This window comes from Talpa occidentalis, unplaced genomic scaffold (assembly GCF_014898055.3).
Source record: "Talpa occidentalis isolate TD23 unplaced genomic scaffold, MPIMG_talOcc4v2.1 talOcc4.15, whole genome shotgun sequence".
NCBI classification, from domain to species: domain Eukaryota; kingdom Metazoa; phylum Chordata; class Mammalia; order Eulipotyphla; family Talpidae; genus Talpa; species Talpa occidentalis.
This window is the reverse complement of record NW_023601543.1, coordinates 83,017,712-83,594,427: the sequence shown is the minus strand read 5'-3', so window position 1 is coordinate 83,594,427 and position 576,716 is coordinate 83,017,712. Positions and strand designations below refer to the sequence as shown.

At 47.1% G+C, this 576,716-nt stretch overlaps 8 protein-coding genes, 2 long non-coding RNA genes, 1 other non-coding gene and 1 pseudogene across 29 annotated transcripts in view; 7 read left to right on the top strand and 5 right to left on the bottom strand.

Annotated features, from left to right (window-relative positions):
* The window catches only part of LOC119246337 (uncharacterized), a 15,038-nt gene extending 786 nt beyond the window's left edge, over positions 1-14,252 (top strand). Inside the window, exons 2-12 of one of the 2 annotated variants that reach the window (XR_008552049.1) lie at positions 261-327; positions 815-915; positions 2,400-2,569; positions 3,121-3,181; positions 3,891-3,947; positions 4,710-4,773; positions 4,864-7,795; positions 8,071-8,374; positions 10,535-10,606; positions 12,060-12,235; positions 13,105-14,252. This is a non-coding gene — a long non-coding RNA (uncharacterized LOC119246337). Of the gene's footprint in view, positions 1-260; positions 328-814; positions 916-2,316; positions 2,357-2,399; positions 2,570-3,120; positions 3,182-3,890; positions 3,948-4,709; positions 7,796-8,070; positions 8,375-10,534; positions 10,607-12,059; positions 12,236-13,104 lie in introns of those variants that run through there. The other variant, XR_008552048.1, reaches the window with a different exon arrangement.
* A 145,550-nt stretch (positions 14,253-159,802) lies between these two features.
* Positions 159,803-203,143, top strand: EGFL6 (EGF like domain multiple 6). The gene is given in 13 exon segments (XM_037513134.1): positions 159,803-159,941; positions 173,565-173,677; positions 178,115-178,207; positions 181,450-181,569; positions 184,425-184,544; positions 187,621-187,755; positions 189,506-189,571; positions 189,574-189,627; positions 195,161-195,457; positions 197,005-197,085; positions 198,719-198,820; positions 200,200-200,462; positions 202,577-203,143. Coding segments are annotated over 13 exon segments (1,629 nt in total). The 5' UTR covers positions 159,803-159,867; the 3' UTR covers positions 202,688-203,143.
* A 5,357-nt stretch (positions 203,144-208,500) lies between these two features.
* TCEANC (transcription elongation factor A N-terminal and central domain containing) lies at positions 208,501-218,625 on the top strand. Its single transcript, XM_037512704.2, is given in 4 exon segments — positions 208,501-208,562; positions 210,482-210,599; positions 215,435-216,477; positions 216,480-218,625. Coding segments are annotated over 2 exon segments (1,056 nt in total). The 5' UTR covers positions 208,501-208,562; positions 210,482-210,599; positions 215,435-215,561; the 3' UTR covers positions 216,620-218,625.
* A 14,041-nt stretch (positions 218,626-232,666) lies between these two features.
* RAB9A (RAB9A, member RAS oncogene family) lies at positions 232,667-253,076 on the top strand. 3 transcript variants are annotated; one of them, XM_037512706.2, is made up of 4 exons: positions 232,667-232,764; positions 234,268-234,498; positions 248,730-248,836; positions 251,978-253,076. In XM_037512706.2, the coding sequence occupies exon 4, from the start codon at positions 252,008-252,010 to the stop codon at positions 252,611-252,613; it is 606 nt and encodes a 201-aa protein (XP_037368603.1). In that variant the 5' UTR covers positions 232,667-232,764; positions 234,268-234,498; positions 248,730-248,836; positions 251,978-252,007; the 3' UTR covers positions 252,614-253,076. The 3 variants fall into 3 exon arrangements, with proteins under 3 accessions (XP_037368603.1, XP_037368602.1, XP_037368604.1); XM_037512705.2 differs by lacking the exons at positions 232,667-232,764; positions 234,268-234,498 and adding an exon at positions 235,800-235,931; XM_037512707.2 differs by lacking the exons at positions 232,667-232,764; positions 234,268-234,498 and adding an exon at positions 236,495-236,590.
* Positions 253,077-257,222: 4,146 nt separating this feature from the next.
* On the bottom strand, positions 257,223-267,328 carry TRAPPC2 (trafficking protein particle complex subunit 2). 3 transcript variants are annotated; one of them, XM_054695847.1, is made up of 6 exons: positions 267,252-267,292; positions 265,163-265,350; positions 262,810-262,921; positions 260,024-260,167; positions 259,509-259,595; positions 257,223-258,332 (listed from the first exon to the last, which is right to left on the bottom strand). In XM_054695847.1, the coding sequence occupies exons 3-6, from the start codon at positions 262,900-262,902 to the stop codon at positions 258,234-258,236; spliced, it is 423 nt and encodes a 140-aa protein (XP_054551822.1). In that variant the 5' UTR covers positions 262,903-262,921; positions 265,163-265,350; positions 267,252-267,292; the 3' UTR covers positions 257,223-258,233. The 3 variants fall into 3 exon arrangements, with proteins under 3 accessions (XP_054551822.1, XP_054551823.1, XP_054551824.1); XM_054695848.1 differs by lacking the exon at positions 267,252-267,292 and adding an exon at positions 266,976-267,090; XM_054695849.1 differs by lacking the exon at positions 265,163-265,350 and having other exon boundaries at positions 267,252-267,328.
* Positions 264,444-305,523, top strand: OFD1 (OFD1 centriole and centriolar satellite protein). Of its 3 annotated transcripts, none has more exons than XM_037512694.2 (23): positions 264,444-264,574; positions 267,975-268,070; positions 277,914-278,114; positions 280,830-280,898; positions 280,986-281,016; positions 282,450-282,554; positions 284,019-284,155; positions 284,456-284,629; positions 286,531-286,637; positions 288,145-288,264; positions 289,819-289,892; positions 291,032-291,123; positions 292,074-292,263; positions 293,403-293,533; positions 293,970-294,081; positions 295,894-296,508; positions 296,963-297,089; positions 298,268-298,368; positions 299,345-299,473; positions 303,381-303,535; positions 304,239-304,376; positions 304,890-304,957; positions 305,264-305,523. In XM_037512694.2, the coding sequence occupies exons 2-23, from the start codon at positions 267,978-267,980 to the stop codon at positions 305,304-305,306; spliced, it is 3,012 nt and encodes a 1,003-aa protein (XP_037368591.1). In that variant the 5' UTR covers positions 264,444-264,574; positions 267,975-267,977; the 3' UTR covers positions 305,307-305,523. The 3 variants fall into 3 exon arrangements, with proteins under 3 accessions (XP_037368591.1, XP_037368592.1, XP_037368590.1); XM_037512695.2 differs by lacking the exon at positions 264,444-264,574 and adding an exon at positions 267,447-267,483; XM_037512693.2 differs by lacking the exon at positions 264,444-264,574 and adding an exon at positions 267,607-267,807.
* A 7-nt stretch (positions 305,524-305,530) lies between these two features.
* Positions 305,531-317,319, top strand: LOC119246334 (uncharacterized). Of its 4 annotated transcripts, XR_008552046.1 has the most exons (7): positions 305,531-307,840; positions 307,978-308,175; positions 308,825-308,925; positions 312,325-312,441; positions 313,811-313,875; positions 314,756-315,026; positions 316,487-316,502. It is a non-coding gene; the product is annotated as an uncharacterized LOC119246334 (long non-coding RNA). The 4 variants fall into 4 exon arrangements; XR_005125492.2 differs by having other exon boundaries at positions 305,531-308,175; positions 316,490-317,319; XR_008552045.1 differs by having other exon boundaries at positions 305,531-308,175.
* Positions 309,186-491,999, bottom strand: GPM6B (glycoprotein M6B). 9 transcript variants are annotated; one of them, XM_054695843.1, is made up of 9 exons: positions 491,908-491,999; positions 483,186-483,230; positions 482,166-482,568; positions 320,284-320,470; positions 319,599-319,755; positions 316,631-316,802; positions 314,930-315,003; positions 314,004-314,069; positions 309,187-311,371 (listed from the first exon to the last, which is right to left on the bottom strand). In XM_054695843.1, exons 2-9 carry the CDS (start codon positions 483,195-483,197, stop codon positions 311,222-311,224), a joined length of 1,221 nt encoding a protein of 406 aa, XP_054551818.1. In that variant the 5' UTR covers positions 483,198-483,230; positions 491,908-491,999; the 3' UTR covers positions 309,187-311,221. The 9 variants fall into 9 exon arrangements, with proteins under 9 accessions (XP_054551820.1, XP_037368593.1, XP_037368595.1 ...); XM_054695844.1 differs by having other exon boundaries at positions 311,329-312,822; XM_054695845.1 differs by lacking the exons at positions 482,166-482,568; positions 483,186-483,230; positions 491,908-491,999 and adding exons at positions 338,010-338,129; positions 347,352-347,375 and having other exon boundaries at positions 309,186-311,371.
* LOC119246332 (ATP synthase subunit ATP5MPL, mitochondrial-like) lies at positions 328,117-328,435 on the bottom strand. The gene has a single exon (XM_037512702.2). It carries the CDS (start codon positions 328,414-328,416, stop codon positions 328,234-328,236), a length of 183 nt encoding a protein of 60 aa, XP_037368599.1. The 5' UTR covers positions 328,417-328,435; the 3' UTR covers positions 328,117-328,233.
* On the bottom strand, positions 364,333-364,436 carry LOC119246888 (U6 spliceosomal RNA). The gene has a single exon (XR_005125625.1). It is a non-coding gene; the product is annotated as a U6 spliceosomal RNA (small nuclear RNA).
* Positions 492,000-518,133: 26,134 nt separating the features above from the next.
* On the top strand, positions 518,134-518,643 carry LOC119246790 (proteasome subunit alpha type-2-like; annotated as a pseudogene).
* A 3,285-nt stretch (positions 518,644-521,928) lies between these two features.
* On the bottom strand, positions 521,929-522,655 carry SCP2D1 (SCP2 sterol binding domain containing 1). Its single transcript, XM_037513133.2, has one exon. It carries the CDS (start codon positions 522,583-522,585, stop codon positions 522,115-522,117), a length of 471 nt encoding a protein of 156 aa, XP_037369030.1. The 5' UTR covers positions 522,586-522,655; the 3' UTR covers positions 521,929-522,114.
* Positions 522,656-576,716: the final 54,061 nt, after the last annotated feature.

Below are 576,716 nucleotides of genomic sequence, written 5' to 3'. Positions count from 1 at the left end.
AAGAAACACAGTAAACTGCATCCCGATCAATAATAAGCCCTTGCTTTTACCCAGGTACATGATGTGGGCTTTTACAGTTTACGGTCTCACTACCTGTTATACAGGTAAAAGTGAAGAGGTGATGGTGTCTCTAACAGTGGAATGAACCCTGAAATTCTGCCAAGATCCCTGGTTGTGATGAAGGTGACAGGGGTTATTTGCTGGAATCATAGTAGGACAGGTTATGTTGTTAAATACAAATTGTTGCCTGTATTTTTCAGATTCCCGTCAAGTCATCACTGTGAACAGAGCAGTGGTCAGTAACGGACCTTTGCTTGTGAGTAAATGGTAAGTTGTTATCAGAATGCAGATCATCTTACTTCAGTATCTAGGTAGAAGTGGATGTTTGTCAAATTTATGTTACCATATTTGTTACATGTATCGTGTAACCTAAATACCTAATTACTAACATCTAGGTAAGTAATTATTTAGGTGAGACTCTTATTAATAACCTTTTTTAACACATAAAGAGTTCAGAAATTTTTTTAATATAACAATACTAGTAAGCATAATATTTTCTTTGTGTATGTTTCCCCCCACAGTATAGGTGGATATGAGGTATTTTGTGAATATAATATCTCTTGTACCACTGCGCTTAATTGACCTAGAGATTTGTTCAGGTTGCCTTCAGAGAAGATAGTCTAGTGATACTACTAGGACTTTACCTTGTAGTTCTGCAGTTCTCTGCTAGTGTGACATGATTCACCAAGGGGATCTCCAAATGTGCATGTAGAATAACACGTGTATCAAACACATTCTTGACTATGTTTTTTAGGCAAGGCTTTCAGTGGTAGCTAATGGGGACGTTGCTGATACCGACGTAAGTGATGGTGTGGTCTGAACACAGCACAGCCCACCTGACCTTCAGATATATAGGTAAGCAGTGATAGTACCCCAAACAATTCTTCTAGCATGATTATTTTTTTCTGACATTCAGGTTAAGTAACCCTGAATTTTCATTTTTATACATAAGAGAAAAATTTATTGTAACCCTGTAAGTACTGAGGGATGATTGTCATGATGTTGCCACCATAATAATAACCATAAGTTTTCGTCTGATATTCAGGTTTATTAGTAAGTGACAATGGCATATCTATCATTTGTGTACCATTTTGCTTTTAAATGTGTTCAAGTAAGAAATATTATCTCAAATCTAGTAAGCATTAACCATGGTAGTATTGCTACCGGAACCCAGCCATCTTAGTGGGGGCAGCTGGCAGGACAGTGATGTCCTTTCGACCCTGCTGCCCACCAGAAGTCAGTTGTGGCAGTTGGTCCTCAGAGCCCAGTAACTGCCATTTGTAAAGGACCAATCAGGTGCGAGCTGTGAGATTGGTGCTAAATGGTCCAGTCAGACTTGTGGGTGAAAGAGGATATAAGCTGGGGTTGGAGGGAGGTAAGGGAGCCCCCAGAAAAAGGAGACCCGGAGCCCCCCAAACAAGGCAACGACCAGAGCCCCCAAAGAAGAAGGAGAGACAATGCCAGACCCCTGAAGAAAAGAACATGGTTCCAGCCTCTGAAGAAAGAGGAAAAGAAGCATCAGCAGCCACCCTCCGAGGAGGGAGGAGAAGCCAAAGGACGCTGTCACGGACGGGGCCTTGGGCCTGTCTCTGCCTTTGCCTGAAAGGAGCGCTAAAGGCCCTGGGCCTGGTGCCTCTAAAAGCTGTTTGTTGTTGGTACCTGGGTGAGGCAGCCGCCATTTGTGGGTACAGCGAGCTTGTTATTTCCCCTGTTTGTAAACAAGCCCATGGTTGTTGTTCCCGGAGACTAAGTTCTCTTGCAATTGTGCGCACGGGTGAGAATCCGCAGTGGCCTGGCCTCTTATCGGGCACTGTCCTTTACCTTTTGGTTTTTGGCCTTTTTGGTGGCTCTCTGAGCTCAGAGACCCTGTGGCCTCTTTTGTGGCCCGCTCCGCCCCGTTTCAGTATAAGAATTTAAACATGATGTGTATTTCACTTAAGGAGTGATGGTGATATGAGCAGGTCAGGTGCCCTGCTGTTTCACTCCTCTTTATTGACCATGAGACTTTCATAGGTGCCCCGTCAAGAGGTGATGGTGTCTCTAAGAACATTGTGGCCCTTGATATACTGCCAGGATGCAAGTGGTCTTGGTGGTTCCCTCAGTGATGGAAGTGACCGAGATCATTTGCAGATCTCATCATTGTCAAGTTGTGTCTTTAAACATACTTGTCACATGTGCACTTTAAGATCCCAGTTAAGATTGTGGCGATGTTACGATTGTCATTATTACATCACTGCTAGAATCTAGGAAATGATAGTGTACCTTAGCAACCTGCAGACTACCTGGTCTTTAAAAGGTGAGGACAGACTGCCTAACACATGTGTTATGTTTTTTTGCAGGTATCTAGTTTACAATCTCTGTTACTGAAGAGATGCGATACGTGGCATTAACTCATTACAGACTTTTGTTGTTTTTAAACATCTACATAAGTAATAATTTCCCAAGACACTATGCTAACCTTGTTTTGGCATATATGGAGTTAGAAATAAATTTCGCCCTAGTAATACTAGTAAGTATGAGATTTATCTGTATTCTTATTTAAAGATAATATGATTTTCATTCTTGTAGTGATAATAGATATGTAAAGTTTCAGGTATTTTGTCATTGACTAATACCCAAGAAAAGATGGTTTCTCTTATTTGGTTTTAATCTCAGAAGTCTGTAATTACCCAAGTACCATAGATGAGTTTTATTTATTTATTTTATTTATACAAGCACTGGGTACAGTCAAAAGCGTGGGAGGGTGAGAGGATTCACCAGAGCCAGAGCGGGCAGCAGAACAGGCAGAGTGACGAAGTACATTGCTGAGGGGAGCAGTGGGCGGCAGGAGAGGTCTGCTTGCCATGCGGGACCCTCGCCCGGCAGCCAGGGATCGAACCAGCGCTGCAGAGGCTGCGGGCAGCTTTGCAACCCAGCGCTCAACTGCTGTACCACCGGGGAGGCCCCATACATGAGTTTTAAATTAATAGATTGACCAAGGGGACTTTGTGGTTATACAGGTAGAATAGGACAGGTTTTATTATTTAGGACAGGTTTAATTATTTTCCACATATTTTTCAGGTTTATCTCCAGACATCACTTGAGCCTTTGTGGATGAACATGGCAGACAGCAGAAATTGAGGTAAGTGATGACTGGGACTTAAGTCAGAGCAAAGGCCATGTGATCTTTATACATTTAATTAATTAATTAATTAATTAATTTATTTATACAAGCACTGGGTACAGTCAGCGGGAGGGTAAGAGGATTCACCAGAGCCAGAGCGGGGAGCAAAACAGGCAGAGTGACGAAGTACACTGCTGAGGGGAGCAGTGGGCGGCAGGAGAGGTCTGCGCGCCATGTGGGACCCTTGCCCAGTGGCTGGGGATCAAACCGGCTCTGCAGAGGCTGCGGGCAGCTTCACAGCCCAGCGCTCAACCGCTGCGCCACAGGGGAGGCCTGATCTTTATACATTTAGTTAAGTGATGATGATCTCCCTGACACTTTCTATTAGCATGATTTTGTTGCAGACATTCAGGTAAGAAGTGATCATCACCAGTTCTAGAAACCATTTGTTGAATTTTTTATGTTCTAAATTAATGTTTTACTGTGTGATTGTTGCGTGATTCTGCATATGCAGGTAATTGTCATGATGTAGTAATAATAGGATTTCTATAGTTTCCTATCAAGAAATATTGTTCACAGCTTAAAATAGTGTTGGCTTTGAATCAATACAAATATCCAGGCAGACTTTATAGTCACATAATATTGTAGTGGCTACAGTACTTTGCAGATATTAATAGAAAATGCTCTGTCTTTAATACATATTTTACAATATGTTTTTCATTTTCAGCAAAGAGATTACAATGCACCTAATAATGGCCATTTGAGAACACTTTGTTAGATCCAGGTAAGTGGTGATGTGATTTAAACCATTGCAAAGGCCATCTGATATTTGTATAGCAAAGTAAGAGTTCTTACTTGCCTAGAGTTGTTTTACTCTGTGATTATTGTTCAGATACTCAGTTAAGAAATGACTGTGATCTATCAGTTCTAGTAATCTTGTAATCCTATAGTTTTTCATTTTATTTTATTTTTTTTTTTTAAATTTTTTTTTAAGATTTATTTATTTATTTATATACACAAGCACTGGGTACAGTCAGAAGCGCGGGAGGCTGAGAGAATTCACCAGAGTCAGAGCGGGGAGCAGAGCAGGCAGAAGGACCAAAGTACACTGCTGAGGGGAGCAGCGGGCGGCAGGAGAGGTCTGCGCGCCATGTGGGACCCTCCTCCGGTGGCCGGGGAGCAGCCGGGGATCGAACCGGCACTGCAGAGGCTGCGGGCAGCTTCGCAACCCAGCGCCCAAAAGCTGCGCCACCGGGGAGGCCCTAGTTTTTCATTTTAGAGACAATTCATGTTGAACCATATGAGTGATCAGCAATTTGGATATACCCATCTGATTATCATGGGGTTCCAAGTCACAGTAATAACTTTGGATATTTGCAGGTGTGAAGTGAGATGATAGTGTCTCTAATGATAATGTAGACCCTGGACTACTGCAAATATCAGGTAGATTGGTGTGTCCTGAAATGATGTAAGCGAGGAAGGTTATATAAAGGGTCCAGGTGGAAAATTGTGTCCATAAACACACTTGTTACAATGTATTTTTCAGAATCCATTCAAGAGATTGTGGTCAGTTTATTATGATCATTAACAGGGATTTTGCTGATATACAGGTAAGTAAAGATGTGACATTCAAATATCTGTCCTTCAGATTTCCTAGTAAGAATGGTAAGTAACATTAGCATTTGTGTTCTGTTTTTAAGTGTATTCAGGTAAGAAATGATCGTGGCTCAAGCAAATCAAGTAAGCATTGCCTGGTTAGTGTAAGAATTTAAACATAATGTGTGTTTAACTTCAGTAAATGATGAATGTGTAGGTAAAGTCCTCCTATCGCACACCATGGCATTGATCATGAGAGTTGATATTAGTGAATCTAGCAATGGTCATGAGCAGGACCCTGGTGGAACCAAGGTGAGTGATACTGTGGCTCTTACACCAAAATTAGACCAATTCATCTTCCAATGTCAAGGGAAGTGAAGGTGGCATCCCAAAAACACAGTGTTGCCAAGTTCCTCCCATACATCTCTGAAGGTGTTTGCTAGTGTAAAGGTATGAGAGGATGTCCACTCACATCACTAAATCCTATTTCTACATATGGACGTTTTAATGATGTATTGAAGACATTTATATTAACCTTATTTTTGGTTGGCATGATTTTAATTTGTCCTTTACAATACTAGTAAGCATGAGATTTTACTGTATTTTTATTCAGAGAACTTCCTACTGATGAAAGGATGTGCAGGCATACAGGTACTTCTTCAATGAAAGGTGGTGTCTCTTACTACAGGTTAGTTTTGGACTTCTGACACCAAAGCATAGGCCATCTGCTCTCCAGATATCTGAATAAGTAATGATGGTGTCCCTAAAATTTCTTATTACGATAATTTTTTGTAGGTACTGAGGTGAGAAGTGATGTAACTCTTACCCATAGTAGAAGCAATGAATTTTTAATTGTTTATTTAGAGAAAATTTATAGCCCTGTTCATGTTGGAGGATTGCAGTATATAGGTAATTGTCATGAAGTTCATACTCCAGTAGTGACCATAGACTTCAGCAGATGTTTAGTCAAGAAAGGGTAGTCTCCTAACAGTGGTGTTGACCTGATTTAATGCATGTATCTAGGTTGAGTTGATGTGTTCCATAAGAGTGAAGTGAACAAGATGAGGTTCAAGTATACTGGAGAACAGTTTGAGTTTTCAAGCTCATTCAGTTGCATGTGGTATTCTGGTTCCTGTCAAAGGAACACAGTGGACAGTGGTTGTCAGTGGGCCCCTTACTAGTAACAAGGTAAGTGATAAAAAAGGTAAGTGATAGCCATGGTGCAGGCCATTGAATCTTCACCATCTAGGTGAGGGCGCGTGGTGTCCTTACACTTGTGTTACCTTGTCATTTGCAGGTGTCGTGGGAATTTGCAAGTGCCCTGATAAAATTTCCATTGAACTCAATTTCCACAATTTTTTTTCAGGTTCATTTGAAGACATCATGGCAATTCTGTCAAAGGTAGTCAGTGAAATACGTAGCAGGTGTTAAGGTAAGTGATGATGTGGTTGCAGCCACAGCACGGAGCATATGGTCTTCGTACATGTGGATAAGGGATGACACTGTCTCTAAGACTTGTGTTGCCATATTTGTTTGCAAGTGTCCCCTCCAGTCTTTGGAAGTACACAGGTATGAGATGATGTGATATTAACTCATTAAACTATTATTTTCAGATTTCTATGTAACTATTGTTTTCAAGATTCATACTTACCTTGTTTTGGCATGTTTAAGCTCATTTGTCCTTATAATACTAACAAGCCTGAGTTTTTGCCATGTTCTTGTGTAGATAATGTGTGTTTCTCTCTCATAGCAGTAGACATATTGCAAGGACCCAGGTAGTTTATCATATTGCCCTAACTGCATGACTTTAACCATGGGATATTTGCAGGTTTACCTTCAAGAGAGGAAGGTGTATCTTATTTGGGTTAACTTCAGAGTTCTGCAAGTATCCAGATAATATTGATGGGTGCCAAAATAATATAGTACCAAGGGAGTTTGCAGATATGCAGATAGAATGAGACCTGTACCAAGCACATTTTCCACAAATGTTTTTCAGGGCATGCCAGGAGATCACAGTGAGCCTGGTTATGGCAATGAATGAGAGATGTTGCTGGTGTGAAGCAACATCTTCAGTGTAGGACTACGGGCCTACACTGTGACACAGACTGCCTGACCTTCAGATATACAGGTAAGTGATGGTGGTGTCCCTGACACTTCTTGTTACCATGATTCTGTGACAGGTATTCAGGTAAGAAATGGTAGGGTCCTTAGAGACCATGAGTTTTTACTTTTTGTATTTCAGAGGAAAATGGATGTTTAACCCTATGAGTAAAGGATTGCATAAGCATAGGTATTTTATGGTTTTCCTTACCACAGTACTACCCATAGGATGTTTGCAGATGTCCCATGTCCCATGGTTATCTGACATTGGTCTTGATCTTAGATTACTGTAAGTATCCAGATAAACTTGATGTCTTTCATAATGACGATGCAACCAATGTCATTTGCAGGTGTCCTGGTAGAACAAGTTGTATCCTTTAACATATGTTTCATGCTGTCTTTTTCATGTTCCTGTCAAGAGATCACAGTGAACCTAACGTTGGTCACACTGGGGGTTGTTGCTGGTGTGCAGGTGAGTGGTGATGTGGGCCTAAACTGTGGCACAGGCCAGCCAATCTCCGAGTAACTGGGAAGTGATGACAGTGCCCCTGACTTGTATTAGCATGATTTCTTTCCAGGCATTCAGGTAAGAAATAATAGATTCCTCACCAGTTTTAGAAACCGTGAATTTAATTTTCATGTTTTAAAGAAAATTTTTGTTTTTCCCTGTGAATGTTGAGTAATTTTATCAAGGTAATTAACACGTTTCCAACCGTAGTTTTGTCCATGGAAAATCTGAAGATGTCTTCTTAAGAAATGTGTTATCTGACAGTGGTCCTGACCTAGGATAGTAAAGGCACTGAAGGTTATTCGCATGTGTCCTAGTATAGGACAAGTTGTCCTTTTACACATATATCATAATATGTTTTGCAGGTTCATGTCAAGAGACCATGGTAACTGTAACAGACTGTTAGCAGAGGCATTTCTGGTACTCAGGTAAGGGACGATAGGTATCTTCGCCACATCAGACTGTCCAACCCTCATGTATTTAGTAAGTGATGTCTGTTTGCCTGAAATTGTTTAACCATGCGACTTTTGGTAGGTTTTCAGGTAAGATGTGAAATTATTTTACCAATTCTAGAAACAATGTTATCCTACTACTTTTATATTATAGGAAAAAAGTGTATGTTTAACCATGTGATTGTTAGGTGAGGTTATCTACATAATTATCATGGACCTGAGTCACAGCAGTAACCATAGTTATTTTGCAGGTGAGCACTCGAGAGATAATGATGTCTCTGACAGTGGCCTAGTCTTCAGAGTACTGCAAGATTCCAGGTAGAGTCGATGACGGGTCCTGCAGTGATGATAGCGTGGCAGTGAACAGGTTATTTTCAGGATCACAACAACAAAGTTGTGTCCATAGACACATTTGTTACCATGTGTTTTTCAGGTTGCTGTTAAGAGATCATGTTAAACTTCATAATGATAATTAAAGGGATTTTTGTTTGTTTCCATGTAAATGATGATGTAGCCTTTTGCCAGCTACCTACCATCTGAAATTCAGATAGCTTGGTAAGTATGGGTGGTTCCTAATGTTGGTGTTACTGTGTTTTTTGGCAGATAATCAGGTACGATACTGTCCCAACCAATGCTGGTGTTCATTAGCCTTGATTATTTTAGAGTTTAGATATAATGTTTATCTTAGTAGTAGCTGAGGGATTATGTGATATCTAGGTAAGTTATCATTTTATTTGTCACCTCTTTATTGACAAAGCTATCAGTACTTACCAAGATTATATCTTAACTACGGTGTTGACCTTGAACTTCTGTAAGTTTCTGGGTGGATTTGATGAACCCCATAAATGTTACTGGATTTCGCAGGTATTCACATTTATTTCTAACAGTTTTTACCATGAATTTTTATAGGACCCAATCAAGAGATGATGGTGGCCTTAAACTTTGGTTAACCATATTGTCTCTTAACTGGATACAAGCAAAATCTAAATTATATTCTATTGTTCAGTCTCATCTCTTCATTGAAATTTTTGCAACTGTCCAATCATCAGGAGTAAAACCTCAGATCTCACAATTTTTGGAAAAATCATACCCATGTATTACCAACATTGTAATGAAGGGCAAATTATGATATGACTTCATGCTTAATACTAAGATTAAATTCCTCAGAAGCAGGAATTTACCTTGATAAAATTACTCATATTTACAGCTTATCCCCTGAGGCATTAAAGAATAAAAGCGTTCAATTTTAGAACTTCAGAACAGATTTATAAACAAATGCAAAGTTTCACAAGTTTAATCAAGCCTCCTCTCACCTCATTAATGCCGTTAGTGAACAGTTTCACAGTTTGAAGGTAGTTGAGGCAATTTGGGGCAAACTCAGTTCTGTGAATGGCATTAGTTTTGAAAGGATGGGAGGATCAAGGTGCCAGAAGTCTGTGGAAGTCCTCACTATTAGGTGTTCCAGCAGCTTCAGGCTCTTTCTGAGGCATATTAACATGTGCTGCTCAGAGGCACAGCTCCATCCTGTTCCACCTGCCTCCCACCCAGCACTTCTTCACACAATGTGCCCCACACAAGGCTGTCAGGCTGCAGAAGCTGGGGTGAGGGCCAAACTCTAGGTTACCTCTGCTTCACCAAACCATTCAGCTCCGAGAAAGGGACACCCTTCAGTTCAGCTTGGGCTTGTCAGTTGGTCTTGTGAATTCCAAGCTCCTCAAATACCTGCTATCCCCGTCACAGTCCATGTCATTGAAATGGGTGTCCACTCCCGGCCTTTCTACCCCTTGCTCATGAAAAGGAGCATTCCCAGAGGGGCTGCCTTGAAGGCTTCCTCTGTGCCTACTAACCTTAGATCTTGGACAGGGACCCTTACTGTCTAACTCAATTAGCAGATTCTCCTTCACCAACTGGCTAATTCTGTCTCCTGCCTCTCACTCTGAGTTTGAAATTGTGTTGATTTCTTGTTCCAGCAACATCCAGAGCATAAAACAAATACAAGTATTTCCACTCTTCACCCACATAAATAATTACTCCTCGAGGCTGTGCTGGATAGTGGCACAATATAGAGCCGCAAGCTACAGAATCTCTCATTATCCCAGCACGGCCTTCCCTGGCGCCAGGAGGCCCGTTAGGACCTCTGTCATCCCCTCTGTCACTGCTTAGTGCGCCTAGTCTTTTCCGTCTCCCTCAGGACTAGTTAAGACAGATGCTAATGTGTTGGTGAGGTTTGGAAAATAGCACTTTTCATAGCAGTGGTTGGGACTAATGGTGTTTTTCATCTCAAAAATGTTTCACAAACATTAATTAAGCTTGTAGCTCCCTGGTGGGCTTAGGCCAAGAGGATGCTCGTGGAGCACGTTTCCGCTTTCCCTCAAGCCACAGAAAGTCCTCAAGGAAACAGAAGCTTGGGGGCTTTTGCCTAACAGTCCTTTTCTTGAAAGAGCGTTCAGTGATTCTTCAATAAAGGAAGCCCAGCCCCTGGTATAAACCAGTTGTCAAGAAGCAATTTTATTGTTATGGAAAAATAAACATCTATTAAGTTAGTACAGTAGGAAAATAAACTGCAAACCTAAATCAATTCAATAAGACAATACTTATTTATCAATAGGAAGGGGTTGAGGAGGGGGACCCTTGCAGGTGTGAGTAAGAAGGAAGGATGTGAGAGAATAGCAGATCCTTTAAAAGCATTCTTTCCACTTCCTTATTATGATGCAGACGGACAGAGAAGCTTTAGAAGAAACACCTAGAAAAACAGTGTCTCCACATTCACAGCGCAGGAACACCGAGGTAATGCCTGGTGGGGTTCACTCAAGATCGTTTTCTTCTAAATCGGTGATTCTCAGACAGGTGTGACTTTTGCCCTTTGGGGACATCTGACAGTGTTTAGAGAGGCTTTCAGTTGTCTGACTCTGGGGGACAAGTAGAGTGACAATGGCATCTAGTGGATGGTGGGCATGCTGCTACTGTAAACACCCTATGATGCCCGTGACCGCTCCCATCACAGATACCCAGTGTGGTGGCCCGGGAGGCCTGTGCTAACATCGAATGCTATCTGCATGGCTGGGTTCAGTCCCTTGACTGCAGAGGCTGTACATACATACAAAGCTTTAAATACATGAAACTTACTGCATGTCAATTGCACCTCAATAACGCTGTTTTAAAAATCCTGAGAGTAGGGTGGGGGCTGACAAAGTAGAAGATAGGCGTGTGAGCAGAAGCAAAGAGCATGCCGAGACCCAGCAGCATCTTAGTTAATGAGCACATAGGACATACCAACTACTAGGCAATGTTCAAAAAATTTTATAAATATTAACTAAGACAGCATAAATATTTACAGCATCCCTATGAGGTAATGCCATCCTTCCTTTGCAGACACTGAACTTAATGAGCTGCTGTGAGCCAGGAACTGTGGATGAAGACCAAATATATATGAGAAATATATTTTTGTCATCTGAATGACCAAAAATACTAAATAGCAAAGATATTAAATCATTTCTGAGTGTAACAGGGTAATTGTCATAGCTGGGATTGAACCCTCAGGCCTGGATCTAGAGTTCATGCTCTTAAGTAGGAAGACATGCACCCCAACATCCAGGACCGTATTTAGTAGGAGTCAGGAATATTAGAAAAGCCACTTGACTGTAGCCAGAAGTAGTAAAGGGAGAAGGATGGGAGATCTTGGAAATGGGGTTTGGGGTAAGTGCCTTGAGGTATGAAAAGTACACTGGCATAACATGAAGATGTACCGGAAGCCTTCTAAATGATCTTATTTTGACTGGACTCATTTTCATTCATTATCAAATACTAATTGTATCTCAGTGGAACTCACCTGAAATCAAATTTTCCATCTCTCTGACAAAAGACAGTCCCACATGCACAAATTGGCCAGATAGCTTCCTAAATAGCTAAAGAGCCCGGTGCCAGCACAAGAAGGGACAGGGACCCTCCCAGAGTGGGTATGGCAGGCTCTCCTGGCCACCCACTTGGGAGATGGAGATGCAGGAGCATGAAGCCGCACGGTCACCGTTGCAGAAGTGCTGCTGCTCTGCTCCCACGCGGGTCACTGACAAGATCTTGCCAGTCTAAGCCCCTGAGAAGACTGAATGCCGGGCTATTAAATGCTATTAGCCAAAGGGGGGAAGGGCACACGGTTCCTAAGGTTTATTAGGGCCGCTGCCAGCACCCTGTTGGCTGCCACAGTAGGGATGAGAGTGCTCATCCTGTGTCTTCTTGGATCCAGGAGACAGCATTGCGCTTCCTGACCTGACGGTGTGATTTCACCCAGGATCCCAGCCTTCAAGAAGAGTACTCCCCTGAAGTCTGCCTTCCCTTTGCCTTTCCTGCCTAACTACATCTCCAGAATACTATGAGGTGAACGTGTCATCCGTGTGGTCCATCCTTTGCGGGCGCCAGGAGGTGAGGCTCAGCTCCCACGTTAGTCAGCTCTGGCTGGGACTTAAATGATAGAAACTGGTTCCCCCCCAGTTCTGGAAACTGAAGTTGTAGGTCGGGGTGCCATCACAGTCGGGCTCTGGTGAGTGTGCCCTTCTTGGCTTGTAGACGGACCCCGGTGTCCTTGTGTGGCTTTCCTCAGTTCTTGGGGGTGGGGTGGGGTGGCGAGATCTTCGCCTGAGAAGGCCGCCTGGCCTGCTGGGTTAGGGCTCCACCCTGTGACCTCCTTTCCTGCAGGAAACGGGAAGGGCTGGAAGTCCCACCCTAAGCTGATGTCAGTTTCCCTGGCAACCAGTCCCCATCAGGTGTTTTCCAAACGTTACATCATTAACGAGAGAACCCTTATTATAATATGTGGGCAACTCCAAGACTTTGGGGCGCTGTGAGCCAAGAACTGTGGATGAAGACCAAATATATATGAGAAATATATTTTGGTCATCTGAATGAAAAAAAAAAATGCTTTTTCTACAAATCATAATATCGCAGACTGCTTCAGTCTTCGTACGGCCCCAGCACTCAAGGCCAAGTTTGTGTTAGACAGAGCAGGGCGGGACCTTTTGGAATCTACTGGGGTAGGGGAGGTGGGAGGAGGATTATTACTTCTGGACTTGTTTCTCCCACCCTCATTAAGGTTCTCCCTCTTTCATCAAATAATTTTTCTTGCTGCACCTTATGGATATTTATAATCCCCTTCAATTTTTTTTTGGGGGGGAGGGAATAAACAGCCAAGGTATAAATCCACAGAACTGGTTTCCAAAGATCCCTTGGAGACAATGTTCTATTTGTACACAAGAGATGATTTTTTTTTTTATTTTTTTATTTTGATAAAACAGCCTAGGTTACTTCTGGGACATTCCTGATCCAGTATAAATCTATTAAAGTAAATCTTTCAGAAGTGAAAAATGCTTATTACAAACCGTCGTGCATGGCGCGCAGGGACGGGAGGTGGCCAAACAGATTTTCAGATGGTCACATCTGGCGAGAGCGGGATACAGACGGTTCATTGGCACAAGCACTGTACGTCCTTCTTCGGTCTACTGAAAACATGGGTCCATGGAGGAGTAGTCGGCTCAGGACCTCAGATGAGGATATAAGAACAAAAATAAACAAAAATCAAGGAGAAACAGGCAAGAAATGAGTACTTTGAAAGACAGCTCAACAGGAGAAAATCTAGCACCTCATGCATTTCCACAGACCTGTGAACTGTTTAATGTTCAGATTTGCAAACCTGATAATTGGGCATAAGTAAAATCTCCTAACACTTAGCTCTGCCATCTGTTGCTGACATAACAATTTTACATAATATGAAAAATGCCAGATGGAAGCTACGCATTAACTATGTCCAAGATATTTTATGTTCACGTCGTACACAGAATAGGAGAAATAGCTTTTGTTCCATACGCCGTCAAACTTGGAGTTCTCCAGGAGCAATTCTGGCCCTTGCTGGAGAAGGACAACTTCAGAGCCTCCTAATCACTTAACGTCCCTTGGTGTTTGGAAAGTGGCACGCACCGGTGGCCCCAGGATGTCTCTCCAGGGCAGACTCGGAAGCCACAATTTGGTTAGAGCCCAGGACTGAGAAGGGGAAGGTGTGCATAATTGAAACAACAGCAAATACACAGTGTTTAAGCTCATGATTCATGTTACGGTAAATAAGAACAGTAAAGGCTTCTAAAGATGTTTTAATTTTTACTATATCTAAGTGAGGAAATACCAGTTCCATATCATCTCATAGGATAAGGAATAGCTGTTGTTTGGAGCAAAGGTATTGGAAAATGTTCTAAGGGAGATAAGATTCCTACCATAAAGTTTTCCCAGGTGAAAGGACTTTATAAAACAAGGCAACAATGTCCCCATTTTTGTGCTTCAAACATATTCATATAGAAAGTGACAGAATAGACAGCCACGTGCTCGCACTCGTATCTGCTGCATTGACAGTGTGTGTTAACCTGACTTTCCCACCTTCCTCTCGCTGTAGTGATCACCCCCATCCGGTACTGATCTTCCACATACTTCATGCCATCACCACGTGTGCGTGTATCCGTAAGACCACGTTGTGAAAGTGACATGGGATGTATCCGCCAGCAGCTTGCCTTTCCATGCGTTGTTTGATGAGGTTTGTCTGTATTGCTCTAGTTCCTCTTCGGAACTGCTTTGACAGTCTACTGCAGTACATATAATACAGTCTGTCTCTTCTGTTAACGAATATTTAAACTTTGCCTTTTTTCACCATCACAAACGATGCTGCAGAGAAAAATCTGGTGTGTTTCCCTGTGCACAGGACAGAGAGCTTCTCTAGGCTACAGTGTACAACGGTAGGATGAGAAATTCCATTCCAGCATGATTTACTTACATTTATGCTGGCAACGTGTGAAAGGCCCTTTTGCCTCATTTTGCCAATCAGTTGGCTATGAGGTGACAAATCCTTGTTTGCATTTTCCTGGTAACTAGAAAAATAGCACAACTTTTCATTTATTTGACATTCAGGTTTCCTCTTTTGTGAATTTGCTTTTTGATACATTTTGCCCATTTGGAAATATTTTTCTTGCTGAATTATAAATTTTTTTTGACATAGATACTACCATTTGTAATCACATACATTATAAATATCTTCTTCCTGTCTATGACTTGTCTTAAATTTTGTGTAAGGTCCTTTTTTTGTATTTAAGTTTTTAGTTTTGTTGTAGTTATATCTGCTTCCTTTTCCTTAATTAAGGGTTTTCTTTTTTTTTAAGATTTATTTATTTATGCATACAAGAACAAGGGTACAGGCCAGAGGTGTGGATGGTGAGAGGATTCACCAGAGGCAAAGCGGGGAGCAGAACAGGCAGATTGACTGAAATACACTGCTGAGGGGAGCAGCGGGCGAGGCAGGAGAGGTCTGCTGCGCCATGTGGGTTGCTCCCTGGCCAGCCGGGGATCGAACTCGTGCTGCAGAGGCTGCGGTTTGCTTCATAGGTTGCGTCTTAACCCCTTGCACCACCAGGGAGGCCCAGAGTTTTGTTTTCTTGTGCTTGTCTATGAAATTATCTAAAGATTCAAGATGATGGAGAGTCTCCTTTATTTTTTTTCCCAAAGTTTTTGTGGTTTCCTTTGACATTCAGATATTTAGTCTGCTGGAACTTATCTCTGTGAGGTGTAAGACAGTGACTTATTTTTCTTTCCAGAAGGGTAACTAATTTTCCCAGACACATTTGTTGACTAGTTCATACTTTTGCATGATTTGTAAGGTCTTATCTGTCCCACCATCTCTTATATGTCAGGGTCTGCTTTGCGCAACGCTGCACAAATAGCACGCTGTCTCCATTACTTGACATTTTAGCATGTCTTGCTATCTGGCAGGGCAAGCTCCCTGGCTTGCTATTATGATGGTAGATTTCATGTGTCAACTTGACTGGGTCCTGCATGGGATGCCCAGATTAAACATTATTTCTGGGTGTGTCTGTGAGGGTGTTTCTGAATGAGATGGACATTTGATTTCTTGAACTCCCAAATGTGAGTGGACACCCTCTAATCCATGGAAAGCCTGACTAGAACAGAAGTTGGAGGAAGGGAGGCTTGGTTCCCTTCCCTCCTGCCTGCTTGAGCTAGAACTTGGGTCTTGTCTGGCACCTTGGACTGGGATTTATGACATCAGCAGCCCTGGGTCTCAGGACTTGAATTACACCACCGGCCTGCCAGCTGTCCTGGGTCTCCAGTTAAGAGTTGGCAGACTGTGGGACCTCTCTGCCTCCATAATCATGCCAGTCAACTTCCATGATAAACCTGTGTGTGTAGGGCCTCCCCGGTGGCGCAGCGGTTGAGCGCTGGGTTGCGAAGCTGCGCGCTGCCTCTGCGGCGCCGGTTCGATCCCCGGCTGCTCCCCGGCCACCAGAGGAGGGTCCCACATGGCGCGCAGACCTCTCCTGCCGCCCGCTGCTCCCCTCAGCAGTGTACTTCGGTCCTTCTGCCTGCTCTGCTCCCCACTCTGGCTCTGGTGAATTCTCTCGCCCTCCCGCGCTTCTGACTGTACCCAGTGCATGTATAAACAAAACAAACAAACAAACCAGCAAACAAATAAATAAAGCATGCCTCTATAAAAAAAAAAAAAAAAAACCTGTGTGTGTAATATAGCTTATATATCTCATTGGTTCTGTTTCTCTGGAGAATCCTGACTATTATGGTCTCTCTTTCCTCCTATACAAATGTTGGGATCAGCTTGTCAAGCCCCATGGAAAAATCCTGTTGGGATTTTCATTTTAATTCCATTTTTAGGTGAATTTGCAGACAAGTAACTTCCTGATCCCGTCTTCTCTTCCACAGACCTACTATGTGTCTGCATATATTCAGGCCATCTCATAACCTTTGGTGCTGTTTTGTCATTTTCTTTTTTAAAAATATGGAAGACATCAAGAATTTGCGTGTCATCCCTGGGCAGGGCCACACTAATCTCTGTCTCGCTCCACTTGTCTGGCTGCTGCCAGAGAGCGCACTTGCAATTTTCTTGATAAAAGGTTTTGCACATCTTGTGTAAATTTCTTAGGTATTTTATAGTTTTTGTTGCTATGATAACTGAAAACTTTACTCAAAAACATTTTTTAATCAGTTATTACTGAGTCTTGGAATGCTAAAAGTTTTGTGTGCTGGTTTTATATCTAGCACACTGCCAGGCCTTATCAGTCTAAACATTTGTTTTTAGAATCTTTCAAATTTTCTATGGAGATAATCATATTGTTTGCAAATAAGGACTGTTTTATCTCCTTTTTGAAAAATTCTTAGACCTCTTATTTCTTTGACTTATCTAGAATCTCCAATATGATATTGACCAATGAGTTTATTCTTTCAAGCCTGATATAGATGGGAATGATTCCAAAGTCTCAAATAATGTACCATATCTGCTGAAAAGGTTGATAACAGATATACCTTGTCAGGTAAAGGAAATTCCCCTCTATTCCTGCTTTGCCTGAAGCTTTTACCACAGTTACTTTTGTTGAATTTTTTTATTAAATGGGAAAAATACAGTTTTCATGCTCTAATCTTGTAGGGTTAGTTAGTATTCTAAAAGTTAAAATATTCTTTCAGTGCTGGGAGAAACTTACACTCTTATACATAAATAATATTTATAAATTCATATATAATCCCAAGTAGGGTTTATAGATCTATACATATAAACTTTTTGACATAAATTTTATATTTTTATGCAGTTAAATATGAGTTCCTTTTTCTTTTTCTTTAAGGAAATAATCTTATTTCTTTATTTTGTAATAATCCTATTTCTTTTAAGTTCTCTCTCTGATTTATGCTTAACAGGTCCTTCCCGATGCCAATGAATATCCCACATTTTCTCCATTACTTTTTGCAATTTTTCAAGGCATTTGTTCTTTGCCTGATGTGAAATCTAAATGTAACACTGTACCCCAGTTAGTCAGTTCTTTTTATTCTTCAATGAATAATCTTTGACCACTGTTTTGTGATGCTTCCTGTATTAAATATTGTCTTCTCATATTTATTAGGATTATTTTCTACAACCACTTTGTTTCCATTGAGGAAGATACCCATTTCATGACTGTGTCATAATGTTCCTATTTCTCTAGTTTTTTAAATGTGTCTTTGTGTGTTTTACTTTACTCAATAATCCTAAGTATTTAGTGTGTAAGAAATTGGCCTCCCCTGTCAGCCACTGTAGGTTCTAATTGGGCATGACTTTATTGTTCATTGAACAGCTATAGATTTCTGTACAGTTGTCTTCTCTGGGCTCTTATTGGTGATAATAGTTTTCTGGGTTTTTTTAACAGACAGTTTCTCTCTCTATATACCTTTCCTCTATATTTCCTAAGAGCAGTGTATTTTACTGGACATGCCCTTACAATTTCAGTTTCTCTTGGTAGCCCACATCAAGGGCCATAGTCTGTTGACTTGTCATCATAGTCTGTATGATGATACTTTTTTTTTTTTTAATGTAAAATCACCGTTCATTAAGTAGGGCTTATTTGGAAAAGGAAATGTTTGGAATCCCTGTGGTGTCAGTCTCCGATTTCAGGACTATCAGTTCGCTCAAACAACACTATTGTTCCACTACTTTGAGGCTTCCATATTGGCCCTGCTTCTAGCCTCTGTCTATGTATTCTCCCTACTCACCACTTCACATCCTTTCCCTGAAACCAAATAGCAGGTCATATGAAGCCTTCAACACAGGGGGTGTTGAAACCAGGCTGATGGCGGTTGCCCTGGGAAGCCACGCGCCTGCATCAGGGGAATGGCTGCTTGCAGACTGGTTAGCAACTGCTGGGTGGCGAGTGGATAGAGGGCAAAATGTGCACATGGCAGCAAATGAAGAGTTCACGTGACAAATGTCAGTGTAGACAGCTGGGTGATGAGGCTAGCTGACACCACCTGCTGTAGCACAGCTGTCAGGGAAGGGGACAGCCAAGTGTCCAGGCAGTGCCAGCCCAACAAGGGACAGCCAAGACAGAGAAGAGCCCAGAAACTCTGAGATACAACTGAGTTACGGCCCAGGATATGCCCTTGTGCTTCATGCCGGAATGGAATGCCGGAAAGTGTTACTCTTGCTATTAAAAAATCTTTACCCAATGTGTGAGGTCTGTAGGTGGCCCCTGGAGCCACACCAGATCTCCAGCCGAGGCCAGGGTCCCCGGCCTGAGATCTGGGACTGCCAAGACGTAAGGCCCCATCTGTACTGACTGTGTGGTGCACATGTGTGTCTTGCCAGCAGACTGTATCACCAAAAGGCCTTTTTGTTGTTGTTTCTGAAAAAACCCATTTTGTTAGTGGAATAACTGGTGTTTTTTTGTTTGTTTGTTTGTTTTTGGTGAACCAAGGCTTGTTGAGGAAGGGAAGAGCAGCTGACCTGTCTCTAGCAGATGGCTATCTGCAAGGGTCTCTTAAATGACAGCAGGGAAGCCACAAATCAGGTACAATGGTGTCCTAGTTGTGGATAGGTTGTCTCTAGAAAGTGTTGCACTTCGAGTAAAATGACCACGGCCATTACATGGGGCTTCAGAGTGGTTGAAAATAACACGTTCCTCTGCTGGAACCTGGGTTCTAGTTAAAATCGGGAGGCAGCAGTGGAACCCGGCCCTCCCTGGCAAGCTCACGCGCCTCTGGAAGGCTGGGAAGCAGCACAGCCGTGAACTCGGATCCATTTCTGATTTACTCACAGAAAATACAAAGTTCCTTTTTATCTCACTGGAGAGGCAATCCTGTTAAAAATCACAGTTTTAAATGTAGCATGGAGGACCAAGAAAAAGTGTCAGTTGAATGCACTGATATTTCTCAGTTTAAAAGAGAGCGAATAGTTAAATTTAGCTTTATAAAAAAATGCTCCACTTAGCTCTGTTCAAGGAATTTCAGTAACTTTTAAGATAGTGTTTGCATTTGTGGCTGCTTGTTTTTGAAATCTTCCCAATCTTTCATGTCCAAGCTCAGGTGGAAAATGACCACATATTTAGGGCACGCTGGGGTAAAGGGATGAGGCTGCTCCCAGGAGAACCCCCCTCCTGCCACCCCAAGATGTGAGGGGTCACTATCTAGGCACACCCGCAACCCACTTATGGGGCCTGCAGGGAAAACTCCCCCCTCTGAGTTCTTCTAGACTGGCAAATAATCAAATAAGCATCAGGTCGATGGATAAGAGGAAAAAACACCTAAAAGTCTAGTAATCACATGCATACTCCTGTGTCCCTGGGAGAACCCTGGAGACTGAATAATTCCCCACTGGGCCTCAGTCACCACCTTGAATAAGCTTAACTAAGGCAAAGGGCTGGGTGCGGGAGGTCAGTAGGGGAGCTCACCAGGAAACTGCAGAGTTAAGTTTCTGCCTTCTCTTTTGACATGTCTCACATTGTGGTTCCAGAGCCACCCTTACAAAGAGACGTTTTCCTTTATATAAGAAGCTGGGGCCTTTCCAGCTGGCTTGCGCCTGACAGGCTCTACAGCAGGTATTTTCCACTTGAGCTGCTTAGCTGTACATTGAAGTCACCTGAGGAATTTTAAATACTGATGGGGGGTTCTTGCCCCCCCCCCCCCAGTTAATTGGCCTGGGCTGTGACCTGGACGCCAAGCCTTTAACAAGCTCCCCGGGCGAGACAGATGCACCGCCTCAGTTTGATGCTTGAGAGCAGGGCTCCTCAGCCTGTTTTTGCTAATAAAGTTTTCTAGAACATAGCTGCTTGCTCGCCTCCCACCCGCAGCTGCTGCGGTGCTACCCTGGCAGCGCTGAGTGGCCGGACAGAGACCCTATAAGCTGCAAGGTCAAATATATTTACTGCCTGGTTCTTTACAGAACATGTTTGCTGAGCCTGTTTTGGAAAGAAACCTCAAGAGGCCTTTCAGTATCTTGTGGAAAATACTTTCACAATGCCTTCTTGCTCAAGGCAGTGGCAGTGCTCCCTGGAGGGATGCTGAGGGCCAGAACACCCCGAGTGCATAAAAATGAGGGTCCTGGAAAGGGAAGGGAGCCCTTGTGGCTGGCCCTGCTTTCCCGCCTCCCCGGGTGCGGGCCTCTTCCAGGTTCGAGTTAGACACTCGGAGCAGGGAGGCAGGACTCAGGGGAAGGAAAGGCCTAGAGGCTTCACGTTGGGGAAAGCAGGGAGCTGTTCTTAGGGAAAACCAATCCCGAGAGCAAGAGGCTGGGAGGCAGAGAAGAGCCAGGGAGCTCCAGGGAAGAGCTGGGAAGGGTGGGGTCTCCGTGAGTGCCACGCAGCGGTGGGTGCTTCTGGAGATTTTTAGAATGTGGCTACAGGCTGTGAATCATGCAGTCTAAGCGTTCCCTGCAGTTACACACGCTTGCCATGCTTTTGTCGCTGTCAGTTTAGTCATTTGGCCCCGCGAGTCCACCGACTGGCCATGCAGCTGGGCGTATTTGGGCTACACATGAATATGCCTCACGACCCCCGGTCTTCAGCAACATCGTTGCCTCTGGAGAGTCAGCAGCGGGGAAGTCGGAAAAGAGTTAGAGGGCGATCTAAACCCTGGCAGAGAGCCACGTGCCCTTCCTGGGCCCGTCCTCCCAAAGCGGGGCTCCAAGCAGCTCCAGGAGGACCCGGGCAAGGGAGCTTCTGCACGCTTCGTGGCCGTGGGGCTCGGGAGCACCGTGGGGCTCGGGAGCACCGTGGGGCTCGGGAGCACCGTGCTCCCAGCCTGCACTTGTGAGGTGTGGTGTGAGGCAGAGAGCACCACGCTGTAAGTGACTGTCCACGCCAACATTATCGCCAGAGTAATAGCTGTGGATAATCCCTGTTGGAGCTCAGATTTTGCCACCCAGAATCAAGGCTTTTAAAAGGTAGAGAGAGGAACGGAATGAAAATCCTTTCCCCTAAAGAAGACTGCGTGGAATTACCAGCAGGCACTCCATTCCCTGGCTTGTCGGTTCTCTCAGCTAGAGAGGCGTGGTGCAGGAGCTACGTTCCTCAAGACCCTCAGTGATCAGGTGAACACGGTGGTGACCTAGCGTAGTGGCAGGATGGACACAGTGCAGGTTTTCTGCTCCCATGCAGACCGGGTAAAGGAGGAGTCAGAGTCCTCAGTGGTTTTATGCAGGTCTTTTATTGGAATTTACCAGGTACACAGCAGGCAGGGGTGCTGGGGGGTCGGGAGGCTGACAGTCCTCCCAGCCCCCAGCAAGTCTTCACTCTCTCTGGGCTCTCAGGCATTCTCTGCTTCTCTCTCGGCTGCTTCTTTTGGCTTCTTGGCTTCTACTGGCATCCCCTTGATGCCGCCCTTAAAAGCCCAGTCTTAGCCCAGGTGAATCCCATCTACCTATGCCCACACCCTATTCCAGGTGCCCGCCATCAGGCATGCATTCAGGACCGCAAGGATCCATCATCTATCCTGATGGCGGGAGGGCAGAAAGCCTGACATTTTTCCTTACCCTACACCTAGGACCAAGGTGAATGTCAGACCTTAGAGCAAGGCACCAAAACAGTGGTCAAAGGCAGGAAGCCAATCTGGGCTGTTTTGTGCAGCGCAGCATCCTGGACAGCCAGCGTGAGCTGGAGCCAGTCCCCAGTTCCGAACCCAGTCATCAGCATGAACACACGCTCGTCGTCTTCATCCGCTTCCTGCAGAATGAGCCCCGACGGCCTCTGACTCAACCGAGTATGGCAGAAAACTACAGACACCTGCGTGGTGTAGGTTTCCAAAGCAGAAGTCTTCAGTTTCGACTCCCCACTTCTGTCTGCGCTTGCTGATCATGCTGTTTCATGAATACTGAAGACCTTCATTTCCTAAAGATAGTGAGTTTCTGAAAAAGGTCATTTAAAATAAGCCCCCCTAAAACAGGAACCAAATATATTAACATCAGTTTAAAAAGAATTGTCACTACTGTAAGGAGAAAAAGGAGATTTCTTTTCAGAGCCAGGGATGAGGCTAGCCTAGAGGAACTGACTGACTCAGAGAGTTTTCGTCAACTTTTTCTGCCTCTCCCCCAAAGTAGGTTCTAGTTTATATACCATTGCAACAGGCGGGTTGATTACAATAGAAAAATCACACTAATGTAACAAAGTATTGTTCCAGAAGCAGCATATGATAATTCCCTAACACCCCTGTGTGAAGGGAAATGTATTGTTTCTATTCAGGGTATCATCATATTATCTCTGCAGGCAGGTACAATCTACGATGAGAAACACAAGAACCAGCAGATCATTTGTATTTGAAAGAATGTCGTGTGTGTGTGTGTGTGTGTGTGTGTGTGTGTGTGTGTGTGCGCTTGTGGGTCTGGTTTCTTCTGATGGCAACAGCAGTATGGGGGCTTAGAATGACGGTTGGCAAAAGGCACACAGTCTTGTCACAGATGATCTCTACAGAGTCATTATGGCTGCCTCAAAAAAACTCTGAAGGCTCCTCCCTCTGCCCAAAAGTTGTTTTTCTTTCACATAAAGTATTGGGGAAAGGTTAGACCAGGACTTGATTCTGAAAAGAAATCAGTTTGTCTTAAAAAGTAGGAAAATAGGTTTATACTTTCTCATGTTGAAAATTCAGGGTATAATTGCCATATATTAACTCGTAAAATGAACGACAGTGACACAAGTTGATTTTTCTTTTGGCTCACTTATTCTGTTCCAGCAGTAATACAGTTTTGTGTGACCCTCTATTCATAGTTGGCGTTTTAGGCACAGTCATAAAGGTCATCATCACAAAAAACATTTGAGGGTTTTATTAATTTTCCCCAAGACTTGTCTACAACCCTTGATATTCAGATCTTTTTTCAACCCCCATATTCTGCTATTGAAAGGGAAAAAATAATTTATTCTGGTCTTCTAGGTTCTTGACTGAGCTCCCACCCCCATAAAAAGACTAACAAAAGGATAATAAACAAATTTAGTAACATGCACACCTCATGTATACATAGGAAATACCCAAGAAAACGAGTAAAACTCTCTGAAAGGACTGGAGCCACCATTTTAAATATCACCTTCAGATAACAAAAAGAAAGATGTTGGGAGCTGAAGTCAATTGTGGGAGGTTACGTGGAAAAACACAATAAACAGGGTAAGATTGTTATACAGGTTGAAGTCAGTGCCTTCGCCACTAGCAAGAGTGTCTTTTCCTGGTACAGCGAGGGAAACACTGGGGCAGATGAGATTTCCCTTAAAAGTAATTGCCCTTACAAAAGAGTGAATCCTACTACTTTTAGAGCTTTTCCTGTGTCTGCTTTAATCTCAAAAATCATCAGCTCAAAATAATCCTACACCAAAGAGGCCTGTTTTGGCGTGGCGTGTGGTGCCACCTTCCATTTGGAGATGAGAATGGATGGCCGCTGCGTGGCAAATGGACCCCCCTCCAAATGGCTCTCATCCTCAACAGGGTATCTGCATACACCCAGAATGTTCCATTGCATCCTGTTAATTTTCTCTTTTTCCAACATTAACTCTTCTTATTCTTCAACATTAGCTTCTTATTTTTGCTTTGCCGATGGTTCACTCCATTATCTAGCATCATCAGGTTTGTAAGCTCCTTCATGTTAACAAGCTTTGTGATTTCAGCTTAGAATCTGTTTGTATTGCATCATTAATTTTTACAACATCTATGTTCAATGACAGTTACTTACCAGTGTCCTGCACTGGATTACCGACCCTTAAATGGGAGGATGTAACTTACTTGTCTTCTACCATCCATGATGGTCATTCAGTAGGCGCCAATTAATGTTAACTGAACTTAGTGGCTTTTTACTTAAGATCTTCATCGTCAAATACTGACTAGCAAAGATACTGACACAATAAGCAGGGATATGCCTTATAACAAATAAGGAGCGATGCTTGGTTAGGAGCAAACACTATTAAGTTGTCAATACCTTAGTATATATTTTTTAAGTTAGGTTGACTTTTGCCTCTCTCTTCAATCTATATTGGGATAATAAATATTTGGATCATGAGCCCCACGGATATTGTTTAATTACCAGCCTTCTGTTGACCTCAAAGATAAGCAGTCAGGGTTTATTAGGAAACAGACAGTAGAAAAGGGGGCAGATTGGAGAGTGTGTTCATTGTGAGACCCACACGCACTCCCCCAAATGCAAGGCTAACAACCTTGCTGGAGTACCTCCCCCTTGGCTCGCCAGGGCAGGAAACAGTACCACCTCCCGTGGGAGATACAGGTATACTGGGTCCTGATTTTTTTTTTAAAGATCTATTTATTTATGCATACAAGAACTGGGGAACAGGCCAGAGGTGCGGGGGATGAGAGGATTCACCAGAGACAGAGTGGGGAGCAGAACAGGTGGATCCACTGAAATACACTGCTGAGGGGAGTACAGGAGAGACAGGAGAGGTCTGCTGCGCCATGAGGGTCAGCTCCCTGGCCAGGGATCGAACTCGTGCTGCTGTGGCTGCAGACAGCTTCATAGTGCTGCGACTTAACCCCTTGTGCCACCAGGGAGGCCCGGGTTCTGATTTTTTGCTGACTTACAGGTGTGTAGTCACTCCTGTTACTGACCAGACTGAATCTACTCTTGTCCTCAGAAAGTCAGACTATGAACCACAAGATTGTTTCCACAAAGGAAGTGCCTTATTGGCAAGGGGCGCCATGCGGGGAGGACAGTGGTTGTACCGAGAAAGGGCGGCCTCTCCTTGTGCCACATGGAGGAAGATTAGACAGGAGAGAAGGGCATCTGGGGCCGTGCAGGTGTGGGCAGTTTCCTCATTCTCAGGCCCGGGGTGGGGGCAGCAGGCAGCCTAAGGGTAGACCATGACGCGCCTTAAAGCCATTTCTGGAGTCGTTGCTCTCTGTGTTACCAGTTAAAATGAGTCTTGGCTGTTAATCAGGCCCTGATACTATCAGCATCCCCGGAAGAACAGAAATATCTAGTTCGATGGAGGAGCTGTGACTTACTCATCTTCTACCTCCAATCACTGCCACCAAATAGGTATATTAATTGACAGTAATTTAATTGAATGGCTTTTCACTTCGAGGCCGATCTAAGGCACTTTATAACCGCACGCTGCACAGTAGGTCGCCGGCAAGATTCCTAAGAATCCGGAAGTGACTTCGTGTATATACAAAATGTTTGATAAATATTCTTTGAATTCTTTCAAACAAGACAGGAAGGACTTTATTTTACCTACAACTTTGTGGAACCAGCCCCCAAAAGCTGAAGCCCATTCCTGAACCAGGTCTGCATTCTTTCTACCTTAGCCTGTCGACTAAATCTAACAGCTTCCTGTTTACCAGCCTGGCCGGTTAAATCAGTAACACGGGACCCCTCGTGACAAGGCTAACCTGTTCTTCCCAAGCAGTTCTGCTTCTCCAGATAAAGAAAACTTAGCACCCCGGGTCCAGCCCTTTGTCCCGGAGGCCAGGAAAGTCTGACAACCGTCCCATAGCTGGACACCAGCGGCCTTCAACCAGCTCCGCATCTCCCTGCTGTCTTTTCCCGAGGCTCCCTGCCAAACCCGCATTGCTGGGCCCCCAGCTCACTCCCCAGCCAGTGGAATTCAGCTCTTTTGTTCTCCCAAACCCCACTCCCCAAAATATGGTATAAGTCAGTTTCCACGCTGTTGGGGGGAGGTAAACCTGAGTCTTGGAGGTAAATCTGAGTCCTGGGGCTTCTACCGCCTGCTGAGCTGGCTTTACATGAAAATCCTTTCTCTTCCTGGACCCTAGCAGCAAGTCCTTGGCATTTATGTGCACTGGGCAGACAAGCACTCAATTTGGAGTTAACGCTTGCCTGGAAGTCTTGAGTGATGAAGTAGCAGCTCCTACTATCCCCCTCTCCCTGTCCCTGTGCGCCTTTCCCTCCCCCACCTAGGCATTGACATCCCGAAGAAGCAGGGCAGTTGCTTACAACAGATACGCCAGTGTCGAAGACAGTCTGATTAAAACAGAGATTCCAGACGCCCCCAAAGAAAGAGTGTGCGCTGGCCTGGGCGCTGTGTGTGCTCGCTTGCCCTCACTCCTGCAGCCTTCGGGGGAGCTTCTCTGGCCCCTTGGCTGTCTTGCTGCCTCTTGCCCATTCATGAAGCAGCCATAGATGCAAAGCTCTCAAATAGAAAAGTCTGTGGGTCTCACTGAGAGGACCCCCTTGAGGCAAGGTTAGGAAGGTAGGCTCCTTTTCCATCCCCCTTGAATTTAAAGACACAAATTAAAAAGCACATTAACTCTTTGTTTAAAATGAAAACCAAAAGGTCACCAAAGGCAGGAATAATTCAAATGCACTTTAGGCTAATGAGGGAGCTGTGTTCTTTCACCATTTTGTTCTGGATGCTTTTCAATCAGTTAGCGTTGGCAAAGCTTCTGGACAAAGACAGTAATTACCAAATAAAAATTGCCTTCAGTGCATTGTCTAGCTATGTTCACAGTTTGGCATGAGCCGATTTATGATCCTTTTATTCCAACAGGAACTACCAGTCCTCCCTTCACTTCAAATAGCCTATTCATCTCAGCATAAAAACACTGAAATACACCAGCAGAATTTGCTGCCTCTGCAACCCGCGCCGCAGACAGCGGGAGGCAGCTTCTGCCGCAGGCACAAATATAACTGGCTTTGAAAAACTACAAGACAAAAGTCTCACAAAAACTCTTGACTATTTTTTTCTTAAAAACAGCAATTATTTGGTTCCAGTTCTTTTCACGACGCTGGAGCTCTTGTCCAAAATTAAATTAATCCCATGTTGTATAAAATGGTCCAAAATGCAGATTACAGCAGGGGATTTCTGCTTCAATAATGGTCTGTGACAGTTGCTCAGATATACATAGATCAATACTTTCTCTTCCTTAGGGTAAGTGGCCCAGATAGATAACTATAGCAGAAGGAATCACTTTATCAGAGGCAGCCTAATTGGTGGTGTGAAACGCTGACATCATTGGAGCCATTTAAAAATAAAGTTGGAACAATCCACTGCAAAAAAGGCCACTTTCCTGGCCCAAACCACCAATATCCCAAGAAGCCAACAAGAATGAGAATATCTTGTTTGAAAGGACTGATAAGGAGAATTTCTCTCTCGTGAGCCTCTCCACCACCTGACGATTTCACCTTGCGTTCTCTCTACGTGACCATTACCTCATCTTTCCTTACCTCATCCTTCTTTTTCTCTCTGCAGTAACTCCCTTGGGACACATTGTGGGTTTCTAACCTGAGTCTGTGCTCCCCTTACTGTCATTCTTTGGTCCCAAATAAACATGTTTAATGGCCTCCTGAACTTCTAGGTTAATAGTAGCATCAGAGAGCAATTTACTTGTCTCCCAACACCTATGTGCAATGCGTTATCTTATTCTACCCTCTGTCCCATGCTTGAGGTGTGTATAGACATGTAAACCACGTATTACTGGAATCCTGGAGTAGCCTTCATGAAGGAAGCCTCTGTAGAAAATTAAGGCCTTCACACAGATCTTTGTGTTGCTGTATAATACAGGGCATGTTAAAATGCCCTCTGAGGGTCTCCCCTGGTGGCACAGCGGTTGAGCGCTGGGCTGCGAAGCTGCCCGCAGCCTCTGCAGTGCCGGTTTGATCTCCGGCCGCAGGGCAAGTGTCCCACATGGCGCAACAGGCCACGCCCGCTGCTCCCCTCAGCAGTGTGTTTCATCGGTCTGCCTGTTCTGTTCCCTGCTCTGGCTCTGGTGAAGTCTCTCACCCTCCCGCGCTTCTGACTGTACCCAGTGCTTGTATAAATAAATAAATCTTTACAAACAAATAAATAAATAAAATGCCCTCTGAGACTATCTACACTATCTGCACAGTGGTTACACGATCAGCTTTCTCCCTGGTCAGCATCACTGATATCCTTGGATTTTGGTTATCAGTGTTGCTCCACTGTTTGTTGATCAACTGTATGTACTGGTTTCTCTCAAATGTACACTGGACATGGTTACTATTTGGCTAACAGGGGCATATAGCTACAATAGAGTGGGGTTCTAGAAGGAGCACTCTTCAAAAAGTTCAAGAGATTTGTATCTGCTTTTCAACTGGTTACTGTCTACATATAACATCTCTTCACCTCTCTGAACTTCAGATGGTGGTGTAAATAGATAAAGGAGGAAGTTGGTCCAGATCATTCCTTTTGTCTCAGTGTATTCCACAGCAAAATGATCTGGTGAGAAACATCATTGCATATGCCCTTCTAGAAGAATCAAATCTCTGGGGGTCCCTGCAATAATTTAATTTGTTTAACTTTTTAACTCAGCATTATATGAACTTATATAACCACAGAATTCTTCTTTTTTAGTGGAAGGCTCATAGCGTCCCCATTCTGCTACTCGAATGCCCTTGGGGGAAGCACTAGACTAGCTCCCTTCTAGATCTAACATTCTATGATCTAATTTCAGGCTCAGTCTCCACTTTGTGGACCAGTGGCAATGAATCTCCATCCAGGCCAATTGCTAACGAGTCTGAGAATTTTTAAAAACTCACTGCCTAATTTTTCATAGGACGGAAAAGACCTCTCCTTCCAAATTCTCCATCCTCCAAGTACATACTGTGTCTACAATCACCAGACATAGGCCAGGACCGCGAGTCATATGAATCTAAATTCTGTAACTATTTACTCACTCATGTTCCTCGGTGGATGTAGGTAAAGGGTTAGCCGTGATAATCTGAACATATACGAAGTCGTAATATTTTGTCTTATCTACCTCTCGTCTTCCGAAATCAGTACAAATTATACCATTAACAAATTCACAAGAGACCATAATCTCTACTCTCCATTTGCCAGCGTCTTGCTGATCTTGTCAGGACTTGGCCTGCGTGCCTTTTGGAAATGGCAACTGCACCCATTTTTGTTCTCCCGCTTTTCTCATTCTAGACGCGCCCAGAGAACAACTGTCAGATGCCACCCAGAGAGGAGCAATTGGAATATTTAAACTCTCATTTTTTTCCTGAGCCACCTTTTCCTCATTTCATTTACTTTTTTTTTTTTTTTTCCCTAGAATTCCACTACTAACTTCTAGCAGCTTTGATTGCTTTTCTCTGGACTCTCCAGGTTCTTCATTGCTCCTTTGGACTGAAAGTTCCCATTTTGAGGACAGTGCTTCCATGGAGACGTGGTTAACAAAGCATTGACTCTTATAACTGACTGGTCATTAGAATCATAGTTTTTCAAAGTAAGGTGGCTGAGCTCCATATAGCCATGTAGGGGAAGCATAAATTGTTAGCTTTTGATTCCCATTGGAATGACTTCCTTCCAGAATTCCAGCCTTGTTTCCATCACCGCCTCTTTAGGAAGCCTTTCCTGACCAATGCAACTCAACTTGATGACATCCCTCACAGTTTTCAAGTCTCCTTAAGGTTTGGAGCATCCTGCATTGCACTGCTAGCCACGTCCCTTCAGGAGCTTTTAGATGGTGGCCCCTTACTCTTGCGTTTGTCTTCCAACCCCAGTCCTGGGACTGATTCACTGTCAGTGAGAATCAACACTTGGGACAAGTCCTCACCATATTCCTCACACATTTCCCACCAAGCAACCAAAATGGAGGCCCCTTCAAGTTGGAGGACAAACCACTCAACTATCACCACCACACGATGTGGCATATTATAGCTATTTTCTTTACTTGAAACGTTTTTTTTCCCAATGAGATTCAAAGCCTCCTGAAAGTAAGTGCTGCATCTAAGAAATGTTTGCTTTTCCTGTAGGGATTGGCCTAGACCTCTCAGTAAGTATACCATTAGAATGCAAAAACTCAAAATAACTTAAGCACTAAGCACTTTAAACTCTCATCTTACAGATGATGAAACTAAGGCCCAGAGAACTGAAATGATTGCCCAGATAAAAATAGGTAGTTGCACTAGACCTCAGGCTCCCCTGGTCCCTCGGCTCTTTTGCTGACCCCATGTGGCCTCTGTTAATTGAGCTGGGAGATGAGCTTCCTTGCTCTGGCTGCAGGAACTCCAAGCAAAACTCCACCAGTGAACTCTTGAAAGGCACGTCTTCTAAAGGGTGGAATTTGACTAACTGATCCACTCTACTGGGCACAACTGTGATGGCTAACTACTTGGACAGACATGCAGGCCACACCCACAGGGGGTAGATGTGAATAAATTAGGCGATGAAGTATGAAAACATAAGCACAAACTAAGCCAGGTCCAAATACCTGGCCTCATATCATTCAAAGTCATCCTATCTAAATAGTACAAGATGTCACATCCATTGAATTCAGTTGGAAATATTTACATTCCAATTTCAATTTGGCAAGATTTCATCAAAACGTTTCTCCTGCAAATTGAGTTCCATTTATTGTCATTATTTGGCCTCTGTGTGTGTGTGTGTGTGTGTGCAGAATATCTTAGTGCAGAAAACCTTAGTGTCATTGCTACTACTGCAGTGTCTCTCATTGACAGGGGCAGGGACTCTCATCTCTAACCAAGCTTTCACCCACTTGAGTGCCCTCATATCACTCCCTGCTGGTGCATCAGATCATCTAGATAGATCCTCCAAAAGAAAAACCCAGTGAGGAAGGAGCAACCGAGATGACCACGATCCAGTCCTGGTGAATCCAAGATCTGAGTATAAACAGTTATTTGATTCACATTTGAAAGAATTCAAGGAACAAACAAACATAGCAAAGAAGTTCCAAACTTGCAGAACATAATCTTTATAGCCCCCAATGCGTGGCCACCCCCTTCACTTGCCCAGATACTGAAAACCAGCCAGAGCTTCTTGTGTGCCCCCCACCCTTGTTTTTTAGGGTCAAGGAAGCAAAGGAGGCACTCTGAGAAAGTGTGGCTTCCTTGGCAACATATGCCTGAAAAATTCTTAAAGTCCAAATGAAAATGAGTCAGCAGAGTTTTCTGGAACAGCCAAGGAGAGGATGCTTTTTTTAGGAGACGATTTATTTGGTTGCTACAGAATACTGCAGTTTAATTAGGAGTAAGAACGAGTAACATTATTTGGAAGAAGTGAGAGCAGCTTGAAAGCCTCACCCACCCATGACCTAATGGAGGAAGAAACATTCTGGTTCCAGGCGACTCACTTTGAGGGGGAGCAAGAAAGTGACGTCAACCAAAAATGTTATCAGTAAATCTTTGATCATATTGGCCCAGATAGCTGTTGAGATTTTAGAAAAATTGAGTTGGTTCTAAATTTAAATAAACTTTAAAATTTCAATAAATTTAAATATTTAAAGGTACAAAATATGTCCAATGTGGTTCCCAATATGTTAAGGAAGGCATCAAAAGCAAACTCTAGCTAAAATATAAATTGATATGTCTTAGAAACATCTTTCCTTATTTTTTGGCTGTTTCCATATCTGGAAAAATGGCCGGGTGGAGGGTGATTGTTTTAATATGCTCAAGATTGAAACTCTTGAGTTTATCATGGTTTCTTGAAACTCTAGTCTCTGCATAAACTTGTGGCTTATGATGTCCTTGAACGTTTGCTTCTTTGGCTATTATGTCTCTCTTCTTGGCCATCACTTACTCCAGCTCTGCCGGCCCATTCCCATGAGCACGTGTACACCCGTATGTGTTCATCACCACCATAGCAACAACTCACGGGCAACCCTGTTCGTCCATGCCCCTGAAATATTCTGAAGCACTTTTCAGACATTGTCTTTTCTGCAGAGTTAGATCTCTAAAATATAAAGATCTTTCAAAGAAACAACCTTTATACTATCATCCCACCTAAAAATACTAGCATTTGTAACAATCTCTTTCTTGCTGAGAACTAGAAACTAGACTAAAAACTGACCAGGAACCAAAGGAAGATCACCTGGCTCTTCTTTCTGAACATTTGGAGCAGCCCTACCCACCCTCAGAGGCCTGCCCCGCGACGGTCCCCGCACGAGCAACCCGGGCTTTGGGAGGAGAGCAGAACCTGGGAGGGTCCTTCTTCTAGAGTACTGCCACCTGGAAACTGTTCTCGAAAAGCTGGGGCTTCAGCTTATTGTTCTTTTGGGTTTTAAGCAAATATATACTGACTTTTTTAATGAGGGTTTGCAACAAAACCCCTCCCTTGAAGATTGGCTCGGCAGTAAAGAAAACGGAACGTTGTGGGCGAGACTGGCTTTGTAGACATTTTGTGGCTTAGCTGGAAAAGAAAGCAGGTGGAGCCCTGAGAATCTCTAGAGGGGCACGTGTTCCTCCCAAGCTCAGCTGGTACCACTATTTTTTTTTTTTTTTTTTAATAGAGGCATGTTTTATTTATTTATTTATTTTATTTGTTTGTTTTGTTTATACATGCACTGGGTACAGTCAGAAGCGCGGGAGGGTGAGAGAATTCACCAGAGCCAGAGTGGGGAGCAGAGCAGGCAGAAGGACCGAAGTACACTGCTGAGGGGAGCAGCGGGCGGCAGGAGAGGTCTGCGCGCCATGTGGGACCCTCCTCCGGTGGCCGGGGAGCAGCCGGGGATCGAACCGGCGCCGCAGAGGCCGCGGGCAGCTTCGCAACCCAGCGCTCAACCGCTGCGCCACCGGGGAGGCCCCGGTACCACTATTTTTTTAAACCAAAGACATCCTTCTTAAAAACCCATGCATTTGGGCCTCCCCGGTGGCGCAGCGGTTGAGCGCTGGGTTGTGAAGCTGCCCGTGACCTCTGCGGCGCCGGTTCGATCCCCGGCTGCTCCCCGGCCACCAGAGGAGGGTCCCACATGGCGCACAGACCTCTCCTGCCGCCCGCTGCTCCCCTCAGCAGTGTCCTTCGGTCCTTCTGCCTGCTCTGCTCCCCGCTCTGGCTCTGGTGAATTCTCTCACCCTCCTGCGCTTCTGACTGTACCCAGTGCATGTATAAACAAACAAACAAACAAGCAAAACAAATAAATAAAAACATGCCTCTATTAAAAAAAAAAAAAAACCCATGCATTTGCTTTATGCTTATTAGTTCTGCCTCTCAGAGCATAATTAAGCTGAGCCGGGGGTTACATGTTAAGAACATCCTTGGTGTTGAGGAAAGCGCTGAAGAGGAAGGGGCAGACCTCAGGCCCTAAGACACTCGAATCAGACAGATGTCATCTGGCAGAACACACAATCCTGTTGTCTCATGCAGCCCCTCAATTCTGGCTGGCCCCCAGAATTTAGCCAAGATAAAGGTAAAAGAGTTCTGGTTTTGGCCTTCACCCAGGCCAAAACATTCTGTAAAAAGGATGGGCTGATAGGGCCTCCCCTGGTGGTGCAGTGGTTGAGCGCTGGACTGCGAAGCTGCCTGCAGCCTCTGCAGCACCGGTTCAATCCCCGGCCACCGGCGAGGGTCCCACATGGCGCGCAGACCTCTCCTGCCACGCCCGCTGCTCCCCTCAGCAGTGTATTTCGTCAGTCTGCCTATTCTGTTCCCCGCTCTGGCTCTGGTGAATCCTCTCACCCTCCCAGGCTTCTGACTGTACCCAGTGCTTGTATAAATAAATAAATAAATCTTAAAAAAAAAAAAAAAGGATGGCCTGACATCTGTGACTCCACACTCTGGGGACCTCCTTTTCAAGGAGCAGGAGGTCACGAGACTCACCGGTGAGCTGGCAGTGATATCACTGACATGTACCCCAACACAGCTGGGTTACATGACCTGGGCATTATGGACATTGGGGCCAGGCAACTCTGCCATTGGAGTGGGGTACAGGGGCATCATGGGCACTGCAGGAGGTTTAGCAGCATCCCTGGCTTTCACCCACTAACTGCAGTTAGCACCTCCCACCCCCCTCGAGTGTGACAACCAAGACATCTCCAGACATTTCTAGATGTCCCATGGAAGCCAGCTCCGCCCTGGTTGAGAATCACTGCAGTGGAAATAGTATTTTCTCAACAACATGAAACATCAAGGTGGTTAAGGGTTACAAAACAGCCTATTTTAGATGTCAAGTCTCAAAGGGGGCCCCAACCAGCATTGTTGAGAAAAGCAGTGCCAACGGCAGACATAAGATAGTTCACTGAAACGAGTGCTTTGAAATCTCCCCTCCGGGAAGTGACGCGTCCGGGTAAAGGGCTACTCTCCCGCCATGAAGGTGCCGGTCACATCGGGCTTGTGACAGACTTTGTTCAGAAGCCCATTCCTCGGTTTGCTGATGAGAATTGCCCCTGGCTCAGGGTCACAGCCTTCATGCTCGTCTCTCTGCTGCCAGTCTTTGTCAACCACTCCTGACAACCCCCTCACCACTGCTGAACTTGACTCCTGTAATTACAGAGGCCGGTTCCAGGGCCCCAAATGATGCCACTTGACCCGAGCAGGATTTGGAATAGACACTGGAGATGGGCAGATTTTCGTTTTTGTGGTTTCCAAGTACTCTTAAGTGTGGTGGAGAAGCGCTCTGGAGATGATCCACAATTTGTCAGAGGCCCTGTCATTCCCCCACAGCCACTGTAGAGACGCCAACCCCAGGTCAAGGGTAGTGTAGGAATATTCTTTATGAGCCTGTGTCATCTTGCATGAAACGTATAAAGACTGAAGCTGAGTGTGTGTGTGTGTGTGTGTGTGTGTGTGTGCGCGCGCGCACGCGAGCGCATATTGGTCATTACACAGAGGCGCACACATATGCATATGGGCATAAATTAATCTCTACAAATGCCTAAGGTGATGAAAGTGAGGGACATGGTTTAAAATGTTAAGCCCAAACTAGGGCTGAGACACAGATCAGAGAAAAATGATCTGTAACACAGAGAAAGAACCATCTGTCATGGCTGGAGGCTCAAGCAGAGAAGAGATAAGTGGGGAGCCCCAGGAACAGATGGGAAGGCTTGAACCCTCACACAGAGCAGAGGGTCCAACAGCTGGGGCTGATTAATCCAGAAGGCTGATTATTACGTCATGTGTCAGATGACATGCAAGTGAGCGGCTAATCATTCCAAGCAATCTCAGGCCATGGAGGCGCTGGACAGATTGGGTCCACCTTGGAATCCTGAAAGGAACCCAAACACTCCCCGGCCCTGCCATGCCCTCTGTGGAAGAGCAGGAGGAAGGGGGGTAGGCCCTTCTTGCTCTGTCTTGATATTATTTTATTCTTAAAGTGAATGGGAGTAGTGGGGAGGAAAGTTAAACTTTCATGGAAGTACACTGACCTCAGTCTTTGTTCTGTTTGCTAAACTGCAATTTAGAGGGAAATTATCTGACAAAGTGATCCTATAGCCCAAGGGGTGGGGGGGGGAGCTCCTGAGGATGAACTTGATCCACTCGGGCTTCTTAGTGACCCCACAAGCACTTCAAATACACATCAGAAGCCAAACCTGACACATATCCCCTCCCCAGCATTCCCTTCAAGTCAGGAACTGAACTCTCAGTGCCCACCTCTATTGTCAGTTACCAAATCTGGTAGATTCCACAGCCTTAGCCTTTCTGGAAAGCATCTTGGCTACTCCACCTCCATTACAATTGTCTTGATTCCAACATTCATTAAGTCCTACCTGGACTGTCATAATGGTTTCTTCTAGCTGGCCTCTTTGCTCCAACGCATTCTTTCCATAGCTTCCAGAATAACCTTAAAATTTCAACCTTTGGGGCCTCCCCGGTGGCGCAGCGGTTGAGCGCCGGGTTGCGAGGCTGCCCGCAGCCTCTGCAGTGCCGGTTCGATCCCCGGCCACCGGCGAGGGTCCCACATGGCGCGCACACCTCTCCTGCCGCCCGCTGCTCCCCTCAGCAGTGTACTTCGGTCCTTCTGCCTGCTCTGCTCCCCCCTCTGGCTCTGGTGAATTCTCTCACCCTCCCGCGCTTCTGACTGTACCCAGTGCTTGTATGAATAAATAAAATAAATAAATCTTAAAAAAAATTTTTTTCAACCTCTGTTCATATTCTTTTCCATTTTACAACTCTTGTAGAGTTACAACTCTGCCCATTCTCAAAGGTTTTTAAACCTCTGTTGCTGTCCTGACAGAAACAGAACACATGAAATTCATTAAAACAACAAAATCCTACTGACATCTTCAGATTTTGACCAAGCCCTCTCTTTTTTCCGGGAAGTCAAGTTCAACACCATGAGCCGCAATGTCACATGCGAACCTCGGTGTGGTCTGCACAGACCAGGCAGTGTGCACAGTTGCCTGTGTGCTAAGTGCACCACGTGCCTTCCCGTTCACAAAAGGATCTGTTTTGCTCCCAATGTTAATTGCTTTATTTTGACAACTGAACCATGGTTTTATCAAAAGTTAACATTAGGGGAAGTTGGGCGGATAATACATGGGAACTATCTCTGCAACTCTACTGTAAGTCTAAAATCATTTCAAAATGGTACTATTCTCTCTGCTCTCGGCATGTTTTAAGTCTACTATAGCGGAATGGTAGAAATAACTTACCATGTTGTGCTACCGCACATCTCTCTCCAACTCCATGTTCAGTGATACCTGTTAGTAGTTTGCTATCAGACAATGTGGAGATATAAGCATCATGGCAATTGGTAAATGTTATAAATGCTTATCAGTCAGCATACCAGAGGGGGCAGCTGTTACTATCTGTGAAAAATGGCAAGATATGGATACATTTGGGTTGCTGGAAGTGCAAAGGAGAAGAGAAAATGGCCACTGTGACAGCCAACTTCCCCTTCCTCTGCAAAAGGCTCCTACTTACAAGTAATCCTATCACCAGGCAACCCAGGGCACAGGCACATGGCAGAGACCCCTGTGCTGCTCCTGATCCCCACGAAAGCAGGGTGGGGAGCCCACCATTTGAGATCCCGAAGAATTTGCACAATATGGATGCGAGTGGAGACTGTGCAAGCCAAATAGAAAGATTTCTATAAATGTTACCATTGTGAGTTACTTAGAAACACCCTAAATACCGTTTGGCATCAGGGCACAGAGCTCATCAGTTTCCATAGCAGCTACCAACATGGCATTTCCAGCTAGTTTTCAGTCCATCAAAAGTCTGTTAAATGAGATCACTTTTGCCGAAATTATTAGAAAGATGTACGATATCGAGAAAAAAAGCACACACAGAGGGTGATGTTGAGAAAGATCCACTATCCAGGTGTTTCATGAATGATCAGCATGGAGGGTATATTTTGGTAATTTTTGAGGCACAAACTCTTCTCAACTTTCCATACACCGGGGTGTCATCCTTGGGGAGGGAGAGGCAGGGATAAGTATTGAAATCAGCATATAAAGCAAAAGTGGTTGATAATCAAAATGGTTCTCTAAAATCCCTTAGATCAGTGGTTTTGCAGAGAGGGTCCACCCCAGGGGAAATTTAGGCTACTTTGTTGTGGTGAGGATTTTGTGTTGTCATAGCAATAGTGACAAAGGAGTCACCGATGAGCCACAGCTGGGGGTTTTAGGCATCCTTTGGTCATAAAACCCAGAACTTTTTTTCTGGAAATAATTTACTGGGTAAATCAGAAGACTGTCCTTTGATTTGTATAGTGCTTTAGCATAGTCACTCATTGTTCTGAGTCACCAAGACCCCACAGGTCTGTAATGTAGCGCACCTATACCTGTTGGCATCGGTCACCTTTGCCTTCCTGGTGGTCTTACAAATAGGCATGGGCATCACATGCCTTTATCTTCTAGTGCAGATCATATAAACAAAATACTAATTATTATAAATAAGATATATACTATCTTATTATAAATTATAGTTTATTTCTCCCTGATATTACAATCATAACATTACATTGATATTTTCAAATAATTTGTAGAGATAGGTTTTTTATCAGTTACCCCCATATCAAGTTCCACCATGTCAGTGGCTTCCCCAGATGCTGAAGGTCAAATTCCTGACACAACATAAAACTACAGACAACCCTTTCCATTCACCAGCTCCCCATTGTCATTGAAAACATGGAGAGCAGCTACTTTTTGCTCTTCAAGACACTCAACTCCTTCCTTCAAAGGAGACAGAAGCCCAAAGGAAAGTAGTAATGTGGGGGCTCGTTGTCTGGGCACTATCTTGGGCTGGATTTCCAAGGTCTGAAGGGAATTGGGGGTTGAGGACCATGTCGACCTGGTTAGGCTTTCAAATGACCTCTCCTGAGGTAACCCCTTGAGAAGGTCTCACCCAGGAGCAGGAGAGTCCCTTCCTTCCTGCGCTCACTGCCTTATATCTGTTCCCTTTTTAATGGCTTGCTTGGTCTCTTCTACAGTGTAGAAACTATTAGATATTTATGAGGAAATCCCCAAGCCTTAGTATTTCTCCAAATTTGTATACATCCTGAAAGCATGACATTTCAACTCCCTCAGTTTTAAAATCAGTCAGCTAATACCCGTATCACAGGATTGCTGCAGGGTTAACTGCAATCCTTTATTAAGTGGGTGGGAGAGTCTGGGCTTACTAATTCCCTACGGGACTTTCTGCCACTAGAAAATATACTAGCCAAGTGGTGTTCCTCCCCCAAATGGAAAATGGCTTTAAGCAAAAACCCTTCAGACTCAGCAGGGAAGAAGTACAGAGTCCATGTTAACATCCACCAATACCAAGAGTTCCGGGAAGTTTCTTTAGTGCCTTTTTCTCACATGAAGTCTTAAGTTGCCATTGGACAGGTGAGTGAGGGGAGAAAATTTCCCAGACCCTGATGCATGGAGACTGGACCCAAATGATGATACTGCAAGGGCCTGTATTAGTTATCCATTGCCTCATAACAAATTATCCAAAAGTGTTGTGGCTCAAAATAATAAACCTCTTTTAGCCGACAGTTCCTGGGTATCAGGAATGCAGGCAGCTCTGGCTCAGGGTCTCATGAAGTTACAGTCAAGATGTCATCTGAAGGCTCGACTGGGGTTGGTGGCCCCACTCCAAGATGGCACATTCCCCTGGCTGTGGGCAAGGGGTCTCAGTTCCTCCCACATGGACCCTCCTTCCACAGGGCAGTTTGAATGTCCTGTTGACATGGCAGCTAAACCCCAAGAGGGATCAAGGAGGAAGCTGCCATGCTGAGACCATCTAATCTCAGAAGCCACACAGCACCACTTCTGCCATGTTGTATTATTTAGAAGTATCACTAAGTCTAGCCCCCACTCAAGGGGAGGGGAATTAGTCTCCACCTTCTGAAGTGGAAGCATTTCAAAGAATTTGTGGACATGCTTGAAAACTTTCACAGGGTGACTTTCTTGCAACACCCCATGTCAGCTCTGTACCTCCCAAACCCCAGTGGTCATAAATGCATAAGCCTGGTCAGTTATAAAAGGCTCTGAAAAGCTGAGTAGAAGAAATTTGGAATAGTATAATAAGCTTTATATTGCTTTCCATTCTCCTATGGTCAGGCTTGCATTGGGCCATACATATCCATAAATTCTCTATATTAAAACTCCCTTTATGGGCCATTACTAATCTCAATCTTGTGGTGGATTGGAATATAAAATACCTTCATCTATGAGAACAAATAAAAACGTGTAAATGGGATTTGAGAAGCAGTGTTTACATGCTTTAATGAGGTCACTGCTTTCAGGTAATTTATGGGCAAACTTTCCATTTAATTGAATTGCAGAGTCTAGATTTAAGAACACATAGAAATATTCATTAAAAAAATTAATCTTTTTGTACCTTGGACCTGCAGAAGAGACACTGTATCCTTAAGAGTATGTCACACACACAACCATATTTTTAGGAAAGTGGATAGGCTTATTTTTTAAACACTATTTCTCTTTGTTGATGTTATTTTCCCTAAAATTTTATGGGGATATATTTTAAGCATGCAGAAAAATGGAAAGAGTAGCATAATACTTATATATCTTCCACCTCGATTTGATCATTTTGATAATTTGCCATAGTCTCTCTCTCTCTACCTCTCCATAAGTGTGTATATAAATACACACACACAAACACACACACATATAAACACACACACGCACCCTACAAAAATATTGCCCTTTTTGTTGCTGACCCATTTGAAAGTAAGTCACAAATATCATCACCTTCACTCTAAATACGTCTTCAGGGCCTCCCTGGTGGCACAAGGGGTTAAGACACAACCTATGAAGCTATCCACAGCCACTGCAGCATGAGTTTGATACCTGGCCAGGGAGCTACCCACATGGTGCAGCAGACCTCTCCTGTCTCGCCCACTGCACCCCTCAGCAGTGTATTTCTGTCAATCTGCCTTTTCTGTTCCTGACTCTGTCTCTGGTGAATCCTCTCACCCCCCACATGTCTGGTCTGTACCCCAGTTCTTGTATGCATAAATAAATAAATATTAAAAAAAAAATACATCTTCACCCCTAAGTATATCTCCAAAAGAAACGAGGACATACCTTCCAGGAACAAGGACAGTCTGCCATATACACGACTCCTCTCTCATCTGGGTTTTTATTTTCTGGGCAAGAAGCTAGAGGACAAGGTGACCTATGCCTAGTGACCGTGGGCAACAAGGAAAATCCTTAACTCTTAGTAACCCTATGCACACAACATCATGTAGGACCACGTGGGGAAGCCAGGAGGCAATGGGAGCGCGGGGAAGATGTGTGCAAGCCTTTATTATGGCTTCTGTGGGAAGGAAAGGGAGGGGCAGAGAAGGCAGGCCAGGACTGGCTAACGTGAATGATTTCAATGGGCTTTGGGTTTAGGGGCTGTCTTTCATTGACCGTGGGGTGAGTCGGCAGGGGAATAGTGGCTGAACATGTAAGAACTTCGTAGAGGAGGTGATGGGGGTGTGGACTCTCAGGTTAGTTTGCATATGAAAGGCACATTTGTAGACAAGTTCTGTGCTATCTCTAGGAACTGGCTAGCTATGAGAGTGGCAGCCTCTCCAGGTCACCAAGGCCCAAGATGTCCACGTCTGACAAACACATGACTTATACATACACCTGGCGAAGCCACTGCCTGCTTGAGCGTCCAAGGTGGCTGGCTTACTCCCTCCACGTTGGCCTGAGGCCTCAGTTCCTCTCTGCATGGGCTCCTCCAAAGGTCTTAAAATTTTGCCTTTTCTGAAATACTTCCATGGGAAAAGCTAACCAGACCGAAGTGCAGGCCGAGGTGTCAGCAAGTGATGCCACACCTGCCCCCAAGAAGTGACAAGGCCCTTGTCCTTGAAAGGGAGGAAAAGTTTTGAAGGAAACAGAAAGGAAAGATGGAGGGTAAAACTGTGGCAGCCATGATGGTCACTTGCTGTTTCCGCTTATCTTGCAAGAACAGCAGGCAGACTTGCAGCAATGGGACTAAAATACCCTGACCCATTTGAAACAAGGAAAAGGAAACCTCAATCTTTCATAAGTTGACAGCTGTGTTTCAGGGCACCGGCCCAGAAGAGTGTTTGCCGCCCTTAAGATGACCTCTAATAATGCCTGAACTGAAAAGAGCCATGGAAAACAGAGCTAAGATGGCTGACTCGTGGTGAGAGGGGCAACATTCAGAAGTGAGGGGGCTTGGTCTGTTGCAGTTCTGGATCTAAATTCCAGTTACACCATGACTCAGCAGAAAGCAACCATCAGACTGGACCCACCTGCATTTTCTATACATGTTCTTCAACCCCATAAATACTGCCCTCCTCTGAGTCTTCCTTCCACCCTCCTGCCAGGTGAGCGTGCATTCAACCGGCTCTTTCTCAGGAGCTGGGGGCCCGCTTTTGGGTTTCTTTGCCATCAGGTAGCTGACCCACCATGTCTGCCTGGCCATTTTGCACAGAGTTTGAACCACCAAGTGTACTTGAACATAATAATACAGCGCTTGTTTTAAAATTAAAATGACTTTCGTAATTGTCTAAAAATGCCCATGAGCCCTCCCCCTCTACTGGAAGGTTAAGACAACATAAGATTGGTTCATGGAAGGACTCTGTGTGGTTCAACGGAGCACTCAGAGCCCTTTGGGAATGGCTCTCCCCTTCTCTGCCCTTCCTTCCTGTGACTACATGTCTTCTCTGTCCTCCCAATAAACAAGTGTCTGAATTCTGCGTTTTCCATAGCACACTGACATTCATAATTCCAGGGCCTTCTAATGCTCAATTTGTTCCCCATTTCAACATACTTCTTTCAGCAGATTTGTTTTCAGAAGAGCAGCCTTAAGAAAGAGCCAGTATAATACACAGTCCGTCAGGCAGACAGCCCATTTCTCAACAGCGCACTAGTATTTCATAAATCATGGAGCAATTATTATAACTGATTTGCTCAGAAAGTTTCCTTTCATTTTTAATCCAATTGTTTTGATTGAGAAAAATAAAATGTAAATATAAACTTGTGCAAAAACAAAAACAAGATGCACAGTAACTGGTTTGTTAAAATAGTAAAATCCTCAGTACATTCTATCTGTGGGGCGAAAATAGTCACTTCAACAAAATTAGCCTCTCTACCTAATGAGAGAAAGTGCCCAGATTTAAAAGCCTGTGGCAGAAGTCTCGGCTAGACAAAATTCAGCCCTTGGTTTCCTTCTCCATTGGACCTGTTATCTCCTCCCAACCGCGCAACTGTAATTCAAGACATGTACCCCGAAACAGTTGGAATTTTCAAGGAAGCAGGTGACTCATTAATGACTAGAAATGCCTGCTTATGCAATCTCTCACCTTGATGCCTTGAAACTCTTACTTTACCTTCTGAAATTTTTTTTTAAGTCTCTGTGACAATGGCTGTTGTGAGAAACAAAGATCATAATAGAGTTTAAGTTACAGGAAAAGAGGATTGAATTTTTAAAAAGAAAACTAGAAAATTAAGCCTTTCCTTTTATCTTAATTTTGGAAACAAAAAAAAAAAGGGGGGGTCAGAAACTTGGATAATCCTTATCAGATTCCATGAGCTACAAATGTATTCTTAGTATAAACTGATACGAAAGCGAGCTTAGTTATGTTGATAGGTAGGAAGAGACAGTCTTGCAAAAGTGTAGGTTGACACACTCACTGAATGTTCCCAGAACTGTGTTGCAATAAGTGAAAGGGTTAACGACACAGATATGTCTGTGATTTGTCAGGATAGGACAGAGGGAGTAAAGAGTCTAATTAAGAGAGAAAAGCAGCACATCTTGTTTTTATTGGCCTCCTCCATTCACGTGGAAACATCTAGAAGGGTAAAGAATTTCTTATTGTGAAGGAAAGAAATGACGGTTCACTTGGGACCTGGCACTCAGGGTAACTACCCAAGAACATTTTTAGCATCCAACAGTGTGCAAGTGAATGTCCTACGATAGATACTACTAAACAAACAAACAAACAAACAAACAAACAAACAAATAAATAAATAAATAAAATTAAACAAGGTCACAGACAGAAGCAAAATACCATCTGGCAGTGTCTCGAGCCTGCACTCCTGGTGCCCGCAGCCCCATTCCAAACCCAGAGTTCAGTGGTCACAGGTACTATCGGTGCAGATGATTGAATATTTATGTCCAGAGCCTCTGGAGGGATATCTGTGAGCAGCAGCATTGGGTGCTCATGGTTGCTGGAAATGACTGCAGGGGCTAGTGTCAGTGGCGAGGCTGGCTCCACTTTTGCAGGAATGCTATGACTCGTCTGTTGGTCAGCGGGGTGAGAAGACCACACTAGCCTCGTGCCTTCTTCTATTTCACGTGATCCAGACATGGCAACCACCTCACCCAAATTCCAAGATGCACAAGCAGGGAAGAAGGGAAAATTATTTAAGTGTTTAACCAGAGAAGAGGAAGCCTGAATATTTTTAACCCCCCTCCCAAGATGATCTGACAAATAGAACTACATGCTCCCCAAAAGTACTTAAGACAATATTTTGGTGGTGTTAAATCTTGATTATTGCCCCCCCACCTTATAAATACTGTCTTTAAAAGACCTGCGTGGGTTCCTGTCCAGAGTGGATGGAACAAGAGTCAGATGTCTTGAATATTTTCAAGTGCCAGCTCTACATGTCCTAGCTATGTGACCGTGTTGATTGTGATTAGGTAATACAGTGGCACCTAAGGTTTATCTTACACTGATGAGAACAGAGGTGGTCTAGTCCATGCTGGTGCAGTGGCTTAACAAAGTCACTGAGCAGTCAGAGTCCTCTCTGCTTCACCATTCTCAAACATCCATGGATTTCATCTTCAGTGTCACAGTATGGCTACTCCAGCTGCAGCCATCACATCCATAATCCCAGGGGGCAGGAAGGAAGAAGGTAAAAAGAAGTCTATCCCATCTCTTTATAAGGAGCCTTTGTGAAAGTGCCACCCAACAACTTTCAGTTTGGTCAGAAGTAGCTGGGAAATATACTCTTAGCTGGGTTGTCACCCTGAAGAATACCAGGACTCCGTCAAAAGGAAAATGAAGGGAAGAAAAATATTAGCTAGGCAATCAGTGGTCTCGGGCAGGGTGACGCCAACTTCATGAGGGTGGTGAGGGGGAAACACCACGTAACTGTTAGCTGTGAATAGCCTGCCCGAACCTAGCACAGAATCACGGGCTAAGAGTGAAGATTTAGCATATTCCACTTGCCAGGAAGATCAAGACCCTAGTCAGAGAGAGTACCGAGACCGCTTGGCTTTATTGCCTCCTTTCAGTCTCAGCAGCACGGCATCTGCTCTTTCCCCGTGATTTCATACTTTTCTTGTGTTTAGGAAATGGCCCTCTGTCTCTAGTCTATCTTCCTGTTTTCTAGTTCCTTCATGACTGCGCTCAGCTCACTCTTCCCGCTCTAGTGCCACCTGCCTTTAAAACCTGATGAGTGCTTGTGTTTTATGCAAATCCTTGCACTGGTTTCTAAAACATCTCAAGTCTCCACAGGATCATTACTTTCTCCTCTTACTTATGCCTTGTTGAGTTGGCAGCGGAACCAGACACAAGAAGTTTTTAAACGTGCAACGCAACATGTATTCCGAAACAGGGGTCATTCCTAAGTAGCCACATTGGTTCTCACTTAGAAACGTGTTAATGATGAGTGGGCTTTGTCTGCGCCATTCTCTCCACCTGGAATACTAGCAAAATCAATCTACAAGTTTTTAAAGACATTTTTCATTTCAATTCTTTAATGTTCTGTAAGCTACACTCTTCGGGAAGTCCATGCACTGCTAATAAGCTCTACTTTACAGATGTTGAAATTTCAGTTTAAGGGATTAAGTGACTAGTTTCTCAATTCTTAATAGCTCCTTCAAGACCTTCCAGGCTATAAGTGAAAGGGTTAAAAACTATAGCCACTGTCTGTTTCCAAACCCACACACTTTGTCACCAGAACAAAATGCCCGATTCCCGTTAAAGTAGATGCAAATTGCACAGCTCAATTTTATGACACATTGAGAAAATTCAATGTTTAAAAGTAAGGGGTGTGAAATCTGCTCCCATCATGATAAACCATACTATTAGCACTCATGATCTCGAAGCCCGGAATAAAGCAGTGGGGGTGAGGGAAAAATCTATGCTAGTCATTAATGGACAAGGCTTCGTCCTACACAAGTCTATTTGATACACAGACAGGTCAATCAATCTTCACTACAATGAAAAATCTGGTGTGTCTAAAAATAGGTATATCACCCACACCACATTTTTCTAAAAATATTATTTTTCTGTAGGTTGCTTTGGAAAAATGGAGAGACATTTGACATATTCCAAGATTTGGGATTTATCGGTGAAATTTCCAGCCACCAAGGTTAAACCATGCCTTGCAGGCTGGCATGAAAGGCTGGTATATTCACGAGGAAAAGAAGCTCTAGCCTAACACAGCCAGACAGTTTCTATATAGAGGATGTTGAAGTGCAGGCCTAGGGAATTGACTACATGAATGCCTGGAGCTAAACATATTGATTGAAAAGGTCAGCATATTAGCAGGGCCTCAAGCCTTCTCCATCCATTAATCCAAAGTATCGAGTTTAACCAGGGAAACCAAGGGGAAAATGGAAAGCTCTTAAACAATGAAATGGCTTTTGTCTTCCTGAGCTGAGACCTAAGTATCTATGTCTCTGTCCCTGGAGACCTCACTGGAGCCTTAGGACTCCTGATTAGGATGGCCACCACTGCGTGAAAAATGAGAAGTCCACATGGAGCACACTAAGATGGGGATGCTTCTTGAAGACTCACTAGCATGCAGAAGTGACTCATTTAGTTGCAACAATACTGAATAGTCGTCAGAGCTAAGAACATAAGAATTTACTGATAATGACCAACCACCAAGGTTAATATTACATATTATTTATACACATACACATATATATGTATGTATATGTAGTGTCTCACATATTAACCCAAACCATCCAACTGTATGAAAGTATATGAGCTGCCTGTGGGAAGTGAGTTATGGCCAAATAATTCTGGCCAGGTCAACACTGTTGAGTTGGCCAAGGTACGGTCCCTTGGCCTCCCTGGTCTGTGTGATCTCAGGCACACCAGAAATTAACAAGATATGGCTGGATCCAAGACATGGGTTTGCTAGTTTAAGGCTGGAGAAGTCTTCCCTCCGTAGTCCCTAGCTCCCTGAGGCTCTGAAGACCTCTGGGGTCCAATGCCCCTTGGGATTTACCACTGGTATAACCAAAAGCATATGGACTTTGGAATCATTCCTGAAAGCCCTGCCCGCAACTAGCTGGGTGGCTTTGGGTCATCACTGAACCGTCTGATGCTTTGCAAACTTTTCTTACTGGTCTAAATGGGACAAAAATAGGTAATTTTCAAGAAGTAATGTGAGAAGCATCCTAATGTGAGAAGTCGCTAGCAAGGAATAGCTTGTGCTCAGGAAATATTAGATATTTTCCCTTTCTCAGCTCAGAAAGGAAGGACTGCATGAGAAGCATGAGAAAGATGGGTCCTATCCTTATGGCCAGGGCGGGGGTGGGGCGGGGGGGGGTGGCGGCCTTTGACAAAGCCACTGGCCCCAGATTACTATTAAGCACTCAAAATGGAGCCAGAACAAATTGAGATACGCTGTTAGTTTAAAGCCTACTCTGGATTTTTGAACACTTTGTACTAAAACAATGTCAAATGTCTCCTTAGGAATCATTGTAATGATTACGTGTTGAAATGATAACAATCTGGATAGATTGGATTAAATAATATATATAATTCAAATTAATTTCACCTGTTTCTCTTTGGCTGTTTTCATGCGGGTCTTAGAAAAGTTTCAATGGCACACAGGGCTCATATTTGTGGCCCGCATTCTAGCTCGAGTGGACAGCAGTGGGGCAGGGGGTAGGCCTCTGCGAACATTCTAAAGGAAGCCCGGACTAAGCAAGTCCACTGAGCAAGGCCGGGGGTCCTCTGATTGGTGAGGTCTACCCTCGTAGGCTTGACCAAGACACACAAGAAGTGACTGTAGAATCAAGGGGAGTATCTCTGCCTCCCAAGGTGGGTAAGGTGTGGCAGGGGTGGCTACAGGCTGACCCATGACGGAGCTCCTTTCCAGACCTCTTGCTCCTCTCCTTTCGCTCCTGGCATCTTAGATGTCACTTTTGTTCTCTAAAGAGTCACCCGGGCAGCTGCTCAAGCCACTGGTCACACCCATTTTTAACAAATGGGTCCGCCAGAGCATTGATCCCCCATCACTCCCCAGGCCTCCCCACCTTTTGTTACAGAGCAGCCCCGATATTGAACAGGTTGCCTGGCTGTGGGTGCTCATCCGCGCGCTTACAAGGGACTTATGAATACTCCACTACCGGCACACACAAAAGGTTCATAAAAGGTTTATTTACAAGGGAAAAGGAAAGAAGGAAAATGTACAACTCAGGGAGAAAATAGGGAAATAAAGTCTTTAATGCATCCTACCCGATCCACCGACCTGGAAACCCAAAGGCACTCTGCAAGCTGGCCGGACACTGTGAGTTGGCGGAGAGCCAAAATGGGGGAACCCTCCAAAGCCCACGTGTCTGCCTTTATACCAACCTGGCTGCTGAACCCCACCCTCAGGTCCCAGCCACCTTCCCTTGGGTGAGGATGGGATTTGGAGTTTCCAGTGTCTTTGGCTTTGGCCTGGGGTGGGGGTGGAGTCCACAAAGCCTGTATGGGATTAGCTTTAGGACAGCCTTTTCCCCCCTAACACTTTCATTTCTGCTGCTTGGATTATTCTGTCTGCTTCTCCTAAACAGGTTTCACTCAGAGGCTGTCCGAGGACATGTGTTCAGTGGTCTCTACGTTCTCTATCTATGGGAATCGCTAAATTTTGTTCATCCTTATGTTTCTCTTAAAAATATAACAACACAAACATATTCTGGGTTATCTGGTCAACCATCTCACACCCATGAGCCACCATACAATTCCTAGGTCCACATTTACATTGAACTTGATTGTACTGGTGCCAGGTGACATGCTTAGGTGACGTTTGACTTTTAATGGGTTTTTCAAAGCAGGGTTAGCACAGACATCTGCAGCCAGAATCTTAGCATCTGAAAATCCTCTAAATTCCACCCTCCTTGTTGATCCTCCCAGCCCCCAAGTGTTTTGTGCTAGGCAAACAATGTTACTGCCTGTCTTCCTCATCTCTTCCATAAAGATGTTCCTTTTCTCGATAGACAAGGTGTCTGCAGTGGTTTCTTCCTTCTTCCTCACACTGTACTACACTGTATATGCTGTACATTTGCAAAGATCATCTTGGCCAAATTTAGAGACCTGGGGTTGGACGATGGAATTAGAGTTGGGGATGCCCCTGTGAGAGAGGCAAGTACCAGGGAGTCACCCAGGAGGAAGGGGACAGCATGAGAGGAACTGGTGACAACTGATCTAGGTGATACGTGAGGGGAGAGAAAGTGGGCTGGGGGCCACCCAGACAGTGAAGTGACAGAGGCAAAGCACTTGGCCTTTTCAAGTCTTGTTTTCTTAATCTAAGTAACAAGAATAAGAAATACAAATGGCACAAGAACAACTAGATGTACATATTTTAAACAATAAGAACTTTGACTCTTACCTCATCCCGTGCAAAATATTCATTCAAAATGAATCACATACCTAAACGTAAATGCTAAAATTATAACATTTCTAAAATAAACACAGAAGAATGTCTTTGCTACCTTGAGATGGGTCCAGAGCTCTTACAGAGGGCACAAAAAGCTTGAACCAGCAGAGGAAAACCTGATAAACTGGACTTCAGCAACACTTAAAGCTTCTGGTTTTCAAAGAACCCCATTTACATCTCAGTGCAGTTACATCTCAGTCAAAGTCTCAGCTCAGGCACCCCCTACCCCCAGGGCTACAAAGGTGGCCAGCCCCTCTGAATGATGCTAATGGACTGGAAGTTTTCTTTTGGGATGTTAATGAAAGGGAGGATAGTTAGGCTGAGCTGCGGGGACTGGAGGGGTGGGGTTCCTGCAAGTTGGAATGAAAAACAAGTATTGACTTTCACTTTTACAAAGCCGTTTTCACGTCACATTTTCAGAATATGCTATGTGTGTCAATGCTATGGCAAAAATGGAAGTATTTCGAGAACAAAGCTCAGAAGCAGTCAGTTAGGACTACCAGAAGCAGGGTTCATTTGGAGTTGAGCTGGAGGCAAAGTTCTAAAACTAAATGACTGAAATATACATACTTAATTATCCCCATAAAATAACACCCTCAAAGAAGTTACACTAGACAGATTTGAATAATGAAAATTCCATAATGCTTGCTGAAATATTGGTGATCTTGTATCGCTACATCCCCTTTTTTAGATTGTAAATAATTCAAATGTTTCTATAATATTTGGGAAGAGATGTGACAATAATAACTGTCTGGCCCACTGGCTCTTGTTTGCAAAAGATCATGACTACGTTGCTGAAACCGCCTCATAGGTCTGCTTGCATGTTTGACAAAGAGGCAAGGTCAATGCTACGTTTCAATGAATGGTCTTTTTTTTATTAGTGTTTTCTATATTCTCTTGCAGTAAAAGGCATTCAAAGGTTGGATTATAGCAGGAGCTGGCAAACTTTTTCTGTAAGGGGCCAGAGAGTAAATACTGTAGACTTCAAGGGTCATAAAATCTCTGCCACAACTACTCAACTCTGCCATTGTAGAGCGAAAACAGAGACAGATAATACATTAAAAAAAAAAAAAAAAAAAAAAGGGCATGTCATGGTCCAATAACTCTTTATGGACACTGAAATTGAATTTCATATAATTTTCATATATCACAGATTATTCTTTTATTTATTTTTAAAAACCATTTAATCACATTAAAACCATTCTTAGTTGGAGAGAAATACATAAAGGGCCTGGATTTGGCCCAAAGAGGATAGAATACTGGTATTTTCTAGTTGACTGACTTTTACTAAATCACTTAATTCTCCTCAGACTTAGATTCTTTATCTATGAAGTTAGGGTTGTCAGATACACCTCACACGGTTACTGAGGATTCAGTGAATAAAATATGGAGAGGTTCTGTATATGCTGAAAAGCACTTTAAACATTAAATTAAATCTTTTATTAAATACTGTATTTATTATATCTATACATTGGCTATTATACAAACAATAGGCCATATTATCATTATCATATCATCTAAGAGAAACACAACAAGTGGCAATGTTAGGGGAAAGGATGTCCTGAACTAATCCCATACAGGCTTTGTGGACCCCACCCCCACTCCAGACCAAAGCCATCAAGACATTGGGAAAGACAAATTCCGTCACCACCAAAGGGAAGGTGGCCGGGACCTGAGGGTGGAGTTAAGCAGCCAGGTTGGGTATAAAAACCAAACATGTGGGCCTTGGGGGCTCTCGCTCTGTGGCTCGCCTCCTGGTGCAACAGGGTGGTCCCCAGGAAAGGGGGAGGTTCCCTGCCCCACCCAAGGGAGGGTGGAGCCGAGCAGGGAGAGGAGAAGCTGCAGAAGAGACTGAGGTAGGAAGCAGGATGGAGCCAGAAGGAGACCTGGAGGAGGCGCATGGAGCCTAGAGACACGTGAAGAAACTGCGCTTGTCTTTTGGTCGTGGACTAGGTGACACAGATGTGGGTGAGACCCGTGGGGAGGGGACCATGGCAGCTTTTATCTTGATGTTGATTTTGCTCTTTTCCTTCCGGGCTTGTCCAGTTGTTTGTGACCCTTTTCTGTGGGTCCCCACTGGAAGATGCTTTAGACTTGTAGCAGGCTTTGGGGCCTTGTTCTGGGCCAATCCCATTTGGATGGACTTTTACCCACGAGGGGACGGGTAGCTCTGGATGCTTCATTTAGAAACTAGACTCTTTGCCTTACCTGTATTGTTTCCTAGTTTTATTAAAGTTCCTTCCCATTAAAGTCTCCTATGTTTTGTGTTGATGCGGCGGATGGCAGAACCCATGTAGAATAGGCAGGTTTGCGGGGTTTGGGCTGCCCCTCTCCCTGTCCTATAACACTGGCTTCACGGCTCCTGGCTCGCGGCCAGCTCTCAGAGCGCCATTTGGGATTCCAGATCGATCGGCGGATCGGGTAGGACGCATTTAAAACTTTGTCTCCCACTTTTCTCCCTGAGTTGTACGTTTCCTCATTTGCTCTTCCCTGGTAAATAAACCTTTTATTAACCTTTCATGTGTGCCTGCAGTAGAGTATTGATAAGTCCTTTTAAGCGCGCGGGTGAGGACCCACAGTCAGGCACCCCGTTTTGTATAGGGGCTGCCCTATAACAGCAATAGCAAGCTTGATGCAAAACTACTCTAAATAAAATGGAATTCCATTTTTAACAAACGGAAGATTGAACTTTGATTCTTCTGTTCAGCTTTCTCTCACTTCGTTGAGTGGATAACATCATAAACCAGGATCATTAGGGAAACCAGGCAAAAGTGAGGGACGGGTAATAATTGAGTTAAATTCTTATTTGAAACCTCTTGTGCTTCTGTTCAAGCCACATTCCCCCAACCCAGATCTTTTAGGCCAGAAAGGGCATCTGTTCTGGATGATTCCAACTCTTAGCTGCCTCAAGGCAGGATGAGATGATCTCTTAATGCTTTTCTCTTGTCAGTAGTAGACATGACCATTTACTAACTAAAATTAAACTTAAATTGCTTACACGATGACATCATTGTAAATATTGCTGCTCCTTATATAATTTCTCTTTGGGGACTATCCAAACAGAGACTTCTTTAAAGTCTTGCACGCCTGAATTTTCGAAGAGCTAGTTTTCAAGTTATTGGAATGTAAGTAGATGGAAGCTTACCAGCCTCCTTCTTTGCCTTCTGTTCTCTAAGTCCTCTTGCTGCACAATGCCAGCACAGCCAATTAGAAGAAAAATGAATTCAATCCGTGGGTTTATCTACTTACCCGGGAGCATCTATGGCCTTGACCATTGTAGGAACTTAATAATATATTACGTTTGAAGATTGTGAAACCACTGTTTTTATGAAAACATTATTTAATGAAACCATTATTTCATACTGAATAAAGAATTCTAGAATCATGTGGATTCACCATCGGTGTCACATGTTTCTGTGTCTTTGTTTCCTCCTGTCTTCAGTTGCAAAAGTCATTGAGGGGCCTCCCTGATGGTACAGGGGATAAAGTCTCAGCACTCTGAAGCTATCAGCAGCCACTGCGGCCTGAGTTCGATCCCCAGCCAGGGAGCTGACCCACATGGTGCAGCAGACCTCTCCTGTCTCCCCACCGTTCCCCTCAGCAGTGTATTTCAGTAGATCTGCCTCTTCTGTTCCCCGCTCTGTCTCTGGTGAATCCTCTCTCACATACAACCCCACCCCGCACCTCTGGCCTACACACCAGCTCTTGTATTTTGCAATTTAAAATGGGCCCGCAGGGACAGGCCTTAGTCTCCCTCAGTCTAGACAGAGATGGCTATGGAAGCCTCCAGCAAGAACTTCAGTTCTTTGTGGTACTATGTCAAGAAAGCCACAGGGAAATAAAATCTCGATTTCAACGATTTTTCTCATTTGTACACTCTTGTTGCTTTTAACAAGCCCTGCTGATGTTATTTTCAACAGGGAAGCAGATTCAAGCTTCTAAATGGCATAGATTCACTCTGGCCCTAGAATTAGCATTTCTTTCACATCAACACTAAAGTGAGAATTTTGATTGTGCGTATTTCGTCATCATCTAAGGCCATTGGGGACAAGATAATTAATCCTAAAGCCATAACTGACTAGCGCAGGGCTGATAAGAGCCGTGGGAAATACTTTAGGGACATGTATTTGAGACTGAAGTAAATAAAGGGGAAAGTGTCAGACTTGTGGCAGACACAGGACTGACCTTTACCAATTTAAACATGAAATTGTTTATTGTCTTGCTTCCCAACCTGCCCTCACACTCCCAGGCAGCCCCTGGCCCTCCTGGGTACAGTAAAGAATCTCAAAAAGTGTTAAAACCTATTTTCAAACCATTGAATTTAAAATATATGAAAATGGTACCGTGCAGACCTCATCCTCTTGGTACTGTCTTTCCCAGATGTGACGCAGACCATCCTCGACGGCAGTGGTGTCCCATCCACGGGGACAGCATGCCAAAGTGACCTGTCTGGGATGGCCTGTTCCGGATGTCTTGGCCTATCCTTCAGCCTGTCTGGTGTTCGCTCTCTGATGGCCAAGTGGGCCCCTCGGACTGCCCTGCAGTCTACACAGGCCTCCCCTTGTTTGCCTCTGGGTCAGAGCATCCAAGGTCGATGTTAGTCACCACTAAAAAAGGGAGTCAGTGAGGTTGAATCCCTCACCTGGTCACCCCAGACCTTCCCACTGACCCCTTTTTGTTTGTTTACTAACCTAAAACTCCAGGACATGGTGCCCTGGAATCTTTCTTCTTAAAGCTGCCTCTGAGGCTTCCGCTTTTGTTGCCATTATCATGCAGCACACCCGTGACAAGCTGGGTCACGTGGGGAGTTCTGTGTGCAGGGAAAAGAGCAATTCAATAATTCACAGGCTTCTCCTCAACCACAGGAAGTTGCCTCAAGCAGTTCTGTCAAAAATAATTGAATTGCTCAGAGCCATCTTCAGACACCCAAGATGGCGGGCTGTTGTTTCCTTCCAGCAACACAAACAGGCGCAAGGCTCATGCACCCGGAAGTCACTGCTGCTGGGGTGCCCCAAGTTTTTTGCGTGATGTTGGGACCTTTAGCATGCCTGTGTTTGTGCCCTCATTTCATTAGGCTGTTTGGTTTTCGCGTCATTAATCTGCCCCAGAAAGTGAAGCTGTCCAGCATAACTGTGTCTTTAAAAAAAGAGTATTGCATTAAATTGTTAATAACGGCTAGGGGGATGTAATTCTTTTTAGAAACAAATCCACCCTTTCTCTGCTTTAAGCTTGCCTTTCTTTTTCTTCACCTAAACATTTCTTAGAGGGCCCATGTTGAAGGACCCAGAGGCGCATAATAAGGCAGAACTCAAGAATAATCACAAAGGTGTGAGGCAAACAGGAAGCAGCGCTCTGCTCTTAAGCAGGTGAGTTTTTCCAAAGAATGGAACCGTTTCCATGGGGCATGACCGCCCTTACATAAATCAACTGTGTCTGCTCCCACAGGCTCTCTCCTCATGACAGACACACTCTCAGGGCAAGAACAGCGTTTGAGCCGCCTGCAGGAACGGCTCCACAGAGTGGGTGTACGGCTGGGCGCAGATCCTCGGCCTGCTTGCCTAGGCCACCCTGTTCTACTCTGTGTAGACTCCCTCCCCACACCCCTGCTTTTCAGAGCCAAAACTAGAAGCAGCTCCTCAGTTTGCCCAGATGGAACCTTCCTTTCATTGCGAGGAGGAAAATGCCAGACATGTGAGATAGTCTATTGTCCCTCCCTGTCTGTCACAGGAAGGACATCGCAGGACACAAGGCCACACTTCCCTCTGCCTGAAGGTGGGTTCTTCCCAGTTTGAAGGGCTCTGGGCCCCAGAGGGGGTGGCCCCTCCACACAGGGGCTGAGGGCAGAGCTTGCCGAGGGAGGTCTTCGGACCTAACCCGGGCTGGGACTGCAGGCCAGTGTGTGGTCTCCCATCACTTCTGGGCTCACAGGTGGCAGGTCATCCTGGCTAGGTCGCTGGCCTTCCCACAGATCTTAAGTCAATACCCACATGAATCAATCTTTGTACCAGAGTCTACCACACCAGAAGCAGTCCTTGACCCAGCAAGGACAAAGTGTGTCCCTGCTTTGCAACTGTAATGCGAGTGCCCCGTCAAGTACCAGTGTTTCCGGCTCCATCCTAGGCCACGAAACTGCCTGCTTGTGTGGGAACCTGGCTTCTGTGTTTCTTCCTCCCCCTTCCACCAACAGAGGAAGAAATAAAAATCTAAAGTTTGCAAAAGATTCTTTCTTTGGGCCTCCCCAGTTGGCGCAGCAGTTGAGCACTGGGCTGTGAAGCTGCCCACAGCCTCTGCAGCACCGGTTCGATCCCTGGCCGCCGGTGAGGGTCCCACATGGCGCGACAGACCTCTCCTGCAGCGCCTGCTGCTCCCCTCAGCAGTGTATTTCGTCAGTCTGCCTGTTCTGTTCCCCACTCTGGCTCTGGTGAATTCTCTCACCCACCTGTGCTTGTGACTGTACCCAGTGCTTGTATAAATAAATAAATCTTTAAAAAAATAAAAAAGAGTCTTTCTTAACTGGACATAAAGTTGCTTCCTTTATATAATGAAAGAAAGGGAAAGAAAAAATGGCTGTGCATTTTAAGAGCCTGGGGGAGAAAGCAGAAGACACTCCGGGAAGAAGGGGCACCCTCAGCCCCCAGCTCCAGCTACCTGGGAGAGCTGCTACCCATAGCAGGCCAGGAGATCTGGCTTGGGGCATGAGAAGACTGGGAGATCTGCTGCACTGACTCAGGCCCTCAAGTGAACTCCCTGCTCTGACCTGTACAAGGGGCCCGGGTCCACCTTACCCGAAAGTGGTGGCAGTGTTTCTGCCCCTCAGGGGATGTCCTGTATGTAAAGGCCTGATTCATCACCACAGCGAACCCACAACGGCTGTGTGTGCATTTGAAGAAGGCCAGACTTCAAAGACAGCCCCAACAATGCATTATTTTTAGATCGTGGCGAGGAATCATCTTCAATTGCCCGGTTTCCTGTTTCTAATCAGCCTCTTAAAAGACAGAACTGTATTCCTCAACCAGAATGGTAGCAGCACACAGAATTCCAGGAGGAAGAGCACCATCATTGTTGAGAAGGCTTAAGAAATGGAAAGAAAGCTCGGGAGGTGGCCTCTGGGCTTGTTGTGCCATGTGTCAGGGTCAGAAGTCACTAGGATAAAGGTCACCAGTTGAAGAAACTTTTGTGGTGCCCAAGGGCCTTCACTCAGTGGCTAAAAACTCAACCCCATTAGTAAATATGCTGTGTATATAGGAATGTGGAAATAAAAGTCACCCACCAAGCACTTGCCCGTGGTGACCAAAGTTGGCCAGTTTGTCATACTACAGAAGTACATTAGCATTCAATACACCCAATGAGGCTGTCGGGATACAAAGAAAATCATCCCTTACCCCTCTGGCTTCTTCTCTGGATGGACGAGTATTCAAAACCACATCATTACTCTGAGAGAAAGGTAAGATTCTCGGAGAGATAGAACTTATTTCCTCATAAACCAACACCTGGATGAGATCCCCAGACTACATTCTTCTAGATCATAAAAGGTGATTGTTTCTTCGATTAGGAAAACGGCAGACGTTTAGGACATGAGGCTCTTTTCTTCAACAAGGGAGGGGAGAAGGACTTAAGTGAGGATAGAAGCTTCTCCTACCCTTCAGGGCCCTCACTGCTCTCAACCTAAAGCAATCCGTATTCCTCAAGTAATGTACTGGACGTCCAGAGGCACACAGGGCCCTGGCTGACCTCCGGTCCCCACACCATAGTTGTGTGAGTATGTATGTGTGTGATGAGAACTCTTAAGATGGACTCCCTCAGCAGACTTCACATATAGTCACGCGTCACCTCATGGCATTCCAGTCAATGACAGACGTGCATGGTGAGCCCAGCGGGCAATACCACCCAGCTGAGGTGTGTAGTGGGTTATTCCACCTCAGTCTGTGTAATCATGCTCCGTGACGTTCACAAAACCATGAAATCGCCCACCGATGCACTTCTCAGAACACACCCTCGGCATTAAGCTAGTCTGTATACAAGACTATCATTCTATACTTTTATGAAAAGGTATAAGGTGTGATTGTTGGCATACCACACAGAGGACGCTGACACTGAGGTGAAATATTTAAGGTTTGGAGGAGACGACGGTCTAACCACTTACTTACTCTCCCACGGATTCTGACGGTCCCGAGGAAAAGACCCAGCCAGCTGCTCCGAAGCCCTCGTGGCTCCCCACACTCCCTGGCATCTCGGGAAAGCCCCGGGAGGGAGTACTGCCCCGGACCTAGAATCAGTGGAGAATCAGATTCAGAACCCCAAATTTCTAAAACTGCATGAAGTAATTTGGTCTGTTGGGACTTGCAAAATTAAAGTAACTTTTCTTTGGCTTACACATTAGAGAAGAACATTTGTGTTTTTATTAAAATGACTCTACCTTATTAATTCAGGGCTATCGCTCGGAAACACTCAAAGGGGAAAGGTCTGTGTTTATATTAAAAATTTCAAAACAGCAAAATATTCAGGATGCCCAGCCAAAGCCTCGGCAAGTCAATGTTAATGAACATTTCAGCAAGATGGCAGGATGTTTCTTTAAAAGATTGGCATACATCCCTAATTACATGTGAAAATCATAAGAGTAATAAATAGTAGAAAATCATTCTGGGTCTAATTTTCTTTCTGAAAGTGAAATAAATGAAGTGTGATATGACAAACCAATGGTAATTATTGGGGAAAGAGAAAAATTGACCTTGGTAGAAAGACTCTTTGGTATTTAAAAATGATTGTTCCCATTTGAATATGTCACAGACATTGTACTTGGGTTTTAAATGCTCCAAGGTTAGCCAATTACATCCCTTCCATGATTAAAGTGCCCTTGAAATTAGAAATGAAAATGGTCTTTTTGGACGGTCATTTGTTCCTGGGAGGTCTGGCAGAATTGTTAATTCCAAAATATTTCCTTGTTCTTGGTACACTGTAGTCTTTTTTTAAAGATTTATTTTCATTTATTTATGCATGAAAGAACTGGGGTCTAGGCCAGAGGTACGGGGTGGGGGGCGGGTAGGGTCAGAGGATTCACCAGAGACAGAGTAAGGAGCAGAACAGGCGAATCTACTGAAATACACTGCTGAGGGGAGCAGCAGGAGAGACAGGAGAAGTCTGCTGCGCCATGTGGGTCAGTTCCCTGGCCAGGGATGGCTGGTGACAGCTTGATAGCACTGAGACTTAACCCCAACGCCACCAGGGAGGCCTGGTACACTTAGTCTTTTAAAAACAAAGAGTTATTTTCATTTCAAGCTGGACTGAGTGGGCTACCTGAAGTCTAGCATTATTGCAGAAATTCTATAGGCACTGAAGATGGAACAAAACAATTAATTAGGAGATGACCCCAGCGACATTCAGGGAAAGATATTCTCCCTGTTGCACAGCTTTTTCTTTCTCTGGTCTTTTGCTACCTCCCCACCCACTCTTCATGGCAGCCAATTGATGATCCTGGAGAATAAGAATATTGTATGTTCACTATTATTTGGGGTCGGGACCCAGGCACCACACATCGACCATTCCGGGAGTGCCACCAGATTTTCTGCAGCCTTGCTAAGAATACCTGCCCATAGGAACTACTGATTCTGCCTCATTTTACAGACAACGCAGAAGAAGGCACAATGCACTATGTCTTGTGGGTATTTAAGCTCCTCTGTATTGAATCAGGCACCAATAAACGCTTTCGAGCTCTGATTTCATCTCTTGCACATGCACAGGTAACCTTGTGTGGTTCCTGCAAACGCTCCCTTCCTGTACAGACCAGTCAAAGAGGGCACCACAATGTTACCAGGACACAGAAGAACGGCTCTGGCTCTCTTTCTTAGTGACAACTTTGGGACGGAGGCGATTCATTATGCCAGCATTTATTGAGCACCTACTATGCAAAGCTCTGCATAGTAGAGCTTTTTTTACAAGCAAGATCTGGTAGCTGCAGTCTCTAACATAGATCCCCTTTTGTGTTATCTGCAAAATTCAGAATAGACACCAATATGAGTTAGAGTATTGGTGAGGGTGGTATGAAAGAAGTTCCCCCAAAGAGCCTGGAGAAGGGAGGACATTGGGAGTGGGCCTTTGTAGCATTCATATTCGGATCGCTGTATGGACATTTGTTTTCATTTCCATTGAATAGTACCTAGGAGTGAGAGAGCTGGGTCCAGGGGTGATTTTATTAGAAACTATCAAACTGTTTTCCCTGGGGACGCACCTTGTTACATCCCCACCAGCTGTATGTGACTTCCACTTGCTCCAAAATCTCACCAACCTTTGACATCAGACTTACTTATTTTACCCACTCTCCCATGTGTAGTGCTAGCTCATTGAGCTATATTTTCTATATTATATTTTAACTTATATTTTCCTAGTAACTCATTATTAGCTATATGTTATTATTTGATCTACACAATGATCACATTATACATTCATGTTAAATATAATAAAATACAATATTAGCTATATGGCTATTTTATACTGAATGCCTTTCACATGTTCACTAGTCATTTGGATATCCTGTTTTGTAAAGAGCCTGTTCAAATCTTTTGTCTGTTTTTAAGGTTTTTTTGACCTATTTTATTGACTTGGAGAAATTCTTTATGCATTCTGGTTATGAATCCTTTGTTATCAGATAAATGTATTACAAATGAATATTCTTTTGTACTTGGTAAGGAAACTACAGGATTGCATTTGGACAAGCGCTGTTCATCAGGATGCAATACTCTCCATCAATTTTGCTTTCCCCTTGGGCTGGCCCAGCATGCCCATACAGGTTGTAAGTAAAGTGATACTAAATTTTAATCACGTGGTTGGTGGATACTCACTCAGGTTCATATAAGTGTTGAACACGCATTTGTTGAATAAACTAATTTTTAGGAAGGTGCTTTTTCACAAAAGAAACTTACTGGAAGCGTTCTAAGTGGAAAAGTACTGCCAAAGAAGAAATATTCTTGAAATTATTTTGCAATTGGATCATTCAGTTGTTCATTAAATAACAAGGGCCTGCTAACTGCAATGTACTCTTAATTCAACTCTGTAGGGGATATAAAGAAAGAAACAACACTCTTCTTTCAACTCCTGAAGTATAATAAGCCCTCAGAAATTGTATTTGAACTTGGAAACTAGCTTCTCAGATTGTGTGTTGCTTGTTCATTACTTAAAAAAAATCTATCACATGCCTACTATGTGTCAGAATAGAAGCCTGGGAGTGCGGTGGACAATATGTGAACAGCAGTGCCATACTAAGCCATGCTCTTTCCACCCTCCACCAGTGTTAACTACCTCCCTCCATAACACTCGTGAGTTGGGATAAACTTCTTCATCAACTTCAATTTTACTTATTTTTTATATTTATTTATTTATGCATATAAGAGCTGGGGTACAGGTCAGAGGTGCAGTGGTGAGAGGATTCACCAGAGACAGAGTGGAGAACAGAACAGGCGGGTTGACTTAAATACACTGTGAGGGGAGCAACGGGCGAGTCAGGAGAGGTCTGCTGCGCCATGTTGGTTGCTCCTTGGCCAGGGATCGAACTTGTGCTGCAGGGGCTGGGGAGAACTTAATAGCACTGTCCTTAACCCCTGCACCACCAGGGAGGCCCTAATTTTACTTATTTTTAAAAGCAAACAATACCTTCACATGGTTCAAAAATCACAATGGTATATAAAGGAGATACATCCTCACATCCCTGAGCTGGTCTGTCCTACCTCCATCCCACTGGCTCACTCCTGTTATTGGTTTCTTGTGAATGTGTCCAATGTCTCTCTATGGAAACATGCACAAATGGGAATAGATGCTCTTCATTCTCCCTCCTTTGTACGGAAGAACTGACATGTCACATACCGTTATACAAATGGGCTAAAGGTGGCTTTTCCATATCGGTCCCACTGTCATTTCCTTCTTCCCAGCAGGCTAGGACCGGAAGACAATAACCTGCCAGCCAAACTCCAATTCCTAATTACTTTAAATATACTCCAGTTAGACATTATTTTAGTCATTTGGAGTCTGCCTGCTTTGCATACCCCATGAAGCTGCACTCAGCACCTGCTAGATAGAGATAAGACAAACCCTGAAGATACAAAAGACCCCAAGTTGCTGTTAGCAGGCAGAATGGTATCTCCCCCCTTTTATGGAGATATCTGTTACTTTGCTACTGCCAGCGGGTGCTTTCTGACCCAGAGACTCCCCACCTCGCTGCAGGACCATATTGCCTAGAGACATGGGTCTGCTTTCTGATTCCCCTGGAGTTCCCCTTCCCTCATTCCCTTCTGGTGGTGGCCCCCAGCAGTTACCTCTCCAAGGTCCCCTGCTGTCAGTGATGTCCCCACTCACACAGCCCACCCAAGTGCTACTGAAAGTTCTGCACTACTTACTGCATTTCATGGTGATGTCGTTTCCTTGATCAGTCCTGATATCCTCAATCTCAACAATCACTCTGCATTTTCATCCTGCTTTAAAAAAAAAATATACATATTTAGGACAAAGTGCCCTCTTCTTTTATATGGCTACATAGTACTCCATAGCGCAGCTGCACCAACATGCACTGAGCCAGTCTCTATTGAAGGATACTTTGGCTATTGCCACCCTTTTGCTGTTGCCATAATGCTACTATGACTAATTTATCATTTATCATTTTGTTGATAGTAGGCAGATCCGTAGTCTAAATTCCCAGAAGTTGGATTGTGGGGCCAAAGGGTAAACATACCACTATTTTTGAAAACCACTGCCAATTGCTAAAGTAAGCAAATGTGCCATTTTGCATTTCTCACAGTCTAAGTATTGTTAACAACATTTGATAACATATCTCTCTCTGACCACTGGATTGTGGTACCCTTAAAGTCTGTGACCATTTTTTATTCATCTTTGGTCCTTTGCTTAGCTAGCCAAGTTCCTGATACAGAGCCCCTTCCTTTACCTCCCCACATCCCAAGAAAACATATTTACTGGGTTGAATTACTCACCACTTCAGTCTAGGTCTTACCATTGTGTATGTGCTGCCTGACTTTCATATTCCTGCCAATATTCTCTGAATGCTGGGCCTGCTTGGTCTCTCACAGTTGCAGGCCAGAATTCCTAGAGAAAGATGCACCGATTTCCATCCCCAGCAGCCTGCAACCAAGTCCTGGAGTAAGGTTGTAACAGGGTGGTCCCCAGGAAAGGGGGAGGTTCCAGGTTCCCTGCCCAACCCAAAAAGGAGGGTGGAGCTGACCGGGGAGAGAAGAAGCTGCAGAGGAGACTGAGGAAGAAAGAAGGCAGGATGAAGAGCCAGAAGGAGACCTGGAGGGGACACATGGAGCCGAGAGACACGTGAAAAAACTGTGCTTGCCTTTTGGTCGTGGACTGGGTGACACAGATGTGGGTGAGAGGCCCGTGGGGAGGTGACAATGGCGGGTTTTGTCTTGATTTTGATTTTACTCCTTTCCTTCCAGACTTGTCTGGTTATTTCTGATCCTTTTCTGTGGGTCCCCACTGAAAGATGCTTAAGACTTGGGGCAGGCTTTGGGGCCTTGCTCTGGGCCAATCCCCTTTGGATGGAGTTTTACCCACGAGGGGACGGGTAACTTTGGGTGCTTGATCTAGAAACTATATTCTTTGCCTTTCCTGTATTGTTTCCTAATTGTATTAAAGTTCCTTCCCATTAAAGTCTCCTATGCTTTGTGTTGATACAGCGGATGGCAGAACCCATTTAGAATAGGCAGGTTTGAGGGGATTGGGGCTGCCCCTCTCCCTGCCCTGTAACAAGGTGATGTTTAAATAGCTCAGCAAGCTCATCCCTCGGAGGCACTTGTCTACACTGAGAAATCCTGGTAGGATGAAGCTCCAGTTGCTTACAGTGGGATCACACACTCTTAATTGGCAGCCCTACTTTGGGAAACAAAATCTGCACCCCCAAAGTATTTCTCTTTGGCATAAAAGCTGAGTGGGAGTTCCCTTTTCTAAGAGACATTTCCATGTGTAAAAAGGAAAATCTCTATTCCTGAGGGCATGTTACGCCCTGCAGGGGGGAGGCCTCATCTAGAACTCCTATCAATGGAGAGGCAGAAACTGCAATCTGCATAACAGTCGCCCTAGTTTACTATGCCTTTCCTGGGGACCTCCCATGAAGGAGCTTCCCCCAGTGTCCCACCATCCTTTGTCTTCAGTTGAATCTGTTTAAGGAGGTGACTTAAATCATTTCAGTGAGTTACTCGGTTTTACTGACTTTTCTCCCTTTTATACAGGAGGTATACATGTTATTATTAAACTTCTCTGGTACTTTGTTCTTGCCAATCTGTCTGGTGTTAATTTTATTATTTACCGACCAAAAAGAAACTGAAGGAGAAGGGGAAATTGGCCCCTTCCCAATACTGCCTTTCCTACCCTTCAGTGCTCCTTCCCCACTCCCTAATTGGAGTTTCCTTGACTCACCTCCCAAATTCACAGCTAGCACTTTCTCAGTGTCTTTTTTGGGGGGTAACTGAAACAAAGACCATAGTCTTCTTTTCCAAATGTAGAAACAAAGGTGCTGAGAAAATAAGTGACTGTTCACAGCATAGCTAGTAAATGATGAAGCTACATATTCTGATTTCTAGCAATAGGCTCTTTGAGAACCTGGAGTTTGTCTTCATGAGCAATAAAAACAACCTTTTAGATATGGAAGAACAGTAACAAGAAGGAAAAGAAATCTCTCTAACCTCAGAGAGACAACACAAGGCAAAATAAATGGCAAATAAGTGCAGCAGTTTTCACCTTCAGTGCTTACTCTGCGCCAGGCACTGCTTTAAGTGCTCTTTGTGTACTGACTCATTTAACATAAAATCCTATAAGGCAGGTGCATTATTATCACCACCTTCTGTTCAAAAATGAAGAAAATAATGAAAGGTCCATGCAGGAGGCCGGAATGCAAAAACCCACCAGGAAGCCCACCTGGGAAGAGGAATGCGGAAGCCTGCCTAGAGGATTCAGACAATGAACCTTCCCCCTACCTACAAATCTTTTCTCAGACAAAGAAACTCCCCCAGCCCTACAAACTCCCCCACCCCTTACGAACCCAGTCTCCCACCTGACCTCTCCTCACCCTATAAAAGCCTGCATCCCCCTGACAACGTGAGTGGCTTCACGGACCCCCACCTTGGGTCCCTGAGGTCCGCCCCGGCTGCAATAAATTTTCCCTGCCTTTGAGAAATTTAGCCTGGCTCTCCTTTTCTTTACCGCGCCGAACCTTTCAAATAAGAGTTTAAGTAATTCACCAAAGGCCACACTTACCCAAGTCTGACTCTTAGATGTGTGCTCATAACCATCAAACTACACTGCCCCTAGGGAAAGTTCTGGAAGTGACAGATTACTGTTGACTTTGGGCAGCAGGGGTCTTGAAAAAAGAACATGGGATGTCTCATTAAGGACTAATTCTTAGGAGCTGCAAAGAACACATTCTTGTCAACAACTGTATTTTCAGGGGAGGAAAACAAAGCGCTGACAAAAAATGCCTTAACGACAGGGGTTTACTAATCAATCCCACAAAATAGGACATCTGGAGGCAGGAGGTTCCAAATTTAGTAAATTCTGAAGTTAAATGACATCAAAACCATCGTGACTGACATATTCCTTCTTTACTTTCCACCCAACTCCGCCGTCTTCGTGGTTCTCTTGTTTCTCTATCTGGTCTTTTGACCAATTCCAAATAGCCTCAGTTCCAAATGGCAAGTCTGGTCAGAAAGAGAAGAAATTTCAAAAGCCATACCTTGACGCTTTCCAAAGTCCTGAAGAGATATACCAATGCCCCAGAAAGGTCCTATATCCAAACTGATAAATATGTTCCCGTTCATTGAAAAATAATAAATAGAAGAAAAAGAAATTTGTCCCAGAATCCCTCAAGAATCGCCTTTGGCCCCATTGGCCAGGATGGGGTCACATGATCCCGACGCAGGGGACCCTGGGAAAGCGAGTCCTCCGCTCTCCTGCAAGGCAGGTTCACAAACCAGGGGACCGAGGATGCCGGAGGGAGAAGGCCGGTGCCACAGCCCTTGAATCCACACTGAGGCGGATTCCACACCTGGGCCGCAGTGCGGAAAGGCCAGAACCCGCTTCCTTTGCCAAGACCGTCCCTGGAGAACTTGAGGGGGCGCTCCCAGGGGCCACAGGACACCCCCTCCCGACGCCCTCAGAGCCGGGCGGGCGTCAGGGCCCGAGGCCGCGGTCCTTTTGGACAGTACAGAGGCGGCCCCAGAGCTGCCAGCCGGGAAGTGGACGGCGCTGCGCGGGGAGGCCGGGTGAGTGTCCCCTCGGCTCGGGCTCCAGCGGGGGAGGCGGGAGGCAAGAACACGGGGCTTCCCACCTCCAGGAAAACCGGGGCCCGCGGCACGCAGCGCTCACGGTGGGCCAGGCCGCTTCAGAGCGGTTTCCTGCCCCAGACGCTGACCCTACGCTTTCCCACCGCAGCCCGCTGAGATGGGCTGCGTCTCGGTCACCCATGTGGAAACTGACCTGAAGGAAGTAGAGGCATGGAGAGTGTGGTCGTCTTGGCATGACGTAAACTTGGGGTTAATATTTTTTGAATGATTTTACAAAGTAAAAGCCCAATGAAGAACTGAAGGCAGTGGTTGTAAATGCTCTGGAAAAATAAAAAAAAATTCGAAGGCACTATAAAGATGGGGCACCCGCTCGAACTGACTTTTTAGGAGCAAATGAGGCTCGGCCCAAGACAGGTAGCAGAGAAATCAGCAACCAGGGGGCCTTTGCAAGACACCTGACTCTCCCAGTTCCCATGGCCACGAGGCTGCAAACACAGGCCTCCCTCCTTGCCTGGCGAATGGAGACTTGGAGGTCACAGTAGCGAGCGTGAGGACAGGTTCCTCTGATTCCTGGGCCCAGGAGGCCAGAGACACCTTTGAGACATTCAGGAGTGTGGCAGAACCTGCTGCCCAGGCTCCAGGAGCAAGTCTCAGAATGCAGGTGGACGGAACGTGAAAATCCAAAGATGCTGAAAGGTCTCAGCCTTTGCACCCACAGTTGCAGATGAGTTGAGGATGCAAGCACCATATAGTCCCTCCCAGCAGCATTTAACCTTTTTCTCGAAATTTAGGGTGACCAGTTCATCTGGGTTTGCCTGAGTCTCTTCTGTTTCAGCTCACGCTGGGAAACCTCTCAGTCCTGGGCAAATCCAAATGGGTAGTCATCTTACAAATAAAGGGTGCACCATTTAAGTGGCCCGAACAACCCACCTGGTGGATAATTGAGAAGGAAAAGTTGAAAGATGGAGTTTGCTGCTCTCTCAATAATAAATTTCCCTAATAATAATAATAATAATAATAATAATAATAATAAATTCCCATAACAAAACCCATTGAAGTCACATTAAAAGAGATTGGACAGCACTGGGTTTTCTTGCAATCAGGAGATTTTTATGGCACTGGGCATCCCATACTGGTAGCCACTAGCTACCTGTGATCAGTGAGCATTTGAAATGTGCAAGTCCATATTGAGATATGCTAGAAAAAGATCCATTTTAAAGCAATCACCTGATTTGAAGAGTTACTACAAAAAAGAAAAAAGTAAATTGTTTCACTAATAGGCTATATACTGATTACATGTTGAAATTATAATATTCTAGATATGTTGGGTCATAAGCTATATTATTAAAATTAATTTCACCTTTTTTACTTCATTTTATGTGCTCTTGAAAGTTTTTAATTACATATATGGCTCACGGTATGTTTCTGCTGGACAGCAGTCTTCTAAAAAGGTAATTCTAGGGAGAATGTCTCTTAAGATGGATCCTCTTTGTTTGCTATTATTTACAAAACCAAGTTAAATATTAATTAGTTAAAATTATGCAAGTCATGAGGAAGCCTCCGAGTTGGTTTGCGGTGGGAGCTACGTTGCCTTATAGGGGTTGCCTTGGAGATGTTTAAGGCAGATGTGCTGCCCAGAACAAATTCATGCTTTCTTGTGACCAGTGATTCCAGGCTGAGCTACAGTGCAGACAGAAATAGCTCTGATGAGTTCATCATTCTGAACTTATGGCCAAATGGATGCTGGCTCTTTCCATATAGTTTGAATCTTTTATGACCAGGAGATACAAAACAAACTTTAAAAACAGTAATGAATGCAATCCAGGTCTTTTTTTTTTTTTTAACTTGTGGGTATTGAACAGTTTTTGGCTCTCCAAAGATGGGAATGACGATAATGTCTTATATTTATGTAATTCATTTTTATTTTTTACTAAGGTAAGATTGGTTTAGGATGCTGTAAAATTTGGGCATACACTTCAGGCATATACATCGACAACTGTATACGCCACACCATGCCCTCCATCAACTCAGCCATCCGCTCAACTCCCACACCTGCCTGTCCCCCACTCTTCATCCTAACCCTCTTCCCCTCTGGTAACTACCATTCTGTTGCCAGAATCTGGCCGGGATTAAAAAAAAGAATACTGGAATAAGATTGCAAATTAAAATACAAAATTGGTTAATATCCTCCAGGAAAAAAAAAAAAAATTGTGACCTTTGGAGTTACTGTTTCTACCTAACAGAAATTATTTGCAACTTGCCAATCTTCTACATATTAATATCTCACTTTACAAAGCCTTTGAACCTGTTGAGGGATAAGTTATGAATTTGCAAATAGGACTAAGACTGGTTGGTGTTTTAGGGAAATCGTCAGTTGCATTCCCTGGACAAATTTATTTGTATCTCCATGAAGCATGATTTGGATTCCTCTCTGTTTCATACAATGTGCAGACTTGTAAAATAGTTCAAAGACAGAGAAAATCACACGTACCCCGGAAGAGTGTGCTGGATCATCCATCCAGAAATCTTGCTTTTCTTGGTTCCAAGTCTTTTACATTGTTTCCTAACAGACCCTAGTCAACAGTAAGTAGTAAATCAAGCAGTTACCTCCCTTAGCTCATCAGCTGGTCGTTAGCAGAGAGCTCACTAGACAGTGCTCTTTCTGACCTTGCAAGGGCAGGCAGTACCCTTTTTGTCTTATTTCCAAGTTCTGGAGACTTTTCCTAAGCAATAGTTTGTACCGAAGATGCTCTCCCTCTCTTCCAGCAGGTTGCTACACCTGGCAAGACCAGCAGAGGACATCCCCAGAGCTGGAAGAAGGTGGCGGTTGAGGACTAAGGGGTCATGTCACTGGCGGAGGGGGTGACTGTGTCCCATGGTACTGGCTGTAGCGGGGTCCAGTCAGGGGGGCATGTGGCCTGCCCATTGGGGGCAGACCATTACTCAGTTTCACTCTTGACAGGGCTGTGGACACTCGTTTTTTCTGACTGGAAATTCAGTTAAGCACCTCAGATTGTTCTCATGTTCTCCCCAAGCCTGAGGCACCACTTAAAAGGGAGTTGAGAGAACCAAGAGACTCTGTAACTCCTTTCTCTCCTTTAGGCGCCCATGTCATACACAGCAGACACTCCAAGGGGCCAGTCACTGGTGCCCAGAAAAGTTAAAGTTTTTATACCTCCTGGGAGAACCTTCGTGACACCCAAGTCCTGCAAGGTGGCCTCTGCCTCAGAGGAGGCCTGGGGGGTTGGAGGGGGAATGACTTCCTACAGAAATCTGCTAAGATGACAAACACTGAATCTTTGCTTAGCTTAAAAATAATTGTTGAGAGGGTGGGGTGGGGTGGAGAGCGAAGGAGGGAGGAGCTCAATGGACTGTAGTGGAGGATCAGAGGTACTTTGGCGGTGGGTGTGGTTTGGTGACACACATCTTAAGAGGCATTGGAACTGTCCCCCCAAAGTCATATACAGTGTTGGAAACTAGTGTTATCTCAATAAACAAAATACAATTAAAAAAAAACTTCTATTAGATTTTTAATTGGAAAGACAAAAGAATAAATAACATAAAATCTAGATCAGCAGCAACTTAAAAAAAAAAGAATACTTGTTTGCTTATACACTACCCCTCTTCAGGTCTGACTGACGAAGACTAACATGGCTGAGTATCACTGCCTTCCAGAAATTGCTTCTGTGTTCTCTTTTCCTCCTTTTCCTTTTTTAAACACAGAGCATCCCTAACAGACCTTGGGGACAGACCATGGGTCCCCTAGTTTTGTGTTTGGGTGGGTAGAGACTGGGTTTCTGGGAGGTTTGCTTTTCAGAGGTTCCTAGATTGTCTTAGGACACCCCCTTCCAGCCCAAGGAAAGAAGGGAAAAGAGCCAAGGTGGAGACCAAGCCCAACAGCCCCTAGAGGACACTCCCTCGGAGTCCTTCCTGTCAGATCACGACCAGCTTTCCCTGTAGCGGGAGACAGGAAACCTCAGCTCAACACCCTCGTCAGGCGTTGCCGCTCTCAGCCTACCATGTGCCACTGAATGTGAGCTTGGGAAGGAGCTGACTATGCAGGTCCCTTCAGCCTCTTCCATGCATCTAGCCCAGACTCTGCAGAGAGTTAGCTGCACATGTGTTCCATCCCTTTGTCCCTGCTGCCTGAATGTACCATTCTATCATTTTTATACCTGACTCCTGTCCCCCACTCATGAACTCCTTAAGGACTGGGAGCAATGTTATTCTGACTGTTTAAGAGCAAACACTTCTCTAGCGCTTCCTAGATAATAACATCGCGCCAAGCGCTTTATGTATTTATGTTATATTTATTTATTTATTTATTTTAAATAATAAATTTTATTTTTATATTCCCCATACAATTGCAGCCCCCCCATTCTGACCCCAATCCCTCCCCTCCCACCCCCGCCCCCCTAAAAGTGTCTCTGGTTCGTAGTTTTTTGTTGATTTTGATTTTCACTTTCTTATAGTTATTCGTTTTCCTGGTCCCTTATTTAAGTTTTCTAGATTCCTGCTATGAGTGAGACCATCCGGTATTTTTCTTTTACTTTTTGGCTTATTTCGCTGAGCATGATCCCTTCCAGTGCCATCCATGTTGCTGCAAATTGCATGTGTTTATCTTTTTTGAATGCTGAGTAATATTCCATGGTGTATATGTACCACATCTTCTTGATCCAGTCATCTATTTTTGGGCATTTGGGTTGTTTCCAAAGCTTAGCTATTGTAAACAGTGCTGCTATAAACATAGGGGTGCAGGTGTTCTTTGGAATGGATGTTTCTGTGTCCTTTGGGTAAATACCTAGGAGTGGAATTGCTGGATCCTATGGAAGCTCTATGTTTAGTAGGTCCAGAAATCTCCACACAGCTCTCCACAGTGGTTGGACCAGTTTGCATTCCCACCAACAGTGCAGAAGAGTTCCTTTTTCTCCACACCCTCGCCAACATTTGTTGTTGCTAGTTTTCTTAATATGTGCCATTCTCACTGGTGTGAGATGGTATCTCATGGTAGTTTTGATTTGCATTTCCCTGATGACAAGTGATGTTGAACATTTTTTCATATGCCTGTTGGCCATTTGCATTTCCTCTTCAGAGAAGTTTCTTTTTAGCTCCTCTGCCCATTTTTTGACTGGATTCTTTTCTTTGTTGTTGTTGAGTCTCATCAGCTCTTTGCAGATTTTTGTGATCAGTCCTTTATCATTAGTGTTGGGTGCAAAAATGTTCTCCCAGTTGGTGGGTTTCTCTTTGTTTTTGTTATTGTCTCTTTTGCTGTGCAGAAGCTCTTTAATTTGATGTAGTCCCAGCTGTTTATCTTCGCCTTCACTATCGCTGCTTTGGGTGATGTGTCTGTAAAGATGTCTTTGATGTGCAAATCCCGTAGTGTTCGCCTATATTTCCTTCTATATATTTTATGGTTTCAGGTCTTATGTCTAGTTCTTTAATCCATTTTGAGTTGATTTTTGTGTATGGTGTGAGGTAGTGGTCAAGCTTCCTTCTTTTGCATGTAGCGACCCAGTTTTCCCAGCACCATTTATTGAACAAACTTTCTTTGTTCCAATGCATAGTCTTTGCTCCTTTGTCAAAGATTAGTTGACCATAAATCTGTGGGTTTATTTCTGGATTTTCTATTCGATTCCATTGGTCTGTATGTCTGTTCTTGTTCCAATACCATGCAGTTTTGATGATTATGGCTTTGTAGTAGAGTTTGAAGTCTGGGAGTGTGATGCCTCCATTCCCTTCTTTTTTTTTCAGGAGAGCTTTGGCTATTCGGGGTTTTTTGTGATTCCATATGAATTTCATCAATAATTGTTCTATTTCTTTGAAGAATGACATTGAAATTTTGATTGGAATAGCATTGAATCTGTATATTGCTTTTGGAAGGATGGCCATTTTAATAATGTTTATTCTTCCAATCCATGAGCAGGGGATGTCTTTCCATTTCTTTGTGTCTTCTTCTAATTCTTTTAACAGTGTTTTATAGTTTTCTTTGTATAGGTCCTTTACCTCTTTTGTTAGATTTATTCCCAAATATTTGATTTTTTTTGTTTCAATAAAAAAAGGGATGGTTTTTTTGATTTCTTCTTCTTCAGATTTATTGTTTGTGTATAGGAAGGCTACTGACTTTTGCGTGTTGATTTTGTATCCTGCCACTTTACTGAACTGATTGATGAGTTGAATTAGTTTTTCTGTGGACTTTTTGGGGTTCTCTATGTATATTATCATATCATCTGCAAATAGTGATAGTTTGACTTCTTCTTTTCCTATTTGGATTCCTTGGATGTCTTTCTCTTGTCTTATTGCTCTGGCTAGGACTTCCAGTATTATATTGAAAAGCAGTGGTGAGAGTGGACATCCTTGTCTTGTTCCAGATCTTAATGGAATTGCTTTCAGCTTTTCACCATTGAGAATGATACTGGCTGTTGGCTTGTCATAGATGGCCTTTATGATGTTGAGGTATGTTCCTTGTATCCCAAGAATTTCAAGGGCTTTTATCATGAATGGGTGTTGCACTTTGTCGAAAGCTTCTCAGCATCTATTGATATTATCATATGGTTTTTATTTCTTTTTGTTGATGTGTTGGATAACGTTGATTGATTTTCGGATGTTAAACCATCCTTGTGTCCCTGGAATGAATCCTACTTGGTCGTGGTGAATTATCTTATGGATGCATTGTTGGATTCTGATAGCTAAATTTTATTGAGGATTTTTGCATCAGTGTTCATTAGGGAGATTGGCCTGTAGTTTTCCTTTTTTGTGTTGTCCTTGTTTGGTTTTGGTATTAGTGTAATGTTGGCTTCATAGAACGTGTTTGGTATTGTCCCTTCCTTCTCAATTTTTTGGAAGAGTTTGTGAAGGATAGGCACTAATTCGTCTCTGAATGTTTGGTAGAATTCATTTGTAAATCCATCAGGTCCCGGGCTTTTGTTTTTGGGGAGGTTTTTGATTACCATTTCAATTTCGCTGCTTGTAATTGGTCTGTTTAGGTGTTCTATTTCTTCTTTATCTAGCTTTGGGTGATTGTAGAGTTGTAGGAATTTGTCCATCTCCTCTAGATTGTTAAACTTGTTTCCATATAACTGTTCATAGTAGTTACTGATTATTCTTTTGATTTCTGCTGTGTCCGTTGTGATTTCTCCTCTTTCATTGATGATCCTGTTTATTTGTGCTTTCTCTCCTTTTTTCCTTTGTGAGCCTGGCTAGGGGTTTGTCTATTTTATTGATTTTTTCAAAGAACCAGCTCTTGGTTTCATTGATCTTTTGGATTGTTTTTTTAGTTTCAATTTCATTTATTTCTGCTTTGTTTTTTATTATTTCTTTTCTTCTACTGGTTTTGGGGTTTTTTGTTGTTCTTTTTCTAGATCTTTGAGCTTCGAGATTAGGTTGTTCTTTGAGTTCTTTCTTGTTTCTTGATGTGAGCTTCTATTGCTATATATTTTTCCTCTTATTACTGCTTTTGCTGCATCCCATACATTAGGATATTGGTGTCCTCCTTGTCGTTCAATTCAAAGAATTTTTTAATTTCTTCTTTGATCTCCTCATTAGTCCAGTGGTCTTCCAGTAGTGTGGTTTTTAATCTCCATGAGGTAGGAAAGTTCCTTGCCTTCTTTTATGGTTTATTTCTAGTTTGATGCCTTCATGGTCAGAAAAGATGGTTGATATGATTTCAATCTTGGTGTATCTGTTGATGTTTGTCTTGTGCCCCAGTATGTGATCGATCCTGGAGAATGTTCCGTGTGCGCTTGAGAAAAATGTGTACTCCGTTTTTTTGGGGTTTAGTGTTTTATAGATGTCTGTTAAGCCCAATTGCTCTAGGTCCTTATTTAGAGCTTTGGTTTCTTTACTTATTTTTTGTCTTGTTGATCTATCCATTGTTGATAGTGGTGTGTTGAAGTCTCCCACTACGTATGTGTTTTCTCTGATGTCTGTTTTCAGAGAGGATAACAGTTGTCTGATATATTTTGGTGCTCCTTCGTTTGGTGAGTATATGTTAATGAGTGTTTTTCTTCTTGAAGTATTGTCCCCTTGATCATAATGTAGTGACCATTGGGGTCTCTTTTTATCTTTTTGAGTTTGAAATCTGTTTTATCTGATATAAGTATAGCTGTTCCTGCTTTCTTTTTTGGTCCATTTGCTTGTAGGATTGTTTTCCATCTTTAACTTTGAGCCTATTTTTATCTTTTGTAGCTAAATGTGTTTCCTGGAGACAGCAAAAGGTTGGGTTTTGTTTCTTAATCCAGGCTGCAACTCTGTGTGTCTTTTTATTGAAGAGTTTAGTCCATTTACATTTAGAGTTAATATTGATATGTTAACATCTGTATTTGCCATTGTGTTTGTCTTTCCTTTGATTTTATTTATTTATTCTTTTAATAACTTTTTTTTTTTTTTGGCCTTCTTTCATTGTTATTCGTCCCTCTGAGGTTCTGGCTTTAGGACTCCTTGTAGTATTTTTTGGAGTGGGGGTTTAGTTGCAATGAAAATTCCGGAGTTTCTGTTTGTCTGGGAAGGTCCATATTCTTTCTTCAAAGAGAAAGGAGAGCTTTGCGGGATAGAGAATTCTTGGTTGGCATCTGTTTTCTTGGAGTCTGTTGACTATGTCCCTCCATTCTCTCTTGCCCGTAGTGTTTTCTTCGGAGAAGTCTGATGTCAGCCTGATTGGCTTTCCTTGAATGTTATCTGTTTCTTCCCTCTTGTCAGCTTCATTATTTTTTCCTTGTCCTGGATTCTTGGGAGCTTTACTATTATGTGTCTTGCTGTATTTTTCCTTTCGTCGTGGAAGTTTGGTGTTCTTCTTGCTTCTTGTATATCAATTTTCAGCTCCTTCTTCACATTTGGGAAGTTCTCTTCAATTATCTCTTTGAATATTTTCTCTGTTCCTACATCTCTCTCCTCTCCTTCTGGTATTCCTATAACTCTTATATTTCCTTTCCTCATGGAGTCAGATAGTTCCCGAAGTCTTTCTTCGTTCTTTTTCCTTCGTGCTTCTCTTTCCTTTTCTGTTTTGGTTCTTTTTATTTCTGTGTCTTCAAGATTACTTATTCGTTCTTCCATTTCGTCTATTCTGCTTTCATTGCTTTTCCCAGAATTCTTAGTTCTTCCATTAATTCTTTGATCTCCTGCATTTCTTTTACTTCCTCTTTAGGGACTCATTTCATTCTTCTGACCATTGTTTCCCTCTCTAGGGACTCAATTGCATTCTTCTGATCGTTGATTATTTTTCCCTTATCATTGTTTTCCTTTATGACTTCTGTCAGTTTTTTAATCACGGCAATTTTAAATTCTCTTTCTGGAAGGCTCAGAAGTTCTTCCAAGTTACTGTCGTTGCAATCTGGGGGCTGCTTTTCTTTTTGTGGTGTGCTTTTTTCCGGGAGTTGCTAGGTTGCGTGTGGTTCTTCTCCTCCTACTGTCTGTTTTCTATTTGCCGTATGCGTTGGGACACTGTGTAGTTGGGACTGGCCGGCATCTTGGGTGAGCTTCTCTGCTCTCCTCTGGTTCCTCCAGGAGTCATCTGTCAGTTTCAAGCAGTCTTTACTGGAGAAAGGTCCCTGTTCTAAAATGCCGATGTGGGGACACACTCCCCTGTGCGCCTAGTCTGCCCCGGCGGTGGGTTCCTGCTCCCCCTCTGGGCTTGGACTGCAGGCCAGAGGGGGTCTGGCATGGGCGAACTTCCCCCGCTCACCTCTGGCTCCTGAGGAAGCCTTCTGCAGGTAGTCTTTACTGAAGAAATGTCCCTGTTCTAAGATGGTGATGTGGGACACACTCCCTGTGCGTCCGGTCTCAGGCACACTCTTCTGCGCGCCTGGTCTGCCCCGGCTGTGGGTGCTCGCTCCCCCTGTGGGCTCAGACTACTGGTCGGAAGGGGCCCGGTGTGGGCTAACTCCCCAGCTGGCCACTGGCTCCTCTAGGCGCCTCTGCTGGCTTCAAGTCGCTAGGTGTGCCAGAGATCTCTCCTGGAGCCCTTGGGGACCTGATTTTCCACCCCGTGGGACAGGGAATAGAGCGGGAATGGTAGGGTAAGCCTCAACGGCTTTGGGGTGCTGTGTCTGCCTTGTGCCCCACCGTCGTGGGGAACCCACGCCCCTAGTTTCGTGCCCCTGGTGTCAGTTCCAAAGCCCTCAGTTCCAGGACTCAGGCTGTAGCCCAGTTCAGTGGCGCGGGAATGGCGCCTTTTGAATCCCGCTCCCGTGCCTGGGCGCCTGGGCCTGCTCACTCAGTGAGGGCCTCGCGCGTCTCCCCGCAAGCCTAGGTCGCAGGCGCAGGGACCTGGGCAGCTGCGATCTGGATCCGCGTTTGCTTTTCAACTGCACTGCTTTTCCGCGTGCGATCCCGATTGCCATCCGCACTTGGTTTTCCAGCGCGCCGCTGTTCCGCGCAATCCTGACCGCGCTCCGCGCCTGTTTTTCCAGCGCGCCGCCTTTCCATGCAAGCTTACCGGGCGGCCCGGGGCTGTGTGCTGGGGCTGGGCTCCTCCCCGGGGACGGGGTCTCTCTTCAATGGCGCCCGGAGCCGTTCGCTCACCGCCGCGGCGGATCCTGCAGGGTTCTCCACAGCTCCCGTTCACGGGGTGTGGTGGCTGCAATAGTTCCTTTCCACGCACAGTCCCGCTTGCTGTGTCGTTTGTTCTTGTCGGTCGTTTTGGTTTGTTGTTTCCTCCTCTCTGCCGGTCGGAGAGTGCCGCCTCTGTGGGCGGGGGAGGGGAGCAGGGTTCTGCGCTTCCCTCCCTTCTGGTCCTCTTTTATGGCCACTTTCTTCTTCGGGCAGTTTGCTGGCGTCACCCGTTTATCTTCCGTGTCCCAGTTCTCACTGGGACCTGCCGTTTTTCCTCCCTATTAACTTTTTTTAATGGGAGATCTTACTCGCAGCGTCTCCTCGCCACCATGTTGCTCCGCCTTATTTAATAATATTCTGTATTTATGTTATATTTATATCCCAGGGCCCCTGTAGATCCTGCAGGGCCAGATGTGTTCAGACTTCAGGATTAGGGGATTTTTGAAAAGTACCATGGCAGCGGCTGTATATTACCAGATCCCACGAGCAGGGAGGGGGTACGCCGGAGAGTAAAATGTGTTACTCTTTCCGGAGTTGCACGCCTGAGTGGGGAGTTGCACATCAAGTGGGGAAATAAAGACGCTAAGCAGCCTCCCAGCAGTTCACGTCAGGTGCTGCCACCAAAGGAGTCAGGAGAAGGCATCAGCCTGCAGAACCCCCTGCTTTCAGAAGGGCAGGTGGGGCGGGGCCCGGAGTCTTCATTCTGGGTGGTGGCTGCGTTGGAGTGGCCTGTTGGAAACAAAGCCCCTGAACATAGAAGGTCTCAAGAACCCAAAAGCCACAGGATGTGACTTCTTCCTTTGCGTCTTACTAGTTTAGGGCGATAAAATGTGTTTTTTTCATTCTAGGTCAGGGTGGCAAGCTTAATTGTCTCCATGGCAAACAGGGAATGGCACCCTTCCTATTCTGGTTTTGGGGAGCGCCTGCTCTTTGTGACAGCCTCTGTCTTCTACAGAAGGTCCTGAAGTCAGTATTTTTAGAAAGTGTCCTAATTTTTCAATGTTCACTTAAAAAAAAAAAAAAGCATTGTAATAAAACATAGCATCGTCCATACTTTTGTGGACTGACGGCATAAGTTTGAGACCCCTAGTTCTCGGCTCATTTTTTCCAGCACCAACTAATTCCAGGCTCTCTAATACATGAACTTGAGAATGAACCAAGGTTCAGAATTAGAACCATCTGCTAAGCACTTTGCTTAGTTCATCGATGAGTGGGGAGCGCGGGGATGAGTTAAAAGAAAATGACCCCCCAAAGACACTCATTTAGAACAGTTTGTCTTAGAACAGCTCTTTTCAAGTGACTGCCGATGGCACCCTTCAGCTAGCAAGCACCATCTGAAACTCATGTGTGATTATCTCATCTGGCTCTCTTGTGGGGAAATAATGAAGTAATTGAGAAAAAACCAGGCTCTGTTTGATAGCAGACAACTGCACATGATTGAAGTGATTTTGTGTTAGGTATATATAGATTTTGATGTCTAGTATCTCCTCTCCTCTCCGATTTCTAAGATAACCCCCTCGCCAGTGAGTAAATGCTTGATTGTTTTTCCATAGGAGAAAACGAAGCATATTATCCGAGGTTTCTTTGGATGAAGGCATTACGCTGGTGTTTCTCGGTTTCTTGAACTTCTAGCTCTCTCCCATAGTAAGCTAAGCGTGTGTGTGTTTGTGTATCGTGATAGAGACTAGGGGGTAGTAGAATGTGCCATGCAAAATATGACTGCAGGAGTGTAGGATGTGCCACCTCCAAATATGCCCTTTTGGTACATTATTTGAGCTCTAGACATTTTTAAAACAGCAAATGCAGAGAGAGGCTTTCTCTGAACTCCCCTCAGATCTCCAAAAGGAACTCAATTGCCATCAATCCCCTCCCCGGGGGTTTCACCAACTAAGGAAATTGACTCTTATCACAAAAGAGGATACTAGAAGTTAATACCACAGCCAGACAATCTTTGACACAAATGAGTATATCTCCCATCTGTTCTTCCAAGGGCCCATTCATGTCTCCTAAGAATCACTTACTCACCTTTAAGGCGTCTGTGTCGCTCCTTCCTTTTCCCTTTTAAGACGGTATTTTATCCCGAACTCTAACCCACCTTGGGGAGTTCCTCATTTTCTGTGGTATCCCCCACAGATATATGAGGTGTATGTACGTGTTAATGAACTCATTACATTTTCTCTTTTACTCTTGTTAATCTGACCTTTATTACAGGAATCTCAGACAATAACTCAGAAAATTCTTCCTCCTCCCCTACAGGACACACATACAAAAGCAGGGGAAAACACAAAGCTGAGGGTGGGAGTAGAAACAGAGAGAGAGAGAGAGAACACAGAAAGACAGAAGCACTCGGTGCCTCATCAGGGTAAAGAAGTAGTAGCATCATCGTTTACTTGCAAGGTACAAACTGAAGGTAGCCTGACTCTTCACTTTAAGAGTTTATCTCCGTAGATTTCAGTCCTTGAACTTGGAATTTGTGTATTGCTCTTGTTTCCTAAAACATGTCGTGTAATATTGAAGTTCTCTCCTTCTTGGAAGTGTACCAGGTGGTGTGCTCCTCCATGCTTAACAACCATCTCTCCAGAAAATAACAGCAACAAAATAAACAAACCTGATTTGTAGCACTTGCCAATTACCTTGGTATAAAGACTCCCATCAGGGCTAATTTCAGACAAGCACTGTGATGTGAGTGCCGTGTTGTGAAGAGATGTGCCCCATTGGCTCTCCTGAGTGAGCGCAGACGGTTCTATCATGCAGACGGTTCTATCATGCTGCTGGGCTAAGGCCCTGGATTGTTCCATCAGTCCCACCCAGTGACAGCCCTATAAAATAGCTTCCCGAATCCGGGGTCTCTCTTTTAGGGGCTTCAGTTCCAATGACATTCAACGCGAGTGGTTTCCTTGCTTCTTTCCCTGACTCTTTCAGTCCCTGTCTTGCTGTAACTCCCCCTTTCCATTTTCCCTAAAAACTTTAACCTTCTCCATTCCTTTGGTCCCCATTATATCTCCACTCTGATTTTGGCCTCATTTCACATAGTCCCTGGTCCAGTGTAGAAATCCATCCCTGAAGTCAACATTTGCTCATCAGTTTGTGTAGCATCCGCTTCCAGATGCCAGTGCAAAGAACAAAAACACAGCCCTGGTCCCTGCTTTCATAGAGCTTATAGTTGCTGAGGGAGTCAAGCATTAATCTTTTAAGTACACGAAGGTTGCATAATTGCAAACCAAACAAGGCAGAAGCAAACAAAAAGAACTTCTATGAAAGCACATGGCAAGGAAGCTAACCTAGATTGGGGTTGGGCTGCACTTGCTTGAGGAAATGTTTCATGCTTTGAAGGGTGCTAGGCAAGAGGGGAGGGGAAGGAAAGAGGATTTGGGGTGCAGGCAAGATGCGTGCTTAGGCCTGACAGCAGGCAGAAGAAAGCATGACTAAGAAGGGACTGAGCAGTCCAGGTTGGGTGAGCCAGAGAGCAGGACAGTGGGGAAATAAGTGAGGACATGCTGGATCTTATCATCATACTAAGCATTTCATAAACGAGAAAGCTCAAACACGCCACAAAAGGAAATATAACTGTAACCCACATATAATTACTGAACATCATTACTCACTTTGGAAGGAAGTTACTAGAGAATACAAACTCATTTTATGTATTTGTCTTCTATGTAATTACAACAGATTTGCTTTCCTCTTTGTGTAAAGGGAGATTCTAGAAAATTATTGTCTAACTTGCACTAAAAGTATTCTGTTTAGTTCTAGTGTGATTGAAATTTCGGTAGGAAAATGGTTTAAAGCCCACTCACTACCCCTTTAGGAGTCAAATTGACCTGAGCAGACTATAAAATTATAGGCCTTAGCAAAATGGAGACTCCATGCTAATTGCCTATTGATCAAGGAAGGAAAAGAGAATTAAAATAGTGAGTTATTAACATCTTTGCTAAGATGGTTTCTTCTCCTGATTGGAAGGCAATTATAACAAGATGAGACATGAGCAATTTATATAGGTAGCATGACTTTGGTGCGGTTTAGTGAAAACTATAACGGGAAGATGAGCAAACCCACATTCTGGTGATGATCAAGCTTTGTGATGCAGTCCTTCCACTTAGAAAGATGTGTCAGGAGGAAATCCGGCCTGAAAACATTTGATTGCATTCAAGAATATTTTACTGTCATACCTTCTGCTGATTTCTTTGTGCTGCCGGGGGTTCATGTTTGCTGTTGAAGGCTGTTTCATTCCTGGCAGCGTCTAGCCATGCAAAGTATGCCCTAGAGCTTTGTGTGAGAACAAAGCTGTTCTCATTAATAAAGGAAAAGTCTGTCACCATTGAGGGCAAGGAAAGTCCTTGTGGATCGCCTTGCCTTTAGGAAGATGTTTTTCTTCCTTAAAATGTATCAAGGATATTGTCTACAATAAAATTTGTTCATCCTTGAAGGACATGTTTTGTTCAAGAGCTATTTTTACCTCATCCTATCAGAAGGTGTCAAATAAGTTTTTTTTTTAGAGATTTATTTATTTATTTATACAAGCACTGGGTACAGTCAGAAGCGTGGGAGGGTGAGAGAATTCACCAGAGCCAGAGGGGGGAGCAGAACAGGCAGAAGGACCGAAGTACACTGCTGAGGGGAGCAGCGGGCGGCAGGAGAGGTCTGTGCACCATGTGGGGCCCTTGCCCGGTGGCCGGGGAGCAGCCGGGGATCGAACCCGCACTGCAGAGACTGTGTCACCGGGGAGGCGCAGAAGGTGTCAAATAAGTGCTGAAGTCCATTCATTCAAGGCTGTTCCACTAAGGCCCTGCACCTTCCTGTGGTGTTACTTAAACTAAGAAAGTCAGACTTGAAGAAACTCTTGTAGATTAGCATATTTTATCTGTGGGTGCCCAGTTGGAAAGTGGTGATGGATCATAAGAGTAAGCCAAACCCTATGGATTGGGAAAAGGATTACCTTGGAAGTAGGGGTGGTTAAGATTTATACATAAATAAGTAAAGGCGGGCTTTCTGTGAGAATGGACAGAGAAGGCAGTTCTCATCTAAGGTTCAACCGGAGAAGCGTTCGTTTCCAAATGCGCAGTCGTTGGCAGCATTCAGTTCCTTGTAGGCTGCTGGACGGAGCACCTTGGTTTCTTGTAGGCTCTTGGCCGGGGGCTGCCCTCACCTCCTCACTATGTGGTCTTCCCCATGTGACAGCAAACAGCGTGGCCCCTTCCTTGCATACCCCCCAAAAGAGAGTCTCCTAACAAGACACATTTAAATCCCCTGTAACACACTCACTTGTGTAATCATATGTATCCTGTCACCTTTGCCATATTCTGCTGCTTAGAAACAGGCCGCATATCCTACCTACACTCAAGGTACACCAGAAAGTGGGGATCATGAGGGCCACCTGGAGTCTGAGAAGCAAAACCTTAAGCTATTGCTCGCGATTAGCATCTTTGCTATAATAACTTACCAGTGAAGAAGCACAGATTAAGTGCTGATGATATGTACATGAGACAAAAAGGCAGCAGAAAGACTTTCCTTCTATAGATCAAGACCTATGCACAGGGGAGCAGTTAGCACTATGGTCAAATTAAATAATAATAATCAAATGTATCTGAATTCTTTTCATTTAAAAAGTAAGACCAGCTTGGAAAAGAAGGGCCTTGGAAATACAAACATGGTGGAATAGTCCAAATTTGGTTGGAAAATGAATGAGAAAACAAGGAGGGAGATACTTAGACTTATCTCCTCTCTGAAAATATAAGCATCCCGCCCCATCTCTGACCAGGCTGACTCTTAGATCCAGTTAATTCTTCTTTCCTGGATTTTGTCAGACTTCCATGCCCTGGCGGCGTTGCTCATCCGTGAGTTCATGTTGCACAGTGATTACTTACATGGACTCTTGCTGCCCACTGAGTGGCTCTGATCCCCCGTTCCTCTCCTTATCGGTAGGGTAAATTATTCACACCCTCGGTGGACGCCTACTGACTGTAAAACAGGATCATGCCACCTCCTTCTAAGAACTGATGGTATGAAATGAATTACAACATGGAAAGCGCTTTGAACAGTGCCAAGACCCAGTAAATGCTTCATAAATGGGAGCTACTGGGATTGTTCTTTGAACAAGTATTGATTGGGTGTCTGTTATGTGTACCTTTAGCCCCTCTCTTACACCAACCGACCATTCCAGGAGCACTCACAAATTTCATCGTGTGTTTCCACATTTGACAGTGCCATTGTGACGGCCTTAGCAATGCAGTGCTTGGCCATCTTAAACGTTTTCTCGTATAAGAAAATAAACTGACTCAATGCATCATAGAGTTCTATATTGATCTAACTTACTGTAATTCACTGGAATGGCACTTAATGGATGCGGTTTAGCCAATTTATTTCCCCCTCATCCAGAAGGAAATGTAGGATCTACAGTCCCTCATCTCTCATTAAGAGTGTAGTCAGCCTCTTCGGAATGCCTGACCTGTAAAGTGCATCACTCACATCCATAGTGCTGGTCATCGTTTCTGCCTTCTCACCGTGCAATTCAATCTCATGTTTATCCTTCATTTTCGTTCCTCCTTAGATTTAAAACCAGAGTCATGATAATGGTTCCAGTGGTTCCGTAACCGTGCGACCTGAGGGAATCTCAGAAATCTGATGACTGTTACTTGGCTTGGCGATATATATATAACTCCTGACGTAGCACATCACTGCTCATCTGGTAGCTTTGAGGCTACGTTCTTAGCTATATTTTTGTCTTTGTCTTTGTCTTACAAAATCCTTACCTATTGCATTTTTCCAAAGATTAGTTTAAGGCACTGTTTTTCACACTTTAATGTGCACACAATGACTTGGGGATCTAGTTGAAGTTCAGATTCTGATTCACTGGGCCTGGGGTGGAACCCAAGATTCTGCATTTCTGACAAGTTCCAAGGCAATGGCCGTGCTGCAGATCAAAGGACTATGCTTTCAGAAGAAAGGACTTAAAGGACAGAAGCCAAGCCCAGTTGCAAAATCAAACTCAAACAAGCCTTTTGAGAGATTCCAAACCACTATCAACTGTGATGTCAGCTCTCAATGCTGAAATGTAATCCTCCTGGCTGCTCTGTGACTATCAATGGTGCTGCCTAAACTGAGGTGTCCTATGGGGGATGGGCCCTAAGAAGGGGTGTTGTCTGTCACCAGCTTTCTAAAAGTCTAAGCTGTTTTCAAGCCAGAGGACTTGTCTCATAGTTTTAGTTGTGAAAGTTGGGTTTTGGTGGAAGGAACGGGAATAGGGAGAAATTATATCGTAGGCTTCTGTTTATGCGCAGAAAGAATGCATCCCACCCTCAGCTCTGATCTTGAGCCTGTTTACTGAGGGCATAAGCTTTTTCACCTCCTGCAAAGAATGACAGAGGACCAGAGATGAGCCCAGAGATGACTTTGAGCTTTGATCTTTCAGAGCCATATCAAGTGATTGAAAAACATGCCTTATGAAATCAGTGGGTTGAATACTTTGAAGCCAATTCCTGAAAATGGGGGGGGTGGGGCATGACCCCCGTCGGCACAGGCATGGTTGATTTAGCCCATCTCAGTACGATTTGAGAAAAAAGGAGAATCTTAATAATCCTTTTAGAGCTCTGTGCTGAAACCTGCGTGTGCATCAGAATCACTGGGAACTTTAAAAGCACTTATGCCTGACTCCCGTCCCTGGAGTCTGATGTCAGCAGCCTGGGGCGGGCCAAAGTTGTTCTATTGTTTTGTGTACCCAAGTTGAGAAACACTATTCTAGACCCAGTGAGTCTCAAAATTGAGTGAGCTTCCAAATTGCCTAGAAGTCTCTTTAAACCAGATTCCTGGATCCTACCCTCCAGAGTTCCTGATTTAGTAGGTTTGGTGTAGCCCTGAGAATTGGCATTTTTAATAAGTAGCCAGGTGATGCTGCTGGTCATGAACCACACTTTAGAACCACTGTTGTAGGTCAGAGGCCAACTCCTGCCCACAGCCTGTTTTTGTAAATAAAGCTTTATTGAAACACAGCCTTGCCTGTTTGTGTGCAGACTGCCTATGGCCGAGTTGACTCTGCAATAGAGACCATTTAGCCAGTAAGTCTTAGGACATTTACTCTGATCTTTTACAGAAAAAAGTTTACCAACCCCTGCTCTCCATCAAACTATTTTGAGTAGAGAAGCTACATTATCTGTCTTACATTTTTTGCTGTGGAGAGAGATGCGTTACAAGAAGTGTTACTAGTCGTGGGAAAACTGGATGGAAGGGGGAAGGAGACCTAGCGAAAGAGACTTGAGGGCATTTTATAATTTATCAAGCTATAGTACCACTCTCGTTCTCTTTAAAGAAACTCATGATGATAATCTCTTCAATTTGCTTAGCTCAGTGGTTCTCAAAGGGTGCTCCCTGCCCTGCAACATCATCGCATGGAACTTGTTGGAAATAAGAATTTTCAGGCCCCACCTAAGACACACGGTTTCAGAGGCTGTGGGGGTGGAACACAGCAGTCTGCTTGAAGCGGTTGATTTTGATACATGTTCAAGTTTGAGAACCACTAGGATAGTGCTCAGAGATTGCAAAATTTCTGCACTTCACGTAATTCATAATCACCAGATTGAAACCTTAATATCACTTTGCTCTTTGAGTTAATTCAGCACTGACTTAAACTTTTGAACATCTCAATTTTTATGAAAATTTAAACAAATGATGCACCCTCTTGAAGGAATACTTTGGTTAATCCAAACAACCCATTGAAGCAGAAACTGGTTAGATTCATGTCTCAAACAGCAGCATTCTGGAGGGTTTGTGGAAACACAGGTAGGTGGGCCCCACCCAGACGTCCTGATTCAGGACCTGATTCAGGACCTCTGGGTGGAGCCTGAGAATCTGCAGTTCTAACAAGCTCCCAAGTAATGCTGCTGCTGCTGCTGCTGGGCCAGGAACCACACTTGGAGAACTGCTGAGTTCAAGTATTCAACATTCTGTAGAAATGGATTTTCGTATGAGCTCTGAGTATCTAAAAAGAGGAGTGTGGATGGTATGTGATGGTCTAATGAAGACCAGGCTTTCCCCCTCTATCTTTGTCAAAGAGAATGGGAGCAGAAAAGAGAGGCTGAGATGTTACCTTGGGATCTGGTGGCGGGAGGAACCCCGGTTGCAAAACCACATGTTTATTCTTATAGGTCCTAGATTGAAAGCCAGAGCTAGCAGCAGGCGGCAAACTGTTTTCTTCTCTGGGAAGCTGCAGTTAATGATGACTTGACATTGCTCAGAAGCTCAAGCCGCCTGGAGTAGCTGTTTCAGATAGAAAAACTTTGTGAAGCAGAAGTTAGAAGGCGCAGACTCTGCAAGGTCTAAAGCCTGGCAGCGGTGAGGAAACGCCGGGCATTCTGAAGTAGAAAGCAAAGGGTCACATAGACGGAGATGGGTAGCATTTGAGTCCAGCGCGTAGGGCCTTGAGTGAACTAAATGTTTCTTATTTTCTAAAAAATTTCCGCTCCTCGGAACCTGCCACTCTGGCATCCTTCAACGTGTTGTTCACAAGCTTTCTCACACTGGCTTCTCTTCTGTGTTCCCTGCATTCTCAGGCGTGTTCTTGGTGACTTCAGGCTTTCCCGGGCTTATGTCTTCCCAGCTCAACAACCTCAGCGAAAGCAACTTCTCTTTCTCAATATTTAAAATTCAGGTCCGCGGAGTGGCTTTGGTTTATTGACTTTGGTCTGCCCCTGCCCCCAAGCCATTCACTCCCCTGGGTGAAGCCCCCTGGGGGTGTTCTGAAGGCTCAGGACGCTGTCCCCCGCGCCCCTCGCCCCTCAGACTGAGAGAGGCAAAGGGGGAAAGGCAGCTGGGAAGCAGAGCCACAGGGGCCCACTTCAGCCTCTTCACTGGGGAACGGGGCAGGATTGCTTTCTTTAGAGACATGGTAGCCTTCATTTGTAGGTCTCAGGCCAGCATGGAGAAGGCTCTGAATGGAAAGAGAAAGAACATGGACATTTCTGTTGTGAGCTAATAACAAGATTTTGGAGCCACATAGTACATGAAGGAATTAACTGGATGTCTTATAAAGAAGCTTGAAAAGCAAGGAAGCCATTTAACCAGTGAAACAGGTCAGTAGTAGGAGGCTGTGAAAAAGGGTTATGAAGCTGACGGAAGGAAGGCTCCGTGGTAGACAATCTCCTGAGTCTAGGAAGTCGGTAGACATGTTGGGGACAGATGTCAACAACTTCATTCACTCATCCGGGCCGGAGTTGATAGGGTGCAGGTTCAGATCTCCCTGGCGTGGCTGGGAGAGCCATCCTGGAATCAAGGTCTGCCCCTCAGCCTCCGTGGGCACATTTACTCTCCTTCACCCCTAAACTCCTGTTCCGTCTGCCTGTTTCTTGGCCTAAGCTCAAACTGGATCCCTAGTTTGTGCTTCTGTTCTATGTCTGCCCTGTCTTCCTTGAGTATGGCTTTTTGTTTTCTAATATTATTTTTGTATATAACTTAATGTTAAATGTTTGGAACTAACGCGTCCTCGAGCTCTCAACTTACAATGCCATCGTGACCAAATGTCTGCTTGATTGGGCATCTTAAAAAATTTCCCATGTTCCAATCCTGGCTGCCCAAGGTCACTTCTTTGTGATTTTTCAATAGTAAAGAGGAAAGCAGAGAAATTATACATACTTCACTCTGTAAAAAATACAATTGGACAACTTATACATATAAGTTTAAAAAACACAATGATTAGAACCAGAGCTATAACAGATCCTGGTAAAATAATTTTCAAATTGCTCCATGTATTGTGAAGAATTATGCTGACAGTGTAACAAGGGGGACGTGGGGGATTTTACTAGAAATATGAGAAGCTCATGATTTTCATTAGCAGAGGAATAAAACCAGTGTAGACTCTGGGGAGGGAAGGGACAAGTGCCAATCAATATTGAGTTTGTTACTTTTATCATCATTCAATAATGAATGATGCGATTTTCAGGTGGATACTATGGGAGGGCGTAGTCCTTTGTTACTAGCACTCAACTTATGTCCTGTTGTGGTCCCAGGAGTGCCTTTGGCTTTTGCTGTCTGGTTCCACAAGATGCCTGCGTGGGTGTGCCTAAGTGGAGGAAAAAACTGGATAGGTTATATCGTGGGTGTACTTTTGCAAATGTGGCATTTCAGCAGCCTGGAGAATTACCAAGGCAAAAGAGATGATTCTGCAGGCAAATTTAATTACTTTTAAAGAACGAGCAATTCCAAATTCCAAGTCTCAGATGATGTTCTTATCTCCTTTCCCAGGTGTTTAAGCAGGTTACTTTCACTTGGAAATTTTCGCCTAAGGGGAAGAATTAGAGCTGATTTAGAGTTTTCTTGAATTTTTTTTTTAAATTACAGAGGTACCAGAGCTTTATAAAAAATATTCAAAACAGTGGTTTAGAAATGATAAAGATATAAACCTTCTGCTTACTAGACTCATCTCTTATTTCATTTTCTAGGGCAGCTTGTTAAAAGAGCTTTCAACCCATTTTTCTGTGAGTGTATTTATACCTATAATAATCGCTATAACTATGACGACGGGGCTTTTCAACCAAGTGATGTTGCTTTCCAGGGGACATTTGGGAATGCCTGAAAACACTTCTGGTTGTCACAGTGGGGCAAGGGAGGCTGCTGGCATCTAGTGGGTAGAGGCCAGAGGTGCTGTTACACACCCTCAATGCACAGGATGGCCCCCAACACAAGAATTATCCTGCCCAAGCTGTCAAGAGTGCCACGGTTGGGCCTCCCCGGTGGCGCAGCGGTTGAGCGCTGGGTTGCGAAGCTGCCTGCAGCCTCTGCAGCACCAGTTCGATCCCCGGCTGCTCCCCGGCCCCCGGAGGAGGGTCCCACATGGCGCGCAGACCTCTCCTGCCGCCCGCTGCTCCCCTCAGCAGTGTACTTCGGTCCTTCTGCCTGCTCTGCTCCCCGCTCTGGCTCCGGTGAATTCTCTCACCCTCCCGCGCTTCTGACTGTACCCAGTGCTTGTATGAACAAGCAAAAACAAACAAATAAGTAAATAAAAAAAAAAAAAAAACATGCCTCTATAAAAAAAAAAAAAAAAAAAAAGGAGTGCCACGGTTGAGAAACTCTAATCTACAGATTTTCTTCATGTAGGCAAACCTTGAATAGGAAAAATGGCTTTAGAAAATAACAGTTATGAGAACTAACGCACCATTACTTCTTAGAAGTTCATATGGGGAATCCTTTATGCTTTGTTTGATCCATAGTCACTGGAATAAAATTGTCTGGAGGTGGGAATAACAGGAAGTTGGAAGGCAGGAGAACCTAAGGGTTTTGTTCTTTAGGCTTCAGACTCCATAAAGTATGTTGTGAGACTGCATCCTAGTACAGACATTCTAGCCTCAGCCCCGGCCCGAGAGCATGAACAGGGACCGCTCTGCGTAGGCGAACAAGATGGCGGCTGCTCAGAGCCCAGAGATGTCTGCCACCCGGAGAAGAAGTGAACGCCTGCTTTCCGTGACATCTGAGAAAAAGGGGGTGTTTTTCACTCCTGCCCACAAGTGGGCACCTCAGTTAGGCTGCTCTACAGTTTGTGTCGACGAAGTGCTGAGGACTCCATGACCACCTTCTGGGAGAGACTCCGTAAGAGAGTGTTTGCCAGACCATAATCCTGCCAACATGTGCCACTTCCGTGGGCTCCGCAGGAGAGAGGTGTGGTCTAAGCATATCCCATTCCAAAGAAAGACGCTGGAGACCCAACCGGGAGAATGGGGATCCTCCCAGTGGGCTGGGAGTTCTCAAGGCAGAGCTGTGGGCTTAGCGGGTCTGAAACACTCAAGGGCAGAGGAGCTGTTGATGGGTGCGGACATTCTTGAAGGGTTTTATGTGTGGTGGGTTTTTTCCTTCTTGCCTCCCTCTGTCCCTCCCACCCTTTCCTTTTCCTTGCTTCCTTACAGAGAATGCTATCTTAGAAAACTTTAAACTTCTTAGGAAACTACTTAAAGAAAAGGACAAATACAAACTGAAAAGAAAAAATTGAGTATGTACCGCTCTATACGGTGGAGAGTTTAGGGGAAAATCTTGTTATGTAAAGAATATGTTTCATAATAGACATCTGTTTCAAAATATTTTAGATCATTAATTAGCACTTTGCCACCCATAGATATTTATTAAGCACTTAGTGGGGAGCTAGCATTTCCCCAGATATGATGCGTATTTATTCCAGACAAGTAAATATGAAATCCTTCCTGTGACCTTTATCAAATGTCATGATTTGTCACTACAAATGAAATCTAAATATTCTTTATTCTGAGTTTGTCTCTGTCATTAAAAGAGGTGTCTGGCTGAAGAGCAAAATACAGAGCTGTGAGTCAGGCAAAGCGGCTTTCATGACAGACCCCGCCATTCGCTTGTACTGGGACCTGGCTGCATTTTGCTGTGACAAAGACGTCCACGTTTTAGCCCAAGATAAAACTCACTCTTGCTACCTTTCTCCCAACTCTTTGCTTCCTCAGCTTCTCAGGACATCAAAGGGAATACAGATATATTCCAAATCCAGCCACTCTCACCACTCCCCCCTGCTCCCTGCCAGCCTTCTCTAATGGCCTCCCTGCTTCTGCCCTGGCCCCCACTGCACCCTCTTCTTCATGGAGACAGTGGAGTGGTGCTCTTAAGAAGGAAAAAAGACCATGTCAGTCCTCTGCCCAGAAACCTCCAGTGGCTCCCCATTTCCACAGAGCCAGTGCTCCATCCGTGGCTACGCCTTCCTCTGGGCCTTTGCACATGCTGTTCCCCCTCACTGGAATGCCTTCCATCCCTACATGGTATAGATTCACTCTCTTAGCAACACTATCACTTCAACAAAGAGGCCTTTGCCAACCAGTGTCCCCACACAGCACCTCCCCATTGCCAGAGCCTTCTTTATGTGCCTTTCCCTCAATTTGTTTCTCCGTAGCACTTATAACTCATCCCATATACTTTGTTTATTGATTATTATGACTTCCCGACTTGAATGAAAGTTCCATGAGGGCAAGAATTTTTGTCTGTTTTATGCCTGAGTGTGTCTCCAGTGCCCAGAACTGTGCCTGGTACAAATGTTTGTTGAATGAATAAAAAATGGAAACCACATCCACCCCTTCAGTAAATGTTTCTGTTTTTCTACCCCGTTGTAAAGGGTACAGGTAGACTGTCATGAGGCACGCTGAGCAGGTTAGGATCCATCCAGATTTCTTTACAGCCAATTTCAAATTAAGACTACCTAGTGTTCTTCGATTTAGTTGCTAATTGCAAAATATTTCCAGGAGAAGGTTAGTGCATGCGGTATGCACAGAAGTGCAGCCCACTGTACTGTGTGCCTAACCGCAGCTCTGTCTCAGCAGACTTTAGATTTACAAAGTCAAGTTTTGCTGCCAATTAATCCATCCCTCTGACCTGTGGACAGTATCTTGCTAATCTTCTGGAGGAGGACCAGGTATCAGTTAATCTCTTGATCTTTCTTTCACTTCTGTCTGCCAGCTGAATTCCCAATGGCAGGTCTCCTATTTCTGTATGTGAGTCCCTGTGTGGGTATTGAAGATAAGTGTATAGCTCAGCGCTGTTGAGCAGAAACAGAATGTGAGCTACATTTTAAATTTTCTAGGAGCACAGTTATAAAAAGGAAATAGGTAGGGCCTCCCTGTTGGCACAAGGGGTTAAGTCTCAGCACTATGAAACTATCTACAGCCTCTGCAGCATGAGTTTGATCCCCAGCCAGGGACGTGACCCACATGGTGCAGCAGACCTCTCCTGTCTCCCCGCTGCTTCCCTCAGCAGTGGATTTCAGTAGATCTGCCTGTTCTGCTCCCCGCTCTGTCTCTGGGGAATTCTCTCACCCCCCCCCCAACCTCTGGCCTGCACCCCAGTTCTTGTATGCACAAATAAATAAATCTTTAAAAAAAAAGGAAATAGGTGAAAATTATATAATTTTTATAATGTTTTATTTAACCCAGAATATCCAAAATACTATTATTTCTACAAGTAATCAACATTAAAAAGATCAATGAGCTATTTGACATCCTTCTTTTATACTAAGTCTTCAAATCCAGTGTATTCTTGACACTTGGAGTGCATCTCAGTTTGGATACATATCAAATGCTCCACAGCCACATAGGGTTACTGGCCACTGTTACAGACTGAATATCTGTCCTCCCCCCATTCATATGTTAAAACTCTGCCTCCCCCCCAATGTGGTCAGGAGTGGGGCCTTTGGGAAGTAATTGCATTAGATGAGGTTGTGCGGGAAGAGCCCTTGTGAAGGGGATCAGTGTCCCTGAGAGTCACAAGAGAACTGATTCCTCTCTCCTCTCTGGTACAAGGATTCAAGAAAATGCTGCTTGTGAGCCAGGAAGCAGGACCTAACCAGACACTGAACCTGCCAGTGCCTCCATCTTGGATTGCTAGCCTCCAAAACTGTAAGAAAGTCGTGTTTGTTGTTTAAGCCCATTGATCCTGTGGTGTTTTGTTACAGCAGCTGAATTAAGATAGTGCAGATAAAGATTTATATGTGTACTCTAAGTCCTAGGATGTGCCATGAACAAAGCAAACTTGACTTCCCATCCAGAATTTTCCTTCTAGTCATGAACAGAGTGAGCAGGAAAAGATCTATAACAATGGGCAGTACCAGGGAGAGCGTGATAGGGAGCCCCTGGAGAGCTGCAATGGTAAAAGGATTGTTCTAGAAGCCTTCATAGAGATAGCACCCCAAACAGCCTGAGGGAGGTAAAGACAGTAAGGGACAGAGGCTGTCCTCAGTGTCCACGGACCTGCAGGAGGGCCAGTGTGGCTGGGGTGAGGAGAGCAAAAGGCAGAGTGGTAGGAGAGGGGGGAGGTGGGGGCAGAAGCAGCAGCAGGACTTGGGGGACTTTGCCTGTCCCCTGAATGAGTGAGAGAGCCTTGCGAGGGTCCTAAGTGGAAGAGGAGTGAGATCTGTATTTCACCGGCACCTTCTGGCTAATCCCATACCCTGGAGCAGACCCTGGTGCTGTTCCTTCCTGCCCTGGGCTGGGATGGGCACCTTCCCAGGGCTGTGCCCTCCCCAGGCACACCCTTCCAGTGTGAAATGCCACTTCTTCAGAGCTGGCCTGCAGTTCTTGCTTTGGTCGTGCAGCTACACAAAAGGGCACAAGGACTACATATTCCGCTCTCAGGAGAGCCAGCCAGTGGGTGGTATGCGTATGATGGGAGTGGGTCAGTTTCTGGGCAAGGTTTTATTCCCATGAGGGGTCAAGGCAGACACCCCATGGAAATAAAACCAACCTCCCCCAGCAGTGCATTTCATTGTTTCCGTTCAAACATCTAGCTGAAGTAAAGACATTACCCTTCAGAAGCCTGCCCCTGGGGTGTGGCGACCAGGAGACATCCCCCCTAGATCCCTGTGGCCCACGTTGGGGTCCAAGACCAGCAACATCAACACCAAGTGCGGAGTCTCAGGTCCCAGCCTAGACATGCCGGGGCTGCACCTCATTTCGCAGTGATGTTGGAGAAGTCCTGTCCTAGACCTTTCAGCTCTTATTCCCTCTGAATTTCTCCACAATAATACTATTTAAATGATTTATTTTTTTTAAAGATTGATTTATTTATGCATACAAGAGCTGGGGTATAGGCCAGAGATGTGGGGGATGAGAGGATTCACCAGAGACAGAGTGGGGAACAGAACATGCTGAGGGGAGCAGCAGGTGAGTCAGGAGAGGTCTGCCTCACCATGTGGGTAGCTCCCTGGCCGGAGATCGAACTTGTGCTGCTGAGGCTATAGAGTGCTTCATAGTGCGGTGCTTAACTCCTTGCGCCACCAGGGAGGCCCTATTTAAATGATTTAAACCAGCAATCAGCATTTATTATTTTTCATGATTACGAAAGTTGACTGGACTGCAGGTGATTCTTTGGCACCCATGGTGTCACCTGGGGCTGCATCGTCTGGAGGCTTAACTGGGTGCAATGGCCTTGGTGACACACAGGACTGGTAGTGGCCTGGGGGTGACTCTGTCCCGTGTTTCGTCAGCCGGAGATACAACCGGGGGTCTCTGGCTGGGCCGGAACTCCTGAGAGGGCCCCCGAGTGAGGCCCTGAGCTGATGCTGCCTGCCAGCTGGGGCACAGCTGCAGCACCTCCGCTCTCAGACATGCTTCCATGAGGGCGCGCTCCAGGAGATGGAGCTGCAGCTCTCTGAAGGCTCAGTGTTGGAAGTTACCCAGTGAGACTTGGCTACAGTCTTGTGGTCATGAGCGGTGAGGCCTAACTGGATTCAAGGGGAGGGAAAATGGCTCCATCTCTTGAGGCGGAGGGAGGGCATGGCAAGGGATTTGCAACTGTCTTTACCCCATCCCAAGGTCAGTGACATCTGTTGAGCAATTGTCATATAAATACTATCGTCCAATATTTTCCCATTTTATATATTTTTTTAAAGATTTATTTATTTATTTAATTTTATTCTGGGTACAGTCAGAAGCGCAGGAGGGTGAGAGAATTCACCAGAGCCAGAGTGGAGAGCAGAACAGGCAGAGTGACAAAGTACACTGCTGAGGGGAGCAGCGGGCGGCAGGAGAGGTCTGCGCGCCATGTGGGACCCTCGCCGGTGGCCGGGGATCAAACCGGCGCTGCAGAGGCCGCGGGCAGCTTCGCAGCCCAGCGCTCAACCGCTGCGCCACCAGGGGAGGCCCCCATTTTATATTTTTAAATGCATATTTTATTTGACTTTTTATGGCTCTACAGGAAGGTAAGATAGAACAAAGAGGTCCTATGCACCCTGAGCCAGTTTTCGCCAATGGTTAGACCATATGTGATTTTAGCACAGTATCGGAGCCCAGAAGCTGACATTGTGCAGTGTGTGTCTGTGGTTTTCTATCATTTTTAAAGTGTACAGCTGGCAGGTATTGGGCAGTTGCCAGTTGTAAGTACTATTACTGTATTTCGTCGTCAATGCTGAGATGCACATTCTTTCACACGCAACATCTCTGAAACGAAAATGTCTTACAATCAAACACATCTTAGAATTAGAAGCATCTTTTTTCTTTTTCTTTTCTTACTAGATCATAAGATAATTGTGTTCTACAATATCTTTTTTGTGATGTCTTAGTTTCAATAAACTACTGTAATAGCCCATTTTGCAGATAGAGAAACTGAGATGCAGCTTCAGTGGTTAAGAAACCTGCCCAAGGTCGCACAGTGAGTGAGCTAGAATTCAAACCCAGGCACTCTGATCCTGGAGCACACACGTCCGCTCTCTTGGAAGGTGATTGCAACAAGAGTCCACACAGCGTCTTGTGTCGGTAGCGTGGGTGGCATCGTCGAGGTTGAAGGAAAAGTATGAGAGTCAAACAAACCCTGTTCTCTGGCTCCAGACCCAGCGTGCTTGACCTACAGCACATTGTTTACTCCAAAGCCGGCATTCCCCACATCTGTGGGTATGCCTTTTCTCATCAGAAAGCCATGTGAGTTAGAGAGTTCACAGGAGCAACAAGCCCCACAGTTTGGGTGGAGAGCAAGCGGCAGCGTGCTGCCCTCCAAGGGCGCTCGTGGAGCAACAGTAGTGACACTGCTCTCTGTGCGGTGGCACCTCCTTTCTCGGTAGGACACATTCAGCTCTGCCTTTAATCCGGCCTCTTCAGGAATCAAAGACTGAATAGGGAAAAATGAAGAAATGGAAAAGAGGTGATTCATTTGATTTTCATATGTGATGGAAATCATGCAAATTTTAGAGACAAGCAGACCACCTAGGGGTTGAAAAACAAGTTTCGTAATTGTGAAGCTGTTTCAGCCATTCTTGCAGATGATGCCCTTTTGTGTTTTGGGGGTTTTTTTGGTACCATCAGAAAAAAAAAAAAAAAAAAGGACTTTGGATGGTAGGTTGGAGCTAAATGTGATGTTTACTACATATACTACCACCAAGAAAAGAGGAAATTAGTTTAACCAGATGGGATATATACAAAAATAATTACAGCTTACAAGTTTAAACGTCGTTTCCAAGCAGCTCTTTGAAATCCTAATCTGTAACTTGGGGCTCCCAACCAAAAACCACTTCTCATCGTCTAAGAAAGTAGGGTGTGGGCACCCGTTGCCTTGCGTTCTAAATGTAACGCAAGATGACAGCCTACCTGATTTACAGCAACCTCATTCTCCCTTTCATCGTGTTGTCTGTGATACCAGCTATTTTGTGGGTCAAGGAATGTAGCAAAATCCAGAAAAATTTAGGTCTGTTGATAAGAGAAAAGCAATTACTAGACCTTGGAATGTGTTGATTTGAGTAATCATCACTTGTGTAGTCAGGACACCTTTTTAGGCCTGTGTGCTCACACCGTACAGCTGAAGCAAGCGAAAGTGGTTGTATCAACTTAGTCAAAAAAGAAGGGCTCAAATGCATAGGCATTTGCTTGGCGCCAAGGTCCAGTTTATATACCCTTTTCACAAAGATGGCACTGAATGTAAAGAAGGAGCCCCCGGCTTCTCACCTCCCACCCCCGCCCCCCAAAGCAGAAGCCAAAGCAGCCCAGCTCATTCTGCTTATGTGGAGTGGGCGGGACATTTCTAATTTCTTGTGACCTTGCATGTCATTTTCCCAGAATCTTGTTTTCTCACAAAGAAACTAGAAGCCCTGGGAAAATCTGGCCAATAACTCAGCTATGAAAAGGAAAGTTTGGCACAGATGTCCTGGTTCTGGAGGGAGTCTGCCCACTTGCTAAATTTCTCCAAATAGCCTTCTTTTGTGGGTTTGTTTTTCAGGAGATGATTGTTTTTTCCAGTAAGGATAAAACTTTCTAGACTGCAGTTTCTAAGTCAGGGGAAGTGTTTAACCCCTTTCCTTTCCTTGATGTTGAGAGCATGTTCTTAATCCACAGTCGACTTTCTCACAGGCTTTATCGCCGTGCTGACTCCGGCCGAGTCTGTGAGATTGCGTCAGACGGCAGAGCCGCAGCTGTCGCCCGGTTATGTTACTGGATGAATGATTCCGTTGCCTGCTCTAATGCTGAGTGTCTTCTCTCACCAGCTGCAGTTGACATACAGGATGCATTTCCTGTCTGAAGCCCCCGGCTGCCTCTCCTGTCTCCATAAGCCATATGCTTATGTGTTTTCATTACAGATGGAGACATTAATCATGTAATTCGTCATATGGCAAATTTCAGAGGCTGGCTATCTTATTTCAATATAACTATTAATTTTTATCTTTGCTGCTGGTGGAGAAATCTAATAATGTCAGTGGGCAAGGTAGGTAGACTATCTACCCCCACTTAATTTTACTAGATTCTTCTTTCTGAGGTTAAAATGTGGCATGACCTATCCAGAAATTACAGAAAGATACATAAACCTAATGGAGTGAATTTGGAGCATCCATGGCCTCCATTTGTCACCCTTGTGTATCCTGACTCGTTGGTCTGTGACTTTGCGGACCCTCTCTCTAAACAGGCCATGTCTGTTCCCCACTCCTTGAATCCAGCCTGGCTTTGTGACTGGCTTTGGCCAATAGGATATGGCAGAAATGGCTATGTGGCAGTTCTAAGCCTTGGTCCAGAGAGATCTTGGAGCCTCCATTCCCTCTCTCGGAACCTTGTGTATACCATGTGAGCATGCCCAGGCTAGCCAAGGACCAGCTGATAACTAGTCAACCCCCAGACATATGAGAAAGATCAGTGGAGCCACTGACCTGACTTACACCTGACCACAGAGGTGGGCATAAGCACGACAGAAATCAAGAACCACACGGCATGGTCATTCTTTAGACTTGGCTGAGTTTTAGGATGATTTGTTATAAAGCATTATTTGGACCATAAATGACACACATAGGCTGTTGTTTTGCATCATGTGGCTGCTCACAGGCAGGAACCAGGCTGGGAGAGGTTTTCAGAGAGCCTTGCCAGACCTGGGTGGCGAGTATGCGCCTCACCAACCGGTTTAATTCAGATCCCAGGGAGAGGATGGGCCTTGGGCACCACTCATTGGCATGCAGACTTCTAGAGAGAGTCCCGCTCGATGCTCAAACTGTTATAGGGCAGCCCCAATATTGAACGGGTTGCCTGGCTGTGGGTCCTCACCCACGCGCTTAAAAGGGACTTATGAATACTCCACTACAGGCACACACAAAATGTTCATAAAAGGTTTATTTACAAGGGAAAAGGAAATAAGGAAAATGGACAACTCAGGGAGAAAATAGGGAAATAAAGTCTTTAATGCATCCTACCCGATCCGCCAACCTGGAAACCCAAAGGCACTCTCAGAGCTGGCCGGACGCTGCGAGCTGGCGGAGAGCCAACATGGGGGACCCCCCCACCAAAGCCCACGTGTCTGGCTTTATACCAAACCTGGCTGCTGAACCCCACCCTCAGGTCCCAGCCACCTTCCCTTGGGTGGGGATGGGATTTGGAGTTCCCAGTGTCTTTGGCTTTGGCCTGGGGTGGGGGTGGAGTCCACAAAGCCTGTATGGAATTAGCTTTAGGAAGTCCTTTTCCCCCTAACAACACCACCGCCCTTGGCGGGGCTAGTGTCCCTCCTGGAGTCCAGTCCCACTGACTGAGCATTTCGGGAGTAAAAACCTCCTACCCTCTGCCAGGGGCCTCACTGTAGCTTGTAGAGATGTTAGACAAATCCACGACTTTCTGCTGCCCCTGCCTCTCGTCTTCAGAGGAACCTGGCTTCATTAGTTCCTGAGCACTGGCATGGAGGGAGGCGCTCTGGTTCCAGAGTTGGTTTTCAGCTTTCCCTGCTGCCAGCTTAGAGTTCCCTGTTCAGATGAGGCAAAAGCCTAAGACAGAACAAACTCTCGGGCTTCCTCCTGGAAAGGACTGGTCATCTGCATGCGGCGGGGAGGGGAGCGCCTCGGCCCCGAGCTTCTCAAGGTCCTGGGCGAGAATGACCCACAGGACTAAAGGAGGATTGGTTGAAGCAATGTCAGGAAAAAATGCCATGGAAGACATAGTTTGGGCCTTCACAACTAGCTTTGGCGGCATTTTCAGTGACTAGCAGGAAAGTAAATGCTAGAACTTATAAACAAGGACCTGCTTTGATGAAGCCTCAAGACCATTTACAGTTCTTGTGTTCCCAGTCCTGTCTGAGTGTCTGAAAGTTTACTTATGCCCTAAAACTACCATGTGGATTTGGGAACCTGAGCTTTTCCAAAAGTTGAGTTTTCGTATCATAGGTCATGGGTACATTCCGTGTGGGAACTATTGCATCCTTTTTTTTTTTTTTTTTTTTTTTTATTAAGTATTATTCTTGTTTGTGTTTTTCTGAGTTTCTCTTCAAGCTTATTTCCTGGGTCCTGTCCCAAAACACAAACAAAGAAACACAAAACAAAGAGAAAAATGTTCACGGTCACCGCAAAGTACAAACAATTCCATAGCTCTCTTCTGTTTGTCATTCTCCTGCCAGACCTTTCCCATTGCATCTGGTTCCTTAGATCATTTGGAAGGAAATGTTAGATGGACAGGAAAAGATATCCGGCACTAAGATCATCAGTCCCCGCCCCTTGCAAATATCTCCCAAGGGAGAGAGACACTGTTTGCCATCAGTGCCACAATGTCATTACGGGAGGCCCGCTGGTGTGCTGCAGCGCTGGGCTGCGGCCAGGAGACCCGTGCTGCCCGGTCTCGTGGGACTTTCCCCAGGCCACCCTCTCTCTGCCGTCCAGACTCATTCCAGTGTCTGTCTGCAAGGCTTTCTTAACCCGGCAGGAAGGTAGTTTTCCGGCTCATGCACACACTGTCCTGCCTTCCCTGGTGGCCCCGTATCCGGGGCCTCCCCAGCTTGTCACCAGAGTGGACATTTTAATTGTCCGTGCACATGCTAACGCCGTTTCAGAATGTAGGCTGCTGCATGAGTTAGTCAGTGCTTTATGAAAGATAAGCAAGAGGTGGTTTGATAAAGCTTTGCAAGATCAGGGATGATTTTCATGCCCATGCTGTATTTATTCCCTGGATGACTCTACATTTCCTAAGATGAAATAGGTATAAAACTTAAAACTTAGGACCTGCAGAAATGCACATGGACAAAACCAAGGGAAAATGGGGGAACTGTGCAGGCGTCTCTCCGAAGATGAGCCCAGACTTTGGCTCTAGGTTTCCTGATGGCCCACTCAAAAGGGAAAATTTAGTCGAGTGTGTGATTCATGTTGTCTAAGAAATAAAGCCTGCCAGCAATTCCGAAGAAGTCAAGTTTCTCCTGGCACATAAAGAACTAAAAGAACATTCCCAGGCACATCTTCACATGGGACACGTCGTCTCTAAGAGAAATGTGCTTGCTGGTGTGCGAGGGGTGGACGCTAAGAAGGATGAGTACAATGCACTTTCTGGCAAGGGCAGTTTTTCCAGGGCTGGGGGAGCTGGGGGGACGCTTCCACGGAATCCTCTAAATGTTTGGCTCCCCAGTGACCTGCCAAGAGTTCAGGGAGGAGTGTCCGGAGATGTGGAGGCAGCTCCATCCTTGCAGTAAATTTCCTGTAATGTAACTTCTCTCGGTGGGGTTTTGACTTTTCCTCATAGCTCTTTGGAGTCGGGACTATCAGTAGACAGTTCTGCAAGGGCTAGATGAAAGGAAATTAGCTTAATTAGCAATCTGAGACTTTCGGGCTTGTTAAAAATAATGTCCTGACAGTGAGCGCTGGCTTTCACAGTGGACTCCTGTGAGAACAGATGCTTTTCAGTGCAGCCTTGTCTGGTTCACCTTCAAGGCCAGAGGCATCAGTACGGCTTTTCCCCGCGCTGGGAGCTGCTGACTGTGACCAGGCATTTCCAAGGTGCTGGGAACTTAAGGTTTGCATGCGGTGCTGACTCCTGTGGCCAGCCAAGTCAGAGCAGGAAAGGGAAGCCGACTGGTGAAGGTGGCTTCTGTTCAGCCGAGAGGGGAATCTCATTTGAAGTATGACTCAAGGTCCACAAGCCCAGGGTCAAACTCGCGCCCATCTGAGGTCTTGTGGGAACCAAGAATTGCAGGGCGCAGGGAGAGGGGCCAGCGGCCCGGAAACAGACCCTTCCTTGAGTCTTGTGTCCATGCCAGGAGCGCGCCCTCCCTCCAGCTCCCTTTCCTCGGCATTCCAGGACCCAAGGAGGAGCTCGAAGGGAACCTTTGGACTCACAGTGAGACCTGGTGCGGCCCTTCCCACAGAACCGAGCCTGGGATGGGAGACTCGTGGACATTCTGTATGTGCCTCCTGCGACGAAATGACCACACACGAATGCAGTCGATCTCTAATGACCGCACTGAATTCATCAATTGTTTCCAACCTCAGCAGAAGCAAACTGCATGTTGCACGCATGCCCACACTCTGGCTGGCTCAAGGCGCTCACCTGTGGCCAGGTTCTCTCCCCTAGAATCATTCTGATGGAGACTGAGTTTCCATGGAGTCAAGGAAAGCTGCAAAATTTGGGGCGGGGTGCGACGGCTGTGGATATGAGTCTTTCAGCAATGCAGAGGGCTTGCTCGCATCCGGGTGGAAGAACTGGCTGAGAATGTTCTTCTGTGCCCAGCCCCAGTGTTCACCCAGGGGAGGAACCTCTTTGAGGTGACCTTGCTACTTGGCTCGGGTCAGGTTCTTCAGAAGCAAAGCCCGAGACGGCAGTCCATGGACGAGTCATTGAATGGGGGGATGCTCATGCAAGAGATCGTCAGGGGTGAGGAAGGCAAGATTGGGAGGAAAGGAAGTCTTCAGCAGAATTCCAGGCTCCCTCTGCCTAATCCCCAGGGAGCTCTGAGGAGAAACAGCAGGCAGGCTGGCCCATCTTGAGGCACGGGGCTTGGGTCACCTGCCCTCACCCTGGTGTGTTTAGCGAGGGGACCCCCAGGTGCCTCCAGCTGAGCCAGCTGCAGTTGCCTGTGAGCATCCCAGGGAGAAGGGGGCAGATGTGCGCGCTCGGCCATAGCACCTGTCACCCTTGATAAAGGGGTGCCAGGCGTGAGGCAAGACACTGCCAGCACCAGCAGCTGCCGAACTAGCACCTCTCAAACGTGAGTGTGCAGTAGAACTCTCTGGAATGCTGGTTAAACACAGATGGCTGCACACCACCCCTAGTCTCTGATGCAGTAAGTCTGGGGTGGGGCCTAAGAATTCCCATTTGCCAGGTGCTGGTGCCATTGCTGCTGCTCCTGAAACAGGCTTTGAGAGCCACTGCATGGTGCTGACATTCACAAAAGCCATCCACCCCCTTGGGAAAGTTAGGTTGAGGTCAGGGGTATCTCCACTCTGTGGGTATTTGCCCAGCAACATATTTTCAAAGGGTAAATAAAGTGAGAATTATCAAGCCACTGACTCAGCTCAAAATTGTTTCTCTAGTTCATCACAAATCCCACTCCCATTAGAGAATTTCAGCAAAGAACCGAAGGGTGGTGGTATCCTGCCTAGAGGTAAATACCTCCACAGCCTCCGCAGTTCGGTGCGTGCATGCAGGGAAGGCTGGACAGGGAGTGAAGAGGCCTGGGTGCCCACACCTGCTCCCCACCCCCTCCATGGTGGTGGGATCACTGGCCAGCAGCTGCGACCTGCTGTGTTCAGTGCCACTGCCCTGCCCCCGCCCCATACAGTGGAGAGACCTCAAGGGTCACATCCAGCCCTCAGTTCTTCGGCCAGTTCCTCCAGTAGTTACCTTTGGGGCCTCGAGCAAGCTACATGGGTCACAGGGCTAGTTTCCTAATCTGTGCAATGGGTGCAGTATACTTGGCGCTCTCTAGCACCTCCAGCTAGCCTTCTCTGAGCATTCTACCTGGGAGATGTTGATGATTCAGAGGATGAGTAAGTCTCTCTCCCCAATTAAAAAGGGTCAGAAAAAGCAACAATTCCTGAAAGCACTTGTTTGCGCTCCCTTTACATTACAAAGGAGGAAGCAGAGCCACTGCTTTTGTGGTGGGTGCTCTCTGTCATTTGATAGGATCATAGTTCTTGGAATCTTGCAAATTGGGGTCATCAATCACTAAGCTGACTCAAGGCTTGACAGATTACAAGGCTGGGGGACACCCCATAAGCCCCAAGGCTTTCCTGTAATCCTCTGGGGCTCCATATGGGCATCCATAATGGCCTCCTCAGAGCGGTGTGCTGTGCTGTATGAATGTGTGCTTGGGAGTCCTTAGCGAGTGGATTATGGCACAATGAGCCACATCACATGAATGGAGACACTCCTGTTTAAAAATTAATAAACTTGCTAATTCAGAAAGAGCACTGCGGTACGGCCCTTAAGTTGCTCATGAGAGAGAACAATTATGCAGCCAGTCCCTTTAATCCTCATATTGATGAAGGAAAGCCATGCAGTGCACATGGGATGCAGGGTTTTGCTTTATTAAGATGCTCAGTTAGATCTCCGGGTGTGGTGTGTGTGTGTGTGTGTGTGTGTTTGTGTGTGTGCGCGCGCACGTGTGTACATAAACAGCTAATGACAAACAATAGATCTCTGTTATGCCCCATGTAAAAACAGCCATGTATGAAGTTCAATAAAGAAAAAGAAAGCGGGGTAAGGAGGACAGGTGGACTGGGGTGGGCCAGAGGAGTGGGCCGGGGGTTACGAGGGGGTGAGGGCAACTTGGGGAAGAGTTGCTCTCCTGTAAGGGGGTCAAGCAGACACTCAGTACAGGGAACTCTGAGCAGAGGCCTGAAGGCAGTGAGGTGTGAGCTCTCTGGTTAGGAGGAGGGGCGTTGTTCCAGGCAGAAGGGACAGCAGTCCCCTGCCAGCAGAGTACTCGGGAAGCAGCTAGAAGACCTGAGGCCAGAGTAGATTGAGCCAGGGGAAAGGACATGCTCACAGGAGCAACGCAAGCTGACGTTCTTTCTGAGAGGATCCCTTAGCTCTACATGGAGAATCCCATGTGGGGAAAAGAAGGAAACAGGCAGGTCAGGGAGGAGACAAGAATCTAGGCTTAGAAGATGAGGCATAGCTGGTTGTTGCCCCTGGAGGCAAAGTGTCCAACTCAAGGTATATCCATATTTTGAAGGTCGAATGAGCAGAATTTGCTAATCCCTGTCCTATAACAATTTGGGCGTAGGATGTGAGAGGAAGAAAAGAGTCAAGGAAGAATCGATGCTTTTAGTGTAAGCTACTAGGAGAATGAAGCTGCCACTTATAGATAGGTAGAAAACTCAAGTGGCCAGCATGTAAAGGGTGGATAGAAAACAAGGGTTTTGTCTAGACTGTTCTAAATTTGAGATGCCTATTAGATACCCATGGAGATGTCACAGAGGTGCCAAGGAGATGTAATGTGTGCAGTTGGAGACCAGAGTCCAGAGGGGAGGCCTGAGCTAGGGACACAGTATTAGGTGGTGTCAGCTCTGTACTCCATTCCAAGTAAACATCTGTCCCAGGGGTAGTTTAATATTCCAGCCAAGAAGCTCTAGATTTAGAACAGATTTTTCTAATATAATTTATAAACAAGTAAAATATAAAACTACGATAGTTTTAAATAAAATTGGTCTTGAAATGAAACCTGTGGGTGCAGTTTTGCAGCCAGGACAAGCACGCCCCAACAGTATTCTGAGGGTAAATTAGAAGGCTGGTCAGCTGGGCTCAGAAGTAGCTAGCCCTTCTCCATCTGTATCTGCGTGCCTCTGTGTAAGCAAAGATTGGTGCATTTGGACTTCATCAAAATCCAAGACTTTTGGCGCATCAAAGGACATTGCTAAGAAAATGAAAAGACAGACAACCTATCGAATGGTAGAAAATATTGGCAAAGCCCATATCCAGTAAGGGTCTAATATCCAGAATATATATAGAACTCTTCACAATTCAACAAAAAAGACAACCCAGTGTTTAAATGAACAAAGGATTTGAACAGCGATTTTTCCTAAAAAGGTATGCAACAGTCAACAAGCACCTGAAAAGATGGTCAGCATTATTAATCACTAGAGAAGTGTACATCAAACCACCCTGCGATGCCACTTCAGACACGCCGGGATGACTCTCAGCAGCAGGGCAGAGATCAGTAAGTGCTGCTGAGGCTGTGGAGGTCGCACCATTGGAACGTGGAGGTCATTCCATTGCCAGCTGGAATGTAAAGGGTACAGCCAGCTGTGAAAACAGTCGAGCTACACACAGAATCACCATAGGCCTAGCAATTCCACTCCCAGCTATATACCCAAGAGAATGGAGAGCAGGAGCTCAGACACACGCGGCAGTATGTCTCACGGCGTTATTTACGCTGCCCAGAAGGTATAAGCAGCCGCTGTCTATCAGCGCTTGAATGGATAGTGAAGCATTGTGGATACATAGGATGAGTCTTATTGGCCATAAAAAGGAATGAAATGCGGATACAGGCTGCAGCGTGGATGAACCTTGAGAACAGTGTGCTCAGTCAAAGAAGCCAGAGGAAGACTACCTAATACATTCTGTTTATATGAAATATCCAGGATGGGTGAACACCTGGGAGAAGAGAGCAAAAGGCTGGCTGCCAGGGGCTGGTGGGAGAGGAAGGGGTGCAGAGTGACCGCTCAATGGCTACATGAGTTTCTTTTGGGGTGATGAAAATACTTTGGAACTAGACAGAGGTGGAGGTTGCACCACATGGTGAACGTACTAAACGCCACTGACTTGTTCACTTTAAGATGGTTTGCTTTACATCTTGTGAATCTCATCTTAATAAAAAAACAATTCCAAAAATTAGAAAGGATCAGGGAAAGAAAAAGCTTTGAACAGCAAGTATCAGAGGCAGAACCCACCTCTGCAGCAGGGAGAGATTGTTCCCTAAGTCCTCATACATAGGCCCAGGGGGTCTCTGATACAGACTCACGGTCAATACCACAACCTCCTTTATGCCAGAAGAGCCAACACTTTCCCAAAAAGCAAGCATTGAAAGTTGGTTGTTTCCCTAATTGACGTTTTTTGCATTAGATATCCCATTGCTTAACATGGTTGAAGTGTTTTGAAAAATAACTTGTAACCAACTAAACAGAATCGCCTGATTCCTTGTTTACCAAAAAGGAAAATGAAAGAGTCGGAAGGCAGAACTGAGCAAACCGTGCCTTTGAAAGCACAGACTGTACGGGGAGGGACATGCAGCTATTTTCAGTCTTGTGTGGGTGTGAGGATAACAGGCCTCTGGAAACAGCTGTTTAACAACAGAATGTGAGAGTCTCCTGGGACTCAAAGACCCACCCTCTCCAGTGAACCCAGGGAAAGTTCAGGAGAGCTAGGAGAGTTCAATGCATTCAAAGAAAGAAATGAAATGGGAATTCAGTACTGGGGTTTGATTGGGTAGCAGTATTTAGCAAGGCTTTGCTCCCTCTGTTCAGATGAACGACTCCCGGAAACTGAAAAGCCAAACCAGAAACAGACATGGTGTACTTTCCCGAAGAATAACTGCCCTCAAAGTCACTTCTGCAGGGATCCTGCCTCCCCCCGGGAGTCTGATCATCTGCCCACTTCTGGAAGGAAACTGATTTGGGTGGAGAGACAATTGACCCCTGTGTAAACTTTTGTTTGAATGCCAACTCTTTGTTAGGGTGAGGGACAGAAGATGATTGCAAGACTGAACTTGCTTTCATTTTTATTTAAATGAATCATGACATCCACCTTTCAAAGCTTGTCCCCATCCACTGGAACGTAAAACTAACCCATTTCCAACCAGCTCCAGAGAACATACTATAAATAGGACCCAAATGGTGCTTTGTTAAAAGCTGGGTAGCACAAGTTGCCCCATTTCTTCTTGTTTTTCCTATAAAACCTTGTGTCTTGGACATAATGAGAGGAAGCACGAAGTCTTGTACGTTAAAGGATAATTACTTTAGGAGTGCTTCATCTTTAACCACACTTGGGTCCACATTGTTAGCATTTATTTGTTCTGACTTTTGTTCATTCAGTACATTTAGACTTATTGCTTGTAACCTGTTAAGTATCACACTAGTTGTGGGGATAAAATGATAAGCAAAGCAGACATAGTCTGTGCCTCAGGGAACAGGTGACACATGGAGGACTATAGAGAGCTATTGGCCCGTTTGGCAGAGGAGACAGAGGGGGCCATTTTCCATCACCCAAATTCAAAATCCTCTCCAATCTTTATTTTCTGTTCCAAAATTAAACTTTATCCATAATGAAATGCAGTGGGACCAGCCACTGTCTAGAAACATGCACCCTCAAAATCATCAGAAGACAGTAGTCTAATTACACATTGGCCAAGGTCAGGATGATTCAGAGTTAAGCAATGGTGGTGGCCTAGACTGAGCACCATATCACTGGTGCTTGCAGGTCCTTTCCTCAGTTCTCAGCATCTCAGCTGCGGTCTCCTGTAAACAGCTATGAGAACAAGAACACCTATGACTCATTCCAAGCAGACAATAACTTACAGTTAAATTTACTGAGAAAAGTAGCAACTCATTCCCCCAAAACTGTGAAATCTATAGAGAAGTAGCCTTGCTGAGAGATGCCTGCAACTTATATAATCAGCACATTTGCCGTTTCTACAGACAAGCAGGACTCCTGGGATTCCCAGTAAAATCTTGTTTCTTGATCTTATTCTACCTTCCCCTGTAACAATAGGTACCACTTGCTTCACATTTGCATAACTGAGAAAGTCCACTGTAAAATAGTTTTCTCAAAACAAAAGGATCATTTACCACAAATGTAAATTAACTTCTCTACCTGTTAACAAGCAAAACACAATCCCCAGTGTTTAACCGTCTATTTTTCCAGCATCTACTCTGCAAAGCTCCCCCAAAGCTTTAAATAAGGGCCATCCCTAGCCACAATCACGATATTGTACTTGCTTATAAAATCTGCAGATGGCACGATGCTGAGCGTGGACTGGGGACGGACTGAAAGAACTGTGATCAAAAAAAACCCTAACAGATGTCACGGCACAGAGGAAGTCACCCCATTACTTTCTGGGTTCCTCTAGGCTGGCAGAGGAACAAGCACCAGACAGATTGAAAAGAAAAAAAGTCAAAAAGAAGTTGTAATCATGCTATGTATACCTCCTGTAGACACGATAAAGACCCAGCATGACTGAGGAAGTCACCCACTGTGGCTTCGGGATGCCATCTTCAATAGCTTAGTTAAGACAGAGGACTTGGGGGGTGGGGAGAGCGAAAGGGGCAGGTCAGTTGGGGAGTTTACCAGGGAAAGCACAGTAAACAAAGTCATGCAGATTAAGCCCTGCCCCCTCCACTGAAGCGTGCGACAAGGAGGTTAGGTCTTCCCTGTACACAGCCTTACAGAAGAAGTGTACTTGTAAATGTCTTTTTCAAAAGCAGCCTCCACCCAGCCTTCAGAGCCCTCCCATGCAATCAACCTTTTGCCAAAAGGACATATGTGGGGGTGACAGATTTTTACTTCCTTACACAGGCCAGATCCAGGCACCGGTGTTACCCAGAATACAGGAAACCTCCAGCGTAGGGCCTCCACTTAGGTGGAAAGCATCAGCCTCACAAAGATGAGACTGGGAGGCTGCACCCACTTAGCAACCGAGCATGAGACTTCAGACCTAACTGACAGTAAGTTCTCTTTACATAACCACAGAAAGACCACAATTTGTGAGAATATAGTCTCTCACCCTCTGCTTAACCTCGCATACTGTTTCTTTAAAGCAACAGCATTTTATCCCCTTTTCATCTTAAGTCCTCTGATTGTAGTCATTTGAGGTTATTTTCCACACTTGGGAAATGTAAGAATTTTCCATACATGCTAATATTAAGCTATTTTAGTGAATATGTGGGTGGGGTAGTGGAGAGGTAGTTGCCTTGAGCTTAAATGGTCCAAAGCCACTTGAGCAATAATTGAAGAGTTTATCACAGTGAATCATCCGTTTTCCTAAATTTAAATTTCAGCATCACAGGGGGAGAGCCAGGCAAGGTCAGGGCCAGCGCTACCTGGACAGTAGCACCTGTGCCAGAAACAATTTGTGTAGAAAAAGAAAATAGGGATGGGGGTACGTGGGCAATCTCTGTACCTTCTTAATTTTGCTATGAGCCCAACACTGTTCTCAAATTCTCAGGCTGAAAAAAAGGCACCAGCCCCACCAGTGGGGCACAGCCGCTCCACTGGCTGTTCAGGACCTGGTGTAAGTCTCTCGCCTGCGGGTGAGCTGGACCTGGAGACTCACTGCTTCTTCCGGGAGGGCACAGTGCGAGCCTTGAGCTGTCACTGCCGCGGTTAGGCTACCAAAGACCGCGACTCCCGTCTCCTCCTCCGTGACTTGCTCGCTCCCGTGGAAGCCAGCCGCCATGTTGTAAGCTGCCCCGTGGAGAGGCCCACATGGCAAAGCGCTGAAGGAGGATGCCAGCCAAGAGTCAGTGAGGAGCCTCGGCCCTCCCTCCGTCAGCCTATGAGGAGCTGAATCCTGTCGACGTCACTTGAGTGAGCTTGGAAAGGAACACAGCCCCCCATCAAGCCAACTGCAGCGCAGGCCGACACCTTGCCCTCAGCCGGTAAGACTCCCCGAGAGCCAAGCCAAGCTGTGCCCAGGTTCCTGACCCGCGGGGACCGTGACATGATAACTGTTTGTGTTCTGTTCTGGTAAATAAAAAACAAACAATAGAGAAATCAGAGACATAATCTTTTTAAGAAAGGCAATAAAACGTGTACATCTGTCAGCTAAAAATAAATTGAGGCAAACAAATTGAAGTTTGTTTATTAAAGAATCAAGAAAGAAGACCCGAGCCCGGGAACAGCCTCTCCAGATAGCTCTGGGCAAGTTGCCCAAATTCTGAGCTTCTCCGAGGTTTTATGAGTTATTCAAGGATTTCTGCAGAGGCAAAGAAAATGTGTGTATTGGTAGTTAAAGTAGCCACTGGCTGCTAGGTACGCATGGAGGAAAGCAGAGTTGTTAAAACGTGCCCTATCTATCTGGAGCCTTTCCTTCTGGGAACTGGGAATTTTTGTCATAAGTCCCGATATCTGCCCCTCTTTGAAGTCACTGATTTACCCATAGGCAACAGTTTTCAGGCCTCTTCAAGTGTCCCGACTTGACTTGCATCCCAAGCCAGAGAGGGGTACCATCTTCATTGTTGATTTTAGTTAACACGTTGTTTTATCGACTTTCATTTAAAATAGAGCATTTACGTGTTGGGATTTCATCTTGTAAAGCTTCATGTTAAGTGGTTGATAGAACAGATCTGAAATGAGAAATGCATACATATTCTCTTATTTTTTTTGAAATTAAAATAACCTTTAATCCAATCAAAAGTGACAATCAACACAGACATTTTCTTTATCTATTTTTTATGGGTTTACAGGGTTTTGTCACAGCTATTTTTTTAAATTTAATTATATATATATTTTACATTGTTCTTCCTTTTTGTACAATGCATGCTTTCTCTTCTCAGGTGTAGTCCCCACAAAATTCCCACCCCCAATTCACCCGTGCGCCATCACCATAGTCCCCTGTTTTGATTGCTCCCCCCGCCCCGCCATATTCTCTTTTAAAAAGAACATAGAATTTGCCAGTGTGGGGGGTTTTCTTCTTCCCCCTTCTCCCTCTCTTCTTCCTGCTTCTAATGAAATCCCCCCGGAAGAACGACCTTGCATTTGCTGCACTTGTGATGCGCAGCAAGCTGCACACCTGGTGCAGAGAGGGCTAGGGAAGTGTGAGAGCTGAGAGCAGATGGCACCCTAGGGCATCAGTGGACACCTTGCAGGGGTGCCAGGTAGCTTGGGGTGATTCATCTTGAAGCGGCACAGCAGGACAAGAATGATGCCAGCCACCTGCATGCCTGGCAGCCGTCGTCTCGTCTGAGTGGGCAGTCTGGGTTGCACCCAGCTATCAGAACTCAGGAGCCGAGAGCTGTCGCACTTGGTATGACCACTCAGCTGTTATGCTCAGTTCAGCAGGCCACCTCTCAGTTTCTTTTTGGCACAAGGAAAGCCAAAGAGTGACAGGATGATCCTGATGATTAGGGTCTGGTCTCCGAGATCGATGGGCCCCTATCAGTAGATTCAGCTTTGATGCCTGGACATCCAAACATTCAAAATGTTAAATCAGCTCCAAAGAAACCAAAATGGGTGCAATGTCCCCGCCATGTCAGCAAGGGTTCAACGGAACAGTCACGAAACACACCAGTTCTAAAAATTCTACCACCAGCTCTCCTGCTGGCAAGATGTCACCCATAAGCAACGAACAGCTCCGTGCCTTTAGTTCTTCCCCAATTCATCATCACCCCACCTGTTTATTGTTCCCAAGGGAGCAAGGTCAGGTTCACTGCACCAATAAATCTTGTTTTAACCCTTTATGCTCACAAAGACTGCAGCAGCTGCACTGGCCCAAGCCGGGGCTGTTCATTTACTCACCTGTGGAAATGCTTCTCCCGTCTGTGGCCTCCTGGACCTTGCACAGCCTTGTTACATTACCTGTGGTTTGTTAAGCGCTTTCCTTTTAAAATCATTCTCATTTACAAACTTGAGTGGAAGATCTTTTTATCACCAGTTACCAGATCCGTATGCCAGGGTTTCCAGAGGATAAGTGGTGTGCCCAGCGGTGAGTACGGGAGCCGAGATCCAAACCAAATTGGCCCCTAGAGCCTCCAAGACCGTCAGCCTCCACAAGCCCCCGCCCTGTTTCAGGGAAGGGGGATCTGCTTACTACTCTTCGTGGACGAGGACCACAGACTGAAGGGACTCTGCGCCAGGAAAAGAGATCACTTGTGCAAGCAGCCTGGAGTAGAGGGAGGCAGTCGGGCCACACTGACACTCCTCAGCTGAAAGGTCCCTAGGAGAAGACCGTACCACACACAGAGCCTCCATCTCATCCCCCAGCTAAATTGTCTTTGCTTTAGGTCCCTCAGACGCTCTTCCTCGCAGACACAGCTGGTCTGCCACCTGCTGAAGCAGGGGAGGCTCATCCCGGACTGTCCCTGGAGCTGTCAGGGAGCTGGAGGACCACACATGCTCCATACTTCCTTTATCTCAGCGCCTCCAGGGCTGGGGGAGTTGTCGTGAGGATTCTAGAATCCAGGCTGCTTTTCCAGCCCTAGGGTCTTCTCATTCAGTTCTCTACCATTGACACAACCCAGCTCATCTCCCCAGATCACTTCTTCAGTCTTTCTGCTTTGAGCCTTTCTGAAACTGGAAGATTCTTTCTATGTTACTGGTTCAGACTCTCAAGCTGATTAGTGAGAACTATCAGTGAAAAGCATCTGCTCCAGCAGGCCTGCCCTCGGGCCCTGGCCGACTCTTGGTTGACTGTTCCTGGGCGCATCTATGAGCAGAGAACAGCCCAGTGCAGCTTCCTGGATTAACGAGGGGCGCCTCCGCCTTCTCCTCTGAAGAAACACAGAGATTAGGTCTTCCTGGTCGAGGCCCTTCAAAGAGAAGTTTACAATAAATATCAAACGCAGCCTCCACCCAGCCTGAGAGCCCCTCCCCTGACATCAGCCTTCTGCCAAAAGGACATTCTGGGGTGGCAGATTTATTATTATATTATCCTTATGTTAAGCTTTTATTGAGCATACAGTGAAACCGAGGCCCAAATGCTTTGCCCAGAGCCTCTAGCTGAGTTGGGCCACAGGCAAACTTGGGCCGCAGAGTCCTTGTTCCGGTGTTGCCTGCAACAGAAACCGACCCTCCCTCTTTATTCAACCTGTCACACGAGTCACCAGGCAGAGGAGGCCCTGCACCCAGCTCAGCCCGGGTGCCCACCTTTCCCGCCCATACCACCCACACCATGCAGACACAGAGAACAAACGAGCACCACCGGAGGGGAGAGAAGGAGAGGGTATCCTTCATGGGCAGAGCTGCTGTGCTCACAAGAGGGGTAAACCCGCACAAACCAGGTCGTGGATCCATATCCTCTCTAGCGCAGCCCCCAGCTGAAGCAGGATTTGCCAGAGACTGTGGCAGCATGTCTGCGAAGAAGGAAAGTTGGGTGTCATTTTCTTTTTTTCAATGGAAGCTTAGCATTCATATAAATGTGCAAAATCTTAAGTGCTGGATGGAATCTTCCATATGTATATACTTATGAAACTATCCCTGGCTTCAAGGTGTAAAGAAGAGGTGGGCAAAGTGCAGGCGGACGACATCAGGCCACAGCCTGTCTTTGGAAAGAACATTTTAGCGGAAGCCCGACGTGCCGACTTGTTTATGTGCTGCCTGTGTCTGCGTTGGCGAGTGGGAGACATGGAGACTACAAGCCAGCAAAGCCTCAACTACTATCTGGCCCTTTACGGAAAAGGTTTGCCACCCCAGGACATTCTGCAGCACTCTCGAAGGTTCCCTCATGGCTTAAAAACGAATTGAGTCCATCAACTCTTGGCATGGGTGAGGAGGAAGTGACCAGAGGGAGAGGAGTACGTGAGGAAGGCTGCATTGGCCACATAGACCAGAAGCCGTGATTGGTGTTCTCATCCTGGCTGGAACAATCGAGTGTCTAACAGTTTTCACTTGTCAACAGATAGCCTGCCAGTGCATTGCAGCGCTTCTATTTTCAAAATTATCTCATAGGAGTGACTAAGAATTGCATTTTAATGGCCAGAATGAAGAGGAAAACATCTCCCAGGCAACGGGGCTCCTTCGCTGCCTGCAGTTCTGAGGTCAGCCCTGACTGACCTGGCCTGGCCTTTCCTCTCGTCAGGTGTTCACACTCCCAGGGTGGAAAATAAGAAGGGGAGTGAGATTTCCGTCTGCCTGGCCTCACTTCTTACATCTTTCCTGTTCATTAGGCATCATGTACGTGGCGCGCTTGCACTCTCTTCACCTTGATCTGGACCTTGCTCTCTCTCCTCAAGATCGAGTCCATTCCCAATGTTCCCATTCAGTGTAGGCAAAGCCTTCTCCCCTGCTGACCATACTTATGGTCACCTGAGGCGCTTTCTCCACTGTAGTAACCCTCAGAACCCCCAGGAAATGTCAGAATGGAGAAGCCACCGTCTGGATTGCTCTGAAAACTCTCTGAGGTCCCTGCCAGTGGAAGTAAAGCCTCCCTCATTCTTCTTGCAGCCTCCCAGTTTCCCATGAGTAACTTCTGCTTGGCGGGCGAGCGTACATGTGCGCGCACGCCCACACGCAAACACGCCCTTCCGAAGGCGAGACGGTCATGCGGGAGGTGGGAAGTCCCAGTCCACGACCAGACAGCCGAGTCGGCCTTGGTTCTCTAGTCCACAGTGGACGTGGCAACGCTCTTGTTTTTGTCAGAAAGCCGGCTCTCTCTCCTCACCCCCTGCTTGTAGGCCATCGCTGGGGGCATGTAGTGCCACGAAACTCAACCTCCAAGAGCGCCGCTCCGAATGGCATAGCCACTGACCCTTCCCTTCTACTCTCTTTGGTTCCAGGCTTAGTTGAATGTTTTTCACCTTAGACCAGAACAAATTCTTAGGCAGAACTCCAGCTCCCTTCTCCTTTCTTTAAAGAAAGGGGGAAAATATAGAGATTTATTTTCCCTTGGCCCAGAGCAAAGAGCTAGAGAGCTGCAGTTGTATCCGTCAGCACATGTTCGTGGGGCACCATCATCTTCAAGTGCTGGGCACTGAATGGGACTCAAAGAAATGTGCGTCTGGTCTTATCTGTAAACGGTCTAGTCACAGAAGGGCGAAGAGGCTGGAGAGAGACAGAGGGAGAAAAGGGGTGGTTACCGCTTTGTACCGCCTAATGAGTAATTGGCCCTCGGAGTAGAATTTAAAATCTGGGTTTTAGAAAGAGTTGAAGTTTGGGGCAAGCCTACCATATGTTAACAGTCCATCTGGAACCCAGAATTCATCTTGGCTATGGTTTCCCCAAACCACCTAATATGTTATGGGGTTTCCTTTACTTACTGCATCGGTCTGCGTGTACCTTAGCGGGTCTACACCCTTGCGTCCTAGATAGCCTGGCTGTCCCACAGTTCCTTCCAAGATCCGATCTACTTGTCAGCTGAGAGCCAGTGTCTGAACAGGTTAAGGGCAAGAGTTTTTAGGAAGGCCTGGAGTTTGGGGGATAGGCTAGCATTTTGAGAAATACATTTTGAAGTAGAAGATTGAATAGATGATCCTCATCTAGGACATCGCCACGCCCTAGGGCGTCCATCTTCCATTGGCAAATGATGTCAGTCCAAGAAAGAGAAGCGCAGGCTGTCGGGGGGAGAGGATGCTGACGGGAGACGGATTGAAGAAGGCCTTGCAAGTGAACAGTGCTCAGTGCGCCCTGCTCTGGCGGGCCACTGTCACCACTAAGCCTCCACGTTGAAAGAGGCATCCTCTCAACCCTGAGGGATGTGTCACCAGAGCAGTCCTCGCGTTCTCCATGCAGAAAGCTGGGAGGCTGTCCTAAAAAGCGCTGTGGTTTTGCTGTTTCCTTGGTTCCCTGACACATGAGGCGATAGATAGGCAGGAGCCTGCCGCCTTCTTTGGGAATCCTGGTAGCCGCTCCAGAGAGGGGCTGGAGCAGCTACGTCCACAGCAAAACCACAGTAACACAAATGCAGAGAGTTCACTGAAGGAAGTGAGCATTTTATCTGGAATATGGACCCCTGCCTGATCCGAGAACTAGTTCCACAGCTATTGCTCTGTAATGTTCTCCTAGGGAAATACTTATGCACTTCCGTTTTCTGTAGTGATTGCTCCCATTTTCTTTCCATCTAGCACTAATGCCGACTCTCTACAGTATCTCCCGGCTGCTGTTGTTGGGGGAGATTGTGTAAGTCACACTCACCCACAGTTCTCTAAACAGATGCTTCTCAGGAGCCCCTCATTTGGGCCTCAGCATGCGCCATGTGACATGCGTTGTGTCTGCAGAGAGCAGGACAGGCTCGGCCCCAAACAATCAGGTTGCAAGGTCGGGAGTCAAGGATGCAGACGTTCTGGAATTTCTAGCTTCCTGTCTGCTTTCCCTTAGGGTGCTGGATCTGGGGAATGGACCCAACACAGAGGTCGGCCACACATTTGGGCCTCTATAGAGGAACAGGCCTTCTAGCCTAACCCGGAGTCCCGAAGGCTCCTCAGGAAATTCCTCTGCTCAGGTGGAGCAAGACCTTCCTCCAGCAAGGCTGCTGCCAGCAACCACTCCTCTTTATTGTGTCTCTGCAGATATGAAGTCACCTAGATGGGAGAGAAAAGGATAGTGGAAACGGGGGAGGGCAATGAAATAGCGGTGGGTGTGCCAGCTCCAACTGGAATGGGTGTCCATTGTCAGCCGCGGAGTAACCAAGAAAAACAAACACAAGGCCAGAATGCCTTGTGGTTGGTATAACAAAGGAAAGGGTGCCCTCTGCTGGCCTGTTTGTTTTTCTGTTTGAACGTCAAAGGAAAATTTTCCAGCTCCATGTAAACCAGATTTCAGAAACATACCATGCGCTAAATGGGGAAGCCAACTGGGAATTTCAGCTGTTTGAACCAGACTGTGTGCGGTGTTGGGTGAGAGACACTTGAGGATGGCACAGGCAGTCATGAAAATTCTATCTCACGTGGCTACAAAGGGAAAGTCATGGCTTGGAAGGGAGACGGAGCTTACTGAATCCGGGACAGTTTGCTTGGAAATAAAACCATTTCCGAGGAGCAGGGCCCTCCTTGGGTGGTAACACACCCTGGCCAGAATCTTCGCTTGTTTTCTTGTCCTTTCTTAGTAGGCCAATGTGGGCTTGCAATAGATCCTTTGGTTCTCATATGGGGAGATGAAAATCAGTGATTTTGCTCACAAGTATTACACGAAGGTAAGAATTTAATGTAAGTGTCGAACTCGGATGAAAGATCAGTTATGTAACTCGGTGTGCTTTCCCGGGAACATGAGAATTAACTGAGCTATAAAAAAAGATGAATGAACTGAGCTACAAAATAATGCAGACATTCGCTTTCGAGTTAATTCCAATGCCATCCACACAGGAAACTTCATCATGACCTTAATGAATATTTGCAGATGGAAACACTGCAAGTGAAAAGCCACAAACAGCACCGATGCTCGTGTCTGGTATTTGCTCGCTCCCGTCTTAACTGTCAGAGGTTTTCCCCCTACAATTTAGAAGTCTTCAGGAAATTATAAAACACTGTTTGAGAAAATGCCATTATTTGAGGTTCTACAGATGGTCCTGTCACTGGATTCTGGGCTCTTGCGCTCTCCGAGCAATAGGAATAATACAGACCCTGGTCCCAAAAGTGCCGAACAAAGTTTTGTTAAGGCTTATGCAGTTTAGCGTAAGGGAGTCAGCAGCATTTGTCTGATGACGCGTTGGCTTCTGCTTGAGAAAAATCAGTCCCTGGAGTTGTGCTCAAGGTTAGATGCAATCTCTTTGCACTTGAATCACGAATATGAAAATTAGCTTTGGAACCAAGGCCAAGTAAGCTGTGTTCCATACTTCAGTATAAGGGCTGGATTTTGCTCAGTTTGGTTTTCTTTATAACATCTCATCTTATGCCTTGGACTTAGTAGATGCCAACTAAAAATGATTTATAGAGCACAGGGAAAGACTTTCTAACTACATCTCAACATGCTCATGCAACAAGAGAAAAGATTTATGCATTTGGCTACACACACACAAGCGCATGCGCGCACGCGTGCACGCACACACACACACACACACACACACACACACACACACACTGCATGGCAAAACCAATGTAGCAGAGTCCAAAGACAAATGGCAGGCTGGGAGAAACTGTCGGCCACATATGTCACAGATAAGGAGCTAATATTCCTAATATGCAAAGAACGTTTTGTCACTGCATTTAGAAAGACCAGTGGTCCTTCAGCAAAACGTGCAACAGGCACAAGCAGATAGTTCACAAATAGAATTGGAAACTGGCGCTTAAACTTATGAAATGCTCAGCTTCAAGCATTACAAAAGAAATGCCAACTAAAAGCACACTGAGGCACCACTCTCGCCACTTTCCATCAGTAGCTTATGAGGCACTCTCATCGGTGCAGGGAACGCAAGGTCGTGTGGCCCCTCTGAAGGGCAGTCGGACAGTACGGAGCAAAACCACGTATGCACTTCCCCTCCCCCCGCCCATGCCATCTGTGGGAGTTTACCCTGAAGTAGGCCTCTGACAACATAACATACACTTGCAAAGGATTGCTTGCGGCTGCGTTGTTTGTCCAAGCATAGCAGACGGGGTGAACGCACTGTGGTGCATCCGTGTAACAGAATGTTCTGCAGGTAAATTAAAATTGTCACAGAATGACAAGTGCGTGTCCTGTGCCTCCAGATGTGCACCTCTGAGCAGGGCACAGCGTCATTTGTGTGGTAGTCTGTGCAAAAATATGTCTTATTTTCAGGTTTGCATACCTGTGAGTGCCTGACCTCTTTCCCTGTGGTCCCACAGCAATTCCGGGAGGGCTCGGGAGGGCCATCTTGTTCGTGTTCATGTATGAAAGAGAACCTATTTCTTCTGCAGTCTTCCACCATCTTGATAAAAGGCAACCCAGGCTTCCAGTTGTTTAGACCAAAAACTTTTGCTCCTCAAAATTCAACACCCCCTTTGCCGCGGACCAGCGCAGCGGTAGACTAGCAAGCGGGCGCCGCACCCTTCTTGATATATACATGGTAAAGATGCCACTGTTTACGTCACCATTTGGCTCAGAGACAGGGCAAGAGGAATATCTGAGGGTGCACAAATGGTACCCTAACCCGCCATGGTGTGGAGTAGCATCCCTGGTCTCTACCTGCTAGTTGCCATTAGCACCCCCACCCCCAACTGTAAATCAAAAATGTCCCCAGAAATTGCCAAATACCCCTTAGGGTCAAGATCACTAGAAATCAATGATCAAGAAGCACTGATGGGGACTCACTCCTAAATAATCCTTATCATTTGGAATGTCTAGGTTTCAAAATAGTCCCTTGAGGAGAGCTTCCTTCAGAAGTTCTCCAGTTATCTACTTCCTTCCAGGCTTTTATGTTCCCATCATGCCTTGCGCACCACCGGTAAGAACCAGCGCTGCTCTGGGATAGTGGGCCTCAGCCAGGGCCAGTTTGTTCCTGGGGGGGGTGGGGGTGGGAGTGGGGCATTTGCAACATCTGGAGACATTTTTGCTTGTCAGTACACGGTTGGGGTGGGGTGCCACTGCATCTAGTGGGGGAAGCAGGGATGCTGCCAAATACCCTACAATGCACCGGCCAGCCCCCGCAATAGTTAATTAATAATTGGTTAATTATAAATAGTTAACTAATAAGAATATCAACAGTGCTGATATTGAGACACCTTGATTAAAAACAGCCATATCCACCAAGTCCAAAGGGAAGAAGTATTTGGGAGGACCTTTAATGATAGAGATCAGTGATTCTCAACCAAGGGTGATTGTACCTTCCAGGGACATCTGGCAATATCTAGCAGTGTTTTTCATCACAGTGAAGAGGGGGGTGCTACTGGCAACAAGTGGGTGGGCACCAGGGGTGCTGTTCAACACCCTACTATGCACAGGATGGCCCCACACATGATCCATCCCCAAAGGCCATAGTGCCGAGTTGGGGACCCTTGTCCAAGGAGAAAGGGCTGTGGGACCCTCTGGTTTTTCCACCCCCTCTTGATTTTGTGCTTTTGCTTCCACACTTAGCATCTACCCTTGTATTGTCAGTCCAGTTTGGGATGTCTAGACCTGATACAACTTGGGCATAGCAACGGGTGGCTATGAAGGAGGGAGGCTTGGCACAGAACCAAGCCCTATAACAGATCGACACTGGGGAGCAAGCCAGTTAACAGCAAAGACTGAGCCAGGGTTGGGGGAGGTAAGCCACAGTCACAATTCAAGCTGACAGTCAGCACAAATGGCCCTGCCAAAGACACTTTGTCCTGCCAGGCGTGGGGACAGAGTGGTGGGGAATCTGGGGCGGAAGAGACTTTTACTGTAAAATCAGGCTGTTTCCGTAAAGTCATGCAGTGGGGACTGCCGGCCAGGCAGGCGGCAAGCTGGGATTTGGTGCAAGGTTACACCCTAGAGCGGGGCACCTTGTAGGAGTAAGTCAGGACCCCAGGGAGAAGAGGGCGCCTGGCTGCTTTGCAAGCCGGCTAAAGGAGGAGTCGAGGCAGGAGCTAGTATACAGCCACACAGCAGGCCGGATGGACCATTTTGGCTCAGTGGACAAAAAGGGTGATGCTTCCCTTCAGTGGAGGAATTCCCGGGGCGGGCCAGTGAGGTGGCAGCACCGTGGAGCGGGGGCCCTGCACCCTGGGTCCACAAACCAGGAGCACTGGTCCTAGAACAAAGATCAGCTCTCCCTTCTGCCAGCACCACTCACACACGCATCCCGACGACGTGCCACTGCCCCCACCTCTGCCACCACTGTGGGGCTCACTGGGGCAACTCCTGCCAATACCTAGAATGGTCTGGAGAGCTGAGGGTCATGTGAAGCCACAGTAGTTCAGTGAACTGAGCAGAAGCAGAGCAGCGGGGGCCAAACGTGTAATCTGTTGTGGGTGTGTATTCCTTTATATAGCACTGACTTTATTTTTTAAATTGTTTTTCTAAAAAATTTTAAGCATAGTATACATTCGTATAGAAAATCTGGAACTTACAAAAGAATAAAAAGAAGAGATAAAAATTGCCCACATGCTAATACCTCTACTAATTCCTCTATTCATATTCTTCTCTTTTTTCCTTTGTGGAGATTCTATTTCTTCTTACACAGAGAGGAAATATTACTCGTTCGGCAACTTTATAGCCCTAAGCAAACAAGAATTTCTCCCCAAGCAAAACTGAGGTTTGCCTCTATGAGTGTTAGGAATAAAGAGACTTGTTGAAAGGTAACACAAGATATTAGTAAGAATAATTCACTTAAAGTCAGAAGGCTTGAGTTTGAATTGACCTTAGCTAGCCAGTCATGGGAACTTAGCAAAAGTAATAAATACAGACAATAATGTCTGGTGTAGAGGACCCTCTTTATTAGATGCTGGCAGTGAGCCAAACAAACTGTACATCACATACGGCAACCTATGATCCAAGGGCCAGTCGGGCACACTGCTTATTTTTATAAATAAAGTTTTATTGAAACACAGCCAAACCCATTCTCTCATGTATTTCATGGCTGTTTTCATACTGAGCTCACAGAGTTGAGTAATTACCAAAGATAGTAAGACACAAGAAGCCTAAAATATCTACTCTCTGGTCCTTTATGCAAGTTAAGCGCTTCCCCCCCAAACCCAAGAGGTAGATGCTGTTGTCTTCCCGTTTCACAGATAAAGAAACTGGCACACAATGAGGTTAAGGACTTGCCTCATGACACTGCTGTTGTGGAGTCAGATCTAGACCCCAAGTCTCTCAGTTCAAAGTATGTGAACCTACCCTTGCCATAATGCCTCTTCATGAACTATTTAAGTTAAATGTGAACTCCCATAATCTTAATTTCTACTTTGTCATCGTATCTCACTTTCAGCCATTGACAATGATCAAGCCTTGAAAGCAGGCATCGATGTCTGCCATATTGACTCCAGCGTGCTATGTATGATATAACTCCTCCAATGACACCACTTCCCAGCAGATCAGTGTGCCACCCTGGGACTCAGGGGGTGGGTGGAAGATTGTCAAGGTCAAGCACAGTGAAGGATCTGCCCTTTGACCCTATCAGCAAGCTCGCGAGTTTGCCGGCCGCAGTTTCATGGATGCTGCCAGAAGACATGAGCCTTCTGGGTCAGAGACAAAGGGATTTTATTATTCTCAGAACCACAAGCAGCTTGAGCTTCAGATTCACATCAGATCCTTCTTGCTTCTCTAGTCCCATGGGGGCTGTGCAGAGCGACCCAGGTAGATGCTACATATTTAGCAGTTTTGCATCGCAACAGTGGGACCCCAAAGTTAGGGAGCCCAAATCTTTTGTAATGGGCAGGAAGCAAACCTGTGTGACCTTTGCCTCAGAGGGAGATGTTATCTTTACTATACTGCACTGTAAACAAGCCTGTCCTGTGCTCTGGAGAGAGATACTATCCCTCCTTTGCAAGGATGTTACACAAACATCCTTAAAAAATAAAAGTCCAGAACAAAGGTCTTCATCACCTCTGCCTGTAAGATGTGCAGTAGCTCCAGGGACTTGTGGAGAAAGGCCTTCCAGCCTTCGTTAACAAAGCTCTGTGTTCTATGTGTTGAGTGGTTTTTACTCTCCATAGGTTCTCAAATTGTAAATATTAAATATGCCTTGCCACAAATCAGTGTAAGGTGAACTTGGCTTTGCAATTAGTAACCAATAATTTTACTTAATTTCAGCTGAATATCTCTCTTCTGACAAAGATAAGCACTTTCTTCTTTTGATTCATGAAACATGACAGCGAGTATCATCAGGCTTATTCTGACAGCCTCCCCAGGCTGCAAATCTCAGATCAGTGGAAGTTCCCCAACGGTCATCCCCGAGTCTTTAGTTCTTCTCCCTCCAGTTGATTCTCTTAGCGTCCAGGAAAGGCAGAGTCCATGTAATTTAAGTCAAGATCATCCGTTTCGCTCTGGCTGGGATGGGCGGAGGTGAGCAGAAGGAAGAAGCGCTAGGCAGGTGGGAACTCTGAAAGCAGGGAATCTAAAAGCTTCACCTGAGCAGCCACGTGGTGGCATCTGACGCCAACTGAACACAGTGCTGCATAACCACCTTTTCATACGACAGATCATTTCCAGCTTCTGAAATGCTTGATGCCACCCGCTGTCATGGAACAAACTGACAGGAAGTTTGAAACCAACAATAAAAGATGGCTATTACAGGAAAACGCAGACGTGTCTGTTTGCTCGGTGCCTGACTGTACGCAGAGCAAAACAAAAACATACGCACTCGACATTGTGAAGAAAAAGGAAGCAGCATATCTTCATTCAAAGTAAACATTGCCAGCAGGTGCAAAGCACACAGACGCTCCCCAACCACACTCGCCGAGCAGACTGCCAAGTAAACACGCGTGTAAGCATGTAACTGAGCATGGCAGGCAGAAGTGTGCATCTGTCAGGGACTCACTGCAGGCTCCTGTCCTCGCCACCAGGTGGCTCCCTTCCAAGGGGCTCCTCCTTAGTCACTCAAGGTCGTCTCTACGCAAGGAGTTGAAAGTGGCTTGTTTCCCGTATATTTTAGGAAACAGGATGGCCCCATTTTACAGACCAGACTGAATGTATTCAGTCATACCAGGCTCACTCCCGTGCCCGTGCGGACGCTGTAATTGACCAGGCGTCGACACATCCAAGGAGTGGCTCAGTTCACATGAGTGAAGGTCAGAAAGACAAAGAGGCAGCTTATTATTAGTTTTTCCATGTACACTGCTTCTATAGCATATACTATGATGTGTCTTTAAAAGCCACCTTGAATTCTTTTTCAAATGAAGCATAGCGCGCGCGCACACACACACACACACACACACACACACACAACAGGATACGATAGAACACCTCTCTCCAGGGTCTGTTAACCTAGTTGAGTGGACTGTGGTATTAAAAATTGTCCCTCGTGATTGACCGTCATGATATTTGATATTATAAAAGAGGTTCCACGCACTAGGGCCGCAGGGAAGAGGCCTATACTTGGAAAGAAGTGAGACAGTGGTTTCACTACTTCCGGGAGACACGGCGGTGGGCTCTTACTGGATTGATAGGGTCCAGGAAGGAGAAGGGAGGCCAACAGGGAGGTCCAGGGGTTAAGTCTCAGCGCTATCACTGCCACAGCTGAATTCGATCCCCCAGCCAGGGAGCTAATTTTGTGTAGTAGCAAATAAACTGGACATCTCAGCAGCCCGACATAGTTCATACTGGTTCCTTGCTCCTGGCACAACTTGGTGTGGGTCAAGTTGACTCAGAGACCTAGATGCCGCTGTCCTAAACTGAGGCCTGCCTTTGAGGCCATTGCCAGAGAGGGAGCTGCTCGGGGAGTTGTGATGGCTCCTGCGGAAGCTGGTCACATGGCCCGAACCTGCCAGCAAAGGAGGCTGGGAAATAGCCTTTTGTGTTTCTCAGGGAGGGGCAAAGGGGGAATTGGGTGTTTCTGCCCAGTTACATTTAAGTGAGAAATATTTATTCAAATGAAATTTGTATTTGCGTTAAAACTTTGCAAAACAAAGGCAAGCACGTAATTATTCCAGTGGGATGTGTGTGTGTGTGTGTTTGTGTGAGTGTGTACGCGCGCGCATTTGTGTGTAAATTGCTGAGCCTGATAACTATGTTAAAGATTCAGCAAAATACCATTGTTTACAAGGAAAACAGGCTAGTAAATTTGTAGAATGTTCTCCATACTTCTCACGCTGCCACCACCGTGATGGCTCTCTGCATGGCTCTTCTCAGAGAAAACTGCCCCTGGTGACAGCTCCTTGTGGCCAAGTTCTGCTCGTTCCTCAGGTCTCCCTTTTGGCTTTGTGTCCCCTGAGAAGCCCGGCCTCCCCTAGGTCTGGGTGACACGCCCCTGCTGTGAGTTCTCTCAGTGCTCCCAGCGGACCCCTCACTGGCCTCTGCGAGTTGCCATAAGTGATATTCACTTGTCCGTCTGCCCTGCTATGCCTTAGGCTCTGGAGACGGCAACCCCGCATGCTTTGCATGTCCCTGTCTCCCACCAGCACTGGCCACAAGGTTGGCAGCTAACAAACATGTGCTTGAATGAATGGAGCAACGAATTAGTGCGGCAAAGGGTTAGCATGTGTTAATTTTTATAGCTTGGAGTCTAGTCTGTGGCCAAATCAGACACTCTTCACATGGATACCTTCTTTCTAAGTAAAACTGGTGATGTATAAGGGGGAAACATCCATGACCTTGAACTGATCACTTTTATTGGTGGATCACGGATCACAGAGTGACATTCACGCTTTCTTCAGGGGGTGTAGTCTCCTGATTTTCAGTATTAAAAAAATGTATAGCGACACACTCTGGTTTCCCTCTAGATGGTATAAATCTTTTGCCTTTTACTAAAAAATATGCATAAACCCCCAATGCATTGTCACTGTCTTCTGTAGTTCTTAGGAAACGTCAAAGCCGAGAGAGGCAGCTTACACATAGACATGAAGGCAGAGCCGGCGTGGGAGGAGGCCAATTCAGGCTTGATTTAAATTCTCCCTTTGGCTTGTTCTTCAGGGATGGAGCCGGCTTGGCTGGGACCCCAGGTCCTCGCAGTCCTCAGCAGCACACACTCCCTCCACTGGCACCTTCCACCCACGCCCTGCTGCCAGACTGCTTTTTGATAGCAGCAGAGACTCCTCCTGACGAGCAGAAAGCTTCCCACCTGGCTTCAGGCACTGCCGTCCACAGCCCCCTCCCCTCCCGTGAGCAGGGCTGGCGCCAGACAAAGCCCGAGCTTTAGAGTAAGAACTGAGTTTAAATCCTGCTCCATCTCCCGGCCCAGAAACCTCCACCAAGTTATTGCACTCTCGAGCTTCAGCGTCCTCAGCTATGAAAGAGGGATGATCGTTGTCACATGGTCACTGTAAAATTTCAGTACAGCAATAGAAGTCGAGTGTTTCATAGTTTCTGCTGTTCGGTAGGCGCGCCACGAATGTAGCTGTTGCTGTTGGTATCAATGACTCCATCGTGATTCGGTCCCTTCAAAGACAGAGGAAACTTCAGTTCCCAGGACTCTGTGCTACACCGAAGTGCGTGTGTTTGCGCTTGCATCTGTGTTCCGTCCTCTAACTCCTTCCTGGTGGCAGTCGAGTCCTGAAGGCGATGCGACTGTTATCATGTCCAGTGAGCAAAACAGGGCTCCGGGCAGTCAGGTCACTTGCCCAAGGTCACACAGCTCGTGGATTCAGACCTGGGACCTAGTTCTGACTCTTCCTACCGCCACAGAACAAGCCGGTCAAAAATTACCTTAGTTGCTGCTGAGGGGCGCAGCAGCATTTTGGGCAGATTTAAAGCAGTCAGTGAGCAACTTGGGATGAGAGAGAGAAGGAAGGCGGTGCGTGGACTCGAGGTCCTTACGCGGCTACCACTGTTGATTCTCGAAGTCAGATGACCTGAGTCTTCACTCGACTCAGTCCTTGGCTGGCTGATGACCTCAAGCTTAGTCAGGACCTCTGGCCTTAAGTTCCTTACCACACAATGGGGCTGACGACAGGACCCTCGTCATTCGATGAGTGAGCCCTCCTCTGTGAGCTGTGCGGCCCTGGCTCTAGTGCAAGATGCCTGTGTGATAGCTGTTAGCTGCCAGCACTATTCATGCCACACTGGGACACTCCAGGACCTTTGGAAAGGAAGGCAGGCTTCTCCTCACACCCCACCCCGGCCTTCTCCTTCATTGCTCGGTGACTGGGGAAGAGCTGGAGGCCCAGGGCGTCTTTGGAATTGGAAATTCACTAGAAAAGTGTCACCCAGCCCGGCCCGTCCTGTCGGGAGCTGACCCTAAAGGAAGCAGGTGGCCCTGCCTCCCCTGCCCCAGCCAAGCCCTTGCCCGCCCCGAGCCCCGAGGAGAAGGAGAATGCCATCTGTGTGTGGCGCCAACAGCCAACCTACTCTCCCCTGTTTAACTTAAACCATTTTCCTCTGGGGCCCTCCTCAACTGGGGGGAGACAACGGCATCACGGGAGTTGCTTGTAGGCTCTGGAGTCACTGAATTGCTACCACATGATCTTGCTTCTGAAGCTGAGCGCTGGGCTCATTCTCATGGGCCGCCATTTGGGGTAATGCTCTGTGGTCTCCCACTTGACATTTTAAATTTGTGAACAAAGAGCTCCCCGTTTTCCTTTCACCCTCCCTGCACATGCTGCTGCTGCTCCTGCCTCCATCATTTTATAGAGACTGGATTCTGGCCTCAGCCTCCTGCCCAGGCCTTACTATATGTTAAGGACACTGTATAAGTGTGAGAACCTATTTTTTTTTAAGAACCTGTTTTTAAAACAAATAGTAACAGTAGCGCCAACAAAGACATCTTAGTTTTTGAGAAATCTCTCTGCTACTTTTCGAAAGAAGATGTCTAATGCTGGCCACCAGATGTCGCTCTTGCTCCATGGAAGAACAGGGAATCGTTACCAGGCCAGTGAGTAATTCAAGACTTCTGAGCCTCAAAGGAGTTTCTTGCAAGAACTTTTGTGATATATAACACCTTGCTTTCTTTTGACAGGGATACCACCACAGAGACAGGAAAGTCACCACCAACCACTTCTAAGTGGCAGAACTGCAAATAATAATTGTAACAAGGGCCTCCCCGGTGGTGCAGCGGTTGAGCGCTGGGTTGCGAAGCTGCCCGCAGCCTCTGCAGTGCCGGTTCGATCCCCGGCTGCTCCCCGGCCACCGGAGGAGGGTCCCACATGGCGCGCAGACCTCTCCTGCCGCCCGCTGCTCCCCTCAGCAGTGTACTTCGGTCCTTCTGCCTGCTCTGCTCCCCGCTCTGGCTCTGGTGAATTCTCTCACCCTCCCGCGCTTCTGACTGTACCCAGTGCTTGTATAAATAAATAAATATTTCAAAAAAAAAAAAAAAGAATAAAAAAAAATAATTGTAACAAGATATTTGGTTATATAAAAAACAATGCAACTTCTTCAGAGAGGTTGACATAGTATTTTAACATTCTTGTCCCCTCAAACTAGTGGTTAACGCAGGGCACAGTAAAGACATTTTCCCAGCGTGTTCCCCGTTGTCTTGAAAGGTTGAATCTGTTGCCAGACAGAGTGTCTAAGGTTATAAAAGTCACACAGAGAGTTGATGTCTCTCGTTCCAGCCTCATAGTGAAAAGTGAATCCAAGGTTTTCCTTGGATGTTTCCTAATTTTCCGGAAGGTCCCAGCTGAACCTGTATTCCCTGTTCGAGCTACATCATCCCTGTGTAAATAGACAGTGATGGAGCGAGATGATTCAGTTGCCAGAAAAACTCTAATTTGCTAAGACCAAGCAGGCTCTGTTCTGAAGTAATGAGGTCCGGCTGCCCAGTATTAAAACGTCACTGGCACTAAGGTAACAATTCATCACAAGGAGACATTTCAGTTGCCCTCACAGTCTCTCAAATGAGTTATTTTATGTGGTGAAAGATGAGAAAGCCTTCTTTCTATTTACCCTAGAATTCATTAGCACACGCAGCCCTGCAGGATCAGCAAGATCGCAGCGCAGAAAGCAAACATATCTGCAAACAGCAGTGCAAAAAAAAAGTAATATTGCGTGGGTTTCATTAAAGAAAATGCCCTTGGTTAGTCCGTCACGACCCAACAATCCCTAAACTAGCAGCCTGGTAACTGAGCCCTTTAAGGCCTGTATGCAACAGACACGTAACTTATCATGTGTCATTTTGGCAGAGCCAAGTTAATTTTGTTTACAAGAGGATGTTCAAAACACAACTATAGGGCATTGGTAAAAAACAGAAGGCTAGTGAAAGTAGGAATCGCCCTCATGAATGGGTTCCAGGCATTCATCTGTAGGCTCACAGAGTGGACTAATGGTGCTGACAGCTCCTAAGAACATCCACCCATGCCCGTGGCTTCTACCCTGTCAGCAGCCCTGCTCAGAGTCCTGTCTAAGCCAGCATTGCCACACCCAGCCCCTCAGATTTCAAAATACATCCAGCCACAGTCTCCCAGCCTTCCTCATTTCCAGCACACCCTCCTCCACTCCCAGGCTAGCAGCCCTCTCCTGACCTGGCTTCTCTCTCCAGGACAGATAGGACATGCTCCCCACGACAGCCAGCTTCCCCGCACCCTAGCCTGTGGCATGACTGCAGGCAAAAATCCAAACCAGGATTCTCAATCTGGCTTCGCATTTATCCCTGCCGCAGACAATTCCACTACCCACAAAGGGTGGGTTGGCACAATCCCCAAATCCAGGACTCCAGCCCTAAGTTGTTGCTCATTATTGTCTGAGGTATTTAATATTCTTCTCAATCCCTAGCACTTGTAGTAGATGGCTCATTTCCTACATCTCTAGGAACAGAGATCTTCAAACTCCAAATTCCACCAGCCAAATCCAGACCACCACGTTTTTATAAATAAAGTTTTTAAAAGAGATTTATTTATTTATGCTTTTAAGAACTGGGGTGTAGGCCAGAGGTGCCGGAGGCAAGAGGATTCACCAGAGACAGAGTGGGGAGCAGAACAGGCGGAGCCACTGAAATCCACTGCTGAGGGGAGCAGCGGGGAGACAGGAGAGGTCTGCTGCGCCACGTGAGTAGCTCCCTGGCTGCGAATCGAACTCTTGCTTTAGTGGCTGCCAATAGCTTGATAGTGCTGTCTTTAACCACTGCGCCACCTGGGAGGCCCTATAAATAAAGTTTTATTGGAACACAGCCATGCCTATTTGTTTATATGTTGTCTTTTGTGCCACCGAGGCTGTGGGACCTGCAGCCTACAATATTTACCAGCTGATTCTCTATTGACAAAACTTACCGACTCTTATACTAGAACAATACAGTTCTTGTGTTTGTATAGAAAACTAAACAAGTCTAGGAGTCCAAACCATCATTCTCTCCCATCCTGTTATCTCACTTAGCCCTGCCAACTGGCCTAGATGAGCCTGAAACCTAACCTGGTGTAATGAGGGCTCAAGGGAGATCTGTGGGAGCCTCCTAGAAAAAGCAGATTCCTGTCTCAAAATGGTGAATTTGTCTCCGCCGCAGTAGACGGCCCCGGAGCAGTCAGAGTGCTTTGGTGGTTAACGTCGTGCGTTGTTCTCCTGCCTTTTGGAACCGCCTCCATGTTGGTAGATGCCGGACACTTTCCAAACAAGTGAGTCTGTAAATAATCAAGTTCCCCTTGAACAGAGCCCGAATGTGGTCTCAAGGTATGAAAACTCAGGTGGGAGCCAAGTCGAGCAAAGGTCTGCTGAAGTCATTCTTTTGTTTGCTTTACACATTCTTCTGTCCGTCCTTGTTTTTCCTCATCACAAGGAAAGATACTGCCTGAAAGATACCGTGCCAGGCTTGTTAAGGCATTGACCAGTTCTGGGCCTCCCCCCACTCTTTAATGCACATGGTAGCAGCTGGCGACCCTGGCGCGCTTGGCTGTGGCGTCTCACAGTTGTCACCAGCTGCTCACTGTGAGATGAAGCTTGGAATGCTGCAAGTTCATCGGCAGGAGCTCTGAAGGTCAACCCCGGCGGGAGAGAAAGGAGGTAGAGCCGGGCCGAGGAGGACCGGAGGGGCAGCAGTGCCCCACAGCGAAGCTCAGACGATCCTGGGCTGTGGAGGGCCCTGAAGAGCTGTGGCCAGAGAGCGCAGGGCCAGGTCGCTCCACGCCTGCAGCCATCACGTTAGAGTGGACTGGACAAGATGGGCGTGACCTCGGACGGAGAGGCGGCGTTCTCCATGCAAGGACAGTCTCCGGAGGGGAGCTCAGCTCTTAAGTGTCATTTGCAAACATTTCCAGCGGTTGAGGGAACGCATGCTTAGAGATTCTGGCTTGAAGTTCTTACCACATCAGTGTATTGAGAGCGTCCGTGTTCTTTTTCACAAAGGCCTGCGTGGCTTTCCAGTGTGTGGCTGCACGGCAGCTTGTTGACCAGCTACTGGCCAATGGACGTTTAGATTGTTTTAAATCCTTTGCCATTCTCAATAGGTGCTGCGCGCTCTCTGCTCTAGTAGTCCTCAGTATCTAACTTTGAATTTGCCGTTTTCACATGAAGTTATCAGTTCACAGACCAGATTCAGTCGTATGTACAATGAGAAAATACTGATGGATTTTAAGTGACACGTGATCCCGTTTAGTTTTTCCAACGAGGTCACCTAGATTGAAAGCAAAGAACCTGGAAAAGCCACCAGTGAGAAAGATGGAGGATGACCACAGAAAGGACCCCGCCCCCCAAAGTTTTGTTGTTAGATTTGGCGCTGTGTCAAAACAGAAACAGCTTTCCTACTGCAAGTCTCAGTAGTTGAGTTTGTGTTCTGAAAGAAAGCCACTTCCCCGAGTTGCCTGAGGTTCTAGAATGCGGAGTGCACGCTACCTGCTGCGAATGCCCGTGTGGCCCTAACGGCCGGGCCTGGAGCTCTCCCCCCGCTTCCATCGCGCAGGCGGCTGCTGCTTAGCCAATGGCAGGGCCACTCCCAGCTCATCCAGACCCCAGCTCTGAGTTTGGAGACTCACTGTTCTGATTTCTCCAAGTTCTAAAAGCAGTGCCCCAAGGGGGGCTGGCAGCTGTCCTGTGAAAATGGGCTGCTTGAGTCACCCGAGGAGTGTTTCAAGTCCTCGCTCCGCGCCAAGGTCTGGTTCTGCTCGTGTGGGATTTGTTTCCCATTTCGTTGAGGCCTGAAGAGCAGGGAATGCTCTGCTGGGGGTGGGAGTTGGCTGACTTACTGCGGTCAAGATGTAGTTCTTAATTTCTTTTACCATCACACGGTTTTATTTTAGAAAAATATTTTGTAACCCACTGACACATCTGCTGGCCACATGAAGAACAAATCCAGATCAGCATGAATTAGAATAATTTTGCATCTTTCTCGGGAAGTGAGGTCATTGAAATCAAGGCGAACTCCAGGAAACCTTTCCCTGTGTCCTCAGAGGTCTGACTTAGGAGGGGTGTCTGGTTCCTGAGCCTCAGACCTGAGTGGGGGCTCCTTACATGCTCTCGGCCCTCTCCGCGTGCTGCTTCCTGCGGGAAATGCCGCGCCCCAAGTCCCTGGTAGTTGAGAATCATCTCACATGTGTTACGGAACTAAAGCTTTGATATTTAACTGCTCTAGCGGCGACCACCCAGGCACGCGAGCGCTGGTGGGGTCCAGCTTTTCAGATGTGGTCTCATAATTATTCAGGGGATCTTTGCCTTCATTTTTTTAGTTAGTTTTATGAGGTTGGCTGGTTGTGTGATCTGGTCATCGTGTCTCGGCGCCTTCAGGAGCAGCCACTGTCCAGGCCTGGTTCGGGTGAGGCCCTCCTGGGGACCCACCCCAGGTGTCCCCTTTCCTGCCCCAGTGCACATGTGGGAGATGGGCTGATTGTGTTCCACTCGGTTCCTTCTTGCTCTCTCAGGCCATTGAAATGCCAGGTGCTGATTCCGCACGTTGCCTGTTCTGGCGCTGACCCTGAACCCAAGTGAAACCCCTGTCCAGGACCCCAGGGGTGACTTGTGGACTCAGAGGCCTTCTGGCTCATGAAAAGAACTGGATGGCCACACTTTTCCTTTGAAACAGGCACAGCAAGAGAGTGACTCGCTCGAGTGTTTTCGATGATGATCTATATTAAATCGCAGTCCATAGAACTGCTTCCTGAGCTCCTGTTCTAGACGCTGCCAACTTGGGACGAGAAGCCTGAGCTGCGCTTGCAGCGTTAGCAAACCAGAGCCCGTAAATGTTTATGTCCCAGCAGTCTGAGCTAGGACAGCGCGCCTTCCCGAACCCGTGGACCCACGAACACGCTGACCCATTTCTGTAGGCCCCGAACACCATGACATCCCAGCCTGCAGATGAAGTCGCCACCATCTACTTCCTCCTCAACAGGTAAAGAAAAATGAGCAAAAGATCAACTCGCCACTTCAGATGGGCTCGTCATCAGTTTTCAGTGATATTTCTCTACGATGACCTCGGCTTGGACTGCATTGGGGGCCGAAATGGTGACTCGTCACAACTGTAGCAGAATTTGACGTGCCCATTTAATAATAGTATGTGTTAGTGACTCACAGCTGCTAGAACCGCCGATTCCCGCAGCTCCACATCAGCCCCGTTTCGTAAGGGCAGCGAGCACACTGTGACGTGTGTGTTCTTGTTCTCTGTCTCACACAGTGCCCGGGAATGCTTTCAACCATACCATAGCATGATATCTCCAGTTCTTAATCTCTGCTGCCTTTCCAGCTCTTTCCCCATGCCCCCACCCTCACTCTACTCTGCCATCATCAGTCCTGGCTGCCTCAGGAAAGAGATGAGCAGGTAACAGCAACTAACGGAGTGGTCAATGCTTTGAGTTCCCAAAGCCTGGGTCTGGGCGTGAGAGAAGGCTTTGGGAGAACGTGTGAGGAGGAGCAGCTGCTCTGTCCTCAAGCCTGGAGAAGGTTGCCTGGGAAGCGGGGCAGAGAGTCAGAAGGGGAAGGAGAATTGTTTAGATGTGGTGAGTGGCTGGGGACAGCTGTGCCCTTGACCAGGCCACGCTGGGGTGGAGAGGAAGAACTCATGTCCCGCCTGGAGTGGGGCATCTGAATGCACGGGGACCCGTGCCCTGGCTGTGGTCAAAGCCAAAGTGGGCAGGAAGACTCCAGGGCGTCCACCTTGCCGGGCAGCAGAAGGTACATCATCTGTTCTATCTCCTGGGAGTGTAAGTGGCCTCCAAGAGTTCCCAGAGCCTTGACATGGCCCCAAATGCTAGAATGTTCTCCAGGAGGGGTATGATCACGGTGCTACCAGCCAGTGGGGCCCAAGACCTTTTGGTGGGAAACAAGGACAGACCACATGGTGACAGGAGTGACTGATGACTACAGACCAGAGGAGAATGAGGCTGGCTTGGTGGGCAACAGGAAGAAAATATTCTCAAACAATGTTTTATATTATAGATGTATTTATTTTTAAAGTTTTATTTTTTTCTATTTATGCATACAAGAACTGTAGGCCAGAGGTGTGGGCCAGAGGTGAGGGGGTTGAGAGGGTTCACCAGAAACAGAGTAGGGAACAGAACAGGCGGATCTACTGAAAAACACTGCTGGGGGGAGCAGCGGTATAGCTTGATATAGCTTGATAGCGATATAGCTTGATATAGCTTGATAGCGCTGAGACTTAATTCCTGTGCCACCAGGGTTGTAGGAGGCCCCTACATGTGTATTTAAAGCTATTTATTGGTTCTCAGCTGGAGGCAGTTTTGCCCTCTAGCTGACCTTGGCAATATCCAAAGACATGTTTTGATTGCCAGAACTTGCAGGCGTGTGCTGCTGGAATCTGGTGGCCCTGGGCCAGTGGCGCTGCTAGATGAGCTTCCGTGGTCATGGTGTCCCTAGACCCGGGACGCTCAGCCTGGAGGAGGGGCGGTGGCGGGGCTGTGATGCCACTCGTGATTGGAGGAGCCCCACGAGGCAGATGTGGTTCTCCAAGCACGTCCTCGAGAGCGCTATTGCGTGGAGCAGACCACGAGAGTGGCCTGAGGGGTCTTATGGCTTGGGAAAGTGTGCTGCAGATTCTCCTTGGCGACTTGGCAGTGAGGAGAGTACATGCAGGTCTCTGAGGTGTCCTGCAAAATGCTGGGCTTGGTTGAATCCCAAACTTTCCATGTCTCTTTGATCATGGAATTTAAATTAAATTTTTTTCTGATGGATAGAGAGCTGGAATGACTCTGCTGTGCTTGGCCATTTACGTGTTGACATATGGTATTATGAATTATTTTCATTTTATTCCTTTTAATATTACCATTAGAGCCGCAGACCTTAGGGGTGTGTGGAGAGATGGGGCGGTAGATTCTGTCATTGGCGGATTTCACGTGAGCGTCAGAAAGCAGACGCTGTAAAGTGTGTCCTGAGAAGAGGATATGGGCCAGTCACGTGGGGGTCCGCTGTAAGCGGAGTGTCTCGGCTTAAGGGGAGACATGGCCTTGGTCACCCCCCATCCCAGATGACCCCAGAGGGAAAGAGAGTGTGGGGGCCGAGGACGTGGTATCGCAGAGCAGGGCGGCGGCCACTGGGACTTCTCTGGGGGCACCGGGACCCCTCTGGGGCCGCCTTCCACTCTGCCAACGGGAACCTGAGACTCAGTTACGTGCCTTGCCGAGACCCTCACAATCACCGCAGGATCCAAAGGGCTTTCTCGTGCGGCCTGGTCACACTGCTCTGCTTGAGTGCATGGACAGAAAGTTCCAGGAGCAAATATTGTACCGTCATATTGTTTCCATAGAATTTATGTTGGTTCGTACTCACAGGTCCCCGAAGAGCCGTAAGGCATGATGGTCAACGTGTTTCCCCTACACCCTCCCTGCCCTCCGGCTGCATCCGCACCGCTCCGCAGCACGCAGCTTAAGCTGTTCCCTGGAGACCATGTGGAGTTTAGAAAGAAGTTTTGCCTTGTTTTGAAGGATCATAATTTTTACGTTTCTCTAGACACAAAAAGCGTTACTTCCCTCACTTGCTGGTCTTCGCTGAACTGAAGCGTGAGGCTCGATCAAACCAGCTGGGGAGGGACCGGGGCTCGCCAAGACAGCATTTTCAAAAGTGGGAAGTTAAGGGGCTCAGCGGCCGGGTTTTTGCCCTGGCTGGTGCTGCGTGCTTGAGGTGGTCACCTTCCTTTCCTGTTTTCCTGACTGTAAAATAGGGATGGGAATGTGGCTTCGTGTTTCCCTCAGAGTTCGTTAGAAAGTAAAATCCCGCAAGGCATATGGAAGCTCTTTTACGATTTTTAAAGCCTCACCAATGGAGGGCTTCATGCTTGTGGAGTACGTGCATCCAGCTGCCAACCTGTGGTGGGTCTCAGACTCATTCCAGCCCCTACATATCATGGCCCAGCAGTCTCGGCGTGACCTGCTGGTTCGTCCAAAGTCGTCTGGCTTCCTCCCTCTCGATGAAACCAGCAGAGAAGCCAGGTAGTTCTGGAACTTACATCCAGATGTTTTCATCATGCTTTCCAATTTACATCAGTTGCACTGGTGTTTCTCCGTTTCCCCAGAGAACCCAGATATAGAAGTGTTTCTGCACACAGCGCTGCATACGCTCAGTCACGGCAAACATGACCCGTGACGGGAAGGGATTTCTGGGTGCCTGGAACATTCTTCCCCAGACAGAGACTGAACCTCAGAGCGTTTTTCCTTCCTCTCACCCTCCCTCCCTCCTTCCCTTCTTGTTTTCTGTCTGTCTTTCTTGTCAAAGACCTCCTGCCAAGGATCACAAGGAGCACTTAGCGTTGGCCTGAGCTTTTAGTTCAGCACCTACAGTTGAGCGCGTTGGCGTTACTGTTTTTTGCAGGAGGCTGTATACTATGAAGCACCATTGAGTAGCTCATTTAAGACGTTTCCAGAATGGACTTATTCTAGGATTTGGACCCGTGGTAACTGAGTGGGAGAGAGTTTAAGAAAGTGGGGTCTTGCTTTACAGTCAATGCTGTGAAGAAGGAGAGGTAATTCTGTGATTGGGCATCTGAAACCTTATTTATAAGGCAGAAGAACTAAGTCGAGGCTGAAGCTGTAGTAGGTAGAGGCTGCACTTTGTCAGGTCATGTCGGTGACCCTACGGTGCTCACATCTTGTCTTTCGTAGTCACACACAGCTATGGCCAGTCTTGTTCTTGTCTGGCTCCGTCCTGGTCACAGAGTGACCTTGTCTGACATTGATGCTCTGTAAAATGGTGCTGTTCAATTGCGAGCGCTGAGACCCAGCTGTGAGTAGCCGGCTGACTTCTAGCAACACCCAAGCGTGTCTGCTAGTGCCAGACTGTCAGGGCTGGCTTTTCGCCTTCTCCGTCTTTACCAGGAAATGAAATGAGATGCAAATCCCCCCACAGAGCTAAAGCATAACTTCATGAATTTGTGGAAGAGAAATGCCCTTTTCCACACCATGCAAGTCAAGAAGTCGAGCTTTGCCAGCCATCCCAGAAGGCCTCCGGGTACCCCATCTTAGTCACAGCCACGAAACAAACAACTATCGACCACAATAATCCCTTGTTGGCGTTTCCTGTCATTTTATCACACAGTCTCTCCCTAGCCATTGACTTTGACCTTGCTCATCTTTAAAAATGGATGTCTTTTGAATCCATAGCTTTCGCCCCATCCCTTTCTTTTCTTACAATTTATCTGTTGAAAAAGTAAGGCCATTCAACCTATAAAAGTTCTCAGTGCCTGGGTTTTGCCATTTCCTATTTAGGAGCGGTTCAGCCTCCACCTCTGTCCTCTTTATTCTCCCCCGCTGTCCTCTGGGTCCAGACATCTGAACGGAGTGCAGGCCGTCGTGTTTGGCAAGTCCGAAGGCGGCGTTGTTCTTTCCTCAGGAGGCATATCCCATCTCATCGTCCCCGAAGCTATTTTAGAAGAAAAATGTTAGCCGCCTGTTTGCAGGTGTGAAATGCTGACTTCAGCAGCACATCCCAGCCCCGGAGGAGGCCAGCTGCGCTTCGGTAATCCTGCCGGGGCACCGGGAAACTCCCGGAGGCCACCGTCTGGAGCACAAAGGATCGGGAATATGAGCCTGGGGCTGTGCTGGATGCCTCTTCCCTTTATTTCTGCAGTCATTTCCCTTTCCCACTACTTCTAGGGGCAACGTGGAAATGCCTGTGATTCAGAAAACTGAAAACAGAGCCCAGTGCCATCTGGCGCCGATCACACTGGTGCGTGATGGAGGCCCAGTCTGCGGTGGGGGCTTTGCAGCTAGCACAGCTGGAGCGTGGGATTCTGGGCTTCATCCCGCAATGCCTGCAGGACCCGCTCGTCACTTCTGCACCGCCTCACCGAAATAAGTAGGGAAAACATTGCTCAGGGCCGGGAAGGGAGCTGCCGCCATTGATGGTGGTGGCCCCAGGACTTCCTGTCACCTGTTCTGAAAGCTGAGGGGGGGTGACTAGCAAAGAGATTATCCATGATTCACTCATGTGAACAGAGGCTGTGACCCCTTCACTGACCTCTGATGTCAACTTGCTGCTTAGGTCACGCTCTCATCAGGAAAACAACTCGTAACAGTTATTCTAACAGAGTGAATTTAGTATGAAGAATTGGCTGAACTAGTGTCAGGGGACTGAGAACAGGCTAAGGGGAGCGTGGAGGTGTCTCAGAGAGAGTAACTACCCTCGGGCCTGGGGGGGAGCAGGGAGGAGGGTTTGGAAGGTTGTGAGAACGTCTGCATGGCCTGCAAGTCAGGGCTCTGAGGGGCTTCTGGTCTGATGGCCCTGATGTGGCTGAGTGGGCACAGTGAGGCTGGTCCGATGATGCAGGACAAAAGCAGGAACTGGAATCAAGTGCTGGGGCTGGGGGGAAGAACCTCTTCCGGGGAGACACTAATGGAAACCTCGATAAACTAGAAGGAGCGCAGCCCCCTCCCTCCTCCAGTCTCACCATGTCCCCTAGGGTCCCCTCATGGCACAGCCTAAGAGGGAGCAACTGGCAAAGCCAGAATATTGAAGGATGAGTGTGGGGCTGAGACAACAGCTTGGTAGTGGGCACGCTTCATGTTCTTCTGAGCAGATAGCTCCGCTTCCCCTCGTTTTTAGTGCTAAGTGCGAACTTATTCTATTGATGCTTGTTTTTGAATCCAAAGTCATTCTTAGACAAGGAGTCGGAGCTGTGTTGGATGTCTTGGAGATACTCAGCTCCAAAAGACAGTCTCCAATTTTGAGAACCGGGGCCTGGGGTTTCCCACTCCCTGGCTGGTGATCGTTATCTTCTTCCTTTACAAAAATATTCTCGTAAACACCAGCGTCTTGTTTTATGTTTGACTGATAGGTTGGGGCACTATTCTTTAGTGCACATTCTGATTCTGTGGGGTTCAAGCTTTGGCACCACCAGCAAGTGCCCAGGAGGTGCAGACACGGCCAGCCTGGGCAAAGGACGGGGCCAGCAGGAACAGCAGAGATGGAAAATGGCAGCTTATGCTGTCCAAGGCGGCCTTCCTGGGGGGAGTCCCTCCAAGGTCCAAATGGGTGTAGCCTTCAACAGAATGGGATTCTTAGGTGGGAGGTTCTAAAACCAACCTCCCAGCAAAAAACATGGTACCAGGGGTCCCAACGCTCTGCTCCCGAGACTGTGTCCAAATGTTGAAGACCTGGAGGCAGCTGTCAAGGCTGGCTGTGATCATTTCCAGGCGTGGGGTGGCAGGAGCATATAGGAGAACCAGGATTCATGTTTGGGGGAGAGTGAGGGAGCCTGCCTCGGGACTATCCCACACATATATGCTCATGCAGGGTCAGCATTTTTGGAACTAATTTTATTGAGCAGTTACTATATGCAAAGTGCTAGTTTTCAAAGCTGTAGAAACACTTCACAAGGATATATCAAACAGCTAACAGTGGTGGTCTCTGGGTTGTGGAATGTTGTGCCAAAGGATGGGTTTGACTTTCTACTTAGACAATTCTGTGCAGTATGAATCATTCCAATAAGCCACTTGACAACTGAGGGTCCCAACCATCTGTCCTAATCCAAATACACCAAGATCCTCCTGCATCTGTGCTTTTGGACAAATGCTACTTCCCAGAATGCCCACTTGGCAAATCCCTACTCTTCTTTCAGGTCCAGCTCCCATGCCACCTATGCCTGGGTGAAGTCACAGGCTTAATCCATCCACTCTTTTTGCGGGAGTCCTTACCACAGTCTTAGTAATATTTGGGTCTTTTCTGCTATTTCTTCCATTGGACTTTGAACACCTTGAAGGCAGAGGCCTGGTGTCTTCCTTTCTGTATTTCCAGCTCCTGATTTAGGCTCTGGCATATAGTAGCCACTTAATCCATGTTTTTTAAATTAATCACTGTTTCAACAGATACACAGTTGTTTTTCATGCATTTGGGGTCTGGTTTTTAGTTGCTACCATCTGATTTGGGGATTTGGGGGCTGTGCTGTGATCCACATCAGGACCATAAAATGTGTTTGGCCGCAGCTTGTATTCTGGGCCAAGTTACTCATTGGGCTTAAGCCCATCCGAGTTACCACTTGTAGGACATTAAAACAACTTAGTGAATAAGCCCAAATTTGGGGTCCTATACTGACTTCCAACCATCACATGACCGTCACTCAAGTTCAACTAGAAGTAGCTGTTGTCAAGCTCATGACTTGTTCAGGCTCTTGCCTTGTCATTGACCCGCATTCCTCATCTGTAAGTAATTGAAATTCACCTGGTGGTTTGTTTAGAGAAGGTAGCTGATTCGTGTCAAGGCAGACAGCCCCAGCCCTCTGCCGGAGAGATCTGCTTCAGCGAGTCCTCCCTGGGGACTAGCTCCCATGCTCCTGAGTTAAGCCACTGGGTAGCAGGCTGGCAGGTGGCCCTGGTCTCTGGCTCTCTATGCAAAAAGCAGACCAGGAAGAAAGAAAACGAGTTTATTTGCAAAGGAGGAACCTGTAGCAAAAATGACAGAGATGGACAAGTTGGAGCACAGATGTACTTATTTTAAGTGGTACAGATCCTCAGGGACAACCTTAAAAACACAGTAGCTAAGAAGTACCGAGCAGCCCTACCAGTTTGCATGACTGCAAGTCAAATTGTCCACTCGCCTCATGAACTTGCCTAAGACTGTGCTTTCTGAGACAGTAGCTATGATGCACGGGTGGTGATTTAAATTTAGATGAATTTCAAGGAAATGAAATGAAACATTTGGTTCCTGTGTTGCTCTAGCCTTATTTTCAACATTCAGTAGCCACCTGTGGCCGATGGCTGCCATATTGGACAGTGCAGGTGAAGAGCAGGTCTGTCACTGCAGAGACTTCTACAGACAGTACGTGTCTCAGGGGGCAGCAAAGTGCTGTTTATCCTCCCTTCTCCTTGCTAGCTAGGCCCCTAGAACCTTCTTTCTGCTCATTTTCTAAAACCTCTGAAGGCAACTTGACATTAAGGCCAGTTCTCTGAGTGGGAGGGAAGGAAACTAGAAATGACTAAGCAGATAAACCCTGTCACGTGCATCCTTTTCAAGTTCCTTTATTTCGAGCCCACACCCTCTGCCCTGGCCTGCCACCCGCTCCCTGGTCTCAGCAGCCCCAACAGCCACACACGTGCTGTTCTACTAGGACACATGTCACACAAATGAAAGCAGGATTTTCAGAGTGAGGGGAAGCTGTGCGCCTGTGGAGTGGGGTGGTAACAGTTTCCCCAGATGTGAGGCCAGGGCTGTTCCTCCAGGAATGGTCTCAGATGGTGTGGTTTCGAGCATTTCGAAGGCAGCTTTGAATACCCCAAACATTTTATAGGCTGAGATAATTGGGGCCTCATTTTATAGTATATTATAAAGGATCTCCCCAGCGTGGAGAAGAAAATAGTTCTTAATCCAAAGCCGATATTTATAGACTGGCCATTCTCTTATCTGTAAAGAAAATGCATGCACCATATAAAGTACTTATCACCATTGTCAGAAAATCATCAGAAGTGAGAAGAAAGAATTATTATAAAAAGGAATGACACCTTTTTAAATACCATTTTTTAAAATAGTTTCTACAACGCTCACACACACAAATGGAAACTTTTTGTTTTGGGGCTCCCCGTTAATACCAAGAAGACACTAGAAGCAAAGACAAGTCAGACATTAGTGAGAGCCCTGGAAATGTAGAAAGATCAGCAGTTTTAATACAGCTAATCAGACAGCTCTGCATTACTCCATATCTAAAAGGATTAAGATGACTCAGTTTCTCCAAGGGGATCTTTGGGAGGCCCTAGATGAAAACCATTTGGAAAAGCCACTGACTAAAGTGAACTCACCTTGGACTGCATGTCCCCTACTGACAGTCATATTCTTTTAATTTATCAAGTATTTCTTGAGTGCATTTAGATAACAGTAGTATCATCTACTGTTTGTTTATACCATACTGTCTTCCAAGAATGGACTTACGATAAACATAAAACATTACATACTTTAAAAACTCATTAAATGCTACAAATTTATCAATCATTGCAAATATCTCAATGCTTTCACGCTCCCACATACATATAGATGGTATCAAACAGATTATAAGTGTATTTTAAATATATCCCTTGAAACAATGTTTAAACATCAGAGAGAGTTAAATTTAAAAGTAAAGAAATTGGGTGAAAAAATTAAAAAAAAAAAGAAATTGGGTGAGGAAAATAGAGTGACCAGCTAAATATCCATGTTGTGGCCACAGATTTGGTTCTGAGCTTTCAAGCCTCCAAGAAAAAGAAACACAGGCGTGCTCCAGCACCCACAAAGCATAAATGAATTCTTAGAAATGGTGGCGGCAAAAAGGGACTCTGCCAGTAAGTCCACAACAGGGTGTATTTGGAAACAAGACAGCAGACCGGGTGGGCAGCCAGGGTGTGTCACTTGCCAGACACGAGATGACCCTTTCCTTCCTCTTCCTGCTGATCCCTAGGATTTCAGGAAATGAGCTCCAGGAAACAGTGGGAGAATGCAAGGCATTATGGGTTTTGTAGTTTGCTAGTTTTAGGACTGTGAGGTACTCTCTAGACTCCCACCCTCATTTCTATACTAATGTTGACACAGAGAAGTTCAGTTCTCCTTCAGTCCAAGTGAAAAGGACACTCTGAAAGTGAGCAAGGGCCTCATCAATGACCCTGTATAAAATAGACAAGTTTGATGTGTTTGCTCTTCTAATAAGGCCAGTGGAAATGTACAACTCCGGAAGTTTTCAAAAGCAGTTTTTAGGCAAAAGACTTGAGGATCAGACTCATTTTGTCCAGTTAAATAACTTTCTGATGGGCTGTTAAATCGAAGGATAAACTGTCGAGCTGTCCAAGTGGGGAAATGAGGAGTCTATTTGAATCAACTGTGGAGCTTCATTATACTACGTAGGTGCCCCCCAATTGCCGTCCTCCCCTGAGATTTGATAGGACCCTAGAATGTTTGTCCTCAGATTTACTAACAGTGAGCCCGCAGCGACTGCCTCGTGCGTGTTAGGGTTGGAGCCTCATGGGGAATGGAGACTGCAGGGAGAGGGCGCCCGGGCATGGGCAGTGTTGATGGAACTCCAGTGAGAGAGCAAGAGGTTAGAAATCTCCAGTTCTGAGTTTCACTTCTGCAGATACGAGGAGCTGTGTGGGCAAATCTTGCACCCACCTGCAGAAACACCCCTATCTCTCTGGGTTTAATTTTACTGGCAACTATCCTATTCCATTCCCATGAATGTGCTGAGTTTTCTAATCTCCACTTCTCATACAGGCACAAGCAAATCATGAAATAGGAGACAGACTCTCCCCTGAACATATGCAAATAGGGCTATCCTAGCCCAGAGACCTTCCTTGCCTGAAGCAAGGCACCTTTAGGGCCTTGAGAAAGGCAGGCTGAGGACAATTTGATGGCATCCAGGAACATTCTCTCCCCATTGTGGCCTCTTCACTAACTCTTTGGCCTCGGTCAGGAGCCTGCATTTCCTATTCTCTCATCAGCTTGCCACTGCCCCATCATCTTTTGACCAGGTGTTTGGCCCTACAAGGGCCTACGTGATGTTCACACGCCCAAAGGTGCTGGTCTGATCGGGAGCCAGGTTTCCAGAGCATTTGTGAACTTGATCTGCTTCTTCTGAGCAACTGAAATTTGATTTCAGTCACAGTTAAAGTTCACCTGTCCAGTTCTCTTAACAACTGAAAGGCTCATTTTACTAAAGGTAGAATGATGACAGAAAAGCTCATTCAAGAGAGTTAAACCAACTCTTGGGAACTATTATGCCGATTTCAAAAAGTTAAGTAAACAGAGATTGACCAGGACAGGCTGGAGAGGGACAGGTTGTAACATCAACCACCAAGTCAGCCTCACGTGCTAATGGTTGATTCTTTTTTTTTTTTTTTTTTTTAAAGATGTGTCTGTTTATACAGGAACCAGGGTGCAGGCCAGACGTGTGGGAGGGTCAGAGGCTTCACCAGAGACAGAGCGGGGAGCCAGAACAGGCAGACTGACTGAAATACACTGCTGAGGGGAGCAGCGGACGAGACAGGAGAGGCCTGCCACACCATGTGGGTAGTCCCCCGGCCAGCCGGGATCGAACCCGCACTGCAGAGGCTGCGGATAGCTTCACAGCGCTGCGCTCAACCACCTGCGCCACCAAGGAGGCCCAATGGTTGGTTCTTAAACAGGAAGGCAGGAGAGAAAATTCTGTCATGATCATTAGATGAACCTCTAACTGCAGGGCGCAGAGTTGCTACAGAGCCTCGCCAGCTGTGCTCCCTGCCAGTGACCAAGAGCAGGGGATGGGGACAGCTTGTCCCTAGGAGACTCATCTTCCTCCTACTGGGGAACGTAGGCACCAAGATGACCCAGCAGCTTTGCCAAACCTTGCTTAGTCTGTAGAGCAGAAGAGGCCGCAGCCGCCAGCCTGCCTTCTTGCTCGCCTCCACTCAGCTCAGACTTGCACGGGGCCACAGAGCATCAGAACCCCCATCCATTGCCCTATCTAGGTTCTTTTTTTTAATTGAAGCATGGTAGACATACGAGTCTATTAGCTTTAGGTGTGCATCCTCCAGACTTGACATTTGTAAGCATTGCAAAATGACCACCATCGGGTATATGTATCATTTTAGCAGTTTTCGAATTTGCAATATAACATCATAGACTGTCTTCCCCATGCTGTACATCCCGCCCCTGGACTTACTGATTTTATAACTGAAAGTTTTGCCTCTTCTTCCCCTTCACCCATGTCACCCTACCCTCCGGTAAACACCAATTTGTTCTCTGTATATATATGAGTTTTGTGTTATTAGATTTCACAAGTGTAGGGTCAGGACAGGACACGGGGCAAGTTTTCTAGGATCCAGCAGAGCAGGTGAAGGAGGAGTCAGGGTCCTCAGTGGTTTTTGCACGTCAGGCAGGGGTCCTGGGGGGCCGGGAGGCTGGCAGGCCTCCCAGCCCCCAGCAAATCCTCACTCTGTCTGGGCTCTCTGGTGATCTCTGCTTCTGCTTCTGCTTCTCTCGCGGCTTCTCTTTCGGCTTCTACTGGTGTCCCCGTGACGCCGCCCTTAAAAGTCCAGTCTCAGCCCAGGTGAATCCCGTCTACCTATGCCCACACCCTATTCCAGGTGCCACCATCTGGCATGCATTCAGGACCGCAAGGATCCATCATCCATCCTGATGGCGGGAGGGCAGAAAAACCTGACATTTTCCCTCACCCTACAACAAGTAAGCGAAATAACTGTCCGACTTCTTTCACTTAGCTTAAAATCCTCACTGTCCATCCATGTTGTTACAAAAGGCAAGATTTCATTCTATGGCTGAGTAGTTCGCGTGCGCTTGTGTGTGTGTGTGTGTGTGTGTGTGTGTTCATCTATCAGTGGACACTTAGGTTCTTTCCACAGCTTAGCTATTGCCAACAGTGCTGCAGTGAACATAGGCGTGCAGGTATTCCTTCAAATTACTGTTTTTAATCTGCACATTCTTCAAATTAAACATAGAGTGCAAATTCTTGGGGTCGATACCTAGGAGTGGGATTGCTGGACCATATGGTAGATCTATTTTTAATATTTTGAGGACCCTCCATAGTGTTTTCCACAGGGCCTGGACCAGTCTACATTACCACCAGCAGTGTGCGAGAGTTCCTTTCTCTCCACAGCCTCACAGCATTTGTTGTTGGGGGGTGGGGGGGGTTGTTTGTTTTTAATAGAGCCGTTCTCCTGGGAGTGAGGTGCTATCTCATTGTGGTTTTTTTTTTTTTTTATAGAGGCATGCTTTATTTATTTATTTGTTTGTTTGTTTGTTTTGTTTATACATGCACTGGGTACAGTCAGAAGCGCGGGAGGGTGAGAGAATTCACCAGAGCCAGAGCGGGGAGCAGAGCAGGCAGAAGGACCGAAGTACACTGCTGAGGGGAGCAGCGGGCGGCAGGAGAGGTCTGCGCGCCATGTGGGACCCTCCTCCAGTGGCCGGGGAGCAGCCGGGGATCGAACCGGCGCCACAGAGGCTGCGGGCAGCTTCGCAACCCAGCGCTCAACCGCTGCGCCACCGGGGAGGCCCTCATTGTGGTTTTGATTTACATTTCCAGTAAGTCTTAGTGTTCTGTGATTTCTCTTCATGGAATGCACCGTCTTTATTCTTGTTTTGTTTCAAGAATTACATTCTACTGTTCTCAATTGTTCCAGCTCATGTTAAAGAAACCGAATATTGCATCAGTCTGCTACAGCCATTTCCGGCTAAGCTGGCATGTCTTTGTCTCTGTGGTGCAGGCATGCTGGACTTCTGGCCTTTGCCTTTCTAGGTTGCATTAAAGTTGAAGAGGGTTAAGGGCCTCCCCGGTGGCTCAGCGGTTGAGCCTCTGCAGCCCCGGTTTGATCCCCGGCTGCCGGCAAGGGTCCCACATGGCGCGCAGACCTCTCCTGCCACGCCCGCTGCTCCTCTCAGCAGTGTACTTTGTCCGTCCGCCTGTTCTGTTCCCCGCTCTGGCTCTGGTGAATTCTCTCACTCTCCCACGCTTCTGACTGTACCCAGTGCTTATATGAATAAATGAATAAATCTTTAAAAAAAAAGTTGAAGAGGGTTAAAGATGCAGGATATTGGTGCAGCTGAGCTGGATTGAAAATGACCCCGAAAAGTTTCCCGTGGCACAGAGGTCCTGACTCAGTGATACTTCAGGTGTTTCCCATCCAGATGTACCACATTTTACTATTTAACCTCTTTACACTCATGTGGGGCCACAAAAATGCAGGTCATCTAGTTGCAGATTATTTTGTTGCAACACAATTTTGCTGCAGCACATATGGAATAAGATTAGTGGAAAACAACTGGTGCTCCAACCTGTGTTTATTTTGGGAAGGAATCCTCTCTGCAGAGGAAACTGGCAACAATAGTTTCTCCAGGAAGCGCAATTGAGTGGCTAGGCTCAGGGGCAAAAGGAGGCTGACTTTTCACTCAGACACTTAAACCTCTGGAATTTTGTACTGAGGAGGGATTACTATTTTCTTCTCAAAGTTTTTAAAACAACAATCAAAAGCGAATGACAAGCAGCCATTGAAAACACGATCCCCCTGGGTCATGCAGAGGGCTCGAACTTGGCCTCCTTCTGAGCTACCGTTTCCTCCACTGCCTTTCTTTGGGCAATTATGGAGACTCCAATTCCCCATTTCTTCCTTCACTCCTGTGCTCAGGGGAAGGAGCAGCAATTTAACCACTTCAGTTCCCAATGATGGTCAGTTTTCAATTGCAAATGAAGTTTTTCAAGAGTCCAGGGAGGTGCAGAGGCACCAAATCAAGTGGGAGAGAAAGTAACCACCTGCAGCTTTACTCTGCCCTGGCCTTGGAAAAGCAAAGTGTCTCTACTATCTTTAAGAGCTGATGGCTTTTTCAGGTGGGGAAGGCCGCCAGCAGAGGCTGAACATTTCTTTTTTTTTTTTTTAAACATTTATTTATTTATTTATACAAGCACTGGGTACAGTCAGAAGCGCGGGAGGGTGAGAGAATTCACCAGAGCCAGAGCGGGGAGCAGAGCAGGCAGACTAAGTACACTGCTGAGGGGAGCAGCAGGCGGCAGGAGAGGTCTGTTGTGCCATGTGGGACCCTCGCCAGCGGCCGGGGATCGATCGAACCGGCACTGCAGAGACTGCAGGCAGCTTCGCAACCCAGCGCTCAACCGCTGCGCCACCGGGGAGGCCCAGGGGTTTCCATTTCTACAGCTGGTTTAACAACTGTGTTCATCACTTCTATCCCCACCTCCAGCTCTTGGTCTTGTGTGAGTGAGCCAGCTTTCTGGTCTTGTGGTGCATCCTTTCCAAGCTTTCTACTCTTTTTTTTTTTTTTTTTTTACTTTTGGTAAGCTTTCTTTCTTTTTTTTTTTTGCACCTGACATTATGTTAGATATCTTACATCTCTATCTTTTCATTAATCTTGAGTTGTAGTAGCTTTCTTTTTTTTTTAATTATATTTTTATATTCCCCATACAATTGCAACCCCTCCATTCTGACCCCAATCCCTCCCCTCCCGCCCCCCACCACCCAAAAAGTATCTCTGGTTCATAGTTTTTTGTTGATTTTGATTTTCACTTTCTTATAGTTATTCATTTTCCTGGTCCCTTATTTAAGTTTTCTAGATTCCTGCTATGAGTGAGACCACCCGGTATTTTTCTTTTTCTTTCTGGCTTATTTCGCTGAGCATGATCCCTTCCAGCGCCATCCATGTTGCTGCAAACTGCATGTCAAACTTTCTACTCTTATCCTCCGTCATTTCTGATGAGGTGTGGGGTCCAGTGAGAGGGATCCCTGGGCTACCTCTTAGAAACCTTTCGGCAGATACCCCTTACAGCGGCACATGGCAAGTTTGATTATATCCAAAAAGGCTAGGTTTCTTAGGGGAAAGGAAAGGAGAAGATGCTCACACAGACGCAAGCAGGTAAAAAGAGCTTCCTCTGACAGGTGATGGAGGAAAGAATAGAAAACCTAAAGGAGGCATCACAAGACTAAAACCTGACTCACACAAGGAGGGGGTAGAGGGGATTGACGTGACCATTAGCCCAGCTATAGAATCAAGATCCTTAGGCGCTGGTGTCTTATCACAAGGCATAAGGCCCAAGCGGGTATAGACTGCTGTAGGAGTGTCAGGAGCACAGACTTGAGGGTAAAGATATGGAGATTGGGCCCATTATGGAATCTCTGGTCTCTTTCTGTTTCTGCATAGTTCTCCCAAATCAGCAACAATCTAACCTCTCGCAAAGAGGAGCCCCTCCCTACCCAAAGAAGGGAATAAAACCTAACGCTGCCCATTCCAAGGGGCAGCAATTCCTGCCCGCGTGTGACTACGCCAATGTTCTTTATTCTTCTGTCCCCTTTCCCTAATAAACCTGCTCTTTAAATACAACTAATGTCTGTGTTTCGTGGAGAAACTCACCGCATGTCACTGTAGGGGGAGCTCTGGTGAAACCTTCCCCAGAGTGAACCCAAGGACTCCGCTCTCTAAATCCACCAACTCCAAAACGACATCAGTAGGGATAGTCTTCTTAAAAGAGATGCGTGTGTAGACACGGGTGGGCTCTAGCTTTCGGCCGGGGGAGCTGCATTTCGCCAGGGCAGAGATTTACTGAGAAACTGTGCTTTGGGGGAGGGGTTCCTCCCTTTGTGGAATTGTTACCTATTGCTAGATCCATCACCCTTGGATGTGACTAGATTGGTTTGTAAGATTCTCCAGTGGCCCTCCCTCTCCATAGCCCCACATAGCAGTCTGGATCTTTCATTTCCACAGCCGGCTTAACAACCATGTTAAGCATCACTGGCCCAGCTCCAGTTTCTGGCCCTGTGACGCCTCCATCCCAGATCATCCACTCTTAGCCTCCATCATTTGCCCAAGACCGCACAACTGGACTCCAGAGCGCCTGCTTTCTTTACTACATAGAGACAATTGAACATTTTATATGATTGTATTCGCTATAGTTAACCTTTTTCGGTAAATCAAATCGTGGGTGACCAACTATTCTGCTTTGCCCAGAAGTGTGTGTTTTCCTAGGATGGGGGACTTCCAGTGTTAAACCAAAGGCCCTTAGTTTTCACCCTGCACAATCACGTCCAAGTCACCCACCTCCCAAAAAGGAATTTTCGTCTTCGTCTAAATTACCTGCAAAATTGCCTTGACCATATCCGCCAAAATGGTAGTGAGATAGTGTGATTTATAGTGAGTCATATGTTTGGTAAGGCATCCTCTATCCCAGATCATTGTTCCTAAAATCCTTGGAATTTCCTGTGCCAAGAGCTATAAATGTGTCTTGTTATGTTAATGGGGTGACTTTTGGAATGCTCTTCTGGATGGGGGCTGGTTGCCAGGAGAACAAGCCATGTGATCAGGGGGTAGGAACTTGTGGATACCCACTGCCTACCTCCAGGAGGCAAGAGGGGCTGGAGATTAAGCTCACTCACTGGAGAACATGGGAGCTCTGCGCCCTGGCCCCACACCTTGCCCCTTGCATCTCTTCCACCAGGCTGTGCCTGGTTATGATCTTTTATAATAAACCGGGGATCTAGTGAGTAAAATGTTTCTCTGGGATCTGTGAGTTGTTCCAGAAACTTAATTGAACCCAAGGAGGAGGTCTTTGGAACCTATGATTTATAACTGGTCAGAGTGACAATCTGGACTTGAGATTGGCATCTGAAGTTGGGGTGTGGGGCATCTTGTAATTGACTTAAATTTGTGGGACCCCCCCCATCTGCCTGCGGAGAAGTGAGATAATTGTTTCTTATTGGGAAGAAAACCATCCATCGGAGTAAGAATAACTGCTGGTCCTATTATGTTAGTTGTTTTTAATCCTCTGTGATGAGAAATCTGTCTGCCCCCAACACAGACATTTAATTTTTTTTAAATTTATTTATTTATGCATACAAGAACTGGGGTACAGGCCAGAGGTGTGGGGGGAAGGTGAGAGGATTCACCAGAGGCAGAGTGGAGAACAGAACAGGCAGGTTGACTGAAATACACTGCTGAGGGGAGCAGCGCGTGAGTCAGGAGAGGTCTGAGGCGCCATGTGGGTAGCTTCCTGGCCGGGGATCGAACTTGAGCTGCAGTGGCTGTGGATAGCTTCATAGGTTGCGTCTTAACCCTTTGTGCCACCAGGGAGGCCCACTGCCATTTAATTTTTAATATCCCCTCCCTTGTCAACATTGGAGGTCTAATACACCCATCTTTCGGTTAAATTTTATTGTTTCTATTTAAATACATTTGGGTGGGGGAGATAATTCGTTCAAATTTCAGAACTCTTTTAGAGATAAATGAAAATAAATCATGACCAAAAAAATAAATAACTAACTTGGAAATCCAAATTGATAAAAGTAATAAAACTAGAGCTACAGCAAATGGGAATGTTTAAGTCATTAAACCAGTATCCCACAAGTAAAGAAAAGCCATATTTTAGATATATTTTATACTATATATGTTTACACTATATATTTCAAATATTTAAACTAAATCAATTAGCTCTGATTAAAGATTAAGATTAAAGGAATTTTCCAAAAGGCAAAATCATGACTCTCATAAAGATTAAAATGAACACATGTTAAGGATTTGATTGACTCGTTACTATGGAAACTAGTCAGGTGTTACAGCTAATTCAAAAGAGAGCCAAAAAGCAGGCACATATCGAGAGCAGGAATATTGCAAGGGATTTGCAAATGGCGATGAAACTGGCCTCTTCCACAGTGGAGGAGGGAAGGCACTCGGCCCTCCAGGCGACAGGATGTACATGTCCATACATGAACATGACCTTGCATTGTTACCAGACACCTCTAACTTTTAATAAAATAGCCCAAAGACAATGAAAGGCAACAATCACAACCCAGGAAGGGTGTGATCTAAACAGGCATAACTTTTCATTGAAGCCCGAATGTTTCTCTATGCTGCTATTCTGTGTAGCATTTTATTTTGGTTTTTTTTTGGGTTTTTTTTTAATTGAGTTTTCCCCTTGACCTGGCTCTGAGTGTTGAGGGACTTATATAACTGAAGAATAAAGTCTCAGTGGGTTTATTATAGAAAACAGACGGCTAAACAGTATGTCTCTTTAATAAGTTTTTCATGTTAGAAAGCATTAGCAAATTTTTTGCAGTAAATACTGACTTTGTATTTGCCGTTATGAAGATAACTAGGTCTTCCTAAGGCATACCTATTTCCTATGCTAATCAAAAATATCACTGGGAGATGAACGTCTATTTGACCCCCAAACTCCAAAACTGGTGTTAGCTTTGAAGGTGGGTCATAGTATGTGTTAAATATTGGGCTGGGGCCTGAAGGTTGCCTCTCTCTAGGCGAGGACACATCTAAGGAGTAATTCCAAGTCCACTGACACTGAACACTCGTGGGTTCTTACCTCGGACCAGGCACCGCTCTGAGGACTCTATATCAACTCGTGTAACTTCACAGTGACCCCGGGAAATAGCTTCTCGCTATTTCATAGCTGAGGTGTTGAGGTAACAAATTTAACTCACTCCATGTGAGACAACAAGCTAAGAGATGGGGCTGTCACCTCAGTTCCTTGTTTGTGAGAAGGACCCTGGTCATTCACAAAGTCCCAACTACCTCTGAAATGTTATGTCCTCAAAGCCTCAATAAAATAAATATGGACGATGCCAGACAAAATGGGGTCCACTTCTTTAGAAGTTGGTTCTCTAAAACTGGTCTTATTATTGGCCATTTCTCACATCCGTACCTTTAGGAGTAAGCACTCTCGTTGGCTTCTAATCAATTCAAGTTGGACAGAAAGGGCGAGGCAGCAGAGAGAATAAACCACATGTGCCAGGCTCAGGCCTGCTCCTTGACAAGTGTGTCACATGTCTATTTGCACTTACACTTGAATCCGAAAAACTTTATTATTTTTTAAAGATTTATTTATTTTAAAGATTTATTTGTTTGTTTGTTTGTTTGTTTGTTTATACATACAAGCACTGGGTACAGTCAGAAGCGTGGGAGGGTGAGAGGATTCACCAGAGCCAGAGCGGGGAACAGAACAGGCAGACTGACGAAACACACTGCTGAGGGGAGCAGTGGACATGGCAGGAGTGATCCGCGTACCATGTGGGACCCTCGCCAGTGGCCGGGGATCGAACCGGCGCTGCAGAGGCTGCAGGCAGCTTCGCAGCCCAGCGCTCAACCACTGCGCCACCAGGGGAGGCCCAAAGATTTATTTATTTATGCATACAAGAGCTGGGGTGCAGGCCACAGGTGTGGGGGTGAGAGGATTCACCAGAGACAGAGTGGGGAGCAGAACAGGCAGACTGACTGAAATACATTGCTGAGGGGAGCAGTGGGAGAAACAGGAGAGGTCTGCTGTGCCATGTGGGTCAGCTCCTTGGCCGGGGATCGAACTCATGCTATAGTGGCTGCCCATAGCTTGATAGGGCTATGACTTAACCCCTGCTCCAACAGGGAGGCCCTTAAACCTATTTTAAAAAATCTCTCTACAACTAAAAGCGCAAGTTATATTACTTGCTGGCTTATCTACTTGTTTCTGAAACTCCGCAGAAGGAAGCTCTCAGAGCGGGGATTTTCTTCTGTTCTTTATGCTAGCTCAACCTTCGTAGAATGAAAGAACAAACAAAATCAACTTTTAACAGTAAACCTCAAGCATGGTCAGGTATTTCCATCAGGTCTATGTTGTATATAGTTCATTCCTGAATCTAGACCTATCAATACCCCTCAAAGGTGTGGGTAATTAACTTACCTTACTGGAGCCTAGTAGCAAACATGGAGTTCCCTTGCTCTCATAATCTGAAGATTGTTTAACAACAACAAAATACTATTATGTATTCTTTTTCTGTTCAGCAAAGCTAACTATATAGAGAAAATACAGAATAATTATCACATTGTGTTTCTACCATAAGTTCTTGCCCCTGCTATCCAAGTCGTCCGATGAGTTTGACAAAAGAAGGAAATCCTAGCATGCACATAACCCGTCTCGTCATAAATCTGCTTTCTGTTGCTGGAGTGTGCCCGTCTGTGGGCGGGGGAGGGGAGCAGGGTTCTGCGCTTTCCTCTCTTCTCATCCTCTTTTATGGCCACTTTCCTCTTCGGGCAGTTTGCCAGAGTCGCCCGTTTATCTTCCGTGTCCTGGTTCTCGCAGGACCTTTTCCTCCCTATAACTTTTTTTTTTTTTTTCAATGGGAGTACTTACTCGCAGCGTTTCCCCGCCGCCACGTTGATCCTCTTTGCCCCCAGTACTCCGGCATAAATCTGTCAGGTAGGGAAATTATCGTCGGCTTTGTTGCAATGAGAACAAAATTTCAAAGATGTGTTTTCTTCATTTTCACACCACCAAATTTCGCAGCACCCAGAAAGCCCCGCGTGTTTATAAGGTCAGTGAAAGGAAAGGTGTGGGGCCAGGCAGGGAGCTGAAGGTCGGGCTGGCAGGTGTCATCTACTCGGTTGTAGTCAGGCCAGGAGAAATGGCCGCTTCCTGGTCTAAAGAAGAACAAAGCGCCCCGCTTTTCTGAGATTAACCATGAGGAGCCCCAGCGTTCACACACACAATCGAATTTATATTACATGGACTTAAAAGGGGTGTCCCTTTCCAAATCGGCTATAAGATATAATTCAAAGTTCAAATGAAATATGTTTCTACCAAAGTATATAGGTGTCTTGTTTGAGGGTTCCCCAGAGACAAGCAGGTAGTGGCCAGTAGGTTACGTGGAAGGTGATGCCAGGAAACGTGGGCAAGGGGATGGAAGCAGAGGGGAGAGAGGGAAGTCACAACAAGTAAGGTATGAAGCCAGTTGCCACTCTGGGCATCTGGAGCTCATTCATTCCTACTGGGGAGTGCTGGGGGACTGTGGGGAACACATCTGAGTTCTCCCAACAAGAGCCAAGGTGGATGGGGTGTTGAGTCACCAAATGCCTGTCCATCATTGCTTCAGGGCTGCCATCAGTGACTACAGAACCCTCAGAGTAGCAGGTGTGCCCTGCCAGACCCCGCCGTAGAGCAGGCCTGCCACAAGACAGAGTGAGGCCCCAAGGTCTGCTTCAATCGATTTTACAAGTTCAACTCATGACCCCTAGCTCTGATGAATATTTGCAGGGGTGCAGAAAGAATACGGACCAAGTGCCCTCATCTACCCCTGTTTCCACCTCTCACTACCCCTAACATCTCATGGCCAGTTCTAGGCTGGAACTGGACCCTCTCTGCTCCTGTTTTCTGGTCTGGACCACTTGATTGCAAGCGTTTCTTCATCTTAAGGCTGTATGTTTGAGTTTGATCCCCGACCAGCCAGGGAGCTGACCTATATGATAGCAGACCTCTCCTGTCTCCCCGCTGCTCCCCTCCTCAGTGAGTTTCAGTAGATCTACCTGTTCTGCTCCCCACTCTGTCTCTGGCGAGTCCTCACACACACACCCCTCGCACCTCTGGCCTAGACCCCAGTTCTTATATGTCTAAAAAAAGAAAAGAAAACACCCATGATACCAACGGGAGATGCCCAGCTGCCTCCTCTGTTGGGACTCTACCACCTGTGCTTGATGTGGAGACTTTGCTCCATGGCAGTGGTTTCAAGTGGGGGCCATGTTGACACCCCCTCCTCCACGTGGGGACATTGGGAAATGTCTGGGAACAATTGGTTGTCACAGCCAGAGGGAGGGAAGCTATTGGCATCTGGTAGGTAGAGGCCAGGGATGCTGCTCAGCTTCTTCCAATGCATAGGACAGCCCCCAGCAATGACTGGTCTAACCCCGACATCAGTGGTGCTGAGGCCAGATGAGAGACCCGCTCCCCTCACTGCTCCGGTGCTCACAAATCTTATCAGTAATAAACTCTCCACAGAGCAATCCTGGCCGCCCTGCTACATGATTTAGGTTTGCTGTGGGAAAATCATTGCCTAAAGTGATTCATGAAAGGACGGGGTAAACATTTCTATGTACAGAACCCAAAGAATTTATGTCCTTTCTTGTTTCCACAGTCCCGTGAAGTACTTCTGTTAACACTTATACCATTAATTCTAATAATATATTTACTTTTCTGTTACCCAGGGCGAGGGATTACGTCTTATTCATCTTTATATCTCAGCCAAACACAGTGCCTGGCGCTGATTGGCAAGGGGACAATAAGAGCTTGCTAAAGGAACAATAGGCTATAAACCATAGATGAGAACTTTTGAAACTAGGGAGGTGCCTGTGTAAAAGCAGCAAAGAATTTTGTTTTAGCAAATTTTGCTATTTTTTACTCTTTGTAAAAAAAGGGATCACGCATGTAGTTTCAATTTAAACAGAACATTTCTGGAGCAAACTTTCCCAAATCAAGTTGGAGAGACACTGAGTAAGAGTCTTTACTTTGAAGCCCATCTAAACTGAGTTGTGTGGGTTTAGTTCTCACAAATCATTATAGAGGATTTACGTAGGAAAAGTAAATAGACAATCTTGCAGGGGTATGTCAAGTTATTACACTAAGTTGGGGCAGGAAATTAGCCAAAGATATTTACACAGGGGAACAGGAAGGGGGTACATGGATGGGTTCACCTCCTCCCAATAAAGACAAAGAGAAACCCCCCCGGTGATGGGGTGCCTTCAGTCGGAAATGTAGGAATTTGGTACAAGTTAAGGGAGCTCACATCCAGGTGAGCTTTCACTCACCGACAAGGGAACTTTTCTATCTGATAGTGACATTTAAAGGGTCATAGACACCCTTAAAAATCAGATGCAAGACATGTCGTCCCTCACAGAACACTCCCTACAAATAAAATATTATTCACTATTGACCCAACCCCCTACACACACACACACACACACACACACACACACCCAGGTTGAGTCCCTGTTATGAAGAATGATGACAAAATTAATCTCTGGTGACGTCTGACTTCAAAATCTTTGTTCTTTCCACAATGTTCATAGGTGACCTTAGATGAGATACTTAATTGCTCTGAACCTCACCTTCCTCATCTGTAAACGGTGTAAACACTTATTCGGCTGTTGCCAAGAGTACATAGGGCCTCCCTGGAGGCACAAGGGGTTAAGACGCAACCTATGAAGCAATCCGCAGCCACTGCAGCATGAGCTTGATCCCTGGCCAGGGAGCTACCCGCATGGCACAGCAGACCTCTCCTGACTCCCCCGCTGCTCCCCTCAGCAGTGAATTTCAGTCGATCTGCCTGTTCTGTTGCCCACTCTGTCTCTGGTAGATCCTCCCACCCTCCATGCCTCTGGCCTGTACCCCAGTTCTTGTATGCATAAATAAATAAATCTTTAAAAAAAAGTACATAATTACTTTACAAAATGAGTCGTGTATAATAATCACTCCAGAAACATCAATTTCTTTCTCTTCCTTGGTTATCAAGTGGGGAGTTCTAAGAGCTGGTAACATTTCAGGGGAAAAGGAAATGGAGGTGTCATTTTTAAAATTGAAATCTAATTGATATATAACAATATATTAGCTTCAGGCGCACAACACGGTGATTTGGCACTTGTGCACATGATGAAACGGTCACCGCCATGGCTCGTTAATATCCATCTATGATGAGAACTTCTAAGATCTACAGCCTGCAGCTCTCACATGTACGACATGGTGGTAGTAGCTGCAGTCACTGTGCTGGGCCTCTCAACCCGGGACTTAGAACTGGAAGTTTGCACTTGCCATTTTTTTCCTCTTTTAACCTCACTTAGGTTTTCTCCCCTGCTCCCCAAGAGAGTCATATTATTAAGGAAGACCAGATGGTGGAGAAGCACATGTCGCCAGGGAGAAAACAGGCACAGTCTGGCGTCCACACCTGCACCAAGCCGTCCCGCTGCCTAGCAGGGGGCCTGGCACCTTTGTAGGTTCCAGATCAATGTTTCAGCCAGAAAGAGGGGAAGGACTAGAGAAGAGAGGAGGGGGTTCGGAGGACTAGAGAAGAGAGGAGGGGGTTCGGAGGACTAGAGAAGAGAGGAGGGGGTTCGGAGGAGAGGGAAGAAGACTGAAAGTAGTTGGTGTTTTTCTCCTACCATCTAGTTCCAAGAATGGGGGTTCTTGGCAGGCTTGAAAGGGAGAAAAACTTCACAGACCTTAGTATCTCCAGACGCTCCTTTCCCAACAGAATTTAGCACTGAGAGCCTCATGTCTCTTCAGTAATTCTTTTCATGGAACAAGAAGAAATGGAAAGAAGCAGACTAGGAAAACATCAATTTCTAGAACTTGTCGCTGGGCGAGTTGCCCTCAGTGATTAAGCATAGAGAGGGACCGTTTTCCTCCGTGAGTGGGCATGGCCGTCAAGAGCATCAGGAAGTGTGAGGGGGCAGCTCACACGCTGGAGCCACGGACAGGAGCTCAGCCCGTGGTGACCGTGGGCAAGGTGGCTGCAGCTGACCTTCCCTTCTGGAAAATGTCGGCGTTGGGCCAGATCAAGGGTCCTCAGTCTTTTTTTTTTTTTAAAGATTTATCTTTATTTATTTATTTTATTTATTTATACAAGCACTGGGTACAGTCAGAAGCGCGGGAGGGTGAGAGAATTCACCAGAGCCAGAGCGGGGAGCAGAGCAGGCAGAAGGACCGAAGTACACTGCTGAGGGGAGCAGCGGGCGGCAGGAGAGGTCTGCGCGCCCTGTGGGACCCTCCTCTGGTGGCTGGGGAGCAGCCGGGGATTGAACCGGCGCTGCAGAGGCTGCGGGCAGCTTCACAACCCAGCACTTAACCGCTGCGCCACCGGGGAGGCCCGGGTCCTCAGTCTTGACGCTCCATGAGGTGGGGTTTCCAAATGTCTGCATGCCCGATCCGTGGCGCAGACGCGAGAGTCCTTGGAGGTGGGCCCAGGCATTGGCACGTCAAAGCCTTGCACTGACCTCCCAGGGCTCCCTAAACCCCAGTAGTTCCCAGACTAGCGTCGTGGGCTTCACTTGGGGTCTTTGTGGTCATCCCGGTCAGGCCTTGCTCCAGAGCGACACGATCAGAATCGGCACTTAAAGAGGAGCCCCGAGTCGTTGTGTTGACCTTCCAGTTTGAAGCTGACCGCGACCCTCTCCCACCAGGCGCTTTCATCGGACAGTGCTTTACTTCTGGTATTTCAATATCATTTTGGAATCTCAGCACCAGGCACGTCTCAGCATTGTTTGTTTTATGTATGCTATGCGTGTGTATGCAGACAGCACACAAATATCCCATCACACCTGTTCCACGCAGGGGGCTAAGTGAAAATAAAGTGGAAAAAAAATGTGGCCCCGTAAAGGGTGCGGACTATTTTATGGGGTTCTGATCAAAGACTATTTTTCCTTTGTCCAGTGGAGTCCGGCCCCTAAAGAGCGCTTCTCTTCAAAGTTGGCAGCGCCGGCCTGGTTATTAAAAACACCTGGCTCTGCGTGGCCATGTCTACCTCACATCTTCTCACCTGGTGACACGTCCTCCCCAGTCCCTTCTCTGCTGCTCAGGCCTCCTGATGGTGCCTGTGTCCACAGCTCCCCCCTGGAAATAATGGATGGGTTGGCTGAGGTGACTTTGACCCCCTCTGGAAGTTTCTTGTGGCAACGCTGATCACCTCCTTTAAATCTATGCAAGAGAAGTCAGCTCTGAGAAAACAAAAGCAGAAATTGCATCAGAATGCTGCAATTGACACTAGAAAGTGACAGGCTGACATTACGCATGACGCTTTACGGCTCCATCAGAGCTCAAGGCTGAGATGACAGGATGGCCCCCATGTTTTAGGCTAATTATGTCTTATTAGGGACTTTTGGGAATAACGTCTATTCAAAGGAGGGGGTGATTTGCGTCTGAAAGTTTAGAGAGAAGTGGTGTGCACAAAAGTAGAATTTTCAATTCCATTTCTAGACATTCCATGGCAGCCAATATGGTGTCCCTTCCATTTCTGCCCCCAGACCGACCATCCCAGTTGGCTGATGCTTTGGCTGTCAGCCCCACTTGGCCCTCAGAAGACAGAAACCCTGGGCTCAGCACGCTGGTGGCTGCCTTCAGGCGATGACTGAAGGGAGATGGTGTCTAAACACCCCAACTCCCTCGCCGTCTGTATGACAGATACATGTTCTCCACTGGCCCTGGGAGATGAAGCCCCAGTAGCCCCCAAAAGTAACTTGTCACACACCCACTGTTGTTCCCCTTCCCTTCCCATGTCACTGCGACAGGGTTCCTCGGCCCGTGCTGTCTGTGCCTCTGGAGTAAAAACTTCTGTTCGAGTCCCTGCCTCTGGGTCTGCTGGTGGGGAAACCACACCCAGGCAAGTTTTGTATCCCCTCTGCTTTAAGATACCCCTTTCAAGGTATATTTCAATTTTAGTATCTTCAGTAAATAACACTAGCTATGGTGCGAACACTAGGGCTATTAATGCCCTCGAAAAGATCATATTATTACCTTATTTATGAGACTCCTTGGACCTCGGAAGGCACGAAAGAGTAAGAAGATGAGAAAAGGGATTTCTCTAACAGCAAGCAGAGCCCAGGGGAGAAGGGCCTTAGTTTCCAAACCTGATTCACACACTTGTTGGAGGTTTGATGTTGGACAAGTGGCTTAACCCTGGACCCTTCAATCAGGGGGAACTTATGACCCCTACCTAGAGAGTGGTGGGTGTTCAGTACGATGACCCATGGAAAGTGTTTCGGACAACGCCTGTCACTGTTGGCTCTGAACAGCTCAATGGCCTAACTGGTTACTCATCAAGGAGACTGAACTGACTAGGATGCTGTCAGCTGTGAAACTAAGATCCATCTGAACAGGTCTCTCATGGTCTGCATCACGAATCTGCAGGAAGAATCTTCCCCGTCCCCACTTCTCACATTTGTTGGCTGGAATGAAGGCATGTGTCCATGAGGTAGATCTGAATCAAGCTTATGCTCAAGAGAAACCTCCTTCTCCATGTTCTTCACATGATTGCGAGCGCCAGGTCACCGGTGTTCAGATTATCTGTGTAACATATCATCACACCCCACCACAGTAGCTTGGCAGGCACTGCTGACCTCGGCTGAGCTCAGGAGTGCCCCTGGAGGTGGGCAGGTAGACACTAGGCTTGACTGGGTAGCTCCTTTCCCCGCTGGAAGGTTGCTCTGCTCGTCATCCTCCTGGGGTCATGAGTCTAGCTGACAGAAGCTGGAGACCCTGACAGAAGTTCAGGTGTCTTAAGCCCAGGCTTAGAACTGGCAGCTTGGTTAGCTTATGCCCTTGGGCCTTTGATCAAAGCAAGTCACACAGCCAAGCCCAAAGCCAAAGTTGGGGGCATCGACTCTGCCCACCATGAAGCCAAAGGGTGTGAAGGCAGGGAGGGTGTAAAGGAGAGACCGATCATCCTACCATAACAAGTTGCCAGAACAACCTGTGAGTATGCACACATATGTGTGGCTATGCAAATGAATGCTCTGATGTCATATTGGCCATTGGTTTCTGTGCTGTCTCGGGCCACCTGTGGCTTAACAGCTGGGCTGTTCTGAGACATGCCTCCGTGGGTGATTTCCTCCTGGTGTGGATACCGGAGTGTCGTTACACAAACCCAGATGGTAGAGCCCACCATACACCTGGGCTGGACGGTAGAGCCTATGGGGACTACCTTCATGTATGGGTGGCATTGAGCACCACTGGTGCGCATACAGGGTCATCTTGGCCTGGCATAAGCAAGCTGTTGCGAATGAACCCAGTATATCATGGCGACCTTCAAGCCTTGACCTTCCAGCTGTAGCAGCCCAGGGTCTGCAGTTGATCAGAGAAAACCCAGCAGAGTCTGAAAAGCTAAACAGAAGTCCGACAGGAGAGTGTCATTTTCAACCAACATCCTTGCTTCCTGCCTTGACGTCTCAACGAAATTATTAAATCCTCCAGTGCAGGTAACACGGAAACCTGTTCCACGTTCAAAATAGACGCCGCAACGTGGTGACTCTGACTGGTGTGAGGTGAGCTGAGCCTGGGGAAGTTTCTCGGTGAGCAGAGCGTGGAGGATGCGCGGGTCCTGCAGGAGGCGGGTCCCCGCCAGATGTGCACGGCCCGCCCCGCCCTCCCTCGCGCACCCGGCCCCGCCGCACCGTGAAGGAGCTGCCGCGCGTCGCCAGGGCGTCCCCACCTCTCTCGAAGCCGCCTGCGCCCCTGCAGGGCCAGACCTCCCCTCCCGGTCCGCGGGAACCGCTCCCGGCAAGAGCCGAGGTGGCGACCCCGCTGCGCCCCAAGTCCCAGCGCCCTTCCGAGGGGGCGCAGGAGGAGGAGCGGGAGGCAGCGGCGGCGGAGTGAGACCCGGCGCGAAGATGCTCTTTCCCTTGGCCCTTGGGCTCACACTGCTGCTCCCCTGGGTGGCAGGTGGATTAGGGAACGCGGCCAGGTGAGTGGCTGGTTGGCGATCGATCGCTGCCTTTCGGGCCCCTTCTCTTTGCCCCGCGACCCCACCCCCGGGGCCCCTCCAGGCAGTCCCGCGGGGAGGGAGGCGTGTGAGTGCCTGTGTGTCTGTGCGCACGAGACGGGGTTCAACCCGGACGCAGGCCCCACGCGTGCACGGGCATTCCTTCCCGCGCCCCTTTGGCGGGACTTTGCGCCCAGTTCCTTGGCTTTAGCTGCGCCCCACCTGGCTGAGTCCGCGGATCGCCGGAGGAGGGGGCTCTGCGCGGCCGCTGCCGGGTGGGTGCGCTCGGGGCTAGCGTGTGTCTGGGCTTGTGGTCTTCGGGATCCCACTGTGCGGGCTGGCGGGTGTGTGTCTGATGAAGGTGGGTGTCTGTGCACTTTTGGGCTTTCCACTCCATTAAAAGGGCGCCGACCGATTCTCAGTGCTATTTGAGGGGGGCGGGTAGCAGGGGCAGAAACTAAGGACGACAGGGGGGCTTCTTCACCCAGTGCCTTTCTGATTCAGGTGAAGGAGCTGAAAGAAAAGGAGGCACTTGTCAGATGCAACCGACTCAGTCTTGGGCAGTAGCAGTTGCAAGTCTGAACCCCTTTCCTTGGCGCACTCACGCTTTGCTAAGCCCTGCAACTGATTTTCCGGGGATGCGCCCAGCCACTGAGTGAGCCACCCCGAGGCGACCCTTGCTGTGGGCCTGGCGCCGCCCTCCACACTGCAGGACTCTGAGCCTATTCCACGCTCACCACTGCTTTGTGTGGCAGGCACTGGTATGATCAGCCTCTGGTATGTAGGAATAGGAGGCACAGAGAGGTCAAGTAACTTGCCTGAGGAGGCACAGCCAGTGTCATGGAGCTGGCCCTGAAACCCCCGGGGGCTGGCCCAGAGTCTCTGCTCTTGGAGGGTACAGTGGGCAGCCTCTGGGGACTCAGCCACTGGGAAAGGCTTCCTGGTTCTCTAGCGGTGAAGTCCTGCTTTCTGGCATGCATGGGGTGGGGGTGGACAGGATTTCTCACCTGCAGCGTTAGTGACCTTTTGGGCCAGACTAGACTATTACTGGGAGAAAGGTCACTCTGTAGGATTATTTAGTGGCCTCTCTCCACTAGATACCAGTAGCCTCCCTCCCAACACCCCCCCCCCAGGCTGTGACAACCAAAAATGTCTCTGGATGATGCCCAAGGTCCCCTGTGGGAAAAGGGGGTCAGAATCACCTCCAGCTTCGGAGAACCCAGCACTGTTATGATTTTTTTAGGCAACAATTCCTGGGCAAGCAAGCAAAAGAGTCATTGTTTGGTATAGGCTTCTAAAAGGTGAGCCTGACTCTCTTTGTTTGATTTGTAAGAAAAAAAAATCTTTCAATCAGAGTCACAGTATTAAGGGATTTGGGGGTTCAAACAGAACAAACCTCAAACCAAGTTCTTGAACTGTATGATCGCAAGTTTCAATTTCCTTTTCATGATAAAAATGTAAGCAGATGCAACTGGATCATAATCACATTTCCCTTGACTGTTGGAGTTTCTAGGATTGCTAGAAGGCCCATTTGAGTAAGTCCAAGCAGTACTTAGAGATGGGATTAAGAGTTCTTCAGCTGTCAGCAATGCAGCCCCCAGGAGCTTCACTTTCAAAGTACCACCAAATGAAATTAAAAGCCTAAAAGCCTCCCTAGAAACCAAAGTATATGAAAACAGAGAATCCATGCAACAATTCTGCAGTTTCCAAGGTGTGAAAGGTGGCTTCTTGACACGGTATCAGGTTCACGCTGGCGTGTTTATTATGTGTCCAGCATGCTTGCACGTGCCACATGGTCCCTTTTCCCGAGACTGTCCAGGAGCCACGTGAAATCAGCTCTAGACTCCAAGTTACGGATGACACATTGACATAGCCAAGGCTCTCATTGCTGAAACGTCTGTCTATACTGGGTTATTTCCTAAGGTTTCACTACTTAGCTGAAAACTGTTAACTATTACCTAGAGATTTCTAGTATGAGCACCAGTTGTTTTGAAACACTGCACCATAATTTTAGCAACCAAGAAAATGATATGCCTCTTAAAGGGTGCTTAGTGCATGGTGGACAATTCACCCCCATCAAGGCAATAAATCATTAGCAGCCTGCATTTCCCTGATCGTAAGCATCAGACTGGCATGCACCTATACTGTTTTATGTCTTTGGGTGAGGTTCTAGGCGGCCTGGCACAATGCAGTGTATCTGGTACTCACCAGCCCCATGTGCTATTGAGCACTTGAAATGTAGCCAGTTGGTGTTGAGATGTGCCCTAAGTGTGTTATTCACTCTGCTGTTCTTCACAGTCAAGTGTGGAGTAACCCCCTACTTAAATGTATTTCTGTTATGCATTTTTTCTCCATTGAGTTCAAGCAAAAATAATGCGAGCATGCTGAATGGCCGCACTCGTGGAGAGGCCTGCTTTTTGCAAACCAAACCCTCCATTGAGAATTGAGTCTTCTCCACGCTGTTAAGGAAGTGCCATAGTAACAACATACTGGGAACTTAGTGGCTTAAAATCACACAAATTTATTCTCTTCTAGTTCTAGAGGTCAGAAGTTCAAATTGAGTCTTATGGGGCTAAAATTAAGGTATTGGCAGTGCTGGTGCATTTTGGAAGTTGCAGAGAAGAATCCATGCCTTATTTCTTACAGCTTCTAGAGGCTTCCAACAATCCTTGGCTTCTGGGTGCGCCCCTCCAGTTTTTTCTTCCTTCATCACCTTGCCTTTTCTCTGCATGTTAGTTATCTTACTCCTTCCAAGAAAAACCCTGGTGATTATATGAGTCTCACCAAGATAGTTCAGGATAATTTCCCATCCCAAGATCCTAATCTGATCACACCTGCAAAATCTCTTTCACCATATAAGGAAATCAGTCCCAGGTTCCAGGAGTTAGGACATGGATCCTTTGGGGATTATCATGATCCAGCCTCCCGTGGAAACTCTGAGCTGTGAGTCTGTTGTTTTTAGTTTTGTGGGCTATTTTTTCAAACATGATGTAGTGATTGGTGAATAGTTGGCATATCGTTCATTTCTTTATTCTTTAAACATTAATTTGTGGGAATATACTGAAATCTCAAGAGCTGGGTGTGTCTATGAAATAGTTACCATGAGATAGATGTATAATAACAACATAGACGTCATTTCTGAGCAACCTTGTTTCAATAGTTAGTTTCATTGACTTAGAAGGTATTAAAGTCCTATTTATTTATATGCAATTTCTGTGCACAAATCAAGATGTGTAAATATTAAAATAAGAAGTATATTATCTAGCCTTCATAAATCATATTTGTATTCAACAAATATTGTGGAGCCCCTACTATGTGTCAGCACTTTTCAGATGTGATTTCAATCAATTTCCTTCTCAACCCTTAGAAATAGTGGTACATCTGTTTGACCATGGGATGGAGAAACGTGAAGAAATTAGATGATTTCCCAATAACTGTGTTTAATTTCATCTCTTGTTCCAAGAGTTGTGACATTCCAATATTCCAAGTTTATCTCCCCCAAAATTTGAATACATAAAAGCTGAGCTTGACTAAGTGCTTTCTCACACACTATTACCAGTGGTCCTGTTGAACCTCACTCTTGCGCAGCACGAGGGACATGAATAGATTAAGTGGGAAATCCTGATGCGCCACCCTCCCCTCCAACATCTTTCCCTTCCTCTCTAAGCTCACACTGTCTGAGAAGCAGGCTCTGAGACCAGGGTTCGAGACTGTACAGTTTATTTGGGCGGTGACCTCAGGAAGGTCTATAGTGCAGCAGAGAAGGAAAAGCAGTGTTATAAAAGTAAGTTACTACTATAATTTAATCCTGCTGGGAAATTCTAGAAGACAGTAGGATGCAAGCTGTTGCCCATGAAGACAAGGGAGCTGAAGTATTTATTCTCCCATCAGTCATGGGTGGAGGCTCCTGGGGAGGGAGCTTCTGACCTTACAGCCTACCCTGTTCACAGACAGAGCTGGCTCCTGCCAACAGAGAATGCTCCTGGGCATCATGAAGCAAGGCCATCATTGTCACTGACCTTGTGGGACAGGGTAATGCCTCTGAGCAGCTTGTGCTTCTGGTGACAAGTTCGAGGACACAAACACCTCTGGGGTCAATAGGAGAGGGATGGGGCATATAAGTGTCTTAAGGTGTTGTGTGCTGAGTTGTGTGTGTCTCTTTGGCATTCGTGTTTACAGTCCTAATCCCTCGTACTTCAAAACGCTGTACTTAGAGATAGGTTTTTAGAGCTGTAAAGTGAGTTCACTGGCGTAGCTCTAATCCTGTATAACTGGTGTCTTCATAAGAAAAGGCAACTGGGGCCTCCCTGGTGGCGCAAGGGTTAAGATGCAACCTATGAAGCTATCAGCAGCCTCTGCAGCAGGAGTTCGATCCCCAGCTGGGGAGCAACCCACATGGTGCAGCAGACCTCTCCTGACTCGCCCGCTGCTCCCCTCAGCAGTGTACTTCAGTCAGTCTGCCTGTTCTGTTCCCTGCTCTGTCTCTGGTGAATCCTCTCACCTCCCGTGCCTCTGGCCTGTACCCCAGCTCTTGTATGCATAAATAAATAAATCTTTTTTAAAAAATAAAAGAAAAGGCGACTGGGGGAGACAGAGAGACCATGCGAGGAGCCCAGGATGGCAAGCCGAGGTGTTTGTGTTCTGTTCTGGGAGCAATGGGGAGCAGAACCAGACATTGCAGGCTCTGTGTTCATTGTAATGACCGACTCCTGCTTAGAGTGATCACGCAATTATAAAGAATTGTTCAGGTAATGGAGCCATGGTTTAGTTTAACTGGTAGCACGTTTTTCTTTGCTGATGTAAATAATAGTGTGCTTAGAAGCTGTGGCATCTCAGATTCTAAGACGATGAATGCAAAATTGAAAATCAAAATACCAAAGTAGCAAATACGTTTATAAAGATCACTACCCCGCTCTTCAAGTTTCCCTTTGCTTGTATAGTTATCTATTGCTATTTAACAAACTACTCCAGGATTTTGTAGCTTAAAACAACATTTATTAATAATCACAGTTTCTGTGAGCTGAGAATTCGGGAGCAGCTTAACGGAGGGGCTTGGGGTTTTTCTCGAGGCGGTGGTCAAGTTGTCGGCCAGGGCTGCAGGCGCCTGAAAGCGGGACGGGACGCCAGCTGGAGGATCTGCTTCTGGGATGCTCCCCAGGGAGGCTGTGGGCAGGAGGCCTCAGGTCCTCATTGTGTGGCCCCAGCACAGGACTGCGAAGGGCACATCAGCTGACTTCCCGCAGAGCGGCACTTGAGGAGAGAGTGCGTGTGTGGGGGAGAGAGAGAGAGAGAGACAGAGAGACACAGAGAGACACGGAGGAGGCTGTCCTGGCTCCTCGCCCACATCTGAGGAGTTGCCCTCCACCCCGCCCTCGCGTTTTCCTCATTAGAGGTACAGCCCACTCAGGAGCAGGTGATTACGCGTCACCTTTTGAGGAGAGGACTATCAAAGCGCCTCAGAGCTGGCTGCTTTTCCATCTCCCATCGGGTTTCTCCTCGGGCCTCTGTCGGTGTCTCTTCTCCTCCCGGGAAGCGCTGGATGTCCACGGAGATCAGCCTCTGCCCCGTTCCTTCCTCATGCGGCCTCTCCCCGGGTGATCTTGCAGGCCAGCTCTGTCAGCGCCACCCGCCTGTCGGGTCACCCCAGAGAGAGCCCCGAGCCCCAGGCTTCCGCTGCGGCATCCCTGGCCTCATGGGGTGTCGCGCTGCACCGCGCTGACTGCACAAGCCAACTCTCCGCCAGCTCTCCAGAGCTCGCTCCCACACCTCACCAGCTCCCTACCCCAGAGCACACGCTAGCCCATCGGGTCAAGCTAAAAGCACAGGCGCGTTTCTGACAACCCACTTTCCCTGCGCACCTGTATTCAGTCCAGCGTGCAGTCCTGACAGCCCATCTCCTCTCCCTCCTGCCTGCCAGCCCCAGCCCCTTCGCACCGCCTCACACCCGAACTCCCTCAGTAGCTTCCTTTTGCTTCTTGGTTTGTCCCCTCCAGTGTCAAAATTTAAATCACCACCAAAAAAATTAATAAAAAAAATAAATTGAAATCACCTGACATCAGCCCTCGCCCTACTGTCTTTCAGTGACTTTGCATTGGATGACAAATAAGATCCATTCTTTTTAAAATGTGATGAAAAGCCCTGCCTGACCTGCCTTTTGCCTGCTTCTCCAACTCCATGTGCTGTCATTCTCCTCCAGGCTCACTGCGGAGGGAGGGAGGGGGAGGGAGGGGGGAGGGAGGGGGAGGGAGGGGGGAGGGAGGGAGGGGGGAAGGGGGAGGGCGGGAGGGAGGGAGGAAGGAAGGAGCCTTCTTAATGCTTTACTCGCTGCCTTCCCTTCCTTGTCTCACTTCCTCACTCTCCCACCCATGTGCCCTCTGCCTCCTAAATAAACCACTTGCCCAAATGGAGACATTCCCCTCACCCAATTTCCACCTAACTCCTGAGCTTGGGAGATGAGAGAAACAGAGGCAGGTTTTGCCCTACCACTCACGGCGTGGGAAATTTGAAGTCATGTCAACACGTCTAGGGACCCAAGAGCTTGGCAGCCTGGGCATTTCTGACTGTGCTGGCAAACGCCTACGCATCCAGAAAGGTGAGACGCTGTAAAGTAGCCCCGGCCTGCCGGACTTGGACTCTGCCTCCTGAGGATGGATGGGGATCCAGAATGAATCTTAACTGGTTCGGTACAATGGACTTGCCATAGCAGGAGCTATGATTAAGACAAAACAAAACAAAACAAAAGGCAAAAGCAAAAACCCCTCATGGCTGGACCCAGTTATCCTTGCTAAGAAAAAAGAAATGTATTTCATTTGTTCGGCAATATTTAAACAGATTTAAACATCAGCAAAAAGAAGTTTTAGGGCCTTCCTGGCGGTGCAAGGGGTTAAGCACCGCACTACGAAACAGTCCGCAGCCTCTACAGCACACGTTCAATCCCCTGCCAGCCAGGGAGCAACCCACATGGCGCAGCAGACCTCTCCTGTCTCACCCGCTGCTCCCCTCAGCAGAGTATTTTGGTCAATCTGCCTGATCTGGTCCCCACTCTGTCTTTGGTGAATCCTCTCACCCCCACCCCCACCCCCGCATCTCTGGCCTATACCCCAGCTCTTGTAGGCATAAATAAATAAATCTTTTTTTTTTAAAAAAAAGAAGTTTTAACTTCTCAATTTCTCTTGGAGAATATCATGCAGTTTCCTGGAACCTGACCATAAACAAGCATACGAAGAATTCTGGCACGGTATACTTTTGCAGAAAATAAGGAATCCCATGAAGAAATACTATACTACTTACACAATCCCTGGAATGTTTTTAAATTAACTTCAGCTGTGCAGACGATGATTTTCTGATTAATTTGATCAATGTAGACAGCAAGTTGTATAATGCGTTAAAGGAATTCTGGGTAATTCCACACTTAGCTGACTTCCTCTGCTCAGATACTTGCTCACCTCCATTGACACGTCACCGCCTGAGGACTGGGTTCCTTGGACCTTCTACCTGCCAAACCTTGTTTTTAGGAAGAGAGATTTGAGAGAGAGAAAGGGAGGACGAAAAAGAGGGGTAGGAGAGAGAGAGAGAGAGAGAGAGAGAGAGAGAGAGAGAAGCTGGGCAGCCCAGCCAAATCTCCCAAGATGGCAGAGGATGTCGGTGAGGTCATTTCAGTCCTACGTCGGGAATCTCTGGGTTCATCAATCTCTTCTTATTGATTACTGTTAGTTTATCAGGTTCCATGGGACTGGGTCAATCTGGCCAAATGTGTAACAGTTCAGTACATGCAGATACCTATTAAATTCCCATAAACAATACTATGCCTTAGTCATACAGCCTTGATATCCCAGAACGCACTCATGCAAGTGTATACGGTAAGAAATATTCATAGTTGCTTGTTGATTTTGATTTTTACTTTGTATTGATTAGTCGGGAGGGGGGAGGGAGGAGCCGGGAGAAGGACTAAAGTCAAAATAAGAGGTGGGGGTGCAATTGTATGGGGAATATAACCACAATGAAAATGCATACATTGTGCAAAGATGAAAAAATGATGTAAGAATTATATAAAGTAAAATATTTAAAAAAAGAAATATTCATGCTCTCCTATTTATATGGACAGTTAATTTATGACAAAGGCGCCAAGAGTATGCAATGGGGAAAGGAAAGTTTCTCCAACAAATGGTGTTAGGAAAACTGGACGGCCATATGCAAAATAACGAAACTAGCCCACTATCTCACATTATACACACAAATTAACCCAAAATGCATTGAAGAACTTGGATGTAAGACCTAAATGTAAGAACTGAATGTAAGAACTGTAAAATACATACATGTAATCATAGGCAAAATACTCCAAGACACTGGATTCAGAGATGTCTTTGGGATTCAACTACAACAGTAAGGGAAACAAAAGCAAAAATAAACAAATGGGGATACAACTACATCAGACACCCAGGCACAGTGAAGGGCACTCTCATTAAAACAAATGGGAGGAAATATTTGTGCATTATATATATATCCCATGAGGGACTAATATTCAAGAGCTACAAAAAACTTACACAATTCAACAAAGAAAACAACCCAATTTAAAAATGGGCAGAAGTGTTAGACATAGATGGGACTCCCTGGTGGCCTAGGGGTTAAGTCTCAGCACTATCAAGCTATTGCCAGCCACTGTGGCATTATTTCAATCCCTGGGCAGGGAGCTGACCCACATGGCACAGCAGACCTCTCCTGTCTCCCCACTACTTTCCTCAGCAGTATATGTCAATAGATCTGCCTGTCTGCTCCCCACTCTATCTCTGGTGAATCCTCCCACCCCCGCACCTCTGGCCAGTTCTTCTACATATAAATACTACGTATAAATAAATAAATCTTTAAAAAAGAGAAGATATACAGATGGCCAATAGGGACATGAAAAAATGCTCAATATCACTGATCATCAAGGAAATGCAAGTCAAAACCACAATGAGAGACTTATCATTTCACACCTGTGAGAGTGACCCATCTCAAAAAGACCAGAAACGAAAGGACAGGTCAACTGACTGAAATACACTGCTGAGGGGAGCAGTGGACTAGACAGGAGAGGTCTGCTGCGCCATGTGGGTCACTTCCCTGGCCAGGGATGGAACTCGTGCCGCAGTGGCTGGTGATAGCTTGATAGTGTTGAGACTTAACCTCTGCACCCCCAGGGAAACCTAAAATACTACTGTTTGATCAGGGCAGGCTAACTTCTGCAGCAAACCATCTCAAAATCTCATTGACTAAACACAGTAAAAGTTTATTTCTTTGCCTGCCTAAAATTCCAAGACATGTTTGACAGAATCAGCTGAAGACCTTCACACGGCGCCTCGCTCCGTCCTCCTTGGGGAGCCATCTTCCTCCTCCAGGTTTTCAAACTCCTCTCCACTGAATTGATGAACCAGGCCTGGTGGTGATCTACCCACTTTCCATTGGCCAAGGCCAATCATGTGAGCTCTCATGACTGGCAGGCTGGCCAGAAAGTATAGTGTTAGTCTGTGCCCAGGAATCCTTGGACTTGATGAGCACTTAACCTTTCCTTCTACAATCATTACATTGCAACATAGGAAATTACAGATGTTTGGCCAGTTTTAACTTATATACGTGGTCGTTTCATGTATTTGAACCTAATAGTTTGTCTCTTATCCAAAACAGTCACGACCAGATATTGAAAGAAAAGAACTGTTGAACTAGGGACGGGAAAGCTAGTGAGTGGGCGTGGAATTAGAGTAAAGGCCAGGTAGAAGGAGAAGATGCTGAGAAAGTAATTGGCATCGTTTGCTCACGTTGCAGTGTCATGCGAGAACTGTGTAGACACTGGAAGTGAAAGCTTTTTAAGCAATTTTGGAAAGATTTTATAAATAGGGCGCCCTGCTTTTATTGTTAGTATCGTGTTTGCCTGTGCTGAATTCCTTTCTTGCCCTCAATAATGTTTCAACTTAAATAGTTTAATAATTCATTTTCTTTTTTTGTCCTTATTTTTTTAAAATAGCTGCATATGTGCATTAAAAAAAAAAAAAACCTGGCAAGGGTAGAATGCAAAATTGGATTCTTGGTGTAATAAATCAATTTCCTCTGGCATCTCCCAATCAGCAAGTAATTATTAGCAATTCTATCCACTAGTAACCACCCCCCCCGTAACTGTTTTCTGTTTTCATGACCAGATGTACAATTTGACGGTGAAACCAGAAAAATCCCATTTGTGGCTGTCCCTTTGAAGCTATCTCTCAAAACTGGGTGACTGCATAGTCAGCACACCCGTTAACTGAAGGCATTTGCTCATTTATGAATTTGCATGGTTCTGGGGTGGTTTTTCCTACAGTGTTCTTGCCAGCTGCTCGGTTCTCTTTAGGAAATACCCACAAAATATGTCACTGCATCCTCTGGAGGCTGAGCTGGTCTTTTCTGGTTTGTGTCACTGCCTGAATATCAGAATCCATTTTATAGTTCTTGGTCATCTGTTGATTCTGAAGCAACCATTGTTTCCATCTTTTAAACACACGAGCATAGGACTAGATTGAATGATAGATCTTTCTTATCTCCCAACAGAGCTGTAATAAGATGCATTTGCGACGGGGGAAGGAATTCCTTAGAGTGGTTAAGAAATCTTCCTGTATTATGTTTTTGATGGCCCAAATGTTGGTCATTAACATTTTGGAGTTTTATGAGTGACACTTTGTACATTGTCAAAAGTGATGACGGGAGAAATTAATACACCTCAGAGTTCTTGGTTTCACCTTTTCACCTAAAGCCAAACATATGAAAGCAATAAAGCTGGAGAAAGGATTTCTCGGGAGAGTTGTGGTCATGTGCAAACAGTATATGAATTTCATCTTCTGGTAACTTTGTCTGCTTGCTTGCCCATCTTCATCACTGGACTAGAAGTTCTTTGTGGACAGGGGCTGTTCTCATACTTCTAGTTTCAGTGCCTCGTCCAGTGCCTGATATGTTTAATTACCTAATATATTCGGAATGAACAAATGTCTAGATGGATGGATGAATACTTGAGTGAATTGTGTTCCCCTCTGACTTCTACTACAAAGTCTTTCTTGGCCCTAGTTTCTTCATGTTTAAGATGATAGGTCGGGGCAGCTCTCCTGCCCGCCTCTGCCTATGCAGGTATTTCTTTACACAATCCTTTTCCCCTTTGCAAAACAGCAGTGGCAGCTCTTCTGGTGTGCTTGTGTCTGTGCAAGCATCTTCTTCTCCTTCCCATTTTTATATAATAAACCTGCCCTTTTGGATATGAAAAAAAAACTAATAAGATGACAGGTTGGAAATGTGATATCTAAGGTCACTTTCATTCGGATGAAATTCTATGATAATCTCCCCCTTATAGGGAAAATTGATTCCTATGTATGTGAACAAGTAAAGTCCCGTGAGAACTGCAGCCACAAGAATGTGCCCTGCAGATGCCCAGCAGCCAGGAGTGTTATTGGAGCAAGGCCACCCCCCCTTCCCAGGCTGCTCCTGCCACACCTTCTTCGAGGACAAGCATGGAAGGGATGCTAAGGCAAGACCTTTTGTGGGAAACAGAACGTTCCTCTGAGGGTCGACTCAATTTTTAAAAAGCTGTAAAAAAGATTCTTAAGGACATTGTTGTGTTTAGACTTACTTAGTTGACAAACTTTATGTTCAGTGGTCTGTGGTTTCTTGTTTGGGAATTGTTAGTTACATGCAAAGTGAGTCAAAATTGTGGTATCCTTGCAGAATTACCAGCAATATCCGGGTTAGCTGATGACTGATGGCTGCATTATTTCTCAGTCCAAACTCTTCTGAGGGCTTTGTAATTACACTCACCATGTCTCTGTTTACAATAGACCATAAACATAACAGAGCAAAGAGTAAATCTTTTTCATCACTCTCTGTATCTAAGGCTGCTTGGAATATGGTAAGACTGGATAAATGTTTATTAACTTTAAAGCAGTGATACCTAGCAGGACAATTTGCCTCCCCAGGGGAGATTGGCAAAGTCCACATACATTTTTGGTTTTCACAACTGGAAGGGCAGGTGTTCCTGGCATCTACAGGTAGAGGCCACAGATGCTGTTCAACATCCTCAATGTTCAGAACAGCCCCCCAACAATAAAGAATTATCTGGCCCAAGTTGTCAGTTCTGTAGAGTTGGAAAAACCCTGCTTTAGATGGTTGAGTGACTGCCTTCTAAAGCCCACACCGTGATTCCGTTGGAAGATGAAAAAGAAGTCCCGTTCAAGAAAAAGTAGATAATAAAGGCATCCTTGCCTTGAGTGCTCTTGGTTCGTGAAATGTGCCACACCCTGTCTTTGCAGCTCTTAACTCAGTAACCAAGCTAGTGGGAGAGGCATGCCTTGAAGGAAACTGCGAGGTGGTTTAACTTCCCGACCTTGACTAAGATATGATTAACCTGCAGAAAGTTCAGTCCTGCAGTGGAAAGTGCCAGGCCCACTGTGCCTTCCTTGTCTGCTGAAGAGCCCGGAAAACACTTTCCAGCATATTTAATGTGCGTGAGGACATAGCTCCAGTCCTCCACAAAGCGTCCAACTTCTTTGCTTCCAGAATCAGGTAGCAATCGTGTCCTGTGCTAGGCCAGGAAGGAGGTGAGCAGGCAGCCAGCTGCATCCATGGCCTGGCCTACCTGGGGACATTTGGTGACAGGGATGACTCTCGGAACTCCAGATTCAGACAGTCCACAAGTCAAGCCTGCTGATTTCCATGGCTCATGAGCTAAGGACGGTTTTTACTTTTTAAAATGGTTAAAGTTAAGTCAAAAGAAGAATCCTATTACATGCCACATGAAAAGTATATTAAATTCAAACTGCAGTGTCCATAAATAAAGTTTTATTGAACACAGCTGTACCCCCCTGTGGCCTGTTGCCCGCAGCTGCCTTGGACTGAGACCCGAAGGTCCCCTAAGCGTAAAATATTTACCATCTGGCCCTTTGTGGAAAAACGTTTGTCCATCCCTGCTCTAAGGTTAAAGAGTTTAGCAAATTGTGTTTCCAGAAGACAGAAGGAATGAGAATGCGCCCTGAGCTAGTACCTGCGACAGACACCCAGCTCTTGGGGGGATGTGACTCCACTCCACGGGCTGGCGTCTCCTCATCCCAGGGACCCCGCCAGCACTTCTTGTTCCTCACCTGTGGAGATTCCGGTTTGTTCAAGGGCGGCCAGACAGCCGATGGGTAAAAGCATGGCACTTTTGCCCAGGACACCCCACAGGGCCAGCGACCCCATCACCATGCTCCCCTGATGCGGCCACAGACCTTGATTGCCCCTAAGTGTGGACAGGGCAGATCTGATTAGCACTCGGAGAGATTCAGAGACCTAAATCCTTGGCCACCTTCACGTGCTCTGGTTTTATAGGTTATGTGACTCAATGCTTTTCACCCCGTGGAAAAGGAAATGGATGGTGCTGATGATTAGGGAAGTGGGGCGAGGGAGGGCGGCCAAGGCTGGCCACCTGAAATTCGGGCCTTCAAAATCTGGTCTGGCCCTGAGCGGCAGGTTTATCGAAGTTCCCCAGGGACTTTGTCATCACTCCTGTGCAGCTAGGAGCCAGAAGGGCCTCTGTTGCCCTTTCTGTTTTCCCAGTGCTAACATGTGGCTTTCGTCCCACAGTGCAAGGCATCGTGGCTCTTCGCTGTCCGCTTTCCAGCCTGGGGTGTGTCACTATGGGGCGAAGCTGGCCTGCTGCTATGGATGGAGACGGAGCAGCCGGGGCATCTGTGAAGGTAATTTTCTTTCTTTCTTTCTTTCTTTTTTGATTTGTTTATTTCTGCACACAAGAACTGGGGTGTAGGCCAGAGATGCGTGTGTGTGTGTGTGTGTGTGTGTGTGTGTGTGTGTGTGTGTGAGAGGATTCGCCACAGACAGAGTGGGGAGCAGAAGAGGCAGACTAACTGAATTACACTGCTGAGGGGAGCAGCAGGTGAGATAGGAGAGGTCTGCCACACCATGTGGGTCACCTCCCTGGCCAGGGATCGAACTCGTGTTGCAGTGGCTGGCGATGCTTGATAACGCTGTGTCTTTAACCCCTGAGCCACCAGGGAGGCCCAGTATAGTTTTGTTCTTTATTTGCCTTTCTACAACTGACCCTCAGGCTGCAGAGGAACAAATCCTGGCTCCTCCCTGTTGACTGTTGGGCCTGCAGTGCATTCCTACAGGGCACGAGTCTGGCCTCCCTGTGCCTGAATCCCTAGTAGGTGGCAAAGGCCTGACCCTCAGCCCCTTGTCTGGTAAATGGAGCAGACACACAACCTCGCGTCCCTCAAGCTTCAGGCGTCGGCATGGCTCCTGTCGGACGGTAAACTGTAAGGCACCAAAATATTAGCTATTTTTCAGGCCACTGGTGCTTGCTTCCTTCTTTGTGCTGCTGTGTCCCTGCCCCAACCTTCTTCCCAAGCTGGTCCAAGTCTATCTAGATAGACTGTCGGTGAGAGTGGAACGTGCTAATGTCCGAAACCCACAAAGCATCGGAAGACATTAAGCCATTGTTACCTGCGCGCTATTATGCAAACGCTCCCGCCGTCACAGTTTTCCTTGTGACAACGGCATGAAGATGCCAGAGACTGTTTGAAGATCGTCATGGTCCACCTAATTAAAGGAAGTTAGAACGTCCCCCAGTGTCTTTGTCAATTAAGCCAAAGGTGATTAAACACGAAGACTGGATGTACAGTGTTACAGCCAAGGGCATTGTCTTGAGAATCAGAATGATGGGGGTGACGTTGGGCAAGGTGGGCGAGCTCATTCAGGCGCCTGTTCCGCCTCCACACACCAAAGGGCAATGGCTACTCCCTGGGGTAAGAGAGTGAGCCCTAAGGGGTGTGTGCATCGCCTGCGCATGTAGGAAATGCCTCGCGACTTACCCTTGACAGGGAAGGACCAATATCTCACTGCATACTTGTGTCCATCAGTGCGCCGGGTGGGGGCGGGGGATGAAATGTGACTTCACTCTTTTTCTAACCACAACCTAAGGTGTTTTTATTTGACAGTCAGGTGGAAAAAGCAAAAAAACATGTGGGACATGTGATTTGGAATCTGTCTGCCATAAAACTTGACTGTCTGGTAAATCAATGAGGACGCGCTCGCTGCCTGCAAGAGCTATTCTGTAACCAGAGCAGAGCAGTCTGGTGGCGGAACACACGGCCATTCGCATCTCAGTGCTTTTGTGGATGACTTAATGCCAGATGCACAAAGCAACGGACAGCAAGAAGCTGAAAGAAGGTGCAGAGTGTTCAAGCAAAGTGCCCACCGAGGCCAGGTCGGCGAGCTCAGGAGATCGCCAGCACCACTGCCCCTCGCCCCAGGCCCGGGCAGGCATTCAAGTTAAAGCATGCAGTGACTTTTATACCTGAATCTGCATTGTGTTCCAACCACTTTTCATGGTCCTTCCTGATAGCAAAGTCATATGCTCCCCGAAGCAGCAAATAACAGGGTGCTTAGCCCCTTGATTGCTGGGCCTCTGGTTCTGAAGCCAGAGCGCCGGCTGTGTGGTAATGAGACGAGAAAGCCGTCGACCTGCTCCAGCCTGCAGAGTCAGACCCCAACCTGTGAGGTCCCGACTGCCCTGGCCTTCACCTCCTGCCCCTGCGTTCCTCGGCGCCCTGCCTGGAAGCCGGGGCTTTCCCACTCGTGGCCCCAGCTCTACCAAGTTTGCTCTTAGGACAGGGTCTGTTCAACTCGCTGTCATTAACCTTCAAACATTTGTCACTTAGTGAGCTGGGGCAAGTCTTGTCCGTGACTGAAACGCTGCAGGTGGAGGAGCGCGCTTGTCTTTATCTGCAGTGCACTGAAATCGCAGACCCTTTTAGACAGAAATGGAATTGCCCTGTGGTGTCCATTGGCTGCTCAAATCATCGACCCAGAATTCCTGCAAATTGAAAACATCTTTCTGGAGCTTTGACCTCACAGCACCATTTCTCCTCTGTTCTTTTTGGCATTGGTCCTAGGCTTTCCTATCTGGACCGTGTTGAAAATAACTTTCCAGGGAACAATCAGAAGTCTTTGGAGCTTTAAAAAAATAAAAGATTTATTTTCCTAATATCTACACTTAAAGCTGCATCCCCAAGTATATATCCATGTAACAAAATGGACATTGGAAATCAGCTTCTATTTCTTTTGTCTGCAGAAGTCCAAGAATTGTGCTGGGAAGTGTTTCCTTCCTCTTCTTACTTCTCATCTGTCCAGAGCCAGAAAGGGCTTCTCTCTGAAAAGTTTTACACCTACTGCTTTATTCACTATTTGCAACTATTGTAGACTCTAACACATTCATGAGATTATTAAATGTTGCAGGAGAAACAAAGAGGAATGTTTAAATCCCTGGTCTGAAAGCACTTAGAGTCAGGTAGTAGGCAGACGTCAAGGACAGAAAACCGAATGTACGTCTAGTTATTGAACACGATGGAGACAAGTTAGTTCTGCAGGGTGGTTAAAGTTGAAGGGCAGACCACAGGCAAGTGGGGACAGCTGTGAAGGCTTCTGGAAGGAGGGGCTATGCGAAAGGATGGAGAGGGTATCAGCCGCGGGAGCAGAGAGGAGCCTGGGAGTGCCCACAATGGGTGGGGAAAGGCAGGAGGTGTGTGCATGTCTAGTGCAGAGCAGAGTGGCTGCTCTGCTCCCGCCACGGCGTGGCCTGTGTCTAGGGAATGGAGTGAGCTAAGGCTGAAAAGAGCTGCTCTGGGGAGTATCTGACAGGGAGCAAGGGAACAGAGAAGCTAGACCGTGATGTCCTTTCCAGAGAAGTCTCGCTTCAGCCTGACCCCACAGGGTGACTCTGGGGTGTAAAATGCACCACGGTTTGTCCTGCCCAGAAACGGGGAGCAAGGCTGTAAAACCCCTGCCACAGTCAAGCACTGGTCATAGGCTTTAGTGGGTAAGTGGGGGGAGACTAGGGGCTCAAGGTAAACCCCAAGATATCTATGGGCAAAGTGGCTCCACTCCCTGGATAAATATCTGTTCCGTCAATGAATTGGGGGTAGGAACAGGGGTGGGTTGTTGTCACTGATTGGTTTGGGGGAGAGAAAAAATAGAGACGACTGAGATTCCTAGTCCAGGCAACTGGGTGATGAATGATGCCATTCCCAGAACCCTGGGCGTGGCGTTGTGGGAAGAGACTGGCTCCTCAGGAGCAGGCCCGGTGGGTAGTGGGCGCGCAGGCCTGGTGGTGGGTGTGCTGTGGGGATCCGTGCTCAGGGAAGTGAGCGCCACTAGAAACTGCCCAGCCGTTCCCTCATGGCTGCTTACTGGACTAAATCGAGACTGCCCAGGGCCTTTTTCCCTCCTTTCTCCCTCAATCCTTATTTTCTCTCTCTCACCTCCTCTTCTTTTGGGTTTTACCATTTCTCTTTTTTCTATCTGTGTCTTTTCTTCCTACCTCCTCCCTATGAGTTAGACTCAAACTCTCCATCATCTTTCTCTTTTCTGACCCTAACTCTAAACATTCTCTACCTATTGTGTCTCCTACCACTTCATTGGTCTAACAATTATTTATTGAGTGCCAGGTTGGTGCGTGTCCGGATACAGAAATGAATGAAATGGAAAAACAAATCGGACTTTCTCAGACCAGCATTGCCACCATTGTCACATCACCACCATCATCATTGTGTCGACATCATCATCTTCATCAAGCCTTTAGGTCCCAGCCTTAGGGCTGCAGGTTGTACCTCCCTGCCTCCAATCTGTGGGCTGTTCATTTTGTCTGATAAGGCACAGCATTAAAAAGATATATTGATCACTCAAAAGAAAACTAGTAGAGAAAATATGGAAGAGAAAAAAGAGACAAGCAACAGAAAGGGGAGGGACCTAGACACTCCCCAGGATGACTCTGGAGCCTCTCGGGCTCACACAGTGTAGTTCTTTTAAAAAATCTTTCGTGTTTACCTGCAAACTGGCTGATTGTGGGCTGGGAGGCCTTCTATTCCTTGAGCGCCGCTGGGGCGTGGCAGTGCTAAGCAAGGTCACAGTAAAGCTTGGACTCGTTGGGCTGGAGGCGTCGGGCTCACCACACTCTCCAGCATCTCCGTGGTGCAGACAGACCAGAGACAAGCAGACGCGCCTCTAGGTGTCCCCATGGGCCTCTCTGCCGCACGAGTCCCGAGTGTGGCGTGCCTGCCTCCACTGCGCACACCCCTCCTGTTCTTTTATTGTCAAAACATCTTTTCCTTCCACAGCTGCGTGTGAACCTGGATGCAAGTTCGGTGAGTGTGTGGGACCGAACAAATGTAGGTGCTTTCCAGGGTACACCGGGAAGACCTGCAGTCAAGGTCAGTACCAAGGAACGGGTGCTGATGTGAACCCACCACGGAGCTCTCTGGAGCGACAGCGAGAGTGAGGGTCGCAAGAATAACACTGTGCTCAGGGTAGTGTCGAGCTGAACCTGAATTTTCAAGTGAAAATGGTCTCAGAACTAGATTTTTCCAAACAGTCCCGTCTAGAAATTATAAAAGTCATTCTAATTTTTTAACAGATTTATTTATTCATGCATAGAAGAACTGGAGCACAGGCCAGAGGTGTGGCGGGTGAGAGGAGTCACCCGAGACAGAGTGGGGAGCAGAACAGGCAGACTGACCGAAATACACTGCTGAGGGGAGCAGCGGGCAACACAGGAGAGGTTTGCTGCGCCATGTGGGTAGCTCCCTGGCTTGGGATCGAACTTGTGCTGCGGTAGTTTCAGACAGCTTCATAGTGCGGCATCTTAACCTCTTGCACCACCAGGGAGGCCCTAATGTTTTTGTCAAGATGCCAGATTACAGGCTTTTTTGTTTTCAACAAATGATTTTTATAATGTTGTTTGAGCTACTGAAGTGATGCTTGTTTTTACTTAAAAAAAAAAAAAAAAAAACAACCCTGCAAAGGGATATAAATTAAAAAGCGACACCCCTTTTCTAACCATAGTTCCCATTTTGTCCTGGCTCCTCAAAGTCCTTTTCTACTAGAACAAAAACAGAAATGTTTCTCGTAGGCATCGTGGCCTGTCAGCGCATACGAAGCCAGCTCAGACTTTTAAGGCTGTACCTCATCCCTAGTGTGAACGCTTTTACTGTGCAGGTAAACAAGTCACACTCAGTTCAGCCCTCCAATTCTTCGCCATTACAGTATTGAGTTAGAGAAACCCAGGCCCGAAGAAATCTGCAATCGTTAAGAAAGTGTCCTCAGTCCTATCATGCAGTTGAACAAAGAGCAGCAAAGCAATCTCTGCTGCCCTTACGAAAGGCTACCAGCTTCTAGAAGAAGAGGAGAGTTCCAGGGAAGAGCGGGCAGGGAGCCACCTACTCTACCAGCCCTTGCGGCCAAGCGCAGGGGTTAGTGGCATACACTGCAGTAGCCTCTCTTTGAGCTGCCCGCCTGCAGCCTCAGAGCAGCCTCCGGACCGCTCCTCTCCTACCCCGGCTTTTAGAGAACAGCGCCGAAAAGATCCAACTGCTTGAGGGAGCAGCGTGGAGTCATGCTGTCCTAAGTCATAATTCAGCTGCCTCCCTTGCCGGGGATTTTTCCATATGTCTTGGCTTCTGTACCAAGATGCCTTCTCAGGAGATTTGGGCTAGAGAAGAGATGTTTCATGTTCAGTTTCCAGGCCCAGTAAAATAAGAACGTTGAGGGAGTGATCCAGTTGGCTGCAGTTTGGGACTGTCTGCTCCCCCCACCCCCCAGCCTCCCTGCTCCTGGGCAGCCAGATCAAAGTCCATCCAGACTCATTAGCCAGGGAGCCAGGCCTCTGTCTCCAGCTGAGACCTGCCCCGAAGGTGCTTCTTCCAGGGACAAGTGAGTCACCCCTGAGTTAGGGGGGGAGTGATGGGGTATTCCTGGCTTTCCCATTATGTCCAATCAGCATTTTTCAGTTCCCGAGTTTGAAGTGGTTAAGGTCCAGGAGGGAGGTGGTTGGGTAACAGGAATAAGCTCTATCCAGCCGGGCATGGGCAAAGCCCAGAGCGAGCCTCCTTTCAGAGGCTGAAGCAGCCGTTTCTCTATTTTCAAGGATCTGCTTTGCCTGTTGCCCTGGGCATCCCTGGCACGTGGCGGTTTCCCCCTTTCTGGTTCTTCTTGAGGGGGTTAGGACACGGAGGCACCCACGTGACCCCATTTCCATAGACAGGATCCTCTACCCGGGATCACTTTTAAAGAGTTCTTTTCCTGCTTATTTTTTTCATTTTAATACAAAACTATTAGTTCTTAATATTTAAGGAAAAATTTCTTAGAAAAGCACAGAGAATAAAGTCACCTTCAGTCTTGCCACCGCAGGCTTTTTTATCAGTGTATTTTCCTCACAAATTTGGTATCTGCACACATAGTTTTGCAGCCTTCTTTTCTCATTTAACAACATCTTCTGAACATCTTCACATGGGATAAAAATTGTCCTCTGACCTCTCCACCCAAAAGCTGCCTGGCACACTTCCCTCTAGCAGGAAATGAGCAGAGGCAACTTGGAGAGATTCAGGGATTCAGCGTGGGGCTGGAAAACTTACAATTGCAAGGCGGCTGTGCTGCGGCCGTTTGTGACAGGCTGCCTGGGCTAGTGCCAGGACAGTGTCGTCTCGATGATACAGACACACGCAGTCGTGCACCCAGCAGAAATGTGCAGTGAATGAATCTTCAAAAACGCCATGTACCTGGTATGCAGATCAAAACGCAGAAACATGCCGGTCTGCCTGGAGACCCCTTGCGCTCCCCTTCCAGTCTCCCCCCATTCCAAAGGGAGCTATAGCTTGGCCTCTTACGCCACGGATTGGTATTAGTTGTGCCTATTTTTTTTAATGTACTTGTTTGTATCCAGCTTTTCCCACTCAATAGCATGTTTGTGAGATTCCTCTATTGTTGCCTATAGCTGTGGTCTGTTCACTCCCGCTGCTAAGGAGTATTCCAGTGAGGGGGTACAGTCCTGAGTCACTTACCAGTGGGGTCATGTTCTAAGAAATGAGTCGTTGGGCAGTTTTGTCATTGTGCAAACATCCTAGAGTGTAAGCGAGCAAATCTAGATGGCATAGCCTACTAGACCCCTAGGCCAGAAGGCTCAGCCTGTTGGCGCAACCGTCATCTATGTGACCCACCATTGACTAAAATGTCATTAAGTGACATGTGACTTTATGCAAGTCATTTTTCCATGCTTCTGCTGGGAGACACTTGGATTCTTTCCATTTAGGGCCATTGAGAATAGTACTACTATGATCATTTTAGTACATATTTTTGGTGAGCATGTACCCACATTTCTGTTGGGTATAAATCTAGGAGTGGAGCTGCTAGGTCATGGGCATGTCCACATGCAGCTTTAGTAGTTTCTGCCAAATAGTTTTCCAAAGTGGTTGTCCCGGTTTACAGTCCCCCCAGCGGTGCATGGTCATCCCGTCTGCTCCACATCCTCACCAGTCCTTCGAAATGGCATACTAGGGATGGTCGGGAAAGGGCTAATCCTGGTCCTATGGGAAGAGTCCCAGGAGGCCAATCCAGTTCCACTTCTGGATATTTCCCCATTCAGTTAACCTTTCCCCATTTTCTAACTGCCCTTCTGCAGATGTGAATGAGTGCGGCATAAAGCCCCGCCCATGCCAACACAGATGTGTGAACACACACGGCAGCTACAAGTGCTTCTGCCTCAGCGGCCACGTGCTCATGCCAGATGCCAGCTGTGCAAGTAAGTGTCAGCCCTGGAGGCCCAACTTCTGCCATTTGATGCGGGGGTGGGGGGGGAGTTGACTTGAGTGATGTCTCAGCCCACTACCTTCGCCCTAGGATAAAACATCCCTGAGCACTTTTCTTAATTGTGGTAAAATACACAGAATGTGAAACTCACCATTTTCAAGTGTACAATTCAGTGACATTCAGTGTGCTGTACAATGATCACCACTGTCTAGTTCCAGAACATCTTCATCACCCCCCAAAAGGAACCCCATACCCATTAACATCTACTCCCTACTCTTCCCCCAACCCCTGGCAACTTAATCTGCTTTCCGTCTCAGGCATTTGCCTATTCTGGACACTAGCTTTATAAATAAAAAGGCCAACTGGGGAGAAAAATAAGTCGTGTATCTGCATGTCTGCAGGGACGTACCGCTGAGCAAAACAAGCGTATTGTTTCAGGGAGGGGGTGAATGTAAATCCCACTCCGGGATATCAGTTCTTCCCACCAGCTACCTTTCTCACGCCCTTGTGCATGTTCAAAGATTAGTGACTCTTGTTGGAAACACATTCTGATTCACATACCTGAGAAGAAAAGCCTCAGAAGGCCTTATCACAGCCACAGCCTTCTGTGATAAAGAAAGCCCCACGTCCTGTGGGAAAGTAAGAGGCCGCATCTGTTCACTGAGAGGGAGGCTTTTCAGGTTTTCTACTGTGGCCAAAAGGCCAACCCCCGCTCCCTGCCCGCTGCCCTCCTCTCTCCTCACTTCTCTTTCCTCTGCCCCCACAGCCCCATCAAACTGGAGCTTTCTATGGGTGCAGAGGGTTTAGGGCTTCCCAGCCCCTCCCAGGCTTTCGTGAGGTTATAAAATCCTGGCTCGTGCATGGTTTACTGCTCCCCTGGCTGGGCCTTGGCAGAGTGCCCCAGCACCACGAGTCATCTAGATCCTCCTTTAGCAAGCAAGCTTAAGAGATAAAGCAGGCCTTCAACGAGTCTTTTTTTTTAAAAAAATTCTTATTGTTATAAATTAAACAGAAAACCACAAGAGATAAATACATAGCTTAATGAATTCTTAGAAGGCAAGCACCCTTTAACCACTACCAGAGAGCACTTTGCCAGAACCTCCACTCTCCTCCTCACCCTGGGAACCGCTCTCCAGGCCTTTACAGTAATCACTTAAAAGTTTTTAAAAGATATATGCTAATGGGTGTTTCTGAAACATTCCATGAAAGCCTAATCAGTGCCAAAAAAGATACCTTTTCCTAAGTGGAAAGATAGAACAAGGTACATTTTGAAGATTAATTTGAAAAGAAGACAACTAAAGAGCAAAAAGTATGAACTAGAAATATGACCATAGGTAGATGTCTGTCACCTTATCCTCACCTGTGTCTCCATCACTCACAGGCTTTGTCTGTTTCTGTATAGGTAAGGGTGGTCTGTGCCTCACTGTTTATAGCTCACACTGTCTGGGTAGCCCTGGACCTCTCTCCTGGATGATTTTATTTTACCTGGCCCGTTGCAGTCTCTTTTGTCAGCTGGGTGATTGGCTTGTGGTAGATAGGGGTAGATAAAGGGTGTATTCATTGTGTTGTTGTACACACTTATGTTTCATACATACTGGCCCCCTGCTGAGAAAATGCATTTTTGTGAGATAAGTTATATTTAACAAGTGAAGGAAAGGGCCATCTAAATGATCTCATTTATCAAAAAAGCCAAAAACAAGGCAGTTCCAGGACAGCTCAACAAGGACATAGTCTGTTGTCCTCCAGGTATTGGTTTCATGCTTGTGACCTTCTCGTCACAGTATGGCTGCCACAGCTCCAGCTATCACACACTGAAGGTAGGCAAGACGAAGAAGAAAGAAGCAATGTCAATGAACAGTCACTGTTTTCATGCCTGTCTATTTTTATCAAGCAACAGCACCTTTTCTAGGAGCTCCACTCCCTCCAGAGGACTTACCTTTATTTATTTAATTTTTTAAAAGATCTTTTATTTATTTATTCAAGAACCGGGGTACAGGCCAGATGTGCAGGAGGGTGAGAGGATTCACCAGAGACAGAGTAGGGAACAGAACAGGCAGACTTGACTGAAATATGCTGCTGAGGGGAGCAGCGGGCAAGACAGGAGAGGTCTGCTGCGCCATGTAGGTTGCTCAAACCAGCACTGCAGAGGCTGCAGACAGCTTCACAGCGCCGCGTTCAACCACCTGTACCACAGGGAGGCCCAGAATACTTACCTTTATAGTTCTTTGGCCATAACTGGGTCACACGGCCACTGCTTGGTTGCTGCAAGGGAAGCTGGAAGAGAAAGAAGTAGCTGGTTTTCTAGCCTCACTGATGGGATGAACAAGAGAAAAGCAGGTTCAGAATGGGTTTTGGGCAAGTGATCAGTTCTAGCTGCCACATGTTTTAATATAGAGACCTGAGAGATTATGTCTCATGACATAGATGACCCTCATTGAAGCTAGAGGTGTGTGGAGTGCTCTCAGTGGATCCTGTTACTCTAATTTCTCAAACTGATCATCTATATCAGAGGTTGTGTTTTGGCCATTAGAAGCCAGCCACGTGCCCTAGAGGAGTGATTCTTCTCCCACAGGAGGAGAGAGATGCACACTGGTAACGGAGGGGTGCGTGCCCTGCCCAAAGACAGTCAAGTGCAATTCACTGGTCAAGAACACAGACCACAGGTGGGGTTCAGCCCAGGGGCCACCAAAACACCACATTCCATCTGGCTGTCCATGTGGGGTGCAGCCAGTGGGGCCTGGCACCGCTCCACATGTTGCAGTTTGTGGCCCAGAATTCAGAGACCATTTCTCAGTAAGCACCTTTATCATCTCAGGAGGAAAGGCTAATCCTCGTCTACTCTTTCAGACTCGAGGACGTGTGCCATGACAAACTGCCAGTACGGCTGCGAAGACACGGAGGAAGGGCCACGGTGCCTGTGTCCATCCTCGGGGCTCCGCCTGGCCCCCAACGGAAGAGTCTGCATAGGTAGAACAGCGTCCGCTTCTTTGCTTCTGCCCTGGACTGAATTCCTCCTTTTCCCTCATCACCGTCTGCGTGTTGGCTAGAGAGCGCAGGCCCCTGAGAGTAGAGATGTACATCCGTTTTGGAAACTGGTGTTTTCAGCCGCAATATGCTCTATCTAAATGCAGCTCTGAGATGCTAGCAAGGATGCTTCATTATTTTGGAATTGCCGAATGCCACAATGGAAAAGGTCATTTTATGTCAGCGTATTGCCCTTGTACGTTGTCCTTCAGTTACTCTCCCGAGGCAAGCCCGTTACTTACTGTCCACCTCTGGAGCCACTGGGCTTTATTCTGGATTCTAGCTAATATTTTCCTGGAAAATCATATTTACTTACTTTTGTTTAGATAGGAGTTGACTGAAAATGGTCTGTACCTTCTACGTTGTTTACGGTAGCAGGCAGCCAATTTCACATTGTCTTTTTTTTTTCTACTGTCGGAGCTGCAGGCTTTCTTTTGATTGAAGGAGCATTGTGTTGTCATATTATTTACATTCATCGTTGGGAATCAGCCTGTGTCTTCACTACATTTAGTTCACTGCTGAAAGCGAAATCTGCCTTTCACCCTGCCGTTGCTCCCTGTGTCTTGAGCTACTCACCCCCTTCCCCCTTCTTTTCTGGTAACCACTAATTGTCTTTAAGGCTTGCTCTGCAATGTATGGACCAAGTATTCCATGATTACTTGATCTTGGAGAAAATAAAGAGATCAAATTAATGATACTGATTCAGGGAACAGATAAAGCCTTCATTGCTAGCTGGATGTTTTGTCAAGTCGACGACTGGACACTTGGGTCTCATGCTCTTCCTTCTCTTACTTGATGTCTTAGTGATGCTGAGCAGGCACTGATGTGGGAGATGATCCCAGGGAATGCTGGCTGAGAGCAGCGGGGGGACCCAGCGGAGGAAGCACACCCACACTCTAGGTTTCAACAGGCAGGTTAAGTGCCCTGTACCGTTGGACACCTGGGGGAAGCCGCCTCTGACTTTTCCCGCTAGGCCAGGCACACTGGGGAATCTATGCATAACTCCTGCCCTTTTTTGATGGGGGTCTGCTGGGGGCACTGACTCCTCAGCTGCCCTAGGCTGGCATAGAAACGTTGAGTGCTAAGGGACTATAGATGGGCACCCATTGGGGTACAAGCAGCACTTTTTGCACTTTGTGCCTTAGTTCCCTCCTGGATTTGAATTGTTTCCAACCACCAAATTGCATATACTCATAGCACTGTACTGAACTCCATTGCGCTAAATACACACATGCCTGAGAGCATATAGCACTAATATGTCAAACCAAAGGAGACTGTTAAAAGAATTCTCAATCTTTTTTGATTTAACTATAAACGAATGTGATTTAATAGTCTTACTTCTTACTGCAATAGAAATGTTTTTCGGTCAACCATGCTGGATGTTTATTTATCCTAAATGTACACATTTAGATAAACTGTATTTAGAAAACTCAGCCAAATAGGTCCAAAGGGAGTTAAACACTTTTTTTTTAAAGATTTATTTATTTTTTATTTATTTATACAAGCACTGGGTACAGTCAGAAGCGCGGGAGGGTGAGAGAATTCACCAGAGCCAGAGCGGGGAGCAGAGCAGGCAGAAGGACCGAAGGACACTGCTGAGGGGAGCAGCGGGCGGCAGGAGAGGTCTGCGCGCCATGTGGGACCCTCCTCTGGTGGCCGGGGAGCAGCCAGGGATTGAACCAGCACTTCAGAGGCTGCGGGCAGCTTCGCAACCCAGCGCTCAACCGCTGCACCACCTGGGAGACCCCGGGAGTTAAACACTTTTTTGGAAGTGTTAAATTAAAATTTTGTCTCTGCTCTTTGAAAGTAATCAAATATTTTATTAGAATAACAGGGTTAGTACTCTTCAGTAAAATAAGATATGACAAGGATAATTCTTGACCAAGCTGAATCCAAATTTTCACCCCCTCTGATTTGTCAGTGCCTTTTTTACTGGAAGGGGCAGATGATGTGCATGAAAGTTATCAGTGAAAGATCATTTTGGTCAACCCAACACTTATTAATTATTTTAAGAACGCAAGAATGTAATAAATCAGCCCCAACTTGCATGTTTAACCACAGGTCCAAAATAAGCATACAACATCTATTTGATTTGACATCCAAAAGTTAAAATATAACCTTGAGTTGTAATGGTTTGGTGAGCACAGCTGTCAGCTGCCTAGGACTCGACTCTCGATGGTCACGTCCAAAACATGGCATCCAAAGTGGCATCATTACATCTTTACACTTGACCCACAATTTATGGAGAAGTGCATTCTTAGGAAACCATATTGTGGTATTGTGTATTGTGAATCCACTCAATGCTACGTGAGCCTTGCAGGACTTGCTCGTGAAATCATTGTTCTGTAAAAGGGAAAATGTAAGTGTGTATTCAGTTTGCCTATCGTGTAGCTTTCTGACTCTTTAGAAGTTGTATAGGTTAAGGGCCTCCCTGGTGGCACAACAGGTTGAATGCTGCGCTGTGAAGCTGCCCGCAGCCTCTGCAGTGTGGGTTCGATTCCTGGCCGGCCAGGGAGATTCCCACATGGTGCAGCAGACCTCTCCTGCCTGGCCTGCTGCTCCTCTCAGCAGTGTCTTCGGTCCATCTGCCTGTTCTGCTCCCCGCTCTGTCTCTAGTGAATTCTCTCACCCTCCCGCACCTCTGCTCTGTACCCCAGTTCTTGTATAAATAAATAAATCTTTAAAAAAAAAGTTGTATAGGTTATACAATATACATAGCTGGGAAAATATTAATTCACTCAGTAATCATGTAATGTGTATCCCAAGTGCCAGATACCGCCCTGTCCCAGAACAGCCAGGGCCTAGCAGGAGGGAAGATGTGAGAATAAGTGGCGACACCACGGGGAGATAATGTTCTAAAACTGGGTGCACAGAAAGGCAGCAGACTAATCAGAGTTTGCCGCAAAGAAACTGCGTGCGTGCTCGCGCATGCTGTGTGCATATGAGTGTGCTCGTGCATGCATGTGCATCTGTTTTGCTTTTGTTGTAATCACTGACACCTTCTGGCTCTACATCCTAGATATTGATGAATGTGCGGCCGGTAAAGCCATCTGCCCCTTCAATCGAAGATGCGTCAACACCTTTGGGAGCTACTACTGCAAATGTCATGTTGGTTTCGAACTGAAATACACCAGCGGCCGATATGACTGTGTAGGTAAGGTCTGGTGGTGCCTCTTCCCTTTCTGCTCTCCCTGCCAAACCTGTGGGCTTTCTCTAACGTATTTTAATCAATTCAGTCTATGTGTTGAACAATCTACTGTACTGGCTGGTTAAATACCAAAAAAATTACATTTTTAAAGTTGCTGGCATGTAGGAGAACGCTGCTGAGGTGAAATATATGAAACCAGGTCAATAAAGATTTAAATGAGGAAGTTCAGAGTATGTAGCTCTGCTGTGGGTGCAAATATTTGGAGGTGATTTTAGGATTTTTAAGTATTTGGTTGGTTCGGTTTACATTTTGGGTTTTCTCTTCCGGTGTGCAACTAAAAGCGGGACTAACCGTGTCCCTGTATGATCAAAGGAAGACTGACAGGCCTATTTAATCTTGAGCTCAGAGATTCCTTCCTAGCAGCGTCCATCAGGAGTGTTTTTAGAAAAATGTCTGAAGGAGATGAAGACACTCGCTCTTCTCCCCTCTTCGGCCCCTTTATCGTCCCGACTCCCCGTGCCCTCCGCCAGCCCCGTTCCACAGTCGCCGAAGCCACTCTCGTGGGATGCAGTATCACCCGGCTAATGGCCTGGGCCCTGTGAAATTAAATGTTTTAGTGATTAGGTACCCCAAGTCTCAATAAGTGAGTGAAGTGGGGCGGTGGGGGGCCTTGGACACATCGCCGTTGTCCTGGATAGATCGTGGGGCAGGGAAGCTTGGGCTCCTGCTGGACCCCCGATCACAGAAGTTACATACAAATGTGTGTGTCTGCCTTGGACAGCTCACAGCTGGGGGAAAAGTAGGATTTCTTTCAACTCCACACTCAGCTCCGCAGGGCGCCTCCTGTGTAATCGTGTTGGGGCAACACTCGGCTCTTGGATTTGGAACCATCCAGTGGCTTTTCCACAGCGCTTCCTTCAAAGCCCTCCTCCACCGAGGCCATCTGAGACAAGCGTGGAAAGTCCGTGTTTCCAGTGGGCTGGGGCCCGCGCCCTCTGTATCTCATCTAGCTCCGTCACCCAGAAACCCCCTGCAGGAGCACCCCTGAACCCTGCAGGTGCTGCCCCCGGGCATGGGGTGGGAATCCACAGGGTGAACTTCCAAAGGAAACAAATCCTTGTGATTTTAAAAGTGGCTGAGATTAGCATCTGAGCTCTTTGTGGCTTAGTTGGAAACAATAGGCTGCTTTGTGTGTGTCTGCAAAAGCATCGCTAGGACAGGGGGTGGAGGAAAGGGCTAATGAGCCTCACTTGGGGCGAATTCGGCAAACTTTCCTAGTGGAAATCCAGCAGACAAGCTCAGACCGGCCTGACCCTTGCTCCTGGCAGCCTCGGCACACGATGACTGTAAACTCAGGTGGCATCACTGATTCCTCGCCCAGCTTGTCCTGTGCAGGAGATCCAAGCTCTCCCATGTCTAGAATTTCCTTTCTCATAGTGATTGAGTCCTGAATCAGATGAAAAAGTTAAGAACAGCACCCGACAACTGGCAGATTTCGGTAGCACTGAGCAGCAGGAGATGACGTTGCTGGGATCGTGGGGGTGAGCTGCAGACACCCTCTGCGTTCTCAGGTTCCAGGCATCGGCAAAGCCCTGGCTGTGGGCCCAGGCGCCAGGAGTTCAGGGTGCCTCTCGGTTCTCAGCCACGCGCTGGAGGGTGGTGGTGAGCACTTGTGCCTGAATTGCTCCAGTGCAAGGGGGGATTTCAGCAATCCCCATTGCCACAAAGTTGTTCACGGAAATGTTCATACTTCTAGATATAAACGAATGTGCTGCGAATACCCACACATGCAGCTTCCATGCCAACTGCCTCAATACCCTAGGGCCTTCAAGTGCAAGTGCAAGCAGGGGTTTAAAGGCAATGGACTTCGGTGTTCCGGTGAGTAGCCTTTGGTGATGGCGTCTTACCTATTCCCAAGAAAGCATTTTCTCCATGCCTCCTTCCTCCCTTCACATTTCTCCCTCCCTCCGTGTGTGTGTGTGTGTGTACACACGCATGCACCCATGCGTGCAGTGTTTGAACTTTTAACTCTGCCACAGCCTATCTTCCCTGCTAATTGGATCACATCTCCAATACCCACTGAAGCTGTGGGCACAAATCTTTGAAGAGCAGCACAGGTTCTAGATATTTTTCTGGTCGCAACATACTGAAAATAAGATTTAAGGGAACAAAGACACTGAGCGAATGTATGAGGGGTGGTCAGGTCAGGGCGCACTGCAGCGGTCATCATGGGCCAGTGGTTTGGGACCACAAAGCTTTTCAGCCACGTGAATCTGCACATTTCCCAGAATGCACGTGTGTTACCCACGGAGGCTCCATTCTTCAGCTTTTCTCCTTCCTGTCTCACTGCTTCCCTCCCTCACACTGCCTCCTGGGATCACCTCCCAACTAAATCACCTGTACCCACATCCTTGTGTCAGGTTCTACTTGGGGGAACCCCACATTAAGACAAGCACCTCTCACACTATGGAGGGAAAGGAGGGATTGGGGTCAAAATAAGGGGGTTGCAATTGTATGGGGAATATAAAAATAAAATTAAAAAAAAAAAGGACAAGCACCTCTCTAATAGGTTCACTGGGAGATTTATTTTTTTATTATTTTCATTTTTTTTTATTTTTGCATAGAAGAACTGGGGTGTAGGTCAGAGGTGCAGGGGTGAGAGGATTCACCAGAGACAGAGTGGGGAGCAGAAGAGGCAGATCCACTGAAATACACTGCTGAGGGTAGCAGCAGAAGAGACAGGAGGGGTCTGCTGCATCATATGTGGGACAGCTCCCTGGCCAGGGAGTGAACTCAGGCCCTAGGGGTGATAGCACTGAGACTTAGCCCCTAGGCCATCAGGGAGGCCCTTCATTATGAGATTTTAATGAGACGATACAAGGAGAAAGCTGAGCTCTCATGGATGCTTAGTAGATGCTCAGTAAAGCTGGCTGTGTGGTGGTTGTCAGTATCATGTCAGTCAGGCCAGCTACTCTTGACTGAAATTCTGTAAAAGGTAAAGGTACAGTGCATGCAAAAACAGTTTCAGTTTCATACCCCCATGTACCTTTGACCCTAGGTGTGAGAATTGAAGTTTGGGAAGAACCTCCCAGAATTAACCTGGGGTCATCTTCCTGGTCCCTCAAATCCCCTGGAACCACATTGTCCAAAAGAAGGCGACATCTTTTTTTAAAGAGAGAATCCCCTCTAATTAGCATCAGCGTTATAACATGTTATATCACTTATACATACATGTGTATGCACATGCATCACAATTATATAATGTAGAGCATTGATATAGCAGCTTTTATTATGACCTCATTAGTTTGCAAAAGTTCAGACATAATAGTGCAGTACCAAAGAGGTATGAGTAATAACCCTTACCCACCACCTGCACCCTGAGGAAGAAGCCCCCTAAATGTAGATGTGCATCTATTTTTCACTCTTTAATATATGTCAGTATTAATAATATACCATGGAATAATTTGGTCTTAATTTGATGGCAGCTATACCTCATTTTAAGAACATCGAAACTAGATACTACCCAACTTGGCCATGGATGGTCAGTTCCAGAAAGGACACTGTCATTGAGTTACCAGGAGCATGGCTTCTAGAATCGAATTACCTTAGCTTGATTCTTGGCCCCTTAGCTGCCTACTGAGGTGGACTGAGAACAAATGTTTTAAACCTTCTGTGCCTCAGTCTATGTATCTACAAAATAGAAGACAGTAGTGTCTGACCCTTAATACTGTTTTGACCATTGCATGAAATAATTCATCTGTAATCAGTAGGTGTCCAAATAAAGGGCTTAGCTCCAGCCCAGAATATATTAAACACTCATAAATCAGGCACTTGTAGTAGGAGTAATACTCCTTTTACCAAAATTCAACAACTGTTCCCATCGAAAAGCAACTCTCTTTGTCTTTAGAAATATGCCTCTGATTTAATTCAATTTATATAGAGAACATTCGAGAACATAGATTTTGGTAGAACCAGATCATTCCAGGTTTGTTTGTTTTTTTTTTCCCCCCTTTCAATTATAACATAAACAGAAGTTTGGAGTTATGGCATAGAAATTATTTTTTTTAACTTAGTAAATGATTTTTTTAAACATTCTGACCATGAATTCTACAAATATAGCAAACACAGCTGGAATATCTTAGTCACGGACATATATTCACTCATTTAAACCTCGTAAAAGCCCACTTCTCCCCATCTTATAAATGGGTAGACTGAGCTAAAGAGACGTTGACTATCAGTTCAAGGACATACAACTAGATGTGGGAACTAGGAGTTAACCCCAGAGAACTGGGCCTCAGGCCTGCGTGCTTAAACCCAGGACAGGCGTGGCCATGTCCTCTGGGGACTCCTGGGAGGAGACCTCTCCTGGGCCCTCCCTGACAAATTCTCCCGCCTCAGCGTTTCTCCCTTCCTGGCCCTTCCTGTTTCCCGGGTCCCATGCTGCAAACATTTCATCCTCTTGAGACTGTGTCGGAAGCCCAGAGGGAAGCCCAGACGGGAGGCGTGTTTCTCCTGCCGGATGGTGAGAAATTGTCTGGTGAACTGAACATGGGTGGATGAACGTGGACTTCTTGTCCCCCCTGGGGTCAGTGTTCTCACATCACAGTGATTTCTCTAAGCAAAGTTAAGATTTTCAGGCAGACAAAAGTTTTTGACAAAGTGGATACTTAGACAAATCTCTCCCAAGAGAAGTAGTCAACATCATCTACAGAAGACTGAAAACTCTGGAATTTCCCTACTTTTATGTCTGACATCCCCAAACATGCCAAAGACCCAGCTGCTACTTCCTCCTGCATTTTTATATTATCAAGAAGATGATGCAGTAATCAAGAGTTCTAAGACACTCCAGCTTTCTACGCAAAAAATAAATAAAATCTTAGAGAGAGAGAGAGAGAAGCAATCACCTATTATGTCACATTGGAAATAGCAATATCTAGCTCGATAAAGCCAAATTTATCCATTCACCATCAGGCACATGCATAGCTTTTTAAATCTTTGCTCCAGCTTACCTTACATACTAAGAGACTAAAATTGTTGACCTCATAAAGTTGTGATGTTTTGATTTTTTTCAACAGGAAAAACTGAAACTCCAAGGCAGAAACTGAGCGCAGATGTTTAGGTTTGCCTAGTTTGCCTGAAACCCTCACCTCATTATTTATTAAAGGCCCTTAGTTTTATGTTACTGATTGCATAAAGGAAATTTCCAGGGGAGGGGCATTTCCTGTTCATTTTTCATGTTGGGTCCTGGGAAAAGATTCCCAGGACAGAATTACACAGGGCGGCCTGCAGAGGAAGGTCTATATGTGATCTGAACATTAACAAGCAAAACGGAACCTGTAACCTCTGGCAAAGGAGCTGAAACAGGCCATCGGAAGGTCAGGACAGTGAGTGATGATTGTACTAGGACAGTGGGATTTGGACCTATAACCACAGGCTGTCACAGTGATAAACAACTGGAATATTTTGTTGGAAAGGGAAATGTAGCTTTTTTGAGATGACAACCTTACTTGATTCCAAGTAACAGCAATGCCGCAATTAAGAGCCCGGATATTTTCAAAGCATTCTTCTTTCTCCTTTTGATTATTCAAAATGCAGTGGACGTCTTGTTTATTTTTCTACTGCTTTGGTACAGACTGGGTCAGCCAAATGATGGAGGAGAAACTGAGCAGAAGGAGAGATAAAAACATTGCCAAGAAAAATATTCTAATAAAATCCGGATCCAATTTCGTTTTATAGCATTCTTTTTCATCACCAAAATTGGTATCTACTCCCTTAACTTCATTTCCCTCCAAACTATATCCTTGTAGTAGAATTGAGTGATTTGTTGTTTCCGGTGTTAATCAGACCCTTTCTTGCTTAGCCTTAGACTAGCACATGCCTAGGTATTTTATAATAGGACAATATATTTGATTTTAAAGATCAGTGTGTTTTAAATTTTTTGCTTACTTTTTTACATCAGTTGGCTGTTCTTGTGTGTGTGTGTGCGTGTGTGTAGCTCAGACATTTAATATGGCTGACTCTAGAAAATGCTTTGACAAGGCACAATGAGACGGTAAATCTTTTTAGGTAGACTTTAGACTTTATTTATTTGCGGTCACATGGGTAGACATCACTGTGTATGATTCAAACGAATAGGTTCACACCAGTCGGCTATTGTCCAGGAAAGGGGTGTGCATCTTTGGATTCCAGAGCTCTAGGAATTTGAACCAGTTTCATGGAAAGAAAGCTTTGCCCTAATGACGAAGAAAGCTGTCATGGAGATCGGAGTGGAAACAAGTCCATTCATGCACTTTGCCCGCCCAGGCTGCTCTGTCCTGGGAGCTGAGCGACCCTGGGCATGTCACCAACAAGCAAATGACACTTTTTTAAAAAAAAGATTTATTTATGCATACAAGAACCAGGGTACAGGCCAGAGGTGCATGGGTGAGAGGATCCACCAGAGACAGAGTGGGGGACAGAAACAGGCAGACTGACCGAAATACACTGCTGAGGGGAGCAGTGGGTGAGACAGGAGAGGTCTGCCCCGCCATGTGAGTGTCTCCCTCAAACTTGTGCGGCAGAGGCTGCGGATAGCTTCATAGTGCTGTGCCCAACCCCTTGTGCCACCAGGGAGGCCCCAAATGACCCTTTTTGTATTGCTTGGACCCTTCTCCAATGAACATTTTCCCCCCAAGAGTCATTGGTTCACCCTGGGAGGGGTGGTATGTGAGGAATCAACCTAGAGGTACATTTTAAAAAATTATTTAGCTTAGAGATGAGAAATGGTAAATGAATGTAAAACAGCAAGTATAACAGCTTCTCTATAAATGTCCAACAAATAAAATCATCTCATTTTCGACAGTTGACTGAGGTGAAGAAATTGAGCGGAGGGAGAGACCAGGGAAGGAAATCAGGTGTGTACACATTGAGCCAGTCACCATCTCTGCAGGCCACAAATGGTCCACTGTTGACCATTTACATGATTCACACCAATACAAGAGCTGTGATCTTGGAACATCAAATTCGGACAGCTCTCCCCGGCTGCCTGGCTTCAGCGGTTGGGGGCATACCAGTGTGAAAGCAGAAATAGGAGAGGAGCCTGGGAAAGCCACGCCTTGGGGATCTGTAGCCTGACTTGGGAGTCAGAGCTGGTATTGGCCTCAAGTGGTGTGGGAAGCAAAACACAGCGTGGCCTCTAACAAAGGCAGCGAGAGGGCGAGATGCAGGCAGCGTCCGAACTGCTTAAAACAGCTACAAGTATCATTCTTCCTAAATATCCAGTGGTGGCACGGCAGCCTCTGGAAACCTGCACTTGCTGTGTTTGCTTCGGCAGCACATATACTAAAATTGGAAACCTGCACTGGCTATGCTTGAACACTTAAAAGCGCTCCTTTCCGCGAGCAGGCCTCACTCCTGTTTCTGTTTGTTTTAGTTATCCCCGAAGATTCGGTGAAGAAAGTCTTCAGAGCGCCTGGTACCATCAAGGACAGGATCAAGAAGTTGCTTGCTCACAAAAACAGCATGAAAAAGAAGGGGAAAATTAAAAACGTCATCACAGAGTCCCCGCCTTTCGACTCTGGAGCAAGCATTTCCAGAGATGGGAAACCTCCGGGGGGAAAGCAAGGGAGCACAGAGAGAAAGCAAGAGGGGCTTGAGGAAGAGAAGAGAGACGAGAAGGCCCTGAAGAGCCACGCGGAGCAGGAGCGGCGGCTTCGAGGAGACGTGTTCTGTGAGTATCACCTGGTGGTCTCCGCAGGTCACGGAAGGTGACGTGTGGTCTCTCCGGGGAAGTGAAAGAGGAAAGACATGGCACACCTTCGGTGGAATGAATTTGGCTTGAAGTCCTAAGGAGCAGGGTCCCCGTCAGGCCTGGAAAGGAGCGTCTTGCCCAGATCCCAAACCAAGTTTGCTGCTGTGGGAATGGAGGAGTGGAAGTCCTCTCCCCTTACCTAGGGGTCTCCTCTGCGTGGGGCCCCTCTTTCCATTGTCTGGCTGCCCAGCTCTCCCTGCCACCTACCCCCAAATCAGAGAGCCGCTCTCCTTGTCTACTTCATGGAAGTGCTGTTTGTACGGGCTGACGGACCGAAAGGGGACGTCACAGCCGTGTGCTTAGGATTTCAAAAGCCAAAATAGACCATTGTGAGGACGAACATTCCATAGGGGGCCTGAAGTTGTGTGCATGAACTGGGTAGATGCCCTTTGACCTGGATGCTGTGGGAAGTGTTAGCCCCTCCAGCGTGGTTGCCATGGTAACTCCCTGGGTCCCCGCTGGGCCTTCCCATTTTATTCTCTGGGCAGCTGTTGCTGCCTCTATATTTGCCTCCTCTATTCTTGGCCCTTTGGCAGTTGAACTTAATCAAATGAAAAGTAGGCACATGTCCATTAAGTCAAGAGCTAGCACACCAATCGCAGTAGCTCCCTTAACAGACAGTGAAAGTATTTTCAAAGCCCTGTGAGAAGGGTCGCGTTAGTGTCAGTGCTTAAGTCACCTGGGGAACCTTTGAAAGAAGATTCTAGATGGAGAAACTAGAACTAGTTATCTAATATATTCTGTAAGTAGAAAGCTTAATGAACCCCCATATTCTATTCATTCATACCTTCTTTTTTAAAGATTTATTTTATTTATTTATGCATACAAGAGCTGGGGTGTGGGCCAGAGATGCTGCTGGTGAGAGGATTCACCAGAGACAGAGTGGGGAACAGAACAGGCAGATTGACCGAAATACACTGCTGAGGGGAGCAGCAGGTGAGTCAGGAGAGGTCTGATGTGCCATGTGGGTAGCTCCCTCGCTGGGGATGGAACTCGTGCTGCAGAGGCTGCGGATAGCTTTCTAGTGCTGAGTCTTAACCCCTTGCACCACCAGGGAGGCCCCATTCATACCTTCTTAGCGTGTGGGGCTTGGGATTTTTCTTTTCTTTTCTTTTTAAAAAGATTTATTTATTTATTTATTTATTTATTTATTTATTTATTTATTTATTTATTTATTTATACAAGCACTGGGTACAGTCAGAAGCACAGGAGGGTGAGAGAATTCACCAGAGCCAGAGCAGGGAGCAGAGCAGGCAGAAGGACCGAAGTACACTGCTGAGGGGAGCAGCGGGCGGCAGGAGAGGTCCGTGCGCCATGTGGGACCCTCCTCCGGTGGCTGGGGAGCAGCCGGGGATCGAACCGGCGCTGCCGAGGCTGCGGGCAGCTTCGCGACCCAGCGCTCAACCGCTGTGCCACCGGGGAGGCCCCTTGGGATTTTTCTTAACTGATCGAGTATTCTTTATCAGTCCCTAAGGTGAATGAAGCAGGTGAATTCGATCTGGTTCTGGTCCAAAAAAAAGCTGTAACTTCCAAACTGGAACGCAAAGGTAATGACGCTTTCTCCCAAGTCTGTGCTCTTTTACAGTGTCCCATGTTATTTTCCTGCCTCCACAGGATGAGATGATTGTTCATAAATCACTGCTTTGCTCATAAGCAACCTAGAGAAAATGATCATATCATGACACAGTTTCGGTATGAAAACAGCAGGTCCTTACCTGTTGAATTCCAGTGATGACAGTGAGGCTCTTTTCTTCTCTCCACCACTCCCACCCGTGCCCTAGAGAGAAGGTGCTGTTCCAGGCTGGGTTCCTCAGAAACAGACCCGGAGGCAAGAATAGGTGTGCAGGTGCTCTATGTATCATGTGATCCTAGGACTCAGTGGTTGGCAGTGGGAAAGCGAGATAGGAAAGAGAAGGAAGCAGTGAAGAGTGAGAGCATGGCCAAAGCCATGTCCACTGTGGGCAACTGGAGCTCCACCCCACTGGAAACTCTGGGAGCCAGTGGCGAGCACGTGGCACGTGGCCCAGAATGGTTCAGCTGGAGCTGCAAGGGAGCTGGGTATTTATACACCAACTGCCTCCTAACATTGATGGAGAGCTGCTAGTGGGTGTTTATTCCCTGGCACTTCTGGCATGCATACTTGCAGGGAAGGGCATCACTGTGGCAACCCACCCTCCATCCAGCTGCACCCATTGGGGAACTGGAGAGAACCTGGATTCCTTCCCTTGCCAGTTCTTTATTTATTCCTTAGCATAAACAGTCAAAATCCCAAAGTCAAAGCCAGAGGCTAACATTAGTTACAAATCAGAAGCATCTCATAACGCCTCCTCTTTCCCAGTGGAATTTTCTGTTATCTACCTCAGCGGTTAAAAAGCTTTTTCCATTAAGGGCCAAATAATAATGTTAGGCTTGGTGAGCACTACAATCTCTGTTGCAACTACTAGTTCTGTTATTGTAGCTCAAAAGCAGCCATAAACAGTATGTAAATGAATGGGTGTACTGGGTTTCAATAAAACTTTATTTACAAAAACAAGCAGTAGGCCAGGATATTAGTTTGCTGATCCCTGATCTACATAAAAGTAACCAGAGACAATGGTTCAAACCAGCTGATACAGCTATGATATTTCCCTGACATATCTAAAGGCAGTCTTTCAATCATAAACAACCTAGTAACAATTTAATAACTGGCTGTGTGTCCATTCATTTGATCCAACTCAATGGTGGCAACTTTAGAACTGTAATCTTGAAATCACAAGATAAAGAAAAAAAGTTTTGTTTTTATTAATATATGCCAAACCAATCTTGGCAAGCCATGGACCACATGAAACTTAGTATTCCACAGATCATCTACAAAGTTCTAGCAGTCTCTAATTTATTTGGGTAGGAAAGATTTTATTTTCTGGCCTGAATTTTACAAAAATTGCCTACATTCTCTGTTTTGCTTTGTTCATGGGATCTTGCCCATTATTTCTTTCTAAAAAATATCAGAACAGAATTTTCTAGAATGCCTGCACAGATTTAAATTGAAGCAGGGTCTCTGGTTTGCCACTCACCTTAAGGGCAATTTCAGTTGTCATGATCTGTACTCCATGCAACCAAAAACATGGTAGTGCCTTCCACAGTTCCAAATGTTCTTCTAATGCTCTTTATGTTATGAAATGTACCCCTTTTTCTGAGCAGACTTAAATATCTCCGTCGACTGTAGCTTTGACCATGGGGCCTGTGACTGGAAACAAGATACAGAAGATGATTTTGACTGGAATCCTGCTGATCGAGATAATGGTATTTAGATTTCACTGTTTCGTGTTCTGCATGATGGCGCGGGCAAAGCAGGCTCTCCAATGACAGGACGGCTACTGTCCCTGTCACTTGTGAGATCAGGGTGGTTTGTCACCTTTGAAAACTTTTAGATCTTCTGAAGTCTGCTTTGATGGATGACTAACTTGGTTTGACATATTTTCTCCTACTTCATTCCTCTCCCACCAACCTCTCCCCACAAAGGATATTCCAGCAAACTTCTATACAGTCATGCACTGCTTAACAGGCGGTGCCATCCAGCCTAGGTGTGTGGTAGGCAATACCCCCTAGATTTGTATGATCACACTCTGTGATGTTCACACAAGCACAAAACCACCTAATGAAGCATTTCTTAGACCTGCGCATCCCCATCTTGAGCAACGCTTGACTCTTCACTCTCCTGCTGCCGAGAGAGGGATGCTGGAATTCCTGTAAGGGTTAAGAGCATTGAGGAAAAGGCAGGAGAGGGTGTTCCTGTCCCCAGCTCACCAGCTATGATGCTCTGTAGTTGGTTTTGGGTTTTGGTTTTGATGGGAAGATAAATCTGGAAAGGAAATACAACCTCAGCCTAAACCTGAAGTTTTAGTAAGAGTCACCCCTCAACCCATCAAAACCACAGCGTGCCAAATCAACATTCTCAACACCTGGGCTGAACTTTCCCTTCCGTTGTTGGAGGATTTCTTTCTTAGCAGCTCTTCAGACCCCAATCTTCAAGAGTTTTTGTTCAAGTTCATCAAAGCCAAAACCAGGTTAGAGATGCACACAGGTCTGCCACCACTGGTTAAAAGATGCCATTAAAGCCATAAACTAATTTACTTAAAAATATATACTGTTAAAGCTACTGCAAAGATAGATGCTTAGAAATAGATGTGTTCCTCTTACCTTCTTTCCGAACTTGGGGTGACATGTTATACACATTCTGGGAAGCTCCATGAAACCATCAATACAAATTCAGGTATGTTGTGGATTAAACACCACCAGTGGCCCTGGCTACAGAGTGGCCATCACACATATCATTCAGATAACCAAATGGAATGCAAGTTCTCCATCAGCTGCAAGCTACCATAGTGCTGAAGGACCATTTAATTAGTCTCGCCCCGTATCTGCTACGACCAAGCCTTGTGAATGTGGACACATTCCTCAGTCTCTCCGGCCCTCAGTTTCCTTCTCTATACAACAAGGAATTTCAGCTCTGTGACCCCTAAAGTCCATTTTAGTGCGACATTTTTGTTCCTATGTTCAAAATGAAAAGGACTTCAGCTTTCCCTGTCAGAGACTAGCATTCACTTTCTGTAGCTGCTTATTCTCTGTCATCCAACCCTGTACAATGGCCTCATTTACATTGCCTTTTCCTTCCCTGGCAGCTGTCGGCTACTACATGGCTGTCCCCGCCGTGGTGGGGCATAGGAAGGACATCGGCCGATTAAGCCTTCTGCTCCACGGCCTGCAGCCCCGAAGCTACTTCTGTTTGCTCTTCGATTACCGCCTGGCGGGAGACAAAGTAGGGAAACTTCGCGTGTTTGTGAACGGCAACGACAGCGCGCCGGCGTGGGAGAGCAGGAGCGAGGACGCAAGCTGGAGGACGGGCACAGTGCAGTTCTCTCAAGGGGCCCACGCGACCACGAGTGTAAGTGGGAAAGGGACGAAGCGAGGCATGTACGTTCGTTTGTAATGATTTAACAGAGAAAACAGAACGCTTCCGGAGGCACGTAGCCCCGCGTGAATGAGTGAGGCGCTTTCCCTCCTCGCACAGAGTGGGGACTGTGCAAAGTGGGCGCGGCCGTTAGCCAGAGCCGCTAGTCGCCGCAGGGCCGGATAATCCTGGCCTGGCACACGCAGGCCACGAGCTGTGCAGATGGTCTGTGCGTTTCCGACTCCTCTCACCAACCTCCTCCCAAACCAGGTCCTAAAGCCCTTAAGTGGTAAACATTTTCTTCATTCCTTCTACGCCCAGCGCTTCTCGCGGAGCGTGGAAGCTAGAAGGTCATCTTTCATGTTTTTAAAACTGAACTGAGAGGAACTGCTGGCTGGGGTCCCCAAGACCACCCTCAGGTTCTGGGATACCCCAGACAGGCTCGCAGAGCTCAGGAAAGCTGGTGTGGTTACGGCTACAGTTTATTGCCCTGGAAGGGGTAAGATGAAAGTCGGCAGAGGGAAGGGTGCGCGAGGCCGCGGGCAGGAGCGACTGGGCGCCAGCTTCCGTCTTCCCGCACAGGCACATCTCCCAGCAGGCACTCGTCATGGCACTTGCAGTATGCTCCCTGCCAGGGACGCTCATGTAAGCCTTGGGGTTCAGGGGTTTTATCGGGGGTCAGTCTGTCCACATGGCGTATCCATGAGGCTCTCCTTAGTTCCTCAATCTCCAGCCTGTGCAGAGGCCAGGCTGATACCACGTGACCCGAGGCCCCACCCGAACTCCTATGTTAGCATAAACTCTCTGGCTTGACCAGAGGGACACTCTTATCAAGTAGCATATGCCAAGGACTTGGAGGTGATCTCCCAAGAACCAGTCAAGGGCCAAATTTTGTTTTGGGATGTGCAGGGTTTGGAGAACCCAGACCTGCCGAGTTAACCCTTTACTGCACAGAGGGTTTAATGAAGGAAGAGGGAACAGAGGTTTAAGAGGTAGTTCGTCAAGGGAATGAAACACGGAGGCAAAGCAAAGAGGGTAAAAATGTCAAAGAGACTATCAAGCTTGATCAGGAAGTGGCCTGTGTGAGCATTTTTCCTTTGGAGGGGATGGGAGGAGAGCTCTCTCTAGAGAGACAGGAGGAAAGGGAGCAGAGCCCCCGCCCTTTGTGCAAAGTTTGGCTGAGATGGGAATGGAAAAGGGTGAAAGCTAGAAGGAGATGCATGAAAAGCTGAGATCATCCAATGGTGATAAGAAGAACAATGGGTCGATGTGTGAATTGGGAATCCGTTTATACTTTGCTTGTGAAGTCAGGTATTAGTTAACATAAATAAAATCCTGTTTCTTGGGACTAGGCGTCAGACAGGAAGTCTGGTCCCAAGTGTCAGTTGTTAACTTCAACACCCTTCATTTATTTGTCACACTTAAATCCAAGCCTGACGTCTTATTTAAAATACATCCGATTGTTTCACTTATAGGAGGAACAAAGAGAAACCATACAAGGGATCAGGGGGAAAAAAAGACAAAACTAACAGGCCAACTATAAATCAGAGCCATTCAGGAGGGGAGTGCGAGGGGGAGAGACCAAAGCAGGGAGGGAGGAGCACAAGGGACGATGGTGTGGAGCACGGGTGTCTTGGCGGTAATGATTTTATGGGGACTACACCTGAAAGGAGAAATCAAACAGTGTACAAAAGTGAACAACAATGTAAAAAATACATAAATAAAAATTAAGCAGAAATGATAAAATCCACCCGAAGACATGACTACAGATAAAAGTATACATCGGGCCACAGTTAACGAAAGCCATTCCTTCCCGGTCCGAGTGTTGGCCTGGTACTGACACACCTACTTATTCCTCTGCAGCCTTTCCCTTCTCAGCTTCCCAGAGCTTTCCAGATTCTTTTAGGTGCTGCTGTCACCCTCTTTTCTCTGAACATAACTCACTCCGTGCAGCTACTGGCATCTGGAAAATACATTTCCAGCCTCAAAGCCTGTTCCCGTGCAGTAGGGACATGAGTTCAGTCCTCTGTAATCGCTATCAAAAAGTTTAACTTTATCATCATTGTGAATATTTTGAAATCGATTTTGTATTCTTTCTCCATCATCAGATCATTTTTGAAGCAGAACGCAGCAAGGGCAAAGCTGGAGAAATCGCTGTGGACGGCGTCTTGCTGCTTTCAGGCTGGTGTCCCGACGGTCTGTTATCTGTGGATGGTTAAATGTTACTATTGCCTTTTGTATCTTTATATTTGGCTTTTTATGTTGGTTCTCTGTTGTTGTTTTCTTTTTTTTTTTTTGATATTGCATCATAGACGCCCCCATTTTAGAAGTACAGAATGAAAAATTGTACTAACGAATATTGCAAGATGCCTTTTCTCGTAGAAGATGCACCGGTATTTGCTTTAAATATACCATTTGTGTCTCCTCACTCGTGTCTGAATTTATAGAATGTGGACATGCAAAAAACAAAAACAAAATGCCAGTTCAGCTTCTTCCCCCAGCGTGTTTGATTTGATTTGTCTACATGAGTTGATGAACTGCGGTATGCATTTTTAGATACCAAAAAAGGAGGAAAAAAATACGCAACTATTTGACTCCTGTGGCACTTCTGGGAAACTGACATCACAGATATACTTTTTACCCTAGTGGCTTAGCCTGATTTGTTACAGCCACACTTGCCCATTTAAATTCTTGGTAATAATAATATCCAAATAATCACCTTGTGCCATGGTTTAAGTTTTTCTAAGTAAGAAAATGTGTCGTTGATTCTATGTTTAATGATGAGTATGATTTTTTTGCTTTGCTGAAAATGTGGCTTTTATTCTCTTCTCTACTTTCATATTCTTAAAAGTCCTTAAAATTGCTTCCTATTACGAGAACAGATGACTGCTTTACTAGGCCTCATAACTGCAATGCGAATTAGCTTAAGTTGTTGAATTTAAGGCATCAGAGAACTACCTAAAGCTAAACTATGCAAGTGGCAGGACTCAGAAACAGTCCAACGCGGCCTTTTCTACTTCTCTTTTCTTCTGAATTTAAGAACAGCTCTATGTGGTAATGAATCCCGGGTGTATTCCCTGAGGATGAAAATATATTGTTTTGAGATCCCGCACCAGAAAGTTCCAGGACAGTTCCCCATCAACCTCCTGATGCTTTTTGGATGAGATGTTCCCTTGGTGAGAATCACTGAGATCACTGAGGGTCTGTGCGCTGGCTTTGCTAAGTGTGTTACACTTCAAAAAAAAAAAAACTTTATAATGTAACAGTATTGACCCTCTTTCCAGTGAACTTCATCTATCTGACTTGGTGCCCAACACCTTGGGACACGTGGTGAATTCTCCACTCAGTACCCAGCGGGGAAGACTGAAGTTACGGACTCGGGTATAATCCAGCCACCAGTGACTCTCCCCTCCACATGTCCCCTGACCAGACATCCACGAGACCACTGGACCAGGGACATCAGCTGGCTGCTGGGGCTTAATGGCGCCAGAGGCATGAGGGCTGGTTCAGCAGCCCAGGGGCTGAGGCCTGAGGCAGTATTCCTGCTGCTCAGGATTCTAGAAGCCTCTCCTTTCCCCCATCTGTAGGTCTCTCTAGACAGTGATAGAAGTTTCTACTCCCGCTCCAACCCCCATCTCTGTCACGGGTCCTTTGGAAGATCTTTTTCCTCCTGAGTCCAACCTGCGTGTCGCTGTATCCTGCTGAACGAGACCCTTTCCTCCAGGACCTTCAGCTCTGGTGCTCTGCCAGGCTCCTAGCAGTGCCCCCTGGCGGCAGCCACACACATAGACACAGGCTTCTGCATCTCCTGCTCCCTCCGCTCCATTTCTCCCCTTCTTTCAGGGCACCCAGAACGTTCCGACTTAGTCACCCCAAGACTCGAAGAATCCAAGGCCTCAGACCTTTCATTCTCTCCCAGTTCACCCCAGCAGTGTTGACTTGTCCGGTGTCCCCTTCGGCTGGTCTCTGACCAGTAAGAAGACTGCCCCTCGGCCCACGCAGGGAGTCAGGCGCTGCAGGTGCCGCCCTCCATGTGGGGTAGCTGCTCACCTCTACCACTCTGGGAAGCCTGGCACCCAGGAGTGGGAGGGCAGTTCCAGCAGCGTGGTAGGTGGTAGGGCCAGGGATCCCCTTCTTGAGTCAAACCACACGGTTCCATGTCTGCTGGCAGGCAACAGAAACAGCTCCGCTAACTTGCAGTGAGAGGAAGTTACGATACGGGAGCAGGAGTGCAGGCGGTGGGGAGACCAGTCGTCCAGCCTTGGAAATGGGCCGCAGCACAAAAGCAGAAGTGTAAGAAAAGGCGTTGCTGATCAGGATGCCGCCCCGCCGGGGTGATGGGTCTCCATGCTGGCCTCCCTGTTACACTGCTTTACTCAGAGAGGGGTGTGAGTGCAGCCCAGCTTGGGTCATGTGGCTGCCCGCCCCCCCAGGCAGATTGGGGCCTCTGATGGGCGCATCAGGAGGTGGGCTAAGTGGGAGAGAGAAGGGGAGCAAACCTGCCAGCGTCCACTATGTGGTCCCCATCAGGTCAAAGCTGCCATTGAGAACGTGCCATTGTCCCGGCCAACGCGTCAGTTGAAATCACTACTTCATGACAGAAGAGTGGCACCGTTGCTCTCCTCTGTGACTGAAAACTGGGTAGTGGTTGGGTCAGGTTTGAAATGAAGAGCAACTAACATAAATGCTATGGCGTGAGCCCAATGACATGACAACTCCAATGGTATGGGGTGGGGGGTGGGGATGAGGCTGAAATGGAAAAAGGCTTCTCGGGGGCACTATCAATCAGAACGGTACACTTCTGGCCAAACATGCCCCCCTGGAGACTGAAGACCTGGAAGGAACATGGTCATTCTTTATATTGTCATTTTTGATGAATGGTTCCTCTTGGCGGCACGCCCAGGCCATAGCCTGGACGAGGGCTGTGGGTGCGTGTGAGGTCAGTCGTGAAGCTCCCCGTGCAAAGCAAAAGGCAAAGGAAGCAGCACAGACCACCGGTTTGTACTTTGTCTGGTTTTTTATGGAAGGAGCATTGTGTTGCATCATCCAGGTTTCAGGTGTGCATCATTATAAATCAACAAGGCCCATATTTTTAGGTCAATGCGCAGGTCTTGCTGCTGTGATGAACGGCTGTTGGAAACGACCTCCCTTTAAAGATCACCCGGGAACTGAAATGAAGCGAGGCAGTGCCCAGAGACGTCCGCACTGCAGTGCCCGGGCAGATGGCCGCCTCCTGCTTGCCTCCTGCTCGCCTCCACCCCAAAGGGGCGAGGGCCAGGTGCTGGGCTTCCGCTCACAAGGCAAGGGGGCAGGCCGGGGTCTCTAAGAGTTGGCATTCTTTCATCCCATTTCTTTGTGTACTTTTCCTCTCTTTTCCTGATTGAATGGAATTTTGAGTCATCCCTACTAATAAAGCAGTACTGTCTCATCGCCTCTGAATTTCCACCCGTGGGCCGAGAAGAGGCTGCAGTAAATTTGTGGGGCCTTCGTTTTTCTCCTAATCTGTTGCCATGGATCTGCGGTCGCATAACTCCCACTCTAGAGAGACAAGCAATGTGGATGAACGGTGTGAAAAGGGAGAACAGGAGGCATGGCCAGGACCTAAAGATGAGCACAGGCCCAGGAGGATATTCAATGGGAACCTTCCTGACCCAGGGCTCCCCCCAGGCCCCTAAAGCTGAGCACCAGGTTAGGTGGCTCTCTGTAAGCTCAGTAAGGTGGCTCTCAGTAAGTGATTCTGGCTCCTTCTCCCACAGGAGACCTTGGGCATCATCCAGAGACATTTTTGGTTGTCACAGCTTGGGGGTGGGGTGGGGAGAGGCCACTGAATAATCCTACAGAGTGACCTTTCCCCCAGTAATAGTCTAGTCTGGCCCAAAAGGTCACTAACGCTGCAGGTGAGAAATCCTGCCCACCCCCACCCCCTGCATGCCAGAAAGCAGGACATCCCCGCTAGAGAACCAGGAAGCCTTTCCCAGTGGCTGAGTCCCCAGAGGCTGCCCACTGTACCCGCCAAGAGCAGAGACTCTGGCCCAGCCTCCGGGGTTTCAGGGCCAGCTCCATGACTCACTGGCTGTGCCTCCTCAGGCAAGTTACTTGACCTCTCTGTGCCTCCTATTCCTGCCCTACCAGAAGCTGATCATACCAGTGCCTACCCCAACAGAAAAAGGCTGGGTGGACCGGATGTCCCAAAGCCGGAGCTTGTAGCCAACCAGTTTATCATTGGAAGCAGGGAATGGGTGAGCAGAGGGGGCACAACAAGGGAGATCTCCCCAAAAATCCCAAAAGTGAGCCCACAAGAACAACAACACAGGTGGTTTGGGGACATCACCACTTAGGGAGCTTTAATGCCAGGTAGTCATTAATTTCTGAGCATCATAGTTTCCTGAGGCTGCCATAACAAAGCACTACAAACTGGATGGCTTAAAGCCACAGAAATTTATTCTCTCATAATTATGGAGCCAGAAGCTCAACCTCAAGGGATTGACAGGCCCACGGTCCCCCTGAAAGCCTTAGGAGGAGACTCCCTCCTTGCGGCTTCCAGCTTCTTGTGGTGCCTGCAGTTCCCTGGCTTGGCCGCATCAGTCCAGTGTCTGCGTTCACTTTTGCATGACCTGTCTGTGTCTTCTGTCTCATAAGGATATTTGTCATTGAATTATATCTACAAAGACCCCCACTTTTTTTTTTTTTTTTTTCAGAATAAAGTCAGGCACAGGTTCTTGTGGTTAGATGAGATCCTTTTACCTTCTCCTGCCTTCTATTTGGAAAGACCAGAAAATAGTGATGGAAGCAGGGGGAGGGGTCAGCAAGGAGAGTGAAGATATTGATCCACATGCCTTCCTGTGCTGCAACATAGAGTTACAGGTGGCTCCTGAGCACCTGAGCTGAGGGAAGGTCAGAGCTTGAATTGGTTGAGTAACTGAAGCTTTGATATTAGATTAGAATGAATTTATCAACCTAAAAAATTCAGATTGTTCCTTTTTACTGTCAATACTGTGTCATTATAACTTTGGTGAGAAAAAAAAATCCCTAAAAAAAAAAAAAGATATTATTCCAGGACCTTATTTCGTTATGTACCATTTCACTTAAAGATGCAGTTTTCAGGAACCTACCGACAACATGGAGGACCGAGTGTAGTTGAAAACGAACAAGCTTTGGGATTGGCTCAAGCCTGATGTTCCAGCTCCGGGACAGCCAGGGGGCAGGGAAGAGTGCCCGGAGAGCCTGTTTCAAGGCAACGGAGAGAAAAAAAAATAAAGTTTCTCCTTACACCGAAGGGGAGCCCAACTTGGTGAAGAAATCGCATGTGTAGGTGTCTCATTTGTTTCTCTGATTGAACCATTTTATAGCAAGAGCCTTTTGAAACTAAAGTCTGTTAGGTTATTTGTAGGATGGATCTGCAGTGTTTGAGTTTTGAAAATGGAATTGCTGCTGCTGCCTAATGACAGCTTTAATCTTGGCCTTGCCTGCCTGCCTGCCTTCTAGGTAAGATTGATGACAATCCTAGAATGGCCCTGCTTTCTGAACCATCCAATCCAGGGCAAAGCCCTGCTTCCTTGAAACTTCCTCCAAGTTACCTTGTAAGGGGAGGATCAGCCAAGAAGGCTGCCACATTCTCTAGGGCTGCCATCACGTCGGTTTTATTGGAAATGGGAGGGCAAGAACGTGGACAGGGGAGAGGTGCCGGGTGCGCGTCAGCTGAGTGAATGTCCACTACTGACACTTCCGTAGCAACAGATGCACGCTGGGGGTGCAAAATAAAGGGTACGTTCGGGAGTAGTTCGACAAATCTGGCAGCTCAAAGACACTCATGGGGCTCATTTCTTCCAATTCCTGCCCTGCTGCCGGACGCGTGTCCGCTCCCCTGGCATGCAGTGAAGAGCCCCCCGCTCCCGGCTCCCCGCTCCCCGCTCCCGGCTCCCCGCTCCCCGCCCAGTGATCACTCTGCGCAGGCGCCACTTCTCTAGCACGCAAGCGCCGACTCTCCGGCCTGCGCGCGCGGATTGGCTGCGTCCTCGCGGTCGCCCTTGGAGGCCGGACGTTCTCTCCGGACGCGGGTCCTCGCAGGGCGCCCGGGCCGCTCGGTGCCTGTCGGTGAGCCCCGCTCGGGCTAGACCGGGGGTCCGCTTCGCAGCGCGGCGAGCCCCTGTTTGCAGTGGGAGCCCACCGCGGCGCTCTGGCCGGCCAGGCCCGAACACCCCCTCACTCCTCCCTGTCCTCCGGCCGCCGTCACCGCGGGCGACGCTTCCCTTGGGGCGGCCGCGGCTGGGGTGCTGGGTGCCGGGCCGCCTCCCCACCCCCGGTCCTGCTCGCTTTGCTCGTCGCTCCACCCCACCCACCGAACTCCTGGCGCGGGGCCAGAACTGGCCCTTGGCCTGCTCACGTCCCCTCGCCCACCCTGGAGCACGATCGCCACGCGAACCCGCCCTCGCGCTGCGTGAAAGCGGCGCCCCTGCCAGCCCTTGGTATCTTCCTCCGCACGGAGGAAGGGGCGCCCTGTAAGGCTGCAGAGGGTACCTGGGTTATGCTGGAGGCCTAAAATATCCTCTAGCGCTTACAGAGACATAAACATCCAAACAGATGCAGGTTACTGCCCGTGTGCTGCCAGCTTTTGGCCATTTCTTTCATTTTGGTCTGTTCTCTCCTCGGGTTTTAGGTAGTTTTAATGCAAATGTGTTCATCTTGTCCGCACTGCAGTATTAGTATTTATGATCTTTTTAATGTGCGTTCAGTCAACAAATATTTAGGGCCCACTCTTGCTGGCACTGTATAAACACAGGTTGTGATTGGTATTTAGAAGCTAAGGCTCTAAGTGTATACTTAGGCTTTTCTATATTAGCGTGGTCTTTAAAACTTGCTCCGTATGGGAGCCGCAGCTACACAAGGCCCTTGACAGCTTGACCTACGCTGAGTCCCAGCTGAGCTGTGCAGTGAGTGTACAACAGTTCTGGAGAATTAGCATGAAAAAGAGAATATCCGCAAAATTTTGTTTATGTTGAGGACATATTCAAGTGGCAGTGTTTTGGATACACTGGGTTAAATATTGATAAAATGTACTGTAATTTTACCTCTTGCTTTTTAAGGTGGCTACTAGAACTTTTTTTCTTATTCGGGTGCGGTATTCTCCTGCACTGCCTGGCTCTAGAAAGGGGTCAGCTAACTCTGACCCGCAGCCAAATCCAGCCTGGCTATCTTGGACAGAAACATTTATAGAAACAGTTGTGCTACCTCTGGTGCTGCTACAGGGCCAGCAGAGTTGAGCAGTCCATGCAGAGACTGGCTGGTCAGCATAGGCTAACATATTTACTCTGGCCTTTCATGGAAGAAGCTTGCTGGCCCCTGCTCTAGAACAAAGCTTGGTGTGATAGATCTTTGAATCTACCCTTTTGTGGAAGCCACATCAGTCCTACTGAGTGACATGCACAGTTCCAAGCATTTTATAAGGACTATCTCATTCTCACATTAATCCAAAGATGTCGCATGCCTCTCCTCCCCACCTCCCACCCCCATTTTATAGAGGAGAAAATAATTGAGGCAGAGAATGGTCAAGAAATTTACCCAACTTGGCCCTCACCCCTCACCCTTCACTTCTGGGAACCTGACCCTCCTGATTCCCAAATGGCTTGACACCTAGGGCCCCCTCATGAGCTTACAGTAGATGTCTGCTTTTTTTTTTTTTTTACTGAATTTTTTAATGATTGTGTGAACTAGAGATGAGGTTGGTCTCCCTTGAAAGAAGCTGAGGGGCCATGGCTCAGGTGCAGTGGGTGCGAGCAAGGTGGTCTGCCGTGGAAGGAAATGAAGCTCCCAAGCAGAGAGAAGCGAGCATCCAGGATGCTCTTCACTCATTTAACCAGAAACCGTCTGTTGCATCATAGGCAGTGTTGGTGAGGGATGTCGCAGGAGTAAGACAGATGCCATCTATGGTCTGGTGGGGAAAGCGGCAGTGAGAGAAATTTTTTCAGTGTAGTATCCACCATGCAAAAACTGCGGACATTTGATGTTTTTAACAGGTCCCTCTGCCAGGTGGAGACAGCCATACACCTGTCTTGGGTAATGGCGAGGACTGAGATGCGCTGAGCAGGGATGGTGTGCACAGTTGCTCCGTAAATGTGCGGGCCTTACTAAGAGGTAAGTGCAGGAATGAGTATGGGGAGTTGGGTGCAGCCAGAGGCAGAAAACTGTTCTCAGGGGAGTTGACACAGCAGGTGTCTTTAGTATGCAGAGTCCGTGGGACTGTTTAGGGAAAGCCTGCCTCAGAGGGATTCTGTGTGTCAGCCTAGGAGCAGAACGGGAGCTGTCTCTGTGTCGACAGTGGGACAGGTGGTACTGCTGCGGGCAAGGAGTAGTGCTGTGGGTACTACAGAGCAGTGGTGACACTGGAATCACCTGGAGAGCTGAAATAACACCCAGGCCTAGCCTCAGCGATGCTAATTCGGTCTGCCTGGGGCAAGGCCCTGGTGTTGTTGGTTTTTTTGTTTTGCCGTTTAGTTTCTACCAATGATTATGATTTGGGTTTGCAGGCAGGATTGAGAACTACTCCTGGTGAGAGATAGGCCAGGCTCCTGAGCTCCTGGAGTCAAGGCCCAGAGTTGTGAAATGTGTAGGGCCTGGCGGTTGGTGCATCGAGTCAGGGAGGAGGCTGGGAGGGCCTCGTCCTCATCTGACCAAGGGCACGACCTTTGACTCCAACCTGAGAGCTGAGAAGCTCTGAGGGGCTCTCAGCAGGAAGGTGAGCGCACATTTTGTGGAGAGCAGGAAGTGCTGTGCCTCGGAGTGAGGCAGAGAAGCAGCACACGGCCCTGGCCAGATGGTGGAAAGGCCGCTGTTCCTCCTGTGTGTCCCCCGGCGGGCTGGCGTCTGGCCTTGTAGTTGACCGGATTCATGTCTGTTCCTTCCCCTGGGCTGCCAGCTCTTTCAAGGCAGAGAGTATTTCTTTAGGCCCAGCATCCACCAAGTGCTAGCTACACAGTCAGCATGTCATGGATGAGGGTGCTAGACAGAACACACGGCTTCCCTTGTCTTTCTGTGGCAGTTCTCAACATTTTCTATCCCAGTTGCTTCCACACTAGACCCTTGGAGGGTGATAAATGCTTGGTATTCACATGTCCCACAGGGAGAGTAGAACGTTTGATAGGATTTAAATGGTATTTAAATTATGGAGGCGAGTGGCAAACAGTATGGCGGCGCCTCAAGGAATTAAAATAGAATTACCCTATGTCCAGCAATCCCACCTCTGGATATTTGCTCCCAAATAATTGAAAGCGGGGTCTCCAAGAGGCATTCATGCACCCACGCTAATGGCAGCATTATTCACAGTTGCCAAGGGGTGGGAGGCACCCAGATGTGCGCAGGATGAATGCAGCAACCAGATGTGGCCCGTCCAGTGAGTGGAATATGATTCAGCCTTAAAAGGAGAGAAATTCTGATGCTTGCTGCAACCCCATGGAAGAACTTTGAGGACATTGAGCCAAGTGAAATAAGCCCGTCACAAAAAGACAAATATTACCACTTACACGAGATCCCTAAAGTAGTGAAATTCATCGAAAGCAGAACAGTGGTTGCGGGGGGTGGGGTGGGGCTGAGGTAGAGGAAGGAGCAGGACGTTGCTTCGCGGCACAGGCATGTTTTTCAAGATGAAAAGGGTCTGGAGGCTGCACGTGGTGAGCATACTTAGCACTCCTGAACCATCTGCTGGAAAGTGGTTAAGGTGGTAAGGTTTATGGTGTGTGTTTTACCACACTTAGAAAATTCACCATAGATAAAGATCGAGGACAGCAAATGAGAGGGCGTGTGAGCCCAGAGCTTACACGTGAACCCGCTCACTTCTGGAGATTTACGGGGCATCCTGCTGATAAAGCAGAACTGCTGCTGTCCTGGCTCTGAGGCCCTGAAGCTCCAAGTAAATCCCCCTTCAGAATCCCCTGGAAACCCTGACCCTTGTTGAGAAACTCCCGGCTGAGTTAAATATTGCCTGACCTCTTCGTGGGCACTCGAGACCTGTCTCTCATTAACCAGCAAGCTGCACCCCCGCTCCTTCCCCAGCCGTGCGTGTCGAATGATTATAAAATATTTCTTTTTTGTTGGGAAACTTTCCAACAAGTGCGGAGGGCTCAGGTGTGGTGACGGGGCTGCTTGACTTCTCCAGACCCCGCCATCCCAGGCAGACACATGGGAGGGGAAAGCCGGGCCACCAGAGGCCACGTCCTGTTTCTGTGCAAGCTCACCTGTCCTGTTTTCTGGGCCTTTGACCTTAGGGAGACCGCTTTCAACATTTTCAGTCTTTAAAAGTGGAACTTTAAAAATACAAAACCAATTACTTTATTTTTTTGTTTTTAAAGATTTATTTTTATTTATTCATGTGAGCGCTGGGTACAGTCAGAAGCGCAGGAGGGTGAGAGAATCCACCAGAGCCAGAGCAGGGAACAGAGCAGGCAGAAGGACCGAAGTACACTGCTGAGGGCAGCAGCGGGCGGCAGGAGAGGTCTGCGCGCCCTGTGGGACCCTCCTCCGGTGGCCGGGGAGCAGCCGGGGAATGAACCGGCGCTGCAGAGGCTGCGGGCAGCTTCGCAACCCAGCGCTCAACCGCTGCGCCACCGGGGAGGCCCAACCAATTATTTTTAAGTACTGATTATCGGCAATGAGAAAAATGGCCATTTAAGATCCTGCGTTGATGGCCTGCTGACTCTGAGTGGCCACCCAGGTTGTCCCCCTCAGCTCCCTCTGGGGGTAATAAAGCCAGACTCCCGCGCTTGGTCATCTTTGAGCCGAGCCATCAGGGGACACCAGTTGGACCCTCGTGATTGTGGCCAAGGGTACTTAACGCTTCCTACTTGGGTTAGAATTGGAGAGGAGAGTTGACTGTTTTATTCAATAGATTCAGCGATAGACTTTGAGGAAACTGTGAATGCTACGCTGAATGCAAAGCCCCTTCAGTGCCTTAGGGACAGTATTCTGATTCCAGAGAGAAGGGAGAAGTTGACTGAAGTAGCATGCCATCTCCCAGTAAGCAAGTATCTTAAATGTATAGTTTAATCACAACATTCTACTCTTCTAATAGCTTTTCAGGTGGTGAGAATAATAAATACTCCTCATGGAAATGCAGAAAAGAGTAAAAGAACAAACACAAATCACTTGCTATGTTACCATTCAGCACGTGTCACCCTTTAAAATTCTGTGCATCTATTTTTAGGCTTTTCACATGTGATTTTTAAGTGACATTTGGATCAGACTCTATAGATTGTTTTCAAAGAAAAGCTTTACTTTGGTGCAGTTCACGTAGAGAACAATTCACCTATTCGGAGCATACAAGTCAGTGGTTTGGGGCATATTCATTCATTCGCAAATGTCCAACTCAGCACACAGTCACCTTTGGAAGCTTTCACCTGTCCCTGAGAAAAACTCACAATTAGCAGCCCTGTCTTTCACTCTACCCCCACTTCTTCCTCCCCACCTCCAGGCCTAGTCAACCTCTGATCTGCTTTCTGTCTCCATAGATTTGCATGTTCTAGACATTTCATAGACAGGGAATCTGAGGTGCCCAACTTCTTTCACTTAGCAGAGTGTTTTCAAGGCTCATCCATCTCGTACCATGTATCAGAACTTCATTTCTCTCTATTGTCAGACTGCGTTCTATTGGACAATAGGTACTTTTTTATTCTTGGCCTGGGTTGTTTCCACTTTTTGTGTGTTATGAATAATGCTGCTGTGACCATTAACGTGCAGCTCTGCTGGGCCACTGAAAACACTCTTTAATCTTTCATGTTTGCAGTTTTACCTTCTGATTTGGTCGCCTTGCATTACATTCTGACTGTTTTCCCACTCTGTTAAATAGTCTTTAAGAACACTGTGTCAAATGGGCCAGTGATGACGTCATCCTTGGAATGTAGCTTATTTTTTTTAACCATTTGGGCCCTTCCCATTTCTTCCAGCTTTGATGAAAAGTTTTATAAATACAACCTCTGCCTCTCATTTCCTGAAAGTAAAACTACAGAAGTAGAATCACTGACTACAGGGGCATTCAGTTTTTACGTACTTGTCAGATGGCTTCTAGGAAGACTGCATTCGTCTGTCTTCAGTGGTGTTAGCCTGTGACTGGCCGGTGGTGGCTATATGATATCAAGTCCTGTGAAATGAGAGGCCACAGGATTTTGAAAAGACAGAGCCCTGCCATCAAGATGTCCACGTTCATGTGTAGACCAGGCGGGCAGCTGCAGGTGCTGTGCAGGGTGTGGCACAGGCGAGGCGGTGTGCATCACGCAGATTGAGGATGACCAGTGAGGCAGAGTGAACATTTACCTGCTCAGGGTGAGAGGCACACACACAGTCATTGAGCAACTTTTTACACTTAAAAATTAAAGCGAGAAAGTTAATGGAACTAAACTCAAGTATGAGGACACATCAGTAGTCAGAGTCAGCCGGTGCTTCCAAAGACCCAGATGGCAGCACAGTGGGGCCCGTTGGGCTGCCTCCCGACCTGGCTAACTCACCATTTCTCTAGAGTCCTTGGGACTTTAGCACGCCCTGCGAGCCCTGCTTCTCATTGTTTTGTACTCAGAAATGCACCACTTAAAGATCATAAAACCAGCAGGTAGTTCAGTTAATGAATATGGGGGACCTTGGCTTTTGTGGTGTCTTCACAAGGACAGGAAATTTGCAGCAGGTAACAAAACAAAGGGGCTTAGGCCTTGCTCAGCCTGTCTTCCCCATGGACGCCAGCACTAGCGTGACTTTTCTCCTAATCTGACCACCAAGTTCCATCCAAAGGAATAGACTTACGTTGGTCTGGAAAGATCACTGATCTGTCAAACTAGAGATGGGGAAATCTTCCAACAAGCTGCTTTTAAGCAACTGTCAATGCAGAAGCAGTCCTGCTTTTTTTTTTTTAAACAACTGAGAGCTTTTGAAATGAAACCACACCAGCTTACAGATTCCAATTTCTAACATGTCGCCCCATTTTATTATAGACCTTTCAGAAACCCTGCACAGGTAACTATGGCCTGTGTGCTGCCCATGCTGCCCTCTGGAAGCTGTAACTGGCCAATATGAGCTTAAGAAAACGGAAGCCTCTTTTTTTTCCTTTGAGCTGCGAAGATGTCTGACAAGAACCAGGTCGCCGCCCGAGCTGCCCTGATTGAGCGGCTGCTGTCTCAAAGGAATTTTGAGGATCTTGGCGACCACCTTGCTGAGCTAGAGACTCTTCCTGTGACTAAGGAGCTCCTCCAGGAGACAGATGTGGTAAGGGCGGTGTACAGAGTCCTCAGAGCCTGCCCCACGGTGGCTTTGAAAAAGAAGGCCAAGTGTTTGCTCTCACAGTGGAGAGCTCTTTATAAGGATCCTCACTGCAAAGCCAGGGCTGGCCCTAATTTCTTCACCACTGGTGGAAACAAAGAGGAAAATTCGGGACTTTCTCGTGGCCCAGGTCAGGATGAGGTACCAGCCGGCCCTGGCTCTGCTTCTCCACAATCATCTCCAGAGGCCTTGGCGGAAGCTACTGACAGGACGGCGCCAGGGAACAGCCCCGGGCAGATGGAACCTAAGGAAGGGCATATGGGGGGCGACCCTGAACCTTCCAGGGAGAGGTCAGGCGAGCTGCTGGATCCCAGGGGGCCCTTGAGAAGCAAGTGCACACAGCTGCTGTATGATGCCTTAGCGGGCTCCTCCACGGGTCAGCCCCAGGCTGCTGTGTGGCCAAACTTTGCGCGAGAAATTGAAGAGCACATCTTTGCCCTTCATTCAAAGAACCTCAAAAAATACAAAACTTGTATCAGAAGCAAAGTTGCCAATCTGAGGAACCCCCGGAACCCTCACTTATCGCGAAACCTGCTCTCTGGGGCCATGTCCCCAAGGGAATTTGCCGAAATGACCGTCCTGGAAATGGCCAGTGAGGAACTGAAGCAGCTGCGAGCATCTTATGCGGAATCCTGCATCCAGGAGCGGTCGCTGCCCCGCGCTGTCGAGGGCACGCCGACGAGGAAAATAAAATGCAGGCGGTGCGAGCAGTTCAACTGCCGGTCACCTTGATTGCCAGGGGCACGCTTTTCCTTCCAAGTTGGGTACGGAATTCAAACCCAGATGAAGAAATGATGACCTACGTCATCTGTAACGAGTGCGGGGAGCAGTGGTACCACAGCAAGTGGGTGTGCCTGTGAACCCCACCCGGCGGGGCACCTTTTATTTGTACGGGCCCATTATGCTTGTTCGCACATGGTGTGCACACGTCGGCAGGCTCTCGAAGCTGAAGGAAAGCGGCGCCTGTGGCTGCTCCCGCCGTGTCACGAAACACTGACAGTTTGGGCGAATGGGTGACTATTTGCCTTGTGCCTTATGGCCACTTAGTTCAAGATCGTTTGAGATGTGCTGTCTCAGCAACAGGCCTGGAGTCCTGCATGTTAGAATCACCAGGAAGCTTTGAAAACTCACTGATGCCAGGGCCCATGCTAGAGCCATCCGAGCTAACTGCGGGGTGTGGTCCAGCCATCAACCTTTTTTAATTCCCCAAGTTATTTTTAGATGCAGTTGGGGCTCAGAGCTACTCAGAGATGGGTCACTTAATCCTTTTCACAGCGCTAAGAAAGGGACGTCATCCTATGCGCTTTACAGATGAGGGAGCAGGGCTGCAAGCCACCTGGCCGCAAGCTGCCCAGCTCAGGCTGCTCCTGGCTCTTCTGAATCCACCACCCGCGACTGCCGTGCTGTTGACTTCTGAAAACGGTGTCCATGGAGCCACATGCGCTGCATTGACATTGGACACTAGAGCTTTGTCATCGCCTCGACTCTTCTCCTTTTACGGGACTCCTTGAGCCATGAAGGTCCCCCTATAACTCATTTTGCACAATTAAAAATTTCTTTCTTGTGCTCTTTACATTTTTTTCCTCCCACAAGTTCTCCAGGGTAAATTTTTTTTTTACGATTTATTCTAATTTATGCATACAAGAACTCGGGTGTAGGCCAGCGGTACAGGTTGAGGGTGAGAGGATTCACCAGAGACAGAGTGGGGAGCAGAACAGGTGGTTTGACTGAAATACACTGCTGAGGGGAACAGCGGGGAGACAGGAGAGGTCTGCTGCGCCATGTGGGTTGCTCCCTGGCTGGGGATCAAACTCATGCTACAGTGGCTGCTGATAGCTTGATAGCACTGACTTTAACCCCTGCGCCACCAGGGTAAACTTTAAACAAATATATATACAGTTGGTCACTACTGGGGTTAAGAGGCAAGTTCTGCATAACTTTCACTGACTTCAAGTCATCTGTCCATTAGACCTGGGAGGAGTCAGTTCCAGAACATTTCACAGCATATTCACATTTACTGTGTGGACCCAGTGCCACCTTATCTCCAGTGATAAGGCTGCTACTCCCTTCCTGGTTTCAGAACAGCAAAGTTCAGGCTGGCATGCTGTGACCCTTTTCAGTCTGAAGCTCCACTTCTGCTTATAGAAAAACGAACATTAATCTGGCCAAGGAAGTCCCCTGACCTCAGTCTTTGACTTTCCCAACATTTCTCTAATGAATCAAATGTCTTCGAGGCCTTAGCCAACCATGTGGGACCAGTCTGTGAAATTGGTTAAACACAACCAGCCTGCTACATGATCACTGCTGGTTTTGTCTCTTGAAAAACTTCCATAGAACGTTCATAGTTATCATTTTGTTAGAGTTTCCCTTGGCATCATCTACAGACCTCCACATTTCTACCAGGTCTTTTCTCCTAGCTCGCCTAACTTCCTTTCTCGAAACTCTGAAGGCCTGATGGTCTGTCTAGCCAAGCTGCTCAAGACAGCCCCGACAAAGTTCTGGTTTGTGTTCCCAAGGGGTTTGAGGCCAGCAAGGGTGCATTCTCTGCTGCTGTCTCCTCCCTCTGGCTTCCCAGAGCTGCTTATTGTCAGGTGACACGTCAAGTCTTTTCCAGAGAAACTTGCCAAATCACCTAAAACTCCCAAGTTTTGCAAAGTGGTTTTGTATGACTTGGAATGATCTTAGAAACCAGCCATTGGGTAGAAAAGAGTGGAAACCAAGTGTGGTTGATCAGGTCATGTCGGCTTTTGGTTTGGGGGATTTTGTGTGTGACTTTTGAGGGGGTGGGTTTTGTTTTGTAGTTTTGATTTATACTGAAATTTTGCATACTAAATTTGCAGAAAAATAAAAACATTTGAAATGGAAATTCCTGTCCAAGTTATGAAACTCTGGCTGGTGTTTCTCAGTCCATATCAACTTTCTCAGGGACTTGGGCAGCGAAGGGAAAGAAGAAAACAGTAATCTGGGTGGTTTTCTTTCAGTCACTGAGTCAGCGTTACACTTCCTAAGTAGTCATTCTCTTGTATCCTTTGTCTTACTGCCAAAAAGGCAGTGGATTTTAAAGCAATTTCTTTAAAATTGCTCATGAAGTAAAGGCTTTTCATTTCATTTAAAATCAGTTTTAAAGTTAAGTGCAAAGGCTCCAGGCCAGGCCCGGAGCTGCTGCCCAGTGGCTGAGGGAGAAGGATGAGGGGAAGTCAGAGAGCCCTCGGGCTTGGGACGGAGGGGAGGGAGGGCGGGCAGGGAGGAGAGGAAGGGCCCTTGTTCACGCAAACCGCCAAACTGGGTCTTTCACTTGCACCCAGACAGCCAAACTGAACCACAAGACCTGTCTTTACAAGTGAGGGTTATTGGAAATGGCCATCAAGGAGTTGGTGGGATGGACACCCCAAAACAACCGGCTCCCCGAGTGGCAGGAGTGCTGGCATGATACAGTGGGGAAGGAATGTGAGGGAGGTCATGGCTTCGCATATCCAGGTGGAGGTGGTTCCCCGGGCCGTCTAGGCCACGTCTAGGCCACGGGAGTCCGGGTGCTGGGCTTTCCCGGCAGGGTGCTTGCTCAGCCACCAGCAGGTGTTTGTTCTGATGCCACTATCAGCCCCAGAGGGCCACAGAGAATTGTTACCAGGCATGTAACCAATTTTCCAAGTTCTCGGGTGGAGCCAGTTAACGGTGAAATACTAGGACGGGAAGGGGGCAGAAAGAACAATGGGTGGTTAGAGTTTAATTCCACTTACTCCTAATGTTGGAGGTGGGTGTTGTTACTGTTGCAAAATGGAGGAGATCCAGCTACAATGAGGAGGGATTTGGGGGCTTTCTCCAAGCAGGACAAGGAGCCGTGGTAAGATTTGAATGACCTTTGGGGAGGACTCCTCTGGCACCGTGTGAAGTTAGCCGGGGTCAGCGAGGATGGGCGCGGCGACACCAGTTAGGTGGCCAGCACAGTGGCCCAATGCCATATAACTGGCTCCAAGTGAGCACACTAACACTGGTGCCCCTAGAGTTGACAGAGTCCTTGGTGATGGGCTTCAGGCCATACTACCCCAAAAGATGGCGCCCCGGCACACGAATATTTTCGGCTGAAGGAATTTGAGGAAGGGCAGAGGTGGGAAGGACACTCTGACCTCCCCCTTCCTCCCTGAAGCAGGTCACGAGACCCACATGGGACAGGTGCCCTCCCTGTACCCGAGGAGGGAGCAGCCTGATCTCCGAAGGCCAGGGACACGGGATCTGAGTGGAGGCCTCGCCGAGGGGCCCCTGTTTACCCTCCTTGCCTCACACCCTTTTTTTTTTTTAAAGATTGATTTATTTATGCATACAAGAACTGGGGCACAGACCACAGGCGTGGGGGGTGAGAGGACCCACCAGAGACAGAGTGGGGAACAGAATAGGTGGACCGACTGAAGCACACTGCTGAGGGGAGCAGCAGGCGAGTCAGGAGAGGTCTCCTGTGCCATGTGGGTTGCTCCCTGGCCGGGGATCGAACTCATGCTAAAGTGGCTGTGCATAGCTTCATAGGTTGCGTCCCAACCCCCTGCACCACCAGGGAGGCCCCTCATACCCTTTTCTCCTGTCACGTTTTCATGACTTTCCAGTCTCCAGAAAACCTGGAATAAAAACACTCCGGTTTAACCTTTCTCCGGGTCTCCATTTCCTTCTGAAAGTCCCCATGTCACATCCAGCTTCTCTTAAATTAGTATGCACACTTGCCCCTTATCTGTCCTGTTCCAGAGCCCCAGTAGAGAACTCAAAATGGTAGGAGAAAAATGATTTTTTTCCCTCCCCTGTGCTGGCAATTTGCAAATAGGTGATTTATGATTTATGACCAACCATCATTAAAAAATAACAGACTGCACTGAAATGCCGGGTTGGGGCCCCCGTGGGTGGGAGGGGGCCCTGTGCCTCCCCGTACACCTGAGTGCCCAGGGCCCTCTCCTTGCCTGTTCCCACATTGACCTCCTTTTGTTGGGTTACTTTTTTTTTTTTTTAAAGATAAAAACGTGGATACAATTGCTGCTCTGTCTCTTCCCTGAGCACTTCCTGTGGCGAGAGGCGCCTCTCATCCCCGCTGACAGCCAGGATGCCCGCAGCTGGCACCGCTCCACCAACTCGGTGGGGGCTGGGCCTTCATTTTTTAGGTCAGATTGCTGTTATTTATAACTTCCCAGTAAATGCAAAGATGGTACTAAAATATTTTTAGGACTCTCAGAGGTATTTACTGTAAGTACTCAGGGTATAGAAGGCGCCTTCTTGCTTGGGGAAGAGCCCATAATCCAGAGCGAGAGCCGATGACAGCATCATCCCCATTTGCGTGATTAAGTGAGGTTTCCGGAGATGTTACTGTGCTTTATCAGAAACGCTATACAGTAAAAGTTGCATATTTCCTGATGTTTTACGGGATGCTGGGGACAAAGAGATGATCTCAAGACCCCATCTCAGACCTCAAGACCCACGTTATTTTTTTAAAGATTTATTTATTTATGCACACAAGAACTGGGGTACAGGCCAGAGGTGTGGGGGTGGGGGGCAAGAGGATTCACCAGAGACAGAGTGGGGAGCAGAACAGGCAGACTGACTGAAATACACTGCTGAGGGGAGCAGCAGGTGAGACAGGAGAGGTCTGCTGCGCCATGTGGGTTGCTCCCTGGCCGGGGATCGAACTCGTGCTGCGGGGGCTGCAGATAGCTTCATAGGTTGTATCTTAACCCCTTGAGCCACCAGGGAGGCCCTCAAGACCCACATTAGCAGGGGAAGCACTGGGCGATGCAGCCAGCATTCCTTTTGCATGTTAAGAGAGGTCTGAGAGAGACACTGGCTGAAGAGGCAGGGGCACAGTGCCCCTGGAAATCAGGGAGGGCTTCACAGAGGCTGTGACCCTAAGAATGAGTCCTGAGATGACGTTCGCAGAGCTCAGGGAGAGGGGAAGGCTGTTCCATCACCATATCATATACCTTACATGCAGCAACTCATTTATGAGCACCCCGCCAGCATTTTAAGTGAGGACACTGAGGCAGAGAGAGTAAGTTGCTTGCTCAAGGGTACACGGAGAGGGAACCAGGGCTATCTCATGCTAGGCTTTATGTGGTGATGGTTGTTTTTGCATATCACTTTGCTTCCAGAAAAGTCCAGGCTTCCATTAATTCCACCCAGGGTGCAACTGTTTCTAATTGTGGTTTGTTTTCTCAGTGGTAGGAATGCGTGCTTATAGGCTGCACCTGGGCCCTGTGCTGCGTGTGCCTCCTGCTAGATCACCCAGCTTTCCTGAAATGGGAACCTGCCCGAATCTTCTCATGGTACCCATGTGGTTTATCTGGTTTTCTGAAAAGCCAGCACTTTTTAAAATACTTAAAATTATAAAAATATGTAGTTTTAAATGGGATCTTTATGTTTTTATTAATTCGAAGACTCAAAATGTAAGTGCAGTTTCAAATACCACTTCCCCTTAAAATATGGTGGCCTTTATATCTTCATTCTGTGTGAAACTATATAGTTATATATACACACCAATATACATGAGACAGTGTAACACAGATAAGACTTGTGACAGGAAAGCCAAGCTGTTTTGCAGCCTTTATGAAATCATTGCAAGCACCCTGCCAGTTAAAAAATAGAATTAAAATACATTTGTTGGCTATATTCTTGCTTTCTCTTAAAATATAAACTACATAAAAACAGGAATAGCTTCCAAGTAGCTGTTAATCCTTCTTCAGTGATGACACCGATTTTTTAAAAAATCTAAAGCAGCCACAGCAAAGTGACACATTAATTATGCAGCACATTCAAATGTTGCCTGTTCAAAAACTTCTTTTTATTTTTGAAATATATTCACTTTTTGATTCACTTTTGAAAATGTGTATAAACAGAGACAGAGAGCGCCCCCAGCCTCTGCTTTTGAATCATCAAGATGGCATCAGCACCTGCTCAGCTCACCTTCGTGGGCAGGGTGACAGTGGCCGTCCTGGCCGAACCCACCAACGTGCCTGTCTGTGTACAGCTGACGTATGCGGGTTTCTTTCCCCAGCCGCTGTGCAGCCCAAGATCTAGTCAGAGTCCCCTGAACCCACGGAGGGGTGGGGTTGGGGCCACTGAAACAAACGTAGCCCCCACCTGCATCTGACCAGAAAGAACGCCCGGCAGAAGTGGACTGTGAGCTGGCATCTGTGTCCCACGGGCATCTGGTCTTCAGCGTCTTTGCAGACGGAGGACTCCGTCTCTGCAGTCTCGTTGGCATGGGACAGACAGACTTTTTACCACCACCCCCCCCCCCCCCCGCTTTCTGAAATCTCAAATTGCTGAGCAGAGAGTTTCCAGACATTCTGGCAGAGACTTCGATATCATTTAAAAATGAAACGGTGACCAAAGGGCATGAGGCTTTTTTGGGGGATGATGAAAATGTTCAAGCATTGAGCGTGCGCCGACGTGAAGGTGGGGGGCTGGAGTAAGGGCAGAGTATAGTGGATGGTGCTGGGAGTTTGGGTTCTTTTCCTCCTTTACTTTTTAAAAAATAAAAATGAAACAACGAAAAGAACTGACGGCGCTGCTGTCACTCAGCTCGGTGACTGTGCTGGACACCGTTGAATCACACACTCCGAGGGCCCGCGTTGTGTGGCCTGTGACTATATCTCAAGCTATGTTTAAAGAATCAGACGAAGAGAGGGAGGAAATTAGAGACAGGACTTGGATTGTGCATCTGTGTCAGTGAGTCATTCTGAACCTGTGTGTCCCAGCCCACGCTGGCCTAGAATGGAGAAGTAACGGCGGTCTTCCTCTCAGGCCTTCCACAAGTGCCTGCCCATTCCCACTGACAGACCCAGAGCCTGGCAGCCAGCGGCCTTCATCAGGGCACTTGCTGGGCCCTGGCCTGTGCACTTCTGTATAGAAACCTCCTCCCCCCTCCCCAAGCCCACTGGGTCAAGCAGCCACCCGCAGTCATTGCTCCTGGGCCTTCTTCCCCATTTCTCAAGCCACAGATTTGAGCTGCACTGTCAATGATGTCAAATCCCTGCCACATAGACAGTCCTCTGGAATCAACCCAGCAGTTTACATGTACGTTCCTGGTTCGGTCTGGATTCAGAAAAGAGGCGGTTATAATAACTGCAGATAAAATCAGCCCTACGTTCTTCCCTACTCCCTGTGAGACCTGGCTCAGTGGCAAACAGCATCACTGGGAGCAAATGCAGAAGTGGGGGCTCCCTCCCAGACCTATTGAATCTGAATCAACATTTTCACAAAGTGCCCATTTTCAGCCATTCCCGTGTAGATTACATTTTGTGAGACGCAGTCTGTCCGGGGTGGGGCCCACGAGCTCTGCCTGCCCGTTGCCGCCCTGGCCGAGCGCCGGGGTCCTTGCTGACACTGGTCTCTCCACGTGCTGGATCCCAGGCCTCTCTTCAGCCCTGAATCTGAGCAGCAGCATTTGAAACACTTCCTTTTAGTGTGCCTCGCTGTGGGTCCCTGGCTTTCCCACTTACTGGCCACTCCAGCTCAATATTATTTGCTGCTTCCTCATTTTCCTGACCTTTTAACCCGCGAGTGTCCCAGAATTTAGTCTGTGGACATCTTCCCTTGCTACACTCACTCTTCCGATCATTTGTCTAGTTCCATGTGTTCCTCTGCGTGCTGATAGCGCCCCTCCCTCTCTGAATTCAGACCCTTGCACTAGACCCCTAGCTGGCCACTCCACATGCATGGCTACAAAACACCTCAAGGTTATCGTGTGTGATCAAGCTTCTGATCTCTGCAAGCCTGCTTCTGATGCAACAGAAGCTCCATACCTTGGTGTCAGGATTGATGCCTCCCTGTCTCTCACATCGATCTTGCAATCAGCCAACAAATCTTATTGACTCCATCAAATATATATCCAGAAGCCCAGGGTTAAATGAGCAAAAGATTTGAGTAGCCACTTTACAAACGAAGATCAAATAAGACACAGGTGGCCAAGGGACAGGTGAAAAGCTGTTCAGCATCATCAGTCATCAGGGAGATGCAAAGCCAAACCACCATGAGATACCACTTCACAGCCACTTGGGCGCCAGCAGCATCTATAACCTGGATGGCCACCATACCTTGCTAAATGACTGATTTTCTCTGTTGCCCCCTACATATATTTCCAACACCACAGCCCCAGTGATCCTGGGAAATATGCAAATCAGATCATGTCACACTCTCACTCCCAAACACCCCCTACCCTGTCTCCAAGAGAAAGGCAAAGTTCTTAGAGTTGTCTTTAAAGCATGACCTAACTGACTCCTCTGCTACCTGACTTCCCCAGCTCCTTGACTATTTTTGCCCCCCTTCTACATACTACTCTCAGTCACACTGGCCTTCTTGTTGGTCCTTGACTGCCAGGAATACACCTGCCACAGGACCTTTGCACTGGTTATTGCTTCTGCCTGGAATGCCCTTACCCCAGATTAGAATGACTTGATTTACCTCTCTCAAGCTCTAGGTCAAATAACACCTTGGGCTGTGAGATTTTTTTCCTGGCTCTTTTCTGCTTCCCCTGGCACCCTTTGTGATTTTTTCGTGAAACTAATTAATTTACCATTTAAATACAATGCCTTGGTTATTTATATTGTTTATTGTCTGTTTTCCTACTCCCCACACCCCTAAATTGTAAATTCCACGGGATCAGGAATTTTTGGGTTTTGTTTTTTTTTTTTTTTTTTTTTTTTGGCTCACCACTTATCTCCAGCCCCTAGAATACTTCTTGGCACAGAGAAAGACTTCAACAAATATTTGTTGAATTGATACACTTAGGAAAAACCAGAAGAAACCGGTATATGACATACCAACACACGCATATGTATGTAAAAGATTAAAAACATTTAGAGGGAGTGACTGTAGTTTGCAACAGGCAAAATTTGAGAGTAGAAAGTGGAAAATTGGAAAAGGGTGAGCAGTTTTGTCCCCAGGATATTTCTGAGCTTTTCTTCCCCTGTGTAGCATCTTTGCGTAAGCGTCAGATATACTGTAAGTCATCAGTAGTGTAAGCTCAAACTGTAGCATGAAGATAATTGTCCAGTTGTCTTAGAATCTTTCCCTTTCTTGTGTGTTGTTTCCCATTTCAGCAACAGTGTCAGCAGAAATAAATAAGGAAAGGGGAATCGAAAATAAAATTCTATTTGTTGTTTGTTTCACTTGCCGGAAGACCCTGCAAGTATTTAATAGAGTTGAACGAGTTGTTTGGTGATTGTGCTGTTGTTGGCTTAATGATCTGTGCATCACACATTATGCTTGGCCATATGTCAGTAATTCGGAAGGTGGTTCTTTGAGAATAATTATCCCCCAATCATATATATAAACACTCTTTGAAACTTATGACTTAACAACAACAACCAAAAAACCGCGCTCATGTGTACTTGTTTACTTTCTGTTGTGATTTAGTGTTTTTTAGTGTATTCGCGAAGTTGTGAAACCATCACCATTATCTAATTTGAGAACAGTTTCAGAAACCCCCAAAGAGCCCCTGGCCACTCCCTGGTCTCCCTTCCCCTCGGCCGCTGGCAGCCACTAATCTGCTTTCTGTCTCTACGGATTTCCCTCCTCTGGACATTACACAGAAATGGAATCATGCAGTATGTGACCTTTTGTATCTGGCTGCTTTTACACATTTTTTTTTTTTAACTCAAAAAGTCAACCATATTTTCCTAACCAAAGGAACTGTACTGACCTTTATTTAAAGTGCAGCTTTAACCAAATTTACATAAATAATTTAACATTTGCATCAATCACAATTATACTTCTTCAAACTTTTGTGTCGGTGATTATTTTTGGTTAACCATATGCAAAACTTGACATTTTCAAAGCACCCCCCCCAGCTCTTACATAGAAGATAGATGTCACAGTTCTTTTCCCTTAAGAAAAAGAAATATGGCTAGTCCCCCCCGCCATTTTCTTAATGTGGATGAAGAAGAGCTCGATCAAATCATGTCCCTTACAACCGTTGTCTTTAGTATGGGACTTACAGCCGCTGTGTCGAGTGAGGACTAAAGTTAGGAATTCCTAGCAACATGTTGGATTTCCCCCTTCCCCTGCCTGTCTCCTTCCCTGCCCGTGCCCTGTGGTATAAAAGCACAGTGCTGGTGAATCGTATGGCTTGTCGTAAAGTAGCTCCTGCCTCACTCAATGCTGTCACCTCTGTAGGCTGGGGGGTCTTCCACTTGGCCCAGGCTGGGATCTTCCCTGTTCTTGCTCCTGTTTTATCACTGCTTTGGTGAAATGTCCTTTCTCTCCGCTCGTCATCAAGTTCCCTGTGCAGGCCTCAGTTATGTTTGCATCCCTCAAAGCCCCAAGGTTAACTCTGGGCTAGGTAGAAGCTTATGTAATTTTATAAAAGATTTTTTTGCATACAGCAAGAGGAATTTCTCCATGAGCTCACACGTTTCTGCTGTGTTCTCTGTGTCTCCCACTGTTCCCTTTGCGAGCACCGCCACTTCCTTTAACAGTAAGCTGGATCAAATGTTACTGTTGTTAATGTATCAGAGCCATCCCCAGAAACATCATTTATTCAAAATAAGTTTATTTCATTCATAATATGAAATTTTAAAAATAAATAACATATAATTTGAAATTTATCTAATTAATACAACAAAGCCTGAGTCATAGGAACTATGTCAGGTTGTATTGTTGTTCCAGTGTTTGATGACACTCCCAGTGGGATAATTCTAGAATACCACACCGCCCAGATCATGTTTGTCATGTCACTTGCCGTGCCCCTCCCTTTAGGAGGATTATTCATTCCAATGTATGACTTGCTTTGGCTGGTGACATCTGGGTAGGAACAATGAATGTCGCTTCTGGGCGGGAGCTTTAAGAGCTAGCAGGTGTCTTGTTTGGTTTCTTTTCTTTCAGCCAATGAGACCTGCAATATATCTGGCAGGGGATGCTTTGTTAGCTCAAGCTCATCAGCTTGGGTCCAGAAGGAGGATGACATGGGACAGAACCTCAGCTGACCCGTGATAGGCATTATGGTGAGGAATAAGTCTTTGTTTTTATATGCTGCTGAGATTTGGGGGCTCGTTGTCTTTATACCACAGCATGGTTTAGTTGATATAAAAGCCTTGAGAGTCATAATTCCATTTACCTGCATTTATATTATGAATCACAGTAAGCCTGTACTAGATGCATTCTAACTAGCTTGCACTGGATACCTTCTAACTATGTGTCATTCAGAGTTTGTAGCTGCAACTAAAGACATCAACTCCTTCTGATAAAGAAAAGGGGAGAGCTTGCATAACTCTTAGAGAGGCACAGCTGCAGTATTGAGTTGGCACAGTGAGCAGAAGCAACAGAAACCCAAAACATGAATAGCCTGGTTAAGGCGCTGATACTCCTGGGTCCTGGGCACTGCCGCTGGTATCCTGGCCGCTGGCACCACTCTCCATGCCAGAGAGAACTCTGAGCTGTTCCAGCTTCTCTGCGTGGCTTGCTCAAGATACAGGTCTTCAAAGGGCGTGTCCGATTCGCCAATCTTGGCTCTCGTGCTGGTATTCCTTGTCACCAGGACTCTGGAAGAGCAAGTCTCTAAGTATCTGATCTTTAGGACTTTTATAACGAAGACTCACAAAATAGTTGGCTCCCTAAAAATCAAAAGGGTCTTCAGATGCTTGGCAAATCCCTTATCCTTCCCACCCCCCCACCCCACCAAAGAGATAAATAACCCCTGAAACTCTTAGAAGATAAGAAAATGTTGCAACTCCTAATCTGTGTTTCTTACTAAGTCATGCTTCCCTTTATGGGGATATGGCATAAGCAGTGTAGCGTAAATGATCGTGTTCTAATTGAAAATTTATGAGATGAATGGGCATATTCTAGTCTAGTGCAGTTCATGGAATTTTCTGTAATGATGGAAATCGTCTATATCTGTACTCCAGTGGGGCAGGCACTAGCCCCATGTGGCTATTGAGCACTGGAGATGAGGCTGATATGAAGGAACTGAATCCTGGACGCTGTTTAATTTATTTACATTTTCATTTAAATAGCCACATACAACTAGTGGCTCCTATTTTAGACAGGCGCCACACCTGATTTTCTCCATGAAGGTCTTCACATTTTTCGGTGTTAGATTTTATTGCTAAGTATTTTATAATATTGTCATTGAAATCGATTATTTTGTTACTTAGGTTTCCTGTGTTTGTTGGTTGTATCAATAGACTTTTTGTTACCCATGTTCTTACCTAGACACTTAGTTCATTCTGGCTGTTCCAACAAAATACCATAGACAGGGGAGCTTAAAAACAACAGAAATTTATTTCTCACTGTGCTAAAGGCTGGGAGTCTGAGATCAAGGCTGTAGCACATTCTCAGTATCTGGTGAGAGTCTCTTTCCAGATTCATAAATGGTTCTCTTTTTGCTGTGCCTCACAGAGTGGCATGGGTGAGGGAGCTCTGCTAGGTCTCTTTTATAAGGGCGCGACGCCCATCATGAAGGCCCCACCCTCGCGATCTCATCACACCATATTCCCTCTTGTGAATATCTCACTGGGGCTGGGGGTTCAACATATGAATTTTGGGGGGACATAAACATTCAGTCTATAGCAATCACCTCACTAAACTCTTTGAATGGTTGGTGTTCTATAGAGGCCTTGTGTTTTTCTAACCAGATTGTGTTCAGTGGAGGCAATTTCTCCCTTTTCATCCTCTTAGCAATTTTTCTGCCGCTGTGTTCTAGAACACTCAGGACAATGTTGGAGAGTGGTTGCAACAGACCTACTTACTTTTGCCCTGTTTTAAAGGATATACTTAGAGATTCTAACCATTAAGAATGATGTTTGGCATAGGTTTTCAGAAGTTATTCTTTAGGAGGTTAAGGAAATTCCCTTCTATTCCTGGTTTGCTAAGAGATTATTTATCACAGATGGGTGTTGAGTTTTATTGAATGCATTTTTTTCTTCATCTGTTGAGCTGATTGTTTTTCCCCCTTAACAGTTAATATTAAACTACCCTTGCATTCCTGAAATACTTCCAGCATGTCATGCCTTTAAACTCTATTGTTTCGTTTTCTCCTGATTAGGGGTCACTTTTTGCTGCCTCTTCTCCTGTCTAATATTTTTTGTTGCATGCTGGACATTGTGTATAAATAACATATAAGTGGTCCAGATAATGTCTTATGCCACTGAGAAGTACCCCAGCCCTCTGTCGGGCAGGTGGGTGAGGGATTTCCCACTTTACTCCAGTCAGGGGTTGGGTTGAGGGTCTGGCTACAAAGGTGACTGGGAGCCACAGTTCCTTGGATTATTTACGTTTGTGTACATGGTGGTGGTGGAAGCAGACGACCAAGGGACCAAAGTTGGTTAATGTGAGGCCCATAGTGCTCTCAACTCTTCTTTTTTTAAAGATTTTATTTATTTATACAAGAGCTGGGGTACAGGCCAGAGGCACGGGACGGTGAGAGGATTCACCAGAGACAGACTGGGGAACAGAACAGGCAGACAGACTGAAATACAGTGCTGAGGGGAGCAGCGGGCGAGACAGGAGGGGTCTGCTGTGCCATATGAGTAGCTCCCTGGCTGGTCGGGATCGAACCCGCACTGCAGAGGCTGCGGACAGCTTCACAGAGCGGTGCTCAACCCACTGCGCCATGGGGGAGGCCCTGGTCTCAGTTCTTAACCAAAAGGTCCAGAAAGTTGCTAGTGGCACTGGCTACTGAGATGCCTGGCAGCAGGCAGGGAAGAGGGGCAGCGCCTCAGCATCACTGTCCTGAGTTCTGGAGGAGTATTTCTAAAGGTTGCTTAAAATTGCTTCATTAAGAAATGTCCACATATTGCTCAAAAGAATCTTATAACATATAATTTAAAAATTCAGTGAAAAAAATTACTTGGAATCAGACTGCCTTAAAAATCCAAATGTTAGGCCTCCCTGGTGGCGCAGCGGTTGAGCGCTGGGTTGTGAAACTGCCTGCAGCCTCTGCAGCGCTGGTTCGCTCCCCAGCTGCTCCCTGGCCACTGGAGGAGGGTCCCACATGGCGCGCAGACCTCTCCTGCCGCCGGCTGCTCCCCTCAGCAGTGTACTTTGGTCCTTCTGCCTGCCCTGCTCCCCGCTCTGGCTCCGGTGAATTCTCTCACCCTCCCGCGCTTCTGACTGTACCCAGTGCTTGTATAAATAAATAAATAAATCTTTTAAAAAATTAAAAAAAAAATCCAAATGTTTTGATTTTACTGTTGTTTTTCATTAAAAAAAAAAATAAACATGGGGCCTCCCTGGTGGCACAAGGGGTTGAGACGCAATCTTTGAAGCTGTCCTCAGCTTCTGCAGCATGAGTTCCATCCCCTGCCAGGGAGCTACCCAAATGGCTCAGCAGACCTCTCCTGTCTCATCTGCTGTTCCCCTCAGCAGTGTATTTCAGTAGATCTGCCTGTTCTGCTCCCCACTCTGTTTCTGGTGAATCCTCTCACCCTCCCGCATCTCTGGCCTATATCCCAGTTCTTGTATGCATAAATAAATAAAATCTTTGAAAAAATAAAAATAAGAAATTAAACATGTACATGCACACATACTCACACCAATACACACGAATATACTGTTAACATCACTGTAACCGGGCTTTCCCTGGTGGCACAGTGGTTGAGCGCTGCTCTGCAAGGCTACCTGCAGCATCTGCAGCGCTGGTTCGATCCCCAGCCGCTGGTGGGGGTCCCACATGGCGTGCAGACCTCTCCTGCCATGCCCGCTGCTCCCTTCAGCAGTGTATTTTCATCAGTCTGCCTGTTCTGTTCCCCGCTCTGGCTCTGGTGAATTCTCTCACCCTCCAGTGCTTCTGACTGTATCCAGTGCTTGTATAAATAAATAAATAAATCTTAAAAAAAATCATTGTAACCCTGGCATGTCTGAGGTCTTCCTTCCACTGCCTTTAAAAGTGAACTTCAGGCTATGGCTGGCATTCACTGGGAAGTCAGCAAAGGATCACATTTCCCACTCCATTCCTGAATTTTAATGGCTGTTCCATACTGCCATCTGTAAGCTGTGCTTAGAGTGCACACATATTGTTTTTTAAGAAATACATTAGCTCTAGTTACGGCTAGAGAACTATTATAATTTCAGTTTTTCCATCAATTATGAAGAGTTAGTAATTGTTCGCACCTTTCCTTTATTTGGAAAGATGTACTGAGTGCTGCTCTGGGCCAGGTTCTTGGTGACATGCTCTTTCCTCTGGTGCCTGCACCCTGTAATCCCATCTGCTCACTGCACCTTGCTTATTAGCTCCCGCAAGGCTTTTCATCCATTTTGTAACTGCATATTTGGTTAGTTGCTTTTTGACTGTTTCCTCTGCTCTTCTGAGTTCTCTTAGGAAAAGGACCAAATCGAACATATTCACCAAAATAAGGTGATGTGATAGAAACATAGCTAGCAGATGGGGGCTATGTGGGAAGGGAGGGGTGATGCCTGGAGACACCCCTGAATTCCTCCTCATTACATCTACCTCTGGTCCATACCTGGCACTATGGGCACTCTCTAGATTCACTGGATAAAAGTATTGGTGTGAAGTGGCTCTGCCTTTCCCACACATTTAAAACCACCCAGGAGGAGAGGGTATGTCTACGATGCCGGCTTTGGAAGGGTTTGGGTGGGTGTGGTGGTCATCCACAGATTTGGGAGGTGTCAGTTGTGTTGGCTTCTAATTTCCACGGCCCCTCTCTTCTGACAGCAGGCAGGCCTATGGAAGGAAGCATGTGGGTGGCATGTGACTCCCAGGCTGCCACGCAACATGAACCACTGCACAGAATCCCAGACACCCATGTAAGACTCTGAGCCTTCATGGTTGTGGGTGAGACTTTCCATTTGATCACAACAACTAGAGGACTGTCGATTCTGGAATTTGCTCACTGACAATACTCAGATTAAGGCTGATCTACTATTCATTTGTGGCTCCAGGACTCCTTTCCACGCTAAGCAGTGAAGAAATCAGATTTCTGCAAGTTCTTCTCAGGTTAACATTTCATCTGACTTAAGGATCAGGAAGGAAAAAATCTGCATGAGTAAGAAACATGCACAATTCAGTTTCCAGGTAAACTGGGAGATTGGGGCATTGGTTTGAAATGTTCAGAGCGTGTATATGATATATAAATATAAAATATATGATATATAAATATATATTTATTATATATACACACACATACATAGACATAAATAAATTAGATAACTATTTGAAATGTGTTTGGAGAAAACCAAAACTAGTTATAATGAAACAATAGCATTTATTTGGGGTCTTGGATTTGCTGGTTAAGGAGACTAATTTTAGATACCACTCCAAATTGTCCCTTGCTGGAGTCTTTAAGGGTTTGTTAAAAGACAAAAGAGGGGGGAGAAAGGACAGCATTGCAAAAGCTGTTTACCAAGAAGTTGGATTGGTTATGGATTATATTCCTTAACGTTTGTTGACTTTTAGTCAAGCTGGTCTTGGTTACTATGGAGAAGAAAAAAACCTGTCTTTGCATAGTTCTCAGAGAAAGCCATGTCTCGCTGGAAACTGGTTTCTTAAAGGTTGAAGTTCAGTAAGATGGAGGTTAGGGCCCAAGATGGAGTCAGTTTAGTTGGCCCTTTTCACATAATAGTTACATAAAAGTTATATAGTTACATATTATAAAAAATGTTTCCTCCACCAAATTGGGATTTTCCTCCATATACTATTTGGCTAACATTGTTTTTCACTGAACATTGTTACCTATTTTCACTCTGGCTTTGGAATCAAACATAATCAATCTTGAATTACTTTTTATGTTTTTCTCCCCTCTTAGTAGAACTATCTGGAACGTCTACGCAATATTGAGAACAGATCTCTTATTTTGGCCTCCGACTTAAGGAAAATATCAAATTTCTGATCATTTGGATATGACATTTAATGGTGAAAATTGCCTGCCATTGAGTCTTGTGTTTTTCCTTGTATGTGAAAAGTACAACTAATTAAATTACAATCAGTGTTTATTATACCTGAATCTGGAGCCCACTTACTTGTAGCTTTTTATCAGAGACACCAGATGTGATTTCTTTCAAATCCCAGCTTGAAATGGAGGATTAACTCCTAGTGCTCATAGTAATAAGTAGGTGTCATTTAAGGGAAGCAGTCGTTGATGCGCATCAACCTCTTTTTCCTCCAGGAGTGATACGTTAGGTGTTTACAAAATATAAAGAAAATCCTAGTCAGGGGACTAGGAGTCAAACTGTATCAGTTCTTAGAGGTTTTTTGGTTTTGGGGTTTTTTTTTGTTTGTTGTTTGTTTTTTTTTTTTTGTTTTGTTTTGTTTTGTTTTGGTCAGTAACCGTGTTCATGGAGCAAGCGAGAGAAAACATTTATCCAATTTTTATCAGCTTGCCAACGACACACACCCAAGAACCAAATGTAAATTTACTCCTCAGGGAAAAGTCTTTTGACCCAGTCTACTCATCAAACCAACTAGGTAAAGAAGTGAATGGTGGAAGATACCAGAATGTGCTAGTATCTTTAACTGTCAGTTGGCTAGTGTCCAAGAAATAGTAATTTCAGAAAAAGTAACTTTCCTTCTTGTTTTCAGGTGCTGACTGGAAGCTACACTCCCGTATGTTGTATGGCTCACTTAAATTTTCCAACAGCCTAAGAATCACTTGTAGGACGGACCGTCCTAGAATCATTTTCTTGAAAACTCTTGGACTTCTCGAGGCTTACTTTAAGCAACAATAATTCCATAAGAGTGCTATGATTACCACATACAATTTGCAGTTCTCCTTTTGTTAGTAACTCTGTGGATTGCTTGTTATAGTTCAAGGTATGTGATACTTTTTCTTTTGGAAAATTAATTCTAATATTCTCAGATATTTTGCTATATAGTTTCAATTATTATGTTTGTTTATAGTTTTACTGATTTGCCAATAGATTATGTATCTATCATTATCATGTGTTTTAAAATAAGGTACGGAGTAGCTGTTCCCCGTTTGAGCAGGTCTGTGTTTTTATTAAACGTCTAGTCATATTTCCTATGAGAAATATCGTTCATGAGCTATCGGCAGCCACTGCAGCATGAGTTTGATTCCCTGGCCAGGGAGCTACCCACATGGCACAGCAGACCTCTCCTGTCTCCCCGCTGCTCCCCTCAGCAGTGTATTTCGTCAGTCTGCCTGTTCTGTTCCCCGCTCTGGCTCTGGTGAGTCCTCTCCCCCCCACACCTCTGGCCTGTACCCCAGTTCTTGTATGTGTAAATGAAATAAATCTTTTTAAAAAAATCCTTCATGGATAAAAAGTAGATTTCCTTCTGTAAAAGAAAATTCCATCTAAACTCAAACTAGAACTCAGTCTTTTTTACATGCCTCGCTTTCACACATCTTAGTCTTCTAAAGTTGTCTTTTATGCTTGTGAGAAACTCTCTCAAATATCACCTTTCTGGTGCTGAATGAAAAGACCATGTCTGAGACATTACCTGAAAGTGACTCCCTAAAAATGAATGATTGTGGATCCAGGAAACCTTGAAAGTGTCATCCTTCTCTTGGAAAAATAAAATCCAACTAAATTTATTGCACAATACGTATGGAAAAGTCACTAAAAGTCCCTGTGGTCTCCAAGCCCCTGTATCCTAAGACCCAGGAGCTCAGTTCCCTGTTTCAAGTGAGGCGTGAAGAAGGGCTCCCCAGGACCGCCCTGCCCCTCGGCTGCTTTCTATTTCGGGATGACAGAGGCAGTGTTTGCACTACATAAAGGACGTAAAGGAAACAACGTTCAACCATGACCATTTCCCTGACAGTCTCCCAGATGTTTTTATTTTTCTCCACCCGTTTGTTCTTTGTCTCCTTGCACATTCGTTTTCCCATCGTGATCAGCACGTCGCGGGGTGGTGCCCAAGCCACTCGTTGCTTTCCACGCTGCGTGCACTTGGGAAGAGGCCGCATTTCGTGCTGTCTCGCGCGAGAACGCGGCCGGGGCAGCCGGGAAGCTCCCACCGGAGGAAAACCGCGTGGCCGCCGGGACCCCCGGGCCGGACCGCGGCCTCCAGGCCCCGCCCGGGCCCCGCCCCCGCCCCGCCTCCCGGGTCCGTCCCGGCCCGTCGCCATGTTGCCCGCTCGGAGCCGGCCCCCGAGCAAGTGCAGTCGGACCCGAGCCTCGCGCTGCCGCCGCCTCTGCCCGAGGGGCCCCTGAGCCTCTCGCTTTGCTCCTTGCAGCCGGTCGCGCCGGGCCGCAGCTCCCGGGCGTCGTCCGTGTGGCCGCGAGGTGAGCGGGGCGCGGGCTGCCCTCGGGCCGTCTCGGGGCGCGCGCACGGGGGGCTGAGGGGACCCGCGGGCGCCTGGGCCTCAGGCCCGAGGGGGCGGCGGGGGGCGCGCGGAGCCGGCGCGGCTCTCTCGCTCGCCCGGGAAGGAGGTGGCCCGGGGGTTCCCCGTGTGCTGCTGACTGACGCAGGAGGAAAGACGGGGTCCCGCCGGCGCGCGCCGAGGGGAGGAACAGGCACCCACACGCGCGGGGACGCGCAGAGCAACGCCCGGACGGCCGGGCCACACGCGCACACCCCCCGGGGAGAGCGCCCTCCACGCACACGCACGGTCGCCCCCGAGCGCCGGGGAGGCACGCACGCAGCGAACGCTGGGCGGCGCGGGGACTCGCACCCGCGCCCCAAGCCAGAGCCGCCCCCCCCCACCCCCGAGCGATGAATGCCGAGAAAGACGAGGGGCTGGCGCGCTCCCGGCGCGGGCCGCGTCCTAGTGGCCGCTCGGCCGAGGACTTGGGAGCGCGCGGCCCGTCCCGGGCCGGCCGCCGCCAGGGCTGATCCGACCCCCGCGCGGGCCGAGGTTCCACAATCGGTCCTCGCTTCCTTCCAACTTAGGGTGTGAAATGGCAAGACGAGAACGCGGAGGACGGACCTGAGCGTGCGGGAGGTATTACATGTTGGCCTGGGCTGGGTTTTCTTTGTAAGTGATGACATGTCCCGTGACCGTGGCTCTTCGGAGGAATGACTTTTCTGCGAGGTTCCAAGTTGTCACGTGATCGCGATCTTTTTAAAGGATTTGCCCAGCCGGATAAAATCAATAGCATTTTATTGCTTTTTCAGATCTTTTATTTTTAAAGGGGCTTGTCTTTCTGTCGCTGGCACCGTTGTAATGGAAAATTCCAAAGTTACCTTAATCCTAACCGTGCAGTGCAGCACAACTGCAGATATGAAGGAAACCCAGAATGATTTATGCAGGGACTTTAGAGAAGACTGTTTTGGTCTCTTCTAGAAGCTTATGTTGAATTCGTCCTCACTGTTGTCTAGAACTCTCCATATCCTATTTAGGTTCCTAAATCTAAGCCAGAGACAGTCTGGCCTTTTCACCACTTTCTGGTGTTTTTGTATCGACACTGTGGTGAATTCCTCTTGCTGACCTGGTCACTTATTTATTTGGGAGAGTTTTGTGGTTTGGCATCGTTTGGGTTTACTATTTGGGAGGTTACAGTAGCCTCAGTCTACTCAGTAGCACAAATTTGGCCCTGACTCCAAGCAGGGTTTTTGGTGACTAGGGAAATACTTTAGTATTATTTCCTCGTACCCAACCTCTCTTCTCCTTTCATTCGTTTCTCTGTCAGCCACATCTTCCATCTAGATCACAGTACTTGGAGACCTAAAGATAAATTCCTTTGGTTCTAGCAGTTGGCTTTTAATTTCCCTCATTTCTTGCGCAGTCACTTTGGCATCGGATGTTCTGAGCAGGGAAATCCACTATATACATCATTCATTGCATTCTCGCAGCATTTCTGCCATATTAGTGCCATTGTACAGATAATGACTCTGGAGGGCGAGGGTTAGGCCTGGCTAGGGCTGCAGAGCCAGGATTCAAGGCAGGCCTGAGCTCACAGACATTTGACAACATCTGTAGGCATTTTGGTTCATACCTGAGAGCGGGTGCTGCTGGCATCTGGTGGGTAGAAGTGGGGTATGCTGCTCGACATCCTGCAGTGCACAGGACGGCCCTCCACAACAAAGACTTGTCTGGCCAAAATGTCACTAGTGCTCGGGTTGAGAAGCCCTCCTTTAGAGTGTGCTGTAACTCCAGTGCTCACGTTTCAATGCTGCTGTAGTTCTCTCAGATGCAGTGTCATTTCCTGTTTAGGGTACCTGCTCCTCATTTAAAGAAAGAATGGGGGACGGTTTGAGAACATGAATAATTTCTTTTTTTTTTTTTTTTAAAATAGAGGCATGCTTTATTTATTTATTTATTTGTTTGTTTGTTTTGTTTATACAAGCACTGGGTACAGTCAGAAGCGCGGGAGGGTGAGAGAATTCACCAGAGCCAGAGTGGGGAGCAGAACAGGCAAAAGGACCGAAGTACGCTGCTGAGGGGAGCAGCGGGCGGCAGGAGAGGTCTGCGCACCATGTGGGACCCTCCTCCGGTGGCTGGGGAGCAGCCGGGGATCGAACCGGCGCTGCAGAGGCTGCGGGCAGCTTCGGAACCCAGCGTTCAACCGCTGCGCCACCGGGGAGGCCCAAGAATAATTTCTTTTGAAGGATTAAGGAGTCAGCAAATAATTTCTGAAGACAATTGATATTTAAGGCAAAAGTGTCTAAAAGAACTTGAGAGCTATTAAGAGGCGTTAACAGACTTGGGAGTTGGGTATATGCGTTATTCCAGTCTTCAAGATTGTCTGAGCTGCCTGTGGGGCACTGATTCCCAGGTGCTGGTAATATGAAGGGTAGTAGGGCGTCCCCACCTCCCCGAAGCTTTCAATCTAATCACAATCATAAAATCAGGTTCTCACCTCATCCTAAAACAAAATTTATGGCTTGAGCTACTCAAGTAGGTCAGGGGCCTGGCACTCCTTGAAAAACAAACAAAGCAGCTGCACAGTCGCACACAGGTCCCTGAGTCATGGTGTTTGCTTTGGTGGGTTTATGTGAAATGGGGACATATTGATGTGTTCTTGATAACTTTGTATGTCGATGACTTGCAGCTATTTAGAAGAATCAAATGGAGAAGCCATTCTTGTTGAACATAAACATCTTCCTTAAATTTAGCCCCAGTAGAAAATAGTTATACTTGTAGTTTATCTTTGGAATCAAGAATGAAATGATGAAATTAAAAAAAAAAAAGATTCTGGCATCATTTTCTGTCTGGAGTTTTCCAGCCTGTTTTTGCCATGCCCATCTAGGACTAGGCCGTCCAGTACAGGCATCGCTTCACTCTTGGATGAATTTGGGGAATGAGCGATGGAGAGCAGTGACAGAGGGTTGGCTTTCTCTTTAGGAATTGCTGTGAATGTTCTTCCCACAGCCAACGTGGCATCTTTTGCTGGGTGGCTTTGCTTTTTGACTGTGCTGATGGGTTTTGTGTTCTTTTGTTAATGAATAGATTTCTCTGTCTCTTCTCACGAGCTGTGGGGGAGAGGGGGTGCTAAATTGTGCACCTACAAATGACTTCTGTCCCACGGGCTCCAGCAAAGGGCTATGTGTTCTTTCCTTACTGGAGGGGCTTTATTCTGGGGAGGGTCAAAAGGAAGTAGGGCAGGAGGAACATCCACTGGTCTCAGAAGAGTGTGGCTCCTTCTGTAGTTTGCTTACTGCTCTGGCTAAATCAGGTCACCAGTTTCTTTCTTTGTAAAATGGGACAGTTGTAGTTTATAATCTCCAGGAGATTATATGATACCAAGTAGAGACATCAAATTATTGGCTTCCAGTAGTTCTGCCCTAGGCAATTTGCTGCTTAAGCAGCAGGAGGAAATAAGCCAAATAGAAGTGTGTGTGTGTGTGTGTGTGTGTGTGTGTGTGTTTGTGCGCGCGCGAGTCCACTTGCGCTTGGGAAAGGCGTCTCACTTGAAAGCTATCTAGATGATAAATTTGTTAGTCAAAACCAAGGACAAGAAAATTGGGCTTGTGACTAAGTAGGTCATTAACAGAGAGCATTTATTAAGAATTGGGGGTGGGGGGGTGAACTCACAAAGTGCCTCAGGGAGTTTGGAAAGCTGTGATGTGAAAGGTCAGGATACCTGAGGGAGGGGCTGGTTTGTGGGTGGAGGCCAATCCTTGTGTTAGAGGCTTGCTGGAAGCCTGGGGGTGCTTGTGCTTCTTAGCTCACTGGGCAGAGAAGTCTGTTTCCCAGTCTGAATCTTAATTTTGTACAAGTTGTGAAGCAGTACTATGGGTTCCTTCCACGTTGTTCTGGATTTTTCTATTTTTGTTAATTCTTGGCTGTGGTGTGTGCAGGCTTTACAGTGCTCTCGTGAACATATAGGACGGCCAGATGTAAATGAGTGCACATGAGGAGCAGCTAGATCAGCACGGGGTGTGTATGATGGAAGAAATAGAAGAAATATAGAAGTGAAGCAGACAGTTGAGGCTCAGTCATTGCTGGGAGTCTGAACACAGACCCCACTTTTGTCTGAGGTCTGATGCTTCACGAATGTAGGCTATTGTTTGGCGAGGCATGGAGAGGCCGTTTGCAACAACCTAATACATCATCCTGTTGCCCCATTCATTATCCAAGTGTGAAGGCCAGCAAGGCAGTGCAAACTGATAATTGATTTCCAGGTTCTTGTGAATTGGATCAGGTTTTTGGGTAAGAAGCTAAGGTAGTTTCCAGAAGGTTGGTTTCCATACCTGCACTTGCATTACTCAAGAGAAGCCTGAGAAAAGCCTTGCAGACTCTTGTTTCTAGACACATGAACTCTGACATAGAAGTGTTGCAATGATCCAACAGGCTCCGGAGTGTCAGCACCCGCTGAGCTGTGGTAGGCGCCGGTCTGCGCACGTCACACCGTGTTTAGCCTGAGCCGCGACCAGATGAGCGCGCAAGGAAACGCGCCTGTGTGGGTTGAAGGCAGAACACGCAGGCCGCGTCGGCCACTACAGGTGGTGCCCCAGATTGAGCCCCGGATGTTCCTACAGTAAATGATTGTTTTGAAGCAAGCAGCTGCCACCCTCGTCTCCTGTCCACATCCATTTTTTGGCAAAGTGCTTGATTTCTATCACCGCAACCCTGGACGACGCAGCTTCGCAAGGCTGTGGTGTCGCTGAGAGGACGTGGTGTCAGCTCCCAGTGCTAGTTTGCATGGGGTCCTATAAGTGTCTGCTATTTCTGGGGTTCCCGCGGAACTTTCCATAGCCCGCCCTGCCCTGCGCGTTGCCCGTGGTGCGGGGGCGGGGAGGCGGCAGGCGGCATCTCTGCCTGAAGTGTGGAGCTGCAGGATTAGAGGCTTGGCCTTTGCAGTGCAGTCTCTGGCCTGGGAGGTGTAGTAAGGAGGGAAGGCTTCGAGAGAGATCGGTTTTCATTGGCATCACGGTTGCTTAGCGCCCACCCTCCCCCATGTCAGCCTTTCCCTTGGGTCCCTGTTTCCACAGTGGGAATCATAGTTTGGAGCAATAACGGTGTCTTTGCTGAGGCGAGGGCGGGGCAGGTTTCCTAAGCAGCCTGCTCCCTTCCTCTGCCCCCTTGCACCCAGATGTCCACGTTTACCCCTATTTTCTGCTACCCATGCTTCTTTAGGTAGCAGATCTGGAGGAGAAAGGCCGCCTGACTGCGGCGGGGGTGTGGCGACAGCCCTGTGCGAGCGGCAGGAAGGGCCAGGGCTGCTCAGGGCTGCGCCTCTTGGGCCTGGCCTGGGAACCAGCGTGCTCACTGGCTGCATCTCCTGGCTTGGGTTTCCTCAGCTTTTTGGTTTGTCAGTGGAGGACGCAGGCTGCCCAGCCATCTCGCTCTACAGTTGTTCCCTCTTGTTCTCATGTTTTAGTTCTTCTCCGTCATTTGGGGGCAGGGAAGGGAACATGTTTTGAGCCGCCCTGTTTAATTTCTTGGGAGAAGTTACTTAATCTTTGCGAACTTGAGTGAGTTGATCTGTAAAACATGGGGGACTGTGTCCGGCTTGCCTGTGATCTTAAGGTGCCCTCTGCCAGGACTAGGAGGCATTCTGGGAAATGTTTTGGCCATAGCGCTGTCACTGGCATGAACCAAGCAGCGGCCTAGGTAGGGAAGCCGACACATTTCTTGGGGGGCAAATGAAGTGGGGCCATCACTGGCTTGGTTGCAGGAAGTCGCCTTTGCGGGCAGGGGGCCCTGCGAGCGGCCGGTCCTTGGGGCTGTGGTCCTCTGCTTCCGGGAGGGGCCGGGAGAGGTGGGCTCGCTGATGTTCACAGCCCGGGGAGATGCTGCTGGGAAGAGGTCAGTGCTTCAGCTGCCTGTTTGGGGGCTTGTTTGAAAGGGGAGCTGCCTGGGTCGAAAAATGGGGAGAAGGGGGAGAAAAGCAGGAGCTGTTGTCAGAGCAGCGTTATGGACGGTGAGGTAGGAAGCGTTTTCAAGGTCACGGCTGGGCTGCTCAGCACGAGTGGGCGGTGGTGGTGACCGGCTCCCAGCTGCGCCTCGCGCAGGGGCAGCACGGCCCGAGACCCTTCCCCATCTGGGGCTCCGTTTCCTTCTTGTGCTTTTTATTAAAAGAAAAGAAAAGAAAAGAAAAAGCTTGGCTAGCCTCTAAGATTTGTCTCTGAAGCCATTTCTACGTGCAGACAAAAGGCTACTCTGAGAGACTTGTTAGCTAACAAATGGCCTCAGGTGGGGGGCACACCGATCAGTCTGTTTTCTAGAAAGACAGTGGTGTTCTGAGAGCTTTTTCTTTGTCCTCTCACTGTAGGCCTGTGTGTGCCTTAAGGCACTTAGCTGAGGACTGACCTGAGCTCCTCTGGCGCTCTTCTGACTTTCCAGGGCATGGGGGCGAGGGACACAGGATGGCTGAGCAGAGGGTTCCACGGCAAGGAGGTGACATGGGGGTGATGGCAGAGCAGAGCCTGGACTTGGAAAGCTTTTTGTAAGCAGTCAGCATCAGTACCTCGATGGGGCCAAACCGGGGCATCACTGATGGCAGCGTGGGATCAAGTGAACTTTCTGGAAAGCTCCCTGTAGTGCCCTTACATTTCTTCTCACTTTGAGCTGGTGACAACATTCCCCACGGGATGGAGCCTCTAATCTCTGTGAGTCATTGGCAGACTTACAGCTTCTTGGGAACCCCCCCTTCCTTTGTCTAACAGCCAGCACTTCACGTGCTGTGGCCACAGGCCTGTGGGCAGTGTTTGTACACAAACTCTTCCCTAAGTTTAGGTGGACTTTTCCTGCCCCTTACCTTTGCTGGCTCCAATCGATCACACCTAGTTTCTTGTCTAACTTGAAGTGGGGGGTCAGAACCCATGTTCCCTTCACTTACAATAGATCAGATTTAAATTTGAACATGCACCAAAGAAAAAGACATTAAAGTAACAAAACACAAATTAAAATTCGTTTCTTTCAGAATTTGTTTCTTCGCAAAACACACAACCATGATTGCTATACCTGTATTCCTAATTTGTGACCTTTAGCCATTTCTTAGCATTTCAATTCTCCCCCTCCCCACAAGTGCCTAGGCTTTTCTTTATTGCCAAACATTTTAAGTGCCTTTTGCAGCTGTCATGGCTAGATTTATGCCTGGTCCTTTCAAGGACCTCATTAAACAAAACAAAGACTAGAAATGTTATCCTCACTTCCAGGGCTCTAGGGGGTGGGGTGCATTTCCCCCTGCAGCTCCTTCAGAGACTCCCAGTTGGGCACACTGTCCCTGCACTGTCCACTACTGTGCTCATGGAGCAATGTAAGTTTAACTAAAGTTAAATAAACAACCACGTTTCAAATGCTCAGTAGCCATGTGCGATTAGTGGCTACTGTATTGGCCAGCGCGGATGTGGCCCATTTCCATCACTGCAGCAAGTTCCGTGGGGTCCTGCTGCTCTGCGCTTTCATGATGCTGTAAGACTTGCTTCCACAGCCACAGCCGCTGCTCCCCCCTCCCTCCCTCCCCCCCCACCACCACAGCTAATGATTAGTGTGTGTACTTAACTACAAAGGTGCCTTGTCTTAAACAACATTGTTGATTCATATTTCTTAAAAGTTAAATTACGTGACTAATCTTAGAGTACTTATCGAGACAAGCACTTTAAATAGGCGAGCTGCTCTGACACTGTTTAGTGTTGTTTGATAATGTGGGTTTTTCTCGCCTGGCTTCCGTGCGCGGATGCGCAATGGACGACTACTTAGTTGATTTCATCTGCTAAGACTTGTCTCCAAATCGGTCTGTTCCTATAGTGATATTTGGGGGGAGGGTGTCCACCTCTTGCTGTAGAGATAACACCCATTAGACTTAATGACTTCTTTGACTTGCTTCTTGCTCATACATTTCAGCAAGACAACCAGGAAGACTGGAAACAGTAGAACTGATTAGGCTGTTAAATGAGACACACCTAAATTAAGACATAAGGAAATAAATACAGGGCCTCCCTGGTGGCGCCAGGGGTTAAGCACCGCACTATGAAGCAATCCACAGCCTTCGCAGCACGAATTCGATCCCCGACCAGCCAGGGAGCAACCCACATGGCGCAGCAGACCTCTCCTGTCTCCCCCCTGCTCCCCTCAGCAGTGCCTTTCAGTAGATCTGCCTGTTCTGCTCCCCACTCTGTCTCTGGGGAATCCTCTCATCCCTCCCCCACACCTTTGGCCTGTACCCCGGCTCTTGTGTGCATAAATAAATAAATCTTTTAAAAAAAGGAAATAAATACAGCTCATGTGAAAATAGAAATCATTTTGAGATTATATCTATGCTTTTGCTTGCCTGGCTAGTTTCTTTGAGCCTGTTTCTCAAGCTATGAAATGAAGCAACTGATAAATCTTTATCTAGGACATGAGGCTAAGTGTGAATGGAATGTATAATATTGAAAAAAAATCCTAAATTTAAACCAAGAGTGATAAATTTAATTTGCTTCTGAACGTGAGAACTAGCCAGTGGGTTACAGGGTATGAGCCGCAAAACCTGAAATTGTCAGTGACGCCGTCGACGCGGCCAGCCCGCTGTCCCTTTGGCAGCTTCTCGGAGGAATGTTGTCCTTTCGCACGGCTCGCCAGCGCCGTCGCCTCAGCAGAACTCATTTTCAGGTGGTTCTCTCATTCGATTTGCAAGTGAGCATCCATTTTTCTGTCCCTTCCCACACATTTTCATAGACCTCAGAAACAGAATGGGGAAGAGCTGAGCGGACAGCGAAATGAAGAGTTGCAAGAATGGGAAGTGTGCATAGACGGTGACGAATAGAACGCCCAGAATAGAGGGGGAAGTCGTTTGCCCTTTTCTCTCAATTTAGCCTTACTTGGTACCTCACCTGATGGAAGCTTCGTGTAGGATGTTGCAGAACACAACACCGACCGGCCGGCGTGAGGCGCTGCTCCCCTCCCCGGAGCTGAGTGAGGGAGCAGAAACTCGGTGGCTGGAGCCTTACATGCCAGAGCGCTGCGGCAGTAGCGGGGAGGATTGTGAGAGTGGCGAGAAGAGGGAGATGAGCTTTCCGGACTGCCCCCCGACGGCTTCTTGGATGAGGTGGCCGAGGCCTTTTTAGGAGTAGGATTTGCCGAGCCATGGAGCCCGGGGCGTGGGGGCTTCCCAGGCCAAGATCAAGGCCTGAGCAAAGGCTCCCCGGTGAATGTCCGTGATGGTGCTGGGTGCTGTCGGCTGTGAGAATGTAGCTGCGAGCTTCCCTGGCTCTCTGGGTGCCGTGCTGAAAACCCTCTATAATGAAGTCACTGAAGAAATAATGTGTCTTCGGGTTTAGTTATTTGTAGGAATGAAGGCGGTTAGATTTTTGATCAAAAAAAAATTTACCTTTCATCTATACACGCATCCCTAGTGGAGGTTTGTATCCTCGATGCTTGCATCTGACTCCCCCGGGCTTGCTGCAGTTAGCTTACAGCTCCGGCGGGGCCGGGCCAGAGGCCGGTGCGATGGGTACATTGTTCACCATCCACCCCAGTGCAAGGTGCAAGTCCACACTGGAGCCATCAGAGGATAGTGTCAGAGGAGAGGGCTGGCACACAATGCTCTCTTTTTAGCTTTAGTTTTTAGGTGTCTGCTGAAAATATGGCTCATTTCCTTTCCTGCCAGTGAGCTACTTCTTCCCACTCAGATTAGCATGTGCCGTGGACAGGAGGAGCGTGAGCGCCAGCACCTGGTGTGGGACGGGAGGGAGCATCTGTTGCCTGCGTCACGGGTTTGTTTAGAAGGACACTATTAATGGAATACGGAAATCATTTGTAGCTCTATGTAAATCTGATTTTAGAGTTTCATTGCTAACTCAGGCCACGTGTGTGTTTGTGTGTAACTATTCTGCAGATATTGTTTTAAATACCACAGAGTTCACCCTTTTAACGTATACAGCTCAGTGGTTTTTATAGTCTCTGAGGAGTGCAACTATCACCATTTTGTAATGCCAGAATATTTTCATCACCCTCCCTTAAAAACAAGCCCCGTACCCATTAGCAGTCATCCCCCATTAAAATTCCCCACCCCCAGTTCTATCGAACAGGGACCCTACTTTCTGCCTCTATGGATTTGCCTATTCTGACATTTTATATAAATGGAATCATATAATGGACTTTTGCCTCTGGCGGCTCTCACTTATGTTTTTGAGGTTCATCCGTGTTGTCGATCAGCACTTTACTCCCCTGATGGCTGGTTAATCTCCTGTCGTGTGGGTATGTCACCTCTTGTTAGCCATTCAGGTTGATGGGCACTTGGGCGGTTTACACTTCTTGGCTATTGTGAAGAATGCTGCTGTGGACACTCAGGTAGAAGGTTTTGTGTAGAGGTATGTTCTCATTTTTCTTAGCTGCATACTTAGGAGAGGATTGCTCTGCCATACCACAGCGTGCAAAACTGCCCGCCTGTTGTCCCATGTCAGCGCACCATTTCCCATCCCCAGCAGCAGTGTGAGAGGGCTCTGGTTCTTCCGGTCCCCGCTCGACCCTTGTCATTATGTGTCTTTTTGATTCTAGCTGTCCTAGCTGGTGTGGAGTGGTAGCTCAGAGCAGTTTTAATTTGTGCTTCCCTACTAATGTTTGGTGTTGACCATTTAAATTGGGTTATTTGGTTTTTTATTGAGGAGTTCTAAGAGTTCATTATATAGAATGGATATAGGTTCCTTATTCAGATACATGGTTTGCAAATATTTTCTCCCTTTCTGTGGGCTCCCTTTTTATTTTCTTAATGGTATCCTTTGAAGCACAACAGCTTTTAACTTTGATGGAGTCCTTTTATCTTTTTTTCCTTTTTGTTGCTTATGTGTTTGAGGTAATATTGAGTTGTCTTTCATACCATGTGAGTTACAGCAAAGCATAGGAAGCAATTGTCCTTGTGGTCTGGTGGGTAGCAGTACTTGAAGAAAACTTAAAATGATTTCCATTTCATTCTAATTGCGGCATTCAGTCGAACTAGGCTTTGAATGAAAATGGAGCTTAAAAAATACTTTTGCAAGCAAAAGGAAATAGTATGACTGTGCAATCAAATCAGAATTTTGAAGATTGAACTCAGTTTGATTATTCTAGGTTTTCTTGCAGACTTTAAGCTTTTCCGTGGTGAGTGTGGGTTAAAGCATGTATTTCCTGCTGTCTAGAAAACTGACAAGTCTGGAGATACTACAGGCATTTTAATACTGGTGTAGCACATTTCCGTGTGAAAGATTCCTCAGGCGCTGGCACGCAGTAGGCTCTCAGTAAGTGGAGCACTGCTTTCCCACCGCTCCCCGGAGCTCGGGGCTCCTGGGGAGCCCCTCCAGAGTTCTGCAGAAATTCCAGGCACGTTTCACATGGAACTTGTTTTCCGCTCTTGAACTGCCAGAAAGCTCAGTCACGCTCGGAGGCGCTTTATGCCGCACTTTATGTTACAGGTGGAATGTGGACTGGCTGGGTCGGGTCAGCTTGTTTTCCTGCCAATCTTGAAATCCAGCAGGCGGCTGCCAGTGTGACTGCTTGTTTTCCTCCTACCTGGGGCACACGAAAGCCCTCACAAGCCAGGCCTGAGCGCTGAGGCCACAGAGGGGCCAAGTGCTGGGCTTCAGGCAGGCCCCGCATTGCCGCGTCGGTGTCCTGGGCAGCACAGGCGCAGCTGTTCTTATTTTCTCTTTAACCCCCAATGTCAAGATTTTTTTCGTTGATTGAACTTTGAAGTTAAGGACTGCAGAACGTGTGTGTCACAGAGATGCCCTGTGCTTTGACACCAGGTGGAGAGGGGCCTTGAGCCGAGAGAGGCTGGGCTCCAGCCACTCGCAGTCGGTTCTGGGAAAGCTTCTCGCTGAGTCTGGCCTCCCGGGCTGGAATCCGAGCGAGTGACGCTTACTGCGTGTGCCTTCTCTCCCAGGAAGGCTGATGGGGAAGAACATTCACACCTGCCCGCATAATCCTGTTTGTCCTGCTCATGGCCCTTGCTGAAGTGGCCATGAGACCTTTCCATCCAGCTGCCCGCCCGTAAGCACTTCTTGGCGCGCTCCCGCCACAGGAACTTGCTCTCCGCCACGGCCGGCTGCCTTGGTGAGGGTCCCGGCCTTCCCCGGCCCTGGGAGGTAGGCCCTGCTGCTGTGGGCCAGCGAAGGTCGGGCGGCGGTCGGGCGGCTGCGGGCCTGTGCTCCTGGACTTTGCACCGGGAACCAGGGAAGTTTTCACTTCTGCCAGGGCTCCCCAGAAGCTTCCCCTGGCTTCCTGTGTCACACCCGTGCCCTGCGCTCTCGTGGCCCTTCTGTTCTCCTTGCTTGTGTGAGCTTTATTCTCTGCAACAGGGCTAATCAAGTCACTCAAAATTTGGGCAAATTTGGAAGAATGAATGAAATATTTTACATTTCATCTTAACACACTTTTATAGCTGTTTGAGTATGAAACTTAGAACAGATGAGCGGGCAGTTAAAAAACTTTTTGGAAAAAAACTAAAGCATAGAATTTGTTTCTAGGACTTTATTTTTTTTAGGCTGAGAAAGGCCATGGATAGCTCCAGGAGCGGTTTAGTTTTTAAACCACTGAGTCTAGTTGCTAGTAGAACTCAGTCTTTTTATTATTTTTTTACATGTTATTTCTTTATATTCTTAAACTTATGAAAAGCAATATATGTACAGTGCTAAGGTGAGTTTTCTAATTTTTTCTTTGTACATGATAATGCTTGAACTGAACAATTAAGGTAAGATTTGTGACCTATATGCTTAACCTTATTCATATTTCTTTATAGAATTTAGCTGAGTTGCTAAAGCCATGTTTTAACCTTGCTGGAGATTGTCACCTTTGGGCAGTCATTCCCAAGTGTGGAGTGTAAAAGACTTCACGTTTCATTTTAAGGTAAATTTCAAAACTAATCTAATAGGATACCTTTATTCACTTATACTAGAGAAGTTTTAAATGATTTTACTGTTTTTAGAGCAGAACAATGGAGCATGTTTAATGTTTACAAGCTGGTCATGATGTTAATGTACAGATTCTGTGATGTTAACTTTTGTGAGATGTTAATGGGAAATAAGATGGTTTGTTAATGAGCATTATCGCCATGTACATTTATAAACAGCTCTACAGTTACAGAGAGATGTTTGTGTGTATGTTAGTTGTTTTAGCAAATACCAACATACTCCCAAATAGGATAATGGGAGGCCCCAAATTGTAGATGGGAAATGTAGAAAATTGTACCCTGTTTTCTGTATGTAGGTCTCACACCCCACATTTGTTTGATCAGAATAATGATACAAACTAGGAAATCCCACATTGTTATGGAAAAAAAACTATGAAAATGTCTTGATAAAATTATAATCACATCTCAAGGAGCCCTTAAGATTTACATTGGTAGAAATGTACAGCCGGTCATCTGGGTGGAGGTTGTTAGATTGCATAATCTGGTTTATAATTTGATGTAAAGATCCTAGCAGTTCAATGCTGTACAATACACTTTGTGTCCAGTAAGGCAACTAGGGACTTATTAAAATAATGGGTTAAGCAAGAGAGAGACTGGAATAAAGCGTGTCTGTTAACCCTCGTAACCCCACAGGGAACCTCTGTGTTTCTGTATCTCAAGCATTGTGTGACAGAAACAACCTTGGCATGGGGTCTTTGGGGAGGGTTCCCAGTATGGCTGATGACTGAGCTGAATGGGTAGGTGAAGTCAAGCGGGGTGGACCACGAGCGGGGGGAGCAGCAGGTGTCAGAGGGAAGGCAAGGGAGAGTGCGGGGCTGAGCAAGTGGAATTGAAATTCAAGTCCATTTCACTGCATTTCAGAATGGCCTAAGCTGAAAATGTGAGCAGGGAAGGTGGCCAGAGTGAGGCAGGCCGGGGGAGAAATGTCACCTTAGAAGTAGAACTTAGACCTGAATCTCTGGAGAACCACTGAGGAATGTTCAGGAAGGATATGAGACATAGCTTTCCCTGTGTCAGAATAGTTGGTTTGTCTTTTTGCTTCTGTTACTCTTTTTCTGTAAGTTGAAGTTATTTATGCAAGACTCCAAGGAATTAAAGGGACGGTTTAGTTGACTGTTCCCTATGTCAGGAAATAAAGGGCCTTGAGCTTGTTTTAATTTCTTTCTAACATCAACTGAGTGTGGACATTGGGCAGAGCAATAGGATGGAAATCAAAAAAATTTCCAAGAGGTATATACCTTGATTGCCTCACACAGTAGCCAATTTAAATTGTACTAATTATAGTAGTAATTACTGTAGCTATAATTTAAAAGAGCCAGTAAGAGTTAGGGACAAGTTGCTACAGGTTTAGCCAGAAGAGTATCGTTGGAAATGCAGAGAGAACTCTTGTGTGTGACAAGAAGTGTTCAGTTGCGACTCACTGGGTCACCTTTGCAGATAAGCTGGAGAAAGCCAGATAGACCTGACTTCCAGGATTTTTCAAATTCATCCCGGGCAACATTGTTCGTGTCTTTATTATGTAAGGGATCCGCAGTAACCACTTTCATGATAAAGTTAACGACCAGTTTTGCTCTGGAGGTGTGCTGTCCAAGACAACTATCGGTTTTTCACATGTGGCCATTCACATTACTTAGAATCAAGTGAAATGTAAAATTCAGTTCCTCACTCCCCTGCCCGGGCCCTTGGGTGCTCAGCAGCCACCAGCGGCTCACGGCTGTCATTTCGGATCGCGCGATGGAGGCCTCTTGCACTGTTGCAGAAATTCTACTAGACAGCACTATTCTAAAGCTTGCCTATTTTTACAAATTTTGATCTGTGTAAAAGTCTGAAATGGTATAATTTGATTCAAAATAACTGAGAAGGGAAAATAAGGAATTACGGGGCGGGGGAGGATTTGCCATGCATTGGTAATCGGTGATGCTAGATTTAGGGTCCGTGGGGTTTCATTACATTTATTCAGAAATTTTGTGTATGTTTGGAATTTCCCACAATAAAGAATTAAAGCAGGAACCTTAAATAGTCACTGTGCTCTCCTCAGTGCTTCAAAGCAGCTGGCTCTCCATCGCATCTGAGATCTTGCCGACTGGGGAGCTGTAGTGTAGAAGAGCTTGTAATCCTGCCCCAGGGCTTCCCCCAGAGGCTGTGTCTAGGACCACCTTTTTGGTTTAAGGTTTACTTCATTGCCCCTGGAAAACCAGGTAACTGCACAGACTCACACTTAAGAGAGAGAACTGGCCGACTGAGTGTGATGAGTAGAATGTATTAGATTACAGCTTTAAAAATGCCGTTGCTGGGGATCCTCCCTGGTGGTGCAGGGGGTTAAGACACAGCACTATGAAGCTATCAGCAGCCACTGCAGCACAAGTTCAATCCCCAGCCAGGGAGCTACCCTCATGACACAGCAGATCTGCCTGAATATATAAATAAAAATAATCTTTTTTAAAAAATGCCATTGCTGCTGACATTAATTTTACAGACTCAAAAGTGTTCCTAACAAAGGGACTCGAGTCCCATTTACTCAGTGGTTGGCTTATTTTTGTTCACAGCCAGATCAGACAGCTTCTGTCTCTGGTTTCCTGGTTACCAGTTGCTATGGTGACAGCATTGGGAAAAAGTGGGGGATTGGGGCGGTGGTTGAGAAAACCCTTGGCACAAGAGGAGAGGCCATCCATGAACACTGTCACCGTGCCAACAAAGGGGTTTGAAGTTGTTACAAAAACTTGTCTCCTTGGGTCTCTTACCGCATTTCTAACAAACAGTGGCAGGGCTTCTTGTGTGGAGAGCGGAGCGGTTAAGAGCAAGGTCATTGGGGTCAGGCTTGGCGGCCTTGAGTGCCAGCTTTAGCTGTGACTCGAGGAAGGGGAAGAGCGAGCCGCCCCCCCCACCCCCAGCTATCTCGGGGTGTCATGGTAGGTGTGGTTGAGTAAAGGACAGCCTTGTGCTGAATTAACTGGGTGCAGAAAGGAATTGTTACGCAAAACAAATGTTTTCATTTCCCATGCACGCTGATGTTCATAGCATTGTGGAGAGCAGTGTCCAGCTCTGAAGTAAAATAATGGTACCTTTTTATTTTACAGGGTTCTGAAGTCCAGATCTTGAGTTTAATAATGGCAGGAAAATCATCACTTTTTAAAGTAATTCTCCTTGGAGATGGTGGAGTTGGGAAGAGTTCTCTTATGAACAGATACGTGACTAATAAGTTTGATACCCAGCTCTTCCATACCATAGGTGTGGAATTTCTAAATAAAGATCTGGAGGTGGATGGACATTTTGTGACCATGCAGATTTGGGACACCGCTGGTCAGGAGCGATTCAGAAGCCTGAGGACACCGTTTTACAGAGGCTCTGACTGTTGCCTGCTTACTTTTAGTGTCGATGATTCTCAAAGCTTCCAGAACTTGAGTAACTGGAAGAAAGAATTCATATATTATGCAGATGTGAAAGAGCCTGAAAGCTTCCCCTTCGTAATTTTGGGGAACAAGATTGACATAAACGAACGGCAAGTGTCTACGGAAGAAGCCCAGGCCTGGTGCAGGGACAACGGCGACTATCCTTACTTTGAAACAAGTGCAAAAGATGCCACAAATGTCGCCGCAGCCTTCGAGGAAGCAGTTCGGAGAGTGCTTGCTAGCGAGGATAGGTCAGATCACTTGATTCAGACAGACACGGTCAGTCTTCACCGCAAGCCCAAACCTAGCTCCTCCTGCTGTTGACCGTGACCGGGGTTGCCCGGGCATCCTAACCCGCTCACGCGTACACACAGAGCGGGGCGGGGTGGAAGGGGGAATTAGCATTTGCAGCAAGGATCATCTACTCATAAAATGAAACTAACCTATTTGCTGCTTCCTGAGTGGGTAGGAGAAGGGACACATCCACTCTTGGAAGGATCTATTTACTCAGTAACGGCGCCTTACATGCATACATTGTAACGGTTGTCTAATCTGTTTAATTTAAACGTATAAGTTACAGTGCTAATAAATGAGATGACCCAGACTTTAATTATAATTAAAACAAAACACTTGAATATTCTAGAAGTTACTGGTTTTTTTTCCTGGGAAAAATGGAGACCCTTTTATATGTGTATTTTTATGTAATTAGCATTCTATTCTTGGTTCAGGGAAATACTTTCCTAAAGCAATAATGTTAGATATTAAAGATTAAAGTCTAATGCATTTGAGCTGCAGTTGTTTGATTTCCTTTTTCATTCTCTTCAAAATTACTTAAATGTTCATATTTTCATTCAGTGCCACCCGCCCACGCCCCACTCCCAGCATGGAAGCCAGCCTCACCTTGGAGGAGATACTGAGAATTGTACTTGGAGGGTCATGTCATCACGGAGTGTTGCTTAGTGGTGTCCTCTGGAGATTTCTTTCTGCTCCAAAATAAGGGTTTGCGATGACCACTTATCGATAAAGCATAGTTTGTGTGCTGCACCATGGACGCTGATCCCCTCCTGCAGAGGCAAACTGAGGCCTGGGCCGCCTGTTAGTGAGGACTGGGCCTTTGGCGGTAGACGTCGGGTTATCAGAAGACATGCGGCAAGGTGGAGTCGGGGGGTACATTTACCAAAACTAGACTGACAAATTTCCCTGGCCCGCCCATGGGGAACCCTGAAAAAGACGATCATTAAGCCAAGCTTTTGAAATTGAATTTCCTAACAATTGTGCCATAAGCAAAACATTTTAACATTTTAAATTTGGGGTAATGGCATCACTTTGGTCTGTTAGAGCTGTAGCTTTTATTACTTAGTCGTGTTTTCCCAGAACATGAATCCATCCGAAAACCAAGAATCCACCATGAACAAATTGGTGTACATTTTCATTTGTTCATTAGGGGACTCGCCCTAAGGACTCTCCTTTTATAAATTAGAAGGACCTATTGTTTTGTGAATTGCCCTTTTGATATACCGGGACACATTTCCACTGCAGGAGCTCTGCATCATCAGCTGTATTCAGGCTGTTTGCTATTGCTAGACATCCGTCAGTTGTACATGAGAGGGCCAGTCACACAGTGGGAATTGAGAGTAATTAAATTACCTTTGAATAGGAAATAGTCACATGGTTCAAAATCCTAAGGCAAAAGGGACACATCTCTACCCCTGCCACCACCTCCTGTTCCTGAAGGCAGCCGCGGTCAGTTTCTTAGAAGCATTTGGAGACAGTGGCCTAGGGCGGCCATGACAAAATACAGACTGGGCAGCGTAAACAACAACGGAAACTTATTTTCTCACACTTCTGGCAGAAGTGCCTTGTAGGGTAAATGGAAGCTAACAGGATTTTTCTGTCCTGCCATTAGCATCTGTGATGGACACCTGTGGCCTCACACGCATGCCTGATGGCGGACACCTGAGTATGGTGTGGGCGTGCGTGAGTGGGCGCGCGTGAGTGGGCGCGTGTGAGTGGGCGCAGCTGAGCCTGGAGGGTGAGGATATAAGCGCGGCAACAGAGGACGGGAGGCTGTAGGGGACCGTAGGGTGGAGAGTCCCCAAGGGCTCCAAGGTTCTCTTTCAAGCTGCCTTTCCTCCAAACACGCCCCCCGCCCCTCAGATTTCCTCCTGCGTCCAAATTTCCTTTCAGAAGCACATCAGCAGATTGGATGGGGTCCACCTATGCTCATTTGACTTAATCACCTCTTTAAAGGCCCAATCTCTGAGCAGTCTGAGAGAGTGGGGGCTAGCACCTCAGCATGAGTTAGGGGTGGGGCCACAGTTCAGTCCATACCCCACACATAGGTGTGCAGGTATTCACCAAGTGTGTAATTTTGATACTTATATAGGTGTAACTAATAGTGGTTTTTACAAGAAACCTAAGTATCTTTTCAGTAACCTCAGTAGGTGTTCAAAGCTCAGGCTGGCCGAAGGGAAGCAATCCAGCTTCGACCAGGACTTAACAGGAAATGAACAGGGGCAGATTCTGCAAACACAGATGTTAAAATACGATAATGAAGAAGAGGAGCAACACCTGAGTAGTTTCCACTTTGAAAGAAGCAACCAACGGAGGAAGCGCTCCCCTGCCAGCAGCCAAAGGTGGCTGAAAATCTGATGATCCTTGTGAAGTAAGTAAAAGGCGCTTTCACGGGTGGGCACTATGCTCGCTGGGGTGAGAAACATGGAAAATGTTGGGGAACAAAGCAGGTGGCGGGGGCTGGGAAGGGAAGGCATGAAACCTGCTCCCCAGCCCGGGCCCCAGCGCTGCCCCTGGCCAGACTCTGGCTCACCTCTGACGCGGTTCTTAGGCTGCCCCTGAAGGGAGAGCCGTTGAGACATGTGGGGTAAATGTAGTTGATCGTGCTTTTTATGCCATTGGCCTCTGTGGCTATCACCTGTGGGTTTGATCTTGTTAATGTAGAAGGCTCGTGGGTGTGGGGCACGTGTGCCTGACTGGCCATCTGGCGTGTGGGTTGCACGCATGCGTAAGTGCATGCACACCTGTGCCTAGAGGTCAGGGCCATGAGGGCAGCATCACTCAGACAAGATTACAGCTACGAGAGGAAGAGTGATTGCGAAAGAGGCGAGACCATGAGATAATTCCAAAGAGTACTTGCCCAGAGAAAGAGTAAAGATTCATGGGGGGCTGGGAGGCTTGGTTGCCTGCCCGCCTCCCAGCCTCCCTGCCTGGGTCCAGAGAGCATTAAAGCCTGGGAAATCGGGGCCTCTCCGGTGGTGCAGCGGGTTGAGCGCCCCGCTGTGAAGCTGTCCGTAGCCTCTGCAGCGCGGGTTTGATTCCCGGCCGGCCGGGGAGAAACCCACATGGCGTGGCAGACCTCTCCTGCCTCGCCCGCTGCTCCCCTCAGCAGTGTCTTCGGTCCATCTACCTGTTCTGCTCCCCGCTCTGACTCTGGTGAATCCTCTCACCCTCCCGTGCCTCTGACCTGTACCCCAGTTCTTGTATAAATAAATAAATCTATATAAAAAAAAAAAGCCTGGGAAATCCATGGAGGGTTCCGGACTCTCCATCTGCCCAAATTGACAGCGAACCTGCCCGGTGCCTGCTGGCACAAGACAGTTCAGCGTTACGGGCGGAAGACGGGAAAGTGCAGGCCCACCGGTGGGCTGGTTACTGAATGCTTTTGTTACCTTCTTCACCCTTGGGAAAAGTTCCTCATTGAGGTTAAAACATCCCAGGTGTTCCTTGCCTTAAAGGAAACCCCTGCATTTTACTTTTCTCTACAAACTGTAGCTCTCACTCTGTTAGACACCATCAGGCCAGGTCTGGTGACACAGTGCCTGGTGGGGCGGTGCACCGCAGGTAGAAAGAGCCCAGTGAGCCGGCAGGAGGTTCTGAGACCACCACTCTGTACCGACAACCAGGAAGTGCCAGCACGGCTGGACACTGGACATGGGCACCCCGGGCCGAGCGGAAACTGGGTCTCTGTGCACAGAAACGCACAGAGATGGCATCACCTTCAGTGGCATCACCACCCACCAGGATCTAAGCTTTCCAGGCCTGCTTTCCTATATATTGTCCCTGGTTTTCCCCTCACGCCAGTCTTGGTTCTGGCCCAGCCCACGCCCAGGACCATCCTCCCAGGCGCACATACCCCCTTGGAGGCCCCACCCGCTCCTGCACTCATCACCAGCCTCGCCCTCAAGCGCCTTCAAAGACAAAGTCACGGGCGCCATTTGGTCCTCGGCGACAGTACTGCTCAGGCCTCCCATTCCTTGTCCCCGCCAGCCCTCACAAGCCTGGGGAACAGGGTGCTGTCGTGTGGCTGACCCAGGTCCTGAACAGCAGGCCTGCCACCCTCTGCCTTCTGCCCTAACGCCACGCTGCTGCTCCTGGCTGGCCAGAACCCCGAACCCCAGCTGTGTGCAGTCAAGCTCGCTGAGGCCCGCGGAGGCCAGGGCAGCAGCAGGTGGCCTTGGAGTGCTCTACTGTTGGCGTGACTGAAGTCACTCCGAGGGTTTCGGGTATCTTTTTTTTTTTTTTTTTTTTAAAGATTTTATTTTTGTGTAGAACTGGGGTATAGGCCAGAGGTCTGGGAGGTGAGAGGACCTCCCGGAGACAGAGTGGGGACCAGAGCAGGCAGACTGACTGAAATCCACTGCTGAGGGGAGCAGCAGGGAGACAGGAGAGGTCTGCTACACCCTGTGGGTAGCTCTCTGGCCGGGGACTGAATTCAGGCCATAGTGGTGATAGCGCTGAGACTGAACCCCCAGGCCACCAGGGAGGTCCCCCCAGGTGAATCTTTTTCTGTCCCCACAGCTCTGGCACCAAGTCTGAGGCAAACGGGGCTCTGTAAAACGGGTTCAAATGTGGATTAGTCTGCAAACTTTCAATAGGGGGACGTCGAATGAAAATGAGTGATGGCAGCATGGGTAGCACTTGAAAAATTTGATATTAAGCTACCACAACCTTGGATAAATATCTTTATTTAACAAATCAAATAAATAGAAGCAGTGAAAAAAATTAGGATAGTGATTTCACATAAGGATACAAGAATGAACTTAGAGGAATTACTTGCTGAAATCATTCCGAAGGAAATGAAATTCTTTAAGTTCTTTTAGCGCAAAAAATACCTGATGATGTCTCTTGTTTTTCAATGGATAATGACTATTTTACTGTGAGATCCCACACTTGTTATGGAACAAGAGACAACTTCTGCCCCCTCTGGTATGCAGCCTAGGAGGCTAACAGTGTAACTGTTAATGTACTATAAGCTTTTAAAAATTACAATTCTAAAATTGCTTTACAGCACTTCACCAGTACAGAAATCCACAGGTTTATTAATGTCTACTTACTGTCTAAGGGAAATGAACTGTATATGAGAACATAATCTGTCACTTTGGTCCCTGCCTCCTATCTTACAAACATGGTGGCAGCTTCTAGAATGATGGCAGGCCCGCGGTCCCTGGTCTCTGACAGGCAGGCATGTGGTATCGGGCACTGCAAAAGGTGCCGTTCGGCCTCGTGGGCACTGCTGTGCCTCCCGCCTGTGCTTCTGTGACGGCATCTCTAGATGGCCAAGGAAGTCCATGCGCATGAAGCTTTTACTTTTAAATCTGGCTACTAAATCTTGCCAGCGACATTGGTTCTGGACAGTTACATCAGTCAAGCTATTTAAATATAGAAAGTCAAAAGCTTATTTTCAAGTTTCAAAATATATTTCAACATTGTTGATAAAGAACTATAAATAACACTATTCAGAAGTGAATACTGATCTGTTGATAATCGTAAGAAACCGAACTACTGTTTTTAAATACAAAAGGAATTACATTAGGTTTAGATTAAATTGAGATCACAATAACTGTTTTCTAGGCTGTTTAATCAAGTTACAATGTCACATGCCTGAGTATACCCCCTGTAGTGGCATAATTTCTGAATTTTTCTGCATTCAGCTTAAAAGATGTTTCTTCCCAAGAAACTGAACTTTTCTGTCAAATGCGCTTGATCGAATAGGAGAATTGGGTTCATAAAATGGATTCATTGCAAACTAGGAGAGAAGAAGAAATTAGTGAGCTCAGAGTAAAAAGGCTGACAAATCATAGGTCTCTAAGAGGAACCTAAGGTTTTAAAATAAAAGAAACCAATAACATTCAAAACAAAGTCTAAGACTACATTTTGAAGTTTCAGTAAAAATGTTCCATTGTTAAATACTAAGGTCCCTTTAAGGAAATGTTTGTCTTGGTATTTTACTTTCGAGAAGTACTGGTGGCAAAACCAGTACTTTCTGATATGAAAGATTCCCTTTCAGGATCCACCCTGGATGCAATACTGATCTATACATTATAAACATGGATTAATCTGCACAGCCCTTTGGCTACATACAACAAACAAAAACCGTTCAGAGTAAAGAAAAAGTTATACCCCACTGCTCATCAATGTTGCGCTTGTGATTTTTTAAACAATCAGATTTCTAAAATTCTTCTTTAATACAAGATTAAATGACCCATCTCAAGCACTGTAATACATCAGAAAATTATTATATTCAATGGAATCACTAATGAGGAAAGGAATACCAGCTTTTATTCCGTGAACACTTGGTGCTGACCATCTTCACAAGAAGGCTAAAAATTCTTACTTGCTATTTCTGACAAGGCCTGTCGATTGTTAACTGATCTGATATGAAAGGAATCTAGACCAAAACCAGGACATTTAAAGTAAGGCACGCTGTCGTTCGCACTGCAGTCTAACCACTGACATCCTGTCACTATTTTTCCAACTAAGGGTCAGGAGATGTAGCTGGCACCCTGGTTCTTGAGTGACTATTTGATAATAGAAGAATCACTTCCTGCCAGTGTATGATCCGTAGTCACTGCATTTTAACTTGTCAAGTAGATGGGAAACATTTTAGGTTAGAAGTATGAGGCAATTTTCCTTCCGCAGACTGCTTCCTTTTCTCTCATTAGAGCCCCCTAATAAAATCGAGTGTATGCACCCAAGAGGGGAGAATGAAACCCCTTTAACAATAACTACCATGAGTTTTTCCCTAAGTGCCACTGAGCTGGTGGTGGGGACTTGCCTGCTGAGGGGCTGCCAGCAGAGTTCTCAGAGGGGGAGAGGAAGTCGGAGATGAAAACTGGGGAGTAAGAGAGCTGCTTCTATAGGCAAGTTTCCTTTTGGTGTGAGAATCCCTTTTATAAGTAAATTCTGAAAGAAAATGCCATACCTTTATGTACAAGTCATAGACATCAGTGAAGAAGTTCTTTATTCCATCTTCTTGCCGTATGTCATGAAGCATAATAAATCTCATATGTGAAAGAATTAAGGTATCATCTTTCTTAGAAATGAAAACCAAAAAGTGATCACGTGATACAACACTTTAAATGGGTCACACGCAGTGTATTTTGTGATGGGAAGGTTGACTACATAAACTGGGTTTAAAGGTAGGTTAGTTTTATCTTAAAGAGAAGATAATCCTGTTAGGTTAGAGAATAAGTATAAAATAAAATCACCCTTGATAGGATTCAGACAAACCTTAGTCTTACAGAAGAGGCTTGGGTTTAAAAAGATCGGTTAAAATGTTTTTTTTTCCCCTTAAAACTACCAAAGTAGCCCCGTACTTGACAAGCTTACCTGACCCTGAAGTCTGACCCAGGGCCTGGCAGCTCTGGCCCATGCTGCCCCACCTGCCATGCCACCCTTTAGTGGGGGGGGGGGTTCCCGTAAAAAGGCAAGGATATGACCCGCAGTAACAAACGCTGAGACAAACCACTCGTTGAACTTGTCCACAGTTTTCAGGTACATGTTGTTCGACAGCCACATGTTCTCGTCGACGAGGTCGAGGGCCGCGTGAGCGATGAACTGGTTCAGGTGGCGGTGGTCGTCCTAGAGGACAGCGAGGGCAGCACCAGTCAGTGTCTCCGTGCAGCCTGCGAGGCCAGCACTTCCCTCCACATCCACACCTCGCTCCTTGTGGGGAGCAGGAACTTCTGCTTCTACGCGATGACGGTCACGAGGCCTAGAAAACTGCATTTTCCTTCTATCTTTTAACTTGGTATCTAACACTTAACAAATAGGAACAAGTCGAACAAAATGTGTTCGAGAAACTGAAGATTATTTTCTTAATATTGCAAGAAGGAAGTTAGCAAATTCTCTCACCACTTAAGTGCGGCGATGAAAGCATACTGTGTAAAAATAGAAAAACAGCGAATCCTGCTTCCGGGGCTCTCACGTCTCGCTAGAGGAGACAAGACACCTTCATGCTGATGGTAAGGGGCAGCGGGGGAGGTGGGCGTGGGGGGCTCCGTGTGCTGAGGTGGGCTTCCTCAAGGCTTGGTACAGGCCTCTGGCACCTGCCCCCGCTGTCAGCCGTCACCGTGTCAACAGGGGAGCTGGTCCAGGAGAGGGGGGAGGAAGGGGGTGCAGGGGGGGCTTTTGTGGGCCGACATGGCGGAACTAGAGAAGGTGGGAATGTAGTCTCACGTGTGTGCAATTCTTTCTTTCAAAAATGCCTTTTCCAAAAATACTGCTGGGGGTGAATCGTGTGTCCCTGAAGTGCCTCTGTGACGTTCTAAGCCCAGCACTAGGAATATGGCCTTACCTGGAAAGAAGGCCGTTGCAGATGTGATCAGCTAGGACGAGATGGTAAGAGTAGAATGGGCCCCCACTCCAGTGTGACCGGTGTCTTCTCAAAGGGGGCTACGTGGAGACATGCGTGCCGGAAGCCTGCCATGAGCCAGGGCACTAGGGAGGCCCGTACAGACCTTCCCCGCACACCTTGATCTCCAACTTCTGGCCTCCAGAACTGAGAATAAATTTCTGCGCTTCCGAGCCACCACTGTGACAGCAGCCTCCATTACTCGGCCGCAGCAACCGGAGCAAAGCACCCACCTCCCTGTCTCCCTGCCTCCCTTCGAAGGAAGCTGTCGCGGGCCTGGGCTGGAGGCAGGGGCAGCTGCCCAGGAAACCTTAGCACACAGGGCATGTTTACTCCACGCTCGTCGCCATGACACAGCTGGTTTACTCCTCAGAGAGATGATGTGCCTGTGTCAGGCGCCCCGCAGTGCGTTCCCTCACTCGCGCGCTCGAGCACTCTCGGGAGCACAGGAGGAACGCGCAGAAGTGCTTGGAGAGGGTGAGCGGTACCAGAAGGAACAGAGATCAAGTTGTGGGACGAAGTCTTTTTTGAGGCACTGCCCTGCCTCCCCCAGGGCCCCGGAGTGCAGGGACTATGCAGGCCACCCATACAACACAGCACCGGGGGCTACAGAGAGGCCTGGAAACCGAGTGTTAAAACCCAGATGATGCCTTAAAACAAAGCCTTTGTTTTCATGAATTTCTTTCACTATGCAGAAGCTTTTTAGTTTGATGTAGTCCCATTTATTTTTGCTTTTATTTCCCTTGTCTTTGGACACATAAAGACATTGGGCAAAAAAAGACATCCCCGCGGCCAGAGCTGTGGAGTGTTTTGTCTATATGCATTTAATGGATTCTGGCCTTATAGCCAAGTCTTTCATCCATCTAGAAATGACTGCAGAATGGAGGCTGCTAGAGGGAGGGGTGGGAACAAAGTGGAGACGCCCATGGTATTTGATAAAGGAGTGTGGGTGCTCTTGGGTGGAGGGTGTGCTGATGCACCTCTGAAGAGGCGTGGGCCTGTTCCTCTGAGTCACGTACAGTGATGTCAACCAACATTAGCTCACAAAGCAAAACAAATCTCTGTCCTAGTCTACTTGCAAGATCTAAACAGTCAAAAAGCACCACACACTGGACACCATACATTACATGAATTTCAAAAATCAATTCCTGTCTTAAAGGACATCCCAGCTTATTTTTGGAGGTTGGGAGGAACTCAGCCTAACTGGCAGCAATTTATGATGGAGGGGACCCAGCTATTTTTATTTCCACTGCTCTGTGCACGCCGAATTGCAACATATTTTTGCACTGAGCTTGTTTTTCCAGATGGGTCTTGACAACAAGAAAGCTGGGTGGAGTCATGGGAAGGAGAGCAGGAGGCACCACCCAGCCAGTAAGTGCAGCAGAAGGTCACGGGAAACTGTGGCTATACTCAGGGGGGCGAAAGCAACGTGGAAGCAGGGTCTCTGTGACGTCCCCGAGCCTAAATGCACCTGCTACCTATGTCCCAGGGAAATGCGACTCCTTCGGACAGAATGGGCAGTCACGGCATTTCACGGCAGCAATGACTGTTCTAGGGTTGCTCTCCGTGGACAGTGTCCATGTGTGAGGAGCAGCATTTCAGTGGGTGACTTGTGAACCGAGTATCAGGGAAAAGGACCCAGTGAACCCGTTAGCGTGCGTGAGGTGTGTGCTGAGCCACAGGACGGAGGACAACTCGGGCCTCCCCAGCTGGCTTCTATCAACCTGGGGACTGCGGAGCAAGCCTCGTCTCATTATGGTAGGTTCCAGTTCCTTTATTTATCCGGGCCTTCCAGATCGCAAACCTATCACACCACTAGCATCACAACAGCACAACAAGTCTTACGGAATCTCTGAGGTCCTATACGTACTTTGGACTCTGCTTTTCCTGCTGGCAGAAACTCCATTTCGAAAACTGGGTTATCATGGTGGCCAACGATTACAAAGTAGTAGCTTCCAGACATTGTCTTCAGTATGGAGGGCCTAAAGAAATGAAAAGAAAGGTATTTTTAGTACTCGATACTGAAAACCCGGAGTGGTTAACAGGAAGTCTAGAGTTCAGTGTTTCCCTTAACCCTGATCCCGGGAAGGCGGTGACTGGGGCCGGCAGGCTTCCCGGGGTCCCAGTGTCCACCCGGACCATGTCCTGTGGAATCCAGTGTGCTCCCTGTCATGGGGGGACTGGAGGAGAAAAGCAGAGCTGGCAGTCATTCTCGGGCGACAGTGAGGGGAGGAGGGACGGGCACTCGCGAGGACGTCACTCCTCCGTGCTGGGCTACGTCTCCTAGCCGGAGTCGGCCGAGCGAAGGGCTTCCTTTCTCCAGCCTGAACATTAGAGGAACCGCAGCAGGAAAAATATATACAAGGAGGAGGGATTCTTCTCCTTCCCCTTCCCCTCACATTTAAGAAGCAGCCGAAGACAAGATAACCCCCCGACACACTCACCCCTCTGAGGAAATCTGCCCTGGGAGAGGAGCAGGGCGCTCCGAGCGTGAGGACGCGGGAAAGGGAGCCGGAGGAGAGGGCCCCCCACATACTCCCCAGCTGGGCAGAATGTGGGTGTCAGTAAGGTGACTGGCAACAGCTGAGGGAGACGCTGTAACTCTTCCGTCCTGACAAGGAGAATGGAAAGGCGGGGCGCCAGGAAAGGAAACCTGGGGAGCCCGCAGACATGTCGTGTCAGGAGGGACAGTCTGCACCAGCTCACTGCTCCGGGGTCCCCACGCCTGGTAGTGGGCAAAGGTGAGACACGTTCTGGAATTCTGGGCTGGCGAGGAGGCGAACTTTCTGTGGGGACGGATGTGTTCTCCGCCTGTGCTGACCCAGCAGCCCGCGGCTAGTGAACATCTGAAACGTGGCTCGTGTGTCGGGGGAAGTGACCTTTCATGTTCATTTCACTCTCATTAAAATGTAAACAGCCACGTGTGGTTTGTGGCCGCTGTCCCGGGCCGAGCGACTCTAGGCCAATGATGCTCAACGTGTCTTTGACGTCCTGCCACCTCCTCCACATCCCCTGCACCCGCCGAGCAAGCAGTAGCACAACTGCAACGTCAGCTGTGCCGGGCGAGGGCGTGTCTGCTGCACTCCCCCTTCACCTGACCCGCGGGCCCTTCAAGTGTCTGCAGGGAAGGCGAGGCCTGGACACAGAACTTCGCAATGGATTAAACCAGGAAGTGAGGAAGATTCGACAATGTTCCCGAACGTCTGACTTGGGGGAGCAAGCGGAGTATCGAGACGACGATGCTGTTTACCGAGAATGATGGGGGGTGAAAGCGCGGTGACCCTCCCCCGTGGAGACATCCCGCCCTGGCCCGGGAGCACGGCAGCGCTCGTGCACATGTGATGAGGGCGGCCCGGCCGCCGGCCCAGCTGGGGCGAGCGCGAGCAGCACGCAGGCGCGCCCCCTGCCATCAGCGGGGCCTTTAAAAGGGCACGCGTGCAGCCCGCGAGGAGGGGCACGCGGCGCCGCGAGGGCGGGCGCGGAGGAGCGGCGTCGCTGGCTTTTCGGCCGGAGGAAGGCGCCTCTGGAAGCTGGGAAGGACAAGGAACATTCTTCCCAGGAGCCTCCCGAAGAGGTCCTGCTCCCGGCGAGGCTTCCCCCCGGGGCGGACGCGCACGCTGCGGAACCGGGAGCCGGTGAGTTTGTGCGGTCACGAGGGCTGGGGAGTTGTTACGGGAGCGGCAGGACGCGCACGGCCGCGGCAAAGGAAAAGCCTGCAGGTGTGAGGGAGAGAGACACCCAAGGAAGAGTCAGCAAAAAGACAGAAGGCGCTTTGGGTGAGGAGACCGGGGCCAAGCGGAGCCCGCTCACCCTGGGACCTGGTTTCGGAGCACTGCGGGGAGGCGCGGGGGGGTGGGGGTGGGGGTGGGGGTGGGCAACGGTGGGGCCAGACGAAGCTTCTAGGGACGACACGGGGACGCCCTAAGAACAGAGGCTGTGGCGCCCGGGCCCTGACAGCCCAGCACATCCGCGCTCGGGCGGGCGGAGTGGGGAAGGTGGCGGCCGCTGCTGGAAACCGCGAGGGGAAGCGGAAGGAGGCATGGCGGGAGGCGCGGCGCGCTGCTGAGGCCCGGGGGCTCGGGTCTGACCCAGGAGGTCCGTGGTCGGGAGATGAACCGCGCCTTTGTGAGAAGCTGCTGCTGGTGCTGAGGGACTGACAGAGAAAGTCCCCAGGGCGAGAGGCTGCACTTGCTGGCGGCACGGTGGGGAGCCAGGATGCTCACCTGTGGTGGGAACAGCAGCTGTTCCTAGTTTAAGAGCAGTCCGCCTGCCGGGACCCAAAGTTCTCATTCACTGCCAGCTCAGTAAAAAGGCAACAGGCTAGAGTGGCGGCGAGCGGATGCAGCCCTGGGCTGCGTGAACAGAAGACGCTGTCCTCGTCCCTGATGACATGTCTCTGGGGCGCTCAGTTCTGGGAAGAACATTTCAAAAGGATCAATAATGCTGAATTGCGCATTTGGGGGGAGGGTGGCACCTAGGCTAGGGAATGCTGTGGAGACAAGACAAGAGCTACGGAAGGAACTGAAGATGTTAAAGAGACTTGCGGGGCATGGGCTGCAGCACAATGCCATCTGTAAACAGGCTCTCCTGTCTCAGGGAAAAGGTCTCCGACTAGGCGCCGCCAATGGGTTTCCTCTCCCGCGCCAATTCTCACCACCTGGTGGTGCCCCACACGCACTTGTTGGGAGAGTGGGTGAGACGGCTGTGATCAGCCAGGTCTGCTGTGGGTTCGGGAGACAGAGATGGCAGTGCCCAGTCCTGGCTAACCCTGAGCCAGACAGACTTATTCCAAACTGCTCCAAGAGGCAAGCTTCGGGCAAGCTTCGCCCTTTGAGGCAACATGGGAAGGTATTTGGGTTAATGTAACTGAGAACTTGCGAGCAATTTAAAGAACTATCAGGCTCCCTGGCAAGAGGACTAACCCTCCTCACCATGTGCCATTAGTGTGCAAAGGGGAGGCTGGAAGACCACCAGGGTCAGAGTGGGAGGGTGAACTCCGTGAAATTACAGCTCCTACATTTTAAGAAGTTTGAGTTGCAGACAAATGCAAGACAAAAGGCGTGGACTCCAGTTCCCAACCCATACATTTCCCAGGCCCCACCTCTACAGCCTCTGCAGAGGCACTTCCAGAAAGCTGCCCCCTGCTGCTGGTGGCAGTGGTTTCTGTTCTACAGACCTGGGGCTACAAGACTGACCAGGTATGGCACAGGGCACCTCTGCAAGGAGCAGAAGGCACGCCACCCACACAGCAGCTCTCTAAGGTGGCACAGTTGGCAATTCCTCCACATCCAAGTGAGATGGAGAATTTCTTTTGCACGATATTTTCTCATTCTGGTCAACACTGGGACCAGACTGTGGCGGTGGGGGGGTGGGGCTCTTCAGACACAGATGGTTTTTATTTAACAGGAGACAAGTGGTTTCTACTCAACATTATTTACAACATCCCATTGGAACATTTTTCACTGTTTCATTCTCAAAAGCGTTACTACTTCTCATCTACAAGCTCTAACACCAGAATTCAAAATCTATTCCCATACTGCTCCACTGCCTTTCTTCAACATTACTATTCCAGCTCTGCTAGAACTGGCTGGTCTCATTTTTTTCCTCCCTGATTTCTGTGTGCAAACCTAGCCGGCCTTTCAAAGTCCAACCAAGGCGCTCCTCCTCAAAGTCTGTCCCAAACCCCACCTACAAGCTCTGCCCCCCCCCATCAAGTCCTGTCATTCTTGTTGCTTCTTCCTAAGTCTCATGGCCAGCGGTCGAAATCCACTGCACTCCTCAGTGCTGTGCAGAAGCAGTCACTGACCCAATTTGGTTCTTGTAGGACTTAGCTGCTCACATCCACAGCCCCAGTCACAGCAACATTCCTCACTGCCCCCAAGGGAGGCCAGACTTCCTGATTCCTTTGCAGACTTGCCCCTGCCTCCATGGCTCTCCTGTTTTGCCCGCCACCTGGGCGGTACCCATCAAGGCCCTGATGAAGCCCCACTTTCCCACCACCTCCTTCTAGACTCTTTGCCCAGGCATAGTTTTTACCCAATTATCCGGCGGGAATGTTTTCTTTAATGCTTCTCGAGACGAGTTCCCCCTCCTAATTTCAGTCTCTGGGGGATGCGGTTAAGAAGCCCGGGTTAGTGGCGAGCAAAAGAATCGCAAAGCCCCCGAGCCGGCGCAGGTTTACAGGCTGGAAGGCTTCGATGTGCGCGGCGGGTCGGTGCGGCCCCTAACCCAGGTGGGTGGAGAGCGCCAGACCTGCCCGGGGCGGCCCCGCGAGGCCTGTGCGCGCCCGGCCCCCGCCGCTCCGTCCCCTACCTGCAACGGATTGCGTGCGCCGCGCCGCCTGTCAGATCCCGCGCAGACACCGGCGCTCCGCCGCGTCGGGCCCCGCTCCCAGGCCGCTCCTCGCGAGACTCCGCCGACGAGCTCTCGCGGACGTGGCGGCACTTCCGGCCAAGGGCGCGGGGGGGCGGGGGCCGGCAGCTCTGCGCGTGCGCCTCGCTGCTCCCTCGCTGGGCTGGGCTTGGCGAGCCTCCGAGAGGGCGGGGTGGGTTCGCGGCTGTGAGAATTGCCCGCGGGGGAGAGGGGCGGCGTCTCTCCGCCCCCAGCCGCCCGTGAGAGTCGGGCGTGGGCCGCGACCCGCCCACCCGGCGGAGCGCGGAGGGAGGCGGGAGGAAGTGCGCGTCGCCGCCCGCGTTCTGAGTTCGGAGCGTCGGCGTTCGGTTCCCTTGTTCCTCTCCATGCCCAGGGACCGAGGCCGCGCGCCGTGGGCCGGGACTCCCTTCCCTACGGGCCCGCTGCCCGGGCTGGGTCCACCTAGGGCCTCCTCACGCGGGGCCGCTCGGGAGCCTGCGGACCCGGGATGGCTCAGGTAGCGACTCGGGCCCCCTCCGAGCCCGGCGGAAGTGAAGCTTCTTGTTTGTTTCCGTTAAAGCGCCTTCCCCTCCCCGACTCAGGCTTGCTCGGAGGCCCCTGGGCTGTTTCAGAAATGCACATTCCCCCTGCCAGCCGGTAATCGGTAACCATTTTCTCTTCCAGTCCATGTCCCCTAAATTTGACGTGTTGAGTCAAGATGAACTGCGCAAAAAGCTGTACCAGACGTTTAAGGATCGAGGCATACTGGACACGCTCAAGGTATTAGTTCTAGGCATACGTGTTCTGTGCCTTGCAAGTGGAGCCTGTAACGGGTAGTCCTCATCCAGGTGTATCCAGGTCTTGGGTTTATAAACACAGGAACGTTCACTGTGAAAATGTGTCTATCACACTATTTTCCTATATAATTCTCTTGGAATAGTTACTTCTTGGAAGTGGTTTAAGAGTTTGAGTTGTCTTAAAAGAGCACATTCAAATAATGGATTTATGGAACTGACACTAAGATCAGAGTGGGTAACTTTATAAAATGAACACATTTTAGTAAGGGTGGGTTTGTTTTCGAAATCTGGGTTACATCCTCCTGAATTAATAAGTTTTATGATACACCTGAATGAAGGATATTGCACCATATAAAAAATACTGAGTACTGCTCTGGAAGAGCAGGCCGATGAGAAATTTCTTTCTTAAAATATATTGTAAGGTATAAATAATTGAACAGCAAATATTTATTAGTACTATTTTTTTTTCTAACGACCAGAGTTATTTTACTTTTTTTTTTAAAGATTTATTTTATTTATACAAGAGCCAGGATACAGGCCAGATGTGCGAGAGGGTGAGAGGATTCACCAGAGACAAAGTGGGGAACACAACAGGTGAATCTACTGAAATACACTGCTGAGGGGAGCAGCAGGCAATACAAGAGAGGTCTGCTGTGCCATGTGGGTAGCTCCCTGGCTGGCCAGGAATTGAACTCGTGCTGCGCTGGTGCTGCAGAGGCTGCAGACAGCTCCACATTGTTGTCCTTAACCCCTTGTGCTACCAGGGAGGCCGAGTCCTTTTTTTAATATAATGTGCCTCTGGTTTGTTTTTGTTTCTCCTTTTCTCTGTTCCTGTGGTTCATGACCATCTTATCTAAGATCTAAACTGTCACTCTGTAGTCAAGGACTTAAGGTTCCTTTTTTCTAGTTTGTAACCCTGAAGGAATAGGTTTCCTTAGTCCCATTGCTAAAAACTCCTGGGCCCAAATACCTGCAGCCACTGCAGCACAGAGTTCAAGCCCCGGCCAGGGAGCTACCCACATAGCACAGCAGACCTCTCCAGTCCCGCCCACTGCTCCCCTCAGCAGTATATCTCAGTCAGCCTGTTCCCCACTCTGTCTCTGGTGAATCCTCTCACCTGCCCCCCCTCTGCTCTGGCCTGTACCACAGTTCTTGTATGCATAAATAAATAAATCTTAAAAAAATAAAAACCAACTCCCACAGGAGAGGAACCAAACCAAAGCAAATTGGTGAATGGTTTCTGTGTCACTTAAGCATGGCAGTAAAATTCATTTAAATTTTGGTGAAGACCTATGTGGATTTGTCTGGGAATTGAACCACAACTTAAAACACTGGCCCAATGAAAAACTGCTTAAAACAACTAATTTACATACAGACTTGGGAATGTTAACAGGGAAGATTCCAAGTCAGATTCTGCTTTTAAGCTAGTAGTCTCTTTTTGCCTTTGTATGATATAAAGTTAAATATAACGTATACAATGTATATGTATAATTGCAAAAAACCAGTGTCTTCAAAGCACAGCAATATTTTTTTTTTTTTTTTTTTTTTTAATAAATTTTATTGTTATATTCCCCATACAATTGCAGCCCCCCATTCTGACCCCAATCCCTCCCCTCCCACCCCCGCCCCCTAAAAGTGTCTCTGGTTCATAGTTTTTTGTTGATTTTGATTTTCACTTTCTTATAGTTATTCATTTTCCTGGTCCCTTATTTAAGTTTTCTAGATTCCTGCTATGAGTGAGACCATCCGGTATTTTTCTTTTTCTTTTTGGCTTATTTCGCTGAGCATGATCCCTTCCAGCGCCATCCATGTTGCTGCAAATTGCATGTGTTTATCTTTTTTGAATGCTGAGTAATATTCCATGGTATATATGTACCACATCTTCTTGATCCAGTCATCTATTTTTGGGCATTTGGGTTGTTTCCAAAGCTTAGCTATTGTAAACAGTGCTGCTATAAACATAGGGGTGCAGGTGTTCTTTGGAATTGATGTTTCTGTGTCCTTTGGGTAAATACCTAGGAGTGGAATTGCTGGATCATATGGAAGCTCTATGTTTAGTAGGTCCAGAAATCTCCATACAGCTTTCCACAGTGGTTGGACCAGTTTGCACTCCCACCAACAGTGCAGAAGAGTTCCTTTTTCTCCACACCCTCGCCAACATTTGTTGTTGCTAGTTTTTTTAATATGTGCCATTCTCACTGGTGTAAGATGGTATCTCATGGTAGTTTTGATTTGCATTTCCCTGATGACAAGTGATGTTGAACATTTTTTCATATGCCTGTTGGCCATTTGCATTTCCTCTTCAGAGAAGTTTCTTTTAAGCTCTTCTGCCCATTTTTTGACTGGATTATTTTCTTTGTTGTTGTTGAGTCTCATCAGCTCTTTGCAGATTTTTGTGATCAGTCCTTTATCATTAGTGTTGGGTGCAAAAATGTTCTCCCAGTTGGTGGGGTTTCTCTTTGTTTTTGTTATTGTCTCTTTTGCTGTGCAAAAGCTCTTTAATTTGATGTAGTCCCAGCTGTTTATCTTTGCCTTCACTATCACTGCTTTGGGTGATGTGTCTGTAAAGATGTCTTTGATGTGCAAATCACGTAGTGTTTCGCCTATATTTCCTTCTATATATTTTATGGTTTCAGGTCTTATGTCTAGATCTTTAATCCATTTTGAGTTGATTTTTGTGTATGGTGTGAGGTGGTGGTCAAGCTTCATTCTTTTTGCATGTAGCGACCCAGTTTTCCCAGCACCATTTATTGAACAAACTTTCTTTGCTCCAATGCATATTCTTTGCTCCTTTGTCAAAGATTAGTTGACCATAAATCTGTGGGTTTATTTCTGGATTTTCTATTCGATTCCATTGGTCTGTATGTCTGTTCTTGTTCCAATACCATGCAGTTTTGATGATTATGGCTTTGTAGTATAGTTTGAAGTCTGGGAGTCTGATGCCTCCATTCCCTTCTTTTTTTTTCAGGAGAGCTTTGGCTATTCGGGGTTTTTGGTGATTCCATATGAATTTCATCAATAATTGTTCTATTTCTTTGAAGAATGACATTGAAATTTTGATTGGAATAGCATTGAATCTGTATATTGCTTTTGGTAGGATGGCCATTTTAATAATGTTTATTCTTCCAATCCATGAGCAGGGGACGTCTCTCCATTTCTTTGTGTCTTCTTCTATTTCTTTTAACAGTGTTTTATAGTTTTCTTTGTATAGGTCCTTTACCTCTTTTGTTAGATTTATTCCCAAATATTTGATTTTTTTTGTTTCAATAACAAAAGGGATGGTCTTTTTGATTTCTTCTTCTTCAGATTTATTGTTTGTGTATAGGAAGGCTACTGACTTTTGCGAAAGCACAACAATATTATTAATGAATGCATACTTATTAACGAAGATGCTAATTGTAAATTCCTTAGAGTAAATAATAACATTTGTTCCATTTTTTTTTAATATGGGCCATTCTCACAGGGTTGCTTGATTGAGGTGGACGATTCTCTTGATATGTTGTGTATGTGGTTTGCTAGGATTTTGTTGAGGATTTTTGCATCTGTTCATCAGATACCGGTTTATAATTTTCTTTGTTTTGTATTATCTTTGTCTGATTTTGGAATCAAGGTAATTCTGGTCTAGTAGAATGTACTGGGGAGTTTGATTTTATTTGATTTTATTTTTGAAGAGTATGAGTAGGCTAAGTATTAGATCTTAATGGGTTTGGTAGAATTCACTGGGGAAGCCTTTTTTTTTTTAATTTATGCATATAAGGACTGGGGTGTAGGCTAGAGGTGGAGGGTGAGGGGATTCACCAGAGATAGAGTGAGGAGCAGAACTGGTGGATTGACTGAAATACACTGCTGAGGGGAGCAGCAGGCCAGGCTAGCCAGGGAGGTCTGCTGTGCCATGTGGGTTAGCTCCCTGGCAGTGCTGAGACTTAACCCCTAGGCCACCAGGGAGGCCTCAGGGGCATTTGTTCTTACGGAGACTTTTTAATACTCTTGCAATTTCAGCACTTGATATTGGACTGTTTAAGCATTTTATTTAATCACTGCATATTTTGGTTTGTTCCAGGATTCCTTTTATGGTTAATTTCTAGCTTTATAGCATTGTGATCTGTGAAGATATTTGATATAATTTCTATTTTCCTATATTTTGAGACTTATTTTGTGTTTTAGTATATGATCTATTCTTGAAAATGTTCCATGTGCACTTGAGAAGTATATTCCTTGTTTTCAGGATGGAAAACTCTTGTAAATATCCAGTAAACCCATCTGATCTAATACTTCATTTTTTTTTTTAATAGAGGCATGTTTTTATTTATTTGTTTTGCTTGTTTGTTTGTTTGTTTATACATGCACTGGGTACAGTCAGAAGCGCGGGAGGGTGAGAGAATTCACCAGAGCCAGAGCGGGGAGCAGAGCAGGCAGAAGGACCGAAGTACACTGCTGAGGGGAGCAGCGGGCGGCAGGAGAGGTCTGCGCACCATGTGGGACCCTCCTCCCGTGGCCGGGGAGCAGCCGGGGATTGAACCGGCGCCGCAGAGGCCGCGGGCAGCTTCGCAACCCAGCGCTCTACCGCTGCGCCACCGGGGAGGCCCCTAATACTTCATTTTTTGTTAATTTTCAGTCTGGATGATCAATCCCTTTGTGTTAATGGTGTGTTGAAGTCTCCAACAATGATTGTATTTTTGTTGACACATTCTTTTAGGTTTGTAAATTGTTGCTTTATAGAGGTGCTTCTAAGTTTGGAGCATAACTATTAATAAGACATATCTTTTTTTTTAAAGATTTATTTTTATTTATTTGTACAAGCACTGGGTACAGTCAGAAGCGCGGGAGGGTGGGAGAATTCACCAGAGCGGGGAGCAGAGCAGGCAGAAGGACCGAAGTACACTGCTGAGGGGAGCAGCGGGCGGCAGGAGAGCTCTGCGCGCCATGTGGGACCCTCCTCCGGTGGCCGGGGAGCAGCCGGGGATCGAACTGGCGCTGCAGAGGCTGCGGGGAGCTTCGCAACCCAGCACTCAACCGCTGCGCCACCTGGGAGGCCCAGACTTATATCTTCTTGATGAGTTGTTCCCTTCACCATGATTCTGTGTCTGACTACCTTTTTTAGTTGAAAGTCTAGCCTATTGGCTATGAGAATAGAAGTTCCTGATTTACTCTGAGTTATTATCATGTATGATCTTACTGCAGCTTATTACTTTTAGTTTGGTTTTTGTCTTTTGGTTTGAAATGGGTCACACAGTATTGATGACTGGAATTTTTTCACCCACATGGTTAGTCTGTATGTTTTTTATGGATGAATTCAGAATACTCACATTTAGGGTGATTACTGATATGAGCTGTTTATTTTCAGTCATTTTGTTTTTTGGTTGTTGATTGTTTCATTTTTCTGTTTCTTTTCCCCTTTGTTCCTCTCTTTCTGGAAAGCTTTCCTTAGTGTTTCTATCATTTTCTTCACTTCTCTGTCTATGGATGTCTATTCTGAATTTTTGGTTAGTGATTGCTGTGGGGGTTTTACTTAAATTCTTATTTTAGATCCTTTATGAGCTAGTGTATGCTCACTGACACTTTACTAGTTGTGTTTCTTCCTCCTCCTCAGTATTTGGAGAATAATCATAGTATTCTTGCTCTTGATACTCGTGTTAACATTGCATTGTCACTTTGCTAAGGAGTTTGTGCTTCCATTTTTCTTTTCTTGTAGAACTCCTTTTAGTATTAATTGAGCAGGTCTGGTGGTGGCAATCTCCATTAGCTTCTGTTTGAGAACCTTTATTACACCTTCATATTTATTTATTTTTTTTAAAGATTTATTTATACAAGCACTGGGTACAGTCAGAAGTGCGGGAGGGTGAGAGAATTCACCAGAGCGAGGAGCAGAACAGGCAGAGTGACGAAGTACACTGCTGAGGGGAGCAGTGGGTGGCAGGAGAGGTCTGCGCGCCATGTGGGACCCTTGCCCCGCGGCCGGGGATCGAACTGGTGCTGCAGAGGCTGCGGGCAGCTTCGCAGCCCAGCGCTCAACCGCTGTGCCACCGGGGAGGCCCTACACCTTCGTATTTGATAGTTTGACAGTGATGTATCTGGGTGTAGGTCTTTCTGCATTAAAGAATTAGGTATTCTCTCTGCTTGTTGGGCTTCCATATTTAATTCATTCTGTAGATTTGAGTAGTTCTCATTATTTTTTTGAATAGGGTCTTTATTCCTATTTCTTTTTCTTCTTCTGGGAGCCTGATCATTCTTAGGTTTCCTTTTCCAGTTGAGTCTGATAGTTCTCATAGTTTCCTCATTTTTCCTTTTTCTTGACACTCTCTCCTAAATGTGTTATTTGTTCACTTGAGTCTTCTACAGCTGAAAATTTTCCTTCTGTTATTTTATTTAAAGCACTGTTTGCATTTCATTCAGAATCTTTTTGTGATCTTTTCATATACTCAGTCGCATTAGTGAAGATCTCTCTTTGTTTCTCGATCTCCTTATGAGATTTTACATTTGTCTTTCTGCCTTTGACTTACCTTCCAGTATCTCATTTAATATTTTTAATATTATTGTTTTGAAGTCGTCATCAGATAGTTTCTCTAATTGTGTCTCCTTTATATTTGTCCCAGGACTTTGTTTTTCCATCTTGTGTTGAGATGTTCCTTGTTTCCTGGGCATGTATATGGCCTTATTTATGGTAATTTATGCACATGTATGTGGTTGGGGTGTTGGGGATTTATCCTTGCGTGTCCTCTTCTTTATCTTGGTGTGAGGTGGAGGAAGCAGGGGTTCTAGGGCTTTAATAGTCTAGGAAGTCACCTCCTCCTCTAGTTTTTCCGCTGAGGTTGTCTTCACTTTCCGCCTCCCTGTGCCTTGCGTCTGGCGGGGGCGGGTGTGGTGGTTATCTGTGAAGCTTGGGGCTCCCAGTGGGATGGGCAGTATCTGTACCTACAGGCTCACAGTCCCCCACTGTTTTAGTAACAGAGAAAATACTTCAGAAGAATCTGAAAAATACAGAAGAGCATATAGATGTTTGTGTCCTTACATGGTGAGCACTTTTCTGTGTCCTTAAAAAGTTCCTTGAGATTCTCGTTTTCAGTGGCACCAGGCTCACCTTTGGATATATGGGTAATTTATGTAGTAGTCCTGCTGGTGATGATTTAGGTCATACCCAAGACCATATGTCCGTTCATTGCGTCTCATTTGCTTAGGCTAGATTAAATGGCATTACTGCAGCAAAGGGCGTGAATGTTTTTAAGACTCTTGATGTATATACCTTCTTCTGTACTATATATTTAGAATTTAAACTATTGGTTTATTTTCCACCAGCAATTTGAGAATGTTTGAGTCACTCCAGTATTATCATCATGACACTTTTTAGACTTAAGATTGGAAAACATTAAAATGATTTTAATGTTCATCTCTTTATTAAATGAGGTTGCTTATATTTTCTGGCCATTTGTATGTTTCTTTGTGGATGGGCAGTTCATGTTCCTTACCCACCCCCGTTTTTTTTAGGGTATCTGTTTTCTTGTTAATGTATAAGAACTCTGTTAATAGAAACTACTATGTTTTTTTTTTTTTCAATTTTTATTGGCAGTACTTTATCTTGGTTTTATCTGGCTTTAAGAATACTGATGTTACATTTTTATAAGGTCTTTTTTTTTTGGTTTTATCTGGCTTGGTTTTATCTGGCTTTAAGAATACTGATGTTACATTTTTATAAGGTCTTTTTTTTTTTTGGCTGATTGGTCTAAGTTCTTCACTAAGAGTGAATATTTGCTTTTCATTTAAAAAAATTAAAAAGGCTTCATTTCCCCCAGTTAACTATTTAACCGACTTGGAATTAAGTTAGTGTGTAATGCATTAGAAAGGACACTTTCTAATGAGTTAATCGTTCTTGCATTCCTGGGAATGGCATATTTCCTTTTGCTGTGCTTTTAGATTAGATTTGATAGTGTTTATATCATCTCTCCTTACAGTTGATTGTGACCAGTTATCATTTTTTTGAGCTGTCCGTGGGGACTCTGGTCCTCAGGATAGTTCACTCTACAGCTGCAGTGTACCTTTGGGAGAAATGCTTTTCCTGCTGTATTTAGTTTTTGTTATGCCAACTTGCTCAATGGCAGGGCAGATTTTTACTGTCTTGGTCTGAGCTAAATTGTGCACTCTCAGTTGAATGTGGCCTGGGTGAATTCTAAAAAAATTACTGATTTTTTTTAGTGGCTTAATTCACATTCTGCATGGGTATTTGAGAAGAATTTATATTTATGGTTAAGTGTACAAGATCATCTGAGCGTCTATTAAATTATGTTTCCTTATTCTGTTGTTTTTTTTTTAAGATTTATTTATTTATTTATTTATACAAGCACTGGGTACAGTCAGAAGCGCGGGAAGGTGAGAGAATTCACCAGAGCCAGAGCGGGGAGCAGAGCAGGCAGAAGGACCAAGGTACACTGCTGAGGGGAGCAGTGGGCGGCAGGAGAGGTCTGCGCGCCATGTGGGACCTTCCTCCGGTGGCTGGGGAGTAGCCGGGGATCGAACCGGCGCTGCAGAGGCTGCGGGCAGCTTCGCAACCCAGCACTCAACCGCTGCGCCACAGGGGAGGCCCCTGTTTCCTTATTTTGGGCCCGTGTGGTCTGTCATTTTCCGAGAGGGAGGTGTTGGGGATTCATTAGTGTCTTCTGGTCACTTCCCCTCCCCTGCAATAATTGTCCTTTCTACCTTTGGGCCTTTGCAAACTGGGGTTCTGAATGAATTTCCCTCTTTGCAGTGTCTGCTGGAACGTTCCAGCTGTTCTAGTAAGTGCTGTAGGACGTCTATGCCAAGATGAGAGTTCATCTGTGATGTCATTTCATTCTTTTGGTACTCATTTTTGTTTCACCCTGCTTTGATCACTCAGATTTTATCTTATAGCAAAACACCTTAATCCTGTTTTTTAATTATGCTGAATCTAAATATATTCTATCGTGTGTTAAGATCTAATTGAACCACTTATGAATTTTCCTGGTGGACAATGCTGTCTTTTCTCTTGCTTTGTTATTACTGAACTTGATTAGATGAGGCAGTGCAAGTGTAATCCATCCAGTGTAGATAACCTTCTTACCCTCCTGTCCTGGTGATTACCTACTGTTCTCTGCTCCAGCCAGAGGATAAAAGGAAGGTATTAGAAGAAAGAAAGTGGTATAATAAGAATTCCACTTGTTTCTTGCTTGTATCCCAGTAATCCAAATTGAGATGTCATAGACCAAACTCCATGAATCAGGCAACGTAGTCCTAAGCCCAGCCCAATTGTATGTCTTCACCTTAAATACAACGTAGATCAGAACAAATATTCAGTAGTCTGATTAAAACACACATGAATAATAAAGCTAGGGGTGTTACCTTGAGAAAATGACCCCCTTTGAGCCTAAATTTCTTCAAATAAAATGTACTTCAGTGCCTGGAAGTGTCCATACTGTATGGGCATCTCATTAAGCCTTTCTTGGGTTTTCTTTTGATCAGTATGCCCACTAAATTGGCTTCATCCAATTTTATATCCTCCAGCAGGCCACAGGGAAGTGAGGAGGAAGTGACAGAATTCTCTCCTGGTGTTACTATCCCAATCAGAAGCTGATGAAATGGGCTTATAGGGAAGTGAAGTGCGTCTGCCCGCCAGTTCAGGCGGGAGCTGGTGAGCACAAGCTGCTTTTCCCTGGGGTTTTTCCTCCCCCAAAGTGTGCCGTGGAAGCTTCCTAACTTGTGGCCACAGATCTAGAAGAACAATTTTGGAAATAAAAGGAAGGATTCTATTCAGGTGACAAACTTGTGAAACAATTCTGAAAAATTCTCCCCTCTTGTTTCTTTTTTTGTTTCTGAGCAGATACAACTCCGAAACCAGCTAATTCATGAGTTGATGCATCCTGTGTTGAGTGGAGATTTGCAGCCCCAGTCCATTTCTGTGGAAGGGAGCGCCCTCCTAACCGGTGCTTCTAATTCTCTGGTCGCAGATCACTTACAAAGGTGTGGCTATGAGTATTCACTTTCTGTTTTCTTTCCGGAAAGCGGCTTGGCAAAAGAAAAGGTAAGGTCTTCCCTTTTCTGTTTCTCAGTTTTGTATTAATAGCTTCTTTCTCAGATAACGGTCAGGTGCTCTCGGCTAGCTTGGTCCGTTTCTTGTTCGTCTTTGATTTCACATCATAGGTAACAAAGGCTCAGTAAGTTGGCTTGTCATTCTTACCAATTCCTTGCAATCTCATTTAGTCTTTTTTTCCCCCTAAAGATGTATTTATTTATGCATACAAGAACTGGGGTACAGGCCAGAGGTGTTGGGGGTGGTGGTGTCACCAGAGACAGAGTGGGGAATACAACAGGCAGACTGACTGAAATACACTGCTGAGGGGAGCATCAGGTGAGACAGGAGAGGTCTGCTGCACCATGTGGGTAGCTCCCTGGCCGGGGATTGAACTCGTGCTGCAGTGGCTGCGGACAGCTTCATAGGTTGCATCTTAACCCCTTGTGCCACCAGGGAGGACCTCATTTAGTCTTTTGTAAAATTGTGATGTGTAGAATCTCTAAATGTTTGGAGCTAGAATTAATCTCATACTTGGTTATCTATGAAAAATATTAACTGCCATTTATATTAAATGTCTTCTGTGACCTTGGCTCCGTGCTAGTCACACTACACATATTACAGGTGTTACGGGTATTGCGGGTATTACAGATGAGGAACCAGAGTCTGGAGAGGTAAGGAGATTTGCTCAAGGTAGCAATGCAGGGCAGTAAATTGAGCTCTCTGAAGTGTGACTATGTTACAGTGGCTTCAGGTGCTTCTCTTTGTGATTACTTAAAAGAAGCGAGAAATATCTAATTTTTAAAATCTGTAGAGTTTGCTAATATTAAAACATGTTTTACCACCTTTCTAATTGTTTTAACTTTGTAAGTTTCCCTCACTATTTGAAAGCTGCACATTCTTATGTGGTATGATTTGGTGGGTTATTTTGGGGGTCTGGGAATGCTCAAAATTTTTTCATATAAATTAATGGGAACAGCACTCCCAGACCCAAAATTAAATATACCAGATTGGACCACCCTACTTTCAGATAGCGAGGGACCACCTCTATTTCTCTCTTGCATGATGACTAGATTAGTCACACTTCATTATTTTAAAGGCAATTGCAAACTCTTCCTATTTTTTTTTAGAATAAGGCTATATATATATTTTTTTTTTACAGCAGTTTAGGTTCCATAGCAAAATTGAAAGGTAAATACGGAGATTTTCCATAAGCTCCTGCCCCCCACAGTCACAGCCTTGCTCACTATCAGCATTTTCTTATGCACAATATACAGTGGTTGAACCTATGGCAATACACTATTACCTGTGGTTCATAGCTTACTCAGGGGTCACCCTTGGTGGTGTATGTTTTTACTCTTTAAATTCAGGTATAATTGTCCAGAAGCTTCATGGTCAGAAGTTTTTAAGAAAACAAGAACACTGTTGGTATTTAAATAAAATCTCTAAATATGCTGTATTTCTTCATTAGCAATCAAATTGTATTTATCAACGCTAGAAAGTTTTTTGGTTCATCAATCTTTAAGTTTCAAATTACATTTCACAGTCTTTTTATATGACTAGCAGTTATGATTAGCGGTAACTAGTCCAGTTCACACACTTGAGAACTTCTAATACACAGTGCATGGTTCTCTGTATTTTCTTGAGAGGAAAACCAATAGAAAGCAAATTATGTCAATATTCTCAGGGTAGACACAGGAAATAATACATTCTCTAGCAGAAATATATAATAAAAATACCCTGAGTAGCATAGTGAGTCAGAATGATAAAAACAAATACTGGACATTTATGTAGCAGACAATTCAATAACCTAAAACACTTTCAAAACCAGTGAATGTCAGTAAACATCCTGAGGGCTCTGAGATGAGGAGGGAGGGAGAGAAAGGGACAAGGGAACGTAGGGATGGGGGTGGGGAGAAATCTGTAAGTGGATCTTGTCTCTTGCACAGAGGCTGAGATGAGATTCAAGCAAACGTTTTTGAATTTCAAAAGGCAGGCCACCTTGGCCTGCATGGGAGATTTTGTGTATATATGTATTCATTTACTCCCTCTAGCCACCTTGGGAGATGAGAAATGAGCGTTACTCCGTCTTTACAGATGAGAATGAGGCTCGGAGAGGGTGTCACCTGCTCAGTGTCACAGAGTGGTGGAGCTGAGTTTCCAACCCGGGGCTCTGGCTTTAAAGCCACGGTCTTCCCTCCACAGTGACACACCATCTCCCACACCTTTGGCCGCCTATTGTATGTGATTGATCTGGGCAGGCCTCAAGGGGAGAGGTTGAGAAAAATAGTTTAGGTACGTTTTAGTCATTCATAGTTACAAAGTCAGTAAACATTTATCTTACGTACATTTTGAAGCCATGATACTTTAAAAAATGCATTGTAATTGACAACCCTGGAATTTACTGGTGTATTCATTGGTTTATCAGATACTTAATTGTTTGTCATCTGTAAGACATTGTTAAGCACTTGTAATTTCTGTTTGCCATACCACCTTTGATGTGAAGTACATGGAGATTGATTGCTTGATCAAGAAATATATCTTACTCATTTGAGCTCAGTGTTGTAATAAACAGTGTAAGGAAAAGCTCAAATTTTGCATTATTAGCAGTTATAACCTTATTTAATCTGAAGCATGAACCTTAATCTCATATTCAGAAACATCCTCATTTATCATGAAACATTGATAGAAAAATGTCTACTTAATTAATCCTTTTATTTTCTTAAGGTACTTACTATGCAGGATCTGTTACAACTCATTAAAATCAACCCCGCATCCAGTCTCTACAAATCACTGGTAGGATTGTTTACTTTTCATAGCCTGCTTTTTTTTGTTAATTATAACTGACTAGTTGAATAAAGGTAAAATACTTTCTTTTAACAGATTTCAAGATTTGATCAAGAAAACCAAAAAGGTAGGAGCTTTCATTTTTGTAGAGAATAGCAACATTTTTGTCACGTACTTTTTTCTATAAAAGTATGAAACTAATTATTTTTAGAAAGAGTAGGGAATTTAATAAATTAAATCATTTCATTTTCCTTGCTGACAGTACTTTACCTTTTAAATAAACAAAACAGTAAATAGAACAATTCATCCATTTTAACAAATGTAGTTTGTTTATTGTTAATACAAATCTTCTGTCAGATGTGTCCTTTGCAAATACTTTCTCCAATTCTGTAACTTGTTTTTTCATTCTCTCAACAGTCTCTTTCACAGAGTAGTAGAATGTTTAATCTTAAAGTGTAGGCAGTTTATTTTTTCTCTTGTGTATTGAGGGGTGTGTATGTGTGCATGCGTGCACGCGCGTGTGCACCGGGAGATGCTCCAGGAAGTGGAAAAGTTAAGGACCTGTGGAAAGTGCTGTGGAACAGAAGGGGCAAGAGCAGAGAAATACTTAGATGGAGGCCACATCTTTCAAGGTGATCTACTGCAGGATCACGAACATAATTCTGCAAAATGTTTACCTTTTCCACGGAGGGAGACAGGACGTGCCTTGGCATGAGCAGTAGCAGGAAGGTGTGAAGAGAGAGCAGCCTGGCTGGAAAGGGTCAAGGAGAGAGGTAGAGAAGACAAATGCAAGAAGATAAATATGAAAGAATTTATAGCTACACTAGGAAATCAAATCAGCTTTTTAAAAAGTTAAAAATCTTCAGAAGAGTCCCTTCCTTGGCTGATGCAGAAGCATCAGGGTCCTTTCAACTCTGTATTAAGAAACAACAAACTTCTAATAAAATTGATATGGTTAAAAGGATATTCCAAACATTGAGAAGGGTATAAAGTAAAAGAAAAGTAGAAATGCCTGCCCATAGTCTCTCAGCTCACGTGATGCTGATAGTGAGCATTAGTGGCGGCTTGTTCATCCCACGAGGACGAAGTTGATGAGCGTGAAAGTCTGGATCTAAGTAAGACACACACAGAAGAGGGGTCGTGCTGCCCTGTTTTGCACTGTGCTTTCTTGTCTCTCTGTAGTATTTGCATTTTATGATTTTGTTCATGTTTATTTGATAAGTAAACATTGTTTCCTGTAAACTCTTCATGCCTTGCCCCATTTTCCTGTTTTCTTACTGATTGGTAAGAATTCTTTGATCCTTCATCTCCATGTTGTTGCAAATGTTTTTTTCCAGTGTAGCATTTATCTCATTTTATTTCATGCCATATTTTTAAAGTTTTTATATTGTGGATTGATAGATACTTCTTCTTATGCTTCTACGTTTTGTATCATACCTTAAATCTTAAAAGATCTATAATGTAAAAAAAAAGGATACTGTTATAGATTGCATAAACAGTGATTGAGCAGTGGTTGAATGAAAGAAAATTGGAAACCTAAAAACACATTGTGTTTTTCAGGTTTCCTCATGCACTTTTTAAAAGAATTGGCAGAATATCACCAGACTAAAGCAAGCTGTGATGTGGAAACTCAGACAGCGCCATTTGCCGGCAAAGACACTCTTGGTAATGCTGGCCTTCTTCCATAATCTCCGCTCCCGTTTTCTTTTTGAGTGAAGGAAATGACTTGATGCGTCGTATTCTTTATTACATGTTCTTGATAGGAAGGGATGTGGCCTGCAGGTGGCAGAGGCGCTCCGTTCTTCTGGCATCTTTGCTAGAAGAGATGGGGCTGGTGCTGCTCCCTCCCCCTCAGAAGCCCCAGGGCCACACTTTCCAAATCACTTGGGGATCCCACAGCTCCCCATTCTTCCTTGGGTGTTGGACAGAACCTCTCAGTGGCTCTTTGGGGCTAGAATGTATTGGGTAGTACAGTTGCAGAGTAATTACTTTTATTTTTGTATGGTCGCATAAAGTACCTCTTTCACTACATACACAAAAAGTTTGGTTCTTTTTTCTTCTTTTTTTAGTGTGTCTACTTGAAAATATGTCAGCTTCATTGGACTTTCAATGGAACACATTTAACTGAGTTATTTTATGTATTGTATCTCTTTTCTCTATTTCATTCATTTCCGACTTATTTAGTTTTCCTTGCTTTGCTTGTTTTGGATTTAGCTTTGCTCCTCTTTTTCCTTTGATTTAAAGAGGACCTTTTGGTAATTGTGTATAGAATTTTCTTTATTAAGTTAGTCATTTACATCTATAAACTTCCCTCTACAGGCTTTAATACATCCAATAAATTTTGATATGCTGTTTTATCATTATCATTATTCTGAAAAAAAAAAAAAAAAAAGTAGATGGAAAAACATGTCTGAACTTCAATCTGCCAAAGACAAGCTACTGCTAAGATTTTACCTACTTCTGCCAGCCGCCTTCTCTGCTTACTCTTTGGGGGGTTTCAGTGCTTGCCCTGGTGGAGCTGGTGCTCCAGGCGTGTGCTCTGTGGCATGGTAGCTTCCTGTCCACAACTGGTTTGAGAGCTTTGGGTCCTCTGGAGTGAGAGCCCATCAGTAGACCTGGCTTTTGTCCCAGTTATGTCCTTAGGTAGTTCCTCAGCGCCCTGTAAGTCACGTCAACCCTGTAGGCATCTGTGCCTTTTCTGTTAAGTGGAGGAGTTGGAGCATGTGCTCTCTGACCCATTTGAAGGTCAGTGTTTGGAGTGTGTCAGTCATCTTTAACCCACAGTCTCCACCTTGGCACCTGCAGTCTGGGAAGAGATGCCAGCATTTTCTGACGTAAACTAAACTCTTGCTTCCTTTCCCCCACATTTTATGATGGACATCTAAACACACGAAAACCCCGGGACTGTTTACAGTGAGCACTGCAGGTTCCCGCAGTGACTCGCATTCTCCTTGCTCGACCGCTTAACTGTCCACCCACGAGTCTCTCAGGTTTTGCTGTTTCGAAGTAAATGGCATGCACCCCTCCCTTCCCTCCCCACGAGTGTACTCTCTGCTCTTGGACAGAGCTCTGGCCTTGTTCATCTGAGCACATTTCTCTACCCTTCTTCCCTGTGCTGTCTTTTACCAGCCGAGAAGTTTCAGCGTATTGATGATCACTTTGCAGATAGTTACCCGCAACATCAAAAGTTAGAATCTTTGGAGATGAAGCTAAATGAGTATAAAAAAGAAATAGAAAAGCAACTTCGGGCAGAAATGGTTCATAAGGTAAGCTTTGCCTCGTTGCTGTTATTAAGTGTGATATCTTTGCTTACAATCTCTTTATCTTAAGCATATGGGAAAATATCTAGAATCTTCCTTGGTGAATGTGATACTACATTGTTGTTCATATTTTCTTCTCAGTTAATGTCATTTATGCCTCCTGGTACAGTGAATGAAGTGAAGCTAAAGATGAATTAAAGTAAATATATTTAGTCAGCATTAATATTAAACCTAACCGTGGAGAGAGTGTTACTGTTTCTTTGAGATAGTTATTGGTATTTACGATTATTTGTGATCAATCGACAGTTGGCGTATTTTAAAGAAACCGAACTAGGAAAAGTTAAAATGGAAGAGAAAAGAAAATGTGAGAAGGAATTAGCTGAGTTGCGGAATGAATTTGAAAGAGCTTGTCAAGCAAAATCCGAAGCCATCATTTCTCGGGAAAAGATGTCCCTTGAGAGAATTCAAAAGCACCAGGAGGTAATATTTTAAAATCATTTAATGGAAGGATTTTTCCTGTCACTGCTCGCAGACTGGCTCAGGGTCCAGGAGCGAGAGGATCCAGGGAACCAGCCTAGGGAAGGGGCAGGGACTGGCTGGGGTCAGGAGCATAAGCGAGGGTCGGCTTTGACAAGGACACATGGCTTCCTTCCAAGACTGCTGGAAGGAGAGGACCACAGATGTGAGCGTGCATGCTGGGCTCTGAGACGCTGTCACGACCGAGCTCGCTCTGGAGCAGGTGTGAGGGCCAGGTGGCAGCTGGAGGAGAGGCTTGGAGGTGTGGCTAGTGCTTGGGGGTAAAAGAAGGGCAGCAGGCAGGACTGATAGAGCTGAGAGGGGCAGCCTGGAGTCGCTGTGGAACCCCACCGAGCGCTTATAGGTGGTCGGTCATTCTCTTCTAGCTCTTGGGAGGACTTGTAAGGTCGACCAGGGCAGAAAGGTGCTGGGAAGTAGGGCTTTATAGAGCTGAATTTGCTTAATTGGAGAAAAGCTGCCCATTTAATTAGACACGGTTGGGGCCCCGTGGTGAAGGGAACCCCAAGGGAGGGTGGGTGGCTGTCAACCTAGAGGAGCTGGGAGGCAGTAGCCGTCTCAAAGACATCACAGGCCAGGCGTGGAAGCACCGTCAGGTGGAAGAATAAGGATGGACCCACGAGGACAGATTTGCAGATGGAGGGTTCAGGTGCGGGGTGCTGCCTTGGAGGGAGTGCTGGGCCAGAGCAGCGCAGTAGGTGGCTCGGTGCCTGGAGGCGGTGGGAGGTGGGTGGGCAGGGAGTGCGCGTCCGCAGGGGCAGAGCACATGCAGCTCCTCTAGGAAAAGCGGGTTCCTTTCTCAAGGGTGAGTCTTAGACCAGACTTGGTTTGGGGCAGTTTCCAAAGCCTACCCACATGGCAGGAGGTGGTGAAAGTAGGGCCTCCTGCCAGCGACCACCCTCACGGGGACTTCTTAGTAAGGTCTGGTTACTTACACCTGGCACCCCGCTACACTTTGGGATAGCGTTTCTGGGACTTGGCCCTGTTTTAGCTATAAGAACAAATGTGGGCAGCACAGGCCTTTGAGATGAATAGATGATGTTTAGACTAGCACTTCATCTTCAGGTCAATGAGTTAGCAGACCCAAACCCCCATTGTTAACTGATATTCTCTGACAGCTGGGGAGAAGAGGGCCACCCTCCTGAGAAGCCCTGTGCCTTCATACCTGGACGCCCTCCCCTCTTCCCTGTCCTGCCGAGTCCGCTTGAGTGCCGACCCTGGGGAATCCTTCCCTGGCGCCCATGACCGGCTCATCCAGGCGCCTTCCTGCCATGAAGTCTATGTATTTTGGTTATGAAATCTTGAGTTTGTAGTGTGATTGTTTCTGTCTGACTGAATTGTGAGATTTAGTCTCTTTGTATGTCCCGCTCCTGGTGTGCAGTTTGGCACCTGACAGGTTTTCGGTAAATCTCGGGTGGAAGCGTGGCCCGTCTGCTCACTTGCTACCACTGAGTCAGAATGACCTGTGAACTGAAACTTTCAGACAACAACAAAACCGTGGGAATTCTGCTCTTTTGAAGTTGTACTGCTGAAAGCGCAGGGTTTTTGTCCCCTTGGCTGAAGAATTTACCAAATTTTTAAGTATCTGAGCGATGTTAGTTAAGTGGAATAATTAGACAGGGGATGTTAAGAGTATAGGGTAATGTGGTTTCACACACATTGGGGGAGAGTAAATTTTTGTGTAACTGAAATAGGCAAACATACTGCAAACCGGAGCCTCTTGAATGTAAAATTATTAGTCTAAATGTCTGTACTTTGTTTTCTGGAATTGAGCAAGCAGTGTATGAATTCAAATCTGCTTGATTTTCTTTAGCTTACTTGTTAAAAGTTGATGTTTTCCTCCACAGACTGAAACAAAAGAAATTTATGCTCAAAGGCAGCTTCTACTAAAAGATATAGACGTGCTAAGAGGCAGAGAAGCAGACCTGAAGCAAAGAATTGATGCTTTTGAATTGTAAGTAACGCATGTGAGTTTTGGATTTTCAGAGTGGCTGAAATTCCAAAGATACCAAATGTGTCTTTATATTTTCATGTTAGTGGCCATGTTGAGTTCTTGCTTGTCAAGGTGATAACCACCTAGCTTTAAAAGGCACAGGGCAAGAGAAACAATATTTAATTTTGAACTACTAGACATGAGGATGAAAAGCCAAATACCATCATCAGGCTACAGTAAGAGCAGGCAACTCAATGTGAGGGGTCCACAGTGGTCTGGGAAGTCCTGTGCTTGGTGTTGCTGTTCACCGACAGCTTCGCATGCAACAGTGGCTGCACCTCAAGTAGCCGGGCGCCACATCGCCCAGCTCGCCGTCAGTAAGGGCATAAGTGCCGCCACTTTGGTTGTACTGGGTGAAGTTATTTCTCGTGGTATGTGTGAGATTTACTTTTTCTTGAAGACTTATAAATGTTCTCTCCTTCACATCTTATCTGGGTTTAATTGTGAGCTCACCAGCCTGTTTGTGAACTAAGTCTTTGCCATTTGGGCTCTGTTGTGTATTGATACTTCCAGATACTTTAAGAATCTTACTTCATTAAAAAATGTGTGTCCCTCTTCATTAATGTTGTTTTCCCATTTATATGGACTCAATACATCCGATTTCTGTCTACGTTACTTTCTGGGCAATACTGGAAAAGTAGATTGACTGTGAGAGAGAAAAGAAAAAACCAGATTTGGGCGGAGGTAATTCACTCCTTTCCGCTTTTCCTATTCACTTCCCTTCTGGGCACACGCGCCAACTAGATGCTCCTTTTCTTCACTGATTAGCCAGCAGAGGGCGCTGACACATCGGGCCTTTATCCTTCGCTGGGATATTGGTCGCCAGCCCTTCTCATGGTCACCTGACCAATTACCTGTGCACCCACTTCCCTGGCTCTGGGTCGAGTTTTGTGATTGATGTGAGACCTCCTTATGAAGGTCATTCCATTCTTTGGTATTTGGAAGTTCTGTGTTTTTTCCCCTATCTTTTGCTCTATCTCTCAACGCTCACTTCAATATTCAGTGGAATATTTTACTCTATGGGCTAATCATTTTCATCCCACAGGTACAAACAGTATTCTAGAAGTAGCAAGCACTTAACTTCACCAACTTAAATTTGGTTTGTAGCTTTGTAACTAATACATTATTCTTTCTCCCCTGAATGATTATGACCATTTGTCAGCTGTAACACTTTTACACGGGCAACTTTTGTGAGAGCTCACTTTGGCCTTGACACTTTCACATTTCCCCCAGCCAGGTACCGCTATAGCTCCATCTGCTCACTCAGATTCAGCATAACTAGTTCACTGCGTAAAATAGGTGGCGGACTGCTGGCTCTTCAAGGCTCTTTCTATCACTTTCTAGTAAGGACACTCACATAAGTGTTTCAGTCTGTGGAGCTAAGAAACATGTCATTTTTCCCCCCTAAATTCATGACTTCAGATGTTGTAGTTTTCTTCTTCGCTGTATATATATTTGCTAATTGCAGGGCCCAGAGAATGCAGGAAGAAAAAAACAAGAGCGTGAATGATGCACTCAAGAGACGGGAGCTGAATATCAAGAGCCTTGAGGAGACCTATGACCAAAAGCTCAAAAATGAACTTCTAAGGTAATTGTTTGAATTTTGAAAGCAATGATGTGGTTGAATTAAGTGGATGGAATTGTGGTGACACTGATGAAGACTAACACTTTATGGCAAAACTTAGTGTTAAAAAAACACATGTTTTCATCGACACCCTGGCCTTTTCCATGAGTATTTGAATTAAGATCGTTTTAAAAGATACACAATAAAGAATAGCACCCTCTGTTTGTTCTTACTAAAACCTTCTCTAATCTTGTTGACAGCCTGTGATCTGCTTTAGTTTTTAGGGCATCTGTGACTCGCGCAGCTTGCATAGCTGATCACCTATCAGGTCTGAATTATCACTTTAAGTTATCCTTTCCTCTGGCCCACTCAGATGCTGCTAAGATGAGGATAGCTAGCGATTTATAAATTATACTGCTGAGTGCATAGTGAAGACATGATTCATTGGCTTCTCTTTATTGCCTTGCTCATAATTTATCACTGATACTCCATTACATGGTAGCTGCGAAGATTTCTTGAGGTTCTTTAAAAGAATTTTATTGAAAAAGAAGCCTTTCCCCTTTTCCATGTATCATTTCTGAAATGATGGATTTTTATCTACTGATTGCATGTCAGCTCCTCTAAGATAATAGCAAACATTAAAGTAGCCATTAAACTTGAGGGATAAGTGAGTAAGAGTGGGTGTTAATGTTACAAACCATGGGGAACATGAGCTGATTGGGGTCAGTTGCCCGGCTTTGGGTGTATGACTTTGCAGCTTTTGGAGTTTGGAGGATACTCACCCCAGGAATGCTGCTCTTTCCTTTCTCCCACCTCTGAGCCAGAAAGCCAGTTAGTAACAGCTGGTGCAGAGAAGTAAATCCCATGAAAATGTGCCTTTTGGTATCTAATCCTTATGTAATGCAGCTGGTATTGGCCCTCACTACAGTGCTCAGCCCCCGAGGGCAGAAGTTCTTTTATATTTGTTTTAATTTTATTTTTGCGTAGAAGAGCTGGGGTGTAGGCCAAAGGTGGGGAGGGAAGGTAAGAGGATTCACCAGAAACAGTGGGGAGCAGAACAGGCGGATCTACTGAAATACACTGCTGAGGGGAGCAACAGGCGAGACAGGAGAGGTCTGCTGTGCCATGTGGGTCAGCTCCCTGGCCAGGATTGAACTCAGGCCATAGTGGTGATAGCCCTGAGACTCAACCTCTAGGTCACCCAGGGAGGCTCCAGAAGTTCTTATCCTGGTTGGAGGTGGGGAGTCTTGACTGGTGGATCGGAAGTGACCAGCTGTTATTTGGAACTTTGTTGTGTTCAGTGTAAATGTAACTCAGTGGTCTCTGCTAACACGGAGAGGAACCACTGAGAAATTCTGTTGGCAGCTTCACGAAAAGGTGCTTCATTTTCTCTGATTGAGATTTGGGACCCAGCTGTTAGGATTGCAACAGGGTTTCATCAGACCTCTCACATTCAGAAGTCGGGCCTCTGGCCCTCCTGCTCAGCCAGTCTGAATTTGAGGCATTGTCATGTGCCCCTTGGTGCCCCAGTGTGTGGACAGTGACAAGGAACTCATTTTCAGTCATTCTGATTCTCAGGTATCAGCTGGAACTGAAGGAGGACTACATCAGCAGAACTAACAGTCTGATTGAGAATGAAAGGAAGAGTAAAGGTGATTCTTGGTTGGGGGTGGGGGTGTCTGTACCTTTCAGTTCTGACACAGGCTATTAACTTGCTGAGTGGGGGCTGTTCTGTGTTCTAAAAAATGTATAACTTACACCTCATTGTTCATACAAAATTACTGGTTTTGGCCTTCCTAATTTTACAAGTCTTTCACCACGTTTTTGCAAACCTGCATGTTTAACCTTTTGTATATTCACAAAGATCAGTGATTTTTATCAGCAGGATTTTATCCAAATTTATTTCAGTATACTTTGATAAATCAACCTGTGACTGTCAGGAAGGCAGCAGCAACTTAGCTGTCATCAGTACAATTACTCTTAACCGTGAGAGACTTCATTCTTGACTTTTGTGAAGTTTTATTTTAACTTCTCTGTGACCTGGTTTCTTCTCTTCTAATATAGTTTTGTTTCTGGATATCTTCACTTGACCTGTAACCTCCTAAGCTTTCATATGCATTAACTCGAGATTAGGAAAGTGGGAGAATTTTCTAGTCTTTCAGGTGTTTCACATTTCAGTATGTTCTAGGACCTTCACCTGTGTCAAGAAGTTTAACTTCCAGTGGAAATTTCAGGTGGATCCCTGCGAATAAGCCGGGGCTGGCTTCTTGATATTGACCAGCCAGGTTACCCAGCATATTGATCTTCCTTTTGTGACTGTCTTGCAGAGGCTAATATTTGTTAGGAAATAGTGCCTTTGTATCTTCAGCAAATTATTTTTTGATATATCTACGTAGACATGGTAGGTGACATGGAAGTGACAAAAGAGTTACTACAAAATCCTAAGAGGCCAAGTCTCTGTCCTTAAGGAAATTCAGATCTGTCTGCATGAGGGCCTTTTTCTCTGAGCAGATGTGGGAAGCTGGTCAGAGTATAGCAGGAAGAGGCTTACACTGAAGTAGCAGTTACAACGAACTTGTCACCACCTGTTGGGTAACAGGGCTTATTTCTTACTTGCTCACCGATGTTCTGACCCCAGCATCTGCTCTTTTAGATAATGAAATAATGGTCATTAGGTCTGGTGTACTGGCCATTGTTTTGCGTGTGTGTGTTTTTTTTTTTGTTTGGCCATAAATGATTGAATGACTTTGTATTCATTAGAAAAATGTGATTAATTGGTTGATTCTTTTAGAAAAAGCTACATATTTGCAAGAGGAGTTCGCTGCTGTTAATTCAAAAAAGGAGGAATTCAATTTATCTGTAAATCGTGTGAAGGAACTTGAGGTAATTGTTAAGCCTGGTTTTTTGAAGAAAATGTAAAACAATATATGAAATTTTAGTTTGAGCTATATATACACATCTGAAATCATCCTCTTGATATGTTTGGGCTGTTTATTATGTGACTAAGAAGGTAATTGTTGGATTTAAGTTAGTAGTTCATTTCATCTGAGTAGTTCATTTCATCTGGGTAGCACAGAAAGAGCATGTCTTCGGGGGGGAGCCTAGAGTCCTGCTTGAATCCTGCCTCCTGCCTTTACTACTTGCATGTCTTTGGCCAAGTTCTGTGACCCTCAGATTCCTTTACCATAAACTTTGAGGTATTGCGCACATCCTGTGGTGGCTGAGGGAATTGAATGAGTGAGCTGACTGATGTCAGTTTGTAGCTCAGCCCCTTCTCCCTTCCCGTCAACAGCAGGTAAAAATTCCTGTCTTACGTTACATTGGGATCTTTTGATGAAAACAAAAAGCTGTTTTTCACAGGCCACCATTACGTTCTTTCATTGGTGTGCTTGCTCTTAAAAGGACAGACGTGGAACTTTAGATACTCAAAATATAGTCTGCACATGAAATGTATTTTTGCAACTCTGTGACTGATTTGACAACTTTGTAGATTTCTGTACCCAAACATGAGCTACACTAAGAAGAGGTAAGCACCCCACAGATACCTTAGCTTTTCATATTTAAAAGAAATACTACTATAATCTGGAAAATGGGGTGATAATCTGAACCAGATAATCTGAACCAGAAGCACTTGCAGGAATCTGCTGCCCCTGCCCTGACACTAGGGCGAGAGGGGGCCTGCACTGTCGGGGTCAGCATCTCCCAGCACGGCCCAGACCTCTGTCAGGTGACCGTAAGTGAATTGTGACGCTGGGCTGCCAGCAGCCTGCCAGCTTTTACTTAAGCAGCGCCCTGAAGTCATTCAAATGCAAGTTTTCCTCTTTTACTTCCAGCTTGAGTTAGAATCTGTCAAAGACAAGTTCATGGCTCTAACAAAGCAAAACCACCTGCTGAATGAAAAGCTTGAAGAGATGAGTGACTATTCATCACTGAAGGAAGGGAAACTGGAGCTTCAGGCACAAAATAAATTACTGAAGCAACAACTGGAAGAAAGTAGAAATGAAAACGTGCACCTCCTAAACCGTTAAGTCTTTCCCCCCCCCCAATTTGCATGTTTTTATAATGTGTATTAGGTTTGCAGATGTATTTGTAACTGTGAGGAGAGCTTCAGTTGAGAAGATTTTCTAGCATTAAGATTCTCAGCATCTCATTGCATAAAAAGTACAGATCTGCCTGTTGGATGCCAGAGTCCCCTCACCCTCTGACTGCTGATGAGGTTTGGCCACTGGGGGCCCCCACAAGCAAATGGAGAGATTGAGGTTGAGGTGGTTGTTACCCTTCACTGTGGACTGGGCCGGCCCCACCCCTCTCACTGGAGCTCTGCCTCCTCCAGCTCGCTTTCCCTTTCTGGGACTCGCTCCCTCCCTGGCCTTCTTGGCCCAAGGAGTGACACAGCGGGGTCCTGACACCAGTCTGTGGAGTCACAGCCAACTGCAGCTACCCTGTGTCACTTGCCTATTATTAAAGGATCCTCCAGTGACCCAACTTGGGGACACCCTCCACTTCCTGCCTGGACCCCAGGGCACTGCTGACGCATGTGCAGGTCTTACTGACCCTTGGGGCTGTCTCCACAGGTTTTTTTTTTAAGATTGATTTATTTATGCATATAAGAACTGGGGTACAGGCCAGAGATATGGGGTGGTGGTGAGAGGATTCACCAGAGGCAGAGTGGGGAGCAGAACAGGTGGACTGAAATACACTGCTGAGGGGAGCAGCGGATGAATCAGGAGAGGTCTGCTGTGCCATCTGGGTAGCTCCCTGGCTGGAGATCGAACTCGTGAAGCATAGCTTCATAGGTTGCATCTTAACCCCTTGTGACACCAGGAAGGCCCATGTCTCCACAGGTTTTGATGGGGAGAGCTCCTTCTGTGCCTTCCCTGCATGCTTGGGGTGGACGTTCAGGTTGATGTGAGCATCTGAAAGAATGCTTTCATGCAGAATAGGGCTCTGAAGAGTAGCGAAGTTTTCCTTTAGTGCAGTCAGTTTTTTTGTTCAGGAATTTGTGAGTCAGGATTGCTGTTAGTCCATTTAATAAATAATTGTGTGCCTATAAAGAAAAGAAAGAATAGTAGAAAACCTCTTCATATGCCTTTGTTAAATGAAATGAGAGAACTTCTGTTTGGTATTGAGCAAGCTTTTTCTTTTTCTTTTAATCTTCTTAGGCCTAGCTAAGCCATCTCCTGAACTGGTAGTTTTTCAGAAAGAACTAAGGAAAGCAGAGAATGCTATAGCATATGAGCATAAGGAGTTTGAAACCCACAAACAAGCTCTGCAAAAACAGCTGCAAAGTGAAGTGAGTATGGCCAGGTGTGAGGTGCTCCCCTGGGTGTGAGGCAGTTCATGTTGTAGATGTATGGACCTGGTAGACGGCACACCAGTTTTATCCTGACGTCAGCTACATGAGGCATATCCTTTTTCATCTGAATAGTAAGAGCCAAGGGAAAGCAAAAGCACAAGGACACAAGATTTTCAAGGGCTGGTAGTGGCGACCGTGAGGGGTGTCTCTGGAGCCTCCCCTGCCGCATGCCCTGGACAAGCTCTTCTTGGAGATGAATGACAAAGAAGGTGGAAACTGTGTGTGTCATGTCTGTTATTTTATAGACACTGGGCGATAGGTGTAAAGCATCTCAGATTAGCAAAACAAGAATAAACCCGTGAAAGAACCGTTCCTTTTTTATGAAGTGAGCTGTGGTTGGTTTTATATTGATTTCTTTCTCTAACCTCTTCAGATTGAGCATTCTGTACAGCTGAAGGCCCAAATGCTAGAATACGATGCTTCTGTAAAGAGGTTGACTATGCAGGTGGCTGATTTAAAATTGCAACTGAGAGAAGCTCAGACAGGTGAGTGACATTTTTTAATATATAATGTGTGAAGCTTCTCAGGTTTGTGGAAATTAATGTTCCTTATTCACTGACTGTTTAGTAATTCTCATTTAGGGGGGAAAGCCATAGGAATATGTGTCATCTTAGAAGCAGAACTCCATGTCCATGTCAGTAACACCAACTAGGCCATCAGCTAATGTGACTTGCTTTCACAGATACGCCATATCTTGGGTGAGCCTCAAACTTCAGATAAAGGTGTGGTGGTGACACAGAAGTCCCCCAGTTCATCCTGGGCCGAGACTTTAGTATGTTACCTTGATAGTAAGACCAGGGGATTATTCAGTGGTTCTGTGTCTTCCTAGACAGATGTCCAGATCTGTGGGTGAAGCGGGGGTGGCCTTAGCAAGAAGAGTCTTGCTGCTAGAATCAGAAACTGCATTTGCATTTGGACCCAATTTTGGAAATAAGCCGTTTAGCCTGCGCTCGTTCCTTTCATGTGCTGGGGCCTCAATTTCCTCATTTGTAGTGGGGATAATAACACCTACCGTGCCGTGGTGAGCGGCCTGGGACACACAAACACCTGGGGAATGGTCACTGCTGTGGCTCTACTGCACGTCTTCACTGCAGATGCGTGTGGCCACCCTCTCCTCCTCTGGGAGAGCGTTCTGTGGCCCTGGTGCCGCCCACTGTGCCTCAGAGGCCACTTCTATGCATCACCCCTCCTCCTCCATCTCTTGTTCCCTTCCCCCCTGTGGTAGTTTCATGTTGCTCTTATTTCTGCTCTCCTGATCTTCGTTTTCACTCAACAATTCTGTTTGTCAAACTCCCATGACTGAAATCATAGTTATCTCTTGTAATGAAAACCAGTTCAAGGATGGAACCTTTTGAGCGCATGCATTGCCTGTCGCGAACCTCTCTTGAAACATCGTGGTGGAGGCATGGCAGGAGAGCAGCTGGTGTGTGGACTGACTTTGCTTTAGGAAACCGCAGCCGCTCTACACCTTGCATCCTGTTTGACCAGGCCTCAGTTGGCCTCAGTCTCCCTCTGTGAAAGGGGCAGTGAGTTCTGAGCCACAGCGTTGTTGTGACCACACCTTCTCATCCCCTTGTGGAAACGTGTGTGAGCGCTGTGGGCTTGGAGGACGGGGCACCATCTGTCGGGAGCGTGGTCGTTACTTTGCAGCCAGTTGTCTGACTTTCCATGCTGGGTGGAGCAATTGAAGATTATAATGGGTTTGTATCAGTTCAGGTCAAATTTTTAACCAGATGAGTTCAGGTCTGGTTAGGTTTTGCTACGAAATAAATTATGAATGCACTTTCAGTCCTCAGAGCTTTTTGCTCAAGGGGGCCTCCCTGGTGGCGCAAGGGGTTAAGCACCGCAGTGTGAAGCAATCCGCAGCCTCTGCAGCACGAGTTCAATCCCTGGCCAGCCAGAGAGAAACCCACACGGCACAGCAGACCTCTCCTGCCTCGCCCGCTGCTCCCTTCAGCAGTGTATTTCAGTCAGTCTGCCTGTTCTGTTCCCCGCTCTGTCCCTGGTGAATCCTCTCACCACCCCTCCAGTCTCTGGCCTGTACCCCAGCTCTTGTGTGCATAAATAAATAAATGTTGAAAAGAAAGTACATAACAGATGAAAGTGAAGAATAACCTGCGTTAGGAAGGCAGGCTGTGGAGCCACAGCTGATACAGAGAAGCTCTTGATAATGTTAATTACTGTCATTACTGCCACATCAGAAACTGCTTAATGTGCAAGTTTACTATTTCATGTAAGAAGTATTGAGTGCATCTCGGCCTCCCCTCACCCTGACACTCTCCCTTGATAACCCCCAGCCCTCGAGAATGAAGTCTACCGCAACTCCAAGCCGCCCCTCCTAGATGGCTCCGTCAGTGCATTCATGAGTAGCAAGGTGGTGCCTCATGGACATGATATAACTAGAGACTTCTTGAAAAGTTCTCTGGAACAGGAAAAGCTGATGGTGAATGCAGTCTCGTCAAAGAGTACAAGTTACCCCAATGCCAGCACAGAGGGCTCTTCCCCTGCTTCGGACCTGGAGTTCGTCGTCAACACCAAGGCTAAGGTGAAAGCACTCGACCAGGAGGCTGAGCGGTTAGGGAAGGCTTTCCAAAATTACCGTCAGAGAATCAGTCAACAACCCACCAGTAGCCCAGCAGCAGCCAAAAGCCCGTCACCCCTGCAGTTGCTGAGAACTCTCAAGAACATGGCTTCAAGTTCTCCCGAAAGATGTATTTTTGCAGAGGGCAGGGTGGTCTGTGAGCTGCCTCCAGAGGGCACGGAGGGCGTGCTTGGAGGGGACAAGAGCATGGCATCTGAAGCGCTGATGGGAAGCACGGCCTCACCACCCAGAAGTGCCTCCTCCAGACGCCTCTCCTCCACTCCCCTCCCAAAGGCCAAGAGGAGCCTTGATGGCGACATGTATCCAGAAGGTGAGCCGCTGCAGAAAGGGTGGTGGGGTGCCCGGGCCAAGGGTGGATCTGGTCCTCTGGCCTGAGTCCGTGCTACCCCTGGACAACAGGAAGTGGTGGGCCAGGCCTGGGAAGGCCTAGCCCCTGCATAGTCTCTCAGGGTAGGCATAGCGGAGGGGAGGAGGGAAGCATGGGGTGGTGTCAAGTTCCAGCATTTGGCAGGGCACTCAGAGGCGTGTTCAGAGAGCAACGTGGATTTCTTTACTGCTGAACAGTTTTCTGTATTTTGGTGCTGTCACAGCAGTTTCACTAGGTGCTCGGACTATTCATTTTGTGGCTCTTTTATCCATCCTACTCCGCTATTTGTAAGGATAATAGAATTTATCTTCAAAGTAATAGACCCCTTTAGAAACCATGTTGCTGTCCTCTGCATGTCATTGCTAATGTTCTTGCCCTGGTTCCTTGTTCCCTTTAGTTCTGGTCCAATCCCATGTTGCTTCCCCTACTCCTGGTCCCGACAGGACGTCCCCGCCATCACCAGCTGACTCCAGGCACAGCCCCTCCATCCACCTGCTGTCTAGTGCTCTGGAGCTGAAGGCCAGGTAAACACAGTGCAGCACAGCCTGTGCTGAGTCTTGTTCGCTATGTGGGCAATACCTGTTGGGTAGTCTCAGGGGACATTAAAAACCATGTGGCAGTAAAGAATTTGCAGTCAGATTGGAGGATTGCATGGGAATTTTGAGAATCATCTGAATTATCTGGGGAAAAAGATTCTTTTTAGCAAATAAGTAATTCCTATGTTTGCTGAAGTGGACATACAGAAATATGCACTATGGAATTAATGGGCATCTTTATAGTTCATGAGGAGGCTTGGTTTATAAAAAGAAAACACCCAACTTGTAAAGTCTATGAAAGCACGTTTTTGTAAAAGCATGTAAATTTCAGTTTAAACCTGAAATAGTTTCATGTTGGTAAAAAGTCAATTGAAGACATTTTGGTACTTAAATACAATAAATAAGGCTCCAATCTATATGTCACAGAAATGAATTTTGAAGGGGTGGGAGGATTTCGAGTGTGATTGCTGAAGCAGGGTGGATGGATGTGTGTAGACGCTCGACTCTGGGTCTCCCGGGCCGGGATTCCAGTCACGCATGAAAGTCGGCCTGGGCCTGGTCCCCGTGGTGGAAGATTCTGACTCCTCACTTCCTGGGCTAGAGCCTGGATTGGAGCAAGGTGCTTCTGGTCTGCTGTACAGAGGCGAGAACTGCCGCCTGTGCCCCTCATGCTGTGAGAGGGAGACGTGCTGTGTTTGGATCGCCCTTCCTTGTGGCGGAGCACAAGGAAAGCAGGTGTGCAGTGCCGAGTTCGGGCACTGTAACACCAGGGCCGGCGCTGCTGCCGGGGTGCAGCACTGGTTTTGTTCAGAGATGTTTCTGGGTCTTAAAAATCAGCTCCCAGCACTAGCTTTGAGAGTACAACGTTACTCTTTGTTGACTAAGGAGGGGAGGGCCTGCTTAGCACCGTGTGGTTAGGGGGAGCAGTGGCTGGGGCAAGTGCTCCCCTCACCCATATCCATAGCTGGGGCGGTGAGTGCCTCTGGCATGACAGGGCTCTTTTTCTCTGAGCCAAAGGAAAATTAATTTTCTGAAGCATTTTTTCAAATCATTACCCTATGCTCTTGGGTTTTACTTTTTTTTTTTTTTGAGGTACCATTGGCTTACATTACTGAGAGTTTAACTTTATTACCTTCACATTCGTGAATTTTATTCTTCCATTCCAGTCTTTACCAAAGACAAACTGAACTTCAAGACAAAAGTGAAATTTCAAATCCAGACAAGTCGACTTTTAAGGACAATGAGGAATTTGAATTGTCTTTTGACTGTAAGTTCAAATATAAGTACTGATTTTTATAGTTGCTAATGTAGAAAGCTTAGTTTTCATGAAACAGCCATTATAAAAACCAAAGCATTATAAATTGGGACATTTGTATTTCGCTATAAAACCACAGACACACAAGTTGCCTTATTTTTATATCAAATATTTTCAGAGTTGTGTCTGAATTTTTGTTTAAAAATTTTCGAGATAAGTGATCATTTGAAAGTCGCAGCTAAGTTAAGCACATAGTGATTCCTTAACTTCATTTACCAAGTTTGGAATTGCCTCACATTTAAAGTGATGTTTTTCTTTTTTTTTTTTTCCCTCTTTGTGGGATATGAAGATGGTGAGCTTTTTGTTCTTTAAGTTACACCGGTTCTATTGGCTGTCTCAGGTGTAGAAAGCCCACTCTTCCTGGAAGAGTGGCAGTGACTCAACATCAGCTGAGTCTAGAGGCTGATCCCCGGGCTATGGACCCTTCTCGGAGTGGTCACCTTGGAGCCACTTCCATGTACAATCGAGGTGGAAAGTCCATCTGAGGTTCTTCCAGCTTGAGAAGTCCTTTTATTTGTATTCAACCGGCCGTTTAGCCTGGTGATCTTCATCACCAAGTCCAAAAGTACAACCTTTTGAACAGTTAAATGAGAGACTTTATAAATTCTTAGTAACTAACTTAAACTATTGATATTTAAATAGAAATCAAATGATTATCACCGGCCAGGTGAATTCTTCTGTCACTGAATTTTTCCTATTGGGTAGCAAATCTAATTTTGAAAACCTAATTCTTTGAAGTGTAAGAACATTCTATCAAGTACAAGCACATATCGGCGAGCAGCTGCATTGTTTGCTATAGGGAAGGACTGGCCTAGTTGCTTTGGCTGAAACTGAAGTGTCCCGCGATAAGTCACGCCCACAGGGGAGCACACTTCTGTCTGGCTGCTAGGGTTGGGGACTCACGGGCCACTGCTTGTTCCTTGTGCAGATGCAGGGAGCGTGCCAAGGCAGTTTGAGGTGGATAGGCTCCACCCTGCTGGGGACATGCCTCACATGGATGCTGCCCCTGTCGCTGCCGCCGCCGCCACCGCCATGCCTACCTCCTGTCACTATGCAAGTAAGTTTGTCTTTAATAAATAGCATGGCCACCTGCTGAACGCCAGTTTGTGTGTGTGCTCTGTCAATCATTTCATGTGTCATTGATGGACTTACTGTAAGTGTAGATTATTCGAAGGCTTGGTTGGGGTGTTGTCATCCTTAGAGACACTTCCTGAAGTAACTCTCAATTTGAACATGTAAAGACAGTGCTGAGGTAAAAACTCTGTGAAAGAAAGGTTTGTCATTTCATTTTTCTGTACCATTTGCTTTAAAAGGTGTTTCTTTAGTTGCCTAGAGTCTGACAGAACAGTGACCTTTTGCTCAAGATACTTCTGTAAAAGTCACTCCAGAGAACCTTAGCATCTTGAGAGGTCATGGTGGAAAATGGAAATTATAGCTGATACCCACTGTACAACTTTAACATGTTGTGACAGTGTACACTTGTTTTTTTTTCTGTCTCTTTGCTTCCTTTGGATCAAAACATTAGCACAGGAAAACCTTTATATTTCAGTTTGTTTTTTTTTTAAAGATTTATTTATTTATACAAGCACTGGGTACAGTCAGAAGTGCGGGAGGGTGAGAGAATTCACCAGAGTCAGAGCAGAGAGCAGAGCAGGCAGACTGATGAAGTACACTGCTGAGAGGAGCAGCGGGCGGCAGGAGAGGTCTGCGCGCCATGTGGGACCCTCACCGGCGGCTGGGGATCGAACCGGTGCTGCAGAGGCTGCGGGCAGCTTCGCAACCCAGCGCTCAACCGCTGCGCCACCGGGGAAGCCGTTCAGTTTTTTTGCTTTAAAGATTTATTTATGGGGCCTCCCTGGTGGCGCAGCGGTTGAGCGCTGGGTTGTGAAACTGCCTGCAGCCTCTGCAGCGCTGGTTCGCTCCCCAGCTGCTCCCTGGCCACTGGAGGAGGGTCCCAGATGGCGCGCAGACCTCTCCTGCCGCCCGCTGCTCCCCTCAGCAGTGTACCTCGGTCCTTCTGCCTGCTCTGCTCCCCACTCTGGCTCTGGTGAATTCTCTCACCCTCCTGCGCTTCTGACTGTACCCAGTGCTTGTATAAATAAATAAATAAAAATAAATCTTAAAAAAAAAAAGATTGACTTATTTATGCATACAAGAACCGGTGTAGGCCAGAGGTGTTGGGGGGTGACAAGATTCACCAGAGACAGAGCAGGGAACAGAACAGGCAGACCGACTGAGATACACTGCTGAGGGAAGCAGCGGGCGAGGCAGGAGAGGTCTGCTACGCCATGTGCGTTGCTCCCTGGCTGGCTGGGGATGGAATTCATGCTGCAGAGGCTGCAGATAGCTTCACAGTGCTGTGCTTAGCAACTTGTGCCACCAGGGAAGCCCTATATTTCAGGTTTGTTTGTTTTTTAAGACACTGGAGGAAACTGATCTTCAGACTTCTCTTCACTGGCCTGCTTTCTCTTTCCTCTTACCTTCTTCAGATAACCCACTTCCAATGTGGAGGAAGGGAGGGGAGCTGTAGGGGGATTTGAGCCTCATTCCAGGGCTCTGCCAACAGCCAGGTCCTTTTCTGCTTGGGCCATAGTGTTTATTCCTCCAAGTTGGAAGGAAATTCCTCAAGTAAAAGTGCCGCTAGTCCCTCCTAGACATCAGGAAAACGTTCTCTGCAAAGCCTCTTGTGGGCAGTTTCTTGGTTTAAGTCATAGGACCCAAGAATATGAAGAATTGCTAAAAGAAACTAGAGGTTTTGCTGATTCCAGAGTAAATCTGCTTTGAAAAGCAGTAAGACTTGGCCAAGAGGCTTTTCTGTGCTTGTTGGCACTTTCCTGAGCTGGGCTTACCTCATTGAGCCAACCTGATCCCCAGTGGGGACAGGGATTGGCCGGGGAGGGGGTGGGGTGCACAGTGGCTGCCTGCATCTGGTAGCAGTCATTTGGCAGAGACCGAGTAAGTAGGGGGTAAAGATACATCATCGAATAAGGAAAGCCAGTGGAGCAGATAGTAGATTGTAATAATGGCTTTCAAAATAATTCCTAAATAGTATTTCATGTTTTGACCATAGAGAAATTCTCTTATAGTCATCTTTTGACTTCATCATCTGGGTACAAAGGGAAATAAGAGGCCAAAACTGGCTCTGTTTGAGGTACCCAGTGGAAATGCTGCTTTCGTTTTTGCTCTGACATACAAAGAGGTTTCTGCCTGCTGTTCTGCAGCTACAGTAGAGCCCACAGCGAGGAAGCAGCCCTTTCTCCTTGATTTTCCAGAATTGGGCTCTGTTTGAGAGTGCGGCCATGCACGGCAGCGACGGCATTCAGGAGGAAACCTTCCCCACAGCAGCGAAGGGGTTGCGTTTCTGCCTGTGGTAATGAGCAGCTGCCTCTGCTTGGTATTTGAATTTCGTGACCAGGATCAGGAGCCACAGAGAATAAAGGGAACTGTGTGGCCTGTTAGGGAAATGAACTTGGTGCCTGCTAGTGACTTAGACCAGGGCACAGCAGAAAATCCCCTGGTGAACCTGTGGGTTTACCTCCAGCATTGCTCAAGGGGAGAAAGACGAGGTTCTGGGCCACAGCTGGAAGAGAAGGGTCAGCAAGCACACTTGTGGGAGTGAGGTTAGTCCAGCCTGTGGGAACCACTTGTGCCCAGGGCTGTGGGGACTAGAGAGAAACTCACCGTGTGGGCCTTTCCCGGGACCCACTGCAGTAGGAAGAAGCCAAAGGCGCTTTGGCGCGGCAGACACACAATGCCGTGCAGTCCAGTGCTGGGGAGGGCCCCGCCATGTTAGGAGTGAGGAGGACCACAGAGCAGTGGCATTTACGTTTAGTCAGTTGGGTTGGAGGGGGGACAGGCATGCATGGCTTCTGGAGACAGTGAAAGCAAGGCCCAGAGTAAGGAAACCCAGCCGTGTTCAGGTACTCGCCAGTGTGTCGGGATGGACGCTCGTGACGCAGAGGTGAGGGTGATGTCAGGAGTCAGCCTGAGGAGAAGGCTGCTGGCCGGAGCCTGGGCTGCATGGGTCTGCTCCCTCCCAGGGCAGAGCCAGCGCTCAACAAGACCAGGTCTTCTCTGAGCCAACAAGTGGTGCTGAGGCAGGCAGGTGAGGGAGGCGGGTTGCTTGAAGGCAGAGACTGACATGGGGTGGGGCCTGGGAGGGGCGTGGACAAAGAGGAGGTGAGTGTGGCTGCAGGTAAGCGGTCACCGGGAGCCGAACCGCAATGGTGCAGCCCAGCAGCACACGGCAGCAGAGCAGGAGGAGGAGGAGGCCCCAGGGGCCAAGAGCACACAGTGTAGAGAGCTTGATGACAGGGAGGGAAGTGAGGACTGCAGGTAGGAAGCCGGTGCGTGGGATTTCCATGTTTTGGTGGCGGGGAACTCATTAGGTACACATTAGAAGTGGGGGAGAGATCAGGGCCCGAGAAAAAGACGTGGGCATGATCAGGAAGGAGGCCAAGCTAAAATCCTAGCCAGGGAGCAGCCTGGAGGGCGTGGGGAGGAGCTGGAGGATGGCAGGGGCCACGGCGAAGGGCAGGAGAGCCTAGCGCGCCTTTGCGGGGAAGAGTTCTGAATCTGTGTGAAGAAAGGGAGACCACTGGTTAAGTGACCGTTCTTGAGACAGGGAGAGATCAGGCTCAAAAGCAGAGGCAGAAATGCAGGGCTTGCCCTGGTAAGGATGCAGGGGGAGGAGACAGGAGGATGAGAGCGTGGCCTGGAGGAAGGGGGTGGAGGTGCTTGCGCTGAGGGGGCTTGCATGCATCTCAGTAATGTAACCGCGGCTCGGAGTGGGAATGGGAGCTGGGGGGCGGGGGAGTTGGACCAGCCGCTCAGCGCAGACCAGCAGTCGGCTAAGTATCCAGCAGCCTCCTTGAGCCTTGCCAAGGCCCCCTGCAAAACTGGTCCCATGCGCCTCTGAAAAGTCTCACTGGAAGCGATTCGTTCTTTATTTCCTGCCTTATTAGACACAGACGAGAAACAAGTTGAGGAGCAGGAGGAAGACAGCATATGGAAACAGAAAGCGGAGGAACGAAGGCAGAGAGAAGAAAAATGGCATAGTGAACGACAAGAAGCTCTAGAAAGGGAACGAAGAGAACTAGAAAAACTGGATCAAGAACGGGTAATATGAACAAGTCAAGCGAAGTCTCAGTACTGGTTTCTCCACCCTCGCTGTCGGGGAGGAGGCATCCTTAGTGTGTACTGAAGCCATAGGAGCAGTAGCTAACTTTTAAACGCTTCCTGTAGCATCTTGAGCCTCTTTTTCTAAGAACCCTGAGGAAGGCCTCGAGGGAAGACCGTCCGTGTGGCCTGTCAGCGCGCATTCCCCTCGGCGCCTGGAAAAGCCCGGGAAGGAGTGGGCTGTGCTGGGCTCTAGGTCTTCCCTTTGTGAATGAGCCATAACACAGAGGCTCCAAGGTCCCCACGCTGGGACTAGAGAACCCAGGGTGGCTCCCGTTGGCCCCCTGCCCTCTGGGGCCCCTCCAGCCTTCTCTGACTTGCTCCTGCGCCCAGGCAGGTGCTCACACTGCACTTCCCCTGCCTCAGTGTCCCTGGTCAGTGAGCCTTCCACGGGCATGTTCCCCGCGCTCCTGGCTAGGGGGCGGCTGAAGCTCCTCACTGGGTGGGGGACCCCTTCCTTGAGATGATGGGGCCGCTTGCCTCCGCCAGCAGCAGTGGCTGCCATTTCAGATGAACGCAGCGCTCCTGGCGTGAGGCTCGCGCTGGAAGGATGTGAATTAGGTTACCATGTGTTTTGCACACTCTTGAAAGGTTTTAAAAATGTATTTGTGTGTCTCCTACTTTGGTGCTTACCTTTTTCATAGAGGATGATTGAAGAGTCCTTGAAGATTGAAATGGAAAAGGAATTAGAAGTGAAAGAGAAATCTGCTTGCAGTGAAAACCCTCTAGAGAAATACATGAAAATCATCCAGCAGGGCCAGGACCAGGCGGCGGCGGACCAGGTGGCACGGCGGGGCACGGGCTATCCGGGGGTGGGGGGTGCGAGGGCAGTGTGGTGTATTTGAGAACCTTGGGACAGAAATCTGGCTTCTCCATTTGAGACAAAATGATAAAAGTATAGAAAATCCAGAGTTCAGATGGAGCCTTGAATCATTTAATTCTATTAAACTGCTGCTGAAATGTCATCACTTTTCTGGGGTAAAAGATTGAAGAGATTTTGATAGGTTGTAAAAGTTGGGGTGACTGTTTGAAGAATAAGAGAGATGGACTGAAGCATGCCTGTCAGTGAGTAATGAATGCATCGGTCCAGTCAAACGTTACTGTTTTTATCCAAGTCTGGGGCGCTGTGGGTGTCGAGACTGCGCGCTGGCTCGCTTATTTTCATGCTCTTGCTGCGTTTCATGGACTTCTTAACTTACAAATATGTTTCAAAAGTAGTTCTCAGAAAACCTAGAAATCGTTTGATAGGATTCATCTATCTCATTTCAAAGCCCTCCTTTCCCCCTTCGTCTCAGAACTCGAGGAAGGCGGCCCAGGACCTCTCCCAAGCGGACACGCTGCCATCTAGCGAGAAGGACGGGAGGTATGGCCCCCCCAGCCCTGTGCTCTTGGCAGAGGGGTGTCCCGGGGCTGGTGGTGTCTCAGCCAGGGTTGATGGCCAGCTCTTGAGGGTCGTCTGCAAGAAACTATTGACTCCAAGTTACTGATTTCAAAAGAGTTGTTTTTTAACGTATGAAATTGCTTCTGATACAAACTGTAAGCAAGGGCAAAACCCCCCAGGGAAGGAATGAAATTTTGTAGAGTTCCCTGAATAAACTTGCAAGAACTCACACTTTTTTTTTTTTTTTTTCAACTTACAAAATGTTTGAATGTGTCTTTCCCTAACTAGTGTCACGGGATTTTCTCAAGAGGAAGCAGATGACTTTTGGTGACCGTGGGTGCCCCCAGCTTCACGTAACGTAACCACAGGGCTGTGTGCTCTCTGCAGTAAGACAAAGTGCTCAATAAAAATTTTATGTAACCAATGTGGTTTGGTTTCATAATTTTAGTTGTGTTATAGTGTATAAATCAAAAATAGTCTCCATGGGTCACAGCTCGGCATTTCTCATTCAGCCTTTCAGTAGGCTAGTAGGCTAGAATGAGCTGGGCCTTTTTTTTTTTTGGTCCATTTTTGTCTGAAAACTCACTGTTTTGGTCATATTCCATTTTGTAAGTTGTCAAACAGGCAGGAGGCAGTCTTCTGGAATACTCTCCTGATTGCTCCCTCAACATAAAGATGCAGGCTTTTCCATTCTAGCTCTAAGGATGGTTCAGTGTTGCCTCTGTTCTTACTTTGGACATCTTTTTCTTGAGGAACAACCAAACTCTTCTGAGATGGTGATGAAGAGAAAAGGTAGAATTTAATGAGCTCTTACTCTGTGCCAGGTATAATTGTAAACCTTCATCTGTGTTAACTCACTTAATGGTCTTACCAGCCGTGTGAAATGTAGGTACTGTGACATTTTCAAATACAGCACAGAAGCCCTCGCACCCGCACCTACAGACAGCCTGTCCCTAGCCTTGGCACCTGATGGGCCATCTCCTGCTCTCCATCCTGCTGGATGATTTTTCACTGTAACGCGAGGTCCAGAGTTTAATGGCCTGACTGAGGTCTCGTGGCCATCAAGTGCCAGGTGTGGAGACCAGCACTGCCTCTGGCCTGACTAGTCTGGAGCAGCTGCGGTGGAGGACAACACGGGACCTGTACGGGTCATCCTCTGAACTCAAGTGCAGCACCAGCGTGACTTCCTGAAGAGACTTAGTTCTCGCTCCTGTCTCCCTTGCACGCTGCCTCTCCCAGTCCAGTATCTGGCCCGGGGACACGTCCTGGAAGAGTTCCGTAATGACCTGCCAGTGTGGTCACCAGAGCCCGAGCAGAGGACCGCTCCGAGGGTAACAACCATCCTTTTTGGCACTTTGAAGTATCTTCTCCTTATTGAAATTCTCTCAACATAGCGTGCGCCTGACCTCAGCAAGCATCTGTGTGATTGCTACTGTGACCTCTATCAGGTGATTGGCTTCATTAAGGTCTGTTTGTGCAGTTTTATCTTACTCTCTTACTGGGGACATATCCCACTGTTCATTTTCCTTGACTTGCTATTTCTGTGCATCTAGGACAGCTGCCTCCATGTTGACAAGGTGCTCTTGTGTAGGAGATGAACCTACAGTCAGCATGTCCCAAGGGCTTGTTGCCTCTCAAACCTTTGTGACTTTTTAGGCTGCCTCCTTGGCGCTTCCCAGCAGCCGAGGGCGCGTCGGCACCATGACGCAGGTGACTGGAATCCAGACCCTCAGACAACAGCTGGGAAAGTCTGTTCTTACCCCTCCTTGGGACAGACACGGAGATCGGCGATTTGCCGCCTCCCTCTGTGCTCAACCAGTTATATGGCTGTGGAGGGTGCTCCTGTGGATACTAAATTCTTCATTTGCTAGCCCTGCAGACTAGAGACTGTAATCCCTGTCAGCACCAGGTGACCTTGGGTGGCAGCCACAAAAGCTGGTGTGCCAGGTGTGTGTACAAGCTTCTTCCAGGGAGAGGCTCCCAGGCTGACCTGGCCTTCTGGGATGATCTCAGCCCTAGAGTCATGGTAAACTAGAAGCTTAACCCCAGGAAGCAGCTTTTAAAGTCTGCAAAATACCCCTTTCAGGGAAAGACTGGGAGCTGGGGCTGTTCCCTCTGCTCCGAGCCCTAGGAGAATGGCTTTTCAGAACTGCCTTTGTGTGCACTGGGCTGGGGACTCGGGAAGGCAAGCCTGCTGGCTGCATGCCAGGCTGTCTGCGGACTGTCCCTCAGGCCGCAGTTGTGAAAGCTGGGGTGCAGACCTGTGTATGGCTCCTTCCTGGGAGATGCTGGGGATTTGGACTGGACTAGAGGGGTGATTTGGACTGGAGGCAGTGTAAACGCTGGCCTCGCCAGTCTGAGGGTGGCAGTGAGCCACAGATGTGTGCTAAATTAGAAGTCTGACTTTCTGGCAGCACTTTTTAATGTATGCCAATAGGCCCTTTTTGGTGAAAGACGAACTTAATGAGTCCTGTAGAGCAGCTTAAGAGCTGTTTGGTAGAGCTTTGTGGGTGTTGTGGATTCAAGGCCTGTTGGCTTTAAGAGCTGGGTGTTGGGAGGCCCACCTCCAGGAGGGATTCTTAAAAGTTGAGGTACTAGATATGGGATCCAAATCTTTTATTCTCCAGGGGGAACATGGGATGTGGGCATGCCCTCCCCAGTGGTACGGCATCGTGCAGCAGGTGAGGGCTAGGGCCAGCGCGTCTCTCTTCGTACTGTTTCTTGCTTGTCTTCTACATAATAGCTCAGCTAGCTTTGGGTCTCTTTCAGAGGGAATTACTCCGTGTGGAATGGTACGTTTGGGTGTGTCCATAGGAGGAGGGGATTGCAAGAGCCCATGTCGCCATCTTGGACCAGAACCCCCAGGTAATATCTTAACACTTTCTAGTACAAGGTAGGTAGATACAAGGCTTTTGTATTTCCAAAAGCCTGTCTTTCTTAATTCATTGTATACTTCATTTTCCACCTTGGGATTTGATAGCTTCATTCATTCATTTTTCCAGGCAACATTACTTCCTATAGTCTTAATACTCCACATCCTGGCAGAGTTCATTTAAGAGGAAGTCCTTTTATGTAGCACTTGGGATGGCAGCGTCATCGAGAATGCCTTGTGCGCAGACGCGGAAGCCAGCCGGCCCGGAGGATCTCGTGCTCCCACCTCCACAGGACTCCGTGGGCCGGCAAGCGTCAGTCTTCCCCAGGTGGGTCCTGGGCACAGTAACAAGTAAATATCAGAATGGTGAGAAAGATTGGGGGCAGTTGGGAAAAAGAATATTCTTTGCCAGACCAGTCTTAGCTCTTTTTGTGTTCTTCTTTCTGCAAAACTTTCCATACTTTTATTGATCCGAATACTCATTAGCTAAGTTAGCCTAATACTTTTTCCACAAACATCTGAAGAAAATTTAGCCCTGTACTAGCTGAAGATGCCACATTTAGGAAAGGATACTAACAAAGTAGATTGCCTCTTTTAAATCTTATCAGTTTTTTTGTACTGTGGAATCTTTGGTCCTCATTGTTAATGGACCTGAAAGTATTTTACTTGGTGATTTTTAAATAGATAGGTAGGTCCCTCTCTCATAATTTTGACTTTAAAAGCCAAGAGTTGGCAGGTCTAACTGGAGAAATGGAAAGCTCGCTGTCCCACCCTCTAGAGGCCCCTTCCCTTGGTGGCAGGGCCACGGTCACAAGCTTGCATGTGATCTTACCTAGGCGTGCTTCACGCACTGCTTGCTCAGGTGATTCGTGTGATTTCAGAAATAGGTGCACAGAGTGCTATGTAAACAGAAGGTATTAGGCAGTGTGAACAAATGCCATGCTAATGGGATTGAGGGCTGATTGCTCCCCTGCCAGGTGTGCGTGAGGCCTGTGATCCTCATTCAGCTGGATGCTCCACAGTGACAGAAGCTGGCCGTGACCGTGGAAGCTCACTACAGAGCGCCACATGCTGACAGGTAAGTAGCTCAAACATTACAAAATGAAATCCTACCTAACAAATTCCTGCTGCATTTGAGAATAACTACTAGTGCTACATATTTTGTTAACATTCCTGACTTTATCTTTCTTTGGGCTTGTTAATAGCCACTGGCATAGATTTGTCACTTTTGATTTGCCCCAAACTTAAGCACTGAATTAATCCCATGGGTATGTTGCTTTTATTTGTGGAAGCTGGTCAGAACTTGTATACTTTTCACAAAGAACTATGAAGTGTTATGGCATTTTGTGTAAAGTATAGCCCAGTGGAGTACAATATTTTCTCGAATTGTTCTTGCTTAAAATACATTTGTCAGCACTCAGACTTGATTTCCATACAAATATGTAACCATAAGTAGACATTTAAAAATGACACCATACTGAGGACAGAGAAAGATAGTATTTATGTATGGTAAGAAGGCAAGTGAATGAAGCTATAATTTTATTTCATTACTCTTAGTACATCCACAACTGTTTCCACCTAAATAGATCTTTAAAATAAGCATACACAAGTATTGACTATTATCTACAAATATTTATTGTAACACTTGAATAGAACTACAGGAAGCCCTTGGCACTGATAGAAAATATTGATTCACTGTTAGGTTACAAAAATTTATACATAGCAAAATTTAATGCTCTTTACATAAAAAATATTAGACTACTTAAACAAAACTCTCAGAAATTCTTGGTAATAGCTACCAGAATTAGAAAAGTAAAATTAGGCTTAAGACACTGCCTCTTCTAGAACACTGGACTCTAACAGCACCTCCACTGCTGGAAAAAATATTTGTCAGTCATGCAACAGGAAAATAAAACACCAAGCTAAATCTGGAACAACTGTTCTACATAGAAGAGCTTCTCCCAATTAAAAAAAAAAGTCAAGATCCAAATAGGCATTTTTAGGCATTAACAACAAAAAGAATCCAAATGAAATATTATACTTGATGTTCGATTTTAATAGCATCTTGATAAAGGTATGCTTCCTTTCATTTTAATACATTTCAGCACATGTATATGTTTTAAAATCCAGGAAACAGCCAAACCACAAGTTATTTCTTAACATGAATATACATAGTTAATCCTATATTATGCAGCCCCTTTTAAAAAGCACTGATGCACCCAACAGTTATATGTATCATTTCATAAAGAACACAAAGTTTACCATCACTAATACCCAATACCTATAGTCACTTAATGCTGTGAAACACAATGATTTAGAAGGCAAGTTTCATTTGAAAATGGCTTCAACTCAAGCAGGTTTTTTTTTTTTTTTGCTGAACATTGAACTTTATTATCCCAAGGAAACTAAGATTTAGATAAAAGTGAAATAAATACCAACTAAGTATTCAAGTCTATAAAAGTAGGAGGTTTGTGGTCTGTTTGTAATTGGGTTTTTAGATGGTTGGTATGAAACTGTAAACTCGCTTATTCAGACCATGTAAAAATAGTTTAGAATGGTGATCATTTTAACAAGGTAACACTTCTTAAGAAAAACATTTGTGGAGTAAAATTCTATGAAGGATTTGGGGTCTCCCATTGTTGTATAAGTTGTTAGAAATTTAAAGCAAATACCCATTAAGGCAGAGCTGACACATCTTTCCCCCAAGAAGAATGACAATTTTTAAAAAATGAATCTATTATAAAATTGATTCAGGAAAGCTTGTCCATTAGTCAGAATCCAGCTTCAATCGTAGGTGTAGCAGAGTTAGAGTAGCTCATGTTAGAAAGGGTGGGGATTTCTGATTAGATCAGGAAATTAATGTGTCCTGGCCTTATGGGGGGACAGTCAGCTAATTAAAGTCAATTGTAAGAATTACATTATCTTTGAGCCAAAGTTTAATAAATGTCAGTTGTCAGAAAGGGAACTTCACTTTATTCCCTACATAGATCTATTTTAGCACAGATGACATGTGTGAATTTAGGCTTGCATCCCTTGATGCTGGCACATCTTGGGTCACTATCAAGGACTATGATGTAGCCCCAGTCGTAGGACTGCTGTAACAATAAAAGAGCATGCTGGGAATTTAAGAAAGATGAATAATTAAAGTGTTGCCTTTTAAAATGGCTAACGTGAAACCTCCAATATCTGTTCTAAAGAGAAAAGATTTACCCACTGGAAGATTTTCCTAGAAATACTTCCCAGCAGCTTGAGACAGTGAAGTGTTTGTACTTCTACATGAGTTGTTTGGTGGGATACACATCTGTACTGCAGAGCAGTTGTCTGATGATTTGTCAGAGCTGTAAATTCGTCGGCTGAAAGACTCTGGCAAACGCTTATGTGTAAGAATTGAGTTGTTCTTTGGACCGAGACTGGATATCTTGCAGTTCCTGTTCTTCCTTTGCTTTGATATCCTGGTAAGCCTGCATTTTGCTTGCATCCTTTAAGTAAGCCCAGTTAGAAGACAGTATCATGAGGAAGTGGATCTGGAAAAGAAGGGTGAGCATGATGCTAGTGAGCACGGCAGAGGTAAGCATGCGGCTAGTCAGATTAGACTTCTTGACTTCCAAAGGGGGAGAGGGTTACTCTGTTAATACTCACTCTGCTATCAGAGGGGCCGGGGCTGACAGCATGCACTACTAGGTGTGCTTAGTAGTAAAAGGCTGAAGGAGAGTTAGTGCACGGACATGATGAACTTGGAAAAAAATGGCCAAAGTTATTGTTAAGAAAAGCAAACACGAAACGGGAGCGGGTGCTTTTTACCATTTTGAGAGTTACTTAGAGACTAATTCAGAAGCACGTTGGGCGTTTTTTTTTTTTTTTTTTTTTTTTAAATAAGTGCAGTGCAAACAGCTTTCCTATCTGTGGAGAAGAATCAGCTCCCCAAAGGGCCTGCCTGCAAGTGTGAACAATGTTTACTTTGCGTCAGTAAGAAAAAGTACATATTCAACATGGAAAAATTAAGTAAATATCAAAATGAAAATTAAGGATTATCAGCAAAATGTTAACATTTTGAGTAGTGAAACTATACTTTTCATTTTACAACTGCCTTCACGTCATTCCACAAACTGGCAGAGCCTTATCTGTGCAGCTGATGTGGCAAGCACTTCCTCTCCCTCCTTAGCGCATATATTTCCTCTCCACACATTGCGACCGTCAGGGCCAGGCACAGTTTCTCACTTGTTAAAATCTTACGTGCAGTTTGAGAACCAGCTACGAGGAATCACTTACTGCTCACCAAGACAACCACCTACGGTTGTCCATGTTGTGGGCTCTGGAAGAAATGTTTGGGTTTGTGCAAAAAAAAAAAAAAAAAAAAAAAACCACAGAAAGTGCTTTTTATCTTCAAATTTCCATCTGGCTTATTTGAGGGGCATTTGTTTGGTATCAAGCCACGTGATCATAAAAATTTCTTATATACTGGCAAAATATTTTTCAGAAAGAGTTGGATAAAATCCAGATTACAGCGGTTCTCTTCCAGTTCATCTTGAGCACCTGTTTCCACTTGCATCATTGAAATTGGTTCTCAAGCAAGCAAAAAGAACAGAAAATGCAGGTAATTTTTCCAAAGTTCTAACACTTCCTTTGGAGATGCTGCTCAAAGTTTAAGAATACTATTTTTCAATGTACGCTCACCACCACCAGTTTGTAACTGAACCCTTCTCGTTGTTCTGTGATGCCTGCACAGTAAGTCATCTTATTAAGCTGTCATGTAGAGTGAGTTGAGTAGCGCTATTTACAAATTACTGAAACAAAACTGCAGAAATCTAAACTCTGCTTTAGTCTGGGGTGTCAGTGGTCACTGCATGCTACATGGTATACTGCTCACTAAAGCTCCTTATTGGCCTTATGCAACTTAGAATTTAGTGCAGCAATCTTCCCGACTCTTAAACTTCAAAACCGCATAGTTATATGTAGTAGCCATCATGTAGATCAGCTGGTGGAAGAGAACAGAACAGGACAGTAAGATACAGGCATGAGGCCGGTGCCGCACATGTCTAAGCTGGGGGCAGGGGGCGCTCATGGTCTAAGGGGTTTCTTTTCTCCCTTTTTAATCACAGGAGAAGAGATTTTCATACGTAGCACACTTTCTCCTCAATTTACAAAAGAGACTTGGAGGGGGTTGAAGAACAACAAAAGTGCTAGGTCGGCAGCTGGAGAAAGAAGCTGAAGGCCACGCTTCCCTCCTCTTTCCCAGACTGCCTGCTCAGCAGCAGTGCCCTTCCTGCCTGGGGCAGGTTTCCTGGGGGGATTGGGGGCGCTGTGCTGGCAAGTGCAACTTACCCCAAGCAGCTCCGGGGTCTTGAAGTCACAGAGCAAGTGCTGCCCAAATTGTGCATATGCACACAGACATGCCCATGAGTGTGTTCATACGGGTGACCCTCATTATTCACCGGTTCTGTATCGGACAGTTTGCTAAGATTGGTTTTGGAACCTCAATCAACCCACCTTGAATCAGGTCTCAGACTGTTAAGCATTTTGTAACTATTTAGTGCTGTGTTTTGCATTTGGTGATTCCACTCTGTAAATGGCTCCTGGCTGTCGTGTGAAGCACTGGCTAGTGTTGTGGAGGGCCTGGTGCTAACCGACCTCCACTCAGCCTGGGCCTCGCAGTGCTGCTGGCCACCCCTGTAGCCAGCGTGAAGCGGCACCCAGCACAAGGCTCGTGTTGCTGGACTGACACCACGCCATGCCAGAGGCCTGTAGCAACCGCCCCTCGTACTTCCTTGAGGGTGCGTGGCTTGTGCCGACAATGGCCAGTGTCCAGGAGATAGTAGCACGCACACAGCTGTGCTTCATGGGGGGCCGCGCGGGCTCATGTCCATGCATGCGTACTTCCCATTTGGAAACAGAGTTCTGGGCGAACTATGTAGCCACGCATGGCCCAGACCTAGCTAACGGGTATCGGTGCCTCCTTCCCACAGAATCCACGTCACATTACCTACATGTGGTGCCAAGATGGCCGAGCCGAACTTCCTGCCATCTAGATGTGAGTAAGCTTACTCAGGCGATGGCTAACCGAGCTCGATTCTAACCAGCAGGCTGGCCATGGCTGGAGGGGAACTGTCAGCATGTGCCCGCGGGGGAGGGGTAGGCAGTCTTGGAGCTGTTACTCACCAGGGCGATGACGGTGGCACCAGCACCCGCACAGGCCACAATGAACAGGTGGTAGGACATGTAGAACTAGGAGAGAACACCAGGGAGCCACCATCAGTATTTTACGTGGTAAGCTGCTTCATCTTTCTCCTATAGTGCTGCTCGGGAAGGCTGGCTGCCCCCCTGCAAGCCCAGGTCCCACGCCTGGCCACACACTGCTGTCACCTTGGGGGCTTTTAAATCTCACGATCAGGTGGCAGCCTGGACCCGCTGAATCTGAGGATCTGGGCTGGGTATCCGCCGTGAGTGCAGCACGATGCGGTGACGTACTGGAAGCCTGTCCGTGTCAGGGACACAAGCGCTGGCTAGCCAGAAGGGGCTGGCGGGTCCAGTAACTCGTTGCTTTCCAAAAGCATGTTAAGATTGCTCTGACATGTACAGGCTCCCACTAGTGCATTTTTTTTTTTTTGTGGGACCCTCGCTGGTGGCCGGGGATCGAACTGGCACTGCAGAGGCTGAGGGCAGCCTCGCAACCCAGCGCTCAACCACTGCGCCACCAGGGAAGGCCCTCCCACTAGTGCATTTAAGAATGTTCCCTTATGATTCAGTTACAAGCCCATGCCTGAAAATAGTCTAAAAGAAACAGCCATTTCTCTTTCCAGAATGACCTGCTAACTAGGATTTGGTTTATACCCAATTCAGAGAAATCGCTTGAAACGTTCCACCCAGAGAAACTATCTGAATGTAGATTTTTTTCTTTTTCCCCCCTTCAGATTTGCAGGCGTGGGGTCACTCCCAAAAAAGCAAGCTCTCTGACTCCCACGCGCGTCACCGACAGGACCAGGTGAAATGGCTGCGCAGTGGTGACTGGTCAGTTCAGACAAAGCGTCTGCAGAAGAGCTTTCTCACGAGCCTCAGCCCTCGGGCCCCTGGCGGAGCGCAGGTACCTCGTTGGTGTTGCAGATGTTTTCCAGAGCGGAGCCACATATCCTTCCTGGGAAAGCACTCCAGGGAATGATACCTGTGGAGCGAAGCACAGGGCAGGTGAGCTTTAGTGCCCGCCGCGGTCCTCGCCCCTGCGGGTCTCAGCTACCGTCCGTCATGAAGGGCGCACCCGCCTGCTGCGCAACAGGCTTTGTGGCTCAAGGGCCATATTTGGAACATTTGGGAAACGGGAGAGCGAAGTCAACTAGATGGTAAGAGACTCAAGCGGTCTGATTTTGATGTTCCCCTACAAATGATGCTTGGTTCACATTTGTAAACCTTGATTTTCAAAGCCAGGTAGGTTTGGTCCTGCAGTGAACTGGTGAGTGGCAAACTGAAGGACGCCCTCCCTCGGGAAACAGACCCCGCGCTGAGGTCAAACATCAACGTGCAGGCCAAGGCCTCACCCCTCAAGCTGGAGGGACTGGCCACATGCTAAGTTCCGAAACTGAGCGTACGCTCAGAACCTTGCGTGGCAACATGACACATGTGGGGGTCTGGAGAGCTTTGTGTCCTGACTGTATTGGCAGCACTTGCGAAGGTCCAGTTTGAAGTGAGCAGACAAGTGCTGTCCTTCACAGAGAGTGGGGGCAGCGCAAACGCAGCTCAAGCTGTGCTTCTCCCGGAAGGCCAGGGAGGAGGGCAACCCTTTGCTCTGTGAGGGCAGGAAGCCTTTGTGGGCGAGAAGAACGTGTCCCTACTTGACAGTGAGCCCAGTGCTTGCAGATACAGGGGATTCGGAAAGATGACGACGGATGACCGAAAAGGAACAGTGAAAATACTAACAGGGAGAGGCTCTGCGTCTGCGCGTTCACTGACAAACACGTGAGACTCAACGTGGGCTCTGTTTTTAATCCTTCACAAAGAACAGTGGCGTTAAGCCTTGATCTTTGAGAAGAGATGCGTCCCAAGGGCAGCTTTAGGCAAGGAAAAGCAGCAAACATGAAATAGTCATCTCTTGCCAGAAAGGCTCTGAAACAAGTTATTTCATCTTCAATTCGGATGGAAAGCTCTCTTCTCCCCTGGGCAGTCGTTCCTGCCAAGAACAGGATTTCCTATTGGGGTGGAAGCGTCCATCCAAGTCCTCACTTAGGAGGCTGAGTCTCACTCAGCGGGGAGGGCTGGGCTCGGATGAATTGCTCCGCAGCCCAACGGCCCCGGCTGGGGCTTGTCAAAATGAACCCACTTTGTCTCCTGTTGCGGGGATCCCATTCACTAGGAAATATGCCGCTGACAGACAGCTTTCCTTCTAGACTTAGGTTGTTTTTAGAAAGGGGGACGTGTAAGCAGTAAGGCATTTTAAAAAGACCTAATTTGAGAAGTTGGATGCACAATATTTGCGTGGAAAGCTGGAGGGTACAAAATGGAAAAGTAAAGAAAAAATACATAGAGTGGCGGTCCAGAAATCTTCTGTGACTGACTTGCATTATACAGTAGCATTCCTTCATAAAGGTTTCCTTTCACTACTCTTGTTATCAAATTTTTTTTCTCTTTAGCAACTAAGTGTCTGATGTTTGCAGCAGCAAAGGAGCATGCTGAAGCAAATACACTGTTCCTTCAGAAGACTCGGCCCCGATCACCGTGAAACAGACACCCACGTAACCCTTCGGCCCTGACACATGCGCGAGAAGAGGAGAAAGGCAACAGGAGACAGAAGGAGGTACCGTATTGCCGCACATCCACGCAGATCTGCTCCACGCTGGCCGTGCCGTTGGTCTGGGGAGACTTGATGACCTCACAGGTGGCCCAGATGTTGTGGAACATGAACACGGGCACGGCAGAGAAACCAAACACGCCCAGCCAGGCCACTCCCAGCACGTAGGTGAGGAAGACGAACTACGATGGAAACGAGAAGGATTGTCAGGACAGGGCCCGGAGGACGAACTTCAGCGGACACCAGCCCCATCGGCCGCACTCGGCGCCGTGCGTCCCGGCAGGTACCGGTGCGGGAGAAGCCAGGGGCAGGGTGCTCCCCTCCAGAGGGACAGCGTGGACAACGCCCACAGCCGAAGCTGCCTCGGATCCCTTTCATCAAAAGCCCAGGACCTGAGGCCCGAGAGCGGGTCTCGCCTGGCCAGAGACTGACTAGCGCGGGGCTCCCAGCGCTGCTTCCCCAGCATGAGTTGGGAGAACTCGGCATGGTTCTTCTGGCGCACTGGGACTTCATTTCGTGAACGCCCCGAGTGCACAGCGTGGGTGGCGCACCAGCGACTGCTGCGGGAAACGTGACCCTGTGGCGTTATTGTTAGATGCTTGAACTTTTGTTAAAAGTGTAGCCTTCAATAAAGTTTAGCCTTGAACACGCTTTTAACGCGCAGTGAGTCTGGCAAGACTCTCCTTTTCCTCTGCTTGTCTTTAGTCTGTGGGACTCACAGCACTTCTGCCAGCAAAGGGTGGCTGAGGGCGCCTCATCGCGCTCCCCCGCTCGTTGCCATAGGCGTTTCAGAAGGAATATCAGCAATTACTTCGAAGCCTCCTGCCTTGACTACCAATTTTCAGACAGCGTGGAAAGGTTGCTTCAAAAACCCCGTGGTATTATATTTTCAGAATGTGCACCCACAGGGCGTGTGGGCGAGGGCTTGGAATTCTGCTTTGGCTTTTAGGAAGCTGAGCCGAAGACCCCCCCCCGCCCCCCCGACATCCCCTACCTCTGGAAACCCCTGCAGGCTGCGGGTTGGGTCAGGCCCAGACTGACCGCCTTCTGTTGGTCACCCCTTGGTCACCCCGGGACACTGCGGAGACAGGTCACTCTCCCTTTGATTTCAAGGACATGTTCCCTTCCGGAAGCATTTGCATTTCTAAAAATACTCAAAGCAGCAGATTTCAGCGGTTTGCCACCCCCTCCCTCCCTGAGGCTCATGGATCAGCCACTCCAAAGTAGGGTTCCTTTTTTCTCACCCTTCAAAAGGAATGTTTAACTTTCTACCATCACCCAAAGATTTGGGAAAGAGCTTGGCGAGATTACACCCCCTACCCCCAGCCTGCAGAACTGTGTCCTCAGGGAGCCCCCGCAGGCCTAGTGAAAGCAAGGCCTCCTTTGAGGTAGGAGCAGCGGCTTGCTGGAGGGCACAGTTAGCTGAGCTGGCTGAAGGTAGGTATCTCCCCAAGAATCAGAGCCCGTGGGTCGCAGGCTCTGATGACGGAGGGGCGCATGCGCGGAGGGAGGGGCGTGGAGGTAGGACGCCCGTTACATCACATGATCTTGACTCTGGGCTACCTCCGTGGCTACTTCCTTCCCCCTGGCTCTCGTTCCTTTCGTGCTCACTCCAGTATACCCCCCTTGCCCAGTCTTGAACCTGTCCCCCAGAAGTTTAGGTCTCTGCTGTCTTGCACCACGAGCCTTGCCATCACCACGTCTTCGCCTCCCTCCACACCACTGCCCTGGGCTGCCACGCAAGGCCCTTCCCGGCCAGCAGCACGAGCCCTTCCTTCACTGGCTCCCTGGAGTGGCCTCCCTGCCTGCTCCTCTTCCCCAATCAGGGGTGGGCGGTGTCCACTGCCCGGGCCTGCAGCAGGCTGTCCCTGCCGGTCCCTCAGCGAGGAAGCTGAGCAGGAGCCAGAGGCCTGCGACGCAGCGGGGGCAGTACATTCAGCGGCTTCCCTTGGATCCCCGGGTGCCTCCGGGGACAAGTAGCTGTGGCCGCCACGCCTGCCCTGGGTCGGAGGCCACCGCTCTGGAGAAACCTAAGGTGTGCTCCGCACAGACCCTCCTGCCAGGCTCCAAGCTGCTCACCGAGCAGCTCTGCCAGCTGCCTGAGCGGGCTCTCCAGCCTCGGGAGCAAGCCCGCAGCCTTCCCCAGCCCGCGGGGGCTGCTTCCTCCGCTTAGCACCTCCCTCGCGACTCCCGAGCTGCTCTCCTCTCCCGAGCGTGCTTTCAAAGGCCAGATGGCTGCGGCGCCGCCAGCGCCTTGTCCCTCCAGTCTCACAACCCACCAGCGTATCCTTTTGGGAGGCAGCCCCTTCCAGCCCTGCCCGCCCGATGCGCTCACGCGTGGTGCTCCGGACCAGGAGGGCAGCGCCCGCGGCGTGTCCGAGGCTGGGCGGGGGACCCGAGGCCACGAGGCAGCTGCGCCTGGGCCCGGGTCCCCGGCCCAGACCGTTGACATCGAACTTCGAGTTTAGTACACATCTCATGCGCCCCATTAGTCACTGGTTCCCACCCCACGGTGACGTAAGGACAGAACAGTCTTCGCCCACAAATCAGGCAAACACACGCACACTGGAGCAGCGAGCCGCGGGCGACAGGCTTCTGGAGGACAAGCGCTTACGCTGCAGCCCTCGCGCTCCCAGTGACCCGCCACGCCCCTGCTAGGAGCTCGGTCCACACTTCCAGAAAGGCGGTGGCAGCGTGGCGCAGCGCGTGGCAGCTTTTACTCCAGGAGGGACGCGCTGAGCCAACCTGACAGCTCTTGCCTTTCCCAGCAGAAGCTCAGTATTTGGAAAACACCCGTTACCCGTGCTCGCGACAGCGGACGCTCCATCTCACGCCAGCGGCGGGTTCACCGCGCGGGCGCTGGAGATCACGAGCTCCAGACTGGGAAGAGGTGGCTGCGACGGGATGCCCCGCCACTAGCGGCTACTCGTGGCAGCCGGGCCGCCGCGGCCCCCCCAGCGCGCGCGCCTCCGACTCACCATGCCGCTGATGCACCGGCCGCAGGCGGTGGTCTTGAACTCCCCGTGCAGCTCCTTCACCGCGCTCGTGGTGTAGAAGCCCTCCGCCAGCAGGATGATGCCGTACAGGAAGAAGAAGGACGCGATGCCGTAGATGACGTACTGCATCAGCTGTATCCTGGGGGAGGGAGACGGGCCCTGACAAGTTAAATTCACTGCCCGGAGGGGAGAGGACGTTTCTGGCCTCTGCAGGGAGGCCCGGAGGCGGTGGTCCTGCCACACCGCCTGCCCCACAGAGGCTTTGATGGGCCCGTGAGGCGGGGCAGGCAGGCACCCGCCCCCCCACCGCGGCCTGGGCCGGGCCGGTCCTCATCGGGGCACCCATGCGTCTCCGGGCCGCTCATTTCCTGGAAAGACCCTGAGCCACTGGGACGTGGGAGCAGAGCTCACCGCTTCGGTGCTGCGTGGCACCTGCCTCCCCGCCGCATGCCCCCACGCCACGGCGCCAGCGTGCGAGGTGTGCGATGGCCATTCCGGGCCAGTCCCGGGGCCAACCCTCGCCTCCGCCCTCTCCCATGGCCCTTCTTCTCTGCGCACCCGGGGAGCTGCCGTGAGCCGCTGCCTCTCCCGCCGGGTGGCGCGCTGCGCTCTTTGCCCACGTGGCGCGGCTGCCCTTGCAGGCCTTCCGCGGGCCGCGCATACTCACACTTCGCTGAGCAGGGCGTGGTCGCTGGCGTTGGTGGAGAAGTGCTGCTCCAGGATCGCCACGGTGCCCGCCAGGGCCACATGCCCACAGCCACAGAACAAGGCCACCCCGGAGAAGCAGAGGATGGTGGCCACGAGCGAGGCGTAGGGGACTCCGCCCAGACACTTGATGCAGCACTCGAAGCAGCCTGCGCCAGGGGAGAGAGGGCGGCTGTGAGGGCAAGACGCCTGCGGGCCCAGGCGCAGCTCACGCTCAAGGCTCTACCTTCCCATCTGCCCTCCCGCCCTCGCCCTCGACGGCCAGGATCCCGACCCACACTCTGTGGGGGAGAGCCCCGAGGCTCGGAGAGGGAGCCTAACTTGCTCGGGACCCGGAAAGGGGGTGAGCGGCAGAGCAGCCAACGGAAGGGTAGCTGCGGAGTAAGTTCTAGAGTTTCTGGTTGGCGAGCTGGGGGCTGGGCGCGGGCGGAGGAGGAGCGAGCATCCCGCGAGCAGCCAGAGAGCACAGCAGTGAAGCTGGAGTTCTGTGAGGAGAAGTGAGAGGCGGGTTCGCCTGAATTGCAACTTTTTGGGGTCCGAGGACAGCTGCTTGCACAGCAGTCAGCGCTTCTCCCGCGCCCGGGGCCCCCTGGCGAGCAGGAGCAGCAGCAGTGCTCAACCGCGGCCGGGCTGGCGGGAGCCGCGCCGGGCCAGGCCGAAAGGCCGCGCTCGGGGCCTCGAGGCCCAGGTCACCGAGTCCGTCTCGGAGGGGCCGCCTCGGTTCCCTTCAGGCCACTGGCCGGATGCCCCCCGCGGGCAGCGCGATGCTTCCTCCGGGGCCCCCGGCCCTCCCCCGCCAGCGCGGAGGGCCAGCCCGGAACTCGCGGGCGCCCGGAGAGGGGGAGAGGAGGGGAGAGACAAGATGAGCGTCCATGGAGTGAAATGAGGGAGAGAAAGTCACAGGGCGCCTTTCACCTCGACAGAAGAAGCCTGCTCGCTCCAAACACAAGCTGCACTCCACAGGCCCAGAGAGCCCTCCCGAGCGGCAGAGCCCAGCGACGCCTCAGCGCGGGGACCCTGACGCCCCAGCGGCGCCGACCGGCCCCGGGGTAAGGCAGCGGCTCCCCCGACTCCCGCCCCCCGGATCTTCTCAGACCCCCACGTGCGCGGCTTCAGGGGACGCGACCTCCGAAGGCCTTGGGAGGTTTAAGGGCGTGGAGAGCCGCTCATTACTCCCAGGCAGCTGCATTTCCTTCCTCGGATGGTCTTCGCGGGGGGCCGGGAGTGGCCCGCGGAAAGCGCGGGAGACGGTTCACTTTGGGGAGCACCTTCGCCTCAGCCCCCACGCGAGCAACCGTCATCGCCAGACCTGTCAGTCTGCGGGGGAAGACGCGAGCCCAGGGCTTCCGGAGCGAGCGGCCTTGCTTCTCACTCAGCGCATGACCGGCTGCTTCCCCCCGCGAAGACCCCGTTCCACAGCCCGTCAGCGCCTCACAGCGCTGCGGACGCCTGGGGCGCGGAGCAAGGACGACGGAGCTCCCGCTCCCTGGCCGTTGGCGGGCTGGGGCTGAGGTGAGGCGGCGGCCATGCCACTGCAGCTCTCCAGGCTCCCAACCCAAGAGAAACCAAAGTCCTCTGCCTCGATTATGCCAAGAAAAAACCAGATGTGCGTGTGCTGTGTCCATCCCTGCCCCGCTCTCCGGCGTTCTCAGCCCGTGATGACGTTAGGAACAAGATGAAGGCTGGCGTGTGGGCCCTACGCACACACGTGGCTTTGGGACTCTGCTGGCCAGCGTGGCAGCCACCAGCACATGCGGCTGTTCCAATTACTGGGTTACATCGGATAAAAACATCAGTTCCTCGGCCCCACTGGCCGCACGTCACATACTCCACAGCCACGTGTGTGTGGCTACCATGTTGGACAGAGCAGACAGGGAACATTCTATCATGGCAGAACACTGCCTTGGAAGCTCCATTCCACTTGCCACCTATTCACTTTTCTGTAACTGCACAGGGTTCTGAGCTCTGCTTTGACTTTCACACATTCAGTCCTTTCTGAAGACCCAAGGGGGGCTCAGCACTGCTTGCACTGGGGATACAGATGTGAGACCTGGCTAATGCTGCAGGCCAACAGGCAACACAATTACTCAAGCGGAGCATGAGGAGGGTCAGTGGCTAGTGGGTGGGGAGAGGAGCGAGGAGGGACTGTGGCGCGGTGGAGAGCTCAGGAAGGGCTTTCCACACAAGACGAAGTGTGCAGATGACGTAAACAGCTGACATGGCGACTGATATAGAAGTGACCAAGTGCTCATTAATTTCTAAGCATTTTGTTGTGTGTGTATTTCAGTACACCCGCATCCCCGCACACCGTCGGGGGCCAGGAGTCGGTGTTCCGGTGCAGGGCACGTGCCCTTCCACAATATAACGGCCTCCTACATCCTCCATTACCAGTTCAAAACTGTCTGTCAGCCGCAGGGAGAGCGCGTTCTGCTTCTCTCAAAGGAAACATCACACCCGCTCCCTGACTCAACAACACAAACGGGCTCAAGATGCTGCTGGTCAGTCCAAATTCACCACAAGATCAAGGCTAAAATGTCCTCCAATCTCTCTCTTTCAAGAACTCCAGGTACCCCGTGCTGTGGGGCTAGTTTTATAACAGGGGAAAGGCGGGGACTCAAGGGTCCGGGGGATCACTGGAATGGATCATACTCTCCCAGCAGACGCCAACGCTCTTCCATCTGTGTGTGGCCGTAGCACGTGGGGCTATTACAGTTTTCCACACTCGCAGATAAAACTCCCAGGGACCCTGCAGGCGAGCGTGCGCTGGAGCTTGTGGAATGCAATGTGGACGCAGAGCTGATTCTCGCTGGGCTGACGAGGCATCCGCTGGGCTGGAGTCACGTACGTTGTGGACATCAATCATCTCTAAATGGACTGTCCCCCACTGTACTTTCTATGTCAGTCTAGAAGCTCTAGCCACAGTGTGCAAGGCATCGTGAAGCACTGGGCGGTTAGGTGATCTGCCACACACTTATCCCAGAGAACCCAAAACTACTGCACCAAGTTAGTAAGAAAGACTTAAATATCTTCTCAAATGGACGTCCATACTGTTAGCATCACCCCACACGGGCATTTCTGACTTGAAATACACGTAGGTGTCAACGTGGCAAGGCTGGTGGCGGAGACCCAGGCAGGTCTCGTGGGCCCAGGTCTGGCTGCGCGCTCTGCTTTCACCATCTTGAAATTCTTCCTACATTTTGAACAAGGGTGTCTGAAGTTTTCCATTTTGTACCGGGCCTACAAATTATGGAGCCAGTCGCAGGTATATTGATGTGGGAGGAGGCCTTTTGGCTACGCATGTCCAAGTAGCCTTCGCTTCGTTTCAGTGTTTGATAGAAATACAGCCAAGGAGGCAGCCGTGGCCTTGCCTCACAGGCCGTCCTGACTACTGGGACTGTCCAGCTGTAAGGGCCCGGCTCCCGAGAGGGCGTCGCCACCGCAGCGTCCCTCTCACTCCCCTAGAGCAGGGCTTCAGTCAACCACAGCCCAGGGCTTTGTAAGTCAAGTTTTATTGGAACAGAGCTACGCTTACTAATTTACAAATTGGCTGCGGCTACTTTTACCCTAACATGGCAGACTGGAGCACGGCGAGGGCTTGGCTTCCAACGCCTGAAACAGCCACTGACGACAGCAAGCGTGCAGCCCTGCCTGGGAGCAGTCAGGTTCAAAGTGCGGCCCAGACCAGCGGCGTCAGGATCGCCCAGGATCACATTAACACTGCGACTCTTGGGTCCCACCCCAGAAGACCTGAATCAGAAACTCGGGAGGGGATGGTTTTCCTACTGTGGTTGAGTCCCGAGCGCGCTCACCGTGGAGAACCACTAGCCTAGGAACTGTGCGAGTTCTGCCTGCTCCCCTTCTGCCTGCTTCCCTCCACCGCGAGCCAAGTCCTCTGCAGTAAAAAGCTGCCTCCACAGAACAAGGCCCCGCTTCCGCCAAGATGGAAGAACAGGGCCCTAATTTATTCTCCTGCCTAAAACAGCCCCCAAACTGGACAAGACCTATGAAACACCGTCTTCAGACCCGGTATAAAGAACCATCCAGGGCGAATGAACGGGTCGGTTGCTACAAGACGTGCTCAGCGGAACCAAACAATCAGTGTTAGAGGAGCCGCAACTCGTTTCACAGAAGCAGTTAGCACAGGCTCACGGGAAGGCACAGCGCAGGCCTCCTCAGAGAAACTGCCCCGAAACCTGGCTGCTCCCGCCACCTCGGGTATTGGGGGCTCCTAGAGGCCCCATTAAAATGAAGCATGTCGGGGAAGCAGAGTGCAGGTCTGGGGGAGCCCGCAGAGGACGGAGCCACTGTCCACTCGCTCCGCTTCCATCAGGGGACACTCGACGCTGACCACGTGCCTGACGTCCCAAGCCTTGGGCTAGGCGCTGGCGGCGGCGAGCTAAGACAGGGGAGGCCTCCAGTCTGCGGGGTAAACAGCCGTTAGCCGAGCGGTTCTAGGATGTGAGTTAGTTCATAAATGGCGAGAAGGAGGGGCTGGGGGTGCTTCGGGAGCAGGAAGAGCATGGACAAAGGCGCCGTGGTGGACGAGAGCAGGGCACTTCCCCAGCACGTTAGAAGCCAGAACAGAGCAAGTCCGGGGCGGGGGGGGGGGGGGGCTATGAGAACTAGACCTCTCAGGGCCTTCCAGGCCACCTGAAGGATTCTGGGCTGTATCTTGGGAATCCCTGAAACCCTGGGCATCCGTAACCCCGGGGAACAGACGGGCTGTGAAGATCACGAACGCGGGATGCCTGGGCACCCGCTGCAGTGGTTCAGGCAAAAGACGGCGGGAGCAGGGGCCAGGGCAAGGGGCGGAGAGCTCCATGGTCCCGACGCGGGTCAGATGTCAAGCGCGAACACTGGGCGCGGCCTTGATGGCGGGCTTATGGGTGGACTGCGCCGCTCATAACCGAATGGGAGCTGCCGTCCCGAGCGGGGGCTCTTCCCCGAGCAAGGGCTGACCAGGGGGCTAAGCTTTAAAGACGCAGACCTTGAGCCGCAGACCTGCTGAGCTTGAGGCGACCGGCCGCCTGCGAAGGGAGGACGCGGGCAGGCAGTGCGCGGGGAGGGGCTGCCGGGCTGCAGGGAGAACTTTCCGAGGCAAGAAGAGATGCGTGGGCTTTTTTCCGCGGAAGGTGCCGACCACCTGTGCTTTGCAAAGCGCGGCCCCATGGCGAGCAGCAGCTTCGCCAGCAGCCTGGGAGACACAGGGCGCCTCGGCCCCACCCCGCGCCAGCTGAATCAGAAACTGCACGGTAAGCGCCGCCGCCCCCACCAGCAGTGGCCTGTGTGTGCACGAAAGTTCCAGAGGCCCAGAGGCCCAGCTCTAGCGCGCGCTCTGGTCGCCTCCAGGTGTGGTGTCCCGAGGGCCTGCAGGGCGTTCAACTCGGTCGGAGTTTTCTCCCCAAGAGGTGGCCGAGCACGCCGGCCACTTGCCAGTCAAACGGCAAGTTCCAGGGGCTGCGGCAAAGAAAAACAAAATGTTCCAGGCTGTCCAGCTGTCTGGGAAGTTGCGCAGCTCTAGAGGTTATTCGGGGCAAGCAAGAACGGGTTCCCTGAGACGGGCTCAAAAGGAGCGCTGGTGCCAGCCCACAGGCAGGGTGTGCGAGAGCAGGGTCGGCCGCCGGGGACAGCGGAGTGGCCCCTGTGCCAGCCGCGCCAGCCGCGGGCCCCAGTGGCTCCAGTCTGGGCTGCCCGGGGACGAGAAGTCACAGGAAGGCGGACGGGCGGCCTTCAGAGGGGCTGGGGCCCAACCGCGGCCGGGCCACAGCGTGAAGAACATGCCGAGGAGCACGAGGCGTTCCCGGGACCACCGCGAAGGGCACAGGCCCAGGTGGGCCGAGCTCCAAACCGGCGAAGGCGGCGTCAGTGAGCCCGAGCTGGACACGCAAGGGCCGCGGGGACGCCGCCGACTCACGGCAGAACCAGACTCGGCGCAAGGCTTTCTAGCACACCGACCGGCGACTGTCAGCGCCCCTCAGCACCCCTCAGCACCCCCCAGGCCTCTGTGGGGTCAAATAAAGCCGCAGCCTTCATTTCGCCGCTCTCTGGGCTTTGGAGTCACACAAACACCGCAGTGGGCTTCAGCCGAAGGCAGCGGACACAGAAACCGCCTAGTAGGGAGAAAACACACCCGTCCAGGCCCCGACTCAATGGTCATTTTGTCTCCAGCGTCTCTAGAACCTTTTGTGCAGAACAACAGAATAAAACGCGTTTTGTCCTGGGTGTGTGGACGGCCGTTGCCAGGGCTGGAGTTCAGAAAGGCCCAGGGATTTGCCCCAAGTTGTCTGGATTCTGGCCGCAGGCTGGATGGGCCTTGGGAGGAGGACCGGCTGGAACAAGGGCCCAGATTCTTCTCTAAGGAATGAAACCCCCCCCCAACACACACACATACACACACCCCACCCCCCCAACTCGGCCTTCCCTGCTCCTATCCTGATGCCTAATGAGCCACAAAATTAAAAAGAAAAGAAGTAACGGAGCTTTGCGACTTTGAAAGACCCCGCAGCGGGGACACGGAGGCGGAGAGAACCCGAGCAGCAGACGTGAACCCCGGAGAAGGGGCCTCGTGACTGCGGCAGCCCTGGCGCGGGTCAACGGGCTGACAGCCCCCGGCCGGGTCACTCAGCAGTGTCTGGAGACAATTTTGCTGGTTACAACCGGGGCTGAGGTGTGGCATTGAGCGTGTTGTGACCAGGATGCTGCTGGGCATCCCACGGCTGCCCAAGACGGTGCCACCGTGCGCGCATGCGCTCACCCGCAAAGAAGGATGGGCCCAATGTCCACTGTGCCAAAGGTGAGAAGCTGTCCTGGTCTGACGCTGCCAATTTCTAAAATTAAAAAACCAAAGTGCTGAAAATACAGTCAACGTACAATATAACATTTACAAAAATGTTCTACAGCAGAAGTTCTCTAAATTTGCTGCCCCAAATCACGTGGACAGCACTGGAAAGCCCTGATGTGTTCCGCGTGCGCTCAGCAAGCCTGGACTGGAGGGATCCAGGAGCGAGAGGTCCTGCTGACTGTGAGGAGCGCTCAAGTTTGAGAACAAGTGCCATGGAGCAGGGGTCAGCAAACTGACCCCTGGGCCAAGTTCAGCTCTCCCTACTGCCCTGGAACTAAGGATTTTTTTCCCCCACATTTCCGGGTGACTTTTTAAAACTCAGTATTTTATGATATGTGAAAGGTATATGGAACTCAAACTTCTGCCTCCACACACAAAGCCGGGTTGGAAGGCAGGCACGCTCATTCATTTAGATGATGTTTATGGAAATTTTCAAGCTGCAAAGGCAGTAGAGTATTTGCCACAGATATTTACCACCTGGCCCTTCACAGAAGACTTTGCAGATCCTGATGCAGAGCAGTGGTTCCCCATTTACCCTACTGTGCAGGTAAATGCCCTGGGGATCTCGCCCAAATAGAGATTCTATGTAGACAGGTCTGGGAGTGGCCTGGGCTGCATGCCCTGCCCACTCCCAGGTGGTTCTATCTGCCCATCCACCAGCCCCACTCTGAGCCATGAGGGCAGCAAACAGGTTTTCAAAGGGGGTGTCTGTGCAGCCCTGGGAGACCCTGACACCTTCTTGGAGGTTTGCAAGGCCAGGCTCTTTAAAGCAGCCCTAAGATGGCGTGGACTTTTTTCACTGTGTTGAGATGTGCTCTGTAAAACTGCTGCCACCTTAGCCCAAATCAGGCAGTGACAACAAAGTGAACTAAGCAGCAGTGCATTGTTCACCGCCATGAACTCATGGTAAAAAAAGAAGAAACCAGTATATTATTATTTTTTTTTTATTTTTTTATTTTTTGCCGGTCTCACAGGGACATTTATTCACGTCAAGGAGGAGACGGGGCTGGACGAGGGCACAGGGACGTCCCACGCTGCCGGCTCCATCGGCCTGGCGCTGCGGCGGGCCGGTCAGTGGTGGCCGTGGGCAGGTGCGGGACTCGGACCTTTCAAAGCTTTACTTCTTTTATCAGCACTCCTGATCTTGTAAATGATGACGCTCATCAGCCCCATTCCTACCCAGATGTCCTGGTAGACCTGGGTATAGTAGGGCTTCATGGGGGTCCAAACATTTTTAATGAGGCTCTGAAACATCTCGGCGCCGACCCCGACCCACGGCTACGGCCGCCCGACCCGCACGTCAACGACTCGCGAAGGTCACCGGCTGCGCAGGCGCCGCGCGGGGCCCGCCGGAACCAGTATATTATTTTAATAATAAAGTTCTCAGTTATCATTTCCAACAGAGAAAATATAGGTATAACCCACAGGAGCAAAAGAAGATGGGGGGGTCTTAAGTTACTTTTAGAGGGTAAAGGGACCTAATTCCCCCAAAGCTGTGACCTACTGATGTATATTAAGAAGTTTTCGAGAAGCCAGCAGCCTGGTGAGCTTCCTGTGAAAGAGCAATCGAGAAGTCGAGAAGCCATTTAAACGAGAGCGAGGTTGCTTCTCGGTTCTTTCTCGACATTTTACGCCTTTCACGTAAAAATTCAACCACGTGATGCTAAGAAGGCGGAGCTCTTTCTAACGATAGAAAGGGAATCGCTTTTTAGCAGACCCTTTTAAAAGCCTGTCCTAAAACCTATTCAGTGAGACATTTCCATTTCGCGGCCCACTGCAGGACTCTCACAGCAGATTAGCCGCTACCGTTTGCAGCGTGGCCCGCGCAGCAGCGCACAGCAGCGATATGCAAGGGCGGACACATCCGCACGGCTGAGAATAAACAAATTCCAGAAGCAGACACTTGCTCCTGTCTTCCTTTGCCCTTTGTGGAGCCGGTTTGGTCCCCAAAGACCGTGTGTGTGGCCTTAGCCTAGTGTGGGAGCAGGAATCAGGGGAACAGCGAGTTGGGGACAGCAGCTCTGTGTTCCGACGGCACAGACTGGAAGAGCATGGTGACCCGTGGGGTACCCGAGACGCTCGAGAAGAACGCGCGACGTGCCCGTCAGCTGGACCAGCTCCTCGGGCGATGGGTGGCAGCAGCTGTGCGTACCGACGTCTCTGACACAGGAGTGTCTGCCGTGCCCGGCACTGTGCTGGGGCCTGGTTTCCCTCCCAGCCCAGACACTGCGGGGGGAGGGGTTGGCGAGACACGCAAACATGCACTAGTCCTTCGAAGTAGAACAGAGGTGACGCCGGAGCGCGGGGGAGTGAGGTAGGGACAGAGCTCCTAGGTCTACCAGGGGCGCTCAGGAAAGGGCGTCAGGGTGGCAGAAGTGTCCACAGGCCTGGGGGGCAGGATTCCCGTGGCTGAGAGGGCTAGAAAGATGGGGGGGGGCGTTCAGGGATGGCCGTGTTCAGCAAGGAGGCCAGGGCGGCGTTGGGGGAGAAGCTGGAAGGCAGGTGGGGCCCCCTCCTGTGGGAGGCCTCCGAGTCGGTGTGCTGCCGCTGCGCTTCATTTTGCAGCCAGTGGGAAGAGAGGGAAGGTTTGTGAGCAGGCGAGTGACACGACCAGACGCGCTGTCAAGAGACTAATCTGGCACCGGTGTGTAGGCTGGACTGGAGGGGGTGCAAACGCAACTCTTCCACTGTAGGCGGTAGCAGAATGGGGTCTTTTTTGAGTTTTATTCAAAGGGCGCAGGGCGGATGCAATGGAAGCAGGAGGTTGAGAATCTGACAAAGCTCGGAGCTATGGAGCAGTCAACGTCACACATTTCATAGGAATGGCGGGGCGAGAAGTGATGCGAGCAAATCTTTATGAAAACCATTCCAGAAAACGTCGGCCAATGCAGAGAGCCGGAAAGCAAATCCACATCGCCTGGAGAAGGGGGGCGGGAGGGAGGGTCGCAGGGGCCCACGCGAAGGCCGGGGTTGACAGACATGGCGCCATCTTGCTTGCGGGGCCGGCTCAACGGCTGCGCACGGCCGTGCGCTGGGGGTACCCCAGCCTCTACCCCGGTGCCAGGAGTGCTTCTCAGCTGTGATCACCAAAATGTCTCTGGACATTGCCAAGTACCCCCGAAAGGCAGAGACCCCTGATGGGGCACCCCTAGGGGCTTTCCACAGTGCTGGCGCCTGGCCCCCCGCGAGCTCGTGAGAGGGGCAGGGCGGGACTCCTATGGTGAAGGACTCCAGGTTGACCACGTCCGACTCGAGAAAACCCACCCAGCCCACAGTTACCCGCAGCTACGTCCCTCTAATGTGTGCCCCCCACACAGGACAACGTCCCACGTCCTGATTTATTTGTGTTAACAATTCTATAAATGAGGAACAGTGGGGTCCTCCAATGGTTTCCTTTCCTCCGAGAGCCACGCAGGGGCCCGGGAGACCTCCACTCGCCCACCCGCTCTGACCTGACTGAGCGAACAGCCGCCAAGTTCCCGGCCGCTCCGCAAGGGCCGGAGACCCGGCGCACACTGGCCATGAAAAGGGCACAAAGTCGCGTCAAGCCGCTCTGCCCTGAGTTCGAGAAGCAGAGCGAGTCCTGCCACACGATTGCGAAGGCCCGCGGCGTCCAGGAGCCGGGCTAGGCCCGCTCGGCACCGGCGTCTGCGGCCTCCCGAGGGTGCTCAGGCCCCTGCCGGGAGAGAAGCCGGCGCCGAAGGACACGGGGGTAAGCCACGCCCGTGCCCCCCACTCCGGATACTCCCATCCCGGCGCGGCCCCCCTCCCGCCGCGGTGCCGGCTGGCTCTCGGGACTCGTGTCGGTGATCGCAATGTGACAAAAGGGATGGGGCGTCTCCTGCTCGAAGTAGCCCAAGTCTTCGGCGTCTGTCTTGCCAGCACCTCTCTCCCCTCCCTCGCTGGCCGCGCCCGTCTCTGCTCGCTCACGCCCGGAGGAGGCCCCGCCGCGCCCCGCGGCGGAGCGGAGGTCTCAGGTCAAAGCCAGTGAGGAGCAGAAGCCTCGGCACAGCCATCTGCGGAGACCCGAGTCCTGCCAACAGCCAGCCAGGAGCGGCCCACTGGGCAGTGAATTCTTCCCGTGTCAGCCTCGCTACAGACCTGGAGGCCGCTGGGCCAAGCCCGACCCCTGCCCTCCAGAGACTGAGCTAGAGCAGGAGCTCGCTCTGGGCACTACGCCTTAGAGGAACTTGTTATGCAACGACACCTGATACCCGCTCCTGGCTGGCGGGCGGAACGAACCGGCGCTGCAGAGCCTCATAGCCCAGCGCTCAAGCGCTGCGCCACCAGGGGAGGCCCCTCTCCGCGTTTTTCAAAGCGCAAGGTGCAGTGCCAGTACAAAGAGTGAAAGGCCTTTTCTTCAAATCCAGCAGCACTGCCTGCTGAGGGGGTGGCCATCAGGCTGCGGGCATTGACAGTCAGTGCATGCGGTTCTGCGGAAGGGGTGTGAACGGCCCCGCGTTCCCGGGGCCGTCCTAATGGGCTCCGCTTACCTCTCCGTCACCCGGAGGCTCTGCTCCTCTGCACAGAGCGGCGGCACCTCTAGCGCATCTGCAGCACGTGGGAGCTTAGCAAACCTGCCAAGTCCTGCAACTCAGCCCAGAAAGGTGAGCGGGGCCTGGGAATCTGAATATTTAACCAGCATCCCTGGTAATTCTGATTGAGGGCATCGGTGACCCCTATTTTGAAAGGGCACTTAAAGGAATGATCCCCAATGTCACGTTCACTACAATATTAATTGATCTTGGATCCACGTATCCCAGGAAACTCAGTCAAGTGCACGGAATGCAGCCCCAGCTGAATGCGGCTCCAGGACACCCCCCTGCAGGGTGTGGGTGGGGGGGAACATTCAGAGAAGGGCCTAGAAGAGACAGAGGAGCTGAGCTTCTGGAACAAACCAGCCAGCAGGTCCTTGAACAGTGTGGAGCTTTAGTCTAAGGCCTGGGAACAGGGGGACCTCCAGGAGCAAGGATTGTGGTGCCTGGAGAGAGGAGGGCCAGGGGTCTCTGATGGAGATTTTAGGACACGGAGCAACTAGCACCCGCTCAAGGTGCTGCCCGCCGTAAGCAGACTGAACCTGGGGCGTGTGTCAAGAACGCAACTACTCTAAGCCAAAGGGTGCTGATTTTTTTCTGTATAGGGCCAGATGGTAAATATTTTTGACTTTGCAGGGCATATGGTTGCAATGACTTCATTCTGCTGTAGCCCAAAAGCAGCCACAAAGGAGCTGTAAGAGGATGGGTGTGGCTGCTTCCAATAAAACTTTATTTACAACAACGCAGTGGGTGGCCGAGGGGCCTGGTCCAAGTCCTCACAGCAATCTCCATAATCTCCTCCGCACCACTGGGAGCCAGCACAGGAGCGCAAACAGGGTGGTTTTAAGCCCACAGGGAAACGTGTTTGACCCCATTCCCTCTCCTCCCAGCCTGATATTTCACCTCTAGAGTTTCTGGGGTGAACGCACTGTTTCTGGAAACTTCCAGCTAAAATGAAAGCATGATGATCTTCAGAGACCGCCTCAGCCACCTAAATGATTGTCTGACACCCAGAGTGTTCTGCTCAGTACAAAAGCCTCTTATCTAAGCTTTTAATAGACATGGGAACACGTGGGCGGGCGTGTGGCTTACTGGTTAGCGAACACAGCCAGGGGAGGGTGGAAGATTCCAGTTCCAGCAGCTGACTCTGGCCGCTTCCACCTGCTTCAGAGCAGCTCCAGTTAGCTCTAAGGGTGGCAAAAGGCCTCAAAGCAAAATTAACTTGAATGAACTGCAAGTGAAAACTGCACGGAGGGTATTAGGACAGAGGCTGAGACGTGGCGACTCCACTTCTGAAAGACTAAGAATCGCATCTTTGAGCAATCCGAGTGGGTGTCCCTAAAACCAGGTGCTGTGCCTGGGAGAAAGTTCCAGACCAACCCTCCATACTGGTCGATACGCTTTTCATTTCTGCATTGTCTGCTTCCTCTGAGCAGAGAAACGGACACAAAACCAAAAGGCAGGGGGCTGGGTGCGCCCCAGGGCCGGCCCCCGTTACGTAAGCAAGGGCTGAGCAAGCAGAGCCTGAATGCTCAGAGGCAATCGGGAGAAACACGCGTACATGGCGTGGGCAAGTGCTGTAAAGAGCTAACTGCTCTCCACGGCATGCTTTTCTGTTAAAACTGCAGATGATTGGAAAACAAAGTAACTGTTGGACGGGGGAAGTCTAAAACCCTCGGCTGCCTGAGCTGCGATACGCTTGCGTCGGGGCCGCTGCTCACCTCCAGGTAACCCGAAAACCTGCCTTCGCTGGAAACCGTCAGAGTTCCCTCGGCCTGTGTCGTGTGGGCGAAGAAAGCGTTTCTCCAACCAGCGTCGGGAGAGGCAGCCCCCCCCCCCGCCCCCGCACCATCACGCACGGGGACAGCGGGCGCCCGGGAGCAGACGGGCGCAAGGGGGCCTGACCACGGTTAAAGCTTGGTCTCCTTTGAAATACAGCTCCCGTGTTTCCAGGATGAGTCTCGAATGCAGCGGCCTTACCACCTCAGGTAGGGGTAGAGAACAATGACCAAAACCCAAGAGCAATTTCCAGCCATCACTTGACAAAACGGTGAGTGAGAAGACGCAGGCCAGGCCCATGGAGACACCCGAGCAGCCGCCCGGAACCAGACAAGTCACAGCAGTGAACTCGGCGACACCACGTGCCGTCCCCTCCCCCAGGAATCCCCTCTGCAGGACAGAAATTCCCATGCTCCGGGCTGCCTGCTAAACTCTCCACTAAACACCAACATTCGTCCATGTTCTCCAGAGTCCTTCTGGCATTATCCATGGCACCTTCATCCAGCATCAGCGCCATGGGGGTTGGCAGCTGGAGGGAGGGGGGAGGGGGAGGGAGGCAGCGGGTGCTCATTCAACTCCCCAGCCGCAGCCTGAGCACAGAACTCCAGGCCTAGCAGGGGGCTGAGTGGAGCGGGACGTCTGCGCGCCGCTTGATCAGAGAAGCGGATGGGGGGGCATCTGAGGGTTTCTCCCGAGCTCTCCCCGATCTTCCTCCCTGGCCCTCTCCACCCCAAGGAAACAAAACTTTCCCCAAGTCTCTGTCCCTCTCCCCCTTCGCCAAGACTTTAAACAAAGGAGCAGGGGCAGCTGCTTCCCAGAGTAGGTGGGAGGTTCAAAGGCGCCTGGCACCTCCTAGCACTGCCTCTCGCTGGCGGGGGAAGAGCGACTCTGGCCGGCGGGAAACAATTCCGTCTTCTCCAAAGATCTAAAGACTTCTTGAAAGTAAATCCCTTGATCAGCACCTTCCTGGCTTTTCCCTCCTTCCCCTTGAACCTTCCTCTGAATTAGCACTGCTCAAGATTCACTGTGCTTAAGAACCATCTGGAAATCTGGTTACAATGCAGACTCTGAGACGGCAGGTCTGGGACGGGGCTGAGGCGCTGCATTCGTGATCAGCTTCCGGGTGACAGACTCTGGTCCAGGGACCACACTTGGAAGAGAGGGTCTCGATTCTCTCAGCTTCTGAGCCTGAGTAACCCCACCTACTGACGCCTGAGATATCCCCAACTTCCAGCGAGCGCAATTTCCCATCAAACGCAGACCTGGCATTCACAAACACTCCCTGCGCCGCCTCGGCCCCAGCCCCCCTGGCGGTGTGGGGGCCGCCTCCCCGCCAGGCTCCTCTAGGCTGGCAAATAATCAAGTCAACATCAGACAGGTGGACCAGAGGAAAAAACAAAAAGAAGTTGAAAGATAACGTGCAGCCCCAGCACACCTCGGAGAGACCCAGTAAAAGTGAGTAACTCACCAAAATGGTTTCAGAACTTCAGGGGTGTAGGAGAAAGGCCCAGTAAACAAGGGTGTGACTGCGTCGCAGCTGGAAACTGCAGCCTCTCCAGGGAGAAGCCCAGAGACTGGGAGATTAAACCTTCCAGAACAACAGGAGGGAGACTGCTCTAGGAGATTCCCTGACACATGCAAATGCATCTGACAAAAGGGCAACTCTGGGAGCCCTCCTAGGCAATAATCCTTACGCAGGAGAGATTTTGGGGTGCAGATTTTGCTCCCCCTCCAGTAGCATCTCACAGGCTTGCCCAAGTGGCCGCCGTGCTTTGAGAAGTTGTCCCTGTTACCCGGCCAGCCGGATAAGGTGACAAATGAAAAGAGGAGACAAGAGCAGAAACAGAAGGTGGGCGATGAACTGGCCTGGGAGCTGAATGGGGTTCAACTGGGAAGCGACGCCCAGAAAGGAATGCATGGAACCCCAAAGCGGAGACCAGGCCCACCCTGACCTCCCCAATGGGGAGGGAGGAAGCGGGGGTCGCTGCTATCACTGCCTGGGTGGGAGCCACATTCTCCTTTGGCAAAGATTTCCCGATGGGCCTAGCTGGAACCCCGCCCCCACCACGCCCGACCCCCAAAGAAATGGAAAATTATGCAAGGAAATAAAAAAAAGACACAAGAGCCATATGGAATTCTCTATTTTCTCCCCTCACACCATCTGGCTGGGGAGCTAAGTGGAGAATGGCAACCGCATCGATCTAGGAGCTAACAAAATCTCCCAGCAACGGGAAGGCGGTCACGCGGGAGTTCAGTACCCCCACCAGGGCACTTTCCTAGCAAGATCTCGGGGGGCCACAGACGCTAATGGTCCCAGTGTCTGTGCCATGAGGCATATGTCCCGGGGATGCCCGTCAATACACACACCGCGGCGGAAGCACGCGTGGGCAGCATCATTGGCGAGACCTGGAAGATTATTCCATGATTCCTGGCTTCGCTCCTCTCCCTCAGCCAAGGGGCGGCTCCATCATGGAGTTCTCACCACACCACAAGCAACCCGGCACAGCACGCGCTCTACAATTCCTCAGCAGGCCACCCCGGCACCCCCAAACTGTGAAGACTAAAGTGTGTTTTGATCTAGCTTGCATGGCAGCCAACCCTGTCTTGATGGGAACATACTTGGTACCGCACCCCACTTGATCTGACAGAGGTGGCTGCAAGACCTCATGACCTGTCCCAGCTCTCCAGAAAGATCCATGCATTGCATATGTGGGTACACCAGACCTTGGGGGGGCAAAGAGGAGCACATGATAAAAGCACCATGTCACCTTTCAAACCCAAACTCTTCTGATTGTGAAACACGGCTGGCCCCCAAGACTGGGGGGAAACACCGCTGCTTAGAAGGCCCAGACTCTGGTGTTCGGTTGTCAGGTCTAAAGCACGTAAGTCTTAATCCAGTGCTGTTACAACTGCTCAAGAGGTGGAGAATGTTCTAGTGCCTGTCTCTCTCCCTTCGCTTCTCCCACTTTACCACTGAATTGGGCACATCTAATAGGAGGAGGTGGCGGGGGGTGGGGACTTTTAAAAACGGCTTCTTGAGCTATAATCTATGCATCATGAAATTCACCTGTTTTTAGGGTACAGTCAATGGTTTGGGGTGAAGTTGCAGAGGTGTGTAACCATCAGCACCATCTAATTTTAACCATCTCCATCCCTCCAAAAAAAACGATCCCTTATACCTATTAGCAGTTACTCCCCCCACTTCTTCCCCCACCATTTTCGGGAACCTTGAATCCCCTTTTTGTTTCTTCACAGTTGCCAACTGTGGACATTCCACAGAAATGGACTCGTGCAATGTGCGGCCTGCTGTGCCTGTCCTGCCCCTCAGCATCACGGTTTCAAGGCTCACTCCTTTTCATCGGTGGTATTCCCTGGCACAGAAATAGCACGACTAATGACAATCTGCAGAAGATTCCAGAACCTTCTCATCTATGAGGACAAATGTCTTATGTCACTTCTTGCTCACCTTTTCTGACCAAGACAGCACAAGCAGGCAGACCTGCGTCTGATAGCCAAACGTCAAATAAAGGCATGAATACAACCCCCCAGAGGAGAAGTAAACGCGGAGTCAGATTGCATGTTCATCACCGCGACATCACAATCTTGGTTTTAAAAGAAATAGTTTTATGAAGTCAATTACAGATTTTAGGACTTTATAATTCAATGGGTGTCTCACATTGTACCCGGGGACTGCTGCTTCTGGCGTTAGTTACAGGTTTCATACTGTCACTTCTGATTTATTCTAGAAAAAGCAAGCAACTCTCAGGGAGCAATGACACGGTTCAGGCGCAACCACCCCAGCCCTGAAAGCCCACTGTCATGCGGACGGGACCCGTCACCATCCCTTGAGAGCCACAAAGTCACTGGAAACCCCTAACTGAACTGAGGACTAGGACGCATGTGGATGCTGAGAAAGTGGAGGTGGGTGTGCATAGCGCTCAGCGTGCTCCCTCGCGTTGCACCAGACCTAGCAGTTCGGAGAACCCTGTGTTCCTGGGGCAGGGAACAGCAAAGCACCGCCCCCCCCTCCCGGACCTACCTGATGGGACTGAGTACCAGCTAGCCCAGCCTCCATTCAGGGGCTTTAATTTTTTTCCTTGGCAAAGGCAATGGCTCATGTTCAGAGAGGTACAAAGCAACGGGACAGGGTGGACACTGGGGGCGCCGGGGGGACTCTTGGAGCCCGGTTCTTGGGCCCATGGTTGACAGGTGTGACTCCCTCCCCACCCCACCCCTGGTTCAGACTTTGAAAGTTTCGCGGTTAACCCAAAGGCATATGTCATTGAACACTGCTTCCTTGGAGAAGAGGGGAGGGGAAGGAGGGAGGAAAGAGGCGAAAGATGGGGTGGAATGGAGAGGAGAGAAAAAGAAAGATGATTAAGGAAGTTTTCAGGGGCCAATTCCACCCACTCCCTTGTGAACAAATTAGTGCATCAAGCAAAACATAAAATATCACCAAACGGCAAGAGGCATTACAAATATTAACGATAACAGTTGACTTGCTATTAGAAGTCACCCCGAGGCTGTATTTACCTGGACTGCTCAAGGGGCTAGCCCTGTCCCCCAGTGTTGGCACGGGATGGTACTGGTGGTTCTTTGAGCCTGGGTACATCCAGTGGTACCTGCCAATTTCCATTTCAGCTCTGCTGTTCGCTGCCAATTTCAGGTGGCAAAGAGTCAGTGTCTCTATCTCCAGCAAAGATTCTTTATCAGCATTTTATTTATTCTTTTACCATATAAAGGAAATGGGGGATTTAAAACACAGGCTGTGAAATGCAACCTCTCGGTGCCATCTTATCAACGCAGCGCGCGATGAATCGACAAAGTCGGCCTTTGGATTCAAGTGGACAACAGTCCCCCGAGGTGTCTCTGTGCCCTTCTTTCCTCCGCCTTCCCCCACCTGAGAACGCTCATTTGGGGCACTTGCTATTTATCGTGAAAAACAAAAATCTGGCTCCTCACCAGGTCTCTTTCTGTTCTCTTGGCCTTCAGACCACCGAGCGCCAGCGCTGTCGCCGTGACTGCGCACGCCAAGGCACAGGCTCGCGCGCCGGGACGCCTCGAAAACCTGGCGACCAACCCCACGGTCCGCTGAGTCGTGAATGAAACTCTGGCCTGCCCACGGGCACCTGCGGCACTCTCCGCCCCCTTCTCTTAAGTCAGTACCTCAGAGTCCAGAATGCTCTCGATCCAACCCTGTTCCAGTCATCTCCCGGGGTTTTACACAGAAAGGGCTGCTGGTCGCGGGCGGGACCATTACTTTGTCACACACGAGCGACAAGCTACCCTACCTGGTAATGACAGCATTTCCCACTTCGGGGACTGGAGAGGAAACTATCCACTCGTTTGCCTGATAGGGTGTAGGCTGCCGCTAACTGGTAGTTGAATTGCAATCTTGACAACCAGAGCCCACAACATCAACATGGCCAGTGTGCCTGAGAATCCTCCAGCATAAGGGCTATGTTCTCTGAGGTGCCACAAATATTTAAGGAAAAAAAAATGATTCTGACACTGATGTGGGTGTGACTCCATCAGAAGATTGGATTATAGGGCTCCCTTTGGCACGTCGGGCCTCTGAGGAAAGGATCACATAGTGAGGGGAAGAGAGCAAAAGCCCTGACCAGCCCCACTCCAACCTCCAGGCCTTTCTGAAATCCCAGCCTCACTCTCCATGTGCTCGGAAAAGTCTCACGCTATTTCTGATCGGGAAGTGGAGACCTAACTTTTCTTTTCTTTTCTTTTCTTTTTTAAAAGATTTATTTATTTATGCATACGAGACCTGGGGTACAGACCAGAGATCTGAGGCTGAGAGGATTCACCAGAGACAGAGTGGGGAGCAGAACAGGCAGACTGACTGAAACACACTGCTGAGGGGAGCAGCAGGCGAGTCAGGAGAGGTCTGCTGCACCATGTGGGTAGCTCCCTGGCCAGGGATCGAACTCGTGCTGCAGTGGCTGTGGACAGCTTCATAGGCTGCATCTCAACCCCTTGGAGGCCCTGGAGACCTAACTTTTCTAGGGGGTGTTTAGAAAAATACTTTTTTTTTTTTTTGGCTTCAAGGTAAAGTAAAACTTGTTTTAATGAAAAGGGAAAAAAAGATACTAGGATCAGAACTGCACAATGAAACCATTTTTGCTGCTACTGTATCTGTTCTCAAGGATGATGGTGAAGGCTTGAAGCTGCGGGTGCTGTGGGGCCCCAGCAGTCATGGGGAGAGGCTCCCTCATGTGTCACCACCCCTCTGTGAGGCAGCTACTATCATTCTCCAGTCTTTACAGATGAAGAAACCAAGGGCCATGGGAAAGCCAGTCGCTGGCCAGGAGCCTTTGGGGCCTCCACACACTGACCTCATCCAAGCCAGGCCTGTGATTCAGGGAGTCTCTGCATAGCGCACACTCATTCTCTGCCCTCAACTCACAAGGGTAGGGGAGTCTCTGGACATGTGGCCAGTCAGGCACAGACACTAGGCAGAAGCCCGGACTAGCCAATGCTCATGGGTCTTCCAAAACCAAAACATGGCAGCCATGCCAGGGACGCTTAACTCTGCGCAAAGCCTGACTCCTCTGGCAGCTGTGGGGTGGGGCTGGAAGTGGGTGGATGCTTCCCAATACTTCCGGGGGGGGGGGCTTTTTACAACACTAAATCTTTAGATAGGAAAAGAAAGAAAATCACGTCTACTTTATATTTTTGAGCCAAATTTAAATAAAGACATTAAATACAAAGCTATTTATAAAATTGCACAAAGCAGAGCATACATTTCGAGCCCAAGGACAGGGCCCTGGCACTTAGGAGGCAGTGACTGGACAGCTCAGAGAAGCCTTGGCTTGAAAGGTGTATTAAAACACGCTTGATTCTGGGCCTGACAAGAAATGGGCAAACATACACCGCCAGGAAGCTCCTGGTTTGTGCCCTAAGAGGGAATTCTGCACATGTTCACCCTTTCATGCTTAGAGAGTAGGAGCTAGAGATGGCCAAAGAGCGATCTCGCTTCTTGAAGAAGCACAAGAGACTGACATCTGAGGTACTGTTTATGGCTGGTGCCGAGATGAGCAGAGATGGCTGATGGAGAGAGACACAACTGTGGGTGGTCATCGCCAGAGGTGGGTATGAAACGAACGATGGGAAGCAGATGCCTTACACCTGCCTGCCACCCCCCCCCCTCAATATTTATTTGCTGTGATTGAAATAAGTACAGATGGGCAGGCTTTGAAGCATCTAGGAAATTTATCACTGGAAGCGACTAAGTGACAGACTTTAAGCTTCCTAGAAAGGCCCTATCCACTGGACAAGGTCTTTGGAAACCACATTTATCATCATTTTGAGCTGTTATTTAAATAGTAAAGGAAAGCTGTGACACTGTTTGCCACAATAGTAAAAAGGTCCACTTGCTTTTATAAATAAAGTTTTATTGGCATGCACCCTCACCCACTGGTTCTCTATTATCTATGGCTGCTTTGGGGCTACAATGCCAGAGCTGAGCGGTTACCACAGAGGCTGTGTGGCCCACAAAGCCTAAAATATTTACCCTGTGGTCCTTTAGAGCTGAAGAGTGCTGAGCCTTGGTATTGCATACTCATAAAAGTTAATGCAATTAATCAAATCAACTGATAAAACAGAACTGATTGATTCTCTCTTATTACATGTACTCTGAAGAGAAGTATCACTGGGCAGATTAAGGATCAAAACTCTCCTCTCTGGCATTAGCTGCTATTTAATTTGTCACCACCAATCAGCCACAGTAAGGTTAAAACCAAGATTGGACTCACACTGTGGTCCCTAAGATGAGTCAGCCCCGCCTCCACTGCTGAAACGTGAACTGAGAAGACAGAGGAAGGATGATGACATCAGGGAGAACATGGTTAGATGAATAAATGAACAAATGCATGCACACCAGGCACCTCTGTAAAGCTGGGGTAGTGGCCTCTGTCTCTTAGAGGCCTATGTGCACCCCCTCTCCCTCTATCCCATGCATAGCCACCCCTACTCCCAGCCCGTCACCTCACATGGACGTACCTTTGGTCACAAGGGAGAAAAGCAAGAGTGTCTTTGGAACAACTCACCACCAGCTCTGGTGAGGGGAACTTTATGTCGTGGGGACACAGCCTGCCACCTAGGTCCTCAGCCAAGTCAAGGCTAAAAAATCATTTTATTATGATTATTTCCTCTAAACTGACCTGTAATTCCAACTAGCAGCGAAACCCGCCTTTTTAAGAATTAGAATCTAAACTAAGATCTCCGCTCCATTTTAAGGAGGGCAGATCTACATTCCCACAAGTGGCTCAGCACATTTTCTTTAAAGAAATAGCCAAGTCTTGAAAAATATGCTAGTGGAGACAGCGTTTCTAGAAGGGAGGGACACCAGATGACTTGAGATCTCCACATTAACATTTTCTTTAAAAAAAAGAAAACCACCAAGGAGAGAAAGCTGCATTATACCTACCACATATGTCCAGCACCACCTGGCCGGTCACGCTTTTCTCTACCGCCTATTCCCCAGACACCCTCTCTTCCAATGTCCTCCTTGGCAGATTCTTATAGAGAAAAACTGCATCTAAAACTTTTTCTGGGCCATAGTCACATAATCAAGTGAGAGAACATTAATAAAAATCTCAGAATCAAGCAATTCACAGACCACCGGGAACAGTGTCACAGGTTAAACCCTTTGGGCTTTTAGCACAAGGGGCCGTGCATCCCAGAAGAATGTTTTCCTTCCTCAACAAAAAAGGGAAGATCCAGAGTGTGCACATACTGATAAATTTTTTTTAAAAATGCATAATGAATTATCTATTGGGCAAAAATGATTTTAGTGGATGTGCACATTTTTTTTAAACGAGTCAACAATTTGAACTCATTTTGCACTTTATGTCCTGTAATTTAGTTTAAATTATACATCATTTCCAATTTGCCACATCTTTTCCCTGTGTGGTTAGAACTCAATTTGATGCCTTGGAATTCTGCAATTTATTTCCGTAATGATTCATAGGAGCTTAACTAGTCGGACAATAATTGTTTCAGTAGATTCCAATTTCCCACATGTAATAAAAATAACTTTCATCACAGATTCGTAGAGATTCTTTTTCGCACAATAGAGCAATTGATTCGATTGTTTTCCCCCCCTGTGATTACGCACTCCCAAGCTATTCCACATGCACTGGTTTTCGCAAATGAATTGCCATCGAGTGATACTCCGCTGGAATAAATAGGCGCCCAGCTCACATGTCCTTATTACCGAGTCCCGTGATCTATTTCCTTGATTCTGTCTTATTCATTTCCTCCACTTACTCCATTCCAGTGTATCTGTTTACTCAATCCTCACACTTTGATTTAATTTAATGCTTCCAATTTAAAAACTGTCATTTGTAATAATTTGGCCAGTTGGCATTTCTTACATCTGTCTGGGAAAACCTGCTGGCTCTCATGAAAAATTTCCTCCTATCGACTAAATGCTTCTTGTGAGTGTGGCCATCCAGAGGGTTCCATCAAAGCTCTGGGGCTGTTTCAGAGACACACATGGCTTTCTTTTTGTTAAGGACTCGGGTTACTTTTGTTTAAAATAGAAAAAAGTCCTTTGGATTTAATTTAAAGAAACGCCTCTCTTTGTCCTGGCGAAACTCCCAGGGAGGGACGCTGACCGGAAGAGTCAAGTCAACTGACAAAGGTACACTTAACTTCCATTCTGAATAAACACTCATCATTAGCCAAAGGCGTGCATTTGCAAGCCACTGGGCAATAACACCCCAAATTAAGAGAGGTATTGCCCCAGCGCTCAGGACTGAAAACCAACAGGAAGAAGGAACAGAGGAGAAAAAATAGCCATCCATAAAAAAAACTCTGTGGGAAGTGACAACACGTATAGGATTAAATTTAGTAGATTAAATCCTTTGCTGAAAGGCTTAAAAGGGGAGGGGGGGGGAAACAAAAAAAGAAGAAAAACTGATCCTCCAGGTCCAGAATTACGTAACGCAGCCTCTAATTCTGTGCAATTTTTCAACACTCGTTCCAAGGAAGCAAACATTTTATCAATTTAAAATGAAATCCAAGGCTCACTGGAGAGACAGGCAGCGGACATCTGTGACGTGGCTTGCGTTGCCCTGAGTGATAAACGGGTGAGCAAACTGGGGGGCTACAAAGGTGAGACGTGTGTACTCTGACTTGGTGCAGCTGACATGCGAACCTGTCCACCTAAACGAAGGTAAGCAGGTAAGCAGCCTCCAGAACAGCGCTGGGGGGAGCACGTCTATCACAGCCCCCGCGACTGCAGTAAAAATCCCAGCCCAGCCCTGCTCTCCCCGTGACAGCATCTGGTCACTTGCTCGTACCGTGACTTCCCCGCCACACAGCTCATGTTCATCATCGCTGCTCATTTTCCAAGCGCCTCCAGGAAAGATCTTTTTCCCTTCTAATTCTGTGGCTAAAACCACAGCTAACAAGTGCTCGTATCCAGACAGCCAGTGGAGGCAGGGGCTGGATTTGCAGCAGGGAGCATCTCCTTGACATAAAGTGCGAGCAGTGCCACAGCAGACAGACTAGCAGCAGTCGAGCCAGGCAATGGTGTAACGAGCATCTTACACGAACGTTACACCCCTGCTTGCTTTTGGAGAGAAAAATGGAAGATGTTTTTGCGGTGTCCAAAACGGTTTTTTCTGCCAGTGGCAAACACCATGTTCATAAAGCGTGGACTGAACAAAGTCATCGATTTGGGGGGAAAATGACTATAAATTGCAATAGGTTTCCTCATAGCAATACTATTACATGGTTTTATCCCCCAAACTTCATCTGTAATCCTCATGGAAATGAGTCCTTAAACTTTTACCTCTGTTCCTCAGTCTCATAAATAGCCCCAAGAGCTTTTCTCACTGTTACTTGGTCAATCCTGCAAATTAAATAGATTTCCTACAAGAAAAGGCAACATTTAGTGATTTATTTTTTTGCTGGTTTACTTGGGGCAGGGGGTGGGGCAGGCTTGATGCTGGAAATGAACTAATAAAATGAACTTGGATGTACTTGATGCCACTGAATTACGCCCTTAAAACGGTTCAGATGGCAAATTTTATGTTGCCTTGATTTTAGCAAACTTTAAAAACTGAATTTCAAAATGAAATTACTCGGTTTAGGATACAATACTACTTAAGTATTGCATAAGAAAGAAATTCCATGTACACACGAGCAGCCTGGCCCCAAGCATGGTAAGTTGAAATACATGACACCCTGTAGGTGGAAAATGGTTGACAATCAACAATTTCAGATGGTCCAACCTACATCGTCACAAGTAAAGCGGAGTTGCCCCTCCACCCTGGGAATGACTATTCCTTTGTGACTGTCAGGGTTGCCAGTTGCCAGAGAAATAACCTGAGCAGGAGGGTTTTTGATGTCAGAGTCACTAGACATGTTCTGGTGTCTTCCTGACAGTCTATAACTTTGAGTGAAGGAGATAAATGTCAATGCGGTGAGATGCTGTTAACCTAACAGTGGCTGAGCCGATTCCTGGGGCATCAAACTTGAAATCAGTCATTACCTAGGCAAGGACAGATGCATTTAGTTTCTAGTTTCTGCCATTTTTTCTTACCACAAAAACATGGATTTCTCCGAAAAAAACATTCCGTATGTCACAATCGTACCAGATCTGGTTTGTTCTGAGACTCCCTTTGAGGATCAGGACCTTGATCAATTTTTCTCTCCTAAATCTCCCAAGTCCTGAATAATGGAGCCCAGCCACCCCCACCCGCAACTCACACCAGACCACAGAGGGAACGTCCGCTCTGTCAAGCTCCAACGGGAAATGGCTATTACGTGTCTGCCACAGCGAAACAGCCATCCTTTTCAATCAGCAAATTAGAGAATGTCCAAATTGCTCCAGCAAAAGCACATTTAATATGCGTGCCCGCCGCTCCTCGGCAGCAGCGGCAGACAACGCATCCCGGGCCGTGGGGCGCAGCATGCGGGACCTGGGACCTAGTCACGGCCATTGCGTTCTTTTTCCTAAAGCCCGTTTCCCCAAGGCGGCAGCCCTCGGTGCCGACCTGCGGGCACAGACCTGCGGGCACGCCGCTCGCCGCCCCGCCTTCGGGAGGAAGCTCTGGCACAGGAGCGGGTGCGAAAAGGCTGATTCGCATCAGCCCGCAGGAGAAAGCCAGCCCGACAGCGGGCCCCGCCACGGGTCACGGGGGCTGCTTCCGAGCTATTGAGCGAGAGACGCGGGATCGGGCAGCCCTGCTCAAGCACCCCCGGTGAAAAGCCTTGAGCGGACGATTGCCGGCGCGCGGGGTACCTTTTCTCTCTTGGCTTTGCTCAGTGTTCTCCTCGGCCGCAGTTTCCATGGCTGGCTTCATACCATCCACCAAAAATGCTCTGCCCCGCTCCCCCCGGCACACACTTCTCCCCTCCTCTTCCTTGTCTTTCGGGCTCCCCTCCGGCTGCTATTCACACCCCGTGATTGAGAGGTCCTGTTCCGCACCACAGTGGCGCTCAGTCCTCTCCAAGCCGCCAGAGGCTCGGCGGCGTCAACCTCCCTCTGCCTACTGGTCCGTAAAGGCAGCTGCCAGGGAACAGGCAGCCATACGTCACCGAGGATCCCAGTTATAAAACAGCCTTTCTGTGCCCGCGGGTGCCTCAATGCGGCTCCCTCCTGGGGAGGGGGGACCAGCCCGCTCCCCCGCCGCTCGCCCTCCGCCTGCTCCTCCTCACTCTCCTCCACACGCTCTCCGCTGGCTGCTGGCTCCCCTTCTCCCGCTGCTTCTCTCTCCCAGCCCTGCGCCCGCTGAATGCTAATGAATTCTCCCAGGAAGAACAGATTGGTGACATCAGAGGAGGGGCCGCGGAGGAGAAAGGAAAGCGCCCCCTCCCACCACGTGACCCGCCAGCCACCACGTGTGTCGCCTCTCCGGAGAAGGCTGCTTCTGGGAGCCGGCCTTCCCTCCCCTGGCGCCCCTCCATGGGGCGATCGTTGGGTTCATGCACTCCCGACCCCCGCAGAGCATCCTCCAAGGACTTGCCCACAGTCTCTCTCTTTTGTTTGCTTGCTTTGTTACTTGTCGCTCACCCCACCTCTGCCTAGACGGAGCGACTGAACTACATGGAGTGAAGAGAGGAGCAAAGCCCAGGCCCGGGAGCTAACACTAGCACTGCAGCAGCTGAGCCCCGGAGCACACCTCCTGGCCCACGGCGAGGGCGCGGCGCGGAGAGGGCCGTCCGCTCGAGCCCAAGTCATCATCCCCTGCCCTTACCCGCACACACGCCTCGCGGGCCACACGTCTACCTCGCCCGGCGCAGGCGGCTTCGTGGAATGCAAACCAGAAAAGCTTATTTCTATGTGGAGATTTATTCCTTTAGAGTCCCTTCCCTCAAGTCAGAAGGGTATTGTCAAGAGCGTGCTGAACGGTCAGCAGCAAACACCCATCACCACGCTGACTGCTGCTGTCACAGGCCTTCTTGCAGACTCAGGCCTGCGGCTCGTACTCACTGTCCCTGTTTTTTAAAATGACAGAAACTCGAGTCAGACACAGGGCCCTGGGTTCCCCGACCCAGAACACAAGCTGCACGTTGGCTGAACTCCCATCTTGGAGGCCAACATGAAGGCTGCTTGGAGGCCCCACTCTCCTAAAAAACTCTCCCAAGTTTAAGGCTTTGTTGCTTCCCAATTACAACAGCAAACAAACAAATGAGTGAGATCCTGCATCAAAATCCTCTCACAACCCGATCTCCTCCTGCGTTCTGCCACTCCCAAAGCCTTCTAGACTCAATACCTCTGGCGCTGCTCAACCAGGAAAGATTTTGCAAACCAGTTTGGCCTGCTTCAACATTTTTTCACTTGACATCTCATTTTTCACTTTAACCACAGTCCAAGAGGGCCACGCCCACTGTCAACGAGACCCTTACCTCACAGCCCCGGCTCATTTCATGGTCTCCTGGCCGGGGAGCTGAGAAGCATGGCGGCCACAGGTTCAGATTTTGGAAAGAGCCTTGTTTGTGACGTGCCCTGCTCCATGGGAAACCCCCTGATGTGTCCTGTACACTTTTGCAAAGAGAATGTCGGTCCATTCAGATGGAAAGATGGCAGCTGCTGCTCTGTGATGGGCCTGCTGGCCCGCAGTGGATCCGGGGAGAAAAAAGTTCAATTTAGCAGAAAAGGGGGCCATTGTGATTTGCTGTGGTGTTCATTTTTAAAAAGTGTCTTGCAAAGAGCCACTCATTTACAAAAGCGGCGGGAAAAAATATTTCTCTTTGTCTTTTACTGAAGAATATTATTTTTAAATGTCACTAGAAACGGGCCGGAGGGCTAGGGAAGGCAGAGTCTCCTCTCGCTCTGCATCTGGAATCCAAACTATTAGACAAAATAGTCACAAATTCTCCAGCTGATACTGTGATCTGCTTTCACCCAGGAAAACTACTTGCAAAGGGACAATTCAGCCCTTGTGTCCGATTCATAACTTCGTGTTCTTTTCACTGGGCTGATAACGCATGATAATTCCAAAAGTTACCACCTTGCTCAGCCTCGCCCACCTCACTGCTCTTTACCATAAACCACGTGAGTCAGAAAAAACAGGACAGAAAAACTGACCACAGCCACAAAGAAAACAGGCCAATTTTGTAACCTCTTTGAGGTGCGCATCCATGATTTTGGCAAACGCAGGCCTATAGAGAAAGATGGAAAATGGCGCTCAGAGTGGGACATTATTCTCTGGGCTTGTGCTCCCGGCAACCTCGTGGGAGGTAAGAAGTTCTGAGAGTCAAGACAGGAATAACAGGGCCTCCCTGGTGGCGCAGGGGTTAAGCCTCAGCACTATGAAGCTATCTGCAGCCTCTGTAGCATGAGTTTGATCCCCAGACAGGGAGCTACCCACATGGCGCAGCAGACCTCTCCCGTCTCACCCGCTGCTCCCCTCAGCAGTGCCTTTCAGTAGATCTGCCTGTTCTGCTCCCCACTCTGTCTCTGGTGAATCCTCTCCCCCTACACCTCTGGCCTGCACCCCAGTTCTTGTATGCATAAATAATAAATAAATCTTTTTTTAAAAGACAGGAATAACAAATATGGACACAAAACGGATATATTCATTGAATGATACAAAATGGCTGATACTAAGAAGAGTAGTTTCACAGGGTTCATCTTATCTATTTGTAAGTCTTCTAGAGAATTCCAGGCAGGTCGGTAAGCACGCATGGAATAATCTTTCAAGGGCTAACATCTACAAGCAAAACAGACAGGCAGGACAGTTGGCGCCTGTCTCCAGTCAACCCACAGGTTAATGGACCAGAGAGAACTCTCCAGAAGCAGATTAGTCCTACCTGCTGCAAGCAATATAGGATCACAACAAAGACAGGTGAGAGGAGGGGGAAGAGGATTTGAGGCAAGTTTGACAGAGTTGACTTGGCTACTGCAATAGAAACCGGGGTGGGGAAGGGCAGGGTAGGGAAGGGCAGGGAAAGGGAAGGGAGGGAAGGAAAGGCAGAGGATGGAGAAGGGCAAGGAAGAGAAGGTGGGGAGAAGATTTTTCTGACAGAGCGGCCAGAGCTCAGGGCGTGGGTGGTGGGGATGGTCAGCCAGGAGGCCGGGCTGGCTGGGCACCGGAGCAGTGGGCACCTCGCTACTCCTGGAGCAGTTGGGGGGGGGGGCTTGAGAGCAGGCCCCACCTGTGCTCACAAAGGACACGCTGTGGGGACTGCAAAGGACAGAACAGGTGAGGCCAGCGGCGGTGAGACGGTGCCAGCAAGAGACAGCGAGGCCGGAAGTACAGCCCGGGGGGAAGCGGGGACAGGAAGGATGGCCGCCTCCTCAATGCTGATGCCTGGAGGTGAGCGAGGAGGAGGATTTTAGGGGAGTGTGGTTGTTTGTAGCTCGGGTGAGTGAGGAGATGGTCTGCTGTGAAGCAAAACTGGGAAGCCAAGTGGAGGGAGAGGTTGGGAGGGAGAGGAGCATGCTGGGTTCCGGGGCCAGGGCGGCCCACAGCTGACCAGCAGGCGTCTGGGAACACAGCGCCCAAGGAGAGGGCTGACTGCAAACAAGGACATGGGCGTCTCCTGCCAGGAGGTAGTCCAGGGAGTACAAAGGTAGAGCTCTGCTCAAATGACCCCTGCCCCCTCTCAGGGGACCCTTCCTGACTCTCCAATCTAAAATGGCAGCCCTGACATGCTCAGGCTCCTTCCAGAGCGGGGTTTTTCTTATCATGGAAACCATGGCCCAGCACTGATCTAGCTACTTGTTTACTGTCTGTCTTTCCCCCCTAAAATATAAGCCCTTTGAAGAACAGACTTTCTTTGGTTTATTCTTGTTCTCTGCTGTATCACCAGCTTCTAGAATCTTCCCTGGCACACAGTAACTCCTCAACAAATAGCGCCTAAATGAACAGGGAGCAAATGACCAAGGAGAAAGATGACCAATAGCACTGAGAGGAGAATGTAACACACCTTAGCACTTAAACGCAAAGGTAAAGGAAAAGCTTTTAAGCAAAGGTGGAAGAGACTAAGAAGGAAAAATTAGGCCCTCCCTGGTGGCCGAGGGGTTAAGTCTCAGTGCTGTCACCACTATGGCCTGAGTTTGATTCCCAGCCTGGGAGCGGCCCACATGGCGCAGCAGACCTCTCCTGTCTCCCCGCTGCTCCCCTCAGCAGTGCGTTTCAGTCAATCCGTCCGTTCTGCTCCCCGCTCTGTCTCTGGGGAGTCCTCTTACCTTCCCTCCTCACCTCTGGCCTGCACCCCAGCTCTTCTATGCAAAAATAAATAAAAGCTTACCACTGCCCACCCCCCCCCTACAAAAAAAGGAGACAAATCAGAAAAGCAGGGGAACAAGGCCAAAGCGGGGTTATGGCATCGCAGGCGAGTCCCATGACGGGCATAAGGCTCCTGGTGCCCCAAGCTGTTGGCGGAGCAAAGGAGGGCACGGACGGGCATGCAAAACGTACCTTTCACCAGCAAACGGCCGCTGGAAGTTCCCTAGAAGAGGTCTGGTTGAATGACAAGCACAGGAGCAAGACTGTCAAGTCTTTTTCACAATTATTACTCTCAAAAAAGGACGCTCCCGTGGTCCAACTAAAATCTTTATTTCATACCTAGGGCTTCGTGCCACCTGGACACCTTGGTTTAGTTTCCAATTGGCAGAGAAAATTTGGTTCTTTTCTATGATCTAGTCCATTAATAAGCCTCTCTCTCTCTCTCTCTCTCTCTCTCTCTCTCTCTGTCTCCCCACCATCAAGGAGCTCTCCAACAATTCAACTCAATTCTGACGCCATCTACCTGGAGGATCCACAGGTTAAGGGCTCAGTCCCATAACTGGTCCCTCGCGCCCACCTCCCCCTACCCCCGTCACATGCCAATCACAAGTCCAGGCTGTCACCTGGTTGTTACCTGTCGCCTGTGCTTTTGACCAACTGGCTGAAGACTGTGGATTCCAATGACCACCTCTCTTTAGGATTTATTTGTCAGAACAGCTCACAGAACTCTGAGGGATATTTTATTTTCTAAATCACCAGGTTATGACAAAGGAGCTGATAGGACATGAAGCCAAATGAAGACATGGCTCCAGGCACTGGGAAGGGGCAGAAAGCTTCCTCACCCCACACTCTCTGGGTGCGTCACTCTCCCCTGATCCAGAAGCTCTCCCACCTCCCACCCCTGCCTTTTGAGGGGTTTTGTGGAGGAGGCTTCATTACAGAGACAGGAACATGAAATCATTGACCACTGGGGACAGACCTCCATCTCCAGCCCCTCTTACTTCCTGGATGTCATGCCGACAGACAGGAAGTTCTAGCCCCTGGACAGCCAGCCCCCATCCTTAGGTTCTGAAAGTTGCCTCACTAACATAACCAGACATGTTTGCCACTCTCCGTCACAGGAAATGCCAAGGGTTTTAGGAGCTCAGTGCTGGGAATTGGATAAAGACCAAATCTATATTTCTTGTTATAGATTACAGAATCGCAGTCTCCAAGGGGAGCAAATTTGCTTCGTGTATCTTACATGCCTGTGAGTCAAGTAATGGATGGAAGCGCTGAACACAAAAAGCAGGGTGAGAGGATCCTGTGTAGGCCACCCCGGACATCACCCTGGTCAGGTTTCTCTTCTTTCACTCATTCAACCAAGATTCATTAAGCACCAACTGCACAGCAGAAATCAAGTCTCTGTTCTGTCATAAAGTCTACAATTGTTCAGTCAACTGGGAACGCATGCAGGTACACAGCGATCTACCCACAAGCCCTCATCAGCACGGTCCGTAAAGTTTGTCAAATGCCTACTTCCAACTATCTAGGATGAAATTTTAGGTTTCTTCTGGTCTCAGAAGGTCCCCTCAGTGGGGAGTAACGAATAGCCAAGATCAGGTATTTCCACATTCCCTCAAATGCTAATTCCTCAGAAATCTGCACATTTGGGCCTTCCACTCAGTACCCCAGGACAGGGCCTCCTAGAGTCATGCAGTTGCTGGGGACAGAGCTTAGTCATGCCCTTTCCATTCACCTCTAGTTCCTGTTCTTGGCTCTATTTTCTTTCTGGATCATTCTTTCCTCCAGTGAAGGATGCCCCCTCCATCCCTCAAGCCTCTTCACCTGGGACCCGAGTAAGAGTGCACTTGTGGAAGACATCACGGTGCCCACTTCTGACAAGAGACAGACACCTCACAGCCAAGGCCAAGGGGCTTCCTGCAGACCTCGCCTGTCCACGCTTCTGCTGGGGCCTAGAAGGCCTTCGCACGCCCTGGCGTGTCCCTGCCCCTCCGCCCCTCACAGGAAACCAACCCCCAGGGCAACAAGCCCAGAACCAAAGGCCACCTCCCTGCACACCCCACGTGAAAACCCCTCACCTGCCCGAGTGGATGAATTGAACCTAATTTGTGGTTTAAAAGAAAGTTTCTGTGGTGTGACCCTCTTTTCATATCACTCCTCATGATAAATCAAAGATGTGCTCTAGTGCAAAAACCTGAGCCTCTGGAGAGATCAGAGTCACAGACAGCAAGAATTCTTACATCTTACCTGTGAGACAGGAAAGACACTCATATAAAGTAGCAATCATGTTTAAAACATTATTACTTTTGGGGAAAAAAAACCACAAAAACTAGAAATATTGGACAGAGCCAGGAAGTTAGAGCAAGTTGTTCAGCACTGGGTCCTTTCCATAGTAACACCTTCCGGAAGCTTCATCCATTTGGCAAAGCTTCTGGCCCCCATCAGCAGCATTCAGCTTCTAATTTTACACCCAGTGTGGGTTTTCATACCTTCCGACTCCCTCCTCTTAGTCTCCCTGCTCATCTACTTCCTCAGCGCCTCCTGTAGCTTCATGACACTTTGCTTTACAGGAAACACCACCTCCTAACACGGCGGGGTGGGGGGGGGTGCTCTGCCCAGGGAAGGGGGACAGAGGAAAGTTTAGTCAAGATTCAGGGATTTTCATCTTGGAAGAGGCGGTGGTGACAGCGCAGTTCACGGGCAGCCTGTCCAGAGCTGAGAACACGACGTTTGTCACTTGATTGAATCCCCATGGCGGGGGACAGCAAGGCGGGAGGGCCGGCCGGCCTGCCCCGAGTCGGGAAGCAGAGGCGCGGAAGGCCAGCACGTTCGTGTGGCTCATCGCGGCGCGGGGGGTGGGGGGGTGGACCCCAAAGTGAGGGAACCACACAGCCGGCCCAAGAAGAAACAAAGACCAGATGATGGGTTTTTAAACTCATGGTTTTGATTAAAAAAGGCCAGTTTTGGCCCCTTCCTGTGTGCACAAGGCACACGCCGGAGAGACAGCTGATGCGCTGGCAACGCGCTTCCGGATTAATTATCGCCTCCCGCGGGGAGCTGGCATCTCCCATGCCAAGTGGTGCTCCCGCTGAGAGCTCCCCTGCAAGGGCTCCCAATTAAATCATCTGCTGCACCAAACGTGTACCCAACCCCATGAGCAAGACCAGGTCTGTGCCCCTCCCCAACCCCCACGCTCACGGGTGAACTGCAGCTAGCGGGGGCTAGAACATTCTCTTACCCAGAGAGAGTTGGTGGCTCAGCCTCAAAGCTGGGTGAGGCTGGGCCACTCTGCGGGGGACTTTCCTGGCATCCTCTGCCAAAACCCCAGCCCACGCGACCTCCCCAGATCCTCTTCCCTTCCTGGAGGCTTCGGCCAAAGCCCGCCTCCTTCAGGAAGCCTCCTGGTTAACGCCCCTGGTGTTCTTCTCCAAACTGTGCCCAGCCCTGGGTTTCTGTGATAAATGCAAACCCCTAGGACCGGCTGCCAGCTTTGATGGAGGACAAGAATAGAAAGACTGGAAAAGAGATGCCCCAAGACCAGAACCCGACTCACAAGGAGGTGGGGGTCGAGGGGACTAACATGACCATTAACCCAGCTGTAGAGATCGGGACCCTTAGGCGCCAGCGCCTTATCACAAGGCATGAGACCCCAGCAGGACCAAACTGCTGTAGGGAGTGGAGCACAGACCGGAGGGGAAAGATATGGAGAAGGGGCCCATCCTGGAATCTCTGGCCCCTTTCAAATTCTGCGTGGTTATCCCAAATCAGCAACAAACTGCAGGCTCACAAGGAGTGACCCTCCCCAACAGAAGAGGACATATTCCTGCAGTCTCTGCCCTGGCTCGGGGCAGCGCTCCCACCGCCCACCTGTGATTGTGCAGGTGTCTCTTTTCACCCACTCCCCCCCTCTGCAGGGCAGCAGCCTCCTGCCTGCCCGTGCCCTGTACCTGCCGGGGTTTCTCCTCCCTGACCTCCCTCAGCGGAGGCCTCTCTCCTCAAGGCCGCCCGCCTGCAACCATGCAGGCCTCTCTCAGCAAACCTGTCCCTTCTGGGGCAGCTCGTCCTGCCCGCTGGTGTCCGTGCAAGTGTCTTTTACTCTTCTGTCCCTCTCCCTAACAAACCTGCTCTTCAACTGTAACTCCCATCTCTGTCTCGTGGAGAAACTCGCCTGGGGAACTCGCCGCGGGCTGCTGCAACACGAGCTCTGGGGACACCGTTCCCAGGGCGGGCCCAGGACCCCGCACTCCAAACCCCCTGACTCCACGAACCTCATCAACTTCATGGAGGCGCTCACCTGCCTCTACCTGCCTCCCACCCAGGTGGCGCGAAAGCCTGTGCCACATGGACCAACCCTAACCTTCGATGCTGTCCCCCTGGGCGACAAGTCTCTGTCTTTGGCCAGCTGTGCCAGATGTCGTAAACGTCAAGGTAAAATCGGAGACCTCTGGCGGGAGAAGCGCTGGCTGGCCCGTGGAAACCCACATACGGAAGGATGGAAGACCCCAAACAAAACGGCGCTGTATCCCGCAGGCTGCAGAGAGGGACAGGAGAGGGGCGTCCCGAAAGCTCCTCAGGCTCCCGCTGCCCCAGCCGGGTCTACGGGCGAGAGAGAAAAACTAATCACTGGTTATTTCATTCCTTCCAGATCGTTCCCTGCCCCTGTGGGGTGACTTCTGTGCCCTTGCCTAGCCTGGGGGGACACTCCCCACTCTGACCCCCTCCTTCCCCAGGGCCCTGGAGGTGGGCCCGGATGGGTGCCTGTGCGTCACCGACAGCTGAATCGACAGAACTCGGGTGAAAGGGATTTCAGAAAGGTGGGCTCCGAGGGCAGGCTCCAGCACAGACTCAACCCTGGTTTCTGGGTCCTCGAGACCAAGTCAGACCGGCCACTGGTTTTTATTTAAAAAAAAAAAAAAAAGAGCCAGAGAGTCGGGGCCTCGGAAGGGGTCAGGCTTGGCCTAACGCTCTGCGACCCCTGCCTGCCAGGGTGCGTGCATCAGCCCTCCGGACACGCCGAGCGCAGGCCCCGGGGCCGCGAGGCCGCGAAGTTCGGTGAGAGCCCGCGTGGGCGCAAGGGAAGCGCGCTCCGCCTCGGCTGAGGGCCGCTGGCTGTCACCTGCCGGGCCTCCAGGGACGTGCGGCCGGCGGCGGTCAGGAACCGAACCTCGGGGACGCCTTCCTGTCCTCTGCGCGCCCTCCAGCTTCCTCCGACTGCCCGCTCAGATGAGCACCCCGACAGCGCGCTCATGCCAAGCGATTCTGAACCCCTCGGGAGCCTGCAAGCCAGCGACGCAGCGAAGCGGGTGCTTCCCCAGCACGGCGCTTGAGACAACCGCTGCGATTGCGAATCCGTAGCCTGGCGGAATGTTGAGAGTTAGGGTTCACCTGCTCTCGCTGCTTCGGGGAAACACCCAGGACTTTAGATACATAATTCAAAAGCTCTCAGAAGAAAGCCCAGAGGAAACTGGTGCCTGGGTGGGTCAGCTGCTGGGGGTACAGAACTGGTATAAAATACCCACTGCACAAGAACGTCAACTGGATCATTCAGTCCACGGCTGATGGGAAGCCAAGAAAAAACCACCCCCTTTCAATTATTTTCATACTTATTCAAATGCAGTATTAACTTGCCTCTTCTGTTTACCTTCTGGGACAGGAATGAGGGAAACTAAGAGGAAGGCATTTAAATCCTTCACCCACTAAAATATCAGCGGATGAACTCTTGCTGTTTGCCAACAACATGGATGGAGCCGGAGGGGATGGTGCTGAGTGAAATAAGGAGAAAGACCAAGACCGGCGGGCTCATTCACAGGTGGAATACAGAGAAAACAAGACAAAAACAAAGGAACTGACAAAACTAAACCCAAACAAACACTAGAAATTTGACTGCAGACGGAGGCTCCTAGAGGGGGAGGGAGGGGCCCAGTGGCCCGGGGTCAAGGGCACTGGGTGCTTGGATGGTGGGGGTGGGTGGTGACAGACATCTGAGGGGGTGCGACCCTGTACCCCTCAACCCCGTACAGTGTTGTGAACCAACGCGATCTCAATCAAGAAAAAAATAAGCAAAAATTAAAACTAAAAAGTAATGTCAACATGAGACTCCGGGGTGGGGGGGGGCGGTGGCAGTGGGGCGGGGAGAAAAATGCTTAGAACATAAATTTCTATTGTGGTTAAAACAAACATGAACAAAATTTTTAAGAGAGAAAAATAAAGTATCAGTTGGACTCTGAAGACTGGAACCTACTGAGTCAACCATTGGGACAACCTTCCCTGCCCAGATCAGACACGAGACCCCCCCCCCCCCGGGTGCAGAAAGGGCAACAGTGAGGCCTAAGTCTTGCCCGTCTCCCTGAGCACTACCGGCAAGGCTTCATTTACACCAACCAATGGCAAGGGATGTGTTTGTACTGCAAAAGCAACAGGTTTGGAGCATCTTGGAGGAAACAGACATGAGAAATGGAGCCAACCACGTGCTGCATATGCACAGCCAGGTCTGTGACTTAGCATGTGTTTGTTGTGGCTGAATGTGGGTGTTTATGATCTTCTGGCAACATGAAGGATTGTCTCCATGCCTGGTCGATGCACAGCAGGATCCCAGAAGAACTTTCGGGTCTGACTGCACACTTGTGCTAGGTAATCACTGAGAAGCGAGATGCCAGGAACCAAAACCAAAGCAAAGAGAATAGAGCTCCCTCTGATCACCAAGAAAAATCTAGAAGCAGTTTTTTGACAGATGACTTGTGAACATGTCTAGGAGGCGTGTGATTTCTAGAAGTCACCACAGATAGGTTCTTGAGGATTAACACCAAACAAACCTGTTTCCTTTTTCAAGTATTCAATTTGTGCACTTAACATATTTCAGTAACCGTAAGTGAGAAAGACTTCTTTTCTCACACAGTACGCATGCAGACTCTTCTCCCCATCAGCACCTCTGCTGTCGCTGGGGCGCCATTTGGGGTCACCTAACCACAGCCCCGAGCCCATTATCTTTGCTTCCTTCAGAGCCGACACCCAGCACTTAGCGCAAAACCCACAGAGACCCACTCAGCGCTTCGTCCGGGAGGAGGCTGCAGCTTCTCCCAATTTGCATATTGTCACTTGCACGCCAATGGCGTCCTGCATCAGTGGCATCCTGTATCGCAAAAGCGAAGACTTTTTTTTTTTTTTTAAAGACAGGATAACTGAGGCAAAGTCCATCTTCCAAGCTGACCTCACAACTTGATAAAACCCTTCCCCCCACAACTGTGGGAGTTAATGTGATGTCGGCCACGTGCCTGGATACTGTAAAATCTTGTGTTCGTCCTGTGCTTGCAATCAACAAACAACTTAAGGTCACTTAATCACACACTCAAATGAAGTCGGAATGGGCTAACGTGCCTTCACATTGGTTACTAAATGAGGGATGTCAACTTAGGAAGACATCTAGCGCTATGCCCTTGGCATTGTCCTTGGTGTGCGCTACGGAGACGCCCATGTCACATACAGTCCTGAGAGGATGGCTTCTTCCTGTCATGTGACCACCTAGACATTTAAGAAGTCACTGCAGTCAACCTAGAATTTCTTCACACCAACTACCATGAGAAGAACTGTATTTGATTTTTCCCTGATTTTCTGCCCTTGCTTAAACACTATATACACAGGGAATTTCTAAAACAGGAGGAAGATTAAAAACTGCCTAGCTCTTCTCTTGTTGCCCAATGTGTAATCAAAAAAGACAGCACTAGAGACTCAGTCCTCTTGACTGACAGCCAAACATGCTCTTGGTTTTGCCTGACACATAGTTATCAAAGTAAATACTCTGTTAGGATAAGGCCCCAATGCCAAACCTGTAATGCATACACTAGCCACAGATAATTTTTCCTAAAAGTACACATAACAGCTTTGCAAAAACACCTTTGTGTATTTTATAAAATACCCTTTAAAAGGAAAATTGGATTGGGTCAAGACAGAGTACAAGAGAGCACACAACATAAATCTTTGGAAATCAATGATGAACGTCAATTTACCTTTTTAATGAAAAGCCACTGATAAACCGTGACACGGCCGGAGCGAGCTCATGCATGCCTGGGCTCTGCCCAAGAGCTAGGGACGCTCGATAAAAAGTAGCTGTTACGACTGATAGTTGAGACCGCAGTAGGGCTTGAAATGCTTTACCACGAAGGCAGTAAAGCTCCAGGATGGAGCTTGTCAAACAGCCTCAGCCAGAGCGAAATGAACGGCTAATGGTCACCTGCTCCACCACAGTCGGGCAGGCGAGGATTATGGGCGACTCCCAGCTCCCACGCTCGGACCCCTCATTCCTACCCACTCAGCGAAATGTATCCAGGTGCTGGGAAGTCACAGTGGTGTGTGGCAAGAGGAGACGCAACTGTTCAGAAAAAATGAAATCACAGCACACCCTGCACTGGGAGCAGCAGTAAATTTGAAATTGTCACCAATAATTGTGGCACATGAGAGTAATACCTTCCCCTCACTGGCTCGGAACGGGGGCTCCGGGGCAAACATGAAAATGGGTAAGCATTAGAAGAACCCAGGCCGTTGCTGCTGCTGTTGTCTTGCTCACTAATACCTGCAGGAACAGAAAAATGAGGAAATCCTCAACTTGGGCTAATTCTTTAATCCCTGAATGAGTGTATACCTGTGTGTTTTTCTGTGTCTGTTCCTAGGGGTTGGCATCTAAAGACTGAACACGGCACTATAATGTACCATGAAACGCAAATGTATTTAGAAAATTTAATCACTTTCATTTCTAATTGGTCATCCTGATAATTAGCTTGTTTAAAATGTCGAAAATCTTGTTTGAGGGATTTGCTGTGTAATCTTTCCTGCTGCTATGTCAGTTTCATGGGTGAAAGTGACAGGTAATTTGTCATGTTCACACCAAAGAGTTGATCAGTCAGTATGTTAATTATCCAGTATATTTACTCCTTTTGAAAAGTAATTTATTTTTCACTAATAACTGCTAATACATCCTAGTGGATGGATTCAAAAGAAATAAGATATGAATTTCAAACCTGTTAACCCCAATGTGTTTTAATGTATTTGGTGGGAACAAAGATGGAAATGATTTCACAGGTTAAGCTTATATCATTAAAAATAATTATGTTTATCATTGTCAGTAAAAGCAGTCACTTAGTATATTTGCTTTAATGTATCTCAGCTAGGGGGACCTAACTGTTCTTAACGTAAAGCCTTTGCCTAAAATTCTAACTTTTGAATGTTTCAGCCAGAACATTTCCTCTCCTTTATCTTTGTCCTTCTCTTCCTCACTCACCAAATATCCAGATCAGTTATGATTTCTCAATTAAAATAAATATGAAGGCTCACTGTCAGAAACAAAGTGACGAAGGCCAGTTCTTTCCTTCTTAAATACCTGTAATTTACTGCTAGCAGCACCAAAAACCAGCTCTCAACACTGGAACTCTGAAAAGCTCATTTGTTTACCTAACACATGCTCATCAAGCACAGCCACGTGCCAGGACAGTGCCAGGCACTGTGGATCGAGGTGCTGAGGGACTCCAGGGGAGTAGCGGGAAACCAACATTCTCCTGTTGCTCAGCCTGCTCCTGTGGCGCCTGGGACCACGGCGCATCTCACCAGACAGCCAGAACCCTTGGGCTCCACGTCCCATTCATTCTCCAGCAGCTGATCCTGGCCGACAAGAGGGAACTGATCTTTCCGCCAGCCACAGATGGATCCACAGGGTAAGGATACAGCAATGGTGAACCTGACAGGGAGAACATCTAGGGGGCACGGGGGGGCTCCCTTCCTAGGCTTTGCAGGAACCGCATCTCATTGGGAACTTGCGGCATAAGGAACAGTATCCCTATGATACTGGCAAGAGTTCTACAGTTTCTTTGTGAGTCCTAGACCTGCTGTAAAAACCAGGAATGGAAGATTTTCCCCAACAGACACAAGATGTTCTACATCACTTCTCATTAGGAAAATGCAAATCCAAACCACAAGAGTTTACCTCATATGGGTTAGAATGGCTGTTATCCAAAAACCCAGAAAGAACAAAAGTTGGCAAGGCTGTGGAAAAAACGGAGCTCTTGCACACCATTCGTGCAGCCTCAAAAACCTAAAAATAGAACTACCATATGATCCAGAAATCCACTTCTGGTTATTTACCCAAAGAATATACAAACAGTAATTTGAAGGGATCTATACACCCCTATGTTCACTGCAGCACTATCCACAATAGCCACAATAAGGAAACAACCCAAGTACCTGACAATGGATGAATGGATCAAGAAGAGGTGGTATATCTATGCAACTGGAATACTACTCAGCCCTCAAAAATGAAAGCTGCCACCTGCAACAATATGGATGGACCTGGGTAGATGATGCTTGCTGAAATAAGTCAGAAGGAGAAAGACAAATACCTTTGACTACACTCATTTGTGGAATACAAAGAAAGCAAATGAACAAATAAAACAAACAAAAAGAAACCCTTACATAATAGAATGGGGGTCACCAGAAGGGAAGGATTAGGGAAGGGAGGAGTTGAGGGAACCCATTAGTGGGTGGTAGAGAGTGACTGGACATTGGGTGGTGGGTGTGTGTGTGGGGGGAATCTACAGTTGTGAGGTGAGAAATTATACAGTTACCTCAATTAAAAAAAATTTCCCAGCTCTACCAGGAAGAAAGCTACTCAACTCCTCTGTGTCCAGCACCTGTCGGACACTATTAGATGAAATGAGTGTGTAGCAAAGTGGTGAGCGCAGTTCCCAACTACTCAGGTGAGCGTGAAGTACACCTCAGTGTGGATCAAAGCTAGCCCTTGGCATGGGCCTCTTGGAAAGCTGGTGCTCCACCAGACACCATAGAGCGATGCGGGTAAGTGCACAGCCGCTGCCAGACAGGGCTGGGCTGCCAGGCCAGCCAAGGCTGACTCCACATGTGTGAGATGTGCCCCTGAATAACATGGCATCTACGGCTCTTCTGCCACCTGTGGAGGTTAACAGGAGGGACCAACAGAACGTGCGCGAAGCCAGAGCACTGTGACGCGCTCCAGTGAGCTGTGTCTGAGACCTGCCGCCGGGAGCAGCTGGCACGAAGTCGCTAAAATAGGTGGCGGATGTGCTTCTACACTCTATCCTTGACCTGCTGTGATGGTAATTAGAGCAAAAGGTGAACCGTAGCTGTTTCCAGGCTGGCGTAAGCACTACACCACGCTCACCACACCCGCGGAGTCAAGCCCGACTTCACTTTGAGGAAGACGCTGATTCACTGCGCATCGAGGGCCGGGAGGGACTTCTCTGTGCCAGTGGAAGAATGAGCTCGAACCCTGGTTTCTCTCCAATAGAGTTCCACGGGTGTAAGGATTGTGCAAAGATGGAGGGTGCTTTAGCTTTTAGAGTTGAGCATGAAGGGAAGCACAGGGGCAATGTTTAATTATTTAAAAAGCAGATTAGAGACCACGGCAAGTCCTAGATTCTCACAGCACACGGACAGCATCCTACCCTCCCGGTCTACAAATACCCCCCCGCACCCCCCGGCTGGGAATAAGTAGCATTCACTTTCTGGCTTCAAACGGGGGCACAGAAGCGGCAGGCACAAGCTACCTAGCCCACGCCGCCAGTGTACTGACGCAAACGCCCACGCTGCCTCCGGCCAGCCCTGCTGCATTTCCAGCCGGAAGCGCTGTCGCAGGTCTGCATGGCTGTTCGGTGACGCACGCGTTCATCTTCAGTTATAAAATTCGCACAGTTTAAGAAACTTAACTGAGTTCAATGAACTCCACTGGGGGGAAATCAGTGCCCTGGAGAAGAGGCGGCCACTCAGGGCAGAAAGGAAGCACCTTGTCCCTAACGGTGGCCCTAGGGTGTGTGGCCAATACCCTCTTCCCAGTGCACTGACATCCTGGCTCTGCTCGCCACGGAAAAATCAAAGTTTCCTGCATTAAAAATGTAGCTGTGCATCTCGTCAGTTATCCCGGGAGAGAGCCAGGTGCTAAGCTGAAGCCTTGACAAAAAGAATCACAACCCAAGCTGTATTCAGCTCTGATCAGAAGGGCCTGGAAAGTACAAGCGTGGTGATTTCTGCGTCCCGGCCCACCCAGCGCCATCAAGTCTTTGCTGCCGCCAAGCTCGGGTTTCTTTTTTGCTGGGCTAGGGTGTGTCTAGGAGGTGGGAGCCCCCCCAGCCCCGCAGTGCTTCCCCGCACTGACGCACTGAATAATTTAAAGTCCACCTCCTTCCAGCTAAGGGGGCGCCTGTGCCCCTCTAGAAAGGGGCTGTGTAGCAAGATGACAAGAGGCAGCGCCTGGGGTGGGGGGAGCGGCAGAGCAAGCCCGTGAGAACCCACTCAACTCGGGGCGGCCGGCAGGCCCGAGGGGCTTCACGGGTGACCGGAGCTGCCACCCCATTCAGCCTTTCTCGCCCGCACAATGCCAAGCCCCGGCCCTCCGAGCCCGCTGCCCTCTTTATCATCATTCATATCTCAGCTATGACAGTCCCAGAAAGCCTGCGAGGCGAAATGTGCCTCACATTAGCATATGTCTCCCCTCTGCACAATGGAGGCTTTTAAGCTTCTGCTTCTTAAAAGCAGCGGAGGGAGAGGAGGAGGAAAGAGCAAGGCGGCTCTTAGCAACAGTGTCGGAGATTTAATGGTTCCCTCCTTCCCAGCCGCCTGCCTGTTTCTCAATTCTTTTAAAGCCAGCCTCCTCCCAACTGGCCTAAAAACTGATTAGAAGGTATTTATGGGGCCAGCGTCTAATAAACATCCTCCCTCTGGTCATGAAGTTGGGATGAGATGCTTTGATTAAAAAAATAATAATAATTGCAGGCCCTTAACTCTTCCTCCAGACCCGCGATGGAGCGTGGCCTCTCCCTCCCGCCGGAGCACTTGACCGAATGCGGAAACGCAGTTATGCTGGTGGACGGAGGAGCTCGCCAGAGGGGACACCCTCCCGTGGTTCTCTGTACGTTTCCAATCGCAGGTAATGAAAAGGGAAAAGAACACTGAAAGGCGACACGGATGCCCTGATCCCCCGAGACCTGACTCGGGGTGCACGCAATCATTTCACATCACTTTTCCTCAGAGGCTGTCCCTGTCACCTTTGTCTCCGCTAAAGGACAGCCCTACAGCTGCAATAGACGCGGGCTGGCAGACCAATCTGGAACACACGAAAGGTCATCAAAAAACCATCCATCTCTGAGAGGCCAACCGAAGAAATGACTTGTGCTCCGTGGCACTGAGTATTAATCCTCCGAGAGAGCACGTCTCCGTTCAAGGGGGAGAAGTGAATTCCTCCAGCTCAGGCATACTTCCAGCGACACCCCTCTTCACAGGAGCAGCAGGTCCCCCGTGATGGCCCAGGCACACAGGTTTTCCAGGTGCCCACAAAAGAAAAGTGGGGCGATCCCCAGAGTTAGGGTCCTCCTAAGCTTGGCTTTGGAGGGAGGCCCAGGCTCTCCTGCCTCTCCCTTGCCCCAGGGAGAGGAAATGATGAAAAATGATGTCAGGCCCATCTGCTTGGCTTCCCGACCCCGCTCTTGTAGCCTCGGCCTTTATTAGATGCGTCGATGTTGCCCCTCCCCCAGACCAGCCTCGCACACCAGGACCAAGGCCCATCTTCGGGCGTGCCCGCCCCCACTGCAGGCCCCATCCTCACATGGCTTCATCTTCGCTTCTCTCATTCAGCCCCAAGCCTGAGGCTCCCCCCTCCTCGCTCCCAGCCCCAGCACACGCCGGCCCCTTTTCTCAGTTAACTGACGTTTCACTGTCCGGACTGTCTCGGCTTGGCCTCTGCTGATTCCTGGCCTTCTAGGGAGCAGCAAACCAATGCTCTAAGCCACAGATGAATGCTCTCTGATTTGAGCTGTAGTCTGAGCAATCAAGTTGACATCCTGGCAAGCCTTTTTGTAGCTTTCTACAGTTCTAACTCTGAAGTTCTCCTCGAAAAGGCAAAGGAACCAGAATGGCCGAGACCATTCTGCGAAGGCGCAAAGTTGCAGGACTGACGCGCCCCATTCAGGACGTTGTGAAGCCACGTAACCAAGGCGGCGAGGCTTTGACAAAGGGACAGACGCACAGGCTGGGGGAGTGGAAGAGACAGCCCAGAAACAGGCCCACGTAAATTCAGTCAACTGACTTTTTTTTGGGTGACTGTTCTTCTAACATCTTTTTTTTTAATGTATATTTTTTACAAAAATATGGAATGCTTCACGAACATGCGCGTCATCCTGGTGCAGGGTTCATGCTAATCTCTGTATCGTTCCAATTTTGGTATATGTGCTGCCGAAGCCAACACCCAACTGACTTTTCACAAAGGTAACGCGACAGAGAATGGGTTTTCTTTTCAACATCTGCAGCTGGAAGCTCGGGGTGTCTATACGCAAACCCTGAGCTCAGATACTTCACACGAGAGCCAACTCGAAACAGACACAGACCACAACGTCCAATGTCAAACGACAAAACTTCTTGAGGAAAACGCAGGAGGGAACACTGGCATCATCTTGGGTTTGCAGTGGGTGTTAGACACAACGCCCAAAGCACGATCCACCAACGAAACCCGGGCTGAGGTGTCCTTTACCAAAGTGACAGGAGGTCCTGTTTGGCTTGTAAGTTTCAAAGCCCTCTCGCTTGTAAGTTTCAAAGTCCGCTCGCTGAAGCCGAAGCGCTGCGTAGCTCACCACGCTGCGTGATGCTAGCGGCCTGCGCGAGCTCTCTGCCCGGGACTCTGAGCACTGGTACCTGGCCTGAGATTTCTGGATGTCCCATGCCCGCACTCAGTGCCCGCCACAGCACAGGTACACGATAAACAGCACACAACAACACTGACCACCATTCAGGTGATACCCGTCGGGCTCCGCAGCCCAGCTGAGCTCTGCCCGAGCACTTGCCCTTGAAAGAAAGAATTCCCTCCCCTACATCTCCATCCCTGTTCTGGCCACCCTCCTGTCCCCCTGCTGGCCCATCTGGGACTGCGCGTGGCATGGGTGCCTGGTCTCCCTCTCATGAAGTCACCCTTCCTAACAGATTCCAATGTATCCTCCGGGTGGAATCCTCCCAGTTCTAAATTTTAGGTTACAATTGCTTCTCCAAGCTCCAGTGGTGCATTTACAACACACACACACACACACACACACACACTTCTCAGCACGTGTGTGTGTGTGTGTGTGTGTGGATATACGTACACATTTGTAAAGGGGGAGGAGGACATTTCTGATGGGGCCCGGGGGGATTAATTCAGCTCAGCGTACTCTGAATTGAGAAGGATGTAAAATATTTAGGTGACATTATGCACACACGCGCACACATCATACCCACATGCACAAACACCTCACCCACACATGTGCGCGCAGGGGTATATGTACACCTGTGCTATAACCACACGGCTGCACGTGTGTGCGCACCTACACGTATGGATACATGTGCACACAAACACATTTATGCATAGACACACTTTCAAACATTCCACATCCTTCTATCCTCAAAATGTGCTCAAGTTGAATTCCTTTTCCCCGCCCCCCTCTGACGCCTCCCTCTTCCTTCCAGAGCTCTCCCTCCTGCCCGAAGCGCCGCCGTCACGCCAGGTGTATTTGGCAGGGCTCGGAATCCCACCCCTCGCTCCCCAGCGAAGTCACCGGGAGACGTTCTCTCACTTCGCCCTCCCTGGCCAGCCTCGTCTACTCCGTGGAGCGGTCACAGTACGTTTCCACGTCCCCTCACTGCTGGGAACGGTCATTTCATTCTGTTGGACACACACTCTGAAACACGTGCTTATGGACTGACTTCTGCGGTCATCAGGTGCGCGCGTGCATGTGTGTGTGTGTGTGTCGAGTCCACCCCGGCCCCTTGGTCCAGTCTCTCCCGGCCTCAGGCCGGGAAGGTGGCCACGGCTGCCTAGCTGGTTACCAACCTCCACAACCTCCCAGCTCACTCCCAGCACAGGCGCATCTGTCCAAAAGGAACCCTCCCACTGAGTTGTTCCCCCAACCTCCAGGGGAACCCCAGCCTTCTACGTCAGGCGAGCTCTTGTAGGCCCACGTGGGCCATATTTCTGCGCGTCAGCCATATGCACCCGCCTGCTCCTCCCATTACCCACAGGCAGCTCCGCGCTCTGCCCACGCTTCCCGCCCCGTCCCCTTGTTCTGACTCTTCACGTCCAGGGCCCAGCTCACGGGCCACAGCTTGATCCAGTTCTTGGCACGCTCAGCTCCATGTCCCTCCCGTTTACCATACTACCACATTCTACCCTTTCCTCCTTGTGTCTAAGTCTTACCTCCCCAGAAGACCGACTTCTGGGAGGACGTGTATTCTCTGCCGCCGAGCCCAGGCCCAGCCGGACCTGTCAAATAATTACTGGAATATCTGCAGTGTTCATGCTTTTTTTTTTTTTATAACAGCATAATTTTTCTATTGAAAAGAAATAAAAATGGACCCCATAGCACCATCTCTTTTAAGAAGCTGGTCAGTAAACAACACTTCATTACCAGAGAGGGAGAAGCTGGCGCGGTGCGTTATAAAGAAGAAAGGTCACCGCCATTCAGTGTCCCTTCTGGCTCTGGCAACGGTGGTAGCAGCTTTTTGAGTGGCGGCGACCTTCCTACTGCTCCTGATCTCAAGTAAAAACTTCGCTGTTTGCATCTTTAGACTTTCCAACAACTTTGTAATCTTTTTTGCTCAAAATACCCAGAATGGGTTCTGATTCTCTGTATGTTTTACTGGTGAAGATATTGTTCAAATGACAGGCAACAATATGTCTCCAACCATTAAAATAAATAAATAGATAAATAAATAAATAAAGTTACATGTTTAGTATGACCCATTGGCAGGGCTCAATCTGGAGAAACACTGAGTGGTTTTAATCTCCCACCTACAGTTTGAGAAGCCCAGGGGGTCAGGATGACCTCAGTGCTGAACAGGAGGCACATCCATCTGTCAGCAGTAATTGCCGTATTGACCCGATTAAAGAACAACTATTTCTGTGCTCAACGAGACCGAGCCAAACACTGCAGCCTCGGGCACGCGACAGCAGTAATTAGAGATGTATATTCCCCTAATTAAAATATGACTCAACGGGCACAGCATAAAATAATGCATTATTAACATCCGCTCAACCTCTTTCCTTCACTGGTTATGACGTAGAATTAAGTCACAGCCCACTAAAGCAGCCAGCTCCACTGAGCCCTCCCGCCACCCTGCACTCACCTGCTTACAGGGGACTGGAATTCAAGTGAGCTTGGTGTGTGCCTTCCTTCCTGCTTGCTGCAAGTCTACAGCTGCAGCCATCCCATGCAATTCTGAACTCATCTGCCGCCCCCAAAAGCAATGGACCCCATCTTTCCCCCACCCAACTCTGGCTCCCAGCAAACACGGGGCGAATCCACTTTATGAATGTGCCTGGGCTGACATGTGACAGGGGTCCCTCTGGGACCAGTTTCTTTCCCTCAATGTCTCCAAATGCGCTGCTTGCTGTAGCATGGGGCAGCGTTACCTCCTTTTACACTGAGGAACAATCCTCCACGGCAGGACAGGCCCCATTCCGTGCATTCATTCACCGGCTTGTGAACATTGGGGCTGTGTCCGCTTTGGGGCTAGTGTGAATAAAGCTGCTGTGAAATTTGTGCCCAAGTTTCCACACAGACCTCAGAGTTCATTTCTCTCGGGTCTGTACCTTGGAGCGGAATTGCTGGGTCATGGGGTTGCTCTATAGTTTAGCCATTTGAGGAGTGGCCAGACTGTTTTCCAAAGCAGCTGCACCATCGTCCATCCCCCCGGCCATGTGTGAGGGTTCCAATTTCTCCACATCCTCATCAACACTTGCTGTTGTCTGTTTTTTTTTTTTTCCTAGCCATGCTTGTGGGTGTGCGGTGCCACCTTACTGTGGTTTTGATTTGCATTTCCCTAATGATGGATGATGCAGAACATTGCCCATTTGCATCCTTTTTTCTTGAGAAACACCTATTGAATCCCTTATTTGAATAACATCAAAATTATTATTCCAGCTGGAACACAATAAGGTGATTGCCCAGCCTTAGACACAGAAACCCAGAGGCACAGGAACTGCAGAATGTCATTCTCTAGGTCAATGCTGGGATGTAGAAGGATCTGCAAGGATTTTGTCAGAAAAGACAAAATAGCTTGTGGTATGGTCTAGAGTGATGGCCACTTGTCTCCAGCTGTGGGTAGTTTCCCCTCAGAACTTCCCAACACACGTCCTCATGAGTGAGTCCTCTGAGGCCCGGGGCTCTGTGAACCTTCCTTACCACCTCTGAACGAGAGGGAGAAAACCAGAGACATTCTGTTGTCTTTAACATGAAGTCTGACCAAGAAAGCGGGGAAATATTTTGTCTCTTAGTTGGATACCTTCTAGTATTTGCCAGAATATTTCCTTTCCTACGGTGGAAATTTAAGCACCTGGAAGGCTTCCAGCAATTTCAGTATTTATTTAGGATAGGCTTCCGTTTTCCATCTCACAGAATGTGTGTTCGTTTGTGTGAAATGGCCTTCTAGCCAACCTATTCCAACAACCTATTCCAAAAACAAAAGCCTTCTGACAGACACAGAAGACAGATTTTATCCTTCCACGTAGCATGTGAGTAAAAAATCCTCCTTCAGATTTTTTTTTGTATTTCTGTTCACCTAAAATGTACTTAGATAAGACGCTACTAATATATTTATACATCAACTCTTAGGGCTCGGTAAAATCTTTTAATATTAGGGCTTGGTGAAATCTTTTAACATTCCACCATTTCCACGAGATGCTTTATTTAGCATCTCTAGACAAAGGATAGCCAGCAACTTTGCAAGGAAACTTTTCGCTAGCAAGTGTTAAATTTCCAGCCACATGTTCTGGAAGGGGCACACGCCCACACAGAAACGGTGCTACTTGCAAATCCCTGGCCCTCACCATGCATCTTCTCTGAAACCTCCCTCTCTCCACGCAGGAGTCTGAGTGTCCTGAGCATCCTGGCCAGGCCACGAAGGGTCAGTGTGTCCAAGGGGTGGCTTGTCTCGGGGGGACAAGGGAGTCTGCTCCCCGGGAAAGCAAGCCATTCCTGTCCCCCTTCCTCACTTTCTATCTCCCCTTGGTGCTGACATTTGGCTGTCTCCCTAAACCTCTGGTTTTTCCATCTAAACGCTGTTCCTTTTCCACCCTTGAATGTCTTCTATGAATTTGGAATTTCCACACATCCATGGCCTCTCCCAGAGTTCCTGGACTGTTCGTCTGATTCTGATCCAAGTCCCTGGGCACGACGATCCATGATCCCAGGCCTTCTTTGAACCCAACACAGGCTCTTTCAAACTCCACTACTTGGGAGAAGGCTGCCCTGCTCTCACTGTAGCCCGCTCTTGTTTTCTCGCTTCAGCTAGGAAAGTCAAGAAACCTGCTCCAAACCACCGGAGCAAACACGGACTTGGTCCTCGGCCCGCCCTGCCCTGTCTTTTTTCTTTCTTGACTGTTTCTTCTTCCCCAGCCACCATTCCTAGAACTGACTCACACTTTGTAAGCAAATACCAGCGTCGGGGTGGGACTCAGCACGCACAGCCGTGCCTCTTCTCCCGGCCTCATCTGAAGCACCGGTGGTCAGGGCGAGCGCTTCTGATGAGCAAGACCAGAGCACCTACTGCTAGTGGACGACCCAGATGGCTGGGCTTGTTGTCAATATGTGCGTTTGTATCGGCTTCCCCCGTACACTTGTCTGTTTCCATATGCGAAATACATAAACATGTGCTTTAAATCCCACATCTCTAAGTCAGGATAATATAAAGATCAACCCTTATGAAACCAATGAGAGGAGGGAAGACACCATCTCCGATGTCTGCTAGCATTACACTTGAGTTGCTGCCGGAGTTCCAAAGGTTGGACGGACAAATTTGGCAGAAAACCAATGACAGGTGCAGTATGGCATTCTTTTTTTAATCTAAACAACTTTTAATATGATTAAGTATTCCGAGACCAAATTTTGGTATTTACCAAGGACTCGCTTGCTCTCTCTCCAAGTCTAAACAAATAAGGATTCGAATTCTTTATGGATTTCAGCATACTATTTCTAAATGCAAAGCATACATACCCCATCTAAAGTTGAATGCAACATCAGCCCCGATATTTTTGCATAGTTTGAATGCACGAATTATGATTCTGTTCCGCCTCCTACTTGCCGTCACTCAGGCCCTCACAGTCTCCATTTTTTCACAGGAGATGGTACTGTGTGCTAATCTGTTAGCCACTCGGCGCTAAGTGGATTAATGCTGGCACATTAGAACAGGGCGCCTGTACATCACGTCCAACGAGCAATTCCAATGCTGGGCTTTAAAATAAAGCCCCGAAGGCCCTCCAGTTACAGGTTTAACCCCAGCAGAACGGCAGGGTTCTCTTACAAACCACTTTATGACCCCTGTGACTTACACCTGAACTGACTTTAAAAATTCAGTTATTTCGGGCCTCCCGGTGGCGCAGCGGTTGAGCGCTGGGTTGCGAAGCTGCCCGCGGCCTCTGCGGCGCCGGTTCGATCCCCGGCTGCTCCCCGGCCACCAGAGGAGGACCCCGCCCGCTGCTCCCCTCAGCAGTGTACTTCGGTCCTTCTGCCTGCTCTGCTCCCTGCTCTGGCTCTGGTGAATTCTCTCACCCTCCCGCGCTTCTGACTGTACCCAGTGCTTGTATAAACAAAAAACAAACAAATAAATAAAATAAAATACTTTCCCCCCCTTTAAAAAAAAAAATTCAGTTATTTCTTTAATTACATTTGTTTCAAGACATGGAGGGTGAAGTACAGAAAGAACATCGACGTTTTCTTTCTATGGTCTAATTCCTGCAACCACGTGATTATTCAATGGCTGGTATCACGTTATCAAGGTTGCTGCCGAGACGAACTAAGAAGTTCCCACCCTTTTCCAGTTTACTTGGATCACCGGCTCACATCCCAGATGTTCTTCATCTGGCAAAACTAAATGTGACGAGATACCACGTCTCACAAACTGGAACGGCCACCACCAAAAAGACAGGTGAGGATATGGAGCAACCAGAAGCCTCACACATTTACCTGCCAGTGAAGGCAAAAGGCGGCAGCCACGGTGGGAAGCAACATGGGCGCTCCCCTCAAAGCTCCACAAGTTACCACAGGGCAGTTCTGCCCCTAGGCGCACACCCACGGGGAATGAGAACCTATGTCCACAAAGAAACGTACACGTGGAAGGTCCCAGCAGCACTAGTCAAATAGCCAAAAAGCAGAAACCACTCGCACGTCTTTCAGCTGGAAAATGGATAAACAAAATGGGGCTCATGCACAGTGGCCGGCTCTTTGGCGATAAAAACAAAGTACCACACACACCACAACACGGAGGGGCCTCAGAAACATGCTCGGTGGAAAAAAAAGCCAGACGTAAAATACTTGTGAGTCCATTTATATAAAACATTCAGAAAAGGCGAGTAGTAGAGACAGAATATTAATGGCCCCAGGGGAACCCGAGGCTGCGGGTAGGAGCGCGGATGAAGTGTGAAAAAGCTCAGGGAGCTCACTGAGAGATGGGAATGTTCTAAAATTGGATGGTGGTAATGGCGGCACCACTCACGAAATTTACTAAAAAAAGGAGTCCATTGTCTCAAAACTGGTGAATTTGATGGTGTGTGCATTATACCTCCAGACAGTTGTTTAGAAAGACAAAGGCAGGAGAAACAGTCAGAAAGCAGACACAGTAATCCAGGTCGGAGATGATGTGGCTGGAGCAGGTCAGCATGACATCAGAGAGAGGGGCGCTGATGGATTTAGAAGAAGCTGAGAGAGAGAACGGCTCGGCGCTCCTCTAGGCCTTCCCTTCCCGCTTCGGCCTTCTGGGAACTCCTCCAGCACCAAAACTCTGTCCCATTCATCTGCACATAATCACACAGGACTTTCCACTACAGCTCGGTATTGGACATGATCATGGCCTGGAAGCCAGATGTGTACATGGGTGTGCCATAAGTACAAACAAATGAATGGTGAAACGACCGAACATAATCAGTCCCAGGAAGAAGAGTATGGATTATTCCAGATTATATTAACTGTCATTAGAACGTTAAGACAATAAAACTAGCAATTACCTTCACAGAGGAGTTTGCTAAAGTCATCAACATAATGGTGGAGTAAAAATCAATTTGTGAGAAAATAACCACCATAACTGATAGCAAGAGGGAACAGAAAACAGAATCAGAGTCAGCTAAAAGCAACATTTGCTATATATGTGTATGGGGGAAATAAAATAGAGGAACGTGTCCTCCTGAAGAACATGTGTCCTCCTAACTCAGAGTGTGCGCATTTACTAATTCAAATCTTGAGTCCTTGTAGCACAGCGGACAGAATAGGGCACCGGAGCTAGGCCTCTGGAGCAGGGCTGAACCACTCAGGTGAGCATGGGCAACGCACTTAAGTTCATCAACATCTAGCCCCCTTGAAAACAATGAGAACACTGCACATCTTCCACTATGTCAGCGGAAGACATCAGTGAAAGTACGTGGAGCCCTAGGCCATGCAATCAATGAGCGTGGTATTGTTAGGATTGCAACGACTAACTGCAACATTGGTAGTTAGGCAAAGCTGTGCACTATTGGCGGGAACATAAATTGGTGCAGCCATTATGGAAAACAGCCAAAGATTCCTCAAAAAAATTAAAAACAGAACTACCATATGATCCAACAACTCCACTTGTGGGTATTTATCCAAAGGAATCCAACTCTGACTTGAAAAAAAAAAAATCACTGCACCTCCATGTAGGCTGCAGCGTTACTGACCATAGCCAATGCATGGAAACCACCTCAGTGTCCCCTGATGCATGACTAGATCAGGAAGTTGTAACATGTGTGCATGTGTGTGCACGCGTGCACACACACACACACACACACGGGAATACCACTCGGCCATAAAAAAAAGGCAATCTTTCCATTTGCAACAGCATGGATGGACGTTGAGGACATTAAGAAAAATGACATAAGTCACACAGAGAAAGACAAACACCATTTGTTCTCACTTGTGTGTGGGATCTGGGGAGCGGGGAAAAGCACTCCCCGGTACAGAGGGCAGATTGGCGCTTGGGGGAGTGCAAAATGGGTGAAGGAGGTAATGCATATGAAATGAGCAAAAAAAGTAAAGCCCCTCCGAAGCTGACAGCAGAAGGGTGGTTACCGGAGGGCGGAGGAGGGGAGCTGGTGGGTCCGTGGGGCTGCTGGGCGGGCCGTGGCTGAGGTGAGGGTGGGCAGTGAGGGTGAGGGTGGGCCGTGGCTGACGTGAGGGTGGGCAGTGAGGGTGAGGGTGGGCCGTGGCTGAGGTGAGGGTGGGCAGTGAGGGTGAGGGTGGGCCGTGGCTGAGGTGAGGCACTCTGTGCCCGAAACCTGCCCAGCGCTGTAGACTGATGTTGCCTTAATGAAAGAACGTTAAGATTTCAGGTAAACTGACCAGCTGTTGGCAAGCACAGAGCCCGCAGCAGAAGGCGGGCGTGGGCTGGGTGATGCTGGCTGCGAGGGAGCGCCCCATTGGCCGGCTGCCGGCCTCCAACCACTGCACAGCATCTGAACCCCACGGTCTGGTCGGGCGCCGCTGCAGAAGAGTGTGCCCCGCGTGACAACGGCGTCTCCTCACAAATTACTGTTTATTTCAAGCTGCTGCTTTTAAAAAATGCCCCCTCCTTTCATTCTGCAGAGCGGCAGAGCACCAAAGGGGGGCCAAGGGCCGGCACTGGCTTCTCAGATTGTCACGAAAAAAAGAGTGTACTGGCTCAGGCGGAAGCAGACGACAGGACAAGTTTCTTTTGGTTTACAGCTGAGGTGCAACTATGCACAGTCCTGCGCGGGAGGCGTCTCTCCACAGAAGGTTAGTTTCTAGCAAGTCTCTGAAGGTCACCGGTTTTCTAATGCACGCCGTGTCTTTACAAGAAACCGGCCTTCTTCTGAGCTCAACCACAGAAAGCTGTGTGACGCGTTCCTTTCGCAGTGTTTAATGGAAACACAGATATAAATAAAATGCACCAAGAGCCACACCCCCCACACAAAACAGATATACCTGTGTATCCAGATACCAGGTTAACAAGACACATCACTAGCGTCCTCTTAGCCCTCTCGCAGCTATAGCTACTGCGGCTTCTAACACTACCGATGCCCTGGCTTAGTCTTGACTTTCATCTAAATGGAATCATGTGGAATGTTCTTTTTTGTATCTGGCTTCTTCCGTTCAACAAGCATCTATGCTCTGTACATTAAGGGAGTGGATTTCCTTTCAGGGCCGTGTAGAAACCTGTGTAGAAATTGCACAAACAGGCCACTTTGTTTACGCAAGCCTTCTGCTGAAGGGCATTTGGGGTGCTTCCGTTTGGGGCGACTATGAGGGTTCAGCATGCTCTTTATGAAATGCTGGTAAAAAAATTCTGAGTTGATGAATGCAAAAGAATACATGCAAAAGAATAATGGGCATGCAGTCAAGTACACACAAATCTTAAGTACACAACCCGATGGATTTTACACACGCAGGTGTGCATGCACACACACAAGTGTGTAACCTAACCCCAGGGCAAGGCAGAGAGTCCATCTTTTTCCCCCAGAGGCATCCTGAGACCACATTGGTTGTAAATCTCTCCAAAGAGATGACCAATTGTGAATCTTGGAGCCCATGAGCACCCCCACAGCGGGGTGCAGGGAGCGTGCAGGCCCTGGCTTCTCTGTCACTCACTTGTGCCTTTAGGAAAGGTCACTGCAGCCTCTGTTTCCTCATCTGCAAGTGAGCTAGCTCCAGTCCAGGGCCCATCACAGCTGTGAAATTCCACGCATCAAAAGAAAACCACTGAAACCCTTGCTAATCTCTGTATCACAGAACCTTAATACAATGTTTTGCATAGAGTGGACACTCAAAAAACATACTAATGGAATTGGAGTGCAAGATTCAGTAGGCCCCTGTCTCATTATTTCTTGAGTGTTAGGTTTTGGGGTTTTTTTTTGCCTCCTTCCCCTACCTGTAGCCTCTGCTTTCCATCCCCACGAATAGGGCACTAGGTCAGGCCAAGAAACGGGACTTTCTATCTCAGCCCCTTCCAGGCAGCTGGTGCCATCACAGTGCCTTTTGCACATGGCCACCTGCATGTTTTTTCTAAAACAAATCCAATAGAGATTAGGTCCTCTGCTTTAAAAGCCTCAATTTCTTTACTACTTTATTAAACGTGTATCTCTAAGTGTGGGCTAGGCAATCACTGGGTACCGTGGATAAAACACAACAATGTAGACATGAAAACCTTCCACCAGGTTTATGTGTTATATGGGGGCTGTTGGGGAGCACATAGTTGACAATCAGTACCCCCATTACAGTGGAGTAAATGTTTCAAAGGATAAAGGCCAGGGTGCCGTGGGGACGCATAAGAAAGTGCCTAACCCAGAGCGTTGGTGGTAGTGATGGCTGGTGTGTCAGAGAAGGTTTCCTGGAGGACACACCTTTAGGCCAAGATTGGAAAAAGAGGGGGCAGTTAGCCAAGAGAAGACAGGGTGAAAGTGTTGTATGCACAGAGAATAGCCAGCATAAAGACAAAGAGAGGAGGAGTCTGTGACAGTCTTAGCAGAGTGTACATCTCTGCAGATGAGTCTGCAGAGATAGGAGAACCAGATTAATCAACCATAATCATCAAAACTGCATGGTATTGGAACAAGAACAGACACACAGACCAATGGAATCGAATAGAAAATCCAGAAATAAACCCACAGATTTATGGTCAACTAATCTTTGACAAAGGAGCAAAGACTATGCATTGGAGCAAAGAAAGTTTGTTCAATAAATGGTGCTGGGAAAACTGGGTCGCTACATGCAAAAGAATGAAGCTTGACCACTACCTCACACCATACACAAAAATCAACTCAAAATGGATTAAAGAACTAGACATAAGACCTGAAACCATAAAATACATAGAAGGAAATATAGGCGAAACACTATGTGATTTGCACCTCAAAGACATCTTTACAGACACATCACCCAAAGCAGTGATAGTGAAGGCAAAGATAAACAGCTGGGACTCCATCAGATTAAAGAGCTTCTGCACAGCAAAAGAGACAATAACAAAAACAAAGAGAAACCCCACCAACTGGGAGAACATTTTTGCACACAACACTAATGATAAAGGACTGATCACAAAAATCTGCAAAGAGCTGATGAGACTCAACAACAAAGAAAATAATCCAGTTAAAAAATGGACAGAAGAGCTAAAAAGAAACTTCTCTGAAGAGGAAATGCAAATGGCCAACAGGCATAAGAAAAAATGTTCAACATCACTTGTCATCAGGGAAATGCAAATCAAAACTACCATGAGATACCATCTTATACCAGTGAGAATGGCACATATTAAAAAAACTAGCAACAACAAATGCTGGCGAGGATGTGGAGAAAAAGGAACTCTCCTGCACTGCTGGTGGGAGTGCAAACTGGTCCAACCACTATGGAGAGCTGTGTGGAGACTTCTGGACCTACTAAACATAGAGCTTCCATAGGATCCAGCAATTCCACTCCTAGGTATTTACCCAAAGGACACAGAAACAGTAATTCCAAAGAGCACCTGCACCCCTATGTTTATAGCAGCTCTATTTACAATAGCTAAGCTTTGGAAACAACCCAAATGCCCAAAAATAGATGACTGGATCAAGAAGATGTGGTACATATACACCATGGAATATTTTACTCAGCAATCAAAAAAGATAAACACATGCAATTTGCAGCAACATGGATGGCGGTAGAAGGGATCATGATCAGCGAAATAAGCCAGAAAGAGAAAGAAAAATACCGGGTGGTCTCACTCATAGCAGGAATCTAGAAAACTTAAATAAGGGACCAGGAAAATGAATAACTATAAGAAAGAAAATATCAAAATCAACAAACAACTATGAACCAGAGAACACTATGGGGGGGGGTAGGGGCGGGAGAGGAGGGATTGGGGTCAAAATAAGGGGGTTGTAATTGTATGGGGAATATAAAAATAAAATTTAAATAAAAAATAAGTAAAAGTAAATAAAATACACGGGAATCTTACACCACTCTGGTAGTGAGAGACTTAGTACAAACGACAACTCCCGAGTGGCGCCTAACCAAGGCGCGGTGCTCACTGTAATTCTAGGAGTCTTCCCCCCGCCCCCGCCCAATAAAGGGGACAGTCACCTAAGATAAGCTCTGGTGAAAACCCTGTAGGGAGGCGGCTGAGCACCTTTGGCCCAGTGAGGCAATTATCCACCCTTACCTTTTGGTGCCATCAAGTTACCATTCGGGCAAATACAAGGACATTTTTTGCCACATGATTAAGAGACCATCAGCACAGTCAAGGCCTAAACATATTTATACATGCTTTTAAATAAGGAATGTTGTTCACATTCTGTATTCAAAATAATTCAGATAAAAAGTCAACTTTTGATCATTTTTTTCTAATACTATTTTGGAAGATTTGGGCGCTCAACACTTTTGTTGGCAATCATTTATTTTGTTGTTGAAAAAGGCAATAATGAACATTGCTTTCCCATGGGCTCTCAGGACTCAATAGTATGCTTCATCAAGTAAGAAAAATCTGTTTTAAGCTCTTGGTGGTCTAATTAATCTGTTAATTGAAAAAGTCCCCTCAACAGATTCAATTAACAAAAAGAATATATGCAGATGTTAACATGAAACTCAAAACAGAAATAAAGGCCATATAGAAAGAGGAAATCCCTCAACCTGGGCTTCATGGAAGCCAAGAATCCTTATTAAATTGTAGGCCCAAATCTGCATTTATTTGTATAGTCATATTTCAGGGTAGGGTGTTTCTAAGTTTTCAACAGATTCTTCAGGGATCCTTGACCCAAGAATGATGAGAACCAATAGTCTGGCTTGCCAGGCTCAGTAAAGCTCTGTGAGGTCAATCAGTGCATGTGCGCGTGCGCAGCAGCAGAGTCAGGAATTTTCCAAGCATCAATAAGGTAAAACTGCCAAAAGGTTCAATCCACAAAGGCTCTCACATGGATCCTGGTCCTTGGCAACTAAAAGGCTCAAGGGAAACCTCCGTCAGTCTTTAGCTATGACCTCCCCCCACTGCCTGGGGCCAGGGTGGCCAAGACCCAGGAAGGCAGGGGTGAAAGACAATGGAGAACAGACCCGCGGACCCCTCTTGCGGAGCTCACATGCTTTGCTAAGTTCGGGAACATTCATTGTACGACACAGGGCCCACTGGCGTCAGCAACTCTTTCCTCTGAGGAAGACCGCAAGGCCTTGGTGGCTTCTTAAAAACCATCTCCATGTTTTTTACTTGGAACCCCAAACACTAGTTCACAGCACCACATGGTGAGTGCACCATGACGGCAGGCAGCACAGAGACGAGGTGACACAGTCCTGAAAAGGGAGAGTGCTCTGCAGAGCTCTGGAGCAAAAAAGCATCATGAACATCACCCCCCAAAGAGCGGTGGCTTTCATTTCTGACTTCGTTTCTGGAAATAGAGTTTAAAAATTGGTATAACCTATTGTAAAGAGTGCTGCTATAAACATAGGGGTGCAGGTGCCCTTAGGAATTACCGTTCTGTGTCATTTGGGTAAATACCTAGGAGTAGAATTGCTGGATCATATGGAAGCTCTGTGTTTAGTAGGTCAAGAAATCTCTACACAGCTCTCCATAGTGGTTGGACCAGTTTGCATTCCCACCAACAGTGCAGGAGAGTTCCTTTTTCTCCACAGCAATCAAAAAAGATAAACACATGCAGTTTGCAGCAACATGGATGGAGCTAGAAGGGATCATGCTCAGTGAAATGTCAGAAAGAAAAAGAAAAATACTGTTGGTCTCACTCATAGCAGGAATTTAGAAAACCTAAATAAGGGACCAGGAAAAAGAGTAATCAATACAAATTAAAAATCAAAATCAACAGCAACTATAAACCAGAGACACACTATGGGGTGGGGGGGGGGGAAGGGAGGGGCGGGGAGAGGAAGGACTAGAGTCAAAATAAGGGGGGGTGCGATTGTACGGGGAATATAACCATAATGAAAATGCATACATTGTGCAAAGATGAAAAATGATGTAAGAATTATATAAAATAAAATATTAAAAAAATTGGTATAACCATAGAAAGTCATAGAGCCTTCAAGGAACTACCCTCTTCCCTACCCTCCACCCATCGATACTTTGCATCGTAGCTAGGCAGCAAGCAGAATCTTCGGGAACACTATCCTCTGCTCTGCTCAGATGAGAAGGGATCTTGCCCCTTTCCACATCTCACATAAATCATTTCACCAAACCATCCTCCAAGGCAATCTTTGAAAAATGAGCAGAAAAGAGACAGCTAATTCCATACAGTCTAAGCACAGCTCGTGTCTGGAGAAGAACAAATGTCCTGTCCACAAGCCACATCCATTTGCTGTGCCCCCGTTTTGCTCACTCTTGCAAGTGGCTGTTTCCACTGCCCGCAGCAGTGGCCGACCACAGTTCCATGGCACAGGGTGGAAGGGAGTTGGAGTCGGCAGCAACTTTGAAGACACCGGGGACCCAGCCCCAGAGAAAAACACAAAGGCTGTCACACCACGCGCAAAAACAAGCTAGCAGTGGCTATTCAGATGCCCCACTGTCCACTGGGTGACCTCCTTCCCTGCTGGCCACTTCCCAGGGCTCATTACGAGCAAGGTTGTTCTTTCTCTCTGCCGCATGAATGCAGCTTTTGAACACACTCTTCTAGTTACATTTGCTCCTAGCACCGATGGATTATTTTAACCATGATCTCCTGATGGGAAACTCACTCACTTTCATCCTAGAGAAAAGAGCTGCCTCGTGATAATTATAGCGGTTTTCAAAACTCCAGGATCTGTGGCGTTCTGAAAGGAAAGAGATGAAGTCTTTGGCAAAACAACAGAGAAATGATTTCTCTTTGGTGCATCCCTGTCCTTGTTAAGTTCGCAGCGACGTGAAAGAAACCAGAGCGAAATCCTCACGTTGCATTTTCATATTTGGTTAACACATGGGATAAACCACCGAGCCTTTGCCTAAAGCGATTCTTTATGGTATCTCATTGTATTCGATCCAGAATTGGTAACAAAGGGTAACAGGAAGTGGCTCATTTATTTCTGGAAAGCAGGGAGAGGTTAGTGAAGGCAAGAGAAAAAGTTGCTGTAAGTTGAACCAATAGGGCTATACTGAAAAGGTTATCCGTTGCTTCATCCTCCACCTTGTAGTACAGAGGAACGTGGGAAATCAGCAAGATACTTGACAAATCTGAGAGAATCGATGCTGACCCTGAACCCCCTGCCCAGCGCTCCAAGGACAAGCAACGTGAATAAATCACTGCAGCAGGTCCCCAGAGTGCTGTGTTCAGCAAAAAATAGCAGAGCAGCTAAAATCCTCTGAATTGCCTGGCACTGCTGCCAGTTTCTTATAGAAAACCAATGGCTGGGGTGGCTGGTACCAAACTGAACGCCGAGCCCTTTGGAAACTTGGCGAAAGGAATCTGGAGAGGCCGTGGCTAAGTCTGCTTACACTGAGGGGCAGGGGGCAGGGCCGATGGGGTGCTTGCGGCTTTCCAAAGGTTTGGAAAAATGGTAAATTTGATTCAGGGTCAGCGTTTTTAAGGGAAGATGGCTCTGAAGGATTGGGATGATCTCAGACATCTTCTGGAATATACTCATCAACAAGCCCCAAAAGAAGTGAAAGAGAAACAGCGAAGTTGGGAGGGTTCGTGGGGACTTGCATAGCAAAGGTGGAGACAAGAGTGGGGAATGAAGGACAAACAAGGATGATGGAGAATAAAGTCCAAAAGGAGGGCTTCCACGGTGGCCTGCAGTGTGAGGTTAACGCAGTGAAGGGGTGCGGAGCAAGCCACCGACAGGCTTCGAGAAGACTTGGAAAGTCACCCAACCCTGCATGCTGCTAAATCTCAGTTCAACGCCGTTTCCTCGTTTCTAATACACAGGAAAAAAAGTCACTGGCTCACGGACTGCAAAGATCAAATGCACACAAGAGCCCTTTTTAAACTATAAAGCGACGAAGGACATCACGATCCAAAAGCCCAAAGATGTCATGGACTAAAGTTTCATTTCCAACAGGTACGAGAAAAGCTGATTATCCCCTCAACTTCCTGGTTGCTGACTTCTTGGACAAGAACAATGACCTTCAGCCAGGAAAGAGTAGAAGAAATATTAGGAAGAGAGGACTAAGGCCTCAAGTTGCCCAGAAGATATTCTAAAGGCATTTGAACAATACAGGGAAGACAAACTGTATCCCCAGATACTTGAAGGACAAAGAAGTGAAAGATCTAAATTCTCTCTTGCAAGTCGAATGGAGTCAGGGAAATGCATTTGTAATTTTCAAAAGAGTAAAGGAAGCTATAAACCTCAAAAACTATGGTGTGGTGAATTGGATACACATCCTGGACAAGAGTCTAGAATCGAGAACAATTCGGAGAGGCCGGGGTGATCAGTAGGTGTAAGAGAGCCACGCTGACTTTCTTCCTGAAAAGGCAATTTGATTGTTAGGCTGAGGGAATTTTCCAGACAACAGAAATTATGTGGACATGGCAAGCCTGTAGTAAAGGTCTCTTGCCCACGAGGGAAGGTGGACAAGATGCCCGCTAGTGATGCTGACTCCCGGCAGACCTTAGGCTGCAGCCAGGATGATGATAAAGTCCTGAGCTGTGGGCGGTGATTGTGGACAGTGATCGACACCCTGATTAAGTCTGTCGGTGATAGGAAACTTGGAACTGAGGCTAATCCGCCTGGCGATAAAGCCATCAGATGCCAAAAGGAAGTTGACAAACCAGAAAAATGAGAATCTGAAAAGGTTAGATGTCATGGGGACGAATGATACAGCCTCAAGTAGGTGTTGGGAGGCAAGTGCAGGATTTCAAGATGAGGGTGAGGGGCGGTGGTGGTGGTGCTGGCTCATGAGCACCTCAGAGGAAAAGACTGAGGGGCTTCGTTGATATAAACATTGATTTGGGTCCAATAACATGTTCACCCAAAAGGATAAATTAGAGCTGATACTGAGTGACCGAGAACATGGAGCCAAGACGTCATTTGTTGTTTGGCCTCCTGTGTGGATGCCACTTCAGAACAACTCCAAGGAGCCCTGTAACCTGGTGGAAGGACATGATGCACAGAGGAGCCTAGTGCAACCCCTCTTTCTAGAAGAGCCCTTTCGATTCTGTAACACATCTCCACTTCACAGCCAAGTATGACATCATACTACTGAGGATAATTCAAGTTGGGCAAAGAATTTTCCAGAAAAATGCCAAGTTCCTCACAGACATTTAAATAGTGTGTGTATATTTAAGGGTACTCCTAGAAAAGCGTTATTTAAATGACGGGAGGAAATGCTTTGTATTAAAAATAGCTTTTAGAGAGCAATCACTGACAACTGCTAGATTTCAAAAATAAAAGGTCAATGCCTCAGCAAAGAGTAAGTTGACAGTTTACTCGGTTTCTGAGTTTTGCAGACAATCTTCACAACTGAACACAATGACAGGCTTTTAAAAAATTACATCCCAAGCCAGTCTTGGGCTTTTCTTGCATTTTCTATTTATCATGACTTTTGCTAATTGAACATGACTTAGATATGCAAAGCAGCTCCAAAAGCGAAATACAGGATCTTAGTCATCCTTTCTTAGATAAAACTGTCTATTGTTGGTAATTAACCAGCCTACTTATAAAAGAATAACTTTTAAAATGTGATGGTTGCATAAGAGTTTTCCTTTACCCCTTAGGTCAAATGAGGGGAAATTCCAGGGCCCAGAATAAAATGTATGCTGTTTTCACAGAGAAGATTCTGTTTCCACAAAATTTGGCAATAGCATTCTGGGACAACTATCTTTCCATTCTCATACTTACTCAATAAAGTGATTCACTGCACCCTGAAATGGGGGTTATTGATTTGGACGTAACATAACCCACATTTTTTCTCTTTCTGGGACCCTAGGGACATTTCTTGCCTTAATTCTAAAGACATTCCAAAGTAGTTAATCGTTTGTGCAAGTCAACAATACTGCGGGGGACGCCAGGAGATGGTGTATGCACTTGATCCCAAGAGCCTATCTTCTGGAGCAACAGATGCATGGAACGTGGGAAGCTGGAGGAATCTTCTACTGGAGGATGTGACCAAAAGTCATCAGAAAAATGCCCAAGGGCATAAGCTGATAAATGGAGGTGCCATATGAGGTACGGGTCCATGGGGTGGGGTGCTAAGGAGGAAAGAAGTATGAATACAGGCTCCAACGGGGACGAGCCTTGGAAACAGGATGCTCAGTGGAAGAAGCCAGATAGAAAAGATCATGTGATTCAATTTAAAATAAATGTCCAGAAGAAGACATGAGCAGAGAAGACCTGTGACTGCTCAGAGGCTTGCTGGGGCGGGGAATGGCAGGGGATGTCGCAATTCGGGGGAATGTCAACTGACAGTTAGTGAACACAGGCTTTTCTAGGGAGGTGAAAATGATCAAAAATTAGATTGTGGTGATGACTGCACAACCCTGCGAATATTCTCAAACAGAGACAGGTATGTTCAGCGGATGAACTGTACGGCCTGCGGATTACGCGTGAATAAAGCTGGTGAAGTAACATTAGGACGTCAGGATGCAAACATGGGCCATCAATTCGCAATCTCCGCTCATCCACATTGGTTCCTCTGTTGAGCCAGCTGTCCCCCTTGGACTTCTTTTCCTCTCCTTCCAGAACACCTCTCTTCAGCGACCTATTGATTATTTCCCATCCCTTTATTATTTATTTTTAACCACTCTTGGGGGAAGAGGATTGAGGTGACTTTAGACTTCGAGAAGTGTCAAAAATACCAGTTTCCAAACATCCTAACCAGCTTAAGGGAACATCTTTGGGAACTATAGAACACTTATCAAAACTAAACAGTTGAAATCCTGGATAGGATGTGATGTGAATTTCATCACAATTTAAAAAAAGGATGACTATTTCCTTCATAGTCACAGATCGTGGGAACAAGACCAATTACACAATTAGAACAAACTGACCCCCAATTAAACAATTAGAACACAATGACCCCTGAAAGCACTCCAGAGATACCGTGGGGTCTGTTGTAGTCCAGCTGCTTTGGTCCCTGTCAGCGCCATCAAATGAGATCGAGGACGCGAGACCATTTCAACGCCCCCAGTTTTGCCTAATCAGTTATTAAAAATGAAACACTTGAAAACGCATTTCCTTTCAGAACTATCTGAAGCATGCGCTCCCCCACATTTCCCATCATTGAACTGCAAGTTCCCATTTCAGTCAACAGCACTTGTCCTTGAAAAATTAAATACAGCCTTTAAGAAAAAGAAAGAACCGGACTTCTTTAAATGACAAAAAGAACCCGCTGTGTCATATTTTCTTATCCCAAGCAACAACACAGAACACTTAATAGTACATATTGTGCAAAAAGACACATTTCAAATTGAGCTGCCAGCCATTTACAATGGCTATATTAATACTATTTTTACCCAAAAAGAATAGGATTAAGAAAGACATTATGAGGCAGTCAGAGGCTTTGTTTTAACAGTTTGTAAACAGATGCAAATAAAGATTGCAGCTCCCATCTAGGACTCAATGGGAACAATTTCATAAAGAAAAGCGTGAAGGAGAAACATTTTTAAAAGAATGGCTGTTGGGAAAATTAATGCCATCAATGGCATATTCCTTGGAAATCAGCCTAACAAATGTTCATTGGGCACTGAGTAAACTCGACTCATTCTGGAAGATGCGTGGCGGGGGTGGGAGGGTACAAGAACTGGAGAGCTTCTAGAAGTGACGGCTCACCGGGAACACCCGCCATGCTGGCCCCAGGAAGGGATGACGCAGTCCACCTGGCAATGACAAAGGTGTGGCCGCAGCCAAGATTCGTGCATTGCTTAAAAACTCCACGGTTCTGCTGCAGGTTGAATTGTGTGCCAACAAAAATAGGTGTTCAGGTCCTAACCTCCAGTCCTCATGCACCTGACCTTATTTGAGAACAGGGTCTTTGCAGATGAAGGAATGCAAGCCAAGATGAGGTCCTGCTCCCTCAGAGCGGGCCCAAATCCAATGACTGGTGTCTTTAAAAGAAGAGGAAAATCTGGACACAGAGGAAAGACACATGGAAAATGTGAAGGTAGAGGCAGAAATTGGAGCGAAGCACCTACGAGCCCAAAATGCCAAGGGATGCCAGCAACATCCGAGGTGAGGGGAGGGGCATGGAATGGAGCCTTCCCTCAGAGGTTTCGGAAGGAACCCACTCTCCTCATAACCTTGACGTTGGACTTCTCGGTCTCTGGACTTGTGAGAGAATAACTGTTGTAGTGGTGCTTTGCCGCAGCAGCCCTAGGGAATGAATATGCTGGCACTCAGGCATTCCTTCTCCAAGGCCCACCACAGACTGAGCAGAAGCGGGGTCAGAGGCACAGGGTCGAGAATCAGATATTTTGACCTTGCTATGGAAGGGCTGTGAGACCTTAAGCCAGGTACAAAAACCTCCCTGTGCCTCAGTTTCTTTGCTATTAATATATTGTCACACTCAAATTGTACATCTTTACCCTAAATAAGAACCCCTCACCTTCAACCTCCTTTTCTCTCCTTGACCTACTTTTTACGTCTCTGACATTTCAGTATTTCAAACATGGTGGGAGCCATGACACCTATATTTCAATGCCAACCTGAGCTTCAGCAGCAATAGAATCAAAACCTGGTTTGGAATCTCCAGTTGTGACTAGAATAGCTCAACAATAGAAAGGCAAAAATAGGACCAGGTGCCTCTGCGCACAGGGCTCACGCGTGCATGTCCTCCCTTGAGAGGCTGCAGCTGGGCACAGGTAGCGCCCCGGCCTCCGCAAAGCCAAAAAAAAAAAAAAAAAAAAGTAAACCGGGGCAAACACCAAAGAAAAGAAGCTATGAAAAGGCAAAGAAATGTTTCTCTTGGCAGACGGGCTGAGGGGCATTTACAGGACCATCAAGGACACGCAAGTGCTGTGAAGCCGCGCGGAAGCGCAGGAGGAAGCGCAGCAGGGGCGGGCAACGGCGTGGCTCTGAGCGAGGAGACGCGGCGCCGCAGGGAGGACCGGCGTGCGCCAAAGCCAAGGGCGGTTCCTCCAGCGAGGCGGCCCGCGTGACCCGGCAACGTCACCCCCAGGTTGACAGCCCGAAGAATCCCAGACAGGGATTCACATGACGCTTCAGACGCGTGTTGCCGGCAGCTCTCTCCACGGCGTCCCGAGGGCGCGCGCCCGAGCGGCCATCAAGCGACGAGCGGGTGAACAAAACACGGCCAGTCCCAGATGCGCAGCGCTCCGCCGCGAGAGGGAACGAAGCAGACATCGCCACGAAGCGGATGAACGTCAACAACAGGACGCTCAGCGAAAGAAGCCAAACACGACAGGTCATTTGTGTGAGTCCATGATAAGAAATTTCCAGAACAGGCCAAGTCATAGAGACAGTGCTCGGACTAGCAGTTGCCCGGGGGTGAGGGGGGCAGTACATGGGAGGGGGCATGGGGTCTTTTTTTGGGGGGTTGATGCCCATGTGCTGGAATTATATAATGATGTTTGTACACCATCACGAATGTACTAGAAGTCACTGAACTGTACACTTTAAAATGGCCAGTCGAGGAAAAAAAAGGAGGGGCCTCTCTGGTGGCGCAAGGGGTTAAGATGCAACCCATGAAGCTATCCACAGCAACTGCAGCAGGAGTTTGATCCCCAGCCAGCCAGGGAGCTACCCACATGGCACAGCAGACCTCTCCTGCCTCGCCCACTGCTCCCCTCAGCAGTGTGTTTCAGTCAAACAGCCTGTTCTGTTCCTCACTCTGTCTCTGGTGAGTCCTCTCACCCCCAGCACCTCTGGCCTGTACCCCAGCTCTTGTATGCATAAATAAATATTTAAAAAAACAATAAAATGGCCAGTCGGTAAACTTTCCATGTATTTTACCATAAAATAAAGATAAGCTACAGGAATAAAAGCAAGGAAAACACCCACAAGAACCACCACCCAAAAGGGCCATGGTGAGGGAGACAGTGAAGCGCTGTCCCATGGAGAGAACAGATAGATGGCAATCCGGTTGTCACAGACAGGACAGTAACTTGATCATGCACCTGAGGCAACCCCTTTTAAATCAAAGATCAAGGGAAAAATTGTAAGCAACGGCCGCGTGCACACTTAAGGATCTGCACCGCCTGGCACCACTGGGTCCCACCTATCTTGGGATCACCCAAAAGCGTACTGACGTGTCTTCGGGAGGTCACCGATACACTCTTGACTGCTGATTCATCAAGGGAACACAGAGGTGAACACGCACATGATGTATCTGTCTCTGTCTTCAAAATTTAAGTCTCACGTGTTACAAATTTCTATGTGCAAATGTTATGACTCATAGGTGCCCATAGGTGCTGCCTTCCCAGCATTGGGTCACCCATGAGTGGTACCAGTGCCCTGGCCTGAGTAGATAATGTCACAGGGCACTTTCTGGAAATGAGATGTCACAGAGCAGATGGTGGGATGGGGCCAGCCAGATGGTCAAGGGTGGTCTAGAACAATCTACTGTTTGTGAAGATGGCCAGTGGCTGACTCGGAAGGCCCAGGAACCTTCTGCAAGACTATGTGAGCTTGAACACAGTCCATTCACCTATCATCACTGGGGCCAGTGGACAAGAGAACGGCTGTTTCCCAGCGGAACCCAAGCCCCCTCCTAGAGCGCCGTATGTCCGACTTGAGTGGGCCTGTTGTCTGACAATGTCGGAGGTGACATCATGCACATACCATGATGCTGTGTCATCCCCAGTCCAGTTCTGGAATAATGGACAAGCCATTGGCTTAATCTGGGAGTGTCATCTCTCCCTCCCAAGCTGGGGGGAAGTGAGTCTGGGGTTCAGATGAGTACATAGGCAAGAGCGATTTCCAGCTCTGAGTTTTAGTGTCATTTGAAGGCCTGGGTCACGGAGCAAAAGAGGACACTTTCCGGGCCAGACTCTCCCACAAAACAGCCCAGCTCCAGAGGGTCTGCAAGAGGGGCCCGAGAACCTGCATTGCTAATATGGGCCCAGGTGATGCTGAGGCTGCCTGCCTGGAGACCACACTGCAGTACCTGCGCATACACCCCTCAGTTTCACTTGGGCGACCAGTGCCTCAGCGTTGGCTTTAGGAAGAACACAGGATGGTCGTTTGGTCAGTGGCCATTTTCTGCTCGGGTGATAAGTGGTTTATCCTCTCCTTTGCAAAGAACACAAAAGGCCTTTACTTATTTACACACCCACTGATTCTTCCAGAAACGTACAAACCCACATATGGTTATGTCACAGTTTAAAATGGCAGACCTTGTGGGGGAAGGCCTCACACACACCTGGACCAGCAGAAAACGAGACCCTTCAGACCCTGGCCGACGGGGTGGTGCCGGCTGAGTAGGCCTTCCGGGTCACACAGAAAAGCACTTTCGGGATTGGATACCTCCCATTGCGGTCCTCAGACAAAAACAAAGCTTTTATGTACAAAGCGATTTAGTTCCTAATACCAACTGTTTGAGGCTGGCATCTCTTTTCGAGGAACTCCTTTGCTCAAAGTACAAGGCTCCTTCTAAGTCAGTCTCTCACACTCGGGTTAGGAATGAAGTTCGAGAGCTGTGTTCTCCCAGCTGGTCGCCAAAGCCACTTGTCACCACTGAGAGCGTGCCTGGGGCTAGTCCCAAGGGAAAATGCTGTGTCAAATTCACACTGGACTTCAAAAAGACTTAATATGAAAAGTAACATCAATAACTCAATTTTTATATTAGTTACATGTTGAAATAACATTTTGGATACACGGGGTTAAAGGAAAATTATTAATTCCGCGTGCTTTTTATGCTTCCAAATGACTTGCAATAGCCTCTTAAAAATTACATATGTGGCTCACAAATTTCCAGCACCAGCTTGGAAAATTCCACAAGAGTTCGTTTTGGATAAAATGTCTAGAAGAGTTTTCCAAGTTGGAAACGTACATTTTCTTAATAGGGTTTTTATCTAGAAACAAAGATCAGACTCCTCTAGATTCTGAATGGGAAATGAATTCCTCAGTCCTCCTTCAACTGAGTCACATGCACAAGATGAATGCATCTGATGCTCCACACTTGATCTTTCTAGATCTAGAATAGCACATTTAGTGGGCATAAAGCAATTCTGCACTGTTCTGAAGAGGAGAGAAAACATTAAGGACCAGTCAACCGCTAATACCAACTCCCTAAAGATTATGCAGATTTTACCTCATCCTTATTTACCGCCATTAAAAGATTCTGGAACCACAGTGTAAGAAGAAATAACAAGCAATCTCTATCTTCTGGCCACATCTTTTCCCCTGAGAGCCACAGCGTAATTTGGCATGTCATTAAGGGGCTCAGTTTTCCCATAGACGTTAGATAATTGAGTCTGGGTTCCCGACCCAGGACTCCAGATCAAAGAGACACAGGCATAAATAAATGTGACCAACGGACTCTCCAACCGCCAGCCTGCCTCGTCCTCAAAATACTGAGAGGAGGATCCATGGAGTGGATGGGCCCAGAGAACGTGACCCCACAGAACACTTGACCCGAAATTTATGAGTGGAAACTGAAACCCAGAGATGAGGAGACAGGAAAATACCATTTGTTGAGCAATTATCTATGTTTCGCAAAAGTCACTTTACTTAAGGACAAATCTAGCAACTCCTTAGGGCAAGAAGGACTCTTTACCCCCAACTCTGCATTCCCAGGACAGTGCATTTAAAAAAAACCCTGGTGGCGCAAGGGGTTAAGATGCAACCTATGAAGCTGTCCACAGCCTCCGCAGCACGAGTTCAATCCCCAGCCAGGGAGCAGCCCACATGGCACAGCAGATCTCTCCTGACTCACTCGCTGCTCCCCTCAGCAGTGTATTTCTGCCAGTCTGTCTGTTCTGCTCCCCTCTCTGCCTCTGGTGAATCCTCTCACCCCTCAAACCTCTAGCCTGTACCTCAGCTCTTGTATGCATAAATAAAATCTTTTAAAAAGCCCATTCTGTATCATTTTTCTTGCCAAATCAATACACTGTGCAGAAGGAACCTATAATTAGTAAGTTTACTTGGAGGACTGGTTTATTATAAAGAATAGAGTCATCTATAAAAAACAATTTCCCTGTGATTTTTATTTCATTCTCAAAGACCATACTAACTACCATGAGCAGTAAATAGTTCATTCATTATCTTGCTTGCCACCTCAGGAAGAGGAATTCTTGGCTGTTCAAGAGATGTCCCGGAAGTATAAGCTAAATAAACACCCTTTTTTGCTCCAGAAAGTTTCTCTCCTAGGAAATACCGGCAACACCCACAAATATCTCCAACACTGGTAATATTGAGGCCCCGGGAAGGTCTGGTGGGAAATTAGCAGGTAAAGGGCTCCAGAGGTGGACCGGCCCCCTCACGCTGTTCTTTGCTATTTCTGACCCCTCTGTAGCAAAATCGTCAGAGGCAGGAGGAAGGATGCATGGGGGGGGGGTTGGTTTGTCACCCTCCTCAGAAGGCCGGAAGAGGTGTCTATAACCCTAATCTATGTTAATCCCCCCACCCCCAACTATCTCTCACAGTGTCACCTGCTCTGCCTTAGGTCACTGCTGCAGACAGGAGTGACAGACAGAGCGAGTGCGGTCAAGGTGAAAGCACAGCAGTGTTGAGTGTGCAGCAGCATCAGGTGTGCAGGCAGACAGGTTTGCCTTCCCCAGGAGAGGGGTGTCATGTCTGGCGCTCGAGTTTTGAGAAGCTGGTTTCAGCTTTTCACAACCATCACTTCCAACTGTCACCATCAGGGCCGCAAGAGAAAAACTGACATTTCTCTTCTAGAGGGAGAACACACACTGGGCACAAAGACCGAGTATCTGAAAAGCACAAATACTTACACGGTGTGTTTTTAAGATACACTTGTCATCCGGTAAATCAGCAACAGGAGGGCGATTTTGACCTTGCTGTCTCCCCCCTTTTTCCAGATTCTGAACTCATATGCATAAAATGCTTATTAAGTTGTTTTTTGGCTTGGGGTTATGTGCTGCAAAAAGATTTCACCAAATTAGTATTCTACATATGTATGCGTGCAGATGTATTCACGTTCTTAAGCTAATGAATTAGAAAGCAAAATCTCATCCTCAAGTTTCAGGTTTAATCAAGGATTAATGTAACCCGATGCCTGGAGTAACTCAATTGGTATCTTTGCAGGCAACCCCATTTTTCTCCAGTGAAATCTTAAACACTGCCCCCAACGCCGCATTCCTCCATCTTTATGTTTACAGGATCGTATGCATCAGGATGTAGCTGCTTTACTTGGGCCTGTGAGAAATGTTTCCACACATAAACAGTATTTATAAGTTCCCACCACTGTTGACATTACAGGGCCCAGAAGGGACTCCCTATACACTCCGACCCTCCATACTCCAGCTTTGAGACCCCTCCCCTCTCGTCCACATGCAGACAGGCCGGAAACCCTAAGCAGCAGGACTTTTGCCATCATCTCTTGCTATGACAACCATCAACATCCCACCGAAGAAAGGGCCCTCTGGGTGCCCCCTCTCTGTACCTTAAGTCACTGAGGGATCAAAGAAGGAGAGCAAAGCATAGAAACATTCTTCTAAATGGTTGATGCATGAAGGTGGGGACTAAGCTCCCAACGCCTCTCCTCACACAGGCCTTCATCTTCCATCGACATGAACTGTGGTGCATGCTGTGTCCCTGGGTAATAGGCCAAGCTTGGCCACCATTAAAGCAGGAGGAATAATGCAGCTCGTTGCTCTGGGATGCCCCTTCAGGAGGGCTTTGGGGCCATCTTGGGAAAGAGATGGACAAGGGAGCCGGAGTGAGTGGTGCTGACTGAACTCCCTCATGGTAGCCTCCCTACAACCAGCTGTGCCAGCAGCCCACCACTCAGTTGCCACTACAGATCTGCCATCAATATGTCCCCCTAAAATTACTTCCCCTCTTCCTGAAACCTGGGGTGGAAATGGCAACTGGCACTGAGGAGAGAGGGATGTGAGGAAAAGGAGGTGAACTCGTAGGCTGACTGCACCTGAGAGTCTCCTGGGAGATTTCCACCCCTCCCCCCAGATGGCACTCCAGAGCGATTGGAGTCAAAAGCCCGAGGGGTGGAGGTCAGCAGGCACTAGCTTGAAAAGCTGCCCCGCTGACCCCAAAGTTTGCGAATCAGTGGTACATGGGCCGCATTGGAACCACCGAGGATTTGGACGTTCTAAAATGAGCATCTCTAGGGCACAGGAATGACAACAGACATTTGTAGAGGTTTAAACCTATAACCCCAGAGCAGATACAAGGAAGTGGACCGACTCCACCTACATCCCCTCAATAAACATAATCTGAAAAAAAAAAGTCAAAAATAAAGCGACCACCTCTGCACCCTTAGAGCCCATGCCTCATGGGGCCCCGGCTCCTGGCTGCTGCATTGTGTCTTCTACAGGGGAGGGGGCAAAAAACCGAGAACCAGGCCTCCCTGGTGGCGCAAGGGGTTAAGCACTGCACTATGAAGCCATCAGCAGCCTCTGCAGCACATGTTTGATCCCCAGCTGGCCAGGGAGCAACCCACACGGCGCAGCAGACCTCTCCTGTCTCCCCGCTACTCCCTGCAGCAGTGTGCTTCAGTCTATCTGCCTGTTCGTTCCCCACTGTCTCTGGTGAATCCTCTCACCCCCCGCACCTCTGGCCTGTCCCCCAGCTCTTGTATGCATAAATAAATCAATCTTAAAAAAAAAAAACTGAGAACCATTGAATTAGAGAATCTCCAAGGCCCATTTCCACACCACGGTCTTTCTGGAATTCCAGTGTCACACCACGACTGGAATGCGATGAGCACTCGTGCACAATAGCGTGGTCTGGAAACATTTCTCCACGTAGCCCAGACTGCAGCAAGGCCCGCTTTCCTGCAGAAAGCCATCTGGTGACGAGGTTGGCACTGACAAAAATGCTTGCAATCTCCACAGCCCTTCCAATGCGCGCGCAGCCCTCTGCCAGGTAGAACCAAGTATCTTGCATTGGCCTCCATAAGAAGGAGGCAAACCCCCACGCCTTCCGCCCCTCCCCCTCCCCTGCAAATGAAGTCAGGAGTTGCACTTGTCACATGGTTTCTAGCCGAGCCAGTATTTGGCAGCTCAGGCTCTGCTCTCAGCCTTTTCTCTATTCTTCGCTCAGTGCCCTCACACAGGGCGCGCGCGAGGCTGGGCCTCTCTCAGTGACGGCAAACAGGAAACGCATTCTTTTCTCTGGAAGGGAAAGACAACTTCTTGCCGTTCCTTTTTTTCTATACAGGGCAAGATTATTTTCTTCCATCCATTTGGTTCCTGTGTCCTCCCCCTCCCCCCCGCCCCGGCCCCTACTTTTTCCTGTCTAGCTTGATGGTGATTTTAAAAATCCGAGACAAGAAATGAAGTAGGAGAAAAAAGCGAGGAGGTTGGTCTTTTTGTCTCTCCAGCCAACTATCCAAAATAGAATCACAACCGATGTCGAGGGTAACAATACCTCTTTCTCTGTCAAATATTTTTGCATGGCAGACCTCTCTCCAGCTTCCAGAAACGCACAACGCCTTCCTTCACGGCGAAGTCAACACTGGTCCCGGCCAACTGGAATAAAGGGACGTAGGAGGAAGGAACCGAGAGGCTGCGCAGGCTTAACTCTGCAGACAAACAACCTAGGGCTTCCCGAGAAGACAGAATCTGGCTCGCAGTCTGGATTCTAGCTTCCCGACAAGCTCCCAGATGACAGCAAGGTGGATGTTGCCGTCTCAGGCCCCGCTTTTTGAGACGCAGGACCTGGAGGGTGGTCCTCAACCTCGGGGTCCATGTGCACACCCAGAGAGCTTTTGAAACTACTGAGGCCGACGCCACCACAGGTGACTGTGGTGAATGCAGGGGGGTAGCCCCGGCAGTAACACGACCTGTTGCAGGGGTCTCGACCACGCGGGCAGCTCAATGCCAGCGGTTAATGTCGGATGAGCACCGTCACACACGCTCCACCCTGACCCTTCTGCCAGCCAAGGGCGAGAGGCAGAGGTCTTGGCGACAAGAACCAACTCCATGTCCGAGGAGGTTAACAGACACAGCAGCAGAATCACCCACCCAGTGAGCATCTGGGTTGCCTACTAAGTCCAGGGGTGCGGGGATACCGCGCCCAACAAAACAGGTGCTCCTCACATTCGACGGCTGCCCGTCGATTAGGGAAAGGCGCTACTTAAATACCCCACAGACTGCGTGATTCCAAGCACGGTAAGTGCCAGGAGGAGAAAGGCCCGAGTGCGTGAGAACGCGGGGGCTGGGCGCGAGCACCGGGCAAGCACGCCGCTCGCTTGCCGTGCCGCCAACCATCCCCAGGCACAGACCGCGCGCGCCATCATGGTTAGGTCCGCCTCGCACATGCTGACTCAGGGGCGCTGTGTACCCCCGCCGCGCGTAACCGTCACCCCACCTTCGCCCTCAACTTCGTCAGCAGCAGAGCCAGAGACTGTGAAGATGAAACGGTAATTCCCTTCCCTCCCTCCCCGTCACAGGGTTTTGTAACTGAAGGGGTCTGGGAGCTTGTGGCTCCGCAGGCTGACTCCGCAGGCCGCCCCCACAGACAGGCAAACACTGACTTTCTGGTACAGGAGCCTCCCGCGGCGGCAAGTTGTGAAACAGAATCAGACGCAAAAGGATAGCTCTGCGCGGGCTGCTAGTGCCTCTCAGGACTCACTGAGGCAGGAGACAAGCGTTGCCCTTCCCAGCCCTGGAAGCGAGGAGTTCGGTGAAACCAGGTTTCCCTCCCAGGGGTTCTTCTGGTACTTGGGCCTGGATCATTCTTCGTTAAGGGGGGCTGTCGTATGTCCCCAGTCTCTCCCCGCCTCTGTGCTCGTAGTGCCCTCTCCAGTGGTGACAAGCAACGTGTCTTGCAGACATTTCCAGAAGTCCTGGGAGTCAAGAATCAGTGCCTTAAAGGGGATCTTTCCTTCATGCCACCTCTTCAAGGGCTCGAGAACACAGCTCAGTCTGACTGTGGACCCTGAAGAAAGACAGCTCCCCCCTTCCCAGAGGACAGGTCCACTTTCCATGGACAAAGCTGCCCCACCTCTGCCCCAGTGTGTACTAAAGCCATGTGGGGGGATTCTTAAGCTCCCTATGCCCAGGCCGCAACCCAGGGCAGTTAAACCAGAATCTCTGGGGGCACGGCTTGGTCAACAGGATTTTTTAAAGCCCTCCAGGTGACCCAGTGTGCAGCCCAGGTTAAGAACCACCGACGCGGCGCTGCTACCCAACCGTGGTCCAGCATTGCGGCCTCTCCCGGAAGGCAGTTACGAAGGAAGACTCCAGGCCCCACCCTGACCCACTGAATCAGAAGCTGCATTTTACTCCCATCCCCAGGTGATCCAGACGCCTGGTAAAGCTTGAGAAACGCTGCCCTGGGACGCGCAGCAAATCCACCTGGCGAGTCGCCGCGCTCACTTTCTCCCCCTCACTTTTTCCTGCACGAGCAATTCGGATAAAATCCCAAACAAACAACAACCCTAGAAAATGGTCATTTTGAAAGAGCTGCTTCTTCATTTCCTTCCTCTAAAGCCCAAGACGCCACACTTTTGGGGGTGGGACACCACAGGGGAGGCAAGGGGACGTGGCCTGTTTGTCGCTGTGGACATTCGCCTGAGCTTGCAGTTCCCGAAGGGGGGCTGGACGCTGCTATGCGCTCTGTGGGGGCTTCATAAACATTTGTTGGCCTGCTGAGCAGGCCAGATGCAAGAGGACAAAGAGTACTTCTCTCCGCGTTGGGGGAAACCGATCCACCTCACCATGTCCCACATCTCGGGCGAGCTGTCACAAGTCTGCTTGTCGCAGGTTGTGGAAAGCGGCGGGGCTGGACGCAAGGCGGGCCCGGGGGAGGCTGCGGCAGCAAGAGGGAAGCAGGAGGCTGGCTGCAGAGAGCCACAAAGCTTCACTGTAGCCCAGGCATGAAATAAACAGAAGAAAGGGATGCCAATCACTGCATAATGAATTCGCTCCTGGCTGCCAAAGCAGGAGCCGCAGAACAATGAGCGATTTGAGCGGCTTCTGTTTCCACAATGCGACCTTGTGAGTGTCCACAGGCTGAAATTTGTGCCTACCGTGCACTGTGCTCTAGACCTGGGCAGCGAATTGTGCGCCCGAGAAACATTTCATGCCAGGGCGAGGAAAACGAACACACGTGCTCCTGTGCGGCGCGGTCCTTGGGCAGGCCAAGATCCCGTTTTCTGGAAACCATTTTGTTAAGGAAAAGCAGTGCTCCGGAGAGCAGGGCTGTCTGGTGAGCTGAACGCTGACATGCCACACGGCTTTCAGGACGCCCCTGGCCAACCAAGCCTAGGTACAGCCTGGGCGGAATCTCGCTGGCTGCCTTTTGAGTGTCCAGCCCACCACTGTCCAGGAACCCTCCCGACGTGAGTTCTGACGGATCTGAAGTGGATCGTGTTAACACGGCCCACACCATCCATTTCTGTGTCTGACCATGTGCCAAGTGGTCTACCCAAATGGTCCCCCAACTAGTCTTTTCAGCAGTCTGGGAAAATTCCAGAGAAAATGGCATCTTTATTAACGCGGACCTGCTCAACAGAGCTGGCCTTCCTTTTAGCCCCTTGTCTGGGAAGCTCTTTCCAAACAACAAAAGCTTTACTTCTCCCATCGCTGGTCCACGCCAGCCCGCGCCCGGGACTGGGCATACAGTGTGCCTACAGTGTGTGATTTGTGACACGACAAGTCCAAAAGGTAACTGTGAGGCTGCAGCTGTGACGAGACAAGGCCTCCTGGGAACACACGAGGCAACATTTACGACCCATCCAACGTGATTTCCTTTCCCAGCTCAGCTCACGAAGAGCTGTGGGCCACTTGATTTCCTTGAAGCTAAGAGCCATTCGCAGCCACCCCACCCCTCCCTCTGCAGTTCTCAGACACACCTGAGATTCCCGTCTCGTCTACCAGGTGCCAACAGATTCCACCAAGAACTTGAGTCATTTTTCCTGAGGCTTCTCTCCACAATTAAAGGTCTTGTGTGCGCGCATAAGGCTCAGAAAGTACAGGCTTCCACCCTTTTCTCCAAACAGTCTCCAAAATATTTTTATTGCTATACTACTATTTAAAAATAAGACTTCACATGTTCCCCTTCCATGGACAGTTAGGTACATGTTACATAACGTACCGGACGGATATATGTCAACCGTGAGTCTAATTTCTTTCTCTTTCAGTGAATATAAAGGTGTATTTTCTTCTTGTGGCCAAAGAACCAACCATTTTGGTGAACACAAATCTCTTTCCTCTCACATTCCACTCAAGTGTGTCCCACTGGATAAAGATCATTTGAGGCAATGAAAGAGAAAATATGAATCTGTTGTTTTCTGATTTGTGTCATGATTTGGTTTTAACCTCAAATGCATTTTTGAGGGTTTTTTTTGGTACTTTACAGAATGTTCTGGAATTCCAGTTCCATTTTTCTCATAACACTTTGCTATGTAATGTAGTTTATTATCAACAAGAGGGTGAGAGGCTCACACTGCCGTCACTCATCGCTCCAATGTTTGGTCTCTCCACTACAGCAGAAAGCCAAGGACAGGCTTAAGGATGAAGCTTTTATGAGCTCATAAGTATGCACTTTCCTAATTATGGAGAAGGGGGTTCCAAGAATCTTCTTGCGCAAATAGGAAACGTCTTCAGTTCTCTGTCCTAAGTTCGGAGCAAAATAACAAGTGGATGCATCCTTGACCCTTTGTCCATGAGACCAAGGTTAGGGACCTCATCGTGGATCAGTCTTGGTGTCAAACTTAACAAGTCATGATGTTTGCCCTCAAAGTGCTTACAGGCTCATGAAAGAAAGACATGGAATCAAACAATTGTGATACCATGTGACGTGCTGGGTAAGAAAGGGACCTCCTAGGTAGAATGGCATGACAAAGGATGGAATAATGAAATTGCCTACCTAAGGGGATGAACAGGGTTCTGAGAGGAACACAGAAGAGCAGGCATTAGCTGGGAAGATAAGGTGAGGAAGGGAACTGGAACAGAATATGCAAAGGTGTAGCCTTATGAAAGATCACAGTAAGCTTGGGGAAGCTTCCAGGTTGGCATGATAGAAGCAAAAGGTATTTTGGGGGCTATAATAGAAGATGGGGCCAGAAAAGTAGGTGTTAGCCAAGACTTGTAAAGAATGAATCTAGGGCCTCCCTGGTGGTGCAAGGGGTTAAGCACTGCACTACGAAGCAATCCGCAGCCTCTGCAGCACAAGTTCGATCCCTGGCCGGCCAGGGAGCAACCCACATGGTGCAGCAGACCTCTCCTGTCTCTCCCGCTACTCCCCTCAGCAGTGTATTTCAGTCAGTCTGCCTGTTCTGTTTCCCGCTGTCTCTGTGAATCCTCTTATCCCCCACACCTCTGGCCTGTTCCCCAGCTCTTGTATGCATAAATAAATAAATCTTTAAAAAAAGAATGAATCTAGATCTCTCATCAACAATCAAATCCATTTCTGAGATCTCTGTAACAATAGACAAGCTTATGGAAGCTAATGGTGTTCTATTGCATGAGTCTGGCAATGTTTCCTTCGCTCCACCTCTCCTAAGATGTAAGATTATACAAAGCCCAGAAGTAAGAAGGATGAGCCAAAGCAATGACTGCAACACTTCATTTTGAGATTTTCTAATGTAAGAGGCTGGCACAGCCCAACAGACTTCAAGTGGTCCTCTGGCACTTCTGGGGCCTCCCTGGTGGCACAAGGGGTTAAGTAAATCATAGCACTATGAAGCTATCTGCAGCCACTACAGCACGAGTTCAATCCCCAGCCAGGGAGGTGACCCACATGGTGCAGCAGACCTCTCCTGTCTCCCCGCTGCTCCCCTCAGTAGTGGATTTCAGTAGTTCCCACTCTGTCTCTGGTGAATCCTCTCACCCCCACCCCATACCTCTGGCCTACACCCCAGCTCTTGTATACATATAAAAAAAAACAAATCTTATAAAAAAGTAGAGGTACAATTTTATGAGTCACTCTACTTGTCAAGAGTTCTGGGGAATAGGGGAGGTAAGTTGAGGGGATGGATGATAGTCAACTGGGTGTAACTTGGGGATTTCATTTGTAGACCAAGGCTTTAAACAACACAAGGCTGAAGCAACCAGTGTAACTTCAGGTTAGAGGCATGGTTTGTTTGTTATACATGCACTGGGTCAGAAGTTGAGGAATTCACCAGATCCAGTACACTGCTTCTGCGCGCCATGTGGAACAGCAGCATCGAACCGGCGCCGCGGAGGCTGCGGGCAGTTTCGCAACCCAGCGCTCAAACGCTGCTGTAACTTCAGGTTACACATCAGGTTGTTCCTTGTTCTGAGTAGGTGTCTGGCAGATTTATTCTCAGGGTCTACCAGTTCTCCACTACCACCGTGCTCTCATTTGGAAGGTTATGTAACAAAACTTCAAACAAGAATATTTGGGACCATTGAAATCAGGAATCAGCAAACTCTTTTGGTAAAGGTCAGATAGGAAATATTTCAGGCTCTGTGGGCCACATGCAGCCTGTCGCAGTGATTTGGCGTGGTCACTGTAGCATGAAAACAGGCACAGATAATAAAAATAAACGAAGGAGCAAGGTGACATCGCAATACAGCCTAATTGAGGGCCACTGAAATGTGAATTTCATCTGATTTGCATTTGTTATGAAATACTACTCTGTGATTTTTTTTCCCAACCATTTGAAAATATAAAAACCTCTGCAGACCTGTGAGCTATTCAAATACAGGCCAGATTTGGTTTGAGGGTCACCATCAGCTGGCTCTTGATCTCATGACTGCTATTTTATGGCCAGGTGTGACCCCCACATTACATACCTGTGTTTACCATAACTTCCAACTAGTTTCACAACAGATGTTGCAAATGTGGACTCAGGGATCCTCAAGACTCTGCCTTGAATAATGTTGTTCTGTTATAACGTTTGTAAGGAAAAAAGAATACCGGCCTATGGTGCAGGAAATAACATCATCATGGACCTGGTTCTGTCACTGTTTTGCTTCAAGTCACTACTTCTAAGAACCTCTGGACAATGCTAAGGGAGCACTTCCTATCATTATCTTAGCTTCTCAAACGGTCAGATTTCCCACTGCCAGAGTGAGGCAGCACGGAGGCCACACTGAACCTGCATCAAAACAACATATTCTGTCAAATACTGGCTTCTACCATCTCTCTGATAGACCTACTCCGGGGGTCACAACAATCTGTATTCATGGACTCGCCTAACTCTGCGCGGAAAGGCCCAGACAGATGAAACGCAGCATCAGCCTTGCCCAGGTGACCAAGGAGGCGGGAGAAGGGAGGCAGAGGTCGCAAAGTTGTCCTGGGTCCCTGGTCCCTGGAGAGCCAAAGGCTTGGAGCACTCCGCGAGTGTGGGCCCACGGGCAAGAAGTCTGCTACCCAGTGGTGTCTTTACTGGAAGCCGTGACCTTGGCCCCGAGGCAGAGAAAGGACGCTTTCCACAGAGCTGAAGGGGACTGAGCAGGTCTGTCACTAGGGTGCCTTGTGCAAGGAGAGAGCTGACCTTCTGTGCTGGGGGAGGCTGAGGGAGCTCCCTCGCCCTTTCTCCCCGAGGGTCTTACATATGCCCGGAGGTTTAGTGCAACAGGCTGCCACTCTGCAGGGCACCCCGTCTCTCCCATCCTCAGACACCTCGAGGGGATAACTAGATGGCGCTAAGACCGCAGCCTCCAAGGGTGAAGCAATGCTGGTTCTGAGACTGCTGCTCAGGGGAGAGGGTCTTTCTCCAGGACACCTCAGGAAACACTGTTTCCACAGAGCACAGGGGAGACAAAGAAGCCAAGCCTCACCACCCTGATCCCCTCCAGGTGACCCAAAAACAAATCGACCCACTGAGCCTTTAAGCGAGGCCACACATGCAACGGCTCTGCACCCCACCACCACAGGAATGTCACAGAACATTTCTCTCTGAACCGAACCCCTACTCTCAGAGCGAAAGACTTGGAAAACATTCTATGCCATGAAATCCAGTTATCAGACCAGCCAGACACTAAGAGCTGATCACATAATTGCCACCCACGTCTGATCTCTGTGTCTCCATGAACCTTACAGTGCATTTCATTTATCTTATGGTTAGAAATTAATAATCTTATTTAGCAGACTCATCTTGAGATAGCTGAATCATCATAGGCTGCAGTATTTTGTCCTTTTTGTTACTAATTAAATTCACTTGCCACCATAATTTATGTTGAGCAACAGCTCATAAAACCACATGAGAAGAAATAATACAGCAGATCAAACAGTTGGTTAGAAACACAAAGTTGGCACAGACTCCTATACAATGCTATGGACGAAGGCCACCTCAATTCAAAAAACACCAAGGAGAAAAATGTACTTTAAAAAGCCTGCACAATAGGTTCTTTTTTGGACAGTGACTGGCCAGAACCACTTTACAGTCTACATCTGGCATCTGCAACAAAAGGGTCTTTTGCTTAGAACCTATTTTAAGAAAACATCAATTTGCAAAAATGCAGATGTTTCTAGAAGCAGAGAAGCCAAGCAGGACACTCCTGAACTCCATCTCTCTGCTCTCTGACCACAGTTCAGCTGTGAAAAGAAAGATGACAAGACCAGTGAGTCTCAGTCAAGGTTTTCCCCGAAATGTCACAACAAACTTTTGGTGAGAAGAGAGTTCTTCGACACTTGCCATGCAAATAGTTTCTGGGGGGAATTTTTCTCGAAATGGGAGAGATCTTATTTTTAGAGTGTCGGCTGGAGCACCCCGGCTGATGCTCAGCCTTCATTACAGCTTCTAAATACACCCACATAGTCACCACAGCCCCGAGGGCTCACGAGCCCCTGAACATCTCTCTGCCCCCAGTCAGGCTCGGAGAATGGCCGCAATAAAAACTGCAAATCTAGTTTTTGCAGCACATAATAATAATCCAGTGCTTTCCCCCCACACTTATCCTTGTTTTAAGATTTCTCAACTCCTGTGGAAACATGCTGCTTTCATTTCCCTGGAGGGGAATAATATTCTTTAGCAAAAGTCTTAGGTCAAGCTTGTGTGTATTTTGGAATGAACCAAAAGCTGGGGAAAAAAAATAACAGATATCATGGGGTGGGAGACAAAAATCATAGCCAATTAGTAACCAACCTTTCTGGAAAGTGACTAGCAAAGAACAGGATTTTCCAGACTGAATACTGAGGACTGCTAGTTCCAGGAGACATCGCTAGTTAAATATCCTGAAAAGAAATACAAGTTTACTCTCCATCATGGGCACTCCATGGACCTCAGAAGTAGCAGCAAAGCAACTTTTTTTTTTTTTAACATCTCAATGTTCCAGACACTTTTATGACCTCAAAATCCCCATCTCGCCTGAGGAATGTACGTCGATAGCTTGAAATAATGGTGTCCGGCTAATGAGAAATGCTGGTATACAATCAGGGATTTTAACAAAATCTCAAATATGGTGCTTATAAACACGAATTAAATACATGCACATACTTGATAGCTAGAAGATAGGTAGTTCATCATTTTTAAAGCTAAGGAAGGGAAATGAGACCTCTGGGAGCTGGAAAATAGCAGAGTGAGCCAGGTGACACCTGCACTGGTAAATTTCGGGGACACCCACCCCCAGTGTGAAACCAGATTCCACGCAGGCACAAAAAACATGGACAGAGCCGGCTATTCAGAAAACACGCATTATACCTAGATGCGACGCCTTGTGCTTATAAAAGCTATTCTCCAACTTGAGAATTTGAGAGAGATACCAAGAGTTCACATCACAAAAGTAATTTTTTTCTTTTTCTTGTCTACCTATATGAGATGATGTTAACTAAACTTACTGCAACCACTTCCTGATACATATTTCCGTACGCCGTATACCTTAAATGTCTACAGTGCTGTATGTCAGTTATAACGCAACAACACTGGGAAAAAACACAGCAGTCAATCATGTTAGACTGAAACCATATGAAAATGTCGGTTTTGACCTTGAAAGATGGTCATCTACCGGCAACTTCCTATGGTTTACTCTAACAGAGGAATCAGCAGAGCTGGGGAGAAGATCAAGGCAGCCCAGCATTTCACAAAATTAAAGAGAAATTGTGATGGTCCAGCTAGTTCATTTGATTTTACTCGTGGGAACAGCAAATATGGACCCTATGTTCCAGATGACCAGCTGTTAGGCAGACACATTTTTACTGGTAGGGAAAGTCAGGCTTTTCTTGTCTTGAGTATGTTGAACTCATGCGCTCAACAGCTAGACTTGGTCTACCAGATCCTACTGGCCCGAGGACTTGCTGGAGTTGTACATCTTAGACACTTCTCTCCATGGGAGTCAGCATTTTGGTACCATCTTAAAAGACCCAACCTCTCCCTCCCTCCCTTCTGTGAATATGGATCCACTGGATTCAGCTGACTTTCGTGTTACTTTCCAAGAAAGAGGGTGGTTAAACTTCCAGATACCTCCCAGGAGCGAGTTGCATAATAGCACAATTCCTTTAACCCACATGGGGCACTACTTAACAGAAGGGAACTTTCTCGATCCCTCTCCTCAGATGGGCTAATTTCATCTCTTGCTGCTGCTGGCTTTAAATGATTCCAATAGAAAGTGATTACATGAATATATGGAAAACTCTAGATGCTACCACATGTATCTCCCATGAAACAAGACTGGTTTGTAGTTAAGCATACCTTGACCTATGTGTCAATCTGGCATTGTTTCTCTCAAGGGGAAAATCGCCCACAGTGAATTATTTCCATCGTTGCAGAGAATCTTCCATCAGTGGGTCAGAACATTGCACCACTTTCCTGACCCAGCTGCAAGTCATACTTAAGAATCCAAAGGAATGTCCCAAGTTTGTTCCAAAAATGTCCAGATGGGCGCCCCCCCACACCACTCCAATAAACAGTGGGGCCAGACATGCGCACTGTTTGACGTGCGAATCGTGTGGGTCCCCCTCAGCCCCGTGCCCTTTGCACTCAACCAGGGGCATGCTGGCTCGTCCTTCCACCAGCGGGGTCTCCTGCCACCTGTCATTTCCTGCTCATGACTCCAGAAGTGTTTTCCTTCTAATCTACTGCACTCCTTCCTATCACCATTAATTTACCTCTCCGTTTAAAATGATTAGAGCTCCCTATTAATGTCAATTGCAGCACTTGCCCACTATCAACTATTTGGTGCTACCCTGCCGGGCGAGTAGCACTCGCAGCAGAAAGGAAGGGGGTATTTGCATCAGTCTGGGCCATTAAAAAAAAGAAAGGTAATAAAAGTGGTAGCGCCATTTTACGCACATTAAGTGATTAGGAAGTACAGATACTGGACCATAAATATTCCGCTTCATTAGAATAAAGACCTGCAGTTTGCGGGTGGCACGGGCGTCAGAGGGCTGCAGCTTATGAGGCACTGGGAAGGGCTGGAGGGAGGGTGAGCTGCAATCAGAGGGTGTGGATGGCGGCAGGCGGAGGGGGGGGGGTCCTAACACACAGGGTGAACTGAGGGAGCTGTAGGTGTCGAGGGGAGTGCAAGCTGTGTTCTTACACAGCTCATGCCAGCAAATGTGAAATTCCACTTGTGTGAATACTGTTGCCCAGCAGATCTGCAGCACTGGGTACACACTTGTGACTACAAGCCAGCAATTTTAGTGGAACTGATTATTTCCAAGCTTGCTTAATTTTATAATCTTGGCTGTTCTGTCAAAAGAAGGGATCCTGTTTCTGAAGGACATTTGAATCAGGAATCAGATCCATCAACCATAGCCTGAAGCTTCCAGAGACTGGCAGCCCATTTCTCCCAGGACAACCCTCCCAACCATCGGCTTCTCACACCATGCCTGTGTTTCCATAGCATTCAAGAATGCCCAAGACTAACACAATGCACTGCACGTAGGAGGCAGCTGAGGGGAAGTTTTGAGACATTCACAGAGGAGTTTACATGCAAACCCCTGCATGACTGGCCAGGTCCCCTCAGCAACCTGGGCCCCCTTACCAACCCCTAAAGTACAGCTGCTGGCGACGCACACAACGGATCTTGGCCAGCACGTCGAAAATATCAGTTGAATATGAAACTGTTATAGATTGACTCGGCCATTTAGAAGGCACAGCCTTCTCCTTCCAAGAGGTGAGGGGCAAAGCCCTTTATTTCACTCCCTTGATAAAGTGATCGCTGAGGGGGCTATCGAAATACTGAGAAAGTGGACAAGTATCCCAAACACTGGGGTCATTTACAGACACAGGAAGAGGTGGGGGGAGCAGCCCAGAGAGAATTTCATTTCCTCCTTCAAGGTTTTTGTCTCCCTGGTATCTTGGGTTACAGTCTGGAATGTCCCACTTCCTTGTCTTTTTTTAAAAGGAAGATTCAACCTCCTGAGTCGGCAGAAATGATTCTTGCGCAATGCACGCCTCCCGTCGCGGCATTCGAGGGCACTTCAGCGGCAGCTGGCGCGGTGTCCCTCTCCCCCTGAGCCTGCCAGGACTGAGGACCTCTTGTTCCCAGAGTCCAGCCAGCCAGACAAGGTCCCGCCACACAATCCAAAGGGTTTTGCTTACTTGTTTCGGGGACTCCACGGTCAAACCCACTTGTGGAGCAGAGACCATGCACTCGGACCTGAAGACGGACCAGACCCTGAGAACCAGGCTGCGAAGCCAGTCCGGGCCTTACCATGACTCCGCTCAACCCGAAACTGAAACTGAGACGCCCGGGAGCTTTGCTCAGCCGAGAGAGGGATGCTCGCAAGACCCAAGTCTGCTGGCTGGTGCCACTGTCCACTACAAGCTACTCAAACGAGCTCCAATTTTCAGTTTCGAGTTTCCAAAGGAATGGCCAAGAGTCACGGAGAGACAAAAGGAGACACTGTGGGGTTCTACTGGAAGTGGAAAGTTCTCATGTAAAACCATGGTTTGCTGTGGCAGTTCTGAACCCGCACGCGACCACGAGCGACGAGTGGATGGAGAACACCGGCTGGGGGCGTCCCGGGAGCCCCTGCGCTCTCCGGGGTAGGCCCGGGCGGAACCGTTCCCGCACAGCCTTTGCGGTAGAAACACGGAGAATCCTAAGGGATAAAGTTTTTATTTCTTTCTGGCAATGGGGGCCTTCAAAAACAAGTGGGGGGGGAACTCCAGTCCTCAACACACAAATGTTTACCCCCTCACCTAACGTGTCGTTAACAGTAACTGCCTAAATGCCAAATGGATTTATTTCAGCGTTGACACTGCTGGTCTCACTTGACCTCTGCAGCCACCCTGAGCAAGAGACATCATGCTTCCCCCGTGGAGTTAATGAAAAAGACTGGCCCGTAAAATGATGTCTCAGCAGGGGCTGACTTACTCCCTGGGGAGGGAACGACCCACCTTCCACAAGATCACGCAAGTGCAGAGGTCAAGTGACTTGCCCAAGGTCATCAGCCAGTGGAAGTCACAGGGCTCACCCCGACCTCTGGCCCTTACTCCAGCACCTCTTTGACTTGGCTGCAGCAGTGCCCACCTGAAGGAGCTGCCCAAAGGGCAAAAGAAAACCAGTCAGGAAACCAGAAGAACCTCAGGCTTCTGCCTCCCACTCCCACCCCACTCCCAGGATCCGCCCTCACAACCAAATGTCAACCCAGTCACAGAGAAACCAGGCTCTTTCTATCCCAACACCTTGCCGATCCCAGTGACAGTTCCCGGAGCCCTCAGCCCCAAGCACCTGAGCACGAGTCACAGGAGGCCCAGAGGCCCAGCCCCCAGAGAAGGCACTAGGGCTCAGGCTCCACAGGATGGAAGGAGGCTCGCGTGAGGGCACCTGGCTGGCTATTGATGGGATGGGTATGCACATAGTGTGACTCCAGGCAGTGGGTCTTAGAAATGACCACAACCTGGTGTGGGTGTCGGGGCCAGAGCTTCACCCAAGGGGACCCGATGAAGGGATGGCTGGATGGGACAGACTTGCTCTCATGCAGTCACAGCCACTCTGTCCACGGGGCTCCTCTCCTGACCCGTCGCTGGCCCTGGTGACTGCAGAGTAAAACCCCTTGACACCATGCCCCAGGCATCCCCACCCTCCGTCTCCCACCTAGGACTTCAAGGCCTCTCTGGGGCTCAAAGAGGCAGCCTCAAGATCTGGGTTTATACCAGGCTAAGCCCAGGTGCCCAGCTATCAACCAGCCTGGGCAGATACTACCTCCTGTTACCAAACATTTGCCAGGCACCAGGAACCACGCCGAGCGGTCTTCTGAGAGTAAGCATATAAATTCTCCTTCACAACATCCTATCAGGTAAGCCCAACCCCGAGACAGAGGAGGCAATGGAAACCCAGAAGCCACAAAGGCACTTGCCCCAAGCAGGCAGTCGGCAGAGCAGAGGTGACAAGTACCCGTACCTTATCATCTTTTCACACAGGCCTTGGATCGTCCCTCCAGCAGAGTCAGTGGTGTGGTCAGAAGGTCACCACTGGCCAACTCCAATGCCCAGGGTTCCCAAGGGCTGGGAGAAGAGGCTCTTGCCCTGCAGGAATCACAGACCTGTTGGAGGTCAGCGTTGACCGTCTCCCTAGGGCCATGACAGGGCACCAGGAGACCTTATGGCATAGGTGCCATGCCCTTAAGTTACATTACATTTTAGATTTAAATTCCAATTTAATAAATCAACAATTCAAATGAAAAAGTTTAAATTTAAATTAAACTCACAGGCACTGCTGAAGAGACTGGTTTGCTGTCCACATTCTTTTGAGAATAAATGCCAAGTTTCTGTTAGAGGTTAGTGAAAACACAGATGTATCATTTCCCATGCCAATCCCTCCTGAATTCTATCCCCACAGACTCCTTGGAGGTGTGTGGACCCTTCAGGAGCCCTTGCTCTAGACCTGGGGTCAGCAAGCTAAGCCATAAGGCCAAGTCTGGCCTGGGGCCTGTTCTTGTCAACCAAGTTTTATTGGCACACAGTCACCCCCATACCTCGACAAATTGTATAACAGCACGCTGAAGAGTTGGATAGTTGTGACAGACACCATCTGACTCTTCACAGAAGCTGACCCCTGCATGAGCTGGGAATTCTCTAAACCTATGGCACCAGCTGGGGCTCAGGCCTGAAACTCGAGAAGGAAGGTGGGCCAAAGACTCCAAGCAGATCTGTTATAGTGCCTCCAGGCTTAGCCAGGCGAGCGCGGATTGCTTCATCTACATTCACAGCCTCCTCAACTCTAACACTGAAGAGGGCAGGAGCTGGCTGCACACGGATTTTGTATCTGGGCCTGAGATAGAGTGAGGCCTCCATAGTCTCCCTGCAGTTCAAGCTGTCCCCGCCTTCAAGAAAAATCAAATTGTGAGATGCTTAAAGGACGCATCAGGGCCATTCACTGGCCATATCATCCCAGACCCTAAGATGGCCCTACCGAGAGCTTGCGTGAGTTCTCCACGGTTTCTTAGACTCGGTGGCTGACGAGGAATACTTCCCACGTAGCGCAATAAAATGACCTTTTCGGAGTGGATTACTGAAGAGAGGGAAAGATGTAAACATTGCCCAAGTATAAACCAACGTGTACAACAGGGAAGTGAGCCGCTCCAAGGAAGAGTTCTCTAGTCCAGCCAGCCATTCTGCCTCCTCCAAGTTGCCTGGGTAAACTGTGATCTCGCAGACCAGCCTGCTATGTAACTAGGTGTGCCATCACGGCGTGTCCTGCGCATCGGCTCGAGGTTCTACCCCGCTGCCTGTCTTCTCAGTTTGTCCAGCTTTAGGCCACGTGTCCTGGTTACTCGGCTGTTAGGAACTTAAGAACCTCGACTTGACCTTGGACACGAGATCTGGTCTGAGACAGCCCTGTCCTTCCTTCTCAAATGGATGAGCGACACCACGACACAACCTCTGATTCACCTGGGGGCTGAATATGAAACAGCAGTTCAGACTTTTCTAATGAAGCTGGGGCTGTGTTTGACTCGGGAGCTTTCCCGGGCACCCCTAAATCAGCTTCGGCTGTGCCTCCGCCTACCAGCCTCGTGAACACACTTCCCTGCTCCCCGAATAAAGCACATCTATGAACCTTCAAAAACTTCAGGGTGATCAAACGTAAAGGGAGGGCTTCCTCTTTCCATAATCTGAGCAGCTGCTGCTGCGGAATTGTTTTTCTTCACCCCTTTTGCTGGGTTTTCTCTGCAGCAGCTGCCTTTGTTTTTTGTTCAAGCGCCTCCTCCCACTTCCCCTCCCCTAACCAGCTACAAGGTTGGGGGCTGGGGGGAGGCTGAAATACAAAGCAGCGCTTGTTAAAATTTTGAGTAAATCTGGGCTAATAGCCAAATTTAATTCTAAAGAGCCATTTTGGAGGCTCAGGACTAAAATGGAAGCTAGCATAGGTCGGGCTGTTTCTGGGACACCATGTTCCTATTGCGGGGGGAGGGGCGGGGGGTGGCACAGCAGGCAAGCACTTGAGTTGATTCCTTTGGCCACCATGTTTTGGAGATTTGATACATATTAAAAATAAACCACGTCTCAGAGCGTCAACCTAGAAACTGATTTTCAGTCTGAAATAACAAGTTACGATTCGATGCAAGTTTACACTCCACGTTGTACGGCACATGCGTCACATGATGCTTAAATTTTTGAAACCACAACCTATTAGAGCTTACCTGCCTAGAAAAAGAGCAACTCTAGCATTTTCCTACTTTTTGTTTGTTTGTTTTTAAGACGGGTCCAATCTAATGACCTTCCCATTTTTCGGACTCAATCCATTCGAAATCTCTAGCGCTTCAAAGAACAGTGGCTGTGAGAAAGAAAATCACCAGCCAGGCTCATGCACTCTTTTCAATGATCAGATGACTCCTATAACTGATTCCAAAGAACCATTTTAATAAACTAATCTCAACAAATAATTTTTTTCATTAGCAAGTTATGTGATCGCTATCGGGAGAAAAGACTCTTTTGGGTTCCATAGTCATCCCCAGGAAGATTCTGGAATGATGGGCATAAAAGACCACTAACCTGAGAAGGATCTAACTGCACTTAAGTTTGAGTATGGAATAAATGTATAAAAAAAGACTAGCTTTTTCTGAGTTGCCCATTAGTTCTCTAACCCAATTACAGATTAATTAGGACTTCAAGCTGTTTACCCTTTCATGCTGTCAGCATTGACGCTACACACCCAGCGTGGGATGACATCAAAGATGGCAGCTGATGTTTATCGGGTATCCACCATGGACACACATTGCCTGGCACATCCCTTTTGCCCGATTTACCTACATGCCAGTCAAGGAGATTTCATGGGTGTGGAGAAAGGGTTGGAGAAGCTAAAGAATTTGGTAGCAAGGGACAATGCCAGGATTTAAATCCAGGTCTGTCTGACTTTTAAAAAATGACTCTTACCTACTTAAAGTTAGAGTGAAATCCAGATTTGTCTAGCTCTGAAATGAACTATTACGCCTTCCATCTTTAAAGGTAGCAGGAACAACTGCCTCAAAGAACACCTATGAAAGTCCACGTTCTTCATTCCAGGGAGCCACTCAAGTCTTGACTTAGAGCCCATTCACTTTTACCTCACACATAATTATAACAGCTTGATTGTCTGCGTTATCAGCCACTATCAGTGGCAGCCCTCTGAAAATGGCGGGAAGGTGTAATTGCGAGAACAAAGGAGATTAAAGAGAAAATGATGACAATTACACTTAAAACATCAAAAGCACAGCTATTTGGAACCAGTCAATGCTCAGAAATTCCTCCCATCTCGTTCTTAGAGTGTAACACGGCGCGTGAGTGGTGTTCATCATCCAAGATACTTACAAAAATGGATCGCAGCCCTTCACCAAATGATCAGGGTTAATATCACCAGTCAGGCGACACACTGGCACCATGTGTCCGCTGGTATGACACTGTGACAGGCACACCAGCACACATCGTGTGGCATTTCTGCCCCAAATGCAGAGCCTCCGCCTAATCATGAGAAAGCATCAAGACAAAGCTGAGTGGAGACACACTACGGGATAACTGCGCAGGGCTCTTCCAAAGAGTGGTGGTCGCAGAAGGCCAGGAGGAGGCCAGGAGGAATGAGAACGGTCGTGGGTTCAGAGGCTAAGGAGACACAATGACAAAATACCTCGTGGGATCTTAAACTAGATCCTGCGACAGAAAAATAATGTCAGAGGAGAAACTGGCAAGAGCCAAATAAATGCTGTGGTTTAGTTGGCAGTGTTGTGCCAACGTTGACTTCCTGGTTTTGATCATCATCCTATGCCACGTAACTCATTGATGTTTAGGGGTCTCTTGGTGAAGGGTCTACATGAACTGTGCATTATTTTTTCAACTTAATTTAAAACTATTTCAAAATAAAAATTTTTACATGGATCAAATTTGATTCTGCATCTATATGGAAATAAATATTTTAGAAAGAGCTGCCCTTTAAATATTTAAAACAAAAACATTCTGGTTCTTTATGAAAAGGGTAAACTTCCCATTTACTGACCACAGAGTTGGCACACAAAGGTTTGTTGAAAAATGAATAAATATGCCATTCCCACTTAACTGGGCAGTACTACCTTTTGAAAATAATTTTTTTGTTTTAGAACAGATTTAGATTTACAGAAAGATTGCAAAGATAATGCAGAGTTCCCCCACCCCTTCTTCCCCCTATTATTAGTATCTTACATAAGGTGTATGTGCCAGACAGCCTGCCCCACCCAAGATACTTCTACTCATGCAGCAGCTGACCCTGCAGGCTCATTACAAGGATGGCAATGAAGATCAACTTGATTCTCCTGCCAAGGATAACTGAGCACCTACTATGAGCCAGGCACTGTACTTGCAGTCTGCATAAATCGTTGCATTTGATTCTCACAAAAAAAAAAAAAAAAAAAAAAAAGGAATGAGGTGGTGCTTTTTCTTGTGCCCATTCAATGCAGGGGGAGACAGAGGCCCAGAGAAGTTAAGGTACATGCTCCAGATCACCCAGGGGGAAGCAAGGCACCCAGGATTCAAAGTGGTTCCTAGTGTACACTGCTAACTGCTGCAGCTGTCAGTCAACCAAAGCCTCTTTGCAGCTGCCGCTCTAAGCTTCCATCCTCTGCACATGTTCACTTTGTGCTATTAAGGGTAACTTCACCTTAGATTCCCCCACCTTCTCTAAACTGTCAATAACGCGTCTGGTAGCTGTCATCTAGCATCTAATCTCTCCTTCCAGTTTAACTTCCGCTGCACCCAAGGGTGTCTTCTCTAGACTTTCTTGGCCTTGGCATCAGGCTCCTTCATTTCCTTTGAGAAGAACCTATTATACAGCCAAAATATCAAGGAACAGAGCTGCAGTGTGCCATTCGAAGGTATAAGTGATTTCGTGTCCAGAGGGGCTTCGCTTATGCAAGACGACATGAGTATTAAGAAGAGTATTTCCAGCTTAAACAGGAGAGGCATTCTACACCCCTCATAAAACCTCACAGAATGAGAACATAGGTTTTCATGTCTTCAAGAAAATAGCAGCAGCTAGAGTGGGCACATTTATGTTTACACATGACCAGAAGTTGCAATACACAATGGAATACTTTTCGGCAATCAAAAAAGCTAACTCATGCCATTTGCAGCAACATGGAAGGAGCTGGAAGGGATGATGCGCAGTGAAATAAGCCAGCGGAAGAAAGATAAATACCAAATGGTGTCACTTATGTGTGGGATACAGAGAAATCAGAGTCAAACTTTAAAACCAACCCTTGAAAAGGGACCATTGAATGTTCGGCTTTCAGGGGGGAGGGAGAGGGTGCAGACGTGGGTGGGAGGCGAACACAATGGACTTCCGTAGAGGACTATGGGTGCTCAGCAGTAGGAGCACTGCAGTGACTGCACTGATACTGTGAAAACACTAGCAGGAATGTATAATAATGGTACTTCAATAACAATTTAAATAAATTTTTTAATTAAAAATTAAAAAAAAAAAAAACACAGAAAACCCCAAGCATCACTTGTGACAAAAACTTGCGCTGGTACTAAGCGTAAGTCCTCTTCAACAAATGAAATCAATCAATAGTAATAGTTTAAACACTGAGTAGTTCCCATGAGCCAGGAGTAAATAATGATAACCATAATTCAAATCATCGTATTACAATAGCTTAAATGCTGAGCATTCCCTATGGGTCAGGTATTAATAATTTACCTTATAAACTGAGTATTTCCCAAGGGCCAGGCATTGCTCTAGGTACTTTACGTACATGAAATCATTTACCACCCAGTTATGCCAAGTAGAGACTTCGTTGTCCACTTTCAGATGAGAAAATCAAGGCCCTGACACAATGGATTATTACTCAGCAATCAAAAAAGATAAACACATGCAGTTTGCAGCAACATGGATGGAGCTAGAAGGGATCATGCTCAGCGAAATGAGTCAGAAAGAAAAAGAAAAATACCAGATGGTCTCACTCATAGCAGGAATTTAAAAAATCTAAATAAGAGACCAGGAAAAAGACTAATCAATACAAAGTAAAAATCAACAAGCAACTATGGACCAGAGTTACACTACGGGGAGGGGGTTAGGGAAGGGCAGGGAAAGGAAGGACTAGAGTCAAAATAAGGGAGGAGGTGCAATTGTATGGGGAAAATAACCAAAATGAAAATGCATATATTGTGCAAAGATGAAAAAAGATGTAAGAATTATATAAAATAAAATATTTAAATAAAAAAAAAGAAAAGAAAATCAAGGCCCTGAGACGAGCCCTTAGAGATAACTGGTGTTTACATCCAGGAGTCTGACTCCAAAGTCCACCCTCCAAAGCATAAAATGAAGCTATTACATCTGATCCTCGCCTTTGCTTTTATCATGCAATAGCAGACAGACGAAATACAATACAGACAGACAGACAGACATGACTGACAGAGGCAAAGCTGTGGTTGTGGTACTGAGACCTGGAATGATGCAGAGATCAGATCACAGAGCCCCGAAGGGCCCAAACAAGACCAGAATCATTTGACTTCCATGCCAAGCCTTCCCCTTGCTCTCCCACAATTCCTTCTTTCTTAGGCTCCTCTCTATGGACTAACGGGGTGCAGCAGTGTCTGATGATGGGGATGTACCAGATTTGGGTTGTCCCACATGGCAGGCTCAAGTCACTTGACTGCTGAGCCTTTTAGATGGGGCTAATGGGTTGAAAGAACTGAACTGAATTTAAATTAATTCGAATTGAAACAGTGACTACTGTATTGGAAACACAGCAAGAGGGGCCAGAAAAGGTCTATCACTTTCACCTTTCACAATTACTTCTCAACCAAATTCACTTTCAGGCTGTTTCTTCCCCATTTAACAGCTCATCAGTCCATCTCAAGCTCTATTGAAATAAAAGACAACCGAGGGGGTTATACAAGTGTGAGCCCCGTGTGCCCAGTAGGTATTTTCCAGGTAAAATCACCACAGCAGGCTCAGCTATAAATTGGAATATGTGACTCAGAAAATGGAGGAAAGGCAAGGAAAATATTTGCCAAGGAAAAGCCATTATTACATATTTCCTTGCAAGGAAAAGGTTTCAAGATAAAGCAAATGTGGACTCCACTGGTCAGTGCCCGCTCATCTGGCCTTCCTGAAATGCTGCTGCAGACTGAAATTTCAGACATCACCACCCGAGCCCTCCAAAATGCAGACCACATAGGGTGTTCATTATTCATTATTCCTTTGTCCTTTAACAATTTTCTTTTCACAGCTGAGAAAACCAAGGCCAAGATTAAGGGGAACCATCCTACCAAACAGTCAGAGGTGTGGAGAGCAGCAAATCCAAGATTAAATCCAAAATATTGGCGTTCTGTTTCTCAAATTGAATTCCGAAAAGTCCTGCTTTCCATCAAAGAAAATACACCATTTTCCCTGCAATTTCTCTATCGATATATCTTCCACTAGGAAATATTTCTATCTTTGAGACAGCAAAGTATTGCTGAACCAAAGATTTCATTGTTGTCACTGTTAAAGCTTCTAAAATCCAATTGTGGAAACCCACTTTAGTCTTCCAAATCATCTGACCTCCATTATTTTTGTTCCTTACGATGTTGATCTTTATATGAAGTTTGTGGATAGAATAATTAAGCAAAAGACTAAGGAGCAAGATGCTTTTGAAGCAGTCTTCTTGCTAGACACAACAGGAAGGTGGTCAGTATTCTACTGAATTAAAAAAAAATTAGATTGATCGTGTAAACAAAGGGGGCCAGTAACGTGAAAGCAAGAGAGAAAACTGAACTTGTGCGAGGAAAGAAAGAGTTGGGGGTATTTAGCTTCAGTAACTGTAGCAAGAATTCCTGTTTCCATCAGTGGCAGTGTCATTGACCTACCCCAGCCTGATCGCTTGTGCTCCAAAAGCCAGACTCTGGACCTCGAGGGTGATTCCACGAAGGAAGTGTTTTATTAGCAAAGTCACAAGGACAGCAGAGTTGGTATACAGAAAAGGCTGCCTCTTCAAGTGACCAGTGAAGGAAGATTTGCTAGGAAAGAATGTGGGAACACGCAAGCATGGGGGAAGAGTTTCTTCATTCTCAGGTCTGGGGCATTGGGCAGGCTAGGGGTAGTCCATCAAAAGACAACTGATGATGTTTCTGGAGAAGTTGCTCTCCTCTGTGTCATCAATTAGAATGACCCTCGGGTGTTCCTGAGGCACTGATGTTCTCAGCATCCTCAGAAGGAAAAGGAATATCTCACGGAGCATTAAGCAAGGAATTGGGCTTTTAAGATAGAGTCAAAAACCAGTTTAGGAATTGGGCTTTTAAGATAGAGTCAAAAACCAGTTTAGGCACAAACACAGCAGGATGGGACATCATAAGAAATGGGCATTTCAGCTCATATGAGCCACCGAGATACTCATGACATACTATCTTTGATCCAAGTTAGACTATTTAGAGATGACTCTTCCTATAGTTACTGTAAGAGGATGATTTAAAATTTCCAGTTTAATCTATTTTGTTTTCACATCTTGACCTGAAAAAAACCCTGTATGGGATCAGCAAGCTCACCAAATACATCTTAAGATATTAGGGTGTACAAAGTATAGTAAATATTTTACTAACTTTATTTAAATGAAATACATTTTTAACTGATAAACATATATTCTGATTTCTGTGAAAACCAAGTTGATGCATTAAATCAAACTGCTCTTCTGTCTCAAGCTCAAAACCTTATGAAAGCTATTCCCCTGCATTTGTAATCTACAAGTAAGTGTGTCTACCACTGAAACATCCCCTATGGGGTTTTGAACAGCCCAGTGGGATTTTCAGCTGCTCTGGCCCAACACCTCCAGATGGGATGTGTGCTGGGTACCGAGCAGGAACAGTGCCTAAGGCAATAGGCTCAGACAGGCCTCAGTAACTTTAAACTGTAATTTTCCCAGTGACGCAGGGAGCCTATTTGAGACATCAAAAAAATATAAAAAAATCTTTCTTGATTGCTGAGTAATATTCCATGGTGTATATGTACCACATCTTCTTGATACAGTCATCTATTTTTGGGCATTTTGGTTGCTTCCATAGCTTAGCTATTGTAAATAGTGCTGCTGTAAACATAAGAGACATACTACGGTGGGGTGGAGGGGCGAAGGATCAAAACAAGGGGGGGTGGGAATTGTATGGGGACTATAACCAAGATGAAAATGCGTACATTGTGCAAAAATGAAAAATGACGTAAAAAAATAAATTTAAAAAATGCTAACACAGAAATATAAGCACTCTGCCAATGGGCAATCCCCGTCAAGGCAGAAATGGATCAAAGAGAAGCTCACAACAGAAGCCGCCCTCTTCCCTGCATGGCCCCCACGTTTGTGGAATGGAAATTTTAAAAAATAGAGCACAGGGCTTCCCCTGTGGCCCAGCGGTTGAGAGCTGGGCTGTGAAGCTGCCTGTAGCCTCTGCAGCGCGGGGTTCAATCCCCAGCCGCTGGCGAGGGTCCCACATGGTGCACAGACCTCTCCTGCTGCGCCCGCTGCTCCCCTCAGCAGTGTACTTCATCGGTCTGCCTGTTCTGTTCCCTGCTCTGGCTCTGGTGAATCCTCTCACCCTCCCACGCTTCTGACTGTACCCAGTGCTTGTATAATCTTTAAAAAAAAAAAATAGAGCACAGATGTCACTGCCTAGGTCTCCAAAGCCAGACATACTTGTATCACCAAGGTGAACACAGAATGTAATCTGTGTATGAACGTACCTACATAAATTGCTATTCCCTTCTTATGCAGAATTTAAATGTTCTGGAAGACTGTCACTGGCAAAAGAATCAAGTATAAAATGACTCAGAGGGCAGCAGCCACAAAGGACACTTGCTGACCTCTGTCTACCAAAAACGTGGATTCTTTATTCGTTCGTGTGCATGTTTTATAGAGATTCCATCTTGAAAAAATAAGACAAAGTATATTTGCTTGAAGGGAGCCCCGTGAGTGAGGTGGACAGAGAGAAAGAGGTTGAAACACTCAAGTCCAGTGGGGCAGGGGCTCAAGTGACAAGTGGGTCCCTCGGCCTCCCTGAAGACACCTTGGGTGACCCCAAAGTACAGCGCCTCCTGAGTCCCGCAGTGACCAAGAATCAGTCTACTTGGGTTGTTTCCATTTCTTCAGTGTGGCAAGGCCACCTGTCAACTCTTTAAGTATTCAAATTTTCAGATGATGGCAAATTAAAATATCGCTAGTGCTTTACAGCATTCACCTGTGTTATTCCTCGCAACAACTTAGGCGATCACATCATTTGCAGAAATGCCAGTGAAATGAGGAGTGACTCACTGGATGAGAGCAAGTGATGTGCAGAGATTTTTATAGCAATCAAACCGTAGATATTTTTAAACCAAGTCATCACAGCCTGCCATTTTCAGAACAAAGTTACCAAGGCGACAATAAGACAGACCCTCTTCCCTCTACCCTAAAGCTAAGCTTTCACCGGAAATAAAATCGTAGAAACAATTAAATGAAACATTCCATTCAACACTCAACTGCATGAGACTAGAATGTGTCAGGCATTGAAGCAACACCTTAATTAATTTTCAGGTTCCGGAGATGAAATCATCAGGCTCCTAAAGAAAGTCACATCACATGTAACCTCGATATTTCATTCTGTTATTGTATTGACTGACGTCATTTATTCTTTATTCTGTGACACAATTTATGGTTTTGATCTGTTTTATTACCAACCATTCCTATTTCCCTAATTGCATTAAACTATCAATGATGATTTGCTACCTTCACAAAATGCCCTCTTGCAAAGGTCCGATTCTCCCCAAAATGAGTAGTTTCAGCTGGATATTCACTTGCAAAAGTAGCACGATTCAGATGATATTAAGTCTGACACTTAACAGTGTCCTTAAAATGGCCAGCTGCTATGTAAGAGATGAGAGAAATGTCCAGGACACAGTTGTGTGTGGCAGAAATCCAGACCGGTCTTGGCATTGGTATTCTGTCAGCAGAAGAAAATGCTTTCCTGAACACATTTCTGTTGTTTTGCTTTTAATCCTTGTCAGAATTTCTCTGCTCATGGGTACTTGTCTCCCACCAGACTAAGGGCTCTTCCTCAAGGTCACGGACTCTCTTCTTCCTCGCCATAGTCCTTGCACACGCACTGTGTAGGGGCAATGACTGTATCCACTGAAAACTGGGAAGTGGATGGTAAAACATGCCATGTCTCAAATGACGCCTTTGAAGATGTCAAGAAAAGCAGCAACCTCACAGCAAATGACTTCCAGTGACATTCAGAGCTTGGGCTCCTGTCTCCTCAGGCATGGCTATACCTGAACGTGACCATGGGAATGGAACAGACACGACTCCCAGTGGCCTGGGCAGGTGACCCACAGGGGGGACCATCTTCCTTCCTGAACTCCTTTTATTATTTTTATTTTTTTAAAGATTTATTTATTCATGCATACAAGAGCTGGGGTACAGGCCAGAGATGCGGGGGTTGAGAGGATTCACCAGAGACAGAGTGGGGAGCAGAACAGGTGGATCTACTGAAATACACTGCTGAGGAGAGCAGCAGGCGAGTCCGGAGAGGTCTGCTACACCATGTGGGTTGTTCCCTGGCCAGCTGGGGATCAAATTTATGCTGCAGAGGCTGCGGATTGCTTCATAGTGCGGTGCTTAACCCCTCGAGCCATCAGGGAGGCTCCTGAACTCCTTTTATTTAGCTTATTTGAGATGCCATCTAAACTCTTGTTCAAACTCAGGCCTCAAGAAAGGCCAAACCTTTTATCACAGAGACTTTAAATTCAACAATGAGCACCCAAAGGGTGCTGCAACCAAAGGTGCTGGAGGTGTCAGTGGGAGACAGGACGGAGAGGGTTTCTTGATTGGCCAATATGTAGCTCGATGATTCTTAATATTAATTCTTAATTAATAGTATTTTCATGAACACCTGCTTTCCAATATAAGTATTATAGTAAACAGGGTTCTGACTAACTGCTGTTTCATGTTCACCCTTAATTCTAGGAAACCAAGGTACAGGTTTCCACATGCTTAACTTCACCCTCCAAGAGCAATTCTGTATTCATTTCAAGTATTGCTCATGCATGTTTAGCAGTTTTACATAAACAATACAAAAGAGTAAGACTTTCTATAACAACCTGAGTAGAATCCGCAATATATTAAATTAGATTGGATTTCCCCCTGAAGATGTTAAATTAAGTTGCACCAATTGAAAAATTCACCGTAAAACAGAGATATAGAAATATGTTTAAGAATAAATAAACCGTATGGACAGAACAACTTCACATTATCTAGAAATGACCCCATTTTGTACCAATTTCAGGTAAAACTATGAAGAAAAACTTTCCTGGAAATTGTCACTGTAATTAATTTTCTGTGCCAGTATTAAATCACCAGGAAGCATTCATTAAATAAACAGACAGCCCATACCTAGAAAATTTCCTCCACTGCATACTTGACAATTACCCAGACGGGGGTACCCCCAGCAGAAGAAAAGCTAGCGCACAGAAATCCACATGAATGGAGGGGATCAGGGGGGAAAATCTTCATTTCCCCAAAGGAATCACTGACTGGACAGCATCCTTCGGCTTCTAAGTATTTGTGAGGGAAGTAGAAGGTTTGGGGACAGGAGACTTAAAGCCAGAGTCCTTTGAAGACTATTCAGAGTATTCAGGGTGAGGCCATAGTCTCACCAAGTTTCAGGGGTGGAGGGAACAGGCACTTCTTTTATCTCACGGCCATCCCAGCTAAAAAGGGGCCCTCAGAGGGCATATTGAAACCAGTACCTTTTCTCACCTTGTTGCACAGCTAGGCTAGACTGAACCATATGAAAGTGCCACATTCGTTAGCCAAGAGCAGCCCAATATTGCCCACCCATGAGTCTCAACTGCAAAACCTTGACATAAGAGGAACCATTTTAAAATGGCGCAAGGGCAAGCCATTTCAGAGAACTGTCTTATACAGACTGGGCCAAAGGGCCAACACAAGGAGAGCATCCAGTCTGAAAGATCTGTCACGGGATATTCACCTCCAGGTACCTTGGGACCCTCTACCTGACCATTACACCTGGTGGCTCTGCACCTGAGCTTTATTTACCTCATCCATTTCTCACCCTCCATCCACTCATCCTTCTTCCTGCCTCTATATATCTAAAAAAAAAAAACCTTAAATTTTGTCCCTCCTATACTCATAGCAGGAATTTAGAAAACCTAAATAAGAGACCAGGAAAAAGACTAATCAATACAAAGTAAAAATCAAAATCAACAGCAACTATAAACCAGAGACACACTATTGGGGGGGGGAGACGGGGAAAGGAAGACTAGCATCAAAATAAGGGGGGTGCAATTGTATGGGGACTATAACCATAATGAAAATGCATACATTGTGCAAAGATGAAAAAAGATGTAAGAATTATATAAAATATTTAAATTAAAAAAAAATTCTGTCCCTCCTTGTGACATGTTTTAGGTTTCTGCCTAAATCTGTGTACCCCGGGTTATAATTCTTGAATCCCAAATAAATGTGCTTTGTCTTTTAATGGCCTCCTGAATTTTTAGGTTAACACAACTTAAGATCTACACCTGGGACTGGGAAAGTGAGGGAATAGGATACCAAGGGCAGCCACTGTGCTATTCATTAGCAGCCCTTAGAAGGAAACAAAGGTTAAACCTAATGCTTGAGATTAAAGGGGGAGTGAAAAACTACTTGCTTCCTGTCAATGTCCCATGCTATCTTCCTTTGTTATATGAATATGTGAGTGTGCTAGACAGAGCCAGAAATAAACAAAACCTTTCAGGTAAAAAGAATTTTCTGAAGCAGATTATGATTCAGCTTATGTCATACATGCTGTCGTCACTCATTTCACTAAGGCCTTGGTGGCAAGAATTCAGTGACTATCGACTGAATCCAACAAGCAGGTCCCTATCAGCGCCAGTTATCTTTTTTCTTTTAAGATTTATTTATGCATAGAACTGGGGTACAGGCCAGGGGTGAGGCAGGGGTGATGGTGAAAGGATTCACCAGAGACAGAGTGGGGAGCAGAACAGGCCGATCTACTGAAATCCACTGCTGAGGGGAGCAGCGGGGAGACAGGAGAGGTCTGCTGCGCCATGTGGGTAGCTCCCTGGCGAGGGAGTGAACTCAGGCCACAGCAGTGATAGCGCTGAGACTTAACCCCTAGGCCACCAGGGAAGCCCCAGTGACAGTTATTATCAACCATCCAGGATTAGGCTTGTCAGCATCAGACAGAGGCCTCCCTCTAGTAGGCACCTTCTGAGCTGGCAACCCCTTCCATTTTATGTTCTTTTGTTGGGTGTCTCCAATCTCTTGCCCTACCTCAAGGCAAATCCCAAACAAACCTTCCCCAGGTGCTATAGGTTGTGAAGATTTGCAAAGACTGTCTTTCACAACTTCAAAAGTTCATTCTAAGTCAGTGTTTCTCAACCTTTGTGCTCTGGACATTTGGGGAGGGGTGGGTCCTGTGTATTATATGACCTTTAGCAGCATCTCTGGTGACTACCCACCAGATGCCAGTCGCACACTCCCTTGTCTACCCACTGCTGTTCCCCACTGTAACAACCAAAAATGTGTCCAGGCCTCACCAACCCACCACTGAGGGGAAAAACCTACCTCAGTAGAGAACCACCAGTTAGATAAACTGACTGGTCTTTAAACTAAAAATAACTCATGGCTGCTTCTTAAGGCCTCCATTTCTCACCAGCTCCTGACATGACAGGCACCTCCCTTCACCTCTGAGCGCTGAGGAAAAAGCCTGCAAACATGGTCAAGCCACCAACCTGGCAAAAGTTTTGAATCAACAGCCCACTCAATGTTGACCACTTGGGTCAGTTTGCTTTTTCTTTTTAATGCTATCGCGAGGGCCACATTCAGCTGAGTAAACCACAGTTCAAGTAACGGGTAGAAATACCGCCATCTTTGTTCAAACCCTCCCATGCTAAAACAAGATGACAAAATGTAAAAAGAATATTCACAGCCAGTCAGACCTCAATTTTAAAATCTAGAGTTTCTACACTGAGGGACTACTCCAAGGTGAAAACATGACAAAAAGGAATGAATTTTAAGAATGGAGTCTTATGATGAGGCCCTTTCAGGGTTACTTAAATCTAAATGTATGGAGCATTTGTGTGTGCGTGCATGCGCGTGCTGAGTGTTGGTTGGGGATGGTGCCCAGGGACAGTTTGGTTCTGGCCACCAACAACAACCACACTTCCAAAGATGACGTTTGAGAAGAATTTACATTTGTGGTTTTTACCACCTTCAAATAAACAAATAAAAGTTGAAGGCCTTGTTGAAGAGTCAGAATATTCTGTGAAGTGATGGGTAACAGCCACAAACATAATCTCATTTGACGGCTGGATAAGCTGCTTTCTGGAATAAATCAATGCTGGTCTCCTCCTCGAGAGGCAAGCAGCGACATAAAATATTCCAGAAAATATTGCTGTGAAACCGCAAGAGGAAACTAGGTAATCTGGAACCAGCCACGAAACGTCCATTTTCATGGGCAGCATCACCAAACACGCCAAGTAGCACTTACTGAAATCACTCCAGCCTCACCTTTGCTGCATGGTTCTGAGATATTAGTGGAAAACTGGCAGTTCTTTCTCTTTCAACTAAGAATTTGCATCTTGAATATAAACTTGATCTTGGTAATGGAGCAAATCAGGCCCTATTTTTCTTCTATTAAGAAATTCACATTTAACATATCAAGGGTTTTATTTTAATATGTCAAGGTTGGTTTAAGTAAAAATTCCTCCTTTGCTTCAGCTCTTATGACCAGGCAGGCGCGTGATAACTTAAAATGGGCTTCACGCTGCGTCAATGTAATCAGAATAACCTTCTATGTTAATCACAACAAGCTTGTCCATTTAGCTGCACTTTCAGAAGTCATAGGTCAGTGGAAGGAAACCAGGGCATTCCGTGGAATTTGATTTGACTCTGACTAGTTTACTTTTTCTCCTTAGAAAAATGGCGAGGGATCTCTGACAGAGTTTTGAAAGGTACACAAAAACATCCCTGGGGTGTGTAAAAGGAGATGCAAGTGTACAAAGAACCAGACCACGTATATACACAGAGGGAAGAGGGTTCACTCTAGTCAACACATTGACTGGCATGGAAATCAGTCTTCACCCTGGAAATCTAACAGGGAGGTTTGTGGCACAGGTAAAACTGGATTCCACAAGCAAAAATAAAATCAAGACTATCTCAGACCCTTTTAAAGGCCAAGAGGAGAAACCTCCTCTGAGGAGACAGACAGGCTTATTATAAATCTAGAGGAATTAGTACAGTGCAGTATTAGCAGAGGGATGGCAAAAGAGCCCAAAGAACAGACTGGCATCCCAGGGCATGCACACATGTACAACAGGCAAGCTGAATGCATCAGATGGCATCATGGAAGAATCGGGACAGACAACAATACTGAAGGAGTCCCATCAAACCTAAGGGACTGGAACTTTATTCCAACCACTAGAAAGAAATGATAGTTATGCAACATGATAGTTACTATCACAACAGTGGCATTCACATTCTATAAATAAACCAAAATTGAAAAAAGCAACGGGGAAAGAATGAACTCTTAAGCAGATCATGGTTCTATATAGGGAAGACAATAAAGAGGCCTACCTCACATGATACTAAAGAACTCAAATCCCAGCGGGATGAAAACTGAAAAATGAAAAGCATGTTAAAAAAAAAAAAACTTTAAAAGAAAACATAGAGGAATCGAAGAACATCTTTTTTTTTTTTTTTAAGATTTATTTATTTATTTATTTAGATGAGCACTGGGTACAGTCAGAAGTTCGGGAGGGTGAGAGAATTCACCAGAGCCAGAGCGGGGAACAGAACAGGCAGACTGACAAAATACACTGCTGAGGGGAGCAGCGGACGTGACAGGAGAGGTCTGTGCGCCATGTGGGACCCTCGCCGGTGGCCAGGGATAAAACTGGTGCTGCAGAGGCTGCAGGCAGCTTCACAGCCCAGCACTCAACCGCTGCGCCACCAGGGGAGGCCCGGAATTGAAGAACATCTTTCTGGCCTTGGAATTAGGAACAATTTTAAAACAAGACCGAAATGTGAAGTGCAAGTAATAGAGGAATAAAGAAAAGGATTGATATTTAGGGTACTGACAACACAATGGACTAAAGATTAGCATCCAGAATGGATACAGCATCACTAAAGTCAATGAGAAAAAAAACAGAACAAAGGTCCAAATGGAAGAGAAAATCCATATGGCCAATAACCTACCCAAAAGTTTTAACCTCAGGAAATTCAACATAAAGAACAATGAAACACCACTTCACACCGAGCAGGTTTTTGGAAAAGTAAACATTGTCAAAGTGCCCAAATGCTGGGGAAGATATGGAGAAACTAGAATGCTCAGATACTGCGGGCTGGAGGGCATGCTGACAGCAGTCCTCAGTGTGACACCCAGCACAGGCGACACTACCAATGATGAAGCATTCCTTAGGCACTCAATCAACAAGGCGACAAAGTTCCACACCACAGACAGGGAGGCAGGTCTCTATTATCTAAGTCCAAACAACACAATAATTTGCAAAAAAAAAAAAACAAAAAAAAAAACACAAACAAACCACTTTGGCATCTATTTCCAAAATGAAATAATTCCTTTTTCCAAAGCTGCACTCCACCAGGCAACAGCCAAAAAGCCAACAGTCCCCCCACTATTGTTCATTCGGATAGTTCAGCGCCATCTTGTTCAGCAAACTGACTGGAAGTCTCAACATCTGTTTTTTCTTTATAGCGTGAAGCCAGAAAATATGCATGCCGATCTTACCCTGATGAAATGCACAATCACTACGACTCCCCCTTTATTTCCAGTCCCTGAGAACATGCTTTTCATTTCCCAGTGGAAATGGCAATAGTGGCCCCTTAACTTTGCACTCCCTTCACTGTGTGCCTGGTTTTCGGGTACCTACCTCCTCCTCCTCAATTATTTCCAAAGTCCTGCTCATACCTGCTGTGTCCGCGTTTTCCACTTAAAACAGAGGGTAGGAACCAGTGGCTCAGGCACCCCCTAGCACACACAGCTCCCCACACAAAGGCAATTAAATGCTTTTAACTGTAACCATTTAAAAGCAGGTCTATTTTCCAGATCAAAAACATCAGTGAGTTTTAAAATGTTATTAACGGTGATCAAAAGCTGCCAGACCTAAGAACGCATATGATTCCATTTATATAAAGTGCGAAAAAAATGCAAAACCCTATTGGCAGAAATGACAGTGACTGGCAGAAATTGGGTGTCTGTGGGGAGGAGCCCACAGGGAGTTTCTGAAGGGCTAATAACATGCAAGTCTGTCTCTGAGGACTGGCTAGGTTGGCCAACACATTTCAAGCTGTATGCTTATGACCTGTCCATTTTTTTGGGTATAGAGCACACTTCATTAATGAATCTTAAAATTTTATAATATTCGTGCCTGCTACAAAACATCTAAAAATATTTGTAACAAAATAATGGCAGCTCAATAATGCCAGTTTTTGGTAACTCAGTAGAGTGGCTTTGCAAAATGGATGTCAAGCATGGGATGGAAATTGGGCCTTTTAATGTTCTGTATTGTTTGCCTTGCCACAGGAATTGTCGGAATAGGTCACATGAGAAAACTAAAAGGCAAATATAAAATAAAATATTCTGTCAACTAAAGTTATCTTAAGGGCTTGAATTTCTCTACTAATTACAGCTCCATTCTTTGCTCCCTGTGTGAAGAGCAGATGCCTGAATTTCAGCTGCCATTTTAAAACCCACCATTTAAGTGTTCTTTCCAGGGAGTTCTTTCGAGGGAGACACCACATTCCGAAACCAATGACATGATACACTTGTGAAACAGCAGGCTTTCTAGGCTCCTTCTAACCTTCCTTTCCAGCCTTTCTGCTCTTTTGTCACTAGAACCATTTTACAGGTATGCCGGGATGCCTGGGAAAACGTCAACCTACGCTTGAGATCTGTGGGAGGAGCTGCCAGTGGCACAGGGAGATCAGTGGCTGTCAGGAAAGGATGTCTGTGAGGAACAAGGGAAAACCAGCCCGTCCTGGGCCACTCCAGGCTCAGAGGCATGTAAAGTGTAATGAAGTGGCCGGCAGCCCCAAAGATGAAACAGAATGAGCAGAAAGGTTGCCTTAAAGGCCTGATCTGGGGAGATTTGATTATAGCTAAGGAGATGAATTCTACATTTGAAAAGGCCATCAAGGTAATTAAGGATGTTAAAGCATGCAGGGGACAAGATCCCCTGAAGTCTTTCTACTTAAGGAAGAACAGAAGATGATGACAAACACTTTATTAAGCCAAACTTCATCTGATGATGTTAGAAAAAGTTGTGTATATGCATATACACATACACACACACACACACACACACATACTCCTTCAGCTAAGAAAATCAAGCATCCCTTCTGGTGGTCACAACCAGGGAGTGTGACTGGCACACAATGAATGAGTGGACACCAGGGATGCTGTCCACCCCCCTACAGAGCACAGGAGAGCCCCACGCGCAACCAGGAAGCATCCAGTCCACAATGGCAGCAGTGCTGGGGCTGAGGAACCCGGCTCTGAAAGTACACTTGAAGTACACTTCTTTTAGTTCCTTATCTGTCTGTAGCTGTTGCAAAGAGAAAGAACAGTCCTAGAGAAAACCAATAAAAACACAAGCAAATGCTAAGTGATAACTCTAACTCAGGATCATCCACCACAGATCGTGTTACATTTTGTTATTTCAAGTTCAAATATTAAGAAAATTCAAAAGATTGGGTGTTAGTACTTTTGCTTTCAGCAGATTTTTTTTCTTATAAAGCAATTTTTTACTTTTAAACATTAAAATCCTACTTTCTGATTACTAGAAAATGTATGCAGATGAGCTGACCGCTTAATTGAAACCATCACCTGTAAGCATCAAGTTACTAACACTTTAAATAAAGTGGCTAAGATTGCTGGAGCAAAATCAAGACTACAAATGACCGCTATCACCAGGAACAAGCAGAAGAACGTCATTACATTTCCCACAGACAACAGGACTAAGTAGATAATACTAGAATATCGGGAAAACTTCATGCCAATAAACAGATAAAATGAACAATGTCCTTGAAACACCAACTTACCAAAACTGAAATAAAGAGAAAGAGAAAGTCTGAACAGAACTCTATTAAACGATCGTAATTCATAATTTAAAACGTTTTCACAACAAAGAAAACTCCAGACCCCAGTGACTCCACTGGTGAATTCTTTCAAATATTTGAGGAAACGATACCACTTCCAAGCCAGTAAGTGGGTGAGAACTGGCTTCCATTTCGATGCCGCCTCCCCTTGGAGTCACACCAAAGCTCACACTTCCCTTCCCTCTCCACTTCATCCTTTGAACGGGACAAAGGCAACAGGTAAGATTAAAAACAGTTTTTGCAAGATTCATTTACACATGCCCATGGGTAACCACTTAAAACTAGTCACTCCCCGTGTTATTTCTATTTTCCCCCACATCCATCCTCGGCGATGGCCAGGCCAGTTTCTTCAGGACCCTGGCAGTAAACCCTGCTCCCTCCTACCCCTCCTTCTATGTGTACCCTAATCCCTTCCACCCTTCTCAATACACCCCAAGTTCAAGTCTGCAACAGAAAGCTTCACAGGTCTCGCTCTTCTTAAGTCCTTCTAGATATTTGGAATTTTACAATTAGACACAAACGCTCGCATCTTGTTTGTGTATTTCTTTGTGGCTTCAAGACTTAGCACAGCACCTGGCCCACGTGAGCAGGACTTTGTGAGGGCTTATTGCAGAGCAGCTGTCTTACATTCCCGAAAGCCTTCATGGTGAGGGGCACGTACCAGGAAGTCCCCCCTCAGACTGGCTCACTGAGCCCCACTACACGCTGTGAGACTGGAAACACAAGACCGTGTTGCCTTTCACCCTCAGGGAGATGGCGCGTTTCTCTGAAACAAAAGTGCTTCGCCAAGCTTTCCCCAACTTCAAAATTTGACAAGAAGGAAGTACTTTTCACCAGAGAGGGGAAAATATTTTATAACATCAAAAGCAAAAAGCTAAAGGCACAAAAAAAAAGGTAATGAAATAACATTCAAACTGCTCTTTAAATTGCTTTTGTGTCAGTGTGTGCTGACAGCAATTGAATTATGTCTAAAGTGACTTCAAGTCTGAAATTGTTATTCTGTGAAAATCTGTGCTAAATGTGTTATTATTACTAAAGAATAATAATGTTGTTTGCCCTATTTAATTTAGGGTAGCTTTTCAGAGTTTGCTACACATAACAGAATTGTACACAATTGCAATCTATACATGTACAATACAGATAGATCTTTATAAAGTTCATTTTATATGACTAGGCCCTAATCCTTTTGACAAATATATAATGCTCTAAACATCTGAATGAACACGGGGGTATAACAATGACTAAAACGATCTTTGTTCTTGATGAATTCAACAAGTCAACTAATAGCAATGAGAAATACCATGCTAAAAGTATTAAATGCATGAGACTGGCTTAGAAAGTCAATAGCTCTCTTTCCAACCTCTGTTGCCAAATGGCAAGCATTCCTGTTTCACCTCCAAATGGGCCCACCCAAGTACCCCATATTTTCTATTCTTTTTGTACTACTGTCCTACTGACCGTTGTCCACAGGACTTGGTCTCAGGAGCTTCTCCAGCAGGACATTTCTGCCCCGCTTCTCCCACCTGCTGAACTGTGTACCTCAGGGGTCATGTGTGTCTGTTCCTACACCTGTTTATGCCACTTGTACTTGTTATGCTATGATAATTTAATTTCAGATCAGACACACTAATAAAATTAAATGCCAAAAGAAAAAAATTTCTTTGAAAATCAAGTTAATTGCTGTGGAAAGTCTTAAAAAGGGGGAGTCACTTGGGAAAATAGTTGCCAAAATAAAAGTGGACAAGACAATTTTTAAGGTTTAGGGAAGTGGGATATAGGATAGAAACAGATTCTGCACACAGATTGGCCCCCGATGCCTTGATGTTCGTCTTCTGCTTTACAAGATGAACCTGGAAATCAAAAGCCTATGAGCGCTGGCTGTGGCTTCCATGTAATAAAGACTTCAAGGAACTGCAATCAGGACTCAAAGCAAAGACCTCGATTCCGCGACAAAATATCGGCAATTTCGGTGCCTCCCCGTTGCTGCAGCGGTTGAGCGCTGGGTTGCGAAGCTGCCCGCAGCCTCTGCAGCACCAGTTCCATCCCCGGCCACCGGAGGAGGGTCCCGCATGGCGCGCAGACCTCTCCTGCCGCCCGCTGCTCCCCTCAGCAGTGTACTTCGGTCCTTCTGCCTGCTCTGCTCCCTGCTCTGACTCTGGTGAATTCTCTCGCCCTCCCGCACTTCTGACTGTACCCAGTGCTTGCATAAATAAATAAATAAATCTTTAAAAAATATATATGGGCAATTTCAAGTTTAAAGTTAAATGACATATTTAAGATACCTGCTAGCACTTCTGAGGACTGACCACTTGGCATTTTGCAAGAAACCATCTAGCTGCTTGGCTCTGGAATAAGGATCTCCTCCCAGAAGCCCTTGGAGGGGTCAAGTGATTTGGGCAACAGCTCTGAATGAGGCTGAACTGCAACAAGTCATTACTTCTGGTTTGTCACACACAGTACTCCACATGCCGTTGGACCATGAGGTTTATTCAAAATATCTGACTGCACCCGAGGGCTGGAGGGACCTCACTCCAGGACCCAAGGGTGGGCTGTTACTGTGAACAACCAGACCGGATCTTTGGCTCACGACCAGAAAGCCCAACTCTGAACCACAAGAAATAACTCCACATGGAGATGGCCTTGGAGGGAGTGTGGGCGAGGCCCCCAGAAAACAACTGGCTCCCCAGTGGCAGGAGTGCTGGCATGATACAGGGGGAAGGAATGTGAGGGAGGTCAGGGCTTCCCATTCCCGGGGGAGGCAGTGCCGGGCCATCTAGGCCAGGTTGTCGGGGTGCTTGGTCAGGCACCAGCAGTTGTTCTGATGCCACTATCAGCCCCAGAGGGCCACAGAGAATTGTTATCAGGCATGTAACCAATTTTCCAAGTTCTCAGGTGGATCCAGTGAACTAATAGTTAGGAGCTGGCTGGAGAGATCAAGGGTGGTTGGAGGTTAATTCCACTTAGTCCTAAATTTCAGTCTGAGGGAGTTTCGTTGTTGTAGAATGGACGCGGGCTCCACTGCTACCTCCTCACACTTAAAAGTGGGGGGAGACACGTGCTGGGAATACTTCCTGCCCAGTGTCATCAGGAATAACTGTCTCCAATTGCATCTGAATCTCTGAGGAAACTTCCAGAACCAAACACTGCCTGTTTTGAGTCCTCCATGGCTTCAGAGTCTGGCCTCTGAAGGTGACCAGTGCTGGGGGTGGGGGGGAAGGGGATGTACAGGGGGAGACATTCTCTGGAGCTCTAAGAAGAGGGCAGAAGCCAAGGACACAAGCACTAAAGGGGATGTGCGGTGCAGCTGCCTCCACCAGTCGCCGCCGTTGGCGCGCATGTGGAAGATGCCAGCATTCAGCACTACTACAAATGAAGCCTGTTGACAGGGCTTCATGGAAACAAATGGTGTTTCAACCATTAGGAACCGTTTTCTCAGGTTTTTCAAAAGCATCACACGACCCTCTCCTCTCTTTTTCTAAATGACACTGGTAAGGGCCCACAGAAACTTTCATCAACCCCTCTTCAGGTGTCCTTCCTCAGATTAAGAAAATGGTTTGTGCCAGATCTGGCGGGGGGTGGGTGGCAGCACTGGGGCAGCCGTGCACCTGCTAGAAACACAGAAACTCGGGCCCCACCCAGGTCCATTGCCGCAGAAACTGCCTTTTCAACAAGCTGCAGCCACCTGTGTGCACGTCCCGGCTGAGGCAAGGCGGCTCCGAGCCAGTGTTTTCAAGGTGCTATTTAGTGAGATGAGCGCAAGTCTAAGTTCCCTGTCTTCTAAGACTCCCCCCACCAGGGGGATAGAAACCAGCATTGGGCTGTTTTGCCCTATCTGATCACATACGGTCCTCACTGAGAATTGTAGGCAACTCATGTGGAAACACACTCTGGGGACCCACGCCTGCTCTGGAAGGTAGGGGAGCAAGGGCGTCTCCACAGACCCCATCGAGCATGCAGGAAGGTAAAGTCAGTTTTTTCAGATTAAAAAGATTTAACAGGGGGGAATGCAGCCTTGGCATCTCAGCAGGGCATTCATTAGCCAGGAAAAAACCTTAAACCTTGCACTGCCTGATCTTCAGGTGAGGACAAGGCAGCTCTAGCAGCATTTCCAATCAGGAAGGAATACCTGCACTCTGGCCGGCAGCGACTCGCTGCCCCCCCCCCATCCCCCCCCTCCCCCAGCATAGAAACGAAAAAGCAAGCCTGTGTTTACTGGAACAGCTATCCCAGAAAAACCTGTCCACTGATTCTGGGGTTCCAAGCCTCGCTTGATAACCTAATCAACTCTGTCTACCCTTGGCACTTTATTTTCAGTTACCCAGCATTTTCGAAATCAGCATTTTTCTCTGGATGTGTGTGAAAGCAGGATGGCTAGCCCGCAAATACAAGAGGTGACTGCTTCGAGTTCACTTCCTTGCTGTGTCTTCAGGCCTGTGACTAAGGTAAGAGAATCAAAATTCTGGGTGATAACCTGAGTTCCCATCAGATACAACCAGAGTGACTGAGAATGTGTGAATGATCAAATCTCAAGCTAGTCATTGGGGGGGAGGGGGCAGCAGGGCCTAGGAACAATACATCAACATCTTTCCCAGGGGCAAAAGTTACTGAAAACCAATGCTCTTCAAACACCAAGAGGCTCACAGCATTTACGAAACATTCAGAACAAGCAGCCCAGAGAGACAAAGTAGATTAATGGTTGCTAGGGGCTGGGGGGAGGGGCGAATAGGAAGTGAGTGCTGAGGGGTCCGGGGTTCTTTCCAGAGAGATGACCCTGTTTTCACATGAGGTGGAGGTGGTTGCGTAATGCTGAGTATACAAAAGAAAAGTCCCCAACTCTACACGAATTCTATCCCAACCAAGCCTTACCAAAAAATCAAGTGGCCGGACAACTTTTGAAAAGCCCCTTTTAAGCTGCATTGGAAAATAAAACTGCATGCACCACCACCGCTTGTGATTTTAGTTTTTCACTTCAAGATTTTGAAGACCTTACCGCCTGAGTTCCACACATCTCACCCATTTTACCAGTAACTGAACAGACACCAGGTTAAGGAAGTGACTTGCATAAGAGCCCAGATGCCAAGGCTGAGGACCCGTGGTGAGAATTTTCCCAACATTAAATCATTTCAATTAAAGCATTCATAAGGCGAGGGCCGGTAATGAAATACATCTGGAAAAATAAAACCAGTTCATGGCCTTGTGGTGGATTTACGAAGAATCTACCCAAGGAAATCAGTATGTTTCCCTTTTGGCATGAAAGGAACTTTTTTTTTAATGTAAAAACTAAAAACTAAAACCCTGGCTACTGCCAGAAGCAGTGAGGTATGCACAAATTAACATAAATTGGCAATTGAAGTGTAGAACCAACAATTGTGCGGGACACAAAGTACTTCCTTGAGAACAGGCCTCTGGTGTGGGCATTTGCTTCATGAGAACCCCATCTGACTTCCACACCTATTTACAAACCCAGCCCGCCCCCAATTAAGCCCCAAGGGCTGTGAAAGCCTCCCCGAGGAGGTCCCCAGGTGGTAACTGGACGCGCAGTCCTGAACCCAAACGCCAGCGCCTGGGTTATAAAAGCAGAAGTAACTGTGTTTCGGGAAAAGTAGTCAAGCCTTTCTTTCCCCTTCACCGAACTTCTGATTAAATTCCATCCCTTTTGCACCAAGCAAGGCCAACGCACTTGGGGGCGGGCAGCAGCCACGCCACTTGTGTGCACGCACCACAGCGCTTGAAAAGGGAGCGAGGGACCTGAGGACTCAGGTGGGCACAGTTAGGGGACTCCAGCCCTTTCTAGAAGCATCTTCGCTGTCCCCTAACTTTGGGGTAAGAAGTTTTCCTGCGGAAACCTTATTTCCTTTCATATTTTCATCACCTGGGAAGTTAAAAAAAAGAAAGATTTAACTGTAAAATGCTCAACTTCCTTTTAAATGCCCAAGAGTCCCCTTACTGTCCCTCAACAAAAGTGCCCCGCACAAAGTTAGCCCCACCACACACACCACAGCCTCCCTTGCTGCCTCGCCGGAACATGTAGGATGAGGAGTGGTCGGGGCGCGGGCCGGGCCTACAGGGAATCCCCGAGCCCTGGCTATGAACCCGCAGGGCTGAGCCCGCTGACTTCCTCACGAGGGATGCCTCCCAGGGGCTCTCCACGCTCTCCGCGGCTTTGTGGCCGGAGGCCGCCTGCCCCAGCAGGATAAGAGGGCAGGGAACGGGAGCCCTTCGCGAGCGCTCTGCCATCCCCGGGTGGGGGCCACGGCAGCTACCGGTTTGCCTTGAGAGCCCCCCTTAACGACGCGCTGCTGGTGGCTGCATTTCGGGGACGCAGTGGGGTGTCAGCCCGCCAGCCTAAGCCCCGCGCCCGGCTGGGGATCTTCCATCTCCGAGAGGGGCTTTCACCGTTGCTAGTCGATCCCCCAACTGCACTGGCACCCGCGTGGCACAGCGTCCCCACCTGCACCCGGGTCCGCCTTGCGATCCTCGGAACGGGGGACAAAGACAAGACTCGCGCTCTGCCCCATGCCGTCCCTCTGCCCGCCCGCCCCGCGGGCTTCCGGGGGCTCTCGGGAGACCCCCGCAGGGGCACCGGGCGTGTGTGTAACGTGGGCTTAAAGCCGAGAGCCGCGGCGGAGAGACTCGGCGGAGGGCGGGAGGGGCCGGACCCGGCTCGGAGCGGGGCGCTCGGGCGAGAGTCCCGGGACAGGGGCTGAAAGCTACTCGTGCCCAGCCCGAGAAGGCAGCGGGAGCCCGCCACCCGGGACGCCCCGTCCGCTCTCCCCCGGCCGCCCTTCCCGGGGGCCGAGCTCCCGCCCCGGGAGCAGCGCAAGTGCCGCCGGGGCGGGGACGCCCCCAGGACGTGCCGGGACACGCACCTGGGCGTCGTGGACACCTGCGCCGCGCCCCTCCCACCTCCGGCCTCCGCCCCCCGACCCGGGCCCCAGGGCGGAGGCGCCCCGGGAGGCCCCACCTGCGGGGTGGCGCGGGGCCAGCGCTCGCTTACCCATGGCTGGAGACCGGCGGGCGGGTGCGGGCTGCGGGCGCTCGGGTGCCGGGCAGGGCGCGGCGGCGGCACAAGCGGCAGGCGGGCGGCACGTGCGCGGCTGGCGGGGCCGGGCGGGCTCGGGCTGGGCTCGGGCTCGCGCTGCTGCTGCTGCTGCGGCGGGCGGCGGGCCGGGGTGGGAGCCGCGCGGCTCCGCCCGCGCTGGGGGCCGGCCCGCCGCCGGGGGCCCTGACGTCAGCAACGGGGGCTTCGCGGCCGGGAGCGCGGCCCGCAGGGGCAGGGGCAGCGGGCGGGCGGGCGCGCGCGGGCCCCCCTCGGGCGGCCTCCTGGGGACCCCCGCGCGGGCGCCGCGGGCCGGGCGTCCCGGAGGGCGGGAGGGAGGGCGGGCGGCTGGGGGCTTTCAGGCCGGCGCGTCGCCCCCTGTGCGGAGCACCAAGCCGAGGCCCATGACGCTCACCCGAGAGCCCCCAGCGTGGGGCAGCGCTGTCCCGACCCAGTCCCGGGGCCTTGCGTTCACCTAAGGGCTGCGGGTGGTTGCTCACTTCAGAGGGCTCCTGATTGCACATTAGCATCAGCTGGGCCTTGGGGTGGGGAGGCCGAGGCGTCCACGCCGCCTGAGCTCCCCAGGTGATTCCAAAGAACAGCCACTGCCGGGAGCCGGGACTTGGTTACCTGCCGCTAACAAAAAGCTAGAAGGGCACAGGCAGCATCTCCAACCCGCGGTGGTGTCTCGGAGAGCCTGCAGACCCCACCCCCTCGCCAGCCCCCCCACCTCCTTGCCTGCTGCTCAGGCCTTGCTCTTGAGCCTGTAAGTGAATTATTGGTTTAACAGTGTCTGAGGCTTAAATTCCTTCTGTCTCCTTGGAGAAGAATTTTCCTGTCTCCAAAGGTATTAGAAAGCTATGAGACCCTTACCATTTTTCTAGAGCTTTCTGTGACATTTTCAAGTCCCCCACTGCCCTGATAGTGTGACTGTGCTTCTTTATTGTTTTGAGAATACCTGGTGTTACTTGAACAGAGGGTTACATAAACAGTAACAGTAGCTAGTACTCTTATGGGACATTTAAGCCAGAGGAGAGAGGCTTTAGGACTGAGAAAGGGTGGAGGAGACAAACATTTCATCTATTGAAACTGACTGGATTAGGGAAGATTTTATCAAGGCAGAGCTCTAGGAAGCCTAATAATATTTTGCATAAAGGGACAGAGATTTGAGCTAGGCAGATCCCAGGCTCACTTTCACAGTCCCACGGGAATACTCGGTGTACCCAATCTTCACCCACAGATAAAACAGCAGGGAGCTCATCGGTTTAACTTGTTGGCCTCCTGTTACCGGAGAGTAATCCATGTGAACACTGCGTGAATGCACATGTGCCCACGGATCCACCTGCAGATGACAATAGCTGATATTGCCTGCAAAGGGCAGACAGGAAGGCAGGCGTGGGGGTGGCGTGACGAATGCCTTCTAAGTCCTGGGTGAGGATCTTCCAGGCTCCTGGGAGACAGTGATGACAACAGAAGGGGATTTGGCGTGACAACCTGAAATAGTACTTGGGCAAGATATGACCTCACTCAGCCACTATGGAAGCAAAACTCCAAGGCTGTGCGCACTGAGGTGAAAGGAAACCCTTTGGTCCACTTTCTGTCATTCCCTAGAAGTCTCGGATTTTTTTAAGCAAAGAAAAGAAATACCAGCTGTCCAAACATCGAAGCTAGTCACAATGGGATGCTGTGATAAAAACCCAGTTCTCGCAACTATGTACATAATGTCAATGGCAAACCACATTCTACTAGAAACGTCTACTCACTTCGGAAGTGTCATGGGCTGATTTCAACAAACAATTGTTCCCAAACCCCTTAAGAAAAACAAAGTAGCAGCTGGGACATTAGCAAGGCCACCACAGCCAGAGTGACGAAGAAGACTAGTAAGCACATCTGATTCACTATTAGTCAAAGAAACACTACTTTCAAATAATAAGTCATTTTCTCATATTAAGTAATGAAAATCTTTCAAAAACAAAGCCAAAATAGCTTACAGGTGGGCGAGTAATTTGGCAGACCCTACAGGGAAGCACTTTGGCAAGATGGATCAAGAGACAAAAATACTCATAGCCTCTGCCCTGGTAATCCCACTTCTGGGACTCTCTCGTAAGTAAATAATGACTATTTAAGTGAAAATTAATGTAAGAAGATGTTTATCACAGAGCAAGATATAATAGCAAAAAAAAAAAAAAAAAAAAAAAAAGCAACAATGCTTCCGCAGAAGGAGAGTAGCTGTATAAGCCATTGGTGATCTAGCTCAGTGGTCCTCAGCCATGGATGCTTCTGTCCCCCCAGAGACATTTGGCAAAGTCTGGAGGCAGATGTCATACTGGGGAGGGGGACGACTGGCATCTGGTGGGTAGAGGTGAGGGATACTGCCCACCATCCTGCAGTGCGCAGGACGGCCCCCAGCACAGGATGATTGGCTCCAAGTGTCAATAATGCCAAGGCTGAGAAACAATGATCTATGTGATCGTCTATCACTTACACGGCCTTGTTTGCAAAGAATTATGTGAGAAAATTCACAAAGCTTTTTTTTAAAGCAGAATAAAAGGTTGAATATATAATTCTAGTTGTATTTCTAGATACATATTATATGCACTGAAAAAGACAAAAAGAAAATACACTAACTTATCCACCAAATAGACTACTGATCCACCAAACATATTTCTTCTAGTTGGCCACACAGCCAAACTCCATTTCCCAGACTCCTTAGCAGTTAAGTGGGGTTAGAGGATAGAGTTCTAGCCAATGAGGTGAGAAGTGATGGCCACCACTTCCAGGCCTTACTAGTAAAACCTGCAACACCTGTGCTTCTACTTGTTTTTCCCTTTCTCTCAGCTGGAATGCGTCATTGACACCCAGGGTGCTTTCGGAAGCTGCAAGTCCAAGAGGAAATTGCCTCTGCCAACCTGGGTTACTGAATGACTTTGTGGATCCCAGTCTCACTCTTTCCCCCTCACTGACAGCCTGGAACTCACTTGGAAATTGACAAGAACCAGAAATAGACTGTCATTATGTATTTGGGGGGATTATTTGTTATACCAAAAGGGTATAAAAATAAATCTAAACCCATTGACCCAGAGATAAACCCTGTTTGGTGTTTTTACACCTGTTTGTGATTTTCCAGACACAATGAGGAAGAATTACTATTACAATCAGGAAAAAATATATCATGGTATCTTGTACCACAATAGATTACCTCATAATCACTGATTTTAAACTAACAAAATCATACTTCCAACTAATTTTATACAATTGACTAGATCTTACTGACCTTTAATGCCTCATCTAGGACACACATGAACTGTAAGCATAAACTAACCATACTAACCATAAGGCCACTTTTTGTCCATTCTGATATTTTGCGGGCATTTAATCACATGAGTGTAACTCACTCTTTCCTTCTGCGTAATCACTCATGAGTCTTGAATCTCTAGAAAAAAAATCTCCTTCTGGCCAGAAACCTGGCTTTTTGGTAGATTCTTAAAAGTTCCTCTCTGCCTCTTGCTTACTCTAGTCACTTTCCCAGACATCAGGTTCAATTTCTGTCCTTTATAAGCTTCAATCTCTCAGCAATAGAGCTTCTTTCTAAAAGTAATGGAAAGTCCATGAATTGGACGTTTTTATAGTCACCTTGTGGACAGAGTTTTTAAAAAAGTCTGATTGATAAGAAAAAAAGCCAGAAAGTTTAATAATAACACGTATACTTCCTGTATACAAGGGAAAGACCTAGGATGGTGGAGTAAGTTGCCCATGTGGCTGTAGACACCACCCCAAATAGCTTAACTAAGACAGAAGGACTTTGGAGGGTGGGGAGAGGGAGGGAAGCTTAGTCAGAGAGGCTCAAGGCACGGTGGACCAAGGTAGGCAAATTTAATTTAGGGGAGTACCTCCCCTAACAGAAGTTTACCTGTCAATACCTTTTCTGAAAGCACCCTCCACCCAACCTTCAGAGTCCCTCCCATGAATTCAACCTTTTATCAAGAAGACACATTTTGGGGTGATAGACTTTTCCTTCCTTCTATTAGCAAATCTTGACAAGGTTTGAATATGTCAACAAAAGCACGTGGACACAAAGTGATACCCAACAGGAGATGAACGGAAAAGCAGCAGCAGCAGCAGCAGCAGCAGCGGTGTCCTCGGCAGCTCCAGTGAGCTCCAAAGAAACCGGCAAAATTTGATGGCATAAGAAATGGGCATTGGAGAGGAGGCATAATGTGATGGGTCCTCCTCTTCCACGTCAAGGAGTCAGAAGATAATCGTCTGAATTTGCGAGACAGAGAGAACTGGGCACATTGTCAAGGTTAGAGTTGTGTTGTCCCAACTCCATCAGCTCCCACTTCGTTTATGAACAAACATCATGCCCTCTTGACGCTCCTCAAGTGAAGTCCAAATTAAAGAAACTATCGATATAGCCCCCCAACTCTCATCTAAAGGAGCACTGACAGTAATTTAGAACAAATAGTGCCTATGTTGAGGTGAAAACACTCAAGCTGAAGCCATCTGACAAGAGCGCAGCAGTGAGCCAGCGTGGTGCAGGGCATCCCCGTGGCGGCCCAAGGTGCCATTTTCCCCACCCACACTCAACCAGGGGTGGAGCCGAGCCACCGGTGAAGCTATGCAGCAAGGAAGGCAGGGGGGCTCGAGAAGGAAGAAGAGGAGAGCTCTTGTTCCTGCAGATGGCTTGCACCCTGGCACTGGAGACCTAGAGGGAGGCTGCAGAGACACTTGGAAGACACTCACAGGTGAGAGGCACCTCGGGAGATGACCAATGACGGCTGTTATCTTGCTTTTTACTTTGTTTCGCTCCTTTTGTTGCAGACTTGCCTTGCCCCTTCTACCCACTTGGTCCCCGCCAGAAGGTTCCTTAGACTCGTGGCTACCTTGCAGGCCTCAGCGGCCCTGCTTTGGGCCAACCGTGTTTGGCTGGGCATTTGCCACAAGGGAGTGGGTAATTTGGGGTGTTTTACTGGGAGAACTGATTAGAAATATCCTTTCTTCTCCTCTCGCTCTGTGCACACTAATTCTATTAAAGTTCTTTCACAGTATGAGTCTGCTGTGCCTTTGTGCACATGGATGACTTTAGTGCAAGCAAGTTTGGGGGGTCTCAGGGTACCCCTCAGATGCATGCTAACAATGGACAGCAAAGATGCCAGCCAATGGAGGCTGGTTATTTAAATACCAAGGGAGGCCTTGCCATCCTGTCTCAAGGGTCCAGAGGGGTGAGCAGTTTGGTACCGTTCCAAGCAACACAAAGCGCAGTCATCTTTCAATTTACTTGGTAATAGCTTTCCTGAAGAAAAAACTACACTTCTTAAAACCACCCTACAATATCTTGTGCTTATATGTAAGACGGACTTTTTTTTTTAAATTCTAGACTTTTTGTCACTGGAACTATTCCCTATACGAGTCACTATATAGTTCTCACCTTCTGAAATCGGAATGGGCATTCCTGCCCAAACCTGGCAGGGACAATCACCTTGTTTTTGAAACTGAGAGATAATCCCTTCAAAAATTTTCACGGAATCTGGACACCTGGTCAACCCAGCACCTTGTGAACAGGTCTGCCAGGAGGAAAGCAATTTGGAGAAAAGTAGCTTAATCCCAGTTCTTGAATACACTCCATATTATGTTGATTCTTGTTTTCTGAACCCCCATCTCTTTGAACTTGTGTATCTGTCAAAAGCTTTTCTTCTTGGGCCTCCCTGGTGGTGCAGGGGTTAAAGACAGCGCTATCAAGCTATCTCCAGCCACTGCAGCAGCCAGGGAGCAACCCACATGGCACGGCAGACCTCTCCTGACTCGCCCGCTGCTCCCTTCAGCAGTGTATTTTAGTCAATTCACCTGTTCTGCTCCCCACTCTGTCTCTGGTGAATCCTCTCACCCCCCAACTCCCCATGCCACTGGCTTACACCCCAGTTCTTGTATGCATAAATAAATAAATCTTAAAAAAAAAAGCTTTTCTTCTTTCTCCAACTGGAATGGAAGCTCTGGTTTGAAGGGCTGAACGTGAGAGCAGGTTCCTCAGTTACCCCAGTATCCCATGTCTGGCAGAATCCAACAGCCCCAACTCCTCCTCAGGGAAAACCACAGCCAAGTCCTTGAACATCACCTGCTTCTGGAACTTGGTCATTTTCTCCTCCTTTTCCTAGGGAAAGGCAGAAACCTCCCCATGGGGAATAAGGATGGCAATCTCCCCTGAGCGGAAGTTCCTGCCAAGATGGACTTACTTTTTAGGCATCAGTAACTGGAAGCAGATTTCTTGGTCTGCTCGAATGTTCAAGGGACTTAAAAAAAAAAAAATCAAGAATCTAGGTCATGTCTTCATTGTTTGAGAATGTTTTATGCATTACAGGAGGCCTGTCACCCAGGCTGGGTCTACTAAGTGCCAGTAGTGCCCCTCCCCATCATGGCAACGATCCAAAGCACCCCACCAGCACAAGTCTAGATCATGGCAGCACCCCCAGAAGAACGCTAACAAGAAATAGTTACAAGGGCACCCCTGGGAGTGAGACCACCGACTGGGAGAGGATGAGAGGGAGGCTAGTTCCTTCTGAAGCCCTACTATTTCTCTGTGACCGTGTGTATGTTACCGAAGGGGATCTAGCTGAATAAAGCACCTGAGACCACTGGGTGTTCAGATCTATGCCTTCTGGCTCATGAGACCTAATTTCAGACATACCCTTCCGGAAAGTGGGTATAATCACAGTCCCTATCTCATACTGCTGTTACAGGGATTAAAGAAGATGACATTAATAAGGCACTTATCATTTGGGACTCACGAAGAGAGGGGCCATGTTTCCCACCCCCACTTACATGCAGCCGCCTTGGATTAGCTACTGGGAACTAGGGACTGAGCTGCGTGGCCAGGGGAAGATCTGCAACGTGGAAGGTGGGCTAAAGAGGGTTTCTTGTCCCTGGGGCCTGGCTTGTGCCCTGGTACTGATGGGAAGGAGACATGGAAGAGAGACATGCAGAGACACGTGGAAGACACACGTGGGTAAGAGACATGTGGGGAGGCTGACAGTGGCAGCGTTATCCTGAAGTGGTGTTTCCTTTAGTCCTGGCTTTCTGGGACCTGCTTCAGAATCTCTTTCTCACGGGTCCCTGCCAGAGGTGCTGTAGGGTAAGGAAAAAGTATCAGGCTTTTCTGCCCTCCCACCATTAGGATAGATGAGGGAACCCTGTGGTCCTGAATGCATGCCTGATGGCGGCCCCTGGAGTGGGTACACCTGAGCTGAGAGACGGAATTTATAAGGGTGGCGTCATGGGGACGCCAGCAGAAGCCGAGAAGCAGAGAAGCCGAGAGAAGAAGAAGAGAAGCAGAGAGAAGGCCAGAGAACCCAGATAGAGTGAGGATTTGCTGGGGGCTGGGAGGACGGCCAGCCTCCTGGCCCCCCAGCACCCCTGCCTGCCATGTGCCTGGTAAATCTAAATAAAAAACCTGTAAAGCCACTGAGGGCTCCAGGACTCTTTCCTCCTTGACCCGGTCTGCATGGGATCCTAGAAAACCTGCTCAGTGTCCCTTTCCTGTCCCTACACTGCCCCTGCCTGGAACCTTCCATCTGTCCTTCTGTTCAACTTGCCTGCTCAGAATGGCTGATGGCGCCCAGGTGTTCAGAAAACCATCTAGATTCAAACTCAAGGAGCCAGTGACCTTTAGCCTTTGGACATATTTGATGAACTGTCCAACTACACAGGAAAGTTAATTTCCTGTTATTTCTCGCTACTTAGGGCTCCTTTCTATTCACCTACTACTCAACACCACCTGTCTTCACCCCTCACCAATCAGTATATAAACAAAACACAGGATGACGGGAAGACTGGAAATCAACAACTACCTTCCACTCTCTAGAAGGGATGCAGAGGCCTGTGAGGACTCTCTTGCATGGCTCAAAGAGAGGCAGGCACAATTTTGGACCAGGTCCTCGCAGCCTTTTATCACTGCACAACTGGAGGGCCCCTGCTCTAAAGCTGTTCTCTGGCCACCCCAGGTTCCCCTTAGTTTCCCCAGGGTAAAAACATAGGAAATAATGTAACATCACTGTGGCATCTACATCACTAACTACTGCTAGTGCATGATCAAGGGTCACCCAGGGCCCCCCAAAAAGGGGGGCCTGCCCCCTGCCTGCCATGTGCCTTGTGAAAAGCTCAATAAGAGCCTGAAAAGCCACTGAGGGCTCCAGGACTTCACTGTACCCGTCTGCCCGGATCATAGAGATCCCGCTCCGTCCCTTCCTGCCACTACAGCCATCACTCCCTGGGGTGGGAGGAAACAAAGGCCCTCACCCCTCTTCAAGGGGCGCTTCCTGCCACCTGCCAGTGACAGATGGAGTCCCGACTCTGTGCCCCAGGTCCTCTCCTGAACACCCCCTCCTGAGCATCTGGGGCAAGGAATCTTGATCGCCCCTTTGCTGGTTCTCTCAGTGCCCTACTCCACGGCACCGGCACTAGATAAAGTTTCTGGGTTGTGAGGGTGTCGGTCTGGGCTACCAGGAGCAAGTCCAAGTCCTCAGCCAAGGGCTGTTCTGGGCCCCCTTTCAAAATCACTCTCCAGTTCGGAGGTGGCTCAGAGAACCAGAAACGCCTCAGCTGCCACGTGGCCTGTGGTCTGGGCTGGAGGCAAGGCGGCGGGCAGAATCGAAAAACGCAGCAGCCCATGGAGCCTGGATTTCAAAACTGGCTGAAAGCAGTTCCTGCCTTTGAAACCCATGTCATGGCACGCTGTCTTCCGTGACGCAGAGCAATTGGCAAAAGATTTTTCTTAGGTTTGTATGGAGCATTTCAATCCATTGGGCCAGGTGCCTCCCACCTCCAAGTTTTGTGTCTTTCACGACTTTTTGGCCATGGCCTGGCTGAGTTACCACCCACACGATCAGAGTTCCCAGAAGGGCATCAGGAGCTCACAACAAACAGCCACAAATAGAGAATCTCACAGCCTGTCCTGGTTTTTGCAGACAAAATTTAAATGGAACCATGGGCAGAGATCAAAATGACCTCCTTAGCCCATCATTTAGCTGACGATGACTTCCCTGACACCGCCACACTTCCCAATTGGCTAGTAACAACGATTTTGCTAGCCTCTTGGGTGGGGGGAAGTTACTATGGGCTACAATTTTCTTATGTCCCCATCCAAGTGATTTTTGGAAATACATCACAGTGTCTGAGTTAGAGAAAAGTTTATAATTCACCCAATCTATTCAAGAGCCTCACGTCCTATGGATCGTGGTTAGCCATTCAGATGTATTCGAATACGTCTCAGGACGGGGAGCTCATGACTACTATTTTTTGACAAATGTGACTGTTGAAATGTTTTCCATCCCAAGTTACTTGGTGACTCCCAAGCTCCTCCCCCCTCCGAGGAGTCTCCTTTTATTCCAGGCTATGTCAAACTCCTTCAATTGTTCTTCAAGTTTTAAAAATCTCTCAGCACCCTGGCTGTACTATGACAGACAGTCTCTAATTCTGCAAAGTTCCTCCTGAGTACGGGCTCTGCATAAGATGTACATCTCCAGCTGGTTAAGTTGGAATTCTTTTTTTTCTTAAACTTGTACCATTTTCAACTTTTTTATTTTTGAAGGAAAACCAAAATAAAATACCCATCGCCACCTCTTATGTCCCCTTCACCCTTTCTCTTCCCACCATCGTAGCATGTACAGTCCATGATTCCCTTTTTACAGCTAAATAATATTCCATCGTATGGATAGACCACAATTTCCTTATCCACTCACCCACCGGGCACTTGAGTCGTTCCCACCTTTGGACTAATGTGAATAATGCTGCTGTCAACATCGGTGTGTATCTGTTTGAATCCTTGCTTTGAATATTTTTGGGTATACGTGCCTAGTGGAATTACTGGGTCCTGTGGTAATTCTATGTCTACCTTTTCGAGGAAACTGCTCTTCTCAAGGACAGGTATGACCACCATGTGACAAGTTCAGACTCTTACTGCAGACATCTCCATTCTCTTGGCTTACATGAACCACTTATTTCATGTTTTCCTTCTGCCTCGTGGGATACAACTCCTCAGCCTTCTTTGCTACTACCTCAAATCATCTCATCATGACTATTAGTTTCACCCCAGAGATTGGATGCTCTGTGTGGGCAGGAATTTTGTTTATCTGAATCACCTCTGATTCCATGCACAGACTCTGTCGGATGCTCAAGTTTTTGTTAATGAATGAATAAACCTCTCCTCCATTTCAATTTAGATGATCTTGAATCTAAGAAACTATAAAATTGTTTGCATAAAAATAATCATGACATCTCCAAGGTATTTTGAATTTAGATTCTTTTATCTCACACACTAGCCACCCCTCTTTTGGAGAACACGCCATTAAATTTTCATCCTTCGTGTGGATAAAAATATTGATTCTGAATATTTTTTTTCCTTCAGGTTGACCTCAATTCATTGATCACCATGCTTTGAGCACTGTTTCAGCCGGCTGGGTAATCCACAATTGTGTTGACACCCAGCTCGCATTTCTGTATGTTTCCACGAGGAAATAACAACTTCTGTTGTGGAAAAAGTCATCGTCTGTTTAGCACACACAAAGTTCTGGGTTGATGCAGCTGTTCAGCTGGGGCAGGCACCTGTGAAGGGGGTGATTTCCAAAATGCGCCACGAACAAGGCCCATGTAAACCCCAGAAAGAGGAACAGATGTAGCAATTATGCAACCACTGCACATTTCAATGCCCAGAAACTGCCTCATGGAGAAGGAACCAGCTCTGCTACCATCTTGAAACCAAGGTCTAGGAAGACCTTGGAGCAATAGCGCCTGCATTGCAGAGAGGGAGGACTTGGCTCTCCTGTGAACGGTTACTCCTGTGCTTCAACTTGTCCTGAGGTCCAGAGAGGATACCCAGCACGTCCCTGGCCTCCCCTCCATTGCTCCTCTATGTCCTCAGTCCCTTGCTAATGTTTGGTGAATGCATGCATGCGTGACCTAATGAATGAATATGAAGATGCCCACATCAGACCACCCCAAGTTTCTCGGAAGTCCTCAAGATGCCTCGCTCTGGCATGCAGTGTTTTGAGCTCAAAGCACAATGAAATCCCTCGAGGCCTAGAAGTTTCTGTCCTTGCCTAGGTCCTTCACCCTTCCCTAATGAAAGAAGAGATCATCCCATCCTAAGCTTCTGCCCTTTTCATAACCTGAAAGCAGTCGCTGTCCCCATTTTATGACCTACAGGAATGCAGGGTTTTTTGTTTTGTTTTGTTTTGTTTTTTTTTGAGGTGGGGGGTCTCATCCATTTGTAGGTTTCTCAGTGACTACTGATTCAGAGTAAGGGTGAGGCCAGTGCCCTCCCCTCCTTGATGCCCAAGATCCCTAAACACAGGATAAACCTCGCCGCTAATTTTTAGAATTTCTGGCCATGAAAATCTCTCAGTACATATGTTACTAGGTTGACTGTCTTTCCTCTGCTAACCCATCTGATGCGGCTTCGATGACTGGCGCAGCTCGAGAAGACGCCTACGTAGGGAGCGGCACGATTTCCTTTGGGATCCGACAAATATAAAGAGCCCACAGACATGGGATCAGACCTCACAGCACGCCCTTATTAGCTGAGCCTCAGTTTCCCAATCTGTGAACTAAAGACAATAGACTTCTTGAAGGGCTGGAGAGAGATTTCAGCAACAGCCTCTGGGTACTTCTGTCTTTCGAATGTTCTGTTCCACCGGTCCCCCTTTTACGATGCTCTGTGCTTTACATTTTATTCTGACTTTTCAATTCTTGTTCCTTGTCAAAGGCAGAAGCAAACTATCAGGTAGATGATTGTGCCTTCTTTCTGTCAAGCCTCTGCCCCAACCCTCACTTCCATCTAGTCTTTGTCCCTCCTTGTCAAACCATGCATTTAAAAATACCCTTTGTGCCTTCTGGGTCACAAATAAAAGCATAGCCCACACAAGGATCAGATATTAGCAAATCAATCCGCCTACATAATGTCCAGTTTTTTTTTTTTAACAAAGCAAGAAAAAAACCCATAATTCTAAAAACTGTTACACGTTTCTTTTGATTTCTTAAAATGCAATTAAATTTGAGAAGCAGAATCAAAATCCTTTAAGAGAATTGCATTGAAGTAGCTGTCTATCTCAAAACAGGTCATATTTGGGGAACAATTTCTCAATATGTAAAATGAATAATGATTGCTTTAGAATAATCATAATTACATCCCCAAAAGGGAATTTTATCTCAGTTAATTTTTTTCTTTGTGCTGTTGAATGGCTGATTCCGAAGCAATTAGCAAGCACGCATTATTTCTCACCACTGAGTAGCACACCCATTACCCTTCACACCTCCCGTGTTCCCCTGCCACGCACACATTTGAAAACAGTGGCTTTGTGACTTAGATTTATCAAGCCAAATGTCATTTAGGAAGCCGATTTGCTAATTGACCTTTGAGTGTGTATGTCTTTGTACAACAGCAAAGGGCCAGGGAGAAAAATCTGCAGGCGTGCGCTGTTGAGGTAGATTAATCCTCTCTGCATTTGGTTTCCAGTTTCTTGGGGCGTTTTGTGTGGGTAGTGGGAGCAGATTGACCATCTTCCAAAGTCAGGCTCCTTTTCCTCTGGGAACAGATGCCCCTGCCGCAGCTGCGCACAGGGCTTCTTCGCCTCCCCGGGGATGGCTCGGAGTCTCGGGTCTGCCTTCAGGGCAGGTCCTTTAAGGAGGCATCACCCCACTTTTGCCTGATGCCTGTCGCAGTGACTCAGCTGTCTGCCTGGCCCTGGGCTGCTCCCTCCTTGGGGAAGTTAATGACCACATCCTAGGTAGCAGGTCAAGTGTGGACCAGGATTTGGTGGGTGGATCTTTGCCTCAACCAAATGCACCTGAGAAGTGTAACCCTGTGGTTGGGCTGAGAGCAGGGGCTTTGAAGTCGAGAGGACTGGGTTCAAATCCTGCCCTGGGAGTCCTAGAAGCCTCAGGGGATTCAGACAAGAGACTGAACCTCTTGGAGAGGCCCAGCTCCCCTCCGAATGGGAGAGAGTCATACCGCTCTGGAAAGGATTGCTATGAAGACAGAGTGAGTTAACGGACTTAAAGAGTGTACCGCAAAGCCTGGCTTTCACAAAGTGCTCGATAAACAGCAACTACAGTTATTATGGAGCAGCCAGGGGGGCCCTGGTAGGACCCAGTGTGAGCAAACTCTAGCTCATCTTCGCTTTGAGTCAGCTGAGGTAAAAGACATCACCAGCCGGTAGGACTAGTGGCCCCAAGTGCTGTTGAACAGGTGGCCCAGTCCTGTTCAAACAGTTTGGCCACCACCCTGACCACAGGGGCTGTGCTAGCCCAAAATCGGTAAATCCTGACTAATGAGTAGCTCACACCTTTCTGGAGGGAGAAGGCCCAGAGCCGCAGGCGCCACTGGACGTGATCCCTCTATGCAAGCCCAAGTGCAGCCCAACCCAGAGCCAGCTCTCCTCTGGCCTGATGGACCTACCCTTTAAATATCTCCTCCAAAGTCTCTGGAGGGAGCCAGGCTAAATCCTGTCTGGCACTGGCTTCCGCAGATAAAGCCTTCCCTGGTTGAACTGCACCCAGCATGCTCTGGTGAATTCTTTCCCTAGAAGGCAAAGGACCCACTCTTTTGGGTCAGGCCTCTAACAACTTCTTCATTCCCTATGCTTGGCTTCTTCAGAAGAATTTATTGGTTTTGGCAGGGGGTGGGGTGTGTGTGTGTGTGTGTGTGTGTGTGTGTGTACATGGAAATGTGTTTGTGTGGCTCCAAAACACATTCTAACTGGACCGTGAACTCCCAGTAGTCACCATGTATTTATGTGATGGGTGTTGATAAATATGCACATGTGCAAATGTACTGATGCATACAGTGGCACCTCTTCCTTTGGGGGGTGCTGGGGTGCAAAGGAAATCATCCTGTAACCCCTCTGGGTTCTTCTAGGCTGCCAAATAATCAAACAAGCATCAGACTGATAAGAGAAGAAGCCAGAAGGAAACTGATAATAGCATGTATACTGCCTGTACACACGGGAGAGACCCAGCATGACCAATGTGCGCACTCACTCACGCAGCTTCAGACGCCATCTTAAATGCTCTAGACAGAAGCACGTGGGGGGGGAGGGAAGATCAGCGAGGGCGGGTATGGGGAAGGCGCCAGAGACGAAGGTGTGCAGACTCAGTTCTGCCAGCATGGAAGAGAGCTGAGGAGATCAGGTCTTCCTGAGAGAGGCAGGGAGTCGCCCTGGAGGGAGCAGAGCTTCTCCTTTACCCAAGTAAATGTCTTTCACCAAAGCTCACCCTCCACCCAGCTCTCTCAGCTCCTCCTACAAAATTATCCTTCTGCTAGAAAAATGAAATTGGGGGTGGCAAAGTTTTGTTCTTCTACAGCAAGGGGATTCTCTTGGTGGTCTCATTTGAAGGGGTTTTATCCCAAGAAGAGGGGTTTCATTCCTGGAGTGGGGTTCTGGACCCCATATGACCTGTTTTATTTCTCTTCAAGTCAAGCCATCTAGAGGCCCATCGCTCCTGCAGTCTGGGGATGTTAGCAGGCAAGTCCTCGGCCTTGGCCTTATCTTGGAGGACAGCAAGGACGCCCTGAAGTGGGGACAATCCTTGGAGCTGACAATCCAAGCACAGCCCCGCGGCTGACAGAAGCTAGAGCCGCAGCAGCCCTTCCTCCACCCCCGCCCTGTCCTTGGCTCGGACCACACGGCAGTTGTCTCCCTCGCTTCGCCCACATCTTACTCAGAATCACTGAGTGTTCTCAATCTGTCTTTGCTGATTTCCTTTTTCTTATTCCTCCACCTCCTCAAATTTTTTTTTTTTGCTCCCATTTTTGGCCCTGATTCCCACCAGACCGGGGTTGATGACCCTGCCGTGTGGCCCCGGCCCAGCTCTTCCTTGTCCAGCCCTGCTGCTTGCCGGCCTGAGGCTGGGGGAGGTCCGGTGCAATGGCCCCAGGAACAGGGCCCGTGCTCTCTGCCGACATCTCTGCACAGAGCTGGCAGCGCCCCGGGGACCCCGGCGGACTGCCATGGCCATGCGGGATAACTGCTGAGCCATCAGCTGCAGTGGGCGCGAGGGGGCCTCTGTCCCCGGCTGGCAGGGCTGCCAGCAGGGCATGCTGCTCCAGACGAGCAGAAACCACAGGCGGCGGCTCACAGTCACAGTTTTTGTCTATGAGGAAGAAGCGCCATCTTCAAGATTTGCCATCAGTAAAAACCACCTCTGTCTCAACGGCCAGCCCCACACTTCCATAGGTGTCTATAAAAAGCACCCCTTAAATTCTTGTGCGATTTAGGCCTATTTTATTATTTTATCCAAACAACAATAGAAGCTTGTGCTAGAAAAATGAGGAAGGAAAAATACCACCTGCGTGCCCACCCTAATGGACCTCTTGTTGTTTATGGGCCTGTTTGCACGGGTCTTCACGGCACACCCAGTCACGCTCACGTCCTCTCACTGGCCCTGGCCCTGAACACAGCCTTTAAACCATAGTTTTCTCATCATTACTTCCAAGGCTTTATGAGAGTGGACTTGTTTATTTCGGCATCCCCCAATTTCAGACAATTTTTCACCCATCTAAGCAATAGTACGATAAATGTCTGTGTGTGATAGCTTTTTTTCCCTAAATTGAAGATTATTTCCTTAGAATAGATTTCTAAAAGCGGAATTCCTGGGTCTGAGGTGATAAACACTCAAAGGAGCACGTTCTAAGCATCACCGATACATTGCTTGCAGGTGAGAGCGCGGCGGTTGTCTTCTAGACACTGCCCCTGTCATCAGCATCCCCCACAACAAAGTGGGTTAAGGGACATCCTCTCCCCTGTTTTTATGCCAGCAGGACTGGTTCTGGAGACAGACGGGGCCTATCTAACTCTTTTGATGGATCGTGTGAGAAAGTAGCATCAGCTGAGTGACTCTGTAGTTTGATTTCTGTCCTTTCATCTTTCATACCCATCAGAAAGCAAAAGTGGGACAAATACTTGGGCTTTTTTTCCTGATGCATCTTTAAAGAAAAGCATACACACTTTCAGCAGTTTTAAATAGCAACTGTCACCACAATCAATTTTATAATACTTTACCCACCTCTGAAAAATCCTAGACCAAAGAGTAGCCACTTCCAATCATCTCCTAACCCTCGCTCCCCACAATACAACCACTAACCTACTTTCTGTCTCTTGAGATGTGCCTGTTCACATATTTCCTATCAATGGAATCAGGCTATGTGTGACTTTGGTAACTGGCTCTTGCACATGGCATCATGTTTTCAAGGCCTGTCCATGCTGCAGTGTCAGGAGTATGTTTTCTTCATGAGTGAATAATATTCCATCGTAGGGTTAGGCCACATGTTATTTATCCATCATCTATGGATGGACATTTGGGTTGTTTCCACTTTTTGGCTGTTATGAGTAATGCTGCTATGAACATCCATGCACAAGTGTTTCGGTGGACATGTGTTTGCATTTCTCTTGGGTACATGGCCAGGAGAGGAACTTAACTTTTGGAGTAATGGCTGGATGGTCTTCCAATGTGGCCGCACCATTTTACATTCCCACCAGCAGTGTCTGGGGGCTCCGTGTTGTCCTGAACTAGTTGCTTGTTTTCTTCTCATCTTCACTTTTCTGTTTTTCATTTTGTAAAATTTGACTGAGTTTTGGGGACTTCGTGTCTCATTAGAATTGTAGAAGACGGAAGGGTCTGGAGCCAGATTGTGCAGCCCACCAACTAACTTTCCAATGAAGAAATGGAGGTTCAGAGACAGTTAAAGCAGCAAGAGACAAGGGGGTGGGGAAAGTGTCTGCTGGCCATAGCAGCCAGTGAGCCGCGGGGTCAAGGCCAGAACTTGGATCGATTGCCCCTGCCCATGGGGTGGGATTTGTACGAAAGAACCCCTGGTTGATAGGGTAGGGAGATTTGGTGTCATTAGCATCACATTTAGCAATGTGAGGTTGTTTATAATAGAAGCTGATTAACAGCCTATAAATCTAGGAACTCAATTCCTTATCAGACATCAAGAAGCCAAGGCAGTGCTCTGACAGTTTTCCTAAAAACTCTATGGCCTCCTATCTTTCAAAAATGCTTGTTGCTGGCAGATGGCTATAACCAAAAACTGAAGCAAAAACAGAAATTGGGAGCTGAAAAGCTAGTACAATAGCAAATTTAGAGATGAGTGTGCATGTCAAGAGGCTCAGCCCTGGCCCATGTGACTTGGAGTCAGGCTGTCCAGTCTAATTAAAAGTCATGTGATCTGTCGGGGGAATGGCACATTCCAGAATTTGCAAGAAACGATGCTGCAGGAAAGGTTCCATTCGTGGAAGTGCATGCAATGTATCTGTGTGAAAATCAGCTGGTGCTCGGGAGGGCAAGAAGGCCAACATCCTGGCCGTGAGAAATGCTCATTATCTTGCCTTGAGAACCTTTCAGTGAAAAGAGCAATTAGGCTTCCTTCCAGCAGAAGTCTTAAGATTAGTTCCTCCACTTTCATAGGCAGTGGAAACAACATTCTCTTGGAACCCTTCCCTTTAGCATCAAAATCTTGGTTGGAGGATGGAATAGCAATAAAAGAAATAACGGGTGGGGGGGGAAATGGAACTATGTAACACAGAGATAAAAGGCATGGTATGATTTTTCTGTTTGATGCGTTCTGAAAAGTATCACAATCTGACTGAGTTTTACTTCTTTCATCTCAGGCTGGTAGAGGCCCCGATCAAAGTCAAGTGGAGTAGCAGCGAATTGGCTCCTGGGATAATGCAGGACTGGGAGGCTTGTCGAGCTCGCAGCTTTAGAAGTTCTATTCCTCAACCCATGCTCCATGCTGGCTGTCGGGGAGGTAAGTGCTGTAGGGATTCTGGGGCTTGCCACCCAAAGTCTTTTGTGACCTCCTGGCTCATCAGTGTGCCCCAGGAAAGCGCTGTCTCCGCCCACCAGCCCACATGAGACACACCGGGGGGCAGAATGAAGGCACTTGTGAGAGGTAAGTATCCAGTGCAGTGAGACGTCAACCCCCTGCAGTTATATCCCTTTGCCATTTATTAAGGTATTTGATCTTCATAAAAGCTTTGTGAGGTAGAGGAGACAAACCAGGCAATAGTATCCACTCTTGACTTGCTACAAAGGGCTAAGTGACTGATCTGGAATAAGAGCGTAATGAATTGTTCTAGAACCTACATCTTCCTACTCTTATCTTTCCACATTTCTTTCCTTCTGGCCCAACATCAATTTGTCACAAATGTCTCCATGTCATACCATTTAGAAAGAAGAGAAGGCTGGTCCTGGAATAACTCAATTTGCGGAGAATGTGTTAAATTTAATTCTTAGTTCCCAGTTTAGTCTCTTAGCAACCACATATGTTTAGTGAGGCCTACTTTTTGGAGCATGGAGCGTTCCCAGCATTCACTTGTTTCCCATGTACTCCCCAAGCTGTATCATCATTTAACTGCAGCTTTGGTCTAAAAACGCTGAAGACTTTTTCATATTCAGAATCTCACTTTTCACCCTCTGCTATGCATGCGATGTGTGAAATTCTGACACTTTCTCATTTTAAAAAGAAATCTTCTTGAAGAGGAGGATGCGAATAAAGGACTTTTTTCTTAAAGTTTAGAACTTCAGTAAACTTCTGGCAATTTATGGAGGCATGACCTTCTTGGAGAACAATTTGACAGTGAGTATCAAAAACCTAAAATATATTTTCTGTTTGAGTTGCTAATTCTGCCTCTAGCATCTGTCCCGTGGAAAACAAATGTAAATGCAGACCCAAAGTTATGCAGAGAAAATCTTCGTTGATGCATTATTTAGTAGCTGGGTTGACTTAGATAGCATGTAGCCACACAATGGAATATCACGTTTGCATTAGAATAAATGATTCTTTTAGTGATAAAATGCTTTTTCATTAGGTTAAGAGACCAAGTACAATACCCAAGGGCATGCACACTTTGGAGCGAGGCAGCTAGGTGCAGCCACACGGATGAGAGGAAAACACATGGACATGTCAGTAGTAATTGTATCTGGAAGGTATCATATTGGGACAATTTTTTTCTCTCGTGCATAATTTGCTGTTTTTCTTGAGTTTTCTGCCGTGAGCATGTTAGTCTTATAATCAGAAAGAAAGAAGTTTTCAAAGACTTTGCTTTCTGTTGAGTGCGGGCTCTTCGTGTGCTCCCACTTCCCACGCCCTCGTGCCCCGACCCTGGACTCCCTACAACCTGTTCTCCACACAGCAGCCAGGGGCATGTTCTTAAAATGGAAGCACAGATCTCAGTCTTTTATTCAGTAGTCTCCGGTTTTCCGTTGTCTTAAAGGAGGCATGTTCAGCAGAGTCGACAAAGCCCTGGGGCACCTGTTGCTGCCTCTTCTCACCGGTGCTCCCCGCTCCATGAGGGACTAGGTCAGACTGGCCTCCTTGCTGGGAACACCTGCCGTGGGGCCTTGGCACTGGCCATTCCAGGAAGGTGCTTCTTCCAATGCCAGCACGGCTACCACTCCCCACCTCTCTCCCTTTCCTCAGCGGGCCCTTCCTGGCCACCCAATCCAGATCTGTTCACCGTATTCTCACCCAGACATCCACCCCACGCTCCTGGAACCTCTTGCCAGGTTTGTGTTTCTTCTGTCTGCGGGATGCGTCCTCTCGACACAGCGAGCAGCCCACGTGCACACGGTGGACACTCACGCATAACTGCGCGACCTGGCCCTGGGCCTCTCCTAGCTCAGTTGCACTGCAATATGGGCACCTCGTCGTTTGTGCCATTTTCCCGCTTCCAAAACACTTTCTGGGCGGGGGTTGGCCCAGACAAGTGCAGCCGCCTCTGTGTCTGCGTGGTCACCACGGCGGGACATGTACGGACACACCAGAGAGGGTGCTGTGCGTGATGACATCTCTACTGGTTCTGTTTGAATACATTCAAACAGAAATACATTCACAAATACATTCACAAATACATTCCCGAAGTGGCCCTGACATTAAGATGTACTTTATGTCATTCGTTTTGACTTTTTGTTTTTGAAGGGGTGATGTCTTCACACACCTCAGTAGTCCAAAGACAGGGAAGGGGAGACAGCGAAAGCGTCCACTTGCGCCGGAGCTCGGTGTTCCGTGTCCTCCTCTGTGATGACGCGCAGTGGTTGCGTATGTGTTCTTGTGCAGAGAGTTTATTCCTTCCACCGCAAGCTGACCCACAATGTCTAGCTCTCAGGTTTTGCCCAAATGGCAGCCTACTATCACCATTCTGTGGCTCGCTTTTATCCTAGTCTAGCGAGGACATGACGCCGTGTCAGCACAGAAAGCTTCTCTTTCTCCTTGTGGCTGCAAGTGAATCCATGGTGGGCAAGCATCAGCATGCACTCAGTCCCTGCTGGTGGATATCTGTGCTGTTTCCACTCTTTCGCCATCATAAACCATGCTGGTACGTAAGTCCTTTTATACATATTCGAGTATATCTGTACTTGAAAACATTCCCAGAAATCAGTCATCGTTTTGTGCATTTATAATATGGCTGCACACCTTATTTTTGGGTAAGAAGACACAAGATTAAAAAGATGTTAAACTTCCACAAAGTAACATAAGGTTTCAATGTGATCCCATCCAAAATAGCTATAGCATCAAAATTTGGAACTTAAGTCGGCTCATGAAGACCCTTTGCTCCATGTGCTCTGGTGGCCCCATTTTGCACAAACAGACCTATCTTTGCATTTGCCCACAGGTCATTCTCAATCATTGCCTGTGCCTTCTCTGACCTCAACTCCTTCTTTATTTCTTATTAGCTTTGCTCCAGGCAAACTGGCCTCCTACCTCAGGGCCTTTGCACAGTTCATTCCCTTATCCCAACAGCCATGTTCTCAATGAGGTCTGTCCTGCCCAACTGGTTTTCAACTTCTCCACTTCCTACTTCCTTCCCTATTTCGTCTTTCTCCATCCCACTTATCACCCCAGCACTGTTTGTATTTGACTAACTGGCATCTGTCTCTCTCATAGCTGGAACATAGGCAGCATGTTGGCAGGGATAGCCCTTGTTCTGTTCACTGTTGTGCTTAGACCACTGCCCGGCACTTAATAGGTGTTTAGTCAGCATTTATCGATTTAGATAAACTGGTAAAGGGCTAGGAGAACTTGTGGGGAAATGATTAACAGGGAAGTGGTGACTATTAGCTTAACTAAATAGCAAATGTGTTAGCAAAAATAATTAAAATGGTTTCTGGAGCAAGAATAGATTGAGAGGAATAGAACAGAGTTGAGAAATAAACACAAATCCATATGAAAATTTAAAATATATTAAGTCACACATCAAATCAAAATAAGATAAGATGGATTATTCAATACATGATTTGGGAATACTTGTGTAGTCACTGGAATAAAACAAGATGACACCTCTCTATTTCCTCTTAGAGCAGTGGGACTGAAGATACATACAAAAAAAAAAAACCACAAAAAAATCTGAGACAAAAATTTGGGGGAATTAATTTGTATTCCTGGGGGTAGACTTACTATGCAGGACACCAAACTAAAAAGGTAGGTAGGAAAAGATTAATACATTTCAGTGAAAATTAAAAGGCACTGTAGGAAAAATTCCCATAATCAGAGTTAAAAGACAACACATACTAGCAATCACTTGGAGATATATCTGATTTATGACTAATTTCCTAAAGTGACAAAAGTCTCTTATAAATCAATAAGAATAAGATAAAGAACCTAATGGAAGAATGGGCTAGGACATGAATAAGCAGTTCTCAGAATAAGAAATCCTAATGGCCAATAAATAGTGACAAAATGCTTACTTTCATTTATAATTTAAAAAATGCAAATTAAAATGTCAAGAAAATACATTTTTTTCAATATCAGATTGGCAAAGATCCAACAATTTGTTAATAGCTACTACTGGCAAGGAAGAAAAAAAGGAGCTTCGCCTGCTGTTGGGGAGGGCAATTTCCAGCCAGCTCTTTGCAGAGGTTTGGCAATAGCTGTGAAATTAAAGCTGGACATGCTTTTGGAGGCAGCAATTCCAAGTCTAAGAATTTGTACCACAGGTGAAAAAAGATGATGGGCGTATTCAAGGATGTACATTGTAGTGTTGTTTGCGTTAAAAAAGTAAAAACCTTTTTGTCCAATATAAGGGAACACTGGTCAAATAAACTATTCTGCATCCAGACCATGGAATACTCTAGGGCCATTTAATAAATGGCCTGGGGGCTTTCACATGACCACGTGATTCAAGCTATAGGAAGTGCTAGCAACATGTGTGGTAGATCTCTATTTGTGATAGACTGGATAGCTGTATATACTATTGCAAATTATAAAACAATTTTCTGGAAAGATCCATAATGCTACTGCTGGGTAGTGGGACTTGGGTCTATATTGGGGGAGGCCAAACCTTGCCACTCATTTGATAGCCCCTTTCTGGTTATTAGATTCTAATCTGTGTTGTTTCTGTTTGGTAACTACTTCTACATCTACTGTGCTTTTTAAAAAAACTTCAAACATCTCACAATGGGCTACTGTAAGGAAAGACAGTCACCCACAGCAAAGTAGACAGAATTTGAGGGGATTGTGCCAAGTGAAGTTAGCAGAAAGACAAAGACAAATATCAGATGATTTTACACACTAAGGAAAAGCAGATAAACTGACAAAGGAAAATAAAAATTAACTGTAGACAGTGATAACCAAACTGAGGTTACCGGAGGTGAAGTGGGTGGGGAGAGGGAAAGAGAGCATACATGTATGGGGTTTTTGTTGTTTTTTCGTCAAAAATAGATAAATTAAATGAGTAGATGATCCCTATCTTCACACACACACACACACACACACACACACACACACACACACAGAGAGAGAATTAAGATAAAATCAATAAGCTGACTACCCCTATAACTATTAAAGAAATTGAATTTGCAATTTAAAAGTTCCCCTAAAAGGAGGTAGGCCCAGATGGTTTCCCTGGAGATTTCTACCAAACATTAAAAAAAAAAAACAGCTTGAAGCATCTTCTGAAAGAGCCCTATAGAAAACAGAAAGAGAAGTGACTACATGCAGGCAAATAGAAAGTCAGACAAAGCAAGTTATTAAAGGTGTCACAAAGCTAGGCAGAGAGTGAGTGACAGAAGCCGGTGGCTGTTCCCCATCTTGAATAGCCCAGACCTGGCTGTCCTCCATCTTGAATAGCCCAGCCCTCACATGCACTCTCTCACAGCATGGCTGGTGACAACATGTAGCAGAAAGGCTTAGGAGCAGTTGTAGGTCACAGACTCCAAATCATCGTAGCTCGAAAAGACAGAATTGATTTCCCTCAGAATACATGAGGACAGGGTGGTCCAGAGCTGGTGTGCTCTGTGCTTCGAAGTCCTCCGGGACCCAGACTCCTTTCATCTCATTGCTCCACCATCCCTAGGTGCCACCTTCCATCTGTGGTCTGGGATGAGGCCAGAACCCAGTCACCTCATCAGAAATCTGGGTGGTGGGAGAGAGACGGGGTGAAGAAGGAAACCGTACGAAGGCCTGTGCCGCCTCTTTCAGGGAAGGTGCCTGGCAGCAGCCAGGGGATACTGCTCAGACCTTGCTAGCCACACCTCACTGCAAGGGAGGCAGGGAAAATCTTTCCACGTGTCCGGGTGGACAACCAGGGCTTCCGTTACTATGGAGAAAGGGGCAACGAGCAGTCCCCATCACAAGTGGCCACAGTCTATCACTGCGATGTGTCCTCCATGTGTTCTTCCCAAATGCTGGTCTTCAGAACCGGTGCCAGCCCACAACAAAGTATTCGCTGGGTTTTGTTGAAATGTAAGCAAATTTGTGCAATGTGGTGAGTTTTGAGTAGGTTTTTTTTATTTATTTATTTATTTATTTATTTGTTTGTTTGTTTTTTGTTTATACATGCACTGGGTACAATCAGAAGCGCGGGAGGGTGAGAGAATTCACCAGAGCCAGAGCGGGGAGCAGAGCAGGCAGAAGGACCGAAGTACACTGCTGAGGGGAGCAGCGGGCTGCAGGAGAGGTCTGCGCGCCATGTGGGACCCTCCTCCGGTGGCCGGGGAGCAGCCGGGGATCGAACCGGCGCCGCAGAGGCTGCGTGCAGCTTCGCAACCCAGCACTCAACCGCTGCGCCACCGGGGAGGCCCAGTAGGTTTTTTTTTAAAAGGACCATCCATGGGAACTTCTGTGGCGTTCCCCAAGACACTGCTCACTTCTGCACCCTGCTCTGCCTGCGCCTGACTGCCTGACACCCCTTTGCTGGAGAGCAGGGGGCCATGTTTTCTCTAGGGTCCTCCTCCTACCCCAAGGATCTACCCAGGGTGGGAGAACAGCCTCCTCGGTGGCCCTGTGTGGGGTCCATATTAATTACAAGGTGTTTGGCAGCAAGTCAAGAGGCTTAAAGCATGAAGCAAACCATCTTATGTAACAAGAAGGCTGGAAGCAGATTCTCCTGCTTCGCCTCTTAGTCATGCATGCCTGCCGTGGCGCCAAGTGCCGCACTCGCTCGTGACGGCCTCCAGAACGGGGAGGCGTACTGCTTCTCTTTCGCTCACAGAGGAAACATCTTTCCAGAACCCTTCTCTTTAACAACTTATTGGTTGGGGTTGGCAGGGCCTCTCTGACCCCAGATACAACCATCCTGTTTCGCTGGGAGACATTTTGTTCAGGACTCAAGGACATAGCCTACATTTAATACACGTGTTTCTTTTTCCGTTTCTACAAAGGCCATCGTGGAACAGATTCTCTGTGCTTGCACTTTGCTTAATAGTGTATTTGGAGATATTTTGTTGCAATTTATTGCTAATTTCCTTGGCTTGGTTGTCTTTACCATGAAAAAGGTGAGCGTGAAAGAGAAAAATGGCTGCCGTGACTTGGCTAAAACCATGCCAAGTGACTTGTGTTTAGCTTATAAATTGAAAAGGCAAGCGGTTTATTCAGATTGCAGAGTTTGGTTCAAGGCATTTCAGGATGGTGTGATTTTCCTGTTAAAAACAAATGGGAATTTGCTTGGTGGTAAACTCAGGCAGTGTGTGGGCTGATCAGACAATAGAGTATGCAATCAATGGATTAGCCTCCTAGGATGAGTGCAGTAGAGAAGGCGGCTGCCTCTGAGGTAGGTGGGGCATGGCCATCTGCCCTGCACAGAGAGGGCAGACATCCTGGGCTCAGGCCCCAGTTCTGCCACTGACACACTGGGTCATTGTTAAAGCCTCTTGTGCTCTCAGGGCCTCTGTTTTCTTGTCTATTAGTGAGAACGGTTATGCCTACCCTGCCCCCACCCCCCCGCCGCCCCACAATGGGTTTGATGCATGGACCACCAGGCCTGCAAAACCAAATCCCTTCAGGGACTATGAAGGCCAATCCATGATTCAAGTAAGGCTGTAATAGGGAGTAGTGGGGACTACAGCTAACAGGGACAAAGATAGCATTGCTGAAATGTCAGTGGCTTTTTGATAAAAGGCTTATTTCTCACTCATATTACACTGTCCCTTCTTGGTACTACAACATGGGTAGCTGGATGCTGACCCCACATCCTCATTCATGCAGCCGGAGAGGGATCCATCCCCACTAAGGGCTCACGTCTTCCAAATGCTGGCATTGTTGAGGACTGGGGAAGAGGAAGGAAAAGTCGTGTACAGGCACTTCAAGTCTCCTGCTGGCGTTTCACCAGCCAAAGCAAGTCACATGGCTGGAGTACCTTTCAGGGCAGCCCCATGTGGTTGGGGCTGAGGACCAGAAATTGTGCCTAGCACGGACAGCGACCGGCAGCCTGCGTTCCTTTCTTCTGTCGCTCTGGCTCACTGGATGTGGACATGCTGCATCTGGCCTAGCTCTTGATCTCCTAGCTTTGTTCACATGAAGGTGGGCCTTCACTGAGCTTCCCTCCAGGCTGTTCCTTCCTCCTTGTTCTACTACAGTCCTATTCAGATCATCTGTTTCCTCATGTGAGTTTTGGCAGATTATCTTTCAAGGAATTGATCCATTTCATGTAGGTTATCAAATTTTGGGCATAGAGTTGTTCAGCGCAGTCCTTTATTACTTTTCATGGGATCGCTAGAGATCCTTGCTTTTATTTCTCATATCACTAATTTGTGCCTCATTTTTCTCTTAGCATTCTTTGTTCCTAATTTTATTTTCCACTCTTTTACTGTGTTTTATGATTTTAATTTAGCATTTATATGATTCCATTTTCTCTCTTTTCTTAGCACATCAGTTAATACTTTTACTTTTAAAAAAAGATTTATTAATTTATGCATACAAGAACTGGGGTACAGGCCAGAGGTGCGGGGGGTGAGAGGATTCACCAGAGACAGAGTGGGGAACAGAACAGGCAGACTGAAACACATTGCTGAGCAGCAGGTGAGACAGGAGAGGTCTGCACCAAGTGGATCAGCTCCCTGGCCGGGGATCGAACTCGTGCTGCAATGGCTGGGGACAGTCTCATAGGTTGCATCTTAACCCCTTGCGCCACCAGAGAGACCCCGATACTTTTACTTTTTTAAGTGGTTGTCCTAGAGCTTGAAATACACCCCAGGCCACTTTCAAATAGCACTAGACTCATTTCATAGGTAGCATGATACCTTATAACAACAAAATAAGTCTAATTCCTCCCTCTTGTCCCTTTTATGATTGCTATTCATTTCATTTATATGCAAGTATACATCACATGTATATACACAGCTACATACAAATATATATACCAGAATATAGAATTGAATACAGTTGCTATTATTATTTTGAACAGTTATGTTAGATCAATTAAGAATAAGAAAAATAAAAAGTAGAAAGTAAAATAATTTTATACACAAAAATCAACTCAAAATAGATAAAAGACTTGGATGTAAGACCTGAAGCCTTAAATTCCTAGAAGAAAACAAGGCGGTAAACTCATTGACTATTTGGATTTGACACCAAAAGCAAAGGCATTAAAAGCAAAAATCAACAAGTAGGACTACATAAAACAAAAAGCTTCTGTTCAGCAAAGGAAACCACCTACAAAATGAAATGGCAATGTATGGAATGGGAGAAAATATTTGCAAATCATATCTGATAAGCAATCAATATCCAAAATAAATAGAGAACTTATACATCTCAATAGCCCAAAACCTACAATCTGATTTAAAAATGGGTAGAAGATCTGAACAGATATTTTTCCAAAGAAGACACACAGATGGCCTGCAGGCCCACGAAGAGGTGCTCAACATCACTAACCGTCAGGGAAATACAAATCACAGCCACGAGATCCACCCCACACCTGTTAGAGCGGCTATCATCAAAAAGACAAATGTTGACAAGGATATGGAGAAAAGGCAGGCTTGTGCACCGTCAGTGGGAATGTAACCTGGTACAGGCATTATGGAAAGCAGCGTGGAGGTCCCTGAAAAAATTAGAACTACCACATGCTCCTGCAATTCCATTTCTGGGTATTTATCTGAAGAAACTGAAATCACAATCTGGAAAAGACATCTGTGTCTTCATGTGCATTGCAGTATTATTTACAATAGTGAGGATAAGAAAACAATCTAAGTGTTTACTGATGGATGAGTGGATAAACATCACACACACAGAAGAATATTACTCAGCCACAATAAAGACGGGAGCTTTGCCATTTGTGACATGAATGTACCTCAAGGGCTTCTATGTTAAATGAGATAAGCCAGCTCCAAAAAAAAAAAAAAAAAAATACTGTGTGACCTCACTTACATGTGGCAGCTAAAAACAAAACCAAACTCACAGAAATGGAACAGATTGGCGGTTGCCAGAGGCAGGGTGGGTGGGTGAAGGTGGTGTCAACTTCCAGTTATAAGATGAATAAATCTTGGGGTATAATGCACAGCATGGGGACTATATTTAATAGAACCGCATCATATATTTGAAAGTTGCCAAGAGTCCATCTTAAAAGCTCTCATCAGAAGAAAAAAATTTGTAGCTATGGGGTGATGGATATTAACTAAATTTATTGTGGAGCTCATTTCCTAATGTACATATATCAAACTATGTTGTACAGCTAACACTGATGTCATTATATCACAACTTTTTAAAATAAAAAGTAAAAAAAAAAATTAACGACCTGTGTTGGAATTTAGCTTCTAAAAGAGGTAGCTGAGGGCCTCCCCGGTGGCACAGTGGTTGAGCGCTGGGTTGCGAAGCTGCCCGCAGCCTCTGTAGTGTGGGTTCGATCCCCGGCCACTGGGCGAGGGTCCCACATGGTGCGCAGACCTCTCCAGCCGCCCACTGCTCCCCTCAGCAGTGTACTTCGTCGGTCTGCCTGTTCTGTTCCTGGCTCTGGCTCTGGTGAATTCTCTCACCCTCCTGCGCTTCTCACTGTACCCAGTGTTTGCATAAACAAATAAATAAATCTTAAAAAAAAAAATAAAAGAGGTAGCTGGGTAGGTTAACAAGACAATTGCTAACGGGCGGGTACTGTTTTCTGCTCTACAATCAGCCAACGTTTTCAAATGATTATTTCAGCACTGGTTTCCCACCTATGATTAGGCCTCATCGTCTTTGACCAAAATGCCTCACATGTTACCAGCTAGCACCCCAGCAAGACCACGGATCACCATCCCTCTCTGCGGATGCACAGCCACATTTCACAGTAACTATGAAATGAACAAGCTCAGACATTCTCGGTTCTTCCTTAAAGCAGACCGACTCTCTGTGCCCCTTGCACTTACAGGTACAGCTCTCTTAAAGCAAGCGTGTGGCTGTAAAGTGCAACCGAATTCTCTTTCCTGTAGAGATTCTGCTTCATTTAAAGTATGTTTATGCTAGTTAGACTCCTGCTGCTCTTTGGGCCAAGCACTCACTGAGCTGAGCTGGCAGAAGCTGGTGTGGAGTACCGCACGCTGCTGACCCAGCCCACTAGGCCTCGCTTCCCCCTGAGCATCCCCATCAAGCTCCTACAAAGAGCACAGAGGTTTGCAATCCAGGTGGGATAAATGTTTGGAAAGGCTAAGCCCCAGAGGTGAGCAAACAGGTGAATGGAACTACTTGACTGGTGAAAAAAATGTTCCAGAAAAAAAGATTTATCACGATACAAACACATGTGATTTCACTCATATGTGGCCCATAAAGAAAGAAAACAAACAGATGAACTCAATAAAACAAAAGCAAACTTGTAGACTGTAAGGCCAAATGAGTGGTTCCCAGAAGGGCGGGGGCAAGTCAGGCCACGGGGGACAATGGTGGGGGGACAGAACTGGACTTCCAGGGGTGAACTTAATGCAGTGGACACACACGTTGATTTCTAATGGTGCACACTTGAAACTTGTGTTGTACTAGAACGCAGTTACTCAGGAACAACTAAGCTCCCCCACCCCCCAAAACCTAACTGCCACCTCTGCTTGCTGTTGCAGCCTGCGCCACGGAATGAACACAAGCCTGGGCACTGAAGACAGAGAGATGTAAAGAAAATGCTTTTTTTTAAAAGAAGGCCAGCGTCATGCCTGAATTTGACAAAATTATGTAAGAAGGTGCCAGTGTTCTCTTCAGGATGGAAACGAGCCATCGACCACGTCCACGCTCCCTTGAACAATTAAACGGCAGTAAATTCACCAAATTTTGAAATGAAAAAAAAAAAAAAGAAAAAAAAGTTTTGACTTTACCCTCGCTCCCGCCTTCTGTGGCCACGTCCGCCCGCTCTCCTCCTTCTCTCCAAGGCGCAGCTCCGGTCTCTGGCAAGGCAGGTGTGTCGTGCTGGCCGCAAAGTCCCTGTTGTCGTTTGTCTGACAGTCTTGGTCGCCTTCACTTTTGAAAATAATTTCTCCAAGTACAGAATTCTAAGTTGATTTTTCCTCTCAACAGTTTAATATTCCAGCCCCCTCTTTCTGCTCACGTGGCTTCTAGGTGGGCCGGAACGCGCATCTCCGCCCCCCCTTAGGTAAGGCCTTTTGCCCTCTGGCTCCCTTCGGGACTTCTATCTTCGACTTCCTGTAAGTCGGTAATGACGAGCCAAGCTGGAGTTTATCCCACCTGGGACTGGGTCTCTGCGCTGCCTGGATCTGTGCTTGTGATACAGGGCAGCAAGGGGCACTAAACTGGCCCAGGACATGCCCCAATAGTTCACCAGTCACTGTCTGAGTTCTTCACCCGCGTGCAGTTGCAAGACCACTCAGGTTCAGAGAAAATAATAGGATTTGACAAACCAGGGAAAAGAGTCACTTGAGGCCATAAATGGCTGCTTACCTCACCCAAAGCCGTATCCAGTGTTTTAAAGTCCTAACAGAGGGCCCCCTGGTGGCACAGGGGTTAAGTCTCAGTGCTGTGAAGCTACCGGCAGCCACGGTTACACAAGTTTGATCCCTGGCCGGCCAGGATTCTGACCCACATGGTGCAGCAGACCTCTCCTGTCTCCCCGCTGCCCCCCTCAGCAGCGTCTTTTAGTCAGTCTGCCTGTTCTGCTCCCCACTCTGTTTCTGGTGCATCCTCTCACCTCCCGCACCTCTGGCCTGCACCCCAGCTCTTGTATGCATAAATAAATAAATTTTCAAAAAATAAAGTCCTAAACACAGAGGCTCCCAAGATGGCGTCTTCCCGCCACTGAGGCCTGGAGAACGCGGCAGCCAGACTATAGGCCGGGGCCCAACTCACAAGACAGCAGAAGACACAACCGAAGATGCGCCTGGAGCTGCCAAGATGCCCCAGCGCAGCACCCGTCAAGCGACACTCAAAACAGCAGCTGCAATGACCGAACGACCCGACAAACCTCCACACTCAGCTCAGCGAGACGCACGCTCCGGGTCTTCGCGTTCCCCTCAGGCTGTACCAGCAGCGGAACCGGGGCCGTTTCAGTCACTTGGCTACTTGGAAAGCCATCCTAACTTTTCCTCTCTGAGGCTGGCTGCTGGAGGCCTCTCCACTTTCCTCAGAGGCCCACACCAGCCGTTGGAAGGTCGACGCGGTGGGGGCAGAAATTGCTGACCCCAGAATCGCTGAAGATCCCCGAAATGCTGAAATCCTGAAAGCTGAATCCTGAACACTGAATGCTGGGGGCTGCTTCTGCAGTCCCCTGTATTTCTTATCAGTGTCCACCCCACCCATACTTTGTTCGCAGTTCCCTGGGGCGCTCCATCCTCCCCAGCACGACTGTCAGCTGTCCTGCAGTCCCTGGCTAGGTTCTGCCTTCTGTCCAGTGTCTGCACTCTTTGCTTTGCGGCATATACAGATTCATGCTTTTGCTTCTCGAGCGCGAGGCTTTTGGCTTCAGCTGTGATCACTAAACTGATTAGCTCATCAAAGGTATCCTTCATTTCTGTCACAGGGGTTTGATCTCTAGCACTTCTTCGGGTACTTTGTAGGATTTCCATCTCTGCTTACATGGCCCATCTGTTCTGACATGATATTTACTGTATCCTTTGGACCCTTCGCCCATTAACCATAGCTTTTTTAAGTGCAGTCTGATAATTCCAACATCCTGGCCCTGTCTGGTTCTCATGATTGCTTTGCTTCTTCAAGTATTTTTTTGCTTTGGGTATGCTTGTGATTTTTTCCTCCATAGCCAGACATGGTGCATCAGGGAAAAGGAACCACAGCAGGGAGGCTTCTAGAAAGGTGGTGCTAAGGCGAGGGAGCAGGAAGCATTTTATAACCCTCAGACTGTAACAGGAATCTCTGCAGAAAGGGGAGGTTCCAAGTTCCTTGCCGCACCTAATGAGGGTGGAGCTGAGCAGCAGGCGAAGCTACAGAAAACTCAAGACACAGGCGAGACGTGTGGAACAGAGGGACAGGTGAAGCAAAGGACCCATTTACTCCTTGACTTTGGACTTGCCTCAGAAACTTGGGGGGCGTGGAGGGGATATATGGAGTCGAGATGTGTAGACACTCGGAAGAGACACGGGTGGAAGAGCAGAGGTGACAGTGGCGGCCGTTACCTTGATCTGTTCTTTGGTTTTGCTCCTCTCATCCCAGACTCACCTGGTCCCTTCTGCCCCTTTCCTATAGTTCCCTGCCAGAAGGTGCCTTAGAATTGTACAAAGATCAGGCCTCAGTGGCCCCACTTGGAGCCAACCCTGCTCGGCTGGGCATTTACCCGAGGGGATGGGTAACTGGGTGTTCCATCGGAGAACTAGTCTCCTTCCTTCCCCTTCCTCTACGCACAATCATTCTATTAAAGTTCTTGTACACCAGGAGTTTGCTTTGTCTGTAAGTGGCTGGAGGGGCTGGCTGTTCTGGATCAGAGAGAAAAGAAATAGCTTGGGGCCTTGTTGAAATGCAGATTCTGACTCAGTAGGCCAGTGTGGGACTTGAGACACTGCATTTCTAACGAGCTCCTAATTGCTGCGGAGGCTGCTGCTCTGGCATCACTTTGAGTAGCAAGGTTGCACAAAGACCTAGGTCGATGGGACTGGAGCAAAGTGAGCAAGAAAAGAGAACTGAAGTCAGAAAGATAATAGGGGACCAGATCTTGCCAACCCGTAAGGGACACTGTAAACATAATGGACCAAACTGGGCCTCTCGCTCACGCCCAGAAGGCCAAACTCTGAATCATGAGAAAAGTCTACATGAAGAGTTTATTGCATGAGAGGCCAAGGGAGTCAGTTATTGGCATAGCACCCCAACAGCGCCAACTCCCCAAATGTGGGGAGGATGTGATTATAGAGGGAGGGAAGAAATGTGAGGGAGGTCAGGGTTTCGCATTCCCAGGCCCAAGGTGGTGCCGGGCCGTGTAGGTGATGTGAATTGGGGTGTTCTGCTTTCCCAGCGGGGTGCTTGCTCAGCCACCAGCAGATGTTTGTTTCCAATGCCACTATCAGCCCCAGAGGGCCACAGAATTTTTATTGGGATGTAACAGGATGGCTAGAACTCAATTCCGCCTATTCCTAATTTCTAGTGTAGTGGAATTTTGGTTTCACAGTGGGGATCTGACTACATAAGGACTTGGCCTGGTTAAATGAACTGGGCGCAGAGAAGCCACAAGACCTGGTTTGTTTGGAAGCACCTTGAGGAGCTGTGTTGAAGACAGACTGTAGGAAGGCCACAGGTGGCTAGGAGCCACTGGAAGCTTCCAGGGAGAGGTGGTGGTGCTTCGGACAAGGAGGCAGCCATGGGAACGTGAGAAGCCAGCAGCGCCAGCGGGACTCATGATGGGTGCATCGGAGTGAAGCGGAGCTTGCTAGAGCACCTGGGAGGCCGGAGTTGCCACTTGCACTCACCTCTCACCCCCGGCTCCTCTCCCAACGCCACTGCCTTCTCTCCAGCCTGGCCCTGTTAACGCTCATGACCGTAACTGCACTTGAATTGACAGGATCAACATCTTGGAAAGCGGCGTTGGTTAGTCCAGGCCTTTGGGAAGACATTGCTCGCCTACAGATCCACAGCCCCGCAGGGAAGATCCTTTGTAAACTGGCCTTTCCCACACCTCTGGGTCGGGGCTCCCCTCCATGAGCCCATCATTCTAGCCCAGGGCTCTGCCCTCTGCCATCACGATGTACATGTCAGGGAGGATGAAGAGGCGACATTTGTCCCTCCTGCCAGGGCTGCCCTATAGCCACCACGTTGTAGCCCATTTAAACACTTGGCTTCACTTTCGTTATCTGTGCTTTAAGCAAAACCCAAGCAAGTTTTGCTGCTCCCTCCTTGTTGGCTCACATTACCGACATCAGTGCTACTCACAGTGGAGTCCCTGGGCCAGCAGCATGAGCATCCCCTGCGAACTTGGTAGAAACGCAGGTCCGTGGGCCCCACCCCAGAGCAGAACCTGACAGCAGCCCCAGGAATCTGTGTGAGCTTCCCAGGTGACTCTTACACATGCTGAAGTTTGGGAGGCAGGGATAGTATCCGCCTCAAACTGAACGCCGGGGTGGGGGGGGCGACCCCGTATCTGAGAACGGCTCATCTAGTCCAGTGGGCTCAGGCCGGCTGCACAGGAGGATCACCCAAGAGCCTCAATAAAAACAGCAACGCCAGCAATCTGATCTGCATGGGCTGGGGCGGGATCCAAGCGATTCTAACGTGCAGCCAGGTCTGAGAACCCCAGGAGTCTGGCAGATGGATCTACATTCTGTTTCCCAGACACAACCGTATTTTCTGCCTCTCACTGTTCTCTTCCTGGAGCACCACCTCCATATTGCCAAATCTATCCATTCTAGGAATAGACTGAGCCCAAACACAGCGGCTCCTCAACCGGTCTCTGATCCTCTCAATTTCCTGAAGCATCTTACTTGTACTTTCCGCACTACTCAAATTCTCTATTGCCTTCATCACATTAAAACATTCAAACTCTTACTACACAACGTTTGGTATAATATCCATGTCTGGTCCCACTACATGTCTCCCAGCGGCCTAGAAAATGGTGAGTGCTTAACAAATGTTTAACAGCAAAGAATGATTTGTGCAGCCTGAGAGAATTCATTTGTTATGGAAGCCACACGGGTGTCTAAAATGACACTGGTAGCCAAATAAGATGCTTACATTGTTCTATTAAAATGAGGCCTCATTCAATCCAAGTGTCTCTCAAACTGTGATCTCCGGAGTCTTAGCGTTCTGTCATACACTAACAACTAGCTTGTGGAACAATGTTCTTTGGGCAAAAAATAAAAAAATTGAGAAGTCTTGTACTACATGATTCTGCACATTACTTTCCAGGTTGTTCTTCCATTCCTGGACCACAGCTTCTCAAGCCTTTTTTTTTTTTAATCACATCTTTTTTCATGGAGCTGAAATTCACACAACACAAAAGCAATCATTTTGAAGCAAACGCTTTTGTGGCATTTAGTGCATACAGTGTTGAGTAACCACCACCTCCGTCCAGCACCAACACATTTTCAACATGGGGAAAGGAAACCCTGACCCTTAGCTGTCACTCCCCGTTTCAGCCCCACCCCCAACCACTAGGCGTGCTGCTTCTTACTTTGGATCAATTTGCTCATCAGAAAATTGGGGACCATGCGTCATCAGGGTGGCAGGAGAACCAAGGAAGGTGATGTGTGTAAACTGTGCAGCACTAAGCACACAGGGTCCCTAATAAAGGTCTGATTCTTCACTTTCCCTTCAGTCTTGGCTTTCTGGTGTCCTAAATGTCAGATTCAAAAGAAAAAAAGAAAAAAAAACTTTACCCAGTTTCCCCAGTCACCATTTTAACTTTTGTCACATAATTAAAATGAGCCACTGTTTGTCAAAACAAAGAGATTAACACTGGCACAATCCCATTAAAAAATTAGACTATCTGGATATCAATCCTATATCCTTTTTCTATTCCAGGATCTAATCCAGGCTCCCATGTGGCCATTGGTCATCATGTCTCATTAGTGTCCTCTGTGACTCTTTGTCTTTCCTTGTTTTATGACCTTGCAGGTTTGAAAAACATTGGTCAGTGTTTTGTAGAATGGCCCTCAATGCGGGGTTATCTAAGGTTTGTTCATGATTAGATTGGGGTGTGGCTTTTGTTATTCAATCATCAAGCAGTATGGATTCATTTGTTTGTTTTATACTCTGGGTTACAACCCAATACCATGTTATTTATTTTGTTGCTCAAATTGTTCCAGTTTGGCCACTAGGAGCTCTTTTAGATCGGCTCCTGTGTCCTTTGAGATGCCCAAATGCCTTTTTTTTTTAAAATTATTATATTAGGTTTTGATGTACAGCTTGGTTTTCTTCCCAATCTATGCACTGAAATTACTTCATGGTCTTTTAGATTACAATGGTTTGTAGATCTTCAAGTCAAAATCAACTTCTCTGTTCTTAGTGGACCAGACCTTTCTGTGACAAAACTTTCTGAAAATTTACTACGGAATTTTTAAAACATAAACAAAGCTAGAGAAAAGAGCATGACAACTCTCCACGTAGCCATCACCCAGCTTCAACAGTCTCAACATTCTGCTGATCCTGTCTCCACTGCCACGTCTCCATGCTCTGCCACTGGAAAGACTTCAAGGAAATCCCAGTGTGACGCGAGCTCAATGCAGAGTTCAATATCTTTAACAGATAAGAACTTTTTGAGAAGCCGAACCACAAAACAATTGTTACAACAAAATTAGTAATTCTTTAATCTCCTCAGTGCACATTAAATTTGTCCCAATTATCTTTAATAAATTAATTTGTTTAAATTATCATCCATACAAAATCCACTCGTTACATACATCTTACAGCCCTTCCCTCACCCTTTGGACAACAGGGACAGGAGGCACTGAAAGGAGCCACGACTTCCCTTGGCCACAAAAGCAGCTGGGGGGACTGGCAGGGTGTTTTCTTTGAAGGCAGGTATGAGAGTCCTTTATAAAGAGGAACATTTCACTCTCAAATAGCTCAGAACCTGCTGCAATTATAAGCTCTGGTTGATCGGTGCTTGAATCACATTTATTTTCTATTTAGGTGTTTTGTGTTTAAAATACAAGAGAAATGTTGAATATTTGAAATGTTAGTCATGTCATGTGTCACCTCAGGAGAAGTTAATTTTGATTTTTGTCTGCAATACCCAAGCACAAATTGCAACTCCAGTAATAAAATGAGAGCTTAGAAAAATAAGCACCTGGGGCTGCTGAGAGTAACGTGTGCGTCTTAGGGCAGGGGCTGGAATGTGCAGCTGAGTGTTCTTGGGGAGAAACATGTCAATACTAAATCTTTTCCTCGCCCTTTGATGGATGCGCTAATCTTCTCGGGTCAACACCAGCTCCCCCGGCCCACGCACCACAGTAACTTATTTAAAAGGAAGCTGGCTTTTATAAATGGACTGTTCCATCAATTTTTAGACTTTCATTCTCAGAAATGTACTTTCTTCCAAACAGTATTTGCGATGCACAGTAAGCGCTCAATTATGCCTCTTCTACAACAGAGAAGGCAGAGGGGAGCAGGGCAGGAATTACTGTTCTCTGCTCTCCATTCTCTGTGGCATTCAAGCTCTGCTGAGATAACAGATAACCAAAATGTCAGACAAGGATTTTCACTCCATCAGGGGAGGGGCTGGCAGACCGGAGGCCAAATCTGGCCGATGGCCTGTTTTATAAAGTTTTATTAGCACACAGCTACACACATGCTTACTTACCAACTATGGCTGCTTTCACCCTGCAAGGGCGGAGCTGAGTGGGCGAGACCACGGTGTGCCCTGCAAAGCCCAGAATCTTCACTCTGGCCCTCTGTAGGAGACGTACCCTGCCCTGGGACTGGAGGGAAGCGGTACTTGTGTGGCTGCAGGCCTGGATCACTGTCAGTGGCCTGGATGAGTTCAGGTAGGAGAGGACAGCTAGTGACTCATCTAAGGTATCTGCATTGTTCAGATGGGTGAAAGATGGAGAAAATAGAAAAAAGGCAAAAAAAGACTAGGCAGTATTTATGAGAACTTTAATAAAATGGGTACTCTTCTGTCACTGACATCCCAAGCCACAGCGAGCAAAACTCCCATCTGCCACAGCACGCAGGCTGCCGACTGACACCTTCCACCCACGCAGCGGTGCCTGCTGGTGGACCTGCTTATTTTGGGGGGCCAAGTACCCTTTCCCAGAGAAAAGGCGCAGGAGGAGGCGAGGAGAGTGAATGCACTGGAGGGGGCTGGGGCCCCGCACCCGGGCTCAGAACTTGAGCGGGATGACCGGCCAGTACTTGGGCCGCTTGCGGTCACAGTGCTTGTCAAAGCTCAGTTGCACGGCCGCCTCCATGGCCTGGATCTTCGCTGCGCTGTCCCCATACAGGCGCTTCATCTCGGCCTGGCGCCGCTCACCAGGCCGCTCGGCCGGGGGCTCCACCGAGCGGCGCCGGTTGTGGTACAGGTCATGGTCGGCGTAGACATAGTCGTTCAGGCGCGCCTCGTCCAGCAGCTGCTGCCGCCCTGGGGAGGAGGAACACCCGGAGAGGGGCACGGTGACTTCCGGGGGCTTCTGCGGTGGCCTCCGTGCCCCTAGCTGGCCCGTTCAGCGGTGGCAGCTGAGGAGCTCGGGGCTTCCAGGGCCTGGCCCATACACTGCCATCCTAGTGAGCAGGGCTCGGCATACTTGGAAGGGGAAGGCAAAAGGAGAGGCACAAGGAGACACGTGGAAGGCACAAGGAGACACGTGGCCCCCAACTGTCAAACCTTTGCACCAGAGCCCTGACAATACAGGGGGGCAGGAAACCACCGGGCTGTCTTTCTTTTTGGCCCCCGTAGCCCCCCGACCCACTCGCCGCCTGCCCTCAGGGATGGCCGGCCCAGCTCGCTAGGTTTGAAGCACTGCCCCATGCCAGCAGGGAAATGAAGCTTCCCAGAAAGTCGGGGGTTGCAAGGAGTATTTCCCACAGCCAATGAGGGGAGTGGTGGGGGGAGGGGGTCACCTCATGGTCATCTGGAAAAGAGGGAGTGCGGCTAGCAGGAATGCAACCATGACTGAAGACTCTTCCTCGCAGCCAGAGCATACGCCAGGCCGGGCAAGGTGAGGCTAACAGAGTCAACACTTGCCTGGGGAAGAGGGCAGTTGGATACATGGAATTCAGACTCCGACTGACTGTCCTCTCCCTGCTGCATTAACACATCCATGCACTGACATCCTCAGTGTGTGATCTGAGCTTCCATGTCACTGCACAGGTTAGCTTAGGTTTAATTTCAAGGGATATTTAGTTATATGCTTTTTTTTAATCTTTTAAAATTTTTTTTTATTTTTTAAAGATTTATTTATTATTTATAAAGCACTGGGTACAGTCAGAAGCGCGGGAGGGTGAGAGAATTCACCAGAGTCAGAGCGGGGAGCAGAGCAGGCAGAAGGACCGAAGTACACTGCTGAGGGGAGCAGCGGTGGGCAGGAGAGGTCTGCGCGCCATGTGGGACCCTTGCCAGTGGCCAGGGATCGAACCTGCGCTGCAGAGGCTGCAGGCAGCCTTGCAACCCGGCGCTCAACCGCTGCGCCACCGGGGAGGCCCTAGTTATATGCTTTTGATGCTACTAATTTAAATGGATTCTTGTAAAGCAAGAAGTAATTATTCAATTTGGACTTCCCTCTATGCTTTCTACTATAACAAGAGTTACGCTCATCATTTTTATTCTTCTGTAAACAGAAGCAACAGCCAGATATCCACAAAACAACTTAGCGACTTCATAGGCTCGTGCAGATGACTGTGAAGAGCAGAGAAAGGGCTAGAAGTGGTGCACCTGGGAGCTGCTGCTGCCCAGACAAGTGCCACTAAGTGAGGAGTGGAGATGCCGTTGGGCAGCAAAGCAATGACGTCGATCATTCTCGTTAAGAAAAGGAGGGAGCAGCAGCAAAATAAGCCAGAAAGAAAAAGAAAAATACTGGATGGTCTCATGCATAGCAGGAATTTAGAAAACCTAAATAAGGGACCAGGAAAAAAACCTAATTATAATAAAGTAAAAGTCAAAATCAACAAACAACTATAAACCAGACACACTGGGGGGGGGGGAGTGGGAGAGAGGGGAGGGAGCAGGATCAAAAAAGGGGGGTGGGAGTTGTATGGGACTATAACCAAGATGAAAATGCATACATTGTGCAAAAATGAAAACTGATGTAAAAAATATATAAAATTAAAAAAAAGAATAAAAAAGAAAAAAGAAAAGAAAAAAAGAAAAGAAAAAAAAGGAGAGGAGGGAGCAGAAGGAAAGCTCAGAATGGAAGGGAACACAATGGCGAGCGTATCAAATGTGAGTGGAAAAGATATTTCTGTGGCTGTCGGTCACTCTCGTGCACCCCGAGCCCGACACACAGTAAACAGCACCTTGGAGGAGGAGGGAAGGAGCTTTATCAACTGGGGAACTTTATTACAGATGCACAGAGGTACAGGGTCACCCCACCTTAGTGCACACGCGATTTACTCTTCCCTAAGGGGGTAACACGTGGGTGAGCCAAGGCTGTGGAGCAAATGCGGTCGAGTGGCCGCCCTGTCCGTGGGAAGGAGACGGGACTGACTGGCTGTGAACTGCAGAACTAAACCAAGATAGTGGCCTAAATTGCCAGTGAATGGGCCGTCCACGAGCATTTGCTTCCCATTCTTGGAAGCATCAGGAGAGAAGAAGGGCTTGTGGGTGTGGAAATTCTACGCTCCAAGGACTACTCTTCTGAAGCTTTGGCATGTCCCGTCAGCCAACGACAAGATTCCCCCTGCCACCTAAGAGGGCCTTGGTCGCGTCGCCAACCTTGGGCTGTGTCTTGGGGGATGGGAAACCATCCCGAGGCGGGGGAGGGGGGGCTGCTGGGTGCATCAGTATCTGGAGGGGCGGGCTCCCAGGCCTCAGGCCTTCTGTGCTCAGATCTGTCTGCAGACTATCGTCAGCCTCACCAACGGAGTCAGCTACACAACAGATGTTTGACTTCCTGTCTAGATCTGAGTTTGGAAGTTCGACTAAACACAGGAATCGGCCCTATCTTGGGAGGTGTTGCTTTCTGCCAATGGGAATATGTGAATATAACCTTTTTATTTTTGTAGTTTTCTTTCCCTCCCAATTTAACATGGTTATAATTATGTTTCTTTCTGTTAACCTGCTGCCAAAAACTAACTTACAGCTATCAAAAGGGTGCAACAGTTATACCCCGCGAGGGGTTTTCTCTTTGGGGTGACATCCATGGATAAAGCACGACGCTAGTACGAAGTAAGTGGCCGGAAGGCCATGCGGCCTGGGTCTTCTCCCCAGTTCCCACTCAGCATGTGCCTGGGTTACCATCGAGGGGTTTAGTTCATGTGTAAGAATAAAGTAAAAGACACAGCCTCTGCCCTCACTTGGTTCCATCTACCTGCTTTCTACCCAGGTTTCCTCAGGAAAATTTAAGGCCCGACCTGTGTCCCGTCCCTGCTGTGCAAGATGGCTGGGGTCCTGCAGAGTGGGTAGGTGCCCTAAAACCCGGGTCCACTGGCAGGAAGCCTGTCCCCTGCATCTCCCCTGTTCCGGGGAGGTTCACTGTCACTTTTGTTCCGGGAAATGATGGTCCACAGAGAGTGAGGACAAACACATTAGTTTTTTTCCAGATGCTGATAAAGAGAAATGATGAGAAGCCAGGGATAGAGAAACAGATGTCCAAGATGCTGGGCAGAGCCTTCATGGCCGGAGTTTGGGACACAGGGCCAGGGCCACCAAGTTGTTGGGGTCTGACCTTGTTTCCTCACATTTAAGTCTTTCCTCAACTTCAGCTAACTAAGGAGAAGAGTGCTAAGGCTGGAACCCAAATCTGAAAGCCAGTCAGCTTAAACAATCCTCTCAGACTGCGCTGGAGGCCACAGCTAGCATCTGAGAGAACGTCAGTGTCACTGACTGAGGGGATCAAGCAATCCTCAGATCAGAATCTGCTTGTTCTGTTTTCCAGTTATGCTTCCTCCCAATGACAGGCTAGGTTCTCAGTCACTGGCAGTTTTTCTTCCTGTCAAAACAAGGTGAGGGCTCAGTCAGCCAGATGGAGAATCATCTGACTGGAGCAGAGAGGAAGAGCGGCAGCTGCTGATGTGACAGACAGCTCCCTGCCACAGGGCAGGTGGGCATTTTTGCTGAGCAGCTGTGGGACTCCATGTCACCAAGCACCTTTTCCTGTAGGCCACGTGGCCAAGGGCAACTTGCTTTAGTACACAGCAGACTTTGTGAGATTTCAGCTTTCAAACAGTGATATAGCGGGCTAGTGTGCCCCACAATTCACATTTACCTGGCACCTCAGAACCTGACCTGATTTGCAGGTGTGATTAAAGGAGGGATTGAGATGAGATGATGTAAGAGGAGGGTGGATCCTAAGTCCAGTGAGGGCCCTGAAAAGGACCACAGAGGTGTGGGGCGGGTGCTACGTGGAGACGGAGGCCCAGGACCACAGAGACGCTGTCAAGCGCCAGCTGCCACCAGTGGCGTGAGCGGCAAGGCCTTGAGCCTTTGGTAGAGTGTGGCCCTGCTGACACTGGATTTTGGCCAACTCACCCGCAGAACTGTGAGAACACACATCTGTGTTTTAAGTCACCCAGCTGTGGTGATCTGTTAGCGCAGCAGGAGGAAACTCATCAAGGGTTATCGTGCATATGGGGTTAAAACCAGAAAGAACGACAGGATTACGTGTACAAAGGAGAAACCAGTGGAGTGCTGGGCACAGCGCTCAGAGGCTCAGCACTCTTCCCTCCTCTGTACATTTACAAGTGTCTCCAATGTAGGCCTGGGGTCTACAGGGGCCTGAGGCAGCCACGAAAGAGACCTGGTCTTCAGCGACCCACTGAGGCAGAACATTAAGAGTCCTCAGATAATCAGCCCTAGGCAGAACATGGCGGAGGACAAAGCACTGAGACAAACGAGTACCAGCTTGTGATTTCCCCTCATTTTTCTAGAAGGAGAGAGCCTCTGCCTTGTGCCAGAAAGAATGATATCAACACACCCGAGATTAGACCAAGGAGCCTCGTATCTGGCTTGTTGGCCACATGTTGAGAACACAGGTGCCAGCTGGGCAAATGGAGCCCCTCCCAATGGGTCCCCCATTCGTGCCTGGCACCTCCACTTCAACAAAGGTGATCTCCAAGCCAGTGGGCAATCAGCATTTTCCACTTCTAGAAGGAAAGTGCATTCCCATCTCTCCCCCTTCCACGTCCTTCGACCTCTCCCACTTCCAAACATCTGACTGGACCAAGCACACGCTGAGGGTGGAGCCGTGCTCCATTAGCAGGATCCTCATTCAAACCTCATGGGCTCAGCCAGAAGGGCACACTGAGTGCTGGCCTAGGGGCTTCCAGGGCCTGGCTTTTCCACAGGGAAGAATGAGGGAGAAGCAGATGGCCTCCAGCAGACCAAGAAAAGACTCACTGTGAAAGTCAGACTGCAGGCCTTCCACTTGGGGTCATGATACAACTGGGGAGCTGCCCCCTCCACGGCAGAGGGACACATCTGGCCTCTGAGGAGAACAGCATGCTGTCTAAGTGGGTGTCTAAATGGGGAGTGGATTTTCACCGCAGTTGATGCCCTCCCACGAAGCCGAGAGCCCACTCCATGTGGCCACCGCCCCCCACAACCGGGTGGAGGCTTCCTCTTCCCATCAAGGTGGCTACCTGCACTGGCTGAAGTGACCAAGGATGGCACCATGGACAGCTCCTCTAGCGGTCACTTCGCGTTTGTCTCCTTTTCGCACCTGGGCTTGAGGTCTTCCTGAATGCGTGGCTGTTTGGGCTCAACATCCACTCGAAACCCAGGGGATAAATAAACAACAGGCTCAAGCCCACCCAGCAGTGCTTGCTTCAGGGGCACGGGGTACTTCTAAACTGGGGTGACACCTGCCACTTCTTCTCCCTCTGAGTATTAGGCACATGAACTTGCAGTCTCAACTGGTGGTTACTTACCATTAAAAAAAAAAAAAAGGAAACTTTTTTTTTAACAATAAATATCTTTCCTAAGAGATGGAAAACACAACTGACCTTTAAAGTTTCACTGTCTGCTTTCCCCCAAGTACTGTTCCCACTGAAGCTTCAGATAATGGAATTATTTTATTAGGAAATAATGACATACAATCAAAAGCACACTGGCTCTCGCTGCACAAAAAGAGTCCTTTATCCTACTCATTTTTTTGTTATCATTGACGCATGTTAAATTAGAGATTATCTGGAGGAGTGGTAATCGCAAACAAGGACATGCTGTCCAGTCGGAAGGATTACACCCTAAGAACTCATTCAATTAGACCTAGAAGATGAGGTGTTGTAAGCCATGTCTGCTCCTGCGGAGGTGAATAATACCGAAGAGCAGAATCTGTCAGTTTAGCTGCATTTTCCCTGGTTATTTAGTCGTAATTTAGAAAATTATGTGTTCTCGGGATGATTCATGCTTAAAGCTGAACTTGTCCTTACTGAATAAAAGCAAAACAAAACAACCGTGGGCGAAGGTGCACGCTGCTCGCGTCCCTCATCTCCTTTAAGACCTTTTCCAGCTGTGGCCACAACCAAAGCTCCGTGAATGTCACAGGCGAAGGTAATGGCGTGAAGCACCACGGGCAGCGACACTACTCATATCTGAGTCCATCACTCATGGCTGCTCAAAGGAACTGGTATTCATCCTCTACACCCCCTAAGGGCTGGGGTAAGATAATGCTGCGGAACTGCCACCCATTACCGCTGGTGGTGCAGGGTCAGGCCCTGGCAGCTTCTAACAGCGCCCAAGAGGCCTGTTCTCACCAGCGCCAGGCCATCCTCACGTCTTCCGGGGGCGAGACGACGCTTGCAGGGCAGATTGCAGGCCACAAGGGCATCGCAGAGACCCCAGGATGGTAGTTTTGATGATGCTACAGCTACTAATTTTTTTTTTTTTTTTAGTTTTTTTCCCTTTAATGTGTGAATTTTTTAACTTAAATATAATTTTTTTTAAATTAATAAATTTTATTTTTATATTCCCCATACAATTGCAATCCCCCCATTCTGACCCCAATCCCTCCCCTCCCGCCCCCACCCCCCAAAAAGTATCTCTGGTTCATAGTTTTTGTTGATTTTGATTTTCACTTTCTTATAGTTATTCATTTTCCTGGTCCCTTATTTAAGTTTTCTAGATCCCTGCTATGAGTGAGACCATCCGGTATTTTTCTTTTTCTTTTTGGCTTATTTCACTGAGCATGATACAGCTACTAATTTTGAAAGCACAAAGAAGCAGAAGCTCAATGTGTTTCGTGCTGTCATTACTAATATAAAGTGGGCTTATGTATCAACAATGTGTCTACTGTATGGAGTTAAGGCAAGCAAACAATGTCCTGGAAATAGAAATAAAAGTTGTGCTCAAGACTCCTTGGATGAAATTGTGTTAATGACTAATTTGACAGACACTGAAACTTTAATTTAATGTTAATGTTAATTTAAACTTTAATGTTAATGCTTTGGATAATCTAAATCAATTTAAGAGTTTGAAAGTGCTGCCCAGTGCAGACACATATGACTTTTTTTGAAGTCACAGAACATCTTTATTAAAAATATGCAGAATATTGACCAAGCACTATTCCAGACCAAGATGACCAATCTGAAGCTAGTTTATGGCTAGTGGACACCGAAGGGCGAGCTATCAGCTATGACCGCAACCGATACCGATCGGGCACTCACTGCAACTGCTCTATAGCTTCTGTCATCTCATTTAATCTCATAATTAGCACCCATTAATCAGGATTCCCATTTCACAGGTGAGGAGACTGAGGCACAGATTGGTCAGGGCAGGCAGCCCCACCAGAGGTTAAGAACCTCCAGGTAGTAAGTGGTGGGATGAGGCTGGAGCCCCATAGTCCGAGCAGTTCTGCCACAGCTGCCTCTAAATGTCTCTCACAATAGCGTAAATGTGGGGGAGTAAGGGTTAGGAGGGAGGCTGTAAGGGTTTCCTAGCATTCTCTTTTTTGTGGGTCTGTTATCCAGACTGTGGTAAACAAATACGCGCCGTGTTTTCTTCAGAGTTGGCAAGACCTGTTGGGTCGGCTTCGGGTCCCACCCACAGACTGCATCTGGGAGTGAGGAAAGTTCTCCCAGGAGGCTGTGTGACTTTGCCAGGGCTGCTTTACAAGGCACCACAACTCGGTGGCTTAGAACAATGGAAACTTATCGTCTCACTTCTGGGGGCCAGAAGTCAGAGAGCCAGGCCCCTCTTGAAGGAGTCAGGGAAGGTCTGTTCAGGCCTCCCTGCCAGCTCCAGGTAGCCTAACCCCATCTTCACATGGTGCCCTGCCTGTGTGCACATTCCCGTCTTTCCAAGGATACCAGTCACACTGGCGCAGGGCCCACCCCGATGACCTCGTGTTCCCTGACTCCTCTGCACGTGCTCTACCTGCAAACGCCACCACGTCCTCAGCGGGGCCGGGGGCTAGGGCTGCAAAGTGTCTTTCTGTAAGGGACCCGATTCATAACAGTGACGGCAATAGTGCAACCTGGAGCCTTGAAGAAAACTGAGTAGATTGAGGAATAATATCCCACAGAATATAAGGTTCATCAAGTTCATAAACCACTCAAAGCCCCACGGACTTTGCAAAATGTCTCACCTGAGATTTAAGTTCATAATCAATATTGAAATGCTTCCTTCATTCAAATAACATGAAGCACCAGGCACAACTTAGCAGATAATTTTCATGACTGGTTTTTCACCTGCAGGGAATTCTGCCTAATACAGGCTTACACGGGTTTCTCCTGCTGGAAGACCGCTCTTCATTATTTTATTTTTATTGTATTCTATCTTTTTACTGAATGACTATGCCGGGTTTATCTTAAATGAGCAGATAACTCAAAATGGCCTATTAGATGACTGGCGCTTGTTCTCATCCTCAGTTACAACTTCTATCATGAAAGCATCCATCACTAGCCAGAGAAACCTGTCCTACCCTCTGGTAAGGACCAGAAATAACCAAGCCCCATCTCCACTATTTTTCTTTTTCAAAAGCTGTAACAAACAGCATTCCAACCCCAGTGGCCACCCTCTCCCTCGTTTGTTACAGACTTGTATAATCACTGTCATGGCTATTTTGGATATATTTTGACAAAAAGTAAAATTTCTTTCTGGAGATCAAGGAAGGAAATGGGTTCTCTGTGTAACAGCAAACACTGTGTCAATGATATTGGGAATATTTTCTAATATGCATCAAAGAACTTAACAGCTTAATCAAAGGAAGGGAAATAAAAAAATAATACCAGCATGGAAGTTTGGTGAAGAACCACAGGCAAAGGTACGAAAGGGCACAGTGTGTTGTACAAAGTCCCTGTAAGTTCCTGGCACCCAGTGGGGGGCTCAATAAATACTAGCCCCGCGTTAGGAAAATACAGATGCTTCAAGATGGAAATGAGACTCGCCCATTCCCAGGCTTCCAGGGTTCTGCCTGTTGAACATTCTCGGTAAAATATCATATAATTAGGCCTCAAAAATATTGAGAGTGGAAAAATTATTTGTATATTTGTTAGAGATGCTTAAAATGTAAATGATCTGGTGAGCTGTAATAGCAAGGAGGGCCCAGAAAAGCAGTTCTAAATCTTGGCAGCAAATTAGTAAGAAATGAAAAAAAAAGGACAATTTCTGCTTCCCCATGGAAGATATAGGACCATTATCACAATTCCCCGACACCAGGGACAGGCAGCCTCAAAGCGAGGTCGAACCTGAAAGGCCTAGTTCAGTACTAGGCATTCTGTTGCTCTGCTTAAGTTCACACTGATCCCTACTCTGAAAGCCGCTCAGTATTTACGAGTCGAAGCTCCACAGCATGGGTGGCTCTGGGCTGTGTACCTGTGGAGAGTGTGTGAGGACGGCAGCACTTAGGGGCCTAGCAGTCTTAGGACCAAAGCTGACTTTGTGCTGGAGGGAGAGGTACAGGAATTAAGAGTCAGGTTTGCGTCCAAGCTGCAAATTACTAGTTGTCCGCCACAGAAGAAGACAATTAACCTGCAGGCTCACCTTCCTTATTTGTAAGATGGGCTTAAGATGTTGAGGGGCTGTTGGGTAGAATGGGGGGAATGCATGAACGCCTGCGCATGCGGACACGCTCCAACTGGTAGGAGAACGAACGTTCACTAAAGGGTAGAGGTACTCTTAGGATCAGCTTTGTTCTAGAACAAAACCCAAAGTTTTATATTCGAACAACTGTAGAAACTAATATAATCCACAGTAAACCTACACTTTCCTAGGCTGAGGATTGGACTGGGAATATCAATTGGACCCAATCGAGGGCCTATAAACTTCCTTCTAGGTTAGGGAAGACAGAAATGCAGCCAGCAGGACAAGGGGAGGACACACGTGGGCCAGGTACTCACGCCGCTCTTCCCGGTGCCTCTCGGTCTCTGCAAAGTACTGGCGGAGCTCCTCGGTGATCTCCATGTTGCTCACGTCGCACTCCACCCCATCCGACTCGGATTCTGCCTCCTCCTCTGCACACAGAGCCTGGTCTTCTCTGGAATGTGAGGGACTGGTGTAGGCATCCAGGGGCGGCAACTGGTGGTCATGGAAGGGCTGAGGAGAGCCACCCTGGCTGGCATCAGAGCTGTGGGGATGGGCTTCAGGGAGGTAGTACCACAGGGAACTGAAGTAAGACTCCACAGCTTTCCGGTAGGCATTCTGGTGGCAGCGCATCCATGCCATGGCCTGGTGGTAATGCTGCCAGTACCTGGCGTATACCGGGTGGGAAGACCAAAGCTCCGGGGCGTCTGACAAGGCGGCCTACAAAATGAAGGGGGGGTGTAGGCTAGCCACCGCAGAGTTCAGACACAAGAGAGACCCTTGAATGTTGAACCAACCATCTGACATGTCGTCACTAAGTAGATCCTAAGTATGGCCACCACGTTAAGATGCTACTGGGCCAACGAGGATATAAGACAGGTCCCTGGCCACAACGGACCCCATGTTCAGACCTGGAGGGCAGAAGAGGTGCGCGTGAGGGATGGCGCATAGGACAATTTAAGGTGACAGCCCATCATAAGGAGGGGGCAGAGGCTGACAATGCCCATCTTAGAGAAGGTGCAGGAAGAGACAAGGACTCCACATCTATCACCTCGGCCTTCTCTACTCATTGTAATCAAGCTGGTTCCAAGTTAGAAATGGCCTGCCAGGCCCCACGGGTCCAGGGAGGCCGTGGCTGTGTTTCCTCCCTCCTGCCCCCTAGTGGCCTGCGGGGGGCCCCAAGGTCTGTGCTAGAATGTCCGTCCCCACAGCGCCCACCCAATGGTGTTTTGACTTTTAATTTCTGATGTATTTCTTTGGTCTTCTCCACCATGGAATGAGAACACCGAGACCAAAATTTACCTTCTTCTCTTACAAGCGAAAAAGAAAAATCTTACCTTTGCTGCCATCCCTGACTGTGAAGGATGAAACAGGCTCAGGAGCTAGGAAAGAACAATCACAGTGCAAACATCTGGTTAGCGCAGGGGAGTGACATCTGTGGCTATTTTGTGGTTTGCAAAGCAGTTCCTAGAGGTGGTCTCCTACGAAGACTATCCTGGGTGTGCCCAGTACAGGTAAAGGAAGCTGGTGCCTGGGTTTGACCTTGCGGTCTAAAAAGGAGGGACCCCCTTAGGTGTCATGAAGGGGCGCAAAGGACAGTACCTGTTTCCTATCAAAAGTATAGCCTATGGAAATAACCACACAGTTTGTAGCTAGTACACACATAAAAAAAATATACAGAACATGGGTGAAAAATGTATAGTTGTTACTTTATTTACTAATTCTTATCTCATGCCAAAGCCCATTTAAATGAAACCTGGCTTTCCCCAAAGTTTGAATGGGCTAGACTGCATCCTGCCAACTCACAGGAACCCTTGCCTTAGGTTCGGGACTAGGAGGAGTGTCTCAATAAGACTTCTCCGCAGCCTGGGTTGTGTGTGTCCTGAGCTTTAAGACCCTCATGACCTTGTTAGGTTTGGATGGCACAAGCCTCTCAGCCAGTGTGACCCCATGCCATCCCGGCTGCAGCCCGCAGGTCTTTGCAGGAGACTCTCCCTCCAGCCCGCACAGCGCCTTTGCCCAACAGCCTGGCTCTGCTGGAGTCACACCCCCGCATCGACCTGCTCAGGATTAAATGACAGGGCAGGAAATGCCTAAAGGGTAAGCTTCACCTGCAGCTTTACCTTTTATAACCTATTGAAAAATATTATTTTTGCACTGTTCAGGGTGTTCAGAGCTACTAAAACACCAGCTGATACCAGGATATACTTTGAGAAAAAAAAGTTAAACAAAATATTCTGAAATGCATGAGAATTTACACATCTGTGAGATGAAACCAGTAACACAATGTGATACTAAGCCAACAGCCACTTAGGTTTTGAAACTTTGGAAATCAGATACTGAAGGAGTACTATTTTTCCTACTTTACTTAATTATAGGGTAGAGTTTTAAAAATCCCTAAGTCTTAAGAAATAAACTTGACTTATTTTGTAATCTCTATCAGATGTTTTGCTATGGTTAATGTTGAAAATTGAGATGTTCAATTGCCCACTTCTTTAAAGACTGAGCCTACAGAGAAGCATTCACATTCCTTTAAAGTATAATAAGCTCTCAAATAGGGTATTTTTCAAGAGGGCTGACATGACCTTCTGCAAATTTATCTTAAACAGCCCACACTTCCTGTTGACTGTTCCACATTCATTACATACACATGCAGTGAACGTAAACTGGAAAAAAAACTAACACATGCAGTACAAATAGGACTGCATATTCAGTTCACATTACTTTTAAACTATAACGGGAAAGTTTAAAGCATGAGCAATTATCTGAAACCTGGCGGCTTGTGTGCTCCACAGGCTATTGTCGAAAAAGGAAAGAGTCAGTACAGTCGGCTAAGCGCCCAGACAAGCTAGCACAAACCCCAAATCAGTACAGATTTGAATGCTAAACTGTATGGTGCAGGCTTAGTGGCCAGTTCACTCCAGCCAGGTTTCCCATTTCTATCCCTGAAAGCTGAATAGTTTTCTGGAAGCTGGGAGCACATAATGACATTAAAGTAAACTCCATGTGGGTCTCAATTAAATTTGTTTTACAGATTAACAAGAACCAGAGGAATTAAAAGCCTAGGAGACATCTGACTGTCTTCTGGAAATTGAGAGTTTTGAATCCAGACTTCTATGCCGTATAAATCATACAAACCAGAGCGACATAAATATCAATTTCCCCAGCTGGGAAGTCTTGACAGTCTCAGATCTGTGATACACATGATTGTGGAGGAACAGTGCCACAGAACTTGGGAAATCCTGTTTTTATGTGTAATTGGGAAAATCCAGCCTGGCTTTAAAAGGAGAACTAATATTTTGAAAATCCACAAGATGGCTTCCAAGAGGGTCCCCTTTGCAGAAGTTTAGGCATGCGCAATAAGGTTGTCAACTGTTTAAGAGGTTCAAGTATAATCCATCACCATCACGCTCTCTGCGTTCAAAAATCGATAGCTGTGATTAAAAGAGGGGGAGGGAATGCTCATTTGAGGAAAGGTTATTTATGTCATTAGTTCAATAAATACTTTGGAATAAATGCAATAGAGGCATCTGCATAAGAAGGGGAGGTTCCATGTTCCCTACCCCACGTAACGAGGGTGCAGAGGAGAGCCCAAGAGAAGCTGTGAACACAGAAAGCAGGGGGCTGTGGGAGGGACACGTGGGGAGGCTGATAAAGGCAGCCATTCTGTTGATTCGTATTTTTGCATGTCTCTTTCTGTCCCACACCAGCTGGCCCCTTTTGCCCCCTTCCTGTGGTTTCCTGTCAGATGCCTTAACTTGTGGCAACCTTTCAGGCCTCAGCAGTCCTGCTTTGGGCCAACCCTGCTTGGCTGGGCATTTACCCACAAGGGGATGAGTAACTTTGGGTTTTTATTGTGAAACTATTATCCTTTCTTCTTTCTCTATGCACACGGATCCTATTAAAGTTCTTTTACACCGAGTCCCCTAGTTGTCATGTGCAAGTATGGCTGGACCCCTTCAGATCATCCAAGTTTGGGGTTTTTGGTGTACCCCATGGTCTGCCCACTAACAGAAGGATTGCCATCCTCTGCGGCCTCCGTGATCACATAGGCATGCTCTGTGCACTTCTGCCAAGAGAGAACACTTCTGCTGAGATAACAGAAGAAAGTCAATGCCAGCACTGGGTCTTGAAGCCCTCTGGATTTGGTCCAGTGTGCCAACTATCTGTAAAGCCTAGCAACTAATCAGCTTAATCACCAGACACTCCTAGGATCCAGGCCATCAAGGCAAGATGAGCTCACATTGGTAATGGCATACAGGCAATATGGTCATGGATTTTATTCTGGTTTGACTGTGCTTTCTGCACTGCCTTAGCCACTCGACCCTTATCTAATCCTCTGCCATCCCCCACCAAGTCTGGAGTTCCAAGGCCGTATATCAAATATGCTCACTTCACTTGTGGCTTTTTCTTCCTGCAATTCTAAAACCTATTCATCATATCCTTTTACATGCTTAGTATTTTGAAGATTCCTGGTATTTTTGAGCATCCTATAGATACTCAAAAATAGTTCCTCAGAATGATGACAAAGGAGCCAATTAATTTCTCAAAAATCAAATAAGATAAGGCATACAGAAGTGTCGGAAGGAATAGCAGTGTGCATAGAGCTCTATAATTATTATTAGCTTGCCATTTCCAGTATTACTCTTGGTATTTAATGTCAGCAATTTTTTCTTCAGCAAAGAGCCAGAGAGGAAATATGTTAGGCTGGTGGGTCAGAGAGAGCCCCTGTCACATAGTCTTCATCTTCTTTTAGTTAAGAAAATCCCAGCCTTTTGAAAATGTAAACACCATCCTTGGCTCCTGGGCAGCATAAACACCAAGCCATAGCCACTGCCTGCCCAGAGCTGCTTCACACGGACACGGTTAAGTCCCAGCTAACAGCCCACAGGCTCCCGGAGACTGCGATTTTACGTGGAAACACAATGCTGGTCAGTGTGGGCTGGGCCTGACTTTTTTCTTCCTTGAGGTAACAAAATGACGTGGAAACATTATTCAAGGGCCTGCTGTCTACTGGGAAGCTCGCATTACTGAGTATAAACTGCCCTCAGTATGGTGAGCACCTCAAATGTTCCTCACCTTCTACCTGGGTTTCGGCGGAGGAACCTGGGGATTCCCGCCCACGTCATAACCGTGTCAGGCTCAGAATAAGGCTGGAGGGAGCAAGAAAACTGGTCATTACCAACAGCAATCCTGGCGAACATTTCCTAATATTTTGGACAAAAGAATCATCTCCATGACTAAATAAGCAAATTGGACCATTTCTTAAAAATCTACGTAGACATTTAACCACCGAATTAAACACAACCAAGCAGGCTCCCGCCAGACAGTGCCGATGGACAGGCTTACAGGCTTGCGGAGGGCCTGGACTTCTGACCGAGGCCCTACGGGCTGCCCTGGGCTCGGCCGTCATCTCCGCCAACAGCAGGCATGCCACGTCCCCAAGAAGGTCGCCATCCCTGCCCTGTGAACCGCACCACTCGGCAGCAGGGGAGGGGCCCCCCTCTAACAATGGGGCCTGTTAGCTTTTCTCAGTTGGTTCCTCTTTCCACACACAGAGCATGAGGACCTAGGAAAAAGGTCAGGGTTTCTGAAAAGCCAACACTGAAGTAATTCTAGACCTGACGGCGACATTTTCAGACACCACCACCAACTCAATGAAAAGCCAGCTCAGAGACATGGGCGACTTAGATGCCCTTTCAATAGGCCTCCACTTTATCTTCCGTCCCCACCTCCCCGGGAGGACTCCTACTCCTTTATGGCCGCTCTTTGTGGCCTGAACAGCCACTTTCTCCTAGTGGGCTGGGGGAGCTGAAAGAAAAGAGATTGGCAATGTCAGGGCAGGCCGGGACTGCAGCGCTACCAAGGGAGCGGCCCTCCCCGGCGAGCACAATGGCATAATAGTCACTACCCAGCTGAGCCGAGGATACAGACACCGGGCTCATTGTCTGTCCTCGACCACCAGAGAAGGAAGGAGAAAAACAGTGCTGATGTCATTCCCTAAACACTGCCCAGGCCTGCGGGCAAGAGCCAGCGCCTGCGAGTCTGCAGCTCCGCTTTCCCACCCAGCCTTCCCGCGAACATGCGCTCATTCCTCAGTGAATCTGTTTATCTTGAAGACATTTTTTCAAGTGCATAAATATACATGAAGAACAACGGGCAGGAGTTTTGTCATTGCCAATGAATAGAATGTGCCCCTTTTCACGCAGCTATTGAGACATTCCACAAATAAGTGACTAGAGCTTGTACGAGGTGGTGACATCGCGCATGCTTTTTACTGCCTCTGTGCAGTCTTCCGGACAGGCTACGTGGGATGGCAACCAGATAAATAAAACAAAAACAAACTCCCCTCAGAATCATGCAGGCTCTGTAGCTGGGTTTTCTTCTAGCTTCCTTGTCCAGTACAATTCTGAAAACGAAACATGAAAACGTACCTGCCTTGATTTTTGCACAGAAACACATGAAAAACTGATAAAGTTCCGGGGCTGGAGCCCAGAACGCGGGACTGCGCGGATCAGGTTTCCACTCACTTGGTTCTCTGAGCCAACCAGCTCATCTGGGGCTCCACTGGGGCCTTCGGGAGCCACAGCTTCAAGGCAGAAGAAAGGGAGGTCTGCTGGAGATGGCAGCCAGCGAAATGAAGGGGTGGTGAGAAACTGGGGTGACATGAATGGAGGTGGAGGCGGTGCGCAGGCCTCTCCAACACTCAGGACCCTACCTCAGAACAAGCCCCCAGTAACGCAGAACTTCCTCCACTGCGGTGGATCATGAGAGGCCTGTGAGCGCGGCTCCCCGCTCCCATCACCTGTCCGCGCTGCTCTACATGTGGGGTGGCCTGGTCCCTTCGGAACTGGACATCAAAGATGGCTCACATCTGCCTGACCCTCTTCTGCCCTCAGCTATCCCAGCACCACCTTTTGTCCAGACTCCAGTTTCCGACGACACGTGCTACCGTGTCAGAAAGCCCGCACCCCTCAGTCTGTAACAGCCAGCCTTAAAACTGATGCCCCATGAGGGAGGCAAAGAAGTTTTATTTCTATTTTCATTCCCTCAAGCCCAATTTCCAATTTACTAATTTCTGGATGTTGCAATAATGAGTGATGTCACAAGGAAGGCACAACAGCGGGAAGGAGGACCCAAAGGATGCAGCGAACAATTCCTTTTTAAATACAAACGACGTTCCACCCACAGGATGGCATTGTTTAATTTGTCAGCAAGGGTGATGGATTTATGAATGGATTTATTTGCAAATGCACCAACTCTCCATGGGACTAACGTCAGCATCAGAAGGGAAATATGAGACACCCCAAAGCAAAGTTACCCTCTGATTCATGAGCCCAACAGGCACTGGGCTAGCTGAAAACTGAGATAACTGAGGAGGACACAATAGTACAGTTCAAGAGAGGAAACAGATTAAGTTCACTTCACTACAAGTGCATCCTTCAGTCAGCAAAACTAGTGTGCTCATAAGGGTTGGAGAGGCAGGTAAAGCAAATTCAGCACATACCAAGCAAAAACCATGACTAAGGTGGTGAAGACCACCAGTAGATTTCAGTTCTATAAACACATACATGGTAATTCCATGTTAAACTCTTCCCTGATTTAAACAGCACTCACCGGCCTCATTCATTTGGCAATTTCATCAATTACTTGTAGGCGTGGATTCCACAGTCCATCTCCTTTAAATTTCCTACTTTCCCTTCTGCCTAAAAACCACAGCTAATATTTCCTGCCTCGGGATACTGTTGAGATTCTCCGTCCTACTTTTCCCCTCCTGAAAACCACTGGTAGCTCAACTATGTGACTACATAGCTCCAAACCTTTTCAAGAATTGGATGATTAGGGCCTCCCCTGGTGGCGCAGGCAGTTGAGCACAGTGCCGGGAAACTGTCTGCAGCCTCTGCAGCGCGGGTTTGATCCTGGCCGGTAGGCGAGAATCCCACATGGCACGGCAGACCTCTCCTGACTTGCCCGCTGCTCCCCTCAGCTGCTTCCCGCTGCTCCCCTCAGTCAGTCTGCCTGTTCTGTTCCCTGCTTTGTCTCTGGTGAATCCTCTCACCCTCCCGCACATCTGGCCTGTACCCTGGTTCTTGTATGCATGAATAAGTCTTTAAAAAAAAGAATTGGATGTTTAAATACACCTATATATTTTCAGATATTTCCAATTCCTCTGATCTTTAATCAATTAGAGTTGTGTTCTTTTTTCATCCATTCACTTTTGTCTTCTGGCTGGGCTTTCTATTGGAGAAGAGGAATTCTAAGAGTTCTGCACCTATTTTGTGATCTCCCCAACCTCTTGTTAGGGGGAACAAGATGTCCTAAAGCTAATTCCATACAGGCTTTGTGGACTCCACCCCCTCCCCAGGCCAAAGCCAAAGACACTGGGAACTCCAAATCCCATCCCCACCCAAGGGAAGGTGGCTGGGACCTGAGGGTGGGGTTCAGCAGCCAGGATGGTATAAAGCCAGACACGTGGGCTTTGGAGGGTCCCCTATTTTGACTCTCCGCCAGCTCGCAGCGTCCGGCCAGCTCGGAGAATGCCTTTGGGTTTCCAGGTCAGCGGATCGGGTAGGACGCATTAAAGACTTTATTTCCCTATTTTCTCCCTGAGTTGTACATTTCCTTAATTCCCTTTTCCTTGTAAATAAACCTTTTATGAACCTTTTGTGTGTGCCTGTAGTGGAGTATTCATAAGTCCCTTGTAAGCGCGCGGGTGAGGACCCACAGCCAGGAACCCGTTCAATATTGGGGCTGCTCTGTAACAGCTGGCGCCCAACATGGTTTCCAAGCTTCACCCGTGGTTGACCAGCCCAAAGTAATTTTTCTTGCGTTGGTCACCATAAAGCGCACTAGGTCTTCGGGGCTGCCTTATAACACTCTAACCTTAATTGTTCAAATTTTCATCCTTCTCATCTTGCCCTCTTCTTAGCTGTTGGGTCCTGAAGACTAAAGAATCCTTCACCATCTATAAAACAGCTTTAGAACAAAAAATTCTCTCTGGAGCTTTAGTTTGTGAATGAATACAGCAAGGAACACTCAGGCACTGTTACCCCTTACTGTGAACCTGCCTTCAGTTATGTCTCTCCAGAGTTACTAACACTCTTAAAAGCTCCTGTTCCACTGCCGCCCCAAAGGGGCAATGTTACTCTAACTAACTACTGTATTCTTAAAGATTACTTCTCTCACACCCCATCCATGGGAACTCTGAGAGGAAATATCAGTTGTTATTGTTACTAAGCTTTATTCTAGACTTTCCAGTAAGGTTACTCTGACTTAAGGTGCTAAACAGCTGACTATGGAACGTAGCCTGGGGAACTCTAAAAATCATTGCTGAAAAAAAATATTGCTCAGACCCATCTGATCTGGACCTTCAGGATTTCAGAGTGAATGGCATTTTGTTGGCCACTGGTTCAGCCCCACTTAGTCACTGAGGAAGAAAGTGGGTGAGGGACATTCTCCATCTCCACAGGCACAGTGTATACACGACCAGAGCTGTCAAATGTTCACCAGGTAACTTCTACCCAGACCGCTGACCGCGCACAGAGTGGGCGGGTGCCAGGGTAAAGTAAGAGATCCCAACTTTTGAGTAGACGGGCCACTCTCCTAGACATCCCTCCACGATGGGGTGCCCTCGGAGATCTGATCAGATACTGGGCTGGAAGGGCAAAGTCCCAATTCACCCGCTAGATGGTGCTTAGCACAGGGTTAGTGGGCACCTCAGAATCACAGGGGAGCTTTAATAAAAACACCAATGGCCCGGGCTCCACTTCTAGAAATTCGAATTTAACTGGTCTGGGATGGGGGCGCGGGCATCAGAATTCTTAAAAGGCCCCCGGTGTTTCTGTTGTACCGCAGAGCTGGGAGGCTCTGGGACCAGGTCCCCCGACAATTAACCAGAAATGAATGAGTTCTCTGCAGCTCCGAGAGCCCCAAACTTCTGCCAGTAGACCACATGGGCAGCCAAGGCCGCGGCCGTCCCGGCTGCAGAGGCGGCCGGGCCCCGGGGCTCCAGGCGCCTCCCTCACTCCCCCCCAGGAGCCCAGAAGTCCCCGGAATCACCTCGTGGGCGCGCAGCTGGCAGATTCGGGCGGTGGGCGAGCCGGGGCCTAGTTCCCGCCTGGAGGTACAGGGGGCGTGAGGGGGCGGTGCTGTTGCCGGGGCGACTAGAAGGGCGCTTCCGGGGCGAACCGCGGGGGCGGGCCGGCGCACCGGAAGTGCTCGCGCGCCGCCATGACGCCGCCATGAGCTGGTCAGGCTGGTCAGGCTCCACTTCCCAGGGCGGAGCGTGGGAACAAAAGGGGCGGGCGGCGGCCAGTGCGCCGGCGCGTGGGGCGGGGCAGGAGCACGTCCCGCGGGCCGGCCCTGCCCGTCCCTTCTCGCCCTTCCTGGGACTCTGGCTGTCATCTGCGTTCCCTGTTGGCATCACCGTCGTCATCAGCAACACCTGCCCCGTGAGCACCGCACAGTCCGGAAAGGGGGGCGCACTTTTGTCGTGGAATTTGTACTTCTGGAATTTTTACCGCAATGAAAACTAGACAGACACGTGATGCTTGTTGCACAATTATTAAAAAAACTGAAAACTGCAAAGCAACCCCTCATGAGAGGAAAGGGCTGTCAGTTAGGCTATGTCCATGGTCTGTCGTGCTATTTCTGTCCTTTAAAAGAAGAATCAAATCACGTAGCAGAATATTAACTTGACCATGCACCGGATGCCTGCTGTGTGCCGTGCATGCCGTACGTGTGCTGACCACTGCGGCCGCTAACCACATGTGGCTGTTGGCAGCTCGAAATGGGGTCGTCTGAATTGAGATGTGCTGTCAGGGTGTGTTACATAGTGGATTTTGAAGGATTCGTATGAGAAAAAGAATGCAAAGTACCTCACTTTTCAATCAAAGTAACAGGCTAGGAAAGGACTATTCAGGGTCAATAAAACAGAAGTTTAAAATTAATTTCACCTTTTATCTTTTTATTCTACTAACGTGGCTACCAGAACTTAAAAAAATTCTCTGTGGCATATGTTATATATTTATATATGTCCATTGGACAGTGGTATCCCATTTTTACAGGCTAGGTAGCGGTGAACAAGATAGATTTTGACCTCATAAAATGAATACACTGCTGAGGACAGCACAGACAACCAATAGATAAGTAATATAATCATACACTGTAGTCAGCAATATGAAGAAAATATGCAGGGTTAAGGGCCAGAGAAAGTGTGTATATCGAGGAGGGTTATTTCACATGAGTCTTCCTCCACTGTTCTTGAAGTGGATTTGGGAAGAGGTGAGACTGGTATGCATAGAGGAGGGGGGAGAGGATAGAGTGTAGAGTCTGCTGGGAAAAGTTGGGCATGAAACGAGGTTGAGGATTATGTTGGGGTTGGGCGGAGTCTCTGCCTCAGGAAACTGCATCTGTGGAGGAAGGAAAGACAGAAGAGGGCTCATCTGCCTGGGAGGAAGCTCAGGAAGGTAGAACAAAGCAGGCCTGGAGTGGGTATGTTTCAGTAGACAAGTGGTCACTTACTGAAGTCCTCCAAGTATGTATACTGTAGTACTCTGTGTGTGTGTGAGTGAGTGTGAGTGTGTGTGTGTGTGTGTGTGTGTGTGCAGTGAGTATGCTATGGTATTAGGACAGTACTTCAACTACTGTCATGGAGACTCAAGTAGAGTGGCTCAAACCATCAGGAGAAGTGTATGTCTCTGTCCTGCTGACAGGCTGGAGTAGGTTGGCTTTTTCACTTGTGTTTTGGTGCCATCTAGTGGATACATTTAAGTCCGACATGCCTTACCTTGTCTGTTTCAGGCATTCATCCCAAGTGATAAATAACCCTTACTGCATTTTAGCAAAACTGTACAGGTTTCTTTCAGACAAGGAACTCTTTAAAGCAGGGTGTCTTACCTTCGGCCCTATTCTCACTTGGTACTGGCTAATCCTTCCTTGTGGGGATGCCCGGGCACACAGGATGGTCTGCAGCATCCATGGCCTCTGCCCACAGGGTCCAGCAGCCCCTGGCCCTACCCTCTCCAGTTGTGACGACCAGAAATGTCTCCAGCACCGACAGCCCTCCCCAAGGGGGAATCGCCCCCATCCAGAACCACCCCTTTAAACAGACCATCTCACACGCCAGGGCCTCTTAAGATCATGTGGCACAGACAGCCTGAGAGTACTGTGTGCTGAGTGGGAGAGGTGAGTCGGGCCAGAGGGGACACTGTTGGGCCAGAGTGACAGGATTTCTTCTTGATACTCCTGAGATAAACCAATGTTGCCTCAATAAAGAAAAAACCCAAGCTGTATGTATGCAAAACAAGCCTGGACATGTTCCATGTATGCCATCGAGGATCGGGCGTTTGCATGTATGGCCATGATTAAGTTAATAAACACATCCATTGCCTCCAGAAACGAACGGATAAGAAACCTGAGTAAACTCAGCTGTAAGCACAGATGAACTCTTGCCATTTGCCACAACAGGGATGGAGCTGGAGGGGATGAAGCGAAGCAAAATGAGGCAGAAGAAAAATACCGGATGGAGTCACTGATACATGCAAGACAGAGAAATAAAACAAAGGGTCAGATAAAACCAAACCAAACCAACTCTAGATACCTGATTGCAGAACCAGAGTGGGAGGGGTGGGCCAATGCACTCAGGCGGAGACTGGGTGCCTTGGTCCATGCCTCTGAATCACAGAGTGCTGTAAACCAATGTCACCTAAATTAAAAAAAAAGAAAAGAAAAGAAAAGAAAAAGAAACGCTGCAGAGAACTTGCTGCAGCCCAGAGACCTGTCTGATCCGGGGAGGCCAAAAGACCTAGGAGAAGTTGTAGAGTTTCTTAATCCCCAGGGCAAGGTGATCTGCAGAGGTGTCACCTAGAGCTGGAGGGAGTTCTGAGTACCCCAGGCTGTGCGCGGGCCCCAGCTCCATCCAGGGAAGTTCCGGTGTGGATGATCTGGCCCAGGCGGGAAAGCAAAGCTGATCTGTGCCCGCCATCCCCACTCCCCCAGGCCCCTTTGCTACCTGAGTCTTGTGGGGAAGCTGCTTGGGGGCCTTCCCTGGCTGGGTCACAGAAGTGGTGCCAATCACCTGCAAACAGCTCTCAGTCCTGTGAAGCTGCATGCAACGAAAAGCAAGAATTAACCAGTCGTGTTACTTTAAAATAACCAGTCTTTCTATTTACTGTCTGTCCTCCCACTTATGATCTATACTAATCGACCTGGAATCTTCAGTAGATGAGATTCTTTCTCAGTAATATATAAAGAGGATTAAGGGACTGGCGTGGCAAAGAGCCAATTAATTTCTGAAACATTACTCAGAATTCAAGTAATGAAAATTTTTGCTTAAGTAGGTAGGAGTCAAAACCACTGTATTGTGTGTGGAGATGCAAAAACAGTAGCCATCTCCGTCCAGCAGAGGGCACAGCTGTATAGAGTAACTGATGGAGAAATACTTAGAAAAGTAAAAAGTGCATTGCATTTCAGTCATAGACTTTAGGGATGTATGTTACCACATGCAAGTGAGTGCAGCTATGCAGCTAAAGTCATACAGTGTGTTGTTTTTAGACAGCACTTCCAATGATTCCTTTACATTGTTTTTTTAAGTTCTATCTTTGACAGGATCAGAATTCGGTTAATCTCTAAATAAGACTGTTCATTTCCACTGACTAATATCATTTGAACCCCATGATGGGTAAAATGTGGGGTTAGCACGTTTTTGAAGGGTATGTTTTCTGTTCTCACAAGATCTTTTTTAGAGGCCAGACACAGAAGTAAAGCACCCCTCCATAGACAGTGCAGTATCCGCCAACAAATTAAAAAAATCAGGGTCATAGAGCCCCCCATCTTGACAGTTTCAGATTTTGCTTGGTGTGGAACTGCCCATGATGAGCTCCTATGGTGGAGTGGACAAAGTCCCTCCGGGAGAGGGAAAACCTGTCTTTGTCCCTGATGGGTGGTGAGACCCTGGCTCTGGCACTACTGCTCAGAGCCCTTCCGTGCCCACCTGTCACCAGGGAGCCATGACCCCCCATGTGTTTGCCGTGGAAGAGGCTGGACCTGCACACATCAGCTGCCTGGCCCCGTCTGTACCAAGGTCAGGCGCAGCAGAATCAACAGCAGTGTCACCGAATGTCCGCCAGATGGCAGCTGGAGTCTCTAGCATTCCCTCTGCAAAAGTTTCACTGAATCTCAGGTCCTTGAGCAATTCAGGGCCACGGGAGGAAGCAGGCTCGCAGGGAAAGCTGGACTTCTAGCGATGTGCAGGTGGGGGGGGGTGCTTCCCTTAGCGCCCCCCCCCTTATTTTTTATCACAAACTCCTAAGGCAGATCACTCTTCAGTTGGGCTCCTTTAGAGATATTTTCATTCCGTTTTAGGAACTTTCCCCTTTAATAGTAATTCCACACTATGAAAGGACGTCACAGCAACACCTACAGAGATGCTTATCACAGTATAGCTATGGACAGTCACACTGGAGGCACCTCGGGCACATGGAATGTTAGGCAGCCACCAGAATAAAAATTATGAATATAATATAGGGGCCCAGAAAATGTGATGAGAGACAAGTAATGTAACAGTAGAAGGAAGTACGTGTTGTGTTACTATGTTGAAATCGAAGACCTATGCGGCTGGGAAAAACGGCAAGGAAGACAGAATGATAATAACCCCTCACGTATCTCTCTCTCTCTGTGTCTCTCTTTCCTAAACCACATCACTCCGGTTACAGCGATATTTGCAGAACCGGATACTTCTAAAGGGATTTTCATGCTTTGTCTGAAATACAGTAGTGCCCAATATGCCCAGGAAGTCAGGGACGAAGTAGCATATTTCAATGGCTTATGGAGCTGATTTTTTTCCTGAGCTTTATTCCCCAAAACACAAATACAACAGCAACACCATGTTGGTGAGAACTCCTTCTAAAATGCATGGCGTACCTGTATTCTTCTTACTCTTTTCTTTCTAGCTCCAGCTGCCATGATGGCCAGCTTGTCTCCTACACCCGAATACAGTCAGCTCATGTGTAGGTTAAGTGCAGGGCAATCGCCTCTACGTGGCGGGATCAATCTCCTCTGATCTTGATTCCTGGACTCTTGTTTGAACAAGTTTTGTTTGTTTATTGTTCCATCGTTTCTCTCCTGCATCCCATCAGGTGTCATTTTCACGGTCACCGTTTCCCAGTTTTGGGGAGCCTTGTGAATGCTTTTGAACAACTTGTTGAAAAATCACCCAACTCAGTTTTCTAGAATGGACCACACACAGCTGCAATGGGCTCCCAACTTGCTTGCTGTGTCTGGACAGTGCAGACATGGCCGTGTCCACTTGGGTACTTTGGTTTATTTCTCAGCTCTCGGCTGGCTCCTGGACATGCCGCGAAAGGACCCAGGTACAAGGACTTGACGCTGCAGGGAAAATAACACCCTGGCTCTCGGGACGGGGCGGAGTAGGAGCAAATCCAGACAACACCAACAGATCAATGGAAACCAAAAGCAGAGTGAAGCAATCAACAGCCATCCAGAAACCTGCGCTTTTACCAGCTCCATCCCCCGTCATTGTCTCCCTCCTGGTACAAATTTATGTCCAGTTTAGAAGGGAGCAGCGGGATGAGGCAAGCAGGCACACAAGACAGATAGAGAATAATCATTTCTGGGATTCAAGGCCCTTTCCCCTGAACTAACCAATAAATAGTCAGGCGTATTTTTAACATACACAGCAGGTTGTTAGATATTGTGGAGACTCAGAAGGATGCACTCAGGTTCCCTACTCTTATTTTTTATATAAAGAAATTAACAGTAGGAGTATCGTGGACTATATGTGCAATGAAAATGGAATCAAGTGTAATTGACTAATGAAGTTAAATTATACCTAACTCTCCGGGGATGTATGTGCTGCATACATATTTCTTCTATCCAGGGTCAGTGCTATTTTCTTTTCATTGTGGTGCCTAACGTAAGACTCCAGCTCAACCTAAGTGTCAATGGATGGTGCAGGAATGCTTTGGAAGAGTGTTTCTATTATCAATTGAACTCCACCTGGGAAAACTTATCACACATCCAAGCCTTCCCTTTAGTCCAAAAATACTCTCCAAGAATTGCCATAACCACAAAACAAAATGAGCAAACCCACCCCCACATCCTCAGAGTTGTGATTAAAACTTTCAAGAGGCCATAATTGTTGGTTCCTTTTGCTTAGTTCTGAAGAATCTTACAGAGTCCACAGATGGAGTGATGTGCGAGAATCGACCTACACTTAGATCAATGTATGAGAAGTGACCATCTTCTAAGAACTTACGCAAATTACTGGACAATTTTTTTGTACAGTGCGATTAGACATGGTCAGCAGCACTAGAGCAGTGATTGGAAGGTCCACACTGTGTTACTTCTTACCAAGTGTGGGTATAGATTGTCCAGGGAATGAAAGGGAGTATATTCAGAGTGAATAGTTGTATTTTGTCTAAAGTAAATAAGATTTGCTGATCGTTGTGCTAGAAAGCTAGCAGGGAAAATGGTTAGTCTTTCCATAGTTTGAAGGCTGTATTAAAGAAAATCTACAATGTCCTGTTATCCAAATAAATTAGAAAGTGATATATCTATTGAATTCTGAATTATTCATGGTGGTAGGATTAACTTTGGAAAAATCACCTCGTGAAACATATTGGAATAATCCCAAATGAAATGTTTAGAGCCTTGAAACCATTCCAAACCCCATTTTACCCAACTTAAAAACATTCTTCCATTACACTTTCACAAGGTTGTGAAAAATTATGAAATAACTTTCCATCTTTTTGATCATTTTATATTGGAAATGATGATTGGAGACAAGATAGTCCACAGGTAAGGAACTACAGAATCCTTTCCTTTCCTGTGTAGAATGCTTGTGAACATTTCTAAGTTTGATGAACAGTACCTCAATGAATGTTGAGAATAACATCTGTACTCACTTTGTTAGGTAACCATTTGGTTTTCTATTAAGCTAAGCAAATCCCATCAACTTAATATGCATAACTGATAAGACCCATAGAAGTAAAGGACTAGCTTAATCGTTTATAGCAGTGGGTTTTAGCTTTGGATTCATAGTAGCAGCCCTTGGAGGGCTTTTAAAACCCCCAAACTCAAGCCACATCCCAGAGCAATTCAACTAGAATCTCTTGGGGCTGGCACTCATATAGCAGTATTTTTAAAGCCCACTAGGTGATTGTAATATGTAGCTGAGTTTGGGAAATACTGCTGCAGTCTATCCCTGTTTATTCTTAGTTAAGCTTAAGTACATTAGGGACTCTTTCTTGAATAATCTTTAACAGTCTGTTTCTTTCACAATCTTTAGGGGCCATTTCTGTTTCTTTTGCTTTAAACAAAAGGAAATCAGTCCGAAAAGAATAATCTCATTTATTTTCTTTAACTCCTTTTTTGCTTCTTCTTTGTTCTTGGGTTTTCCACCATATCGTTCAATATAGCATAATAGTATAAGGGGTGGGGTCATCTAGGTTTGAATACAATTAAGGTTGGCTATTTACTAGTGATCACAGATTAGCAATTTATTTAATCATCTATAGCAGTGATTCTCAACTGGAGGTAGTTTTCCCCCCATAGGACATATTTTTGATCATCACTACTGTGGGGGTGGCTTTTGACATTAGAGATGTGGCTAAACATCCTAGGACAGGGATTATCTACAGCACAGGGTTATCTGGCCACAAATGTCACTAGTGCTGAAACGAAGGCACCCTTAGCATCATGCTTTCAAGTCTTATCCATGCTGTAGCATGTATTAGTACGTCATTCCTTTTTCATGGCAGAATAACATTCCATTGTATGGCTACGTTCCACTTTGTGTATTCCTTCATCAGTTCATAGACATCTGGGCTGTTTTCACCTTTTGGCTACCGTGAATTCTGCTTCTGAAAACATTCCTGTGCAAGTATTCAACATGTTTTCAACTCCTTTGGATATCTATCTAGGAATAGTAAGGTAACTCGATGCTTATTTAGCCTTTTAGGAAGTACTAGAATGCTTTCCAAAGTCACCATCATTTCACGTTCCCATCAGCTGTGTTTAAGAGTTCCGATTTCTCCACATATTCATCAACACTTTCTATTACCTGCTTTTCTGATTGTAGCCATGCTAATGGCTATGAAGTGGCATATGATTATGGTGTTCTTGTGCAGTTCAAAAAAAGGTTATCTGATACTCATTTTCCAGGTTGCTCTCTTTCATCATGAACATTTAAAATGACTTCAGTTAAAAACAATCTTTAAATGGCTATATCATAATTTGCTAGATGGTTTTTCTATCTGCGGACATTTAAATTTTTCCCAATTTCTTTTACACTATAAATAGATTTTTTTGCACATAGATTTTTTAATGTTTTGGTTATTTTCTTAAACTTTCAAAATCCATTTTTAACTTTTTATCTGTGAAGAATGCACAAAGGAAAACGCAACTGAAAAATTTTGCATGACGGAGAAAATATTCTCTCATGGATTACTATTTATCACCAGAGGTTTAAAGTGGCAGAAAACTTCCAATAAAGAGGATTCCAAGCAAGTAGTGAACACCAGTGTGGCCACTGGATCCATAATTTTTGTCATTGAAGCAATGCTGGTTTGTAACTCCTTACGATTCGGAGGAATCCATCTTTGAGTAGGGGTGAAAAGTCATCTCTAATTTCTACTTGAATAAAAATACAACTCCTAATGTTCATTATCGAGCTGGTATGCTCAAATTTGTTATTACTAAAAATAGATTTATATTATATTAAAAAAACAGGAAATATAAGCAAAATGAAGGAAAAATCCCTCTCTGTGGGACTAATCAAAGCCTCTTTCTACAGGGTGAGCATCTTGGGTCATCGTGAGGTCTGAACCACCTCTTGTGGCTGAGCACAAGGATCCTCTTGCCCCCCCCTCCCCCACCAGGCATTCTCATAAATGCCCCGGGTCCAGCTCTGAAACCTGGATTTCCTCTTAGAAACCCACATAGAGAAAAGTAGCATTTCTTTCTATTTTCTTTGGGTTGTTTACATATATTTTAAGAGCAAAATTCATACAAATATTTGGAAGAAAGTTCTAGTGCGTTCTTCCACTTACTTCAGAAAATTGATTAAAATTGGAGTGACATTAATTCCCAATGCATTAATTAGACAGCTTACTGGGTCCATCTTCTGCTCATTTAAATAATTTCCCTAAGTTCTACTTTGCCACTTTTGTATGCAAAGAAGTATCACTGAACTGATTTGATTGTCACAAAAGGGACTTTTTTGAACTGTAAAAAAAAACCCAAAAAACAGAATTAAAAAAAAAATCTTTGCCAAATTGTGAATGTGGAAATACTTCTGCTCATTTATCATTCACAGTCAAACATTTATTGAGTGCCTACTGCATGTATGGCAAGATGCCATGGCCTCAAGTACACAGTAGGTTGGGTGCTAGTGAGACAGTGATGCTGAATGGAAGCGGTTGCATGGGGAGTCTCTACCTGAGAGCTTTCTAGGGGCCAGCTTTTTTACAGTTTCTCTGGTTAGAAAGTACAGATAAAAGCCAAACATGATGGAACAGGGAGGAGCCCCGGGGTGTTTGACCAGCATGAGAGCATGTGTGGTTGTGGTGTGCAGTGCTGAGGTGAAGCCTGTCAAAGTGAAGCAGGTCAAGGGGAGGGAGGGAGAGTGAGAGAGATTTGTTTCCCTGGGCAGTTCCACCCTTGTCCCTATAGAGCCACAAGTGTCCTAAGCCAGGGCTGGCAAAGCTGTCTTGCTTTGGAGTCTCTCAACTCTCTTAAGAAAAAATACAAATAGCTTGGGGGCGCAATGGACTAAGGTGGAAGCGGGCAGCTTTGGTGGTGGCGGTGGTGTGGTCATAGACATCTGAAGAGGTGTGAGTTCTACCCCTAAAACACATACAGTGTTGCAAAGCAACGTCACCTCAATAAAAGGAATACAATTAAAAAAATCACAAACAGCTTCCTTTTCCAAAAGAAAATGAAAGGAACTACCAGGTAAAGCTCTGGCTTATAGTCAGCCCCCTTCTTGCATGCTCCACCCCTGCCTTCTGAGGGAGGGAATCTTCTTTCAAAACCCATTTGACAGCAGTGTTGTTTTATATGGTAGACCCACACAGGGCCCAGAAACTTCTGCCCCTTCTCTCAACTCCACGTGGGCATCACTTTTAGGAAGAGCTTTGTGGCGGCGCAAGACTTCACTTTCTGATGTCCAGGCTGGACTTTCATCGGTGTTTTTTGTTTTTTTTTTTTCAAATACGACTTTTTTTTTTAAAGATTTATTTATGCATACAAGAACTGGGGTCTAGGCCAGAGGTGTGTGTATGGGTGAGAGGAATCACCAGAGACAGAGTGGGGAGCAGAACAGGCAGACTGATGGAAATACACTGCTGAGGGGAGCAGTGGGGAGACAGTAGAGTCTGCTGCGCCATGTGGGTCACCTCCCTGGCCGGGGATCGAACTTGTGCTGCTGTGGCTGGTGATAGCTTCATAGTGGTGAGACTTAACCCCTTGCCCCACCAGGGAGGCCCCTGGACTCTCATCTTTATTCAGAACCAACTCAGAACTGTCTTTTCTCTCTTCTAACTGCAGAAGGATTATTGCCCTGCATCAATGTGTTCATGTTCATCTGCCGTTTTTTATTTTTACTGATTTGGGGGGTCTGGTCTACCCAGTCAGTTGTCCTTACCTCTCCTAGAATGGCCTTCGATTTCCAATCATTTGGATTTTTCCTGCTTTTCAAGCGCCACTAATTGCCTACTCAGATTCTGCCTTTGACTAGAATATGTTATTTGAACCTCTTTTCCCCTTCTCTCCCGCTGCCTCCTGCTTCTGGTTGCTGAATGACTACGGAGAGCTCACGCTTGCACATGGGCTGGGAAAATTCTGAGAATTACAAGGCATTAGCTACGACTCCCGCAAAGCTCAGAGCACCCAGCCTGCTCCAGCAGTCACCAGACGTCTGCTTTTCTTCAGTGACGATGGGATTACTTAAGGTTTGAAGATTCAAATGGAAAGGATTTCATTTATCCCTAAACAAGACAAAACAAATTGCCACCTCACCTGCGATGAACCACCTAGCCTCTGGGTGGCGCCGTGGAGTCCCAGCCGCTCAGCCTGCTGGGCTCACTGACAGCGAGCTGATTGGAATAAATATAAACACGCCGCGTGTCTCTCCAAGTATATGCTTCTTATTGAAACAGCTTACGGTAAGCACCATGGCATCATTTATCCAATTTATTACTTGAATTTTCAGCCAGCAATTCCATCTGAGGATGGAGAATTGCAATGGGCTCCTCGCAGATTCTGGCACTGAGAATTCAGAGATCTGAGGCCTGGGTAATCTGGCATTTTCCTGTATGCTTAGATTGTTAATGCAGGGGCTCAGGTGTCCCGAGTAAAGACAATTGCAGCTCTGCCGCTAAAACCCCAATAGCAGAATGGCAATCCAGGCAAAGCTGTGTTCCCCATTCTGAGGACTCGGGAGAAGCCTCATTTTGTAGTCATTTCATTTCAGCTGTTTACTCTCCACGGTGAATACTAAATACAGGCATAAACTGTAGAGAGGTAGTTTCTTTTCCAGGCGATGGAATTGCCTAGAAAACTCTGGAATTAAAAAAGACCCCTGAATATAAATCTTGTCAGGCCTGATAATTAATGCTTGAAATTTTTATCTACTCAAAGTGGTGAGAGCTGTGGCAGAGTGTACTAAGAAAAGCACCCCCTTTTGTCTTTTTTGTTTATCAGTCAGCATTACATAGGAAGAGGCCCCCACAGACTTAGCACGTCCTGTCAAGCTCTCTTGTTTTAGGGTGTTTATAAATCATAGAGCGTGTTTGAAACAGAAAGTAATGGTGAGTTCCAACGTGTGATGAAAGGGCGGCCATTAGTGTCATTTTTTTCTTCTTCCATCTTTTCCCTAGAGCTCCCGGGAGGAAAATATCAGTGGGTAAAGGGAGCTCGTTCTGAGGGATGGAAAATAGCTGAGAGGTACCACAGCGCTTACTTTCTTGAGGGTGGGGTGCCCCTCAGAGCCTGATCACAGTTTTGGAATATCCTAAGGTTGGTATATCAGTTAAGTTACAGCCAGAAGCGAGAAATCACACGTTATTTGAACTCTCAGTGGAGTGGTTTGCAAAGTTCTGCATTTGCACCAGAGGTGACCTAATGTTTTCTCCTCATCTTCACAGGGCCGCAAACTAGACTGTTCTCATCATCTTATGAGAAAAGCCAAGTATTGTATTTTAGCAGTTTCCATGGTTCAGACACAAATGTAGCGAGGTTTATTTGAAGTGTTTGCTTGAATCTGAAAAATTACTATAGAAGAAAACCCTAACTATAAAGGAGAATGTTCAAGCTAAATTGGTAAATGAATGGAGCAAATTCCCAAATCGTATGTATGCAGGATTTCCTGTTTTAGCAATGGCAGTAGGAGGTTATTGGACTAACCTTCCTACATATATAAGTTGCAAATATTAGACAAAATAGTAACAAAATAACTCTTTGAAGGCACTAGAGAGTGAAAAAAAAGCTGCAGAAATTGGATTTGACTAATCTTAAAGGAGGGAGCTGCACTCAGAAAGATTCAAGTTTCTATAGCTTTTCCTCTGAAGGCATCTTCTAGTCTATGCCAAACCCAGACAGACGGCTGATGCCCTATTGACTCAAGGTGTTAGAAGGAGATGCAAGAGTAGCTGGACTTTGAGAAGTGAAGTCCTAGAAAGGAGGGTGTCATAGAGGGGACTGCATATAATCTTCCCTTAAGTCCTATCTACATGTGCATAAATATCTCCCCTCACATCCTAGACTGATTCCTGAATTGAAGTTGTACCAAGGCTGTCAAAGGAGACCAGGGGAAGGCAATTTGTGGAAAGCTGAAAAGAAAAATATGGGCAGCGATTTGAGCTCCTGTCCACATCAGGGGAGACAGTATGGAGTTAAATGGGTTTAGTAAGTACTTTGGGATTTCCAAGGGAACTCCAGAAAGGCCACGTCTGGAGTATTAAAACTGTCACAGGACTCAGAGATTAGTCCTATGCTAGAACAAATCAAAACAGATCTGCCCTGGCCAAGTATAAAACTAAGTGTCTACATGTTCAAGGTTATCTGCCAGTCATTTAACTATCTGGTATAACAAAAATTAAGAATATTTCATTGGGGATACCAGAGTCCAGATTCCCTAAAACATAACATCTGTAATGTCCAATATACAGTAACTATGACAAGATCTGTACAGAAAAGCAGAAACATGTACCCTAAGGTCAGCAGAGAAAGCAGTGAATAGAAAGACTAAAATTTGTAGCTAGGAATTTTGAAGTAGTTATTGTAATTATGTCCAAGAATCTAAAATGAAAAAAAAATATTATAATGAGTGAGCAGATGGGGAATCGAAGCAGAGAAATAAAAAAAATGATAAAAAGGAACCAAATGAAATTCTAAAACTATACATACAATAACAGAAATGAAAAATTCACTGACTAGGCTTAACAGCAGTTTGGTATTGGCTGGCAAGAGAAAGGATTGATGAATTTTAAAGACAAATAAATAGAAATTTTCCAAATTAAAGAAAAAAAAATTGAAAAAAAATGAGCAATCTTCAAAGACAAGTGGAGCAGTAGCAAGTGTTCTTCATGTGTGTAAACCAGGTCTGAGAATTAGTGGTGAGAAAGAAGCAGACAAAATGAAGAAAGAAGGCTGAAAAGTTTCTAATGGCGAAAACGATCATTTTATAGATAAAGGGAGCTCAGTGAACATTAAGCAAGAAGCTTACAAAGAAAACTACACCTAGGCATATCATCGTCAAATTGCTGATAACCAAAGGTGAAGAGAAAAGCTTGAAGGTAGCATGTGGGAAGGAAGGCACCTCAGAAACCAATGACTGATGGCTGACTTCTCATAAATTATGAGTCTCAGGCCAATGGAATGACATTTTTAATGCATTTAAAGAAAAACATTCTATCAGAATTCCATATACAGCAAAACATAAAACAGAAATCTATGTCCACAGAAAGTGTCTGTTTTTTTTTAATAAAGGGGAACACATTAAAAATATATTCCAAAAAGAACAAACGCCGAAGGAATTTGTTTCAAGTAGAGCTTCACTGCAAGAAATGAGAGGAATTTCTTTAGACTGAAAGGAAATGGCATCAAATGGGATCACAAATACCAAAGAAGGGACAAAGAGCACGAGAGATGACTACTATTTGCACAAATGTAAAAGACTTTTGCTTTTCATTTTTAATCTTAACTTTTTAAAAATACAACTGATTCAAAAGGAAAATAATATTTTATCTTAGGGATAATTATATATATATAACACATGCATATATATGGGTATAAAATATATGGTTAATAGAATTATACTGTTATAAAGGTGCTCACATTTTATATAAATTGGCATAATGTTAAATCTACAGAGTTTCTGATAAGTTCAGAATTGTTGTTTAAAATAATTACTAAAAGTAACAAAAAGAATAAATAGATGAAAAGTCAACTGAGTAAAGTGAGGTGGTAGAACAGTATTTGATTAACTGCATAGAAAGCAAGAGGAATAATAAAAAACAGGACAAATTAAAAAAGTATTATAAAATGTATCTGAAAGAATAAACAAATGGAGAATAAGCAAAAAAAAAAATTACAAGATTTTGTTCCATTCGATGTAAAAAGTGACCAAAACATTGTGTTATTAGTGCAGGAGAAGACAGATCAATGGAAATAGACCCATGAACTCAGGGGGATTTGGTATCTAATAAAGAAGGTATTCCAACCTGGTGGTGGGGGTGGGGGAAGCTACAACTAACACACTCATTGGTGAAAGACTCAATGCTTGACTCGAAGATTGAATATTTGCTCTTATATTAAACGTATCGGAGATCCTATGACAAGGTCATTTAAGCACAGTGGAGAGAGGGGATAGTGTATGAAGAGGAGATTCCAGTTAAGGCAGGTTCTGTCTTTGTGAGTTTAGGTAAAGAAGAACATATTCTGTTTCTGTTGAAGTCCACAGCTGTCATGAATACTGTTACGAATATAGATTTAATTACACTTTTGTGGGTCATGATGCTCCAGATACTGATGGGGATATGGTTTGGTGGAAAGCCCTTTTATTTTGGGAGTGGTCTGTCTTCTTACTGATTGTCATGTGTCTGTTTATGAGAGACAATCCGTTTGTCTACTCATGAGAATACGTCCCTTTGATTCGGTTTTCGGCCTGCTCAGCGCTTCCCTACATTGCTGTTTTGTGTTACACTAATCAAAATTGATAGTTATCAACCAACTCTGACATCATTCTGATTTTATGAGTATTTTTGCACACGGGCTGCTCCTTGGTTATGCCTATAATTGGTACAATAGCTGCGGACTCATTTTTAGATTTAATTGGTTGTTCTTGACTTACTTTTAAGTAGTTTCTTGTGTGCAAAACAATTACTGAATATAGGCTGATGAGAATGCCATTCATCAGTCTGAAAGCATAGTCACTTTCCTGGGTCTGCATTGGGAAGGAGGAAATTTGTTAGGAAAAATGTATACACTATAAAGTGAACTCAACATTTAGTCATGCCTTAGAAAAATACGAGTAATCTAAGTATGAAGACCTTCACTTAAATTCAATCATTGTTTAGCTTAATTCTATTTAATTCAGTCAGAATCCCATGAAACCAAACTATTTGTAGTAAAGGCAACATAACTCCTCCTCTTGTTTGCATAGACGTTAATTACTGTAGGCAGGAGCTATGGTGTACTCAATTACTGGCTGTAATAATGTTGTTATTTAATTAATAATGCATGCCTCATATCTGAAGGAGAGAGAAGAATGCTAAGGCTTTGGAGAATGATGATAACCAAAAAAATATTGCGGATTGTGGTTAAAAGATTCTATAGGCCCTGAATGACATTCAGGGGTTAATTTTCTTTTTGACAAGCAAATAACAGGATCTTGGTCCTATTGTGTCTTGGTTTTCAGGTTTCCTGAGGGAGGGAGAGTCTATTTCAGTTCATCCCTTCATCCTAGGGCATATTTTTATGTCCTAACGCATGGCTAAGCAGTGTTTTCTAAGCCTGGGATATTCATCAAGACCCCTCCACCTGAGCAGGGTTTGAACTATCATTCTGAACCTTGAAAATTGAATATGTATTCAAAAAATTGAATTCAAACTATTTGCATAATAACGACACAGATGTAAATGATTAGCAAACATTTTGCACCTTGGGCTACATGTCTACTGCAGCCCTTACTTACTACCCTTCTGTTTTAAGATGTTACTGCCAAGAATCCAGATTTTGGGTATATCATGGGTGCGTTGTGGACACATTTCCCATAGAAATACATGGAAATTAGTTGGCACTGTAATGACACTATTTATGCTTGGCGACCTAATGGATTAAATAGGGCTTTGGATGGTCTCAGCCTTGTATCATGCTGCTTCTATGATACAGCGTGTGCATCCCCAATGTCCTAAACTATAGGCTTGTTAAATGAACGTAACCAAAACTTCCGTAAGCTGTCATCATTTAGATAGACTATACCTGTGACTGACTTGAAAAAAAAAAACAAAACAAAACATTTCATTCAGCATTTTCACTTTTATGTGGGTACAGCTTCTGATTTTTGGTGCTGAAAAGGGAAAAGTCAGGCTTTCATTTTAAAAGAGAAGAATGACTCTCCGGATGATGGGAGTGATGCGCATTAAGCCGTAATTCTATAATTCAAGCAGAGGCTTGGGAATCAAAGACATTCTTTGATGATCCGATTGCCTACTTAAAAGAGCACCCTCCCCCCCTTTTCTGCTCCCTTTCAGATAACTGGTATTATCCATCTGAATAAAATGTGGCTTTTAAGAGAAAGAGTGTGCTGGGTGCCTTCTTTTTCAGTCCAGTTTCCTTCACTTACTCCATTAGAGTAAAATAAATGATTCTGCTCCTTGGCGTCCCATATCGTCAGGTCTAAATGGGGTTTTATTTTTATCTTAAGAATATTTCGGCTTAAAGGCAGCAAATGAGTCTTGGGCTTCTTTAAGGCCTAGGTAGAGCCACCTGATGGCCCAAGGAGCACTGAACCCGGGGTTCAGGGGGGTGATCTGTGCCAGGAGCCAGGATTCCTCTCACACTGGTGGGCCACTGGTTGGCCAGAGGCTGCCTGGGTTGGAAGTGAACCCCCAGACCCTTGGCTCTCGGCATAGGACGAGGAGGTGGCTGCAGAGGCTGAGGGGCAGGGCTCAGAGGAAAGTTGTCTGTGCTGGGCTGCCAAAGCCAGGGCTACCTAGGCCACAGCTGGACTGAGGGCGCACAGAGGCCTGCAGAGAGACCTGGGGGAGGGGGTGGAGGACAGAGGCCTGCAGAGAGACCTGGGGGCGGGGGTGGAGGTGGGCAGGGCAGGACACCTACCAGGGCCTGCTTCAAGGCCAAGGCAGGGGCAACTGCCCAGGTTGAGGCCAGGGAGCTTGTGCAGGGAGGGCCCTGCTCTCAGAAGGACCCCGCGCTTGGCATTTAACGTTCTGCTGGTGGCTCCGGCATGGCTTAGCGATGCACCTCGGACTCTGGTTTTATAAGTGACATCTGATGATCGGGCCAGGCACAGGGCCCTGGGACCAGTTCTCAGTCTCAGGGGACTGTTTTCTGGTGCCTTCCCGCCTTCTCCCTGCCCAAAGACTGCTGCCACCCTCTGCCTGCGGGGGCAGCTGCTGCCCTTCTCCAGGCGGGGGCTCCTGCTCATCACCACTCCCCTCCGGCGGGTGGGGGTAGGGCAGGGCACACTCTGACCTGCAGTGATCTGGATCCCTTGGAAACTTGAAATGGACAAAGGGCTCCGGCCCGGCCTGGGGCATTGGCCCGTGGGGCTGAAGGCGGTGCCGTCGCTCATGCCCCACTATGTCCTGCCACGCCTGGTTGCCGGGCAAAGTCCCGGTGCCTGTGGGTGCTGGGGCCCACTCTCGCCCCCTGACTTCTGGCCTCCAGACCTGTGCCTCCGCGGGTGCCTGAGTGATGCTGAGGAGCCAGGCAGCCCTAGCAAGGAAAATCACCAACATACCTTGACAGGGAAACTGTAGAAAGGCAAACTTTTTATACACTAATAACTTTAAGAACACGTTTTTCTTGTGATTCTCGACAAGGAGTCTCACATTTCATTTTGCAGTGAGCCCTGCAAATTTAATCGCCAGCCTGGGTCAAGGTAAGATAATTCTTAATAGAGAGATTACTCTCCAGGTCAGAGCAGGAGGAGTCGTTTTAATGCCCACATCAGGGAAAGCAATAATTATAATAAAGTTCAAAACGAATTCCATTTATTGAGCCCTTAGATGCCATTCATGGTACAAATTGCCTTATTTATCTCTTTTAAGCTTGACAAAGACCGTGCAAGCCTTAGTTCCACATAACTGACTCTCAGACATTTGTGCCATTGGCCCCAAGTCGCAAAACTAGGGCGCGGAGACTGAACCCAGGCTGTCTGACGGCAGAACTCGGCATTTCTAGTTGGTGCTGTGCAACAGCTATGCTCATATCTTTAAATTTTCCACTCATCACATTAAAACAGAAATATACACAGGTGAAATTAGTTTTACTATTCTACGTTTTGCTTCACCCAATATATCCAGTATTACCATTTCCGAATATAATCCATATAAAAATGATCAACAAGAAATCTGTTTTTTTATCTTAAATTCTCAAAATCCTGGGTGTGTTTTACACTGCAGGCGTATCTCAGCTTGGATGCTAAATGTGTATTCGACATACTTTGCATTTAGATTTCAGACAAATTGCAATTGTTGAAAAAGTAGATTCACATACCTAAGATGTTCCAAGAATACTTAAAAAATTTTCCAGTCACTGAATTCAGTATTTATTTTTATGTTTAATGAATTAGGGGATATTGAATACAAAATCCAGTTCCTCAAGTGCAGTAGGTATATTTCAAGTGCTCAGCAGCCACACGTGACCAGTTGCCATGGAGCTGGACACAGCTCTAGGCTGCATAGAAGCAGTCAGAGGTTTTTGGGCAGGGGTCGGGAGAGATTTCAAAGAGTCAGGGATACACAGAAAGGGAAGGGGAGGGTTGCGTGGCCAGGAGGGGGCACTGCCATCTCCTCAGCTTTAGAGTCAAGCATGGAATGGGCATTTCTCTTGCATAAATACTTATTGAGGGGCCTCCCTGGTGGTGCAAGGGGTTAAGACACAACCTATGAAGCTGTCCATGGTCTCTGCAGCATGAGTTCGATCCCCTGGCCGGCCAGGAGCAACCCATACGGCGCAGCAGACCTTTCCTGACTCGCCCGCTGCTCCCCTCAGCAGTATATTTCATCAGTCTGCCTGTTCTGTTCCCCGTTCTGTCTCTGGTGAATCCTCTCACCCTCTCGCACATCTGGCCTGTACCCCAGCTCTTGAATGCATACATAAATAAATCTTTAAAAAATACTTATTGAGTGCCAATTATACATCAGGCACTGTTCTAAGTGTTGGGGGTGCAGGACCTGTCCTTGCACTCACGTTTGTGTTTGTGGTGTACGTGGCGAGGGTCTGGTGCAAGCCCAGTCGTAAACACACGTCTTAGAGCCCTAGAGCTGCTGGAACAAGGCACCACAAACTTGGTGCCTTAAAGCACAGAAATCCAGCGTCTCATAGTCCTGGAGGATAGAAGTCCTGAATCCCTGTGTGGCAGAGTAAGCGCCCTCTGCAGGCTCTGCAGAGCTCCCCCTTGCCTCCTCTAGCTTCTCAGCCTCAGGGGTTCCTTGGCTGTGGCCCCGTCACTGCCCTCTCTGCTGTCTTCACAGGGGATCGTATCTCTCATTATTTGTGTCTATGTCCAATTTCCCTCTTTTCTAAGGACACCAGTCATATTCATACTGGATTAAAAGCCTGCCATACTCCAGTGCTGTTCACAGGTATCTGGGGTTAAAACTTCAATATATCTTGGGGGGGGGCGGTACAACTCAACCCACAACTATGCAGACACCAGCAAAGACAGTCCAATAATCTCAGAAAGCATGGCATGACCATAAAGCAAGGCAGTGGGATTGAGCGATGGCCACGAAATAGGCCAGATCTAAGACTCACAGGAGGAGGGACAGGCCAAAGGAATCAAGGAGAGACGCACACACTCTGCCCCCAGCAGGGCTTCATGTGCCCAAGGACTGACCAGTTTCACCTTCTCCCCCCCCTTCCCCCGCCGACTTTTTGGGTCCTGCATGGGGACACCAGGTGGTGGCGGAGGGGAGGTGCAGGCTCCGAGGAGTTCAGTGCTCCCTGCAGTCTCTGCGAGCCTATTGCTCTTGCTCCATGGCTCTTTCTCCAGTTCCTTGTTTTTGAAACTCATGAATGAAGAATAACCACAAACAAGGGTGAACTGGTCAGCCGACATTTTGTCCCTGTGGCACATACAGTAACCCAAGGGCAGCTCTGAGGATGGCCAAAATAACTTGGCCCCGAATGCAGTTCTCCAAGACTAAGTCAACAGCATAACCTAGATTGTTGCAAGTGTTGTCAGCATCCACATCACAACAGGTCACCACCTTGATTTTACTCACAGCTACAGCTATAATCTTTGGTTCCGTTTCCCACTGGGCCAAATTAGATTTGGAATCTGGAATCACAAGAGATGTCCATGGGACAGAAAGGGGCACAATTCAAGTCTCTAACCATTACTTTGAATCACTTCTGTTGTGAATCTGCAATCCAAATCACTCTCCACAGCAATATGTGAACAAAGACATTTAAAAAATCAGATAAAAAAACTCACTCCTCCAAAAACAAACCCAAACCAACCAACCAACTGACCAACCAGCAAAATTCAGAGATAACCTTGCCTGCTGTCCTCATTTCTAAAGTAGAATCCTAATATTCACCATAAACAGACATAAATTCCAGGTGGAGTGAGACTTCAAAAGGAAAAGCAGGGCCTCCCTGGTGGCGCAGATGGTTGAGCACAGCGCTGTGAAGCTGTCTACAGCCTCTGCAGTGCTGGTTCCCTCCCTGCCGGCCTCGGAGCAACCCACATGGTGAGCAGACCTCTCCTGTCTCGCCCGCTGCTCCCCTCAGCAGTGTATTACGTCAGTCTGCCTGTTCTATTCCCTGCTCTGCCTCTGGTGAATCCTCTCACCCTCCCACGCATCTGGCCTGTACCTGGTTCTTGTATAAATAAAATAAATCTTTAAAAAAGAAAAAAGGAAAAGTAAAACTTTCCTAGAAAAATGGAAAAATTTCCATATTCTTGAAGTTTTCTGTCCCTCTTGAAGCATGGCACTGAAATCACAAACATCTAATTAAAGTATTGAGATACTTGACTTCATTAAAAAAACATAAATACCTTACAGGTGGCCCCAAGTACCAAAGTTAAAAGACAAACGTTAATACATGGAAAAGTTGCAACATATGTGACAGAAAAAAATATGGAGGGGTTATTGTAAACCCTGTGTCTCAAAGCATCTATCACTGTAATATGTAACGGGGTCTTATAAACCAGTAAAACAAACAGTTTGACGGAAAACTAGGCAATAGGCATTTGGGGCAACATGGATGGAGGCGGAGGGATGATGCTCAGTGAAATAGGTCAGAAGGAGAAAGAAAAATACCGATGGTGTCACTTATATGCGGAATACAGAGAAACAAAGGGACAGATTAAGCCAAGCCAATAACCCTAGAAATGTGGTGGTAGAACCAAGGCTACGCTGGGGGGTAGGGGTGAGGACAAAGTGGGGAAGGAGCACAGTGGACTATGGTGGTGGACTACGGGGGCTTAGTGGTGGGTGGGGTGTGCTCATGATACCTGAAAGGGGAAACTGCATACTTCTAAAATTCAAGCAATGTTGTGAGCCAATGTTACCTCCATAAGAAAAGAAAAACAGGCAATAGGATGGACAGAAAGAATCAAGTCCTAAAAGGGTTCAAATGGGCAACACCTCTGTGAATATCTACTCAATTTTATTAAAAAGGAAAGAAATGCAAACAAAAAAAAAGATAGAAATTTTGACTTATTGGTTGGCAAAGACTAAAATGATCTACAAGGCCCAGGATCGGTGATGGTCGGAAAAAAAGAGGCTCTCACACACTTGGGAGAAATCTAAAATCAGACCAATCTGGGGGTGGGCCATCCAGCAACATTCATCATAGTGACTAATAGGCATATATTTTGCCCAAGTGACTCCACTTCTAGGAAATTATCTTGACAACATAATGAAGCAAGAAAACAAAGATATTAGGTGTTTGATTGTAATAGAGTAAAAATGGAAACTACTTATGTGCCCAACACCAGGGGACTGGATGATAAATGGCCCATCAGGCGCCATTCATAAGGGTGAAGGGCACAAACATGAAGAAACACTCATGATGTGTTAAATTTTAAAACTGGACTTTGCAATATTGGCTTTAGTGGGGTCCTCATTTTGTTACAAAATGAATTTGAAAATGTCTAATTAATAGTGATTCCCTCTAGAAAGAGTGGAAGTAGGAAAGATGTTACACTTTCCTTCAAAGAATTAGAAGGCAGTGTTCCAGAGTCAGACTTCTGGGGTCAGACTGTGGGTTTCCAGTTCTGCCTCTGCTATTTACAAGCTTCTCTCCTTAGGCCTCTATCTTAATAGAGGCTTTCAGCCTCTATTTCTTTATCGTTTAAATTGGGCATAGACACAGCTTCTTGCTCACAGGGTCTTTGTGGGGACTCTTATTTGCAAGTATTGTTTCATGTAGCAAATGGCTAGAGCTCAACACATTCAAGCTGTCATCATGTTTTTTATCTATATACCATGATATGCACACACCTATTACTCTAACAGTAAAAAGCAACACATATATAGGAGGTGGCCCAAAGGTACAGAAACACAGGCAAATAGATACATCAAGTTACTTTTGATATTTTATCACCATATTAGTAAAATGGCACCTGTGATTCCTGAATTTATAACCACCCTGCATATTTGATTTTCTAGTAATTTTTAAAAATGAGGTGGAATTCATATAACATAGTCCTTTTAAAGTGGACAATTCATGCCAGTTAGTATATCTACAACATTGTGTAGTTACAACTTATATCTGGCTCCAAAATATTTCTGTAATTCCAGAAGGGAAGTCAGTTCCATTAAGTACTTGCTCCGCATTCCCTTCTCCCCCCTGTGCTAGGTAATCACCATTTTGCTTTCTATCTTTGTGGATTTACCTGTTCCGGACATTACTTATAAGTGGAGTCATACAGTAAGTGACTTTTGGTGTCTGACTATGTGCTGGAGGGTCATCCACGTTACAGCATGTATCAATACTTCATTCCTATTAAGTCTGAATACTATTCCATTGTGTGTCTGTATCACATACTTGTTTATCATGCACCTGCTGATGGACATTTGGGCTGTTTCTACCTTTGGGCTACCATGAATTGTGCTTCCATGGCCATGCATGAATACCTGCTTCAACTCTCTTGGGTGTATGCCCAGGAGTTGAATTGCTGGGCCCTATGTAACTCTGCGCTTAACCTGAAGAGCTGCCAAAATATTTTCCATAGCAGCTGAACAATTTTTCATTCCCACCAGCAGTGTATAAGGGTTCCAATTTCTCCACATTTCTCCCAATATTTGTTATTTTCCTTTTTTGATTCTACCAATGCATCCTAGTAGCTGCGAAGTGGTATCTCATTGTAATTTTGATTTACATTTCCCTGATGACTGATGACATTGAGCATTTTTTCACTTGCTTATTGGCTGCTAGTATATCTTTAGAGGAAATGTCTATTCAAGTCCTTTGCCCATTTTTTCAGTTGGACTGTTTGTATTCTTGCTGTTGTTCTTCGTATATTCTGGATGTATATTTACCTTTGAAAACAAAGAACCTTTGAAGATTCAACTTGAATCCTCCAAAAAGCCTAATGTCCCAGCTAGAATTTTATTTCTTCACACTCAGGGACTATGCAACAAAGAACATCTATGGCTAACAAAGCCTAAAATACTTAACTCTCTAGTCCTTTACAAAACATGTCTGCTGACATCTAGACTATAAACTCCTTGAGGGCAGGGATGGTTCTTGGTAGAGATTTGAATGTTCAAAATGATGGTCCTTGGCCACTGAAAAATCCAGTGTTTTGCATTTACTACAAAGTGAAGTAACATCTTTCGAGAAAAAAAAAAAATCTTTCCAAAGTGATTATGACCCAAAGATTCTGACCTTCTAATTTATTTGGAAAATTTACCTAGATGGAATTCCTCATTTTCTCATAAAGCAGAATAAATGAAGTGTTGCTATGATTTTGTTCACCGAATGTGGCTGAGTTTCTAAGAAATAATTTGAGAACAATTTTCATTCTGGCAACCCTGAGGCCTGAAAACCAGTGCAAGCCAGACAGCACTGTCAGCACATGGCCAGCCACAGTCCTCACTGGCTGCTGTGGAAACACAAGATTATTGGTCTAAAGCGTCACTCAATTTATGGCGCAGGAAGTGAGCTTCCTGAGCTAGAACCAACAGCGACCTCGCTGACAGCTAAGGCTTGCCAGTGTCTTGCTCTTAAACGAAGAGGTTTCGGGTTGACAGAAGGAATGTGCTTAAAAATAATGTATCTATTTTCGAGATCCTAGACGTGGACATTTCCACATGGCTGTTTTCACCTCAGCCAGGCCTTCCTTGCACATCCGAAGTAGCGCAACGCAAGAGGCTCCTTGCCCTTTTCTTTGCTGTATTACCTTGATTTCCTTTTCCTTTGCTTTTTTCAGTCCCGGCTGGAGCATTTGTCAGGTCTTGACAATCAGATTGAATTTAGGAGACGATGACTGCAGCCTTGTGGAAAGAGATTAAAAGTTGTGACTGCACGGCCCTCTGATCGTCTGTGTGAAAGCCTGTGGTCTGGATTTGGTTCTAATTAAAAGCAGACGGAATCACTGAGGTGAAAGTAAAGGAGACGAAGGCGCTGTCTTGATAACCGGTGGGGTGCCTGTGCGGGGGCTGCATCAGCGGGGAGTGGGGACGCAACTGTTCTATGACCGTCAACCAACTTTTTCTATAAAGGGCCAGAGAGGACATGCATTCAGCCTCGCAGGCCATGCCATCTCTGTTGCAACTACTCACCTCAGCCACTGCGCAGACAATGGGGAGTAGCGTGGCCACGAGCCAGTAAACTTGAGGCGCAAACAGGCTGCGGGCTAGGTTGGGCCTGCCTGTAGTAGTTTGTGAGTTCAGGCCTATACAACCCACTGAGGTTTGGCTGCTGCGTTTCTCCCTCCTGCTGCTACATTTTTGAGAATTTCTGTCTTAACAACACACTCAAGGAAGGTGACCAGGGAAGGAAGGCAGAACTGCTGTTCAGAGAGAGCACGTGCTCTGTGAACACCGTCTGCAAATGAACTGGGCCCGGCACAAGGCTACAGTCAGAGGGGACATGTTGTTCTAGCCACATTCGGCTGACAGATTTAACTGGAAGAAGTGAGAATTGACTGAGTGTTATCAATAGGCCTAAAGTAAACAGGGGAGATAATTTCCCCCAAATAGTGTATGCCTGCCCCTCTTGTTCAGATAATCTTGGGGGGTTCTCATCTGGTTCTTTTCTCCATGTCAACGATCTGTGCATGGTTTCAGTGTAGGTTATTCATTCATATAGTAGGTTTTCTTTCCGAACATAAATACTCCCAAGATGCCTTTTAATTTCTTCTGAGAAGAGGTTGGAGTGACAAAGTGGAGTGGTCTCTCATCAGGTATTTTAACACTAACAGCTGTTCATATATGCTAAGATGACAGTTGCTGAGAGAGTGCTGATGTAGTGTAAGGACAGGTAGACATGGGGTAGAAATGGGATGGACTAGCTATGCCTGCCATTCTTCCCTCAGATTAGACTCCATTTTTACCCATATTTTGACCCAGTATTTACATAACACACAAACCGGGGGAGAGGGAGGAGGGTGGATTATGTCATAAATGATGGTGAAAAAATCAAATTCTGAAAAAACTTGGAAATAAAACAGTTTAGGACCTCATCTCACCCTACACACTAAATGAATACCAGATATGATAAAACATGAAAGTATAATAAAATATATGATTTCTGAGTATAATAAAAGATAGGGTTGGCAGAAAGATATGATTCCTGAGTAGAAAGTGACTTTCTATGCATAAAAGCAAAGGAAGAAACCACATTGGCTATTGGAAGAAACCACAATGGCTACACTAATAGTTTTATAAATCTCTAGCAATTATAATTGATATCTATATTCAAACTATAACCACCTCTTAAGACTTAAAATCATCTCTATAACTGAAGACATCAAAATAAAATGGAAAGGTCAACACCAGGAAAATACTTGCCAAGAATAAAAAGAGTTAACATGGTGCTTTTGCTCTTCAAGTCAAGATGGCGGGGCATGGTTACAGCTTTTTGCTGACTACTTTCAGCCTGTCTGGTAAACTTGTCCAGACTGAACATGCTTTGGCTGCTGTAGCTAGAGGAGCACCTTCAGTGGGAATTTAAGCTGCAAATGGAGTGGTATTAACAACTGGGAAGAACCAGACATCCATTCTGTATGATGAGCACAGTGTACACAGAGTGGAATGAATTACCAAACATCTAAGCCTGGCATAACGTGCATGGGCCCACATTACAGAGCACTGTGCACAGAGCTTGAAAACTAGCTCAGTTAATACTGTCTTGTTTAGCAAGAACCCACCCTCACAGCTCAGCTGGTACTGAGAGTAGCTTCTGTGATGCAAGAACACACCATTCAGGTAAGAATTTGGAGTTTCTTATTTGTGGTTGGGACGAGGGACAGCCATATTTATTTCTTCAGATCCATCTGAAACTTACTTTGCCTGGACAGGCACAGTCATGGGCAAGATCTACGTGAATGAGAAAACTTTCCTTTAGAAAGGATACAATGAGATACCATCTCACACCAGTGAGAATGGCACATATTAAAAAAACTAGCAACAACAAATGTTGGCGAGGATATGGAGAAAAAGGAACTCTCCTGCACTGCTGGTGGGAGTGCTAACTGGTCCAACCACTGTGGAAAGCTGTGTGGAGATTCCTCAACCTACTAAAGATAGAGCTTCCATAGGATCCAGCAATTCCACTCCTAGGTATTTACCCAAAGGACACAGAAACATCCATTCCAAAGAGCACCTGCACCCCTATGTTTATAGCAGCTCTATTTACAATAGCTAAGCTTTGGAAACAACCCAAGTGCCCAAAAATAGATGACTGGATCAAGAAGATGTGGTCCATATACACCATGGAATATTACTCAGCATTCAAAAAAAGATAAACACATGCAATTTGCAGCAACATGGATGGAGCTGGAAGGGATCATGCTCAGTGAAATAAGCCAGAAAGAAAAAGAAAAATACCGGATGGTCTCACTCATAGCAGGAATCTAGAAAACCTAAATAAGGGACCAAGAAAAAGAATAACTACAAGAAAGAAAAAATCAAAATCAACAAACAACTATGAACCAGAGACACTCTATGGGGGTGGGGAAAGGAGGGATTGGGGTCAAAATAAGGGGGTTGCAATTGTATGGGGAATATAAAAATAAAATTAAAAAAAAGTAAAATGTCTGCAAAAAAAAAAAAAAAGAGGATATAATAAAGATGGGGAACTTGAAGATGCCATTCCTACAGCCATCTTAACCCTAAAGGAAAGCTTTGAAGGGCCAATGACAGCAGATAACACAGAAGCTGGAGTCTCCTATGAAGGAGTCTCCTATGAAGGCTTATTCCAAAGTTTAGGCTAACTCGGCTGCCACAACATAATAATGAAGTGACAAAAATTTGAAATTTCAGATAATCAATCCACTTATACATATTTAAAGCATGTTTTGTCTTGCAGACTTTTTGCATATCTATTTATATATGGACACTGGACTGTTATTTTTTAAAATGACAGTTACAAACCATAATAAACTGTTAAATCCAAAAAAAGAGCTAACATGCCCAGTGTAACAGGAACTCCCAAGATTCCCAAGACTCCCAAGACATTAAACAAACAGACAGTATTTCAGTGGCAAATGGGACAAGGGCCTACGACAGAAATGTCACAATGAGAAAATTCAAATGATCAGTGAAGATGAAAGGTTGTCCAACCTCACTAGTAATCAGAGAAATGCATAGTAAAACATATTAACTTTCATCCACCAAATTACCAGAAGTTCAAAAATGATAGAAGTCAAAAGTAGCATGACTGTAAGTGAGATGGACGCTTTTGGACACTCCTGTCAAGTACTGTAGATCTTTTCTCGAAAGTAATACAGCAATATGTAGTCAGAGTCTGACATTCATGTTCCCTAGTTTAGTTTTAGAAATTTATCAGGAATCTATAAAATCTATAAATTACCTACAAAGGAACTGATAAGACAAAGGTTTACTTCCCCAAAGGCCTACAAGAATAACTTATAAAATTGGGGGCAAAACATGGGTTAGCAAACTATGACCTATGGACCCACCACCATTTTTTGTGTAGTCTGTGAGCTAAGAATGTTCTTTTTCAAACTTTTTATTTTATTTTATTTTTATAGTCTTGCTTTTCTGACGTCCTTTGGCCCACCTGCACTAGTTTTTTTTTCAGTTCCAGTACTTTCTTTTTTCTGTTTATTTTTCTGTTTTACTAGGCAAGGAACTTTATTTTTCAGGCCTGTAAAATAGCTTTATTGAACGTATATTGACACATAACAGTCCACATGGGTGTATATCAAGTGCACAATTTGATGTTTGATCTATATACACACCTGTGAAGCCATCACCATAATCAGGATAACCAGTCCATCAGCCCCAAGTTCCCTCATGGCCATTTGTAGTACCTTCCTCCCAGCCCACCCCTTCGCCCTGCCTTGTCTCTTGGCAACCACTGATCTTTCTTCTGTCACTATAGCTTGCATGTCCTAGTATGTTACATAAATAGCATTGTATAATAGGTACTCGGTTTTCTTTCTTTTTTTTTTTTAACTTGGCATAATTCTGACATTCATCCATATTGTTGTGTGTCAATAATTCATCCCTTTTTATTGCTGAGTAACGTTCCAGGGTATGACATCACACAATAGGCTCGTTCATTCACCCATTGATGGACATTTGGCTTACTTACAGTTTGGGACTAACACAAATATGTTGTTTGTGTTTTTATGAATGTTTTCATGGAAACTTTTGTACTGGAACATAGGCATTTTTTTTTCTCTTGGGAAAATACCTAAGAGTGGAATAGCTGGATCGTTTGGTAGGCATGTGTGTTAATAAACTTCCCGGCAGTTTTCAGGGTGTCCATGATGTGTATATTTAACCTACAAGATAAAGGTACTTGTAGATCCCCTGGAAACCAATGCCCCCAACACTTTACCCATAAGTGGGGTCACCTAGGCCGCAGCAGGCTTCATTCTAGTCCTCCCTGTGTGGAGAGGGCTTCCAGGAGGGAAATTTCCCAGGCCTTCCAAAATGGCCCTCTAAAGGGTACAGGATCTCCCCTTTGAGGTGTTACCACACCACACCCACCATCCAAACACCCACAGTCCTCCACCATAGTCCATTGTCCACTGTGGCCCTGTCCCACTTTGATCTCGGCCCTCATCCTCCCTTTGCCCCACCTTTGCCCCTCCCCCTCTCCTTGCCCCTCCCCCTCCAGTAGCCTCAGTTCTGCAGTCAGCTTTGTAGGCTTTGTTCTTAGTTTGGCTTTACTGACCCGTTGTTTTCTCTATTTCCCCATATGCGATGCCATCTGGCTTTTATGTTTCTCTTCCTGGCTTATTTCACCTCACATCATCCCTGTATGTTCCAGCTGAAGAACCAGTAGTTTAGAACACGTCAAGCCCTTCAACCATCTTAGAATTTAACCTCACAGGTGTCGCAGTACACCCAGAGTCCATCCCTCTACTGCCTTATTCTACCCACACAGCCTTGGAGCCACCCACTTAGAACTATGCAACCTGAGCTAAAGTCCCTCAAAGAACCAAGTTACCAACTGGAAAGGTGCAAAGATGGCTCCCACTTCCTTCCCTCAAATCACTGAACTAAAATAAAACCCAAAAATCTCAGAAACTCAGTCACTGGAGTAATTAAATCTACTATCCAAACCATTTCTCTGTGGCCTTCACCCTAGCATATAGTATGGCATCAACACATCTAAGAAAAGAAAACGACAGAGATGTAAAGTGATATACTCCAACACTCTTTACTGCTCTAGAACCCTCCCTTCACAATTACACATCCAGCAGGAAAATTAATCAAACTTCTATAGGAAGAATTTGAGTAAAAATATTGGACACTTTTTGCTTTAATCTTCAGTTTAAGAATGATTTCCACTCAATAATTGGAGAGAAGTTTTGATCATTTCCTTGATATTTTCGCAAGCTTAAAATTTAGCCCAGTCTTTGAAAACTTTCTCCAGCTTCTGGCTGAGCAGAACCTTGCCACTGACTTTGAACTTGCCGGCAAGGAAAGCCTTCTGAGGGTTAATTTTACCAAAGGCCAATTCCATGAGCACAGGCTCTGAGATGGTAAAGAGAGTGTCCACAGGAAGCCTGGAGGAGCCGGGGTACACCTCTCCAGATCCGTTCTTCAGGTCGATGGTCCACTGCATGATGATCTTTCCATCCTTGGTGATGTCCAGTTGAAAAACGGCATTGACTTGCTTCACCAGCTGGGTTCCCGCTTCCTCGACATGACGGCGAACAGCTTCGAATACCCGGCAGCTCTGGAGTTCTGACAGGTCTGCGGCGTTGGGCCTGGACGGTTCTGGAGTTAAAGCCAGTTCCCTGAACCGGTCAGCCGGAGATCCATTCTTTGCTTTGATCTTTGAGTGATGGTCACTTCTCTTCCACATCTTGCCTCAGTCCTCTCGACCTTGCTGTCTGGCTGGAGTGGCCATGGGCAGGTTAATATACATTGGCCACATTGTGACATCAGAGCGAGGCGCCCGGCAGTGGATGTGTGTTGGCGTCTAATTGGCTGAACAGATGACAAAACATGACACGGGGTGGGGGCTCACACAGGCGATTGTGAGGTAGATCCATGACATGACCTGCCACCAGAGCTGCTGGGCCCACCAGCCCAGGAGGGTCTGAACCCCATGGTGGGAAAAACAGGCCCCAGAAGTTTGTTCATTGATAATCAGTGCTCTGGGAGGGCACTTCTGATGCCTTCAAAAGTGGAGCCGAAATAAGCCAGAAAGAAAAAGAAAAATACCGGATGGTCTCACTCATAGCAGGAATCTAGAAAACTTAAATAAGGGACCAGGAAAATGAATAACTATAAGAAAGTGAAAATCAAAATCAACAAACAACTACGAACCAGAGACACTCTATGGGGGGGTAGGGGACGGGAGGGGAGGGATTGGGGTCAAAATAAGGGGGTTGCAATTGTATGGGGAATATAAAAATAACATTTATTATAAAAAAATAAAAAATAAAATGGTACAGACAAAAAAAAAAAGTGGAGCCGAATCTGGCCTTATCTGTATATCTTCATTATGAGTTTGCCAGTCATTTATGTATCTAAATAACTTAAGGGTACATTTTCACACTTCACATGTGCACACGCTTCAGTGACCCTCCACCAAAGCTCCGTGCCAGCGCCCTAGCCCCCACTTCCCCTATCGCCTCCCCGCCGCTCCCCCTGGTAACCAGCATATTTTCCACAGAATCTAAGAAATAGTTTTGCTGAGCTTTGCCAGCTTGGGTCCTTTGGTGATTTCTATTTCACCAATAAGTGGAACCGCTCGGTATTGTTCACTTTCTGACCGACCACTTCTGTTCTCCGACTGCTTTTCTATTTTGTGTTCAGGTGGTCTTTGCCTTATTTGCTTTTTTTAGGGTGGGGTGCTGTGGGTTTCCATGGGTTTGTTTCTCTTCTTCATTTATGTGGGTGGCAGGTGGGGAGGCAGGGAGGCTGGGGAGCAGAGGCCTGGTCTCAGCCCGGGTGCGGAGGAAGGGCGGCTCCAGCAACATAGGAGCAGAACTCCATTAACCTCTGTTTCCAACATGACCCCAGCAGCTTCTGCTTAATTAGCTGCAAAGGATGGAGAATAAGCAGAAACTGAGAAGAGCTGAGAGTCCCAGGGGCTCAAGCTTAAAAATATGAGAGATCTAGATTGTATCAGACCCACAAATACAAGCTTTAAAAAGCAGTCACAATGCACAGCAGCCACTCCCAGTACCTTCCTCAAGCGTCCCCTTCTGAAGACTCATCCCCACCTGTGCATTCTTGGCAGCCTCCTCAGCCTTCTCTGCGAAACCTGCAGCTTCCGGCCCCGCCTTCGGCAGCAGGAAGCAGGCCTGTAGCCACAGCTTGGCTGGGCAGGCTTGGGCTCTTCTGAAACTCATCAGACCGACTGGCTGGGCTGCGTAGAGATGGGGGGTCACCCCTCCGTCAGCGGCCTTCTCACCCCGGCCTGTAAGGGCGACGTGTTCCCTGCAGAGATGCCAGAAGTTTCGGTGTGAAAGCGGGCCCCTCACCCACGCCTGTGAGCCTGTTCACCTCTCTGAGGCCAGAGATCCTGTATACAGGCAACTTCTCTAAGGAGAACTGAAGTGTTCTCCTCACCTGCTGTGGCTGTTCTGACCCACCTTCTCTTCAGGACAGTTCCTTTCCCACCAAACACACACGAGGTCCTGCGGATTGTCCAGTTTCTCCTGCTTCTTGACAGCTTCTTTCATTTTGTTGGAGTGGAGGGCGCTGGGTAGATCAGTAGAGATTAGGCACACATGTCTATTTTCGTTTTTGAAAAAGGTTTCAATTAAAAAAATCCCCCCTCCCCCCACCGGCCCTTTCACCCCTCGGGCCCTTTCTCCCCGCCCCCCTTGAGCCTCAGAAGTCTGTCTCCCTTTGTTAGGAGCTTCTGCTAGCTCTTAAGTGTCTTCCGTTTTCTGGGCCCAGTCATCCACATGATTCCTTGCTTACTCCTCTCTCTGGAAACATGTAAAATTTCCCTTTATTTTTCTGACTTGCTTTACTACACATAATTCCCCTCTGGCTCCTGGTTTTTTGTTTTTTGTTTTGTTTTTTCACATTTTAAGTTGAGAAACTTACATTTTAGGTTGGGAAGAGTCCACAGAAGACTAAGATTTCACAACACGTGACTGGGCGAGGAAGGCTTTGTCGGGACGCGGGTGCTCCCCTGAACCCACGCGGAGGCGCCGGCTAGAGGGTGCTGGACAGAGCCCACCAGGGCCACAAGGCCTCACTTATCTGCTATTTTGCTCTTTTTGGATTGGGGGGGCAACTTCTGGTATAATAAATACCAAAATGTTCATTTGATATAATATTTGTAGCCATAAAAATGATGTTGGCAACTAACTTCAAATAACATGAGAAAATCCTTATAACATCTTGTTAAGTGACAAAATGTCTGGAACAGATTTATTTATTTATACCAGAGTTTCCCAAGAAGGATTCTGTTGGATAATAACAGAATTCATACATAGAGAAATCTGAGTTTTAAAAAGTCTGCAGGACTTGTCACAACTTTCCCATCCTACCAATTTGCAGGGTGAATCTCCAAGAGGGAGAATATGGCCGGCTATGATCCCCAATTTTTTTTGGTCCAGAGTAACCAATATTCCATGGTACATAATTCTGGAAATGCTGGTCTATATCTAATGGCGTGTATTATTACACATCTTATATACACACGAACAAGCACATGAGAGAGTGATGTTTCAAAATGAGTTGAAATACTGACCATGTTTATTGCTCAGCCCAGGACTATAATTTTGAATGTTGTATTTTTATGGGTTTCCTAGAACAAGCATGAATTAGTCTTACAATCTGAAGGAAAAGGATAATAGGGGAAGAATATGAAGTAATGCTGGCCTGAGGAAGAAGATTCTGGAATCGACGCTGAACCTTTGAGTAAATTAGAAATATGGTGAATACGTGAGTATATGCAGCAAAATTTCAAGTCCTCTCCATTTATTCAGTCTGTTTCTCCCCTGCTCCCTTCCTTTCTATGTATGTGTTATGTATTTAGGTATCTGTAATTTGGTCATTCAGCTCACGTTTCCATATTTTAATAGAAACTGATAATAATTTTATTATTACTATCAAGTAAACAGAAATCATCATTTCTTCCCAGTCAGTCAAACTGGACTGTTACATTTTTAAAACAAACTCGTTGCTTTGGAATAATTTTAGATTTACAGAAAAGTTACCAAGATGGTAGAGAGAATTCCTGGCCACATGTCACCCAGGTTCCCCTAATGTTAACATCTTTCAGAACCAAAGTACACTTGTCAAAACTGAGAAATTAACAGTGGTCAGTCACTATTAACTAAGATCTAGAGCTTTCTGGGTTTCTACTGATGTCCTTTTCCTGTCCCAGCATCTAGGCCAGGAAACCACAGAACATTAAGTGAACTGGTTTCTGTTAATTCACTGAAAACGTCAAGGACTGAGCTCCATCTCATCCATCCCTTGTGGTTTATGAAGCACTAACTACAGGGGAAGCATTTGACTTTCCCTGATTTCATTCCTAAGTGTGCAGGAGGCACCCAGGAGACCCCGTCTGTGTTGCAGACTTCCCATGGCCTCGGCTCTGGATAAAGAGCTTCTGCATTTGCAAAGCACTTTAACAGAGGACACATCTCACTCTGTCGCCCCAACCATCCGTGAAGGAGGCGGGCAAATGTCATTTTCTGTTGTCCCATTTCATTGAATGAAAGCCTGAAGCCTGCAGGCAGGACAAGCTGTGTGGTTGCACCGGGCTTTAGAAGGGACCTGTGTTTGGTGGAAGGCTTGGTTGCCACCCTCTGGAAATTCCTAAAACTTTATGAACCAGGGGCTCTAACTTTCCATTTTGCGCCAAGCACTGCAAGCGCTGAAGCAGGTGCAGGTGGGAGGGTTTGCCTTGCTCACACCAGGGCACACACAGAGCCGGTGCAGCTGAGCGGACGTGAGAGCTTCCAGACTCAGGATTACTCTGCTTTCTCCTGCATGACAGCATTTCTGTCAGCCAGAATCCAAACTTATAGCCCACCCCCCTCATTTCCAACCACTGCACCTCTGGTTGTCTCAATGCCTCAGAATTTCTGCATGTATTTTTTTTTTTTGCCTCAACCACTTTGATTTCTGTTGCAAAAACAAATCAATCTGAAAACTTGCTTACCTGTGGGCTAGACAAACTGCTCTGCTAATTTATGTTCATAATAATTTCCTAGTGGTGGCTATTGCCTCAGCAGCTCTGCAGAGCATATTTATGAAACAGGTTTAAAATAAAATAAAAACAGCTCTATTTTGCTTCCAAGGTTGGTTAATTAGCTTGTGAGGTTGTCAGGGCTGAACTGTGAATTATAACTCCCTTCCAGAAGGGGATGCATTCATTTCTTTGCAGACATGGAGACACTGGGCTGGGCAAGGTGATTTTAAAATCAAGAGTCAAAGTAATGTTCAGGGGTCTGACTGGCAGATCCTGAGAGCTCTGTGTGTGTGTGTGTGTGTGTGTGTGTGTGAGAGAGAGAGAGAGAGAGAGAGAGAGAGAGAGAGAGAGAGAGAGAGAGAGAGAGAGAACACTGAGCAGGAGCACTTGAGCGGAGTGAGCCCCAGCTGGAGCGGGGGAGAGGAAGAGAAGGACGGGGGGAGAGAGGGAGGGGTGAGGGAGTCAAGAGTTGGAAGGGGGGTAGAAGGCAGATAGGGGAGACTACTACTTTTGGGGATGTTAAGATGAGGTGAATGCATTTTGCATGAGGGAAGGGAAGGGCATGAATTTTGGGGTGCACTGTTAGAGGGTGAATTGTGTCCCTCCTGAAGCTATGTTGAAATCCTAACCCCCAGAGCCTGTGAATGTGAGTTATTTGACAATGGGGAGTTTGCAGATGGAATCCGGTTAGCATGAGGTCATACTGGATCAGCAGGCTCTAATTCAGTGATTGATGTCATTATAAAAAGAAGGAAATTTGGACACAGAGCCAGGGAGGAAGGCCAGGGAAGTTGGAGACACACTGGAGTGAGGCACGTAGACGCCATCAGAAGGTAGTAGAGGCCAGGAAGGACCCTGCCCCCCCCCACCCCCACCCCGGAGCCTTGAGGAAGCAAGGCCCCATGGACCCCCTGACTGCCAACTGACTTCTGGCCTCCAGCACTAGGAGAGAACGAGTTTCTGTTTCAAGCCACCCCGCTGGCGGGGCTTTCTTGTGGCGGCCTTGGGAAATGAAGGCACATTGTAAATGAGAAAAAAAGGCAAAATAGCTTTGCCTATTCTCTGGATATGAATGTGAAGACTGCGTCTTTTAAAGAAGCTTTCTTTTTCCATCTGGTTATTGTAGAAAATCTAAAACCAAAAAGCATAGCCCCTTTACACAGATATATAAAGTACTTTGATTCTTCCACATATTAGTCTACATGTACGTTGCACCTATTCTGTGTCTCACACTATCTCCAAGAATAACATCAAGTTAAATATGTAGTTTGGAAAATGGTTGCACACGCATTGCAATGACACGGATGTTCTTTGCACTCTCTAATATAGACGGAAAAAGAGTCTCTTGTATAGTTCTATCAGATTCCTCTTATGGATGTGCCATAATTTACCTAACCAGTTCTATGTTTTTAGGCATCTTTAGATGTATTTTTAGTCTTTTTAAAAATTTTTGAACAAGCTGCTGATTTTTCCCCAAGGCAATTTCCTCAATATGTCTTTATATTGGAAATCACACCCCCCCCCCAACCACATACACACACGCAGGTGCGTGCGCTCACACACGCATGCATGCACATGCTATAAAGGCCAACAGGGAATAGACTTTTCAACAAGTGATGACATGAACATTTTTCTACAGTCAGTTGGGGGCTTGTTAGCAAGACTCCTGGGGACTTCTGGGAAATTTCCTTCTTTCTGGTTGCACAGAACTATCATCAGTTTAACACTTAGACCAGGCTGATCTCAGGACTTTGTGTCCAAGGGTTGGCGACTGTGTTTATGTCCAGCCGTTTTGTACCACTCCTCACCCAGTAATCAAACTACACCCAAGATGGATGAAGCAATCCTGGCTGGGATGGGGCACTCCCCAGCACATATCTGGCCTGGCACCCTGCTGCACCTCCCCTCAACATGCATGTAGAAACTAACAAGGCACAACTAAGTGGCAACAGAGCACACAAATGGAAATGGGTGACAAATTTCCATCACAATGCAACTTGAAGCTGTAAAATACCTAGGACTAAATTAGATAGGATAAGGAACTTAGCATTTTTTAAAAGATTTATTTTATTTATTTATGCATGCTAGAGCTGGGGTATAGGCCAGAGGAATGGGGATGAGAGGATTCACTAGAGACAGAGTGGGAAGCAGAAGAGGCAGATCTACTGAAGTACACTGCTGAGGGGAGCAGCTACACCATGTGGGTTGCTCCCTGGCCAGGGATCTAACTCGAGCTGCAGTGGCTGCTGATAGCTTGTTAGCACTGAGACTTAACCCCTTCAGCTACCAGGGAGGCCCAAGGAACCTAATATTTTATGGAAGGACACACCCGAATAACACCCGAATAAATGGGGAATCTTGCCATGTGCTATTTGGGAAGACTATTAAATAAATGTCATTATTTCCTAAATACTCATGCAAATGCGAAAGAAGCCTTATCAAAATCCAAAGAACGATATTTTTGGAGTTAGAACAATTATTTTAAATTTACGTGAAAGAAGAAATGTGTGAGATTTGCTAACAAAATTTATGTTTCATTAAGAAGAATAATCAGGGGGTATCCGGATCATGAGCTCATAATAGTTCTATGGCAATCAAAACAGAATGTCAGTGGCATGAGAAATAATAACCAGAAAAAACAGAAGATAATCAAGACTCTCAACACCTATCTAAAGATATAAGAAAAGTTGGCATTACAATTCAAGAGGAAAAGAAAGACTATTAAAGGTTGTTGGTACAATTTTAATACTTGAAAGAAAATATAAATTCCTACCTTGTACCATTTATAAATATATATAATGTCCATATCTATATATATAAAGAGAATAAATCTTAATTTTTCTGCAACCTTGTGACTGAGCAGAGGCCATGAACCAAGACGGGAAACTCAGAGGCAATCAAAAAAAAATGATCAATAGACATATAAATTGTAAAGTATTTCTGAATGGAAAAATGTATAATAAAAAACCAAAAGGCAAGAAATAGAGGAGCTCAGTATGTGCAGTCCACGTGCCAGGCAACACTCAACACTTCCACTCTTCAAGGAATTCCCACACATTGAGTGCAAAATGACACAATATAAAAGAAGGTTTGTATTTATAGGAACTAACACAAATGATCAATAAACTAATCTTACCCTCATCAACATTCATGGGATTGCAGATTTGAGATACCAAATTCTCTTGTCCCATTGCAAAAAAATAAGTTTGATAACCACCAGTACTGGGGACAATCTGGGAAAACAAACATTTCTTTGTGTTTTGTGCTGCGAAGTAAAGCTGAAAAAAAATGGGTAAGCCTCTGGCCCAGCAATCTCAGCTACGGGAATCTATCCTACAGGAATAAATGTCTCACAGCATAAGGCAGCTTTTTCTTGTAGTGTCAAGACTGGAGACAACTTGAATGTTCCTTTGCAAAAAAATGGCTGAATTAATCATGCAGATTCTTACTATGAATGATAAATAGAAACATGAATTACAGCAATATCTATCAAGTTGGGGAGATGCAGGGATACATTACTAAGGAAGAGGGGAAAGCAATCTTCAGGGTGAAATATAGGGATGATGTAAGTTTGATAGAAAAAAATATGGGCATTCTTTGAAACTCAGAAGTATTAAGTTTGTGCCTGCCATACTTATCGTACTTATTTGGTTCAATTTATTTCTGGTCTTTTGCATTTTTTTATCAAACAGTTTTCCATTCAGATATATTTTAAAATTTGGGTGTCAGCGCTATCCTATATTGATTGCTGGAATCTTATAGTAATTTTTGAAGCTGGGATGTTAAGTCCTCTCTCCTACGTGAATGTTTGTCCCCCAGGATAGAAAGAAATGTAGCATGATGTACCCTGGATGATGATTATTGCCTATTTGGGGGTTTTTGATTGGACTGGGGGAAGACAATATATGTAAAGACAGCGCTCTATCTACCACAGTCAACATGTTAAATGAATGAATGTCATTATGGTGCTTTAATTAGAAATTTACAAATGCTTTTTTATTATAAAGCAGCATCACATTGCTGGCATTACATTTATAAAAATGATCATGCCAATTTGTGCATATCTGCCATCTTTAAACATGCAGATATATACAAAGTACATGCAAAGTGTACACATGCAATGTATTTGTATCACAGATATATAGATCATTTAGAATCTTGTTAGTCATTTATGTGCATTTCCCAGGGTATTTTAAGATCCTCAGTATTCTGAAATTTTTAGTATTATACTTTTTAATGGCTGAATGGTATTTAATTGAAGTATCATGATTTTGGGAACAATCTTCCTAATATTAGGCTAGTTATTTTTTGTTTTCTGCTTTTATGGTTTTTGCTGCATGAACACCTTCATGCTTATCCTTATTCTGTTGTCTAATTGAAAAATAAGTTCTCTAGTATATGATTACTATTCAAAATATATAAGAATATTTATTGATGCTGAAACACACTGTCTTAGCTATAAAATTTTACATTAGCTATTTGAATTGAGATTCTCTGTAATCCCTTCCGTCTGTGGGCAAACCTAAAGGCAGATTAGAAAACAATTTGCAAAGTGCTGCTTTTCACTGCATTTTACTGATAGCCCGTAGATGGGCTCACCCTGCCACTTGTTCATTACAATGAAAAATTTGAAATATACCAAAATGCCTACAGAAGCTGAAAGGATCTTTTAAGGAGAATTTGACAGCATTATTGAAAATAATAACAGTAATTTGCATTTATCTGATCGTCTTACTCAATTGGATGACTCCACATTCTTTTTTTGTATAATGGGTTGATAATTCTAATACTGCTTCCTCACCAGCTCTGTACACATCCTTTAGGGAACAGCTTTCCCTTGTTTGCGCTACAATAGCTGATTAGCGGAACTCTTGAAAGAACTAAGGCTGCTGTCCCCCTGGTCATCGATGTTTCCAAAAATCCCATTTCCCATGTTTCCATTGTAGCCCTTCTTAAGTACATTCTCTTTGGTGTTTAGGGGGTAATCTCACAGAGTAGGCTTTGAGAACCGCCCCCCATCTCCCTACTGACATCCATGAAATTAAAGATCCAGGTACCCCACTTTGATCTTTGTCTTTTGTGAACGGCTACGACAACGAGCCGCAGACGTACATCTATAACTTTTCTATCACCGCTGGGGCTTACTGACTAGGCTTTGACCTTGTTCTTCCCCCCAAGATAGAACTCCTATCCTGGCTACCTAATGACACCACACACATTTGCCTCCCCTTTTAAGCAATCTTAGTCAGCCCAGGCAAGATACTTTGCATTTTTAAGCTTCATTGAGCAGCAACTAGCTCTAATGGATCATTTTCATTTAACTTTGCTTTGCTTCTAGGATGAAGGGGTGGGTCATAAGGCTTCATGTTTTATTCTCAAACAACATCAATATATCGTAGGTACATTACCTGGCACACCCCTCCCCCTGTTCCGATAGAGAACAGAAGACACTTGCGGTGGTAAAGACATCTGTTTTAAACTCAAGTAACAGATGGTACCATTTGAACTCAACAGAAGCAGGCAAGTAATGGAATGCAAACTCACTGGCAGAGGTAGAAACCATCGAACGGATGCGCTGCACACTCAGATGTTGCCGAGCACCTCATACGTGATAGACCTTAAATTAAAATGGTCTGAGTTCCCAGTTCCCTTTCTGCTAATTTCTTTTTCTGCACCAAAAGCAAGTTTTTCTTATTTAATCGCTAGGCATCCTCTGTCCTTCTCCTGTTCATCAAACAGCCTCCCTTGTAATTGGCAATGGGTCTGGTATTAGGTTAAGCAAATGAAACAGATGTCGCCCCTACCTCAATGAATTATATTCTAAAAATAGCATCTCACAGGCCACCACAGTTGAAGGAAACTAAAAACACATGGAACGATGTCATGAAAAACGTTACACCAGCTGTTCCTCCCACCCCTGCTTTCTCTGTGTGTGTGTGTGGTGGTGGTTGGCGGGGGGGGGGGGGGGCGGTAAGTATAATGACATAAGTAAAATGCTTAATTTTAAGTGTGCAATTCTATGAGTTTTAACAGCATGAAGAACTATATAACCTACACCCAAATCAAGATCTAGAATCTTTCACGATTCCAGTAAGTTCCTTTGTATACCGACACTGTTAATTCTTCTCTTTGATGGGCAAACTCTGTTCTGATTTCTATCACCATAGATTACCTTTGCCTGCTCTAGAACTGCATATACCATGAAATCACAGGGGATAAACTTTGGTGTCAGCTTGCTTTCACTCAACCTAATGATGAGATTTCTCCATGTGGTGGCATGCAGTAGCAGTTAATTCTTCCTTTCTGCTGAGCCATATTTCTGAGTCTAGATATACCAGTCTTTCATTTCCCTACAGATGGACACTTGGAATGTTTGCAGGTTTTGGCTATAATGAATAAAGCTGCCGTGAACATCCCTGATAGAGCGTATCTGAGGAATGTTTTCACTTCTCTTTGTTCAGTCCCTGGGAGTGGATTTATTGGATCATGAGGCAGTTTTGTTTAACTTTATTAAGCACCTGCCATATGGACGTATCATTTTATATTCCCACCAGCGATGTATGAGTGTCTATTGCTCTGAATCCTTGCCAACATTTGTTTGGTACTGTTTATCTGTAATTTTTAAATGAAAAATTTACATTTAAATTTAAAATTGTAGCTGTTGGAGTGACTATGGAGTGGCCTCTCACGGTGGTTTTTATTTGTATTTCAGTGGAAACTAATGATGCTGAACGGCTTTTTTCTCACTGTCTGTGCATAGATATTCTCTTCTGGCTTGTCTGTCCAAATCTTTTGCTCACCTTTTACTCAATGGTCTGTCTCTTTTGTTAGTGATTTGTAGGTGTTCATTACACAATCTGGGCACAAGTTGGGAAATATGCACGGCCAATTTTTTCTCCAAGTCTGGCTTGAATTTTCATTTGCTTAATGGCATCTTTTGACAAGTAAAAGTTTTACATTTGTATGAAGTCCCATATATCAATTTTTTTCTTGTAAGGGTGGAGATTTTTGCTTTCTGTCTGAGAAATCTCTGCCAAATTTTTTTCCTAATGACTTTGTCCTGAAGCTGTTCCTCTGGAGGTAGGCTTGTGTGCTGTGTGGGCAGTGGGTCAAAGGTGACCTTTCTGTGGGTATTCCCTGGCTCCAGTGCCATCTGCTGAGTTACTTTCCTTCCTCCACTCATACTGGGGTAGAACCTTTGTCAAAAACCATTTGACTATAGGTGGGCGGTTTTTCTTTCCTTTATGGTGTTTTTTTTTTCTCTCTATTTGTGGATCAGCTGTCAATGCTGCTCTGTATTGATTGCTGTGACTTTACAGTAAGCGTTGAAGGTAGGACTGTAAGTCCTCTAGCTTTATTTCAGTCCTTTGCATTTTAATACAAAGTTCAGAAACAATGGGCTGGGATTTGTGATTTCTGAATGTATAGATGAATTTGGGGAGAAATGACACTTCACAATATCAAGCTTTCCGATCCAGAGAGCTTACCCTTTCATCAGACGCTCCCTCATCTTTCAAGTCACATTGTATCATCTTCCTGGTAGATGCTGTCTACCTTTCATTACATCTATTCCTACGCATGCTAAATTGTTTGATGCTTTTGTAAATTAACCCCTACTCTTTTTAGAACGTTTTCTCACCTTTTCTTGAGGGGAGCTTAGAATGTTTGATGATCTTTAAAACACTGCCGTTCGAGCAGGCAGATGGAATTGGTCCGTCCCCATCGCGGTGGTTATCTGACTGGCTTCATTTGTACTGAAGGAGAGGCATGAGGTGAAAGGACATTGGAGTCCTTAATTTCCAAGTTTGAATTTCGGTCTTGTCACTTATTAGCTCTGTAAGTTAACCAAGTCACTTGAAACTTGAGAAACCTTTGTTTCTCTCTCAGTAGATGGGGGATAATAAAAGTTATCTTTTATAGTTGGTGTGAGCGGAATACAAGAGAGTATAATGTTTCCCAGACTCAAGTGATAATGTGTGGATAGCCTTCTCCCCTTAAAATCTTTTAAAGCAATTTTATTTGGAGGTAATAATATAGTTCATAAAATATTTAAAAAAATCAAAAGGTATATGGTGAAAAGTAACTTTCCCCACCACCCCTGTTTCTTATCCTCATTTACCAGGTTCTTTTCTGCAGAAGCAACCACTGTTATAATTTTTTGGCATATACGTAAAGCTATCCTATCTAAATAAAAGCCTATGTTGCAATATATTCCTTTTTAGGAGCACAAATAGTAGCACACTTTTCCTATCACTCAGCAGTTGGAATTTTAGCATATATCTTGGAGGAGATCATCTGGACCTCTTTTAAAAGAAAAAAAAAATATTCCCATGAGACCTCACTGCAACATTCTCTATGTTAGGACTCATAAATCTCAGCCTTTTCCTTCTCTTTCCTAATAAAGACAGTATCAGCTTTGGTATGTGCTCTTGAAAGCAATTATGATTCTCCAATATCCAGACTGTTCATTTGCATTACTATGCCAGATGGGGGGCTGGAAAGTGGATATCCTGTCTCCCAATTCCTACCAGAGTGACTCATGGAGAAACATGTTCTCAGAGGAGAAGAAATTATGCATTCAGCATTCACTACAGGGGTCTGGAAGTGTGGTGGTGGGGCAGGGGTGGTGGTGGTGAGATTTGCTGACAAAGCTTTAAGGAGAAGACTAAATGCAGAGGGTGTGGGAGGAGAGGGATCAGGCAGATCTTGGGAATGGAACAATGAATAGAAGGGAGAGACATTTTCTTGGGGCGGGGGTCCTAAATCCACCAGTTTGAGGATATTAATAATAAGAAAAGCCAGTGAATTTTTACCCAGGTATGGAGTTCTTTGTGGGTACCTTTTATGTTCTTTAAGGGTCTTGGGTAAAGACTGGAATTGATGTTTGGATTATTATTCTTTGAATCTGGTACCACGCTGGAGAGAAACACATGGGGTGTAGCTTTCACAGGATGCTACCCCAACATACACAGATAAAGCAGATATAAACCAACACAGGTAGATATAGAACAATACCATTCAAATCAATAATTTAAAATCAGCGAGATGGATGAAATTTTGCTGAAATTAACTTTCCATATATCTAGTAGTTGAAAGACATATTGGAATGACATATTTTACCTGATTTGATTCTTTACATTCAAAGCATAATGGACCGTCCTTTGGGTCATTAGAATTATCATTATTTTTTCCTATTTAATAACAATTACTAACTCCTTGTTTTGATGGAGTTAATCAATTAGGGATGAGCCTCAAAACACAATATCAAAAAAACTGAAAAAAATGTGTTTAACAAAAGCATTTTGTGTTTTCTATTTCATTTATTGTGAAATGCTACAAGTTAGCAAGTATAAAAAGAGTCTTTAGTGTGAAGCTGTCAATACTGACAGCTTTGACTATATTAGCGGTGTGATGCAATATTTCAACTCTTCAACCTGCTCTTTTACACTGTTTTAAAATTTTTGTTTCTACGGCACCCTGCGAGACAATTGATCTTTTATTTATTGAGACGGCTTAATGCAGCCTCCTGTTTCATATTAACCCTTGATAATTAACCTCTTTATTCCATTACACTATCAAGTTTTCATTATGTTAAACAAAGTCTCAGTTTCTGAAAAACACATTAGTAGCTAAAGTCTTAGCCTACGAATGTGTCTTTCAAACACTAATTATTACTGCAAAATCAAGTTTTGCCTTTATACCTAGCACAAGAATTCAAGATGTCTTCACTGGCAGATGTGAGCTGATTGCTGTCATTTGAGCATGAGGGAATGCTAATTTGGAGGAAGCCAATGCACTTATCAACACACGTGAGTTAAACACTGTCACTCTGGGAAATCTCTCAGAGGCTAAAGTGATTGTAAAAAAAAAAAAAAACAAACTAAGAGACTTTTCTGAAAGTGGGAGACAGTTTCTGGTCTAAAGAGGACACTGATTATTTAGATGTGGCACGTTAAAAATTTTTAGATTAAGTGAAAACATGAAACACACAAAAAAAATCCCAGACTTTGAAGATCTTTACTAATATGTCAAAGGGGGTCTTATGATGCCAGCTTGAGCAGCTCAGACACAGTACTTTCAGCCATGGAGTTTTCCCTTGCAACATGGTAGGTAGATATTAATAGTGCTCGAGTTTGAATTAGGTGTTTTCCTAATCATTTGTTGAATGACTGCTTATGTGTGTAAGTGAGGAATTATAGAATCTCCAGGCAGACACAATGGTCACTGAGTAATCTGGGCCTGATAAAACACTAAAAGGGTCATTTTAGGATACTGGATTCATTTATTCATTTATTTGTACACTGCATTTGCTGGGGATCATGCTAGGTGTTGGATATAGAATGATGAAGAAGACAGGGTCACTCTTTGATGAAGCTTGGGGTGCATGGGGAGGGGCAGAGGAGAATTGAATAGACATGCACAAATCAGCTGTGAATTGTGATGAATGAAGGAGAAGATCAAAAAGCAAAGCTACAGAAAACCACTTCTGTGGGGTGAGGGATGGCCTCTGAGGAGGGAGCATTCACAGAGCAAAATAGGATTGTGCCAATCAAAGGAAGAAGTTCTCAGAAAATCCAAAATAAGAGATCAATCACATGTAGCGGGGTTAAGGTGGGAAGCTTTGGGGAAGCTAATTTCCAAAATAGACCTCAAGGTGGTTTTGTGGGAGGGAGTGTGAGAGAAGGAAGGGGGGTGAAAATCAGGAAGGTCAGGACAATGTACCTAAAAGCATTTTAGGAAATGGGGAGAAGATGGAGGTAGCCCACAAGGCAAAGGGGTGTGACAAGGATTGGTGCTCAGTGCGTAGGAGGGTCATTCAGATGGATGGGGCCATTTTCCAAGCAAGGAAAAGTAAATGGTAGATCCCCATATTTGTTCTTAACCTCACTTCCCTGAAAGTCTGCCTGTTAGCCATGCTTATAAAAAATCCACACAAGGAATGGCCTACATCAAGAGGACTGGAAACAACAAATGCTGGTGAGGATGTGGAGAAAAAGGAACCCTCATCCACTATTGCTGGGAGTGGAACGTGGAGCAACCTCTGTGGAAAACAGTATGGAGATTCCTCAAAAAATTAAAGTGGAAATACAAATGGTCCAGCCACACCACAGCTAGGTACTGACCCAATGCCTAGGAAGAGACTAACATGAAAAAGGTTGATGCACTCGAAGTTCACAGCAGTGTTACCTCCAAGAGCCAAGTCATGGACCCCACCCAAATGCCCATCCACAGATGATAGTATAAAGAGATTGTGGACGACATGCTCCATGGAATAGTACTTGGCTACTTAAAAAGATGGGCCTCCCTGGTGGCACAAGGGGTTAAGTCTCAGCACTATGAAGCTATCCGCAGCCACTGCAGCATGAGTTCGATCCCAGGCCAGGGAGCTGACCCACATGGCACAGCAGACCTCTCCAGTCTCCCTTCTGCTCCCCTCAGCAGTGTGTTTCAGTGGATCCACCTGTTCTGCTCCCCACTCTGTCTCTGGTGAATCCTCTCACCCCCACACCTCTGGCCTGCACCCCAGCTCTTGTATGCATAAAGAAATAAACCTTAAAAATATGGAATAGTGCTTTTTGAGACAAAATGGATCTGGAGGTGATTCTAAGTGAAATAAGTCAGAAAGTGAAAGACAGTTATGGGACAGTTTCACTCTTGTGGACTATAAATAGCCAAAGAACACACACTGGAGAAGCACAGTGAAAATTCTCAGAGTCTTCAAAATACACGGGTTACCAGTAAGATGGGGCTGGGAGGTTGGTGGGGGGCTGCAGCACAGGGCTTTGGTGGAGGGTGAGTGAGGTATGTGCACATGGAAGTAAGAAGAGGTTCTCTCCAAATCCTATCTTTATTTAAATGATTGGCTAATCAATAAAATCTGAGAAAAAATCCACTCATTCCACTCTAATATATTGATGCCATGTGTTCTGTGAGACTTATTTATAGACGAGATGTTCTTTTACAAGATCATTTTTGAATGTCAATATGGAAATAAATTCCTTTGGGCTGAGACCAAGATACTCCTGTGGGATGCCAGCTTCTCTAAATATAGCCTAGGATAGTGATCGCCACATTTGAGAAAAAATTCACTTTCTATGCACATTCTTTTCACTTGGGGTTACTATTTTGTGGGCCACAGGTTTCATCTGTGAAAATGAGAATTACACTTTGCAATTAAAATAGGGTGACCTCTTGAAAATAGCATCTCAAGTATTTATAATCTCTCCCAACCATAAACATCACTCATTATTAATTCATCCATGAAACGAAAAGTAATTGGAAGAGTGAACTAGCCCATGGGTCTTGTAAAATCAGTTTAAGAAGTGGGTTATCTTAGGGACAAGCGTAATGGCCCGATACATGGATTGTGTGGGGTTTCCTTGAGGCACTTTTATCATTTAATCTTTTAGGCTCTTCCATTCGCTTAGCTGCTCCTGAACACGAGCTGGCAGAGCACCTGGAGTGCAGGTGTCAGTCGACAAGTTCCCATTCAGGAGTATTTTGCTCCTTCTCCCTCCCCCGCGACCCTCCCTCATATTTTCCCTCCAGATGTAGTTAATATTCCTACAAGCTGCAGCTCTGGGCTGTGGCTTGTGGCTATTCCACGGAAACTGTAAACTGAGGGGGGCTGAAAGGTATGAACAGGAATCAGAATTGTTCATTAACCACAAGTAGAGGAAGTTCTTTAGCAATGAAAACACACCATGCGGGGAGACAGAACATCAACAACTACTTGGGTCTCCAGGGTACCCCAAGAACATATCCAAAGTCAACGCGAGTAGGCCTCAGGCGACGGGGTGGTGCTGACGGGCGGGCACACTGTGGGTGAGAGCCCTGCTTTCCTCTGTGAACTAAGGTTTGCGTCATGAGGCTGCAAAGCCACATCTTCAACCCGGTTACTCTTACTTGAAAAGAAGGCAAGACGGGAGCAAATAATGTGACGTCAACACTGGGTGTGGTTCAGCGAATGTCTCAAAGCCTCCCTGCAGGAACTGCCATTTCTCCATGTTTGACAGTTGTCACACCCGCTTCCTTTCCCACCTGAGACAGGTATTAGAACCCAGTTTTCCAAAGAGGTAGAGGAAGCTGGGGATGAAGGCCCCTCAGCCCAGACTTTGGCTAATTTACAGAAAAAAACTTTCAAAGTGGTCATCACAGTGGCGGTTTTCTTGCTGACCCTGAAGTGAGGGTTTGAACAGAGCCATTATCATCGGATGATTTATCATCCTTAAAAAAGTTGATTCTTCCTGAGCCCTCTGGGTGACCGTACATTTATCACTTACTCTAAAATGAAGTGAGGACACTTGATAAATTGCTCAGCCTGGCTTCCGAGAGCTGGGTGCTCTCTGCTTTCCGGGTGGAGAAACAGCTTCCTCGCTTTCCTCACCTTATTGCCTGTGATTGTTTTTAGATTTTTGTTCTCCAAGTTCATGAAGCCACTTGAAAAAAATGCAAGCCTCAATCTTTTTTCTTAAATGTAATTTTAGAAGCTCATGGTAACTTGGTGTAATTGAACTATAGGGGCAAGAGAAGAATCTTCTGCCGCTCTCCCTGCCGTGTGTCTTGGCCACGGCAGCCTTTTCTTGATGAAAGGAAGGTTTTTTTAAGATTTGTTTTTTTTTAATGCATACAAGAACTGGGGCACAGGACAGAGATGCAGGGGGAGGGTGAGAGGATTCACTGGAGACAGAGTTGGGGAGCAGAACAAGCAGATCTACTGAAATACACTGCTGAGGGGAGCAGGTGGCAAGACAGGAGAGGTCTGCCGCGCCATGTGGGTCAACTCCCTAACCGGGGATCAAACTCGTGCTGCAGTGGCTGCAGATTAGCTTGATAGCGCTGTCTTTAACCCACGAACCACCAAGAGTCCCCAAAGGAAGATTTTAGTCAAGCTTCTGCAATATGGTGTTACTGTAGTAGAATATAGGCGACATTGATGTGGAAAATGCTTTTCAATAATGTCACAGATTCTTCCAGACAACACAAGGTTCAGGAAATATTTCTTTTCTCAGGTGGCTGTAAATATCACTACTTCACCTCCATCTGCACAGCACAGAAGGGAGGGGAGGGGAATACAAGAGCCTTGTGGGTGGCAAGGGAGAAGTAGCTCCTTTCACCCTTTGCGTGGTACCCCAAATTTGCCCCGAAGAGGAGCTGCATGGCTGAGGAATTTTAAATGACCGTGCGAAAACACCGTGTCCTGAAAACACCTAGTGGCACAGAGTGGAAGTGACCCCGCGACAGCTTAGACTAGAGAGAACAGATTTTTCCTGCCTGCTCACAGTATGGTTGATGAGCCACACGTGCCACACTCCACGCTCCACAGGGGCCTGAGCCATGAGTCTGGGACAGTTTGGGTAATCTTTCAGGACAGAAGTTTCCTTCTTCACTGATGGCAGAAGGCAAGCCTGGCGCTGCCTGCAGCCATCTTTACCACCATGTCAGGAAAGCAGGGCCTAGTGACAATGACCTTCCAATATCTGGGTACCTGATGAACAGCAGAGCCCACATAAACCTCTCCATGCCTGAGAAACAGGGAGGAAAGATCAGGGAAAAGGATAAAGAAAAGAGAAGGGAGAGTAGGAGGACACTTGCTATTCTTGTGAGAGGGCAAGTTTCTTTGGGGGAATAACACCACCGCTCAGGGTTGTGCGGAGGCGTGGAGGACATGCAGTTTGGTAGGATCCCATCTGAAGTTATTTAAGGTTTAAAATCAGCCGGTGAATCACCCCGTTCTGCACATTTTGATTTTCCTCTTCTGTGACATGGGGGGGTGAGGGGGGGGTTTCACATTGGATCTGAGGCCTCGTCCAGTTCTGGTCTTCCCAGAAAGCTTCTTCCCTTGGCCAATTTCCACCATACACACAAATAATTCCGGTGCAACAACAGCACAGGCCCGCCAGAGGGCGCTGTAGGATGCGGTTGATTCCCAGCTTCTTCATCTAGACAGGAATGGAGATGACACCGGATTCAGGGGCACACCCCTGTAGGCCTGGGGCCTGTCACTGCCACATCTTTACTGCCCTTGTAAGGTGGAGTTGACAACTCTTGCTTCCTTGCTCCCCATCATCCACCAGGTAAAATATGGAACATTCATTATAGACTCCCCCTTCGACGTACAGTTCAGGTAGGCCTTGTCTGTCTCTGAGGGACAGTATTGTACGTAATTATTGGAAACCAAAAATCTTGTACCTCTGAAGAAGGTGGGCTGAACACAAGTATTTCAGCAAGAGTTGCCTGTTCCTCTTTCCTTCTCATTCTGTTCTGCTACCTGTTATCTCCAAACCACTTTTGTCCAGTTGATGTCATGCCTTGTGGAAGACCCTATGGTTCTGCTCAGAGACTGTTCTAGAAGCATCAGTGGTCTCCATAAGTTGTAATTTCACTGATAATTTGAATTCTAACTTTAGGCACAGGCTTTGGGGAAGGTGGTGAGCACGAGGCTAAGTATGTGAATCTCTACGCTGCTCTGCTCCCCAGGGAACACCAATCCTGTTATTATTCAGAATTTTCTTCATTTTGTGGGTATGGAAGAGACTATAATGCTCACCAAAGCACCACACCTGCTACTACGTTGCCCACACTCCCCTTGAAGAAGCTGGACTTGAACATGTAACTAGTTCTGGTTAATAAACCTGGATTAAAAGTGACATGTCACTTCTTGGCTAAAGCAATTAAGATTTTGTGTGTCATACCCATCTGTCTCTACACATGTTATTTAGACCTTTTAAACAGAATCACAAAATGAGGATGGACTGAATATGATTAAGTAAACCTTTTTGCATTAAGATACTGAGGTTCCAGGGTTCATCTGCTACTGCAGCACATCCTGTCCTATCCTGACTAACATGTGGGAATGTGAACATGTAGGGGACAAAGAATGGGCTTTATCTGGAAGCTAACTGTAGTCCCTGACATTTTACTTCTTAATTCTTATCAATCTTTTATTGCTAGGTTTGTAAGCATTGATGAAAGGAACACTCTCACAAGCTAAGCAATATGTCTGGGAAAGTGATGACATCTAAGAGAGCATATTTTGGGGTTCTAGCACAGCCTGGAAATGATTATATGGACATTTTAATGCAACAAAATAAGATATGTTTGAATAATACATGTGGATGAATCTGGAGCCAATGGTCCTAGGGAATAATATCCATGGAGGTCGATGAAGGGTTGAGCTGCTAGGTGAAAGAGGTCTGACGACTCCTCATGTTAGTGGACATGGCGTGATGTCTTGCCATGATCTGGCAAGCAAGATGCCAGTGTCTTTTTTCAAAAACACAGAGATTGCTCTTTTCTCTGCTCAGGCCCAAATTGTATGTTGTCCTAAATTTTACCAAAATGAAAAGAACATCAAATAATTTTTTCCCAAGCAGATTTATTTTTGATGTCTTTTGATGCCAAGATCTCGATCAAAAGAGAGGAAATTTTAGTTTGATGATTATGACCCTATAGCACTTTTTTTCCACCCAGAAAGAAACTGATAAGGAAATATTTAATAAAAAATTCTCTTATAAAATTTCCAGTGCGTATCACTGAAACTCACTGGGGAGTGGCTAGGGTTAGTCACAGGTAAGAGAATTTACTTTCTGCACCACACAGCTTGATTCAGTTTTGTTTACTGAAATGTGTAGTTTTTAAACTTCTTTCCTCCTCTCCTATTTTCATTTCCTCTATTTTATCAACTCAAATGCTAGAATGTTCTTCAGCAGTCCACGTCCTCTCATGGCACCTCAGGCTTCTCTTTCTGCCTTAGGGTTCAGTTGGCAAGTTATCTCCTCAAGATCTCTCCTCTCCAATAAGTAGGAGAGGCCTTAAGGATCCACAGGTGATATCATGTCACGCTATTAAAGAATTCCTTAGACTCCAGACTCTCAGCTCTGGGCTTCCTAAGTGACAATCCTTGGTGAACTGAGAGGATGCAGTTTACCAAGTGCCTCGGTGACCTTCCTTTCAGATGTTACAGATGCACCATCTCTGCCGTAGGGGGCCTGCAGGCATTGTTCCTAGACCGTAGTCTTCTCCCATACCATGTAGTATGGAACAACTGCCACAGTCTAGCCTCCTCTTTGCCTAAATTTTAATATTTCAGCTTAGGATCTTATGATTAACCACTAAAATAAAACTGAAAATACAGTGAAAAGATGTGAAACTTTTATAATCCATATTTTCTTGTAAGTTATTTGGGCCCATACTCGCCTGGACTGGACCCAGATTGATGGATTACAATGAGTTGCAGAGAACAAAAGTGCCCAACTGTTCTAAGTGTTCACAACAGACTTGCCACTTTCCCCAAATTTTCCAGAAGTTTCCCTCCATCTTCTGAGGTGATACTTCCATATCATATTTTTTATCCTCAGGGAGATTTACAAGGACCCATACATCTTAAAAATGGTAGCGGCCTACTGTGTGGCTGACCTACTGCTGTGTAAAAGTCACCCTGGAATTTAGCAGTTTAACACAGGAAGCATTTGTGGCCTCACGTGGTTTCTGAAGGTTAAGCGTGTAAGCCACTAGCTTATTACACAAGCGGGTGAGGAGGTGGAGTGTCCTGGCATGTTCATCCAATCAGGAAGATTTTGCTTATCTGGGAATGGACTGCTTGGCGGGGACACAGATAAGCTGGGTGTTGGGGATACAAAGACTTGAAGGGATAGGGCTCACGATACCAAGATGCTGCTCATTTGGTACTCCTAGTGTGTCCAAGAACTGGGGGAGGGAGAAGCTTCTCTCTGTGACGCTACAGAAAGGGGCAGAATAAAAGTGCTGAGCATGTGGAGCTTGAGTATCTATGTTCGCTCCCTCAGGGGTGACAGATTCTGAAGAAGGGGGGCGGTGAGCATCAACACCTATTGTCCTCCATTGTTTGTTGCTGTTAAAATTCTGTTTTCTTTGAAAACAGTCTCTTTTGCCTGCTGACGTGGGTTATGCATCACCAGTCAGTGCCACACGGAGACCCCAGGTGACGCAGGTGCTCTGTGGGGTACCTTTGAAGCGAATCCCTGAATAAACAGTTCAGTCAAAAAACACCAGGCACCCAATCTCATAAGCCATAAAGTCAGACCTGCCTCTCGCACCCCACAGAGAGCCATTTCTGCCAGGGTTGGCAGCCAGAGCCAGGAGGCAGGGCACATTTGTTTCAGGGCTCCCTCCTGCCTCCCCTTTTGGAAACCTGTCAGACTAAGTTGGGCTTCTCTTCCTTGTCAAAACACACCTGGCTTGTGCCCGTTTCCTCGGGGCCCTATCCTTCCCTAAGAAAATGTGTCACGAGGCATCGGTTAACATTCCTACATAGACATGTGGCCTTCCGTGCTCTACCCCTCAGGCAGCAGGCGCCTTGACCGAAGAGCCGTGCTGTGTGGCACACGGAGAGGCGCTGGGACGGTGTTCTGCTTTGGGACATCTTCTCTCCCTTTCTCGTGACTCCCTCTGGTCTATTACAACAATGACGATGGAGAAAGAAAGAAAAACTCTCGCTTCTAACTGGCCTCAATGGTTGCTTTTACTGTCTTTTTGGCCAATATGAGCTGATCTAGGTTGTCTGAGAGGCAAGCATTCTGAAGGCGTCTCCATGAGGCGCTGGCTGGATGGTGGACATGGGCTGGAAAACAACATTTTATTTCCAGGGTGCTGTAGAGGGTTACTTCCGGACCCATTTCTCTGATGTGGCAATGTGAGTCCAGCACCTTCTCTTCCTTCCCTCCTGGGAGTTATTCCAAGCTGCTTGGCTCCCTCCTCGCAAGAGGCAATCCTCTTGGGTTGGGTGCCAGGAAGGTCGCTCATGAGCACTTTACCACCAAAATGGAGGGCGTGCAGGATGCCCACCAGCCCCACTGCTGCCCGTCATCCTCCTCCTGCCCTCAGTTCCCGGTCTGGATCACCCAGAGGCAGAGAGGCGTGGTTCTGCTTGAGTAGGTGTCTAGCCAGCATCCAGATTCGTTCCTTCTAGCATTCTCCTTGCAGGCGCATGTGCCTAGTGTCCTCTTGGTGCCTTTGCTTCACTAGGATTCAGAATTGGGGAGGATCCCCGTGGAGGAGGTCAGGAAAAAGGCATGTGCTCCCTGACTGCACTGACGGTCCTCCCTCACAATCTTCTTACATCATCTGGGAAAGCAGGGGAAGGAATACAGGGACAGGACAGTACATGAGCTTCAGTTCCCTCTCAGGAAGCCCTGCAGGAAGGTATTGGGTCCCAAGTACTTGAGGCTCTCTTTAAAGTAGGGCGTGCTGGCAGAGATGTCTTCAAAGACTCAACTCCAATGACAAGGAACACCGAAGCAAAAATAAACAAATGGAACCACATTAAATTTAAATGCTTTTGTATAGTGGAAGAACCCACTGCAAAAATGAAAAAGAAAGAAAAAAAACTCTGCTGACTAGGAGAAGTTGTCTGCACACCACACCTCCAACCAGAGCTTCATATACAACAGAACACATACACGCAACAATAAAACCCCCAAACAGTCCAGTTAAAAAATGGGCAGATGGGCCTCCCTGCTGGCACAGGGGTTGAAGTCTCAGTGCTATGAAGCTGTCAGCAGCCACTGTGACATGAGTTCGATCCCCTGCCAGGGAGCTACCCACATGGCACAGCAGACCTCTCCTGTCCCCCCGCTGCTCCCCTCAGCAGTGGACTTCAGTTGATTTACCTGTTCTGCTCCCCACTTTGTCTCTGGGGAGTCCTCTCACACCCACACCTCTGGCCTACACCCCAGTTCTTGTATGCATAATAAAACAATCTTTAAAAAAAATGGGCAGTGGGGCCTCCCCGGTGGCGCAGCGGTTGAGCGCTGGGTTGCGAAGCTGCCCGCGGCCTCTGCGGCTCCGGTTCGATCCCCGGCTGCTTCCCGGCCGCCGGGGGAGGGTCCCACATGGCGCGCAGACCTCTCCTGCAGCCCGCTGCTCCCCTCAGCAGTGTACTTCGGTCCCTCTGCCTGCTCTGCTCCCCACTCTGGCTCTGGTGAATTCTCTCACCCTCCCGCGCTTCTGACTGTACCCAGTGCATGTATAAACAAAACAAAACAAAACATATAAAGAAAGAAAGAAAAAAACATGCCTCTATAAAAAAAAAAAAAATGGGCAGAAGATTTGAATAGCTACTTCTCCAAAGATATACAGAGGGCTAACAGGCACATGAAAGGATGTTCAAGTTCACTTGTTATTAGGGAAATGTAAAGCAAAACCACAATGGGGCATCACCTCACACCTGCGAGAATGGCCTAGATCAAAAAGATTGGGAATCAGTATTTGTCGGCAAAGGTAAGGGAAAAGAGGGAATTCTTGTTCACTGCTGGCAGGAACATAAACTGGTGCAGCCACTGAGGAAAAGGGTCTGGAAATCCCTTAAAATCTAAAAATGGAAATAACCTGTGACCCAGTGACACTTCTCCTAGGTGTTTATACAAAGAATGTAAAAATAGTTCATTCGAAAAGATTTATGCAACCCAGTGTTCACAGTAGCTTTATTCACAAGAGCTAACACATGCAACAACCTAAATGTCCACTAATGGATGGAGCTTGGAGTACTCACTGAATACTGCTCAGCTACTTACAAGACGAGAGCTTGCCTTTTGCAACAATACAGAGGGAAATTGAGGTGATTATGTTAACAGAAATAAGCCAGAAAGTGAAAGACAATTATCAGATGGTATTTTGCATCTGTGGACTATGAAGAACCAAAGCAAACAAATGACAACAAATAGTATTCCCAGGCTCTGTGAAAAAAATAGTAGTAAAAAAATAGTAACTACCATAAAAATACAGAGCTATGGAGTAGGTAGGAAGGAAAATTTAAAGAGCATCGAACTTGATAGAAGGACAAGAGAATGTTGCTGGTGGGTGAGGTAAGGCAAGGCTAATACAGAGGTGAAGGTGTACCTCTGCAGTATAGTTTTGTAAATAAATGGCAAATAGATTAAATAATATAAATAAATAAATAAATAAATAAATAAAAATTAATAGGGGTCTTTGGCATGTTGGCCCCAGTGCGATTTCTGACCACAGAACAATGCTTGAGTTCCAATTACAGAAACATCACACAAAAGTAAAAAAAAAAAAATAGTAGAATACATAACGGTTTCAGTATAAATTTTCGAAGCTCTACATGTCAAAACCTGACTTCAGCAATGGTAAATTGGAAAAATATTTGTAATGTGTTTGCCAGACAAAGATTTTGATTCTTGGGCCTCCCCAGTGGAGCAGTGGTTGAGCGCTGGGTTGCGAAGCTGCCCGCGGCCTCTGCGGCGCCGGTTCGATCCCCGGCTGCTCCCCGGCCACCAGAGGAGGGTCCCACATGGCGCGCAGACCTCTCCTGCCGCCCGCTGCTCCCCTCAGCAGTGTACTTCGGTCCTTCTGCCTGCTCTGCTCCCCGCTCTGGCTCCGGTGAATTCTCTCACCTTCCCGCGCTTCTGACTGTACCCAGTGCTTGTATACATAAATCTTAAAAAAAAAAAAAAAAGATTTTGATTCTTAACATATGACAGCTGTTGCAAACCAGCAAGAGAAAGAGGAACATACCACTAAAAAAATGGACACCAAGGACACCAACAGCTAAGTAACAGAAAAAAATGCTATCATGTGAAATTAAAAAAAGGTTCAGCCATGCCAGTTAGCAAAGTGACACAGATTTCAAAAAAGTGAAATCTTTGATGTTGAACGAACAACAGAGATTAAAACAAAAGAGTATATAGCATGGCCAAATGTGGAGAACCAGGTACTCTTGTACGCTGTTGATAGATGTATAAATTGATACAATCCTTCTGAAGAATAATCTGGAAATAAATGTCCAAATCTTTAAAATTTTGCATTTTTATTTTTATTTATTTATTTTTAAAAGATTTATTTGTTTATTTATGCAAACACTGGGTACAGTAAGAAGTGTGTGTGGGGGGGTGAGAGAATTCACCAGAGCCAGAGCGGGGAACAGGACAGGCAAACTGACGAAATACACTGCTGAGGGGAGCAGTGGGTGCAGCAGGAGAGGTCTGCGCACCATGTGGGACCCTCGCCAGTGGCCGGGGATCGAACGGAACCGGTGCTGCAGAGGCTGCAGGGCAGCTTCACAGCCCAGAGCTCAACCGCTGTGCCACCAGGGGAGGCCCAATTTTGCATTTTTAAAGAATCTACAGCTCTACTTTTAAGATAGAAAAAGCTCTACTTTTAAGATAAAAAAGAAGGCAAATGAACTTGAATCAACATGGAGAAATAGTTACAAGGATGGTCACAGTGTCTCCTGTGTGAAGACTTGGAAACCCCAACCGCATCCAAAACAAGGGGACTGGCTGGGTAAATGATGGAATACTGTGCAAGTGTGAAACCTGACACTGAATCAAAAGTGAACATAAGTACTTAAAAGCATGGAAAAGTGCTTAAAAAGTAGCTTATAAAGTGGTATTACACCATGCTTTTGTTTTGTAAAAAGAACGTCCCATGTACCTGAGTGTAACAATTTGCTTCAAAATGTTAACTCAAGTATTGAGGGGTAGGGAGTGAAGGGAGAGAGGAGAGGGATAATTTTTCTTCTTTATTTTATTTTTTTTAAGAATTATTTATTTATTTATACAAGCACAGGTCACAGTCAGAAGCGCAGGAGGGTGAGAGAATCCCCCAGAGCCAGAGTGGGGAGCAGAACAGACAGACTGACGAAGTACACTGCTGAGGGGAGCAGCAGGTGTGGCAGGAGAGGTCTGCACGCCATGTGGGACCCTCACCGGTGGCGGGGATCGAACTGGCGCTGCAGAGGCTGTGGGCAGCTTCGCAGCCCAGTGCTCAACCTCTGCGCTACTGGGGAGGCCCTTCTTTATTTTCTATAATTTCCACAATGCATACACACTCCCTAGGTGTCAAGAAAATAAACAGTAAGCATCACGGAAATATGGAAAAAGGAATTAAAGATAGAAAACATGATATGCAGTTAAGGATGAGTTCAGCACACCAAATGCATGCCGCAATGTCCAGACACCAGGAGAGGTGAGTCTTGCATTTCAAAAGCATGGTTCTCTCAAGAGAATAAGAAGACAAACACAGACTGGAAGAAAATATTTGCAAAAGACACATGTGATAAAGGACTTTTTTCCAAAATACACAGAAAACTCTCATAACCCAACAATAAGAAATTGAACAACCCAATTAAAAAAATGGGCAAAAGACCTGAACATATACCTTCCCAAAGAAGGAATACAGATGGCAAATATGTATCTCGAAAGAGGCTCCACATGAGATGTCCTCATCAGGAGTTGCAAATCCAAGCAACAATGAAGCACTCTCACCCACTAGCTGAGTGGTCAAAACTCAAAACACTGACAACACCAAATGCAGTGAGGACATGGAGCAACGGGAACTGCCATTCATTGCTGATGGGACTACAAGGTGGTCCTCCCATTTGGGAAGACAGTTTGGTGGTGATTTACAAATGTAAACACACTCTTACCCTTTGGCCAGCAACCATGCTCCTTGGTATTTACCTGAATGAGTTGAAAATTTATGTCCATACAAAAACCCAAACATGAATGTTCATGGTGTTTTTTTTTTTCATTTTAAATATTTATTTTTATTTATTTATGCTTACAAGAACTGGGGTGTAGGCCAGAGGTGCAGAGGTGAGAGGATTCACTAGAGACAGAGTGGGGAGCAGAAGAGGCAAGTCTACTGAAATCCACCGCTGAGGGGAGCAGCAGGCGAGACAGGAGAGGTCTGCTGCGCCATGTGGGTAGCTCCCTGGCGGGGGATCGAAATCGTACTGCAGTGGCTGGCGATAGCTTCACAGCGCTGAGACTTTAACCCACGAGCCACCAAGGAGGCCCTATTTATGGTGGTTTTAATGAATAATTGGCAAAACTTGGAAGCAACCAAGATGCCCTTCAGTTGGTGAATGGACAAATAAACTGTAGTATATCCAGGCCATGGAGTATTATTCAGTTCTGAAAAAGAAATGAGCTATCAAACCATGAAAAGACACAGAGGAACCTTATCTTCATATTACTGAGAGAAAGAAGCCAATCTGGAGAGGTCACACATGATACAATGATGACTATATGACATTCTGGAAAAGGTAAAAGCAGAGACAGGAAAAAGATCAGTGGTTGCCAGAGGTTAGTGGGGAGAAAGAGATGAGTAGGCAGAATATGGAGGATTTTTAGGGCAGTCACACTACTCTGTATGGTACTACAATGTGGACGTGTGTCATTATGCATTTGTCTAAACCCACAGAATGTACAACACCAAGAGCGAACCCTGATGTAAAATCTGGACTTTGAAGAGTATGTGTCAAAGCAGGTTCAGAGCATCACAAACACACCACGCTGGTGCAGGAGGTGGGCAGTGGGGGAGGCTATGCATTTGTGAGGACAGGAGGCAGAGGGCAACTCTGGACTTTCTGCCAATTTTGCTATGAACCCCAAACTTCCCTAAAATAATCCTATTAAAAAAGAGAGGTGGACCCATATAACAACTTGAGCAGACTAAAAACCCTTCATATTTTCAAGGGAGCTTATGTAACACCCCCTGCTCCTGGGTTCTGGACGAATTCTCCTCTCTGGCTTGTCCTAAAGAGAACAATATACTATATGCTAACAACAGCAAACCCCCAGAACACCCCCAAATCAATGTGAGCCTGATGGCCCAATATCGAAGCTCAGTTTAATAAATAAAAGACTAGGAAGAGCCAAAATAAAATGGATAGGGTACAATTCTCTGATGATCTGCTTTCCACAAGGATAAAATTTAATGTACACGCAATCAAGCAGAGAGCAGAGCGTGCTGGCAGTGAGCTGCAGTTGCTGGGTCGGAAAATTTAGCTTCTGCTAAGTGCGTGGGTCTCCTCTCTGGCCGGGAGTCAGCACGCAGCAATTCCAAGCTATCCTTACAGCTGGATTCAGATGCTTTGAAATCAGCAGAGACAGGGATAAGGTTAACAGTTGTGGAACTTGCGTATCTGCCTGAAGAGAAAGAAATCCATTTGGATGCTACACGGTGCTTGGCAGACCCACCTGGGGTGACCCATGGGGAGGGCAAAGCTTTCCCCAGAAAGTACTCCTGGGTTGGCTCAGAAGACAGTGGATGTTTTATCTTTCCCCAAAGCCCAACTTGTCTTTTCCTTCCCCCCTCCACCCACTCATCGCTCCTTCCTTTGCTGCTGCTCGCTCCCCCGTCACCTGCCCTTCTTTCCTCCCCCCCCCCCCCCCCCCCCCCCCCCCCCCGCCTGGACGCTCCCTCTCCCAGGCCGCACGCAGGACCCGGTGCCTTCTCAGAGAGGGAAGATTTTAATTACGTAGGAAGACAAAAGCATATCAAGCAAAGATCAACTGCCTGGGCATTACAGATTAAGAACAGAAACAAGGAAATTGATTACAAAGACAAGGCTGTTTTCTCTCATTTCATTTTGACAGCCCGATAAGGGCTCCCTGGGACAAGGCGTCCTCCGACGCCACAGCAGCCCACGGCTTTCCTGCCCCGGGTGGTGACGCTGCCCCTGGGCTGTGCTCCTTCTCCCGGCAGCTGTACCCTGGGCACGCTTGGAGGACAGGCCCAGGCACCTGAAGCTTTTCTTGAGGTTACCTTCTGGCAGTTTCTACAGTCCAGCCACAAGCGCATGCAAGGAGCTCTCTACATGACTCCACAGCCAGTGACAGCCCTGAAGGAAGCAGCTCAATGTTCTGTCCGCTTGAATGGCCACCGATCGCGCGACACCCTGGAAGCCCCAAACCTTTCTATGTATCTTCAAGAGTTCTACGAGGATAAAAGAAGTACCTGAAATATTTTTTTTTAATGTGTGACGGTCAAGGAGATGCTAAAATAATGGGAAAGTAAAGCCACCTCATGATTCGGAGCTGATGATCACAATTTTGGATTCATAAACGAAAGCAATGATTCAACCTTGAATGCCTTGATGAGATGAAATGTGCCCGCGTGACTGTGCAGCCAGGATTTAGTGCTGAAGTGACAAACATTAAATCCTAAGCATGAAGTCTTCCCCTTCTGCATGTGAGCTGATAGGGAACTCCCCACAACTGCCACAAGAGTCACAACAGAGCTCTTGGTGTTGTACATTCTGTGGGTTTGGGCAAATGCATAATGACACGCGTCCACGTTGTAGTACCAGAGTAGTGTGACTGCCCTAAAAATCCGCCATGCTCTGCCGACTCATCTCTTTCCCGCCCCCCCCAACTGCTGACAACCACTGATCTTTTTCCTGTCTCTGCTTTTACCTTTTCCAGAATGCCATATAGTCATCATTGTATCATGCGTGACCTCTCCAGACTGGCTTCTTTCTCTCAGTACTATGAAGATAAGGCTCCTCTGTGTCTTTTCATGGTTTGATAGCTCATTTCTTTTTCAGAACTGAATAATACTCCATGGCCTGGATATATTATAGTTTGTCCATTCAGGGTTATCCGAAGTGGGGGGTGGGGGTGGATCAAATGTGTGAAGTGGCTCAAAATGTACAAACTTTCAGTTATGAAATAAATAAGTCTCGGGAATGAAATGTCCAGCATGGGGATTATAGTTAATAATACTGCATTCTATATTTGAAAGTTGCTAAGAGAGTAGATTAAAAAAAAAGAAATTGAATGTATTAAGTTTGTAAATTTAGTTAAAAATGCTTGAAGGCATTTAATTAAGTTTTAAGTAGACTCAACATTATTCAAGGACTTCCAAAAGGCTATTCCTAAATTTTATTAGCCTTCTACACAGAATAAAACTATAAGCTTTTAAAAAAATTAGGAATTTGCTTCTTGAATTTGTAGCTTTAATAAAATGAATGTTGATTTTTAAAACACACACACACACAGAGACACACACAACCCCAGAATACTCCTTTCCATGCACAAAAACCACCCTTAAGGAAGGCATGCATGTGTGTGTGTGCACGCGCACACATACACACACACACAGTTAACAAAAAAGGGTGACTAGGTAGAGTGTGACAGAAAGAGCTATTTTTCTTTTCTTTGCTCTGTGTCCATGAGGAGGTGGGGAGAATGTCCTTCCTACGCCTTCTACTAAAGATGGCGGCAAATTCCTTGAAAAACCCCTTTCAAGACATGAGGATGGTGTCACTTCTCTTGAATCTGGGTGGCTCTGTGCTAGTTTGGCGAACATTTGGTGAGACTGAATAAGGTGCTCCTCAAGCCCCAGCAGTGCGAATCTTGGATATACGGAGCAGAGGAACTCCCATTTTTGTGGCCAAGGACACACTCAAGGCGGTCCATCTTTAGGGACTCCACCAGCATTGCCATCCGCAGAAGAACGGATAAATAATTTGTGATCTATTCATGCACTGGGATGTTCTACATAGTGAAAAAGGAATAAACTGGAACTACACATATCAACACGGTCACATCTTACTGACATAAAATAAGGAAAAGAGCAGAATGTAGAACAGTGTTTGTCAACTCTTTTTTTATTCTTGCTTCTCAAAGAGTCTTTTTAGGCATTTTTCCTAATTCCCACTTTTCTATGAAATGGCACCATCTTAGATATTCTGTATATCTGTCTACTGTGCTTTACACATCAAGATAGTAGGATGTTTTTGGTTCCTCTAAGAACCAATTTTCATGTCTTTGGGGGCATGACCTTCCTGGTTGAGAGCACACGATGTGGGAATGCACGAAGTACAGCACTACTGGCGTAGCACTCAAACGCATCAAAGCAACAGCAGTTTGCTGGTGAATCCCTGCATACGTGGTGATGCCATAAAGGAATATGTGGGGATGGTAAGGAGAATGGTGACTCTGTGGGGTGGGGAGGGAGGAAACAGAAATTACAGGTGGGTGCACGGGGGACTCCAGGTGTGCTGATGTCTGTGTGGCTGTTCCTAATGACTCAGGTGGAGAATCAGGGAGTGGGGCTGCAGCCCTTACACTCCACACAGACTGGTTATCACCAGCTTTCTTCTACCTGAGCTGCCATTAAAAAGTCTCTCTCTTTTTTTTTTTTAAAGATTTATTTATTTGTACATGCACTGGGTACGGTCAGAAGCGCGGGAGGGTGAGAGAATTCACCAGAGCCAGAGCGGGGAGCAGAGCAGGCAGAAGGACCGAGGTACACTGCTGAGGGGAGCAGCGGGCAGCAGGAGAGGTCTGCGCGCCATGTGGGACCCTCCTCCGGTGGCCGGGGAGCAGCCGGGGATCGAACCAGCGCTGCAGAGTCTGCGGGCAGCTTCGCAACCCAGCGCTCAACCGCTGCACCACCGGGGAGGCCCTAAAAACTCTCTTGAAAGAGCATATTCTACAAATTTCCCCTGCATGCGGCACAGTAAGTCCTGTGAAGATGAACATCACCAGCGGAAACCATCCTCCCCACCCCACTCAGGATCAGCAGAAGTGAGCGAGTGATGCGATGGCTGATGCACTTGGGAGGGGCAGGGTCTGTTGGTATGCATCGATCATCTTAATAGAAGTTTGTAGAAGACAGCAATTCTCATCATCATAAGGTAAACCCCCAGGTCTGAGCATGGAACATGCACCACAGAGTTTATAATTTCTTAATTAGGCTCATGAAGTAGCTTTCATGAAATTATGCATGTGTGTTTTATTTCCTCTTTAAAATCTGAGACTAAAAATAACACACGCAACATTACTGCTGAAGCGAACATTTTCAGGCTCCACAGTTCAGTCTTTTTGCATGGAGCACAGGTTTAAAATGAGCTCACTTGAAATATGCTGGCTACCTCTGTGACCCTCACGGCTTCGGCTGCCTTCGTCTCATAATTATGTATTATGACTGCATCGAAAGGTGAGCTCTGGGTTCTCCTGAAAAACCTCAAAGTTTTAGCTCACTTTTTTTCCATTAAGTATTTTAGGTGTTAGCTCATAAAAGTATTTTGTACATGTATGTGCACACTCACACATCAGTACGTGTAGATAACAGAAACAGAAATAGACGAACACCCGCTTCTACAGTGTTTGTCTTCATAATAAGACCCAACAGGAAGAGTTTTGGTTCGTGCACATGGAATAGCTCAGACCGCACGTATTTTACTCTCTTGTGCAGTAAAGAAATGCATCAGAACATGGCAGTGCGATTTCTTCCATAAGTGAGGCGGTACCTTCCTATGTGACCACAAAAGCGCCTCCCTGTCCCAAGCTCTACTGGATGAATGGCTACAGCAACTCTTATGAAGGAGATTAAGTGTGATTATGTGCAGCAATCATCAGTTTTTCCAGAAGCATCTTTAGTCATAGCTCCTGTCATGCTACAGAGGCTACGAAAGGGATCTCGGGCCATTTGTAAAGGAAACATCTAACAGGTGGTTAGACAGGTGGTGTCCCGAGGAAAGGAGTGCCTTCTTTTGTGTTCGGGATTTCGGTGAGGCCTGCAAGTATTCTTCCTCCTTTCCAAGCCTCTGGCTGATGGAGAATGTGAACAAGTGCCAACGGCCAGAGGAGGCCAGCATTGCTTAAGGCAGAGTGGAAGTCTCTTATCTCTGACATATCAGGTCCTCTGGAACGGAGCCCATGCTCTAGAGAGACCCAGTATGCAGCTTCCTGTTTCCTCCTTGAGCCCAGAGCCTTGTATTTGCTTGCTGGAAGAGGGGGATCTAAAGAGGGTACTGTCTGTGTGCCCACAGGCCCGCCTCAGTCAGAGTAGCTGGTGAGACAGGCTGAAGAAGAAGAAATGGAAGGTTCCATTTTCTCAGGGAAGCCATGTCTAGAGGGTCCCATCTTAGGTGAGATGTGAAGATGGAGAGCTCTTTCCTGATATGCCACCTAAGTTGACAAGGGCAGAAGGTACCTGGGTGGATTCTGGCGCATGAGGCACCACATTGATTAAGAAAGATATCACCCTACGGTGCCCTAGACCCTAACCAAAAGTTAGCATTTATTGAGTGTCTACTATGTGCCAATCATTCTGCAAAGCCACCATCCAGGCCCAGACCGCTCAACTTACACTGACTTTATGTGTGTGCAGGTGCTACCTGCTATAACCCACAACTGCAATCTTAGTGACTTAACACAGTGAAGGTTCATTTTCATTCATGCAAAGGCCCCACCTAGGTGTTCAGGTTGAACAAATCCCTTGGCAGAGCCTCTCAAAGTGGCAACACAGGGATCTAGTCTTTCTCCTGGCGATATGTTCTCAGAGTCCACTCCATTCAGACGGGAAGCAGGGGATCGCCCGCAGAAGGGTTTTGTGCCTGAGCCTAGGAGTGGCACGCAGCCCTTCCACGCATAGCTCATGGCGAACAGTCCCATGGATGTGCCCGATGACAAGGAAGTCTGGCAAATGTAGCTCAACTCTGTGCCCAGGGGGACAGGGAACATGGTTTGGAGAATAACCAGCTAGTTTCTGCCATGGTGACAGAGAAAAGGTCTAATTTTTTAAGCCACTGCTATTTCGAGCTTCTGGACCCAATTGCAGTTACATCAGTTTCACTACTGAACAGCTCTTACGGACTGGGGTAATGAAATTGCCAAGTAATCTACACATGAGAACGAATGATACACCGGCAAAATACCTGATATAAGACGCAGCACACTACACGTTTATGCGCCTATGTGTGCCTCTCAGCAGAAAGATCCTCGTTCAAGAGAACACATATCACATTTTTAATGTGGCTACTTCCAAGAAGGGGCGTGGTCAGAGCTGAGCCAGGGCTTTGATTTTTAACTTCTATGCTTCTATGCTTTTTCTTTACAAAGGACTGTATTTGCATCTCTAACAAATAAATCAGAAATAAAAAGAGCTTACAAAAGCCTTGGCTGGATTTCTCTAACTCACATGCAGCCCAGGGAATGCCTAGACCATAGGACAATAAGAATGGCAGTGAGAGGGCCTCCCCGGTGGCGCAGCGGTTGAGCGCTGGGTTGCGAAGCTGCCCGCAGCCTCTGCAGTGCCGGTTCGATCCCCGGCTGCTCCCCGGCCCCCGGAGGAGGGTCCCGCATGGCGCGCAGACCTCTCCTGCCGCCCGCTGCTCCCCTCAGCAGTGTACTTCGGTCCTTCTGCCTGCTCTGCTCCCCGCTCTGGCTCTGGTGAATTCTCTCACCCTCCCGCGCTTCTGACTGTACCCAGTGCATGTATAAACAAACAAACAAACAAACAAATAAATAAATAAATACATACCTCTTAAAAAAAAAAAAAAAAAGAATGGCAGCGAGGCTGAGTGATTCCGAGATGCTACCGAGCACGCGGAATGGACCTGATGTGAACGAGCGTTTCTCCGCGCCTAGCGAAGACAGTGAAAGGGGGAAGTGGGTAAAGCACAAGGTCCAGGACCTAAGCCAGACGTGAAGGGCGAGCTTTGCTTTGGGGGCCTGCTTGCTTTAGAATAACAAGAAGGACTGGGCCCTCTCGGGGAGGTGCGGAATCCCACTTCCCAAGAGCTGGCATGAGGAAGGGCTTTTACTGTGCAAGTCCTCGGGTTGGGGAGAATTTCGTTGCCCCGACTCGGACGGGCATGGTTATTCCAGGGACATTTACTTAAACGCTCTTTATGTTTCCTGTTGATCCGGGAGTGTTTGGCTTTGCTCGCACCGTGACGAGATGCGCGTGGGCGGCGGCGCGTGTGTAGCGGGAGTGAGAGGGGCCAGCGGCCAACTCTTGCACCCAGGTGGGTGTCTGGGGCTGAGGCTGCATCACGCCGTCACCCCGCCAGGCCAGGTGAAGGCACAGATTTCCACCTCTCATCACACCTTGCTCTGCATTTTGTGTTTACTCCCACCGCCCCCCTTAACTTCTTTTCAGCTTTCTTAGGAGAAATATTTTGCTAACCAGGGAGAGTGTGAATAAACGTGCAGACATCCTGTCCTTATTATACTGCACGCAATGCTGTATGGTATTTTCTCAGCTGATAAATGTGTTAAATTTACTTGTAAATTAAGGATATTCATATTACAGATGTGCGTGTCATAAAGGGGATAAATTCTATGCTTAATTCCATGAAGTCTTAGAGGACACTCATGCTGAGCCTTCCTTCTTCGTTTTTTTTTTTTTAATAGAGGCATGTTTTATTTATTTATTTGTTTGTTTTTTGTTTATACAAGCACTGGGTATAGTCAGAAGCGCGGGAGGATGAGAGAATTCACCAGAGCCAGAGCGGGGAGCAGAGCAGGCAGAAGGACCAAGGTACACTGCTGAGGGGAGCAGCGGGCGGCAGGAGAGGTCTGCACGCCATGTGAGACCCTCGCCGGCAGCCGGGGATCGAACCGGCGCTGCAGAGGCTGCGGGCAGCTTTGCAGCCCAGCGCTCAACCGCTGCGCCACTGGGGAGGCCCATTCTTCGTTTTTCTTAAAGCACTTTCAACTGCTAGATTCAGAGCTTACAGTGTCTAAGGGCACTGCAGGGCAACAACAGAATAGGATCGACAAACAAACTGGTGTGGGCCCATCCGCCGCCTCCTGCTCCATTTATTTCCTTCTTCAAACATCTTCAGACCCCTTCCCTGGCCCGCGAGGTAGGGGTAGAGAGCCGGGAGGCAATCTTAGGGAGGAGAAGGCACAGGAGTTTCAGATTCCTCACTAACCCCAGTTCACGTCAGGGCGTCCTATATCTGGGTACAATTTAGAAGGAAAGTTCAGAATTCAATCGCGTTCATTTTATAGGCTCTCCATTTTCATCCTTACCTCTGATCTGCTTAAGCAGTACACCCCTCCAGCAATTTATTGCCTTTTAAAGCCATGAATTCAGAGAATTGACAGTAAATCTGGACAAGCTCTAATATGCCTTGTGCCAACTGTAATTTAGCCGGTCCTTTGAGAGCTCAAGTTTTTTATTACCATAAATATTCGTCTGCTTCCAGGCGTCTCCCTGCTGACAACATTGTCCAATTTTGAATCCCGACATCTTCATTCCAAAAGCCTGAAAATGAAACTGCAAAGGTCAGGTTTCATTGCAATTGCAGGCGATGGTGAAGCAAAGAGGACGGTCTTCGGCTGGAGCAGCTTGCTTTGGCGAGCACGGGGCTTGGGCAAAATGTCACCGTGCAATTCAGGGGAGTGATGGCACCTGGCACTCGGCGCATCTGGAAATATTTGGTCCTATTTCACAGTCTGGCTTTGTCACCACACGAGGAGAGTAAGATGTGAAGGAAGCCTGAGCTTGCCTGCGTGAAAACCGCACACTTGCTACTTCCAGAACACCCTTTCCTCCTGCCTCCTGCTTTATATAACCGATGGCTCCCAACTTGCAGCTGTGACCTCAGGCAACACAAATTTATGTGGCTAACCTCTCAGTACCTCGTATTTATCTGCAAAACTGGGATAATGATGACTTCTACCTCCAAGAGCCGCTGGCGAGATGATATGCCTGAGCGCATGCCACCAGCTTAGAAGGGTATCTGGCACGCGGCGTGGTCTCAGCTGTGGTGAGCTGTTAGTAAAACCGCGATCACCAGCGCTAAGGCCGTCCGAGCAAGGCGCTTTCTGTGATTCCCTTGCATCTTCTTGTTTCATTCTCACCGCAGCCCTGTGAGGTGGCAGTGCCATCATTTTATGCTACAGTGGAGGAAACTGCAGTTAGAACGGGAACTTGGTCAAGGTCGCGGAGCAAGTCAGGGATGCACCCGGAATGTGCACGCAAGCATCACCCCAGAGCCCGTGCTCTGAGCCAAGCCATGGAGCAGGTGCCGTCACCCCCACTGCTTCACAGCACACTGGCCCCACTTCCAGCTTCCAGGACCCGCACTCAAGGGCTCTCTTGCCTCTGAATCGTACTTTAGCACTCAGGTGGAACACGCAGGGGGGAGGGAACCGCCCTCTCCAGAGCAGCCCTCGAGTAACGGCTGCTATGGGTTCATGGCTAAATATCACAGCCCCGGCCCCGGGTAGGGTCGCTCCAAGGCATGTATGACTCAGCACCAGCTGCTCACATGGTAACCGGCGCTGCATTTCATCAGCTGCCTCCTGCTCCCCGCCTCACCCGCCACTCTCCTATTACTGCCCCTTCATCTCCCAGAGGATGGACGCTTGAAACTTGCCTGGGGAAGTCAGTCTCTTTCAACACTAGGATTCCATGATCCTAAACGCAGCAGAAGTGGAGAAGAGCAGGGGAGTGGCTGGAGGCAGAGCAGGGAGCAGGTGTACCCCCAAGCAGCGCACACTAGGAGCACAGGCAAGGGTTCTTAACCTCAGCTCGACTGACACTGAGGCTGGATGACTTTTTGTTTTGAGGGACAGTCCTGTGCACTTGAGGAAGCTGACAAGTATTCCTAAACTCTACCCAGTAGAAGTCAAAGAAGACAGTAGCAACCCTCCCCCATCATCAGTTGTGACAGCCCAAAATGTCTTCAGATATTGCAAAGTGTCCCCTTGGGAAGGACAGGGCACAATCATTCCCAGGTGAGAAGCACAGAGTTAGAGATGAGACTGGTCTTTTGTGTTTGATTGACATACTGACTCGGCAGGTGCTAATTCATTCATGAGGATTATAATGATATTAACATTACTGAATTCCCACATGTGAGGCAGTCCACCTGCTACTCTACACGGTGTGTCTCATTTGGCCCTTATGGTGGTTCACTACCTCCATGTCACACATTAGGAAAATGAAGCTCCTGGAGAATAAATAATTTTCCCAGTATCATGAAGGAAGTAAGATATGGACCCAGGGTTCAAATCCAGCCCTGTCAGGCTGCATAGCCATGTCCCGTCAAGTAAGAGTCATTCATTTATTCACTAATGCATCAATGAATGCCATGTTTACTGAGCATCTGCGGGATGTCTGGCATTGCATTTGGTGCTGGGCATATAAAAAAAGAAAGGACCCATATCTTGCCAGGAGAAGCAGACTTTCTAGTGCAGCACTATCAAAGAGAACTTTCTGTGATGATGAGAATGGTTCACACCTTGATGTACAACATGGTAGCCACTAATGATATGCTACTGTTGGAATATTCGTGGAGCTGCCAGGAAGTTAGCCACTGTGACTGAAGCAGAGTAAGAGAGGGGAAGGTGGTAGGAAATAAGGTGAGAGGGTTAACCAGACAACAGAGTGTATAGGACTCTAGATTTTATTCTAATGTGATGGGAGTCCCTTGGAAGGTTCCAACAGACAAATACTAGGAATTGCTTAAGGTGATAAAAGATGATTAGAAAAAAGCAAGGAGGCAACACAAGCAAAAAGGAACAAGAGGGGCAATATTACCCTGAAAAGCTTCTGTACAGCAAATGAAACCATCCACAAAACGAAAAGGCAACCTACAGAATGGGAGATCTTATATCTGATAAGGGGTTCATATCCACAATATAGAAAGAACTCAGACAACTCAATAGCAAAAAACCAAACAATCCAATTAAAAAGTGGGTAGAAGCCTTGAACAGATGTTTTTCCAAAGAAGACATTCAGATGGACAATAGGCACATGAAAAGGTACTCAGCATCACTAATCCTCACGAGGGAAAGGTAGAAGAAAACCACAAGGAGAGATCACCTTGCGACTGTCAGAATGAGTGTTATCAAAGAAACAAAAGACAACAAGTGTTGATGAGGTGGTAGAGAAAAGGGCACCTTGTACACCGGTGGTGGGAATACAAGGGGGTGCAGCCACTGTGGAAAACAGTATGGAGGTCCCTTAAAAAAATTAAAAATAGAACTACATGATCCAGCAAATTCACTTTGTGTATTTATCCAAAGGAAGCAACAACACTAATCCAAAAAAGATAGCAGTACCCTCATGTTCACTGCAGTACTAGTCATCACAGCCAGCAAGATACAGAAACAAAGTGTTCGTCCAGGAATAAATGGATAAAGACAACGTATATGCGTGATATGGAATATTAGTCACCCATAAAAAGGAAGGAAATCTTGCCATCCGTGACAACATGGATGGACTCTGAGGGCACTATGCTAAGGGAAATAAATCAGACAGAGGAAAATAGTGGATGATCTTACTCATACGGAAACTACCTGGACATATCTCCCCACCCTTACCCCTTGGATTAGAACAAACAGACTTCATTTTGTAAACAGAACTTGGTTATGACTTCTGGGCCTGGAATTTTTTGGGGGATTCATGGAAACATGAGTTCTGCTGTTTTCAGAACACTATTCCATTTCTGTTTGACTCAGACAATTAGCAAGAGGACCTTAGCTGCTTATCAGATCAGAGTTTCACTTAAGTTTCCGTGACTAGAAATTAGAGAGCGGTTTCCAAGGTAACGGAAACCAAGGCCTTTTGTTGTCCTGTGTATCAGGAGTTAAAGATGGGATTCTACCTGTCTTAGTTTTTGCTAAGGCCTCAAAGGCTGTTAATAAAAATTTGTTGAGTACCCTCACATTCCAGCCTTCCAACATGAGGTGCTGGGTACACACCCCCATCACAGAATTTCGGACCTTTCCTACCACATCAACTTAAATAAAGGAGAGGACTGCTGCTCGAGAGGCCAGGACTAGGGGAGGGGGTGTTTCTTTGGACTCTGCTTTGGTCACCATGACCTCTTTCCTCACCCCTGAGTGGAGGAGGAGGTGGCTGCTGCATGGTGACTGAGGGGGCTTCATGGGCACCCCCCTCAGAAAGAGCTTGCTATATGTGTCCTCTGTGAACACGCAGAGACTGGCACCATGCCCGTGACACAGACGAGGATAAAGAGCAGGATGACTTCAAAGCACCAACACCTGCGTGGCCCAAGCCACGGGAACTGCTTTTTCACAGTTCTAGAGGCTACGGGCGAGAAATCAAGATGTCTGCAGCATCATGCCACATCTGAAGACTCAGGGGCGGCTCCTCCTTAGCCTTTTCCAGTTTCTGGTAGCCCCGCAACCCTTAGATTGGGGCAGTGCCACACTCACCTCCATCTCTGTATTTCTTGAGCACCTGTCCTCACACTGTCTAGTGGGATACGAGACGTGCTGGGTGACAGACACTGTATGCCGGGATCACCTCCTCTGCCACCGCCCTATTTCCACATAAGGCCATGCTCTGAGGTCCTGGGGTGAGTCAGGGCCTCAGCGTCTGCTTTTGGGAAACATGGCTCTTGGCAGCAGAGGGACAAGGGGCACTTGAGCCAACTATTTCCAGCAAAGGAAAGCAAACTACACGAGTGGCCCCTGGAAACCTGACCTGGGCCAGCCTGGAACTGTCTTAAAAAGACCTCCGATGTGGTACATATGTACAATGGAATATTATTCAGCAATCAAAAAAGATAAACACATGCAGCAACATGGATGGAGCTGGAAGAGATCATGCTCAGCGAAGTAAGTCAGAAAGAAAAAGAAAAATACCAGATGGTCTCACTCATAGCAGGAATTTAGAAAACCTAGATAAGGGACCAGGAAAAAGACTAATTAATACAAAGTAAAAATCAAAATCAACAAGCAACTATAAACCAGAGACACACTACAGGGGGGGCAGCGGGGAGAGGAAGGATTAGGGTCAAAATAAGGGGGGGGGCAATTGTATGGGGAATATAACCAAAATGAAACTGCATACATTGTGCAAAAATGAAAAATGATGTAAGAATTATATAAAATAAAATATTAAAAAAAAGACCTCTGTTCACCTGCGGACCACTGCAAACACAGGGCTGAGGACTAGCGCCGCAGGCCACCAGCCAGAGGCGGGCCTTATCAAGGTGGGGGCAGGCAACATAGATTCCCAGTGGGGAAATTCCAAGGGTCCCCTCAAAACACAATGATTCAAGGCAGTATTTCTAAATAGGGCCACCGTGCGGTTCTTACGGCACAACTTCCTCATCTTTAAACTTGGCGTTTTACCCTAGGACCACCTTTACCTGCTCTTCCCTGCCCCAACCCCCTGCCCTGGCAGCCACCAACCTGTTCCGTTTCCACAGGTCTTTTTCCCTTCAGATTCCACATCCAGGAGAGATCAAGCAGTGTCTTCTTCCTCGGTCTGACTTCGCTCACTTAGCATAATGCCGTCGGGGGCCGTCCAGGTGGTCACCAGTGGCATAAAGTTCCCACCAAGCTCCCAGAGGAGGCCTGTCCTCTTCATGTGGAGACCACATTAGGTCACGAAGACCCGAGCTACCTGTGAGATACGGCGCGCGTGCACCTTTTTTGTGAGGCGGGGAATCGGAGTTGCCGCCAGCCGCGAGCAGTCTGTGATTTGAAAGACATCAGGAAGCTCCGCCTTCAAGAACATGAAGGCACAATCGCGGAGTGAAGGTGTCGGAATTTCTGAGACCCGACCAAGAGAGTTCGGAGAGAGGCTGCAAGAGATCCCCACAGGGCGGCGGCGGGGCTCTCTCGGTGGTGGGCGGTCAGAAGGCTGTCTCTGCAGCACGCTCTCTCAAGGGTGGGGACACGGGTCGGGGAGAGGTTTCATTTTTGAGGCTGGTAGGAAGCTTGGTGTGCCAGGCGTGCTCCTGGACCCTCCGGGATCTCTGGTTCCTCTGCTGCTCCCCATCATTTCCCAGAGAGCAGCATAAGGAGCCGGAACTCAAAAGGCAAAACCCTTTAGGACACAACACCCACCGGTGGTGGCCTTAAAATGCAGGTTTTCAGGCCTCGATCCCTTGGATGAGCCAGAAAAGGTGGGGGCCAACGTAGGAATCTTCCCATTTAAAAGGTACCTCAAAGGCTACTGGTGGGGCCCTCCTGAACCACGTTGTCAGAAATTCTGATCTGTTCTTTTCCCAGTGTTGTGCTTGCTTGAAGAAAACAAATTAAATCTCTAGGTGCATCAAAAATCTAATTTCTCAGCTCCCCACGGTTATGAAAGCAGGTATCTCTCTTTTCTTATTACATTCCAGCTACGGTCATTTCCTCCTAAGATTCCAGCTCCCCTGTGCCCTGAGGTTAAGTGAGAGCATTTCTCCTTACTTTCCTTCATATTGCTGGAGAGAGTTACTGTATTGGGTTTCGCAACCTCTTCACCATACCCCGGAGGGGTGGGGGGGGCACCATCTCAGCGGGGGCCTAGGGCTCTCTCTTTGCAGTGATCTGTAGAGTCAGTCGAGCTCATAAAGCTTCTCGAGCTATTTGTACCTATTTGGACTGAGGCATGGCATAAAGAGATGATGCAAACAGAATGGCATCTACTTTGCAGGCAGGTGGTAAGAAATTTCCTCTCCTCTCCCCAGTTTCTGCCCCAGCCCTGGGAAGAATTTGAGTGCAATCTGCTGGGAAGCCTTTGCAGAGAAAGGCTGAGCTGTTCAGAGTCAAATTGACAACATAAACTGGTAATGCCTGCAGGCTGCAGCAAGCATGACGGATGAGATGGCTCAAGATGTTGGATGCTATGCTTTGAGTAGAAAAATCTGTCCACTGAGGGCATAATATTACCGTTTACTGAACATCTACTATAGGTCAGGTACCAAACCAGTGTCTGCTTGTAAACCTTTTCTTATCCATTCTCATCACAACGCTGACAGGCATTTTGATTTCCTACAAAAAGGGAAACCGAGGCTCAGAAAATGTTGTGAATTTGCTCCCTATAACACAGTTACCAAGTAGAAAAGCTGGGATTCATATCGCGTTTCTTAGCCACAACTATTGTCTTGCCACTAGGCAGCTCTGCATCCTGTCAAGTCTGGGAGGGAATGGAAAGGAAGGAAAGAGGACGAGAGAGAAGATATAACCCCTGAGTTGCAAACAACACAAATCCCTTCCTGGCAGGTCTTTATGTCAAGTTCAGGACATATTCTTCTGTTACACTAATCCTACTTCTTTCAGGTTGTGTTTGCAAGTGTTTTCCTTTCTGTTGACGCAAAAACATAGTTCTTGAAACAAGCAGATGGGGATAAAATTGTGAAAATAATAACCCAATATACTTTTGATTTCCTTGTAAGTGTTCTTCCCTTTCCACTACCTTGTGAGTCACAGGCCACTGGTCAGGGAAAGAGTGGGAGGAATCAATGATGAGACACAAAGAAGAAGGAAAGGGAGCAGAGATGCTTCTACTCCACTGAGACAGGAAGTAGGAGCCAAGGAAACAGAAAGAGGCTTAAGAGATCAGCTGCCTGTGTCCTTACTTCTTCCCATGCTAATGGCTGACTCTTAACAGGTGAAGATACGTAAGTTAAAAATTCCCTGTAGCTTCATGGGTGATGCCAAAGGGAGGGCAACTCATGTGCTACTTCCTATTAGGACTCTAGGAGGAAAGCTGACAAGATACTCCCACAGGCACATGATACTCATATTCCAGAAGATAACCTAGGTTTTATTGAGTTCATCTTGTTGAAATCGGCCAGAGAGTTCTGATATAACTGCTTTAGATAGCTTTTAATTTAGTTTTGTTAGAGTTTGCTTCACCAATTGTATTTCAGAAACACATACATGGTCTCTTTTGTAACTGTCTTTACTCTAGTAGTATAATAAAGTGAGTCAAATTTCCTGAGAGGCCAGAAAAATCTGACATCTCCTATGGATACTGAAATGTCATTCCTTATATGGCAAGAGTAGAATTGGCTCTTCATTGCCTGGCAATTCTTCTGTCCCTGATGATATAGCATCTGATGTGAGACATACCATTAACACTTTGTGTTCACGGTAATGACGCCCAAACATAGGGCAGAGAGAGGTGGCAGTGTCCTGTGTGGATTAAACGCTTTAAAAAGAAAATTCATCCTCTGCACATGGACTGACTTGCTTTAAGGAAGATTGCAATTGTTGGACATATTGAAAAAGACAATGACTTGAGAATGTCTAGCACTGCCTGGTGTTCACGATGATGATTCCTTGATGGCATCACTATGTCTTGGCTATTCAGCTTTGGATGCTTGGTGAATTGATTGCAAGGATAGTTCAATCTGCTCCTGGCTTCTAGCATATATGGCCTATAGTTGTGTTCTCCCATATTGCCTCTGGGCTTAGCCTTGTGACTTGCTTTGGTCGATAGAATATTAGCATATGTGACACCAGCAGGTACTTGAAAAGTGCTTGTATATTCAGGCTTGTCCTCTTGGTGTTCCTGGGATCTTGACATTAAGCCAGGTTAGCCTGCTGGAGGATGAGAGACCACTTGGAGAACTGACAGTCAGACTCCAGTCAGCCTGGGAACTGATTATTAGCTACATGTGTGAGTCCCGACCAAGGTTGACCAAGGCAGCTCAAATCACTAGAACCAGCCAGGTTAGCCCAAAGTAAGTTGAGGACTGAAAAAAATCATGAGCTCGGGCCTCCCCTGGTGGCATAGCGGTTGAGCGCTGGGCTGCGAAGCTGCTCGCAGCCTCTGCAGTGCTGGTTCGATCCCCGCCACCGGTGAGGGTCCCACATGGCACGCAGACCTCTCCTGCTGCCTGCTGCTCCCCTCAGCAGTGTACTTCTTTGTCAGTCTGCCTGTTCTGTTCCCCGCTCTGGCTCTGGTGAATTCTCTCACCCTCCCACGCTTCTGACTGTATCCAGTGCTTGTATGAATAAATAAATCTTTAAAAAAATCATGAGCTCAATTACAAATAGTTGTGACTTTAGGCCATGACATACTTGGGTAGTTTGTTATACAACCATATGACCAATGCAGAGATCAAGAGCAGCATTGCTTGGCCTTTAGGGATGACCTCATAGAGAACAGAATAATAAAAGGAGCAAAACTGATAGACCAACAGGGTTATTATCAGTGAATTTTCTCCTTTAGGAGAATTTTCATGGGAACCCAAAGTATACGCAAAAGGCTACCTAGGTAGCAAAAATACCAGCCCAAGTCTGGCAACTGGTTAAAATCAGTGGTAGTTTGCTGCATCCATGTTCACTCTCATACTACTGTCAATCTAGAAAGGAGGGGGTGCAGAGAGAACACTACCATGTCCATGTGCAGGTGTGGTTGGAGGCTGGAGAGGCAGATTTACATGTACACATTCTTCGAGTTTGGCCTTCCCACCCCTAGAATCTATGAGAACTATATCAAATATGCTCTGAAGTCACACCCAGGTTACTTTGCTTACACATGGAAATCAGTACATCTTACAACAAATCTGCTTTTACATTTTATGTCTAAGGTTTTAAATCATATATATTCTTATGCTATGTGAGGAATGGCTTGGGTTGAGAGGGATAGTTCATGGAGACAAGTCAAGAGGTCAAGTAGTGACCAGGGAAGCAAAGGAATGATTAAAAGTAAGCTATTGGTTGTGAAGATGGAAAGAAGTAGATGGACTCAAAAGTTTGGAGCCAGGGCAGTGAGGACTGGCTGAAGGTAGGGGAAAGGCAGGAGTCAAGGGTGATGCCTGCTGATTTCCAGATGAAGCAGTCTGGTGGTGCCATTTGCCATGAGGTAAGTATCCTTATCTTTGCTTTTGTTCTATGGGAAAAAAGAACAGGGGCTCAGAGTGTTATTTCATTAGGATGACTTGGGCACAGTTCTGGCCCAGTAAGCCTTTTGTAAATGTCAGGTTTTATTTTCATTGCCCAGTCACACAGCTATTCTGACTCCAAAGTCTACACTCTAAGCCAGTGCTTCTCAAATTTTAATGTGCTTACACATCACCTGGATAGCTGGTTAAAATGCAGATTCTGATTCAGCAGCTTTGGAGTGAGACTTTATTCTTTATTTTTCATAAGCATCAGGTGATGCTGATACTGCTATCCTAGAAACCATTCTCTGAGTAACAAAGAACTGGAAAACTTACACGAACATGGAACTGTGGGATATTCTTGCTATTACATTTAGTAATAGTCATGAAGTCACTTTGGCAGCCATAAGACCTGAGCAGTATGCATTATACAGCATGCTCTACACTTAGAGAGTGTGGGGAAAGCGTCACTGATAGCTATCTGAGTTTGTCTTGGGGCTTCAGCTTTACACTGTTGATGCAAGCAGCTGGGATGGATCCTGGACAGAAGGCCAAGTACGAAGCTCTGACATGGTAAGAGAATGGGACACGTGGAACAGTATTGAGTAATTTGTCTTAATTTTCTGTATTCAAAGTCCTGGTTTTTAAGTTTTTGTTTTGTGAAATTAAAATATTCAGACAAGAATGAACCTAATCTGCTCTAGGAAGAAGGCCTTGAATAGATTGTTTTGGGTGGGGGAAAGCAAGGTGTAGTAGAACTTTTCTGGGCATGCCAGCGGAGACCTAGGACAGCCTGGCATAGAGTGCCCTTGAAATGTAAGTGATCGAAGCACATTTGACATTTTTTAATACATAAAGACTCATCCCTCTTTAAGAAGTTATCTCCAGTAGTTGACAGAACATAAAGAGCTAAAGAAGCTATCGCAGGCTGTCAGAGACTATTCAACTACATTAGTACAGAATCGGTTCCCTTGCTCAACAATTTAACCCAGGATGCTGTTGACAGATTTCTTAAGCTGCTCCATCAAGCTGTATGCAACCTGACAGCATTTTTAAGTACTAAGCCCACATTTTTGTCAAAGAAAAACATTTTAAGCTGATTTCTCTGGGGGGGGGTGTCAAGGTGTGAAATGGCTTTCATGTGCTGTCAGAATAATCATGGTGCGTTAGCATCAGAAGTGATTTTGATCACCGAACTTCAGGGCTGGAAAGTGTTGAATCCATAGAAGTCACAGAATCTCAGAGCTGCTAGGAACTGAGCATGACCGCCCATGATGCAACGGGAAAGTGTGAGACTCGGAGGGGAATGACTTGTAGTAAGTCATATAACGAGTGAATCACCAGCCTTAACACAGTTCTTGGTGCTGCTGATTGTGCAAAATCATCATACTAGAATTTGAAGGGCCCACATCTCCCATGGAGAAATTTCTTTTTTCCCCTCAAATCTTATTGATTTGCCAGCGGTTCACACAGTATATAATTTGGGGGCGGGGTACAACTCACACCTCATTTGTGCGCATGCTTCTTTCTCCACCACCACTCCCTTGCCAGCGACCTCTCCCCTCCTGTCCCTACCTCCTTTCTCCCGTGCCCTCTGGTAAGCCAGTATCTTTTTCACAGAGCCTAAGAATTATTTTTGTTGTGTTTTGCCAGTTTGTTTTCTTTGGTTATTTATGTTCTGCAAATGAGTGCGAGCATCAGTATCTGTCTTTCACGTCTTGACTTATTTCACTTGGCAGAAGCAACTCGAGATGCAGCCACTTTGTCCCAAAAGGCATTATTTCATCTTTTTAATAGCTGAGTAGTACTCCACTGGGTAGAGAGCCCACCATTTCTTTGTTCAGTCATCTGTCCATGGGCACATAGGCGGGGCATGACTGGGTTGTTGTAAATAATGCCGCCGTGAACACAGGAGAGTGGGGATGTTTTCATATTAGTGTTTTCATTCTTTGGGTAACTACCCAGCGGGGGGACTGCTTGCTCATACAGGAATTCTACTTTGAGTTTTTTGAGGACTGTCCATACTGTTTTCCACAGAGGCTGCACCAAGTTACATTCCCAACGACACTAGATGAGGGTTCCTGGGAGTTATTTATTGAAGCACTTGGGGAACTGAGAAAACATGGGACCCCCCCCACATGCAGACAGAAGGTTTTGACTATCTTCTGCCCTGATAAACGAGATTTAAATGCATGCCATGTTATACGAATAGGAGAGTCTTGGCATCACCTCCGCCTTCTCAGGAGAATTTGAAGCAGATGAAGACATTTCTCCTCTCTGGAGAAAGATAAATACTGGATGACGGTTTCACTTGTGTGTGGTCAGACAAAGACAAACTTTAAATGAAACTCTTAAAAGCTGACCATGGATCTGAGGCGTCCAGGAGGGAAGGAGGAGGCGGGGGAGGGTGAAAAAGGTGGGGGGAGGGGAGGAAGTGGCGGAGGACTCTGGGTGCTCTGGTGGCGGCAGAGCTGCGGTGCCCACACCCGCGGGGAGCAGTCCTACGGCGTCACAAAACTAACAGTCACAAAAAGGATGTAGCCAGCGGTACTGCACGGGAAAAAGAGAAAGAACCCCCTTCTCCTTTCTGGAGGACAACATGAAGTGAAGGTGCTCACGGGAAGGGGGAGAGAACGGTTGTGCGTGATGAGGCTCCTGCCCAGGCGTTCTAGAGGGAGGACCAGGACATGTTTCATACACTAATTGCACAGCAAAAATGACGGCGTTTTGATGCCTTTGCTTTCCTCCAGCTTGAGTTCCGTCCCCTCCCTGACTTCTACAGGGAAGGCCCTACAGAGACACGTCAGCCCTTTTTACACGACCGCAGGAAAGAAGGGCACTGGCTCGCCCGCGGGTGACGACAGCCAGGCCTGCTCCTGCAGGATCGCCGCGCGGCGCCCCGCAGCATGGCATTCGAGCCCATGAACGCTCTGGCGCCTGCCCAGCCCGCGCCCACCCACTGCTCAGCCCCGGGAGCCGGATTCCCTTGCAACACGCGTCTTCCTTTTCCTTAACTCTGCGTCCTTGCACTTGCCCTGCAATCTGCCTGGAACACGCAGGCGCCCCTCCCTTCTCTCCTGTGAACATTTCCTCATCCAATTAGACCAGGTCAGTGTCTCTTCCTCTGCGGGGTCCCTGGTCAGAGGCGGTGACTGCCTTTGAGCTATTTATAGCTCTCCGCTCTGACCCTAACTGCGGGCTCCTATAATGACTCATTTACATGGGCGTCTCCCGCAGTGACAGGCAGGCCTGGTCTGCTTATTTGAGTCACCTGGGGGGTTTCAGAAAAACTCCCTCTATCCTGGCCTCACCCCCAGAGATTCTAATTCAGGTCTAGGCTAGGGTGAGGGCACTGGTATTTATCCTGCAGCTCCCCCAAGTGATTCCAGTGGGTAGCCAGCCCCGAGACACGCGGTGGCCGGAGGGCCAGCTCTTTGCACAGACTGTGCTTATTTGCATCTTCATTCGCCCCCTCACAAAGTGCCCAGCACAGTGCCTGGCCATGAGACTTGACTTCCCCCAGAAAGTGACGCCAGCCCAAACAGGTACCTCTCAACATGTAATTACTCATTTTGCAGAATGATCCACTGTCTCAAAATGGATTCAACTGCGGAGGTGGGGGGTGGGGTGCTGGTGGTGGTGAAAGTACATAAGCATCACTAAGGGAAACATGTGACCAATGTTTGTGTTGTCAATTCATATCAAGCTACGAGGAAGCTGCCGAGAGAAATATTTGTTGGCCACTAAGGAGGGCAGTGGTAGGAGGAGGTGGGATTAAGGTTTATAGCCGGGGGTGAGGTCCTGGTAGGCAATGCAGCGCTCGGGCAAGTCAGTGCAGAGTAACGTGAATATTAATGTCTGCGCAGTGACACCGGCTGCCTCCACCCCCCGGCTCTGTCCCTTACTACTTCTATGATCTTGTCTCTGGGCAACTAGAAGGCCCACCTACTCTAGTAAGCATGCCCCCTGTCCACACCCCTCCTGCCCTCAGCTCTGCTGGCCTGCAGGAACTACAGGAAGTTGCAGGATGCTAGCAACTTCAGGGCCGGACCAAACAGCCATTCCCAAGACAGCGATGGGGTGGCGTGTGCAAAGGTGCCTAGTACGAAAAGAAATCCTCTGTGCACAACCCCTGGGGCTCCATCCTAAGTCTGACATGTGTAGCGCTTCCCATCAAAGACCCTGAATCCTCTGGCTCTGCAAGCAGGTGTCTTTTGAGCAAGGGCTCAGCCACAGCCATTCCTTGATCAACAAATTTCCTGAGGCCAACTGGGTTTCAGCTGCATCTTCTCCGTGTGAGTGATTTGGAGTAGGAACAGAACGGGGCTGGGTGTAGCCCCAATGGTCGGTAACAGTCTTGTTCCAGTTGCTTCCCCTGCCTGTCCTCATTTTCCCATCTGCAAAACTGGATGCTGATGCTAATCTTGGTAACTGGCTCTCTAGGATTATCCACGATGATTCCGTAAGTTAAATTAGAAGAGACATCTAGAACAAGGGGAGTGCAGTCAGCTCCCAACGGATGCTAGTTACTGCCACTGCGGCTACTACCACTATTGGGGACTCGGCTGCTACCACTATTGGGGACCGCCACTGCTATCACTATTGCTAAGGAGACGCAGGCTGCTGGAGCAGGGAGCTAATGGGGAGAATTCAACTACCTCGCACAGCAGCAGATAAATGCAGTCTTACCATCGTCTTCGGCCCTCTGTCCAGCATCCGTGATCTAAAGTGTTGCTGCCTTTTATCTCTAAAGAAGAAAAGTGTTGAGGACATGCGCTGGGGCACCTCGTCCATTTGACGAAAGAATGACCGATGATGACACTCAGCTTTTCAAAGAGAAGCCCCCAGTGCATGTTTAAGCACAACGGGCCTGGGGCCTTTGGCCCAGTGCACACACCTTTGTTTCCCTACTGTCCTCCTGGGAGCAACTTCAGGTCAGTATCCGCAGATATATTCCTCCCCCTGCCTCACTGTTTTCCTCAGGAAACTCGGAGAGCACGGCACGTATTTCTGTTGAAGTATTTTCTTTCGGAAATGGTATTGAGTCACAGCTACTCTATCGTAATGGTACCTTTTCTGGACTCCTTATGTGAAGTTGCAGGACAATTAAGCCTTTGGCCACCTCCTGTTCTATGTATGTGGACAAGAGCCATCAACTACATGCCAGGCAGAAATCTCTATCCCTCCGGTTCAATTTCCACATAAAAGCCAAACATAAAAAACAAGCAAATTCTGAGCAAATTCATTAGGAAAACAAAAACATCTTACACATATAATATTCTGGTCTCACAGTACCTCAGACTGTGACTGTGTTTGGAGATAGGGATTCACAAAGAAGTGGTAAAGTTCAAACGAGGCTGTGAGTGTGACCCTCAATCAACCGGACTGGCGTCTTTAGAAGAGGAGGAGGTTACAAACATGGAGACAGGGCCTCCCCGGTGGTGCAGGGGTTGAGCGCTGGGTTGTGAAGCTGCCCACAGCCTCTGCAGCGCCGGTTTGATCCCCGGCCAGCGGGTGAGGGTCCCGCATGGCGCGCAGACCTCTCCTGCCGCCTGCTGCTCCCCTCAGCAGTGTCCTTCGGTCCTTCTGCCTGCTCTGCTCCCCGCTCTGGCTCTGGTGAATTCTCTCACCCTCCCGCGCTTCTGACTGTACCCAGTGCTTGTATAAACAAATAAATAAATCTTAAAAAAAAAAAAAGAAAAAGAAACTCGGAGACAAGGGGGAGCACATCCACAGAGGGATGACTATGTGAGGAGGGGCCAGAGGGCAGCCATCTGTCGGCCAACGAATGAGACCTCAGAAGGAACCACTTCTGCTGGCACCCTCACCTACTTTTCCAGCCTCCAGGTCTGTGAGGAAAATATGTTTCTGTCATTTCAGCCATCAGTCTGGAATTTTGTCATGACAACCCTAGCCAACGAATTCTCTCAGTGCTGACCCAAGGTACAGTCCTCCTCTGGGCCCCTCTGGATGGATTTGATCTGTGATGTACATGATGGAGCTGATTCTTTCGTCAGATCCAAGAGACCCAGCCCTGGGTGTGCAAAGCATCATTTAGACCAACGGGTCACATCGCACGGTCACAAGCAGAGCAGTCGAAGCCTCCACAGAAGCTGAGCTCTCTTCGACCCATCCCCCTTGTCCTGGTCTCCCAAGCAGGGCAGAGTCTTTGCCATAACTGTTAAATCAGAATTGAGAGCTTATTTTTTTTATTGTTTTAACTTTCTCTAAAATCTACTCAGAGAGACCTAGAGCTGTAATTACTGTTGCTTAATTGCTTTATCTTGCTTAAGAAGTCAGATTTTAGCAATGCTGGGAAGTAAATCATTTTTGTGGCCACAATATGCTGACTAACATAACATAATCTCAAATTAATTTATTCAAAAGAGTACATTCTCACCCCAAGCATATTCAGCAAGCTTGCAGTTTTCCTGTGCCCAATGTAAGATAATCAGAGCATCCATTATGACTTTTCCCATAATTCCTAAACTACATATGCAACATATTCTTGAGAAAGACACCCCATATATTTGCTAATGCCTGTTTTCCTTCCCTCAGCTTCCATGGAGAAATTATTTAAAAGAGTCATTATTATAATAACATGTAGAATGATTTCTGACAAGTGCCGAGCATTTTCACGCTTGGGGTACTGTACCACACATTTGATCTTGTATTACATTTGGAAGAACAGCACAGAGCAAACTTTGAGCCAGTGAACGATGTCCCCTCCCCTCCAGCTCTCTGCTGATGGGATCTCAGGAACCACGGATTGCAACTCCCAGTATTCCATGAATGTGACTTCCTGAACGGGGGGCCACTGGGAACTAGGTGGGTTAAGCAGTCATACTTGGTATATAACTGAATACACGCAGGCTCTTGCTAGCATGCACTTTGGGCTCTAGCTTACACCCTGTACTGTTGGAGGGGACCTGAAAGAAACATGTGGAGAGACAGGTGTAAACACTTGAAGAGGTACTTGGAAGACACACATGGTTGACACTCATGGGGCAGCTGCTCCTGGTCCTGAGCAGAGACAATGGCAGCTGTTGCAATATGTGGCACATTTTGAATTTTGACTCCCCACTTCTGCCCCAGCTCTCCAGGACCTGCCTAACCTCTCCTTCTGTGGTTTTGTGACACATGGGCCCTTAGACTCATAGCAAGATTCGGGCCTCAATGTCCCTGCTTTAGGCTGAGCCTATTTGGCTGGGCATTGGCCCATGTGGGGATGGGTAATTTTCAGAGTTTTGTTAGGAACAGCCTTTCTCCTCTCGCTATGCACATACACTAGTTCTGAGCATGCTACGAGCATGCTTCCTTTGTCTTTGTGTATGTAGATGGTCAGATCCCTTTCAGAGCAAGCACTCCTGAGCAGTTTGGGGTCTCTGGGTGCATCTAGGTCACACACTACCATTACCTCATTCATTCATTTTTAAAATAATTTTATGAATTAGTTGCTATTAATAGTGCCATTTTGCAGATGAGGAAATACAAATATTGTAAAACAATGCAATCAAAGACCAAGCTTACATAGTATTTTATCATGCCATCAGTCTTGAATACATTATATTTTTAATAACAAACAATGCTTTAAAATAACTGCACGCCTCTGGGGAACTGTGGCACACTAATGGGAAAACAGTCTTTGGAAGTAGACAAGATTGATTTTAAATAGCTCTGCTCTTGAACTGGTAACTATGAA

Bases quoted from the DNA above. Each gene is read 5' to 3' on its own strand.
- TRAPPC2 (XM_054695849.1), bottom strand. From the start codon at position 262,902: ATGTCTGGAAGCTACTACTTTGTAATCGTTGGCCACCATGATAACCCA. The intron at 260,168-262,809 runs GTACGTATAGGA...GCTGTCCTCTAG, and splicing joins CAGGAAAAGCAGAGTCCAAA to GACGACCACCGCCACCTGAA. The intron at 259,596-260,023 runs CATATCCTTGCC...TTAATTCTTTCA, and splicing joins CAGCGTTTGTTACTGCGGGT to CATATGAGATTTATTATGCT.
- SCP2D1 (XM_037513133.2), bottom strand. From the start codon at position 522,585: ATGTGGAAGAGAAGTGACCATCACTCAAAGATCAAAGCAAAGAATGGA.
- GPM6B (XM_054695843.1), bottom strand. The intron at 315,004-316,630 runs GTACCTCCTTCT...TTCGCTCCACAG, and splicing joins CGTGGATGTGCGGCAATACG to GTATCATTCCCTGGAGTGCT. The intron at 314,070-314,929 runs GTACCTGCGCTC...GTTCTCTCCTAG, and splicing joins ACATCTGCAACACCAACGAG to TTCTACATGTCCTACCACCT.
- RAB9A (XM_037512706.2), top strand. From the start codon at position 252,008: ATGGCAGGAAAATCATCACTTTTTAAAGTAATTCTCCTTGGAGATGGT.
- LOC119246332 (XM_037512702.2), bottom strand. From the start codon at position 328,416: ATGTTTCAGAGCCTCATTAAAAATGTTTGGACCCCCATGAAGCCCTAC.
- OFD1 (XM_037512693.2), top strand. The intron at 278,115-280,829 runs GTAAGGTCTTCC...TATTTTCTTAAG, and splicing joins GCGGCTTGGCAAAAGAAAAG to GTACTTACTATGCAGGATCT. The intron at 304,958-305,263 runs GTATGGCCCCCC...TTCCCTAACTAG, and splicing joins TCTAGCGAGAAGGACGGGAG to TGTCACGGGATTTTCTCAAG.